This window comes from Hemicordylus capensis, chromosome 15, assembly GCF_027244095.1.
Source record: "Hemicordylus capensis ecotype Gifberg chromosome 15, rHemCap1.1.pri, whole genome shotgun sequence".
In the NCBI taxonomy this organism is placed as follows: domain Eukaryota; kingdom Metazoa; phylum Chordata; class Lepidosauria; order Squamata; family Cordylidae; genus Hemicordylus; species Hemicordylus capensis.
In genome coordinates this window covers 14,045,618-14,587,496 of record NC_069671.1, presented here as the reverse complement: position 1 = coordinate 14,587,496, position 541,879 = coordinate 14,045,618, and the positions used below count along the sequence as shown (strand labels likewise).

Sequence of the window (541,879 nt, the reverse complement as noted above, 5' to 3'; positions counted from 1 at the left end):
AAAGCTGGAGGAGGCACCATAAGGAGGGGGTGATCAGGCTGAAACCTGGGCATCTCCCCTCAAACATGGGAGAATTTGCAGGTCTGCACAAGAGAACCAGGTATCTTAAACCAAAAGGGGGAAGAGGGAAATGTGGTGGGTGGGTGGGTGGGAGGAAGCTGGGATTACACACAGTACTGGCTTGTTCACACAACCCGGAATAGGGTTGGAGGAGCCTCCAGCCAAGGGAGCAGAGCTGTGCACATTTCTGATCTGTGGTCGTGTAAACTCAAAAAGCAAAGTAGGAGAACATAACATAAGAAGAGCTCAAGGCCTCTCTACTCCAGCGTCCTGTTTCCCACAGTGGCCCACCAGATGCCTCTGAGAAGCCCACAGGCAGGAGTTGAAAGGGGCCTGCCCTCCCTCCTGCTGTGACTCCCCTGCAACTGGTACTCAGAGGCATCTAGCCACCAGACTAGTAGTCATTGATAGACCTTGTCTGAGCCCCTTTTGAAGCCATCCAGGCTAGTGACTGACCATCACCACATCCAACATGGAAGTGGGAAGGCTTTTGGCCACTTTCAGTAAAATGCTGGGGACAGAATAGGGTCCATCTGACCCTCCTCCACGCTCACGCTCCCCGCCTCCTCTGCCCTCTATTTCTGTGTGCCACATGGCCGGAGATCGAGAGGGACCGCCCGCTCTCCTAACCTAACCTGCCTGCCTGACCCTGTTTCGGGCCATGTCAACCAGCCTATGGGAATGTCGTGGTGAGACCAGGACGGGAGAGATCCCGGCCAGAGCCCCCTGAGCTGACCCCATCTCGTTGCTCCTCCTCGGCTTCCCCTTCCTCACCGTCTTGTTGCGAGGTTGTGACAGCTGTTTCGCTGAGCTCCTCGGAGAAAGGCCTGGATAAAGAGGTTAGAAATCGACACGTCCCCTAGAAGGGCCCGGCTGCGTAGACTCCAGTTTTGAGTATCGCCTTAATCTCTTGCTTACTCGGCACCTAATGGTTCGTTCTGGCTTCGCCGGGGCCATTAAGAGCCTGTCTCGGAAGCCTCCGTCTCCAAGAAATCCATCTCTGGATTGGTTGGCAGGCGGCTTCGGCTGGGGCTGCCTGTTGTTTATTGCCGCTCTGAGCTCTCCCCTCCGTTCTGCAGCCAAACCAATCTCCCTTCGATAATTGATGTGCCCACCGGTTTCCAATTTTGGGATACGCCATTCCCTCGCCCTTGCCCTCCATCTCAGGCCTGCATTTCCCTCCATCCTGTGCTCCTGCCACTTTCGAAGCGCTTCGCTTCGGCGACTAATTGACAGCCTGGAAGCTGAATCAGGAAATCTCCTGGGTATCACCCCAGTTCGTGCCGCCGCCACTTAGTTCTGCTGAAGGACTGCACACAAGCAAACGAAATAGGAGGACATTGCCTCATCAAGTTAGATTTGAGAACAGTCGGTTGGCCAGTGAGTTAAAATGAGGCAGAGCGTCTAGAATTTTAAGCTGCAGCTCTTTTGTCTGTGAAAGGATGCTAGAAAGAAAAGGCATGGTTGCCTCGTGCCAAGCCTCAGGAGCAAAGTGGTGCCCGAGGAGCAAGTAGAAGGCACTCTGCACATGCTCAAGGTTGCTTTCTTATGTAGTATTATTACTCCCATGTTCACTGTAATGCCTGGAGCAAAGCCCGAGCTCAGATTTCAGCCTTGCCCAGGGTCACCCAGCAGGCAGCGCAGAACAATACACTTCTTCATCCAGTGCTTAATTAACTTGTGGAATTCACTGCCACAAGGTGTGGTGGTGAGGGTGGCTTGAAAGGGAACATAGACAGATTAATACAGCAGAAGAGGTCTAGCAACAGCCATTAAGCCATGCTATCTCTCTAGCCAGGCAGGCATGGAGAGAAGGTGGTGGGGGGAAAGAAAGCGGTGCGGGTGGTGAGCAGCCAGGGATTGAACCCTGCACACAAGAATCCTGCCTAAACCAGAAGAAAGCAACGACAACATGAGTGTGTGCGGGGTGGGGTGGGGAGCCATGTTAATCTATTGCAGCCAAGCGAACCAAGAGTCTCCCGGGGCGTTTTAAAACACACAGAACACACTACAGAAAACTTGGCAGGGCTGCATCTGCATCCAACACGCTCGTCTTCCGGGCGCCACAACACACCTCTTCGGACCCGCTTCCCCGAAGACGCCGGCCGGGCTGCAGGTCCCGCGGGCGGCCAGCAGGGGTCGCGCGTGCGCCGCTCTCCCCCTGTCCCGGCCCAGCTGCGCTCGCAGCGGTCGGCAGTGCGGGAATGCGCTCCGGGGAGAAGGAAGCCGCCGCCGGAGCAGCCGCCTCGGGAGCCCGCCAGCGCCTCTCCCTCCAGCCGCCGGGCTGCAGGAGCTGTCAAGAAGGCAGCGGCGCCCTCTCCTCTACCCCCCCTCCCCGCGTCTTCTCCTCCTCCTCCCCAGCAGCAGCTGCAATTGACGCTGCTCCCCCCCCCGCGCTCCCTCGCCCTTGCAGAAGCTGCGGTTCTTGCCGGGGTTTGCATGGAGCTGCTGGCCCGGGCGAGCGCTGGCCGCCGCGCCTGCCCTCCCAGGGGGACGTGCTAGCCCCAGCCCAGGCGCCTCGGAGGACGGCGGCGGCGGCGGCAGGAGCCGGCTTGGGAAGGCGGCACGCGGCGGGTCTAGGCCGCCCGCGAGGAGGAGGCTGCCCCCGCGCGGAGGTGAGTCTGCTGCAGCTGCTGCCGCTGCCCGGGGCGCGCTGCTGGGGCGGGAGGGAGGGCGGGAGGGAGGGCGGCCGGGCCGGGGGTGACCCGCCGACGACGACCTTGGACGTGGGAGGCGCTCTCGGGAGAAGGGGGGGGGGCGCGCCGGGCGCGCTGTCGAACCCGAGGCAGCAGCAGGAGCGCGTTCTCACGTGCCGCTGAAATGCGTGCCAAGCAGCCCGCGAGGCGCCCGTGGCGGCGCGCCTTCCAAGCTTGCCGGCCGGGACCAGCAGCCTGCAGCCGCGGCGGGTTCCCCTCCAAGCACGTGCTGGGCTTCCGCTCTGTTTTGCCTCTTGCTGAAGGGCGGCGGCAGCAGCAGCAGCAGCCCGCCCCAGGGATCGCGAGGCGGGGCGGGGCAGCAGAGGCTTCCTCCAGCCTGCCTGCCTGCTGCCATCCGGATCTGGGTCCCTCCCCGCCCGGCTCCAGTTTGCAGCTGGGCTGGGTGGGAAACGAGTCCTCCTGGGCTGCTCTGCCTTCTTCCCTTGGGCCAGGTCATGGGAAGAGCCCTCTGGGCTAAGGGGCACCCGCCGAGTAGGCAGGGGAATCCCACGAGCGTGGCGTGAATACAGTTGCTCTCTGCCGCCGGCGCCGCCGTCTTCTCTCAGCACCTGGTATCCAGAGGTATACTGCCTCTGGATATGGAGGTTCTATCTCCAGACTCATCTTGGTCAATAGACACTGCCAGACCTCTTCCTTCTTAGAAACTGTCTAGTCCCTTTTGAAAGCCGTCTGGGCTAGTGACCCTTGCAGCATCCTAGGGCAGGGCACCAGGAAAGCCCTCCACTCCAAGACATAGGAACATAGGCAGCTGCCCTATACTGAGTCAGGTCCTTGGTCCATCTAGCTTAGTATTGTCTCTACACAGACTGGCAGCGGCTTCTCCAGGGCTGCAGGCGGAAATCTCTCTCGGCCCTGTCTTGAAGATGCTGCCAGGGAGGGAACTTGGAACCTCAGATGCTCTTCCCAGAGCGGCCCCATCCGCCCCTAAGGGGAATCTCTTACAGTGCTCTCATGTAGTCTCCCATTCAAATGCAAACCAGGGTGGACCCTGCTTAGTAAAGGGGACAATTCATGCTTGCTACCACAAAACCACCTAATGGTGCAGTGGGGAAATGACTTGACTAGCAGTTTACAATCAAAATACACCCCTTTATCCAGTTGTAATAAGGATAAGTGGGGCAGGATGGTAGATCTATGGGAGTTTTGTGCTTTGGCGCTTTGGACACTTTGCCAGTTCTGCTCAGCATAAGTGACTTCAGTGTGTTGCTTACAGACCCTTGCGAGGCGAAGCAAGACTTTCCATCCCAGCATGCTCTGTGGCCTTACAAGGGATCCCCACTCGATTTTGCCCTGTGCCCCACAAAAGCCAGAGACAGCCTGAGTGAGAACTGCACCCCAACAGTCTTTGTGGGGGCTGCATATGCTCTCGTGTTGATTCCTCTGCAGCACTGCAACCGATCTTGGGGTGATCCAAGAATTAGGAGCATAGGAAGCTGCCCTCTACTGAGTCAGACCCTTGGTCCATCTAGCTCAGCATTGTCTTCACAGACTGGCAGCGGCTCCTCCAAGGTTGCAGGCAGGAATCTCTCTCGGCCCTATTTTAAAATAGATTTTTAAAATTAAAATTATTAAAATTAATTCTAATTAAAAGCCTGCGGAAACAAGAGAGTCTTGAGGTTCTTCATGAAAACAAATGGAGAAGGAGATGCTCTTATTTCACCAGGGGGCATATTCCAAAGCCCCGGGGCAGCCACAGAGAAAACCTACTGAAATAAGGGCATCTCCTTCTGCCCTCCCCTTCTCTGTGGCATTGCAAGGGATTCTGGGAGATCCAGTAACTGCGCTCCAGAAATCTCTGTGATGGGGCAAGGCATTATGGGATGCCCATCTGGGCACTGCTTTGGTGCTCCTAAGAATCCCTCTGCCCGGAGAAGTTGCCGGGTTCCCTATGAGATGGGTCCGCTCGCTTGCCTTGGAAATTGAACTTCCTGATAAGTGCAGAGCATGTGGTTAACCATCTGCAAAGCAGCCTTTAGCTGGAAAAGATGTTGGTCGCTTTCCTTTCCACCGCCCCGGGCAGGAAAGTCTGAGGGTGCTGCAGAGAGGGTGCAGAATCAAACCCCAAGGTCAGAGAGTCTGTTTCATGCGAAACAGACTTCGAGCTGGATTTAAAAGATCTCGGTGGCCTGGAACCTGAACTGGAAAAAGTGCCCGTGGTTCTCCTTGCTGCATTTTACTCTGCCATGGGACTCAGTGGGTCCCATCCCTTACAGGATTGTTGGAAGGATGGAATTGTGGGGTCCTGAATGCTGTCCTGTGTTCCTTGGGAGACAAATAAACATGCAATCAGTAACTAAATCCTTGCAACATACCAATGAGAAAGGGACATAGGAATCTGCCTTACACTAAGACCGGTCATTGTCTGCACTGACCGGCAGCAGCCAGTTGGTGTTGCTCAGTATTGTCTGCCACTGACTGGCAGCAGCTTTCCGAGGATACAGGTAGGAGTCTTTCCTAGCATGACCTGGAGAGTCAGGGATTGAACCTGGGACCTCCTGCGTGCAAAGCAGATGCTCTTCCACTGAGCTATGGCCTCCTCCCCAAGGGTGGCACAAGGTCATCTACTGAGCTGGATGGGATTTGAACTCGGGTCTCCCTAGTTTGACACTCGCCCCTGCACAGCATGGCTCTCTTTATTTCTCTCTCTCTCTCTCTGGTCTGTGGAACTGTGTCTTATTACAGCCTGGTGCTGTGCCTCAGAGTCCCGCAAGGAGCTTGTTTCGGGGGCGTTGTTGCACTTGGTGAGGGTATTAATTAATTAATTAATTAATTAATTAATATGCCACCTAATATAGAAAGTTGGCCAGCTGGCAGGATGGCATCTCCCTGGCACCTCCAAGAGAGGGCTGAGAGAGATTCCTGCCTGCAGCCTTGGAGAAGCCGCTGCCAGTCTGGGTAGACAATACTGAGCGAGATGGACCAAGGGTCTGACTCAGTATATGGCAGCTGCCTATGTTCCTATGATAAACATTTGGGAACTCGAATCTTCCAGGCTCAGCTTAGGCTGGCGCCTCGAATGCGTCATTTCCTCAATTTTCTCAGTAGCTGCCACCTACTGAGTCTGACTCTTGGTCCATCTGGCTTAGTGTTGTCTACACTGACTGGTAGCAGCAGGGTCCCGCCCCCCCATAGCTTCACCTGGATGTGCTGAGCACCTAATTGGAGATCTTCTCCCAACAAATCAGATGCTTGGCGGGGGGTGGGGTGGCGTGGGTGGGTGGGATTTAAGTTGGGGATCTGATACAGGGGCAAAAGGTTAACCTCCCTTTGTCCACACTGTGACCGTGATCCCAAAGCATAGCTGCTTTTTCGGAGGCACAGAGATGGTTCGTTGCAGTAGGCCTGTCCTGCAGCTGCCTTTACTATCTGAACTGATTTCTCTCTGCCTCCCTCTCTCGATTGTGCTCAACCCACACGGCTTTTTTCTCAACCTGCTCCCTTGTCTCTGGGACTCAGGAGCACCTGAAACTCTTTGAAAATTGATTTAGGGTTGATTGTCTTCACTGCAATTGTTACCTAACTTGAGCACTCGTGTGAATTGGAAAGGTGAAGTCAAAACAGAAAGGTCTGTGTGTGTCAACCGGCCTGACTCCCAAGATTTAATCTGAGCCTTTCCTCTCTGTAGCTGAGCATGAACCTAGGAAGCTCTTCTGTACTGAGTCAGACCCTTGGTCCGTCTCGCTCAGTATTGTTTACCCAGACTGGCAGCGGCTTCTCCAAGGTTTTTTCTGGCAGGAGTCCCTCTCAGCCCTATCTGGGATGTGAGGGACTGAACGTGGAAGCTTGTGCATTCAAAGCTGATTAATAGTGCGTCTTGTGATATATGAAGGTAGCTTTTACTGAGTCAGACTATTGGCCTCATTGCCTGCACTCATTGGCAGCAGCTCTCCAGGGTTTCAGGCAGGAGTCTTTACCCAGCCCTACCTGGAGACGCCAACTACTTTCTGCATGCAAAACAGGGGCTCCATCATTGCCCCCTGTGACCTATCCCCACGCTCCCCCTTAGCCCCAGATCTTGTTTTGAATGCTACTGCTTGGTCTTAGGCCATGTGAAAGGAGAACAAAGAAGCAAGTGTTCCTCTGGGCATGTACAGAGCGCATTTCCTTAACCTGTCAATCCCTGCAACCTGCTACCGTGTCTTAGGAGCACCTGAAACTCTCCTATCTTAGGCGTAGGTAGATTTCACAACATTTAAAGAAGAACCCCCCCCCCAAATAAAAAATTCCCACCTCCCTTCTCAGAGCCTGGCCGTTGAGTGCGATCTCAGGCCATTGCGGGTCAGAAAAGGGACATGTTTCTGGCAGTCTTCGGGATGGTAAAACAAAAGGGTGGGGCGAGCTTGTCAGTTTCAATTAATCATATTTAAGATTTCATAACTAACTTTTTAATTAAATGCCTGGCTGATGCCGGCGCTCCTGAACATGTGTGCGTGAGGCTGTCTCAGGGAAAACAAATGCTTAATTCTCACGCTGCTCCCTTAATGGCCCTCGGTTGCTTCTGTGGCCGCATCGATTCACAGCTGTTAATTTCCCCCCTTCCAAAATGGCAACGCTCTCTTTTCCTCTTCTGCCCGAGTTTGAGAATTAAGAACTGTGTGGTCGGCAACTCCCTTGCTAAAAGGAAGAACACCGTGTTGTCGAGCAGAGCCTGCGCGTTTATTGCCCTGGGATGAGGCAGATCCGAGCAGCAGCGACTTAAAGATCCAGGACGCTGCTGAAATGAGGCTCCATCGAAATCAGTTCAGAAGACGGGCTCACAAGCAATTCATCTTCTTTCTGCTCCGAGCTATTTGCGGAGTGTTGCAATATAGGAGCGTTAAATTTGTGGATGTGGGTGATTTAATATGGTCTCGTCTCCATTCTGGAGACCCGGATTTCCTCTGGTAGGGTTTAGATCACTTGGTTATGGCTGAGTTCTTGGAACTGCCCATGGTTGAGATCCTGTTAGCAGTTGACTGGTTGGATTATAACTGATTAAAACCTTTATTGAGTCAGTGTTACAAAAAGGGATTCCTGATTAACTGGGGGACACTTTTTCCCTGGGGGCGGGGGCCCGATTAGTTAATTAATGTATGTACTCATAAAAGGTCTCAGAAGAAGCATTCCCTCTTGCACAGGAGGGAATGCCTCTTTTGAAATGGTGCCTATATTAACAGCATCATGTCTCTCCCCCCCCCATCAACATAGTTGTTTTACTCATAATGCAAATATGTGCCCATTTCAATGGATCAATGTACAACTAATTTTGATTGATCAACTGAGATTTAATCTGATTTTTAAAAGAGTAAAAATCACCTGGTCGTGGAAGAGCTCCCCCTCTGTATCTCTGTTTGAGTCACCTTGCTGCCTCTCAGGTTAGCTGAAGCTGCCATGTCTATGTGTCGGAAGTTACTGAATGAATGAGGAGAGCTGGTCTGGTGGTAGCAAGCAGGACTTGTCGCCCTAGCTAAGCAGGGTCCGCCCTGGTTGCATTTGAATGGGAGACCACATGTGAGCACTGTAAGATATTCCCCTCAGGGGATGGAGCCGCTCTGGGAAGAGCATCTAGGTTCCCAGTTCCCTCCCTGGCAGCATCTCCAAGATAGGGCTGAGAGAGACTCCTGCCTGCAACCTGGGAGAAGCTGCTGCCAGCCTGGGAAGACAGTGCTGAGCTGGAAGGACCAAGGGCCTGACTCGGTATAAGGCAGCTTCCTATGCTGCTGACTGTTGCAACCTGTGTCGGCCCCTTTCCCCTTGCACCTCCGGGGGATGGCTGGCTTAGTCTTAGGTGCACCACAGTGCCACCCATATCATGGCCAGAGAGGGTACTGCAGCTCAACAGCCCGGCTAGACTCGGGGACCCAATAGAGGTACCGTTGCTTCTGGCTTGGCTTGCTCCATAGCTGTTGCTTCTGGCTTGGCTTCTCAGCCATGCCGATTGCGCTAAGAACCTTCAGTGGTCTTCATCGTAAGGCCCCGGGGGGCAAGTGGCCGCCCCCGTCAGCCCTAGGCACGGCTCCCTGACTGACTGTTTCTTAGGCCTGTGTGACGCTTAGGCCAGGGCTGAATTCTCTGCACAGTGACTGTTCTCACCGGGCAGTGCTACACTTTGCCTTGAGGGTGTGTGTGTGTGGGGGGGGGGCTCCTTTAAGGGAACCAGAGCCCCTGCATCATCCTGGAAGGCACAGAGTGCCGGGTATTTATTTATTTTTCCATTTTATTTAGCTTATATCTATCTTATTTATTTATCCATCTTGTTTGTTTGTTATTACGCTGTGTCAACCGTCCTGAGCCATTTTTGGAAGGGCGGTCTAAAAATCGAATGAGTAAATCAATAAATACGAAACAAATATTGTATAGCCCTTCCCAACGTTGCTTTCATCTAGGGCTCAGTCTTTCTTAAAGGCCCCCCCCGCCAGCACTGAGAAAAGCCCAGTACTGTAGAGAGGTCAGCCCAGGGGGAAATGGCTCCCGCCCTGAACGGGGGGAGAGCTGGTCTTGTGATCGTGAGCATGAATGGCTCTCTTTGCTCAGCAGAGGCTGCCTTGGTTTGCATTTGGAGGGGAGACTGTATCTGAGAGCTGCTGCCAGTCTGGGTAGACAAGACTGAGCTAGGTGGACCAAGGGGGTCTCTCTCTGATCTGGCAGAAGGCAGCTTCCTCTGTTGGTGCTTTTTTGGCCAGAGAGTCCCCACTTCAAAAAGAGTGGAGATTTTATTTTTTAAAAATTTATTGTTAAATTTATACCCCGCCTTTCATTAAGAAAATCTCAAGAGTTCACTGCCCTGCTTCATGACTTCGATCCCAGCTGAGTTCTGGCAGCAAGCGTGAATTGCCCCCTTTGCTAAGCAGGGTCCACCCTGGTTTGCATTTGGATGGGAGACTACGTGTGTGAGCACTGGAAGATATTCCACTTAGGAGATAGGGCCATAGCTCAGTGGAAGAGCATCTCCCTGCTTGCATGCAGAAGGCTCCAAGTGCCCTCCCTGGCAGCATTTCCAAGATAGGGCTGAGAGATACTCTTGCCTTTAACCTTGGAGAAGCCGCTGCCAGTCTGGGTAGACAATACTGAGCTAGATGGACCAAGGGTCTGACTCAGTAGATGGCAGCTTCCTATGTCCTGATGATTTCCCTCTCCAAGATGGAGGCCTTTGTGCATAGATGGACACCTTGAACTATTCTCTCCTTAAAAAAAAAAAGTCATGCAATTTCCAATTTATTTTGGGTTCATCTTCTCACAGCGTGTTTTGATGTGTTCACCGAGGCTGTGCATATAACAGCCCAAACGTTTGCTGTGAGGTTTTTGCCATCTGGTATGTGGGAGTTCTTAGTTGTTTCCTAATTTCAGGGAATGGAATTTGCCCTTTTGGGGGGGGGGGGTGCGATTTAGTAGTCAACTGTTCAGAAGTTCTCAGACTTGGAGATATCGCAGGCAGCAACGCCTAGCTTATGAAGGGCCAATCCGGCAATCTTGCTGCTGGCGGAGCCATTCAAGGGACTGGGCACTCAGGATTCTAACCAAATTGAGGGGGGAAAGACATTTGGAGCCCTTTTAAGGAAAAAAGATGGGGGGCACACAAAAGAGTTCTAGAATTATGCAAAGTGTGGAGAAAGTTTATAGAGAGACGTCTTTCTTCCTCTCTTATAGCACGAGAACTTGAAATATCCTATGGGAATTGATTGGCAAGGGCGTTTGGGATGGACAAAAGAGACGCCTGCCTTCTTTTACACAGCACGGAACTAAACCGTGGAACTCACTGCCACAAGATGTGGCGATGCAGATGGTTTAAAAAGGGGATTAGATGGATTCACGGGAGAGGAGAGGGTTATTAGTCACGAGAGCCAAGCTCAGTCGAATCGTGAGAGATTTTGTGTGTGTGTTTGTTTACACCCTTGGCATAAGCAAGCTTAATATAACACACAGAAAACCTGGCACTTGTTCCTGCAAATTTGCTGCGTGCTTGGGTTCTGCTTTGTACAATTTGACAGCTTTTAAGTCACTGTCACCTGCTCCATGCCGTTATCCAAGAGACAAAGCAAACATATTGGGTTTCTTCTGCTCCCACATTGATTCTTTTCTTGCTGTTCCCCCTGGGAAAGTGTGTCCTGAAGTCCCCACAGCAGCTCTTAGGACAGGGTTTGAGACCTTGCAGAAGGCTGTGTGTGCCGTTTCGGTGCGACCGGTTGCATGGGGCATCTGGGCCGATGACCCGTTTTCCGAGCTGTGTTGTTTTGGGTACCTGCTCCTCTGGCTCCAGCAGGGTTTGTTTTGGAGCTCCAGCTAATTATTGCGTACCAGAAGCTATAATGGGAACGGAAGAATTCTTAAGAAGTCACCACTCTGTTTGAACGATCTTCCTCTTTATAGAGAAGCAGGGGGACAACTTCTTTTATTTTTACTTCCCTTGTTGAGGAACCTATCAAATGTTTATCTCGGGAGAATTCCCATGCCTTTGTGGGGTTGGCTTTTGCGGACATCGCCTTCTCATAAATGCCCACCTGTTCACATTTGCTGATAGTGGCGCTACGCAATTTATGGGAAGGACCCTGCATTTTGGCATCCCAGCATCTGGGGTTCAGAGATAAACCACCTCTGAAAACCGACTGACTAGCCACCTTGGCCGGGGAGACCCGAGTTCAAATCCCCATTCAGCCATGAGACTTGACTTCTCTCTCAGCCTAACCTACTTCACAGGGTTGTTGTGAGGAAAAACTTAAGTATGTAGTACACGGCTCTGAGCTCCTTGGAGGAAGAGCGGGATATAAATGTAATAATAATAATAATAATAATAATAATAATATTGAGTACATCCCACCTGCGTGGCTTGGGGACTGGAGAGAAACAGCTTGGCAGTTGGAACGTTGCCTGCAAGGGAGACAGAAGTCTGAGTTTCACTCTGCAGTGGTTGGTTGTCCATGGTATACTGCCTCTGCACCTGGAGGCTCGATTTAGCTACCACAGCTAATGGCCATGGATAGACTCTTCCTCCATGACACTGTCCAATCCCGGACAAGTTTTCTTTGGATTTTAGTGGCTGACTGGCAAGAAGCAGCCTTTTTGGAAGGGGGTTGCTAATACATGTGGGGACCTGACCCCCAGTGGTAAAGGTTCTCACTCTGTCTGGATGCTTGCTAGCTCCTTTCTGCTCACTGTTCATATATAGATACTGTAAGTCCCCGTGATTACCTCCTTGCAGCCGAGCTGACCTTGGGCAAGGCTGCCCTTTGGAACTTCCCTCCACTTGAGGAGGTGGGGAGTGGCGTATCTGTTTCAGATTAGGACATGTTTCTCAGCCCTTAGGCTACCCCAGACCACGGTTCCCTCTATCAGGGATTCCCAGATGTTCTTCGCTGCAGCTCCCAGCATTCCCAGCTGCCGTGGCCTTTGGCTGGGGATTGTGGGAGTTGTAGTCAGCCACATCTGGGAATCCCTGTTTGAGGGAACCCTGCTCCCGACTGCTCGGGGTGCCGTCCTGAGATCCAGTCATGCAGCTGGGAGCTCTGGGGCCCCTTGGAGATGGCCTCCATCTTTTGTAGCGTGGCCCCATGTCCTGTTTGGACAGCTGTGCCTAGAAAGGAGGGTGACCTCGCCGGGAGAGTTCAGGTCAACCGAGAGAGAAGCGGCCGAGGGACACATCCTGCCGCCAGCTCCAGAGGTGTCCTGGGAAAAGGCCGGGTTATCTTTTTCCTCTGGACTCCGCTGTGCGCACCGTGGGAAGGCCACCCTGTGAGAACTGCCTCCACCAAACCTCACGCTCCATCTTCTGCAGAAGAGACCTGTGGCCGTCTTCCTTGCCATGGGAGCCCAGGAGCATCTACACCGGGGCTTTTTGGGGGGACGTGATCAGTTGCAGGGGGAATGGAAGGGGGAAGAAGAACAGCTTGCCTACTTCGTAAATCTTCGTTTGGGTGGTGGCTCCGCCCTCCTTGCTCACTGTAGGTCACTTGCACGCCCGTAGCGCCTTCGTTTTTCGCCGCCCGCCGAAGGAATAACATCCCTAGGTCTGTTGGAGAGCTTCTAGTCTGTGAGCAAAGCACCTGTTGCTTTTGGGATTGGCCAAGCCCTGATTGAATCCCTTTTTGCGACTGGCCATCATTGCCTCTCGGAGCAAATACCCTACATTCATTTTTGTGTGGAGTTCAGAAGCTCTTTCCTTCTTCTGTTCTTGGAACATAGGAAACTGCCATATACTGAGTCAGACTATTGGTCCGTCTAGCTCAGTATTGTCTTCCCAGACTGGCAGCAGCTTCTCCAAAGTTGCAGGCAGGAGTCTCTCTCAGCCCTGTCTTGGAGATGCTGCCAGGGAAGGAACTTGGAACCTTCTGCTCTTCCCAGAGCGGCTCCGTCCCCTGAGGGGAAGATCTTACAAGGGCTCATGCATCTAGTCTCCCATACTTATGCAACCAGGGTGGACCCTGCTTAGATCTTACAGCAGAGAGTGCTCACGTGACTACCTATCCAAGTACAAACCAAGCCAAGCCTTGCTTAGCAAGAGGGACAATTCATAAGAACTTAGGAAGCTGCCCTATACTGAGTCAGGCCACTGGTCCATCTAGCTCAGTATTGTCTTCACAGACTGGCAGCGGCTTCTCCAAGGTTGCAGGCAGGGGTCTCTCTCAGGCCTATCTTGGAGATGCTGCCAAGGAGGGAACTCGGGGGAATTTCCAAACTGTTGGCCAAGAAACACTAAGGGGTTGTGCGGGAGAAACAAAATTAATTCAAGAATTAAAGTCTCCTAGGGGTGTCCAGTAGTCCATTTCTCTGTGAGTAGCTGGGAGGGGGCTTGCCTTCTCCCAACCCAGCAGCCCCTCGGAGTAAGGGAGATAATGAAGAAAATAGGGAGGGGAGGAGCCCAGGAGGGCCCTCAGGAGCCCGGGGCCCCGGTTTCTTTGAACCCATCTGCTCCATTATAGCCACACCCCTCTGTCTCTGCATCAGGACCAGTCAGATCATACAATTGTCCTTTACTTGGTTACGGAACTCCATCCCGGAAGAGGTCTGTGCTGTTTCATCCTCCCTGGTTTTCCCGAGAAGGATGAAGGTGGATCTATTTGCCCAGGGAATTCGGCTTTTAAATTAGGCGCCTCTGTTAGATGGCGTGTGCTTAGTTGCGGCTGTTGTGTGTCATTACTTTTTGATGGAATTGTATGTTTTTAATACATTTAAATTGCGACGCTTTTAGACTGTTGTACATCACCTTGGGAGCTGAGGACAAGGGGCGATCTAGGAATGTAACTAGAAATGCGTAAAATAAAAGCAGCCGTGAGGCCCAATTGCTCTCCCGTCGGGGAGCATAGCCAGAATGGTGACTCTGCACAAAAACAGAAGACGTGTGGGCGTCTTGAGGGGCCTGCCTGGAAATTTAAAAAGCACAAAACAAAATGTAATAAAGCTACACTGCTTGGTTAAATGATGGCAGGGGGGAGAGAGAAAAGAGGGGGGAAATGAGATGTCTAGATTGAGTTGTCAGTCTAAGAGGAAGACAGAAGATATTTGGATTTCAATTTCATCTGCCATAAACATGAAGCTGTGTCGGTTTATACAAAGTGGTGGTGGGGAGATGAAATGAAGAAGTCACATTAAGATAAGTGAGCCTCCCACACAGGGGAACTGGTTTTGTGGTGTCAGCTCCGTCTAAAAATGATGATGCTAAAAAAAAGATGCCTAGAATGACTTAAAAACAGCTGGAGAAGGGGAGAAAGATAAGGCAGAGAAGATGCTTTCTCTTCTAATCATGAGTGACAGCATGTAATCCTGTGCACATTTGTTGGTTGAGATGTGTTTCCAAAGTGGGATTCAACAGGGTTCGACTAATCCCAGGCGCTAGGGATCCATGGCGCCTAGAAACTTAACCATGGCGCCTAGATTGAGTTATTGAATAAAATATTTATTTATTTCACGTATTTATTTGAAATATTTATTTAACGTGTTGCAGGCAGCCTTGTTTCTGTTCTGTGTTGCTTGTAAAGGGGAGAAAGAAAAGCCCATTTACCCTTCCTTTCCCTGTAATGTCTGCCCCTAAGTCCGATAATTGTATTACATGGTCATTGTCTGGTTCCTAAACTTTTGGGCTGTCTCCTAGATACAAAGAAAATTCATCAACACCTGGGTTACGCAGTGTCAATAAAGCAGCAAGAAATCCATTCAAACTTCCATCAACATCTCTGATATGGAAGATGCCATATTTACCCAAATAGAAGACAACTCAGTCATCTGTTTCTCAGCAGACAAAAATAAAGCATCCCTTTGGGTCTTTCTTAATTTCTATATGTTGAAGCTCAACAGATTTAGCCAATATTATTGCTACTCCTCTTGCCCTGGAGGACCCAGGAGCTATAATTGCTGACCCATTAAAGGATGGGTAAAAACATCTTTAAAAAAAATATATTAATACCCCCACCATGCGCTTTTTGTAAAACTAATCACAGGATTTTCTCTTAAGAATTGCATTAAGCACTCTCTTCCATCTCATTGAATCTCCCGTTTCCTTGATCTCATAGGAGAGTAACCATCTTTGCTTCCAGATGTGCGGAATGTCAGCCTTGTTGCTTTGTTTCTGCGATCACAACCCTCTGATTTCTAACATCAAAGAACTTGGGAAACTCAGGCTTGGATTCAGATAAATAAAGTAGATCCAGTTCTTGGAGAGAAAGGAACCAGGCAAGTGGGGGCTTCAGCCAGGTAGGATGGCTGCTAATGGCTTCACCTGGGTGGAAGCCCCCCCCACTAGTGTTCCCTTTAACAGGAATTCCCAGATGTTGTGACTACAACTCCCAGAATCCTGAGCCAAAGGCCACTGCAGCTGGGGATGCTGAGAGTTGTAGTCAACAAGATCTGGGAATCCCTGTTAGAGGGAATACTGCCCACCATTCTCAGTCCTGAGAACTTTTTTCTGGGTCTGCATAGAGAGGGATTGCCTTGTAAGAGCCCATATTTCTGCCTGGACTTCTAAGTGAATTGCCTCTTGCATCAGTCATATGAATAACAAATGCGCATTTAAGTTTATTTAACGGATGCCACAGTGGCTGAACTGGCCAGTCCTGCTTCCCCTCTTCAGCGCAGAAGTTCTGTTTAATATATTTGTGTCTTGCACTTTCTTGGGTTAGCACAAAAAGAAAAGGAAAAGAACGAGAGGTTTAAAAGCTTCTTTGGCAGAAGCACCTGCTGTGCTGCCTTGGCTTGAGGTCTGTTTAATATCCTGATGGGGTATTTGTGTAATGGCGGAGTTTCTCTTTGGAGGATGGGGAAGATGCACCTCTGCGTAGGGACAGCAAAATAGATTTTCTCTCTCCCCTTCATGTTGTTTCCCTCTAGCTTGGCAGCTTGTCCCAGATTTTAAATACTGTTCCTCCTCGTTCTTTGCGCCGTTTCAAACGTGTACACAGCTCTCTGGATTTCTGATCACGGGGTTGCTTCACACAGTGACTTCCAGGCTTTTAAAGCCCTTTAGCTCTCGTCTCCTCCTTCACATATCGGTTGGTTTGCCCCGAAGTCCCTGCGAGCTCTCGGGGAGCACTTCACACGCGATTCGGGTTTTTCATTGCGTGTTAGAGTGTAGACCGATCTCTATCCGGGGCTTTAAAAATCCAGTTTTTGTATTGGTTTTTGGGGACAACTTTGAGTTTGCAGTAAAGCCTGCTGTCTGGGGAACCTCCAGCTGAATGCATGAATGGCTCCATTTAAGAGAGAGAGAGACTGAGACCCTCCTACGGTGAGGTGGCATTTCTCTCAGTGGTGTGCTCGACCTATGATGGTGGGGCAGCTCGTAGGAACACAGGACGCTGCTGTCTACTGAGTCAGGCCATGTGTCAATCTAGCTCAGTATGGTCAGCACTGGCTGGCAGCAGGCTTTCCCAGCCCTACCTGGAGATGCTGCCAGGGGTTGAACCTGGGATCTTCTGCATGCGGACAGATGTTCTACCCCGGAGCTGTGGCCCCACCCCCTAAGGCAGGGGTTCCAGGCCTGTGAGTACTCCAGATGTTTTGTTGATTATTTATTTATCATAGAGCATTGTTGCTGGACTACAACTCTCATCACCCCCCGCTACAGCTTACTGTGGCTGGGGATGATGGGAGTTGTAGTCCACCGACACCTGGAGCACTGCAGGTTGGGAACCCCTGTCCTACGGCCGGTATCTGAGATCAGGCGGTGCTGACGGGTTGGACGCAGACCAGAGTGAGTTCTGCTTAGCAACGGGAACAATTCATGCTCGCTGCCCAAGACCGGCTCCTTTGTGTCCGACCATAAAGGGCTGAGCTGGTGCAAGCAAGCTGCCCACGGTACAATCCTGTGCCTGTTTACTTGGAAGGCCAGGTGGACTGTGTTCCCTATATGGAGTCAGAACATGGGGCTGGAGCTCAGCGGGGAAGGGCCTCCGCTGGGCATGAAGAAGACCCGAGGTCCCGTCTGCGGCATCTCCACGAAGAGGCTTGCCGGAAAAGCTGGAGCTGCTGCTGGTCAGTGCAGACCCCACTGAGCTGGATGACTAGACAGCAGCTCCCATTGGCCGATCTAGCTCTGGCATGGCCTGCTCTGGCTGGCAGCCGCTCTTCAGGGTTTGGGGTCGAGAAGGAGGCTGAACCCGGGACCTTCTGGATGCAAAGCCAGTGATGCCCTGTTGGAGTATGCCCGGTTCCTGCCTTCATTGGGGCTTCCTTCCTAGTTGGTTAGTTGCAAAGAGTGGAACTCCACCCCCAGCTCTTTTGATCCTCACAACCACCCTGTGAGGCGGGTTCGGCGGACAGTGTACGACTGGCCTGAACTCATCCAGGGAGCTTCATGGCTGAGCCGGGCTTTGAAACCCCGTCTGCCACTCGAACCGCTACCGTCTGCTGGCTGTCAAAAGACTTGCACGTTTCCTTTGGGTTCCACACGTGTTAGGTCAGCTCAATTATTCGCCGGCCGTCTTCTAGCAGAGGGGTTCCCGACAGCGGATGCTCAAGAGGTATTTGAGGGGCTCCCAGGGGGTACCCGTTGGAGCTCTCCCAATGCTGCCGCCACACCACTTGTTTTCCATCGGAGGATCGCTGGCTGATGGGGCTGAAGCCGCATTGATGTATCCCCTGCAGGAGGGGAGGGAGAAGAGAGAAGGGCGAAGACCTCCTTTCTCTGCTCTTGATTGGCTAACTAGGTGCTGGAGCTCAGCATGCCCCTCCCTTCAGCCTGACTGACAGGCTCCAAAAAGTTAGCACTCTCACCGAAACTAATAGGACAAATTGTCCGATTAATCTATAAAATTTGTCCTATTAATCTCTGTGAGATTACTCATGAGTAACTTCGTCTGGATGTAAGCCAGGCTCTAGAGTAGCCGATCTCCTAACTGTAGGGGTGTGTTTGTGTGTGAGAGCGGGGGTGAGATCTCTCTCTCTCTCTCTCTCTCTCTCTCTCTCTCTCTCTCTCTCTCTCTCTCTCTCTGGGGTCCCTGAGATGAAGATTTGTGACAGATTTGTGGCCCCCTCTCCCCAAAGGGCTCACCATCTAAAAAAGAAACATAAAATAGACACCAGCAACAGCCACTGGAGGGATGCTGTGCTGGGGACGGAGAGGGCCAATTGCTCTCCCCCTGCTAAATATAAGAGAATGACCACTTTAAAAAGGTGCCTCTTTGCTCGGTTAGCAGGGGAGAGTGTCTGCTGGAGGTTTTCCACACATGGCTCTATGCCTCGGGGTATCTGAAGAGTGCTTTGCAGCATATAGGAGGCATTTTAATTCGTGGGATTAGATGGACCATTCACATAGCCATCAGCACCTCCATCGACACCTTTGGAGAATGCAGAAGCCCCAGAGGTTTTTTCAAAAGCTGCTGGAAATAGAGGATTTTTTTTTTTACCCCGGACATAATTCGGGCTAAGCCAGAATTCTCAGCCTCCCTTCGGAGAAGAGCAAAGCCCTGTCTGTCCTGGTCCCTGATAGCCCGCCGGGAGGTCGGGTTAAATCCAGAGAATATGTGGACTGGTACACTCCGATCAGGAGTGAATTTGGGGGAAAGCCCTGTCTGTATAACTTCCAGGGGAGACAAGTTTTGCCCAACTTGTCAAAAAAGGTTGGGAACTCCTCCCTGTCCTAGAACGTTCTTCGTCCTTGCTTCTGCAACTCGGAGTGTTCAGAGACATGAGCGGTTCCTTCTCCTTCTCCTTCCACATATATTATTTTTAGACAACGTGGCTGCGTTCTGTGCGGTTCTGCAGCCACGGCATCGTTGCAGGAGCAGCTCTTAAAAATAGCAGCGTCGCCACGGTCCCTGTTGCGAGCAAGGTGGGCTGTCTTTGGAGAGAGAGAGAGAGAGAGCCTCCTTCCCTGTCCCCGAATGCCACCTTCCTTTCCCTGCTGGGTGCCTCCTTCACTGCTCTGCTTTTTCAGGCTCTGTTTTTGGCAGGGTTGCTGGGTGCTTCAGCTTCGTCAGCCACATTTCTGGCAAAACCCCGTTGCGGTCACGGCGCTGCGTCCTTTGTGCGAGTGCGTCTTTGCTCTTAAAGATAACGAGTTTGCTCCATTTCTTCTTGGGCTGTTTGAATTTTGTGCCATGTGTGTGTTTTGTTTCCTGAACTCCACCGAACACCGATTTCAGAGCTCTCTGGCCATTTAACAGTTTGTAAATAGGCCGCTCGGAAATCCACCCGCCTTCAAGGTTATTGATGTGGCAAGGAGGGCGTGGGGCGTCCTCTCCTTGGCTGCAAAAAAGGAAAGCTGAGATTAGGGCCAGTTGCTCTCCCCCTGCTAGATATAAGAGAACCACCATTTTAGTAGGCATTGATAGACCTGTCCTCCATGAATTTGTCTCGGCTCCTTTTTAAGGCCCAACTTCGGAGAACCCCGAATGTCTGTAGAATGCACCGACTCGGGCAGAAAACAAGAAGACTTTATGTCGGCGCTCTTCGCCATTTTTCAAGTGGGGGCCACTTGGGCCACACAAGATCCATCTGTTCGTGAGCCATTTCTCACTGTGCTGACTTCCACACAGGACTGCGTTTCCCTCCGTGCTGGGAAGGCCTTTGAAGAGAGAGGGATCCCTTTCTTAAGAGTTCTCGGAGGAGAGCCCTGGGAAAGGACTACACTTCCCAGCACTCTGTGCACGCCTTCCAAGACGGTGCAGGGGCTCAGGTGGGGTCCGTTTCCCTTCAAGGAGTCCTCTCCAGTGAGTTAGGCGTCGGAGGACAGATCAAAGCAGAGCCCGATGTCCATGCCTTTTTGCAAGAGGACCAGAATGGTGGGCTCGTTTTTTAAAAAAACAACCACCACCCACAAATGTGGAAAGCGTGAACAGAGCCGACGTTGCTCGTGCCGCGGAGGAGATTAATTAGAGCTGCCTCTGTGCTGCCTTCGAAAGGCCCCGTCTGCTCCGCGGACGTGTGGAGCGCCGTTTATTTGTTGCTGTCTCATGGAAGCCTCTCGGTCGCCAGCACCCAAGTGTTTGGCTGAGAACACCGAGAAGGGGAGCCGCTCCACTTGGGCCCGGCTGCTGTGTGTTGGGGCTTCCACAATTCTGTACCCTGTAGGACCCTCAGAGCCTGAAACCAAACCCGTCTGCTCTAACTGGTCTGGTGGTAGCCAGCATGACTTGTCCCCTTAGCTCAGCAGGGTCCGCCCTGGTTGCATATGAAAGGGAGACTTGAAGTGTGAGCACTGGAAGATCTTCCCCTTAGCGGATAGAGCCACTCTGGGAAGAGCATCTAGGCTCCAAGTTCCCTCCCTGGCAGCATCTCTAAGATAGGGCTGAGAGAGATTCCTGCCCGCAGCCTCGGAGAAGCTGCTGCCAGTCTGTGTGGACAATACTGTGATGGACCAGTGGTCTGACTCGGTAGATGGCTGCTGCCTATGTTCCTACGCATGGCATTCAGCACGAAATTCCTGCCAGGACTTTTCTTCTTTTGGTGTAAAATGAAACTAAACATAGCAAAAAGTTCTGGGTGGTAGTGGGGAGGAAATGAAAGTCTTTTTTTTTCCTTTTTAGTTTTTCTAGAGGGCCAGGAGGCAGAACATGTTGGGAAACAGGTGGAGTTTATTGCAAATGAGATAAAATTGGCACATTAATGCAGAAATAATCAGAGGTGCAAATAAAGGGTCTTAAACAGGAGTGCGGGGAGGGGTGTGGGTGGGGGAGAGATGAGACTTGGGGCTTTCACGACACTGCTTAATTATGCAATTTCTTGGCTGCTTTTTAACTGTCGAGCCCAGAATATAATTATCCCTACTATGGAATATCTGGGGGTGGGGTGGGGATATTGTAAGCAGAGGATTGTTCTCGACATCTTGCCTGGAAAACTAAGTCAAAAGCTGCAGTTATCCGCCCCCTGAGGCTATTGCTTTGCCTTGCCCCATGAATGGCCTCCTTGGCCACCTGGGAGCCTTCATGTGTGTCGCCTGGCGTCCGATGATGGAAGAAAGGTGGCATTGAAGCAGAATAATCGTTGCCAACATTGGTCATTTGTGACCCCAAAAAGAGAGAACCAGTGGCTTTCGTTCGGTAAAATACCTTATGGACTAGTAACCACGTGATGGTAGGCTTGCCTTGGGAACCTACCTTGTGGAATGATTTGCAGGGTTACTTTGCTGGTGATATGTAGTATATATAGGCAACGACTGGTAGATAAGAAAAGGTGTAGCCTTTTGCCAGCGGAGCGTGTAGGATAACACCTTTTTTGCCATGAGCCTATTGGGATTGTCTGGGGAGGTCCGTCTGCAGTTGCCAGCAGCTCATCTGGTGGTTCCGTAGGGAGGGGCCTTCTCTGTTGCTGCCCCGAGGCTTTGGAATGCGTTCCCTGCGCAGCGGGGAATGAATTGCCCAGTGAGCAAGAGGTTGCCGGATCGAATCCCTGCTGGTATGTTTCCCAGACTATATTGGGCAGCAGTGATCTAGGAAGATGCTGAAAGGCATCCTCTCATCCTGCGCAGGAGATGGCAAGGGTGAGCCTCTCCTGTATTCTACCAAAGACAACCACAGGGCTCTGTGGGCGCCCGGAGTCGACACTTTTACCATCTCAAACTTTTTAACGGGCAGTTAAGACACATTTGTTCATCCAGGCTTTTAATTAGACTCTTACAATTTACATAAGAACAGCCCTGCTGGATCAGGCCCAACGAGGCCCATCTAGTCCGGCCTCCTGTTTCGCACAGTGGCCCACCAGATGCCGCTGGGAGCCTACAGGCATGCCCTCTCTCCTGCTGTTGCTCCCCTGCAACTGGTACTCAGAGGCATCGTGCCTTTGAGGCTGGAGGTGGCCTATAGTCCTCCGGCTAGTAGCCGTTGATAGACCTCTCCTCCAGGAAGTTGTCCAAGCCCCTTTTAAAGCATTGATTTTAAATGGTTTTAATGTTTGGATTTTGTTTGGATTTTGTGTTTTATTGTAAACTTCCCAGAGACGTGAGTTTTGGGCGGTATATAAATATGTTAAACAAACAAACAGCATCCCTTTCCCTGCCCGCCTCTGTCTTTGCGGTTCTGGCCACGTGGAGACCAGTACACTTTCAATTTTACATTGTGATTTTTTTAAGGAAGCCCGCTTGAGATTCATCTCCCCCTTATTGTCTAAGTTTTTAGAGCACTCTGATGGTTTTTATTTGAAGTTTTTATTACTTAACCCAAATGACAAAATTATTAATATAGTGGCCAGGTTTTATTTTATAATCTGCAAAACTCGATCTGATCTTTAGCAGTGCATTTCGTAAGTAGTTTATATATTTCTCTCTTCTTTTTAAATTTCATTTACATGATGCATTGCTTGTGTTTTTTTGTATATTGGTCTATGACCGTAATAAAGTTCTGTTCTGTTATAAATAAATTAATGTCCAGGCCTGAGGCTGGCCCCTCCAGTTGAATTAATGGCTGATCCGGCCACTTATGTGTCCTGCCATGTTAAAGCCGCTGCACGTGTTCGAAACGGCCTCTGAGCTGAGTTGGGGAGGCTGGTGCTGGGGAGAGACAGATGATCTCGAGCAGAGAAGGAGCCCATGAGGGTGGTCAGTGCCGTCCGCTATTCCCTCCCTCCAGTTCAGTTGCCATGAGTCGGAGATGGCAGTGATGACTCATGCCTTGGAGCGCTGCTGCGCTGAAACCCCCAAGGGGTTCTCTTTACCGCCTGCTGTCACGTCTCGAATTTCCAGCATGCCAGGGGGAAGTCTACAGAGTCTCTTGGATGCTGTGCAATTTGGAAGCCGTTGCGGCCGCCTCTCCGCCCGGTCTGCACAGGAGTGATTAGTGTGGTGCATGAGGATGCTTCCCTGGTTTCCCACTGCTCCTGATTTCCCACTGGCAGGCCCCTCGTTAAGCCCGTGATGTTCTTTGGTTTCCCTCTAGGATGTTGACCTGCCGTGGCTGCTGGTGCTGGCATTCTCCATCGGCCGTGCTGCCTTGAGTCCGTCCAATGCGCAGAAGTATCCAGTGGTTTATCTTGTACCCCCAGGTAAGTTCTGGGGCTTTCTGTGGGCCTGTCTCAAGAGAGACCCTGCTGGGTGGATGCATGGATTCCCTCGCACCTAATCGATTTTAAAGAAAACTAGCAGGGATGTAATTGGGGCTATATATGAAATCTGTGCGCTTTGTTGTTGTTGGTTTTTTCAATTCTTCAACCAAGTAGGCAGCATTCTGCCCCCAGAAAAGATGGCTTCTGTGAATGTGAACCATGCGCCGTGAGCAGAGTCGCCAGAATATAGTTAGAATTTGCTGATCACAGCAAGGGACGAGGAGCTGAAATGAGCCTTGACACTTTGTCCGCTGAGTCACTGACCATTGGAAATGTTCTTGCTTCTGAGATCTTAGCAGGCATTTTTGAGCAGATCGTTGCAGTCACGAGGGCTAGAAACTTGTCTTTGTTTGAAATGAAAGCTGTGATTCCGAGGAAGTGGAATTCTATGTCAGACCCACATTATGAGCTTTTACAAATACTTGTTTTTGTTAAAATGTTTTATTTTACTTTTTAAAAATCCTTCCCCTTTCCCCAAGAAGTCCAGGACAGCATCTCTCTCTCTCTCTCTCTCTCTCTCTCTCTCTCTCTCTCTCTCTCTCTCTCTTTCTTACAGTCTTGTGAGGCAGGTTAGGCTGAGAGATGGCAAGTACCCCAGGGTTCTCCATATGGCTGAGTCGGGATTTTAACCCATGTCTCTGCAGTTCTAGTCCAGCAGTGTAACCACTGCAGAAGTGTCTTGCACCCACAAAAGCGTAGGCAGCCTGTCTGAATTGCCCAACTTTTGTCAATGCACATGTGATTGCTTAGTTTGCATCTCTTGTTTTACTTCTGCTGGTTGTGGTGAGGGACAACGAACTCTGTGAAACACAGAAGCGTCCCTCCTTTTGATAACTGGAAATCCTGTTCCGCCATGCACGCGTCCTCTCCAGGTGGTGATTGAACCAGGAACTGGAGGAGAGCAAGAAGGTTCCAGAAGGCTGGCCTTGGTGGGGTTTCTCCTTTGACCGTCAGTCCTAAGATGTTGCAATTCATACATCTCCGGAGTGGCCTCAGAGTCACTTCTTTGTGTTCTGGCCCCTCACTGTTCTTGCAGCTTCAGTGAGGTGTAGTGGTTAAGTGTCGGCCTAGGACCGAGGAGACCTGAGTTCAAATCCCCATTCAGCCGTGCAACTCACTGGGTGACTCTGGGCCAGTCACTCCTCTCTCGGCGTAACCTGCCTTGCGGGGTTGTGAGGATAAAACATAACCGCATGCACTGCTCTGGGTTCTTCAGAGCCAGAGTGGGATATAAATGTAAGGGTAGATAAATAAACGTCTGAAGAAAGGAACTGTTGGGGGCAGACACATTGATTATGTCTGACACACACTGGTTACCCATTCGCTTCCGAATTCAATTCAAAGTCCGTGCGGGGCTTGGCGCCTGTTTACCTACAGAACCGCCTCTTCCATCCAGTTACATCCTGTCCTGTTAGATCATTTCAGACGGCCCTTTTGTCGGTCCCTGATTTTCGAGAGGTTCGCAGTTCTAGGACCCACGAAAGGGCCTTTTTGGTTGCTGCCCCACTTCTTTGGAATCCTCTTCCCCTTCAGATTTGTCGAGCCCCCTCTTGACTGGTCCTTAAATCCTTACTGAAGACCTTTCTTTTAATTTAATTTAATTTAATTTAATTTAATTTAATTTAATTTAATTTAATTTTAACATTTATATCCCGCTCTTCCTCCAAGGAGCCCAGAGCGGTGTACTACATACTTCAGTTTCTCCTCACAACAACCCTGTGAAGCAGGTTAGGCTGAGAGAGAAGTGACTGGCCCAGAGTCACCCAGCTAGTATCATGGCTGGATGGGAATTTGAACTCAGGTCTCCCTGGTCCTAGTCCAGCACTCTAACCACTACACCACGCTGGCTCTTCTTCGCCGGGCATTTGCCCTGTAGTTTGCTCTGTTTCCTTTCCATTATCTATTCTAGTTTGCAACTTTTAATGTAATTCTTGGTCGTAATTTTCGATGTTACCTTCTTTACGTGCCATTGCACACTGCCTGGAGTCTTTGGAGTGGGCAGTGTGTGAAGTGCTTCTAATAAATAAACAAACAAACAAACAGTAAACTATAGCATCAGTGTTGCCCCTCCACTGTTTGGCAAACGGTGTGGTCCCCTTCTCTGCAGATGTTGCCAGAAGGCCACAGATGCAGCCCGCAAGGAAGCTGTTCTTCCGCTCGCCCCACTGACACATGAAGGGGGGCCTAGATATTGCTTACAAGGCATGGCCTCTGGGGGCTGTTTCCCCCTCTATCCCCGTTCTGGTGGAAGCGCTGGTCTCTGCACAGCGTTCAGGCACGTGGGGACGGCTGGGAGGAAAGTGTGGGTGATGCTCGCGGGCACCCGACCACGGTGCCAACTGTTTGGCGTGCTTCCTGTTCCCCGAAGAGCGTTTCCACTTTGCTGTGCTCATTTGCGAGTCGTCATCTGGCCTTTCGTCAGAGGTTGTCTGTTTGTCTTCTGAAATCGACGTCAGTCAGGCGTGATGCTCGGAGTGTGGGCTGGTGGTGCGCCACGAACTCCCATAACGTCTTGCTCTCTTGAAGTAACCGGCGCCTCTAAGAAGCTCTCGCTCTCACAAAGAAGGCACCCTCGTTGCGATTGAATCGTATGTGCTGCGAAACTGTGGGCTCTCGAAAGAAAACGCCTCTCCGCACAATGCAGAATTAATAATGTATGGAACTCTCTGCCACAAGATAGGGCTGTGCACGGAATCGGGCAGGGGTGGTTTGAAGGTGGGTGGGTGTCAGCCTTTAAGGGCAGGGGAGGGTGCACGTATCCTCCCTCTGCTGTGCTTCCCCCCATGAGTGCTTGGTTTTTGTAAAGTCCTTAGGGGCGGCAGCGTACTTCCCTGCTGCCCCGTCCCCTCTTCGGCCGGAAGTACCTGTCACACGTCGGGCAGGCTCGTGCATGCTAGGACACTCCCAGTGTCCAACCTGTCCGGAGGCCCGTAAAAGGGCCTCCAAACAGGTTCATGCACATCCCTACCACAAGATACAGTGCAAGTAACCAGCTTTAAAAGGCGAATTCCTGGAGGAGTGGTCTGTCTCAAGCTAGGAGCCGTGATAGCGGAGATAGAGCCTCCAGGTTCAGTGGCAGTAGACCTGCGAGTATCAGTTGCTGGGTGGAGCCACAGCAAGGGAGAGCCGTTGCATTTACGCTCTGCTTGTGAGCTTCCCTTGGGAAGCAAGGTCTGATCCACACGCAGGGCTGCTCTGACTCTCTGGAAGGTGGCAAAATGCTTCCTAATAGGATCTTTTTTGACAGACAGAGCCCTTTATTCTTGGGCTACATTTGGTTTAAGATTTGGCATGTCCTCCCACAAGTAAGCCACCTAACGGTGCAGTGGGGAAATGACTTGACTAGCTAACCAGAGGTTGTCGGTTCAAATCCCCACTGGTATGTTTCCCAGACTATGGGAAACACCTCTATCGGGAAGCAGCGGTCTAGGAAGATGCTGAAAGGCATCATCTCATACTGCGCGGGAGGAGGCAATGGCAAACTCCTCCTGTATTCTACCAAGGACAACCGCAGGGCTCTGTGGGCGCCAGGAGTCAATGCTGACACGGCACCACACTTTACATTTACCCCTAGACCAGCTCTCCTCTCCTGGAGGCTTTATACACAGGGCTTCAACTGCAAATATATTTCAGAATAGAGTGTGTGTGTTCACACACTGGCCAAACGCACTGTGTTATGCTTGTGCTTTAATTTTTATTTTTTAAAATCAGATTTGTTTTTATATTTTTAGTGCAATGTTTTAATGTGACTTTTTTATAATCTTGTCTTTAAATCTATCTATCTATCTATCTATCTATCTATCTATCTATCTATCTATCTATTTATGTAAGGTACAAGAGCACACATAACATACATACAAAAAGCAGCAATAATACAATTCTCAGAAGAAGAAAAAGGAAAACAAAAGAATGTTATTGTGAGCTGCCTTGGGATTGTCTTAATGAAAGGCTGGGTATAAATTTAACAATAAATAAAAAGTAAATAAATAAAGACCTGCCCCTTCGAGAGGCTTGAACCCACTCCACATACATATCAGGCTTTGTGATGCGAATTCTAGCTTATCTCGATGTTTTAGAGCTTTTTAAAATGCTGGTTTTAAGCTACTTTTTTGCTGGTTTTATGCAAATAGGGAGAGGCACTGATGTAGAATCATTAGCATGATAAAAGGGATGCTCTCTTTAGAAATGCAAATAGAGCTCTTAAGGAAGCTCTCACTCTTCTCCCCTGCCCCTCATGAGTAGAAGGAAAACAGGGGACATACCTTTTAAACTTTTTTCAAAACAAAATCGGAGAGCAGAAGGGAGGGGCTGCTTCCCTCAATGCCGCGGGCGGAGTTCGAAGTGGCTTTGCTCGACATTTACCCCGAAGCATGAAGCCATGTGCGAGTTCTCCGGAGTTCTCCGGAGTTCTCCAGAGCCTGGAGCCTGAGCCTTGCTGACCGATGACCAATAAGATTTGCAGATTTTTTTAAAACCATGCAAAAATATGCAAAACCATTTTGCCTGGGGCGAAAGTGCTGGGTTTGCCACCCTGAGCAGCGGCCTCTCCTTTTTCAGATCACCTAAAACTCTCTGGAAAGGCACTCCTCTGTTTCCTCCAGCCTTGGAAATAAGCGACTGAATTCTGAAGCTTCTCGAGGAGCGCTTCCCATTTGTCGATGTGGAAATGGCCTCGTTTGCTGTGACCTCGGAAAGCCCCCGCGAAGGGTTATATAACTTGCCTGACGTGAGGGTCTTTGCGGTCACAGTCTTCAGCCAGGCCAGCATGTTCGCTTCCCCGGCCCCGAATCCGGTGGGAGGACATGGACAGCTCCTTCCTTTGCACTTTGGCCATCTTGTAAATAAAGCCTCGGCCCGATCGCACGTCCACCCGCTCTTGTGTTGTGGCGTCTCCAAGAAGGGGGGAAATGTAAACAAAAGCGTTTCTTGGTGGTTGTGGGGGAAATAATGTGTCTCAGTATTCTGGAAGAGGAGAGCTGGTCTGGTGGGAGCAAGCATGACTTGTCCCCATAGCTAAGCAGGGTCTGCCCTGGTTGCATCTGAATGGGAGATTTGATGTGTGAGCACTGGAAGAGATTCCCCCTCAGGGGATGGAGCCACTCTGGGAAGAGCAGAAGGTTCCAAGTTCCCTCCCTGGCTTCTCCAAGATCGGGCTGGGATTGATTCGTGTCTGCAACCTTGGAGAAGCCGCTGCCAGTCTGTGAAGACAATACTGAGCTAGATAGACCAATGGTCTGACTCAGTATATGGCAGTTTCCTATGTTCCTAAAGTTGCAGCAGGTTTGTCCTATCTTGATCTAAAAAAAACCCAAAATGCAACAGAACCACAACGTTGCGATGGTTGCAAAAAGCATATTTTGAACCCCGAATTGTTGGAGGCTGTCTCTCTGGCGGGAGACTTAATGGAGTGTGTTTCAGGTGGGTGCTCTGAATCAGTAATGGTTGGACTTGTGTGAAGCATTCTCCAACAGCCTGATCTCCGTTCCTGACTTAGGTGGTGCCTGGGGGGTGCGGGATGGGGTGCCCCCCTCCCCACTACCCAGGCAAGCAATTCACACCCCATTGGTGGAGAGTTACTTGAAGGAAAGGAAAAAAAAATCCACAGCCTTAGAGGGCTTTATCACCATCAATCCATATATATATACACACAGACACAGACCTGTGTGTGTATGGAGCATTTGTTTGGGATAGGAGCCTTGGTGTGAAATACACTGTTGTTTCTTTTTCGGAAATCTAATCTGTGGAATAAAGCTCACCGCTCACCCACTCCCAGAACGTGCTCCCAACTCTCCCCCCCCCACGCTTTATTGTTTCCTGATTGGTGGAAAGGAGAGACAAGAGCTTGTGCAAAGTTCCTAAAACCTGTGTCCATAGTTGTGTTTTGGTCTTGGAAAGCTTATTGCGAAGTCGGAAAGGTTTTCGTTTCGGATGTCAGCGGAGGGTGAAAATCGAACTTAGTAGGATCGCATCCAGGCGAAAGTTACTCAGTAGCACTGCTCGGAGGCTTTATTTCTATTTCTGATGGCCTACTTGGTTTCAGTAGGACTTCTCAGGAGTAATCTAGTCTGGATGTCAGTCACTGTCTTGGCTGCTGCCATGATTCAGTTGGGGACCTGCGCTTGAAAGGGCGGTATGTACAATGAATGGATGATCTGGATCCGTGTTCATTGCGTCTTGGGCTCAGCCCCCTCCCAGTTTTAAAGTTTAGGACCTCTGCTTTGGAATATCGATGATTATACTGAACGTTACTTGAACATGCACAGAGTGCCGTGATCAAAGCTGAGTGAGCACGACCAGACCTTAAGGGGTGGTTGAAGACAGACTATGCATGCATGCATGTATGTAGTGTGTACACACACACTACATACATGCATGCATGCATAGTCTGTCTGTCTTCAACCAGGAATTCTGCAGGAACTTACTACTAGTAAGGACTTGTGTTCCAGAAGGGAGGTCCCCATTCTGTCATTCCAGTCATGTTCAAAATAAATGACATGTAATTGTATCCCCCCCCACCGCCCCACAACCTTGCGACTGCATTCTTGATCGCTAATTCCTGTTGCCACAACTACAGCACTACAGAGAATGGAAAACCTGACGAGCGTTTCGGCCAACTTTGTTTTCGTAGCTCTTAAGCCAACTGGAAGCTTTCAACAAATAAATCCCCTTTTTTAAAAAAGAAGAAGAAGAAGAAGAAAGAGAAACCTAATATGCGCTTTATTGTAGCACGCAGAAGCTTTCAGAAAAATAAATTTCCTGAACGAGCCATTTGGATGGTCTCTGAGGACTTGAAGATCCACGTCATTAATTTAATTCCACAGCTTTCATTAAAATGGTCTACAGTTCTTACAAGAGTATACAGTACAGATGCACTCAGAGGGGGAAACCAAGATGATCGGCCAAGTGTGCGGGGAAGGGAATGTTGAAGAGACTCTTTAATGGGGTCTGAAAGACTTCTGGAAAGGAAAACAACTGCCAAGTTCGCATCAGCAGCAAACGACAATTTTAGAGAAAGAAATACATCAGCCTCCCCCCCCCGGCCATCCATGCCTGTAATCTATTTTATTTTTGAAGCTGAAGCGCAGCAGGAGGCATTAATTTTCAAGGGAGCTATAAAAACAGGCAACGTCACAGAATACAATCTGTCCTGGCATTGATCAGTGGGAATCAAGACTTCCATTGGCCACTAATCAAGAGGGGCATTTTTCAAGAGTGTACGCAAGGATCCACAAAAGCCCCTCCGAGGGTATGATTTAGGAAGGAGAGCTGGTCTGGTGGGAGCAAGCATGACTGGTCCCCTTGGCTAAGCAGGGTCCACCCTGGTTGCATTTGTATGGGAGACCACATGTGAGCGCCGTAAGAGATTCCCCTTCGGGGATGAGGCAGGCTGCTCGGGGAAGAGCATCTTCCTGCCTGTATGCAGAAGGTCCCCAGTTCCCTCCCTGGCCTCTGACTCAGGATATGGCAGCTTCCTATGTTTCTAAGGGGAGGGAGGGAGTGGGTGGGTGGCAGGCAGTTAACGGGAGCGACAGTGGGACGCTGCTCTGTGTGAGTCGCGGGGGGTGGGTGGGTGGGCTCTTGCACAAATGTGTGTGCTGCTGCCATGGGAAATCCATGCCAGGGCAGGGTGGTAACCTGGGTTCAGAGGAGGAACATAAGAACATAGGAAGCTGCCATATACTGAGTCCGACCATTGGTCTATCTAGCTCAGTATTGTCTTCACAGACTGGCAGCGGCTTCTCCCAGGTTGCAGGCAGGAGTCTCTCTCAGCCCTCTCTTGGAGATGCTGCCAGGGAGGGAACTGGGAACCTAGATGCTCTTCCCAGAGTGGCTCCATCCCCTAAGAAGGGTCTTGCAGTGCTCACACATCAAGTCTCCCATTCAAATGCAACCAGGGCAGACCCTGCTTAGCTATGGGGGCAAGTCATGCTTGCTACCACCAGAGCACAAGGAGCACTGCTGAGGGAAGCCGCTGCTCTGGATCTCTCCCAAGAGGGCAGACTGTGAGCCTTAGAACAGGCCTATCTAGCCCAGCACCCTGTCCCACATGGTAGCCCACCAGAGATGCCTCCTTGGGAAGCCACACCACCGGGAGACGAAACATGCCCTTTCTCTTGCTGCTGCTGGTGGTATTCAGAGGCATCCTGCCTCCTGGACGCGGAGGCAACCTATAGCCCATCAGGGTTAGTAGCCACTGGTAGACACGCCCTCTGTGAATTGGACTACGTCCTGTGTGAAGCTCTCCGAGATGGATGTCTTGCTACAAAGATTGAGACGGGAGGAGGCAACGCAAGAACTTGAAGCTCCTCAAAGTTCATTTGTCTGGCTGCAAACCGAGGTGTGGCGTGCATGTCTGAATGGACCCGTAATGTGCATAACGTGGGGGTCAGGGTAGCACCTGGTCACGGATTGCTTCTGAGCCTCCAGGAACGCATACTTGAGTGAGTGACACCAACCATACTCTGCCCTTCAGATTGTGGCCAAACCAAAGAGGTGGCCAGGCCATGACCGACCAGAGAAGGAAGATACCCAAAATCTTACTCTGATTCCTGCCCATCTTCATCCAATAGTACAGGGGCTCCCAACCAGTGGTGCTCCCAAATGTTGCTAAACTACAACTCCCATCATCCTCAGCTACCGTTTTTTATTGTGGCTGGGGATGATGGGAGTTGTAGTCCGGCAACATCCGGGCTATTGCTGGTTGCAAACCCCTGCAATGGAACAATGAAGTGCATTTTGCTAAGCGGAGGGCGAAGAAGCAGCAAGAGGATTCTGGCCCTCTCCACTGGAGCACATTCTGGCCTCGGCCGTATCCTGCCCACTGTCTCCCATCTCCAGTCCTCTTGTGGCTGGTTGTTTTCTCTTCAGCACTGGCAAGATGATTACAAAATGTGCTCAAGGGTATTTCGGCATCCAAAAAAAAGCAAGGCATGTGGATTTATTCTTTTCCCCATTTTTTAAAAAAAGTGTGTTTGATATGAGTGTGTGTGTGTACGTCTGCAATTAGTCAAAATGCCTTGCCCTGCATTATTTATTGTCTGAGTTCCAGAAGCAGGCCTCAGCGTGTCTGTCCACAGGCAGACTGGAGAGATCAGTCCGCCTCTTCCGATAATTTTTTTTAAATGACTAAAACAATGTAATTTGCCTCCCACTGAAGTCAATGGCAAAAGGGCCATTAGTTGTAATGGGGCTAAATGGGAAAGGGGCGGGCAGACCTTGTTCTATCCCTAGAAGTTTAGGGAATGAGAAAAATGAGAACACAGTATTGATGTAAGTAGGGATTCATACATATAGGCTTAGCTCACTAGCCAGCCATTATTATTTTATTATTATTATTATTATTATTTTACATTTTATATCCCGCTCTTCCTCCAAGGAGCCCAGAGCGGTGTACTACATACTTGAGTTTCTCTTTCACAACAACCCTGTGAAGTAGGCTAGGCTGAGAGAGAAGCGACTGGCCCAGAGTCACCCAGCTAGTTTCATGGCTGAATGGGGATTTGAACTCGGGTCTCCCCGGTCCTAGTCCAGCACTCTAACCACTACACCACGCTGGCTCTCAGACTAAAGCATGGAGGACAGGTTTTTAATGGCTACTAGTCTGGTAGCTATGGGCCACCTCCAGCCTCAGTGGCACAATGCCTCTCAATACCAGGGGAGCAACAGCAGGAGAGAGGGCACGCCCTCACCTCTTGCCTGTGGGCTTCTCCGAGGCATCTGGTGAGTCACTGTGGGAAACAGGATGCTAGACTAGATGGGCCTTCTTGGGCCTGATCCAGCAGGGCTGTTCTTATGACCCTTTTCTGACCCGCAGGCAGAGGGCTTCGGCGGGAAGTGAGTCTTCTGTCCTTTGCACTGGGAGACAGCTTTGGTAAGAAACAGGGGGAGCCCTCTCCGACTGCTCAGAAAGGATTCCTGCTATTCCGAAACCTCCCCAAATGGTGGTAGAAATGAGAGCTCTAGGAGGAGATCTACATGGTGCTGGGTGTCCTGCTTGCCAGAGGCCTGGGAGCACTTGCCGCTGGCAAGCCGGCATGTGGATTTGTAGATGCCTGGATGTAAGAGAGTTCCAGTGCTGGACTGTGAAGGTCAACTTTTGGAGGAGGTCAGGTCTGCATCAGATGGTCCATACGGCACCCTTGGCTGTGTACCCTCAAGAAGAGCACACAGTACGAGTTGCCCTGACGCGTCTGTGTTATGTGGTGTGTTTCCCTACTGGCAGTGGCTATTAAGAACATAAGAGCAGCCCTGCTGGATCAGGCCCAAGGAGGCCCATCTAGTCCAGCATCCTGTTTCACACAGGGCCCACCAGATGCCCCCGAGAAGCCCACAGGCAAGAGATGAAGGCATGCCCTCTCTCTTGCTGTTGCTCCCCTGCAACTGGTACTCAGAGGCATCCTGCCTCTGAGGCTGGAGGGGGCCTATAGCCCTCCAACGAGTAGCCGATGATCGACCTCTCCTCCATGAAGTGATCCAAACCCCTCTTAAAGCCATCCAGGTTGTTGGCTGTCACCACATCTTGTGGCAGAGAATTCCACAAGTGGATGATGCGTTGTGTGAAAAAGTACTTCCGTTTGTTGGTCCTAGATTTCCTGGCAATCCATTTCATGTGATGACCCCTGGTTCTAGTGTTATGGGAGAGGGAGAAGAATTTCTCTCTCTCCACTTTCTCCACGCCATGCATGATTTTATAGACCTCTGTCATGTTTCCCTGCAGTCGTCTTTTTTTCTAAACTAACAAGCCCCAGGTGTTGTAGCCTCGCCTCATAAGGAAGGTGCTCTATAAGAACATAATATGCCATTGATGCATGTCAGGTATGGAAACTATTATGTGGAGACCTTGGGCCATCCAATAAGGGCAACTCAGGGTGACGGTGATGCAGAGCTGGTCTTGCAGTAGCAAGCATAAATGGCTTCCTTTGCTAAGAAGGGGCCAGCTTGGTTTGCATTTGGATGGGGAACTTCATGTGAGCACAGTCTGCTGTAAGGTGTTCATTCTCCTTGGGAATGGGATCCGTAGCTCAATGGTAGAGCATTTGCTTGCATGCAGAAGGTCCCGGGTCAGATCCTTGACATCTCCAGGTAGGGCTGGGAGAGACCCGTGTCTGAAACTTGGGAGAGCCACTGCCAGTCAGTGTTGACAGTACTGAGCTTGATGGACCGATGATGGTCTGACTTGGTGTGGCAGCTTCCCATGTGATAAGAAATTTGCCCTGGGGAGATCAGTCCCTGCGGCCAGTATAATCCTACACTGAGGCCTAGGGTCGTTCACTCTAGATGAAGCTATTCTTGTGATGATCCCACCCCAGTATTATTTTCCATTTTTCTCTTAATATTAATTCTGGAGGGCTGGCAACCCTATAAAGGCTTGGTTTACATGTGGCCGCAGAGCCAAGTGGTAGAGTCCTGAGGTGTTAGGATGAACTATACCACTTCGGCTTGGAGGTGAGAGGGACTATTTTTTGAATCCACTTTTGCGTTGAAAAGCCATGCCCTCTCACTGAACAGTGTGATCTTTTATCTGAACAGCACCATCGCAGGGCTGGTTCTTGTATGCTTTTATCTCAAGATTTTTGAAAGAAATCAATAAGCATCTATATTCTGCCTCTCCTGCCACTTCAGGTGGTCATAAAAAACAATACAAACACAACACTGAAATCTTAAACAAATAAAATAAAATAAAATTACAAATCCAAAGCACAGTAGCTAAGAAATCCACAAATAAATTCAGTATTGGCAAGGGACTGAGAGACGTGCCCGAGGCAGCAATTTATTTCTCAAATTGGCTGTGAAAAATAAATCAGCCTAACTTTTTACATTTTTGAACCATGTGAAATACAACATGTACAGTATATGCCTCTGTGTGTTTACTGTAAAATTCATGTGAATGGGGTCCCTATTCAGGCCTGTCTCGGCGTACTTTAAAGCAGCTTGGGCAACATCATTATTATTTATTTACACAGTCAGACTGGTGTTATTGACTGGTTTGTTTCATCCAGACATCGAGTCCTTCCCAAGGACCTGGGATGGCTGAATTTTATTATCAATGTTGTTGTTGTTATTATAGATATCATCGCAGAATATAGGCTGTTCCCAGTAAAGTTGCTTTTTGTAATTGGCGGATGGTGATTTCTGTGGCCCCGATGGTGTTGAGGTGCTCTTCAAGTTGTTTTGGAATTGCACCCAGGGAGCCAATTACCACTGGGATTATTTTGGTCTTCTTCTGCCACAGCCTTTCAATTTCCATTTGTAGATCTTTGTATTTTGTTGTTTTTTTCTATTTCTTTTTCTTCTGTTCTACTATCATCTGGTATTGCTATGTCGATTATTTTAACTTGTTTTTCTTTCTTCTCGACTACAGTTATGTCTAGTGTTGATGATGATGATGATGATGATGATGATGATGATGAATATATTTCTATACCGCCCTTCCAAAAATGGCTCAGGGTGGTTTACACAGAGAAATAATAAATAAAAGGTTAATCCATCTCAAGATTAATCCTGACCTGACCTTTTTTATTTCAAGGTTGAGCATATGTGGGGCATTGATTTGGAAATAGCCATCCCATAAGCGTTGAGTGAGCTGTTTTGCCTGCCCGCATCTGCTTTTCTTTCAGCGGCACCACGTCCAATCTTTCTCCCTCGAGTGAGGCTGCTTTCCCAGTGGTTGCCTTGGGAGGACTCCAAAGAGGACGTTGGCGTTGCGAGGGCAAGGAAGCAATAGAAGTCTGTTAATGGGGACAGCTAGCAGGGAGAGAGAAGCAATATTGCTTTTTAATGTCAGTCTGGGCGGGGAAGGAGGAGTGTTGGAGTGGGCAGGGAAGAATGCTGTTTGGGCTCGGCTGTGAACTTGGGTCTACTTAGGGTCATCGTCGCTGACTGTAGCTATTTCTGGAGATTTGTTTTCACAATATTAAAACATCCCGGATTGCTTTTAAGAGGCACCTGGAAATTGATGCCAGCTCCTTGGAACTGCAGACCAGCACCCCACCATCCTTGGACAACAGCCTACGAGGGGCCCATTAAACCTCTTTGCTTGGGCGTGTGCAAGGATAGGGAAGGAGAGCTGGCCTTGTGGTAGCAAGCGTGGATGGTCCCCTTTGCTAAGCAGGATCTGCCTTGGTTTGCATTTAGATGGGGGCCTCCATGTGAGCGCTGTCTGCTGTAAGATTCCACCCCCCCCGCCCCCGGGAAGGAGTGGGCAGACTTGGCCCTCCGGCTGGTGTTGACCTACAGCTCCCCTCTTCTCCAGCCACAATCATTTGTGGCTGGGTATGCTGGGACCGTAGCTCCGTGGAAGAATACTTGCCTGCAGAAGGTTCCCCGTTCAGTCCCTGGCAGCATCTCCAGGTAGGGCTGGGAGAGAGACTCCTGCCTGCAACCTTGGAGAAGCCGCTGCCAGTCCATGCAGACAATACTGAGCTAGATGGCCCAAGGGTCTGACTCAGTATATGGCAGCTCCCTATGCTCCTAACTGGCATCTGTGACTTGGCACTAGTGGGGGTTCCTGCAGGAAAAGACGACTTGGAAGGGCCCAAGAGATACCGAATCACATTTTCCTTGAAAAGCCAATGTTGATATGACAGTGATGAAGAATATTTACAGGCTGCTTTTCGACAAAAGTTCCCAAAGCGGTTTACGCTGATATAAATAAATGAAATGGCTCCCTGTCCCCAAAGGCCTCACAGTCTGAAAAAGAAACACAAGACAGCCACCAGCAGCTGGAGAGATGCTGTGCTGGGGATGGATAGGGCCAGTTGCTCTCCCCCTGCAAAATACAAGAGAATCACCACTTTTAGAAAGGTGCCTCTTTGCCCAGTTAGCAGGGGATGACTCACCCTGTTGTCTCAACTAAATAATTCGGGAAGGAGACGAGGATGAGGAAGAACCAAAAAAACCAAACCACGTTGGTTATACTATGTTCTAGCCTCGGAACCGTGCGCCAGGACTAGAAACGTGCTGCTTGTTTCCAAAGGAGAGCTGCTGAGATCCATGGGATCTGTGTGTCCTCAACCCAGTCTTGAATCTCCTGCTTGCGAGGGCTCGTATTGCGGTCGAATTGCACGGCACACCAAGTCTGGCCTTTATCCACTCGCTTGCCCTTCCGGCCGCAACTGCTTACAGCATGGAAAAGGCCTGTTCCTTTCAAGCCTCTGTTTTCTGAGTTAAAGGTCGCCATCCGTTTCTGGACTGCAGCCTAGCAGAGGTCTGCCCTCCTTTGTTTGCAGGCTGCGGAGGCTGGATCCGGTCCAGGGCAATTGCATTCCCCACCTCACCTGCACTCTTCACGCTGGTGGAAAATGGATTCCCGCCCCCCGCCTCCCCAAGTAAAGCAATTAAATATCTCTGCTTGTAACCTGCTTGAGTGACAGGAAACGTGGTGATTTCCATCACTTGAACGCAGTCCCGCCCTCTCCCGCGTGTCCGACTTTGCACTGCAGGTTCCTCGGGGCAGGGTTCTATCTTTCATCGCTTCTTCTGCAAAGTGCCATGCGTCACAATGGGATTCGGCATAATATGCAAGTAAAATTAAGTACTCCTGGTTAAAGCGCAAGGTTGAAAACAATCTGCTGAAATTGCATCACATGCTTGAGTTTTCCCTTTTTATATTCCGGTTTACTGCGACTTTGCTTTCCCCCCATTTTTATCCTATCTTCCTCTCTTGTCTTCCCTCCTTCCAAGATTATTATTACACCAGGAAATTCTTTAATTAAAAGATGCATTGATATTCTGCACCAATTTTATTTTATTAATAATGCATGTCCTACTGAGAGTTTATAATAGCACCCCATCTTATATACATTCCTCCCTATTAAATGTGGCTTTTTTGCAGGAGTGTATTAATATTACTGATAAAGAGAAACAATATGCTCTCCGTTGCATGGGTCTGGGAGATAGCCTCAGGCATGCCTGCTACTCTACACCCTCCTTCCTCTTCCCTGTAGTGTGGATTTTCCACTTTGCTTCCCTTTTTTTGCCTTCACGATTGATTGATTGATTAAGTGCCATCAAGTCGGTGTCAACTCTTAGCAACCACATAGATAGATTCCCTCCAGGAGGATCTGTCCTCCACTTGGCCTTTCAGGTCTCTCAGTGGTGCATTCGTGGCTGTCGTCATCGAGTCCATCCACCTTGCTGCTGGTTGTCCTCTTCTTCTTTCCTTCAAACTTTCCCAGCATCATGGACTTCTCAAGGGAGCTGGATCTTCACATAATGTGTCCAAAGTAGGAGAGTTTGAACCTGGCCATTTGTGCCTCAAGTGAAAATTCTGGATTGATTCGTTCTATGATTCATTTGTTTGTTTTCCTGGCTGTCCATGGTCTCCTCAAAAGTCTTCTCCAGCACCAAAGTTCAAAAGCGTCAATGCTTTTTCTATCTTGCTTCTTCAACGTCCAGCTTTCGCATCCATAGAGTGTCACAGGAAAAACCATTGTCCAAAAGATCCTAATCTTTGTAGGTGTAGACATGTCGGTACCCTTTCCAAGGCCTTCACTGCAACCCTACCAAGTGCTAATCTGCAGCGTTCACTATTACTAAGCAGTACACCTGTACTGATATTAACTTTGATTAATGCCAGGGAGAACTAGAGTTGTGCATGAATTTTGCTCGAATTAATTCAAATTTGAATCTGGTTTGCATCGATCTGCATTTGAATTTGAATGAACTCCAATCTATTCAATTGTTTCAAACTTTAATCTCTTCGAATTCTCTTCGAATTCGATTCAAATAATTCAAGCAAAATTCATGCACATCCCAATCGGCAACCCTCCCTTCGTAAAAAGAATTATGCTGGATAGACCAAAGACCCACCCATTCCAGCTTCCTGCTTCCCAGAGCTACCAACCAGATAAGAACATAAGAACAGCCCTGCTGGATCAGGCCCAAGGAGACCCATCTAGTCCAGCATCCTGTTTCACACAGTGGCCCACCAGATGACACTGGAAGCCTACAGGCAAGAGCTGGAGGTGGCCTAGAGCCCTCTGAATAGTAGCCGTTGATAGACCTCTCTTCCATGAAGTTATCCAAACCCCTCTTAAAGCCATCCAGGTTGTTGGATGTCAACACATCTTGTGACAGAGAATGTCATAGGTTGATTATGCATTGTGTGAAAAAGTACCTCCGTTTGCTGGTCCTAAATTTCTGGCAATCAATTTCATGGGATGAGCCCTAGTTCTAGTGTTATGTGAGAGGGAGAAGAATTTCTCTCTATCCACTTTGAGCCGTGTGTGGTCCCGTGAATGGAAAGAAGTTTCAGAAGAGCCAACTCAACCTAGAAATGTTGTTGAAGTGAAGACTGCCTTTGCCCATGTGAGAGAGAATTTTGGGAATCAGAGCTGTCACTTCTGGAGGATGCAGAATCCCAAATTAGCAGTACTGCTGCCACGTTGGATAGCGACAGAGGAGGCACACCATCTGTGTGCAGAGAGAGAGAGAGAGAGAGAGAGAGATGGTCTTGTGGTAGCAAGCATGACTTGTCCCCTTAGCTAAGCAGAGTCTGTCCTGGTTGCATATGAAAGGGAGACTAGAAGTGTGAGCACTGGAAGAGATTCCCCTCAGCAGGGGATGGAGCCGCTCTGGGAAGAGCAGAAGGTTTCAAAGTTCCCACCCTGGCAGCATCTCCAAGATAGGGCTGAGAGAGATTCCTGCCTGCAACCTTGGAGAAGCCGCTGCCAGTCTGTGAAGACAATATTGAGCTAGATAGACCAAGGGTCTGACTCAGTATATGACACACACACACACACTCACATACATACACATGTTTCTAACCTCCCCTTTTGTAATTAGCGGTGTGTTTGGGTTGAAGACATGCTCAATCTTGCAGGCCGCTGAAGCTATTTTAGAGCCCTACAGCTTGGGAGCCCTAATCTTAGCTGCCGATGGCTGAAGATGGATGCCAACGTTCACCCACATGGGTTTGCACCTTCTGAAGGAATTGGCCCCTCTGAAACCTTTCTCTCTCATACACATCCGTGCGCCGCTTGTCACGCAGCTCAGCATGGCATGGGAGTTTGCAGGCTGCACAGCATCGGGCAGGCCTGAAACGACGTTTCACGCTCCTAGGCGCTCACATTGAATATTAATGTGCAATGCTGCCATTTTGGAAAGGTTTGCTGCCCATATAAGAACAACTCCTGCGTGAAGAAGATGACTGTTCCCTGTTGTGGCACTTTTCCAGAATGCCAAGATAAATGTGTTCTGGAACAGTTCATGAATTGAATCATTTGGTTCTTGCTTCCCTTCTCTAGGGCAGGCTTGTAAAAAAGAAGGGGGGAAAGCCACTTTTATCTGGTTACTTGAGGTTTAAAAATCCCCTTGAGCAAAAGGGAGTTTTACCTGCTTCAGTTCTTTCTTTCTTTGCCACAGTTCATTAGCATAGCTATGTGTGCCCATGTGGACTAGTAACTTTTATGAAGTTAATTGCAAAGCTGCCTTAGGGCCGAAGTAAGACCTGGAGACGTCAAGAGATGGGAAGTTTGAAGTGGGTTGTGTGGGTTCAAATGCCAGCGAAATTGTAGACTCCTCAGGAAAGTGTCTTCTCTGCAGTGGTACCCTATGGCTGCTCGCTGGTAGCCAGTCTGATGAGTTCAGCTGCCAAGACTTGTTTTATTCATGTAGGTTTTAAATTTTACTGCTGTTGAGGTTTTATTGTTCTCAGTGCTTTTACTGCTGCATTGGATCTTGTCTTATAGTTCTGCTTTTGGTAGTGTTTTTTAAAGGGGCTTGATACTGATATTGGCTGACACTGAGACTAAATTACTACCGAGTGATCCTACTGAAATTAAGTAGTGCTTTAGAGTAACTCCTCAGTAGTTCTGTTTCTTTGTCTGGATGTCAGGCCTTATTTTTGCTTTAACCAAGTGGTTCCCAACTTCCAGAAGTTGCTGAACTACAATTCCCATCTCCTCCAGACAGAATAAATTGTTGCTGGGGATGATGGGAGTTGTAGTTCAGCAACATCTGCAGGACCCCATGTTGGGAACCGGTGTGTTAAGCTATTTGTAAGTCTCTTGAACATATTTTATTAAAAAGGGGATGCTAATCTTTTAAATAAATAATTATGGCCAAGCTCAGATGTCACACCAAACCCTGGTTGAGAAGCTTAGCCATGGTTTCAAATGCTATCCCAGTCACTCTGCAAACCAGAATTGGAAACTGTAGTTTGAGGTGGATTCACAAATTGTGGGTTGTGCAACGTGTGGCTTGCTGTGCTGCGTGGACCAGCAAACCATGGTTGCATCCAGCTTTCCCAACCATGGTTGAATGCTTCCCTGCTACTCTTGTGCACGCATCTTAGTAGAAAGCTTCCTGGTTTTATCAAATCACAGTTTGTCATCTCATCCAAACTGTGGTTTGAGCAACATGTTGAAATAGTGGTTTGCCAACCAGGATCAGATGGTGCTTTGCAAAACTGCTGGGGGTGAGGGGCATGCTCAAACCATAGTTTACGCTTTTGCTGTTATGGCAGAAAAGGTAATGAAATCGGGAAGTGTGCTATTAAGGGAAGTGTGTGAGCACAGGGCTCGTTCTCAGTTCTCCAAACTGCGATTCGGAGGGTTGTCTGAATGCAGCCTCTCTCTCAGCCCTTCTTCCTTGGGTTCACAGGAAACCAGTGTGTGAGCACTTACGAGTTGCCAGATGCTAAAGAGGGCTGGACGTTTGCCTTTTTAATTATTGTGTTGGAAAGTGAATTTTGGCCAGTGCAACCTTCTGCTTTTCTGATGGGCTGTGAGATGATAAACTGCCGTGGCCAAAATGTCGGCTTCTACCCAACTCTTAAAGGTACAGCGCTCTCGTCCTCTGCTCCTGCTGGCCATTCTGGTGGCTGGCCTCGTGCCGTTGCCATGAGACTGGAAAAGATAAAGCTTGAAATGGACTTTGCACTACAATCCTCTGGAATGGGAAACTGGGAAGATATAAAAGGGCTTTAAAAAAAACCACACACCAGGGTATCAAATCCAGGAAACCAGCAGCTGTCTGTTTTGTGTTTCTGTGTGAAGACAGCACGTTTATCTTGTTTAAGGGCCGAGCATGCAATCAGTTCTTAAAATTAACCGATAGGCTGTTGACTTGTCACCCAGTGAATGAAATCTTATTGCTTTGTAATTGGTTTGATGGGGCTTGGTCCTGTTGCCAGTGTTCTAATTGCAGGGAGAATACAGCCCGGGTGTTTGATCTCGCTTGTCTGTTTCACGTGTGTGCCTGTCTCTGTTGTCCATTAGTGTGCCTGCACCAACCGCCTCTCTCAAACTGTTTATGGTGAAAGCATTTTTGTTGGGGCACAAGAAGCAAAACGTTTATATTATTTTCAGGGATGTCTATTCCAACTTTCCATTGGACATATCAAGTGGGCAAACGCAAATGTCAAAACAAAGAAGAAGAAAGTCATAAATGTAAAAATTATGAAAAGCAAGAATGTTCTCTCAAAACAACTCCCAACGATGATAATAATAATTATGTAAAATATGTATATCCCGCCCCTCCAGTACTGTTCAAGGCAGCTTACAACAGTCAAACAATAAAAGCAATATGCAACGTAAAACAAAACAAAACACAATGTAGGATAACGACAATTAAAACAAAACACAATTAAAAATTAAGTATGTCCGGCTGTAGTAAAGCACAATTAAGAAGCCTTTCTGAACAAGTAAGTTTTAAGATATTTTTTAAAAACTCTAAGGGAGGGAGCATGGCAAAGCTCTTCTAGGAGGGCGTCTGAGAGCCGAGGGGCCACAACCGAAAAGGCCTTGTCTCTGCCAGCCGAATCTCAGTGATTGAGATCCACCCATCACTTTAAAAGCAGCAACAGTCAAGGATTGTTCTGAGGCAACACCCCAAAATGCCGGCTGGAAAAGCTGTGCTTCTCAACTGTCTGCTGGAAGGTGAGCACAAAGAGGCCAGGCCAGGTCCTTTGGAGCAGCTTTCCAAAGTTTCAGGGCCCCAGCAGAAAAGGTCCTGCCACTCGGGCCCCGCTGCTGTGCTTCAGATGCTGGGGGTGGGGGTGGGACCCAGAGCAGGACCCTGGAGGTAGACCCCAATGTCCAGACAAGTCAATGTCTGACTTTCTGTCTGATACACACACACACCCCAAGCCTGGCATAGCTAGAACACAAGGAGAGGAGAGCTGGTCTTAGGAGAGGAGAGCTGGTCTTGTGGTAGCAAGCATGGCTGGTCCCCTTAGCTAAGCAGTGTCTGCCCTGGCTGCATATGAATGGGAGACTAGAAGTGCAAGCACTATAAGATATTCCCCTCAGGGGATGGAGCCGCTCTGGGAAGAGCAGAAGGTTTCAAGTTCCCTCCCTGGCTTCTCCAAGATAGGGCTGAGAGAGATTCCTGCCTGCAACCTTGGAGAAGCCGCTGCCAGTCTGTGAAGACATTACTGAGCTAGATAGACCAATGGTCTGACTCAGTATATGGCAGTTTTTCCTATGTTCCTATGACCCCAGTCAGACTCTTCTCTTGCTGCTACGGTTGGTCTGGATTTTGCAACCACTCCTCCTTCGACCACGCTGATTTAATACTGCCTCTATCCCATCTGTGGCCGTGGCGAAACCCAGGTCGGGATATAAGGGAGAAAAGTGCTTCTGCACCTGTAAAGAGAAGGCATTCCCCTCCCATTCTAGCTGAACGGGCGAATTTGTAAGGATGGAGCTTGGTCTCAAGAAGGCTCTAGCTATTTCCCACCCGCTGGAAGTGAAGATTTGCCACCTTGGGAGTCCTCTGTGTCCATCCTCTCGGGAACTCTGCCTTCCTCTCTCTCCCCCCCCACCCCCGCCGGTCTTGTGCTTGAGAAGGGGAAGTTTGTCCAAACCAGCAAGCGGAATTTGCTCATTTATCTGACCCAAGTTGTGGAAGAGGTTCACTTCTGGCTGCAGGTGCTTGTGCCAAGGGGGCTCTATGCTTCTGCGCTGGAGCTCCTGAGGGGGTTTAGTGCTCTCTGTGTAGTCGTCACGCCCCCCCCATTTTATTCTAGATCTGCAGGTGTCACGGAGCCCCTCAGTGTGTTCCCTCTAATTTTTTTCATCTGGGCATGGAATGAGTTTTGTTCTGGGCGACAGTCTCAAGGCAGTGTGTGTGTGTGTGTGTGTGTGTGTGTGTGTGTGTGTGTGTGTGTGTGTGTGCGCGCGCACATGCATTCAGAGTGGGACCTTCCTGATGCATCCTGATCTATAATGAACCGAGCGGGCATTTAAAAACTTGTGTGCGCATGCCTTAGAGCAGGGCTGCTCAAATTTGGCCCTCTGCCTGCCGGCCTGTCACTTCCTCCCGGCGCTAGCTGGCTTGCCCGCCACCAACTGGACAAAGAGGCACCTTTTACCATGGTGATTCTCTTTTATTTAGTAGGGGGAGAGTAACAGGCCCTATTCACCCCCAGGACAGTACCTCCAGTGACTGTTGCTGGTGTCTATCTTATGTTTCTTTTTAGATTGTGAGCCCTTCGGGGACAGGGATCCCTCTTATTTATCTATCTATTTTTATTATTACATGTATATCCCGCTCTTCCTCCAAGGAGCCCAGATCGGTGTAGTACACACTTGAGTTTCTCTTTCACAACAACCCTGTGAAGTAGGCTAGGCCGAGAGAGAAGTGACTGGCCCAGAGTCACCCTGCTAGTATTATGGCTGAATGAGGATTTGAACTCGGGTCTCCCCGGTCCTAGTCCGGCACTCTAACCACTACACCATGCTGGCTCCACTGTGTAAGCCACTTTGGAAACTTTTGTGGAAAAGCGAGATATAGATATTTTTGTTGTTGTATGTTCCTCACTGCTTGCTCTGGGTTTGACTCCCTCCTGGTGGGATTTGTAGCTCCAGTAGTATGCAGACCTGAAGCCTGCGTCCCCAGTGCAGCTAGGTTGTTTGAGTTGATGGTGGGTATATTTGCCCATCTCTCGCCCCATATCGCCCCTGCCAGGTGCTGTCTTTCTAGCCTGTCTAGCAAGAGGGCCGGTCCTGCTGTCTCCAAGTACCTCTTGCGTTTTGTACAGCTCCCCACTTCTCCATGGCAACGTAACTCACTGTTCCCTATGGAGGAGAGAGAATCCGTTTTTCTCTTCCGGGCATTAAAAAAAAGAAAAAGGTATCCCGCCCCTTCTCTTCCAACGGGTCCGTTCTCTCCAAGGGCCATGGATGTGCTGTTGGGCTCTGACAATTCCCAAGGTGTCTTCTGAAAGGACCAAAGGTTTCCGCGGTTCGGAAAGGCTTGTTATTGAAGGATGCCCAAGCGAGGGGATGCTTGCAGAGCCCGTGAGAAAGCAGATCAACACCTGCTCTTAGTGGATTCTTTTCAAAGGTAATTTGCAAAAGGAGAGCGACCATATGGTGGCTTTTGTCAGCTGGTAAGGCTAAGAGTGAGGCATGCTGCTGGCTTGTGTTTTCTTTGCGAGTCATTTCAGTTCCTGTAATTTGCACACATCTAGTCAGGAACCAAACAATACAAGGGCAGCGTGCTTGCCTTTCCAAAGAATTTGTAAACGGGCTCGCATTGTTCCATCCTGTCCTGCAGGTGAATAATTGGTAACGGAGTTAATTTGATGTATTTCAGTTCCCATTTAGTGTGTGGCAACAAAGATGTCTAGTGTTTGAGCTAGTGTTTGAAGGCTGTAAATAGACTCCAGCTTAAGGTGAAGGCAGGTGAATTTTAAGAGCGTTGGAGTAGCTGGTAGCAGCATTGCTGCTCTTAAAACATACACATGCTTTTTTTTTTTTTGCCTTGTCTCAGGGTGGGGGGTGTCTCTTTAAATCTCTGCATAATTGTCACTTCATAAAAAGTTACACAGGTTTTCAGTATGCCTTGGTTTGAATTGGGCTGTGGCAGGTATATATTGGCTAGTATCTGAGATGCCACCAGTTCCTGTTTTCCGACTTTTTAATATGTCATCCTTCACCTTAGCCCCTGAATGTATGTGTTCCTAGATGCAAATTCCCCACTTATAAATAAATGCAGACTATCTGCCTGATTCGCAAGAAGTCTGAGGAATGACAGCTACTTAAATATTGAAAGCATCCTGCAGATGTAGCATTTGACTTGCTGGTATTTATGTCTGTACCAAACCATGCAAAATGAAGTACGCACCATGGGTTAAGAATATGCTTGCTGTGATTGCTCTTGGAATGCTGTGTTTGTCTTCACTCTCAAGAAAAAAACAATCTTACCTTAATTTCATTTAAAAGTTAGCAATTGTGGGGCTTTCTTGTTTTGTTTTGCCGTAATTGTAAAGCAATGTCAGTGTCTCAGAGCTTTGGAAACTTATTTACAAGGCTGACATAGTTTTTGTGGCGTCCCAGAATTGTAGGGAGCAGGTCTGTTGCTCATAACTCTGAATGCCTTTTGTGAAATCCTGAATTTTTTTGCTTCTGATTCTTAAGCCTGACTATTCATGACTTATTCACATAGGAAGGTTCTCCTGCCCCATTGAAAGAACATATTCTGTAGAACGCCCACGTTCTGAAACTGACTTAGCAAAGTTCCTTCACGTTCTCCAAGGTTTTTGCAAGTCTGAATCCATTAGTAGAACCTCTTTTCCCAGATACTGCAAAGGAACAAATGCATGTTGGAATAAAAAGGGAGGTATATGCCACACATTCTAGGTAGTCTGCAACTCTCTCTACACATCCACAGTCCTTTTCATGGGCGAAATGTTGGAGGGTCTGGCTCCAAACAAGAGAGTCAGGTCAAGTTAGCAGTTCCAGAGAAGAGGGCCAGCAAGCATGGAAGCCGCCTTTGCTTTAACTGGGGAATTTTGGAGGATATGATTTTGTAGATGGAGATTGGAGCTAAGTGGCTTGCCCTGCGGCTACCCCGGTGAATCTTCCTGGCTAAAGCAGGTTTTTAATCCAGGCTTCTTGGCTTTAACTCTCGCTCCTTCATGCTGAGAGAGACCCACAGCACACACAGGGTGGTGGTGGTGGTGGTGGGACGGGGTGGGGGAGGAGAAACCCACAGGTAGGTACCAGTTTACTACAGAGGCTGCTTTAGAAGAGATGCTGGTGGTTCTGCAGCCTTCCCAGGTGGCTAGGAAGGCAGCAAAGGATCCTTTGTCATGGAAAACTATCGACTGGGTACATCCTTAAATGACTTGTTGCTTGGCAAAAGTAAATATAGCCAGGAGAGCAGATGGAGAGCTTTCTAGCTGCAGCTTGTCAGTCGAGGTTTGTTAACAGACATTTGTAGCATGTTTTTCCATTGCTTAAAAATGTATTTTAAAATAATGATAAAGAAATGTTTACGACTCCAGCTCAGGGTCCTCCCCTGTCTCCCCACCGCTTTCCAGTTTGATTGCCCTTCCAAGGCTCCCCTCCCCCCCGCACCCTGTTTTGCCTTTGGGGCTGGTGCAATGTTTTGCATGTTCAGAGGACTTGTCTTGGGTTTGCTTTTTCCTTCTCGGAGCAAAACGGGAGCGGTGAGCCTCGTGAATCTGTCAACAAGCACCTGGCACCAGTCCTGCTTGGAAAGACAGAGACGCACACTTGACAATTACTTTGCCTGAATATAAAACAAAACCAAAAAAATTAAGTGTGTGTGTGTGAAGGCGTCTTGTTTGTAGTGTGGCAATTATATGGTCCGTTATGTCTGGGTCTGTAATGATTCCCATTGTTCATCCCAAGGAGGGGTCTCAAACTGCTTGTGCGTGTATTTTTATCTTCAGCGCAAAATGCCTGAAAGTATGAATTAACAACACAACTGAATGAAGCCCGTATCTTAAGTGCTGCATTGCTACATAGAAGGTGTTATTAAATTAGAGTTTGGTTAACACACATTTCATTTTTGTTTGTTTGTTGAAGTCATTGTTTAATGCATTTCTTTGGTCCATTTAGATTTCTCCTACATCGGTTGGGCTGTCAGTTTCTCCTCCACACGTTTGAGTTGAGTCTGACTACAGTGATCTTTTGGTGAAATACTAAAATTTAAAAGGTAAAAAGAAAGGAATGGCTGGAACACTTTAGTAAAACCCACCCCTTGATTGTTGGAGAAGATGTATAATTTTGCGTAGCATGGGCTACATTGGTCTGTGTTGCTTTAAAATACCCCCTGGGGGCTGGTATATGCATAGGAGGGTTAAAGAATAGTTTTCTTTGGCAAAACTTGAATTTTCCTGATGTTTTAAAGGAGGTTGTGGGGGAGTATTTCTTTTTTTTTTTAAAGGATTTCAGGAATGAGGGGAAAACATTTCTCTGCTCTTGGTGGTTTTGTTTAAACAGCAGGTTTAATAAATGGAGGGGGTTTTGTTTTTGCTTTTGTAGAAGCATTTTAACAATGACTGGAAAGTCTGGCCAGCTGGGTTTTCAAAAGGTCAGGTCTAAAGCTAGTGCTCTAGTCTGCATTTGCAATTCTTTTCTACCACTTCCCCAGCAGGACAAATGCATGTATTATGATGCATTTCCTTCCTGTCTAGATCCTCTGTGTGTGTGTGTGTGTGTGAGAGAGAGAGAGAGAGAGAGAGAGAGAGAAAACGAACACATTGTGGCCGTGGCTTTTAAAAACATAGGAAGAGGCCAAGAAAAAGAAGCAGCGATGAAGTCGTGTCCTTGGCACACATACCTGGCACTAAGGCCCATGAAACCCCCGTGAGACTCACTTCTGAGTAAGCTTGTCTAGGATTACCTTGCCTCTGCATTCTTTTAGCTGATTTTTTAAAATAAAAAATAACTTTTTTTCAGCAATTCAGCACATGCAAGAAGTGCATCTTCTCAAACCAACCAACTGGCAGAACATCTGCTAAGCCATGGGTTAAAAATGTCTCCCGCTGGTGTTTCTAGCTCAGCTAACTGGTGGAGTTATAGATACCTGAATAACAAATTACAGCCAGGCCATATGGTGGCCCCGCCCCGCCCCGCCCCACTGGGCTTTGGGAAGGTCACTACTATTTTTTCTTCTTCAGCAAATTGCCTTCTGTTTTTATGACTGGGAGTTTGTGGAACATACACAGTGCTGCAAGCCAGGGCGACTGTTAATGGTTTTTATTAGGAACATAGAAACATAGGAAACTGCCATATACTGAGTCAGACCACTGGTCTATCTAGCTCAGTATTGTCTTCACAGACTGGCAGCAGCTTCTCCAAGGTTGCAGGCAGGAATCTCACTCAGCCCTAAAATCTTGTCCTATCTTGGAGATGCTGCCAGGGAGGGAACTTGGGACCTAGATGCTCTTCCCAGAGCGGCTCCATCCCCTAAGGGGAATCTCTTCCAGTGCTCACACATCAAGTCTCCCATTCATATGCAACCAGGGTGGATCCTGCTTAGCTAAGGAGACAAGTCATGCTTGCTACCACAAGACCAGCTCTCCTCTCCTATATTCTCCTTTTCCGCACACTTTCGGGGCATCTGCAGTTCTCCTGCTGACGGAAGATGACCGATCTTAGAACGGTCCTGTGCGGGCTCAGATGCAGCAAAGTTCAAAGTGTTGGCTTAGCTTTGGTTTTGAACGGAAAGGCTGTCACTGCAGAAGCCAGCAAGAGGTTTTTGGAAGTGAGGAGGACAGGTTATGTTAGAGCTGTCCTCTTAGGTTTTCCGGAGATGTCCTCTTAGTTAGGGCCAGTGGGGTTGAGGATGGTGATTTGTGCCAAACGATCATCCAAAATGCACTGGGTTGGATCCAGAGAACTAAGAGAGAACAAGTGCCAGCCCTGTGGCACAAGTGCTTGGGTGAGAATTTACATAATGGCTGGTTTGCAGCAGTTTTCACCGGATTAGTTCCACTTTTCTTGTGCAACATTCTGGCTCAAGGTGTCAAGCAGAACTTTGGTGAGCACAAGACACTATTTGTTTATTTATTTTTACATTTCTATCCCGCTCTTCCTCCCAGGAGCCCAGAGCGGTGTACTACATCCTTGAGTTTCTCTTTCACAACAAATCCTTTGAAGTGGGTTAGGCTGAGCGAGAAGTGACTGGCCCAGAGTCACCCAGCTCAAATGACTGAGGACTGAAGGTCTGTGAGGTGGGGCTTGGGGTCTCCACTTGAGAGTTCTCAAGGCCTTTATCAAACTAGAGCTCCCAGGAAGTGCTCCCTCTAACAAGGATTCCCAGATGTTGTTGACTACAACTCCCAGAATCCCCAGCTACAACAGCTTTTGCTTGGGGATTCTGGGAGTTGCAGTCAACAACATCTGGGAATCCCTGTTAGAGGGAACACTGCTCCCAGGGTTCTGTGGGAGAAAGCCAGGATGCTTAAACTGGCAGAAAATCAATGTTTTCTGGAGAGCTGATCTTGTGGTAAGGTAAAGGGTGCTGTCAAGTCGATTTCAACTCCCGGTGCCCACAGAGATCTGTGGTTTTCTTTGGTAGAATACAGGAGGGGATTATCATTGCCTCCTCCTGCACAGTATGAGATGATGGCTTTCAACATCTTCCTATATTGCTGCTGCCCAGTATAGGTACCAGCAGGGCTTCAAACCAGCAACCTTCTGCTTGTTAGTCAAGCATTTCCCCGCTGCACCATAGCAAACATGAAGTATCCCCTTTGCTAAGCAGGATCTTCCCTGATTTGCACTTGAATGGGATACCACATATGAGCACTGTAAGATATTCACCTCTGGAGATGGAGCCACTCTGGGAAGAGCGCCTGCATGCCTGCAGAAGGTCCGCAGTTCCCTCCTTGGCATCTCCAGAAAGGGCTGAGAGAGATTCCTGCCGGCAACACTGAAGAATAATTGCATTCTCCGGTACGTGGGATGTGGAAGAGAGAGTAATCTTTCTTCCCAAACAGTGCCCCTGGCTACATTTATTATCGGACCAACTACGGGTTTTAATAGTATGTAAGCTTCCAATAAAGCTCGATGCTTGTTAGTTCCTTGATGAAGAGTTCTGTTAAACCCAGAAACCTACGTCCTCTCTAGAAACTACCAGTTGGCCCCAATTTTAAAAAAAAAAAAGACTTTTGCTGATCCAATGTTCTCGTAATGGCATCTTTTTATGTGGAGGAGAGTGTGACGCCGTTGAAGGGCGTTGGATGGTTTTTATTGCCTCCAGGTCTGGCCTGGCAGAAGTTCATCGCCGCCTCATTGCTACGACTGCAACCAGGCCTTCGCAATACAAGGGGTAGTAAAAATATCTCTGGCAGTTAGGCGTGTAGCCTTTGCTTATGACACATGCTGGTTATTTTCGGCACAGTGGGGCTATTTTTATTTCGGATGCTTCTCCGTTTTAGTTACTATGGAAACGATGTTATGGGTATGGGTGGTGAGCAGTGACCCTGGCAGATGTTGACTAAAGTGGAACCCCCCCTTTTTCACTCCCCCCCACCCCCATTGGGCATATTCTTTGGCTAGTGAGATGCATGAAGCATCAGCCTCTTGGGTGCCCAGAGGCGGGGTGATGGGGACGGACGGACGAGGACAACAAGGGGCTGAGTCATCCCTGCCTGCCTGTGAGGAGACTTTGGGTTTTTATAGCATCCATCACCATAGTGACAAGGTGCTTCAGTTATGCAAATTAAAAACCATGCAAGTTACCTGCGCCTCCACGAGACCGATGGTTGCCTGTATTAATTATTTGCGGGATAATAATAGCAAAGCGAAATGTTAAATGCAGCCCTGCGGCTTATAGCTCTGGGGACCGAAAAGGCGTTGAGAGGGAGGTGCTTGAAACCGGTGCGTTATTTTATCTGAGATGGCTGATGATAATAATAATGATAACGAATAAAAACAAAAGTAGTAGTAATAATAAATAATGCAATGGCGGCAATAATAGTAGAGAGACAAGTAATAATAAGAACGATAAAAGACTTAGGAATGTATTTATTTGTTGTAAAACGTGGATATCCTGCCACTTTTGCCAAGGCGGCTTACAAAACAAAAACAAAAACAAAAAGAGAGGTGTAATGAACCAGTGCAATAAAATGCAAATAAGCAAGGCAGAACCCAAGGGTCCAGAATCCAGCATTGCAGACACTCTGAAGGCGTCTCTCTCGCTGTTGTGAGTAATGGGGGCAAGGTTGAAACTTTCTGATTGGAGAATACCAAGTGGGGGTGACCCATGGGGCCACATGCTGTCCCCCCACCCCCCGTGAATGGCTCAGAGCCCCAGATCTCAGCAGCTACCTCCTTCCTCCATGATGCTTTCCAGGAAGGAGCTGCAGCAGTGGAGGCAGAGAGCAGGGGAGGGCGCTCCTAAGCTCACCTAGCTTTCTGCTGCTCCCACCTTCCTAGGTGCTGTATTACTATGTTAGAGGCAGCGGTTGCTATTACTTACTTACTTACTGGTTTTTTTAAAAAAAAAACACAGACGTAATTATCATTGGGGTGTGTGTGTGGTTGAGCAGTAATGTAGTCGCAAATTCAGAAGTGCAGGCACTCCATACCCATAAGCACCTCCTGCCAACAGCAAAACCTCCATGGCCACACCCCCCACTTAGATGGATGCAATAATTTGGGAGGTTCTGTTAAAAGAAGTCAAGGCTGTGCAAAATGCCCGCTTTCCCTGGGAGTAAGCCTTGTTGAACTTGACGGGATGTCCTTCTGAGCAGACCTGCCTAGGATCGCACGGTAATTGAACTACTATTATTTCTGTGGGCCTACTCTGAACATCCAGGCCAGTTAAGTGACTGCTATTGTATATTATTTATTGGATTGAACAAATTACAGGCATAACTTTAAATACAGCAGCTCAGGAGCTGACTGATCAGAGCTTTGGAAAACTGTCCCTGCTGAGACCTTGGGATGGTGGCGATTCTCTTGCATTTAGCAGGGGGAGAGCAACTGGTCCTATCCACCCCCAGTACGGCATCCTTTCAGTGGCTGCTGCTGGTATTTCTCTTTTTAGGTTATGTGCCCTTTGGGGGACAGGGAGCCATTTTATTGATTTATTTATATCTATGTAAAGCACCTTGGAAACTTTTGTTGAAAAATATAAATATTTGTCGTCTCGGTTTTCGTATCTCCGTATTGGTATTCAGAGCTTCCTCGGAGAGGAGCATCATCAGTGATGCATCTCCTCAGGTAGTGGCACAAAAGAGCCTCAATGAGTGGGTCGGGAAGGTGCCTGCCTGCTGTCTCCATGCAAGGCAGGATTTGACATTTCCCCCTGCCCTTCCCTCTCGAGGGCAGGGGCAAAAGTCAACTCCTGCCTTTGACGGGCTCTTAAGTGGCACAGCGGGGAAATGCTTGACTGACAAGCAGAAGGTTGCTGGTTCGAATCCCCGCTGGTACTCTATCGGGCCGCAGCGAAATAGGAAGATATATCACCCTTCCTCCCCTCTTGCTTGTCTCGGCACCCTCCCTCTGACCCCCATATGCCAGTTTGTTTGAACTTGAAGCTGCTGTGCAAACCAGGCTTGTCTGCAAATGAGAATCTCAAGCCAGCATCGGATGCTTCTCTGTGCCTGTTCACATTGTGGCTTAGTCCTACCTCCGACTGTGACTTGCCATGGTCAGGATGCTGGGGGCCAGTGCCGGTGAGCTTCCAGAACCCTCCAGCTCGCTGCTTTTGAAAACAGAGTGCTGGACTAGGCACAGGGGCTGCAGAAATCTGCTAGTCTGTGATGAATGAAGAATGGTGCCTGACGAGTGGGGAAAGTCCCAATGAGCAATGTACCAGCATAGCTTGACAGGTAAAACATTTTGTCTGGCTGATAAACGGAGCCAACATTTTCCCACCCCTGTGCTGTCTTAGGCGACCTTGCTCTGTTCTGTTTCCCTGTTGCATGGCGGAGCGTGTCCTCTGTCGGAACGCTGCACCACCCCAGAACTTGCCCTTCTCAGCTGCTGGGTGAGGACATCTCACGTGGGTTATCCTCCCCAGCATGCTCCAGAGAGGCAGGACATATTTGAATTAGTCGGAGAGCCTTTAAGAGGCCTGGGAGGAGAGGCCCTCCCAGTTTAGTTTGCCCTGCAGAGCTCCAGAGCAGACGGCTCTGCTTCGCTTCTGCTCCACTCCTACTCTCCTTCCTTTTCTTCATCCACCTTCTAGCCATTTCGCTGCCATCCCTTGCCTTTCCACACCTCTTAAAAACACACGCACATCCCCTCTCTTCCTCCTCCCCTGCCGATAAGAGATCGGGCACACTCCACGTGCTTATGCTGAAAGGGAAGAAAGCAGAAGACTCTGGTAGTCATCAATACCTGGAAATCCCCATTACAAGGAACACTGGTCCTGACTCCTTGTTGGCCCATGGAGTCACCTCATGTGAGCACCGTAAGATATTCCCCCCAGGAGATGGAGCCGCTCTGGGAAGAGCAGAAGGTTCCAAGTTCCCTCCCTGGCAGCATCTCCAAGATAGGACAAGATTTTATTTTATTTTAAATAGGACAAGATTTTTTTTATTGAACCAACAAACTACCAAAGCATACAGTACGTTGCCAAAGCACAATTATATACAAAGTGGTTGTTTGTACATGATATATCTACAAAGATTTACACACAATGATTTGGAAACCCACAAGGTTATGAAGTATATGCAGGTAGTACTGTAACTCGGGGGTGGGGGATTTCAAGGCACTTCAGGTTCCCTCCCTGGCAGCATCTCCAAGATAGGGCTGATAGAGATTCCTCCCTGCAACCTTGGAGAAGCCGCTGCTAGTCTGTGAAGACAATACTGAGCTAGATAGACCAAGGGTCTGACTCAGTATATGGCAGCTTCCTCTGTTAAGAACATGAGAACAGCCCTGGTGGATCAGGCCCAAGGCCCATCTAGTCCAGCATCCTGTTTCGCACAGTGGCCCCACCAGATGCTGCTGGAAGCCACAGGCAGGAGTTGAGGGCGTGCCCTCTCTCCTGCCATTACTCCCCTGCAACTGCTACTCAGAGGCATCCTGCCTTTGAGACTGGAGGTGGCCTATAGCCCTCCGACTAGTAGCCATTGATGGACCTCTCCTCCATGAAGTTATCCAAACCCCTCTTAAAGCCATCCAGGTTGTTGGCTGTCACCACGTCCTGTGGCAGAGAGTTCTGCAAGTGGATCACGCGTTGTGTGAAAAAGTATTTCCGTTTGTTGGTCCTAGACCTTCCGTTAATACAGACGCCTCTTTGCATTAATAGGCCAGAGTGGGGCAGATAAAGCTGCCATAGGAACATAGGAACCTGCCATATACTGAAAGCATGCAGGTGCTCTTCCCAGAGTGGCCACATCCTCGGAGGGGAACGTCTTTCAGTGCTAGCCTCCCATCCAAATTCAAACCAGGGCAGACCCTGCTTAGCAAAGAGGACAATTCATGCTCGCTACCACAAGACCAGCTTCTGGATAATGATTGCTTTCTGGGTTGAGCAGAAGACTGGAGGTGACTGAACAAAGAACCACACATTCGTTTGAGAGGAGAGCTGGTCTTGTGGTAGCAAGCATTACTTGTCCCCTTAGCTAAGCAGGGTCTGCCCTGGTTGCATATGAATGGGAGACTTCATGTGTGAGCACTGGAAGAGATTCCTCTTAGGGGATGGAGCCGCTCTGAGAAGAGCAGAAGGTTCCAAGTTCCCTCCCTGGCAGCATCTCCAAGATAGGGCTGAGAGAGATTCCTGACTGCAACCTTGGAGAAGCCGCTGCCAGTCTGTGAAGACAATAATGAGGTAGAGAGACCAATGATCTGACTCAGTATATGGCAGCTTCCTATGTTCCTATGTTCCCTTCTGCTTTTTGTTGTGCAGGAGCTAGGCCTGTCATAATTCATTGAAACCAGGAGGCTGCAGAAGGTATGCAGCCAAATTGCATTGCAAAGGAGAGGTGAGATATCCAGCATCTGCTGCTGGATATAATTTTTCTCCTATCAGGACAAGATTTTAAAAACCCAAATGTCGCTCCCTATTTTTCTCTCTCTTTCAGAAAATTTGGAGCAGCTATAAAGCTATCCCTTATAAAACAGCCACAGCCTGGTGCTGCTAATTAAAAGGGGAAGAAATCCCATCAGCAGTCGGCTGCAGAAACCGAAGCCGGTGCTGCATATATCCACTAGTAGCACCCGTTAAAAATGTGTCACGTTTCTAGAATCTGCTGCTAAGAATCTTTTCCATACATTACTCCAGAGATTCTTCAGTCTTGATGATGTGCAGTTAAGTGGCAAAGTCAAATGAATGCCAGAGTGGCGATCTGTTGGCTCATGTTTCTATCCTCCCATGGCCTTTTTAGATTTTTTAAAAAATGCTTTTTGCACCCAAGAAGGGCAACTTTGGATTTCTGGAACTCAACCGCTTGCAACCCAAACACTCTGGAGGAAGACATCCTGTCATGCTCAAGCAGAAGGCAAGGCAGGGCGCCAGCGGGAGTGAGTGGAAGGCTCTCTGCCTGGGAATGTACCAGTTGCCAATTCTGGATGTGACTTGTTGTCTGTCTCACCCAGTCGGCAAGGCGGGCTAGCATCCGCTGAGTTTCCAAGAGGGTCCCGTCCACCTCCCAAACTATGACAGGTGAGGTCGGGGCTGGCGTGCTGGAGACAGGCAGGAGAGAAGGCGGTGAAGGAGCTCCTCCCCCGGTCCCGCCTTCCTCCCAAATGGGGCAGATCGGGCCAATTTCAGGCCTCTGCGCATGCGCGCGCATGCACAGAGGCCTGAAATCGGCCCGATCTGCCTCATTTGGGAGGAAGGCGGGACCGGGGGAGGAGCTCATTCGATGCCTTCTCTCCCACCTATCTTCAGTGCGCCTGCCCCGACCTCATCTGTCGTAGTTTGGGAGGTGGGCGGAGCTCTTGTCACTGCACAGCGACAGCTTTAGAAGTTGTTGGTTTTTTAAAGACAAAGTAAATAAAGTCAAAAAGTGGGAGAAATTGAGTCCCGAACGGGTCGAGCATTTTCCCACAGGAAACAGGGACATCCCGCTCCAATGAGGGACAGTTGGCAACCCAACTGTGGTCTTGTGGTACCTAGCAAGCATGATTTGTCCCCTTAAGCTAAGCAGGGTCCACCTTGGTTGCATATGAAAGGGAGACTAGAAGTGTGAACACTGTCAGATATTCCTCTCAGGGGATGGAGCCGCTCTGGGAAGAACAGAAGGTTTAAGTTCCCTCCCTGGCGGCATCTCTGAGATCGGGCTGAGAGAGATTCCTGCCTGCAACCTTGGAGAAGCTGCTGCCAGTCTGTGAAGACAATACTGAGCTAGATGGACCAAGGGCCTGACTCAGTATATGGCAGCTTCCTATGTTCCTATGTAACCCCACCTGGGTGGTTTACAATCAAGCACCACAGATTTTTTTTTTTTAAATGAAAAATTTTAAAACAATGGCGAATTCTGAAGGCTAATTAAAAGCCTGGCTGAATAAATACATCTTAGCCCTTTTAGAAGCTGTCAGAGATGGGGAAGCTCTTATGTTTGTCAGGGAATGTATTCCAAAGCCTCAGGGAGAAGGCCCTGGTCTGAGTAGCCACCAGACCAGCTGGTGGCAACTGCAGACAGACTCTCCATCGCTCTGGAGTGTCAATTGTCTGATAACGTGAATTCTTTTTTTCTTGTTTAAAAAAGAACCTCCAAAAAGAGCTTCAGTTCAGTCAGAGTTGGCAGTCCGTCCAGAAACATCTCCCAAGATGGCGGCCGGGGTTCCAGTTTCCTGTTGCACTTGCCCTGGGTGGAGGAGTGGCCCCTCTAGGCAGGCTGCTCTCTGTGCCCCTGCTCAGTGCCATCTTGGTTGTGCTCCTGCTGTCAGAGGAAAAAGGCGACAGGGAGGTGGTGCTGGTGGCAGAGTCTTTTCGCCTCGGGCAGTGAACGGGCCCAGGCTGGTAGTGCTGCTGATCTGAAATGGAGAGATGGATGCCTTGAGGGGAAAGGGAGGGGGGACTCTGACAAAATCCTCCCGAGGCCAATGAAACCAGGAGCCTGCCTGCTAATGCTTTCCCGGCATCTCTGCAAATGCTGACTGGCTGCGGGGTTTCTCTCTGGAGAGCTCTCATGGCCGCCGTCTTGTCTTTCTCTTACCGTCACTGCTGTCGGTACAAGAAAGCTGTTGGAGTTTGACAGCTGTGCCTTCTGGATGACTGGCCAAGGAGATGTATATACATCGATGGCGTGCTGCCTTGATTTCCCTATCCCCTTTTAAGGTTACGCCAAGGTCCGTGACAGGATCCTGCACTTCGGCTGTTGTCCATTTACCCTGGGCCGTGTTGCCTGTAACTGCGATTCCCAGGTGATGTTGACCACAACTCCCATCGTTCCCTGCCAAGGGCCACTGCAGCTGGAGATTATGGGAGTTGTGTCGCTAACAGCATCTGGGGATTCCTGAGCCCCATCTGTATGGGCAAGACTTGGGGAGAACGTGACGGTCTTGGGTTCTGTGCAAGGCTTGAGGGGAACCTCTCTGGAACAGAGGCCAGCCAGGGTCACTGCTTTGTTGTCTTCCCAGCTGTATCTTCTGCTCTTCAGCCTGATCCCTCCCAGGGTGGCTCCCGTGCTGTCCAAATAGAGCAATAAAGCCGCTAGGACAAACAGTTCTATCAAAAGATGTAAAACTGCAGGGAAGTAAAAACCGAATTGGAGAACATTAAAGACTAGTCTGAGCAACATTTAAGAGGTTTGCGTAAATGAAAGTCTTTGCTCATGCCCCAAAGACATAAGGCAGATGCCAGATGTGCCTCCTTGCGGGGAGAGCATTCTGCACCATAGCCCAAAAGGCCAGATTCCCCATTACATAGGAATATAGGAAGCTCATCCTGAGTCAGACCCTTGGTCCATCTAGCTCAGTCTTGTCTACTCAGACTGGCAGCAGTTCTTCAAGACTCCAGGCAGGAGTCTTTCCCAGCCCTACCTGGAGATGCAGCCGGGACGTGAACCCGGGACCTTCTGCATGCAGAGCAGGTGCTCTACCACTGATCTACGGCCCCATCCCCTAAGGGGAATAGTTTGCCGCAAGCCGTGCTCGCACGTAGTCACCTCCCCAAATGCAAACCAGGGTGGACCCTGCTTAGCGAAGGAGACAGTTCACCCTCGCTACCACGAGTGTGGTTTCCCACCCAGTCACCACCACCTCTAACTCAGTAGGAGGCATGCACAAAATTGCCTCAAAAGAAGGAGGTATGGAAGCTCATGGTCCTCCCAGTACTGGGTCCCAAGCACTGTTCGCTGTAACCGAATCCCCAAGGTGGTTGACTACAGCTCTCATAATCCCCAGCTGCAGTGGTCAGAGGCCATTATGGGAATTGTCATCAACTCAACTGGGAATCCCTCCTACAGGGAGCTCGTCTCCCAAGGACTTGACAAGTAAATGCTGGTGCAGGACGGGGGCCTTGAACACAGAGAGCTGATTCCAGGTAGCTAGTCCAGTTCAGGTGCATCAGGACCCCGGAGATTTCCCTGGGACCACAGGGGTCAATCCTGCAATGCCCAAGCTTCAGTTGAGCTCTTCGGTCCTCAAGCAGGGCCTGTTGTTATCTGGTTGCCATGTGTTCTGTCAGAGCCCAGAAGGTCCTGGGTGGTCAGGAGACCAGAGGCAGTGGACCTGGTTCAAGTGGGACGGGTAGTCCATCAATTTGGTATTGACTCATAGCTCAGCTCCTGTGCAGGATCTGGCCAGATGTACTTCTCTTCCGGCTGGTCTTTTCCTGAAGGAGGCGGGCTGATAAGGGGAGAGGTGATGGGCCTGGTCATTCCAAACACTTTCCAAAACGTGCTGTTCCTTCTTCCTGCAGCAAGAGTTGGAGGGCGGGAAAGGGGGCTGCATCTCTCTCTGCTCTGAGCTTGTATTGACATTGAGTTAATATTGTCTCTCCCCCTCCCCAGGTGGTGTTAGGGATTCTCCTTTCCGCATGCATCAGGGCTGCCTTTTACTTTCTTGATCAGCTGTGTTGAGTGTGTCCTTAAAAAGAAAATGGTAGGGGGGAAAAGTCTTTACTGCATGCTATATTTATTTTGAGAACTCTGGGATGACATGTGTTTTGCCAGCCCAGAAGATTGGCAGGGTCTATCCAAAGGAAAACCTGCAGTATTCCTTTGGCATTCAGTGCAGCGTTGTTAATTTGTTTTAATCCCAGGAGGAGCCTTAATCAAACTAGATGTCTCCCCCCCACTTCTTCCCACGGGTGGGAGAGATTTTTTTCAAGAAGCGTTACCCAGCCCAAAATAAAACACACACGCACACCACTGCCAATTTGTCCCTAAAGTAGAGCTTGAGGATTTGACGTCTTCAGGACCCATGCTGACATGCTTAGCTTACTAATGCTAAGTGACTGGCCTAGATTTTCCAAGCTCATTATGCTCGATATCATGCTCTGGGTTACCAGGGGCAAACTTTGCACACCTCCTTTTGAGGGAGGCTGTTTAGATCTGGGTGAAGAATCTCTTCGCGGATGCCAGGTCTCAATGAGACCACACAAACGCAATGCTAACTAGACGTGCGGCTAACACACGATGCTGTTGCAGTCTAAGCTGTGTGTCTCTCTCCCTCCGTAACATTGAGTAACACAAAAGGTATGATGTGTGAGTCCGTCGCCTAATTAAGTCTCCTTCTCCCCTCCTTCGGATTATTCTCCAGTATTTTCTGTTGGATCTTTATTTGTATTTTGTTTGTACTTTGGCTAAGATCTCTTTTTCATATAAATTATACAGTTGAGTTGTGAGTGGTCAATTAAATTTGCATGCAGCTAAAGCAGTAGTTTTATTTTGGGACGTGTCTTTGTTTTTGGATGGGGCCTAGATATGTGGTTTTGGCTGCCATCGGAGAAGAGACATGCTTTCTCCGGGAGAGTGAAGATGGTAGAATGCTCCTGCCAAGGCAAAGGTTCTCAACCATGGGCCCCCACTTCCATTACTGGATGAGAACGTCATCATCCCTAGCGACAAAGGCCACATGGCTGAGGGTGGTGAGAACCCATCATCCAGCAGAATTTACCCCTGCCCAGAGCAGTGTACTACATACTTAAGTTTCTCCTCCCAACAACCCTGTGAAGTAGGTTAGGCTGAGAGAGAAGTGACTGGCCCAGAGTCACCCAGCTAGTATCGTGGCTGAATGGAGATTTGAACTCGGGTCTCCCCAGTCCTAGTCCAGCACTCTAACCACGACACCACGCTGGCTCTCCTTTTGAAGCCTGTTAATTCTCATCTCCTCCAGAATGGAGGGAGTGTGTTCATATATCAGCTAGATTTACCCTGAAATCTCTGTGAGTTATCGGGGAGCAGTTCACACACAAATCGGGTTTTTCACTGTGCATTAGAGTGTAGCCCGATTTATATCCGAGGTTTAAAAAAACCCACTATTTGCGGCGTTTTTTTGGAACAGCTTCAAGTTTGCAGTAAAGCCTCTCCATAAACTCATGCTAAAACCTGCTGTGCATAAAAGTCCATGGGATTTTTATTCTATTTTTAAGTGTGTTTTGTGGTCCTTTTGCAACCGTGAGTCCCCTAACCCCCTGTCTGCCACTGATTTCAATGGCTCGCCAACCGCCTAATCCGCCAATGGTGAGGTTTTCCCGGAGTGGAACCCTTGCGCTTGGCGAGGGATGGCTGGATTACAAAAGCCCCACGGTGCCTCTGCTGCCCTCTCCTCTGAAGCAAGAGAAGGCTGCACACGGGGTTGTTTTTCTGGAGGGTCCTTCTGTTCACAGAAGAGGGGAGCATTCAGTTGCACAGGAGCCCCCTTTTCTGGGGCAATAGCCATCAACTCCTCCTTCACCGCTTTAATGGCATCACGTCCCCTAAGCAGAGGGACCGCGCTTTTTTAAACCTCCCGTCCGTGTTTGGCTTTGGTTGTGATTTATTGGTGAAGTGGGTGTAGGAAATTGCTTTGGCCGTGCAGAATAACGCTGGCGATCAGAAGTGCTACTTGACATAATTCTTTTTAACAGCAACTGCTGTGTCCGGGAGCCAAAGGAGGGGACCAAGGAGGGACGCCAGAATTCTGTTTCAGCTTCTGCCACTGCTTGCAGATCACAGGAATGTAGGAACAGAGGAAGTTGCCATATACTGAGTCAGACCCTTGGTCTATCTAGCTCAGTATTGTCTACACAGACTGGCAGCGGCTTCTCCAAGGTTGCAGGCAGGAGTCTCTCTCAGCCCTATCTTGGAGATGCTGCCAGGGAGGGAAGTTGGAACCTTCTGCTCCAACCAGGGCAGACCCTGCTTAGCTAAGGTGACGAGACATGCTTGCTACCACAAGAAAAGTATCATCCCTTCTCGTTTCCCTAAGAACATAAGAAAATCCCTCCTGGATGAGGATGGGGCCGTAGCTCGGGATGGGATCAGGATGGGGCCGTCGCACCTACTTTGCATGTAGAAGGTCCCAGGTTCAATTCCTGGCAGCATCTCCAGGCAGGCCTGGGAAAGACTCCTGCCTGAAGCCTTGGAGAACTGCTGCCAGTCAGTGTTAGACAGTACTAGGCTAGACAGGCCCAAGGGTCCGACTCAGTATAAAATAGCTTCCTATGTTCCTATCAGTCTGAAGCCTATCAAGCCCGGCATCCTGCTTCCGATAGTAGCCAGCCAGATGTCTCTGGGAAGCCCAGAAGCTCATCATGAAGGTATAGTCCTTTCTTGCTGTTCCGCCTCACCAGCAATAACTCATTCAGCTACTATGGCCATATAAATGGAGCCTCCATGTTCAGAGGCTGTATATAACTGAATTCCAGTTGTGTGTGTTGTTGGAGGAAGCGCAGGTTTGATGGCTTTCAAGCCCTGTGGTGGTCTTTCCAGCAGACACTGGTTGGCCGCTGTGGGACACAGGATGCGGGACTAGATGGACCTTGGTGGGGAGCTGGCCATGTGGTAGCAAGCATGAATGGCCCCCTTTGCTAAGCAGGCTCTGCCCTGGTTTGTGTTTGGATGGGAGACTGCCTGTGTTAGCACTGTAAGATATCCCCCTTAGGGGATGATGGAGCCTCTCTGGGCAGAGCACCTGCCTGCTTGCATGCAGAAGGTTCCAGGTTCCCTCCCTGGCAGCCTCTCCAAGACAGGGCTGAGAGAGACTCCTGTCTGCGACTGTAGAGAAGCCGCTGCCAGTCAGTACAGACAATACTGAGATGGACCAAGGGTCTGACTCAGTATGTGGCAGCTTCCTGTGTCCCTATATTCCTGTTCAAATGGGGCTTCTGGTTGAATTTTGGGGTGTCCCTTAAACCCTACCCAGCTTATGGCTGCAATCTCACTCACGCTGTTTGCCTTGAGTGGGGAAGGACTCCAGCTGCAGTCAATGGAAGTTCCCCCCTCCGGGCAGAGGGCCGTCCCAGAGAGCCGGACTGGGACTGTGGTGGGAGATTAGGGTTAAAAAAAGCCCCTACTTCTCCACAGTCCCAGTTGCCTCCCTCCAGGCGTTATTGACAAGAGGGGGGAAACCTCCCCAGCAGGGACACCTGGGCCCCCTTCCACTTCAGAAACGAGGTCCCGTAATTTGGAACTCCAAAATCCCACGGGAAATCTGGAGCAGGAGAACGGCAGAAGCGTCCCGATCCTCCCCCCCGGCGGCCTCACTCCCACCTGTTCCCGCGTAGATCTCCTCGCTGATCTTTGTTTCCTTGAGTTCCCTCATTTGCCTCTAGATTCCCAGGCTGCCTTTCCGTTTGCCTGGCTTTGGGTAATGTATCATTATTTGCATCCTCCGTTTCTATGTTTGGATTCTTTTTCCCTCCGGAGAACTGCAAGCCGTCTCTGTGCTTCCGTCTTGGTTGCATTTCTGGCCTGTTTTTGTTTATGCAAAGAGCGAAATGTGCATGTTCGGGACGGCTCAGCCTCCCACTTCCTCACTCTGCAAAGCTGAAGACTATTTTAAATTGGGACGAGAGAGTGAGGGGGACGGACAGAGACGCGCGCAGATTCGCATTCAGGGCCAAAGTGCTTTGTCTGTGCGGAGAAGGGTTTTGCCAAAGGAACCAGAGGCCATGCCTGCATTTTAAACCTGAGCACAGCTTTCGGGATGAATAATTCTAGTCAGGGAGTGTGACTCAGATGAATCTGTTGAGCTAGCCAGCCCCGTCGTGCTGCGTTCAAGGGGTCTCCTCTGCACCTGCTTCTCCCAGTGGCAATGCTGATTCCAGGATTTGGGGGGCCCCAGCTGTTGCCTTTCCTTCTTGGTCGGTCTTTTAAAAAAATCTCCGTCTCTTTGCAGTCTGGGAAGAGCACACCAGGCACCGACATAGCCCCTTGCTGCATGTGCAGAGGGTGGCGTGACTCACCCATTAGTTGAGAGAAGGCTAATTTTGAATTAATGAATAACATTTAGCATTCATAAAAAAATCATTTCAAGCAGCGTTCTGAGAACTTCCTGTACCTTACCTCAGGTTGGAGAAAGATGGTAATTTTTTTTTAAAAAGAGAGATTGAACGTGGTTTGGGAAGGACTAAACTTCCCATGGGATAGATGCACTTTTGCTTTGGCCCAGTGTTGCTACTGGTGGAATAGGTTTCTAAAACACTCACTAAACCTGCAACACCTGTTTATGAGATGTTGCAACGGGCTGAGTATAGGAACATAGGAAGCTGCCTTATACCGAGTCAGACCCTTGGTCCATCTAGCTCAGTATTGTCCACACAGACTGGCAGCGGCTTCTCCAAGGTTGCAGGCAGGGATCTCTCTCAGTACTATCTTGGAGATGCTGCCAGGGAGGGAATCTGGGACCTTCTGCATGCAGGTGCTCTTCACAGAGTGGCCCCCTCCCCTAAGAGGGATGTCTTACAATGCTTACATATGTGGTCTCCCATTCAAATGCAAACCAGGGCAGGCCCTACTTAGCAAAGGGGGCAATTCATGCTTGGTACCACAAGGCAGCTCTGCTCCATAAATAAAGAAACATAGGAAGCTGCCTTATACTGAGTCAGACCATTGGTCCATCTAGCTCAGTAGTGTCTACACAGACTGGCAGCGGCTTCTCCAAGGTTGCAGGCAGGAATCTCTCTCAGCCCTATCTTGGAGATGCTGCCAGGGAGGGAACTTGGAACCTTCTGCATGCAAGCAGGCAGGTGCTCTGCCCAGAGCGGCCCTTAAGCGGAATATCTTACAGAGGAATATTTCTAAAGGGAATATCTTACAGAGCTCACACATGTAGTCTCCCATTCAAATGCAGACCAGGGCAGATCCTGCTTAGCAAAGGGGGCAATTCATGCTTGCCACCACAAGACCAGAATACATGCTGTGTGCAGCGATCTTTGTTTCAACCCCAGCCTGGACACACAGCTCAAACTGGGCATCTTTTAGATAGGAAAATAAGAAGCTGCCATATACTGAGTCAGACCCTTGGTCTATCTAACCCAGTATTGTCTTCACAGACTGGCAGCGGCTTTCCAAGGTTTCAGGCAGAAATCTCTACCAGCCCTATCTGGAGATGCCAGGAATTGAACCTGGGCCCTTCTGTATGCAAAGCGGCTGCTCTTCCACCGCGCTGCATCCCTATCTACGCCCTTCCGCCAATAATGGACGAATGCGCTTCTGAATGCAACGCTCTCGTACGTAGCCCAGTGCCAAGCTTTCTGCCTGTTTTCCATGCCGTGCCGTTTCCTGTTTTATTGATAGTCTGTCTGGGAAATCTGGCAGGAAAATGCTTCTCAACGAAACAGTGCTGTAGGAGATCAGTGGCCAGCAATGGTTAGGTAGGGGAAGAACCGGCGGATCGAAGCCGTGGGCGCAGTCATTAGCCCAGCTCTGTCGGAGCCCTGCCAGGTACAGAGATTGTTGAACGCATTATAATGGAAAGTCGCTCGCAGGCAGGCTTTTGTGATTGAACCCCTCCTGGTGTGTCCTCCTTAATGGGGAAGAAATGAGCGGGGACCTCTTTGACCTCCGGTGATGGATTTGGGTACCACCTCTGTGCATCTCATCTCTTAATGAAGGACTTGGGGTTCAGAGATTAGCAGCGAACCCGTAGCATTGCTTACCTGCTTATTATTTTTTAAGCCCTCTAACAAGTTTTGGTGTATCTATCCCATCATAAGTGGAGAGAGGTAATTGCAAGTGAAGGCTGATCTGAAACTGTGTCCGGATCAGTGCTGCTTGCAGCTGGTTTTATAGCGTTTTTGTCCCTTGCAGTCTCCTCACTCTGTGTGTGTGTCTGTGCATGTCCCTGCTCATTTGTTCTTCCTTCCCCCACGATTGCAGGCTTTATCTTAGTTTATTTCCCCCGCAAATAATTGATTGCCTGACGGTACTCTCGCACATTCTCCTTCCCACAAATTGGATGCAAGATAACCAGAAAGTGGGTGCACAGATACTCAGAGGAACCTTGAGATGGGATCGTGAAATAAACCTGGTTGGGCTTCTGCTTAAAAAGCAGAATTGCGGCAGAACATCAGGGTGGCGACAGACAGGGCCGCAGCAAACATACATCAAAAAGAGGCTGGGGAATCCTGTGATGACCATGCTGCTTGCTTGCTTGCTTGACAGCAAACAAGAAAATAGGACTCTGCCTTCTACCTAATCTAGCCCTCCCTGGAGATGTTGCCAGGGATTGAACCTGGGACCTTTTGTGTGCAAGCAGATGCTCTTGCACTGACGCCATCCCTGTCGGGGCAAACCCAACTCTGAAGCCAACCTGTCCAGTCTGAGCAGGCAAGGCTTAATGAGGCTTTTCAGGGCGACGGTGCCTTTAATGAGAAGCATCCCCTTTGCAGGTTTTGCTCCTTTTATTGTTGCCAGTGTATCACAGCTGTGGGATCAGCAATGCCCCTCCATTAGTCAGCTCCTGTTGGAAAGCGGGGATTTCAGTATTGGGTTCTGCTCATTTTTTTTTAAATGTTCATCTTTTCCCATAGTGCAGCAACACTGTCAGCATTCTGTGACTCTCATCAGGTTTCATTTGCTCCTGGGCTCGTGTTGCTTCCTCAGCCATCGGTGCTGCTGATGGGGAATCAGAGGTTCAATATTAGGGCACCTGATCCTCATAATTCTGGCACAGAGGAAGAGACATTTCTGTGAAGACCTGAAGGATTCCAGACGTGTGGGCTTGCTTCCCCCACATGCGTGGGTGTCTCCCCATATTTTGTCCCTCACCGTGCCGCCTTGGTAGTGCTTGGGCTTCGTTTCATCTTCCGCCTGTCTGAAAATATCCTGGAAGCCCATAAATTATTTAGGAGTTATTAGAGGCTGGGTTTCATGTCACCGTCAGTGCAGGCAGTGATTTGCGGTGGTAATAAGATTGGGCCGTGCTTTTAGAGCAGAAGAAGAGATTCAGGCGCTCTGGAGTTGAGGGAGAGTGGAATCGGCGGGGTTTGCAATTCTGCATGTGAACCGATTCCGGAATCTGGTCTCAGTTGCCAGGAGAGGCTTGCTTTTTTTTTTTTTTAGCTAATTGTTGTTGAATGTGCCTAGTCCCGAACATTGTTTTTTAGGAAAAGTAGGGGAGTGTGGTGTAGCAAATGTAAATGGTGTTGCTAATCGGTGAATGTCAGGCATGAAGACTCAGAGATTAAACATTTAGACCACTGCAGTGAAATTGGGCCCTTGCGTTGACTCGCAAATTAAATTATGTGAGCATTCATTACCCTCCGTGATTTAATATGTGGAGTTTTTTCTTCCCCATGTTCACTTTTCTTTGCAGAGAAGTCAGCCTTTGAAAGATGCTGGACAATGCAAAACATGCGGGGAGAAAAAGCTGTCCTTTACAAGGACATTGTTGAATCTTCTAGTCCACATGAAACATTTCAGACAGTACTGATGTTAGAGGGATCACCAGCTAGTAAATAGCCATTCACTGCTGGCAAGCAAGGATAGCTTCTGGGCAACCAAATAAGCATTAAAGTAGATCTACTGATCAGATCTTACCTTAGTGCAGGGACAGGCAACTTTGGTATTGAATTATTATGTCTTGTTTACACAGTCAGGCAGGTGTTATTGACTGGTTTGTTTCATCCAGACATCGAGTCCTTCCCAAGGACCTGGGATGTCAGAATGTTGTTATCAATATTGTTCTTGTTGTTATTGTAGATATCGTCAAAGAATATAGGCTGTTCCCAGTAAAGCTGCTTTGGCTGATGGTGATTTCTGTGGCCCCTATGGTGTTGAGGTGCTCTTCAAGATCTTTTGGGATTGCACCTAGGGCGCCAATTACTACTGGGATTATTTTGGTCTTCTTCTGACACAGCCTTTCAATTTCAGTTTGTAGATCTTTGTATTTTGTTGTTTTTTCTATTTCTTTTTCTTCTAGTCTGCTATCCCCTGGTATTGCCAGAATTATTATTATTATTTCTTGTTTACACAGTCAGACAGGTGTTATCGACTGGTGTCTATGGCTTGTATGGTGTTCCCGCCATTGAGTTTGGACTTGAGGATTTTTCTAACTCTCCTGATGTATTCACTTCCAATTTTTCTTTTAACTTCAGTGTGTGCGATCTTATCAGCCTGGAGAATGACCATTGGTCTATCTAGCCCAGTATTGTCTTCACAGACTGGTAGCGGCTTCTCCAAGGTTTCTGGCAGGAATCTCTCTCAGTCCTACCTTGGAGAAGCCAGGGAGGGAACTTGGACCCTTCTGCTCTTCCCAGAGCGGCTCCATCCCCTGAGGGGAATATCTTGCAGTGCTCACACATCAAGTCTCCCTTTCATATGCAACCAGGGCAGACCCTGCTTAGCTAGGGGGACAAGTCATGCTTGCTACCACAAGACCAGCTCTCCTCCACGAGCTGATCTTGTGGCAGCAAGCATGAATGATCCCCCTTAACATAAGAAATACCTGCTGGATCAGGCCCAAGGAAGCCCATCTAGTCCAGCATCCTGAGTCACAAAAGTGGCTCACCAGATGCCTCTGGGAAGCCCACAGGCAAGAGCTGAGGGCATGCCCTTTCTCCTATTTTTACTCTCCTGCAAATATTAGAAGCATCTTGCCTCTGAGGCTGGAGGTGACCTATAGCCCTCAGACTAGTAGCCACCGATAGACCTGTCCTCCATGAATTTATCGAAACCGCTCTTAAAGTCATCCAGGCTGCTGGCAGTCACCACATTCTGTGGCAGAGAATTCCACAAGTTGGTTATGCGTTGTGTGAAAAAGGACTTCTTTTCATGGAGAGAGTAGAGAGTTCTCACGGACCCTTTGCTAAGCAGGGTCCACCCCCTGGTTTGCATTTGAATGGGAGACGACATGTGAGCACCATAAGAGATTCCCCTTAGGGGTTGGGGCTGCTCTGGGAAGAACACCTGCATACTTGCATGCAGAAGATGCCAGGCTCATTCTCTGGCGTCATCTCCAAGATAGGGCTGAGAGAGACTCCTGCCTGCAACCTTGGAGACGCTGCTGCCAGTCTGTGTGGACAATACTGAGCTAGATGGAGCAATGGTCTGACTCAGTAGTAAGCAGCTTCCTGTGTTCCTTGCTTCTCAAAGAGGTTCAGTTACCAGGTGTGCCAAAGATGTTGATGGGAGAGAAACAGTGATCTGGGTTAATGGAGGAAAGCACAGCAACTGCAGAAAATCGGATTGTTCCTCTTTTGTTTCAAGAACAATTACTCTCCTTTAAAAATTCCCAGAAGGGCAAACTTGTTAACGCCAAGGCCTGGGATATAAATGGATATTTCTGAGAATTCATATCTTTCCATTGTGCTACAGGTGGCTCTTGACAAATTTAATCTTCCAAAGATCAGTTCCTTCCTAACTTTCATTTTGGCTATGATTTGATTGTCGGGTTCGCCACCTCATCGTTACCCAAAGGTCATAAAGCCGTCCTCCCTGAGGTTTTTGCAGTGTCTGTTTCCAGCAGATCCCTCCCCTGAAGTTTTGTTTTGGACTGTCTCATTTCAGCTCTCTTTACCTTTCTTTTTCTGTGGGTGTCCGTGTGTATTTTTAACCAGGTATTTTTAGCTTCCTGTTCCAGAGGGGTATGGGTTAGAGCAGGAGAGAGAGAACAAGATGGAGGTAGGGAAGAGGATGAGACAGGAGGAATAAAAGGAAGGAGAGAGAGAGAGAAAACATGAGAGTTGGATGTCTTTGAATCCCAGTTGCAAGGGAGTCACAGCAGGAGAGAGGGCATGGCTACACCTCTTGCCTGTGGGCTTCCCAGAGGCATCTGGTGGGCCACTGTGTGAGACAGGATGCTGGACCAGTTGGGCCTTGGGCCTGATTCAGCGGAGCTGCTGTGCTGTTACATTCTTATGGTTCCATTCGTTACCCAAAGTAGAGACTTCTCAACAAAGCTTCTCTGGGGCATGTGAAATGTTGCCATCCTCAAGTGTGTGTTAAAACGCACGCACACAACATGCGTTGGAAAGCCTTTCGTTAAAACCAAATTGCTAGCGGAATATCTGCAGTTCAAAAGATAAATGGTAAATGTATGACGCATACAGGAGAGTGTAAGTGAGCTCAATTATGGCTCCCACTCCCACTTCAAAAAATTATTATTTACTGACATTTATATACACAATTTAAAATAGCAGCTTACAATTTAAAGAGACGTGATAAAAATGGAAAATTAAGGAATGGGGAGATTAGCAAACCTAGGTGCCAACTGTTTCATACTGTTACATAATGGCATAAAGTACTGACCACGGTCACGGCATGAGGCCGAGAAGAGGAAGCAAATGAAATGACTGTGGGTCCTGGCTGAGAGGGTGGAGCAGGCCTTGTTCTCTCACCACTCAGAGATCCCAAGAAGTAGAGAATTGACTCTGCCTCGCCCGTTCTCCTCCAGTGCCCTGTTCCAAGTGGGAACATTGCATCTGCCGAGAGCTTTCTTCACCCTGAGGATTTCCAAGTGGCGATTTACTCTTCCTCCTCTTCTGTTAGGGTTGGGGGGAGTTCAGACGAGGTGGAAATCTACAGTGACACCAATACTGTGCTGTCCATACAGCCAGCGGCGTTATTCAGCTTTTTTCTCCGACAATTGGCCTTTGATGCGTGGTATAAATGTCCTTTGGAAGTTGCACTTTGGAGAAGTGTTGAAAATGGTGGCATTTTTGTGGAGCTGAATGGAGAGACCCACCCTATAAAGTGCGAGATGGACGTGGCTACCTGTCTGGGAGTGACTTTGTGGGAGGGGGGTGTCGACTGCACTTGCAACCCTTCTCAGTTCCACTCCTGACCGCACTTACTTCCTACATCCTGAAGTCTACTTCCGTTCCAGAGCTCCAGCTAACACTAATATAATTCTTTACAATTATTTTCCCCGGGGCTCTAGCGCTCTTGCAGCAGTGCACAGAAACAACATGGAGGTCCAGTGGCCACAAAATCCATAGCTGCTTTTGCTCTAAAGTGGGGGCATGTGGAGAAGGGGAGATTATATGCCCATTTGCAGCGTGGTGGCAATTTGTATGGATCCCCTACACTCACTCACTCACTCACCCATTCACTGTTCAGGTTGTTGCGGTTGTTGCTGCCCAAGGACACCAGCACAAACCAGAAATGTCCAGCTCTGGTTCCTTTCTTTCATAAGGAAGTAAGAATCGTTCCTGGGGTCTGGGCGAGGAGGAGGAGGAGGGGGAAAAGCCCCTTCCCTTTTTATGTAGTTGGCATGTTTACGTTGAATTACTGCTCTTGGGCAAGTACACCAGAGCACCATTAAACTGGAACATCAGTACACTGGTACAACAGTGTATCACCGTGAAGTTGCTTTTATGCAAGATCACCAGGAAAAAAAATGTTTAAAAAAGAAAATTGCTTGCAGTGGGTGGGGGAAATTGTGGTAACACATACACTCGCATTCTTTCTCCTCCCCCCCCCCCGCTCCTTCTCTTTGCCACCTGGACATAGGTAAATGAGCCAATTGGAAGCAGGAGGTGGGACACCCAGGCCTCCTCTACGACCCTGTTGGCCAGACATGGGCGGGATGGATAAAGGGAAGCTGCTGACTTATTTTTATGGTCCTGGTTCAGGAGTGTAGCTAGGGGAGTAAGGCCCCGTGTTCACCCCTCCCTCCGGCGGCCCCTTGGGGATAATGAAGAAAATTAAGAGGGGTGGAACAGGCGGGGGGGTAGGTTCTTTGAACCCATCTGCTCAATTATAGCTACACCCCTGCCCCCAATGTGGCAGCCAGGTTGGTCTCCGGGTCATCTTGAAGAAACCATATTACTCCTATATTACAGGAGTTGCACTGGCTGACGATAAGTTTCCGGGCAAAATACAAAGTGCTGGTTATAACCTATAAAGCCCTAAACAGCTTAGGCCCACGGTACTTAAGAGAGCGTCTTCTTCTAAATGATCCCCATCGTCCACTACGTACATCAGGGGAGGCTCGCCTGTGGCTACCTTCATGTCATTTGGTGGCCACCCAGGGACGGGCCTTCTCTGTTGTTGCCCCGAGACTTTGGAACACGCTTCCCGTGGGAATCAGTGTCTCCCCATCTCTAGCGGCTTTTTAAAAGTGTCTAAAGACTTATCTTTTTACCCAGGCCTTTTAGCTTTTTAACTTTTTAAGCTTTTTAACTTTTGATTGTTTATTATTTGTTTTAAACTGTTTTTAGTATTTGTTTGTTGTGAACCACCCTGAGACCTTGGGTTAGGGCGGTATAAAAATGTGCTAAATAAATAAATAAACAAACTCCAATTTGTTTCCAATCTCCAATTTCCCCCAGTCTGGGAAACCGCCCTGTTTCTTGCTGGGCGAGCTGTATCTGGGCTTCCCCTGCTGTCCGTGCAGCCTTACAGGAAAACACGTGGACAGACCTTGCTTTTCGAGTCACGTTTTAAACGTCCAGAGTTACTTTGAATAGAGATTAGGTTTGATTTCTCCCCCTTCCCTCCCTGACCTGATTCGTGACTGCGCTTCGCTTCGACAAAGTAGCCTCAGATCGCCTGTCCCTTTTTTTTTTTTTTTTGCCTTGGTTTCAGTTCATTTCTCAGGCACGAAGCCTACGTTAGTTTTCCAGTGGCCATTTGGCATACAGTCTTCGCTGCCATGGAAGTTTTAAAAACAGCCAGTCTGAGCTGGGAACATCGTGAGGAGAATGTGCGCACGGCTGCCACATTTAATGTGGCAGAAAGGACGCGCATTCAGAATTCCTTTTGCAATCACGTTGGCGGGAAACCATAAGAGGTCGGGGTTTTTTGATCTGCATTAAAAACTGTTTTTCTGTGAATGTGTTCCTTCTTGGTTGCTGATGGCAAATCGGAATTTGACTGCCCTGTGACCTGGAACGAGATTTAACGGCTACAGGGGAACTTTTATTGCAACTGGCTGGCTGCCTCCCATCCTTCTGCTGTAATAAACGTTGGCTTCCCAAGGAGCTCTTAAATTCAAAAGGTGACGTCAAACCTCATCTAATAACAGAAGGGAGATTAAGACCCATCAATGCAGCGGTTGCTGTTAGCTGCTCTCTTCAAGCCGTGGTTCTTGTGTTTGCTGAGGCACTTCCCTCTACAATTTTCTGAGCTCTTCACACACATGTTCGGATCTTTGTGGGTTAATAGCGCTCCCTGTGATGTTTTGGTACTGTACATGGGGGTCATTAACTGGCAGCTTCGATGAAGAAGAGGCTTGTTGTGGTGTTCCAGGATGGGGAGGTTAGGTTGTGCGTTCATCTGGGTCTTTTGAGCAGATCTTGATACCAGTTATGGTGGGAAGCACATGAATGCACTCCAGGCCACCTCCAGAGGTGTCGGGCCAGCAAAGGGTCCCATTTTCCCCAAGAGCATTGTCTTCTCTCTTCACACAGGGCACCCATGGAGATCTCCTTCCTTCCTTCCTTCCTTCCTTCCTTCCTTCCTTCCTTTCTTTCCTACATTTGTATTCTGCTCGTCCTCCAAGGAGCCCAGAGGTGGTGTACATGGTTATGTTTATCCTCACAACAACCCTGTGAGGTAGATTAGGCTGAGTGACTGGCCCAGTCAGCCAGTGGGTTTCATGGCTGGATGGGGATTTGAACTCGGGTCTCCCTGATTTTAGTCCAACTCACTAATCACTGCCCCACTATGAGGCCGAGTAAGAGAATTCTCAGTTTTCTGTGTGTATACTGGCTTCCTAAATTCTGAGGGACCTCCACAGACTATCTGTTCTGTCTGGGCAGTCCTCTACCTCAATACCCAGCCCCATTATGGGCTGCCAGGGTTTTTGGGTTTTTAAAAACATTTTATATCCCGCTCTTCCTCCAAGGGGCCCAAAGCAATGTACTACATACTTAAGTTTCTCCTCACAACAACCCTGTGAAGTAGGTTAGGCTGAGAGAGAAGGGATTGGCCCAGAGTCACCCAGCTAGTTTCATGGCTGAATGGGGATTTGAACTCGGGTCTTCCCGGTCCGAATCCAGCACTGGCATGGGTGCCGACTACCTCCCATTGGTAGGTGAGTAGCTGTATGAGAACTTTCTCCTCCTCTGGTCGATATCATTATTCTTTTTATATGAATCCCTAATTATCCAAAATATCTAGATGTCCCCAGGACGTTGAATAAAGGAGGCTATTTCTTTCTTTGTTTAGGAAATTTTCCTAATGTAATATTTTTGCTCTGAACTGAAAAACTCATTTAGCAGTCATAAGATTTCCTCTTGGGATCACTTTCCCCCTTAACGATTCCATTATCCCTTCTAGTAGTGCTGCCAGCATTTACAGTCTTGTTGACTGTGAAAAGCTTGGTTCTCCTTCCTCCGCCAGAATCTTCTTAACAAATTTGAAAAGGGTGATTTCAGTTCCTTGCTTCCATTATGTACTTGACTCCCTCATCCTGTGAATGCTGGTATGGCTTGATTTTAATCATATGCAGTCATTAGGGCAATCAAAGCCTTTTGCATACATAAATCTCAACAACCACCTGGGAAGGTAGGCCAGCATCCTCGTGACTTTTGCATCCTGCCCTTCCACACAAAAGTGTGCTCAGGTCAGTTCACAATAAAAAAACACAAAAAGAATACAGGATGCCCTTGTTATCTGCCGTTTTGGTCATCGCGGTTTTGCGTTTCTACAGGCAGGCAATATATACCCAGTTTCACGTACCCGTTCTTTTCAGGGAAGTGGTTATCAAAGGGCGCAGTTTTATGGCCATGCTCTTGCTATAGGTGCTTGTATGGTTGAGAGAGGAGTATGGTGGAGCATTTTGGTCTGTGGTTTGGAGAAGGTTGATGGAGCATTTTGGTCTGTGGTTTTTTGGTTGCTATTTTTAATTTTCTAAAAGCTTATTTTAGGGAGCCTCTGGGACCCATTCCTCGGAAGCTTTTTTGAGCCTTTGGGAGCCGCTGCTGCTGCTTTGGCCAACCTAGCAAGCATGAATTGTCCCCTTTGCTAAGCAGGGTCCACCTTGGTTTGGATTTGAATGGGAGACTACATGTGAGCACTGTAAGATATTCCCCTTAGGGGATGGGGCTGCTCTGGGAAGAGGATCTTCCTGATTGCATGCAGAAGGTTCCTCCCTGCCATCTCCAAAATCGGGCTAAGAGAGATTCCTGCCTGCAACCTTGGAGAAGCTGCTGCCAGTCTGTGTGGACAATACTGAGCTAGATGGACTAATGGTCTGACTCGGTATAAGGCAGCTTCCTGTGTTCCCACCCACCAAGCAGGCCAAGGACTTGTGTATCTGCAACAGCGAAGTGAAAAAAATCCTCTGTGTTTCTGTCATTTAATTTAAGTTTTGCTGCTTTTTTGGCCAACCTACCAACCAACCAGGCCAGGGGCTTGTGCTGTTAAATGCTGAACTGTAACAGTGGAGTGAGGAAACTTCACAATTACCTATAGATGCAATGCCAACTTATGCATGAACATTCCTGACTTTACAGACTGGGGGAGCATTTCTGAAGTGCCTCCTGTACAGCAGATTAGAACAGAGCTGTTTAAAAAAAACACTCAGTAGTTGTTTGAAAGGGTTTTGAAAGGTCTGGGAGAACAAAAAGGGTTTTGCCTGGCTCTGGAATGACATCCAGGTAGGTTCCGGGAGAACATTCTAACAACATAGCTGAGTAGAAAAGCATCTGCTTTGCATGCAGGAAGTCTTGGGTTCAATCCCTGGTAGCATCTTCAGGATCTTTCCCAGATGGGTTCTTTTTCTGTAGCAGGAAGCACCTGAAGTTACACCATTTTTTTAAAAAGTGCCACCCTTTTAGAATGCATGTAATGCACATAGTTGCAAATCATTGGTGGGGCGGGGGGGGGGGGGAGCTGAATAATGCTATTGGCTGCTGCACTGAAGCCGCTGTAAATGGTCCCCTCGTATGAACTCCCTCTGCATTAAATCACCATTTGGAAAAGCTCCAGGCAGGGCTGCTGAAAGCTCCTGCCTGAAACCTTGGAGAAGCCACTGCTAATCGAACTGGACTATACTGAGCTAGATGGACCAATGGTCTGACTCGGCTTCCTGTGTTACTAATGAAGTCCCAGTGCCGAACAGGCCTTCTTCCCAGTGGCCAGCCTGCTGTCTCACCTTAGAAGGCAGAGCAACCAGCTCTCTGATGACCTTCTTAGTGTCTAGACAGGCAGATGTGGAGGGAGTCATGCCATCAGGTATCCAGACCCTAACCATGGAGGTTCACACCAGCTCTTCAAATTGTGCTCAGAAATAGAACCACTGGAGTTACTTTGTAAGCACTGGCAAGATGTTGAATGGGATGTTCCATCCCATTTAGCTTCCTAGTAACTGTACTTTGAACTCACTGAGTTTTCCAAACTACTTTCACACCTGTTTGTGTGTGTGTTTCAGCTTCCCATTCCTGTTAAAACACTGCACCGGCTGCTTCACAGTGATTCAGCTGCAGACGTGATTCTGTTGCTGTCAAATTTGATTTGGCCCTAAGAGTCCCTTATGCTCTGAATGTTTTTGGTCTGTGATTGCATCTATTCTGAAGGAAGACACTCATCCTCTAGGGAATGAGCACCTTAAAGCTTTCTGGTCAGTAAGAGTAAAACTAATTGAGATTAATGGAATTTCATCTTGGTTGCTGCTGAGTGCTCCAGTGCCTTGGTCTGTTTGAAGCAGGTTTATTTTATCTCTCTTCTTCTTGTTGTCTTTTAGCAATTGCTTTGCTTTTGCTTTCTTCACTGTGGTTCCTACTGAAAGGTTTTTTTCAGTGTAAAATTTTCACTTCCGTGGAAAGAAAAACTGGTGCAATAAAAGATATCCAGCCATTTATTTATTTATTGTTTCTCTATGTATACCACTTTGGAAACTTTTGTTGAAAAGCGGTATATAAATATTTGTCGTCGTTCATCTGTAACAGTAAACCTTGCTTTAGCCTTCCACAGGCTCACACACTCCCCCTTTTTCTTCCCCACCCCCTTGCACATTCCAGTTCCTTCCCTGTTTTCCAGGTTTGGTCAAACTATAGTTAGGAACATAGGAAGCAGCCATATACTGAGTCAGACCATTGGTCTGTCTAGCTCAGTATTGTCTTCACAGACTGGTAGCGGCTTCTCCAAATTTGTGGGCAGGAGTCTCTCTCAGCCCAGTCTTGGAGAAGCCAGAAAGGGAACTTGGAGCCTAGATGCTCTTCCCAGAACAGCTCCATCCCCTAAGGGGAATATCTTAGAGTGCTCACACTTCTAGTCTCCCATTCATACGCAACCAGGGCGGACCCTGCTTTAGCTAAGGGGACAAGTCATGCTTGCTACCACAAGACCAGCTCTCCTCTGTTTGTCGTCACATCTGAATTGGAAAATCATGGTTTGAAGTAGGCTTCTAATTCTGGTTTGGAGGTCAAGTGTTGATTTGGATGTTACAAACAACTATAGTTTGTCTAAACTCAGGTATCATGGAAGGAATTGGAGCCCATGGAGACGGGGGGATCAGCCAAACCTGCACAATGTCTTCAGTTGGGTGTAGTTTTTCAGAGTAAGTGGTGTGGTGGTGGAGAAATAGGTGTGTATGCACTCTCTTTTGTTCATTTGCTACAATGTTGTCTGAAATCAAACAGATTTTTCAAGTTCTAAAAAAACTACAGAATCCTGCAAAACCCGATTTCCTGATCATAGGACAAGCATGGGCAATGATTCCATTCTCATGCTGCCTTACGCTTTTAAAATAACCTCTTGCCATCTCCAGTCTTGGCGTATCCTTTTGAGACAACAGGTGCGGTGATGGAGTCAGACCATAGGTGAGGAAACTGGACCTCATCCTCAGGGCTATTCTCTCAGCTCGGCCTTTTGGTTTTACAGTTTCAAGACTCTACAAGTGCTTTCCATATGAATTTGCTTTTTATCCTCTAATTATAGGGTTTCCTTCCAAACTTCCTACAAGCTTCCTCTTGCAGCCCTGCGAGGCCCTCCGTCTGAATGCCAAGGAAGGATGCCCGTTAGCTACATTTTTGAGCCTCAAGAGGCGTCTAATTCCCACTTGCTGGCGCTGGATGTTTGGAATTGAATCCCCCCCCCAAAAAAAATTCAAATTATGTGGAGCTTGAGTTCTCCCCTTCTCTTTTTTAAAAGAGAGAAGATAGAGGCATAACAGTATGGCTCTGGAAGTCCTCTCTCTCTCCTATTCCGCTCTGCACCATCCTCTATAGAGCAGGATTGCTCTTTGTTCTTTCTTTATGGAAAGGGCTGATTTTCCTTGTTCTGATTTCACAAGGACCATTTATCTAGACCCCAAATGGTGAGGGGACCAATGCCTATTTTTCAATCTGTAGTCCAATTTTGCGCGTTGACCGTGTCTGCCTCTGAGATTACTTTTGCACTGCATTATAAATATATTTCCCACCCCCCCATCTCAGTTCTTTGCTTCTGGTGGCTTGTGTTGCGTTTAAGTTGGCGGCTGTATATATTTTTGTTTTATATGCCCTTTGAAAACACAAATGTGTACACGCTCCAAGGAAGCATCAGCAATGCCTTCGGAGCAGGATCACACTATTGTAATAAAATAAAATCTATTTCTTGAGGGGGTAGATTATTTTTTTCGAGGGCTGTTCTAGGGCCGGGGAGACCCGAGTTCAAATCCCCATTCAGCCATGAAACTAGCTGGATGACTCTCTGGGCCAGTCACTCCTCTCTCAGCCTAACCTACTTCACAGGGTTGTTGTGAGGAGAAACTGAAGTATGTAGTACACCGCTCTGGGCTCCTTGGAGGAAGAGCGGGATATAAAATGTTAATAATAATAATTAATGGGCTCTTAAGAGTCTGGGTTTCCTGGAAGTGCAGCTTGGTGCCCATGATGTGTGGGGAATTTGACTCGGGCCCGCCATGGTTATAAATACTGTTGGCATGTTTGATAATATTAATTAAGAGGGACTTAATGAGATTATCCAGACCCATTCTGGAATGTTCTCCTGATGGATTAGTCTGTCAGAGAAATTTTGTGGGTCAGTTTGTGAGGGCGAGCCTTGATAAAACCGCTTCCCTTATGGCTCTGCCACATTAGGGCAATTTCCTCAGGGGGTTTCTCTGCTGACAGGTATCATAGCCATTTTAAAAGCGGTAAAAAGGCATCCAACAAGGACATGTGAGAGGAAGAGTTGTTTATCATGCAGCGCCAGACAGCTAATTTATTTAGGGTTTCTGAGGGAGGCGAGAGAGAGAGGCCTGCTTTATGACCGCTTTGAGGAGCGAGACCTAGAGCCGGGGCGCGTGTTCTGGTTGCCATGGGGAGGCCACAGAAAGTGGCCTCCACCGTGGCAAGCGGACTCTGCCCAGGGCTGGAACCAAAATGTCTCCCAAGTGGAATTTGCAAGAATTTCACGCTTCCTCCTGAGGCGAAACTTGGGAGAATTTTCTCAGGAGGTTTTTCCACAGTGGTAGTAATGTTGGCAAGCACTCCCTACTCCCTCACCACACCATTTTGACTCTTCATGGAGACTTTTGCTGCAGTGTCGTTTAGGGAGCTTCAGGGGGTGTGTGTGTGCGTGCGTGTGTGTGAGATTTTGGGAAGGTAAATGGCATGGAGTAAAGAAACACCCCTACCTTTGTGTTATAGTCTGGATCTGGACTGGTGCCCTGAAGTTTTATTTATTTATTTAGTTATTTATTTAGTCATTCATTCATTCATTCAATTTCTATACCGCCCTTCCAGAAATTGCTCAGGGCAGTTTACACAGCAAAATAACAAACAAATAAATAAATAAATAAGATGGCTCCCTGTCCCCAAAGGTCTCACAATCTAAAAAGAAACATGAAAGAGACACCAGCAACAGTCACTGGAGGTCCTGTGCTGGGGGTGGATCACAGGGCCAGTTACTCTCCCCCTGCTAAATAAAGAGAATCTTAATTTTAAACTTAACTTTAGAAGTTGTTCAGTACCCAGTTCATGCACTCTGAACTACAGTCATTTTGAACTAGATATGTGTTTTAGTGCAGAATAATATCAAACTCTTTTGCTTGCAGTGTAAATCTCTAAAATGAATACAGTAACTATTGACCTTGGGGGAAAGCATTTATTCTTGTTAAAAACTGTTTGTTTATTTTTTATTTTGTTTAAGATTTTTTTAAAAAAAATTCTTTAAGATTGCTACAAATAAAATACAGCAGGATTTGGGGAAGAAAAACACACACCCAGGAACACAAAGCATCCATCATACAATTGAAAGCCAAGAGCCTGATTCTCACGCCGTTTATTTTGAACCGATTACTACAGGGCCTCTCAAATCTGGCTCCCCAGAGGTGGCTGAACTGCAACTCCCAACACGCCCTGTTCCTTGGCGGCTGGGCATGATGGGATTTGGAGTCCAACAACATCTGGGGTCCCAAATTTGAGACCCCCCAGATGACAGGTTTTAGTGGTTCTCAACCTGGGTCCCTCCAGATGTTGCTGAACTACAACTCCCATCATCCCCAACTGCAATTTATTGTGGCTGGACTGAGTTAGGGGCTTGGTCCCCATTCAGGTTTGAGGCAATCACAAGTTCTTAGGTTTGGTCTTTGAGAAAGAGCCTTCTCTCCCCTGCACTGTTCTTGCTTCCAGTTAGTTTCCTGGTGCTGTAAAGTGGCAGCTGTTTGCCTGGGTAATTTCCTCCTCCAGCTTGCTCAGAAATCAAGGCATGAAGGATCCAGCTCTGTGAGTTTCCACGAGCTGTCAAGCAATGCTGATTTCCCCTGGGAGCAGGGAGCGCTTAGCACTTGGCAAGGATGCTGAAACAAACTTGGGGGTGGGAAAACAGCAGAGACGGGACGCGCTGGTCCCAAGATGGTTTGCTTCATTACTGACTTGTGGCTTTGAAGGGGACTGTGGCCTTCTGGGCCTAATGGGATTAACCTTGAAGCTAGTGTGTGACCATTTGACATAAAGGACACCTTTTCGCTCTCTCTGTCTTCATGGCGCCTTCTCTGACGTGGCTGAAAACAGAAGGAAAGTTGTGTGCTCAGTCTCCGATCAGAGATGGAGCAGGACGAGGGATGATGTGAAACAAATAGGGCTGCATGATTTAATGGTTTTCATCGTAGGTTAATTAACAAGCTTTAGTTGATTAATCAGTAGAGGCAATTTTGAATGGATGATGGTCAAATTTTAATGGGAAAGAATGTACTATAGGAAGAGTCCTGCTGGATCAGACCGAAGGTCCATCTAGCCCAGCATCATAGATGTTTCCAAGAAGCCTACAAGCAGGGCATGAAGGTGATAGCCCTGTCCAATTGGTGCCTCTACCAACAGCTGTTGGGTAGCACTCTGCCTCTGACCGTGGAGGTTTCATATAAACATTGTAGCTAATATTCCATTGAAAGGAATATTCCTCCATGAATTTTCTGATCCCACCTTAAAGCCATCCCAGCCAGTGGATCATCACCACATCTTAGTTATTCATTATGTAAATAATCTTGTGGCCATGAGTTGTATAAGTTCAGTGCAGGCTGAATCAACTGCTAATTATTTTCATTGGAAGACCTCATAATCTTGGATTATGGGTCAAGGAGAGAAAACTTTTCTCCATTAACTTTCCTGCTCTATGCATAATTTTACAAACCTGTGTCATGTTTCCCCTTAGTCATATATATATTTTCTAAAAACTGAAAAGTCCTTTTTAGCGTTTTCTCGCAGGAAAGGTGCTCCAGCCCTCTGATCATTTTGGCTGCCTTTTCCTCTGCGTTTTCCCGTGGAGAGTGTTAATGGCAGAAGTGTTCATGTTGGGAGACTATCTCAGCTTTGGTGTCTGGCAAATGCAGTGTGCAAAGTGGTGGGATTCAGGCTCTGGCCCCTTGACCTGCTAAGGAAAGAAAAAACCTGTTCTTTTGGGCTACAGTTCCAAAGTGGGATTAAAGAAAGAGTCACAACCTCCTGCACCAAATTAAATGATTTTTATTTATTTTATTTCAGGGGGCATCAATGCATGAGCTTACAGTTACCTAAGCTGCCTCCAGTAAACACTCCTGGCTTGCCTTTCTGACCAGACCAAAGGGCTGCTTCGATTTCAAGATGCTTATAAAGGAGTATCGGATTCCTCTTCCGATGAGCGTGGATGAGTATAGGATTGCCCAGCTGTACATGATCCAGGTTGGTACATACGCAGTTGTTGACATGCTGTCTCTGTAAGGTACAAGATAAGTAAAGGGACACATATTTTCTTTGAGCCAGTAGTCATTCAGTGTGCCAACTTTCTGAGTTGGACTGAACTCTCTAATACCTCTTGGTGAAGATGATTAACTGCTTGTATAAGTTTGTATATATAAATGAACCCTGCATAAGTTTAACAGACCATTTCTCAGAGGGTTATATACTTTGCATGACCACTCCCTACTGCAGTAAAGAAAGGAAAGATTGTGCCGTCCAGTCGGTGTTGACTCCTGGCGACCAAAGAGCCATGTGATTTTCTTGGTAGAATAAAGGAGGGGTTGACCATTGCCTCCTCCCTCATAGTATGAGATGATGCCTTTCAGCACTTTCCGATATTGCTGCTGCCCGATATAGGTGTTTCCCATAGTCTGGGAAACATACCAGCAGGGATTCCAGTGGGGATTTGAACTGACAGCCTCTTGCTCCCTAGGCAAGTTGCTTCTCCACTGCATCATTAGGTGGTTCCCCTATAAAATGAGCAATAGAGCAAAACAGGCACAGTTCTTTCAATGGCACCTCTGCTACAAGGGCATAGCTGAGCGGTATAAAGTATTTTCTTAAATTTTCCATCTAGTTATCTCACCTTTTAAAGTAATTTTAAAAAACGTAAACCGCCCTGAACCATTTTTGGAAGGGTGGTATAGAAATCGAATGAATGAATAATCCCGTCCATACTGATATGCTTTATTTGCAACACATTTTGTCTAATTATGATGATTTTATTTCTCTAAATGTGGCTAAATTTTGCCTTTATAGCTTGCAAAATACTCAAAGAAATGCTTGCCTTGATGTAAGCTCTTATTGTCTGCCGCAAACTGTATGATGATTGTTTATCTGTTCGATGATCGTAATAAGGGATCTATCTATCTATCTATCTATCTATCTATCTATCTATCTATCTATCTACTTTGTGTGACTTCGCCCAGACCTGATTTGTTCTTGAAAAATGTGCTATGATTATTTCTTCTTAATTTTCTCTTCCAAATTTAAATTAGATGTTTAAATTGAATTAATGTTTACAGTGGTAGAGAAGGGAACCCATTGTTTCTCTGTTCTAAATCACCTCAGGCATATCCACCATAACTTCTCTTCTCTAAATTTCCATCTCTCAAAGATGCTTTAATTCCATTTTTTTAAAAACTCCAACACTGGGGCTCATTGACATGCATTCATCTACAATGAGTGTAGCTACTGGTGGTCAGAGTTCTTGAGGAGGTGGGTTAACCTGATGGTGCCCAGGGGGCTCCTTGCGTAACCTGATGGTGCCCAGGGGGCTGCTTGCCAGGGTGAATTGCCCAGGGTGAGGGAAAGCAGCTGAGCTGGGAGCTCTTGATCAGACAGATGGCCGTGCATTGCCCCTCTAATGTCTCTTGACACCACTAACTAATGTGCAGTGCAGAAGGCCTCACTGGGGTCTGACACGAAGCTGTGAATCCAACTTGTTGTAGGTAACACCAAATGGTCTCTCGGTCCAGCAATTGGTGATCTCTGAAGCACCTGTCTGTCTGGTAGCCACTGGGAAAGGACTGCTGGATTTGATGGACTTTGATATGGTCCAGCAAGGCAATTGTTAGGTTAACCAAATTCCTTCAGGTCTCTTGCTGCAAAAAGTCTGAACCGTTTGGTCTGAACCGTACTGGGAGCCATGAGAGACCATGCTGTTCTGCTGCCGGTTTAAAATAGTGTGCCGTAAATACGCCCTGTGTGGGAGTGAAGCACCGGTCCTCTGCTCTGTTCCCTGTTCTAGTGGTGTGCCAGAGTGCCATGAATTGCCCTGAGCTTCTCTCTTTCACCTCTGCATTGTTTCTCCTCCTGGAATTCCCCGCTGAGGTTTAAAGTACCGAAATGCTGAGGTTGGATTAATTGTTGTTTCTGAGCTAGTTAGTCACTGCCTCCCTCCCACCCCCCCACACCCTTCAGCTCCCTTTTTTGCAGTGCTTTCATCACCTTGGCTGCCTGCCATCTGGGTGGTTAGGTATTCTGCAAGGAGCCCATAACAGCTTCCATCAATTATAATTAATTTTACATTACAGCACTGGACTTAATGTACCCAAGACTTGCTTGCAGATCTGAACCTGAGTTGGTTTTCTTTATTTGATTTTCGACTCCATCAGTACCAGCATTTTCCATCAGGAGTCTTTCTAATTGCAAGGGCAAGAACTTGGTTCACTACCCTCTTGGCCATCATTTGTGATAAGAGTAGTGTGTGTGTGTGTGTGTGTGTGTGTGTGTGTGTGTGTGTGTGTGTGTGAGAGAGAGAGAGAGAGAGAGAGAGAGAGAGAGAGAGAGAGAGTTATTTTAAATAAGGTGATCCTCATAAGCCAAGGGAGAAAGCTAGACAAGTCACTGCTGCCATCTGAGCAACAAGCATCCAGCCAGATGCCTCCCCTTTACTTTGCTACTTTTAGAGTTCATTTTTAGCCTGACATGCAAAAAACACTCCTTCAAAACATCTAGGGTTTGATCTTCCAAGAGGCAGCGAAACCATCGTGCCAGGCCCCTCTTTCTAGTCCTTTTGCGCCACTTCAAGACAAGTGGTGGATGGCTGATGCATGGAGTGTTCCTCTTTTGTAACCGCTTAAGTGGAGGGGAGGGAGAACAAGCAGGCAGCCTCCTTCAAGTCTTCAGCAGAGTCTGTTCTTCAAAGAGCAAAAGAAATCTGAGCCGACTGCCCCTGACACCACCAAACCTGATCAAACCATTGGCCAAGTCAGCCTTGCCCCAAACGCATGGATGATGCTAAGAGGAGCAGCTGTACATCTGAATTCCTTCCTCCTGCAGGGGTAATAAACCTGCAGTTCTTTACCCCCGTTGCACACTATTGGATGCCTGTTATTTGCTGCTCAACAACAACAAAAGTTATCAAAGCAATGGTGGGGAGCGGGGAAACAGGGAACATCATTTAATTAATTAACTAATTAATTAACATATTTCTATACCACCCCTGGGCGGCACAATTAAAATCATATAAACTTTAAAATCATCAACACTAAAATCATTGAAAACTCGACATTAAAAGTATTAAAACTATAAATCTGATTAAAAGCCTGCATCTTCAGTGCCTTTTTAAGAGTTGCCAGAGATGGGGAGGCTCTTATCTCAGCAGGGAGCACATTCCAAAACCCAGGGGCAGCAATGGAGAAGGCCTGTCCCCGAGAAGCCACCAGACAAGTCGGTGGCAACCATAGATGTACCTCTCCAAAAGGGCTCAACAGGCAATGAGGCTCATGGCGAAGAAGGCATTCTCTTAAAAAACAACCAGGTAGCGGATTTAACCCAGCCTTTGTCTCAGAGCAAGCTCATGTGAGGGGAAGAAAAATGCTGAATCACCCTCTCTTGCTTTCACCCACAAAGGCTGTTCCTTTAAAACTTGCCTATTTCTTAAGTAGCTTAATCGCTGCCACCACACCCTAATTCAGGGATGTCAAACTGTGGACCTCCAGCTGTCTTTGGACTACAACTCCCATAATCCCCAGCCACAGTGGCCAATAGCCAGGGATGATGGGAGTTGTAGGCCAACATCTGCAGAAGGGCCACAGTTTGACATCCCTGCCCTAATTAAGACAGAGATTGAAATCCTCCTGTGGATTACGGTTAAATTCCAAGGAGACACTCCTCTTCTTATTACTACATGATCCACACGGCACATTAAGGTCATCTGAGGAGGTCCGTCTCCACTCCAGTTGCCACCGGTTCGTCTGTTGGCAACTCAGAGGCTGGCCTTCTCTGAAGATGCTCCTGTGCTGTGGAATGCACTCCTGGCAGAAATCGCCCATGAGGTAGGAGCGCAACCACGGCAAGGCAGGGATTGCCTCCCAATCCCCTCAGACATTCCAGAAGGAAACTGTGGTCATTAATATAGAAGGCTGCCAAGAGATCCAAAAGGACTAATGGAGTCACACTCCCTCTGTCAATTCCCTGTTGGAGATCATGCATCAGGCCAACCAAGGCAGTCTCCACCCCATAGCCCATCATGATGTCAAGATACACATGGGAGTTATAAGAGCTGGATTCCTGTGAAGTAGGAACTCTCTGTGTGTGAGTGTGCACATGCGCACATCAGGCTCTTTGCAAAGTGCAGGATGGCAGGTCCTTGCCCCAAGGGGCAGCAGCCATGTGTTTAGGGTAATGGCAGTATCTCGCTCCTCGCCCAGCTTTTTTCATCTTGATAAACCTATTGAGATATTGTACAAGATGAATCCTGAGTCACCTGACTCCTCTGTATTGTAGCCAGCATCCTCCTCCGATAAATAGGGCGACAGAGGAACTAGGTGCAGAACTGCTGATACTGGGCACAGTGTTTTGGAACCCATTTTCCCTTGGAAGGCGGAATTTACTACCTTCCATATATAGTGCCATACAGGCCCCGCTTTTCCACCACCACCCTCATGTTGAGATACTGCTGCAGGGCTGGTGTGTGGCCCATAACCCCCCCTGGCTTATTTGTGGGATATAGGGACCTGCTGAAGCTTCAGCTGCTGCAGCTGCCTCACCTGTATGCAAGATGCAGCAGTGCTGTTTTGAGTGGGGAAGCCGCCAGCAACATGGCAGAGCTGCAGAAAGCAACGTAAAGCCATCATTTGGAGACACACGGCTAATTCAAACGGAAAGCCCACCTGAACAACGCGATCCTCACAAGCCAAGAGAAGGGCCTTTTGGATATGCATTTGGGTTACCTCTCCGAACATTGTGTGTGTGTTTTCTTTCTGAATACTGATCAAGATAGCAGTTGATTTTTTTGGTAGGCTTGGCCATCTGGAGAAAGAGGAGTTACATTATTCTTAACACAAACGCAGCTTAGCAGGACTTGAGAAGGTAGGCTTAACCCTCTCCTCCACTTCTCTCCACTATTGCCTCCCCTCTTAAACTGCCTAATTTTGGATTTACCAGACATGTCCTCATAACTATGAGATTCAGGAATTTGTGTGTTTTCCTTAACTCAAAGCAAAGATTCACAAATGTATCAGATATCCTGTTTTGCACAAAAGCTGAATAACCCCAATTATAACTTCTGCTGCTTTACAAAAGAAAAGGGAAAGGAATGTACATACTTTTCAAGGGAGTAAAGTAAGGTAAAGTGTGCCATCAAGTCGATTTCGACTCCTGGTGCCCACAGATCCCTGTGGTTCTCTTTGGTAGAATACAGGAGGGGTTCACCATTGCCATCTCCCACACAATATAAGATTATGATGCCTTTCAGAATCTTCCTGTGATGCTGCTGCCCGATATAGGTGTTTCCCATAGTCTGGCAAACATACCAGCGGGATTCAAACCGGCAACCTTCTGCTTGTTAGTCAAGCATTTCCCCTCTGCGCCACTTAAGGTGACCTTAAGGGAGTAGTGAACACCAAAAACACGAATAGTCAAAAGAAAAACCTCAATGAGCAGAACAAGAAGCAAAACAGTGGCAGACGACAAATGTACACAGTACCTAGTTTGAGACCCTCTGATGGCTTACTCTTGCATCCCCAACCCTTTTTGGAAGCCAGGGCTTAATCCTGGAATAAGAGAAATTACAATAATACAGTAGTAAGCATTTGTTTAGTGCTTTTTGAGTGTGCAAGTGCTTCAGAAGTATTATTGTGATGCCGTCCTTACAACAATGCTTTGTGGTAGGTAAGTATTTCTATATTGCAGCTAGGTTGCTGAGAGGGAGTAGCTTGCCTAGTGAGTTTGACAAAGGTGAAATTCGAACCTTCATAAGCAGCTGCTTTTCATATCGAGTCAGACCACTGGTCCATCTAGCTTAGCATTGTCTACACGGACTGGCAGTAGCTCTCCAAGGTTTCAGGCAGGAGTCTTTCCCAGTCCTACCTGTAAATGCCAGGGAATGAACCTGGGACCTTCTGCATGCAGGCTGATGCTCTACCATTCCCTACGGGGTAATATCTTGAATTGTTTTAAGGTTTTCATTTTTGTCTTAATTTGTTTTATGCTGTTAATTGCCCAGAGATAGAAGTTTGGGGTGGCCTACAAATCTGATAGACAGATAGACAGATAGATAGATAGATACTTTACAGCAGGCAGTGTTCACATGTAGTCATCCATCCAAATGCAAACCAGGGTGGACCCTGCTTAGCAAAGGGGGCAATTCATGCTCACTATCACAGGACCAGCTCTCTTCCTCTGATTGTGCTCCCCTGGGCACTCCCAATTTGCAAATCAGTCTCTGCCAATACATTATACCAATGTTCATTCTAGTACAGTAAATTTTAATAATATGAGAACATACCTCCACTCCCCCTTATCTATCAATCTCTCCTACTGCCCGATCTTTCTTTCCACAAGCAGAAAAGACTCCACATTTTCACAGCAATTCAAAGGCTTTTTTGCAAAACAAATTGCTTTGGGTGTTAGGCATTTGTGTAACTTATATTGTGCGTAGGACTTGGGCCCTTTTGGACACAGGATATGACTTAGTTGTTGCTTAGTACACACAGCACTGCCTGTAGAATAGCATTGCACTGTGAAATCCTTGGGATAACCCCTTGTATTTTTCTTCAGCTGTGTTTGGGCTGCCAGAGTGTTGGTGGTGGTGGTGGTGATGATGATGATGATGATGATGGTTTCCAAGTTGCCCGAAAAACCTTCTCAAGGTCACTTCCAAAGCTGGGCATCAGCCCCGTCTCCTTGAATGGCCACTCTTTATTGAATCATGTGGAGAGATATGGCAGGGTCTGGGCAAAAGAGTTTCCTCTCCTAACAGCTGGCAAAAAACCCCAATACTAATCCCATTCTCGTTAGGTTCTTCAGATGAATTTCTCCGTGTTATATGGCCATCTGTTATAAGCAGCCTGAAAAAGAGCATTCCCTTAGGTGGTGTTATTAACAAGCTACCTCTCTTTCCCTCTCTTACTTTACACATGTCCGTGCCTCACTGACTGTCCTCAGATTCTTTCGCTGAATACGCTGCACCTTAGCTTCTATTGGCCACGTTTGCCCCCAAGCCATCTGCCTCTCTTCCAATGCTAGGGGAATTAGCCATATGGCCAGAGACTAACAGAACAATCATACCTTCAGTAGTTGTGTACGTCATGCCACAGCTGCTCTACTAACAAGCCTTTTGTTATTACCAGAGTTGGGAGGAACCCAGAGATGCTCTAGTCTAACTTGGCCTCCACAAGGAAGGCCCATCAACTCATCAGCTCCCACATATCTCCCGATGCAGCCATTTCAAGCCCTACACATGGATGTGAAATTTGTGTCTCATATTTGATTGTAGAGAAAAGGAAGTCATTCTTTACACCATGCATAATTCATGTATGGAATCCACTGCCCTGAGACCAGATGGCCACTAGCTTATATGGATTTAAAAGTGGAATAAGCTAATTCATTGAGAAAATATCAATCCAGGGTTATTACAACAGTTCTGTGGGAACATCCATGTAAAGAGGTAGAATACCACTGAATAGCAGTTGCTGTGAAGGTGGGGAGACTCTAGGTAGACCTTCCAGTGATCATCATAAGAGCCAAGAAGATTTGTGCAGAAGAAGGCAATCATCCCACCAAGCTGGTTAGGGCTTTAGAGCTACAATGTTGAATTTTTCTCAGAATTGAACTGGAAACCAGTGCAACTGTCTTAAAATGGCATTATCTGTCCTGTGACCTATGCTTGACTTGTGCCATGCAAACCCCTTTCTTAGGTTCAGCCCTGATTTGTTCCAGGTAACCTCTTCCTCATACTGATTCCATCGTTAGATGTACAAAAGAGGATCCTGATACGCTCTAACCCAATTTGTGCGTTGTATGTTAAAAGGCTCATGTGGCATGCTCAGATCTTGATTGCCGGTGGTGACATCATTTGATTTTGCTATTAGTGCTAACGATTTATGTGCTACGCAGAAGCCTGGCCGAAGCTCGGCTCAACCAAATCCATCGGATTGCTGATGCAATCACATTGCCATGGCAACAGATGCTGGAGCTTAAAACTGCCTGTATCTATAACATGATGCTGGCTGGATAAATAAAACAAAATCTGACTTGGGATGCCGATAAACCTTAAAAGACGATGAATGGGATGGCTGCGGAGAGCGAGCAGGAGAATCCCCTTTAGCGACCCTGGTCATTTCTTTTGAGGAATAGCCTGCATGTGAAACTCCACAGAGAATGGTCTGTGGTGTGTTGGTGAATTGATGGGTGGCAAAGGGCTGGCACCAAAGATTCTCCTCAGATTTCTGTTGGGCAAGGCCAGATTCCAAGCCTGCCCTGATATATTTTAGATTCAATTGCAAAACAGCAGTGTGTTTTTCATAGCCCTTGTTGCAGTTCAATTTTGCATCTTGTGCTCTCTATGGTAACAGTGTCAGCTCAGGTCAAAGAGTCACGTTATTTATTTGGATCTTGCTTTTAGCATATCTGTTGCATGTGAACGTTGAAATGTTTAAGGCTGGGGTGAAATGCCTCCCCCATTTTGCTACTCCATGGGTGGGGCGGGCAAAGGGCAATCGCCAGGAGCACTACCACCACCACCACCACCACCACGAAACTGAGGTGGACAGAAACAATGGTATGCTATGGGGCTGATCTCAGCCCCCTTTTTAGCTTCCACAACCTCTCAAAGTTCCACGTAGAAAGTTCTCAATGGCCGCTTGGTTTTTAGATTCAGTAAGTTGAACAAAAATACAGGTGCTCCTGAGGAATGATTGTATGTGGGAGAATGCATTTCTGGCCTAAACCGCATTCCTGCTGCTATGATTCAGGGGGCGCTTCAAGCAGATACCTAAAGATACCTGGACTTGTAAGTCTCTTTATGCTGTCTATGTCAGAAAGCTGCTGGCGCTGCAAACAGATTGCTCCTAATGAATTAGATGTCAGATTGAATGATCCAAAAGAACTGGTGAGCGCACTACCCAGGTATGACTCACGCCACAGCAAAGTGACAGCCCAGAATAAAGCAGGTCCTCCTGTGTGTGTGCAAATGACTGCAGTGCCCATGGGGCTATTGTTATCCAGAGATCTTGGGCAGTAATGATCCACTGAAGAATCAACCATGCCTTCATTGCAGGTAATTCTGTCAAGAACTGTCAGCCAGATTTTGCTTTCAGGATTTTGTTTCATTACGGCTCCTAGCGAAGGCAGCTGCAAACCTAACTACCTGTCATTGTCCCATTTATTCATGCTCCTTAGATGTTCTTCACAGGAGAAGCACACAGACTGGAGCTTTTGAGGTTGAAGGACTGCATCTCCCTTTTGCTTGCAGCAGCATTTCAGACAATTATAAGATATTAAACAACCATCCATCCAGGACCCAAGAGGAGAGCCCATTCCAAAGCTGTACAAAGGAGAGGAGAAAAGCAAATTTATTTCAAGCGACGGTACTTTACTTCTAGTTGATTTGACATTATGCTTCGCTAGACAAGAGGTCAATCCATGCATTATACAATACTGTTACACAGACTTGATCAGGTGTGAGTCAACAAGTGGGCTGTAACACAGCTGTTTGTGTCATTGCCAAACCTTGGCCTTCCTGTGGTCAGGCTTCAACACCTAGCTTCCTGTACAAGTCTGAGCTCTGGGCTTCAAGAGCGAGATCTAAGCAGCAGCTACAGCCTGCCTGAACATTGTCAGGTGAACTCTCGAAGGCCGGTCCTCGCCCACCAGGCGCTATAAATCCTGTACTTCAGAGCTAGCTCCTCAGTCCAAACTCCTGCATCTCTGGTGTGAGGGTGCTCCCTAAGCTCCTACACTTCCCCCCTGGTTGCTCCCTTGGATCTTGACTCTTCCCTGGCCTTCCTGGTGTTCTGTTACTGTTCCAGACCTTGATGTCTGCCTGGTTTGGACCACACACCTGGCTTGTTCGGGCTGACAGCTTGCTCTCCTGGATCCCTCAAGCCAGCAGCCTGGAGCCTGATCCCTGCTAATGCCCGATCAAGGCAGAAGAACTTCTGAGAAGGGCCAAAGAATTGGAGCAGTGGTTTTCAAGCTGTGTTCCACAACATGGTAAATCCTGGACTTCCTTGGGAGCATGTCTAGAGTTTCTCAATAAAGATGTCAATCATGGCAGAGAAGCTTCCTCAGAAGATGGCTTTGTCATCATTGCAGACTGTCCCTGTGCAGCTGGGGTATTGGATGTGTTCTAGAGTGCACTCAGTTCCTGTGGAGCAATGATCTCCAGGCCTGAATGGTCGCCCCAGAAGGTTTTCCAGAATCTGCAACCCACAGCAGCCTGATGGCAGACTCAGCAGACAAATCAACACAAGAATGGTTTCCTACAGCTTGAAAAGAAGAGGATGGAGGCTTGAAATAGCGGGCAATGAGACTCCTCGGAGCCCAGTGAGGAGAGAGGAATCTTGGCGCTACTAAATGGCGGTTTTCCTATTGTTGCTTCCCCCCTCTCCAAAGACAGAGCTGTGTTCTATAATGCCACACTCATTTACTGATTATAGATAGTAATTTTGATATCCTGTCAACTTGTTCACTTATGCTGCAATTACTCAATGACAACACAATATGATTGCATATAAATATACAAGAGGGAAGCAACTTGGGCTAGACAGCAGTGAAAGATAAAGGAAAAGCAGGGGGCACAGTGTTCAGCAGCCGTGCAAGGAGGCAGACAAGCAGATGGGTGCCGGGGCTTAACCACAGGCAGCAGTCATGGTGGAACAAGGAGCCAGAAGACAAGCCGAATCCAAAACCTTGCCCAGGCCGAGGGCGTAGCCTGGCCTGGACCCTTTCATAGGCCTGTCTGTCCAGGGATGAACAGCTAACCCAGGTGGGCAGGTCCAGTCCGGAACCTGGGAACGCTTAGCACCCCCAAAGGACGATCCAGATTGCAGTCTTGGTGGCGCACTGCATGGAGCAACCATGAACCAAGCTGAAGGTTGCCAGTTCTAGCCGTGGCATAGGCGTAGCGCCTATTGGACAAACAAGGACAAATGTCCCTGGGCCCAGAGGGTCAGGGAGCCCCCAAGCAGACTGGAACACCCCTGCCCTTGTCCCACCGCTGCTTCTTATCTTTGGCCCCGTGCGGCGGTGGCGGGTGCTGTGGCTGGGCCTCTCCTCTCCGGCAGGCCTCCCTCTCTCTCTCTCGCCAGCTGGCTGAACTGCATGCGTGCGCAGTTCTGACTATGGAAGTCGCATGCCCGTGATGTGTTTGTTGCCCTGCTCCTTATCAGATGCAGGGTGTGTAGCTTGGGGTGCACATGCACTTTGCGCGCATGATAGAAGGGGTCCTCTCTAAAGATTTTGTCCCTGGGCCCCCGGGGGTCTCGCTATGCCCCTGAGCCCTGGTGTCTTCTGACATCAGCCTGGATTTATGAAACTTATTACTATGGGCTGAATACTATGTTTATCTCCCTCCTAGGAGATGTGGTTTGCAAAGGGCTGTGTCCCCTGTTGGTTTATAAAGATAAGGTCTATAGAGCCTTGTTCCATCAATGTTTTAGATCAGGCCTGCTCAACTTCGGTAGTCTCCCAGCTGTTTTTGGACTACAGCTCCCATAATCCCCAGCCACAGTGGCCAATAGCCAGGAATTATGGGAGTTATAAGCCAAGAAGTGTAAGCCAAGTGTCTGTATCTGTTTGTTACATCTGTATTCCACTCTTCTCCCAATGAGCTCAGGGCTACCCCTTTTATCCTCACAACAACCCTGTGAGGTGAGCTATATTGCGGGAATGGATGACTAACCAAAGGTCACCCAGTGAGCTGAGAGAGGATTTTGAACCCACACGATCTGCTCCCACATGACCCTGCCCAACCCTCAACAGAGAGACCCTGCTTCCTGTCTTGACCTTGTGTACCTGCCAACGTGCTATCACCCTAGACAGAGCCTTCCCTGTGGTGATGCCAAGGTGGTGGAATATCCTCCCCAGAGAGATCCACCTGGCCACTTGCTTGGCCTCTTTATTTCCCTCATTTCAGCAAGATTTTCATTTATAGTGTAATTATATGCAGCTGCTCTTGTTTTCTGCTGCTCTTACGTTTGAGTTTAGCCAAGAGGCTGAGAAATGAACTTCTGCTGTATTTGTGGGTCATGGTTTCTTTTTATCGCAGGCAATAGCCTTTGTACTGTATGGTAGTGGTGGTGATTTTGTTTCGTTTAAAATTAAACTGCTTTGTGTGTGTTGACAGAAAAGCAGGGTAAGAAGAAAGAACAGGCCTTCCCAGCCTTAGTCCAACACTCTGGCCACTGCACTGTACAAAGAGGTCATAAAAAGATCTGTCTTGGTGCGCTCACGCTCTCTCTCCCCTAGTTCGAGGGTTTTCTCCAACTCCTTTGCAGTTAACCTCCAGAGATCAAGAAATCGATGGGTTACGTCTCTCTGAGTGTAATGAGGACAGAGGTTACACTCAAATTCTGGAATGAGTTTAATAAGCTGGAGAGATGGGCAGATGGTAACGAAATGAAATTTGGCAGGGATTAACGCAGAGTATTACAGAGGAGAAGAATCGAATGCAGGAGTTTAAAATGTGAGGGAGCAGCACTTCCAAGAAAAAAAATTAGAGGTCATGAGAGTGGGTAGCAAAGATTGCAGGAGTTAGTCATGTGCCTAGCAAGCACTGCTGCGGACACACAAAGCCAAAACCATCTGAAGTTGTGTCAACAGAAGCAGTGTTTCCAAGATGTTTATTACACGGTTGTGCCGCCCTTGAGTTGGCATGAATTCTGACGACCTCCTCCAAAAGGAGGAGGTCCAGACCAAATGCTAATCAGACCAAATGCTTCCTAGGCTGGTTGTGTTATTTTTGAACCTTGTGAAAATGTTGCTTTTGTTGACTGTGGCCGGTTACCGCACATCAAGATGGACATTGATGGGGGCAGGGCTGCCAAAAAAGTTAGGAGGGCAACTTATCTGGCCTTCTAAAGACAACATTCAAGCAACATCCGATTATTTAAACATTATTTTGTAAAAAAAATGTCGGGGGGGGTGCAAACCTGTCCCTGGGTTACAGGACTTGGAGGATGGCCAGTAGCTCTGTTCTTAGTCAGGACTGGGTGTATTCCCAGCTAACCCATCTATAGTCCAGTGGAGCAAGTAAATGTCCAAGTCTGGCTGCAACTCATTATCTTCATCCAAATAGGCCAAGTGCCACGTCCAGGGAGCTGCTGTCAGAAACCAGTGGCTGCTTGCTGGCCCTCCGATTGACAAAGATCGGCCCCTACCTCAGCTACCAAGGGAGGGCAGCTGGAAAAATAGGAGGTCTACAGACCCCACCCAGCTAAGCCTAAGTGCATGCAACTGTCTTTTCTCATATTCCTTCCTTGTGCTTCTGGCCTGCTAGGAAGCTGCCTTATTCCAAGTCAGACCACTGCACTGGTCCATCTAGCTCAGGATTATGCACACTGACTGACAATGGCGCTGCAGGCTGTAGTCTTTCTCAGTCCTACCCAAAGAGGCTGGGGATTGAACCTGGGACCTTCTGCAGGCCAAGCCGGTGCTCTTTCATTGAGAGCTACTGCCTCTCCCTTTCTTCGCTGCTGAACGCTCTTCCGCTGGAATCAATGGGACTGAAAAGTCCTCAGCTTCAGGTTGGATCCTGGCCTGTGCTGCTTCCACTTCAGTTTCCAAAAGAGTTGCATTCTCTGTCATTGCGATAACAAGCCCCCCTCAGTGATATTAAAACGTCAGCTCACTAAACCGGAGAATATAGTATTATAGAGCAGGAGACGTGCCTCTTGTTATTTGTTCGTAGAGAACAGCTTGTGCTGTGGCTTTGCTATTTACGAGCAACAGGTTTTAGCAAGTGTAATGCTGTCAGGCTACAGATTGTATCCTGGTACGAGCCCCATACTTCTCATCTGCAACAAAATACATCCCTGCGATCAATGGAAAGAAAAGCATGCCAAGCCGGTTGTAAATGTTGCCTAACTTTGATAGCTTTGAAAGGTCGCTCCGTAAGCTGTAATCAACAGCAAAGAACAATACTCACCATCATCAGAGTTAAGAATCTAGGCTAATGCCTGGCTCAGCTATTCTCTCCCAGCCTTGCACAATACTAGTCCTTACTGCAAAGTAGCTTTGCTGCAAACGAATATATATAGACTGAGATCTTACACAGCACTGCAAAATCTATCCCATTGCGGCCTGATTTGACAGGTCAATGGTTTCCACATATCTTCAGCTTCTGTTCCACCATAAGTGGAATCAGTGCCATCCCAATGCATTATAGGTTCCACAACTCTGTTGTTAGGGCAATGTTTTGAAGGACTGCGTGTACGTCACTATTCAGTGCTCCTATTTCGTAGCCTTCAGCCAGCTTTTTTTGGTCCCCTCCCCCTATTAATTCATTAATTCATTTGATTTCTGTACCGCCCTTCCAAAAATGGCTCAGGGTGGTTTACATTAAAACAAAACAATTAAAATTAATTAACAGTTAAAAACAGAGACTATAAAACACCACAAAACAATTAACAGTTAAAAAATTCAAAACAGTTTGAAAACCTTGGAAAACCAGGTTACAAGTTAAAAACATTTACAGCAATTTAAAAACCCTGGAAGGCCAGGCCAAACAGCAAAGAGCCACTTCTTAAAAGTGCCAGTTCTCTTTATTGAGCAGGGGGGAGAGCAACTGGCCCTGTCCATCCCCAGCACAGCATCCCTCCAGTGGCTGTTGCTGGTGTCTATCATGTTTCTTTTTTTATATTGTGAGCCCTTTGGGGACAGGAAACCATATTTATTTATTTTTAACACATCTATGTAAACCGCTTTGGGAACTAAAAAAAAAAAAAAGCGGTATATAAATACTGATTGTGTTGTATTGTATTGTGGCCTGTGCCACGGGCCAGAGGGCTGAGAGCCGCTGTGATATGTGTGTGTGGGCGGATTGTTTGTTCTTAATTATTGTTTGTTTTTACTATTTTATTTATTATGAATAATGATGCTATTATTGCAGTCTGCTGCAAGTTGCCTCGGATCATTCATTTGAAAGACGAGGTATATATCCTATAAATAAATGAATAATTTCTCCCTCCCCTCCCAAATGTGTCTTGTCCTTTTAATTCTAAATTGTAAACCTACCTGTGGGCAGAGCCTATGTGGCTTTTGATTTTAAGCACTTTGTAAATATTCATAATAATTTTGTGTCCTCCTATGTCCTGAAAAAGCTCAGGGTGGTGTACAGAGTTTTCCTGTTCTGTCTTCACAGCAGCCGGGCGCTGTGGGGTAGTTTGAAGCTGTGAAATAGTGACTTACCTAGGTCACCCAGTGAGTTTTATGGTAGAGGAGATAGTCTGAACCCAGGCTGACTGAAGTCCAACACGCTGGTTCACAGCATGCATTATTTTGATCACTCCCCCCTACACAAATTTATGTGCATACTCATTCATTGCTCAACCAGCACACCACTACTAAAGATCCAATGTCAAATTAGCAAGAACATCCTCTTTTCAGATACAGCCTTTCCACCCAGAATGACACAAATACAGCTATTTTAGTGACTGTCCTTAATCAGCATAATGAAACCACAGGAAGACAAGTTGGGTTTCCTGTACTGGAGAATCTGGGAGTGTTCACTACAGAACCCCTTGGCAGCTTTTATGTGTGATAAAATCCCAAGATAAAAAGCAGTATCCTGTAGAAATGAGGAGGTACCCTGTTTGTACATGGATCATGGTGTGTGGCAATTGCATGTGTGTGTGTATTTTGTTTCACTGGGAAGCTGGTGTTGGCAGCCATAGAAAATCTTAGTTGTTCTCTTGCCATTTCCTGAAAGGAGCTGTTCTAGTTTTCCCTAATTGACATCTACCTTGAATTGGAGGAGTGACCAAAGACCTGTGGCTCAGTTTCCTTTTATTCAGAGTGGGAGCCTTTCTAAACAAGAGCATTTGTTACAGTAAGATTGGTGAGTTTTCACATCTAATTTTATCCAAAGTGACCGTAGGCTGTGTAAACACTTGAGTTTTTCCTACTGTTTCTTGTGCATTTTCCTGTGGAGACACCTCAGTTTCCACATTACAAAATGCTGTTGTAATGCTTCCTCTATCCACCGCAGTACCCACTCTCTTTCCTTTCTGGCCACCATGGCTGTCTGCTGTTGCCACCCACAGCCAGGGTTCTGTAAGCACTTTGGGCAGCTCAGGCAAACAGTAATATTCTAGCTTTCCCACATATTGAAGGGCCATTTGTGGTATGTGGGGTGGCATGAATGTCGTTTATACAGGCAGCAACATTCCCCGACGAACTCAGCATTGAAGCTGGTATAATTTACCATCTAGAAAAGCTCTGGCTGCTTTTTAGGGCTTGTTGCAGAGTTGATGACGAATAGGGAGCTGTTAAGCTGCTTGGATGACATTCATCTGAATTGTTCTTTCCATAACCGCTATCACGAGGTCATGTGCCGTGTCTTGTCCCGTGATTACAAGGCTCTGCCGGGAGATTTATTTTAATAAAAGCCTTTTAAGTAACAGCCTTTCTTGCTAATCATAGTGCATCTGCTTCACTGGGTTCCCTGTTAGGAGTAATTTAATGCTATTACTTTAGCCAGGATGGATCTGTGTCGCCATCTGCCCTGGAAATGTAGTGATGGGCTGTCCGGATTGCTAGGAGTCCTTGCTAGGGGGGGAGTTCCAAGGGGATGACTGGATTTTCTGTTGTAATACAGTATAAGAGGGTTTGCCCTGACTATGACTCAGATATAACTCTGCCTCTAAAGAGATGTAGAGCATCTCTGCTGGGAGATATGATGGTGGGGTAGGAGATCTACTACTTGCTAGGAAATGGCATGATTTGATGGCATGGTCAAAGATAGGCTAGGGGTCAGGTAGGTTTTAATATGGGTATTTAATTTATTTATTTATTTATTTATTTACTTACTTACTTACTTATTTGATTTCTTTACCACCCTTCCAAAAATGGCTCAGGGCGGTTTACACAGAGAAATAATAAATAAATAAGAAATAAGTTGGATTCCTATCCCCAAAGGCTGCAAGCACCTTCTCTGAGAGATGAGAAGCTCAAACTGGGGAGCCAAGCTCAGGGGAAATCTTATATAGCGTCCCTGGGGTCCCTATTGGTTCCGCAGGTCACCGGATTCTTCCTGCAGTTTATCTTCTGGCCACTTCGGGTGGGGGCGCTGTGTAGCAGCAAGGCTCCGGTCATCCGGTCCCTCTCTGGACACACGGTCATGAAGCGAGTCAGGCACCAGAGCTCTGCTGCCAGTATTTCTGGTTTGAGATTCCTGGAGACTCGACAGGGAGTGTATTCCAGAGTCTCAGAGCAGCAGTAGAGAAGGCCAGTCTCAGACGAGTTAGTGGCAGCTGCAGATGGACCTCTCCGGATGATCTCAATGTGTGCTGGGGCGCATAGCGAAGAAGACGTTCTCTTAAATACCCAGAGCATATTTCAGGCATATAGAGTGCCTTTCAGTAATCTAACCTAGAGGGACTAGGGCATGAGTGGCTGAGGCCAGATCTGAGTTACCTAGGAAAGGGCACAGCTCACATTCTAGCCCAAGCTGGTCAAAGGCCCTTCCAGCCACCACTGCTATGGAAGCATAAAATACCCTGTGTAACGGAAGGAAAGTAAAACCGCTCATTTTCCTCCCGCTCCCTGGCTGCTTTTCTTGCCATCTTGTCCTCAGACAGAGATTAAGATCTTCTGTCTCTTATTAATAATTCTTTTTGTTGAACAGGGATTACTTTTCATCTTGTTTGCCTGCTAAAAATAAAAGGTCATTATTGAAGTATCTTTGACAATTCATAATTGACAATTCAGTCAATTCATAACTCTAATCTCAGCTTGTCTTTAACTCCCCAAGTGCCCACCTCTCAAAAGCACTTATAATATGCAGACTGGTTGGGAGGGGATGAAATTTAAGAAAAGACTTGGAGCATTGTTTGTGTGTGTTTAATGGAAATTCCTGTCCTTGGCCTTCGCGATACTGCTTCTACTAGAAACATAAAAGTGTCCTTAGTCTTTCAGTGTTGGGCATTCAGTGTTGTTTTTCATTAAAATAATGTAGCTGAATTTTCCCCAAATGCTGCAGAACATTTCCCCCTGTAAACCAAGATGTAGCATCTAATGGAGATGGCCTATCTATGCTACAAACATAATATAGCACATACGGTGCTAATATATTCTATGCAGTTTCCAGACAGCCCTCGGGGAGTTTCCAGCACCCAGGGCCGGCAACTCTGTTGAGGCCCTGCTGACTATCTAGAACTTGGAGACACCCTGGGCTATTGACATGGTCTCTCCTAAATGCCCTCTCTGGCTTGGTGGAGCCTGTTCTGCTCCTTGGTTTCCTGAGGAGCTTAGGGCAATGAAACAACTCGGACAATGGCTGGAACGATGCTAGAGGAAGAGCCGTGATGAATCCAACCAAACACAGGCTAGAACCCATTTTTGGGACTACTCCATGGAGGTGGGGACAGCAAAGAAATGTTTTTACGCTGCCTCCATTGCATCTGCTCAGGCTAGCGGAGCTTTTTCATGTAGCAAAGTTATTGCTTCACACATCCTCTTGTGTAATGGGGGAGGAACCATCTATAGCCCGCTGTGATCAGTTTGCGTGCCACTTTGCAGATAAAGTTGCTCAGATCCATGCCGATTTGGACTCAAGGATTTTGGCAGTTCCGGCAGATGTGCCTCGGGTACCATCTGGTTCTATTGTGTTGGATTCTTTTTGGTTGGTGCAGCCTGAGGATGTGGACAGGATCCTGGTCAGTGTGCAGGCAACATTGTGTGTTCTAGATCCTTGCCCTTCATGGCTAATAAAAATCTGTCAGGCAGGGTACGGGCGGATGATTGGAGGCTATAATCAATGCTTCATTAAGGGAGGACAGGATGCCATTGTGCCTCAAGGAGGCGGTGGTGAGACCACTGTTTAAAAAGCCCTACCTTGATCCCTCCAACCTGAACAATTACAGTACTGTTTCTAACCTCTCCTTTTGGGGCAAGGTGATAGAGTGTGTGGTGGCATCTCAGCTGCAGAGAGTCTTGGATGATACAGATTATCTACATCCCTTTCAGTCTGGCTTCTGTCCTGGATATGGGACTGAGACTGCCTTGGGACTGAGACACCCTAGTGGATGACCTACTCCGGGAGCTTGACTGGGGGGGGGTGCGTCCTTGTTGGTTCCGGTGGACCTCTCAGCGGCGTTCAATACCATCCACCATGGCATCCTTCTGGACCACCTCTCGAGTATGGGGACTGGAGGCATTGCTTTGGAGTGGCTTTGGTCCTCTTGGGGGAAAGGTCCAGAAGATGGTGCTGGGGGACTGCTGTTTGGCTCCTTGGCCATTGGTTTGTGGGGTCCTGCAGGGTTCGGTTTTGTCCCCCATGCTGTTCAACAACTACATGAAACCACTGGGAGAGGTTATCCGGGGACTTGGACTCAGTTGTCAGCAATATGCAGATGACACTCAGCTCTATCTCTCCTTATCATGTGGTCCTAGGAAGGCAGTGGATGACCTGAATCAGGGGTTGGAGGCCATGATGGGCTGGATATGAGCTAGTAAACTGAGATTAAATCCAGACAAGATGGAGGTGCTGTTGGTAAATAGAAGAGCCAATTGGGATGAAGGGATTCAACCAGTTCTGGATGGGGTTGCACTCTTCTTAAAAGAGCAAGTGCGTGGCTTGGAAATTCTGCTGGGTCAGGCTCTGCTTTTGGATGCTCAGCTGGAGGCGGTGGCCAGAGGTGCTTTTGCACAACCTCAGCTAGTGTACCAGATGTATCCTTTCCTCAAGAAGGCAGATCTAGCCACAGTTACCCACACCTTAGTTACATCACGGCTGGCTTACTGCAACACACTCTACATGGGGCTGCCCTTAAGGAATATTCAGAAACTGCAGCTAGTGCAAAATGTGGCAGTTAGGATTTTATCCGGAGCTGCCTGCTGGGATCATATTATGCACATTTCTGAAAGAATTGCACTGGCTACCAGTTTGTTTCCAGGTCCAATTCAAGGTTATGGTTTTGACCATAATGGTTTGGGCCTTGGATATCTGAAGGACCACCTGCTCCCAAGGGTTTCTGCCCACTTGATAAGATCATTGAAGGGGGCTCTGCTCTGCGTGCTGACGGTAAGAGGGGCTCAGCATCCAAGCACGCAGGACGGGGCCTTCTCAGTCATTGCCCCCAGGCTTTGGAATGCTATCCCAGCTGTCATCCGCTCCTCAGCCTCCACCACAGTTTTTAGAAAACAAGTAAAAACATGGCTCTTCACCCAGGTTTTGATATGAGAATAAAGTTTTTGCTGCTGCTGCTGCTGCTGCTGCTGCTGCTGCTGCTGCTGCTGCTGCTGTGTGTTTTGTGTGTTACTGTTTCACATAGGTTTTTAAACTTTTAGAGATCTATTATTTTTATATTTAATATTGGTGATTTTAATTCGTATTTGTGCATTGTTTTAATTATATTGTAAACCACTCTGGGATTATTTTAATGAAAAGCGGTATATAAGTGGAAAAATGAATAAATTACAATAAAATAAATAAATATTGATCTTTTGTCAGATTAACTGCATGGCTTTCCTGTACCACCCAAAAAGAAGAATCCTGGGCATTGTAGCTTGTTATAGGTGCTGAGAATTCTTTACTTGAGATCCCTCACAGCACTACTATTCCTAGGGTTCCCTGGGGGAAAGGGAATGCCTTTCTAAGTCTGCAATGCAGTCATGCCCAGAGAGACTTTGTGCATTCTGGTTATTACATTTTAGTGTTGTTGGGGGAGAGAACAGAGGGAGGAGACAGATAGGAGAGACCTTCTTGAAGGATGATGAAATATAAACATGCGAACTCTGTTCACATATTTTGTTCAACATACATCAAACAAGTGTACACTGTACACAGATATAGTTATTCACATGTTGTGTTGTACACAGCATGGCAGTACACTTCGTATGTTTACCATGTATTTGAGTGGTTCACTTTTTAAATAAACACAGCTGCAGTCATTCACAGAAATGAATGACTGTACATGTGTGAGTGTATGGACGTCCACACGTTTCCACAACATGAAGGACGATAGGGAGAGGGCATGCCCTCAGCTCTTGCCTGTGGGCCTCCCAGGGGCATCTGGTGGGCCACTGTGTGAAACAGGATGCTGGACTAGATGGCCTTTGGGCCTGATCCAGCAGGGCTGTTATTTTGTTCTTATGTTCTTAGGGATATTAGACCTTATTGCAGTTGGGGATGCAGATGGCTGTGTGTCTACGGATGTGTTTACCAAGGACTTCACCCCAGAATTATGACCGGCCACCAGCTCTGAGGGACCTCTGTTCACTCTGGTGTCATCCACTGACAATCCTTTACTCTAGAGGCAGGATGGAACCAGCTTGTAATCCCCTTTTGGTTATCGTTTCAGAAAAAGAGCCGAGAAGAGACGTGTGGTGAAGGCAGCGGTGTAGAGATCTTGGAGAACCGTCCATACAGAGATGGTCCTGGTGGCAACGGGCAGTATACCCACAAAGTATACCATATTGGTATGCATATTCCCAGTTGGTTTCGGTCTATACTGCCCAAGGCAGCATTAAGAGTTGAAGAGGAGTCGTGGAACGCATATCCTTATACAAGGACAAGGTGCCACCTCTTGATACGTTTGTCATTTCCTACATGTTAGCTTTAATGGACAGAGTGCTTTGTCGAGTTGACCTACTACTAGTAAAACTAATATTTATATACTGCCTTTCAACAAAGTTTCCAAAGCAGTTTACATAGAAAAATAAAGAATGAGTAAATAAGATGGTTCCTAAAGGGCTCACAGTCTAAAAAATAAATATAAGGTAAACACCAATAACAGCCACTGAAGGGATGCTGTGCTGGGGTTGGACAGGGCCAGTTGCTCCCCCCCCGATAAATATAAGAGACTCACCACTTTGAAAGGTGCCTCTTTGTTCAGTTAGCAGGGGTCAGATTCAGGACCTTGAGTTGTCTTCCCAACAGTCCTGCGAGGTTTGTCCCTATTCAGCCTAGCGTAGTATGTCTCCAGTGGCTGTTGTTGATATCTCACTTGTGCTCCTTTTTAGACTGTGAGCCCTTGTAGGAGGTAGGGAGTCACTTTCTCATTCCTCTTACTCATTTTCTTGTGCCTTTTCGCTATGTAAACCGTTTTATGAACACGTTGCTGAAAAGCTGTACATAAATATTCTTAATCCTAATAAGATATAAGGCTCTCTCCTCTAGAGAAGAAAAGTGCATGTCTTTGAGTCAGCATCTGCAGGGCAGTGAGCTTGCGTGAGTTTTGCCAAGTTTGCAAAAAATGGATGTTTATCTTATGAAAACCAAGGTGTGAATGAATTCCGCATTACACTGTATGTCCTTGAACTTTTAAAAAAAATTGCTTTCCCTTTGGAAAGCATCTGCATTTGGTAACACACTGGGTATAAGGATTTTTATTCATTCATAACAATAACAAAAACACCAACCAGAACTTTAGGTGTGAGAAGCCTTTAGTCTAAGCTTTCCCATCGTGCTTTCTTTTTCAGGTACACATGCCCATTTGTGGAGAAATTCTCTATTGATATTGAAACCTATTATATAGCTGACTCAGGAGAGCAAGTCAACGTGTTCAACCTTTCCCCTGCAGAGAAAAGGCAGACAGTTCTTGGTGAATATTATCCCCCTCCCTTGCCTTTCATCCTGCCTTACAATTGCTATTTTATAAGTGTATATTTTTAAAATGTGTGTGTAGTATTGCTACTGATACAGTGAGAATCTTTCCATATTGTATGAAGGAGAAATATGGGTGAGCACATGTTTTGCATGCAGAAGATCATTGGTTCAGTCCCCAGCATCTCCAGTAAAGCTCATAAGCACAGCCCTGTTGGATCAGGCCCAAGGCCTATCTAGTCCAGCATCCTGTTTCCTACAGCGGCCCACCCGATGCCTCTGAGAAGCCCACAGGCAAGAGGTGAAAGCATGCCCTCTCTTCTGCTGCTACTCCCCTGCAACTGGTAGGGAAGAGCAGAAGGTTCCAGGTTCCCTCCCTGGCAGCATCTCCAGATAGGGCTGAGAGAGATTCCTGCCTGTAACCTTGGAGAAGCCACTGCCAGTCTGTGAAGACAATACTGAGCTAGATAGTCCAGTGGTCTGACTCAGTATATGGCAGTTTTCTATGTTCCTATGGTATCCAGAGGGATCTTGCCTCGGGGGCTGGAGGTGGCCTATAGCCCTCAGACTAGGAGCCGTTGATAGACTTGTCCTCTGTGAATTTCTCTAAGCCCCTTTTAAAGCTACCCAAACTAGTTGCCACCACTACATCCTGTGTCAGAGAATTCCATAGACTAATTATGCTCTCTGTGCTTCCTTTTGTCAATCCTAAATTTCCTGGCCTTCAGTTTCATGGGGTGACCCCTGGTTCTAGCATACTGAGAGAAGAAGAAAAAAATTTTTGTCCACTCTCACTGCTTCAGGCATAATTTTATACACCTCGATCATGTCTCCCCTTAGTCGCCTCTTTTCAAAACTAAAGAGCTCAAGATGCTGTAATCTTGCCTCATAAGGAAGGTACTCCAGGCCCTTGATCATCTTTGTTGCCCTCTTCTGCAACTTTTCCAGTTCTGCAATGTCCTCCTTAAGATATGGTGACCAGAAGTCACTCTGGTACTCCAAATGTGGCCGCAGCATAGATTTGTATAAGAGCATTATAATATTAGCATTTTTGTTTTCAATCCCCTTCCTAATGATCCCTAGCATGGAATTAGCCTTTTTCTCAGCTGCTGCTCACTGAGTCAACAACTTCATCGAGCTGTCTGTCATGACCCCAAGATCTCTCTCCTGGTCAGTCACCAACAGCTCAGACCCCATCAGTATGTATATGAAGTTGCTTGTCTTGCCCCAGTATAGGAACATAGGGACCTGCCATATACTGAGTCAGATCACTGGTCTATCTAGCTCAGTATTGTCTTCACAGACTGGCAGCGGCCTCTCCAAGACTGCAGGCAGGAATCTCTCTCAGCCCGATCTTGGAGATGCTGCCAGGGAGGGAACTTGAAATCTTCTGCTCTTCCCAGAGCGGCTCCATCCCCGGAAGGGAATATCTTCCAGTGCTCACACTTCTAGTCTCCCATTCATGTGCAACCAGGTCAGGTCCCCTGCTTAGCTCAGGGGACGAGTCATGCTCGCTCCCTGCGTCACTTTACACTTGCTTACACTCAACTGCATTTGCGGTTCAATAAATCTTTATTAATTGAGTAATTAGTCAATAATTAGTTTATTAATTGTCAGTAAGAAGGTCAGGTAGGGGCCATCATGCAGATGTTTGGGGGGGGGCAATTGCAGCCCTGAGGGACAGCCAGGGCGGAAGGGTTGAAGTCGTTTTGAGGGCTGAAATAGAAAACGGCAAGGATCAAGAAGCCATGTCCTGTGCCAAAGGTGGCTTCTGTGCCCCCCACAAAGCTGTGGCGTAGACTCAGAGCTGGCCTTTATTGCACTGGGAACCGAGAGAGCAGGAGCTATGGGGCCTGCAGCTCCCATTGCAGAGGCAAGTGGAACCAACTTAGAGGGTGGCAGTGGCGTGTGTGTGTGTGTGTACGTCTCTCTACTCGGAATGCATAGACCAGTTAATTCCATAAGAAAATGAGCTGAGATGCTTCCAACCTGAGATTTAAATGCCCCCTGACACCAGTTTCTGCATACAGGTTTATTTTAAGAGAACCATTAATTAGTTCCGCTACATCTGCACGGCCACTACCACTCCTCTTTCATTGTTAAGTGCTCGTTAAATAACTCTCAAGACCTAAAAGCAGAAAATTCCAGCTGCACAAGGACGGCGGTGGAGTATGTTGAGGACAAAACACCCTGGCGGCCCTGTTTTATCCGGAGCGGTTTGGCTCCGGAGGCAGAAAATTCAAATGCCTGTCCTGCAGCCCACTAAACCAAATTGGCGCGGGGGGGTGCCTGTTTGCTTAATGGTGGAGCCCCTGCTTTGTATGCAGAAGGTCCCAAGTTCGAACCCGAGCATCTCCAGGTAGGGCTAAGAGAGACCCCTGCTGAAACTTGGAGAGCTGCTGCCAGTCAGTGTAGACATTAAGCGCCTAGCGATGGACCCAGTTTTTCAGTGATGAGAAAACTTCAGTTGTCTTGCAGAAGCCATCTATAAACCTATAGGAGCCGCTCTGCGCCCTTGCTCATTTCAACTTGGAAGTTGGACTTGGAAGGGGGCCGGTGTGGTGCCCTGTGGCTCAGATCTGTCTCCCAGAACCCCACATCTGAGGCAGTGGCCTTGCCGGATCCCATAGTACAGCCACCTTTGGAGATGTTGCTGAACACCCAGCAGGCGCTTGCTCCTGTTTGTACCATTCAAGCGACTACACCCCAAAATGGATCATTTCTGGAGGACTTTTATCAAAGACTGTTGTCCATCAGGGCTATTTGAAACTTGCCTGTTGGCTATGAAAAGTCAGATGCTAGAGAGCAAATGTGGGAGACGGTCGTTGATTTCAAAGCTCTGCTTGTGGACCTCAAAACAACAACAAATGGCCACTAGATGAGTCTTTGATCTGCTCCCACAAGACTCTTATGCTCATGTGAACATCAGTAAGCGGCAGCCATGGTAGAAAATCTGAGTGGGAGAGACAGAGGAAGCTGCCTTATGCTGAGTCAGACCATTGATTCATCTAGCTCAGCATTGTCAACACTGACTGGCAGTGACACTCCAACATTTCAGGCAGGAGTCCTTCCCAGCCCTACCTGGAGATGCTTCCAGGGATCAAACCTGAGACCCTCTGCACGCCAAGCAGATGCTCTACTACTGAGCTACAGCCCCATTCGCTAAGGGGATTACCTTAACAGCAGACAGGGCTCACATGATACCACCAACTTTATTTTTTGCCCCATAACAAGTTGTTCTCTGGACTGCTCACAAGAAAACAACAATAGAATAAAACAGGATTTCTTAACCTTGGGCCCGCAGATGTTGAAGGACTACAACTCCTATCATCCGCAGCCATGCCCATTGTGGCTGGGGATGATGGGAGTTGTAGTCCATCAACATCTGGGGGCCCAAGGTTAAGAAACCTTGGAATAAAACATACCACCTAAAACATAACACACAAAGCAAAAAAACAAACAGTAACATGAACAAGAAATACAAACACGTTTTGTATTACAAAATACATAAACACAGAGTCCCTCATCCATATACAAACCAGGGCAACCCAGCTTAGCCAAGGGGGCAATTCGTGCTTGCTAGTACAAGACCAGCTCTCCTCCTCAATATTGTCTGTACCATAGAGATTCTGTGGCAAGGTTAGAAAATGATCGATAGCTACTGTTTTATGGCCCCTTTTGTTCTCTATGAGTCAGACCGCTAGAATACAGCATTGTTCAGAAGAGATGCTGCAGTCCAATCTGACGGCGAGCATTTATTTCGTGCCTGCTTCACCCATAAATACCTACTCAGAATGAAGCTTCTATTTGTGGCTTCCCAAGAGAAAGTAACTTCCAACCTCTGGCTGACTTTTATAAACAATTTAAAGACGAGCCGTTTCAGTCTAAACAGTCAGAGGCGAAATGGCTATCGTGTTTGGTAGTTATCCAAACAAAACCAAACTTTTGAGAAAGTGTTGTTTGGGGTTTCTCTTTATGTTGTTTGAATGTTTCTTTTGACTTTTCTTGCTGCTCTTAGATCCTATTGATATTGTTAAAGATCCCATCCCCCCACACGAGTACAAGTCCGAAGAGGATCCCAAGATGTACAGATCAGTGAAGACAACCCGAGGCCCTCTTTCAGAAGACTGGATCAAAGAGCACAAGAGCAGCCCTGGGAGATACCCCATCATGTGTGCATACAAGCTGTGCAAAGTGGAATTCAGATACTGGGGGATGCAATCTAAAATCGAGCGCTTCATTCATGATGTCGGTGAGCATTGGACTCCTTTCTCCCTCTTGAACTCCTTGTGGGGGTGCTTGTCCCTGGCTTGGCCACTAGGAGGCAGTAATGGGGTGGGGCCTCCCCTGTGGATTGCTCTTCCCTGGGAAGTTCGCTTGGTGCCGACTTGGATGTCCTTTTGGCACAAGGCAAAGACCTTTCCTTTTAAAAAAAAAATTGTCCCTGGTTCTTTTGTGGTGCTTTGATCTGCTCTAGCTTTGCATTGTTCTGCTGATTTTTAAATTCTATTTGATTGTCTGGACTTGTCGCTACAGAAAACACTTCAGAAAGCTGAAGTTCAGTATCAGAGCCCTGATGGCCAACAATAAACTGAAACGTAGCAATAATCTGGGTATGCAGCCTGATGATCATGTTGTGGCTCACTGGCCTGGTGTCATTTTGCAGGCTTGCGGAAGGTGATGGTGAGGGCCCACCGGCAGGCTTGGTGCTGGCAGGACGAATGGTACGGGCTGACCATCGAGGACATCCGGCAGCTGGAGAAGGAGGCCCAGCTGATGCTGGCGCAGAAGATGGCCCAGTTCAGCTGCAACGAGAACGAAGTGGAGCCGCACCTTCCCAACGACCCTCTGAGTGAAAACGACGTGGAAACAAAGGCCATATCCCCGTCCACCGAGACGGTGGACTCTGCTAGCAATATCAGCGAAACCTTGTCGGGGCGAGTGCTGACCAAGCAGTGGTCGACGTCTTCCAAGTCCTCTTCGAAACGAGGAAGTGAGTCGGGTCCAGATAATGGCTTGGGAAAGAAGCACAGCTGTGAATCTGAAGGGGCCATGCCGTGCAGATGTCAGTGCTGTTGTGCTTGCCCAGGCACCTCGGGGAGCAATGGCTTCTTCCCCATTTTGGAGTGGAGCCTGCCATTGGCTGGTTTCCTCCGAGAGGATGCATTGCCGCCTCGGAGTTCTCTGCCGATTCCAGCTCTTTCTCTGCAAGCATGGAGCCCCTTAGTAAACAGTATTGTGCTAGTAATAGTAATTACTGGAAATGTTGTTGCTGGGAGAGGATGTATTTGTGCTACCTGCTTATAGTGGCTTTACACTAGTTTAACGGTTATGGTTTTCCTCCAAAGAATTCTGTGAATGATTTTTGGTAAATGTGAGGATTCTGTTGGAGATCCCTAGTCCCACCCACCTCCTCTCTGAACTACAGTTCCAGAATTCCCTGGAGAGAAGCAATTAACTCCTAGAGTATACTGCATTTTAGGAGTATACCACAGAGAAGGAATTGACTTCTTTCTCTGTGGAGTAGGTATAGCCCACAGTGAGAGCCCATGACAGAGACAGGATTTGAACCCAGGTTTCCTAGTCCAGCACTTACTTCACTGGGCCATACCAGAAGCTGAACTATAGGTAACATGGGAGCGTCTGACATAAGCAATATCCAGAAAGCAGTAGTAAGAGGGTTAGATTGGGATTGGGCTGTGGAGCGAGTAAACTCTTTCCCTCCTGTTCCGATTCCTCAGGGCAAATCGCTGATATTAGCCACAGAGAGGAAAACATACAGGCTCAAGGGGTATGCTTGTCTTGTTTCCCTTCTGTGGTGGTCTAATTGCGGATCCACAATGGGGGGCCAAGTTTAATTGGGGAGCTGGCGTAGGAGGAATGCGTTAAGAGAGGGTTGCCTGCACATGCTAAAGCTGTACTCCAAATCAACCATCCCATGGCTGCCTTTTTTGCTGGTGGAGATGTTGAGAGATTCAGGCGTGGAACTTCCATGTGACATGTATACATGTATACTCCCCACGGCACATGCATTGATGGGGGTGGGGGCGACATAGGCTGCCTGCCCTGCTTATATTTGTCCCAATTGAAAAGGAACCTTCCGGCATTCCTGACTGTGCCCTATAGACTGAATTGGTGAGTGGAAGAAGTTTCCATGCAGACTTGCCAACGTAGCAGCCCTTGGAGATGGCAGCAGATGTTCCTCAGCGAGTCTCCCTCTTCTTACTTAGTATTGCAGAGGCCAATTCTTTTGTGAGGAGACATTATAGCCCTGATAGACAGGAGTATTAATTCTTAATAGGTTTACAGCTTGGAGGTGTTGGCTCCTTTCTCAATCTCCAGGCTCACCAGCTCAGGTGTCTTGCTCTGGGGTGTTCTGTTCCAGCCATTCTTTGGTTGCAGAAAGGCAATCGCTTTTTTAAGAGAGATGAAGGCCGTGTGTGCCCATGACCCTGGGAGTGAGGTGTGCCGTATGAGGCATAAGGCCCATAAGCTAGTTTGGAGACAAGTGTAGAAACGAGAGTGGCGGGCCAGAGACATAGATCAACAAAAAACTCGGATGACAGTGCCGGGTAAAACTGGGTAATTAGCAGGACCCTTGAACTATTTAATCTCTAAAACACACAGGACTCTAAATCGGGTGGATATTTCTCTTTTTTTACAAAGGAATATATCTTTCCTAAAAAAGGAAGATAAAAGGGTATCTTTCTCTTGTTGCATTAGCAGGCTTTTTGGCCCCTTGGTTTCTCTCAGAGGATGGTTGGCCATGACAGTGGCTCTCTAACCATGGCTCGGGCCAGCCCCCAGGAGGATTCTGTTGCTGAATCCCTGGAAGGGGAGGGACATGCAGTTGGAGGGTGGGATAGGATCCGGAGCCAGGCGAGCTCTCCTCTCGACACGGCTGAGACCTTATTGGATTCAGAGGCCCCTAAAAGAGGCCCCTCCCTGATCCACACTGGGATCAATGCTCCCTTACTGCCCCAGCGTCTCCTCCCTGACTCTGGAAGGAGCCTTGCTGCTTTGCTTTCCCTGTGTTCCCCTATGCCTAGTGGCCAAGGAATGTCCCGCTTTGCTCCTGTCCCAAGGCCAACACTGGATCAGTGCTCCTGATCTACAGATTTTTGCATGCGAGTGCAAGGAAGGACCTCTCCAAGCTCACCTGTGGTGAGGAACAGCTTGCGAGGCCTGGATGAATAAGTTGAAGGGCGGGATGTGTGTGTGTGTGGGCTATGCTCCAGAAGTCTGAGGAGCATCCGCTTCAGAGAGGAGCATCAGCTGGTCACTGCCCACGGTTCTGGGGCCATGGAAACTTGCACAGAACTACAGGACCTGCTGCGTGTCGCTTGGGGTTGTCCTGCCAACTCACTTGTGGGCACATTGAAGCAGTGAGCCGTGTGTGTGTGTGTGTGTGTGTGTGTGTGTGTGTGTGTGTATAAAGCCCTGGCATGACTTCCATTCTGCTCCTGACTCGGGCCGACTGAACAGCTGGCGTCTCCAGCTTGCCCGTCAGCATCTTGTTGTGAGCTGGGTGCTCCCAGAGAAGGGAGAGAGTCCGGGAAGTACGTCACACTGGTCTCTTAATCTTCTTCTGAGCCCAGCTTACTGAGGCGCTGCCACACACCCTCGCATGCATGACTGCCGAGGGAGCTACTCGGATTTCCTGCTGATCCAGACGAGGAAGCAGCCCCTCTTTCTCCTTCGGCCTAAGCGAGACCCCTGGTGTAAGCAGGGACCCTTTCTGCCCCCCCCCCGCCTGTGTTCTCCATTCTATTTTTAGCAGCTATTATGCGAGGGCCTTTGACGTCAGGCCAGTGTGACTTAGCTGTGTGCTATCAATCACTCTTGCTCCCTTATACCCAAAGGGAGGGGGTGGGATAGGCAGGGGCTACCGGGCGAAGGCTGGAGCCATAATTAGCTCTGCAACTGATCTGTGGGGGTGTACAATGGCCTTTTCTCATGACAATTAGTAAAATTAGACGCCAGAGCAGTTGCCTGGCATGCTTGGACTCCTTGCAGCGGCACGGTAATAATAAACAGGCTTTCATGCCACCATGCCGTTGACCGTGAGCCACTGGATGCCTTCTAGGTGGCTCCACGCAAATTTAGCAAGCTTAGGGGCCATTTCACTGTCTTTTATTAGATTAGCCTTGGCTGCAGTTTATTTACTGAGGATTCTCTAGTCTGTTATCCAGCACAGCCTTCTTCAAGGCTGGGATTAAAGGAAGAGGGAAGCGCACACAGGGCCGGTTCCAGAGAGAAGTTAGATGAGGCATTTGGTGTGGCGCCAAGGCTAACAGAGGGCCTCAGTAGTGCTACCATTCTCAGGGCTAAGCTCCACATTTCTTGCTTCCAATTGTTGGGTGCTTTGCGGGTTTTTAATGGAAAGGTTACCTCAGAGGCTGGAGTGAGGGAAGGCTTAGGGACTACTTAACCCAGGGGTGGTGGTTATTATTTATTCAGTTTCTATACCGCCCTTCCAAAAATGGCTCAGGGCCGTTTACACAGAAAAATAACAAATAAATAAGATGGATGGCTCCCTGTCCCCAAAGGGCTCACAATCTAAAAAGAAACATCAGATAGACACCAACAACCGTCACTGGAGGTCCTGTGCTGGGGGTAGAGAGGGCCGGTTACTCTCCCCCTGCTCAATAAAGAGAATCGCCATGTTAAAAGGTGCCTCTTTGCCAAGTTAGCAGGGGTAAAGTTAGCAGGTTCTCAAACCTGGGTCTGCAGATGTTGTTGAACTACAACTCCCATCATCCTCAGCCATAAAGGCCAATGTGGCTGAGGATGATGGGTGTTGTAGTTCAGCAACATCTGGGGGCCCAAGTTTGAGAACCCCTGGCTTGAAGCCTATTCTTGCCTACCAGTGGTCCACTCAGAAAGAATTGCTTGCCCTTCCTAAACTGCTTTCCCAACTTCTCCCAGAAAAGTTGCAGGATTTTCTCTCCCATGAGAGAAAAGGAGCTGGGGGAGGGTGAGTCTGAGCAAGATGAGGAAAGGGTTAAGCGGTCCCTCCTCTCCTCACTGTTCTTCCCCTTCTGAACACAGCCTCCAAGGCTGCTCTTCAATTAAATCCCAAGCTGGCAAACGATTGTAAGACATGTACGATTGAGCATAATGTTCCTTTTGGCCCTCACTCGACACCAGGGCTGCTCAACTTAAGCCCTCCAGCTGTTTTTGGACTACAACTCCCATAATCCCCAGCCACAGCAGTCAGTAGCCAGGGATTATGGGAATTGCAGGCCAACATCTGCAGGAGGGCCAAAGTTGAGCATCCCTGTAAATCTACACAGAGCACCTGAGAAGGTCTGAGGCAGTGTAAGAGAATGGGGCATGGGCCATAGCTCAGTGGCAGAGCATCTGCTTTGCATGCAGAAGGCCCCAGGTTCAGTTCCTGGCCGCATCTTCAGGTTGGTCCAGGAAAGACTCCTGCCTGAAGCTTTAGAGAGCCACTGCCAATGTAGACAAAACTGAGCTAGACCAAGGATCTGACTTGGTATGAGGCAGCTTCCTGTGTAACTCCTGGGCTTTGTGCCCTGCCTCTTCTGGGTCCACTGAGGATGCCTGGCCTGAGCTTATGGGGGCCCCAGACTGAGAGCCTCATGGAAGCCAACTGCCTAGCAACCCACACAGAAGCCACTTTCCCTTTCTCCCTGCTGCGCACCCATTTCTCTGTTCCCTCTCGTCACATGAAGAAGCCACCTGTCCCTTTGCCATTAAAGCATAGATTTGTGCTGACGTAGAGACAGGAGTTTTCTCCACCTGGTAGCTTCTTGTTGCAGACAAACAGCTTGGCATGAAGAAGTGGCCAGGAGAGGGCTTTCTGCCGGTCTTAATGGCTGGAACTGAAAGCACGCATCTTAGCATGAACCTTGAAGGGTCCACTGTTGCCCTCTCCCAGAAGCATATTCCCCCCTCTTTTCTCCCCTCACCCACCCCCAAATGTCAGGCCCAAGCAAGAGTTCTGGGGCTCAGAACCTTGCGGATAACATTGTGAACTCTGGGTTCTTGTTATAAAAGGCATCATTTTACCACCTCTTTGTTTCCAGTGGGGGAACATTTTCAATCAGGAATGCTTCCTTTTCTAATTGCCAACCTGTAAAGCCAACATGATTTTACACATCCTCTGGATGCTTATAAATAGCTGCCCTTTGGAAACGGCGGGAGAGGATTGCCGAGTGCTGTGCAGTGGCATCTCGGTGGCAGGTTATAAGACCCGTAAACCATGCAGGACGCGGGGAGGAAACTTTGACATCCCGCCGGCATCATCGGGCCTGCTGTGCCCAAACACTTGGGGACGGATTCCCCCCAGGACCGCCCAACTCCTTCCCCGTCGCGAAGGGCATGCCAGAACCTCCCTGCCTTCCATGCGCAGCTGATTGCATAAATCTGTTCTGTTTCTCCTAGCAAGCCCCTCACGCCATAGCATATCCGAGTGGAGAATGCAGAGCATTGCAAGGGATTCAGACGAGAGCTCGGATGACGAATTCTTCGATGCACACGGTAGGTGGAGCAAGAATAAGAGCAGCTGCTAAATCGGGGTGGGTGTGAGCATGTGTGCGTTGGGGGTGGGGCTGGGTGTTTCTGTGAGATTGCGAATGGGAAACGGTCTTTGCTCACTTAAACTATGTCACCTTTGTGCTGGGAGATGAAATGATGATGGGAAATTGGGGCATCCTCCATCCCCAACTGGCCCTTCTGCTTAACCTGGGCGCCTTTTGAAGCTCATCCAGATGTGTGTGTGTGTGTGTGTGTGTGTGAATTTTCGTTGTGTGTCCGTTTTCTAGCAGAAACAGCCCAAGGTGTTTCAGTGCCTGAGTGAGAAAATCCAAACTGGATGCCCACTCCCTGCTGCCCCATGGTGTTAAAAATACAGCAAACAAAATCACAGACAGTTTGCTTCCCTTTAGAGGCACCCCAATATTCGTTTCCTGCTGTGGGTGGCTGCACCCTGCCCAACTGTTTGTATGTATCATGAGCATGCAGCCTGTGAGATGGCATGCTTTCTGGGTTTGACTGTGTCTCGGTGAGGGTAGAGGGCGTCGGGGAGCCTCTGTACCTCAAATCCAAAAAAGCTGGGTAATCAGTAACCTGACTGCATCAGCAGCACTTAATGGTCTTCTTGCTGCCTCTTTGTTTAGATAGGTAGCAAAGCAGATTGTTATTTAGAGGTGATTTGGTCAATCTCTTGGACCTAGACACGTCTAGATTTAGATTCTCCTCTTGACTGTGAAATTTGTCAGCCTTGGATCACTTTTCACTTCGCCATCGTCGTCAGTCGTCGTCATCTTCCTCCTCCTCTCCTCCTCCTCCTTCAGTGCCTAAATGTTTCTTGCTGCACAGCAATAATTAAAATTATAGAACCCTGCTGGTAGGCTGAAATTGCAGCCTAAGCTTACTTCACAGGGTTGTTCTGAGGATAAAAAAGGGTAATCCCACATATGCCTCCCTAAATTTAGTGGAGGAAATAATTTGCATTTATTGTAAGATATAAATATAATAAGTTGAAATACAAAATTAATGAAGTTTCTGGATCGAAGAATGGGGCTGTCAGGTCCCCTACCCCACCCCTGATAACTCAGTGGGGGATTTGAACCAAGGGTTCTTCACTTACGGAATGAGCTCAGCTTCACAGTTTTCATGACATTCCAACGTTCGACCAAGTTGAACACTGAATCATCCTCCCTCCCCATATTCTGCTTCCAACAACAACAAGTTAAGTGCCACACGAACACTTATCCATTTGTTTGTTCATCCTGTGCTTTATTTTTTAAAAATGAAAACTTTTTTTTAAAAAGCCACTGTTGCAGAAGTACTCAGGTGCCATCCTCCTCCAAATCTCGCTGCAAATTTGCAGAACTGTTGACTTATTTCCAAGCTTTGCCCTGTGTTCCAAAAAGTCAGTTTGTGCCAAATGTAGTGCTTTCAAGCCAGCCTCTTCACTCTTCAAATATAACATCTGTCTTTGACCAAGAACTCTCTGTTCAAAGTCCAGTGTTCCCCACACTGAGTGGAGTAGAATTCTTGAAAGTCGGAGACCCATTGAATCCCTGTTTTCCAAAACTGCTTGATCCGGATCCAGCAAGAAGATCTCCTGATCTAGTTCAGTTGAAATGACCTCTTGAAAACATTCTCAATGAAACCACATCATGTTACACATCATATCATGCTTGTTTATCCAGATATCTGATTATCTTAGTATTTTGGACGACTCCTCCTCCCCCAGGCCATTTGGATAAATGCAGTTGTAATTTAGATATGCTGAGAGGAGCATACTATGTTCTAATTGTTCTGGAATACATCCAGAATGCTCAGATAATCATAGGTTTAGTTCACTGAGAGTCTGCTTAACATAGTGTTACTGTGACACAGTGAAGATCTCATTTTTCTTTCCTGGAGCAGTTTTTAATGTAAAAGCGGCATTATAGTTTTAACAGCCTGATCCCATGAATCTTTCTGCATACAGTTTTAATAGCCTGGTCCTTTCCAGGATCCTCCTGAATACTAGATGAATCAGTAAGACCTACCTTGAAAGTTAGTCCTTCTGAATCCATCCAGGATTTGGACTCGGAAAAGGAGGAGTTGGTCCGATCCATGTCAGCTATATTAGGTGCAGAGGTGCAAGGTTCAGGATGCAACCCTGAGCATGAATTGCATTGCCGGCAGCCCCTGAATCCCAAAGCTCAACCTTGGGTCCCCAGCACTTTTTGGGACTACAACTCACATAATCCCCGGATACAGAGGCCAATAGCCAGGGATTATGGAAGTTGTAGGCCAACATCTGCAGGAGGGTTGAAGTTGCACAGGCCTGCTTTTGAACCTGGGCCATCAGAGACAGTTCATCCTTAGCCAGAATCCCCCAAGGGAGTCCGTACCAGGACCCTTTTTGCTACCAGTGTCTGTTTGCTCACGCAGGGAGCGCATTAAGCAAAAAGTACTGGAAGGGTGAGGGAGTTCTTTACTCCTGACCCAGGACTGACCCTTTCAAGATCTTTGCACTGCAGCAAGGTGGTAGTAGAGAGGAGCCAGGAGAGATAAAGGAGCTCACTGGAGTTGGGTCTCTTTTGAAAGCAAGTTGCTCACTTGGAGCTATCCAAGGTTCTGCAACTCCAACCTGCCTTGTTGGTGATGATCACACAACACCCTCCCTGAAGACATCTTGCTCCTTGTGAGTTCTTGTTACTCTTAACAGAACAGATGTGTCATTTTGTGCCCGAGGCAGAGGGGATAGGGCACAGAGAGGGAGAGATTAATTAGGGACCGAGGAAGCTGCCTTATGCCCAGTCAGACCATTGATCCACCTAGCTCAGTACTATCTTCACTAACTGGCAGCAACTCTCCAAGGTGACAGGCAGAAGTTTCTTCCGGCCCTGCCCGGAGATGTCAGGGATTGAACCTGAAACCTTCTGTATGCCAAGCAGATGCTTTGTCGTTTTGAGTGACGGCCGAATTCCCTAAGGGACATGTGCTCGCCTGTAGTCCTCACCCAAAAGCAAACCAAGGTGGAGCCTGCTTAGCAAAGGGGACAATTCATGCTTGCTACCACAAGACCCCCAGGTTATTTTCCCACTAAAGATCTTGAGGGTCCCCCAATAGGAATTTGCCCCTGAAATGAAATAGTGACTTGGTGGCTAATAACTGCTTCGGGAGTGCAATTTTCACAAGGAAATGCCTGGATTGCCAAAGGTGCAGGGGGTTGGGTGCTGGATCCTGACGCTGGGAGCCCTGGTCTGAAAGGTGTGTATGGCTACACGCACATACGGTGCCTCACAGTAGCAAATAATAAAGGGAAACTTTATGCAAACTGTTCCTGTTGGAGGTAAGTTGATTGCTTTGACACATTACAAAGAAATCTAGATTTATTTATTTTTACAAAGAAATCTAGATTGGTTGTTTTTTTTTAAAACCACCTTGTGAACCTTCCCACATGCTCTCCTTTGCTGGCAAAATTCTGACAAATGAAATTATTAATATCAAATACCTATGCCATGAAAAAACGCAAATAATGGTTGCAGGAACCTGTTCACTGATCACGGCAAGCGGCAAGGAGGCCTGTAATTAAGCCTCCCCAGCAAATGGATTCAATATTTAGATTAAGATGCAGGAGCGAGCCTGGAGTGTAAATTCATCCTCTCTTTGCTCCTTTCAGATTTGACAATACACACTTTCTCCCATATGCTTCACTTGGCTGATGCATCAGGCACTGGGCTGAAAGCTTTATTGGATTAGTCGGTGTGATACATTCATTAATTGTAGGTTTCAAATATACTTTGCTAATCAGAGCTGCTCCCCTTTGAGAAAAGATGGTTAGTACCAATGGCGCTGATGTGAGTAAGCTACATTGTCTTATATTCCATCATTTATCTGTGGTATTTATCCTGGGAAAACCTGTTACCTTCCCTACATAGACTTCAGGCGTTGCTTGCATTTTGAGATATTGTCATCTGTATTTTTAACTAGTGAATTAATTTAATAGAAAGAGAGTCGGTTGTCCAAGCATGGCGGGGATTGTAGACCAACAGCATCTGGGGACCCAACTTTGAGAATCCTTGGTTTAGGGGTCCAAAGTGGGCTGGAGGAGCGTGAACTCCTTCCCCTCTGAAGTATGAGTTCCCCCGGCGTTTCCCCAGCCCCACACTTATATGGCAAGAGGATTTTGCTACATCATCATTACAGCCTTTAATAGAGGAATCTTAAATTCAGCATTAGGATGCTTGTGCCAACTTGCTGTGGGCGATATTTGATCTGACAAGTCTCTGTGTACTTTTCCTTTCAAAGCCACTTTGATTTTCCTGTCCTAAGAACGGCTGTGGGTTTTCTGAGCGCCAGCTCTCCATGTTGGCCTTGCTAGTTGTTAGAAATGGACAGTGATTTAACAAAGAGCTTCTTTTGACACCGTGTTCTGTCTGTGCTTATGAATGATCATTGATGTCCCCTCTCTTTTCAAAGAGGACCTGTCTGAGAATGAAGAGGTGTTCCCAAAAGAAATCACCAAATGGAGCTCAAACGATCTCATGGATAAGATTGAAACCCCTGAATCTGAAGAAGTACCAGGTGCTTTATGGGTGTGATGAGATCTCTCTGAGAGTGTGGTACAGTAGCAATCCAGAATGGCTGTTCCCCTAGGCGAATAAGGCCCCAGACTGCACATTAAGTTAGAGCTCCCTCATGGTACTCCTGGTGTCACTCCCTTCTTGTGAAAGCAGCTGCATGGCCCCTGATTTGGATCAGGGCTGAAGGGAGAGCAGAGTAGAGCCCTTTCCCTCACACCGATTCCCCAAGTGCTCCTTAAGCAATTCTCTATGGGGGCAAAACTTTATGGGGACAACTTTTGCCCATAAGTTTTCCTCTCCATGGCTAATGGTAGCTAGGCAATCTGGTCTGGGGACATGGTTGAGAGAAAAGAGTTGGCCTTCCTCCCCCCACGTTGTGGTCTCAATCCAAATTGGGAACCCTGCATTTGCTTTACAAGAAGAAAATTTCATTAGGAGTGCCAGGAACGGAGCTTCAGTGTTGCATGTTGTTTGACCCACAGAGCACTAGTCCTCAATGTTTGTTGGGCATATACGGGAGGGCTTCGATATCCGCAGATTCATGTATCCGTGGTTGTGTAGAAGACACCTGACCTCAGCACACATAGAAAGGAAAGGAAAAAAAACCACCCTGACCTTACGTATTCATGGGTTAAGGGTGGCTGGAAATGACCATGGAGGGTGCCACCATTTTGTGTTTTGGAGCCTCAAAATGGCTCCGTTAAAATAAAATTTAAAAAACAGCAATTTCTGGCCAATTTGGGAGTACAGCGCAGCTCAGGGGGAGCAGCAAAGCAGGGTAGGGCGCTTCCCCCCCCCACATCCCCACCCCAAATTTGGCTGATTTTTGGCAATTTTCCTGACGACTGGGAACCTAACCCTGGCAATCCCGTAGCCCCCAATGACTCGATACTTGCGGTTTCCGTATCCACGGTTTCAGCCGGGAACAGAACCTCCGCAAATATCGTAGTCCTCTTGTATCTACACTACAGGATGATGTCAGTTTTATAGCAGCTTGGCCTTCCCCAAAGAATCCTGGGAGCTGTGATTTGGGGGAGGGTACAGCTAATTCTCTGTTGAGATCTCCAGCTCCCATCCCTTCACAAAACAACAATTCCTGGAGTTCTTTTAGGAGATGGAACAACCGTTGAACTAGATGAAGAGTGTAGCATAGATGTGCTCCCTTACTGAACCTCCCAGTGCCAATGTTATAATCTGTATTTGCTGGTGGTGTCGTGGTTAGGCTCTTGGACTTCAGCTGGGCGCTTTCCAGATTAGACCCTGCCTCGGGGTCACGACATATCTCCAAAGTGTGCTTCTGCACTTCCTGTGTTGTGAGACTGTAGTCCCTACGCTGACGGCAGGGTGCTGTTCACATTTCCGATGCCTTGGTTCGGACTTAATCGCTGCGATTTGTTGCTATAATGTTGTATGTCCGGTGTAAAAAGGTTGCTGTATTTTCTGGTTGTTAGTTTTTGTGAGACCGCTCCCCCTGCCGGGCGCTTTGCTATTTGCATTTTGAATGCGATTTGCCCAAACCGAAGCATTTTGCTGCTGTTGAGCAGGTCATCTGGAAAGCGCCCCAGAGAGATCCAGCTGCAGAGACTTGCTTCAGCCATATGAAGTTGACTTGGGGTCACCCTCTCACATCCTAATCAACCTCACAGGGCGGTTGTGAGGATAAAACGGGAGCAGGGACATGTATGGCACCCTGAGCTCCTTGGAGGAAGTGTGTGATAAACATGTAATGGATGAATGACTAACTTTTGGAATTAGCATGTCCTGCACATTCTTCATATATCTGGCCATTTTATTTATTTTTATTATTAAATTTGTGTACCGCCTTTTATTAAAACAATCCCAAGGTGGTTCTTTTGAGGGCCTACCCTTCATTGGCTTTCCAAACTGGAAGTGATGTACAAATGTCGCACAGTTCCAAAGCCACCTTCTTCCCCATGTTCTGATATGGCTAAATAGGAATCCTTACAACTCAATTTTTACCAGGAAAAGAGGGAGAATCCGTGAAACTAGCTGAACAGAGCATCTGTGCGCTAGGACTTTGTTGTTCTCCTTGCCCCCGGCACACACAACCCCTGCTTTATTGCTCAGTGTCAGCCCCCTCCCGCTCTCTCACTCGCCCCCTCCTCGCTCACTCGCTAGCCCCTCCCCACTGCGTGCTCACTCGCTAGCCCCTCCCCACTGCTCGCTCACTCATTCACCCCCTTGCTCACTCAACCACTAACCTCTTCCCTGCCACTCACTTTCCCCCTTGCTCATTTACCAGTTTGCTCACTCACCTACTCATCCCCTCCCCACTGCTCGCTCACTCGGCCGGCCCCCTCCCCGCTCACTCGGCCGCCCCCTCCCCACCCCCTCCCCGCTGCTCAGTTGCCCGCTCACCCCCTGCCCACTCCTCTTCCCTATCTGCATATGGAATCCCCACTGCCCAGTCACCACAGTGCTTCTGCTCTGTTACCTCCAATTGGTGAAGCACTGTGTGGGCGGGGCTTGCCACATGCGTCCTTAGTGTATTATATATAGAGGTGTTTTCTGCCAATGAAGGAGAGAAAAACAACTTGTAGATAGATTGATAAACTTTATTACAGTCTTCGACCAGTCCAAAAATATGAAGGAACATGATAGCCATCAAAATAATGATAGTATAGTTGTTATGAATATATGATGACAGTGAATTATTCTGTTACATTAGAAATTAGATTTTGCCATATATTCATTGGTATTAGACAAAATTTAGCCACATTATGAGTAGCGTTGGCTTTATAATCTGACAAAAGAAATGAGAAATATATTTCATCTTTTCCCAACTCTCATAAACATCTTCTTTCCTTCCAGATGATCCGTGTCTTGAATCGGCAGCAGAGTATAATGTTGGATCCAGTGTGGAAAGACTCGGCATCATTGAGGTACCGCATATAAGTAAAATTCTATGCTCTGATTTCTTCTCTCTCACCTCTTTCCACTGTTGTTTGGTTCCATAAGACAGGAGTGACACTGCCTTGTTGTAGGCTTTGTTGATTTCTCTGTCGTGTGAAAAGGCTCCGAGAGTCCTCTGCAGGATCCATTTTCGCTAAAGCAGAAATGGCCAAATAGCATTGCGATGACAAATGCAATGAATATTTTATACTGCTTTTCAACAGAGCAGTTTACATCGATATAAACAAATAAGCAAATGCTCCTGTCCTTGTTTCAATTCTGGGGGCCCAACAGACTATTATTAGCACATGAGTGTTGTAAAAGGTTTTGCTTGTAAGGTAAAGGAACAATGGCTTACTTAATATGAGTGTTGTTGGGCTGCCTTTCTGTGTGCATTTGGAAAGGCAAAGGACCCATGCCAGCCTTTTAGGCAACGTTTGTTCCTCCACCCTGTTCTCCTCATTGATGACCTCATAACTTCAGAGGGCATGTGTTTCATTTATATCTGTGAAGACCATCCTTCTAGGCTCTGTCAACTTGGTTACAAAGCTTTACCTGAGGCCAGGGTGGGGAGGCAGATGGTTTCTGCTTTCATGGAAGGACGGTGGAAATGGAAGGAGATCCCATTCTTATTTGAGGCCCTGCCAATTCCAGTAAGCTTGACACTCAGTAGGTTGCTTCCTTTTCTGCCACACTTCACGCTCCTGTCTCTTAAACAGTTCTTTCATATTTGTGAGGCATGGGCTTTCATGAATCATGATAGATTTTTTACATTGTTCCTCAACACCAAAAAGGTTCTCCTCCATGTGTGTGGGCCTAATAACCTTATTATTATTATTATTATTATTATTATTATTATTATTATTATTATTATTATTATTAAAGCCAACCCTTTATTGGGGTTTTTCATAAGGTCCTTACAATGTCAGAGCCTTTCTAAATAAGAGGGTTTCTTGCGGTAGGATTGGTGGGTTTGTGCACTGACTTTTTTCCAAAGTGATTATGGGCTGTGCAAACACTCAAGTTTTTCCTACAGTTCCCTTCTGTTTCTTGTGTATCTCAGTCTTCCACATTACTAACCCCTGGTTTAATACTCCCTCCATCCACCACATTACCACCCCGCTTTCCTCTCTACCCACCATGTCTACCTGCTATTGCCGCCACAGGCACGCCGTGGTTAGCTCAGCCAAACAGTATTATTGTTAAGTAAGAATAAAGGATTTTCTTGCGTTGATTCAGCTAGTTTTTTTCTTATCCCCTTTGAGAAGGGGCACAGCAAGATGGCTGGCCATTTCTCTCCTCCTCCCACACTGAGAACACAGAGTTGCTTTCCCCCCACACCACTGCCTTTCCTCCGCCACGTTCTTTCCCCCCCACCATGCTTCTCCCCGCTCTTCTCCTCCCACTGCATCTCCCTGGCCAGCTGGGAAGAAATGTGTGGAGGTACCCTTGCTCAGTCTCTCCAAGGCGAAGAACTTGCTTCTTGCCCGTGGGATGTCTCTTTTTCGCCGAGCATCTGTCCAGCACGAAGCCAGTGCTTCATGTGCTGGAGAGGGCAAGGGAGCTGCCATCCATTCCTTCCCAGTGACCGGGAAGATGCAGGCACCAGAGTGTGAGTAAATGAGCCAAACAGGCTGAGAGGTGGGAAAAACTCTCCTCCTCCTCCCCAAACCCATTCTTCACTGCCCATAGAAGGTAATGGCCCTCCTATGCCTCCCGGGGAAACTCGATTGACCGTGTTTATATGCTGCAATCCAACATACACAAAAACTCTTCCCACATTCAACACAGCAAAAGGGGTTTTTTTTGGTTCTACCTTTTCCATGGATTTGAGGGCTATTTGTGGTAGAAAAGTGTAGAGTGACATAAAGGTCACTTATACAGGCAGCCACATTCCCCATGGAAATTAACACTGACGCTGGTACAGTTTTCTATCTAGGAAAACTCTCAGTGCCTATGAGCCTTCCAGAGCATAGTCTAAGGCCACATGATACACACCAGCCAGTGGTCAGAGCCTGGATGGGAGATCCATGTTTGCCCCCTTTTGGGGATGGGGCTGTAGCTCAGTGCTAAGAGCACCTGCTTTGCATGCGGAAGGTCCCAGGTTCAATCCCTGAAGCCTTGAAAAATCTGCTGCCGGTCAGTGTAGACAATACTGGACCAGTGGTCTGATCGGTATAAGGCAGCTCCCTAGGTGCCTAGCAATAGCACCACGTTGCACCAGAAAGTCAACTTGTGACGCTTAATTATTATGAGAATAAACATGTAGAATCACAGTGTACAATTAAGGTACAGCTGTGTCAAACAGAACATCAAGGCAATCCGAAAAGAGAGTTCTGGGGAACTGCACCATGGGTTTTGTCCTGTTCTACCATACCCCTGTTGTTCATATCCTAGCTTCTTGCCAGCTGTGAATGCATCCATTTATAGTCTCCGGGCGTCTTCTGTTGATGCTACTGGGTTCTTCCAGTGCTGAAGTAGCGGCTGCATCGCCAGTAAAGCTGCCCTGTGTATCCATAATGCTTCACTCGTTGAACATTTCCAGATCGTTGGTACCCATCCGGGGACTATTGTTCTAAAGTGGAATGGTGTTCAGAACCCAATTTAGCCTGATAACTGAAGTCGTGCCTACTGTTCCTTTTCTTCCAGGATGAGGTGGTCCCGCTGCTTGTGCAGCCGAGCAAAATCCATGTCTTGCTTTTGGTTCTGCACGGGGGCAACATCCTGGATACTGGAAGTGGTGACCAGAGCTCTAAGCAAGGGGACGTCAACACCATCGCCACCGCCTTTGACACTGTCATTCGGGTCCACTACCCAGTGGCTCTTGGACGGATTGCCATCAAGTTGGTCCCTTGCCCAGCCATTTGCTCTGAAGCATTCTCGCTCGTTTCTAAGTGAGTTATTGCTTGGTTTTCTCTTTCTTTTCTGTGGGGCTGGAGAGGCACCATTTAGAGAGTGCAAGGACGAGGAAGTTGTGTTTCAAAGCAGACTTGCATCTCTGGCTAAAGGCCAAACTCAGTATGGCGTGGGATTCCCATGACTGCCCATTCAAATCCCACCCCCCAAGACATCCTCAAATGTTCCACTCAGGATCCAAGTGATCTCTATGGACTTTCAGTAGTTCTCAGTCCTACATGAGAACCTATACAAGGCCCAATGTCACGTTACCTTAAGCACAGGAGAGCAGTTCACACAAGCATAAACTGGGTGGGAGATGAGTCCCACCCAGTTTCAGGGCCTGGGTGCACTACCATTCTGCGGCCGTGCGTTAAATAAAAACAAGCCAGGAGACGGGGAGACATGCTCCAGCTGTGTGGGATTATTTTCCCGCCTTCTTCGTTCAGAAGTTAGGGACGAAATCTGGGTAGGTTGTGCTGTCCTACCCAGCTGGGCCATGACAGTCACAAAGCGGAAGCATGCCCAGCTCCTGAAACTGGGTGAGAGTCCTTTCCTACACAGTTTGTGGTCATGTGAACTGTCTTCTTGTTTGCTTGCTCTTCCTTATTCTTTTTCTTTTTATAATGGCAGCTCCTGGAGTGCAGTTGATCAGGATTGTGGCACAGGGGAGGGGTTTTTAACCCTTTCCCTCCTATGCCACACCCTTGAGGAAAACCTCCTCTGTCCCAGCTGTCGTTTGCTCCAGGAGAGAAGCTGCTATTGGTGTAAATGGCAACTTTTCTTCTGGGGCAAATATCAGTTTTGGGGAGAGGGGGATTTTCCCCAGTGTGAGGGGAAGGGGTTAACCCCCTCATGCTGCAAATTCTGATGCCTCCCTCCACAATGTCACTGCCACATATTTAAACCCGAATGAGTTTAAATCACCATCAGATGTGTTTAAGATCACAGCCCATGTGGGCCCATTTTATCTTGCATGCATCAAGAGGGCAATTTATTAACTATCCGATAAGCCATCCTATCTTGATCTCATACGTGGCTGTAATGAATCTAATGGCACTGCAGTTGGAGAGCCACAATTGATTTCTTCAAATGAATCAGATAAGGACTTGAACATGGATTCGCAGAGTTCTGTGGCAAGTGAGTTGCCTGCAGAAAGAATCTGTGTTTCCAAGTATAAGAGGGGAAAACATCATCCTTGAGCGTGAGATGATCTCCCTTAGCTGATGAATAAGTAGCTGGATTGACTGACTTGATTTAAAAAAAAATAGAAAACTCTTTGTTTCTTTTTCTGATATACACAAGGATTCCATGGAATAAAAAGAAATAAAAATACAGAGGCCACAAAAATTGCATCTTTTAAGGGCAAATCATGCCATTGCCTGTGTGTGTGGTTTTCCCCCCAAGTGGAAATAGCAGCTCTGAGTGATCAGGATTGGGATCACAGCAAGCAGAGTGGAGTGTTGAGTGGGCAGTGAATAGGTTGACAACATGAAAGCTAATCTCAAAATCTTTGGGCAGAATTTTGATTTGTTTTCAGTAAAGGCCGGGAAAGGGAACCACTGTTCCAATTACAAAATTATGCCAGTTCTTCCAAGGATTGGCTTTTGATTGATATCTTCTACTATGCTCTTGGTTGTCATTGTCCAAGAGAGGGTTTGCACTCTTGAGCTGCCCAGGGTTTAGCTTTAGGTCACCTAGTGAAATGGCCTCTGATTGGCGCCATGCCCCATTTCTAGTTTCCATTCAATGCTTAGATAATACATGTCTTGTAAACAGCTCCTTAAAAGTGTTGTAGCATTGAAATCTCAAGGGATGTCCTCCTGGCACATATCAGTCAAGATGAACTGTCCCCTGAGCCGATGAACTGAGCAAAGAGGCACCTTTTAAAAACAGTGATACCTTTTATTGAGCAGGGGGGAGAGCAACTGGCCCTAATCATCCCCAGCACAGCATTTTTGGTGTCTGTCTTTTTTTTTAATTTAGTTTGTGAGCCCTTTGGAGACAAGGGGGCAATTTTATTTGCTTATTTGTTTTTATTTCTCTACGTAAACTGCTTTGGGAACTGGTGTTGAAAAGCTGTATCGCTGTATCTGTCGTGTCCTTTCGTATGATATCCCCATGAAGGGCAAATAAATGCAAACCTTCTTAAGGTTTGTTCACACGACTGCCGGCAGGGTAGGAGGAGTGCCCAGTCTGGGTCGGAGAGCTGGGCATGCTTCCGATTGGTGGCCATGTGCCTGCAAACATTAAGGGACGAAGAGGGGAGTGTGGTTGTGTGCAAGGCAGCAGCTGGGTAGTCCGGCTTTCCCTCTTACTTGGGCAACACGCTGGGAACAGAACCTGGGTAGGGCGTGCTTGGCCTACCCGGCCACTGCCCGGCACACGATCATTCTCCCTGCCTCCTACCTTAATGTTTCCAAGCACCCGTCCGCCAATTGGAAGGTCACCTGGCTCTCCTGCCAGTGGCCGTGTGAATGAGCCTTGAATGTGCCATTTACAAACCTGATGCAGTGGCTGCTGGTCATCCAGTTTTGAGGTTGGGCAGATAGATCCCTGGCTCAGGATGCTCCTCAGTGGTAAGGGGGGGGAACGTGTGCTGTTTGTCTCCATCTAATGCGCATGTGTGTTTATTGGCAATCAGCCAAATAAGACGCCAGAAGACTCTTGCGATCTCCCCTCCGAAGAGAGCCGAACTGCCGGCAGCGCTGCCCCTGGAATGTCTCCACTCCGCTTGGGGACGTGGGGCGCAAGCCAGGATCCTGGGGGAAAGGCACACACAGCCTGTGCCTGATGCGCAAAGGGAGGTGCAAGGCGGCAGAGAGCTGGCTTCCTTGCGTTCCTGTCCCGCCCTTTCCCCAGGGAGCAGTCCAGAGCAGCATGCAGGGTGGGCTGCAGAGATGTATTGGGGTGTTCTTCAGAAAATGGAAATGTACCAGTTGACGATTAATTTCTGTGTATGGCAGGGTGGTCATTAAGCAGGCATCTCTTTTGAAGAGGGAGTATGTGTGTGAGAGAGAGTTGGGGGAAGGAAGAAATGGATTTAGGGAAGCCTTCCTTGCTTTAAAAAAAGGGTGCTCTGGGCAAAATGCAGTCTCATTGCCCTCCTCATCAGATTCCATGTATTTGGAGTCAGTGCAGCCAGGCAGACGCACAAGCATTGCAGTCCAAACCTGGTTGGTCAGTTGTGCGTGAGTCCCATCAGCGCTGAGTGGCTGCTGCCCTGTGGATTGTCGCCCAGGGAGAGCAAATCCTTAACTTCCTCTCCTCTCTTTAGCCTCAGCCCTTACAGTTACGACGAAGGCTGCCTTTCCAACAGCCAGGATCACATTCCACTCGCAGCACTTCCTCTGCTGGCCACCTCATCCCCACAGTACCAGGAAGCTGTAGCCACGGTGATCCTGCGAGCCAATCAGGTCTACAGCGAGTTCATCAAGTCCCAGGAAGGCACGTCATTCAGTGGCCAGGTTAGCAGCCTGCCTTCGTTGGCAGTGATAAAACCAAAGAGTGCCTAAAAAGCTTTCCTCTCTTGTGGAAGTTTCTAAGAAAAGTCGAATTAGTGCAAGATGATAGCAGTTTATGGTGCTGGGCGTGTTAAATCAACACTAGGGCTACTTAATCCAGTGGTTCCCAACCTGGGGGCCTCCAGATTTTGCTGAACTACAATTCCCATCAGCCCCAGCTACCATCTGTTGTGGCTGAGGATAATGGGAGTTGTAGTTCAGCAACATCTGGAGGTCCCCAGGTTGGGAACCACTGGATTAATCTATTCTCTCTTTTAACCATCTTGCATGTGAATAGTTCTTTTTTTTTTTTAAGTGCTGCTTTGTTGCCTTCCCCCAAGGAGTGTCAGGCAGTTTTACATAGCATCTCTCCACTTTTATCTTCACAACAATAGCCCTGTGAGGGTGGGTTAGGCCTCAAGAGTCTGTCTGCTTCTGCTGAGCCTCTGCTATCACTCTACCAGTGAGAAAATGAAACACGAGCACCTTTCCTTCGCAGGCCTCGCCTTCCACTCTTTCATCGCAAATGCAAGAACTCAGTTCCAGCAAATGTTGCATGTTACATGTGGCTGGCTGACTAAAGCATGTTTTGCAGTTAACTGAAGAGTTCTGCCTTGAAGAGCTTGGAGTTTCCAATAAAATAGTACACATGACACATGGCAGAACTAGCTTGGCTATCACGTCCTTGAATTCCATGCTTTCCCCAGAGTTTGTAACTGCTTGTGTTTCTCAAAAGAGATGATGAGTGAGTTTGGTTTTCCGTTGTCCAGGTGTGTTTGGTTGGAGACTGCGTAGGAGGGATCCTGGCCTTTGACGCTCTGTGCTACAGCAATCAGGCCACATCAGAGAGTCAGAACAGTAGTCGACGAGGGAGTGTCGTAAGTGTGCAGGTAAACACACACCCGTTCTGGAATGGTAGGGAAGGCTCCTACTCACCGCAGAATGTAGCACTCCGCATTGTATAGAGCCCACTTCAAAAGTGATTCATATATGTTATCTCAACAATCCTACCAGAACAAGCTAACTCATCTTCTAGTTCCAAAAGAGCCCATTAAGGTCTTTCCTACTTCCCACTGGCCGAGACGATTCTGGCAAGGGGGCAACGGGAGCAGCATGTGGTGTGGCTGCGAGTGAGCGGGGGCGGGCGGGGGCATAGCACTGGGCGGGGAGAGGGGGCTTCACCACGGAAGGCAGAGGGGCTGCCCCTGTTCATGCATTGAACACAGGCTCTCTCTGCCCTCGCTGTGCCACTGGCAAAACTCATGGGCTGAGTGGCCCTTCTTCAGGTGATTGCCATCTGGCCGACAGCCACCAATTATTGTTATTTTGCCTAGAACACCCACAAAACAATGCAGTGTGATAACATAGCATCAGCACTTCTGGAATTTTTAAAAAAATGGCAGTCAACAACACTGGCTGGAAGGAGGTGCCATCCCCCCCCCCCAAAACTAGGGATGTGCACGGACCGCGGAGGCGCAGTCAGACGCCGGGGTGTGTGTGTGTGATGACGTGCGTGAGCATGAGTGGCGGGCGCATGCGCGGAAATTACTTCCGCTTTTAGCTGTCAACAAGGGGGCGGGGCGGCAGGAACGAAAATTTCACTCAAAAATGGAGCGCCGGGTGGGGGGAGAAGCAGTGAGAGGGGTAAGTACAACACTCCCCCCCGCCCTTAAAGCGACACACACCGCCCAGCGTTGGACCACCGGACCAGGCCACTTGCGAACCAGTTCGCAGGCCTCTATCATGGCCTGCAGAGCGGTTTGTGCACATCCCTACTCGAAACTGCTGACAGAGCAACATTGGGTCATAATGTAGCATCGTTCTGTGGAGACTTTGGATAAAATCATCGGTGGCTATTGTGGGAAGCACTGCACAGTTTTGCTCCCAGCCCTGAGAATCGCTGGGGAAACTCAATTTCCCCAGCCTTTTGCTCCCATGTAGAAATGTAGAAATTCTTATCTGAGCTATTTCATCTCAGTCTGAGTCCTCACATCCATGTATCCCTGTGAAGATAGTACTCTCTGTGTTTCACCATCGTTGCATCAGACAACTCACACCCTGATGCTTGCATCTGGCCCCCAGATTTTAACGGCCGCATAACTAGCCCACCAGGCGAGAAGCCAGGGGTCAAACGCTGACATCTGGCAAGTCCAGGGACCGCTCAGGGGGGTTGTGGTCGAGCTGCGGGTCTGTGCTGGTTTTCCGATGGGAGTGTCAACGCAGTTGCCCTCTGCCAGACGTCTGACGCCCAGGCCTTGTGCCCTTCAACTTCCAGGACACTGATCTCTTGTCTCCTGGAATCATTGTGAACAACAGCTACTGCTCCGGGGGCAGCTCCAGCCTGGAAGCCAGCCGACACCTCAGCCGGAGCAACATCGACATCCCTCGCAGCAATGGAGAGGAGTCCAAGAAGCTGCCGCTGCGCAAGACAAGCGACTCGTCGACCTATGAGCTGGACACCATCAAGCAGCACCAAGCATTCCTCTCGAGGTAGGCTTGCCAAGGGAGGAGAAGGTGGGGAAGGGGACCGTGCCTTAGGGCACGGGTAGGTACCCTTGGCTCTCCAGCTGCTGTTGAACTACAACTCCAAGCACCCCCAGCCACAACTTGTTGAACTACAACTCCCAGCAACCCCAGCCACAATTTGTTGAACTACAACTCCCAGCAACCCCAGCCACAACTTGTTGAACTACAACTCCCAGCAACCCCAGACAAAACTTGTGGTGGAGGGATGCTGGGAGTTGTAGTTCAACAACAGCTGGAGAGCCAAGAGTGTCTACCGCTGCCTGAGGGTGTTGAAAACTCCTTGCTGCTGCTGCTGCTCTTAGGTTTTAAATTTTGTTTTGTTTTGTTTTGTTTTGAACTAACGTTTTTATCTTTGTTTTTATCTGGTTGTGAACCGCCCAGAGATATAAGTTTTGGGCGGTATAAAAATATGTTAAAGTAAAATAAAAATAAATATCAGTTTTGGAGGGTGCCCCTCCCACAAAGCCACTGCTTCAGTCAGATTTCCTGAGCCTGTTTGAAAATGCCCCCACAGCTGCTGGGAATTTGTATTCCAAACTTGTGCCCATAAAGCACTCCTTTCCAGCCAGGCAGTCGTAGATTTTATTTATCCCACACATATTCTGCAGGGAATACTCTCTTGATAATATTAAAAAGATTTAGTGGATTCTGCCGCCACTTTTTGTATTCATCCCAGCACTAAATAATATTGCAGGCTTGTTGTTTTCGCCCAGCTCCCCTGACCTAGGAGGGATGCAAAAATTAAATCTCTGCCTCTGAGAACTCTCCTAGTTATTAACTACCCTTGCCTCTCTGTAAATCTCACCGACAGGCTACTGGTAATTGGAATTTCCCTTGTGGCTTGCTCTTCTCCCCTCCAGCATGCCACGGCCCTCTGTAGCAGAGCATGCCCTTGGCATTCTTGGCCTCCCCCCACCATCAGGCATGTACCCCACCACCACCACCTGACCTCCTGCTGCTCCTGCTCCCACATTTTTCAAAAGGCAGAAGGGAAGGAAGTGGAAAGAAGCACCGGGGAGGGTAGAGTAGAGACCAGTAGTAGTGTGCACAGAACTGGCACCTGCCAGTTCGAAGGTGTGGGTGGGGGATCTCTTTAAGGATTTTAAGCGTACCTCCTTGCTGCCCCGGTGCCTCCTTAGACCGGAAGTTGTCACTGTGCATGCGCATGTGGCGACGTGTGCACGAGTGAGTGCAACATGCGTGTCGTGATATGCGCATGCACAGCGGCAACTTAAGGTCACTTCCAGTCCGAAGAGGCACTGGGGTGGCCAGGAGATACGCTTCTGCCCTGCTGGACTGTTTTAAAAGGCAGCACCGGTGGGGGAAATGTGGCAGGAGGGGCAAGAGCACCCTCCCCCATCCTTAAAGAGATCCCCACCACCACCTTCAAACCAGCCGAGCTGCCAGACTTTCGAATTGGTTCCGTGCGCATCCCTAGAGGTCAGTGTTTCCTCTAAGGTTTTCTCTAATTGTGCACGCACACACAATTTTTTAAAATGTCCGCTCAGTTAACTTTAGTTCCCGAAGGCCCCACTCTGAATGCATGTGCACACACACTGCCATGAAACTGCCACCCAGAACAGAATTCATTCAGCACATAGATGAAAAAATTAGAGGAAACACTGGCGGAGGCCCGGGAGGAGGAGCAGTGTGGCAGAAGTGGCAGGGCTGGCAGAGGAGGGCATGGGGTTTGTGTGGGGCATGTCACACCAGGCAGGTCATGGAAGCTGTGAAGGTTTCAGAGGGGGGAAGTAGCAGTTGTGGTAGAATAGAAAGAGATCTATGACATCTGGTGGGCCACTGTGTGACACAGGATGCTGGACTAGATGGGCCTTGGGCCCAATTCAGCAGGGCTTCTCTTAAGTTCTTATGTTCTTATTTGAGGCCTGGCTAGTTGGAAATCCTAGGATTAGTGGGGATTTTAAAGTCATTGGCTAGCAGCCTGGCTAAACTTCCTAGAGGAAGTCCTGCTGAAATGTATTAGTCCTCTAGAATAACTCCGGAGTGGTTCTATTGCGAAACTAGCTGCTGTTATCAGCCAGTTGGACTAAACTCACAATGTTCAAGGGGTGGTGCTGAAGCAGTAGTTTTTCAAATGCCGTATCTTCTGCAAACACTTCCCGCTGCACATTCCTTGAGCATCCGCCCTGGGATTCTTGCATGGTGCAGAGGATTCTGGGCCAGGTTGTAGGGTGCGCCTTCAGTTCAAGCCGGGCCCATTTGCCTTCTCCATTGCAGAGATGCCCCAATCATAGACAGCAGTGGTTTTCGGTACTCCTGGCCAGGAGCAGAAGGACCCATCAACCTGGCTACGTCTTGGAGTCTGACCCCTGTACTCCAGCCTGCCTCCCAGAATGCCTGCCTGCTCTCTGGCTCAGTAGAAGCCCCCTCAAGGCATGGGAACTGGGGTGGGGGGTGCTGCTGCGTAAGCCTGAAGTTGCACAATCTCTGTCCTTGGGCCCGACTTGAGGCACTCCTGCAAAACTTTTGTTTGCACTCGACTTGCCCTCCAAACCAGAATGGGAAATCCACTTCAAGCCACAGTTTCTGATTCTGATTGTAGAGTGCAAGAACAAACCACAGTGTTCCTGTTTGGATGGAACTGCAAACTATGCTTAGCTGTGAACAAGGAAATCGGGGATGGGGTATCAGAGTGCTTGAGGGAAGGAAGAAAGGAGGAAGCCCAAGGCTCGCCCATGTGACACCAAAGAATGGTTTGGCATTCCTTGTGTATGGATTGCGTGAGCATAATCGATCAGAGAGTTGTGCAAATCCTTGATTGAAAGTCTTTGCCGTGCGATGCATGGTATAAATGTGTGGATTCATGGATGTCCGTTTTCCCCTGCTTGATGAGAGAGGCTGTGAGCGAAAAAGCAAAACTCCCTTCTGCCGATGGTGATCTTTCTGTTTCTCTTTCCTCTCTTATTTTGTTTTCTCTTTCTTTTCTTAACCCCTTAACACTTGTCCCAACAACTTCTTTGAGGAAGAAATAGGTAAGACTCATTCACAGCTTTCCATACTGTAGAGAAATCTAAAGCGTTTGGGAGACCATATTCTGAGAGAATCTTAAATGATATAGAATAGGTAAAGAAGAGATACTTTGTTGGATCAAGCCGATTGCTTAAAAGCTCTGCAGACTTTCAAAACTGCCTATGATTCTTTCCCAGCCCTGAGTGGGAGGGAATATCAAATTACTGGGGTTGGGGGGTCAAAACTTCTTTTCTCCAAAATATCTATGCTTTAAAATAAAATTGGATACTGTTCAAAGGATTATAAAACTTGGAAGAACTAGCAGGGTTATAAAGAATATTTAGTTTTTGCCTATAGTATGGGACCGAAACAACCCCAGTTCCCCTGTGTTGAAATCAGCAGACAGAGACAATGCTGCTTAATGATGGAGACAAACAGGCTTGCGTTGGCAAGTCTCCCAGCAGTCCATCCCTGCTTCCTTTTCCAGGGGCTGCGGGAAGGGAGGAGCCGCCCCACGCAAGGAGCCTCACTTGGCTTCTGGTGGGCCTACACTGCAAGGTACAGCAGGGCAGAAATGTGATGCCCAACGGCCCAGCATATCCCACAAGAGCATCATTTGCATGTGGCACGAAGAGGGCATGGGAGATTACAACTGTTACCTTCACTCCTATCAAGCTGAAGAACCCTTCTGAGCCTTCTGTGTGCTATTTGCACCAGACATGAAGGTCGCTTGTGCCTTTATCCTCCCAATTTTGAAATGGGAAGATGGGCAGCCTGCCTCCCTCCCTGGAGGGTTGTGGAAATGAGCAAAAGAAACGTTGCTTTCTGTGCTGGACCTCAAGGCTCTTAAAACCAAGGAAATTGTTTTAAGTGCCATTTGAGCATTTAGGCAAGGTGGTAGCAATGCGAGAGGGAGGTGCCTGTTTTGTTTATGTTGCCTGCTGGTACTTTTCCTGACAAAGACTTTTCCTGTGTGTGAAGACTCAAGGACTGCATGCACTATAAACCACACAGCATGGACGGCATTGGTGGTCATCTGTCTAGCCCTTTTGCTTGCTTTCTTACTTGCTTACAACTGGTTTTCTTCTCTTTCCAGTTTACATTCTAGCGTTCTGAGAAACTACCCTGGATCGAGGAGATCCAGTAGCTCCACCGTGCTGGATGGAGGAAACCTTGGGAAGTTTGAATTTGAGATCACAGATTTCTTCCTCTTTGGATCACCTCTGGGGCTGGTCCTCGCATTGCGAAAAACCGTTGTTCCCACTCTTGACGGTAGGTTCTGGTGTGGCACGGAGGGGTGTTTGGGAACACTTTATGCTCCTAAAGGGTTTTGAGGCTTTGTGAACAAAACCTGGAAAGCCTGGAAAAAATAGTTGTGCAACTTTGGAGTAGATACTGGCTGTGACCTGTACTGATTGGCTAGTGCCTGTGACATCAACAAAACACCTCTCCTTAGTTCCTGAACAGTTTTACAATTCTTTAAAATGTTTGTTTGCTTTTAATATGGGGACAGATAAATGGAGAAGTATACACGTGGCCTTTTAAAAAAATACTCAAGCAGGTGGCTCATGTAATGGATTGGGAGGAATAAGACTGATGGCCGATGCAGTGTTTGATTTGGTGGCATGTAGAAAGAGCCAGCGTGGTGTAGTGGTTAGAGTGCTGGACTAGGACTGGGGAGACCCGAGTTCAAATCCCCATTCAGACATGAGACCTGCTGGGTGACTCTGGGCCAGTCACTTCTCTCTCAGCCTAACCTACTTCACAGGGTTGTTGTGAGGAGAAACTTAAGTATGTAGTACACCGCTCTGGGCTCCTTGGAGGAAGAGTGGGATATAAATGTAAATATATAAATAAATAAAAATGTACACTTGCCATGCAAACTGCTAAGGTGGGCTCACATGGCAAGTATAGATTCTGCTATAACTTCCCTTTTATTCATTCTTCACCTTCAAGCACCTGTTAGGTTTAATTTAATAAAATGTAGGTTACACAGTCACATTATAATGATTTAGGACTGTATAATAAACCATTGGACAATGAGGGATGAACCTTGTGTGGCCAGGACTGTTCGGTTAAATACCAGCTTACATAAACATTACTTCTCGGAACATTTCTGTTCAGAAGAGCTGAAACACGCCGGTGGTCTTTGTGCCTTGCTCAGGTATACAGCCCACGATGCAGACAGAATGAGATCGTTGGTGACGCTGGGGTGCAAGGAACTCCTCTCTCAATACCTCTGCTCTCTTTCTTTTCCTCCCTCCTTCCGGTCCAGTTTTCCAGTTGAGACCAGCCTGCCAGCAAGTCTATAACCTGTTCCATCCTGCAGACCCTTCTGCCTCACGCTTGGAGCCTCTTTTGGAGAAGAAGTTTCACATTCTGCCACCCTTCAGCATCCCGCGCTACCAGCGATTCCCTCTCGGGGACGGTAATTCCGCCCTCCTGGGTAAGTCGCAATCCACTGCTAGAGGCCTCATTCCTGCTGAGGTGCTCAGCCTCTCTCCAGGCTGCACCACTTTGGCATTCAGGTGGGGCAGTCAGGATTGAACACTCCTCCATACACAATCCCCCAAACCCCTCTCACATAGTAAACTCGTATGTCAGGGAGATGGTTGGACTAAATGTTTTAACGTAGTTATTTTGGGGGGGGAACTGTAATGAGGCAGCTCTCAGGACTTTATACAGTTTAAAATAACAGAAACATAAAAGAATGTAACACAAAGCAGTAGCCAGCGTGGTGTAGTGGTTAGATTGCTGGACTAGGACCGGGGAGACCCGAGTTCAGATCCCCATTCAGCCATGAGACTTGCTGGGTGACTCTGGGCCAGTCGCTTCTCTCTCAGCCTAACCTACTTCACAGGGTTGTTGGGAGGAGAAACTGAAGTATGTAGTACACCGCTCTGGGCTGATGTGGGAGGTGAAGACAGAGCTACCTTCCCTTTTTGGTGGGGAGGGAGGTGGTTCAGCTCCCCCTTCTCATACGCCATTCTCCACTTTAAACCTCCTGCACACACACACCCAGTTCATGCCTACAACACACACCCTGATTGATCACGTCCTGTTAGACACTTTGCTTCCTGTTCTGTGTATGAATCCCTTGGCGGAGGGTCTTGAGGCCTTGTTAGTATCAGCTGTGAGTCCGTTTACAATTTCTGTGGCCACCTGTCTGTTGTTTTTCGCCCCATTTGTTTTCTTCCTGCTTCTGCTTCCAGTTGAAACAGTCCAGAGCAACCCTCTCCTCCTCGTAGAAAGCAGCCCTCTAGTTGCTCTCCAGAACCAGGACAGCTTCGTGGAAACCAGTATCCCTGTTCCCATCCTGAATTGGCAAGATGCTTCCAGCAAAAATTTCGGATTTGCTGAGTGTGTGTACTCTGCCCTTCTCCCCCCACCTCCCGCTCTGTAACTGTCTAATGTCATGGACCCAGGGTTGTGGGTGACGATGCTGGACTGTGCTTGTGGTTGCACCTTGGCTCCTGAAAGCTTTTTGAAGACCGCTTCACTGGCTCCCTTTCTGATCTGGGACAAGCCATCGAGGCAAAAACCTTCCTTTCCCTCCCGCCTACCCATGTCATGTGCACTTGATTCTGCAGGAATATAAATCCAAGTTCTGTGTCAGGTGGTGCCAGCTAAGCTGAGAATGTTAACTCTCCAGACTTCACAGTATTAGCGGCTCAGAGAGCAGAGAGAAATCTCTTTCTCTGGCACTGCAGGCTTGAAAATGATTCAGCTAAATGCCGAGTCACTGGGTTTTGGGTTGGGGTGGTTTTTTTTAATCCCCATTCCCTTGATAGCACCACGCAACCTCACTTGATTCTCATTTTACGTAGCCACTGGTTGGTGGCCGGCCACTCATTTTTTCCCCTCCCAGATAGGAAATGGCTCGTCATGTGCCAGGGATTTTGCACCCAGCCATACATCTTCGCAACTGGACTCAGCAGCAATAGGCAAAATGGGGGCCTCTGTCAGTGTGGAACGCTTTGGGTGGCCGTTTGGCTGAACATGGCTGGATCTGGGCAAGAGAAGGAAATTGCTGTTTTCTCTCTCTCCAAGCTTTTCTCTACAACTAGGAGGACTAGGACCCTTACAGGGTCATGGACATGTTTATAGTTGGCAAGGGTAACAGACCCATGGTGGCTGTGGTTTGTAAACGTTCCCCTCAAAATATTACTAGATTCTCAAAGTGCTTGGAAAGAAGTGTCTGCATTCCATGAAGCCCAGTCCAAGCCTCCAGAGGTCTGTCTGTGCACTTCCCAGGGTCAAGGCAGATGTTGCTTTTGCAGAACTCTGCACAAGTGCCCCTGGATCTTCACTGCTCCTTTTGGAGACCTTATCCAAATATACTTAATATTCTGTTTAGACACCTCTTCTAAGATTCATGGTTCACACAGAAAAGCTTTCAGGATCCAGGTTCTTCTAATTTCTGCTTGCTAAATCAGGTTGCCTTTCTTTCTTTCTTTCTTTCTCTTTCTTTTTTCTTTCTTTCTTTCTTTCTTTCTTTCTTTCTTTCTTTCTTTCTTTCTTTCTTTCTGGCGGCTGCTGTTCTGCATGGCTGTGTTTGTTGACCAGTTTTGTGTAGGAAAGACACAACAAGGCCTGCCTTCTGACAGTAACCAGAAGGTACCCTTTTCCTCCAACTCCTGCTCCTTTGCTGTGCTGCCAGCCCGGCCACCAAATCCCCATTGATCGAGACATTGCTCTTGCCCCAGACCACCTCCAGCTTTTATCACAACTTCGCTCTGAAATTCCTCTCTTGCCGAAGAAGTTCACAGTGTGAACAAGGCCTCGCTCGGCAGCATGCCGTGGTGGAGGCAGCTGTGCTGCAGCTCAGCAACACGCTGTGGCTGTGGAAACCTGGCAGATCAAAGCAAGAGGCAGATAAGAACACGGAATGCCAGGGGAGAAGAGGCTAAGGGCACGGTTGGGACCAGAATCCAGCTAAGTCAGGAACTGTAGCAGTTCACAGGACATTGAACCGGGCCTCCTTTCCCCACTTCCAATCAATAAATTCTCCCTTTGCAACTAGAGTGACATAGGAAGTTGCTTTCTACTGAATCAGACCGTTGGTCCATCTAGCTCAGTACTGCTGAATCAGACTGGCAGCAGCTTCTCCAAGGCTATAGGCAGAGGTTTCTCTCAGCCCTGTCTTGGAGTTGCTGCCAGGGAGGGAATTTGGAACCTTCTGCATGCAAGCAGGCAGGTGCTCTTCCCAGAGTGGCTCCATCCCCTGAGGGGAATATCTTACAGTGCTCACACACATATAGTCTCACACTCACTCACTTACTCTCTCTCTCTCTCTCACACTCTCTCTCTCTCTCACTCGCTCTCTCTCTCACTCGCTGTCTCTATCTCTATCTCACTCACTCGCTGTCTCTCTCTCTCTCTCTCTCACTCACTCAGTCTCTCATACATACACTCTCTCACACTCACTCTCTCTCTCTCACACTCACTCTCTCTCTCTCACACACTCTCTCTCTCTCTCACACTCACTCTCTCACACACACACTCTCTCACACACACTCACTCTCTCTCTCTCACACACACACACACACACACACACACACACACACACACCACACCCCAGTTACTATAGTCACTGGGTGTGGGGCTTGCTAGAAGCAAGAATAAAAAAATAAAATTCCAAGCAGCACCCAATTAAAAGTACTGGTGCTGCTGGTACAATTTTTTAAAAGCGGGATGGTTGCGGGGGTGGGGGAATAAAGCAGTTGGCAGGCACAGCAATTAGAACGTTAAATCACCTCCGATTTTCAGCGGATCGATTTTCTAGCTAATCAATCAGCACACCCCTAGTCTCTCTCTTTTATTGTTCTCTGCCTTGTGTACCACACCTCTCGAATTTCAGTTTGCAGACTGGTTATTCCTAGGGGGAGAGGCATGCCTTGCTGGGCAGCAGCAAGCACACCGAATGAGTCTCCTGCACCCATTTCCCCTGGCTAGACACTGCGCCGATGTTTTTTAGAACTTTCTACACCTAGAGACTCTTCCACACCAGCTTATCTACAACCACTGATTTTAGCTTGCACAACTATGTTCTGTTGCATTCAGAGGATTCTGCGATCTGTCCTTGGTTCCCCTTGCAGTCCACTTGGGGGACTGGCCATGTGCTGTGGGCCTTCGCTCTGTCAGTGAAGAATGTAGCCCAGAATATACCCCGAACTCTTCTGCAGCTGCTCTCTGCGAGGAAAGGTCCACTGAGACAAACAAGCTCTCTTTCTGTTACGCTCACCTGCGATTCTCACTGAAGAGACCCTGAAAAGGTCCTGAGAGAAAGCAGAGTTTCCCAAAATAAGAGCCTGATTAGAGAGGAGCCACTCTTCTGTGTCCTAGTATTATGTTCATCTATGCAGCACTCAGAGAAGGGGTCTTCTGACCTTTCTGTCTTTGTCTGACTTACATATTTATTTTAGTTATTATTTGGGAAATGGCTACGTGGTTGCCGATTCTCCCCCCCACCACTCTGTGTGTGTATGTGCGCGTGTGCTTGCGCTGGTGTTTAATTGATTTTTCCAATCTCGGTATTCTCGATTTATTTTTCTGAGCTCAGTTTGAAGTGCTTATTTCTTCCGGTCGGCTTTGAGAGGTTTGGTATGTCGTCTAGCTAGTGGTCTTCAGCATGTGTCTACGCACATTGGTTTGATTTTTCTGTTTTCATTATTTTTTTGTTCTGCTTTTGCATCCTGCTTGTCTTGCAGTGCTCTGTGTCTGGTGTAATATTCTCAATTTCCCTGTTTCGTCTTTGTAGCAGATGTTGTTCAGTCTCATGGTGGCATCTTCATGGAAAACACGTCCCCTTCTGCTCCCATTTCAGCCCCCCAGTTCAGGGGCTTCCGGAGAGCCAGCGAGACAAGCATTGCCAGCCAGGTCTCGGGAATGGCAGACAGTTACACTGCTTCCAACGTAGCCAACAGTAAGTGTTTCTCCCCCTCCAGAACCAGCCCTTCCCATTAATTCTCCAAGCAGATCAGCCGTACCGCTTCTTTGGGGTTGTTCTCTCCGACAAGATTCAGAGGGACGGCGTCTCTGGATGGTTATCCTGAAATTACAATCCCTGCATAAGAGAACAAAGAATTTCAGCAGAAAAATGCGGCTGGGACTCCATTCTGCCTAGAAGCCTTTGAAATGTGTTTTCACCTTGCCCTTGGGTGACTGCTAAGAAATTGGATCTGTTCCATACTGATGCGCACATTGATACGTTGGAGCTGCCAACTTATTAGAGAAATCTAGTTGATTAAGCGTGCACGTTCTAATCGGGTAATTGATCATTTATACAGATTAATCAGTTGCATTCACATGTGAATAAAGGGATCAGTTTTAAGAAAGCAAGCATCCCTTGCTTTTGGATAATGTAGAATGTATCTCAGCAGGTATAAGCCAAGAAGAGGCATTCCCTTCCCTCTCTCGCATAAGGGAGAATGCCTCTTCCAATATGGCGCCTGCAACCCACAGCTTTTTCAGTACTTCCATTCAAAAGAATTTTTTTCAGTGCTCCTCATTGCTCAAGATAGTCTATGCTGGTCCTCTAGCAGTCTGCAACCAGAGCACATGTGCTCGTTCCTTGGATGCAAAGGATGCCAGAGTAGAAAACCTACTTGCAGCATGCAGTTACAATGTGTAGTAAACATCTCACTGCTGACATCTTGCATTGGACCAACTGGTATTCCTAGGAGGGTGGGGACAAAAAAAAAAAAAGCTAACATATCATCTCTGCGAAGAGCAACATTGCCTACTGATGAAAATGTGAGGCCTGTTGTAGCGCAGTAGTGAAGAGTGTGAGTTGCTCAGTCCCTGGTTCAACTCTTACCTTAGCCAGAAATTCGCGAAGGGATTCGGCAAGCCGCTACCTTTCAGCCTCCACTACCGATCTATAGTACGGAAATAATGATACTGGCTTCCCTTTCCAGGTTGTTGTAAGGAAGACCGAGCTAATGTGTGTGATGCACTTTGCACATTTTGAAGTGGAGGGAAAGGAAGGAAGGGGAGATTTCAGGCTTATGGAATCTACTTGGGTTTCCCCCAGAACCCCTGGGGTGCACAAACTGGAGCTAGGTGCAAAATAGCAGCTTGGACCAGACTTAGAATGAAGGTGCCTTTGAACATTATTATGCTACTGATGAATTCCTGATGCTCAGCCCAAGAACTAGTTTCCAGTGCCAGAACTGATCTTATAGTTGTTCCCCACAACATCCGTTCCTCTTCTTAGTAGCATAGGAACCTAGGAAGCTGCCATATACCAAGTCAGACCATTGGTCCATCGAACTAAGCATTGTCTACACAGACTGGCTATGAAGGTTGCAGGCAGGAGTCTCTCTCAGCCCTATCTTGGAGATGCCAGGGAGGGCACTTGGGACCTTCTGCATGCAAGTGCTCTTCCCAGTGTGGCTTCATCCCCTAAGGGGAATATCTTACAGTGCTCACACATGTAGTCTCCCATTCATTTGCAACCAGGACAGACCCTGCTTAGCAAAGGGGACAATTCATGCTTGCTACCACAAGACCAGCTCTCCTCCCACATTGGCCCTCTTATTAGAAGGTGTGGGGGAGAAAAGTCCTTTTGTCCTTGCTGTTGGGCATCAGAAACCCTTGGAAATCTACTGCAGATCGCCTGGAGATCTACCCATAACCTACCTTGGGTCAACCCCTGCTCTAATGAGTTATGTTGAAAGAGAGCGGGTCAGGACGATTGAAATCAATGGGACTTGAGTGAGCAGTGTTGTCATGTACTTGTCATGACCTCAGCTCAGGATAGAGCATTAGATTATATGACCTTTGAAGTTAATTAGCACGTTAATAAGTTGCTTGTACTGTCAGCAGTCCCTCCCTTCCACATTACAGGCATGGGACCTTGCAATCTTATCAGAAGTGCTATAAAATACATAGTAGGATTATACGATAAAGTTATCTCCACCAGACATCCCGTCTTGAATACAAGCTGCATGGAAACAGAGGTGTGTGGTGCATGCCAGCCTGGAAAACTCCCAGGTGCCTTAAGGTCTGGTGGTGGCTCCTAAAATCTTTGGCCAAGTTCTGGTTTTGATCAATCTACTTAAAAAGTGGATTTCAGGAGCGGGTGCAGATGTCAATGATAGAGGACATGCCTTGTATGGGCAGTCCAAGAGCAGCTCAGTTTACTTCTGAGTGGTGAGTTGTTCAGAATCAGATTGAGTCAGCTGCCTTATAGGACCAGGTGGAATCCTATTGGTCCTTGAGTCACCTGACCTCTGCTGAGCTGGTAACCGCAATACCACTCTTTGGCCATCCACAGTGGTGGTGGTGCTGCTGTACAGCAGGTCCCTCTTGGCAAGCTGGATGGCAGGTGCCATCTTCCATTCTTCTTGAGTCTTCCATTCAAGACCCTTGGCATATTACAGAAGGAAGCAGTTTCCTCCCTGCCTGTGCTCCCTTTCAGTGATCACTGGTTTTTCTTCATTTACATTTTAATGTAAACCGCCCTGAGCCATTTTGGAAGGGCGGCATAGAAATTGAATAAATAAACAATAAAATTTACTCTTTGCTCTGCAAAAGAGTTCCAGGCATAGCACAATAAGTCCCATGTACAAAAGAACTAGTTGAGTCTCAAACAACTATTGTATTTCCTTCATAGGCCCCTTAACATTATTGGAGGAGAAAAATGAACTTTTGTTTTGCATGACTGTGTATGTATTAACAATGGTGTGTTTATTTTTGTGTGTGTGTCTTAAATGTTCTTTTTAGAAAACAAAAGCCCTCTCGCCCATTGCAGGGGGTTTAGCCTCCTAGCCCAGCTTGCTCTCCCGCACAAATCCCCCACCCAGTCCTCACCCAAAAGACATAGGGCACCTAAACCTGAAAAATCCCTGAATCCCTTTGGAGAAAGGTTTGGGAGCTCTTCCCATCAGGAAGTGGATTTCATTCTGCAGATCCCAGACCTGGACATCGCGAAAGGTATTCTGGAGAGAGACGGGTGGACAAGAAGCAGCACCTCACTAACCTCCTCTGTCTCCAGAACCAATCGGTCTGCTTTCACTGGGGCACTTCGCAGTTTTGGCATACCATTTAACACCTCCTGTTCTCACTCTGCTTTGAAAGTTAACCCCCTCATGCCACTAACAACCCATGCAGTTGTAGAGCCACCCTTAGCAATCCGTTTCCATGGCGCTTGCAACACTGCCGTCCTATCTCCTAAAGAGCGGGGGCTTAATCTTGATTGGCCCTGTTCAGATGATCCCAAAATTAGCTGTGGGCAGGTGAGTCTGAACAAAGGAAATGTGGAACGTCTGCATATACGGGATGACTTGGCAGGAGCAATAATAGTCAGTGTGTTCTGCTCTGTATTTGAGAACTCTGTGAATAAATGGCCCTCTCCAGCCAAAGGAAAGGAAAGCCGCAACTCTGCCAGTGTTTCGGTTTTCGTGCTGGCCAGGTATGACCGAGAACCCATCAAAATGTGGTCCTGCCAAGGATGCTATCCGCTTTGTTCATGATAATCTTGAGCCAGCATGAGCCTTTGTTATGAAAACTGTACAGAGAAAAGACAAGCCTGGAAAATCAAAGGCCGGTTTGTGACCTGAATGGGAATTCTCTGAACATGCCAATGTCCTCCCCTGAACATGCCTCTTCCTCCCCTTTGAGTCTGCGTTTAAGGGTCAAACTGCACATTATGTTAAGCGCCAATGTAAACTTTCTTTCCTTGGAAAATAGCAGCTGTGGGAAGCGGGGAGCACATGATTGATATTGGGACCGAGATGGGGGGATAGGGTTAAAACCCCATTCCTTGCCCTTTTCTGCCACCATGGTTCCAGTCTGCAGGGGACAGTCCAGCTGCCATTTAGTCAAAAGAAACAAACGTGTCTGTCTTGAGCATTTGCTTAACATAACGTGGTTTGGCCCTAAATCACAAAGCAAGAGGCAAACGGAGGGTGTGGAGGAAGGAACACACACACACACCCCGCGTGCTACAGCAAGGCACTTTCTTCTTGCTTTTGAGGCTTGCATTTCTTCTTCCTTTTGAGGCTTGCATTTTTGAGGCTTGCATCTCTGTCAGTGATTTGGCAAGTAGTTTGTGTGTTTTGAAAACGAGACTCCCAGGAACGGTAAGCATGTGAGGCAGAAGCCTCAGAGCTGGTTTTCTCCATAGCTAGAACATTCCACGGGATTCCCAACCTTGGGTCCTCAAATGTGGTTGGACTACAACTCTCGTCATCTGGCCATTGTGGCTGATAAATTGTAGTCCAACATAATCTGGAGACCTGAGATTGGGAACCTGTGAATGACAGTCAAGAGGGTTGAACTGACAAGCTGGGATCACAGGATACGCAAGACGCTGGAGCAGGATTTGGTCCGCCGGGGTGATCGGTTTTTGTGTCTTTGGTGTCCAGCTGAATAGATGGGCTTGCTCCTGCCTCCGTTTGTCCTGGAGGCTGAAATGTGGACCCATCACTGGAAGTGCATTAAATGGAGAGTCTTTTTCTTTCAGGCTTTTTTTTGCAATCTCTGAGACTTACCCACAATGCCCCCTATTTCATTTCATTGTGAGAGTACTTGGGGCACATGTGCACTAGAAATCTCTATCCATTTAACTGCCATGGCTTCTCTGAAATAATCCTGGGAACTGCAGTTTGTCGAAGGGGCTGATAATTCTGTGTTGGACATCTCCAGTCTCCTTCAAAGAGAGAGGAGAAGGCACACTTGCACCCTTCAGGCATTGTGAAACTTTTCCAGCCATGGAGCTCTCATTTCAGAAGGCGAAAAGGAGGCCACTGCTTTTGAATAGGTCCCACAAGCCTTTAATAGGCCAGAGAATGAATTTACATGTGCATAGTTCCCTCCTGCAGGCCAAGTCTTGGTTTGGTGTGTTTCTCCGCAGTGTGTTTGATTTTGATCATCTTGAGGATTTTTCAGAAACCTGTGGGTGGGCCTACCTGCACAGTGATTACTGAGCCCTCTGACAGAGTACCATTAAAAAGCATCCTCCAGTCTCCGACTCCTGATGGGTGGAAAAAGAAAGGGCAACCCGCTGTAGGTTTTGTGCCTGCCAATTAGATGGTTCCCATCTCGTCCAAATCTCTTCTCATCATTTTAAAAAAGGCACAGGAGATTCATTGCTTTTGGGAATCCAAAAGAAACTTGCTAGGCAGGCAGGAAGAAAAGGGGGTCACTTAATATTCTCATCCTGGGTACCAAATCACCCAGCTGTCAATCTGATGTGCCTTTGTGCATTCTTGATTTACAGAGTACTAATATCTGTCCTGCAACTGTGTTGCTGGCTTGGTTTAAAAAAGGACCGGCCGTGCTGTCTGCTTCATGTTTTTCTTGGTTGACTGATAGTTTTGCACACCATTAAACCTGGTTGCAAAACACCGAAGGAATATCTACACTATAGACTGGTTTATGAGTTTTCCTCTCACAGAAACGTAAAGACCTGTCGTTCTGTGAGGACTCACAGCCTCTTAATAAAGGATTTGGGGCAAACAACAGTTCCCAAGGCTCTTTTGGGGAGGCCATGGCAGTTAGGGTGGAATGAAACTTCTATAGATTGTAATTTTTTTGTGCCCAGAAAAAGTGAGTTTTGGGACACTTAGTTGGATCTGGAGTCTGAAATGAAGAGTCTCATTTCATGTTATTGTACTTTCCTTTCCTAAAAAAAAACACATACCAAAATGTTGTGGCTTTCTCGTCCGTTTCTCCTCAGTCGCTGCGAAATGGTGGGGGACCAAAAGGATCGATTATGCGCTCTACTGCCCGGATGCATTGACTGCCTTCCCCACGGTAGCCTTACCGCACCTTTTCCACGCAAGCTACTGGGAATCCACAGATGTGGTCTCTTTCCTGCTCAGGCAGGTCAGTCCCCATGTGGCTTGCAGGCCTCCAGCAGGTGGCTTGAAGCAAACCTAGCCTTACGCTGGCATTCAGTTGCAGAGGGAATTCCTGGTTTTAAGGGGAAATGAGACGCAACTCTCCCTTTGCTGCTTGTGAGCTTTGAGGGTTTGCAAACGAAACTTTTTCCGGAGCAAAGCCACAAGGAGCATGAATGGCCATCGTTTTAAACAAATGTAGCTTATGATGTCTTTTGCAAAAAGTTGAAATGGGGAAAACGGGGCGGGGTGAGGAAAACGATGAGGTCATTGACGGATTAATGGTGTGTGTGGGGAGTGCTTCCAGTGATAGGATGCAACAGCCGGCTTCCAGCATCCTTGATTGATTGATTGTTGAATTTCTATACCGCCTTTCATTAAAAACAACCCCAAGGCGGTTTACAAAAGTTAAAAACATACAATAAAAATGACAATTAAAATATTAAGCTAAAAATATAAAACAAATCTAATTTTAAAACTATAAAATACAAGCATAAAAACACATAGACACAAGAAACACATAGAAGCAGCATAGAAACAGTCATGTATTGTAAAAGCCTGGGTAAAAAGCCAAGATTTAAGAAGCTTTCTAAAAACTGTGATGGAGTCTGAATCCTTGGAATCCTTGTCTTTATAGATTCTGCAAAAAAACATTAAAAGTCGAGCATGCAGTTTAAACATCTGTAAAAGCACCTAGTTTGCATAATTTATGCCAATCGCAGAATGTTTTCCTTGATGTGGAAGGATCTGGCAAGTTTTGAGTGGGTTTTCCTTAACTCTCACCATCCTCAATGCGACAGAGACAGATCATGTGAACAAGAAAGACGGCCAGCCTGTGGAATACATCCAAAATGCAGTGCGAGCGGGGAGCTGGAGCTGGTTTCAGTTAAATTGGGGAACCTGCTGGGATCTTAGACTTCCCAGGTTGTGTCTTGTGCTGCAGAGCTAAGTCAGAACTCCATGGGCCTCCATGGAGAGGGAATAATGATACCTTCTGGAGGAAACGCTGCATGCTGTGAAGCCGGCACAGCCAGAACAGGTAGAGGAAGGGTTGGAATTGATAGAAACGGCTGACAGAATGAAGAGCTGTGCTGTGGCAAGAAATGCCTATTCTTGGAGCCCACAAATCCAAACAGGCTTTGCAGAATGGATGGAGATTCACTTGCTGTAGAAATCGCCAACCAGGCTGTTCTTCCCACAGGTTATGAGGCACGAGAACTCGAGTATTCTGGAGCTAGATGGGAAGGAGGTCTCCGTCTTTACACCTTCCAAGCCCAGGGAGAAGTGGCTACGTAAGAGGACCCACGTTAAGCTAAGGGTAATGACAGCATCTGTTTTATTAAATATCTGGCTTTCCATCTAACCAAACAAAAACATTCATACATACATACATAGCGAAAATATCACAAAATTGACATTGTAGTTATGAGATATCCATCAGGTTTGGAACCAGTAAACAGAAGCCAGAATCCACAACCCTGCTGAGGAGACAGAACATTCAATGTCTGCTTTTCCTGTCTGCTTCTCACATAGCAGTGGGGAAAAGGAGGGCTTGGTTCACCAGCGTGCTTATTGGAACACTTGGATTCTAGTGCTCTTTTTCAAATATGTGGGGGATTCTTGTTGGGGGTGGTACTCCAAGACAGCCAAGAAGAAGAGAGCACTGTACTTGAAAAGAGCCTGGTCTGTGAGTCAAACTAGAGTTGACCTTGAAGTTCCATGATTGGAACGTCCAATGACCTTTTTGGAAATCAACTCTGGGGTGTGTGTATGTAAGTGATTTGAATTGGGACTATGACACAGGAGGTCTAACTCTTCCCCCACACCATGTAGTGGCCCCAATCCAAACCCTGACCCCACCCCACCCCCGCAAAGCTGCTGTTAACTTTAGAGGGGGGAACCTTATGAAATGTTCCCTCTTGGGCTAATAGCAACTGGGCAGGCTGTCATCCCCATGTTCCACACGTTGGGTTGTATCCCACCCTTCTTTCCTGGCTGCTTTTTGGAAAAGACATTGGGAGTTCCAGTCACGGAATTCCTGTTTGACTTCAGTGTGTCAGTGAATCTTACTGAGCCGAGATGCAGCTCGCTACAGTTTCCTTGAGGCTAGTAGGCAATTGTCCTGACTTCCAGAAAAGTCAAATTTATTTTTCTTCTTCTGCAGAATGTCACAGCCAATCACCGGATAAACGATGCCATTGTCAATGAGGACGGTCCCCAGATGTTAGCTGGGAGGTTTATGTATGGCCCATTAGACATGGTCACACTCACAGGAGAAAAGGTGCATTTTGCTATGGGATCTCATCTGAATCCATTCATGTTTTCCCCAGCCCTGGCTTCTTCGGATGGTGGGGTGGAACCTAGAGGGGTGAGTAGATGTGGGAGTCAGAGTTTCCCTTCCATGAGGGAGAAGATCAACATCTCCTTTGATGCCCAAGAGGTGACAGTGAAGTGTCCTGAAGAGCTGAAACTTAAGTTCCCAAACCAGTTGGGACTGGAAGGTGTGGACTACCTCTCTGTAGAGGGTGGTTTTGAGGTCCACTCCCTCAAGTTCAAATAACTGCATGCAAAAGATATGCTCTGCCCCTGAGCTACAGTTCCTTCCCAAGGGGCCTCGGGGCATATGATAGAGCCGCCTTGCTGAAGCTAAGCAGGTCTTGGTGTGGTCAGAGCCTGGATGGGAGACCCATGTTTGCCACCTTGTGGGGTGAGGCCATAGCTCACTGGTAGAGAATCTATCAGGTTCAGTTCCCGGCATCTCCAGGTGGGACTGGGAAAGACTTCTGCCTGAACCCCTGGAGAGCTGCTCCCATTCAGTGCAGACAGTACTGAGTTTGATGGACTCATGATCTGAATCAGCTCCCTATGTTTCTAAGAGCTCAGGCTGACACAGGATATGTGTGTCTTAAAACTTTGACATCTGAACCCCTTCTGCTAGACTGTTATTGACTACGTATGTCAGTGATCCAATCTTCTTGTGACTTCTTTCTCTGAACCTTCTCTGTGCCACAGGTGGACATTCACATCATGACACAGCCTCCGTCTGGAGAGTGGGTTTACTTTGACACGGAGGTCAGCAACAGCAGTGGCAGGATCTCCTACTCGATCCCCGAGAACAGGCGGCTGGGAATCGGCGTGTATCCCGTCAAAATGGTGGTCAGGTGAGCATCATAGCCGTGTGTTCTGACCTGCACAGCTGCCCTGTAAAATAATTTGAGCTGCAGCTAGAATGGCAGAATGCCAGGGGGTGAGTGGAACTGTCCTTCCCTCCCCCCGGTGGCGGCAGCTAGAGTGAGTGCTGGGCCTGTCCATTCGGCCCAGAGACTCTTACTACCTGCAAGGCGTGCCTGTGCAGTGAACCTGCTTCCTAATGAAATTAGAGTTTCCCCTCCTCTGAATGTTTTTAAAAAGAACCTGAGAACATACCTGGTTTAGCCAGGCTTTCAGTTTTTCGTTTTAAAGCTTCGGGAGTTTTTATTTGTCTTTTTAAATTGTTTTAATTGTGTCAATGTTTTAATGGTTTTTTGCTTGTGAACTGCCCAGGGACCTTTTGGTATGGGGCGGTATAGAAATGTAATAAATAAATAAAATACAAGCTATAATAGCCTCAGCATTTTTGTGTCACAAGAATGAATGAATTCTATAAGCTTGATCTATTGCTTTAGCATTTTTTCCACTTATCAGTTTTTGGCAAATCTAATGCCTCCTTTATGCCCTTTCCTTTAGGGGGGACCACACGTATGCTGACAGCTACATCACTGTTCTGCCCAAGGGGACTGAATTTGTGGTCTTCAGCATTGACGGTTCCTTTGCAGCCAGCGTTTCCATCATGGGCAGTGACCCCAAAGTGAGAGCTGGAGCAGTCGATGTAGTAAGGTACGAAGGTGGTGGACGTGTTTGCATCTGCACTTGTGCCCTAAGCCAGGGGTTCTCAACATGTGGTCCTCCAGAAGTTGCTAGACTACAACTCCCATCATCCCCAGCCACAATATACTGAAGCTGGGGGAGATGGGAGCTATAGTTTAGCAATAGTCTGGAGTACCACACATTGGGAAACCCTGCCATAAGCGGACAGTATAACATAATAAGCCGAATTATAACCATCTCTGCTTTCACTTTCTTAAAGCAAGTTCTGGTTCCCCAGGTTTCAAAGAACCTGAAGCCATGTTGTGAAAAATGTTGAAAACAGAAACAGAGGGGTGTATGTGTGTGTGGCACGGTGGGGACAGGGGGCATCCTTGGTTTGGGAGGTGTCATTTATTCACAACACAGCCCTAGTTCTTCATCCCTAATCTGCGTTTCTCGGCTCCTATTGACATGCATCTCCCCACTCATTTTTCTGTGGGTCCCAACACATCTGTCCAGGTCCTTTCCTTTCCAGGCTATGCTATTTACAAGGAGGGTGTGCGGCAGCAAGTCCCAGGGGCCAAAGAGCCACCATGCTCTGTGCTTTCCTCCTTTCATGTTTGCCTTTTCTCCTTGTCAGGCACTGGCAAGACCTCGGCTACCTCATCATCTACGTCACCGGCCGGCCCGACATGCAGAAGCAACGAGTGGTGGCCTGGTTAGCCCAGCACAACTTCCCCCACGGGATTGTCTCTTTCTGCGATGGGCTGGTACACGACCCACTCCGGCACAAGGCCAACTTCCTGAAGTCCCTCCTCACAGACGTAAGCATCCTCTCACCTGAGGGTGGTACTGATTGGGTTGTTGACACAGAGCCACCCCTGGGGCGTGGCGCTTAACAAAGAATAAGGGGGCAGGTTCCTGCCCCAAGGGGCTCACAGTACGATGAATCTTTATATAGACCACTTTTCAACAGAAGTTCCCAAAGCGGTTTCCCTAGACAGAAACAATCAAATAAATAAATAAAATGGCTCTCTGTCCCCAAAGGGCTCACAATCTAAAAATAGAGGGGAGACAAGAGAGGATGGGGAAGGAGTGGTGGCAAACAGGGAAACAATATGCCATGGTTTCCATTTCACATCCTTGGGGCTTAGTTACAGAGGGACCAGGGGGTCGCTTGAAAGGCTACATGGAATTGTCCCAAATTGTACATGCTTTTGAAAAACAGCAATCTACAAATAAAGATAGGTGCCACTTTCTAGCTACCACGTGAGCCCAGCTTTGCAACTCGCCAAGTCAGAAGCTGATTAAGCTCTCAATCTTATTCTTCCTTTTGTGCTTCAAGCAGGTTGTCTGCCTTAAAATTTTTTTTTAAAAAAACAAACTTGAAAGTGAGAGAGCCAGCGTGATGTAGTGGTGAGAGCGCTGGACCAGGACCGGGGAGACCTGAGTTCAAATCCCCATTCAGCCACAAGACTATGGCTGGGTGACTCTGGGCCAGCCACTTCTCTCTCAGCCTAACCTACTTCACAGGGTTGTTGTCAGGAGAAACCTAAGTATGTAGTACACCACTCTGGGCTCCTTGGAGGAAGAGCAGGATATAAAATTTATCATCATCATCATCATCACTGAGTGTCCATTTTGGTTCCGATTGGCCTTGCTGATTGGCCTTTCCCCTCCTCTCTGTAGCTCCACATGAAGATCCACGCGGCCTACGGCTCCACCAAGGACATCTCGGTCTACACCTCCATCAGCCTGCCCCCTTCTCAGATCTACATTGTGGGGCGGCCCACCAAGAAGTTACAGAATCAGTGTCAGGTAATGCTGCAGGCCTTGGCGTGCTGCTGTTTTGTAAGGTGAAAGGTGGGAGCCCGGGGCAACTCTTGGCCACAGGCGCAAGCCTGCCAAGCCCTGTTGCTGTGCAGCCTCTTTCTCAGGAGGGCTTGGACAATCCACAGAACCCACCCCACTGAGCCGCCTAGATGAGCTCTCTGGAGAGGATGGTGCATTTGGGTGGCTGATGCTGACTGAAGCTATTCCTGGAGTCCTGTTATTTTTCATAATATCGAGCCCTTCAGATCTCCAGGGCTGCTTCCTGATGCCTGGAGGGCAGGCAGTCCTAGGCGTGTGCCGCTCCACCAGACAGCTAGAAGAGAGTGGAGGAACAACTCAGCGGTGGCACTCTTGGGGTGGGTGCCAGGTGCAGGCGGTTCAAAGCCAGCAGCCTCCGCTCTTTCTCTAGCCCTCAGCAGAGCATATCGGTCCCTTGTGAGGCAGAGAGCCAAGCAAAGAGACATCAGGTAGGCTTTATATTAGTAAAAACTGGAGATTGATTTCAGGTGGTGTGACGTTAAGAGTCAGGAGAAAGCAAACTGGGTGGTGTACAATAGTATTAATAATAAAAAAAGTTATTTGTTGGCTGCCATAACAAATTGTTCTCTGTGCAGCTCATGACAACATTAAAAAGCATCTAGTAAAAGTATGTAAAATCCGACAAACAAATCGCAACATACAATACAAAAAATACAATATAAAGCTTTTTTTTTAAATCAGTTTTAAAAATCAGTTTTTAAAAGCTTGAGTGAACAGAAAGGTCTTCGCCTGGCGTCTAAAAGAACAAAGTAATGGCACCAGGCGAACCTCACTGGGGAGGCTATTCCATAAATGGGGTGCCACCACCGAAAAGGCCCTCACTCTGTTTGGCAGGGGCACTTGGAGCAGGGCCTCCGAAGAACATAGGAAGCTGCCATATATTGAGACAGACCATTGGTCCATCTATCGTCTTCACAGACTGGCAGCGGCTTCTCCAAGGTTGCAGGCAGGAATCTCCCTCAGCCCTACCTTGGAGATGCTGCCAGGGAGGGATCTTGGAATCTAGATGCTCTTCCCAGAACGGCTCCTTCCCCTGAGGGGAAGATCTTGCAGTGCTCACTTCTAGTCTCCCATTCATATGCAACCAGGGCAAACCCTGCTTAGCTAAGGGGACAAGTCATGCTGGCTACCCCAAGACCAGCTCTTAGTACGAGTATTCATGGCTGGAGGGCAGGAAACGTACAGAAGTCCCAACTTTGGGTGGTGGAGGGCCAGCTATTGCTTGTCTTCACCCATATGTGATCTCTAATATGTGAAATGGCAGCTGTGGACATGTATCCAGCATTGGGGTCCAAGTGAAGTTTGGGGTTTTTTTGCTTCTCAGCAATAAGCAGCCCCTTCTTCTTCTGCAGTTCATCACGGAAGGCTACGCTTCCCACCTGGCGCAGCTGGAATACACCCACCGCTCCCGGCCTGCCAAGAACACGACCCGGATGGCCCTCCGGAAAGGCAGCTTTGGCCTCCCCGGCCAGGCGGAGTTCCTCCGCAAGCGGAACCACTTGCTGCGCACCATCTCGTCCCAGCCCCCAGCTGCCGGCGGGAGTGCCAGCCACAGGCCCGAGCGGACGCAGAGCCAGTCGGAGAGCGAGCGGGAGCGGGAGCGCGGCCAGAGGAGCATGAGTCTTGCCACGGGATGCTGGGGCCGGAGCGCAGCCTCCAGACTCGAACCTGGGACCCTGGGGCAGAAGTAACGCTGGCCGAGACCCAAGCACGGGCAGCCGCAAGCGCTTGCGGCGGAAGCAGAACAAGTGAAGGAGCCGAGGCCTACCGGGTGGGACAAAAAGGCAAAAATGGTGCTACTCGTTGCCAGTGAGGCGGCAATAACTTTGGGAGAGGACGACAGAGAGTTGTGGGTTTTCCCCACACACAACATGCAGGCCTTACAGCAGGGGTGCTCAGTTTGCGGAGCGGTGCCCTGAGGGAAAAAGGAGTTGCCTTTTCAAGGTGAGAGGTGCTGGAAGAGGGACGTCCAAACAGCCTCTGGGTGCAGCCCCCACTCCTTCCTGCCTCCCTCCTCTTATCCAGGTTCCGCGGTTGTAAATATGTGCCTCCTCTGCTTCTTCGCCACCAGTCAGAAGGATGCCGCTGGGGAGGGGGCACCTCGGTTCCGTGGGGGGGGGGCAGAACTGGACGAATCGGAGGGGAGCGTGGGCACAGGTGTGTTCTGTGGCCTGGACAGAGGGACGCTGCTAGATCACCACCACTTGACAACCAAGAAACACGGCTCAGATTCCAGAATCCAGCTGGTGATGGGAAGTACACGATACAGGACAAAGAAGCGCAGGTCTGCTCTGTATTCAGGCATGGAGCAGAGTCCCTTTGGCCAATCGCTAGCAATGGCTAGTTCAAGGCTGGCGGCGTGGAGTTGGTGTTGGGTGGTGGTAGGGGTTTTTTAAAGAGAAAAAGTCCAAACAAACATTAGAGGGGAAAAGATGGTTTTGGATGCTGATGGGTTGCACTTGTACCGAAAAAGAATGCAGGCAACAGGAGCCACCTTGAATTTCTGCCCCTCCGTGGACGTTGGTTGCAAGAGAGGCTACTCAGTTTTCCAGTCCTTGCGAAATCTACAGGAGGCTTTAAGAAATTAACCACAGGCTAGTTTCAAGCATCTGGAGATCAACACCTAAAAGACTGCTACATTTTCTCAGCCTAAAAAATAGCGAAGTCCAAATTCTTCCCCCTGCTCTGCCCATTTTTTCCTGCCTCTCCTCCCCCACATCGGAATCATTCCTTCTTCCTAACTTTGGTAACAGCTTTTGATGGAGGATGTAAACTTGCTTGCTTTCTAACTGTACTTAGAAAGGCAACTGTACAATGAGGCAACTGTAAAACCTCGTTGTTTTTATTTGTTTTGCACTGATAACTTTTAGAAAGGAGCCCTGTTACTATTTTATGAAGCTATAACCTCCATATTTATAGTGCATGAGAGTTAAATGTTGCTAAGCCAGAGTTCGTTCTCTCTCTCTCTCTCTCTCTCTCTCTCTCTCACACACACACACACACACACACACAAACACACACACACACTAACACTGGAGTAGGGAGCACTTCCCCCACCTTTTCCTACCAACAGTTAAAGAGCGCAAACAAAGAGATACTAGGCAATGCTTCTAGGTTGTGCAACCCAGTTAGGACATGCAAATCTAGAAAAAAGGATGGAGACCATCTTCAATGTCCCTCACTTCTCCCTGTGCAGGTGTTTCAGATTTGGTGGGTTTGGTTTGTGGCTGCCCTCTACCAGCTCAGTTTTGAAGTGCACGGTTGCTTTATAACACTCTCTAGTAGACATTATAGAACAGGAGCAACTGCAGAAGGGAAAGTGCTTGCAAGGAAGGGTCTGCAATGCTCTGGGACATCCCCACCACCCTTCACGCTCTGTCAGGATCCAGAATTTCCTGCTGCTCCTAAGGGAGCTTCCTTCCTGAACACCATTAGCCCAGGATCAAGGAAGACCTGTTCTCAATCCCAATATTGGGGTTGCCCTTTCTTGCCGATAGCTTCTGGCAATTTTAATATTTGCACAAGTGTCCTCCTTGGTTCGGCATTCCCTTTCTTCTCCCACCTTTCACCATTTGTACCACTTTCTACAAAGCTCTTTTATGTAAAACAGTAAGTTTTTCTAGACTAACAGCTTTTTCCTTAAGTTCCCCCCCCCAAAAAAAACCCAAGACTTGCAGCACTGTGAATGTGGCCCCTTTCAAACCACAGCGGGGGCTTTGACAACTCATCCAGACATTAAAAGCAAGCAAACAAAACAAAAAAGTGGGGGGACGTTGAGAATTTGCTGCTTGGATTTCAACATCAGATTCAAGAGGTGTGCTCCGTCCAGCAGGGCACCATTCTCTCATTTATCCTCCGTTAAAACTGCTGCTCTTTTGAAATGGAGCTTGTCCAACACGTCTCCGTGGCCAAGCACAGAGCCAGTTTAGGCCCATATCCAAGTTTAGGTAGGTAGCCATACTGCAAGTTTCTAAGCCACTCATCTGTGCTAAAAGCGAGCAAGGAGGTTCTGGCTGATTTTTACGACTGAAGAAAACAAAACTCTTGGCTTCCCTTTCTGCTCACTCAGGCTAGTTCTTTGCAAATGTACATCCAGAACTCTGGAGGTGGAGGAGAACCGACGTGGATGGCATCCTAGCTCTTTGCCAGCTCATCATCGCTCATCTGGTCATGCAAGCTCCAATCCACTCTGTTCAAGTTAACCAGACCATCCTCGCGCGAGAGAGAAAAGGTGGCCAGAGTGTGAGGATGCACAGTCTAGGGCTGACCTTCCCCCACTTTTCAGTCTCCCTGCCAAACAGAGTCCACGAGCCAAGACGCAGCAGAGACACTTTTCAAACTTCCAACAAGAAGTTTGATGTCCTCATCGTGTGTGTGTGTAGATAATGTAAAGCAAAGGACAATGTACATGTTGAGTGGGGGGCGGGGGGAGGAAGTGGGTAGATATATATGAAGTGAAAGTTATTTATGTTATGTAAAGAAATGATGTCTGGAGGGGAAGAAACCTTCAGAATTTATTGAGATTTCAAAGTCTAGCTTCCCCACCCCGCCCCTTTTGGTTTAAGGCATTAGGCACAAAATGACGATTTTACAGGCCACGTTTAATGTAAACTGTCAAAGGATGCAAAGTGCCATCTTGGAACGGCTTCTCCTCCACCCACATTTGAAACCGTCCACAAGAGCGACAATACGCCCCGTGTGCATTCAGCTCCTTGGCCGAGCTTCTTGCCTCTTCCAGCCATCCTCCCTCTCTGTTGTTTACATGAGCGCTTGTGTTCCGGGGAAGAGAAAAACCCCTTCGTTCAGCACCCTTTGCTTTGCTGTGGCAATACTAGATGACAGGAGCATGTGTCCAGAGAAGACAGAGGTGGCTCGGGTTGGCTTCGTGTCTTTAAAGCCACCTGCCAAGGGGCTGTCGTTCCAGCCCTCAGCCTTTACATGCTACCACCTGCCCCCCTCTGCGTTGTCCAGTCTTTGGGGTGATCAACTTGCCCCTTCTGTCACATTCAACAACCATAGCAATAGCTCAGTTTGAATGGAGGGTTGTTTCCTTTCTGTGAAGGAAAGGAGAGTGGTGTGGTGTGGCAAACTCAGCCTCCTTTTTTGCAGAGGGGCCGGACTGACGCACATTTGGAATCTGGGGCTTGTTCCCTCCCCCCGTTTGTCATGATAGAAGATGTTCTTGTCAGGTGAAATTTCCCCAGCTTTCCCTTGATTGAGAAGGACAGCTCAGCACTAGTTTACAACTGGAGGCTGTTAAGTATTAGGGCTGTTCTCACAATCAGAACTTGGGTAGAAAAAGAGTCCTACCCAACTCCAGGAGCTGTGTGCACTCCTGGACTCGGATTCTGCGCGAGTGGAAAACAAGGCCAGAGGCGGTGATCTTGTGTGCCAAGTCTCAGCGGCTTAGAAGGAGCACGCCCTCCCTGGATTCCACCCCCAGCTTTGGAACCAGGTAGGAGAAAAACCCTCCCACCCAACTGGGGCTGAGCAAATGATCAAGATCCTCCCCGGCAGACTCATTCTGCACTCACAGACAGTCAGGAATTGTGGGTACACACAGCTCCAGGACTGAGGCGTCCCCATCCGCCTAGTTATCTTCGTGAGAACTGCCCTATTAAGGGCACATCTCTGGCGTCTTCACACATTCACAGCTCAGTAAGGGAAGTGTCCCTGGCAAGGTTGGGTCTGGTCTCTCCCAGGAACGATATCTCCTGTGGGAAGCCCAGGATTGTACAAACCTATCAGCTGTGCACATGGAGGGTGGATCTGTGAAGACAATTTCTGTACGTGATGTAATTTGAAACCACCTAGACGTGTCTTCACTGTCCTCTCAGACCTACAGATCTTTTGCGAAGCCTGCACATTTGGCCTGCCTGGGCTTACGTAACTCCTACCTTTGTGATAGTCTTTCAAAGACGTTTTTGCAACTAATCTGAACTCTGGAGTGGTTTCCTTTTTTTTTCCAAGCAGGGGGCAAGGGATGCTCTGGGAAAGGATTGATTAGGAACTTTCCCCTGGCTGACATTCTGAAGCATTTGCTACAAGCACCCTTATCTGTTGCGGAAGGCAGGGTTAGGTATACTTTGCGATTGCACAGCACTCTCAGAATCTCAGTCTGCAGTTAAAATAGAGGGAAACGTCTAGCTCTCAGGTGACACTTTGGAGACACACACCCCCACCCCACCCCCGAGGAAAGTGAGCAAAATCATCAGTGGACAAAGGGGAGAAATGAAGTGTTTCCCCCCCCCCCTACTGTCCATGATATTTCACATAATATATGCGGCTGTGTCAGTTGCAACACATATTCAGATTGCACCATTTTGAGTCACTCTGACCCAGAATTGGGATTTTAGGGAGTATATATGTGCATGTTTAGCACAGAGAAGGCTTGCAGATCTTGTGTGCTAACACACCCGCTTGTGTTTGGGTGAAAGCTCTGCAGGGAGGCGTGGGGCTGAACTGTTTCAGCTTAGTTAAGGATTTCTAAAGACACCAGCTTGTTTTGTGTCCCTTCCCGTGTATGCACACAGTGACTTCCTGAGCGTCTGTCTCTTAGCCAAGAGGTTACAGTTAGTATCCTCATGGCTGGAGTGACACGGAGAGAGACTTCAGCTACCAAAAGTTAAAGGCTCTCCAAAGCTAAGGTGAGAGTGTGGCTCAGTTCAGAATCTAGTTGGGTGTCTCCTGAAAAATTGCCATCCATCACTGCAGCATTCTCAAAATGCCCCAAATGTTGCCAAACCTGTTTGTACTCAGAAGAAGAATTTAAGTTGAGGCATGATTTCTATACCACATTTGTAGCACTGTGTCTTCCCACATTACTGAACTGATATTTTGGTAGAAAAAGGAGCCCACTTGGGTTTATAAATTCTTTCCAAAACCAAGATAGTTTTCTGATACTTTAAGGTGGGCCAGATTGTTAGCATATTTTGATGAAAGCTTCTTGGTGGTGGTTGTTTTAAAAATTTTGAAGAATGTTTACTGTGTCCTCTATTTAATTCAAGAAAAGCCAGCCACCAAATGCGTTGCCAGTGAAATTGCTGTTCCTCCTGACAGTTTGATCCTGCACTTACTTAACCAGAGTCGTCCTCCTTGTTCAGGTATATTCGCCGCTGCTGCAGTTATCCTGTTAGTTCCATAAGCCTTACAGTTTCCTCGCCTCTCGTCTTTGAGCCCCCAGGCCGTCTTTCTCCCTGACTGTTAATTTTGTATTCAGCAATGTCTGTTCAGTTGAATTGGGGGCGGGGGGGGGAGTATGAGTGGGTGGGTGGGAGGAGATAGATTTATTCAAGGCAATTCAACCTGGAAGGCACAGCTGAGAAGCCTAGAATCTAGCTCGGCCCGTTGATCCATCTTTCCATTACTGCGTTTTGTGTGTGCATGAACCGTTGGTCTCCTTGTTCTTGTCTGTGACAACCATCCTGACCGTACAACTCCCTTCTCCTTGCTGTGACTGCCGCCTCGTCCTGCAGCCTGGGTGTGCTTTGTATACAGTTATCACTTGTACGTTGACATCCATTAAAAGAAATGGGAAGGCTCTTTGCGGTGTCATTGTAATCTTCTTGGCAGGGCTCTTAGGAGGCGGCGTTGGTGGCGTTAGCGAGTGGAAGGGATTTATTTTCAGAAGCGAAGTAATTTCCCAGCTGGATCAGGCCAAAGGTCCATCTCACCCTGCATTTGGTTTCCCACAGAAATGAAGTAAGAGTGGGGTTGAAGGATCCTTCCTGGTTCAACAGGATGCCCTTCTTTGCAAGCGTTCACAGTGCAATGTTCAGCTTGCCACAGGATGTCAGCAGTGTGCCTTTTTTCAGGCACTGGCCTCCAGCTGGCCAGACGATGGACCTGTTCTAGGTAACTCCCCTTCCCTACTTAAAAGACGAGCCCTTGAAATAGGTGACAAGTGGTGTGTGTTTAGGGGCAAATCACGTATCAGCTGTTGAGTTGACTGGAAGCAGTTTATTTTGGATTGTACCAAGTGGGACTTGCCTGAATAGAAGAGTTGCGGTTCTGAAAACAAATCCTATACTTTCAAGGGCAAGATACAGCCAACATTGGTGCATTTTCCAGTTCTGTTGGCTTGAAGAGGAGAGAGTAAAGCACGTGCTCAAAACTCTTGTTCAAATCTGTGCCACTCAAATGTGTGCAAATGTGAATATTAATATTCTGCAACACTTCCCCACCCTGAATCTCCCTGGGGATGATTCTAGCATGAACTACTGTTCAGCGACAGCTGAATAAAATCAAACAGGCGACAATCGAAACTAGTCTCTCAATAGTGTTTAACTGTTGGAAAAGCACACAAGCATGCCTGACATTTGCTTAATTCCCCAGACGGTAATGGCTTGTGAGCAACCCCTTCCGTCCAAGTGCCTCCTGATGAGGACAACTCGGTATTTCCTTTGGCATAGAGACAAGCAGCCAGGTGAGTGAGCTCTGCCCAAACGGAGGCTGGGAACAGGGGGAGGTGGGTGTTGGCCAAGGTTGACGGAAAACCCTCCCCTGCAACAAATCGTCCATGCCCACTGCATAAAGCCAAGGGCATGATCAGCATACAAGTGCATGGGGGGGGGACCCAAAGAGAGAGCCCTTACGTCTCTCAAGAGGTTGGACTTCCTCTGAACACTGTGGGTGCCTGCTCCTTGCAGTGCCTAATCAAGCTAGGTCAAGTGTCAAGATGCATCCTGAAATGCCGGAGGCTCAGCTCCCAACTGGAAGCTCGCTTGGCCTGAAGAACAAGGCCAGGCTCCCTGTGGGTGCTACACAGCCGGGTGAAGAACTGCCTCCAGCCGTGGTGACCAGGGCAGAGGGCTGAAGAGCAGAAAAGCTAAAAGGCTGTGGAAGCGTGACTAGACATGCCACACAGGGGGCAGGTTCCAAGCCTGCTTCTGCATGATCTGTCCAAGGCAGAGCACAGCAAGGTTTGGACCTGAGTGAGGTTTCGTTCCTGCCGTCTGCTTCGAGGCTAGAACTCTTACTACCACCATCACGTGAGTGTGAAACACTCCAGGCTCTCTCTCTCTCTCTTTTGGTGCGGGGGTTAAGGGGGAGGTGGTGCTTACAGCTGCCGCCGCTACGGGATACTTCTACAGAGGCACACACATCTCCCCGCCACATGACGATTCCTGAGCCCACCCACCAGGATGGAGCCATCCACAGCTCTGCAGGGGCTGCTCTGGAGAGGCACCCGTTTAGGCCGAGATGCACTGCATTAGGCAGGCACCATTCCTCAAGCCGGATTCCGCCCAGAGCTACTCAAAGCCAGGAACATCAAAAGGAGCAGCTTTCAGTGGAGCTGCCGGTTCAGTGCCTACAGCCACCAACATTTCTGCACAGCCCTGAGGAACCTGGTCTGTCATTGCACAAGCTATGCCCACCTGGCCCAAGCATGCAGACCAGTTTTCCCCCTTCCGTGCTCGTTTTTCTGTTAAGAGCAGGACTGAAAGCTGTGGGTAGTGGTCAGAGAGATTCGCGGGGGACCTCTAAGCAGGGCAACGGGAGCCCCCTTAAAAACCACGAGGACTTAGCAACACCGGGTAACACATGCATGCAGCAGGTCGGAAGCGGCTGCAGGTGAAGAGGATCCTGCCCTAGCAGTCTTCTCGGTAGATGCCCTCTGAAAAGGTCTCTCACTGGCATGCATATTTCACAGGAACAGGGGAAGCACAGGCCTCTTGGGCAAAGCCTCGGTGTTCGGGTACGAAAACCACATCTTTGGCATGTCAAAGGCTCCGGCCTTGTTACTGCAGCATCCCCGTCCTCATCTGGAAGGCAAGGCCATCTCCCCGGGTGGCTTGCTGTGAAGGGAGACACAAAACAGGTCACTCATCCACAGAGGGATGAGGAAACAACACGGTGTGGGTGGGCAGCTTGGCTTGACAGAAAACAACTCCTCCAGGTTCAGGCCTGTCCCCCTCAGCTAGTAGACTCTAGAGCCAGCCTGCTCTAATTAGGTCCCCCCCACCCACAGCTGTTTTTTGGACTACAAGTCCCACAATCCCCACCCACCATGGCCAATAGCCAAGGATGATGGGAATTGTAGGCCAACATTTGCAGGAAGGCCAAAGTTGAGCAGCTCTAGAGCACAAGTACGCAACCTTGGCTCTCCAGCCCTTGCTGGACTACAATTCCCATCATCCCAACAACAGCTGGACAGTCAAGGTTCAGGGCAATGTTTCCTCTGACAAGGGTCCCCACAACTCCCATAATCCCCAAGCAAAAGCCATTGGAGCTGGGGATTCTGGGAGTTGTAGTCAACAACATCTGGGAATCCCTGTTAGAGGGAACACTGGTTCAGGGGCGTAGCAAGGTTGTAGTGGGTCCTGGGACAAAAAGTGAAGATGGGCCCCAGCCCATATCTTTGCTGCAGAAGAATGAGCAGAACCCAGCTGGAGGGGACCCCTCCCACAGGGGACATCCCACCCACCCCCACTTTATAGTTGCATGCCTGCCACGGTTGCTACCCCTGCGCGAGAGAGCTCAGCGTTCTTTGATCAATCAAGCTTCCAGCCTTCAAGGAGGAAGCAGCATTAATGGAGAATGAAGGTAGGATAGGCTGAAGGTCTGTAAACCCAGCTGGGACTAGATGCAACTTTGGCTAGTGGTACAATTTCTTACGCTTTTAAGGAAACTGAAGCAAGCAGCCTGTTTCTCCTCTCAAAGTCAGTGGAGCTGCTGTAGCGTTATCAAAGCTCTGCTGATTTCTTGACCAGATGTCGCTTGTGGAGTCCCGCCTCGCGCTCTAAATACTCGAATCCACAGTCTCTACCTCACTTGCCAGCCTCCTTTGGTTCCTGCAAGCTCCCGAAACAGAGCCACGTACCTTGTTAATGTCCTTATGTCGCTCCTTAGTGACAATCTCCTCTAGGACCTCACCATCGCCCTTAATAAGTCTGCAAGAGGAAGACAGGACATGTGCCCAGCTGACTTATATTGTCAACCAACTATCAGAGCAGCAGATAGTTAAGAACATATGAAATGTAAAGGCTGAAGCAGACTTGGGATGTGCACGGAACCGGCTGGCCCGGTTTGGTTCAAGTCCCAACCGAACTCGAACCTGACCGGGCCTGTTTGGTTCGGCACCCCCTCAAACCCTGCTCCCCCGGTTCAGTCTGGTCGGGGTGTGTGTGTGTTTTGCTAAAAAAAATTAATTTTAAAAAAAATTCTAACCTTATCCCCTTCAGGAGTTATTTGGAGCAGCGGGGACGGGGGGGTTCCACAGAGGTTCCCCTCTTCCCCGCCGGCCTCCATTATCACTGCCAGCAGCCCGTTTGGCTGGTTTTTTGGCCCGTTTGGCCAATTTTCGAACTTCGGCGTGGCGGCCATTTTAGATGCCGCACCTTTTTTCTTTTTTTTAAAATCGCAATCCCCCCACCAAACCAAGCCGGCTCAACGCCGAACCTGTTCACACATCCCTAGAGCAAACCAGTCTAATAGCTGGGACCAGCAAGATGCCTTGAGCAGCTCATAAGCCAGGTATGAGGAAAATGGCCAGCTTGGTTTCCCCAGATATTCCACAAGAACCAACCTAGTCCAGCACCCTGTTTCCCACAGGCATGCCTGCTCCCCTGCAACTGGTATTGAGAGGCAACTTGCCTCTGTGGCTGACGGTGGCCTATAGCCACCAGACTAGTAGCCACGGATAGACCTGTTCTCCATGAATTTCTCTAAGCCCTCCAATCTGAGATACCAGGTCTCCTATAAGGAAGCCCCATTTTGGCCAATATCCACTAGGGGACAGCTCTTCCGTGAAACTGTCTAGTTGTCCTTTCTAAAAAGAATGAGCTGGTTCCAAATCCACCTCTGCCAAGTACTCCCTGGCTGCCTTGGGTGAGTCACTTACCTCCTAGCCTCACTTGAAATGGGAATAAGAGAGCTACTGCACAGAGGAGTTAAACACCATTCAGCACAAAGAGCTGTGTGCACTGAATGTACCTATACACGCCTGATTTAGCAACAGCACTACTTGTGACCAAATGAAATGGCCGGTGAAGGAATTTGGGGATGTCAAATGCCATGTGTGTGCTGGAGTATGCACTGGGGTTAGTAAAGGTATTCTAGCGAGCCACCACCCCCACCCCCTCCAGCGATCTCACCTCGTCCGTCCAGTTTCCGGGTCGACGACCCTCCTGATCACACTCTGTCGTGCATCCCATTCTTCTTTCGTCATGGGCTTCATGGCCTGGATGCGGGATTTCTGCTCATCCGTCAGGGCTGAAAGGCAGACTTCAGTCAGAGAACTGTCCCACCCACAAGTCCGGATCGCCAGTCTGGGAGCCCCCTAAATCAGACCCTGTGGAGGGGGAGCACATGTGTCCTACAGAAGCTGTCTAATCGAGAACGTTCAAGCCTCATGGGGCTCGAGTGAAGGAAGTGGGGAGGAAGAGAGAGAGGTCTTGGCTCCAGTGACATCAGAAGTGTTTGGACACCATGCTGGCTGAAGCCCGTTCTTGCTAGCACAGGTCAGGCTCATTCGCGCAGTGAGGAATACGGCGGGAGAAGCCTCCGACGCGAGTTAGTGAGCTGTGCCTGTTTTCCGTTCCTGTCAGAGTCAAAATCAGGGCTGCTCAACTTCGGCCCTCCAGCAGATATTGGCCTACATCTCCCACAATCCCTGGTCACTGTGGCTGGGAATTATGGGAAATGTAGTCCCCAAACAGCTGGAGGGTCAAAGTCGGGGGGGGGGGGCATCGGCAGCGATTGGGGGCTAAGCAGCAGCGGCGTCAGCAGGCTCTCTCCAAAACCCAGCAGCTGCACCCAAGACTTTAACCAGGCAGGAGGAAAAGCCCCTCCCACCCAGCTGCTGCTTTGCACAGGGATGACTGCTGGCGGCGCCCACCTCGTTTGTGACTCGCCCTCGAGCAGAAAATGGGTGTGTGCCCAGCTAGGGCAGGTGGCTCCTCCGCTCCTAGTCATGATGGTGAGAGCAAGTCTGTCAGATGGGATCTCCCAGCCGGGCAGTGGCTGAAGCTGAGACAAAGGAACAGCTGGGGCAGGAGGAGCTTCGCCTCCGGACCGTGGTTCATGGGTACGCTGGAATCGTACCCATGTGCCAACCACACTTGTCAGGAAGAGCTTGGGCAAAACTTTCCTATAAAACACTCTCCTCCCCTCTCCCAGTCTTCCCGATAAGCAGAGCAGCTGTGAAGGGTGCTCACAGTTAATTGGCAGTGGGGTGAGGTGGGGAACTCCTCTCCCCGCAACCCCACGCCCTGGAGCCAATAACATTGACCCATCAGTAACTCAGACACCCACCCAGCCTTCCTCCTGCCAGAAACACACCCCTTACCTGGCCCAGGGTCCACCAGGGCCTCTTTCTGCCACTGGTCCAGGGAAGGGCCGGGCATTTCCTCCCCCTTGGCCTTCCCCTCTTTCTCTCTCTCCTTCACTTTCTTCTTTGCTTTCTTCTTGGCCGCCTTCTTCCTCTTCTTCTTCCGCTTCTTCTCTTTCTCTTTGGTCAGCTTCTTCTTGCTTTGCTTCCTCCTTTTGAGTTTGGATTCGCCTTCGCTGGAATCTTCTGAAGAGGAAGATCCAGAAGGCGAGGAGGTGCTCGAAGAGGAAGACGACGACGACGTGGTGGTGGTGCTGGCTTTTCTCTTCTTCTTGTCCTTTTTCTTCTTTTTTGCTGGAACCCAAGCAAGTCAGACATCACATGGACTGCCTATCATGCTGCTTCTCCAATAGATTGTCCATTGAAAAGTTACCGCCCCCATTCCCGAACAGACAAGAAGTTTTGACTCCTCTTTCCTTTCTTCCCCATATTCAGTTCATCCCTGAATCCTGTTGCTTCTCCCTTAGCAATGCTCCAGTGAAGAGATGACAACTATGCCCCTTCACGTTCCCCAAAGTGAAGACTGGTTGGCACCCTGGATCTCTCTCACCTTGACAGCCTCCTCCTCTTCCTCCTCCTCCCTGGCCTCCTGTTGCTCCCATATCCCAGCCCCCTCCCCTCTGTCTGGAACTCAGCCACCAAATCGGCTTGTGCTCTAGCCTTGGCTAGCACTCTGCCTGCTCCCAGACCCAGCACAAACACTTGGTTTGTACCTTCAACGCTATCCATGGATTTCCCGTGTTGAAAATGGAGAGGAATGCTGGCCGGGAATGGCCCCCCTTCACTGAGCGATTTCTGCCTTGGTCTGCATTTGGATGGTAGGTTCTTTAGCTTTTTTTCATTTTCAGTTTTAATTTGAACCTAATGATTGTGGTTTTTAATCTGACAACTTTTTTTTGGTTTAATTTACTTAATTTAGTTAATTTTATTGTATCTTGTGTCTATCTTATTGTTGTGAGCCACCCCAAGCAGTAGTGCACTGGAGGGGCGGGGTATACATATTTTAAATAAAGAACAAATAACAAATTTTGGAAGGTACCATCTTTTGTGGAGGCTGAGCACAGCCGGAGCCTTTGAGACTCAGCTTCCTGTTTCCTGCTGGGAGACGGGCTCTTCCTGCTCCGGGAGTCTCCGCTGCTCTTCCTCCTTCTCCTCTCCTCCTCCTTCTCTATGTCTCGCCTACTCCGAGAGTCACTCCTGCTCCGACTTCGGGATCTTTTCCGCGCTTGGCTGTGAGCCATGGTCCTTTCAGGCCTGTTCCAGACAAGGAGAGCCTACTTTCAGGAGTTTGCAGCAAAAGTAGCACCCATGGAAATGCATATCTGCAATAAACCAATCCGTCATCTTTTGCCAGGGCCAAACAACACACACGCACACGCACACACGCACACACACACACACACACACACACACAGCTGCTCTGCCTTTTCAAATGCTGGCTGCGTTTTTGTTTTGGACTCTCTCAAGCAGGCTAGATGATGTGCTTCAATGAAGCGAATGACACAGCATTCACTCTCAGCTGCTGACAAGTCTTTCAAACTGAAGCAGGATCTCTGACATGTTCCACCAAGAAAAAGGTGGAGGGTAACAATCAGCACATGTAACTATCGCCACAGAAACCTTATGAGGCCAATAGCAGTGGTGGTTGCCAGTGTTTTTAGATTAGCCTTGCTCTTGTGCTCTTGTGCCTTTTGACAGCAGAAAGTGATGGCAGCCATTAGGCAGATTATGCTTTTCCCCATACTTTCTCTCCATGCCAAGAAAAGCTTCACTTGGTTCCTTTCAGTGTGTCAATCTGCTGTTAAACACACAAGTTGAGGGTCAATGAAAAGAAGTTGGCAATCTTCAGTCTTGTTAAAACAAAAGAACATAAGAATAGCCCCGCTGGATCAGGCCCAAGGCCTATCTAGTCCACCATCCTGTTTCCCTCAGTGGCCCACCAGATGCCTCTGAGAAGCCCACAGGCAAGCAGTGAGGGCATGTCCTCTCTTTGGCTGTTGTTCCTCTGCATCTGGTATTCGGAGGCATCTTGTCTCTGAGGCTGGAGGTGGCCTATAGCCATCGGACTAGGAGCCATTAATAGACCTGTCCTCAATGAATTTGTCCAAGTCCCTTTTAAAGCCATCCAAGCTGGTGGCCATCACCACATCCCATGGCATAGAATTCCAAAGATTAATTATGGGCTGTGTGAAAAAAGTACTTCCTTCGGTTGGCCCTAAATTTCCCAGCCTTCAGTTTCATGGGATGATCCCTGGCTCTAGTGTTGAGTGTGTGAGAGAGAGAAGAAATTTCTCTCTGTCCACCTTCTATGCTCCATGCATAATTTTATATACCGCAATCATGTCTCCCTGTAGTCGCCTGTTTTCCAAACCCCAGATGCTGTAGCCTTGCCTCATAAGGAAGGTGCTCAAGGCCCCTGATCATCTTGGTTGCCCTCTTCTACACCTTTTCCACTTCTACAATATCTTAAGAAATGGTGACCAGAAGTGTACATGGTACTCCAAATGTGGCCACAGCACAGATTTGTATAAGAGCATTATAATATTAGCATTTCTATTTTCAGTCCCCTTCCTTATCCCTAGCATGGAATTTGTCTTTTTAACAGCTGCCACGCACTGAGTCGACACGTTCAACGAGCTGTCCACCACGACCAAGATCTCTCGCCTGGTCAGTTCCCGACAGCTCAGACCCCATCAGCGAAAATGTGAAGTTGAGGTTTTCTGCCCCAATATGCATCACTTGCTTACACTGAACCACGTTTGCCATTTTGTCACCCATTCATCCAGTTTGGAGAACAACCAAGCACTTCAGCTCACCCATCTTGATTCGGTGGCTTCTGTAATTGGCATATAAACACCTATATGCTGAGTTACTTACCTAGCATTGGCGTGTGCTAGCTCCTTTACTGTCATTGACCTTTTTGACCAACTGCCATGTGTTTCCATCTGCTTTACTCCTGGTTCTACTCTGTTCCCTTCTGGTTTATCTGAAAGGTTTGCACCCTTGCACGCTGGAGGGTTTTGCTTGCCGAACCAGATACCCCTCAGTTTCTGTTGACAATCCAGCACCCTGGAGTTCTCTGTTTGGGTAGGCAAGGGTGGTTCTCCCTGGATAACCACCTCTGGAAGTCGCTTGTGTGAACAAATCCTTAAGCACAGGCACTGTGTTGAACATCCATGTTAGTGCTTCATGAACAGGATACTGGTGCCCATGTAGTACACTTTATTGCATTTATTTGGCCTCCAAGTAGCTCAGGGTAGTGTATATGGTTCTCTTCCCCATCTCTATCTGCGCAACAACCCTGTGAGGTAGGTTAGGATGGGAGTGTGTGACTGGTCCAAGGTCAGCCAGTGAGCTTCATGACCACGAGGGTGTTTGAATCCAGGTCTCCCTAGTCCTAGATGAACACTTGAACCACTAAACCACATTGGCTCTTGTATGTTGGACTTAGACTGGAAGAGACCCAAATTCAAATTTCTGCTCAGCTTAAAGGGTTACGTGGGTGAGTTTGAGCCAGCTGCTCTCAGTGTGATCTACCTCACAGGATCATTGTGAAGATAAAATGGAGGGAACTCCCATTTCCTGAACTTCTTGGAAGGGGTACAGGTAGGGTTGCCAACATTGTGTAGTGGTTAGAGTGCTGGACTAGGACCGGGGAGACCCGAGTTCAAATCCTCATTCAGCCACGATACTAGTTGGGTGACTCTGGGCCAGTCACTTCCCTCTCAGCCTAACCTACTTCACAGGGTTGTTGTGAAAGAGAAACTCAAGTATATAGTGGGCTCCTTGGAGGAAGAGCGGGATATAAATGTTAAATAATAATTATTATTATTTATTATGACACTTTTTATGACACTGCCCGAATAACAGACATGAGACTGAGAGTAATTGGGAGCCTAAGTGCTGTATGATTTTTTATCACTTTCAACTTAAACTATGGTATACGTTACTACTTATATTGCTTCTCCTCTGCTTATTGATATAACCAAGGTTAGCCAATAGGTGTATTATGTTTCTTTCTTTCTTTTTTCTTTTTTTTGAAAGAGAAACATTGTTAGCTAGTAAAAATAGGTTTCACCCATGAGCACTAACTATCTAGTAGCCACCACTTGCATGATTTTCATGATCCGGATACTTGGATAATGCTAAGTTAGCCAGTCATTGATGACTCTCAGTTAATGTTTTTGTTCAATGTCCCCGATATGGGACTGTTGGAAAGCCTAAGCCTGCTGCCCACCAGAGTACTCTGGTAGAGAAGGATAAGAGAAAGGAGTTGGAACTCATTAATTATTGCATTATTAGTGAAAATAACTGGTTTGATATGAGCCATAGGTTCTTCCCATTAGCTGAAAATAAGGGGGAAATGGCATCCCCTAAGGGACAGGCAGTTTGGGGCTGAAATAAGGGACGTCCCTCCTATTAAGGGACTGTTAGTAACCCTAGGTACTATGAGACGTGTATAGCTGTAAGAAATATGTTCTTTTCCTTTTAAAAAAAAATCTTCTTTTATTGCCCCAAAGTGGCGCTAGCCCTTTAAGAGAAGTACCCCGCAACTTCCCGTTCTTTAAAGCTTTTTCATCCAATCGTAGCGCTCCATCTCCCTCTAAGCCCCGCCTCCTCCTCGTCTACCAGATAAGGTCACCGCCCTGACGGGAATGGCGCGTGCGCAATGAAAACATGCCCCATTGGTACCTTTGCAGACTCAATTTTGCCCCGTCCTCTCTCAGACCGACACCGTGACCAAGTCAGGTAAGGAACTCGCCGCTGAAGTGAAGGAAGCAAGATACGGTGTGGGGGGAGACACGCCGTTGACGGGGCCTAGTTCCAACTCTTCACCTTACCTCCGCAGGCTCGGAAACCGGGCGGGCCCCCCAGCAACCGTCTCGTTAGCTTTCTCGCTGACTTCCGGTTTGCTTGCGTACGTTGCTTAGACACTTCCGCTGGGGAAATTGTGGCTGTGTACTTTAGTTCCGCCTCCATGATACTTTCAATATGGCTTGGCAGAAGAGACCAGAGAAGGGCTGCAGAGCGGGTTACCTCCTCAGGAAAGCAGCCTTGTTTATGTACACTGCTTTTCTATTTGGAAATTGTCCAAAGTAGATTACAATAGCGTCCATAATTAAAATATGACTACTACTAAAATTAAAAGCAATCTTTTTTTAATCCACCTTTGGGTAGAAGTCTATTACTTGGCACTTGTTTATTACATCCCACCCTTATTCTGAGGAACTGAAGGCACCACATATAATCCCCCTCCCATTTTATCTTGGCAATAACTCTGAGATAGGCTGGGCGGAGAGAGCTTCTTGACTAAGTATTTATTATTTCTTTATTTGATTTTATTTAGTAGTGACTTGAACTCGGTTCTTTCCCGTCATAGTTCCTTCCTGTCAGCTGGCTCTCAGTCAATTAAGCTTGTGGACCAACAGTAACTATTTGGGCCCTATATCTCTGTGCAGGCTAACTTCCCACTCCTAAAACATTCTTTTTTTAAAAAAAAGCTACTCTGCACACACCACCACCTGCTTTCATTAAAAAAGACTTTAAATATTCAGTGTGTGTCTGATCATGCCAAATGTTCCCTGCTGAAGTGAAAAATAAATAAATCCATGTATTGTTATGAAAAATAGCAACTCTGCCAACGGTGGTAGGGATTTGCATACAAATATAATAACCATTCTACTTAGAAAAAGCAATTTTGACAAGTAATGCAAACAGATAATTGACCCACAGTGCTAATGGCACATCAACATGCAGATGCACACAATCCCCATTCTTCCTCCTGCCTAAGGAAATTAATGATGTTTGGATCTTGCCTCCTTTAATCAGGGGCTTGATATGCAAATTAGTAAGGCAGTCATTAAAAGCTGAATTTTAGTGCCTCCACCCACCCCAGAGACTTGCACCAAGCCAAACTGCACTAAGCTAGCAGACTAGTTTTCTGAAAGGTCAAGTGAACAGCTGGAAAGAATTTAAAACCAAAGGATGGTTTTTAATTTTGGAGAGCTCAAATGTATGAGGCTGTCAGCCTGATCCTCTGGGGATGGAATGAAGAGAAAACCATGGATCCTTAGCCTGGGGATCAGGAATGCCCCTGCTAAATGAGCAAAGAGGCACCTTTTTAAAGTAGTGATTCTCTTTATTTAGCAGGGGGAGAGCAACTGGCCCTATCCATCTCCAGCACAGTATCCCTCCAGTGGTTGTTGCTGGCATCTATTTTATGTTTCTTTTTAGATTGTGAGCCCTTTGGGGACAGGGACCCATCTTTATTTATTCATCTATGTAAACTGCTTTGGACATTTTTGTTGAAAAGTGGTTTTAAAAATATTGATTGTAAGTAGAAGCAAACCCAGCCTTATTGTGATCATAGCATTGCTTTGGATTCCAGCTATCCATACAGCTATGTACATTGGACTGCAATCCTAAGCACTTACTAGGAAGTCCCATTGAATCAGCAGGACTGACTTCTGAGTGATGCATAGGATTGCTCTGTCAGCCGTTTTCTCTTCAAAGGTGAGACGGAGGCAATTAGTGACTGGCCCTGCTATCCTTGCCAAGTTGAAGATGAGATCAGGGACTATGTGTATAGGTGTGTATATGTCAGTGCCAGAAGCCTTTGAGCCAAGATGAGCGAGCTGGAGTGCTTGGTTGCTAGTGAGAACACAGGTAGAGTGAGCATAACAGAAACTTGGTGGAAAGGTGAGAACCAGTGGGACTTTATTATTCCTGGATATAAACTTTATTCCTGGATATAAACTCTATAGAAAGGACAGGGAGGGACAGAGTCTGGGCGGAGCAGCATGGTATGATAAAGAAAAGATAGAATCTAACAAACTAGAAAACCCAGGAGGACTAGAGTCTTCCACAGAGAAACTGTGTGTGATAATACAAGGCCTAAAATGAAATATATTTCATTTGTAAATGTAGGGATGTGCTTTTGCCTTCCTGATCAAAATGCTGAGGTTGACCTGGAGCTGGAGAAGGAAATCGGCAAAGTGTCAACGAGAGACAGAGCTGTAATAATCGGTGACTTCAATCATCATCACATAGACTGGGTAAATTCACACACAGGTAATACCAAAGAGGGCAGCCTTCTAGATACGCTAAATCTCAGCACTGCTGCCAACCCTCTCTCTCACCACCAATGGACTTCTCCTTGCCCTCTGAGCTGCAAGTAAATTGCATCCAACCAGTTGCTCATTCCTGTTTGTCTGGGCCTTGGCTGAAATGCGGAAGTCAGCCGTTGGGATACATAAGGGGAGCACCATTATCAGGACACGTCTTGCTGTCCGTGCAGTAGGGGAGATGGCAAAGGGGATCTCTCTATAGCAGGGCTGCTCAGCCTAGCCTACTTCACAGGGTTGTTGTGAAAGAGAAACTTAAGTAGGTAGTACACCGCTCTGGGCTTCTTGGAGGAAGAGAGGGATAACAATATAGTAGCAGTAGCAGTAGCAGTAGTAGTAATAAATGGTAATAAACAAAGCCCTGACTAAGCTATAGCCAGACCCACAGCTCTTTCCCAGGTGTACCACAGGCTCCTAGGTCTCTGTCACTCATGTGGTGTGGCCCCTGGTTAACAGAGCTGTGTTGAGTGTTGTGGTCTCAAACAAGAAAATCTTGTCTGCTAGTCAAAGCCCAGTAATAAGGCTGGTTGGTGTGGAATCTCCCTCAACATAGGAACATAGGAAACTGCTATATACTGAGTCAGACCATAGGTCTATCTAGCTCAGTATTGTCTTCACAGACTGGCAGCAGCATCTCCAAGGTTGCAGGAAGGAATTTCTCTCAGCTCTATCTTGGAGAAGCTGCCAGGGAGGGAACTTGGAACCTTCTGTTCTTCCCAGAGCGGCCCCATTATCCCCTGAGGGGGATATCTTGCAGTGCTCACACTTCTCGTCTCCCATTCATAAGCAACCAGGGCAGACCCTGCTTAGCTACGGGGACAAGTCATGCTTGATACCACAAGACCAGCTCTCCTTTTCTTGCCTGGGCTATAATGTGTTCAGTGTTTGAATGTGTGTATTGTTTTTTTTTAAAGTTCAATCCTGGCTTGCTCCAAAGAAAACATGTTTACAGTGACTGCCAAGATCATTTTTGCATCCCACTGGCAATGTCTTTATTGAAGTCAGTTGCTCCGCATCCTCTTCCTACGTTAAGGAGCAGACGTCCACCGTTTCGGGCTGTCTCTCTCGGGGGCTCCTGGTGAACCCATCCCCAAATCCCTCTGCTGGCACCAGCTCGGGCACCCTGTTGCACATGGGGCAGAGCTGATTCCGGACAGCGGACGATCGCATCCAGACGATCAGGTTCCAGCGCTCCCCAGAGGCAATGGGAAGGGCCCCGTGGATCTGCCCTCCCCGGTGAAACAATCCATGAAGGGGCACGTGCTCCACTTCAATGTACTTCGGCACAGGATTGGGATCCTTAAAAAAAAGAAAAGAAATGTGGATTACCAGGTGCGAGAAGCCAGCACTGCCAGCCATGACAGTCCAGCAAAATGAGATCTTCCGATAAGAACCAAAGACAGACAAATGGAAGGCTTTCTTCACATGTCTAACAGTTGCCACCACAACAACTGTGTGTGTTAGTGTTCCCTCTAGCAAGGATTCCCAGATGTCCCAGAATCCCCAGCTGCAATGGCTTTAGCTGGGGGGTTATGGGAGTTGTAGTTAACAACACCTGGAAATCCCTGATAGAGGGAACACGAGGGTGGTGCGGTATCAACAGCCATCCTCCATCCATTTGTCAAATGTGGTGAATTGCATCTGTTAACCTGTTGTGCAATGTACAAGGGTAACAAACCGAAAGCAAATGGCTGTGAGCCCACCTGTGGCCAATAAGCCCGGGTTTGTATTTTAAAGAAGAGGCACCTGTCTGAAATCGGAAAAATAGAGGTTGCCCTCGGTGAATTCTTTCCCCAGGGAGACGTTGAGGGTTACTTCCGCGTTGTCGTAGTGGGAACTCAAGTCCAGGTCTTCGTGCAAAGCGTACTTCACGGCGAAGGCCTTGTGGCTGTCCAAGCAGTCTCCCCCGCAGTCTGGGTAAAGCAGAGCTGTGATGGGCTGCAGGTATTTCTCACGCAGAGGGGTGATGAGAGCTTCATCCAGGCCAAGTTCATTGAGGAGAACCTGCAGTGCATGTATGGGTCGGAGAGGAAGAGGAAGGGTTCAAACAAACAAACCGACGCAAACCTAGTGCAACCAATTCATTGTTTGCAGCAGTCTGGTTTTTAAGAATGTGACCAGTCTTCCATTTCCTAACATGTCACGTGCTCTCAGTGTGGACAGTCAAGACTCAATACAACTTGCGGCAAAGATTAATTCAGACAGGCATCATAATGACCCTGCTTAGCTTTTTTACAGCGCTCTAGAATATCCAAAGCAGTGCACATACATTGGTTGGTCCCAGGTGAGCCAAGAGATGTTTTTGAGTGGCCTGCAGTGACCAACTGTGAGCCTCACCCCGTAATTATTCATGGAGTTGGGCCTCCCTTTGGGCATCTCTGACTGCTCAAAGTTCTCCAGCTCCTCAATGAAAGCTTGGCAGAATTCCTCAGTAAATACCGGGAGTCGATAGATTCTCTTCTCAGCTGTGAGGAGAAAGGAAAAATCAGACATGGAAGGAAAATCCAGGGCAAGTGCCTGGTGAGTTTTTTTTAAACCACTGTTGTTTTGTATACAGCTAACTCCCTGCAAGTATCCACAATTCCAAATGACAATATGTTCAACTGTGTATATGTATATTTATGTATGTGCACCTTAAGTGGCGCAGTGGGGAAATGCTTGACTAACAAGCAGAAGGTTGCTGGTTAGAATCCCCACTAGTACTATGTCGGGGAACAGCGATATAGGAAGATGCTGAAAAGCATCCTCTCATACTGTGCGGGAGGAGGCAATGGTAAACCCCTCCTGAATTCTACCAAAGAAAACCACAGGGCTCTGTGGGCGCCAGGAGTCGAAATCAACTTGATGTGAAATCGACCTGATGGCACACATTACATACACACACACACACACACACACACTGCTGATAAGTGAAACCTTTCTTCTCACCTGATATAGATTCCACATGTCTCAGGAGGCCTTGGAGATCAGCACCTTTGGATGCGCAGTATTTGACCGCTTCTAAAAAAACTGGTGCTAGAAATGAATCCTAGTGTTGAGAGGCAGAGTGAGAACAGAATTTAACATGTCACGTTCTCAAAATAACTACCACTGTTCAACAGGCTCGTAATGTGCTTCAGTTCCAACATCACTCTTGAAGAGAGGGTCAACTAGAAGACATGTAATGGGTGTGATCTCTTAATTGTGGTGACTTAGGGCATGCTTCAGGGTTGTGTGCTCCCACTCCAGGGTTAATCCCACCCCTACCTTATCCACAGTGTTAACCAGCTTCCCTCTCCTCCAGGTTTTGCTGATCACCTTCAAGTCTATCAACCCAGAGGAGTACAGACTTCCTAGTTTTGAACTGCTTGTTTTAGGAGAATTTTACCAGGGAGGGGGCCTTTTTCATCCATCCCCAGGGTACCTCTAGCCACCAACTTGTGTGGAAACTTGCTGAATCCAGTTTGTTACCTGTAAAGCATACAGCTGAGGATGCTTTGATCTGTAGCTCTGGGAAATGGTGTTCTTTCTTTCTCTAGACTGGCGACCTAATTCCTTCCTCCTCCGCACCTCCTTTTCAACCTAGAAGAATTCAATCTGACGCTTATTAAGAGTTCAGTTGTTAGATGGCTATATGAGAGAATTGCTGCCCTGATGCTCTCAGTGTTTACTTGGACCGGATCTGCCCACCCCATCCTTAAGGAGAAAGACACCACAGCTGTGCAAGCATTAGAAAGAATATATGTTTAAGCCTATGCATTTTAATCAGGCATAAGTCCTGAGGAGTTACTATCAAGTAAATGTCTGTAGGATTGCAGTCTTACAGTCTGATCTTATGCTGATTACTCCGAAATGTGAACTGTATTTGCCAGGTGCCAGGGAGCAGAAGAAACTGTCCCATCCCCCACCCCAACATATGCCTGGTCATACTATATTTTTGTGATAATTTTAATTTTAAGCTCTCTCACAGCAACCCAGGCAGTCATATAACACCATACCTCTTGGACAACAGCTTCAAATTCTTCCTCATTTTGACAGCCTCGTTCTCTTAAGGCCTGTAATAGGAAGAAGCACTTTTGGCTTTTATGTAGCATACAGAGATATGCTTTGATTTATTAACTTCAATCTCAATCCTTCTCTGCTCAAATATTATTTTATTAAAGTTGTAGACCACCCCAAACTTCTGTCTCCAGGCATTTTACAACAACATAAAACAAGACAAAAATGAAAACCTTAAAACAATTTCAAACCACAGTCAAGTTAAAAAGTTTGGGTGAAAAAATAAGTCTTTAAGAACATTTTAAAAGTTGTCAGAGATGAGGAGGCTCTTATTTCAGCAGGGAGCGCATTCCAGAGTCTCGGGGCAACAGCAGACAAGGCTGGTGGCAATGGCAGGTGAACCTCTCCAGATGATGAAACTCAAAGTGTGAGTATTGTAAGATATTCCCCTTAAGAGGATGGAGCCACTCTGGGAAGAGCATCTAGGCTCCAAATTCCTTCCCTGGCATCTCCAAGATAGAGCTGAGAGAGATTCCTGCCTGCAACCTTGGAGAAGCCTCTGCTAGTCTGTGTGCTGTAGACAATACTGCACGAGATGGACCAATGGTCTGACTCTGTATGTGGCAGCTTCCTATGTTCCTTTGGGTGATAGGGTTAATGGGGAAGACCTTCTCTTAAGTACATTCTTGAGGCAAATATGTCTCCGACAGTTCATAGAAACAACCTTGGGGATCCTTATAAAGTAAAGTGTGCTGTTCAGTCAGTGTCGACTCTGGGCAACCACAGAGCCCTGTGTTTTTTCTTTGCTAGAATACAGGAGGGGTTTACCATTGCCATCTCCCACACAGTATGAGATGATGCCTTCGTTCCAGCATATTCCTATATTGCTGCTGTCCAATATAGGTGTTTCCCATAGTCTGGGAAACATACCGGCTGGGATTCGAACCGGCAATATCTGGTGATCCTTGTAGCTCACAAGAATACCTTGTTTGTGTGTAGGTCCCAAGTGGCAGCTGTTAAAAACCACACTAGTTCTTTCTGAAAGAACAGGGACAATAGCCTTAAGTGTACTTGGAGAAATCATCCTTCAGACTGAGAATTCTATGCATGCTGCTCCACAGTGGGCCCCATTGTTCAGTGGGGATTACTCCCATATAAGCGTGTCTAGGAATTACAGCCTTGCCTGCCAGCTCTGACTGAAGCTATCCTTGAAGGTTTTTCCCTCCAATATTGCCCGTGCTATCAAGTCATGAGACGGATGCCTATTCTTGGAAGGTCCCCAGGCCAATCCTGGGGTCGAGTCCACCCTACTTGCAGGGCAATCTCATGCATGCTTATTTGGAAGTAACTCCCACCTGTGGTCAGGGAGTTGCTCCCAGGAAAGAGCATACAGGATTGCAGCTGCACAGCCCAAATCCTATGCATGTTTACTTGGAAGTAAGTGTACTGAGAGTGATGCACTCAGGCAAGTATGTCAGGGATCCCTTGGAGCCCAATCTTACGAATGCTTTCTTGGAAGTAAGCCCTGTGCTGTTAAAAGGACCCTAGTGAGATAGGTAATAATAGCCATTTTCCCCGTTCCGTGGCATGTCAGTGAGTGAAATCCTGGTGAAGGCGGGCATTGCGTGTGGTTGTGTCTCCAGTCCCCACCCTCCTTGGGATCCCCACTTTGTTCTCCCTTTACCGGTCCATAATCCCTCCGCAGCTGCTCTCGGTCACCCCAGTAGCGAACGTGGAGACCGTAGCGGGGAACGAAGAGATTGTCGGTGAAGAAGCAAGCGCAGGCCAGGAAGCCTCCCCGAACCGGCCCCATACAACCAGGCTCCATTATTCCACCGGGTCCCTAAAGGGGACGGAACACAGGTCCCAGGGCAACGGGTCCGTCGGCAAAATGGCCTCGTTAGGAAACGAGTGCTCTCGCTAAGGGAGCGTCAACAAATTACTCAGCCTCCAATCATTCATTCATTCGATGTCTATTCCGCCTTATAAAGTATTTGTACATAAGGTTTTTTTTTAAAAGACAATGACTTAGGAAGCCCTGCTTACTTGGCAAAGAGGCACTTTCCAACGTGGTGATTCTCTTTATTAAGCAGGAGGAGAGCAACTGGCCCTATAATTATTATTAATTAATTATTTTAGTTTTTTAAATTAGTGTTTTACTTTTAATCTTGTTGTAAACCGCCCGGAGACGTAAGTTTTGGGCGGTGTAAAAAATATGATAAATATGATATGATAATTAAAAAGGGGGGGGGATTACACTTGTTGGGATGACTGGTCAGAGCCACCATCAAAACCGCAAATATGAAGACAGCTATTTGTAGACGCTCCCTGAAGCAAAAGCCAAACACACTGAGTGAGGCTGGTGGGGGTGTGTCTCCCTGAAAAGCATCCGGGTTGCCTGCCCAGCTGCAGCAGCCAGCCAGCCGTCTGGCCGGTGGTGCTGAGCTCTGTCCCTTGGCTGACCCTTCAGGGTGGAAGGGGCTGGCCTCGCTTGGGCTCTCGGCGGCTCCCGCAGCCTCTCCCTGCTGATCATGGACTCGTCGGCATTGCAAGTCGTGGAAGAGGAGGTGGTGGAGTCCTGCAGCCCCACCAGCAAGTTTGAGGACATCTACCGGCTGCTGTCCGAGGGCTGCTTCCCCGCCAGCTTCTGCTCCATCAAAAGGAAAAACCTGAAGCGCTACGCCCAGAAGTTCGTCGTGGAAGGTGAGCAAGCTGGGCTGTGGCACAGGCAGCTCTGCGGGGTTGTTGTTCTCTTGCACAGCGATCATGCATGGAAGCCAAGTAGTAAAAGGAGGACAGGTCTGTCAGTGGCTACCAGTCTGAGGGCTAGCGGCCACCTCCAGCCTCGGAGGCAGGCTGCCTCCCAATCTCAGGGGGGGAGCAACAGCAAGCAGGAGTGTAACTATAATAGGGCAAGGGGAGGCAGTTGACTGGGGGCCCACTGTCACATGACTGACTCCCCCAGCCTCACACCCGCCCGGGCTACCTTCAGTTCTATGCATCCTCCGCAACTGATGTGAGTGTTAGGACCTGGAGCTGCCAGAACAGCAGGTCTTTTTCTAGTACCATTCAATGATGTGCATCATCCACAATTTACAAAACTTTTTAAAAAATAATTTAGGATGATGTTCTATTGTGGTACATGGGAGATATGTATGTATAAGTATATGTGTGTATGTGTGTGTGTATATATATGTGTGTGTGTATGTGTGTGTATATGTGTGTATGTGTGTGTGTATATATATGTGTGTGTGTATGTGTGTGTATATATATATATGTGTGTGTGTGTATGTGTGTGTGTGTGTGTATATATATATATATGTGTGTGTGTGTGTGTGTGTATATATACACACACACAGTTACTATGCTTTTTGTTACCACTATTAAGCCTCATTTAGGATTTATTTACTTCATGAGCTGAGCTTCAGTGGGGTGGGGTGGGGGTGGCATTTTAAAATCTTGTCTCTGGGCCCACTCCAACCTTGCTATGCCCCTGACAGCAGGAGAGGGGGCAGGCCCTCAGCTCTTGCCTGTGGGCTCCCCAGAGGCATCTGGTGGGCTACTGTGTGAAACAGGGTGCTGGACTAGAGAGGAGGGCTTCGGGGCCTGTTCTTATGTTCTTAGGGACAGAGTGGGGTCTCAAGAGTTGCTGCACAGGAGCCAAACACGGAGCACAGCTGAGAGTGCGGAAGTCGAAGCAGGGAGGCCCGGATTCAAATCCCCACTCGGCCATAAACACCTGAGTGGTCTTGGGCCACTGACTCTCTCTCGTGCCACCTAACTTTCCTCACACCACACGATTGTTGTAAGGATAAAATTGGGTGGGGGAGAACGTTTGTGCAGCTCTAAGCTCCCTGGGTGAAAGACAAGATGCAAACAAAATGAAAAACTAAATATAGCGGAATGGGGGGAAAGATGAGTATGTCTACACTTTAGATTGATACCAGTTCTGTCATGACTTTCCTTCCCACACAAAAAATCCTGGGAACTGTATTCTGTGGATGCTAATCTGTTTCATATATATATATATATATATATATATATATATATATATATATATATAGTGTGTGTGTGTGTGTGTGTATGCACGCACGCACACATACACCTCCCTCTCCCCTTCCTCAAAATTACAATTCCCAGAGTGCCCTAAAGAGAATTTATGACTGGTAGCCCCATATGTCTTTGGTGTAGATATACCTTCAGAAAGAAAGGGAAGAGAAAGAGGCACATTGATGTTGGGGGGGGGGGAATTAACTGGATCCCATATTATGAGTTGGGGTTAAAACACAGACCCCAGGTTTGAAAACATTGGAGCTGATTTCATTACACCACCCTGCCTCTCTGTTTGACCACTGGTTTTCTCTGTTGTCCTGCAGGGAATTGTCTCTATTATGTGGGGCCAAAGAAAGAGGAAAAACGTGAGGTTGTGGTCAATCCTGAGAGGAGGCGACAGGTCTTCCTAGAAAGCCACTTCACACAGCTTGGGAACCACCTTGGGCAGAAGAAGACAGTGCACCGGATCCAGAGTAGATACTACTGGCTGGGCATTGTCAAGGATGTTGTGGATTGGGTAAGTTCTGGGAGAGCCTCATGGAGTCCTACTGCACAATGGGCCATGCAATTTGTCCTAGCAAGAGCTAGACCAAGTTTTGCTGGTGGGCCTTTTCTGTAGCATCAGCGGCGTGGTTGGTGTGGTATGGCAGTCCAGTTGGCTTCATAGGGAACATAGGGAGCTGCCTTCTGCTGAGTCAGACCATTGGTCTATCTAGTTAAGCATTGTCTACACAGACTGGCAGCAGCTTCTCCAAGATTGCAGGCAGGAGTCTCTTGGAGATGCCAGGGAGGGTAGGAACTTGGAACCTTCTGAATGCAAGCATACAGATGCTTTTCCCAGAGCGGCTCCCTCCCTTGAGGGGGATATCTTGCAGTGCTCACACATGTAGTCTCCCATCCAAATGCAAACCAGGGCAGGCCCTGCTTAGCAAAGGGAACAATTCATGCTTGCTCCCCCCTTGACATAACCTCCTTAAACCCTCTGTTATTTCTCTCTTTCTCCCCTTCCCCAAGATCAAGATGTGTGAAACCTGCCAAAACGCCGAGCATAACAAGAATCTGTCAAAAAAGATACGGCCTGTCAAAGTGGAGTCACCTTGGGATGTTCTAGGACTGGATATCTATGGTACGTATTGGTGATAGGGGTATGTTTACTGGATACTTAAATGGTTGCCTTTCCCACCGAAACCAACCTGGATTTAACGCTCCTCTGCAGAGGCCTACTCCAAGTCCGGAAGCCCTTCCCCAAACAAGTGTGCCATCCTTCTTTTAGGTGCCAGGTGATAATATTCTTGTTGGCCCAGGCTCTCTAAGGTCCTGTGCAGGCATTTCTAATTGTTTCTCTGCTCTGGTTTTAATATGTTTACACTGATTTACTTTTTGTGGTAGCCAGCATGACTTGTCCCCTTAGCTAAGCAGGGTCCTCCCTGGTTGCATTTGAGACTCCATGAGAGCACTACGAGATCTTCACCTTAGGGGATGGAGCTGCTCTGGGAAGAGCAGAAGGTTCCAAGTTCCCTCCCTGGCTTCTCCAAGATAGGGCCGAGAGAGATTCCTGCCTGCAACCTTGGAGAAGCTGCTGCCAGTCTGTGAATACAATACCGAGCTAGCTAGATCAATGGTCTGACTCAGTATATGGCAGCTTCCTATGTTCCTCTGTTCCACCCTTAAATGTTTCTAACCTGAAAGGTGGAGTCTAAACAGAATGCAGAGAGTCTCACACCTGTACTACTGCATGTTGGGGAAATGTCCACCATTAAAGGAGCATATTGATTATTTGTTGCATATATGCCTTGCTTTTGTTTCGTGGCATGCATGGATTTCTCAGGTGGTCTCCCATCCAGGCACTGACTGAGCCCTTCAGCAAGGTGATTGGCTCCCTGAGAGTTGGCTGCAGTTCCCAACTAAGGCTGCACCAGCTCACTAGAGATGTGCATGAACCGGTTCGAAAGTCCGGCGTTTGGAGGCGCGGGGCGGGGTCGTTGTGCATTGGCCATTTATGTTATGATGCCGAACAGGGTTGCAAGGAGGTACGCTGTAGCCCTGCACCAATGCTTTGGGGAGAGCGCCGGTGGGGGGGAAGCAGCAGGGCAGGTAAGGGCACCCTCCCTGCCCCTAAAAGGACCACCTCCCGGGAGTGCACGGACTAGTTTGGGCACGTCCCTGCAGCTCACCCTTCATTCTCTTGAGCCTCTGCTAACAAAAGCTGCTCCAGTTTCCAGTCTGGCTCCTTGGCCACCTGCCCGTTGGAGCGTGGCAAGTTCTTGCCACACCCAAACCACCCCAGGGTGCAACAGCCGCTTGGGCCTTGACCCTTCCCCACCTGGATCCGATTCTCATGCAAGGTCCTCTAGGTTTTTGCCTGGGCCACTAAGCTAGGCCTTGCCTCTCTCCAGAGTAGCCACATTGCCGTTGTCTTGCCACTTTGTGGATCCCGTCATGGCCACTGACTGTCCATTTTGGATTTGATGTTCCTAGGACCTTTCCCAGAGTCCAGCCGAGGCAACACCCACATCCTCGCCATAACGGATCACTATACCAAGTGGGTTGAGGCCATCCCTCTGCAGAAGAGAGATCCTTTCTCTGTGGCCAAGGGCCTGGCTTCCATGTTCTACAGGTGTGTCCACCAATCCCAGCTTTGATTTTACGAAGACCATAAATGAGTGAAATGCAGGTGGCACAGTATGAATCGTAATGAACTGTTTGCCTTTTCTCAATCAGGTTTGGGCCCTCCAAGAATATCTTCTGCAGTTTGAGCTGGGAATTCTGCGAAGAGGTAAGCCAGACAACAGCAGGCTAGTTTTCTGTGTAGAGCAGGGATTCTCAAACTTGGGTCCTCAGGTGTTATTGGACTTCAACTCCCATAATCCCCAGCCTCAGTGGCCTTTGGTTGGGGATTATGGGAGTTGAAGTCCAATAACACCTGAGGACCCAAGTTTGAGAATCACTGGTGTAGAGCGTCTGGATTCCTCACTGCAGAATCTCTGTTCTTTCTGTGGCCAGAACCACCCCAGTTGGGGGTCAGAGCTGCTCTTACCCCCAGACCTTAGGGCCCTGGTCCAGGGCCTCCAAGGTCTGGGAGGCCTCCTACAGCCACCCCGCGCATGCCCTGCTGTGCCGCACCTCTGTTTATTTTTCTCAGGATTTCAGCCACCATGTCTGCCACCTCTAATTTCTCACTTTATGTCCGTCGCACGGCCAAGGGCTGAGCCGAGCAGGCCTCCTCCCCCCAACCCCGGCAGTGGCGGCCGGAGCGACTGCTGGGCCTGTCCGTTCGGCCCAGTGGTTCTAACTGTGAGGCGCTCCAGCATGCCTGCACAGTTGAGATGGCTCATCACAAGCCCGTGACGTCTGCAGCAGGGTGGCTGCCAGAGGCCCCGCAAAGTAGGTTTCAGGGGGGCCTCGCAGCGGGGGGTGGGGGCTCGCAGTGGGGGACAGTCTGGGCACCAAAATTACCTAGGTGCGACCCTGTTTGGGATTCCAATAAACTAAGCAGGCAAAGTCACTTCACATAGATTTCCTCTCATTTGCACATCTCAGGATGCGCAGGGTTAACTTTAGAACAGCAGTATTTATACTCAACCTAACTGATTGACCAACTAAACCGTTTGGTCAACAAAACCAAAAAGGAAAGCATAAGCTAAAAAAATAAACTAGACACACACACACACACACCCTGGCTGAACCGACATTGCATCTTGCTGCCTGAAGCCTGTCGTCACTTTGCAGGCGATCCGACTCTTATCCGAGCGGTGGAACATCTCCCAAATTCTGACACCGTCCGACTCCACCAGCTGCACCAACCTGGACAACCGCACCAACGAGCTCTTGAAATCCTCCCTCTGCAACGTTGTGAACGACAAGCCAAGCGAGTGGGAGGACTCTCTCGATCCGGTTCTGTTTGATTTCCGCACATCAGTCAATCCTGTTACCAAATACACGCCTTTTTTCCTTCTCTACAACAGATATGTTTGCCTGTCCTCAGAGGTAATGTTCTCTGGAAATTCAATTCCAGAAGAGTATCTTAGAGAGAATAACCGGGGGGGGGGGGGAGAGGGGAGCAAACAGGAAAGTCCCTAACTATAACAACCCTTGCTTCATCAAATGCATGAAATAGACACAGATGGAGTAGAGCAGGTCTGCACGACTTTTGCCCTCCGGCTGTTTTTAGCTCTCCTCCCTTCATGTGGGTTAGTCACTCTGCAATTGGCATTGGCAGCTGGCAGATTCTGGGCTCAGTCCATGGGAAGATGTCCGCTTGGCCACCAACTCCCTAGGCTAGCATCCTGTTTCCCAATGGTGCAACTCGGTGGAAGGCAGCTGTGTCGGGAGGAGCTACCGCTCGGTGATGGAGCATGCACTTTGCATGCAGAACGTCCCAGATTCACACACACACACCCGGCATCTTGGATTAAAGGATTTGGGGTCTCAGGGCTGGGAGAAACCTCTGCCTGAGAACCCCATAGAGCTGCTCCCAGTAGACATGACTGGGCAGGATGGACCAGTGGTCCAAACAGTGGGGCTTGTGTGTGTCCATGTAGGGCTGTTGGCACAGTGTCCAGTCTAGTTGCCAACCTACGCTCAATTGTTCTTCTTGCTCTCACTGTTCCTCCTAGGCGGAGTACATCAAGGATTCCACAGAGCAGGATCCCACCCTCTTGAAAGCCAGCAGCCTCCCCTTGTTCACCGCTGCGGTTCAGGAGCAGCAGGATGCGGTGAAAGAAATTGTAAGGGATCAGGCTGTCAAATGTTGTCTTTGGGGCTCTTTTTCGTTTTCTGAGGCTACCACTAGGCTTATCTGCCCGCCTGACGGGACTCAACAGGGCATCATGGGGTTCTCAGGTGGTCCATCCAGGCACTGACCGGGCCGAGACCTGTTTAGCTTCAGCATGTTGGCTGCATCCTGGGCTCTTTGGGCCACAGCCCTGAGAATGTGCTCTGATGTGTCACTCCTAATGTACAGACCAGGGGTGCTCAGCGTTGGGCCTCCTGCAGATGTTGGCCTACACCTCCCAGGGCGGTATAGAAAATAAATAAATATAAATAAAATAATCCCTGGAGATTGACCACTGTGTCCTGGGATTAGGGGAGTTGTAGTCCAAAAACTTCTGGGAGGCCCAAGTTGAGCAGGCCTAGGATAGAGTAATGAATTTGGACACGTGGTTATAGCCAAGTGGTTCAAATCCTCACTTGGCTATAAAGCTCATGGGAGAGCCTTCAGGAGCCAACATGTCCCAGCCATACCTCCCTCACAGGGTCCTGAGACAAAACAGGCTAACTCCCCACATAGGAGAAGGATAACTCCATGTTGTTGAAGCTAGTTCAGGAACTCCTGAACTGCCTTCATTTGACTTGTCCCTTTGTTTTTGGTTGCTCCTGGCTGTGAGATGAATTATGTCATCTGCTGGTGCCTATTTTGCATTTATTATTTGTTGTTTTAATTAGTTGTAGTTTGGTTTTCTTTTTTTTTATGAGGGAGGCCACTTGCGCGGAGGTCTTCTGTCCAAAAAATGGCCTAGACATTTAACAAATAAACTGACCGATGACCTGCTGTCTTCTCCACAGGTTATTGCCAACATGGCTGCTGCATATAAACAAGAACAGAAAATCGTCAAGCGGAAAACCAGGGGGCTCTCCTCTCTGACTTTCAAAGTGGAGGACAGCGTCTTTAGCAGTGACGATGGCCCAGCACTGAAAAAGCTAAAGAAGAACCAGTTTGTGTCTTTTCAGATTGAGACCGTCTTGTCCCCAGAGCAGAGTGTTTCTAGTATTAAGAAAACAGGCTGACTCCTTCACTGTGGATCTGACGTAATGACACTGCGAAATGGCGTGAGGTACATGCCTTAGTCAAGAGGACTTTCATACTTATGCTCAGTGGACTTTCATTCATATGCCAAAGGCTCTGTATAATCTAAGGGTTACAGTTGGTGTGTGCGGGGGATATATTTATTTGAATTTGAGCCTCCTTTTCACCACATCTGGGTATACTGGAGTGTTTGATTTTGATCTAGGAAACCCCACATCTGCTAGAAATATACTGAGTGGCAGTGGGTACGTCCCAGTTTCTCACCCTCAGTATTCCCAGCTGTAAAAATGAGTATACTTGTGACTATCTCCAGAACCAAGCTTATTACCAAATTCCTGATTATCTCTATGCAAATTTAGTATGGGACATAGAAATTAGCATCTTTATAAACTTCAATTTCCTTCTGTTCATGTTTTTAAAAGCAGGTCTCTAGCACTTCAGTTGTGAAGAAAAGCTCAAAAATGTATGGAGAGTAGCTGGTGAAATCAGAAAATGAATGGAGCTGGATCAGCAGGATTATTGGGGGGGCAGGGTTCCCCCTCTCCATTACTAAAAGAAGTAGAATATGTGCACTTCATTTGCTTAACACACACTGTTGCAGAATTCAGCTTTCTTGGCACAGAATGTTAAGCCTGCCTGGTCCACAGATTGTGCTGAAAAAGAAGGGAAGACGACTCGCTTATAAAGGGCTCTAAAAATGACCATGATGGCATCTTTCAGAACAGGCAAAAGAGAGAATGTTGCATACCAAATTCTAACGTTGATATGTTTTGCGCACAGTAATATGTCAAGGTAAAGAAGCAGCCTGTTGCATTTGCCAGTGGCAGACAGAACTGTAGTGGAGACACCAATGTAGCATTTTGTATATTGCATATTCTGTGACTTTTTCCCTACAGAAGGGTTTTAAGCAGTGGAGCAGAACAAGAGGGGAAGATTGGGAGAAAAACTGCAAAGCTTAAGATTCAGCTAGATGTAACAGTTTTACACCAAGTCATCTAGTAACTCCAGTGTCATACAGAATGAGCATGTGGTGGTGGTGGTGGTGGTGGTGGTGGTGGACTTTAAAAGCAAAATAACAACTTAGACCAACTTAGAAGTGGCTGTGGAAAGACAGGGGGTAGTGTCATGGTCTCTTGCCCACAACCTCCTTTAGTTCTTAAAATTAGGTCGCCCCACCTCATGCTTTATACCTGACTGGGGCAGCCCCAAACAAACTGCCATCATGTGCAGTTTGAGTGCTGCTTGAGTGGAAGTTCAGACATAATTTATTTATTTGTTCGGTTTCTATACCACCCTTCCAAAAATGGCTCGGGGCGGTTTACACAGAGTAATAATAAATAAATAAGATGGTTTGGCACGCTGGGAGCAAATGATGCTTGCAGGGGCATAGCAACGTTGGAGTGGGCCCCGAGACAAGATTTTAAAATGCGCCCCCCGTCGCTGAAACTCAGCTCATGAAGTAAAGAAATCTTAAATGAGGCTGAATCGTGGTAACAAAAAGCAGAGTAAAATCTATCTATCTATCTGTCCTATGTGCCACAATAGAACATCATCCTAAATTGTTTTTTTAAAAGGTTTTGTAAATTGTGGCTGATGCAAGTCATGTAATGGTCCTAGAGAAAGACATGCTGTTCTGGTAGCTCCAGGTCTTAACATTCACATCAGCTTCGGAGGATGAATACAAGTGAAGGAAGCCCGGGCAGGTGTGTGGCTGGGGGAGTCAGTCATGTGACTTGCCTCTGGGGGGCCCCAGACAACTGTCTGCCCTTGCCCTATTATAGTTACGCCCCTGGATGCTTGTGTCTGCACGTTTCCTCCCCTTTTGCACTCCCCTGCAGTTGCTTGCTTCTGCTTTGGCATAAACCATAGTTTGCCATTATGTCTCGGCTTGCAAACTGCAGGTTGTGCTATAGACCCACAGCCCTGATCCTCAAAGGCCACTAATATGAAAAACACCCCCCCCCCCAATCTAATCCACCTTCTGGTGGCTGTTGAGCAGGATAGGGGCCAAGGACAATCTTCCACAGCAGAATTTATCTCTGAATACACCTTTTGAATTCAGGTACCTTTTGGTCTAGACTACTTTTGACGCTGCCTTCTGTCCATGGCTTGCCAGTCTTGAGAGTCATCCAAGAACATCCATTTGGCTATGGCCATCCATGTGGCCATGGAGAGCAAGGCGCTCCTGTAGAGAGAAATTCAGTAGCAACTATTCCATACTTCTGGATCTTCCTTTCCTTTAGAGCTTTAACATCATCTTGGCAAAAATTTGTGGCTGGGCTGAGCAGGGGGTTCGTCTCTGTGGCCATAATGTAGAAAACGGTTGTTGACACGAGCTAAATAGAACCTCCATGTATTGAGGCAGTCTACCTCTGAGTACAGATGCACTAATATTTCCTTAGGCCTGTGGTGTGGACTCCTCAGAGCCTTTAGCTGGGCTAGATCCAGCAGGTCTCTTATGGTTGTGTCTTAAAAAAAAAAAAAAAAAAGCAACTCCCACTGTGGCATTAAATAAAGCCTTCCTCCCTAGCATATCTGCATAGGATTGCGGGCTTGCATCCCTAAACCCAATCTCCCCCCCGCTTGGAAGATGGATGTTTTGTCTCGTCTATATCAAACGGGATTTTTCGCAAGCAAGTGTGGGAGGAAATCCAGGTTGAATTACAGCCTTCGAGAACTCGGCTCTGACACTGGAGGGGGTTTAAAAAAAAAAAAAAGCAAGCAACACTCTCAACTCCAAAAAATCTGGAAAGAATCGCCCCCCCCCCCCACTAGTGCTTCCAAAAGGGGCCACACGGCCAAGATGCTCCCAGCTGCAGAGGCGTGGGGGCGGGGCCTGGTGACGCACCCTGGGGAGGCCCCGCCCACTTCCGACCTTGTCCTGGGAAAGATCTGAGAGCAGTACCGGCTGGCCGGCTCGCAAGGATGACCTCCTGTCCCGCTACTCCTGCCTGCAGGTAAGCCCACCTGCCGGGACCCCCTCCGCCCTGGCGGTGCATGCAGGGGCTGCCCACGCATTTCCCCAGGTTCCCCTGCCTGGTGGGGGGGGTCCCTCCTCCCCGCGCCCCCCGCCCGCGTCCTAATCTTTGTTCCGGTGCCAAAAAGCTGCTTGAGCCCTGCCCTGCGATCAGCCTCCTTATCTTCCTTCTCCAGTCTCCAAGGCAATCGAGCCCCTTCATCCTTGCTTCGATGCTTGGTGCAGATCATGCAAGCTCGCGTTTCCCTTGCCTTGCAAGCAGATATTCGAGCTTCCCTCCCCGCCTCCGGCTCTATCCAAGGTCCAAACTCTCAGGGAAGTCGCTGTAGGGCTTGAATTAAGTGTCCGGGTGGTTGTGATAAATCTGGGATAACTCCGTGCAATCCTACCTTGCTGTCTCTTTCCTCTATCTATATGAGGTGTGGGGGTGTGAGTCTATTTCAGTGTTGGAGCCTGTGACATGTGCTTCTGTGCAGAGGCAGAGTGACTTTCCTTCAAGTAACCACAGCTGGCCCCAATAATCTAGGAATCAGAAGGGAGGTTTTTCAGGGCATCTAGAGCACTTCTGAGGTGTGGGACTCCTAGTACCTCTCGTTTTATTAAAATGACTAAGTCACATTGAGAAATCAAATGAAATCAAATGAAATCAGCCTTGTCTTGACTATTTCCAAACAAGCCTCCTCCCACACCCCATGTCCTGGCTGTTCTTGTGTCTTCGCAACCCCCCCTACCTTGTGAATGCATTGCAAAGTGTATTTTCCTTGGTATATCCCAGGAGCCCATTTGCTGCGTTGTGGGTGGGTTTATTGGTTGCTGCCTACTACTGTGCTTTGGTTACGTGACCCCCAATTCACTCCCTCCCCCTTAAACTGAGTAATGCCGTAATAAAAGTTCGTTACTGGATAGAAACATACTGGACAAGAGCCTGAGAGCTGCTTCTGTCCAGTGGTGGTTTTTAAAATGGGGTCATGCATGTTGATAGTACTTTCCAGAGCATGAGAGCACCTGTCTCTGCCCCAAGGGGCTTGCAATCTAGAACAGAGCCACAAGGGAGACACCAGAAAAAGGAGAGTGAAATGGAGGCAGAGTAAACACAGGAAGAAGATGCAAACTGGTTCCATTACATGCACTCAGACTTAGTTACAGATACATTGGATTTTATTGGGACTCTGAATTGGTATATATTTTTAAAAACTCTACTGTAGATTTTCTCTTAAGCTGAATGACTTGGCAGATTCTTCTGGATTCCTGGCTGTGTAGACTAATGTTTACTGTGCTTGTAACAGGCCTAATTGGTGTGACTGGAAGGTGGGCCAAAGCATTTTGGATGGAGACTATGTCAGTCTTTTCAGACATTATCTGATGTGCCAACTCTTTTTCAGACGAGGCTTCTAGTGCTGTTAACTGACTGAATGTTTTTTGGTGGCGTTGAGGATGCAGTGATTAGAGAAGCTTCACCTGCTGAATTGCTGGCTGTGTTGTAGGTGTCAAAGGCACAGTTGCACCACTAACAGCTGTATCTTTACCCAGTTAGGGGTTAACTTTCTTACAGTTTGCACAATGGTGTTGGGCTAGTCTGTATGTAGAAATCTCATTTTTCAACTTGGCTATTTTTTCACACTATATGTACATGGCCTGGGGATGAACAAGGTAGGACATAGGTAATACATACTTTGTAACACAGACACTGTGAGACCGTGTGTGTGTGTGTGTGTGTGTGTGTGATAAAAACTCATTAAGTTCCCCTAAAACAAATTCCTCTTTCGCAACCCTGCAATGCTCGTATTTGCCTAGAAAGGTTAAAATGGAATGAGAATGGTTCTTGAGTCTACAAACCTGAGCGAAAAATCGAATTCCATCACCTTAGATCTGCTGTCTAAGGGGTACCTGATCCCTTGTGTTGAGGGGGACTAAAAGCAATGGATGTGATGTTGGATGCTGTCTCTGACTGTAGCTAAAAGAACAAGGAATCACAGGGGAGCAGAAACCTACCTCTGCCGGTGTGGTCTGAATGTCAGACTAAGACCAGGGAGACCCAAGTTCAATTTAATATCCAGTCAAGAAGCACTGCAGTTTAGTCACTATCTCTTAGCCTAACCTACTTCACAGGCTTGTTGTGAGGAGAAAAGGTAGGAACGTGCCCACATTTGCAACCCTGAGCTCTTTGAAGAAAGGGTGATTCTCGGTCCACCCAGCTGAGTATTGTCTATATTGAGTGGCAGCAGTCCTTCAGTCTCCAAGGGATACTGACATCTCCGGGAGATGTTGTTTGAACCTGGGATGCATGCAAAGCAGATGTTCTGTGGCTGGGCAATGGCCCTTTGTGGTTTGGGGGGAAATCAAAACACATCATAAGCACAGCTGCTGCCCAATTAAAGGAATCTGAGACAATGAACCATGTGGTTTTTAATTGAATGAGCCATTGATTCAGTTTACACATGGGGAAAATACAGTAGCTATGAAGCAAGATTTTGGGATAGAAGATGCATGTGCAGGAGCAGGCAGAATCTTAGAAGAGGCATCTGTGTGTGAGAGAGAAAAGGGGAATGCCTCTTCTGAAAAGGTGCATTTCATCTGCAGTTTTTAGAAGTACTTGCATTAAATGTTTTTATTTTGTTATCTGCTGACTAATTGGTTAGGGACTCTTTTTTTAAATCTGTTAAAAAAATTAACCCATTTCAGTGTTGCAGCTCTATAAAAAAGAATATCAGGTTCCTCAAAAAGGAGACTGCCAAGTTTATCTGAAAGATGCCACCGTTATCAACGTTCCTCTGTAATGTGGCTATTTAGGAGAGCTTTGAGAATTGTCTAGCTTACCCTCTGTTCATTTCAGTGGCAACAGAATGGCCAGCACCCCGTGGAGACTGAGTCTCTGCCCCTAGAACAGGCCTGCATAACTCTGACCCTCCTGCAGATGCTGGACTACAACTTCCATCATCCCTGACAGCTGCTGTGGCTGGGGATTATGGGAGTTGTAGTCCAAAAACAGCTGGAGGGCCAAAGTTGTGCAGCCTTGCCCTAGAACATGCCCCAGAATCCTTTACGACATTCAGGGGTTTCATGACCCACACAAAGGGCTCCGTCAACAGGTGGGAATCATCGGTGGGAAAGATTTCCTGAAAACAGAAGGTCTGCAAAATGCCCCAGTTGTTTCTTTGCATCAATATTGCAAGAAGATTCAACTGCTTGACATGTTGCAATGTCTTTAATTTATTAAATAATAAAGATATGTATTTATTATAAACTGCCAAGAGAGATGTGAAATATATGCTAAATAGTGTTGCTGTTTTTTAAACCAGCAGGGGCTGCTCCTGCATACCAAGATAAGTCATTTTTCAATAGCAGATCTGTGTTGAAATTCCAATGTGATTTGGTGGCTTTACCCTCCTGTCTCTGCCTTCAGAAACAAAAGTGCATAAAAACCCGGGTTTAGGATGTTAAAGGTGTATGAGGTCAAACTTAAGGTGTGATTGGCCTGGCAAAAACCAGATCCAGAGTATGGCCTGCACACACAGGGTTCGGTTTTGTCCCCCATGCTGTTTAACATCTACCTGAAACTTCTGGGAGAGGTCGTTCGGGGACTTGGACTGAGTTGTCAGCAATATGTGGATGACACTCAGCTCTATCTCTCCTTGTCACCTGATCCTAGGGAGACGGTGGATGTCCTGAATCAGGGGCTGGAGGTCGTGATGGGTTGGATGTGGGCAAATAAACTGAGATTGAATCTGGACAAGATGGCGGTCCTGTTGGTCAGTAGAAGAGCCAGTTGGGATGAGGAGATTCTACCTGTTCTGGATGGGGTTGCATTTCCCGTGAAGGAGCAAGTAGGCAGCTTGGGGGTATTGCTAGACCCGGCTCTGCTTTTGGAAGCTCAGGTGGAGGCAGTGGCCAGAGGTGCCTTTACCTGTCCCTACCTACCGCCCAGTAGAAAGTCTGGGAAACATACTGGCATTCGAACCAGCAACCTCTGGCTTGCTAGTCAAGTCATTTCCCTGCTGCGCCATTAGGGGTCTATCAACTTGAATAGTTACTCCAAAATAATTACAAGTTATCCACATCACTGTGTATGTCGAACTGGCCCCTCCCTGGTTTAAGGACTTGTGTGCCCGTATCCTCCCGCAGACGGCTACTGGTTTAAAAACAAATACTAAAAAAATACCACCTCTCCTCCGGAATGGCCAGTCTTGTATCGGCCTTCCGTCTCCATGGCGACAGCCCGGAGGCCTTGAAGGGCAAAGATCCGTTGCCGGGCTTCTCCTCCTCGTGTGTAAGCGTCTTTAGGGTTTCTCGCAACTAGACAAGATCTCTGGGGCCGAGTTGTACACGCCCTGCACTTAATTAAACACACTTTTTGGGTAGTTGGGAGTGTGCCTCCCCCCTCTCGAAAATAAATAAATCCTGGCCCACCAGCCGAGACCCCCCGACAGAGAGGCGAAAAAGCATCCAGCAACTTAGACTTGCCTATTAATGTTTTTATAAAAGCATTTAAAAACAAACAAACAAACAAGGATCTGTGCAACCTATTCGCCACATCACCTTGCGTCTCTGGCGTCCTGACCAGCTGTGGGATATTCAAGGAGGGTGACAGTTGAGACGTTGACCGGCCTGCTGCTGTTTCAAGAGTTGTGGGCCCTGCCATGCCGCGGGTGTTTTTTTTGAATGTTTATTTGTCAAGAGGGTGAGAATACAAATATGGTGAAGGGTGCTTCAAGAATGGTGCTGGTCAAGAAGTAGGCCCAGGTGAGAGACTGCAATGGGTTTGTCCACTGCATCCATTTTGAATGACAACTCCCATAATCCCCAGCCACAGCGGCCAATTGCCGGGGATGATTTCATTTTATTTCATTTTATTTAATTTTATTACATTTATAAACCGCCCCATCCAGAGGCTCTGGGCAGTGATAACTTCCACTGAGAGGCATGGTTGCTTTGGGGGTGTCAAAGCCTGCTTCAGAGGTACAGAAGACATGCTCTACAAATTAACTGTTTAAAAAGGACTCTTTCGTGGATGAGAAGATAGCCAGCAGTGGGAAAGAGTACCAGAAGAAGAAAAGATGTGCATAGTTTTGAGGAGGAAAGTAACCACCTCTTTGCCCGGTTTGCAGAGGTGAACTCAGTCCCCATCTCTGCCACAGATACTTTTTATGGCCTTGGGCAAGTCACTGTTTTATCAGACTCCACTTCCTCTCTCCGCGGCTGGGCTGGGCCTGCCGCTGCCTCTGGCCCCTACAATTATGGGAGTTGTAGGCCAACATCTGCAGGAAGGCCGAAGTTGCAGCCCTGCCCTAAGCCAAGTTCTGCCTCTCCAGTTAGGCTTCCTCTGGAAGTCGTCTTCGCCATGAGCCCCACCGCCTGTTAAGATCATCCGGGGAGGGCTGAGAGAGATTCCTGCCTGCAACCTTGGAGAAGCTGCTGCCAGTCTGGGTAGACAATACTGAGCTAGTTGGACCAATGGTCTGACTCAGTAGAAGGCAGCTTCTTTTGCTATGTAAATCACTCTGGGGACATCTTTTTGTTGAAAAGCAGTATATAAGTATCTAAATAATCATACTTCTCACATTCTTTCTTTCAGGAAAGACTGGGTGGACATGCAAGGTTTAAACCTTGGCTAGGACGCTCCCCTGTTCCTCCTCCTCCCTCCTCTCTTGCTGTCCCTCCACCTTCTACCTCAGTCCAGAAGAAGCTGAAGATGCGAGCCTGGAAAGCCGTGGCCAGCACTCTGGCTTTCACAGGTGTGGACGTGACGGTGACCAGTTTGCTGTACGAACACAGCCACAGCGGCAGCAGCATCCTTCAGGACCTCAAGCACTTTAATATCTTCAACTCCATGTTGGACGTTTGGGGGGCTTGTCTGTACAGGAGTTGCTTGCTTCTGGGCGCGGCGATCGGGGTAGCCAAAAATACCAACTACGGCCCCAAGCGGTTGAAAGCCTCCCGGACTCTGATCACACTCGTCTGTCTTGCTGTGGGGATTTATGCCCTGGTCAAGCTGCTCCTCTACTCGGAGGTGAGGAAGACCATCAAGGACCCCTGGTTCTGGAGCTTGTTTGCCTGGACATATGTCTCGCTCGTAGCCACGTTCGCTTTATGGCAGCTGCTGGCTTCTGTGAAACCCGCCCGGGAGACTCTGGGAGTCAATTCCGAATCCAGGACTGAAGCTGAGGAGATTGGTGACCCGAGTTCCCTCGGCACTCAGGAAAAGAAAGAGGAGGCTTCGGCAGCTACCATCTGCAAGCTCTTGTCTTACACCAAGCCAGACGTCCACTTCCTTATCGTGGCCTTTTTCTTCCTCTTACTTGCTGCTTTAGGTGAGAGCCTCTAAAATAGCCCTTCTGAGTTGATATCCACTGCTAATAATTGTCAAGCACTGGAATAATCAACATATTATTTCAAGGACATTGTAGAACTGGAAAAGGTGCAGAAGAGGGCAACCAAGATGATCGAGGCCTAGAGCACCTTAGATAGAGGTCTATAAGATCATGCATGGAGTGGAGAAAGTGGATAGAGAGAAATTCTTCTCCCTCTCCCATAACACTAGAACCAGGGGTCATCCCATGATATTGATTGCCAGTAAATTTAGGACCGGCAAACAGAAGTATTTTTTCACACAACGCATAATCCACTTGTGGAATTCTCTGCCACAAGCTGTGGTGACAGCCAACAACCTGGAAAGCTTTAAGAGGGGTTTGGATAACTTCATGGAGGAGAGGTCTATCATCAGCTACTAGTTGGAGGGCTAAAGGCCACCTCCAGCCTGCAAGGCAGGATGCCTCTGAGTACCAGTTGCAGGGGAGCAACAGCAGGAGAGTGGGCATGCCCCTTTCAACTCCTGCCTGTGGCTTCCAGCAGCATCTGGTGGGCCACTGTGCGGAACAGGATGCTGGACTAGATGGGCCTCCTTGGGCCTGATCCAGCAGGGCTGTTCTTATATTCTTATATCTCAGCCCCCAGACTCTCCCTCTTAGGGAACAGAGTGGCCAGAACTTGGGAAGAGGGTGGGGGATAGAATTAGTGTGAGGCTGCAATACAGGGTTCCTAACAGTATCCTTTGGAGGGTCTTAAATCTACCCTGTTGTGTGTCCCTTGAAACAGGAGAGACGTTCCTTCCCTACTACACAGGCCGGGCCATCGATGGAATCGTCATCCAAAAGAGCATGGACCGGTTTTCCAGTGCAGTGGTGATAATGGCCATTTTAGCCATAGGAAGGTAACCTTGTTGGATTACCAGTGAATTGTACTACCCTTCAACCCAAAGTTGGGCTTGTTGTGACCTAAATGTTATATGCCTTTCTATGTCGGTTTATTCAGGAGGACGTACTTGGCTGTACAACTTTGGCCTTCCAGCTGTTGTTGCACTACAGCTACCATCATCCCTAGCCCCAGGGGCCAGCAGGTGCCTGGTTAACTGAGCAAAGAGGCACCTTTTTTAAAAAGTGGTGATTATCTTTATTGAGCAAGGGGGAGAGCAACTGACCCTATCCAGCCCCAGCACAGCATTCCTCTAGTGGCTGTTGCTGGTGGTTGTCTTTCTTTTTAGACGGTGAGCCCTTTGGGGACAGTGAGCCATCTTGTATTTATTTATTCTTATTTCTCTGTGTAAACCACTTTGGCGTCTTTTATTGAAAAGCGGTATATAAATATCTGTAGTAGTCGTCGGGGATGATCGGAGTGTAGGTCAACAACAGCTGGAAGGCCAACGTGCAGCTTTGGTCTATGGTCTTGGATACAGGAAACTATTACCTACTTTCCCCTCCTCTCACAAGGAGGATCATGTTCATTGGGGCATTCGCAGAGTGCTTTGCTTCCTAGAGAGGAAGTAGTCCTCTGCTCTCTGGTGTAGAAAGGCACCCTGGGAAACTCTTTTAAGGAAGCCCTTTTATGGTGATAGATACGTGAACAATTTGGGCATAGAGATTGTGTACTCTTAGAGTCTGTAGTCCTGGTCCCTCTTCATTGCAGCTTCTCTCTCGGTCTCTGGGTACCGATTCACACGTGCATATTTGTCACTCAGTGACTTTTCCCCATCACTCTTGACTTGCCTGCATTGCAGAGTGTTGCAGCTGAAGCTAATAGGAGGTGATACAAAAGCTCTGTTTGATCAGTCATGGTGTTGGTTGGTGGTTCAATGGTGTTGGTTGGTGGTTCTCTTGTCCTTCCTTGAAGGCACGCAACATCATACGTGGTCCTTCCCTTTTATCACAATAGCCCTGTGAGGTAGGTTAGGCTGGTCCAAGCTCGTCCAAGAGCGTAATGGTTAAATGAGGATTTGATCTCCTCCATCCTGGTTCACCACTGCACCACATGGCTTGTTTTACAAATGCAAGTTTTCATTTGATATTGCATTCATTAAGTGACAAAAGCTTATATGTAGGGAGGGAGAGAATGAATTATCCTAGGTTGAAAATGATTCAAAAGCTTCTGGGCAAACATTTACCAATGTGCCCTAGGTGGGGCATTTGACCCATGGGTTGACTTAGACTTGGCCCTCTAGTGTATGATATACAGATGCGTACATACATCTGTTGCATCTGTGTGGTGTGCAAAATCCAAGCCAGAGAAGCAAAGTGTGGGATATCTGTCTCTTACAACTTGAAAATACTTTTTATTTTTTTCCCTTAGGAGTGAAATGTGTTTGTAAATCTTTCACCATTTCCTGATTAAAATATGCAAGGGGTGTGAGGGGCGAGATCCTGCTGGCCACCCTGGCTTGCTAGCAAGTGCAGGGAAATCTGCAACTCTCTCAGGATATTATTTATTTACATGTGTATCCTGCTCTTCCTTAAGAAGCTCAGAGCAGTCTACATCATCATGTGTATCCCCACAACAACCCTGTGAGGTACGTTAGGCTGATAGATACATGGCTGGCCCAGAGTCGCCCAATGAGTTTCATGGCTGAATGTGGATTTGAACTCGGGTCTTCCCAGTCCTAGTCCAGCACTCTAACCACTGCACCATATTGGCTTTCTAGTAGTAGTCAAAATGCTTGAAGCCCTCAGATACTATGTCCTCAGACTACCAGCTTTACAGTACCTGTCCCAGGCTCTGTCTTGTCTTCCTTTTACATGTTAGGGTTAGGGTTGAGGGGTGTTGTGTGTCAGTGTCTGTCTGCCCTATAACATCTCTTATCTGCAATCAGCTCATTTGCCGCAGGTATCCGGGGTGGCGTCTTTACGCTGATTTTCGCCAGGTTGAACATCCGGCTTCGCAACAGCCTTTTCCGCTCGCTGGTCTCGCAGGAAATGAGTTTTTTTGACGAAAATCTCACCGGTGGGTTTCTCTCTTCATCTCGTGAGACCTTTTCATTTATGTGGCCATCCGAATTGAGGGCTCTGGAACTGTATAATGGGACAACATTGATCTGGGGATCTGAAGAAGATCAGGCCCCAATCTATGTCTGGGGCATTTTCTCCAGTTCATCAGGCGTTGGTTATGTGTTAATGATCTGGGAGCTGGCTTTGTAATTATTTACGGTTTCATTTTTTTTAGTGTCTTTCTGTGTGTTTAAAATATTTAAAGACCGAGAGCTAGTGGAGTGCAACTGCTGAGCTGCGAATCATGTTCCCCGGTTCGAATCTTGCCTCTGTTCAAACTTGTAAGGTGACCTCACACACAAGCTCTCCTCCTTGGCTTCTGCTCCCCTGAGGCAACATGGGGATAAGTGGCAACCTCCTCAACCCGAAGTGCAGCTCTCTGACTAATTGTTTGGATTCCCGCCCCTCCACCCCCACCCCACTTATATCCTCCTCTTCCTCCGAGAGCTCAGAGTACATGCTTATTTCCATCCTCACAACCACCCTGTGAGGTAGGCGAGGCTGAGAGAGACATGACTGGCCCAGAGTCACCCAAGGAGTTTCATGGCTGAATGGCGATTCAGATTTGGGTCTTCCTGGTCCTAGTCCAACACTCTAACCACAAAGCCTGTTTGAAGCTGTGGCCAAAGCCCTCTGCACCTCCCCTCTGGCACCATGCGGAAATGACTGTTCTCGCAATGCATTGATGCACTTTGCCCAGTGCCGGGGCTCCTTTAATGGAAACAGAGCCCTCTGGAGCCCCCGTGCCATCTTGGCAGTGCTTCCCTTCCCAGCACTTTCCCCATACAGCTCTTAAGAGAGGTTCCGTCTCTCTTAAAGGGCCCTCCAGCACCGAGAGATGTGCAGTACTGGAGGTCAGCACAACGGGAAATGCCCCTCGCATCAAAGGCATTTTGCCATGGTGGTGGCTCCTGCCTAACAAAAGTGAAGATCTCTGACTTAGAGGGTGATTGGATGGAGCGCATTGAGATAATAAAGTGAACTTGAAAGCACGCTACGAGAGATGCAACCTTTTCAAAATGATTTGCCATTGGACAGGGCTGCACAACTTCAGCCTTGCTGCAGATGGTGGACTACAGCCCCCATCATCCCTTATTGGCTTTGTAGCAGAGGATGATGGGAGTTACAGTCCAAAAGGACATGCAGGCTGCTGTTCAAGAAGCACAAGTCCAAAGCCTCCCCTGGGGATATGGAACGAGTTGTACAGTTCTTGGATCCTGGCCGAAGGCTCTAAGCAAAGGGTGAATTAAGCCGTTCCATGGTCTGGCCCATGCGTTGAGGTTCCTGGCAACCATCTGCCTTCTGACCAGAAGGCACCGCAAAATCCTTGGCCAGCAGCCGGAGCAACAGAGCAGATTTGCTGGATTTCTCCAGTCTGCTCCAGGAAACAAATGGTGAACAGGGGCTCTGGAAAGGGTGTGGAAGTCCTGTGTGTTGTACCATATCCACAGCCCACTATCCAAGGACCAGAAGCAAGAGACGCTTGGTCTTCCGTGCTCCTGCAGGTGCATCATGGACATGCCAACATGATTTGCCCTTTTGACATCCCAGTGAAGTGGGCTAGATGGAGAAATTTAGTTAGTTAGTTAGTTAGTTAGATCTATATGTCGCCCTACTCCCATAGGACTCAGGGCAGCTTACAAGCAATAACATACACAACAACACAGTTCTATAAAATACATCTTACATAACGTCATAACCAAAACCCCATACAGTACTCATTCCACATAACATAATAACCATGGATTACCAGATCACTCTGCAACCAGCTATAAATTGTGCCATACAGAAAATTAGGCACACATAACTGTAAGGATTAATATTGGCACTTGCTCCAGGATAAGCAAGAGAGTTCTGCATAATGTAATGCAAAGTTAATTATTTATTTTATTTATTTATTTGATTTGTATACCGCCCCTCCAAAATGCCTCAGGGTGGTGAAATTAATGGGATTTGCTTGCTACAAGACGTAGCGATGGCCACTGGCTAAGCCTGAAAAGTGGCAGCAAGAGAGGGGTGTGTGTGTGTGTGTGTGTGTGTGTGTGTGTGTGTTCTCTCTAATGCCATGTGTTCTCAGTTTGTTCATCTTTTGCATTATTGCTGTGTTTGATTTTTTTGCATTATTGGAGTTTTCAGTGGATTTTATTGTGCTGTGGTTTAATTTAGGGGAGCACAGCGCACCCGTTATTATGTGTGAGCTCCATCAGTTGCCAAATTAGTTTCTGGGCTCTCCCCCTACTAAATAGAGTTTCCACTTTAAAAGGCACCTTTTGGCCCAAGAAGTCTTGTTGATGACGCCTCATCCGCCACACGTCCCTTCTGTCCTCTTCCTTCTCTCGCAGGCGACATTATTTCCCGGCTGACCTCCGACACCACGATCGTGAGTGACCTGGTCTCGCAGAACATCAACATCTTCCTGCGTAACGTGGTCAAGGCCACGGGAGTGATTGTCTTCATGTTCAGCCTGTCTTGGCAGCTCTCCCTGGTGACTTTCATGGGCTTCCCCATCATCATGCTCGTGTCGGACCTTTACGGGAAATACTACAAGGTCAGTTTGTCCCCGGCTCCCGGACGCCAGCCCAGAGCTTTGGTGTGGAGTTTGTGTTTGTGTGAGGGTTCCCATGTGGAGAGCTAATAAAGGAGGCTCCTGGCTCCAGTGGGGGGGATGTAGTTCTTGGAGCAGAGAAAATATTAGAGATCGGCTCCTCAAATGGGATGCCAGCAGGAGACACCACTGTGGCACAGTTACTGATGTTCTCATTCTGGTAGCACCATTATAAGAAACGTAGAAGTCTCTCTCAGTATCTGGTTAATATTACCAGTGTTCCACTGAGGAAGGCTTTTACATCTTCTTGTTTTCAGACTATGCCTTCAGCATATCTTGAAGGGGGATATTACAGACTCCCAGTGGAACAGTGCCTTTGTCCTCATGGTTCCTGGCAAGTGGAGGACATCATCCACTGCGTCCCCTCTTGCCCTATTTATGATGAGATCAGGGGGGAAACATTGAAGATAGATAAACTTAAGGGGTCGAATGTAGAACGTTTGACTTCTCTGCTTGCAGATGCGATTCTGCATGTCGGCTGCCAAGTGGCTGCTTTTGCTATGCTTTCTTTTTAAACTCGGGAAGAAATTCTATATGTTCTCAAATGTAGCATTGGTTTTAGCTCCGCTTAACTGATGTCACTTCTTGGTATGTTGCATTTCTCCTGTTTATATTTATGTTTATGCTATGTTATGACCTGTGGTCACAACAATAAACTTATTACAGGAAGTGTGTCCCTTTCCACTGCATAATCATGATGCAAGGCTAGCATTGGGGACAGGGCTGTAGGACGGTGTAATCGAGAAGGTCTTAGGTTCAGTCCCCAGCGAAGAGTTCAGTGCAGTCCTCAGCCCTCTGCTTGGAACCCTGCAGAGCTAGAGTACACCGGGGGTTCCCAGCCTTCTTTAACAACTGTGCCCCTTCTGTTGCAAACCTTCAGCTCAGGATCCCATGCATGTATATGCCAATTTAGGTGTTACAGTTACGAGGCAGGCTTTTCCACTCCCTGGCTTACACCCAAACTGAGTTACTCATGAGTACTCCTCCCATTGAAATTATTAATTTCAGCGTGGGAGTACTCGGTGCTAATTTCCTGAAGTTTGTCTAAACCAGGGGTGGAGAACCTTGGCCCTCCAGCCGTTGTTGAACTCCCATCATCCCCAGCCACAATTATTGCACAGGAGGTGATAATAGAAGGTTTTTCCATTGTTCCCAAAAGGACATCTCTCTCCTCCGTGACGTTTCGGTTTCTGCATCCCCTCTCTTGCTTTCTCCCAAACTCGTAATACCAGTTGGGGACATCTGCACACCTGGCTAATCCTTCCTTGTTCATGAGCTGGCTCATGATATATTGCTTACTGCAGCATATGCCTTCGCCTGAGGTCAAATGCCTCGTCGGCCTCCGGCTGCAGCACTTAAGCCTGCAAATGCAAACTTCCTGTTCTGCCGGGTCCCTCATCTTCCTCTGGCTGGATCGTGCTGCAGAGACAGGAGGCCGGCTGGTGCAAGGCTGCAAACACAAGAGACGATCTGGAAGAGTTGAGTCATTCAGTGCCTGGATTCTGGCCAGCAACTATTTCTTGGCGCTCTCAGTGCATGATTAATCCTGCTGAGAGTAGGATTGTGGGGAGCGGGGGAGGCTTCTGCTAAATTGGGGTCTGTGGGATATGCGTGGTGTGCTGATCTTCTAAATACTCTCTCCCTCCAGCATTTTGCATCGTCAAACCCTGACTGCAATAAGCCATCGGCAAATGGCCTGTGCTCTTTTAATGGGACCCAAATTAACTCCATAATAATTATCTGTATCTAGCATTTGTATAGCGCTTCTGAGTGTTCAAAGCATCTCACATGCCTTATCTTGTTGTAATCCTTGGAAGATCAGGGGTGCTGCAGGAGATCCCTGCACTGGGTAGGAAGTTGGGCTCAGAGACCTTCAAGGCCCCTTCTATCTCTAAAGTTCTGTGACTCGAAGTCGGATTGTTCAGTTTCTTGGTTCCTGTACAAACCTCTCTCCTTCTCTTCCCCCTCCGCCTTTGTCCACCATTCAGAAGCTCTCCAAAGACGTTCAGAACGCGTTGGCAAAAGCCAACAATACAGCTGAGGAAACCATCTCAGCTATGAAGACTGTCCGCAGCTTTGCCAATGAGGAAGTTGAAGCGAACGTCTATTGGGACAAGCTGCAGCAGGTCTACAAACTCAACAAAAAAGAAGCCATGGCTTACACGTACTACGTGTGGTCCAGTGGAGTAAGTGGAAACCCTTCCCTTTAGGTTGCCTGTACAGTCAGCTACCTTTGTGCAGACCCGGAGCTGGTGTTGTGATGGCTAAATCTTTGATTGACTGGTTCTGCCTCACTCATGTTTGAAATCCTTGAGAGGCTTCTGGATTCATACAGAAGAGGGATCATTGGTCAGTGAAGGAACACATGTGTTGTGTGCACATGAATTTAATCCCTAGCATTGCTGCTCAGAGGATTATCTTTTTATTTGAAGATAACCGGGGAGCGGAAATTTATTTTAGAAAGAAATGCAAAAGCACTCCGGGGATGGGGGAGGCACAGGTTTGTGACGATGCATGCGCTAACCAATCAGTGCTGTGCACAGCCAGCTTCTGTTGCAACCTGGCAGAAGTGGACTCCCCTAAATGTCATTCTGGACAGGGGGGTGCGTCTCTATACAGTGGGGCAAGTATGTTCACAGCAGCTTTATCACTCAAACAAGAGATCTCTATACACACCCTCCATCTTTGATTTCTAAAACACTGTTCATCCAGCCCTAATGTTTGGTGGCTTTTTAATATGGAACTAGTTTAACTTTTCTCCACAATATTCATTTTATACTTCAAAATGTAGCAGCAGTTTATCATCTTCCTTTCAAATTGCATTCTGTTGTTTGTACAATATTCATATATTTGTTTTCCATTCAAAGGGAACCCTCAGTATCTTGAACCTTGGAAATTCTCAGTCCTGTTGACTGAGTGTGTGGCAGCTTTGGAAAAAGGCCAATTCCATGCTAGGGATCATTAGGAAGGGGACTGCAAATAAAAATGTCAATATTACAATGCCCTTATACAAATCTATGGTGCAGCCACATTTGGAGTACTGTTGTGTGCAGTTCTGGTCATCATACCTTAAGAAGGGCATTGTAGAAGTGGGAAAAGTGCAGAAGAGGGCAACCAAGATGATCAGGGGCCTGGAGTACCTTCTTATGAGGCAAGGCTACAGCATCTGGGGCTTTTTAGTTTTGAAAAGAGGCAACTATAGGGAGACATGATAGAGGGATATAAAATTATGCATGGAGCAGAGAGAGTGGACAGAGAGAAATTTTTCTCCCTTTCTCACAACACTAGAATCAAATGAAGGCCGGGAAATTTAGGGCTGAAAAAAGGAAGCACTTTTTCATACATTGCATAATTAATCTATGGAATTGTCTTCCACGGGATGTGGTGATGGCCACCAGCTTGGATGGCTTAAAGAGAGGTTTAGATAAATTCATGGAGGATGGGTCTATCAATGGCTACTAGTCTAATGGCTATAGGCCACCTCCAGCCTCAGAGGCAAGATGCCTCTGGATACCAGTTGCAGGGGAGCAACGGCAAGAGAGAGGGCATGCCCTCAGCTCTTGCCTGAGGGCGTCTCGGAGGCATCTGGTAGGCCCCTCTGTAAAACAGGGTGCTGGACTAGACAGGCCTTGGGCCTGATCCAGCCAGGCTGTTATCGTGTTCTGATGTTAGTGAGTGTGGATGTCTGTGCTTGGTTTCAGCTCACACTCCTGATCGTTCAAGTCAGCATCCTGTACTACGGTGGCCACCTGGTGATCTCTGACCGGATGACCAGCGGGAACTTGATATCCTTCATTATTTATGAGTTCGTCCTGGGAGACTGCATGGAGGTAAGCATCTCTCATCTGGAAACAACTACATTCCGGCCTGTGCGAAATGGCAGTATCCAGTCTTGATCAAGCTCCACTCTCCTTGGGTTCTTTCCGTCTCCCACAACTAGAGTTTGTTTTTCATCAGAATGAAGAGTGCCCAGGTCTGGGGTCGATCTGACATGGAAAGTCCTAGATTCGAGCTAGTCTGGTCCTCGGACACTTTGTTGAAAGAAAAAGCGATCCTGTGGCACCTTAGAAACTAATAGGCTTGTTCACATGTCTAGCAACAGGGCAGGAGGTGTGCTTGAGCTGGACATGTTTCCGATGGTTGGTCATGCGCTTGCAAACATTAAGGTAGGAGGCAGGGAGGATGACTGTGTGTGAGGCGGCAGCTGGGTTGCACAAGCGTGCTCTACCCGATTCCATCCCCAGCATTTTACTGTGGTAGGAGAAAAAGCCACCCTACCCAGCTGCCGCCTCTCACACACGATCCTTCTCTGCAAGCACAAGATGGAAAACGTGGAGCCTACCTGCCTCACCTTCAATGAGCCTCAATGTGTTTGTATGTATTTATAAACACACACACACACACACACACCGCACCACCTCTGGAGACATGCTCCCCATCACCACCACAAAACAGCATGTGCAATGTGGAAGAACAGCAGAAATAAGCATGCAAAACAGCACGGAGGTCCTTGCTTTATGCTCCAAGAGACTGGGTCCGTTATTAAAAGCTTTGTGGAAGAGCGTTGTCTTCAGAGCTTGCTTCAAAGCTGGGGCATGATAAGTCTCGAAAAAGGAAGTGGGGGAATGATGCAGCACCAACAAGTCAAGACCAAAGGGGGCGGCGGGAAGAGAGATTCCCAAAGGTGCTGATAAATTTTTAATAAAAGTTTTATTCAACATGGCCTGATGCATTTTGAGCGTGAGATCAGAGGCAACTACTTAAAAAAAAGTGCGAAGTATTTAAAAAGTTTAAACTAAAATACTCACACACACTTTTTAATAACACATCACACATTGTTTTTATAGTTGCCTCTGTATGGTATCTGTGCAGTTAGATTTTATACGGTTTACGAATACCTGGACTAGTTTGTTGTTACTATTTTGAGCTGTATGTATATCCTTTTCTGGTCAGCGACTGTAATTAAACAGAATTGAACTAGTTGCTTCTGAAGAAGATCATTTTGCGCGTGAAACACATCAGGCAATATTGAATAAATGATTTATTTAAAACTTAACAGCACCTTTGACACTCCTCGTCCCCCCCCGCCAGCCCTTTTATTTGGTCTTGGCATGGCGAGTCTACCAGGGACAGAGGGGCATCGCCACCAAGAAGACCCTGCCCCTCAATTCCACCAGTCAAATCCAAGACGTTGGCAGTCCAGAGAGCAGGGCCGAAGAGGCTGAACTTAAAACTTGGGCAGGTTTATACTGGCACAAGCAGATCTTGAAGAAGGCACAGGTCTTACAGAAGCGTATGTTCTGGTCAGCGGAATGGTGCGTGAGTGTGTGTTGCCATTTCCTGTGTCTTTTTCTCCCCCCGTTAGTCCATTGGATCAGTCTACAGCGGGCTGATGCAGGGAGTTGGAGCTGCTGAGAAAGTGTTTGAATTCATAGACCGCAAGCCAACCATGGTGCATGATGGGACTCTGGCCCCTAGCCAGCTGGAAGGCAAAGTGGAGTTCCGGAACGTCACTTTTGCTTACCGCACCCGACGGGCAACCCAGGTTTTGCAGGTACACTTCTCTAAATTGCCTTGTCCTGATGTGTCTGAACAGATAAGTGGGGATAGTCCCAGTTTCACATTCCAAGAGCCATGAGCCAAGCTATTTGGGTGCCTTGGAGCCATGGGCTGCTGTCAAGACTGCCCACAAGCTTTGGGTGCTTCTTCCTCTCTGCTGCAGTCCATTGTCTGTCTGGGTTATGTCCCCTGTTGTCTTGACTACCTTTTTCAGCAGTACACTTTATGGCAAAATGCATCATATGAGCTTGCAGCATTTGTACTGTATTTCTCTGAATCCAAGATTAGTTCCCCCCACCACCACAAGTTCTTTGATGTTAGAAATCAGGGGGTTGTCTTAAATTCAGAGTCCTCTTCCTTTTTGGTAAATATAGGTAAAACCTGTATTTAACTTCTATTCTTTAAGGAGCTTGTGTTAAATTCAGAGTCGTCTTTATTCGGGTAAAAATGTTATTCAGTTGATACTGACACACTGCTTTCAGGCAGTAGTAGCTGCTGTATCATTTCAAAGACTCGACAGTGAACTAAACGGAAAGACCAGCCAAATCTTTGTTGTTTTAGATTGTACACGTGTGTGTACACGTGCACGGGCGTAGCCACCGTTGGGTGACCGGGTTCAAATAACCCAGGCCGCCGCCCCTGAGGGGCCGCACCTCGCGGCCCTGACACACACACCCGCGTCTGATGTCAGACACGGAGAGGGGGCTGGCTTAGCTCCCGAGCGGGGCTGTGGGGCCCCTTCGAGAGCTAAATGGCCATTGCTGCGTTTGCAGCGCAGCCAGGAGCGGCTGGCTACATTGCGAATGCAGCGCTGGATCTGATCTAGCTCCCGAACGGGGCAGTGCGGCCCCATTCAGGAGTTAGGTGGCCAGCGTTGCGTTCACAGGGTGGCCAGTAGAGGCTCTCCCAGGGAAGAGCCACTCCTGGCTGTGCTGCAAACACAGCGCTGGCCTGGATCTAACTCCCGAATGGGCCCACACAGCCCCAATTCGAGAGCCAGACCACGTCTCCCGCGTCTGACATGAGACATAGGGCGCGGGCCAAGCAGTGCTGCCCCCACAGCTGGACACGGGCTGCCACTGGTCAGGCTCCGCTGCTGTGCGCATGCGCTCACTCTAGCTTTGCAGGTAACTACAGGTAACTTACAGGTAACTTTGCAGGTAACTACATTTTTTGTTGGTCTTGTTTCAAAGACATGTTTATTCCACAAACTGTTGAGATTAAACTGGTGCTGTGTTTTACAGTTGTGTATTTTCCTTCTGGTTTTTGTTGTGTGCTTATAACTTTATAAACAATTTTTAAATTGTTTTGTTTTGTGTAGATTGCCTTGGAACACTTTGTGTTTAAAAGGTGGCATGGAAGTATTGTAAGTGGAATTAAAAAAAAAAAGATAGATTTTAGACATTCCAATACCCTGGAGGTGTCCTCCTTCTGTGTTTATAGAATGTCTCCTTCACCCTCCACCCTGGGAAAGTGACGGCACTGGTGGGACCTTCTGGCAGCGGGAAGAGCTCTTGCGTCAACATTATGGAGAACTTCTACCCTCTGCTCGATGGGGAAGTCCTGCTGGATGGGCAGCCTATCAATATGTATGAGCACAAGTTCCTGCATTCCGTGGTATGAACTGCCAGTCATCCCCTTGTAGCGCCCACTGGCCGTAGACTGCATGTGTTTTGTGACTCTGTGAAAGCACAGAGCGTGATGTCAGGCATAGATGTCAGCTTCCTGGAAGCCGAATCGTGGCACCATCCCTTTAAAAACTGGTGGCTTACCCAGCCCCTTTAACACAGAGGTGAGCACGTCCATCCCTGCTGCTCCTCCACTCTCCGCCGTTGCCGTAATGGCGGCCCTCCCTGCCAGCAAGCGTGGAGGCCACGTACCGTGTGGATAGCTAGGGGGAGCACCACCAGTACAGCAGTGGAGGTGAGCAGAGGAGGAGCAAGGGCGGACCTGCTCTCCTCCGCATTAAAGGGGCTAGGTAAGCCCTCGACTTTAAAGGGATTGTGCCATGATTTGGCTTCTGAATCACATTTTGGCACATCCCTACTTCCTGAAAGTTTTAAGTTTAAAAAAGAAAAAAGAAATGAAGCAGCTTAAAAAAAATTTTCATTAAAAAAAAAAAAAGAGAGGAAGTTTTCCATTTTAAAAAAGAGAGTCAACTTCTAGTCCTCATGACTACCAAGATGCACTTGGAAGTTTTGCTGCCGAAGTCTCAAAATCTGAACAAAGTATCTAGCAGGCTGGGGAGGGGTTTCCTTGCCAGCATAGCTTCTTGCCTCCCCCACCACAACCCATGGTTAGCAGAACCTGTAGCCTGCATAGTCTTTGCCTCTTCCCGGGACCAGCAAATCCAGAAGACATTTTGCAATGCAAAACTGGTTAATGGAGAAATCTTCACTGCAGATTTGCAGAACTCTTATTTTGATCCAGGAAGCTTGCTCGGGATTGCTTTTTCTTGTCTTAGCTTCAGACATGAAAGGACCATGCAGCATTGGCCAATGAATGTGCCACATTGCATTGGTCAGTGGCGGGAAAATTTAGCATGACAGCTAGAACACAAATGATTAATTGTGGGAGGAGTGGGTGGGCGTCACACACAAATGATGAAGTCATGTTAATTAATGCCTGGAATTGAGACTCCTCTGAACAATGAATGCTTCTTTGAAGGCGGGAAGCCAAGTCATTTGTGACTGTTCATCTTCTTCCTTTTTCAGAGCCTAACCTTTTCTTTTTTCCCCTCTCCCCTCCTCACTCACTCTTTCTGTCTGTAGATCTCTTTGGTGAGCCAAGAGCCGGTGCTCTTTGCCCGATCGATTGCGGCAAACATCTCCTATGGCTTGACCTCAGCCCCTTACGAATCTGTCGTTCAGGCTTCCCAGAAGGCCAATGCGCACACGTTTATCACGGAATTGCAAGATGGCTACCACACAGGTATTGGAAACCTGCTCATGTGTGTTTTTGAGGCATCGGCAACTGAGCCCAAGTTGATTCCCCTTCTCCTTCCTTTGATCCAACAGAAGCTGGAGAAAAGGGAGCCCAGCTTTCTGGTGGTCAGAAGCAGAGAGTGGCTATTGCAAGAGCTTTGATCAGAAACCCTCCAATCCTGATCCTGGATGAAGCCACAAGTGCACTGGATGCAGAGAGTGAGCATGCAGTGAGTAGGAACATTTGGGGAGTGTCCTCCTTCAGGGAAGGGGATGGCCGTACTCTGGGCTGGCCACGGGGCCATCAAGGAAAGCAGTGTGTGTGTGTGTGTTTGCTTCCACTTCCCGATTCCTGCAGTAGGTCTCTGGAAATGAGTGAATGTGGCTGAAGAAATGAACAGACTAATAAGTGTCGCTTTCTTTTTCTCTTTGGATGATTTTCTCTTGACAGATCCAGCAGGCCATTTATGGGGATGTCCAGAACCACACGGTGCTCATCATAGCACACAGGCTGAGCACTGTGGAGAAGGCACACAATATTATTGTTCTTGACAAGGGTCACGTGGTACAGCAAGGGACACACAAGCAGCTCATGGAAGAAGGAGGCCTTTATTACAAGCTGGTGCAAAGACAGATCCTGGGTCACGAAACTGGCACGGGGGACAGCTGTCAACTGGACGGCAGCTTGACCAGCGTCCGGAGAGATTCTCCACAGACTGGAAAGGCCGAAGAGCTCCGGGTGTAACGGCACATGTGGCAGCCTCTCCAACTTGGACTGGGCGATCACACTGTCGAGCAAACTCAGAGGCAAAAGCACTACAGAGTCCAGCTGGCATCCTGCTGGGAGAGGCATCCTCTTAACTAAAGCCTCACCAGTGTCTTCTGTACGACGAGGTCTGTTTACAGCCATAAGCACTAAGCTTTTCATGCACATTCTTCCTAGCAGACAGAGCTCTGCTGATCAGCAAGAGAGGCAGCGGTCTAACCATCCTCGGGGCAGCCCATGAGTTATCCCCCCCCCCAATGATAACGCATGTAAAATGTTCTGCCGTCTGTAACTGATGTGATCTTAGGTGCATGCATTTGTATGAGGAGGAGGACAACCTGTGAAGGATTTTGGAAGGTGGTTGTGTGTGTACTGGTGAGAGAGGGCTGGCTGAACATTGAGGTCTGAGCCAGCAGCAGCTTTTTGGGATCACTGCAGTCCCTGTGAACATCCATGGAAGTTTGGTTGGGCCTAAAGTGCAGCACAGTCATTGACACATACTTCCTACAGGGTGCTTGACCCAATTTTTGACAGACCCGGGGAAAATAGCTATTGGTTCTGGATACTGCCAATGTGGAATGTGGGCAGCTTAATATAGTGTGATATTCACACTGTGGGAGCATGATAACTTCTAAAAGGCAGGAGCCTTTAAGGCTATTTAGTGTGGGCATCCAGAACCATTGTTCCTTTTTGAAAAAACTTAGGCTACGTTCTCCAAAGCAGCCCTGCAGCAGAATCTCCATCTGCTCTGAAGCGATGAAAGGTGACTGGTGACCTGCATCCTCAGCCTGCAGTGGTTACCTTGATGGTAGCGAACCTTCTAGCAGATGCTTCTTCCTACAAAAGTCTGTTTAGCAGTTGATTTTAGAGGTGGGCAGTTGATTGGAAAAAGAGAAGCAGCTTTAAATTGCAAGCTGGAACAATTTTTAAAACTGGATACCTCAGTTGGCTTCTTGCATCTTGTCAATTTGGCCACCCAAATTCGCAGCAAACAAGACAATGCTATTTGCAAGGGCAGTATGTGTTTTGTCAGGGAGGGGAGGGGTGTGTATTTAGATTCCTCAAAGCTGGCATGAGACACACACCCACACCCCATTCAACATGCTTCACTGGATGCAATTCCCGTTCAAAGTAGGAGGTTGGGCAAGAGCACACCTGTTCGCTTGCATGGCTAACTTCTTTCCAGGCAGTTTTCCGATGCATTGTGCCCAGGTGTGCATGTGTGAGCGTGTTTGTGTGCAAAATCCCAACACAGTCTTAAGGTGTGGACCCTGCTAGCAATTCCAAATAATTGGTGAGTTATGGGAGTCATTCTTTGCTTTCTTTTGATAATCAGGTTCAGGCTGCCTGTATGACTGTGTTTAAGTGTGTGCGTGTGCGATTGATATCAGTGTAATCGGGAGGGGGAGCAAGAACTTTGATTCTAGCTCCATTTGCACTATCAAATTTGACCTGGACTACTTACAGTTTGACACACGACTGGGTATCGGGCAGCCATTGGTGTGCTTTAGAAGACAGAACAAGGCTATGAATGGAGACTGAGCCATTTCAGGAAAGGTTTTTTCTTCACTCTCTTAAACTCTCGAATTGCACTCTGTTATGAAATAACCTCAAGCACTTTAGCTCATTTTAATTCCTTTCTGATATTTTGATGCTGCAGTGTTTCCAGCAGCGTTTTCTGGTTTGCAGTATTTAACAGAAGCGTATTGTCCCTCTTGGGTTTAGTGATATTTTACAAAGACTTTGCAAAATAAAAATAAGACTACCTCTGACACTCAGCTTCTAGTACTGAGAGTTTTCAAGGGTTGTTGCTGGGTTTTTCCTGCTTGTGTTTACTGTCGCAGCCACCGACCAGAGGGTGGTGAGGTCAGGTGTCTGGTAAGGCTCCAGGGCTAGCAGTGAGCCCACCACCTTGACTTTGGTGCCCTTCTCACTTTGGCGTGGAGCTGCCAGAGAAGGACACAGAGCCAGTGTGAAAGAGTTCTTGCACACTGTGCCTCTTCCGAGTAAAGAAGTCCTACTAAGTGTCACCTGCTTGAACCCCCAAAATCCTGGAGTCAACACTTAGTGGAAGATGCTGGGAGGGCATCATGATTTTTCCGTGAGTCACTTAATGAAAAGGGGCTTGTTCTTTATGTTCATGTATGTATTTTTTTAATTACTCTGTATTTGCAAAGTAGCTACCTAGGTGGTACCAAATGGTATTGTGATGTTATCCGCACTTACAGAAATGACTGTTTCAGAGCTAAGCTCAGAAGAACGAGAGAGAGAAACATCTGGATGAAACACAGTGATGGTGCTTCCAAACAGTCTCCTCTGGTGTTACACCTGTCTTTAGCTGTGTCAGTGACTGGTTAGCTTGTTAGCTATCTTGCTTTTGCCACAAAACTCAGGAGAGAAGTAGCTATTTTTACTAAAAGGACTGCAAACAGGTACTAGGCTGCCTTAAACAAGCTGCATGGTGAATCTGGCAACTTACCTCAGGAGAGGTTTAAAAAAGTCAGATTAGACTTGCAAATTACACTGGAGAATTCTGAAGGAATGTAAATGATGAAGGTGACTCATCAAACACGAATACACCCAATGAAAATGTCGAAGCTAACCTTCATAGAAAACAAGGTCAAAATGTGAGTGAGCAGGCGGAGATCACCTTTACAAATCCATTCAAATCTCTCCTCAAATCAATTTGTAATTTAGGTAGGTTGGGTGTTGATGCGTCCTCGTTAGCAGAGCCTCTCATTATGGGTGGGGTATGGAAGATTGCCTCATTGCAAGGTGCTTGTGTTCATATATGCAATGTATCTGTGTTAACCCTGCAGACAGGAACTGAGAGCCCTGCCCAACTAGATGTGCTGGTGCTAAGGCCTTAGGGCTGTTCTCACAGCCATGAACTGGGTCGGACAAGTATCCCACCCAGCTGGGGGATCTGTGCCCACACCCAGTTTCCAGTCATCTGAGAGCTAAAAGAGGTCGGAGGGCGGGGATGTGACCCTGGGGGAGATAGGCTCCAAGAGTAGGAACATAGGAAACTGCCACATACTGAGTCAGACCATTGGTCTATCTAGCTCAGTATTGTCTTCACAGACTGGCAGCGCCTTCTCTGAGGTTGCAGGCAGGAGTCTCTTTCAGCCCTGTCTTGGAGAAGCCAGAGAAGGAACTTGAAACCTTCTGCTCTTCCCAGAGCGGCTTCATCCCCTGAGGGGAATATCTTGCAGTGCTCCCACATCAAGTCTCCCATTCATATGCAACCAGGGCAGACCCTGCTTAGCTAAGTGGACAAGTCATGCTTGCTACCACAAGACCAGCTCTCCTCTCCCCCTACCTTGGTCCTATGTGTTGGTCCTACCTTGGCTCTACACTGGGTAGAAGTGTGGGATAGGATGCTGCCCTCCCAACCGGAGACTGATTTGCACAGGATCACTTTCCCCTCCTCTGATCTAGCTTTTAACTCTCGTATGACCGGAAATCGGGAGTACACACTCCCCCCGCACCCAATGGGGCTTCATAACCAGATCAGCCCTGGGTTTGGTTTTGTTTTTTGTGGGGAGCAGAGCAGCTATAAGAAAGCAGTTTGTGCTGCTGGGTGGGCACAAGTGAAAGAAAGGGTTGACTATCTCTTCCATGCAATGCTTTAAAGCATCATTTTCCACAGTCTTTTTTTAGCACTTCAGCATGTCTGTGTCTCACTACATGTACACCGAGGACAAAGGGTGGCTCCAGGCTCCTTGTCTCACCTTAGATTCACTTCTGTGTGGACACAGAGCTTTGTTAATATCCACCTGTAAGTAGTAGAACAGCTGGTACATTTTTAGACAGGATTTCCTGGTTGTGTGGCCAAACAGAAGATTCTTAACTCACAGAAAAAGCATAGGGAGAGGTTGCATTTTAGATGGGGGGGGGGGAGAGATCTTGAGATAATGACATAATTTTTAATTCAGTAAATTTAATTTTCTGGTTCAGGAGATAGTCCTAAGCAAGCATGCCTAGGATTGCAGACTTGGGAGCAGATAAATGCAGTCATCTGCAACTTGCAGCACAATTCTTCACTGAAAACTACCCTAAAACATGGCAATTCTGAAAGCCTAGTCAGTTAGTTGATTAATTACATTTTACGCAGCCTCATCTGTTAGCTCTGGGTGGCTTACAATAAACAAAACAAAGTCAAAACCAGTAAAACAATAAGAAACTGAAACAAAGTAACAGTTTAAAAACCCTGAAAGGCCAAACTAGAAAAGTTTGAAGGGCTCTCTTGAAGGCCAGTAATGTTGTTAAGCCTCAGATTTCTGCAGGGAGCACATTCCACAGCCTGGGAGCACTGCAGAGAAGGCCCGATCCTGAGTCACCACCGGATGAACCGGTGGCAGGTAGAGGTGGACCTCTCCAGATGACCTTTAATGTGCAATGGGGATTATATATGTATGTATGTCTTTGATTTACATACAGCCCTTCCCAAAATGGCTCATGGCAGTTTACACCAAAGTAAAAACAATTAAAATCAAAACTCTAAAAACAGCATAACACTTATTAACAGTTAACAGTTAAATACTCTGGAGAACCAGGCCAAACAATAACAGCAATTAAAAACAATTTACAACAAATTTGATAGGTTTTAAAGGCTCTCCTGAAGGCCAGCAATGAACTCAGATCACGGATTTCTGCCAGGAGCGTGTTCCACAGCCCCGAGGCAGCAACAGAAAAGGCCCGCCTCTGAGTCGCCACCAGACGTACCAGTGGTAACTGGAGACGGACCTCCTCAGATGACCTGAACTTGCGGTGAGGATCATGCAGAAGAAGGCACTCTCTTAAGACAACTCGGACCTAAGCTGTTCAGGGCTTTAAAGGTAATAACCAGCACTTTGTATTTTGCCTGGAAACATATCGGCAGCCACTGTGCAACTGTTTCAAAACAGACATAATAGGATCTCTCCCAGTTGCCCCAGAGACCAATCTGGGCTGCATTTTGAACTGAAGTTTTCGAGCTATGTACAAAGGCAGCTCCATGTAGAGCACATTGCAGTAGTCGAGCCTGGAGGATACCAGCTGATGCACTGCTGTTTTGAGGTCATTCTTCTCAAGGAATGGGCACAGCTGTTAAATTGGCCGAAACTGATAGAAAGCACTCCTGGCTATGGCCTCCCCCTGAGATACCAGGGTGAGGCCTGGGTCCAGGAGTAACCCCCCCCCCCCGCAAAGCTGTGCACCTGCTCCTTCCAGTGGGAGTGTAACCCCATCTAGCACAGGGAGATCTAACTCATCCTTCAGAGCCCGTCTTGCTTTGATTCAGCTTCAATTTGTTCTCCCTCATCCAGCCCATTACTGCCTTGTAGGCAGGCCAGTCTCTGGGCCAGTCACTTCTCTCTCAGCCTAACCTACTTCACAGGGTTGTTGTGAGGAGAAACTCAAGTATGTGGTACACTGTTCTGGGCTCCTTGGAGGAAGAGCGGGATATAAATGATGTGATGACGACGACGACGATGATGTTTCCTTAAGGATGCTCAATGGTATTGCTAGTTGAGGTCAAGGAGGAGCATGATGTACAAAGCCCCTGACCTTGAATGGTGTCTTCTCATCCTGATTTAAGTTGACCTCCTTGCCCAACAATAAAACTGATATGTGGTCAGTGCATATGAAGATGCACCTTGCATTACTCAGTCATGGCACGCATTTTTCTCCACCCTATGAACGTTAACACTTGGCCACTTCTGAGTAATGATGGAGAACACTTTTTGCCTGTAGCAATATCATTCCTGGAAAAGGCAGGCACCTTTTTCCCACTAGGATGTTTCTGTCTGAGGCACAGAGAAGTCTGAAGCCTTAAGAACTGTACCCCATGACAAATGGGGGTGCTATACAATTATCAGAAATGGGTATCAAACTGATAGGGCTATAGCTGTGGTAGAACACTTGTTTTTGCAACCAGAAGGTCCCAGGTTCAATCCCTGTGATCTCCAGATAGGGTCTCTGTTTGAAATCTTGGAGAGCAACTGCTAGGCAGTGCTGACCAATGGTCTGACTCAAAATAAGGCAGCTGCCTATATCTTACGATTGTATTGTCAGAAATATAGTTTTATATGAAAAGTCACTGTTAGGCTTTTCATTAAATTTCCTGTGTGTGTTTTCCTTACAGAAAACTTCTTAAAACCTTACTTTAATTTGGGTTTCCATCCCTTACCCAACTACAACGGGTGAGTTATGCCCATGTTGCTATAGCAACTTTATTTTTACATAACAAGGTCTGCGCAGGAGCAGCAACTGCAAAGATCTCATGTCAATCACTGGTTAGCCCACACAGATGATAAAGAAAAACACACAAGCTGAAAGGGAGTGTTGATTTAGGCAGTTTCTCATAAAGTTTCATCCGTTGCTGCTGCAACGATAATAATCCTCTCCAAGCTGCAGTTTTCCTGTGGATTGCACAGCTTGTCCCTATCTGTAGATTTAGCCTGTTGCAGGAGTTTGCTACAGGAAATTAAAGGTATGTTGCTGAGTAACTCTTCCTGTCCCAGTTGCCATGCAGTTACATAATTAAAATTGGCACGCCCAACTGTTGCTTCTCTCCCCACCACCCCGACATCCTCTCTGTTAAACTGCACTGATGGTGGTATGCAATACAGGGTTAGGGAATGGGGGCAAATGACCCATCATAAAAAGCGACCCCTATTTATCTGTTGTGTCCAGGCAGCTGAAATTGAGTCCAGCATGCTTCATGCTTCCCAGCAGGGGCATAGCTAAGGGAGTGGTGGACCAGGTGGACCCCCCATAAGCAGGGGGTGGTGGACCAGGTTCTTTGACCCTATCTGCTCAAATATAGCTACACCCCTGCTCCCCAGTGCTAGTGCATGCGAAGGAATAATAAATGTTGTTTGTGTATCATATTTGTATATTGCCTGATGTATAAATGTCTAGGTGGTGTACAAAGTTTTAAAACAATCTAAAAGTCACAGATTACAATCTACAAAACACAATAACACCAAGCTGTGATTAAGACAAATGGTTAAAGTTAATTCTAATTAGAAGCCTGTGAGGACAGGTGAGTCTTGAGGGTCTTCCTGAGGACAGGGAAGGAGATGCTCTTATTTCAGCGGGGAGCATATTCCAAAGCCCCGGGGCAGCCACAGAGAAAGCCCGGCTCCAGGTTGCCACCAGACAAGCTGGTGGCAACTGTAACCGGACCTCGACAGAAAATCTGAGGCCGGGACAGCCTCAGGTTGGCCAGCAGCTCCTCGCCGAATTGAGCCGCGTCCAGTTATCTCAGGGTCTTCCTATATGTGTGGTCTGCGCCAAAGTAATCCGGAGGCCATTCGAAAAGGTTTGTATATGTGCTTAAATTTTATTATGGGTGCTTATGTGGTGGTGGACTGCGTGCTACCCTTCCTCTCTTCACATGGCGACGGCTCGCCTCCTGCGCCTCCTCTCCCACCACCTCCCCCTCGCGCGGCCCAGAGGGGGAGAGCGCGCGCGCGCGCACGCCACAGCTTCCCGCCTTTTTCTCCTCCTCCCTGTCCCTTCCGCCGCTCCTCCAGTAGGGGCCGCTGCTGAGGCGCGCCGGGGGGGGCGGGGCCGAGAGCAGCGGCAGCGAGCGACTCCTCCCCTCACCTGCTTGGTGACGAGAGTGGCAGCAGCGGAGGGAGGGAGGCTAGAAGAGCGGCCGCGGCACTTCCGGCGGGGCGCTGAGGGCGGAGGGAGGGGCGGGAACAGCCTCCGCCGGAGCAGCAGCCCGCTCCAGTCGAGCCGGCGGAGCGGAGCTGAGAGGAGGCTGCTGCCGCTGCGGCGGGTGTCGTCGGGCTCCTTCTCTCGCCTTCCCCCCACCACCACCCCCGCCATGGCGGTGGACGCGAGGCGGCTGGAGGGCCTCAGCCTCCACCAGCTGAACGAGCTGCTGGAAGACGAGGAGCAGCTCCAGCGCATGGCCGGAGAGATGGAGGAGGTGAGGACGGGGGGTGTCGCCGGGGGGAGGGTTGCAGCCCGGTTGCCCTGGAAACTGGCACTTAGGGGAGCCTCCCCCCCATTGCTCATTCCTATGTTAGCATTTACTCGCATGTAGCCCTGAGCCGCCTTAGGCTGAGCCGCCCTCCCCTGGGTGCCATAAGCCTGGGCGAGTTTGCACGGGAGCAGAAAACCCATCCCCACGCCGCCGCCCGGGGGGGTCCAGCGGGGCTTGCGCCGCCCGCCCCGCGGAACTCCCTGGGACTGGACTGTCCCGCGGCGGCGACCGAGCAGTTTTCTGCGCGGAATCCAGCCCCGTTGAGTTCGGTGGGGCTTGTTCCCGGGTAAAGGGCTGCAGCCTCGCCAGCCTTTCGCGGCTCCCAAGCGGGTTTTGAGTGGGCCGTTTTCCTAATCCTGGAAGTCAGTTCGGAGACGCTTGTTGTTCTCCTTCCGTGTGGCTGAGATGCCGCAGCTTCGGGATCAGGGTTTGGCTTGAGCGCAGGTCAGGTCCGACTCCTGTAACTCCCAGTTTAAGCTGCAAGCCCTTCTTCTTAGCCTTACCCCACTGCTTTTCTTCTCACAATCTCCCCCTAAAAGGAAAAAGCCCACTGCCCCATTGGACCCAGGCAGCCCTAAGGACTGGGAGGTTCACCTTTCTGGGCTGCTGAAAACTCTGGGTATCCTGGATCCATTGTTGTTGTTGTTGTTTTAAATCTTTCTTAGCTAGACTTGCTTTGAGCTTTTCTGCAACCCCCCATAGATATTAGCCACCTAAAGGTGCAGTGGGGGAATAACTTGATTATTAAGCCAGAGGTTGCTGGTTCGAATCCACACTGGTGAAACATCTATATCGGGCAGCAGCAATATAGGAAGGTGCTGAAAGGCATCATTTCATGCTGCGCGGGAGATGGCAATGGTAAACCCTTCCTGTATTCTACCAAAGAAAACCACAGGCCTCTGTGGGCGCCAGGAGTCAGCATTGACTCCATGGCACACTTTACCTTTACTGAGATATTAAGGACGGTGGTTTTCTAGTAGTTAAGGTGCAAAATGACCCTTTAATCGTTAAGGAAGGTTGTTCACATGTCCTCACACACCCAATTGGAATTGGGTCTTGCAGCTGTCCTGCTAGTGAGAAAGCAGTGGTGGGTGGTGTAGAATGACGGTTGAGATCCCACGCCAGCTTGGAGTGGGTGTGTGTGGATCTGTCTGTTTAGAGCCAGGTGCCATTGTGAGAGGAGGCAAGGGGGTGAAAGAGTGGGGAGAGGCTTCCCACGCAATCATCTGAGCACATGAGAATACATGGGTTATGAGAGTGTGTGTGTCTACCCCCTTTCCCACCCGTCGCCACATTTAGGTTTCACTCAATTTAACAACCCTTCATGGCCAAGGCACGTGATATCATTTTCTTCTTCTTCCTTCTCTGTTTGGGTCTGTGGTACCCTCATTTAAACTTCAGAAATGAGAACTACCCAGGGTGTGTGTGTCTTGTCCTGTAGAACCAGATTGGTTCTGAAACCAAGGTGGCACTTGCTGTGTGTCTTTGGAGCTGAAATGTGTTTGGCCTAAGGGGCACTTTCTCAAAAGGATGGACAGCTGGTGTAACTACCCCATGGGGGGAGCTTGTGTTCATTGTTCCTTTCAGCATCATATGTATTGCTTCTCCTCTCTTCCCCTTCCATTTTCCAAACACCACAAGGTGTATCTACTCACTGTTTTTCGAGTAGATTTCTTAAGCAGTCCATAATAATTTTATGGAGGTTTCTTTGTGCTCTTTGTATTTATAACATAGGAGAATCTCTCTGTTGTTCCCTGAACAGTAACTCCCTTTTCAACTCCCTGGAGATTCATTTTTCATCTCCAAGGAGCTGAAAAGAGAGTTACTGTTCAGGGATCAGCAACTTTAGTTGCCTTCCTTTCTTCATGCTCCTGTGCTGCAAATGCAAATTTCTGTAAAATTATTCAGATTTTACCCAGCTGCAAAAGCAATGAGAAGAAACAGTTTTTGATGCTGTTCCTTGTCTGTCTCCCTTCTCCAGTTTAATAAAATGTCATGCTAATTAGCCACATCTGCGCCTTTCAAACTTGTGACTTCTCACCTTCTCTTCTTCTACCACCTTCTTCCCAGTTTTTTGCACACTTCTGAGGCTTATAAGAGCAGGTGACAACGTTGCTCCCCCCACCCTGCGCCATCCTCCTGAATCATTTGGTTTGTGGGAACTTGTCAGTGTAGCAACTGGTCAAATAAAAGGGCCTCTGAATCCTTAGAAATCTCTGCTGCTTTTCTCTGTGGTCTTTTGTTTGTCTGGAATTCATAAAGGAAGGGAGAATGTCTCCCCCCTGCCCCCCATCACTCCTTGGTAACCAACCAGTACAAAACCCCAAAGCCAGCCCCTCTGCATGGGTAATGCCTGGGCTGCTGGTCTGAAAACTCAGAAGATCATTGTGCTAAGCTATAGAAAATCCTCGCTGCAGCTAAGATTGTATCAAGCGTTCTGATAATACTCCCCTTGTTTTCAAGGCTATAGGGAAACTTTGCAGGGGAATGAAAGGAAGATGTGTTCACAGTTCTCAAGTCATGCAAAAATGAACTAGCAAATTGGTCGAGAGCAAGGCCTACCTTTTTGTGCCTTTTTAAAATAAGCAGGTGTCTGTGTGCCTAGTAGGTGACTGAGCTGGGACAAAACAAATCTAACTCTTAAAGAAGGCTGGGGACGTGTACCAGTGCCTTATGGAGGCTTTGCCCTTGCCGTTGGGTGGCTGCTTATGCCACTTGCTCCAAAGGTGCCGCCTGCTTTTCTTCTCAAAATAAATGTTCCTGTGTCTGCCAGACTCACAGGAAGTAGTGAAAAGTTTGTGTGTGTTCTCATCCTCTTTGCTGTCAACACGCAAAACACTCCTAGAAGCATGTACAGTCTGTGGACGGGCTCTCAAACCTAACGCCAAGAGCTGCTTCCATTTCTCCAAGGCACGAGGAAGTGGACAGGGAGACGGGTGGAGAACCACCTGACTGCCTCTGTCGCTCACAAAGCCAAGAGAAGCCACAGCAATGGCACAACTTTAGCCACTCACCAGATGAATTCTGGTGAGTGCCTCCCAAGAGGGAACTGTTCTCTGGTCGTCAGCCAAAGAAGTGCCATTTCTGTGCCCGCCCTTGGCTTTGTGAGCAGAACCATGTAGCGGTTGGCTTCATCTGCCTCCCTTAATCCCTGACCGTCTCCATACCTTGGACATGTTGGGTAAGGCCCCTGCCCTCCTGACAGCTCCCTGCTGATTTGTTTGAGACCCCCTTTTTAAGTTATCTGGGACCCCCTGGGGGGTCCCAGTTTGACAGGCCCTGATTTAAAGTTTTCTTCAATAAAACTTTATTTTAAATAGCTAGCTCTGTAAAAAGCTACTTGCACCCTGAACCCTATGCATGTCTTCTCATAAGCAAGGCCTACAGAGTTCTGTTGAAGTTTATTTATTCATTCATTCATTCAATTTCAGCTGACTCCCTACTCTCTGGGGCTTGTGGCTCTAATTGCATTATGAGTTCACACACTCGCACACCGGGTCTTTTAAAATCAATCTCATTTAAGGATGGCAAAAATTAAGTGTGATCAAATGGAAAATCAGGATCCATTGCATTAGGTTGCACTGCTGTCTGGTGGTAGGCTGAACATACTTCTTTTTGACAGTCCTGGTACAAATGGTGTTTCACTAGTCCTTGTGACTACTGAGAGAGAGGCTTTCTGTGACTAAAGGTGCTCATTCACCAGAAATGCTAAAGGAATATTACTTCCCTTAACCCATTACTAGTAGCCATCTAATGGCTCAGTGGGGAAATGACTTGATTAGCAAGCCAGAGGTTGCTAGTTCAAATCCCCACTGGTATGTTTCCCAGATTATGGGAAATACCTATATCAGGCTGCTGTGATATAGGAAGGTGCTGAAAGGCATCATCTCATCCTGCGTGGGAGATGGCAATGGTAAACCCCTCCTGTATTCTACCGAGACAACCACAGGGCTCTGTGGTTGCCAGGAGTCGACATTGACTCGATGGCACACTTTACCTTTAACCAGTTACTGCTTTTGCCCTTATAACCATTGATGTTAACTTCTGCAAGAGACAATGTTCAGAACTAGTTTCTCCAAAATACTACTTTATGTTGAGAGAAGTTACAACTCTTTTGATCTGCTGCTCTAAAGTGTGTATGAATCTAACCAAAATACATCGCTTGTGCTGTTGTCTTTTATAACATTAGAAGGATGTAACTGAACATTTTATTCTTTTGTGCATGTGCTGAATGAACCTAATTAGTATTTGTGCCTCTGTTGCTTAGCAAGTGTTTGCAGAGATATTCTTGGGAGCATTTGTGGGCTGTGTGGCTTCTCACCAAGTGATGTGAAATACAATCTGTAGTTTGTACTTAATGTGTGATCTGTTTCTCAGGCTATACTGGTGAAAATGGAATTCAAAACTTTGCAAAGAGGTGTCAAATTATAAGGCGTTTTGTTACCAAATTATTCCTCCCACCCTTCTTTTTTAGGTAAAATCCTACTTTGTTCCTCTCAGACCTTTCTTCAGTTGGCAAGAGAACTCCTTAGAATTGCATCCTGAAATAAATTGGAAGGAAATATTTAAAAATTAAGTAATCCTAGAAAATTGATTTTATTGAAAATCTACTTGATTTTGAAATGCTTTTAATACCACTCCTAAAACAATTGCTGTTAAGGTTTAATATCATTTCACTGAACTGAAGGTAGGTTGATGAAATGTACCTCCTTCTTGTGTTTCAAGCACTGAGAAAATACCAAAATCAATGATTGGTAATGGTACAGAACTGTAGCGTTCACAACACAAAGCAACTAAAATGGTCTGTCATGGTTGTTCCCTGCTAACTGAACAAAGAGGCATCTTTTTAAAGTGGTGATCAGTGGTATTTCTAATTTTTTTCTGTGTGCAGAATGAGTTTTATTCTGGGCGGCAGTATCAAGGCAGTGTGTGCACACACATAATCAGAGTAGGACCTTCCTAATTAAATCTGAGCGGGATCTAAAATTAACTGAACGGACATCCAAAACCATGTGAGCTTTCACACGCCTTAGAGGGTACAGTGGTGGTGATTCTTTGTTTGGCAAGGTGGGGGGGAGAGCAACTAGCCCTGTCCATCCCCAGCACAGCATCCCTGCAGCGGCTGCTGTTGCTGGTGTCTATCTTGTGTTTCTTTTTGAGATTATGAACCCTTTGGGGAGAGGGAACCATTTTATTTATTTATTTTCTAGGTAAACTGCTTTGGGAACTCTTGTTGAAAAGCAGTATATAAATATTTGTTGTGTTGTATGTGAAATCAAGGCACGTCTTGACTCCCTGGGGAAAAAAAATCCAAGGTTGCTGAACTTGATAGGGCTTTCATAGATGGCCTTTTGTGTCCCTGCAACTGCTTTCAAAATGAGAAAAGGCGAAGAAAAAACAAGCTAATAGATGTCCACATTCCTTGGCTTCTTAGCACTGTTCACCAAGCCCGCTATGAATGTGGTCATGTCCTCGTTCGCCAACATGAAATTAGGTTTTAAGGCTACTAATTAAACATGTCTCTAAGTACAGGCTGGTTTTCCTCTCTCTTTTGTGGAGTCAATTAGGAAAAGCTTCTGTCTAGCAAATGTAAGCTTCTGTTCTATCACCCTGGCATAACGATACTGTCTTGTTGCCCCAAGCAGGGCTCGTTCCCACGGGCCCTTGGCAAACTGCCCTCCGTGAGCACTCGTTGCCCTGAGTTGACCCTGAGAGTGTTGCTCTGCCACCCCCACATGAAGGTGGTTTTGAGGGCCCTCGGGGCCCTTGTCAACCGCCCAGAGAGTTGTCCTGCCAACGTGCTCTGCTGGGATGTCCTAGAATCCAGAGGCCAGGTTGGTCTCTGGGTCATCTCGGAGAGACCACATTACTCCTCTGCTGATGGAGCTACACTGGCTGCCAGTAGGTTTCCGAGCAAAATACAAAGTGCTAGTTATAACTTACAAAGCCCTAAACGGCTTAGGCCCTGGGTATTTAAGAGAGCGCCTTCTTCATTATGAGCCCCACCGCCCATTGAGGGCACTCGAGGAGGTCCGTCTCCAGTTGCCGCCAACTCGTTTGGTGGCTACACAGAGACAGGCCTTCTCGGCTGCTGCCCCGAGATTGTGGAATGCGCTCCCTGCTGGGATACGAGCCTCCCCATCTCTGGCAATTTTTAAAAAATACCTAAAAACACATCACTTCAACCAGGCTTTCTCAGCTTTTTAAAACTTGTTTTGAAATTGTTCTGATTATTTAATTGCTGTTTTACGATGTTTTTAATTGTTAATCGTTGTTTTATGCTTTATGTTTTTTTTAAAATTATTAACTGATTTTAATGGTGTTTTAATGTAAACCGCCCTGAGCCTTTTGGAAGGGCGTTATGTATGTATGTATTAATTAATTAGGTCCTTTGGGGTAGGCTAGGAGAATATTGCATTGGCTTAGCTTTGCACCATCACACCTCTGCCTAAGGTGAATGGGAAGGGAAGTGACAATTGGGAGATAGAGCCCTGTGGCATGTTACAGAGGAGCTGCCTTATATTGAGTCAAACCATTGGACTATCTAGCTCTGTTATTGTCTACCCAGACTGGCAGCAGCTCCTCCAAGGTTCCAGGCCAGTAGTCTTTCCCAGCCCTACCTGGAGATACCAGGGCTTGAACCTGGGCTCTTCTGCATGCACTTGCACTGAGCTTACAGCCCCATCCCCAGAGGTATCATACATGGGTCTCCCATCCAGGCACTGACCTCACCAAGACCTGCTTAGCTTCAGCAAGGTGGCTCTACCGTGTGCCTTTAGACCATGCTCTGGGACCCTTAAGAAGCTATCCAATCTATTGTGGCATTTGTTCTTGTAGAATCCGCTTTATCGGTGTTACCCTCAGTTGGCGGTGTGTACTATACTCAGAGGCAGGTGATATGCTCAGTTGTCTCCACATTCTCTCTCTGCATCTGATGAAGTGCGGTCTAGTCATGGTAGAAGGCAGCTTCCTGGGTTTCCAAGTCAGACCTGTCTACCCAGACTGGCAGCAGCTTCTCCAAGGTGGCAGGCAGGAGTCTCTCCCAGCCCTCTCTGGAGATGCCAGGGAGGGAACTTGGAACCTTCTGCATGCAAGCAGGCAGGTGTGACCCCCATGCCCTAAGGGGAATATCTTAACAGTGCTCACACCTGTAGCCTCCCATTCAAATGCAAACTAGGGTGGGCCCTGCTTAGCAAAGGGGACACCAAGACCAGCTCTCCTCCCCACAACAGCTTCTGCTGCAACACATCTCTTGTTTAAGGTGCCTCTCTGGGTTCCTGGAGTGGGGTGGTCATGCACGTGTGCTTGTTAGAAGTGGCAAACACAGACCCAGGACAGAGGAGGGTCTTTAGTCTAAAACGCCGGCTCAGTTATTAGCGAGCGCTTCAAAGTGGGTGTAGGCTGCCTCCTCCGTAGCTAGAACTCCAAAGAAGAACTTGGCTAAACAGGTGGAAATATTCTGTATCAATTAATGTACTTCCTCCTTGTGCAAGATAATCTCTTATCGCAAATGCAGTGTAGCAGGCTTTTACATTGGATGTAAGTGACCTGTTGCATAAGAGCAAATCACTATTGCACTTGGCATAAGTACCCATTCTTCCATCAGGTTTGGATAACAATACCACTTCATTTATGATGTCTGAATCCTGGATTTTTAGCACTGGTCCGTCCCAGTGTGCTGAGCATTGCTTTGAACTTGGCATTCAGTATTTTGCTGAGTGGTTTGTCAGTAATTTGCAGCTGGGTTTTATGATGCACTCTTCATTCCTCGAGGCGAATAATTGAGTCTCGGAACATAATTTGGCAGTCGTTCTTTGGCAAGAACAGTGTTTTAAACTTATTTGGTTTTTCTGCGGCATCGTGAAGCAACTTCCAACCATACTTCTGTTCAGTGCTGTGAGTTTTAAAACACTTATGGAAGATTTTCCATTATCTATCTTTTAAAAAGGTTGGGTCTGATGGAAGTATTGTTTGAAACAGCCTTTTAACTTAAAACATATCATCTGAGGTGTTACCTAGCAGGGGCTTTTCTTGGTAGCTCCATAAGCAGCGGTCATTTCTGTACTGTATAGATGGTTCAAAAGTCTTGGTTGGCGAGGGAAGGAGAGAGGAAAACTAGGGTGCATTGTGTTTACAGACAAAACAAAAGGACTTGGCCATTGAATAACAGCACCGCAGAGAATTGCACATTGTCTTCTGGCAATTTTGCTGAGTCTTCTGACACAGTGGCCATCAACCTTTTAAGAGCACTATGCGTCTTTAACCACAACCTGCAAAGTGGGACCTGGTATGCCAAAAATGTGGCCCCTAGTCGGAGCCTTTGGCAGTGGGAGCAGACAGAATTTTGCTTGATGTGTGGTGGAAGGTGCAGTTCTATTTTATTGGAAGAATTAGATGCAGTAAAGTGTATTCAGTGATCCCTCTAAGGCATGCACATGTTCACGTGCACACAAGGTTTTTGATGTCCACTAAGTTCAGATCCCACTCGGGCTGAATCAGGAAGGCCTCACTCCACATGCATGCGTGCGCACACTGCCTTGATACTACCACCCAGAACAAAACTCATTCTGCACACAGATGAAAAAAATTAGAGAACACAGCATGTATTGTGAACTTTCTTTATTTGAAAAGCAATATATTTTTCTCGTTAATCTCATCCCAAGCTTAGCAGCTCCAGTTTAACCATACATATTCATCTTCCTCCTTTTTTGTCTTGAGATGTGGAAACTATACCTTTAATAGTTACACAGAAGAGGAAATCTGTTAGATGCGGTTTGCCACAAAGAGGGTGAGACAAAGAACATAGGAAGTTGCCTTCTACTGAGTCAGAGCATTGTTCCATCTAGCTCAGTATGGTCTACCCGGACTGGCAGAAGCTTCTCCAAGGTTACAGGTAGGAGTCTCTCTTAGCCCTATCTGGAGATTTCAGGGAGGGAACTTGGAGAGCAGCGTCATTTCCTAAGGGGAATATCTGACAGGGCTCACATGTAGTCTTCCATTCAAATGCAAACCAGGACTGACCCAAAGAGGACAGTTCCGTGCTTGCTACTACAAGACCAGCTTTCCTCCCATAAGCCGCACCTGCTGAAATTCCCTCTTCTGCACAACTGGTAAATAAGGCCCCCCGCTTTAAAACAAATGTACCCCTTCTTTTGCAGATCTTCAGCTCAGGTACCCCACAGAGATCTATATATAATGTAAGGTAAAGTGTGCTGTCAAGTTGATTTCGACTCCTGGCGCCCACAGAGCCCTGTGGTTTTCTTTGATAGAATACAGGAGGGGTTTGCCATTGCCCTCTCCCATTCAGTGTGAGATGATGCCTTTCAGCATCTTCCTATATTGCTGCTGCCCGGTATAGTACCAGCAGGGATTTGAACCGTCAATCTTCTGCTTGTTAGTCAAGCATTTCCCTGCTGCACCACTTAAGGTGTGCACACATTTAAATATTACATTTATTAAACAGGTTACTCCAGTCACTGGCTTACATTCAGGCTGTTACTACTCCTGAGTAAAGGTAAAGTGTGCTGCTGCAAATTATCATTATTAAATAATAATGCTGCTGCTGCAAATTATCAGTCAAAGACCCCTGCAGCCATGTACACCTGCTATCTGGAGAAATAAAACTAGGTTTTTACTTCCCAGCTTCATCCTTAAAGCAGGAAGTATTTCCCACTTCTGTCTCTTGGGAATTGGTGGTTCCGTCATGCAAATAAAAATAGCCACACCGTTGTTGCCCTGCTTTACTGAGTGGAATGACAAAAGGAGGAAATGATTTGAGATCTGGGAGGAGGCTGGGCCAAGTTTGTGTATTAAAGAACAAAGCCAAGAAAGGAGTGTTCCAGCACCATCAAATGTATCTGACAAAGTAAGCTGTAGTTCACCAAAGCTTAGGCCACAGCTTTGAATAGACATGAAATTTGTTGGTGTTTTAGATTTCACAATACTCTCTTTTTGAAGGGGCAACAGGTTTTACTTGGCTACCACTCTGAAAGTTATAATTAAAAAAGAAAGTTAAGTTTTAATTGCTTATTACTTATTTGGTATGCTGGTATACCACCCACCCCGCTGTCTAACAGTCTCTCTGCCTGAGGTGCTTGAGGTGGTCTCACATGTGGCATTGAGGACCCCACAGCTGTTAGTCTTGGGGGACTTTAACATGAGACCGCCTCGTCTGGTACAGCTCAGGACTTCGTGTCCTCCATGGTGACCATGGGCTTGTCTCAGTTGATTTCTGGTCCCACACATGAGGCAGACCATGTGATTGATTTGGTTTTTGGGTCAATGGTGGACAGTGCGAGACAGACCAAGGGTCTGATGTGGTATAGGGCAGCTTCCTATGTTCCTAAAGATGGAGCCAGATGGGGTTCCCTTAGGATTGGTTTCCATAACCTCAGCTCCACAAAAGAAAATGCCTGCCCCTTCTTCTTCCCTGCTGTAATTCTGATGGTTGAGGAGCACAGAGATTGGCTTCCCTACTCGGGCAAGCTTGTGTGTGTGGTGTCTGGAATTTAAATGGTCAATGCCTAGTGCCTCTTGCTAGTCTCCTCTGAAATGTGTTCTGGATCAGACCTGCTCATTCACTTTCATGGTAAAGGCACACATCCAGTTGTGCTCTGCCTGCCTACGAAGTAAGCGAAGAGAGGTCAATGTGTTCTTACAAAGAAGACCCTATATCAGAATGACTCGGCTTCCCCAGCAGAATGATTCATATTTCCTGGGCTTACATCCTGCTTCTTTCTAATTCATTTATTTTTTTGCTTGCTGTTCTTGCAAGCGTAAGAACTAAAAGTGCAACTCTAGTATTGGGGCAGAAGTGGAGGGCATCTGAAATTAAAGCCAAGACTATTGTTAAACAGCTCTACTAGTCAAAAGAACATTTGTGAATCCCCCCCCCATAAATATAAATATATATATATATTTCATATTCTAATGGAAATGTTGACAGGATTCCTTGCAGTAGCATCTGCCAAAGCAAGCTTATAATTATAACGGGATTTGCCAGATTGTGGTGAGCAATTGGGATTAGTCTCATGCAGCGATCGCATTTCAGAAAGTATTTTGTAGCTCTACCCTTCGTGGTTCCCTGTGGGGCTCGCATTGTTTCCCACCACTCCGTTTGGCAAAACCTGGACATGAATCACGGTTATATAGTCAATCTGGTAGCTTTGTGGTAGGAAAACTCTTACTTCACACACATCATTTCTCCCTCAAGGCTTCCGCCGCCCTCCACTTTCCCCACTCCCCTTCTGCAGACATACACTCGCTTTTTGTGTTGCAAAGAAGAGAAGGTTTTCAGGACTCCATATGGCGGCTGCAAGCTCTTAATAGGGTTGATATTTAACCATAATCTACAGTGAAAATAGCCAGGCTCTCCTCCTGCTCTAAAATAATGCTCAGCCTGCTATCCTGGCAAATTTGATTTAAAAACCAAATTGAGCCTTTGAATACCTCTGGTGTTCAGCAGGAAAGCCAAAAAACGTTAGCTGTCTTTATCCATTTGGGATTTCTTTGCTTTATAACCAAATACCTGGAGTTCTGAATCAAGCCAGAGGGCAAACAAGGGAGCATGCATAATGAATAGGGCGGTGGCAATATCCCCATCAGATCTGGCATTTTGTCTCTTCTTACACTCAGCAGTTGGGACATTTGCAAGTAGAAGCCAGAAGGGAGTCAACCACGTTTCTCATATTAGTCATTGGTTTAGCCAGAGCGTTACAAAGACTACCTTACATCAGCGTTAACTGTGTTGGGCTCAGACCAGGGAAACCAGAGTTCACATCCCTGACTCACAACCCTTCCTGGATGTTTTTGGACCAGTCACTCGTGGTCCAACCTGCTTCACAGGGTTGTTGGGAGGTAAAAAGGGGGAGCACTGAGCTCTTTGGAAGAAGAGAGATGACTTACTACAGGCCTTGACAAATTTTCTTTGGTGGACACTTGACAAAATTACCAGACGTAGTGATGGATATTGTGCAGTGTGGAAGGCTCCATGGCCTTTTTAAAAACCCCTTTACAAGAACAGAAGCAGGACTGCCTGGGAGAAATAAATATGATGTATTAAATAACTCTGCCTCTGAATATTCTAGTCTAGGCACCATGCTTACATTTCTAGGCGCCCTGACTCCCTGGCACCTGGGATTTGCTACGCCCTGTACTATTGTATACCATGGGTGTATAATGATTTCAGAGTGGGCTGGTGGCGGTTCAGCAATCCATTCAACCCAGGATCTGAGCCAAAATGACACATGCTGTGTGTGCAGTGGAAGTCCAGAATTTCACTTGGAAAGCTGTGCTCATTGGGTTGTGCATTGCACTCCCCATCTCTCACTTCTAATGACGTAAATAAAATGGTACTTCGAAGACTTGCTTTCTGAAGTGCAACTGCTCTGAAGAGTTGCCAGTCCTCAGATTTGTTTGCTCTGTTTCCAGTGCATTTAAGGAACTCTGTGATGGCTATGGTACTACGGTAGCAGTTTACTTCTTTGGGTTGTTCTGGGCTTGCTTCCTTGACGTAAAGGTGTGCTTGTGTGCATCCATCCCTGCAATTTGAATTGCTCCTTTAATTGGAGCATGTGGCCTGCCCTGTAGTTAGTTCGCCATTTGTCTTGATTTTCGGTGGCTCTTCTTGTCATGCTTAATCTTGCTCTCTCTGAGCCGCGATGTGGATGTTACATAAATATTATCCGTGCTCCAGAATAAACATTAATGAGGCCATGAATGAGAAAAGAGTTCATCATTCTGTCTGGAAAAGATTCAAAGGAGATTTGTTTATGAAACTATTTCAGGGGTTGATTTGCAGTCCTTTTGTTTACAATGGATGTTCTAAACAGTCTAACCATTCTGTCAGCTTTCACGTAGTTGTGATGCAGGTGAGGTTCTTTAATATAGATCAGAAGACCTTGCCCCTCTTAAAAGCAAAAATGAAATGAAATTGAAATCCTGTAACTTGACACCGTATCTTTTTCCTCAATCCAGGGGTTCTGAAACTTGGCTATTGGGGCTGGGGATGATGGGAATTGTAGTCCAGCAACATCTGGGGACCCAAGTTTCAGAACTCCTGGATTAATACAAAGAAACTCCCTACTGAACATGTTAAATATGGTTATGTTTTGAATCGCCTTTCAATAAATATGGATTTGGGCTATACTCCTGATTTTTTTCATGTACCATATGATGCCTTGACAGAGTAAAGTTTCTTCCTACGGTCTCGTAGTACTTCTAACTACAGCTCAAAACAACATTGAACTACAAAATATTGACTTCAGTTTCCTCTAATCCTTGAAGCATGCATATAACCCTCAAAACCCACAAAATTGGTTAGAGATATTAGTCATGGTCAATAACTCTGAGTTTCTTCAACTCTTTTAAGTCCTTATTTACTCAAAGGTGCTCCAGTTTGTGGTTTTTAGAATATGCAAAACTTAAAAGCAAAGAAACGAAAGTGCCAAAGTAATTTGAATCAAACCCTTGAACGGAGGAAATGGGTGAAGAATCCTTCAGAAACCATAACCTGGTGTCTGGTGTGTAGCCTCTACCCTGCTGCTCCTGTGCCCCCTATTTTGTTATGGGCAGCTATGCGTCATTTGTTGAAAGTGGCTTTTACAAGTACCACTTGTAAAGAGTGCTCTGAATGTTATCAAATAATGCCTCCTATCAGGGTTCTCTCTAAATTTTTTCATCTGTGTGCGGAATGCCCAGAGTTTCTGCTGCTTATAGAGTACTTTTTGTACAGTACTTGTTCTTAACTTTATTTTCTGTGCATAGGGCTTTATACCATAAATCTAGCAACTTGACTCTGATAGCAGTAGAGCATTGGACCTTGGACGTTAGAGATGAGTCAGTGAACAAGCAAGTTTCCTTCAGCTGAATTGAAGGTTAGGCTCCAAGAGAGAGAGACTGAAAGCACTTTTAGCATAAAAAGTGCTTTTACAGCGTTGGGAGTTTTACTGTGCCAGGGTTGACAAAAGCCTTGTAATGTTGTCAGTATTTTAATACGTGATAAGCCACTTTGGGATATAAAGAAAAAGCAGGAAATAGATTTATTTTCCTGCAGGCAACACCTAATCTTATGGATCAAGGAAATATATACTCTAGTATGATGGCATTGGAACGATGAGTTGTTGGAGAGGGCAGGATTGACATCAGGCTGCTATTTTTATGGCATCCCCGCCTCCCTTGTAATGTGAAGTTCCAGCTACAGCCACACCCTACAAGTTACGTAATGTGTATGAACTGGTACGAGTTGCTTCATCTGCTTTAGGTACGAAAGACTCGTGAATGAGACAGCCCCAACCTCCATCTTAAGTCTGGCTTCTTTCAGCTCCCATAATAAAATCACAGAATCTAGAAATAAAAAAGATGTGGTGATATTCCCTCCCTCTTGCTAACATAACTCATTAACTTACTGGAGCTTTGCATAGTACTGAATGCATCACCTTTTCTGTGGGGTTCTACCCCCACACCCCCATCTGTATCCGTCTTAATTTAAAATGTGCAACCCCTCATCCCAGGCACGACACTATCTTTGATAAATGATTATTCTGGTAGTGTGCCAGTGTTGGTAGATTGGATGCACAGTAATATTAGCAATAGCAATAGCAATAGCACTTACATTTATATACCGCTCTATAGCTGGAGCTCTCTAAGCGGTTTACAATGATTTAGCATATTGCCCCCAACATTCTGGGTACTCAGAATGTCAGAATATTATCCAATAATAGTACAGTAATATATACTGTACTTTATTTCGGTCACTGACCAATACAGATCCAAATACACAATGACAAATATTGTATTTACCTGAATCCAAGACTTGTTCTCTTCCCCGCCCCACCAAGTTCTTTGACATTGTAAATTATGGGATCGTCTTACATTCTTCCTTTCAAATAAATACAGTAAATAAAGATTGACATTTTTCCTTTCAAGTCAATACAGATATAACTTGTATTTAACCTCTGTTTTTAAGGGGGTTGTCTTAAATTCAGGGTTTTATATTCAGGTAAATACGGATAATAGCATACCATACATACAACAGATAACACTCCAGATGCTTCTTGATATATTAATGCAATCAAATGACAGATTTCTCAGTATTTGTTGTCAAATTCTCATAACAACTAAGCAAAACTTGCTTACACTCTATGTAATATCTAGTCGATAAGCTGACAAAAGAAATAAAATATATACTTGGTCTCCTCTGCCTGGCATGTCCTTTTAAAAGAGGCAAAATTAAAGCATCTTGCAAATAACGATAAAAACTACAATATACTATATTTACCCAAATAGAAGATGCTGAATTTAAGATGAGCGCCTTTAAAAATATGGGTTAAAAGTTTATGCTTTTTACCCCAAAGGGAGAGGACCCTGAATTTACAATGACCCCCCCAACATCAAATAACTTGGAAAACAGCCTAGTCTTGGATTCAGATAAATACAGTAATGTATAACCTACATCTGCTGTGACATTTGCACTGCATGGGCAGTATCGTCCAAAGTAAGGAGTCTTCTGGTATCTCCTTTTTACCACTGCCAAAGCGGGTGCAATGTCACCTTGGAGAAACCTAGTATGCTTCAGTTACTGCTTCTCCATTACATTGAAGCTGTTTTCAGGAGTACTATGGCTTCATTAATTTATAGCATAGGAAGTTGTCCTATATTGGCTATGTAATGCATGTTGCCAGCTGGATAAACAGAGAGACTTATTGCTTGCAGCAGAAATATTTACATATACAGGTGGCCCTCGTTATTTGTGGAGGTTCTGCTCTCACCTATAGACATGAATAAGGAAACCACAAATAATGAATCCGTACCCCTATGGAAATCTGGGAGTTAGGTTCCTGCACGGATACACACACACACTGGGGGGAGGCCTAAATATGAGAAATAAAGCACTCTACTTTGCTCTCTAGCAGTGTTCCCCCAAATCCCCAATTCCTCCAATTTTAGCCAAAAAAAAAAAAAAAAAACCCACCAAACCCACAGGTGGAGTGGGGGAGAGCACAAGATGGCTCAACATTGCCTCCAGATCAGAAATGACTCCGGATGTCATTTCTGGTGGCTCTGAAACCATAGATAAGCAAAAAATTGCCTATTTTTGCACCCACGGATATAGAAGCCAGGTCTCTAGGACCGCACCACAGATACGCGAAACCACTGTTGCTAGAACCATGGATAATGATTATATCTTTGGTCACTGGAAAGTGTGACTTGATTTTGTATAAATTTTTTAAAATCTAGAATAGGCCTGGGAAAGTAATGCCATATAAAATAGATGATGGAGCATATCGAATTAGGAGGCATTAAAAGCCGATCACGTAGCCTAAAGCAGCGGTTCCCAACCTGTGGTTGTCCAGATGTTGCTGAACTACAAGTTGTAGCTGGGGATGATGGGAGTTGTAGTTCAGCAAGATCTGGAAGACCAGAAGTTGGGAATCACTGGCCTGAAATTGCTGCTGTCTTTAGTGATTTGCAAAAAGATAGTGTATTTGTGAGACCCATTTGTGCTGAGGTGGGATACATGTCCCTATAATAGATATGAATATGATCGTATGAAGGAAAAGTTCAGAGGCCTTTTGGCTGACGTTCAGACTAACATCAAGTTGACAGAAGAATGTTTTCCGTCGGGGTGTGTGTGTGTAGATTATTAATTTTCTTTACATTTTATATCCCGCTCTTCCCCAGCTCAGAGTGGTGTACTACATACTTAGGTCTCTCCTCACAACAACCCTGTGAAGTAGGTTAGGCTGAGAGAGACGTGACTGGCCCAGAGTCACTCAGCTAGTTTTGTGGCTGAATGGGGATTTGAACTTGGGTCTCCCCGGTCCTAGTCCAGCACTCTAGCCACTACATCATGCTGGCTCACCTGTGGTTGTCCAGATTTTGCTGAACTACAACTCCCATTATCCCCAGCTACAACTTGTACAGATTTCCCCTAGCCATACCTTTACTCTGCAGCTACTTCTGCCTCCTGAAAATAGGTCCCTGAGGGTTACTCTCAGGGTCAGATTTTTGTGAGGCCCACAGCTGCAGAGGAAAGGGGCGTTGGTGAAGATCTCCCCTTGTGCACCCTCTCCCGTGTGACATTAGTCCTAGAGTTGACCAGGGCACATCCATGCTGACCCCTGAATGCAATAAAGGCTTCTCTTCATCGGGTTTGTGAATCGAGGAAGCGGAGCCTTGTTCTCGCCATCCTATTAGTGGATCTTTGTATCTTGCTGTTGAATAACGGAGTTCAGATCCTACAATGTCCCCTTTGGGTCTAGAAATCTCATGGTAAGGTCTTGTGTGTGTCGCTGCTGGAGGCATGTCACTTTCGCTGTCTCTCTTCTTTCCCTCTTTTTTTACCTCCTGATTATGGTAGATTCATCTACAGGAATGGATGTTTCTGGCCAGCTGGATGAGGGCGTGTTCAGGCCTCCCCCTCTCTCCCCCTCCCCACTAATTAGCATGAGACACTGGAAAACTTTCCAGCACAAGCCTAGCCAGGAGGAGTGGTAACTCTGTTCTTGTGCAGCTCTCTTTCCTTTCAGTGGGGCTTGCTCAGGAGAACTTCCCAGAGGATTGGGGCCTGTAAGTCGAGATCTGTCTTGTCTCTCACTTTGGTGCCCTTAATGGCGTACCAAACCTGCTCTGCCTCTCTTTGTCTCACAGTAGAGTTGCCTCTGGGGCATGTTGCATGTAGAGGCCTCAGTTCCTATTGAAATAGGAACATAGGTTGCTGCCTTATACTGAGTTAAATCATTGGTCCCTCTAGTTCACTGTTGTCTTCAGACTGGCAGCAGCTTCTCCAAATGTGTGGGCAGGAGTCTCTCTCAGCCCAGTCTTGGAGATGCCAGGGAGGGAGCTTGGAGCCTAGATGCTCTTCCCAGAGCGGCCCCATCCCCAAAGGAAAATACCTTACAGTGCTCACATTCCTAGTCTCCCATTCAAATGCAAACCAGGGCAGACCCTGCTTAGAAAGGGAACTGTTCTTGCTTGCTACTCCAAGACCAGCTCTCCTCCCTATTTCTTCTTTCTCTAATTATTTCTATCTCCTCGTGTTTTAATGTTGTGTTGTAAGCTGCCCAGAGAGCAATTTGTTATGGGGCAGCTAACAAATAAACTTTATTGTTTGTTTGTTTGCTTGCTTGTTTGCTGGCTGCCCCATAACATTGTTCTCTGGGCACTCACAAAGTAAAAGCATGCAGTTAAAACACAAAACAAGATTACAATAAAACATAAAAACATTTTTAAAACTTAAAAAAAAGGCCTTGGTGTACAGGAAGGTCTTCAACTGGTGGCTAAAAGAACAAAGTGATGATGCAGTAAATAGCCTCATTTAAGAGGCTATTCTCTAAAAGAGGTGCCACCACCCAAAAGGCCCTCTCCCTAGTAGCCTTGCCTCATTTAGCAAGGTTACTTGGACCAGGGTCTCTGAAAAAGATCTCGTGGGCTAGCTAGGGACATATGGGGCAAGGCACTCTGTCGGGTAGCCTAGTCCCAAGCCGTTCAGGGCTTTAAAAATTAAAACTTAAAGGCCACACTGGGGGTTTTGGCCCCAAATCTCTCAAGCCCAAACCATGGCCACTGGATGACCCTGTGATGCGATTCCCAAGCAGCGGTGGCAGTAACTCCTAGATGGACATTTTGAAAGTGCACCAGCTTCTGCATTGATGGACTCTCTGAATTTATCTTTTGCAGGCCCAAAATGTTCAGCTTACCAAGGACATGACCCTTGCCAGCAACCGTAGCCTGGCTGAAGGCAACCTTTTATACCAGCCAAAGTTGGATGCCCTGAAGGCTGCACTGACGCAGAAGTACCAGGAGCTGCAAGTTATCTTCGAAGCATATCAGATGAAGAAAACCAAGCTAGGTAATGCCTCTCTGGTGACAAAGCCTTCCCTTGATTGTGTCTCCCTCTCAGAAGTATCCGGCAGAATTGGACCTCCAGATGAGCTCTCTGTGGCATGCATTCTGGATTCTTAGCTGTTGTAAATGATTGCAGGATGCTGCCTGAAAATCTCAGTACCAAGGGGGCGGCAGCATTTAATTGGTGGTTAGATTAATGAGTTTCAAAGCAGCATGAGCTACTAAACAGGATCTCTCAGTTAACTGGGGGTGGGGGGCCTTTAAAATACATATTTATAAAAATTCAACTGGCAGACATTGTAGAAGTATTCCCCTTGCTTACTTAGAAGAGAAGACCTCTTTTAATAGTTTCCAGCCTGCAGCACTTCTGTGCACTGCCTTAAAAACAAAGGTTCATTTTTTCTTTAGAACTATTGATGTATGCAGGTTTTAGTGCGATTGACTCAAACTGATACAACCCCTCCTCCTTCCTAAAGTTTAAGTAAAAACTCACCAAGCGTGTGCTATTCTAGTGAGCCAGATGCGGAGAAAATAGGCCTTGTATGCGTTGAAGAAACAGATTCAGTGATGAGAGCAAACCTGACCCGTGAGCGGCTGTCCCTGACCTTAGAGATCACCAGACTTTTCTCAGTAGGTTTATAATGAGAGACTGAGCTGCAGATCACGAATTCCCCCCGTTCAGATCTTGCCTCTGGCATGAGCTCATGTTGCGTCAGCGTGTGGGGCCACAGCTTAGTGGTAGAGCATCCTTTTCGCATGCAGAGAGTCCCAGGTTCAGTCCTTGGCAGTATTGCCAGGTAGGGCTGGGAAAGACTCCTGCCTGAAACCTCAGGGAAGCCGCTGCCGGTCAGAGCAGCCAGTACTGAGCTCGATGGACGAAGGGCCTGACTCCATATCAGGCAGCTTCCTATGTTCCTAAGTCCCGAAGCAAGCCTCTCCTCCTCTGTCCCATCACATATTGCAGGGGAGGTATCCAATGCTGTATTTACCTGAATCCAAGACTAGGTTTTTCCAGGCTTTCTGATATTAGAAATCAGGAGGTTGTCTTAAATTCAGAGTCCTGTTCCTTTTGAGTAAATGCAAGTATCACCTATATTTAATCTCTACTTTTTAAGGGGGTTGTCTTAAATTCAGCATCTTCAGTTTGGATAAATATGGGTACTTGCATGTATTACCGTACTGTAAGGATGACAATACGGTAATCAGTGTTCTTCTCTCTCATTCTTTTCCATCTGTGTGCATAATGAATTTTGTTTTGGGTGGTAGTATCAAGGCAGTGTGTGCACACGTGCATTCAGAATGGGACCTTCCTGATTAAACCTAAGCAGGATCTAAAATTAACTTAGCGGACATTAAAAAAAAAAAAGTGAGTGCGTACACTTTAGAGGGAACCTTGACAGTAATACATGTGAAGCATTTTAAACACACACAAGCACTACAGAAATGCTAAGGAATGCTTAAGAGTCCTGTGTTTCGTAGCCCCACCTCAGCATCTGTGCAGCAATCATCATCATCATCAGAGCTTGGTTCCAGTTTCCAGCTTCTCAAGAGCACCCTGGAACTCCAAAGGGCAGCCTGCCTTCTTGTGCCGCTCCAGCACCACAGTCTGCTTGACTTTGTGGGCATTGCAGTAGTAGAGTGAGCGAGTGTTGTCAGTAGGACTGTAAAATTACTCTTGTGTGGCCGCCTGAAGCATCCTGCATTTAATACCTTGGCTTTGATTGAAGGTGCCTCTTGTTTTTATTCCATCTGCAGACAGACAATCCAGCAATGCTTCCCTGGAAACCTTGCTAGCGCTGCTTCAGACGGAAGGGGCGAAGATTGAAGAAGACACGGAGGTCAGTGGAAAGGTTGATCCAAGTTTGCGCTGCCTGTGTGTCCTCGAGGGACACTCTTTCGGGTGGCCTCCCTGCTATCTTGGACAGCCAGGCACTCCTGCGAAAGCAAGGGTCTCTAGAGAAGTTCAGCCAGCTTTATCCTCCCACAGACACCTGATTGACTTGCTTGTGCCTGTCTGCTGAATATAGGCCACTGCCGTATTTGTTTGGCTTTATTTGCTTTATGGGCATATTCCCTGGGTTTAGTAAAAACAGCAGAACACTTCCACAAAGGCATACGTATGCTTAGTGTTGTTTACACTGGCTGGCAGTAGCAGAAGTCATTCCCAGCTTTACCTGGAGATGCTGCCAGGCTTTGAACCTGGGACCTTCTGCATGCAAAGCAGATGCTTTCCCACTATGCTGTGGTGCCGCAGGATTCCTTGAGCCGTGGCGAGGAAGTACACCAGTCTCTCCTTGTGACGGGGTTTCCCCAGAATCCAGTGGCCATGGCCATGACAGGTGATAACTTCCTGCTTTTTGGGCCCCATCCTCCCCCCTGCCCCATCTGGGTTTTTGCTGGTTCTCAAAGTAAGCTGGGAGAGGGCCAAATGGTTCTCTTTTGGAAATCCTGCAGAGTTGGGGCTGCTGTGGAAAAGGCTCTTCTGCTTGTGAAGGCCAGTGTCCTCTCCTCATAGGGTGGCCTTCAAAGCAAGGTGTCCTCCAGAAGTTCTCAAGTGCTGGAGGCAGGGCAGGGACACCTACCGGCAAGGGTTGCAGGCATCTTGACACCATCTGAAGATTCACATCTGAAAGAGAATGGCAGGGGGGGAGAAGCTTATTTCCTCGCCCTCTTCAATCCTAGGCCTTTTCTAAACCATGAGCCCCCAAACCTTGAAATTGTAGTCTTTGTTTTGGCTATGATTTCCCCAGACCCTTTTGACATCCATTAAAACCAGTAGTGACTTCAGTAGGGAAGGAAATCCCCTGCAGAGAGAGAAAGATGAGGGAGGAATAGAAGTATGTGTGTGGGCAGACCTCACAGCAGAATAAACCACACAGCATAAACAGTCATTTTTAGACTTGCAGGTCACCCTTATCTCGGGTGAGCTACAGTTTAGGAGACACAATCTCTGCTAAAGCCCCTTCCAAAATGTTTCCTCCCCTTTAATTAAGGGTTACTCCCCACCAGCATCCTTCCTCTAGTGCTCCTTCAGGGGAATCACTTATCTTCAAGCCTACACCCGCACAATGGTCGTCCTACCTGTGTGATTCCAGCTTGGAGTGGAAGGAGCTGCATAGAGCGTGCCTGGACTCTTTTCCTCCCGGTCCTTGAGGCGCTAAAGTAATTTCCTAGGCATCCACTTGCCAAGATGAGCCGCCTAAAGAGCCTTCACGGACTCCTTTGGAATGGGTGGCTAACACTCCCCTAACACTCCCCTACTTGACATCGCCTGTAGTCTAATGAATGGCTTGGCTGGCTGTTTGGAAAATGACGTCATGGCACATTCCTGTCTCCAGCAGACAGGGAAGCACCGTCGGAGCCCTGCTGGTGAGAGGCACAGGAGCGATTCTGAGTCATATCACGTGACTCAGATGCCTACTTGGGAAGCGCTGAGGACATGGCCTGTCAGTGTCTCCAACCAGCCCCACATTCCAAGGCCCGCAGTGGTGGAGCAACGTCTTTGGCATGTGTTGGCTCCTGGGTTCAGTCCTGACCCAGTCGAAGGATCTTGGGTGATGGAAGAGTGATCTCGGCCCAAGCCTCTGCCAGTGATAGTAGATAGAGCTGGAATATTCCATAGTTCCCCATGGACAGCGTCCTGCATCAGGGAGGAGGAATTAGGAACATAAGAAGCTGCCATATACTGAGTCAGACCACTGGTCTATCTAGCTCAGTATTGTCTTCACCGACTGGCAGCGCCTTCTCTGAGGTTGCAGGCAGGAGTCTCTCTCAGCCCTATCTTGGAGATGCTGCCAGGGAGGGAACTTGGGACCTCGATGCTCTTCCCAGACCAGTTTCATCCTCTGAAGAGAATCTCTTCCAGTGCTCACACATCAAGTCTCCCATTCATATGCAACCAGGGTGGACCCTGCTTAGCTAGGGGGACAAGTCATGCTTGCTACCACCAGACCAGTTCTCCTCCGACAAAGGAGGATTACATGCAAGGAAAGCTGGTAGTGAGCGTGTATTGCGGTAGTGAGCATGTATGTCCTCTTTGCTAAACAAGGTTCACCCTGGTTTTCATTTGGGTGGGTGGCTACCTATGAGCCCTGTCTGCTGTGAGCGATTCCCCTTACGGCAGGGGTTCCCAGCCTGTGGTTCTCCCAGTGCTGCTGAACTACAACTCCCATCATCCCCAGCTACCATTTATTGTGACAGATTGTGAACCCCTGCCTTAGGGGAGGGGGCCGTAGCTGACTGGCAGAGCATCTGCTTGGCATGCAGAAGGCCCCCGCTTCAGTGCCTGGCAGCATCTCTGAGTAGAGCTGGGAAAGACTCCTGCCTTGGAGAGCTGCTGCCAGTCAGTGTAGACAGAATTTTTATCATCAGTGAGTGGAAAGCGTTTTGCTCTGGGCGGCAGTCTCAAGGCAGTGTGCGCACAGAACACTCTCTCTCACACATGGACAGGATTGATGCACGCAGATTTCTTATTTTTTAACCTTTGAGAAAGAGAGAGTCTGGAGAATAAACCAACCAACCTCTTAGTAGCCATACCTACGGTGGCCTCCTCATCAGGAACGAGCTAGAAAGCTCCTGAGACCCCTTCTCTCTCTGGGTGGGCGGGTGGGCGTGCTTTCTTCCTCCTCCTCCTCCTCCTCGGGCCTGCACGTTGAGTGGTCATGCTGCCAGCCACAGCCACTCTGGGTTTCTTTGATCTGCCGATCCCAAGAGATGTGGGGGAGGGAAAGACTTGAGGGCCTCAGACACAGAAATAAGAGGTGGCTGCAGTGTGATAACCCAGCCATTACCTTTCGCAATCCCTCCCCTTCTCCAAGAGAAACAGGCATAGCCAATAAAAAAAAGTTCCTCGCCCCCACCTCGACAGCTTTTATTTTTTGTTTTTAAGACTTGTGGCAGCAGTAGCTGGGGGGGGGCGTTCCCCCTTTTGTCCCCTAAAGATCACCCCGGCAAGATGGGTCGCAGTGGCAGCGACTGGCTGCGGGGAGGGGGAGAGTGCCCCCTTTTTTCACCTGTGAAAGCCGGCTGCTGTGCAGTGCGGCAGGATGGAGGGCAGCGAGCTTTCCATGCGGAGGGAGGCTGGAAACGGGCTGCATCGAGCAGAGCCCGTGCAGTCACTGGAGAGGAGATGAGGGGGAAGGAGCTCGCTGCCCCCTCGTCCCACCGCCCTGCACGGCGGTGGGCTTGTGTGCCCGGTCGGTGGGGGTGGGGAGGAGGTGGCGGCGGCGGCAGCGGCAGCATCCCTGGCTAGGGAGAGGGGGAAACGGGGTGGGGGTGGTGGGTGCAGCAGGGACTGTGCGCCTATGCGCCAACTGGGAGAGAGCAGTGCCCCCAAGTATCCTCAGTGGGTTCCTCTCATTGTGCAGATGGCGGTCGGGCTCTTGATGTCAGAATAGGCTCTGCGCTTGCTTCCACAGTCTGTCTCTCTTTCTAACGGTTCCTTCAATGTGTGTGCTAGACCATGGCCGAGAAGTTCCTGGACGGGGAAGTTCCGCTGGACACCTTCATTGACGAATATCAAAGCCAAAGGAAACTGGCTCACTTGCGGCGTGTGAAGATCGAGAAACTCCAAGAGATGGTGCTGAAGGGACCCCGACTCCCCCCGGCACCCCCTCAGCCCCGAGCGATGGAGACGCCCTCGGCGCTTCAGACTTCCGAGGCCAGCACCCCTCCTTCGGTGGTGCCCCGCCGCCACCCACCCCTGCCGCCCCCTGTGGCATCAGCATCGGTCCCAGCAGGGCGCTTCCCTACCCCATTTACAGCAGCGATGAATGTGGGGCCAGCCCTCCCTTACCCAAGCGGCCCCTACCCACCTCTCCCCCCACGAACAGGAGTTCCGCCTACGAGTCAAATGCCACCGCCGGGATACCCCGCTCAGTTTGTGCCCCAGTACCCCCCAGCGCTGCCCCAAAGACCACCGCCTCGCCTCCCACCCAACCCTGGCTTTATCCTTCAGTGAAGACGCCATCATGCCCTGACTCGCATATCGGTGCTGTCCTCCTTACTCCTTTTCGCTCCCTGAGACTTGACCGAAGCAGTGGGAAACCTCCAGGGCGTTGCACACGAGTAGAAAAAACCCCAGGCTTGACAACGGGTGAAGCATCGGTGCATTCTACAAATGTGACCATGTTTATTCTCCTCCCCCCCCCCACTGAAAGGGACACAACATCTGCATAAAACTCATGGTGGGACAGCTGGAATCTGTAAACTTGGTGAGGGGTCTCCTTTAGAAGAGGGGATTTGCCAAGCCCTTGAGAGACACATTTCAGCCAACATGGAGCCTGCTGTCCTTCACGGGATCTCGTCTCCTCAACTACTTGATTTGAGCACAGTGAACTGTGAACTACCGATTCCACAAAACCCATCTCCGTTTGGATATTCGAATGGCAGCTGTGGCACAGGTGTTCCGACTACAAAAAGCACCGTGGAAACTCCCTTTTGAACGGCTTGGCAGCCTCGTTGCTTGTGGGACGCGAATGAGTGTGGAGTTCAGTTTCGCTAGTTGACAGTGGTGTTAGCACCTGATTGGGGTGGGGTGGCTCTCCCCAGGTCGCTGCAAGTCCCGTTTGTTTTGCTGGGCCCTTGAATTGCCTTCTTAAAGAACGTGTGTGTGTGTGTGTTGTGGTGGGGTGGGGGGAGATTAGGGGACAATTTTCCTCTTACACATAACCTCCAGAAAGTCTCAGGATTTAAAAAAGTAATAGTGAATTGAAATTGTTTCTTGCTTTGGGTAGTTTGGCCATCCCTTCCACAGCTTGTGCCACTGGAGAGGCCTCCTGCCGCTCCCTCGCCTGCTTCCTGCCCCCCCCCACTCTCACCACCCCCCTTGAATACCACTTGTCTAGGAGGTGCTGGAACGCCACCTCTTGCTCCTAAGTTCCCCTGCCATGAAAGCAAGAGACGCTTCCAAAAGCCTTCGCTTCTCCTGCCTTTGCACTTCTTGGGTAAGGTCTGTCAAGTATGCGTTTGATGCATCTTGCTTTAGCCCATGTGACTTCTGCCCAATTTGGTGGCCAGTCGGCATTCTTCCAGTCTATATTCCTACCATCTCCCGACCCCAAGCCAAAGGCCCCTTGCTACTGGTACCTTCCTATCTGCCACCTCTTAGGCCAGGAGAGGGCCTTTCTCCTCCTCCTGTAACCTTCTGTTCCTTTCTGAAAGTGGAAGAACTGCTTCCTTAAGAGGTCTCATTTGAGACTGCTGTTCCCGGTATGGTCATGGCCTCTTGGGTTTCCCCCCCATAACTTTTTGCAGTCATGATGGCTTCCAAGTTTGAAATTGCAAATGCTGCTTTCGGCTTTCCAGGGGCTGGCTCTCGGTCCTATACAATTTGCGACAGAATTGAAAAGCTGCTAAATGGACTATAAACATCCCCCCCCCATTGTATAGGGGGTTCCTTCAAAGAGTCTGCTAGAGGGTAGACTATTTTGGAGGATTAACCCATTTCACACCATGGCTCACTTGGGATTTTGAGTCGTCCCTGGATTTCCAGAAGCATGGAACTCTGAAATGCCTCGGGGTGGGGGTGGGGGCTTTTGGGGCTGCCCTTGAATTTGGGAGGAGATACGCGGAGCCTGAATATTTCAGGGGTTTGTTCCATGTTCCAAGCCGAGGACACCTTGTTGGATTGCAGGGCCTTGCAGCGTCTCAGAACAGAGCTTTCGGAAACCTGGAAAGAAGCAAATGGGAAAATCAGTGGGAAGAACAGAAGGTGGAATCCATTGACGTACGTGTCATCTTGCAGTATGACTCTATGAGAGGGCGGTGGGTTGTGGGGAGCTCAAATGGTATTTCTGTTTCTTTGTGTTTACTTCCCATCATAGTGCCTTTCAGGGACCGCTCGTTTGATACAAAGGCTATGAAATCATGTAGGCTGAATGCAGATAGAAAGTTGTGCTGTCTTCAGTAGCTGGGAGAATTCCCTTGTGTGTTGTCGAAAGATGCATCGTTAAGGCTGTTGGAGTTGGCATGGCTTGCATACTGGCAGCCGTAATGCAACTCTTGGAAGTTGTGCCTCTTTTGCAAGTGGCAAAAGAAGGAATGTTGCTTCTCAAGTTGAGTAAGAGGCTCAAGTCTGGCATCAAGGCATCAAGGCACTGTATGGTGGAGGCAAGCACTCTTCCAAAAGAACCAGGTAGTCACAAAGGCATCTGGGTGACGGACTTCTTCTATAGAGCTTTAACTCTCACCCTCCAGTGACAGAGATGTGGAATTTGTCTTGCTTGGTCCGAAGTAATGAATATGACTGGCAAACGTGCGTCTAGCGTAATAGATCCTTTTCCCGCTTCTTGTTTGCACTTCTTAGCCCAGCCAGGAAACTGGGTGGCAGGAGTTGTAGCCACTAGGGATCTGCAGGTCACTTTGGGTATTATGCTGATGGGGTGGCAAGAGAGTATCCAGCCACCCAGTGCCGGAGGGGAAAGCGTGGCGGGGGAGGTAAGAGCCCCCTCCCCATGCCTTAAAGGAGCCCCCACCTTCCAGGTACGCACAGAGCCGGTTCCGTGCACACCCCTAGTAGCCATTAATCCTGCCCCAATGGCTGAGCAAGGTCTTTTCGTGCAGCAAGAAAGCTGATCGGGCTGTGGGACTGAGAAGAGGCCAGCCAGACCCGTCGTGCTGGTGACTAGGTGTTGAAAGCATTGGGATGGGAGAGCCAAAGGTCCACCAAATGGGATGGCCAGGAAAGCATCCATCAGGCTCAAGTGCCACATTATTCCATTCAGGCAGCACATCTCTTAAAATATGGCGAGCAAAGCTGCTCCCGGCAGCATGTCCACATCTGGAGCGGGGGAGGCGAGGTGAGGCTGGGTGTTGTCCCTTCAGCCCTGTAGCCTCATGAGGAGGAGGAGGAGGAGGAGGGAGAAACAGGCAGCCACACTTCTAAGGAGGCTGTACGACCTATAGAGAGCAAATGTGGAAGTGTGAATTGGTTGGATCGGTGCATTCATTTTCAGCCTGCCTGAATGTAAACTCCCAGTTAATCTCTTAATGTAACTTTCTTGAACAGTTGCCAATGGAGACTTCCCCACCTGCTCCCCAACAGTCTCCCCACCTTCCCTGCCTCTTTCCCCACCTTCTTCCTACCAGTCTGCAGCGGACACGTTACCCTTTGGCGACAGAAGCAAAGCTTTTGCCAGGTTTGTGCAACCCAGTTCGGCCATGAAGGGATCGGAACCGAGTCTCTGTCTGAGCACTTCTGATCTGGGTCCCTGTCTGTGCATTTCAAGGATGACTGAAAAGAGCGAAATGCAAACCTCTCTGGCCGGGAGGCCCCTTTCTTCAAGCCATAATAGTGTGGATTGGTGAAAAGTTGGAAATGTTTCCCTTTCACAGGTCTGACTTGGTGCCTGCCAGCAAACTGCCAGGCACATTGATCTTGGAACAGGATGTGTTGCTGTCTGAAAATGGAACTCTGAGCCAAGATCAGTAGGGCCTGACTCTTTGGGCCCTGGTGTGGGGACTCGCTCCTCCAATGTAGACGTGGGGCTTATGAAAACCTTCAGAAAATCTGATGCCCAGAGGCTTGCTGATGAACCCAGCCTGGGACCTCTTCAGTACTCTGTGGACGGCACGTGACTTTTCTCTTCCTTACAAAGCAACATATCCTGGTATTTGCTTACCACTGTGTACCCATTATAATTTCCTTCTGGCACGGTGAACTGTGAGTTGGTTTATCCTTTTGACTTTGTGTGCTGCTAATGGTGGAGTGTAAAAGCTTCAGGCATCAAGGCTTGGGGAACTGGCTTTGGGTTCCTTCAGAAGTCAGCGGTGGTTCTTCATAAAGGATGCTTCTTGCCTGACTCACCAAAGACACAGAGGTGATCCCGTGAGTCACTCCAGTGTCCAAAGACATGTGTCAAGTTTGGTTGCATGACTTAAGATGGAGATGGAGCCACCTTCTGGCTCACGGGTCTGTCTCAAAACTGGTTGTGTTGCTTATGATGATGAGTCATTCAAATGACAATTTGGGGTGAGAGGCTGCTTCTTGCATTCTTCTAAGGGTTGATTCGCAACTCCTGGTAGCTTAGTCACAGGGGCGTCTTGGAGCCAGCTGTGTGTGAAATGCAAGACTCTAAAGCAGGGTGGCCAATTGAAGGCTCTCTAGCTGCTGGACTACAAATCCCACCATCCCTTGCCACATTTTACTGCAGCCAGGGAGGATGGGAGTTGTAGTCCAACAGCAGCCAGAGAGCCTTGGGTTGACCATCCCTGATCTAAAGAATGCAAGAATTTGCACCACCATCCCTCCCTTGCTTTAGAATTCATCTTTTTATATCCCTCGGTGGCAGACAGGCCTCTTCTTGATGCTTGCTTATAACTTTATCTGATGCCTGCCAAACCAAGATGGGTACCAATTGTGTCTTCCTGCCGTGTTTTATAATGCTTTCCCTTTGATTAAAAAAAGGATTTGTTCTCCTGGTTCTCCCACACCTGCCCCCTTACACATCCAAAAGTAAAATTTCAGAGCCTGCTGTTGCCCAAATAGGCTGAGGGGCCACCCAGACTTGGCCTTGTGACTTTTGATCAGAGCCTCCTTGAACTGCAACTGCGAGGGCTTGTCTACACTGCCTGGCTTCTCCCTAAGGACCTCTGGGAATTGCAATACAGGGAGAACATTAAAGGGTGTCAGAAGTCCTGGTGTGCTCTCAAGAGTCCCCGGCTTCTGGGTCAGGAGCTACGGCAGGCAGACTTAAAACCACTTGCGTTGCTGACGTTCGGTGTCGCCTTAGTCTGTAACCAGGGACATTTTTGCAAATCTGTTCTTCTCTGTTCTAGGTGCTGAACTAGCATTTGGAATGCACAGGACACAATGCCATAAGCCCAGTTGTGGATTTTACACTGCATATTTCCATACTTAAGTGTCTGGGGACTGATATTGCCCACCTGTTTCTATCAGGAAATAGCCCAAAAATGTATGTGTGTTTTTAAAAAAATAATGCCTTTTTAAAAAAAAAAACACTCCTTTGCAATTGCTGAAACCATTCAGGGATACCTCATGCAGGAAAGAACCACACTACAACCAGCTGCCGTGAGGAGAGTCCCCCCCCCACCCAGCCAGGAGCAATGCATCATGGTAGACGAGTGACTGGCGCGTGCCTTAGGATCACTGTTTGTGACTTGTTGAGAGGAGAGACCCGCATATCTTTCAGCTCAGCGGCCATTTGATTGTCTCTGTTCCAAGGGCTCCTTTTTCCTACTTCAGGGGTTTTTGAACAAAACCCAAGGCAGTATCTGCTATTTGCTTGCTTGTCAGCCGTGAGACGTTAGACCAGTGGCGGGACCTAGTTTGCTGAGGAAGACTCTGCTCTTTGAGTCTGAAGTGGCAACTAGGAAAAAAAGAGTCACAGGGCGGCTGAGCTGGCTGGACTTGTGCCCACTCCTGCCCTGGGCATTGCCAACTGCTGGCACGGCTGAGAAAATGCTGGATCAACTCTTCTTGCCTGTGAGTGGCAGAAAAAAAGGCCCTAGCGTGTGAGTCGCCCTTGTGTATAAAGGCCTACTTCTGCTTCAGTTTTGGAGGGCAGAGGGGGAGGTTTCTGGCGAGCGCCTCCTTGCCAAGGACCACAAGTTTCATATGGAGCAGAGCTGGGGTGGGGTGGCCCTCCAGATGATGTGGAACCTCAGCTCCCACCATTGTGGCTGGGGGCAAGGGGAGTTGGAGGTCATCGTCATCTGGAGGGCCACGTTTGCCCAGCCCCGATGCAGAACAGGGGTTCCCAACCTGCGGTGCCCCAGATGATGATGATGAACTACAACTCCCAACATCCCCAACTGCAGTTTATTGTGCCTGGGGATGGTGGGAGTTGTAGTTCAGCAATGTCTGGAATACCACAGGCTGGGCACCCTTGATGTAGCATGTGTTGGAGCAAAATAGAGGCCATACCAATAACTTAATATAGGTAGAAGAGTTGCAGCAAAAAGGAAACCGCCATGTTTGAGGTTCAGTGAGCCGTCCTCTTGAGTGCCCCATAGGGATGCCCCTAACCAGCAGTAGCAGAAGTGTGAGCTGGCTGCTGCAGTGAATGGGGGGGAGGGAGATCTCTTTCATACACCTGCTTGCAAGTAGTTTTCTGGTCCTGCTTCCTTCTCCGTGGATGTATGTCTGCTGTAAGGAAGCCTTGCCAATGGGGCTAAGCCACAATGTATAGGAGACAGGAGAGGCTGATCACAGGAGTCTTCCTGACCAACCAGAGACTCCTGTCTGAAGAACAGGATTGCGAAGCAGGGCTTCCCCCACCCCACCCCCTTGCGCGGTAGAGCCAGAGAGAGGCTACTAGGAGTGTGGTTCTCTCTCGTGCCAAAGCCTACGTTGGCAGGCATTATGATTTCAGATGCCTGCAAATGGCAAATACTGCCTGAACAGAACTTGCGGTTTGTTTAATCTGACAAAAGCAGTCCTTGAGCTCACAGAGAGAAGTTTGAATGGTGTTAGAATAGAGAGTGAATCTCTTTTAGTGTTCGGTTTGGAATGTTTATAAACTTTTTGCTGATCTTTATATGCAACTTTGCAAGTGTGTGTGTGTTCAGTATACCCGTACTGTGCAGCTAGTGGTGTTAGTAGTCTTTAAACAACACACTTCTCCTGCGGTGAAAGAAGCCATGGTCCCTTAACAGGGTTAATGGGGGTTGGGGGGGTGGGGCGGGAAGAGAACAGCCACTTAAAAAAAAAATTGTCCTAATTCACTGCTCTTAGAGTATCCATGTGTAGAGAAGTCAGGTAATATGGAATTGCACAAGACCGCAGCTTGACATTAGTTCTGAACTATTTCTTGGTTTGTATTTATTATGGGGAACGTGGGAACGGATTTTGCTGGCTGGCATAGCTCCATTCATCCAGATTTAGCAGCAGATGTGCAGGACGGCTTTGTGAAGCCTCGCGTGCGTTCTTCTTGTGGCTTCTGATAATGCAGTCCAAACAACTGTAAGCCAGTGTAACATTTGCTCTCAACAGTGAGGCTGGCTGTGTGCATTAAGTGACAAAGTCGGGGACAAGTATCAGGGCAATATTCTGGACCATTAAGCCTTGCTACTCGTGCCTCAGGGTGCTTGTTACTTGACACTTAATCTTTGAAATGGAGCATGCTGGCTGAAGCCCCAAAGCAAGCTGCTGGGAATGGAGAAACTTTAACTAGGCCTTGAGCAAAATCTCACCCTGCTCCAGAAGGATGACATCAACTAATGTAACAAGACTATAAGTGTGTTCTGTGTGCTGTAGAGCAGATGAGAATGTGGTTAAACCAAGCTTTGGAGCTGAAGGCTGTTCACTTTTTTCTCTAGAGTTGGCTGTTTTTATATAATGTAACCAATTCAGGATTGCAGTGATTACTGAATTAAAAAATCCTAGATTTTGTACAATGTTTGTCACTGATTGTTTTTGGAGGCAGAAGGGTTACAAATGTTTGTGCATTCAGACTTCCCTTTTCAACTCTTGCGTCTTGTCTCCACTTCGGTGAGAAGCAAAACAGTCCTGTGATTCTTCCCTTTCGGGTACCTCCCCCAGACAAAGTCTTGGACAAGCAACAGGTACAGGCAGACCTCGTTATTCACGGGCTTAGGTTCTCTGCCTACAGCCTTGAATTCGGAAGCATTGGTATCAGAGAAGCTGGAGGCTAGGTCCCAGAGTCTCAGAAAATGGCCTGGAAAAGCCCCCAAGGGACACCAGGGGGGACCGGTGCCTTGGCCAGCTTGGACAGGCATGCTTGGTGGCAAAGCAAACCATGGGTAATGCGGTCCACCTGTTTTCCCTTCCTGTAAGGTGCTGCAACCATGGTGCCTTTGAGGTCTTTCAGGCCTCCAGCCCCACAACTTAGTCAAATGCTGTGTTTAAGTTTGGTTTGGCTTGGTTGCAGAGGAGGGCAAGTTCAGAAGCTGCCGCTCTTGAAGGTCACCTGGAAGTTTGCAAAACTACTTGCTTCTGCACTGCAGTGTTTGGGAAGACAAATACACCAAGACCACTTGACACTTTTATTGCTTATGTACAGGAATACCAGAAATCACTTCCTTGCTATCCAAAAATGTAACAAATTAAGACAGACTTATTTTTTCATCCGATAGCTGAAAACAAATGAGAGAGAGAAAAAGTGGCTGCTACTCTTTTGAGATCAGACTCCCTCGTTTAGTTCTGGACCTACCTGCTGGCTTCTGTTCACTTCCAGGAACAGTAATTTTGTTCCAGCTACTAGGCATGCGTGCCCAAGATGTGGTTCAAAGCACATTGAGCACTTTTAGGGACATTAGGAAGGGGGAAAAAGAACATGTGCTTACATGTGACCCCAAAATCCCCATTAGCATGCACGTGGTGTCCATTCCTTTATCTTGAAGTTCCCTTTCTAATTGCCCGAAAAGTGCTCAAACCGTGCTTTGAATCGTGGTTTGGGTACATCTCTACTGGCTACAATCCTAAACTTGAACAGGAAGTAAGGGCTTGTAAGCATGCTTAGGATCAGCTTTCAGGATGCTCTTCTCCCACAAACAGGCATTTCCTGTGCAGAACCCTGGTTGCTCCATTAAGAGGGAGGAGAGACCCACACACTGACACTACCTGCAGCCTTTACCCTGGCTTCTTGCCCCTTTGGAAGTAGTGTCCAACAGGCAGCTGCTACTTCATAGCTGCAACAAGAACCAACAAAGTTTTAAGAAATGCAAGTGGCTGGTTCAGACATGATTTGAAACCATTGTTTGAAGCTGGTTTGTGCCACTCACGGCTTCCTGTTGGGTCTGAATTCGACCCACTACCAAACCACAGTTAGGGATATTGCACCATAGACACGTATGGAGTCCTGAGCAGATGGGAAAGAAACAGACAAGGTAACACTGAAACAGGATCTCAAACATGAGTCCCTGAAAGTTCTTGGGTTACAATTCCCATAATTCCTAGCCACCATGGTCTGAATGCTGTACATCTGGAAGCTCAAAGCGAGGTGTGGATTCTGAACGATGGTTTCTTGTTATGCCTGAATCTAGTCACTGTCGGGAAATGAACAGGATGAAATCAAACACGTTTCAGGTAATTTGTTTAAATGGTCCTATTCAAACACGGAGAGGAACTCGTTCCCTTTCCTGTAAGCTTCAGAAGCACCTCCTCTACTCTCCAATGTTAATGTAACTGCTACAACTAGTTCAATCTTGCCACACTGGGAAGGGGGTGTTGTGCATTTTATTCTAGGTTGGGATTTGAAAAAACTTTTTTCCTTTTTCAGAAGTTGTTAAATCCCAGTTGCAGAGGCGGCTTCACAGCCTGCTTTTACACTGCGTCTAAATCCTGTCCTTTTAATACACTAAGAATCCGAAAGAAATGTTCTTCCTTTGAGAATTTTCATCCCATGAGAGAGACTCTTTTTCAACCTGCAGGATGAACACTGTAAAAAGAAATCCAACTGCCTACTTTAAAAAAAACCCCAAAACTTCACATTTCTTTAGAGAAGTCTCTACTACAGTAATAGATGCACCAACATTTACTTCCCCCCCTCCAACAAAATCCCTATAACTTTATAAATAAGACTTGATGGTCAGCACGGTGAGGTCCCTCCCTCCCGCTCCTCACAGATTCACACTGCTTTAAGAAAGCAGCCTGTGTCCCACTACTAGAGGGCCGAGGAGGAGACCTTTCAGAGTAAAGGCAATGCCAGATACAAGGCAACTTGAGGAGTTTTCCATCGGCATCTGTTTAAAACACAGACATGTCATGGCTTCAGAATGTCCACACCTCGGGGGGGGGGTCCTGGCCCCCACCCTCCGCCCTTCCCTTTGAGAGGCAAAAGTGGTGTCTGAGGACAAAACCCTCCACCAACAGGCAGGCAAACCTGATCCATCAGGTTGCAGGGAGTAAGTGGGGTGATGTTTGACTCCCGCGGGGCCCCCTCCTCTTCCTGCTGGTGGTGGTTTCCTGGGTTTGCGTCCCGGTCAGGGTCAACGCCGCCTTAGAAGTTCACAACCTGTGCTTGGTAGACACCGTCTTCTTGGGCCAGCTAGGGGGAAAAGGAATTTTTGAAAAGGTTGCTACAGACCAACATGCCTACCTCCTCCAAATCAGAAGGCTCTGCCCACAGATTTTGAGAAGCATCCCTTCTTGTGCCATGTCTAAATTAACCTCTCTTCTGGTTGCATCCCAGCCGCCTTCTCCCTCCCTCTCGCTCCCTCCGAGAATACCCACAGGTGGCTGTTGGGTCTCCTCGACAAAGGAGGATTGTAACCTCCTCCCTTGTCCCAGGTCCTGAATCAAGCCTAAAATCAGTGCAAGGGCAGCAGTTCGAAAGTCCCTTCTCTCCCCAGTGAGGTCAAAGTCGGCAATCCAGAATAGGAATTTGTGTCTTTGGCTTTTACTACTCTGAAAGCACACTGTTTGTATAGAAGTGAATTACTTAAGGGGGCTCCTCTCAAAACCCCCCTTTGGGAATACACACTGAAGACTGGGATTGCACTCGCCCCCTTAGCTAAGCAGGGTCTGGCCTGGCTGCATATGAATGGGAGACTAGAAATGTAAGCACTGCGCTCTGGAAAGAGCAGCTTGGTTCCAAGTTCCCTCCCTGGCAGCCTCTCCAAGATAGGGCTGAGAGAGATTCCTGCCTGCAACCTTGGAGAAGCCGCTGCCAGTCTGTGAAGACAATACTGAGCTAGACGGACCAATGGTCTGACTCAGTATATGGCAGCTTCCTATGTCCCTAAACACACTTTTTAAACTGGCACAATTTTAAGGAAACCTACTTAAAGTGCAAGGTGGCAGAAATAGCATTCCCTTGCCAAAGTCACAGGAGGGAATGCCTCTTCTACAACCTAAACCTGGTTAGTAAACAGAGGCATTATCTGAAAAGTGCACATGTTGTGTGTAAATTTAGTCTCTCTGCCAGCCCTTGCTGGGGAAGGGCATACCTCTTGGGCCTGCTTCAGGGGGTGGGTTGGCTTCTGAGCCACGGGGGGCTTCTTCAGGCTGCCCGGTTTGCGGGCCAAGTTTGGTTTGCCGCCATCACTGCTGTCGTCACAGATGCCAGCCAGAGCGTAATGCTGCCTCCGAAGCTCACCGAGACGAAGTCTCTCGTTCTCCAGCGTCTTCTCCAATTCCAGCACCTTCACCTGCCAAGCAGAATATCGGTTGAGCTACTGTACACTGCACTGGTATTAAAGGGGGGGTATTTCTCAGCAGCCACAACTCCTGAGTTCACACATTTGTCTGTAGATGCTCAGAATTACTCGCATGGCCCAAAGAGAGAAGGCCTTTGCTCCAAGAGATGTTGGATGCTCCTGCTGTCCTTTCTGCCTAGAACTGCGCCTCAAAACACTTGCAGCTCATCGCCTCTCTTCCAGATACCTCCTCAAAAACCAACTCCCTCCACCCACCACGTTAAGCATTTAGCACATCCCTCTAGCCCAGGGTTTCGCAACGTGTGGGTCCCCAGATGTAATTGGACTTCAACTCCCATAATTCCCAACCAAAGGCCACTGGGGCTGGGGATTATGGGAGCTGAAGTCCAATAACATCTGGGGACCCACACAGTGAGAAACCCTGCTCTAGCCAAATCCCTGTGCCAATGTACCTAAGCCTAATTCACACACCTCCTTCTTCCCATCTATCCCTCTGTTGGCATCCTCACGTAAAGTTCTGGGCTGTAAGCTCCTTGGGGGCAAGGACTCTTGTGTCCTTTGTGGAGCACACAGATGACCCACTATTTAATTTAAAAAAACCATATTGCTGCAATTGACCTGTCATTTTACTAACATCATTCCACTTTCCTGCTCTCCTAAATCATGACGTCCAGAAGTGCTGATCATCAGCTAGGGCTTCTGGTTGTTAGGGCTGTGTTTAGGCTAATGGCAGAGACTCAACGTGCACGTGCTGCAGTCAGGTAAAGGTAACGTGTGCGGTCGAGTCGGTGTCGACTCCTGGCACCCACAGAGCCCTGTGGTTGTCTTTGGTAGAATACAGGAGGGGTTGACTATCCCTGCATTGCCCCTTTGACCCATCGACCCATTGCCCCTTTGACCCATCAACCCACCGCCCCTTTGACCATCGACCCACCGCCCCTTTGACCATCGACCCACTGCCCCTTTGCCCCACCGACCCATTGACCCTTTGCCCCATTGACCCTTTGCCCCACCGACCCATTGCCCCTTTGACCCATCAACCCACCGCCCCTTTGACCATCGACCCACTGCCCCTTTGCCCCACCGACCCATTGACCCTTTGCCCCACCGACCCATTGCCCCATCGACCCATTGCCCCATCGACCCACTGCCCCATCGACCCACCGCCCCTTTGACCCATTGAACCTGGAGCACACACCAGCCCCCTGCTAAGGGAGCAAAGGCCCCCTGCTAAGGGAGCACCTCTTTAAAAGTGGTGATGATTCTCTTGATTGAAAGTGGGGAGCAACTGGCCCTATCCAGCCCCAGCACAAAATCCCTTGGGGGGGAGGACTGTTCCTGATACCCAACTTATGTATCTTTTTAGAATGTGAGCCCTTTAGGAAAGTTCACTTTCAAACTATTGACTCTTCAAACTTTTGAACCTTTGAACTTTTAAATCTAACTTCTGAACCGTTAAGGATTTGATGCCCAGCACAGTTCGTGTCCAATCCCAACTAATTTGAAACCAGCCGCCTGTTGCGGCCAAGGCACCTTGAGAGGGAACGCCGTTTCCCTTTTGCATTGGTGGGGCGTTGTGGTCCCTCGGCCCCCTATAACCCCCTGCTCTGCACCGCCAGGGGAAGACGGCCGTCCCCTTTATGACCTCGCCAGGTGGGGGGGACAACCTCTGGCTGGGATCATGCCGCGGTGAGGGCTAAGCGGTGGAGGGAGGGAGGAGGGCTGCCTTGGCTCGCCTCGCAGCAACGCGTGGGCAGCATGTGGGACCACGTGAGCTGCGTGGCCCCCAAGGCAGGCTGGTGTGATTGGCGCACGCAGGGGAGTTGGGGGGGGCACAGAAGCGGGCGCTGTGAGAGAGGATGGGGGAACACCTGCTACACTTGAGTGCGCAAGCACAGCGGTGGCAGCTCTCGGACCCAGGCGAACTTCCCAGCGCAGTCCGGTGCACCATTGCCTCGCCCAACCTGGACAGTGCCTCGTCTCCCCAGCGAGGAGGACGAGGCATTCACCGCTACCCCGCCCCACACTATCTCAGAATCCCTTTAACATCAGGTCCCCACCGCTCGTCTTCACATTTTCTTTCACCACTAAAAAACAACAAACCACCACCCCTTCCCAGCACCTGCCACATAACTGTTTTTAAGGCGTTTTGCAGGAGCTGCATGGATTTCATTAGGTCCGCCTCACAAAGTGCACATCTCAGAGCAGGATCCAGATCAAGCCAGGTGATCATGACCAAGCAGCATTGACACAAATGAGAGATGGCTAAATTAATTTCAGTGGGTGGTCCTGACTAATGTGGTCTGGATCTGGCCCTGCAACTACACAACTCCACCTCCATCAAGACAGGGTTAAACTGTAGACTTTGGGCTCTACTGACAACTTGCCCAGCTCTCCTCACCTCCTTTTTGCTTTGCTTGACATCCAGCCTGATGAAGAGTTTGGGGGAGTTCAAAAGCTTGCTTGTGTGTTGTTTTCATTGGCCCCATGTAGCTTTTGAATTTTTCTAATGGCCCAACATCCTTTGTCCATTGAGTAATCACAAGCACCCCCACCCCACACATACTGAAGACATACCAGGCTTTTAGATTCAGGGGTTCTCAAACTTGGGTCCCCAGATGTTGGTGGACTTCAACTCCCATAATCCCCAGCCATAATGGCCAAATGCCATTGTGGTTGGGGGTTATGGGAGTTTAAGTCCACCAACACCTGGGGACTCAAGGTTGAAAACCCCTAATATTCCATGTTTGCAAACGATTCCAAATTTAATGATTTTAATGCTTATATTATTTTAATTGTAAACTGCCCAGAGATGCAAGTTCTGCTGGTCCGGGAAACTGTGCATGAAGAATGTAGCAGTCCTTGAAACTCTGCACAAAGAATTTAGCAGTCCTTGACTCCAAAAAGGTTGAGAAACACTGGTTTAAAGAACCTACCCTCTCCCCAGTAACAGGCCACGCTACTTTAAACCAGAGACCACCTGCGCTCTGAGACCTATCAAGATCTCCTCTATGAATCTGCCCAAGCCTCGGGCCCTGTTCTGAGTTCTCCTGCTGAGGGGAAGGGGCCTTGCTCAACGGGGTGCTAACCTTTGGGAAACCTTGCAACATGTGCTACTCCCCCCCGCCCCCTTTGCTTGCTTTTCAACAGGCAGCGGAGAGACACCCAGTGGGCATTTGGGTGTTGCCTCTTGACGATCTCCGATTATTGTTGCTTGAAGCCATGATGGATGGATTGTTGAGTTAAATGGCTTAACTGTGCTGTAATCTTTAACTTCTTGGATTTCTGCCCTCCTGATTATTTCAAGCAAGAGGTGGGGTGCAAGGGTCAGAAACCACATCAGCCTAAGCCTACTTCTGTTTCCACTGGAACTTTCCCCATGACAACATTTCAGAGACCTACATACCTGTGACTCCATCTCCTCCATCTTGAGTTTGATTAAGGACATCCCAGAGAAGTCCATGGTGTCTGGCAGAAGAGAAAAAGAGACCAGCTTTACTGTAAAAGTCACATGCTTTCTGGGAGTGCAGGGAGAGAAGCATCCTCTTTTAAGAGAAGCTATTCCCCTTGGCCAAAGCTAGCTCCCTTCTCCGTGGGAGGGTGTGGCTGCTTCCACAGCAACGTAGTTTCTGACCTACAAGGATTTAGGGCCCAAAACCTCTGCTAACTGAGCAGAGGCATCTTTTTAAAGTGGTGAGTCTCTTTATTTAGCAGGGGGAGAGCAGCTGACCCTATCCATCCCCAAGACAGCACCCCTCCAGCGGCTGTTGCTGGTGTCTATCTTATGTTTCATTTTCAGATTATGAGCCCTTTGGGTACAGGCTGCCATTTTATTTATTTATATCTATGTAAACTGCTTTGGGAACTAAAAATACCCGTAAACAGCAATAAAAATGCCCGTATTTGTCATAAAGATGACTAGGAACTTGGATCAGCTCCCATCACATAGGAAGAGCAGCGAACATGTGTCACATTTTAAAACAGGAAATTGAGGAGTGTCCTGAGAGGAGAGCTGGTCTTGTCATGACTTGCCTCCTTAGCTAAGCAGGGTCTACCCTGGCTGCATATGAATGGGAAGCTAGAAGTGTGACCTTCGAGAAGCTGCTGCCGGTCCGTGACGACAATACTGAGCTAGATAGGTCAATGGTCTGACTCAGTATATGGCAGCTTCCTATGTCTCACGCAGTTGAGAAAAGGGTTCTGTACTCCTGGGCTTAAGATCCTATGAAGTGATCCAATCCAGAGCCAAACCATAAGCCCCTCTAGCTCAGTTTGTCCACACTGATGGGCCACAGTTCCCTGAGTTTCAGACCGAGAAAGGTCTTTCCCAACCCTACCTGCAGACGCCAGGGGCTGAACTTGGGACCTTCGGCTTGCAAAACAGGCCCTCTGCCACATTTAAAGTCAACGCAGTTTTCCAACATAGGACAGAAGTTTACTTTTTGTAAGCGGAGTGAATTTGTCTGTTGTTCTGGCTCTTAACACAGTTCTGTTTATAAATGTCTAAACAGGACTTTAAAACATGTATAGCAAAACAAACATTTCAAAACGGCAGGCGGTCCTAATTCTGCAGTGGCCTCCGGCTCCGTGCCCACTTCTTCATGCCTCACCTTTATCTTCGACCTGCTCCTGCCCGGACTTCGTGGACGCCACAACGTTGGCAGCCATTTCGTTGACGGTGCGCGAGCATTCCTGGAGCTTGCTCAAATTCTTGCTGTGCTTCTCTGCTTTCACCTGGCATCAGCATCAAGAAGACACGGTTAGCATTTCTCAAGGAGTAATGCTTGTGACCACAAAGGCCAGCTATCCCCACGGATCGGTGCTCTCATCCAGAATTCCACCAGCTGCTTTCCACAGAGAAGCCAGAAACCAAGAGAGCCTCTCAAAAACCGGAGACCCCCCACCCCCAGGCCTGCTGCTTCCGAGGTGCAGCTGCAGACGTGTGGGACACGAAGCTCTGCCCATTCACAGCCACAGGAGGCGGGCCCCTCTTTCACGCCCCGGGGCGTGTACCTTGGAGGCAGCTACGAGCTGAGCTGTGCTGGCGGCAATCTCATGCGAGCAGACAATCAGCTCCTCGTATTTGCCCGTGTGGAGGACAACTTTGTCTGCAGACTCTCTGGAAGGAGGATTGAGAAAAGCAGGTTAGAGAAACAGCCCCTTTCCAGGCAGGCGGATGCAGTCCTGGAGGCACTTTCGCATGTCCCCACACAACCAGCAACAGCCGAGCATCCCAGATACCTACACAAGCTGTGTTGCTCCCCATCCCACGGCCTTGGAAGCAGAGATCAGCCCCTCGGTCCAACGGGAGTTCTTGGCATAAAATTCCCGTGGTGTTGCTGCCCCCTAGTGTTGGACGAGAGACAAGAGACACAGGTTACATTTCAGGATAATGAGTCCATAGGCAGACTTAAGTCATAAGAGATGAAAGTTTGGGCAGTATACAAGTCAAACAAACAAACAAACAAACAAAGGGAAGATGCTGGGCTGCAAATTCTGTCCAGAAACCATGGCCCTATTTTCCAAGACAGGGAAAAAAGGTTGTGGTTAGACAGAGAACACAAAACTTCTGTATGCTGAGTCACACCATTGGTCCAAACTGCTCAGTACTGCCTACTCAGACAGGCAGCAGTCGCTCCCCAAAGTTTTCCCCAGGCCCATTGCCTACCAAAGCGAACTGGGCTTGAACCTAGGATCCAGACACAAAACATGTTCTCTGCGGCTGAGCTCTGGACCCTTCTCCATCTTAGGCAGCACTGTGAACCCCAATCAGACCCTTTGGTCGATATACTGTGTCCTCCAGTTCCCCAGGCCCTTGGGCCAGCTCTGCGACCTGAGCTCCTTTCTCTGGAGAGGCTGGAGACGGAGCTTGGGACCTTCTGCGTGCAAAGCGGGTGCTCTGTCTGACACTGAGCGATGGGGAGTGGAAGCCAAAGTACCTCCGCAGATTCTGAATACAGCCCTTTCCGTAGACTTCAGGGCTTCACAGAGAGACAAAGTCTTGCCTGAAGCTTAGAGGTGGCAAGAAGAACGGGATGCAAGCTCTACCCCTGCCCCCCACCAACAGTTTATTAGGTTTACAGACCACCTGATATACAATATCTCCAGGCAGCTTACATAAAAGAAGATGCACTTATTAATATATTTGATATACAACTGATATATGCAAAAAAAAAAAAAAATCAAAACAAACTGGCCTTACCCGTCCACTTTCTACAATCTCCTTCTGCAAATGCGTTGATGTCATCACAAGAAGCCTGATCGCCTGAGAGGGGGAGAAAAATGACCATTCTGTTGAGAAAGCACAACTCTACTTGAAGGCTTCCCACGCACAATAAAACCCTCCACAACTTGAGGCTCCCGCCTTAGCGGCAATATTAGCCTTGCATTAAAAAGGGTGTCCTGATTATCTCAAGATCTGATTAGCCGGGCAGAGCCTAAATACTTTCCCACCCCACCATCTGGCGGCAGACGGGCGTGTGGCTGTCATTAGTGAGAAAGGCACTCACCTTCATCAGGTCTGTGCAGGAGATCAAGATCCTGTGGCAAACAAGCAGAACACAAAAAGATACGTAAGCTGGGCTGATGGAGCCTTTGCTTTGGGGATGAAATCACCAAGACAAAAAGGCAACCTAGAGATGCCAAAGGGACGCCTACCAAACGGGCCACTGTGGGCTTTGTATCCTGGCAAACTGCTAGGATACGGCATTCAATTTTATTTATTTATTTATTTCATCAGATGTGTACACCGCCCTAAACTTTTGTCTCTGGGCGGCTAACAATAGCATAAAAACAGTCAAAACATATACAAAGAACATAAACACAATTTTAAAATAAACCAGAAATTAAACCCTAAAAATTTAGGAAGCTGAGAAAGCTTGGGCAAAAAGATGGGTTTTCAGGTGTTTTTTGAAAATTGCCAGAGATGGGGAGGCTCGTATCTCAGCAGGGAGCACATTCCACAATCTCGGGGCAGCGACTGAGAAGGCCCTTCTCTGTGTAGCTACCAGACAAGTTGGCGGTAAATGGAGACGGACCTCCTCAGATGACCTCAATGAGCAGTGGGGCTCGTAATGAAGAAGACGATCTCTCTTAAATGCACTTGACTTGGTGACCAGGAATGCAGAGTTTCTGACTTGCGGCTTCTGACTTCAAGGTTGCATCTTTGCCAGGGCTGGCCAGCCTGAAGCTCTCCGGCTGCGGCTAGACTACAACTCCCATCATCTCCTGCCGCCATTTCTTGCATCTGGGGATAATGGGAGTTGTAGTCCAGGCGGACACCCCCGTCAACAGAATGCAAGAATTTGGACCGCCACCCATCCTTTGCTTCAGAATTTATCTTTTTACACTCTTCGGTGGCAGACAGACCTCTCTGGGATGCTTCTAGCTTTCGCTAAATATACCTCCCCGGTTCTCCGATCATGCAAGCCCCACTGAAGCTGCTTCCCTCTCGCCCAGCACACACCAACACAACTCACCTCTCGTTTACTTCCAGTTTCACACCAGAGCTCTCTATCCTGGCCTGGTTCATCATTTCCTGCAGAAGAACGGAAGGTGGCAGCATTCAGACAGGTCTCGCCAAAGACACCCACAGTCCGCTCCTAACACTGAAGGGAATCGGACCATATGGCCCATCTAGCCCAGTGCTCTGTTTCCAATAGTGGCCAGGCAGAAGCTCCTGGGAGGCCTACAGCACAATAGGAAGGCATGAAGTCTCTATTCTTGCTTGCCCTCCCTCAAGCAGCCTGGTATACTGCCTCTGAAAATGGAGGTTCCATTTGCCCGTCATGGCTACCCATCAAAGAGCCATTCATGGCTCTTTATGAACGGCTTTCCTTCCCAAATTTGCCTGATCTCCTTCTAAAGCTCTATAAACCAGTGGCCATCCCCACATCATGTAGCAGTGAGTTCCACATTGTGTGAAGAAGTATTCCCGTTTGCCTTTGGAAGAGTACTTCTTTTATTTATTTTATTTTATTTTATTTTTTAAGCTAAGGAGGTAAGTGAGGTGGGGGAACAGCCATTAACCAGGCTCATTTCACCTCTATTCTCCGAACTGCATCTTCAATGGCTGCAGAGGTGGAAGCCATCTCTTTGTCAACCATGTCGCCCAGCTCTTCTTGCCGGATGTCTAAACTTTTAGGCCTCAGTTCCTGAGGGGGAAAGAAAAAACAGATGCAAGGTCCCAAGGGGAAAACGTGACCACAGGGGGAAACCAACAAAATTCATGGGTGGCAGATTCACCTGGAACTGCTCCATAAGAGCTGGTCTGGTGGCAACAAGCAGGACTTGTCCCCTTAGCTAAGCAGGGTCCGTCCTGGTTGCATATGAAAGGGAGACTAGAAGTGTGAGCCCTGGAAGTTCTTCCTCTTCAGGGCATGGAGCCGCTCTGGGAAGAGCAGAAGGTTCCAAGTTCCCTCCCTGGCAGCATCTCCAAGATGGGGCTGAGAGAGACTCCTGCCTGCAGCCTTGGAGAAGCCGCTGCCAGTCTGGGTAGACAGTACTGAGCTAGATGGAGTAATGGTCTGACTCAGTATATGGCAGTTTCCTATGTTCAAGGAGAGGAGAGCTGGTCTTGTGGGTAGCAAGCATGACTTGTCCCCTTAGCTAAGCAAGGTCCACCCTGGTTGCATATGAAAGGGAGACTTGATGTGTGAGCACTGGAAGGTATTCCCCTTAAGGGATGGAGCCGCTCTGGGAAGAGCATCTAGGTTCCCAGTTCCCTCCCTGGCTGCATCTCCAAGATAGGGCTGAGAGAGATTCCTGCCTGCAACCTTGGAGAAGCCGCTGCCAGTCTGTGAAGACAATACTGAGCTAGATAGACCAATGGTCTGACTCAGTATATGGCAGCTTCCTACGTATTCTTGATGAGGAAGGCTGGTCTGCTCAATCCCTCCTGTCCTTCTGAAAAAAGCCTTTTGGACGTTTGGCTCCTCCCACTCACTCACTGGACTGATCTAGGAAGAAGCTGATTTCCTTTTTAGCATGTTGTATGACTGGTGTCTAGTTGAATATGATGCTGCCAAACAGAGTCTAGCATACCACCGAGCCCGCTATGTTCTGCTCCTACCGGCAGCAGCTCTCCAAGCCTTTCCCTCCCATCACCAGCTACCTGAGATCCTTCTAACAGGAGATGGCCAGGGATTGAACCTGAGATCTTCTGCTTGCAAACGACGCGCTCCACCACTGCACGTCCCCCACTATGTGACGGCGGCCATGTCGCCCTCCATCCACGCCGTAGCTCTCTCTCCCTACCTGTCCCAGCTGAAGCAGCCCCTGGAGCGTCCTCCTCACTTCCGCCGGATCTGCTTGTCGCAGAGACTGTTTGTCTTTCAGCTTGTTTAGAAAGTTGAGGCTCTGCTGCCCACAGTCTCTGCAGGTTTCCGTCAATTCTGGCAAGAGGGGGGGAAAGACAGACGACAAGGCTCAACAGTGCAAGAGGGGAGTGGAATCTAGCCAGGCTCGCTGGGTGGCACCAGAACAGGCTTATTTTTGGTTAATTAACTGAAGAAGATGCTGAAGAAGCCAGTTTAGACCTAGTATTAAATCTACCGGCAGCCAAACCATGCAGAGCTACAAATGGGGTGGAGTGGAATAAACTGCACCACCCATCACAGATTGGTTCAAAAAGGCTTCAGGCATTGCCAGTGTCAATAACACCAACATCAAAAGAGAGCCGGTGTAGTGGTGAGAGTGCTGGACTAGGACCAGGGAGACCCGAGTTCAAATCCCTATTCAGCCATGAAACTAGCTGGGTGACTCTGGGCCAGTCACTTCTCTCTCCGCCTAACCTACTTCACAGGGTTGCTGTGAGGAGAAACCTAAGTATGTAGTACACTGCTCTGGGCTCCTTGGAGGAAGAGCGGGATATAAAAATGTAAATAAATAAGTATTTTGCATGGAGCCACTTCAGGATGCAAAGCCCTCACTGCCTGACACGGAACTCCCAAAGCATACCCCGCAAGAGAGAAACGCGCTTGTTTTCGTGGGTAGGTTGCAGACCTTACCCAGACTATCGGGAAAAGAGGAAAACCTTGGAAAAATTCATTAACTTTCCAGAAAATGTGGGGAAACTCTCCCATTGGAACGATACGTTCCCACTGGAACGGGGAACGATGCCTCATAGAAACCGACTCGAGAGGCACAGAGCGATGCGGCAGCCATTTGAGTGGTCAGCAGGGCGCTCAACTGCCTGGCTGACCACTCGAATGGCTGCCGCACATGCTTGGAGGCCAGCTGGGGGTGGGGGCGCGCTTCCCTTCGGGATGCTGTGTAGGCCTCCCCCCGAAACTGCCGCCAGAGGAATGCTTGCAAACGGCGTCCATTCTACTAGGATCTTAAGGAGGCTTTTTCAGCGGCTGGCGGCAACAGCACCCCAGCCACGTTTCACGTGCTTGGAGAACCACTCACTGTCGGCATGGTCCGTGGGCGCCAGGTGGGATGTGGCACTGCCATTGATGATGGAGTCTGCAGTCAGGTGGGCAAACTGGGCCAAGGCGCTCACCAGCCCCGTGGCATCTGGAAAGAGAGGAGTGGGGATCAGCAGAGGGAGGGATAACCTCCTTCCTGAGACGGAGGGAGACAAACTCCCCAAAGTTGTGCCCTTCAAACAGGATGCCACAGAGGCACGATTGGACACAGATTTTACGGGCGTGAAATCTACGCAGGCAAACGTCCGCGCCACTTTAGGGTCCATGCGGAGCTGCTTTCTTCTCCTCCTGCTTCCCACACTCCGAATCCCCACGTCAAGGCACAGCAGGCGGCCAGAGGGATTCTCAGATGTTGTTGACTACAACTGCCAGCATCCCCAGCCAAAGGCCACTGCAGCCAGGGATGCTGGGAGTTGTAGTCAACAGCATCTGGGAATCCCTGTTGGAGGGAATACTGCCCAGAGCTTGCCTGCTTCCCGATGCGGCCGCTGGGCCATTTGGTTATTCCAGTCACTGGATGACGCTACTCATAAGCATTGATGTTAATGGGATAATTTCACTCATCCCATTAATTTGGCTACTCAAGGACGGGCCTTCTCCACTGCTGCCCCGAGGCATTGGGACGCGCTCCCTGCTGAAATAAGAGCCTCCCCATCTCTGACAGCTTTTTAAAAGTCTTTAAAGACGCCTCCGTTCACCCAGGCTTTTAGATTAAATATGGTTTTAATAGTTTTAACACTATTTTAAAATATTGTTTTAAAATTTTTAAAATTGTTATCATTTTTGTTTTAACTAATGTCTTAAATTTTTCTGTTGTTTTTGAGCTGTTGAAAACCACCAAGAGATGTAAGTTTTGGGTGGTATAAAAATATGTTAAAATAAAAAATAAAAAATAAAATAAAATAAAAATAAAATAATTTCAGTGCGAGTACTCATTAGTCTGGATGTAGGCCAGCGACTGGAATAGCCTGTCTCACAATTGCAATACTTAAACATGTGTGTCGGTGTGTGTGCATACACACACACACACACACACACACACACAGAGAGAGGTTTATACACACACAGTCATTCAATCAATCTCTATGGGGGGATCTGAGCTGAAGGTCTGCGAGAGAAGGGGTACGCTTGGTTAAACTAGGGGACGATCCAGAGCGAGGCCCCCTCTCCCTGCTTGGAACAAGCAGCCCTCAAGGCAGGGACCGGTCATGGCCCCCAGGTAGGCCTTTTACCTGCCATGTTTGCCAGGTAGCGCTCGTGGCCACTCTCCACAGAAGCCACCGACTCCAGAGCTGCCTGTGCCCGGCTGACGAGGTAATCTGCAAAGAGGGAAGGGAAAGTTAGGTCAGCCATGCGAGCGAGCGAGAGAGAGAGAGAGAGAGAGAGAGAGAGAGAGAGAGAGAGAGACTCCAGTCGTCGCTCCCGCAGGAGGCGCTGCAGCTGAAGAGTCTATTCTGCATGGCCACAAGAGGGACAGCAGCGGGCTCTTGGGGGAAACCCAGCCCCGGATGCAGACCCCCCCTGAGGCCTCGCTGGGCCTACCTGGTGAACTGGTGCACCGGATGTGCAAGGGATCGTCCAGCTTGGCAATGGCGTCCTGGAGAATGACCTCCGCCTCTTTCACCGTCCCCTGCAGGAGGCTGAACTGGTCATCCAGGAGCTTCTGCTGCAGGTTCTGCTCCTGGCTTTTCTGGGGGGGGGGAAGCCAACCGTGTCAAGAGGCCTCCCTGGATCGCCCTCCCAGCCTTTGCTCCTGGCCACTCCCCACCTCCCTGCCCCTCCACCAAAAGGAAAGCTCCCCAAGGCACAAAAACCTGGCCTGGCTTCATGGCCACCCCTCGGCTACCTTCTCCGCAAGTTTCCCTTGCAGCTCCTGGACTTCCTTGGCCCTCTTCTCAGCTTCCTGGTTCAACAGCAGCTCCTTCTCCTGGATCAGGCCCCGCGTGGCAATGAGCTCGCACTCCTTCTCGCTGACTGATTTCCTCAGCACGTCCTTCTCAGCGTTCAGGGCTTCCAGTTGGGAGTTGAGGCCAGAGCCAACCTGCAAAAAAAATGAAGCAAGGAGGAAGGCGTCCGACTGCTCAGTCGCTGGGCTCCAACTCTGCTCTGTCCCGTCCATCGTGTCCCTCCCCTGCTACGGCCACTTTTCAATGTCAATTCCATTCCTTTATTACAGCCCTGGGCCACCTATATACGCATCATGCGCCATACGCATGTATGTATGCAGTATGCATCATGTATCATGCGCCATACCCCACAAACCATGCACCGTAACAGCAAATGAGCCATTACGTTAACCAGTTACTTAAGAATAATATTTGATCCCATCCCGAATTAATAATCTAATTAATTGTTGATCAAAATTTGCTAACAGATTCGTGCTTTTCGCTCCTCATTTGGGAGGAATTTAGTCCCATGGACGGTCAGCGCGGATTTTGGGGCCTGGGAACCACCGGTGTTTCCTTGTAACAGGAATTCCCAGATGTTGACTACCACTCCCATCATCCCCAGCTGCAATGGCCTTTGGTTGGGGATGATGGGCGTTGTAGTCGGCAACATCTGGGAATTCCAGTTACAAGGAATACTTCTAGGAACAAATGGCCTTCAGTGGGAGAGTCTGCCCTCAGACACCGCAGGTGAATTGACAGAGGAATGCAAGGGTTCAGAAGTTCTAGTGTCTGGCCATACCCAAAGCGTGAGGATGGGCTTCCCAGGGACGGGAGGAGCAGTCAATTACGTACTCCTCCACAACCCGAGAACATGCACCATTCTGCGGACACAGCAAATAGCAGCATGGAGGCCGACATCTGACCTATGGGGCATAACCCTCACCAGGAAACACACCTGCTCTGGTGCAGCTCCCGTTCAGATCAGTGGGACTTCCCGAATCCCAGACCCCTTTTAATTGCTGGCCACCTGGCCCTGAGCACGTACCTGCTTGGAGTGGCTGAGTGACTGCTGGAGCTGAACCAGCTCTTCTTTCTTGGCTTCCAGCTCTCTCTTCACCTGCTCCATCTGCAGAGTCTGGTCTTCTAACTACACCCAGACCCGAGAGAGAGAGAGAGAGAGAGAGAGAAATACCACACTTCGTTTAGAACTGCAATGTAAACTGCTTTTGCTGACAACTGACATAGAGATTTGCTTAACCTCTTTTCAAAATCAGTCCCCGAGCCTTTTCCAGCTCCCCTGAGCCAGTCAAGAGTGGCCCTGCGTATAGGTTTAGAAGAGGGACCAAATGCGACTTTTGGAAGGAGAGATGATGAGAATGTCTGGGAAGAGACCCTGAGCACGAGAGCTTCTTTCATGCCAAAGCCATACCTTCATATCGGACTCCCGTTTGACTTGCTCCATCTGGAACGCCAACTGCTCCTTGACCAGGGCCACTTGCTCTTGGCTTTGCTGGGTGACCGTCAGCTGCTTGGCAGTGTCTGCGTTCTTGATTTTAAAAAGTGTATCTTATGTTAATTATATTATATCACACACACACACACACACTGGGTGGAAGCCATCAGACAAGCATGGAAAAGCATCAGAAAAGCGAGTGCCCTTTTCTACTGAATCTTTGGCAGAGCAGGAAGGGTTGTGATGATACACCACATTTCAGCAAGAGTTCCCAGAGTGTTTTACAGAGATAGATATAAATGATGATTTAATTTGATTTCTATAGCGCCCTTCCAAAAATGGCTCAGGGCGGTTTACACAGAGAAATAATAAATAAAGAAGAAGGCTCCCTGTTCCCAAAGGGCTCACAATCTAAAAAAGAAACATCAGATAGACACCAGCAACAGTCACTGGAGGTGCTGTGCTGGGGGTGGAGAGGGCCAGTTACTCTCCCCCTGCTAAACAAAGAGAATCACCACATTAAAAGGTGCCTCTTTGCCAAGTGAGCAGGGGCAAAATAAAACAGCTCCTTGTCCCCAAAGGGCTCACAATCTAAAGAAGAAACATACGGCAGATACCAGCAACAGCCATGGGAGGGATGCTGTGCTGGGGCTGGATAGGGCCAGCTGCTCTCCCCTTGCTAAATAAAGGGAATCCCCACTTTAAAAGGGGCCTCTTGGCTCAGTTAGTGGGGACAGGAGGCCTGTTCAGATTCCCGCTTGGGCGTCTAGGGACCTGGGCCAGGAGAAAGCTCAGCCAAGCAAGGGCTAAGCCCGCAGAGCTCATGGACACTCAACCGAACCCACCCATGAAAATGTATGGAAACCGGCAGGCACAACAGCCGGGTTACCTTTCTCAGGAGCTCCGCATGGGTGTTGATCAGCTCACTGTGCTTCTCCTTCAACTTGATGTAGCGGACTTCTGTGGCACTGGCCTTCTCTGGCAAAGAGAAGGATATGATCAGAGTCGCTTTTGTCCTACACTTGGGCTGTGGCTCCCCAGTATCTGCTGAGTCGGAGGCATAAGACTGACAGCCTCTGAGCCATAAGAGCAGACCTGCTGGGCCAGACCTATCTAGGCCCGCGTCCTGTTCCCCACAGTGGGCCACTAGATGCCTCTGGGAGGCCCACAGGCAAGAGCTGAGGGCTGGCCCCCTCTCCTGCTGCTGTTGCTCCTCGGCAACTGGGATCCAGAATCCTTCTGTCTCGGAGCCTGACAGCAGCCTATCACCACCAACAGACCTGTCCTCCATGAGTTTCTCTAAGCCCTACTTAAAGCCATCCATGTTGGTGGCCATCACCCTGTCCTGAAGCAGAGAATTCCACAGAGCAATTATGCGTTGTCGGGGAAAATGCTTCCTTTTGTCAGTCCTAAATTTCCTGGCCATCAGAGTTTTGCGGGAGGGAGAAAATTTTCTCTCTAATAACTAAGAACATAAGAACATCCCTGCTGGATCAGGCCCAAGAAGGCCCATCGAGTCCAGCATCCTGTTTCGCACAGTGGCCCACCAGATGCCGCTGAGAAGCCCACAGGCAGGAACTGAGGGCAACTTTTTCTTGAAAAAGGATCAACCACACGGACAGACACCAGCTGTCCCAATGGCGGCACCTACTTTCGGCTTCCAAGTAGAGCCCGCGGCTCCGGTCTCCCTCCATCTTGGCCTTCTGCAGCCTCTCCAGCTCATCCTGGAGGTGCGCGTTATCCACCAGCGCCTTCTGTTTCTGCTTCCGCTGCTCTTCCACCTCGGCCTCCAGGCTGTTGATCTGGGCCTTCAGCTGAGTGATGTACCTTTGAGCCTGGAAGGGGAGCAGATGACACACACACAGTCATGGGGCGTCTCCCCAAACAGGACCCCAAAGAGGATCCTGCTGCTTCCAGATCCTTCCCCATTCCACTCAACACCACAGCAGGTACCCTTCAGATTAAAAATGTAAGGTATATACCACATTTATTTTTATTTACACACACACACACACACACACTTACTTTTGTTTATATTTATATTTTTATATCTAACACTCTCCTGCAAAATCAATTCAAAGCAGTCCACAATGCTTTTAAATCTAGGAGCAGGATGCAAGACAGTGATGACTAATGTACAATATGGAAACCGCTTGAAGGAGTGAAAGCAAGGAGCAGAACCAGCAAAGGAGCAGAAAGCAAGCAAAGCGGAATTCCACCACCACAATTCGTGACACAAAAGGAGCACTTCGGCAGTCTTTTACTGATTCATTCCGTATATGCAACGCCCTTCTTAAAATGGCTCAGGGAAGTTTACAGGAAAATCAACACACACATCATAAAACTGTTAAATTGTTAAATTGGCTTTATTCTGTTTTTATAGCTTTGATTTTAACGGTTAACTTGTTTTAATCGTTTTTACCTTGTTGTAAGGTAAAAGAGCCACTTTGGAAGGGTGGTATATAAATAGAATACATACATAAATAAATAAATAAAATAAAAACAACATATAAACCAGATTAGAACTCATTAAGATTAAAACTAGATGATAGTAAAAGCCAGGCTAAAAAGATGGGTCTCCCGAAGGCCTCCAAGGATAATATATTCTGCAGCATTTTTAAGGCGTCGCCTACCGCAGTGCTGGAAGGGAAATTCAAGAAAATCCCGTATGCTCAAAGACTTTGCTGCTGTGCATCAGGTGCTACTGAAACTACAGCGCAAGTCTTACTTTATTGTGAGCTGTCTAGGGATACTTGCCGGCTTTACATTTCTCTGCTTTTAACTAATTTCCCGGGTCATTTGGATTTCTTTTATTTATGTTTTGTGTTATCAGACCAGAAAGATGAGACATCTCTAAACGTCGCCAAGTTCTGCTTGATGGCCAGTAAAATCCAGCATGTATTCTGCAAAAGGGGTTAGGATACAGCATAGTTTGTGTGTTACCTAATGGCTCTCCTTTTCTCTGATCTATACTGTTATTTGCTAGTCCGTGACCGTACCAATAAAGATCGATTGATTCTGCAGCATTTGCCGTTTTGCACATTCTTTTGAGAGGAGCAAGCAGGGAGGTATATAGAGGGCCACAAAGCTCTCCCACCCCAACTTATTTAGTTGACTTCTATCCTGCTCTATCCCATGGGCAGCTTACATTGGTTTAGTTTAGATGTTAAAATTAATTTTTTAAAAAAAAAACTAATACTGCACACCAAGGGGTGGCCATTAAATATAAATATGGTACGTACACACACACACACACACACACACACACACACACACACACACACACACTCAGACATTCCTTTGGCTTTTGAGATTTCAGCAGGCATTTGGCCTGCAATTTCAAGCATTATTGTGGCAGCCATGAGGGCTAGAAACTTGCTTTAAAAAAATATCTGAAATTCACAAGAAGCTGAATTCTGTGCCGGGTATCGAATTTTGTACTCCTGCAGAAACCCAGCATGCCCGCACACACCCCTAATCGTACCTCTAGCTTAATCTTATCCAGCTCGGCTCTAAGCAGATCAATTTCTTTCTTCAGGTTCTCAATTTGAAGGTCCCTGCACAGACAGAATGAACAAGAAAGAGGTTCAGTGCTTGACCTCTTGAGCAGATAAGCATCAACTTCCAGAGCTCAGAATCAACATTAAACACTGCTGTGCAGGCAGACGGAGGAGGTGCTTCAAGGCTGAGAGGGAGAGGCTTGCTTAACTCACCAGCCCCATCAGCAATATGGCGAGAATCATGTTGAACCACCTTACAGGGACATTGTGAAGATTGCTGAACTACGGTATATATTGTTTTGAACACTCCAAAAGTGCTATAGTGTGTGCAGCACTTTTGATTGTTCAAAAGAAGCTAGCTTGTACACACACAGCTTGCCTTATTCACATACTGGCTAAAAACCCCTCTCTATACTATGCTCAGACAAGACTTACCTGTCATCTCTTATACCGTTGGGAGGCCCAAACGTCTGCTCAAATATATCAGAAACAACCTGCAAAAGAAAATGAAGTGTGCGAATGAATCAAATGAGAGAGCAGCCTCCGGCTGTTCAGAAGCACCCCTTCCTTCTGTCTTTACATTTTCCCAAGGGAAACCCACTGGGGCTAATTGTTAATTAGCCCCAGGGGATAAAACCCACTGGGGCTAATTGTTAGCTCAAAGTAAACTGGGGGTGGGGATGGAATCCACAGCTTTTGAGGAACTAAATGGGTCTCTTCCCAACCTTGGCCAGCTGGTCCAAAGACCCCGGACACTACTCACCGGTTGCTCCACAGGAGGAGCCGTGCTGATCTCAATCAAATTCTCGGGCTCTTCATCTTCCGGGGCCTCCTCTGGGATCACGACTACGGGCTTCACGTGCTCCTCCAGAGCTGACGCCCGCAGAAAGTTCGGGGGGTTCTACCCGAGGAACAAAAAAGGAGTCCATCACGTTTACATTTGCTTTGGTGAAAATCAAACTTGGCACAGCTAAAAATGCAGCACCACCAATCTTTATCGAGCCTCTGGTTCCAAACGTATTAGGGCAGGACGAGGCTCTTCACCGGTGACATTAGTGTACACTGCACATGCTCAAGGGCACTCTTGCCGCTTCGGCACATGTCCCAGGGTACTGGAGACGGGACCTGGTGCTATGAGGATTTCTGCCTCAAGTTTAAGCTTGGCACGAACACACACACACACACACCCCAAACTAGGGCTAGATGTTCCTATTTCTGAAAGAGCTCTACAGCAGCGAAGCAGGAAACAAAAAAGAGATTACCTCAGGGAGCCGGGGGATCTGGATGAGACGCTTGAAGTACAGCATGTCTGAAGCTCTTTTGAAAAAGCTTTTGAGGCTATAAGGAGGAAAAGGAGATCCAATATGCAAGGTCCATCTAGTCCTGCAACCTGTTTTTCAAACAACAGAGGGGCATTGGATTGCCTGAGGGTCCCCCCCACCCCACTCCCCGCAGTCCAAAGTGGGACAGGCCAGGCAGAGGCTGGCGAGAAGGCGACCATACCTGCGGAACTGCTCGTGGAACCGCTCCCGATGTCCTTCCAGGGTATCAGCCGGCAGGCCTGAGATAGCCAAGACAATTGCAAAGCAGCCGGTCAGAGTGTTAAAAGGGCCCCCCAAAAGGTGCCCAAAGAGCCGGCAGAGGTTCGAAACTGAATTCCAAGAGGAATTTGGCTACCATCCTGAGCAAAGCACAACTCATTCTGCACACCCACCCCCAGCTTTAGAGTGGGAGTGGGGAAAGACACACAGAGACAGAGACAGAGACAGAGACAGGGCTGTCCTTGGGGCATGACAAACAGGGCCATTAGAACTAACTGGAAGGGGTCCCACTGATTTGCCCTGGGCCCCGCACCCTGCCAGGGGTCTCCAAGGACAGCCCTACACACACACACACCCCAGACCCCACAGCACACAACTGTAGAAAATTGAGTGGGGTGGTTCAAAAGCACTTTGCCGATCCAAAGAAAAAAACGAGTTGGAAGTGTCAGTGGGCACATGGAGAGAAACTGACCCGGCTGTGTGTGTAGAGTTTGCACACTTAAAAATGCCGGCGGATGTCAGACAAGGAGGCCCTTTCTCACGAGCAGCCCTATCTGCGTAGGGCAGGGCAAGCCCAGGTCGGGTTGGTTGTGAGAAGCCCCCACGACCACTCCCAACCCCACCACTCACCTCCTGGGTAGCCCTGATTTTAAACTCAGGCGGAAAGTGAGGTCGGAGGAGAAGCACACGCCTCCCACCTCACTTTCTGGGCATCTGAGTCGCGGCGGTGCCGGCAGCCACAGAGCCCAGGGGGAGGAGCGGCCAGGCAGCATGGAGCTTCCCCAATGGATCCCGCTGCTCACGGGGTGCATTGTGGGATACCTGGCAGCTTGCCCTTCCCCACATCCCAGCCGTCGCTTGCCACCCGTGCCTCCCCCGTTGGCTAAGTTGCCGAGGAACCCTGGGGCTTCTCCAGTCAGAGTTCGGAAAACCACTGGACTCCTCCAGGCGCAGTAAATGCGATCGCAGCGATTGCCTGAGCCTGGCAGCATCAGCAAAACCAACATCCCAGCATCTTTGGTTTGGACCAGGCGAACCCTTCCCTTCTCAGGGAGCGACTTACATGAATGGAGCTTGAACATCAGCTTGACGGTGTAGTGATAGAGGTGGCTGCAGTCCTGGATGACCTGAATGAGGGGGGCCAGCCGGCACTGAACTGCTGACATCTGGGAGACAGCCATGGAGGTGTTGAGCTGACGGAAAACTGAGCAGAGAAGGAGCGGGGGGAGGATCAGCCGATGAATAGTAGAATAACCTTGCATCTCACGCTTCTATCCTGCCCTTCCTCCAAGGAGCTCGGGGCACCGTATCAGAGCGAAACTGATACGGGTCGGAAGATGCGTTTTATGTAGCTCTACGTGAAGGAGGGTAAATGGAGTCAGCCCATTTCATCCAGGCTTTTGGCCAATGGGCTGTCCTTTGCTTTTTAAAAACTTTTAGCTGTCTTTGTTCCGGCTTTATTGAATCGTTTTTATCTTGTGGTTAACCGCCCTGGTGTCTTAGAATGAAAGATGACATATAAATATGAATAATTTGAATAAAAATAATAAATCCTTGTGGTGTCTTTTACTGGCAGCTTATCTGGTAATTGAAGGTACACTGCCTCTGAACGTGGAGGCTCATCCATGGCACAGGATTTTGATACGATTCATTGTTTGTCCTGTGTGGCATCTTTTACGGTCAGTTCTCACCATGAGGATTGCCGTGCCAAGCTTCATTTTTTTGTCTGTGGACATAGAGCTGATGTGACCTGCCAAAAAGCTCCAGTTTTGTCATTAAAAAAGCCAGACTGGAATTTGCTAAAATACATCTTGACAGGCCACAATGCTTCTGAGAGAATGTCCTTTGGACAGATGAGACAAAACTTATATACGCAGGTATAAAAATATGCTAAATCAATAAATAAATCTGGTTGACCTGGCAGAGCATCTGCGCCCCTGGTTCTCTCTGTCATCCCCATCCCTTCAGCCATTCTACCCCTCTCCCTTCAGCCCCAGTTCGTTCTCCCCCACCCCTCCCTTCAGCTCCGGCCGCCACTTCCTCTCGGCGGCTGGCCGGTCAGCCCTAGCCAACGCTTCCTCTCACTAGATGGCACTTTCTCTCACCGCCTGGCAGCTGCTGCTTCCTCCATTAGGCAGCACTTTCCCTGGTGGCCAGCCTGGCAGCCACCTCCTCTCGTTGGGTGCCGCTTCCTTTCGCCAGCCAGCAGCCGTTTGCCTTCCTCTCCCCCTCCCCTCGCTCGTGAAATTTCGCGAGAGTTGCCATGCATGGGATTAGCCACGGGTATGTCTTAGCAAATTAGATACCGTGTTTCACCGAAAATAAGACAGTGTCTTATATTAATTTTAGCCCCCCAAAATGCACTAGGGCAATTAGCGGTACATCAGAAATTACTGCTAGGTCTTACTTTCGGGAAAACAGGGTAGATAGAATAGAACAGAACAGAACAGAACAGAACAGAATAGAATAGACGGAGACTTTAAGAGGAGGTCGTCCAACTAGGCAAAGATATGGATGCCCGGTAGCCTCCGGTATGCAACGAGTGGCAGCAGTATCTTGGTAAAAATCCTCGGGGCTGATGAAAACCCGAACGAGAGGGCTCTGTACTGAAAATGTACCCCGCAGTACTTGAAGCATAGTAGGTGTCGGCTGCCAAGATGTATTGGCACATGTTAAGTATGCCTCCTTTAAATCTATGGACGTTAGTAGGTCTAGATGTTGTAAGGCTTCCGCTACAGAACGCAAAGACTCCATGCGAAACCCGCGCTTTGGGACCCAACGATCCGGGAACTTCAAGTCCAGGACCGCCCTGAGGGTCTTGTCCTTCTTGGGCACTGTAAATAGTATGGAATAAATTCCCTCGCCGTGTTGAGAGGAGGGAACCAACTCTACAGCATTTACGTCCAGAAGGGGTTGCATTGCGTCCAGCAGACCTATATGCTTGACAGGCCAAGGCCAAGGTGATCTTGGTGTGGGAAGGGATCTGCTGGGGGGGGAGTGGTCGTCAGGTCTATACTGTAGCCTGTCACAATGGTAGTCAAAAACTCACTGGTCTGTGGTAGTTGTGTGCCATGTCTGGGAGTAAGCTGGCAGATGGCCCCACCCTAGACCCGCTAGAGTTAAGTCATTGTTGTTTCTGAGGTGTGGGTTGGTTTGAAAAACCCTGCCGGTTTTGGTTGGATGCTCTAGCCCCCCGTTGTCTGTTTCATTGGGGGCTCTGAGACCCAAAGACTCCGTCCCTCCCCAAAAGGAGGGTTGGAATGACTGAAAAGGCTGGAGTTGAAAATGGAACGGCCTCCATTTAGTCCTCCAGCAGGACTAAAAGAACTGGGCAGGGTTATCCCACTTGCGCTCTTAAGGCTTGTCAACAATCTTCAATTAGTCCTGCCTGGGAGCACGTGGGAAGGATAACCCACTCAGAGATGTCCTCGGCTCCAGGCAGCAGAGAATAATTAGGATATAAAGCACTGAAAGGAAATTAACAAGAGTGTTGATCAGTGGACTCTTACCTGACTCTGACAGTTTGAGTTCACAATCCATGTAATCAAACATCTCGACCGTGAGCTGAAAGCTGAGGGAGAAAATGTAAAGAGAGACAATATTACTCTTGGGGTAAAGGAAGGCTTGTCGCCTCTCGGGAAGGAGGACTGGTCTGGCGGTAGCGAGCATGAATCGTGCCCTTTGCTTATTAGGATCTGCCTTGCCTTGCTTTGGGATGGGAGACTACATGTGAGCGCTGAAAGACATTCCCCGAAGGGGATGGGGCCAGAGGTCAGTGGAAGAGCATCTCCTTGCATGCAGAAGAGCCCAGGTTCACTCCCCGGCTTCTTGAGGTGGGGCTGGGAGAGACTCCTGCCTGGAACCTCGGAAAGCCGCTGCCCAGGGGTGTAGTGGAGGGAGCACGCGCAGGGATGGAGCACTAGTACTTCTCGGCTTCTCTGGCTGTTGGGGTGGGCATGGCCATGGGGGCAGTCATGGAGAGCACCCTCTGCACTTCCGGATGTGCAACTGCATCACTGCCGCTGCCGGTGAGTGTATATCGAGCTAGATGGACCGATGGTGTGTCTCGGTGCAAGGCAGCCGCCTATGACAGCAACAGCGTCATTCAAGCAGGCAGCCAACAGCTGCCTGTTTTAACTCCCATAATGTTTTAACTCCCATAATGCCCCCCTTGGTGCCGTGCTATGGTGAAAATCCAAAGTGACCACTAGGTGGCGCTGCTGACCTGCTGCCACTTTAAAAAACAAAACAAAACATGGTAGGAGATGATGTCCCCGCCTGGAGGTAATTGTTTGGAACAAACAAAAAATGCTCAGGAATTCCCAGGGAAGAAGGGACGGCATGCCCAGAGGACTGGAACACAAATCACGGGTGAAAGCCTAAGCCAGGGGACCCTCCAGATGTTGCTGAACTACAACTCCTTGGTGGTGGTTGTTGAGATGGTTGTTGTAGTTCAGCAACACCTGGAGGACCCTACGTTGGGAACACACACACACGGTCTAAGCTATAGTTAATGCAAGTCGCCCTTTGGCATTAACAACAACAAATATGTATATCCCGCTTTTCAACAAAGGTTTCCAAAGCAGTTTACGTAGAGGAATAATAAAGAAATAAATAAAGATGGCTCCGTGTCCCTAAAGGGATCACAATCCCGACGAGTCCACTCCTGGCACCGACAGAGCCCCGTGGTTGTCTCTGGTAGAATACAGGAGGGGTTGACCATTGCCATCTCCCATGCAGTATGAGATGATGCCTCCTTCCGCGCAGTGTAGCTAAACTATTATATTATAGTTTGGCATAAAGGCCTCCCTGCTCTACGGCACAGTCGACAGGCACAGGGGAATCCTAGTAGCGTCCCCAATCCCAGAGCCCCAGCCAGACAGAGAAAGGAACATAGGAAGCTGCCACATACTGAGTCAGACCACAGGTCCATCTTGCTCAGTATTGTCTACACAGACTGGCAGCGGCTTCTCCAAGGTTGCAGGCAGGAGTCTCTCTCAGCCCAGTCTTGGAGAAGCCAGAAAGGGAACTTGGAGCCTAGATGCTCTTCCCAGAGCGGCTCCATCCCCTAAAGGGGAATATCTTCCAGTGCTCACACTTCTAGGCTCCCTTTCATATGCAACCAGGGCGGACCCTGCTTAGCTAAGGGGACCAGTCATGCTTGCAAGCAATCAGCCACCCTGCAGTTGTTACTCTTGCCCATTTCTGGGTGCCGATCCAGCCAACACAGATGTGTGTCTTTTTTAAGTTACGAGGGAACCGCACCTCCAATCTGAATCCAGAAATAAGCAAGCTGTGTTTCAGGCGCTGGACGTCTAGGAGAGGCTGAGCCGGCAGGCTCCGCTAATACGGGAGTGAGGCAGCCAAGAAGCAAACTGGGCCCTGGCCAAAGCATGTTTAATGAGGTGCGTTTCACTCTCAGGACACTCCGTTTACACCCCGGGCACAAAGGCAGCCATTATGCTTTGTCCAAGATCTCGAGTAACCAGGAGAGGAGGGGAAACAACGTACATGTTATTCACATCTGTCCCCGCAGCTTTTTCGAGCACCTCGTCAGTCACTTCTAGGCCTGGGGGGAATTCGGGATGCTTGGGGGAGAAAAAACACACACCATTAAAAAAGGGGAAAAGACAACGCCCCCCCACTGGTGGCATTTATTTTCTAGCCAATCCCAACCCCCTCCTAAACAAACCCAGTGAGTGTCACAAAAACGCTGCTTTGCCAAGAATTGTTTGGCACGTTCATACATTCAGTTCATGCATAGACTCAGGAACTCTGCATCTAGGCAGGTTCATGGCTGGGTGCATCAATGGTCTGGGTTCAGCTGAAAGTCAGGGCAGCCTTGAAGCTTAGCTTTGCCGTGGAGTAAAGTCAAGGCAGAATCCGGCTGGGCTAGGGGTGGGGCCAGTGGGAGGGGTGGGGCCAATCAGAATCGGGTAGGCGGAGCCCAGCAGCCCTTGAGCTTTCTGACGTTTGAACCTTAATCCTGGTCAGGCCAGGGCAATACGGGCTTGGTGGCAACCATAGTTTAAAGCCACTTTTCATCTCTTCTGTCCAGCAAGCAAGACTAGCTCCCCCCCACATCTCTGCTGGAGGTGACTTTCATGGAGGCTTCTTGTAGGTTGGATAGGGGGAAGAAATAGACATGTAAATGTAGGAATCGGCTACCGTGCCTATGCTAAACCACAGCTCTTGGTATGAAAACCACAACTGTCTGCATGTAGAACATCCCAGGTTCAATCCCTGGCAGGTAAGGCTGGAGGAGACTCCTGCCTGAAACCTTGGAGAGCTGCTGCCAGTCAGAGTAGACAATACTGAGCTCAGTAGACCGGGGGCCTGACTCAGCAGAAGGCAGCTTCCTATGTTCTTTGGGATGGGGCCGTCGCTCAGTGGAAGAGCATCTGCTTTGCATGCAGAAGGTCCCAGGTTCAATTCCTGGCATCTCCAGGTAGGGCTGGGAGAGACCCCTGCCTGAAACCCTTGGAGAGCTGCTGCCAGTCAGAGTAGAGAATACTGAGCTCGGGTCTGCAGAAGGCAGCTTCCTATATTCCTAGGTAACCGCTACTGGTGTGCAAAAGGAGATCAGCACATCTCGGCAGCGGAGGAGAGGAGGGCAGTTTCGTCCACTTACCTTGAGGTGGAAGGAGATTTTGGTGAGCAAAAGTTTGGTGTAAATATTTACGAGCTGCCCATAACGATCATGCAAGTGGCCCTGTTGAGGGAAAAGAGGCACCACAAGAAAGAAAAAGAAAAAGAAAAGACGGGGATTAGCTGCTGCCAGTCCCAGAGAGACATGGGGAGGCAGCAACTGTCACAACAAGTTGGCAGTAAGAGTACTTTGGGAAATAGACGGGGGCTGTGGATGGCCCTCCTTGCTCAAAGCAACCCTCCCCAACAGGGCTAACTGGTTGCGGAGGGACATAAAACACGGCTCTGCCTTCAAAACAATCTCTCTCTCTCTCTCTCGATAAAAGGTTAAGGACGTACGTGGCAAGCCCCGCCCTCACAAGAGCCGCAACCAATGAACGCCAAGGAGCACCTCCCTCCTCCAGCCCGCTCCAAGAGGAGTAGCGACATGGTAGCAATGGCGGCCTCGGTCGCTCCTCCCCATCCAAGCGAGGAGAACGGTCGAACCGGGGTGGGAGGATGCACTGAAGGCAGGAAGAGCAGTGGCACTGGGGCGGCCTAGGTCGGCTTGAACCACTGGCCTCCATCACTTCGCCCCCACTGAGTCTTCTCGTGAAGAGAACGGCCGGGTCGGGGCAAGAGAGAACCGCAATGGCTGTCCGAGTAGGCCGGACAGAAAGCCCCGGCGCGGCCATCCTCCTCGCAAGGAGCCTCGGCAGGGTGACAGAAAGGGGTGGCTGACGTGAAGGAGGAGGAAGGGGAGGGAGTGGCTGAAAGTGGGCGGCTGAAACTGAGCAACACAGCAGGGGCTGCATTGGGGGAGAAGGAGCAGGACAATAGAGTCCTAGCACGCAGATGCTAGGAAAAGCTAGTAGTTGAAGAAAAGTTTAAGCCAGGGCTTCCTCCAGGTGTGGCTGGACTACCACGCCCATCAACCGCAGCTGCAGCTCATTGGTGGGAGTTGTGGTTCAGCAGCATCTGGAGGACCACAAGTTGGGAAGTCCTGGACGAAACCCGTTCACATCGAAGCTCTTCCTAGAACTCACCCACAGGTCCCCGGTTTCTCGAATGTTGCTCCGATACCTCTGACAGTCTTGGAGAACCTGGAGAAGGTGGCAGGAGAAGCAGCTTAGAAAGGTGGTATTCTGAGTACCAGTTGCAGGGGAGTAACAGCAGGAGAGAGGGCATGCCCTCAACTCCTCCTTGTAGGCTTCCAGCGGCATCTGGTGGGCCACTGTGCGAAACAGGAAGCTGGACTAGATGGGCTTCCTTGGGCCCAATCCAGCAGGGCTGTTCTTATGTAAGGGAGGGCCACATCAGGAACAGATCAACAATGATGCCAGGGGATGCAGGATTGATCCCAGACTTCCAACCAAAGTCTCACTGGGGAGTATACAATATTATTAAAAATTGCTACGGTCTTCTTGTTTTTTTAGATGGCAAGCCCTTTTGGGACAAGGAGCCGTCTTCTCACTCATTTTAGGGACAGGAGTGGGATGCACCCCGTTTATGGAAACGCCTCCCCAGTGAAGCCTATCTAGCGTCACCACGTTGTTCTTTTAGATGCCAGATGAAGACCTTTCTGTTCACTCAAGGGTGTTTTAAAATTAATTTTTTTAAAAGTTTTTTAAAAATGTTTTGACCCGTGTTTTGTATTTTCTATTGTAATTTGTTTGTTTTGTGTGTTTTAATTTGATATAGTTTTATTGTTGTGAACCACCCAGAGGAGAATTTGTTAAGAGGCAGTTAACAAATAAAGCTTATTATTATTTATTTAGCTATGTAAACTGCTTTAAGAACTTTTATTTATTTGTTTGTTTATTTAACTTTTATACCGCCCAAACTTTCATCTCTGGGCACTTAACTTGGTTGGAAAATGGCATAAGCCACTCTGAAAACTTGGGCAGAGAAGGAAAACAGTTTAGCAGCTGGCAGTTGAAGAACTGGCAAGTTAGTTCACAAGTACGTGTGAGCCGTTCCTGCTTCCGCCAGCCTCTTGGCCTTCGTCATTTTCTTAAGAGTTGCCAGGACATAATTCTGCAGTAGGCTGAATAATTTATACATGTTGCAGAATTCAACTTTTCTTGCGGGAACATTGTCTGGCTGATAAGAATGAGCAGTAAGACCATCCTAGGTGCATTATCTCTTTCGTAAAGATGTCTTACCTACTGGCTAAATGGATGGAAACCAGTTCACTTACATTTGGATGTCCGTCGCGGAGAACCTTGTGGAGAACGTGGCAGAACTTCCAGCTAAGGATGGCGCTGCTAGGCAGGGGGAGACCAATTGCGTACGACCAAAAAGTAAACGCTCCTTTCTCGTGATGAGTTCCCAAGATAATTCCTTCACGGAAGTCAAGGCCAAATTTAAATAAAAGGAAAGTCAGAGCCGACGGCCTCGGTTGCTCTTCTATTTCTAGGAACATTTATCTTAATTTCTGTTACCTCGGGGAGAAGACACTATATTATCAGAAAACAGGGATGGTGCCAAACACATCCGGCTCTGCTTAAATTCTCCTTCCATAGATACATTCAATTTTATTTATTTTATTTATTTATTTATAATTTTTTACATTTATATCCCACTTTTCCTCCAAGGAGCCCAGAGCGGTGTACTACATACTTAGGTTTCTCCTCACAACAAGTCGGTTAGGCTGAGAGAAAAAAGTGACTGGTCTAGAGTCACCCAGCTACTATCATGGCTGAATGGGGATTTGAACTCGGGTCTCCCTGGTCCTAGTCCAGCACTCTAACCACTGTGTTCTCTGCCTTCCCCAACACCAACAACTGGTGACAAGGGGCGGGCGGGGCGGGGCAGGGCAGAGCATGTTTTCAGGACGTGAGGCAAATAATAACCGTAAGCTGTTTGAGGTTACAGTTGCCTCCAGCCTCAGAGGCAAGATGCCTCTCAGTACCAGTTGCAAGGGAGCAACGGCAGGAGAGAGGGCAGGCCCTCACCCCCTGCCTGTGGGCTTCTCGGAGGCATCTGGTGGGCCACTGTATTGAACAGGATGCTGGACTAGATGGGCCTTGGGCCTGATCCAGCAGGGCTGCTCTTGTGTATGTTCTTAATAGACAGAGACTAGGGAGGTGCCCAAGGCGGGCTCAGTTGGCCCAGTGGCGAGTGGTAACTTTAAATACAAGAGGACAGCAGGTCCTTACCTCCTCTGCCACTGGCCCATAGTTTCTGGCCCAGGCTCCCTATGGGGCTGCCGCACCTCCCGAAGGAGGCGCCAAACCAATTCAGGCACATCCCTAGCAGGGACGAGGCTTTTCTTCTTTGCTTACATCACTTTATAGGTTTATATCTGTACCTAAAGATGTGTATCTTCTCACCTATTGAAATAAAACCCAGGCCCCACTTTTGACCTCAAGAGGTCAAGCCAGTGCCATAAGGAAAAGGATACGGCGGGCATGTTTTTCTTTCACTGGTGCTTCCAGGGTGTTGATGGCTTTACTAATGCTCATAGCCTGTGAGGGGCAAGCAAGCAAGAAAGCAAATATTAAAAACAGTATTGACGCAGACGTCATGTTCCTGGCGACAATCATTCAGTTGGGAAACCAGGGAAGGAGAATCGACATTTTCAATTACACAGCATTGTCTACATTCGAAACAGAGTTCAGATCTGAACGTTTTTGAAAACGAAATCGCACAAAACTGACAAAGCCTCTAGGTTTGGTGGCACAAGTCTTGTAAACATGTGAAGGAGAGGAGAATTGCCAGGCTTAGCATTTTGAAAAATGTCCCCATCTTCAGGGAATACGTACCCCATCACCTCATCTATCACAGCCAGACATCGACTGTGCCACAGCATCTGGGGCATGTTAGTTGAAAGAGAGGTGACTGCAGAGAAACACGGTAGAGGTATATAAAAGTATGCATGGAGGAGAGAGAGAAAGGGAGGCAGAGATAAATTTCTCCCCCTCTCTCACAACCCTAGAACCAGAGGTCATCCCATGAAACTGAAGGCCGGGAATTTCAGGACCAACAAAAGGAAGTACTTTTTCACACGATGCAGAATCACTCTATGGAATTCCCTGCCATGAGATGTGGTGATGGACACTAGCTTGGATGGGCATGCCCTCAACTCCTGCCTGTGGGCTTCCAGTGGCATCGGGTGGGCCACTGTGTGAAACAGGGTGCTGGACTAGATGGGCCTCCTTGGGCCTGATCCAGCAGGGCTGTTCTTAGACACATGAAGGCCTGGGGGGGGGGGAACCCAGATAAGAATGGGGAAAACCAGTGGGGAGGGGTTCTTTCCCCCTGGAAAAATGCCACCCTCCCCTTTTGCACTTTTCCAGGCCTTCACATCTCTAGTTTGGCTCAGAACCTAATCTGTGGGACTCACTGCCATAAGATGTGGCCACTAGCCTAGATGGCCTTCAAAAGGAGTCATTGAGGATGAGTCTATCAATGGCCTCCAGGTAGGAGAGGGGTTCATTCGAAGTCAGCCTATGAAGGGTCCCCACAAATGTGGAACTATACTCGTGCAAGTGGATTTTAAAACTGAACTGTTTGTCCTGATGCAGGAGGGAAGAAGGGAAAATCACCCCAGCAGGTATGATTCTGGGCTTCAACCCTAGGAACTGCCTGACAGATGGGGCTTTTTGATAATACTCTTAGAAAAAGGACATTCTGTTCACAATAGTTTCATAAAACATTAAGCCTTAAATACAATGCCCAGGAAGAGAAACAGGGCTTTATCATCAATGCTCTCTGGTAGGGACAGGAAAGTCCAAGTCTCAACACTTGTGCGCGTGCACACACACACAGAGTGCAACCAACAGGATTTAAAAGAGGATTTGAAAAACGAAAACATGAACCACAGGCTTTATTAAGTAAACAGAGTTGGAACAAAGGCAAGAGCCCTGGCTGGGATTATACGGTCAGCACTACAGAACAGGAGTTTCCACTCTTGAGTCCCCAGCCTTCAGCTGTTATGCCTGGGGATGATGGGAGCTGTAGTCTAACCACATCTGGCGACCCAAGTTGAGTCCCCCTGTATTAGATGACAAGAGGGTCTGGGAGGAGATATTTGCATCTTCAAGAGCAAAGATGGAAATTTTAGTGAACTCTTGATCTTCCCATTATTAACTGCTGCCAAAGAGTCTTCAAGCTGGAAAACAGACTCAGTAATGCCTAGAATCACAAGCTCTCAAGGGAGGAGAGCTAAGCAGGGTCTGGTTTACATTTGAATGAGAAAAGGATCTGCTCACATGTGTGAGCACTGTAAGATACTCCCCTCGGGGGATGGAGCCACTCTGGGAAGAGTTCCAAGTTCCCTCCCAGGCATCTCAGCCCAATAGAGGGCTGAGAGAGACTCCTTCCTGCAGCCTTGGAGAAGCCGCTGCCAGTCTGTGTAGACGACACTGAGCTAGATGGACCAGTGGTCTGACTCTGTATAAGGCACTGGCAGCGTCCTATGTTCCTATCTCCAGAGCATCCTTTTAAGGAGTTCCTCTTTTGTTCCCAAGACCACCGACTTAATCATAGGAGAAAGGCGATACGGCCACTTCTTCTGGAAATAATCAAACAAGGCTCTTGTCTGATAAAAACAACGCTCTCAGCCTGATCGCACACGGTTCTTGGTGCATCCTCCACAGCAGCAGAATTAATTACCACTTAAGCCATCCTGGCCTGGGAAGGCATTTGCCTACTCTGTCATTCACAGCTTCCAAGGATTATTCCAGCGGGAAACTGGACTCAGCAATAGGAGTGTGCACAGAACCGCCAAACTGTGGTCCGGCACTGGTGGGGGGGGTGGCTTTAAGAGCGGGTGGAGGGTTTACTTACCCCTCCCGCCTCTGTCCCGTTCTGGCACCGTATGTTTAGTAGTAATTGGGGCGGCAGGATACCTCCCTGCCGCCCCTTCCCCGCTGCTGCTCTGCAAAACTCCCAGAAGTACTTTGCGCGTGACATTTTTTCATCTCTGTGGTGTCAATTAGGCTGAGCCACTACGGTTATCCCAATCTTACCCAATGAACTTCACAGCTAAGTGAGGATTTGAATCCAGGCTTCTTTGGCCAGCATTCAACATCTGTCTCTGCACTGTGACTGCTCTCCTCTTTTCAACAAAACAGCGTATTTTCCACCAGAACCAAAAAGGTTGGTAGCCGCTGCAGACATCTTAAAACATTCATGAATTAAGGATCTGAGCAGAGTAACCGATACTAGGATATCCTCTCCAGCATCAGCTTAACCTTGAATCCAGGGTCGATGCTAAGAATACACAGACTCGCTTCTAAAAAAAATAAGGAAATATTCTGAAAAAAATATGTAACTTTGATTCTGTGATCTGCACACGTTTATGGACGCTCAAATTAAATGTGCACACATTTACTCATTGTGCAAGATCTTCTACACTTTGGTTAGCCAAGAAGAGGTTTTAAGGGTTACGGATAGCTAAGGTTCTTCTCCGACTTGGGTCCCCAGAATCTCGGCTGAATGCCCCTCGTCCCAGCCATAATGGCCTTTGGGATGGGATGATGGCAGTTGTAGTCCAAAAGTGGGAGGAGATCTGGTCTTGTGGTAGCAAGCGTGAGTTGTCCCCTTTGCTAAGCAGGGTCCATCCTGCTTTGCATTTGAATGGGAGATTATATGTGTGTAAGATATTCCCCTTAGGGAAGGGGGGGTTGCTCTGGGATGAGTTATTATTATTATTATTATTATTACATTTATATCCCGCTCTTCCTCCAAGGAGCCCAGAGCGGTGTACTACATACTTGAGTTTCTCTTTCACAACAACCCTGTGAAGTAGGTTAGGCTGAGAGAGGAGTGACTGGCCCAGAGTCACCCAGCTAGCATCATGGCTGAATGGGGATTTGAACTTGAGTCTCCCCGGTCCTAGTCCAGCACTCTAACCATGACACCACGCTGGCTTCAAGTTCCAAGTTCTCTTCCTGGCAGCATCTTCAAGATTGGGCTGAGAGGGACTCCTGCTTGCACCCTTGGAGAAGCCGCTGCTAGTTTGTGCAGACAATACGGAGCTGGATAGACTGAGGGTCTGACTCGGTAGAAGGCAGCTTCCTATGTTCCTAACATCTGGGGATCCCAGGTTGAGAACCCCTGATGTAAGACAAAGCTGGGCTGATCCTGATCTTTAGGACAGTGGATCTTGATGTCAGATCTGCAAGGTCCTTGGCTTCCAATAACAATGAGCTTAACAATGAACAGTTAACAATGAGCAGTCTTTCCCAGATATAAAATGGGAACTTCATTTTTAAGAGTGGTGATACGCTGTTCCGTAAAGGGGCAAGTTAAAATCCATCTGTCAATATCAAGCCTTGTGCTAATTGTTTGGCTGGCTATTTAGACGAAAGTTTGGGGCGTTGTACAAATTTGACAAACAAACAGACAAACAAACAAAATATTTAGACTGGGGGCAGAGAAGATCAACCAACTGAGCAATTTACAGCAGATCAGCAAGTGTCAGGCTCACCAACTGAACAATTGCAAGGAAAATTGCATTCAAAATGCTTTGAGTGATTGCTTTTCGTAGCCACTTCTCTGCGGACAGGGGAGGACTCAGCCAAGGGATCCTCGTCCGATTCTCTCTAGGCCTGACCTCGTTTCATACAGAAGTCCATTGTGGCATCAATTCATTTAGATTCCAAGAACTAGCCCTGCAGCTGAACTGCATAAATGAATGAAGATGTCTCTTTGGAGAGCGATCTAAGACGAGCCGTCTCTGAAATCTGCACAGTTTCCACTGATGATAACCGCAACACAGAAATCTATATAGAATGCTTCTTCACTTGGAGATGGCCAGTTGTCCTAGACTTACATACTGTGACTGGAAACTACCATTTTATGCTTGGGTCGTCTCTACAGAATGAGGGAGAGTGGGTTTTTGGCTGGACTTTCATAAGCCTCTGTTAGGGAGCCTGTGGTTAACCAACTTCATGTCTCTTGCGTAGAGCTGGGCCAACGTTTTTAGGGAAGCATCAAACAGGGCATTGTGAGATATCTGGGGCCTAGGCCTACAGCCTCCTTTGGACAATTAAACTCAACCATAACCCCTCAAGAATAATTACACATGTTTGTTTCAAATCTCTATGACAGAACCTACCAGCACTAGGGATGTGCACAAACCTGTTTGGCATTCTATTCCTAGAATGCTGAACAGGTTCGGAACCCTGCGTTCGAACCAGTTCGGACACTGGGGCAGGGACACCTTTAAAGACAAGGGAGGGTGCACTTACCCCCCTCCCCGCCACCGCGTTTCCCCCACCGGCACTCCCTTGAAAACCGGATCGGCGGGGCGGCAGGTAGATCTCCCTGCCGCCCCGTCCCCTCTTCGATCTGGAAGTAGCATGCACGAGAGCGAGCACAACGCAGCCAATGTGCGCACATGTTACTTCTGATCACTTCCAGACTGAAGAGGGGATGGTGCCCTGCCGGTCCGATTTTCAAGGGAGTGCTGGCAGGAAAACACGCACAGGGCGGGGGATAAGTACATCTTCCCCCATCTTAAAAAGGTGTCCCACCGCCTTCGAACCAGCCCCTGCCGGTTCAGTGAATATCCCTAGTAGAAACAGCAGAGAGCTGGATGAGGCCAGGAACAACTTCCCCTGCTCTGGGCAGGCACCCCTGCAGCTGAACTTCCCTTTCTAGAAGTGATGACTAGGAAGGAAGTGGCTGATGAGATTCAGGGCTCTGAGCAATTCAAGGGGGGCCATGAATTGCTCCATGGGGCACCCCCTAATGATGCCACTGGCATCAAGCAAATTGCCAGTTTCAAAACTGAATCAGATTCACACTTTTGCATTTTAAAAAATAAATAAATCTTTCCAGTCACAGACGTTTTGCTAAAGAGGTCTTCAAAAAGAGAGGATTTCATCTGCCATGTGGATACTTAACATGATCAACAAGATCAGCTAAACCCAACCTCCTCCTCCCGCCATCTTCCTAAGGGAAACTTAGCAACTGCTTTTTGGTTTTATCATTTATTATTAGTAGTATTATTATTACATTTATATCCCGCCCTTCCTCCAAGGAGCTCAGAGCGGTGTACTACATACTTAGGTTTCTATTTCACAACAACCCTGTGAAGTAGGCTAGGCTGAGAGAGAAGTGACTGGCCCAGAGTCACCCAGCTAGTATCATGGCTGAATGGGGATTTGAACTCGGGTCTCCTCGGTCCTAGTCCAGCACTCTAACCACTACACCACGCTGGCTCCTTTGTTTTAAAATAGTGGGTCCTTTGTTTTAAAATACTTTAAACCACATTGGAAGATACTTTGAACAACATTTGGTAATGCTGGGTGTCTAAAATATCAAATCAACCAACTAGAACTTCCTCAAAGATTTCCCCCCACCCAAAGGGAAAACTAGGTTGGTTTGACCTATTATAAAGCATTGTTTCACTAACCACGGAGCCCCTTTCTAAAGTATTCTACAAAGTCAAGTCAGAAAACAGCCTTCCCAGTTAATCTCAGCCAGCACAGTTGAAAACGGAATCAATGTTGACACAGCCAACAACAAAAGACTCAGTCAAGGGCGCTCTCCACCTACAGAAAGGTAGGACAAAGTTGAGCTAGCAGATTTAAGCAAACTCACTTTGCTTTTGATCTGCAGCGCCTTCTCGGGGAAACGGTCGCATTCAGACAAAGTCGATGCAGGGATCCGATTCACGGCTCGCATCTCCGAACCACCGAACCAAGCCACTTCCGGCTCGTGGCCGGATCCTGGCTAGGTGGGCTGCTGGCACGATGCAAAGCTCTTCTGGTGTAAAATTCTCAAGGGTGCACTTGGCGAAGACATGACAGAATGAGGAGGCCGCTCGTAAGGCTATCGACTAGGCAGAGGCCAACCCAAACAATTGACATAACCTCTCAAACTCGGTCCGTCTCGATCTCAATCTCTCTCTCTGTGCCTGCTAAGTGTAATAGGACATGGTAAGCTTGCAGCCGACACCAGTGGTGGCAGAAAGAAATCAGCAGAGTTGCTGAACAACAAATAACCATCCCAGTCAAGGCTAGAAGGAACAAGGAAATAACCAACCAGCCGACTCCGTTTCTATCGGCCTGGTGGCGGGTGCCAGGGGTCTAGTGTCTTTTGAAATGTGAGAAGATGACGAAAAGGCATTTGATTACACACCGCTGGTCTGCGATTGCAATAAAGATGACTACCACCCTGCTCAGTCTCCAGGGTGACCCTGGTGTGCTGCGGCAACTGAGCGATGTGGACCAGGAAGTGCCCGCTTGAGTGGTCACCTTTGCCAGGGACACAACTTGGGGGCCCTTTGGCAAGTAACTCTCACATAAAAACAGCCCAGCTGGATCAGGCCCAAGGCCTATCTAATCCAGCATCCTGTTTCACACAGTGGCCCCACCAGATGCCTCTGGGAAGCTAACAAGCGTGGTGAGAGCCAGTGTGGTGACCAAACACGACAACTTATTCACATGGGGAGAGGAGGTCCTTCGAATCACCTGGTCCCAAACTCCTGAGGGCCTTAAAGGCAATGACCAGCTTGAATTGTGCCCAGAAACAAAACTGTGACCGACACAGACGGCACAAAAGGCATCTTCAGACATCACCACAAAGACCCCAACTGCCACCAGCCAAAGTTTCCAAACACTTTCCCAGTGCTTCCTTAGGATCTTTCATCGCCAGGAAAAACACTGGGGGTGGGGGGTGTCCAGGCATTTCACACTTGATGCACTGTGTTTTCCTCCCTGCCGCTTTTAAGATTCTGAATGCCATTTGAATTGTGATCTCTGTTGCTCTGCTGTTTTCAGCCTTGTTGCCAATTTCTCTTGTTGCCATTTACCGTTTGTTTAATTTTTGTGTTTATTTCCTTTCAAAGCCACTGTGGGCCATTATGGTAAGGTAGGAAATATAAATTTAATAAAACAGAAAGGCAGTGCTAACCTACAGGGCTGAGGTATGGATTACTGAGATCACGGACATGCTTTTTCAGATCACACATTACACCACCGATGTGTCACTCACTGATACCAGCAAATTCCTGTATGCAATGAAACTGAACTTCCCACACCTCCCACGGAGTTGAAGTATGACAGCAGTGCACAACCAAATTCATGGAGGACAGATCTACCAGCAGTGACAGCTAAATAGAACTTCCACAGTCAGATGCAGTCTACCTCCGATTAACAGACACTGTATATAAACAAGGGGGCAGCTGTCATCATCATGCCTTGCTCATTTGCTCCTGGAGGCACAGAACTAGTTGGCCCTGGGGAAAGCAATATTAGATTAGATGTGTATTTAATCCCTGTTTGTGTGTTTCTCCTACGAAGCTCACCCTCTACAGCAAAGGTTTTCAAACCTGGCTCCCCAGACATGGCTGGGTTACAACTTCCATCATTCCCAGCCACAAGGGCAAAGAATACTGTGGTTGGGGATGATAAGAGTTGTAGTCCAACTGGGGTCAGGGGACCCGCGTTTGACAGCCTCTGTGCCCATGCATACATAGTTCCATTTCCGTGTTGGAAATCCCAGCAGCCTCACAAAACTACGTTTCCCAGAGTTCCATGCTGATTGGAAATATTTACAGGGTGGATGAGGCCCACCGAGGCATGCAAGAAAGGCTTTGGAAAACAAGCGTCCACACCTGGGGCCTTCCACTTCCATGCAAATATGGACTGGCTTGGTTGCCGCCCGTGGTCTTTTACACGGCAGCTGTTGAAGCACACGCCGAGGTCAGCTGCTCTTCAGCCAGCTCGCATGACAACCTTAGGCGTGCCCAGAGGGTGCTCCCTCCTAGCTGATCTGGCAGCATGCCTGGCATTCCGCCGGCTGCAAACTCACGGAACCGATTTTGCAAGGTGCAGAGAGTATTTTTAGAAGCAGTTGCCAGTGGTTGGGAGTCAGCATAGGGTAGTGGTTGGAACGTCAAAGGGGAAAGACCCGGATTCAAACACATTTTCTCTCTCTCTCTTTCTGGTGCCACCATGTTCTCTAAGCAGCTTCTGGCAAGCAGTAATATGGACCCCTCAAGGAACATAGGAAACTGCCATTTACTGAGTCAGACGCTTGGTCTATCTAGCTCAGTATTGTCATCACAAACTGGCAGCGGCTTCTCCAAGGTTCCAGGCAGGAATCTCTCTCAGCCCTCTCTTGGAGATGCTGCCAGGGAGGGAACTTGAAACCTTCTGCTCTTCCCAGAGCGGCTCCACCCCCTGAGGGGAATCTCTTATAGTGCTCACACTTCTAGTCTCCCATTCATAAGCAACCATGGCAGACCCTGCTTAGCTAAGGGGACAAGTCATGCTGGCTTCCACAAGACCAGCTCTCCTCTCAGCTGTAAGAGTGAACAGCCTGAAGCTTGATTTCACACTAAGGCGAGAGACCGGCCTACCACACCCATTATAAAGAAAGGGGCGATGTTTCTAAGTGTCCTCCCAGACAGATTACAGGATCAAGTGAAAATCCTTCTTCCTACCCTCTACCGTTTGATCATCTAAACCAGTCCTCAGATGCTCTGTGGACAGTCCACTAGCCTAGATCAAAGATCCTTCAATAAGATGCTGACTGCAAGGTTAAGTTTCTTACAGGAGGCCCAGCCTCACGTGTAAAATCAGGCCTGCCGGGTGGCAGATGCATCCTGACACCAGTGCACAGGCATGTAGTTAATTGCACCCAAAATGCCAGGAGGATGTTTCCCTTCAGTTCCTCTTACACCGATCCAGGTCATCAACATTGCTGAATGTGTACAAGTTGCTCTCTTTAATAACTGCAATCAGATGCACTGTGGAATTAGACACCCAGATAGAAACACACAAGGAAAAATCATACGGAAATCTAACATTTCGTAAAGGAAACCGACGGTCAATTTACCAACACACCCTATTTCAGAAACTGGAGCAGGACAAGCTACCGCAGAGCAAATACCTAAAGGGCTGGCTCATTTCACACGTGCCTGCCTGTATGCTCAGCCTGACATCCGAATCTCTGCTTAGCGCTCCCTTCTCAGGAGGAGGGAGGTGGGACACGGCAGGGCCTTCTCGGTTGTGGCATCCCAGCTGCGTGGAATGCCATCCCAAGGGAGGCCCACCTGACCCAATCACCACTCGGCTTTCAACAAGCAGGGGAAAGCTAGCTTTTCTGGAAGGCTTTTGCAGAGGATTAACATCCACCCACTGCTGGACTGCTTGTCCTTTTTAGGATTTAGGAGCTTCTTCCTGATGCTCCTAGATTTTGTAGGATGGCTTTGCCAAGTCTTTTGGAAAATATTTTACGCCGCTTTAAAGTGCCTGCAAGCCGCCTTAGAGGGCTGGCGTATTAACTGCCGTCATTAAAAATAAATAAGTGCAATGTTCAACAGGCGGAAGATCCATTTCCAGCTGAAAGCATGTGGAAGACATCGAGCGCTTGAGGAGATGACTCCTCCAGGCCAAGGAGACAGGATGTTTAATCAGATCCTTGGCCCTGGCGTGTGAATCGGTTCAAGCAGAGACAGCAGCTGTTGTGGTGGGGGGAACCCACCACGGTCATGAGCCTGGCATCTAAGGAGGGGGATTTAAGCCGGCTTTAACCCTGTGCCACGGTCCCTACAAAAATGCGGCCTCCTCATTTACCTCAGCCGGGAAGCTGCCATCATCGATGGAATTCTCTGCCCCGTGATGTGGGGATGGCCACCAGCTTGGATAGCTTTAAAAGGAGCTAAAAGAAATTCACGGTCTCTACTCATCTTCATGGCTATAGACTATCCACAGGCTTAGAGGCAGAATGTTTTTGAATCCCAGTTGAAAGGGAGCAAGAGCCAGTGTGGTGTAGTGGTTAGAGTGCTGGACTAGGACTGGGGAGACCCGAGTTCAAATCCCCATTCAGCCACAAAACTAGCTGGGTGACTCTGGGCCAGTCACTTCTCTCTCAGCCTAGCCTACTTCACAGGGTTGTTGTGAAAGAGAAACTCAAGTATGTAGTACAGCACTGGGCTCCTTGGAGGAAGAGCGGGATAGAAATGTAAAAATAGAAAAAATAATAAAATAAAGAGCAGGAGAGAGGGCATGCCTTCCTCTCTTGCCTAGGGGCTTCCTCATTATTTCCTCGTCAGTATAGTGGTAAGTATCTCCGCCTGTCACACGAGAGAGCGGGGTTCAATTCCCCGACGGGGAGGTTGTACTCTTTGGAGAGGAGAGCTGGTCTGGTGGCAGCAAGCATGGCTTGTCCCCTTAGCTAAGCTGGGTCTGCCCTGGTTGCATATGAAAGGGAGACTAGAAGTGTTAGCACTGTCAGATATTCCCCTCAGGGGATGGAGCCACTCTGGGAAGATCAGAAGGTTCCAAGTTCCCTGCCTGGCAGCATCTCCAAGATAGGGCCGAGAGAGATTCCTGCCTGCAACCTTGAAGAAGCCGCCACTGCCAGTCTGGGTAGACAATACTGAGCTAGACGGACCAATGGTCTGACTCAGTATATGGCAGCTTCTTATGTTCCCAGAAACATCTGGTTGGCAATGCAAGAAGAGAGAGGCCCCTCTGCAGCAGACCCAATCCTGACTGGCCTCTCTGTCCTGTCCCCACCCTGGACAACTGCAACTTTGATTTAAACAAAAAACAAAAAAACAGGGGTTCCTCCCCACCTGCGGCACCCCAGATGTTGCTGAACTACAACTCCCATCATCCCCAGCCACAATAAACCTAGCTGGGGGTGATGGGAGTTGTAGTTCAGCAACAACATCTGGCGTGCCACTGGTTGGGAGGAACCCCTGTTTTAAAAGAACAAATCCAAAGCAGAAGCACCAATGACATGTTCAAGTGGGGTCCCAGGGGATTGAGGTGGCAGAATGGTTTATACCACTCCAGGCTGTGGGTGGGGGAATCCCACTTCTGGACGCTCTTCCGCACGTTAAGCCACAAAGTCGAGCACCTCAAGGGGAAAGGCGGTGCGTCAGCCCACTCCCTGCGGTGCTAGTTTTCTACTGGCGGGGAAATCTTCATTCCTCCAGAGACTGCTTCCCTTGAACCAGTCGGAAGTTGTGTGGCCCTCCTGACTTTACCACCGTGCTCTCCTGCTTGCGTCGAGCGGGTCCAAGGCGCTTGGAACGGGATCCAAGAGCTGTTTGAAATGAACCGGGAGGAGAGCTCATCACTGGCAGTGGCTTCCCACTTCCTCCAGAGACAGAGGCTCCGGTTCTGCCATTTCTACAACGGAAGAGGAAAGCGCATGCCAAGAGAAGCACCCATCTGAGTCACGAGGTGGAGACGGAGGCCATTCATCCATCAGCACTCTCGGTCTGGAGATGGGGATGGAGGAAAAGTGTGGTTTGCCATTAGGCAGAGGGTTCCACTATTCTCCTTTCTGCTTGCAACTGGAGATGAGCCAGAGGATGTCTCATTTCTGCCTAATGGGCCATTCCACTACTTAGCTAAAGCAACGCACCAGCAGCGCAACTCAGGCACTGTCCACTTCTGAAAAAGCAATTCATAAGTCTCTAAAATAAATAACAAACAGGGGCTGGAAATATATCCTCCCCCCAAATCAAGGGGCTCTTACACCCTAGTACAGGGGTCCCCCAACAAGGGGAGCTAGTACCCCAGGGTAGCCCTAACCCAGGGGTACTTGAAGGGCTTCCATGGGGTACTCCGAGCTCCAAGGGCAGCCACACCATTTATTCCCCATCTGAGGATCGCCGACTTGAAGCTGACATGCCCTCAGCAATGCGTCTGCTGCAGAAGGCGAGAGGGAGAGGGAAAAAGAGGGCAAAGACCCTCTTTGTTTTCCTAGCTGTCCATGGCTTCCTCAAAAGTCTTCTCCAGCACCAAGGTTCAAATGCGTCAATCCTTTTTCTATCTTGCCTCTTCAAAGTCTAGCTTTCGCATCCACTAATGTTACCCCGCAATTTTAGAGGGCTTCCTGGGTTTCATTGCTTGAACTTTCCTCACAGTGTAATCTACACAAAAAGACTTTGCCTGGTCAATGACAGGCCATGCATGTGTGTGTGTGTGTGTGTATATATATATATATATATCTGTGTATATATATCTCTGTGTGTGTGTGTATATGTGTGTGTGTGTGTATATATATATATATATATATATATATATATATATATATATATATATATATATTCATATATACTCTCTCTCTCTCCCTCCCCCCCCCCATGGGGTACATGAGCTGAAGGTTTGCAACAGTAGGACGACACTTTTTTAAAAAAAGTGTACCCCTATTCCTAATAAACATGCAGGGGGCCAAAGAATTAACTCAGTTAATAATCCATCCTTCAAGAACCCTGCCCTGGCATTGCCACTAAAGCTACAGAGCAGACACACATCCTCTCTTGAATATTATCAGAGCTTTTTGTCCAAAGGGTTCTCAGCAACTTGTTTTCCAATCGGAGCTTTTTCTGCCAGGCACGGTTCTCTTGCCCACCAACAGCCGCTCCTGGGATACGGCTTCATTTCCCCTCTTCTCCAAAGTTGACCAGGGAAAGGGAAGTGACTCAGAAACACTGAGTTGTAGTCACGAAGCCAGGGAGTAATTGCATGTTTTGAGACCGACTGGTATTTCTGGTTCAGGGATGGCACATGCATATCCAGGCTTCCTCGTTGCAAGGACTACTTATTTTAGAATGAGCTCATTTCCCCTCTGACACCTGCTCACATCTGGGCGAAAAGGGAACGGATGAAACCACAAATGAACCAGGAGGGTTTGAGGTTTGGTTTCATTTCCATTTCCGTGCAAGCTTCTCAGAGAATACAAGCAAGCAGCCAATCAGCACCGAGGAAAAGCCCCTCTAGAAAGACCTTGCCAAACCTCTTAGTTAGTCTGTACATAAGAAGCTGCTACCTGCTGAAACAGACCCTTGGACCCATCTAGTTCATTATTGTCGGCACTGGCTGGCAGCAACCTTCCGGGGTTTCAGATGGGTCTCCCGCAGCCCTACCTGGAGACGTTGCCAGGAATGGAACCTGGGATCTTGTACGTGAAAAACAGATGCTGTACCACTGAGCTACAAGCCAGCCTACGATGAAGATGCCTTCTTCCGAGGAGGCAGACCATTGGTCCAGCTCAGTTTGGTCCCGCTCTCCATGCAGGCCGAGAGAGGTTTTCCCCAGACATGATCCCTGGGACTTGCCAGGGGTCGAATCTTGGACACGCAGCAAACACAGCTGAGCTGCATCCCCTCCCTGATTGTCCTCCAGGACCTGTATCCCAGCTCAGACCACAGACACCTGTGTGGCAAAGAGGGATGCCAGAAGCACAAATGACCCCCTGCATATGGCTGGGTTTGCAGCTTTGGTTCAGGCCCCCCTTCATATCCCGCCCAGACAGGAGTTGCTCTAGCCCAGCGTTCTTCATGGGGACACAGGAAGCTGCCGTATACCGAGTCAGACCATTCGTCCTTCTAGCTCAGTATTGCCTGCCCAGACTGGCAGCAGCTTCTCCGAGGTTGCAGGCAGGAGTCTCTCTCAGCCCTGTCTTGGAGATGCCGCCAGGGAGGGAACCTGGAGCCTTCTGCAGGCAAGCAGGCAGATGCTCTTCAGCAGAAAAACAGAATTTCCTATGGCACATATTGACTTGTCTGCTTCCATATGGTTCTACTCACTAGTTCAGAACTTCAGCTGAGATCCTGCTTCATGTTACCACCATCGGAAGGGCAGCGGGTGGGTCTTTCCAGCTCCACTCCCAGCCTCAGAGGCACGATGCCTCTGAATCCCAGTTGCAGGGGAGCCACAGCAGGAGAGAGGGCTTGCACATAACTCTTGCCTGTGGGCTTCTCAGAGGCATCTGGTGGGCCACTGTGTGAAACAGGATGCCGGACCAGATGGGCCTCCTTGGGCCTGATCCAGCACGGCTGCTCTTATATTCTTATGTTATGTTCAAGACAGGATCTTTTTTCAGCCATGATGTCCAGGTGGTGCCATGGGGTGGAAGTCACTGACTGGTGACTCTCTGCATCTAAGTCCAATTTAAAGGGCTGGTCATTTTCATGAAAGCAGGAGTCCTTTTTATTTATAACACGTCTACCCTTTCTGTGGCAAACCTTCAGTTCAGGTATCCCACAGGGATTTTCAGAGAGGGAGTGAGAGAGTGCACATACACACACAGATACACACACACACGTAAAATGGGCTTGCAGTTTGCCAGGATTCTTCCTGCACCGCAAAATGGCCATGCACTCTCCCTTCACTCGTTGCTAGCTGATAGGCAGAAGAGTTTGTGTGTTTAGAAAAAAATGTATTTATATGACCAGCACTTAAGCGCTCTCGTGTTTTTCGATTTCTTGAGCCATTTTCAAGAAAATCCAACGCAGACTGAAATGCACTGAACTTATTTGTTGCTTCATAATTCAACGAAAGCCCGGGCTTTCTGTCTTGAAAGGGAAACTGCCAAAGGTTTGTTGGAAGGTATCATTCCCCATGCTTTGCCAATGAGATTTTTTTCTGCATTTTCCGGCAAATTAATACATATTCCCAGAGTTTCTGATAGTCTGGGCAAGGTCTGGAACCTACCTGTGAAAATGTTTCTATCTTTCATGGTTGGTCTGGGTGTGAACGTCAGTGAGTGAATGAGTGAGACCCAAGCAGCTATATATTTATTTGTGTGTGTGTGTGTGTGTCTGTGTGTGTGTGTCTGTGTGTGTCTGTGTGTCTGACACACAAACATTTAGATGTTACAGATATGAGATGGGCTACTCCAGTCACTGGCTCACATCCAGACTAAGTTACTCATGAGTACTCCCATTGAAATTAATGAGATAAATTTGTCTCAATAAATGACAAGAGGAATATTCAGTCAGGTTGAGGGGAGGGGTTTGCTGAGCTTCAGCATGTAGCCAACCAATCAGAAGCAGAGGAAGAGGGTCATCACCCTCTTCGCCTTCCCTCCCCTGACACATCGCTGAGGACACATTGGCTTCAAGGCAACAATCCTCAGATGGGGAACAAATAGCGTGGCTGCAGTGTGGGGAGGCAGGAGGGCTCCGAATGCCCCCGAGGAGCCCCTCAAGTACCCCTGGGGTACAAGCACCCCTGTTAGGAACCCCTGCTTTAAAGCACAGACTCTGCAACAGGTTTTTGGCTAGGAGCTGTCCTTTGTGCTGATAAGAACCACCCCTTTTCTGTCACCAAATACATAGAAGCTAATCCCCCCCATACACACACACACCCCACACACCAAAAGCATTCTTCATCTCTAGGCCTGTGGGTCAACAACTAATTTTTCTAGAAGAAAATCTGTGAAGCAAGTAGACGGGATTGCTGCCAGGGACGTCCACTTCTACAAGGCCGGGGACTTTCGAGGTCTCACATTTTGTGCAGGTTGCATCGGGCAAGCCGACCCATTCTCCCCCACAAGGTAACAGAAGCTTGCCCCACAGGGCCCTGAGATCATTCAGGCATTACCGTGCTTCTGCACAGCTTCTGATCCTTTCACTGGGGGCTGGGCTAGCATTATTTCCTGCTGGGTTCTGCTTCAAGATCATAAACGGCTCATTCTTACATCAACAAAATACATACCTATAATTCTTTACAAGGTTCCAGAAACTGTCCTGGCTTCCTCAAGCAGGGTGACGAATTCCAAATGCCGGGACGTCAGGGGAGCAGGATTTGGGGCGTGTGTGTGGCAGCTGAAATGCCATTTCAGCGTTATTTGCTGCTACTTTAACCTTCAGAGAGCTTCCTCTCTCCAAGTGATTCCATATCTTCTCTCCCTAGGACTTAACTCAGGGCTATAAAACTTTCTGTTCACTTCACTTGCTGCATTTATTTAAGAGATAAGCCCTTTGCAGGCACATGGGGACAGTTTTTCCACACAATTCCCAAATCTCTCTCGATTAAAGCTAAAAAAAGGGGGGTGGGCAAAGGCATCCTGCTTTACTTAGGAGTAGAAAGTATTTCAACAACTGTTCAGCTCTTTAAAGATAAGAGCCCAATTCAGAGAGTACGCTATATGGGTGTACAGATGTCTGTACACTTGTACATGTGTTTGTGTGAATGACTGGACCTGTGTTCATTTTAAAAGTAAACCTGGATACAGGCCCTTCAAATGCATGGTACAGACAGGAAGTGTACTTTTGCACCTGTGTTCAATATAATGTGTGAATATCTGTACCTGTGTAAGCAATACACTCATTGTACGAGGGTTGAACATAACGTGTGAATGGGCCTAAACACATATTAGGAAGTAAGTCTCACTGAACTCAGTGCTTGTTATGCATAGGGTGAAGCTGGAATCCAGCATGGTGTAGTGGTTAGAATGCTGGACTAGGACTGGGGAGACCCGAGTTCAAATCCCCATTCAGCCATGAAACTAGCTGGGTGACTCTGGGCCAGTCACTTCTCTCTCAGCCTAACCTACTTCACAGGGGTGTTGTGAAAGAGAAACTCAAGTGTGCAGTACACCGCTCTGGGCTCCTTGAAGGAAGAGCGGGATAGAAATGTAAAAATCATCATCATCATCATCATCATCCTACGGACACTTACAGAGGAGAAATTGCTACTGAAATGAGAGGGCCTTACCTCCAAGTAAGCAAGTTTAGGATTCTTATCCAAACTTGCTAACTAACTTAGAGTACAAGGAGGATATCATCTATAGGGAATTTCTCACACTTGAGATTTCCCCAGATATTGTGCTTTCCCCCACAACATTTTTAAAACTGCAAGAAAGCCACATACTTGATCACAGCTTTTGGCTGGCTATTTAGGTCAGGGCTGAGTGGATCAGGATCCACTGGTGGATCTCCAAGAGATCTGCAGTAGAACTGTAGGGGAGTCTAACACTCAGTAGCTTAAAACCAGCATATGAAATAGCAAGTTTAAAATTCTCCGACCTAGTTGCCCTGTGCTGCTCACCTGTGAAACAGGAATTTTCATTCCTTGACTTGCACCTGGTCTTTGTGTAGATCTGCTGGCCCATTAGGGAATTATGTGTCTGAACTCCTGATCTGTAGTAACTCAGCTGCAAGCTTGCATATGAAGGTCATCCCAGCATATAGATCATAGGGTGCAGGAAGTAGTTTTTAATATTGTTTTAGTTGCCTTTAACTGTGTTTTAACTGATTTTATTGTTGGGTTTGTTTGTTTTTTTTAACTTGTCTGTAAACCCGCAGGAAATGTTTATATCAGGCAGCATATAGGGCAGACAGCTTTGCCCCTGATCCACCATTTTGCAACTGGCTCCAGTTGGTGGGCCTAAGAGTGCTAGTAAACTAAGGGATCGAGGAGAAAGGATGTAACCAGCTTCCAGCTGTGCTAGCTTTCTACTTGCGAGGAATTCTTACAGACAGGCGCATTCAAAGACGTGACCCCTCCGCCTGCAATCTGAAGCACTACAGTCCATTCTGCAGCCTCAGGATCATACCCAACTGTTGTTGCAAAGTGCTTTAATTGTTGTAAATGTTCGGCCTGGTTCTCCAGGTTTTTTTAACGGTTGGAATGTTTTAATTGTTCATTAGTTTTATGCTGTTTTTATAGTTTTAATTTTAACGGTTAATTGATTTTAATTGTTTTTATTTTGATGTAAACCGCCCTGAGCCATTTTGGGAAGGGCAGTATATAAAACAAACAAACAAACAAACATCACAACCTCATCCTGTTGTATGTGTCAAGCAAGCCAAAGCATTTGCACAGAATCTGCTAAAACGTAAAGTGTGCACGCAATATAGATTTTTCTCATTTGCATGAAAAACAGGGCAATTCTTTTCTTTTTTTTTAACTAGCTAATCAAAGAGAGCTAACTTAATTTAAAAAAAATCTGTGTCACCCACTTCATCAAGTCAAGGCTATACAGTTTCAGAAGCACATCGGTTAACCAGGCCCAGTTACCAACTTCTGCCGAACTTTTTACCTCTCCTGTTTGTGTGCCAAGCTGGATTCACTAGACAAGGTGTTTCCCATCCTTGGGTCTCCTGATGTTGTTGGACTACAACTGCCATCACCCCCAACCACAATGGCCAAAGACTGCGGGTGATGGGAGTTGTAGTCTACAACATCTGGAGACCCAGGTTTGGAAAACCCCTACACCTGATCAACAATGAAGCACAGAGATCTGTTTTTAGGACTATGATATTTATAAGTGTGAGAGAGAGAGAGTGAGGACAAGAAAAACAGAACCTACAGGCCCCCTACAAAACTCCCAGGCTCATTTTTAGCCTGGCAAGATGAAATCTGTTTTAAGGAGGGCCTCTTCCCACTTCCTGACACCCTCCCTATTCCCCTCCAGGCCGAAACGCACAGTCAGCAGGCTGCCAAAATGGGACTGCCAAAACCATTGTGTAAGCAGGTATAAAGGTGAGCTACATTAAAAACAGTCACGTTCGGCAGTGCGTCCCTTCAGCGCTTGCAGAAGTTCAGAAGGCAATAAGTATGAGAGGCTGGGGGAAGCAGAGGTATTTTGAAAAAGATTCAGAATTAACCTCCCTCTAAAATCAGTATTGAAAGCAAGCAAGATTCAGAGTTTTGAAGGTTTTCTAGGAAGGGGAAGTAAAAAAAGGTGCTTCAATTCTATTCTAAGGATGCTGCAGAAAGAGGTGGGGGCAGTGTTGGATTTTCAAAAAGAGAGGGTTCAGGCCTGCATGGTGTCTGTGCCTTCATTTTATTTGTTGACTGAATCAACAACCAACTTTCCAGAAGCAAAAACCATAGGCAGCTCATTATAACAAAATCACAGACATCACAAAGAGCAATAAAACAAAAACAAAATTCTGCTCTGTTCGAGTAGATAATCCAAACTAGATCTCCTGGGGCAGGGAGTTCCCCATGCCAAGTGTATGAGAACAGGCTGTCTTTGGTAATGGAAAAATCCTCTGTACATGCTTGGAGGCACTTCACTCGATTCCATTTTATTTTCCTCTCTGTTTCTTTAAAGGGACATGGCCATATAGGAAGAGAGGTCGATCTACAAGTTCAAGACTAACAGTACTCATAAAAGATTCCAAAAGACACAGCCATGCTAGTTTAATACATCTACCAAAGAAGATTCTTTGAGAGACTTGGAGACTAACAGACTATTAGAGCAGAAATCCTTGTGGAATTCAACCACTGGAGGTGTAGGAGAATTATGATGGAGAGGCCACAAAAGCTGTTGCTATAATGACTCTATTCCTCTTCAAAGGTGCCACAAAATTTTTGTAATTATTTTCTTAAACTTGTACTGCTGGCAGAATAGGCCTAGATGTTTATTTTTGGAGAAAAACAAGACCCACCCATGCCCTAAACATACAGGAGAACATAATCCAGCCCTACCAATGAACAAAGTTTATTCAACACACACATGGACAGATGCATCACACAACCCAAGCATAGAATAAATGGACACGTTTCTACACCTGAGTTTACCCCATTCTAATTCCAGGGAAGAGACCCTCACTCACACACCCCTTCTAGCTTTCATCAGCAAAAGAACCAAGACCAAGAGAGTCCCCAGTCAACCACAAATCTGTGGCCAGCAAGCAGTGTTCCCCCTCCCCACTCTGGGATTTGAGACCCTACTCCAAAACGCACACAAGTGCACACACCCAATGCACGTCTGCCACCTGTTTCAAAGATCACCTCCCCTCAAGGTCCAGAGATTGGATGAGAGGGCAGTCACTGATCAGATTTTATTAAATAAATAAAGATTTGGGGTTTGGGAGCTGAAAGCATCCTGTCCCTACTCCAAAAACACAGAACACTGGTAAACAAATACATATAGGAAATTCCTCTTTTCGTCATATATTCTCCAGAGCATTGCCTGCAACCTTTTAACCCAGACGTGAGCACAAATTATCTGCCCATCCTATCCCCCAGAATACTTCCCTCCTTTTCCTTGTGCCCTCCCGAACAGAACCTGCTCTGCTTCCTCCCCACAGGAGCAGGAGTGTCTCTCATTTCTCCCCCACCCAATCTCTCTTTCCTTCTCCCTTCCTTGGCTCTGATCAAACTCATCCCACCCCCCAGTGATGCACTGATGACCCCACCCCGCAAAACACCCGCTTTTCCTCCCCTGCTCAGACCCCAGGCATGCTCCACTTCCTAGCCAGGTGGAGGGGGTGTCTTGCCAGTTAGCAATTTCACAATCCCTAGGTATCCCCCCCCCCCGAGAGCTCTGCTGTATCTCCCCCACACACCAGTGCATGGTCTGATTAACAGCAATACTGATGAGGATCTGGGGTGGGGGGGGGGGCGTTTGATAAGCCGCTCCCCACCCCCAGCGGAGGCAGAAGGTGCCTGCAGTAGGTCAGACAGAGCCGGGGCCAGCGGGCGGGCGACTGATTTCTGCAAGGGGGGGAGGCGGGGTCGCCCGTGCAGGAATTAGGGCAGCAGAGCAGCATGCATGGGGTCAAACGGAAGGGGGGGGGAGCGAAAGCGCCTGCAATGCATGCCTAGGAGAGGATCGGAGGCGGGGGCATGGGCATGGTGGGCATGCCCCCCCCGCCTCCTCGGCTTGCCATTTCGCCAACCTGTCCCTGCCAGCCCAGAGCCCCTGAGTGGGCGCACCCCCCCCCGCCCGCCCCGGCCGCAACGTTGCCTCCTTGCCTGGTTCTTGTCAAACTGCTCCCTCTCCGCCTCCAAGCTGTGCCCGCTCCGGCGGCTCAGCACCCGCGCAGGCACGTTCTTGATGGTGTTCATCTTGCGATGCTGCTGCTGCTGCTGCTAGACAGGAGCCCCGCACAGGAGGGAAGCCGATGATCCGATGGTGACCCTGGCTGGCTGGCTGGCTGCTCCTCTCTCCCTCTTGCTTCTTCTTCCTCCTCCTCCTCGCTTGCTCCTCTGCCACCAGCAGCGCCAGCGCGGCCTGGGAGACTCTCAGCCACCCATCCCCGGGAAATATTGCAAAAGAGCTCGGGCCAGGCAAGCGCACGAGGGCGCCCCCAGCGGGCGGACCCGGAGACTGCTGGCGGCGGCGGCGGCACCTCCCTTTGCACACGCCTCCCCGGGCCCGGAGCCGGACGCAGCCATTCGCGGGGCAGAGGGGGGCTCCCCGCCCACTTGCCAGCCAGCCAGCCAATCCTGGCTCTCCCTCTGGCCTTCTCCTCCCTCCCTCCCTTGCACGCCCGCCTGCCTGCCGCCTCGCGCCCCTCCAGGCTCTCATTCACATTTCACAGCTCAAAGGTTCGGGACGCTTCCTCGGCCCAAGCAGTCCCTGCACGCAGCAGCAGCAGCAGCAGCGGGGTGGCCAGGCGGGCAAATTAACACGCAGGCAGGCACACCCGGGGAGGGGCACATTTCCCCCTTCACCAACCCTCTCTACACTCCTGCACGGCCTTTTTGCAAGGTGGGGAGGTCTGGGGCAGGAGAGAATCAGCTTTCTTCCCATGGCACTGGAACTCAGGGTCACGCAAATACGTTCAAGACAAAAGCAAAGGTCCCTCCATCACCACACACACACACACACACACAGAGTCACGTGTGTCATTGGTTCACGGAAGTCTCTTGGACACAAATCTTTGCCAACTGCCCAGGACCAGCCTGGAGTCTCCAGGTCGCGGCAGTATCAATCACAGCAGGCTAGCAAGGTCGAAGTTGGTGGTGGTTGTTTTTTTACCCTGGATATAAATTGGGGCGGGCTAAACTCGATGACACACAGTTAAAAAACCTGAATCCTGTCTGAAGTGCTCCCTGATAGCTTACAGGGACTTCAGGGTACATCTGGCCAATACCATGTAAAGGCACCCATAGGCGTATCTAGGGAAAACAGCGTCTAGGGCAAGCACTGAAATTGCGCCCCCCGTCCAAACATCTGACACCCATCTTTCAAATAACTTTACCATAATATCAGCTCAAAAATACAAGTCAAGCTCGTTAATCTTTTAATCTTTCAAAAATTATTTAGCAGTGGATGTAGCCAGACCAAAAAATGCTGGAAAACTACAAATTTCAGCATGCTGGGGCTCATGAAATATCCAAATACTATGTAGAGGTGTACTTGGAAAACTGAACAGAAGTGCCTGTCTAATTCTCTACTATGCATCTACTAGCATCACTATTACATAAGCTTTAGAAATAAATCAAGAATTTGGCTTTTCCCAGATACTCTGAAAATAATTAAAGGATATGCAGAGTAAACTGTATCACTGCTTGGAATATATTCTAATATTTCAGAAAGACAGTTAAAATGAGAGAAAGAGAGGAAGAAACTCCCAGTGGGCCTTAATATTAAGGATTTCACACTGATTCAAAGACAAACTCACCATTACTAGCCATATTATTAAGATATCACATTTAACTCACTTATCACAAGAAGCAAAGTAAGAGCAAATGAATACAATCCTAGCTCATAAGCTTCAGCTCAGTATTCAGAAGCCCTGATTCTCTGTACATAGTGCCAAACTAAGTATGTGTACAGTGACTTATATTATATTAATTTTTTAAAAACATTTTTACCTGTAGCCCCTTTGGGGGGCTTCCTAAAGGCCGTGGGGGGGGGGTCTGCAAAGGTTCTCCCTCCCCATGCTGGCCTCTAGGGCCTCGCAGGTAGCATTTGAGTGTGTGTGGTGGCCATTTTTTAAAATAAATTTTGTTTTTTAAAAATGGCCACTGAAAACAAAATGGCCACCATGCGTGCTCAAATGGCCTCCGCAAGGCCTGGCATGGCCTAGGGCCTCACAGAGGCCATTTGAGCATGCACGGTGGCCATTTTGTTTTCAGCGGCCATTTTAAAAAATTATAATTTTAAAAAATGGCGTCCCCCTTCAAGAGGCACCCGGGGCATGTGCCCTGCCCGCCCTGCCCTAGATACACCCCTGAAGGCACCCCCTCCATTCCAGAGGAGAAGCGAGCTAAAAGCCCTGTGTGAAAAACGCCCAGGTGACTCTTAAAAGCAACCCTGGAGAGTTTAAATGGCTTGATATTGTGAACCCTCCAGAAATATCTTCAGAGTTGGCCACCCTACATAGAACTGAAATAATCACCCCATTCCCCTCACCTTCTTCTGTGGTCTCCCTTGTATCTGTTTCCAGACTGTAAAGCCCCTTGGGGCAAGGACCTATCCTCTCATTACTTGTAAATCATCTTCTATCTTCTATATATATCATTCTCTAAGGTGTACCGTGGCTGATCCTGTGTGTGGCAGCTGTTTATTATTTATTTGTTTAAAATATTTATACCCCACTCCTCCACCCTACTGCTCGGGGTGGCTCACAACAATAAAATAGATACAGTATACAATAAAAGTAATAAAACTAACCAAACTGAGTAAACAAGTTAAAAGTCAGGTTAAAAACCACAATTAGTATGAAGTTCAAATTTAAAAAATATTTTAAAGGCTAAAAACCGAGAGTTATAAAAAACAGTGCCAATGGCTACTAGTATTGATTGCTGTAGGATACCTCTAGGCTCAGAGGCAGGATGCCTCTCAATCCCAGTTGCAAAGGAGCAACAGCAGGAGAGAGGGCATGCCTTCAGCTCCTGCTTGTGGGCTTCCCAGAGGCATCTGGTGGGCCACTTTGGGAAACAGGATGCTGGATTGAAAGGCCTTGGGCCTGATCCAGCAGGGCTGTGCTTATGTTATTCAACTGAAGCTGTAGTTGCAGATCAGAGTTAGCTCTCCTGATTTACTTGTGGCCCTTGTGACTGAATTTCTGCATTGCGGGGAAGTAGCCATTTCCCCATCCCACCTGACGAAGCGTCCTGTGCGGCTTTACACATTTGTGGGTGTATCCACCAACAGGAGGCCAAGGTCTCCTTTGGCACTCAAAGGCAGTAGATCAGAGGGCAAGATGAATGGAATGTATTGTTATTCCCCCCTGGCTGGCTCCCATGTGTGGAATTCAAAAATTGTTTCAGTGACTTTTTAAATACAGCCCAATCCTCTTAGGCTGCTAATTGATCTTGGTAAAGTTTAAAGTGGAGACTGCCAAACGGAAGCTCGCAGGGGGTAGGCAATTAACACAGAAACATGTTTAACTGGACCAAGTCCCGCTGAGGGTCAAGCTTGAAATATATTTGATTTGTTTACCTGTTCTGCCCTTTCCTAAGAATTCAAGGTGAGCAGCCACATAGCCTGGGGCTGGTTCGCACATGTGAGCGGGAGCACTGGATGACTTCATATCAAACACCACAGACTGAACTTTCCTATTGGTTCAGATGCCACCAAGCCCATTCAGGGCAAGTCACCAAGCAACAGGAATGGACAGGCATGTGAGAGGTTCCAAGTTCCTTCTCTCCCTGGCAGCATCTCCAAGATAAGGCTGAAAGAGACTCCTGCCTGCAACCTTGGAGAAGCAGCCGCCAATCTGTGAAGACAATACTGAGCTAGATAGACCAATGGTCTGACTCAGTAGATGGCAGCTTCCTATCTTCCTAATTTAAATCCCATTGAATTCACTGGGACGTAGTCATGATTCACTTAATCTGAATCCTGCCCTATGTATTTAAACTTTTATTATTGTTTCTACCCTGCTTTTTAAATTATTTAGCACTTTTGCATTTTTATTTTATCCCAGATTGAAGCTGTTGCAGCCGGGCTCTGTCTCTTTGTAAAAAATTCATACGGCAGCTTGCATGTATTTTCCATGTTTGTCAATATTTTTCAATCCTGAGCAAGATGGACCTGTGGTCTGACTCAGTATATGGCGGCTTCCTATATGCTGACTTTACCCTCACAACAACCTTGTGAGGTGGGTAAGCAAGAGAGATAGTAACAACAGCTACCCTGTGTGCTTCTGTGTTCTCAACACACTCAACTCGTGGCACCACACGGCCTCATTTAGGGAAACGACCAGAAGTTCACTGTGGCCAGAAGTACACACTACTAGGGTGTGTTCAGCCTGGCAGTTGACTGCTGGACTTGGCCTTACCCACTGCTGTAGTGTTCAGCCTTGATCGGAGGTTGCTGAAGGACGGCTGGAGTGTCCTGGGATGATTCTCCTTCTGTTGTTGTCTAGGATGCGGAAGCAGCAGCATAGATGGACCAGGGGGAAAGTGTGACTATCACCATCCTTCTGATCTGAAATGAGTTAGACAGAGTGACCCTTTTCAAAAGCTCAGAATGCAAGGTGATGTTTTATTCCACCCCACAGGTCCTCTAACAGGCCAAAGCGTAGAGTTAAAAAAATCATCCATTCGTTAGTCAAACAGCATTTTCCATATTCAGAAGTGGGGGGAGCAAAGAAGAAAGGAACAGCAATAGCTGAATCTCACGACATTAGTTGTGCACTCACATTCCACACTGAAACATGTTACGTCTTCTGAAGTTTAATCAGGGGTGAACAATTTTTTTTGGCAAAAAGATATGAGTTTAGAGCCACCTAATAGCGCGGCGGGGAAGTAACTTGCCTCGGGAGCAAGAGGTTGCTGGTTCAAATCCCCGCTGGTATGTTTCCCAGACTATGGGAAACACCTGTATCGGGCAGCAGTGATATAGGAAGATGCTGAAAGGCATCATATTTCATACTGCGCGGGAGGAGGCAATGGTCAACCCCTCCTGTATTCTACCAAAGACAACCACAGGGCTCTGTGGTTGCCAGGAGTCAACACCGACTCAACGGCACAACTGTACCATTATGAGCTTAGAGGCAGATGTTTAGCACAATCCTGGGCATATCTACTCAGAAGCAAGTCCCACTGCATTCAGTGGGGCTTACTTACTAGTAAGTGTGTTTAGGACTGCAGCCTAAGGTTAGATGTCACCTTTTCTGTGAAGTTTCTATATTCTTACCCTCATCTACAGAAACAGCCTAATTACATGTAACTGAAATGAATGCCTAGCCCAATTATCTATCACCATCTCCCTCCCTCTCTCCTTTTGCTTCGAGTGTTACATTTTATACTGTAAGCTCTTTGGGGCAGAGACTTTATGGGCCTAGTTCAGTGGCAGAACACCTGCTTTGTATGCAGAAGGACTCAGGTATCCAAGCCCTGGCAGCATCTCCAGATAGAGCTGGGATTTTTGCCTGAAATTCCGGAGAGCAGCTGCTGCCAGTCAGTGTAGACCATGCTAAACTAGATAGATGAAGGGTCTGGCTCACCAAAAAGCAGCTTCCTGTGCTCATATGCAAGTGCCATGCAATTTATTATTATTATTAATTTGATTTCTTTATTATTATTTATCAATTTGATGGCACCATAAAGACAACATTTCTGTAAGAGTCTGGATATTTTAGCTAAAACTTGATAATTATCTTTGAATTCTTTTTTTTAAAAGTATTAAAAATGAGAGAACTCTGCTCATACAGTCCTCCCCACCATCACCAGACACACTTTCTGCCTTTGTCAAGGTAATTTCTGGCTCTTGCCCTAGATCTTCAACCACCAACTTTGTTTTGCTGCAGAAACGACTGTAACTTGATACGTAATATGGACTGGGAGAGCTGGGAAACTCTATTCTCCCTCCTCCTGGTGTCTCTTGACCCTCTAATTAAAAAAAAACAAGACAGGGAGTTAGGAAAGCCTACACACCCTAGCTGAAGGCAAGCAGAAATTAAATGGGAGCTTTGTTTTCCTTGAACAGCCACAAAATGTGCAGACACAAGGCAGTCCTACTCTTCTTGGCAGCCTTTCCAAGGATGTCTCTGTTCTTAGCTAGTTGAAGCATGCAGGACACAGCTGGGGTGCTTAGGACAAACATTTGAGGTCAGATACACAGAGAGAGAGAGAGAGCACAAAACAAAGGGGCAGCGTAAGCCATAGGTTACATCTACATAGGTTACATCTACATCTATATGCATAGAACTAAGGAAAGGCAAGTGGTGATATGCTGCTGCTTTCAGATTCCGGTATGGCAGGACCAGGGCTCAGGTAGGGAATAAACTGGGGTGCTCAGTACCACCTGGGGGGATGAATGCTCGTTGGGAGTTTCGATGAGGCCTACATCCCGAAAGGTGGGAAACAGCAGATAGCATTGCAGGGCTTTCGGCTTCCAGTGTGTTATCATGCTTTTACTGTCCTGACCACCAGGCCTGAAGCGGCCAAATTTGCAATGGTGTTTTTAAACGCTTTTAGAAAGGCAAACAGTACTATAAAATGTTATTGTTGTTATCGGAGGATTGGAAATGAAAATTGGCAGGAACGTCCTCCAGAGATTACTCCATGGAGAGAATGCAACAGTTTGTTCATTGTTACCCTAGCCTAACCCCTTGCTCTATGCAAGAGTGACTGCAATTTTACCCTAATAGTTTGGGGTCGGGATAAAGAAAGGGTGATAACACAGAGAAAGCTGTAAGTGCAACAGTGCTATTGTATGTATATGTTTACTCAAAATATTTTTCCCCGCCCTTCCAGTACACAATGCTCGGGGCGGCTCACAACATTTATAAAATAGTTACAATGTAAAATCAGACTAATAAAATTAACTAAATTAAGCTAAACAAGTTAAAAATCCAAGCTAAGACCGCAATCAGAACACACGGATTTTAACATTTCAAATTAAAAGTTATTTTAAAAAACTAAAAAAAATAAGAACTGTAAAAACTAAAGAACCTATTGCCTGTTGTCCATCTCTAGGAGAGTAGGTCAAAAATCACTATGAGCATTCGTCCCCTGATATGGTACTGATAGCCAAAATGTGTGGGCCTGACTCATGGACTAATCTCTATGGGGCAACTCTTGTTTGCTGAGCTCTGGACCCCACCCTAAGGGCTGCTTTCAGTTGCTGCTGCTGCTGCCCTTTGTTACATGGCCCACCAATGGCTAGATCAGCAGGAGCAGGTTCCGCCTCTGCAGGCGGGCCTTCCCCAGTGACTTGTCTCCGGTGTCGAGGTCCCTGCTGCCAAAGGATGTGCAGTGCCATGAGGAAACCCAGCTGCCGCCAGCAGGAGTAGCCGGGGTGTGGGATGGGAGGTCGTCCTGAGGCACTGCTGCTGCACCCACCCGACAGTTAGGTCACACTGCCATGGAAGCTGTAAGTAATTTAAGCACTGATTAATTATTAACATCAGCTGTCAGGGAAGCAGCACAGAGAGGTCTAAAAAAGGAAGACGTCACATCTATTAGCTGATGCACATCATGGTGCTCAAAATACTTTCAAAGAGAAAAACAAGGTCTCGCGAAAAACAAGGTTTTTAAATTTGGTACATATCTGAAGGTATTGCTGTTGGCAAGGCCTAATAATAAGAACAGTCTGCATATTGTGGTCTTACCCGGCCCTCCCACCCGCCATGAGAATCAGTAGTCCAAGACTGAAGGAATAGGGGACAATTCAAGGGGCACGCCCCATATGAGATCTTCCCCTTAGGGGATGGAGACGCTCTGGGAAGAGCAGAAGGTTCCAAATTCCCTCCCTGGCAGCATCTCCAAGATAGGGCTGAGAGAGTTTCCTGCCTGCAACCTTGGAGAAGCCGCTGCCAGTCTGTGAAGACAATCCTGAGCGAGACAGACCAAGGGTCTGACTCAGTATATGGCAGCTTCCTATGTTCCTATGTAATGAATTCCAGTTGACATCAATGGTGTTCGTGCAGGGAATTAGCCTGCTGGATTGCATCCGAAAACTATTCTCCACACTGTGAACAATAGCACAAACATTTTCCAGCAATATATGTTCCTTCATCACTCTATTTGTCAGAAACATTTCATTAAGATAGTCTGGAGAAGATCTAGTGGTAAGAGCACGGAGCAGAAACTTACACTTGTGTCAGACTTTTGTACAAAAAGCAGAGAAGATTTATTTCTAACTTTAAAAACAATCACCTTTGGACAAGAGATTGGTATGCATATAAATAACTTTCTGAAAATAGAGTAGCAATTAATCTAAAGATACACCTACGATGAAATAGTTTTTATTCATTTGAGCATAATTCTAGGTTTTAAAAAAACGACTAGAGAATAAATTCCAGCTTTTAGTCACAGATCTTTGGCAGGTTTTCAGGAGGTGCTGGAGAATGATGGGCAACTATCCGTTGGGATGACACACCTCTTCAGTCTTCCAGAGAGGTGCACTCAAAACAAGGCTGTTTTCTTTGCTCTTGCAGACAAAAGGTGGGACGGCTGGGAAGGGAAGGGAAGGTACGTTCTGAGGAACAAACAAACAAAAACTGGCTGAAGCCCCACCTTGTAATTCCATTTCAGGTTTTACTGTTTTATGACAGATCTGTTTCTGGAAAAACACTGCCAGTAAGAACCTCAGGGATGTCTGAAGAATGATTTTTAAAAATATTTACTTCACAGGATGAACGGCAGCATGAACTGTCTCTCCCTCAAAACCATCCTTGTATCACTGCTGGAAAGTTTTTGTTTTTGTTTTTCCACTACTCTGCAAATAGCTGGCAGTTCAGACGGTTTCATGTTGACAGAGAGATTTCTCCCTGGCTAGCAGCATCAGGATTGTCAGGATGGACAAGTCCCGTGGCATGCCGGAGATGCTGAGGGCTCAATAGAACATTTTCCTCATTTCTTTCACCCTTTCCCACAGTCCTGCACAACCTAAGCTTCTGTTGCTGCAGGAGTTTGCAACGACTGGGCTGAAGTGCAAGATGATGTGTGAGCGCACTGGAGCTGGTCTCCACAGGTTCTGTGCATGACATCTAAATGGCATCCATTGCCATTTCAGCAATCTGACAGCCAGCATTCTCTAGCAACGCTGCAGCTGTGTTTTGGGGTCGCATTAGACCAGGCTGTAGTCAAATCCCATTCAAATCAAGCTCTGTATATTATAACTTCACCTTCAAATATGTTTAACTTGCTGTGACAAGGAATTTATGTACGAACTCAAAAGTTCACTTCTTGCACAGACTGATTAGCAAATGCACCTGGAGTTTACAACAGTTTGAAATCCATACGTGCATGGTTAATGTTAAAATCAGAGCGGTACTGTGAGACATGCAAAGTAAACAGACACAACAGGAAAGGCAAGAGGACTCACGCCTGGTCATAAAGAAAAGAGGGAAAGTTTCATCTCGCTTTCCTCCACAGCTGGCAATCTCCCTTTGCAAAGGGGTTTGGGATACTCCATTGCCTGTCAAAGGACATAAATAGATCTCTCATTCTTAGAAAACAACCATGCAGAAATGAATAATATGGTTGCAGGGCACATACTAGGATTGGAAACTAGTTATAAATTTCTTCTGCACTGCATGTGAAATTGGCATAGCGGATTTCCATATCTATATTCAGCAACTACAATTCTCCAAGGGCCACACAGAGAGAGAGAGAGAGAGAGAGAGAGAGAGAGAGAGAGAGAGAGAATTGAAGTGGGTGGGTTGGAGCCAAAGAGGGAGAGACAGGAGGAGGTCCTCTCTGCCTGTCTGGCTGGGACCAGCTGCCACTTGGTTCCTCCCCTCCCAGAACTGCTTCCATCTGCAACCAGGGCACCTGGTTATTGTGTCGCTCCATTCTGCAACAGTCTGGAAGAGTTGGTACCTGCATTTGCTTACTTTCCTCTCTTCTCCCTTCTGCAGAGTGTCTCTTAAATTACAAGCTGCTATCTTAAGCTGTAAGCCACCTTGAGCACTGTGGCAGAGACAGCATCTACATGTCATAAATGAACGAATCAGAGGCAATAATATTCCCTCTTACAAAAAAAAAAAAAAAACCACAGAGGGGGAAAAAAGAAAACAGAGGCTTGGAGTGGCTTCACCAAGACAATACAATTAAGTTAGCCTGTTAATATTTCTCCATTTTCTTGCCTTTCACTTTCATTTTGGTCTTAACCTGAAGCACACGCTCATGCTTGTCGTGCCTGTTTTCAAGCAGACAGGGAGGGTCAAACGCCACTTGGAGCCAAATGTGGCTCAGCATTTTACTCAATACTTTGTATAACACATGCTTTGTTTTGTTTTAGTACTGCTTTTCCTACCCCATACAGATCTCCGAAGGGGCGACATAAGCACAAGACAAAAACTAAAACAGGACGCAGCAAAAGGAGGACACACACCCATAGCAGCACAACAGGGAGCTCGGCAGACCATTCAAGGCAGGCCAAATGCCTGACAAAATAAAAAGGCCTTTGTGAGTCTAGTGGAAGGGAGTTCCACTGATGAGGCACTGCGGGCAACAAGGCTCTGTCCCATGTCACCACCATTTCCAAAGATGGTGAGACGTGGAGCTAGGCCTCTGCTGAAGGTCCTTGTACGTGGGCAAGTTCATATGAGAAGAGGCAGTCCTTAAGGTTCTCAGGAAGGCAATCATTTCATTATGTCCAAGAAACAGAAAGGCGGCATGCTATGCCAAGCCTATGCTCCCCAATGCCCAAAGCCCTTTCAGAAAACAAGAGAAATACCGTCTGAATGCTGCTGCTGCTGTTGGGACTGCAGCGAGGGCTGGTACAGAGAAGGTTGCTGAGCTCCAGGTCTGCTACCATCTGCCGGGACTCTGCCAGCAGCCGCTGCAGCTTACTGGTGGGAGAGCAGGAATCCTAGGAGGAACCAGGAAGGAAGGTGTCAGGGACTAGCTGGAAGGGGGCTCAGGGCCAGAAACGGGAGCCAGGGCTGGCGGCAGGCACCTGAGGCGACTCTGCTCCCATACAAACCCGCCCAGGTACTGACACCTTCATCAGCTACTTGGGTGCCCCTCCAGCAGAAGGGAGGTGGGTAGCAACCAAGGTTAGCATCTCCTAGGTCAGGGGTTCTCAACGTTGGGTCTCCAGATGCTTTTGGACTTCAACTCCCATAATCCCTAACCAAAGGCCACTGGAACTGGGGATTATGGGAGCTGAAGTACAAAAACATCTGGGGACCCAGCGTTGAGAATCCCTGTCCTAAGTGGTGCTCTCCTTCTGTCTATACAGAATGCTTCACCAGACACTTCCTTGATTACACTTTAGGCACCAGGATGAGGCTTTTTCACTTGCCTGAGCATTTCTAGCAATCAATGCATTGAATTTCTTCGATGGCTAACCTTTGAATAGGTTGTTCTTATTGTTTTATCTCTTGCTTTTCTAAATATTATTACTGAGAAAATATTTTCCCCTATCACAGCGATCTGACTATATACTATCTGTTACCCTCTCTCTTCATTTCTGAATGTGTGTGGGTTTGTTTGTTTGTTTTTTAAAATCCAATAGCGTCCGTTAGCTCTTTTGGGGGGGAGTGTTTCAAACTGAAAACATGGCACAAAAATAAAAGCCAAGCACCAGTAACAACCAAACTCTGAAATCTCTCTCCTAGATGGACCTTTGGTCTGATCCAGCTAGGCTCTTCTTACATTCCTAGCCGTGAGTAAGTAAGGGAGACCCTGGCAACTCACTGCTTCCAGACTTCTGCAGGACCAGCATCTGGGACAAATTCGAGGACCCAACTTGGAGGAGATAGCATAGTGCCACAATACCCGGGGCTAATCCACAGGGCTGCTCTTAGAGCTCTGGTGGGGTGCAGGAGCCCTTTCAGTTAATTTTAATGGGGGTTAAAAGAGGACAGGCGCCCTGTTTGCCTTGCCCCAAGGACAGCCCTGCTAGTCCAACAGAACAGATTGCCAAACACTTACGTGGTGGAGGGGGGAATGGCAGCACCCAGTGGCTGCCTCAAGATCTGTCAAACTTGCGAGCTCCAAAGGGAGGTCTCCGTCGACAAACTTCTCATGTATCTTGGGCCTGCTTGTCTTCTGTGTCGATGTCAAGCATGGAGCACCCAACTCCGAAAGGTTCAGGTCTCCATCATGGTCACTGTTAATCAGAAATAAGAAAAGAGGTTTCCTGGAAGAGGTACTTCCCGCACATTTTATGAAAAGGCTTAAAACTGAGGACTTGGCACAGCGTCATACTTTTTTGACACAGGACAGTGAGAGAAAATTAGGACATGCAGTCCGCAAGGTAATTCTTGGCCCATGAAGTCTAATCTTAAGATTCAGTTTTTTAAAGTAAGTTTCTAGCTCTCACTGCTGCATAAAACTGAGAAACATGGACTATAACGCAGGAACTGGGGCCTTTTCCCAGGCCAGATCTGTTGCTGTGTACATCAGCAGTGCACCCAGGTTGCCATGCAACACAACCCTTCCCCTCTGCCAGGACTCTGCTGGGTGATCCAAAAGGTCTGTACTGCAAATCCCATGGGCCTCTTCCTCAAAACATGGACCCCACAGAAAAACTTGCTTCTGCCACTGAAATGGACAGGGCAGTCCTTAGAGGGCTAACACTGTGTGCATACATCGGAAATAATCCCCAAAATGATTGGTTTGGGGCCCATTGCCTGCTCTGTAAGCCAGTGTAATAACACACATCTAATTTGGGGTAAAAAGGCAACAGACGACCAAATCGGACAGTGGTCACGCTGTGGTTGAAGATTATGCATGGAGGAAGAGAAAATTCCATTTTTAAAAAATGCTCAGCAGAAATCGGCTTTACTCACAATAACACTATTAATTACCAGCCCCCTTCAAACTGCTGAATAGGGGAAGGGGGCAGTACTGCCCGACAGTAAGTGTATTGCATTCATTCCAAACAATGAATATAAAATCCCCCACTTGTTACACAAAAGCTGAACCTCTTTGCTAGCTGACGTGGGGCTTTGCTAGCAGTTCCCATCACGGCTATCCCTTCTGTGTGATCAGCCATTATGCGAGCCGGTCCACTTCAAGCTTTGTGAGTGCTCTTCTGATTTTAAGATGCTCAAAACTAAATGGAGCAACAAATTGCTCCAAGGAATCCAGGAGATGCAAGAGCAGATTAAAAACAAAACCATTACCTGGGCCAACCTATATGGTTGTGGGAGTGTGCAAGCTTTCAAGTTACACAGGACTCTCTCTGAGGTATGTGCAGTTTGAAGAGTCCAGTGAAAGTTACTACTTTCTCAGCCAGAACTTGGCTTTTCAATTTGGTTGCTTTGCTTAGCTCAACTTCTATCGGATTTCAACAGTTATTCCATGCTTGAACACATGTGGAAGAAGATGCAGATCAGAATGGAAGAACCAACTGGCTGGCATGAGTCCCCCGACTCAGAAATCCAACCTGGTTTTATTTTCTAAGCCAATCTAAACGGCACAATGAGGACAAGCCACCATTCTGTTCTAAAAGCTGTCAAGCCTGGATTACCGTTCACGGGGGAACGAGCCGCACCGGTACAACAGAAAAGCTGCAACTGCCACCATCAGAGGCTCAGGGAGAGATTATTCCATCAATACCGTATCAGGATGTGATGGCTCATGGCACTTCCACAACAGAGCTGGGATGGCCTGTGCCAATGGACAAAGCCAAATGAGAGATGGTGGGTGAAAGCTTGTGCAGCCACACAGTTAGCTGTCTTTCTTAACAACCTGAACATGGTGCGCGGACAGGTGCGCACACAGCAGACAAAGCATCAGACACAGAGAGTAAGTGAGAGCTAAAAAGGATGAAGTAATCCCCAGCAACAGGCCTCTATCCTAGGCTTAAATCCAAATTGGTACTCAAAAGGGCTCAGCTCTGCAACACATGAAGAGAGTGCTCCTGAGCATGTGCCGAGATCACCTTCACTCACCACTAGGTAGCACAAGTAGCACATAAAGGATGGAGGGAAGATGAGATCTCTTGACCTGGCCAATTGGTTGGCATGGGGCGGGGATCCAGGCAAGCACTCACCAGTGTGTGTAGGTAAATGCCCACTTAACCAATGCATGGAGGGATGGCGCCATAGAGCTCAGGGGTAGAACACTTGATTTGACTCAGTATAAAGCAGTTTCAGGTGTTCAAATAGTGATAAATGATGGTTACAGGTTAAGAAAAGTTGCAGCCCTTTGTATGGGCTACAGAAGAAAGGGAAGACACTTAATTACAGCTGGCGGAGGACGCGAGAGAGACTGTTTACAAATGTCAAGGAAAGGCAGATGGGGCTGCTCCAGGACTGCATTCCATCTCAAGGCACGGGCCCTTGGGAGCAGCTCTGTGCCGGTCTGACTAGCGACTAGCCCCAGGCCCAACGGTTTCCTGCTTTCACGGCTGGCTTTGCGTCCCCACCCCTTAGCAAAGGAAAGGAAAGGTTGTGCCGTTGAGTCGGTGTCGACTCCTGGCAACCACAGAGCCCTGTGGTTATTATTTATTTATTTATTATTACATTTTATATCCCGCTCTTCTTCCAAGGAGCCCAGAGCGGGGTACTACATACTTGAGTTTCTCTTTCACAACAACCCTGTGAAGTAGGCTAGGCTGAGAGAGGAGTGACTGGCCCAGAGTTACCCAGCTAGCATCATGGCTGAATGGGGATTTGAACTCAGGTCTCCCCGGTCCTAGTCCAGCACTCTAGCCACTACACTCACCATTGCCATCTCCCATGCAGTGTGAGAGGATGCCTTTCAGCATCTTCCTATATCGCTGCTGCCCAATATAGGCGTCTCCCATAGTCTGGGAAACACACCAGTGGGGATTCGAACCAACAGCCTCCTGCTCTCTAGGCAGGTTACTTCCCCGCTAGGCCATTAGGTGGCATACCACTTAGAAGGCCACTATATTCAACACTCATCCCTTTGGACTCCAGTCAAACTGTTCAGGCAACACCCAACGATAAAGCCAGTTTGATTTCCAAAAATTCCAGCCATGTTTGCAAGGGGGCCTGGAGGACGATCACTCTAACCCAGGGTCCCTGGCCTGAGGTCCATTGCCCAAGATTGCAAGAAGCTGGTGCTACTAAATGCCAGGTCCATAAATGGAAAATCCACAGCCGTGTGCAGAAGTGCCTTTTACCAACTACAGCTGGTACGCCAGCTGCGACCCTACTTGGAGAAGTCGGACCTGACCTCAGTCACTCATGCATTGGTAAGATCCAGATTGGACTACTGCAATGCGCTCTACGTGGGGCTGCGCTTGAAGACTGCTCGGAAACTTCAGCTGGTCCAGAATGCTGCTGCAAGGATGCTCATGGGTGCGAATCACTTCATGAGTATTATACCCATATACCAAGTCAGACCCTTGGTCCATCTAGATCAGTAATGCCTACTCAGACTTGTAGCGGCATCTCCAAGGTTGCAGGCAGGAGTCTCTCTCAGACCTATCTTGGAGAAACTGCAAGGGAGGGGAATTGGGGCCTTCTGCATGCAAGCCTGCAGGTGCTCTTCCCAGAGCAGCCCCACCCCGTAAGGGGAAGATCTTACAGTGCACACACATGTAGTGTCCCATTCAGATGCAACCAGGGTGGTTGCATCCTACCGGCCAATGGCAGGTCTGTTCCATAGACCTGTTCCTTTCTGCACCTGAAGAGGACTCCGAGGTCTGAGCACACCAAGTCCCACGGTCACTCACCAGGGTAGGTTCCAGCCAAGGCCATGAGATTTCTGGCTCAACCCCCAGTCTAACCAAATAGCAAAGTTCACCGGGATTTAAGGGTGGATTTGTGCCTAGCAGCATCTGCTTTGCAAACAGAAGGTCCTAGGATCTGTCCCCAGCATCTCCAGCTACAAAGTTTCCACCTGGAGAGCAACTGCCAGTCATCTAGAACATACTGGACTAGATGGACCAACACCACAGCTCAGCACAAGGGACCTTCATAGGCTCACCTTGTGTCCAGCTTCGGAGAAGTGTGACCCTGTGGGCATGTATAAGTCCAGATTTAATATTCGGAGGGGTTAACCAGGTAACATTTCTGAGGATGATCCCAAGAGTAAGATTCTAGATTTATGTTTCTTACCTATGGAGTTGTTCCCGAACAGAAACTGCACATCTAACCCACCTCCACTATAGCTGTTCCATCTTCATGTGCCCCCAGAATCATTTGAAAAAGTAACCCCATGAATACCTCGACATGGTCTTTGATGGCCTTGTGTCAACTGGAATCCCTTTGTTGTTTTATCTCTGGGTGAAGCTTAAATACGTTTAATAGAATAAATACACAGCCTACTCTCCTCTGCTTTGCCCTACAGAAGAGCAACTCCAGTCAACCAAACATTAGTCTGTATATTTAACATCATCTAGGTTTCCCCCTGCCCTTTCATTCCTGCCTTGAACACCCTGATGACAAATACACAGATTGAGAATGTGCAACATTTTAAACAACTAGCTGTTCTGATAAAAGATTTTGCTGGTTCTGTGATTTCATTCAAGAAGGTGGGGACAATTACAGCAAAACAGAGCACAAGTTCCCATTTTTGAACACTTAGGAAAATACTGAACCTTTTAGACTTAGGAAAATACTGAACCTTTTAGACTTGCTGACTTTAATTCCACGAGTAGATTTTGGACTGCTGGGGAAAGCTCCGCATGGGACACCTCCTCCTCCTCCTCCTCCTCCTCCTCCTTTTACAGGCTTGAAAATCTGCATCCACTCCTGATCCGTCACTGGTTGGGACAGGATGGTTTTGCTTATGGAGCAGCACGAACAGCAACCAGAGTCCAGCATTTTAACCAGACCAGGAGACTTGCTGAGCCTTGGCCCACCTGGAGTCCCAGCTTGTGAATCCCCCATGGATTTATCGGAGCGCTTCGGCATGTGGCTCTGGCACTTTGGGGGCTCTGCACCCGAGTTCAGATCAAACCAATGCTCGTGTATTGGCAAAGAGGCAACAAGGTTTGGCTCAGAAACCAGCATGAGTTCCCTGCCTTCCATCGTCCACATGCTGTCTGCCAGAGAGGCAGGTCTACTGTCTGTCTCCCCAGCGCTTGAGGAGTCATTCTGCTTCCGCTCTTGCTTGCGTGGGGTTATCTGCTCGTGAAACAGCCCTTCCTGAAACTGATCCAAGTTTCCTGACCGTCTCGCCTCGGTGCCCATCGGCTGCCTACTCTCAGCTCTGCACACTTGGCAAATCTTTTCCGAACTACGGCTGGGGATGTACATAAAGCAGGCATTTCTCTTCTGACTGGTTTCGCTACAGCCCGTGTCTCTGTTGCTGCCACTCCCAAGATCTGACAAAACCACCCCTCTGCTATAAACGGCACAACAAAGAACGCAGGTTACCAAGTCTGCATTTAACCATCCGCACCATCTTCCTGAACTTTTATTCCACCCCTTTCTAGACGAAAATAGTTTGCTCCCATTCTGGATATCTATCAGCTTTCTGACTCCTAGACAGACCCCTAGATAACTAAACTGTTTGGCATCTAATGATTCATGTTCTAAAATTAACCTCCAACTTCGCTAACATAAAGACTAACAAGGGACAAAGAGAAGACTTGTATCAAAAAGAGGCTAAATGTGCTGTGAATCCACTGAGATAACATTTTAATGTATGCAGGTCTGTAGCACAGCAGTGAATCAAAAGCTGCTATGTGCTTAATGTTTTGGACTAGGACCAGGGAGACCTGAGTTCAAATTCCCCTCAGGGGATGGAGCCGCTCTGGGAAGAGCATCTAGGTTCCAAGTTCCCTCCCTGGCAGCATCTCCAAGAGAGGGCTGAGAGAGATTCCTGCCTGCAACCTTGGAGAAGCCACTGCCAGTCTGTGTAGACAATACTGAACTAGATGGACCAATGGTGTGACTCAGTATATGGCAGCTTCCTATGTTCCTAACTAACTAGGTGAATCTAGGCCAGTCACTTATCTCTCAGCATAAACCTATCTCACTTGTGAGGATAAATATAATCATGTGCATTGCTCTGGGTTCCTCAAAGGAAGGGTGAGATATAAATGTGACAAATTAAAACTACAGTTGCTGCTTCCTCTTGGGAAATGAAGCACCCCTCAGCTGCTTGCCGAGAACAGGAGGAGGCTGCAGTGGGGTGTTTTCTTTTCCAGTATAAGTAGCAAGGGGGGCAGGGTCAGCAGCAGTGGTCCCGCCTTGTGATCCCCCCTCCTCTCGTGCACAGGGAACTCGCTCACTGCTGGGAAAGAAAGTGATCCATTACCAGGCTACTAGATATTTGATACCAGGGATCTGAATTATTTCCCCTCCAGCCATATTCAAGGCTGAGTCCCAAAACTCTGATTAGATGGGATTTCTAAATATTTCTCCAGCCCTGGCTATCTGCTAATCGCCCTTTAAATGGTAACCCCACAGGAAAGCCATTCAGCCTGCTGACCTCGTTTCGCGGGCTTCTTTCTTGTGTTTCTGTTTCGTTTCCTGAGAACTCTCCAGATTGAAATGAAGGAACTGCAGATCCCGTTGCTGCTTCACATAGATCTGAGGGCAGATGGCAAGTCAGCTAACAAACTTCAGAAGCACAGGCGATTTCAAAAGGACTCAGCCTACCCAAACCACTGCAGCCATCACCCATGTTGGCATGTTCAACACAGCTGTGCAATGTTGTTCGACTTCTTTAAAGTCATGGGTTTTTTTTTACAAATTTTGAAAGTGAAAAAAGGAGGCAAAGATCAACAATGCTAATCAGTAATTTCTTTCTTATAGGTACATTTCCAACACTGAGCATTAAAGCTGCTTCTGTTAACTTAGCAGTCCATAAAGTGATCTGCAGTACATATCTCATTAGGAATATTCAAGATGTGAATTATGTACAAAATGAACTTTTAAATACAGGGTTCTATGTGTGTTCTTTTCATAGAAGATACAAGAACAAGACCAATAGAAAGGGGAGGGAGAAGAACTCTTTCCATATAACATTTCTGGAGAAGACATAAGAAAACCCCATCTTTATCAGTGTCCCTGCTTATGCACGTGTTTGTGGGATATCCTCCAGCACATTTGAATAAGGAAAGACTTGATATTTCACTGCACATGCTCAGAGGCACTCTTCCTTCTTCTTAGTTCACACATCCCAAGGCTGGACTCAATATTGGAAACAAGTTCAAATTAACTCCAGCATGAGAGTAAAAATAGATGTCACTTTAAGAATGTGATTTGGACTAGTGTGCTTGGTTTTTTATTTAGGAAAGAGCAGCTGGATCAGGCCGCAGTAGATTGAGACTGTGACATGGGGAAGTTTAACCCTCTGACCTATCAAGGTCCCGATCCAGCTGCTATTTACTGAATAAAGAACCAAGTCATAACCCTGTGTTTAAAGTAACATCTAGTTTGACCTTTAGAGTATTGGCCAGTTCTGTCAGTGTTCACTTTTAATTCTGCTCCGTTCCTCTTTACGACACAGAAGGCCTAGACAAATTAAATCTCTCCTTCCCCCCAAAAACCCAGAGATTGGACTCCAACCTGTCGCAAATTGCTCAGTTCTGTGTCGGTCCGCAGTTGTTTCGATTTGGCCGAATGAAGAAGCTGGTCTTTTCTGTTGGCTCTCTCAGCTGTTGGGATGGGGAGAGGGGATGGTCCAGTTATTTTCCACAACAAAAGATACAATGGAAAAAACAACCAAGGGTTTTCGAACTTGGGTCCCCAGATGTTGTTGGACTACAACTCGCATTATTCCCAGCGGGAGGCCTAGACAGTATTCTAGATATATACTAGATATCCCTGAATGCTGGGATAACTTTATCGAACATCTAAGCTGCTTCAATCTACCACTTTTTAAAAAAAGAAATACTGTAATTTTCAGCAGAAACACCATGGCACATTTTTGATGCTTGCTGCACTTCTGCTGATGTGGCGCTTACATGTGGGTTTCCCCCCCTACTCCCGCAGAATCCACATTCATAATAATCTCTGGGCTTACTATAAGAAATTATACATAAGGATGGGAGTCCCTATACTCATATCACTTCCATCACCAGAATGTTGGGGGCAATATGCTAAATCATTGTAAACCGCTTAGAGAGCTTCGGCTATAGAGCGGTATATAAATGTAAGTGCTATTGCTATTGCTATCACGATGTTCCATTTAGCTGCGGCGTTTGCACCAAAAATTACAGTAACAGACAAAATCGCCAACATTGTATCTGCTAAATCAGAGATGGTGATTAGAAGTTTGACAGATTGCAGCCCCCAAAGCATGGGCCCAGACATATCTCTGTGCCTACTTACCACTAAGCATCAATTCATTGTTCAAATAATTGTTTTCTTGTTTGAGGCGTATGATTTCTTCTCTCTGTTCATTGTTCTCTCTTGTTTTTTCGCTGAGGTCACCTTTAAAAATAAAACAGAGCATTGCCAAAATGAAAATGTCTTGCATGGACACTTGATGTCTTAGTTCACATCTTTTTAACAGGATTATCATTAGCATGACGTCATAAATGGTATTTGCAACTAGAACTGTCTCCACAGCAGTACAACATACGAATCAGTGATTCATATCCTTTAAAGCACTGAGAATACATTTTCAGGCTTAGAATTAGTCACTGAACTCATTATTGATCACTAGTAGATTACTGTGGTACCACTCAAGTTCTACAAAATATAATTTAACATCTAGATATGAAGGACCAACTACTTGCTCCCATATGGAGAATCCCATACAAAACAAGCTTCTTTGATTAAAAAAAGCGTTTTTTAAAAAGTGTATGTATGTATGTATGTGTCAGAAGTGACCAGTGCAGACGCCGCTAGCGGGGGTGGGACAGGACGGCCAGAGGCACCTTTAAGCATCAAAGGTGTTTACTTCCGCTCCGGCAGCACCTGCAAGCTACAGCATGCCACCCAGCACTCCCTGTGGCGGGGGATCGGCTCCAACAGTCATCTGGCTGACAGTAGGGATCAGCTCCGTGGAAGCCAGGCGAGGGGGCCAATCCCCCAACTCAGGGAGCGCTGGGTGGCATGCTGTAGCTTGCAGGGGCTGCCGGAGCGGAAGTAAACACCTTCTAATTTATGCTTAAAGGTGCCTCTTGCCACACCACACCACCCCAGTGGCGTCCACACCGGCCACTACTGATAGATAGACAGACAGACAGACAGACAGACAGACACCCCGCCCTGAGCCACCTTTGGAAGGGCGGTATATAAATCTAATAAATAAATTAAAACAATAATTCACAAACACACACCTTAGTATGTTTGTGTGTAAATGTTTTTATATATATATATATATATATATATATATATATATATATATATATATATATATATATATGAGAATGTCCAACCATTAGTAGTTCTGGTTGATTAATCATCTGCTTTTACATGTAAGTGTGTGTGTGTGTGTGTGTGTGTGTGTCTATACACACCCTTATTTATTCATCATATTTTTATACCGCCTGATATGTACATCTCTAGATGTAAAAGCTGATGATTAATCAACCAGATTTACTAATAGGTGGTCATTCCTATTCATTTGGTTGCAGGGAATTTAAATGAGAACAGTGTTCTACCCCAAACCCAGCCCAGAACTATGGACCCTGAATTCCAAACTTTGCTTACCTTTTAATTTGTTTGTTTCCAACACAATCTCCTTCAGCCTGAGTTTGAAGTCCTGTTTCTCTCTGTTGGTGCTCGATTCTTCCATCCTTGCTGCGCGCAGAGCATTTTCCAGCTTCTTAAACTTGCATGTAAATTCAGTAATGTGATTGGTCGCTTCAAGTATATCATTATCCTAGCGGGGCAGAAGGGCAATTTAGTCCATCACTATTTTTTTGTTCTTCATCTGCACACTTCTCCTTTTATTTGATGAATTCTGAAAGCAACAGCAATCCAATGGATTTTTTTTTTTAAGCTGCAACATTTAAAGAGCTTTTAAAAATCTCTTGTCTGCGGGGAGAGAGGTCCTATCTTTCAACACCCAGAAGCAGGCATTAGATCTAGAAGATAAGCTAAATGTGTTGGATTGCAATTTGACTGTCTTTTGCCCCACCTTAAGAACATAAGAAGAGCCCTGCTGGATCAGGCCCAAGAAGGCCCAACTAGTCCGGCATCCTGTTTCACACAGTGGCCCTGGCCCACTAGATACCGCTGGAAGCCTACAGGCAGGATCTGAGGGCATGCCCTCCCTCCTGCTGTTACTCCGCTCAGAGAGGTACGAAGTGGAGAGCAAACCCCAAGCTGCCACCTGGCCAGTGGGCCTCCCTCCCTCAGGGGCCCAGGGACATTTGTATTCCACCCTCCTGAGTAGCCATGCCCGCTGAAATTCCTGATTACACCCGGATTCCAAGTATCTCACACAAATTGCTTAGCCCACCCAGATTTCAGCTTTCATTTTTTAAAAAAAGCTAAGCTCTAGCCCTTGTAGAAGCGGAGTTATGGAGCAAAACATGCAGTCCCTATTCTGCTCAAAAATTATTTTAAAGCCAATTTACATAACATACAAACTGGGCACCCCAGTTTGGAAATCCAGAATATGGCAACCCCACCCCCCACAAGTGTTCAATTGTAGCTATGTCCATTTATAAAGTCTATTTTGCAAACGGGGGGTGGGTGAGGATGGTTTCCAGTGAAAAAGAGCAAATGTTCCATTTCCTACTTTATAAAGAATGAGTAGGATGTGGCTTGGGTCCTGCTGCCATCACATCTAGATGAACCCAGAGAACGGGCATTCTCAAAAAGACACGTATGATTACCTTTAACTTTAACATAGTCAACAGCTCCTGTTCTCTAGCTTGCAGCTGGCCCACTTTATTAGAGAGTTCCATCACCGAGCTGCTGAGGGATTGATTTTTCTCCTTAAAAAGTGAATGGGCAAGAAAAAGATAAAGTAGAGTCTAGTCCCTGTACAGTTTTCCTTGGCTGTCCTGTCGTAGCACATATACAAATTGGCATTGCAGTCAACATCTTTGCTCAGCCCACTGAAGGACAACTTATGAGGATATTACAAAACACGATCCATGCCCATGATTGGAAGCATGAGATAACTGCTTCACCAACATACATGGTGAGCGCAGCAATCCAGCTTGTGACTAGGGTGTTTATAACGCCCTGGAGAGGAGAACTGGTCTTGTGGTAGCAAGTAGTAATTGTCCCCTTTGCTACACAGGGTCCTCCCTGGTTTGCATTTGCATGGGAGACTACATGTGTGAGCACTGTAAGATCTTCCCCTTAGGGGATGGGGGGGCTGCTCTGGGAAGAGCACCTGTCTGTTTGCATGTAGAAGGTCCCAGGTCCCCTCCCTGACAGCATCTCCAAGATAGGGCTGAGAGAGATTCCTGCCTACAACCTTGGAGAAGCTGCTGCCAGTCTGTGTAGACAATACTGAGCTAGATGGACCAAAGCTCTGACTCAGTATAAGGCAGCGTCCTATGTTCCAGACTAGTCAGAATGGTCAATAATTGGGTTCTCCCCCTCTCCTAATTTTAATACACTGTAATTAACATACATTTTCAAATTCACAGAGGAACTGGAGTCGCCTTAGTCAGTTTCATTTGTGAGCAAAGCTAGTCAGGAGTTGAGGGTCAGTTCCTGGTTGAAGCTACTCAGGAGTCACAGTCTAAACCATACAAGGTTTCTGAATCAGGTCATGAATTGAGACCTACCTCCAGGGCCTGACACTGATGAGATGTGTCAGATGCTCTCTGAGACAGCTCCTGAAGTTTCTGCTGAGTATTCTCAAGGGTGATCTTGCGATCTTTCTGCTGGGATTCCAGGAGCTTTAATCTCTGGGTCAGTGCAGTTATCATCTCATTTCTCTTGTGCAGCTCATCTGAGGGGAGAGGTCAGGCATGATGTACAGCAGTACAACACTGATGCAAGCCAAGCTATGTAGTGGTAGCATCATACTACACTGAGGTGGAGGTGGTGGTGTGGATATAAAAAGAGAAAATTCTTAATTCTAGAAAGGAACATGTAACCAGGAGTAATCCTAAAGCAGTTCTCTTTATTGTTTTACCTGCCATGTTTCTTCCTTCTTCACTGCACAATTTGGGAGTTTGTAAGCAGTTATCCAGTACAGATGTTGATAACACGTTAACTCATGGATGTTAAGCACATTGGTTACTCTAATGCAAAAACAGCCAACTTTTTCTGAAAGTATAAAATAATCTGTTTGGCTTGATATTGGTTCTTTCAGGAAGTGAAATGGACACCTCACCATTACAGAATATTTCAAAAGGTTCTACACACTTCCTGTCACCCACAACATTCTACCATTTCCATGGTTCCCCAGTACAGATTAAATCTCCATTCCGTTGCCAGATGCCATTTGAGTGGTTGAGCAAACAGATCCTCCAAACCACTTCCTGATGGTCTGTGTCAGTCCTAATGTTCCAGCGGACAGCTTAGGAACCGATACATATAGGAATAGGCGTAATCTTGTTGTTTCCAAAACTGTGCTATTCTTTTTAACTTATTCAATCGCTTCTGTCTTTCAAACCAAATTTGAAAACGAGCCAGCATGATGAATACTAAATTTGTGAAGTGACAGGGCTCTAAGACAGTCCTGCAAAACAGCCTCTAGTACAAACTCACAAGGTGTCGGTGGCCTTAGGCAAGTCAATCTCTCAGGTGGCAATAGGAAGATACTAATACACTGGTTTAATCCTTGGACCTATGTTCTGTATGGCACTCACTCTCCAATCTGCTGCACCGTTCTGCCAAAGTCAGTATTTTTTGACGATCATCCTCCCAAGCCAACAGCTGCCTCTGGTGAATAACAACCATATCGTTGAGCTCCTTATCACGGTCTTTCAGTTCAACAATTAACAGTTGAAGTTCTTTCCTCTGTTTCTGAATGGTGAGGCTCTCCAGATCAGGGTTTGGGTTCTACAGGGAGAAAAGCAAGCAGGCAATGTTGACACACCACATCAGCAATTAGGACAGCAGGAGAGAACTATCTGGTTCAAACACAAACTGCTTTTCCAAGAGTGCTGCAGCTTTTTTTTCATTAAATGTAAAAATTGGAAACCATGTCCTTAACATCCCAGAAAATGCAGTTTTAGAACCCAAAGGCTTTGGAGATGCCATGCCTAATTGATACGATTTGGATTTGTTTAATGGAGCAAATGGCTGGGATCTGGCACACCCAAAAGATTGTACACATCAGATGGGATTTTGACTTTTCCCTTTGAACAGCAGCACCCAACATACTTTGCTACAAATCCTTTTGGAAAGTTCTTTCAGTTTCAAAAGTGGGTTGCCATGTTGGTCATCAGTGGGTTTTATCTAAGAAATACAAGTTCAAAGCCCCCCTACCTGTACAGAACAAGTTGCAAATGTCTTTGTAAACCTGGACCGACATTCAAAAGGACTATGGCTAAAATGCTGAACACAGAAAGACCCGCTAGAGTTCTTCTAAATTCTAGTTTAATCTAGATTTAATCTTGAGCCCCAAAATGTGTATACACATTGAAGTCCATCAGTCTTCAGTGCAAAGTGAACTGCAACTGACAGTTTAAACATTGTTTTCAGACTTATTTTATTTACCTGGGGTGGAGTGGAGAAAGTCAGTGATGGATTCATAGGGGATCTGGGAACAGGTCTCTCAAGTGCAAATGATTTGAGAAATACTGTGGACACATTCAGTTTCAATGCCCCATAAGAGTGAAGAATTCCATCCTTGTTAGTTGCACCTAAGCTGTACGGATGTTAACTAAGAAATGGGGGGAAATAAATTGGTTAGCAGCAGAGAGACACACACTTCCCCAGCAGGGAGAGGCAGGTAAGATCAAGGGAGGGACTTTTATTCCAAAAAATACTGGGGTGGCACGGGGAGGGGCAGAATAATAAGAAAACAAGGGAGTTCTTTCACATATACCACCAGAGAAGTATGAGTGGAGATGCTTTAAACAGACAGTTTAAGCTGCATACACAAAATCATTTGAGATTCTATTCCAGTCTAATTAAGAAGTTTTTATTCAAGTTTAATTAATCCAGAGTGACTACCATCCACATATACTAGATCATTCCAAGTATTAATCAATCAACCATCTTTATTATGGTCATAAACCAGCCAGCATAAAGTACAGGGGGCGATTACACAATGCAACATGCAAAGTATAATGGATGATACATTGAAAGACATAAAGAGATATTAAAAGGTTTTTAAACACATGATAGCGCATAAAATAGCATTGAAAGGCCGAAAAGGCATAGCAGGCATAAAAAAGGGTAAAAGGGATAGAAGACATAATTGCAGGGGGTGATTACAGGATGCAGAGTATAATACACAATGATACATCAAAGACATAAAGAGACATTAAAAGTTATTAAAACACATGATAAAGTATAAAACAGCATAAAAAGCCTAAACCAAGCATTATTCTTTTAAAAATTATCCCAGATATAGATAAAAGGCTGTGAAATGCCAAACTCCAGTGAAAGCAGGGTAGAAGAGGGAAAACAACCCAACAAACCACCAAAAAATAAACTGATGGGGGAGGTTTGGAAATGCTACCCAACAATTTGGTCAGACTAGAAATCCAAGTTTGATGGAATGGTAATCTGGTTTGCTTGTATGCATCTTATAATGAAGCCCTTCTCCCAAGTGAACAACTACTTTCTGGATATACATGGGCATATTTCTAATTTGCTATTGTTACTATCTTTCTTCTTCCCTTCCCTTTGTACCCCACACTCCTGCCTTTGCTTATTTAGTAAGGCTTTTTTTTTTTTAAGGACTCTGACACACGTCCCAGTAATTTCAAAAGGGCTGTCTTGACCAAATCACTGTGCATGCTGCCCATTCTTAACAATACTAATAACAGGCAGCGTCCTGACTAGTCGTACGGACCACTGAAACCAGCGAGACAAGTTACTGGTTTATTTTATTATGGTAAATAATTATGGTTTATTTTATTATTTTATTTTCAGAGTAATAAGAATGGGAAGAGTGGGCAAATATTGCTCCGTCTAGATGTGCAAGGTTGATAGAGCAGTATCCCAACAGATTCAAGGCTGTTATTAAAGCAAAAGGTGGTTCAACAAAATATTGACATTGGGGGGGGAGTGATCCTTTTTCAATCTCAGTAATTCTTGTTTTTTTATTTCTGACACTTTTTCTGGACTGTAATTGTGATGTTTTTCAGTTGGATGTTATAGGTTGCATTGGATAAGTACAGCTGGTGAAGGGAATTTTCTTTGTGTTTTCATTTCAGGATGTAAGGGAACCAGAATTTAAGGTCTATCAAAGGGGGTGATTCTTTCCAATACCCACTGTATGTCCAAAGAGAGCAAGAATTGTAAACTGCCCAGAAGACACAAGTTTGGGGTGGTATAAAAATATGTCAAATAAATACATAAAGTGAAAGCAAGTATGTATAAGTGAGTAAGTAAGTATAAGTAAGTAAGGGGCGGTATAAAAATATGTCCAAAAAAAGCAAGAAAGCAAGAATTGTAAACTGCCCAGAAGACACAAATTTAGAGTGGTATAAAGATATGTCAAATAAATAAATAAATAAATAAATAAATAAATAAATAAAAGATAAGCATGTATGTATAAGTGAGTAAGTAAGTGTAAGTAAGTCAGGGGCGGTATAAAAATATGTCCCAAAAAAACCAGCAAGAAAGCAAGCATTGTAAACTGCCCAGAAGACCCAAGTTTGGGGTGGTATAAAGATGTCAAACAAACGAACAAACAAACAAATAAAAAGTATAAAGTATGTATAAGTGAGTAAGGAAGTGTCAGGGGCGCTATAAAAATATGTCCAAGCAAGCATAAACTGGCCCCCTGCTTTCGGGGGGGTGGGCTAGTCATGACCGACTCTGGCGGGCCCCCCGCCCGACCTAGGGGGTTACCCGTGACGGCGACGAGCCTCAGGGGGGGCCGCCCTCCCCCCCTCCCGTCCTCCCAGCTCCGTCCTCCTCGGGGTTCATGGAGGAGGCGGAGGGCGGGCTGGGCCGAGGCGGGGGGTGCGGGAGAGTCCAGTCCAGTGCAGCCCAGTCCGACCCGGGAAGCGCTCGCCGCCCTGCGCCGCTTTGGCGCCCTCCTCCCTCAGGGAGGGCAAATGGCGGACGGGGCCGCAGCCGCCGCCGCCGCCCCCCCCCCCTCAGGGGGGCCTGACTTACCCGCCGCCGGCCGCTGCGCCGTTTCCCGCGCGATTCATTCGGCCTCCACGCCCGCCCGCGTCGCCGCCGCCGCCTCCGCTGGGCTGTCGTGCGGGGCGTGCGCGGGGCAACGGGCGCCCCCTCGCCTCGCCCTCAGCGGCGACTACACGCAGTACTCGGCCACCCACCCACGCATTTAGACGAACATCAAAGCGGTTTCACTCCGGTTTATGGCATCCCTGGGGAGGGGGTGGGGGTTTCCCTTTTGGCCCCAGGAAATGCTTTGCCTGCATTGGGGGCTCCCCCCCCACCCGCCGCAGGGGATCACCTTAAGTGGCGCAGCAGTGAAATGCTGGACTAACAGGCATAAGGTTGCTGGTTCGAATCCCTGCTGGTACCTCTTATGGGTAGCAGCCATATAGGAAGGTGCTGAAAGGCATCATCATTTCATACTGCGCGGGAGGAGGCAATGGCAAACCCCTCCTGCGTTCTGCCAAAGACAACCACAGGGCTCTGTTTGCAAGCAAAGCATGTCTAGGGATAAAGTCTGCAGCAGTCAGTCTGGACTGATTAATTAAACGGGAGCAAAATCTGGAGTGATGATTCTGTCTACTCAAGTATGCCTGTGAACCAAAAGAAGTTCCTAGTGTGTTGTGAAGTAAAGGTAAACTTGTGCCGTCAAGTCGGTGTCAGCTCCTGGCACCCACAGAGCCCTGTGGTTGTCTTTGGTAGAGTTGAAATCGACTTGATACACTTTATCTTAGGGGGTGCAGAGGCCCTGGACATGGGCCCGGAAGTCCAGGGGTAAGAGCACCACTGCACACGCACACACATCAGGTCCTGTTATTGCATAGCGGCTACCCAAGTCAAACGTTGACAAATAAATATTTATATTTATATACTGCTTTTCAACAAAGGTTCCCAAAGCCGTGTACATAGAGAAATAGAAATAAATGAAGGAAGATGGCTCCCTGCCCCCCAAAGGGCCCACACTCTAAAAAAGAAGATAGACGCCAGCAACAACAGACACTGGAGGGATGCTGTGCTGGGGCTGGAGAGGGCCAGTTGCTCTTTCCCTGATCAAGAAAGACAATCACCACTTTTAAAAGGTGCCTCTTTGCTCACTGAGCAGGCGTCAAGCCAGAAGTCTCCTCTTGGTCCACAAATGCTCTGGTTTAGTTAACTGAGAGTAGCTCAATTAACTTGCCTAGGGAGCAAGAGGGTGTCGGTTTGAGTTCCCGCTGGTATATTTCCCAGGCTATGGGAAAGACCAATATCAGACAGCAGCAATATAGGAAGGTGCTGGAAGGCACCATCTCATACTGCATGGGAGGAGGCAATGGTAAACCCCTCCTGCATTCTACCAAAGACAACCACGGGGCTCTGTGGATGCCAGGAGTTGATGTCGGGTTTTATTTCAGCTGAATTACTCTAGTGCAGAGTGAACTGAGGTCAGGGTATTAAGGGTAACCACAGTTACTCTGTTGATCTTTGGTTAAATAATTGTAACCTTATGCAAGAGCTTTGATTTCCAGGTTGTTTTTGCTAGGATACTTTGTTGCATTTTCTGTTTTAAAATAGACAACCACTCTTCTTTCAGCTTCCCATAGGCCTGAAGTGGCCATTGTGCCCTTAGTAGCCAATGGGGATGTTGGTGGGCAAACATGTTGACTGGAAGTTAATAACTGAAGGAGAGGCAAAAATTCTATTAAATGTGGGGCAGATGTGTGGCTATTACATCACACTCCATTTAAGATGGAGGTAAGATGCCTCTGAGTACCAGTTGCAGGGGAGTAACAGCAAGAGAGAGGGCATGCCCTCATCTCCTGCCTGTGGCTTCCAGCGGCATCTGGTGGGCCACTGTGCGAAACAGGATGCTGGACTAGATGGGCCTTGGGCCTGATCCAGCAGGGCTGTTCTTTTTGGCTTTAGGAGGACCAACTAAAGTGTCACAAAGTATCTACAAATGTTATATCCCCCCCCCCACAAAAAAATTGTAATATCTGTGGCCATGAGTGCTAGAACCTTTATAGCAACAGAACTAGCTTGAAGGCAAGTTAGATCAGAGGGACAGCCCTTCAGTTTGTTACAGCACAGACAGACACACACACAAAAGAGGATCCCAGCACCTTAAAGATGAACAGATTTATTGTGGCAAAAACTTTCATGTGCAATTCTCTTTCAGTTCCCAGTAGATTGTGCCATGCGTGTAGTACATCAAGATTTTAGGTCGCCTGCCTTCTTTTTGACAAGGGAATCTAGAGGACCAACGAGGGACTTAAAACTAGAAGAGTTAGAAAAATAAGGAAACCTTTTATGTGGTGAGGAACAATAACTTCTTTATTTAAGTCTCTACTTCATGCATAAGCATGATAGACCCCCACCAACGTCCCCCTCCCCAAGTTTAAACTTTGGCAAAAATCACAAACAGAAAATAAGCAGCCAATACAGAACAGTGAAAATGCCAACAGTAAGGGCCCCTTTTAACAGTTTTGCTGTCAGGCAAACACGCGTAGAAGCCTTGCTTTGGCTACGTCAACTAGAACTCTGTGTTCGTTAAAAGGCAGGTGTTGTTTTGCATTGTTTTTAAAAAAAACACAATATCACTTCTTGACCTCTCCTAGATCTTCGATGCTATCGTCATCCACCTGCAACAAAGGAATTCTGCCATCAGTCAGTTGGAATCATTATTATAGTATAAGCCACTGAAACATTAGAATAGTTAGAGCAGTATCCACACGCCTGGTGCTTTGCAGAGTAGAAAAGCAAAGGTCCCTTCTTCAAGGGGCTTAAAATCTATAAATCAACATAGAGGACAGAAATATGAAGCTGTCTTACACAGAGTCAAACCATTAGTCCACTAAGGCCTGTGTTCTCTACACCAACTGCCCTCGGCTCTCAGGCACAGAGGGGTCTTTTGCATCACCTGCTACCCAATCTCTTTAGTAAGAGTTTTAACTTTAGACATTCCGTGTGCAAAGCAGGTACACCACCACGGAGTTAGGACTGGACTCGATCAACCCTTTGCCCGATCCAGCAAGGCTCTTCTTTTATAAAGCAAGAAAGAAGAGATCCCTGTCCTGGGAAGCTTACAATCTACATTTCTACAAATCTGGAGAGACAACAGGGGAAAGGAAAATAATACCTATCCTGGGCAACAGGGGAAAATAAAGGCTTAAATACAGTTAGACAGGCTTAGGTCTAGGACTAAAGGGTTATGGATACTTTTCACCCCACAGCTCTGGCATTTTGGTGTGCTTTCTAGAGAGAGGAGACGATCCTTGCCTGAAGAGAACTTAACCCACAAGCTCAGATCCCCATCAACTGTTCAGAACACCTAGGAACTTGCAGTGCAACTGTACTGTGAATTCTCCCACAGAGGAGAGCTGGTCTTATGGCAGCAAGCATGACTTGTCCCCTTAGCTAAGCAGGCTCCGCCCTGGTTACCTACACATGGGAGACTTGAAGTGTGAGCACTGTAAGAGATTCCCCTCAGGGGATGGAGCCACTCTGGGAAGTACAAAATGTTTCAAGTTCTCTCTCTGGCTTCTTCAATATAGGACTGAGAGGGATTCCTGCCTGCAACCTTGGAGAAGCCGCTGCCAGTCTGTGAAGACAACGCTGAGCTAGATAGACCAATGATCTGATTCAGTGTATGGCAGCTTCCTATGTTCCTAATTCTGAAAACTCTGAGACCTCATGAAGCAACAGAACTAAATCTGTGCCCCCAACTACTATGCAAATGCCTCTCTTATTCAGTTTTTCACACATACCTCATCCTATTGCCTGAAGTGAAAGACACGTCAGGCACAAATCACAGCCTACAGTGACTAGCATTTAAGAGGACACAGAAAGAAATGTGCAAAAACAGAAGCTGGGCAGAACAGAGGAGACAAGTTATTTACCTCAGACCATTTCTCCTGGATGACATCGATGATGTCATCTGTAAAATCCCCCTGAATGATTATTTCGTCCTCTCCTGTTACAGAGGCACCACAGGAGAATTTCTGAGCGAAGAATCTTTGTGCTTCCTTGAGGTCAATTTCTGTTTAGTGAAAAGAAAACAAAGAGGGAGCCCATATTGCAATCTGAGTATTAGCATTATTCATATGACATCAGAGTACATGGCGTTTTGCCAAGCATCATAAGCAAGTGAAATAGGTTCGTGCCCCAAGAAGGGTACAGTGGGGAGGAGGAAAGAGAAGTATGCCGCAGAGTTGCCAAAACCTAAGGGGTATACTCGTGGGTCAAATGGGCTGTAAGCCAGAATTTGGCTTTTTTAAAGCCAAATCTGGCCACCTAGGTGTGCCCAGCAGTAGGACTGTGTGCAAAATTCGATTGTATTATTGTGTATAGGGTGGTATATAAATATAATTAAAATGCACAATTTTAAGCATGTTTATTCAGAAGTCAGTCTCACCAAGTCCAATGGGGCTTACTCCCAAGTAAGTATGCACAAGATTACAGGACCAGTCAGTGCATAGGACAAATGTGGACCCCTGGAAGGGCTCATTTCACTATTTCTCTTATGATTTTTTTGTTTGTTCTGCTTTTCTTGCAAGCAACTCAGGGTGGCGTACAAGATCCCCTCAACAATTTTATTCTCACAACAACCCTATAAGGTAGGTTAGAGAAAGTGACTGACCCAAGGATCCCACAGTCTAGTCTGACACACTGCTCTAGAGTGAGGCTAGGGTAGGCAAGTAGTCCTACCTGAGCAGATATCTAACAAAGATGTCTTGGGCTGAATTCTCATGGAAGTGACCTACCTGTGCCCATGTTGTACCACTTCAGGCTACAGATGGGAGCTCACATGACTGACTGCTGCTCTGTACAAAAAAAATCCCTCCACACAGAAATCCAGCATGTCATGAAGGAGGGTTCTAGTCTACCTCTGACACACTAGTAGTCTACGCAACATACATTTTTTGTCCAGAGGAACGTTCACTCATGCAAGCCCCCGCATGCCACCCTAGGTGGTATGGACAAAGGGTGGCCACCTTTCAAGAGAACTGGGCCTTGGTAGAGACACCGTTGGGAAGACTCCACTCACCAAATGTTGCAAGACCGCACACTCTCGTGACGTATTTCTTCTTTGCTCTTGGGATTTTCGCTATTGTCACTTTTTGAGGTACCGTTTTCTTCTTCTGTTTTATCTGACCTCTCCCACCTGGGGACAGAACAGAACAGAAAACACCATCAATATTCATATCATAAGTAAGTTTTGTTTCAGGGCATAGGAAGAGAAGGGCCAGGTTTCCCATGTTTTTGCCCTCCAACCCACCATGAAATGCTTTAAAGTCTCTTTTTAATTATTATATCCAGCCCGTAAATAATCAGCTGTTAGACCTTGCCTCTCTTTTGCTTTTTCTTCTCTTCCTCTTCACCAGTTGTTCCTTGACCTTCTCCAACTCCAGATTCTTGTTTTGGAGAATTGTCTGAATCAGAAAAACAAACAACATAAATACCTATATTTAAGCTCCACATGGGTGCCCTTTTTCCTCCTGTTGTGCCTCTGGGCACAATAGTGACCCACTGATTTCCCCCTCTCTTCCTCTGTACTGGTCTCCCTGGTCACACCGCCCACGTTAAGAACAAAACACAGAGCTCTCCTTACCTACAGTAAGTTTTGCAAACTCGTTTGGGAAGTTCTTCTCTAACCATTGCCTGCATTTAGCCACATCGGGCATGTATTCGCAGTACTGGGGGGTTGAAAACACAGTGTAGAGTAGTTAGTTGAGGGAGACACCCCCCACCCCAGATATACAGTGTGAACAGCTGCCTTTGAAACAACATCCCCTCAGGAGAGGTCCACCTAGCTCCATTGCTGGCGGCTTTCTGGACTGGCCCATCCCGTCCAGCATCCTGCTTCACACAGTGGCCCACCAGATGCCTCTGGAGAGCCCACAGGCCAGAGCTGAGAGCCTGCCCTCTCTCCTGCTGCTGCTCCCCTGCAACTGGGATTCTCGGGCATCTTGCCTCTTAGGGCTGGAGGTGGCCTATAGCTCTCAGTCTAGTAGCCACTGACAGACCAGTCCTACATGAATGTTATCTGAGGCCTTCTTCAATAGGGATGTGCACAAACCGGCCCGGAGGCCCTTTTACGGGCCTCCAAACCAGTTCGATGGTCTGGTAGTTTGGCTGGTTTCATGGCCAGGGGGTGGGGTATCTAAGGAACAGGATGCTTTTCCCACCCCGTGACATTTCCCCCGCCGGCGTTGTATAGAAAAACAGTCCCACGGGGCGGCAGCATACCTCCTTGTCACCCTGGTGCTCACTGGAGCGGAAATGCTGGTCGGACTGGCAAGGAGGGACTGTTTTTCTACACAGTGCCAGCAGGGGAAATGCCATGGGGGCGGGAGCTCCCTCTCTGCTCCTTAAGGGCGAACCCCACCGCCATCGAACCAGCCATCACTGGTTCTGTGCACATCCCTATTCTTAAAGCCATCCAGTCTGTTGGCTGCCCCCACATCTTGTGGCAGAGAATTCCATAGGCTAATTATGTGTTGTGTGAAAAGGTACTTCCTTTTGTCAGTCCTACATTTCTTGGCAATCAGTTTCATGGGATGACCCTTGGTTCTAGGGTTATGAGAGAGGGAGAAAAATTCTATCAACTTTCAACGTGCCATGCATGATTTGATAGACCTCTATCATGTCTCCCCTCAATCATCTTTTTTCTAAACTAAAAAAACCCAGGTGTTGTAGACTTGCCTCATAAGGAAGCTGCTCTTAGGCGCCTTACAGGAGCATACTGCTGTTTGGATTATGATTTGTTTGATGCTCCTGATATGTTCTGCTTTTTTGGTTTCTAAGTCATCTTCTAAAACCATTTTCATTATCACCAATAGAAAAGCGGAATGCAGAGTCTTTGAAATAAAAGGAAAACAACTCACCTCTGTTGGCAACGAGCAAACTGGGGAAGAGAGAGAGATTTTTTTAAAAAGAATATCACATTTCTCTGTCACACATCTAAAAGCTCTAAAATTTTAGACAAATTGATGTATCCAATATATTGATCCCTATCGGGAATTGTACTAGCCACACAATCAACATTTTACTAATTTTACACTGAAAGTTCAATTGTCAAAACTGTATCACCAACTTTTGATAAAATCACATCTTAAAATCAATAGGGGATGATGAGACAGCCACTTGACCCTTTCTGAAATTGTCTACAACTGCAAACTTCAAAGTCTTCATTTTTTAATATTCTCACTTTCTTTTTCATGCTCAATTACTCTTTATTTTTAAGGGGCGAAATGTACAGAAGATGTATACTTTAGTTAATTATCATTATGTGGTGTGTACATTATATATTGTATATACAGTATATATTTTATAACATGTGTAACAAGCTTTTTCCCAAGACCTTTTTAATGCGCAAATAAAGCAAAACATAAAACAGCTGTTAAAAGTAGCAAATGTTTTGATGTCACTTATCAGCTTCAGTGCTATACAGTAGTGGTTGAAACGTGCTGTTAAATACAAAGAACAACTCAACATATTTCAGCCCTACTGTATAGCACTGAAGCTGATGTGTGACATCAGAACATTTGCTACTTTTAACATCTGTTTTATTTTACTTGCACATTAAAGAAGTCTTTGGGGAAAGCTTGTGTTCATTTGGAGGAAGATGCTTATCACAGTAGATTCTTTCAAGGATCCGATGGAGTAGATCGTAGTTCATGAAAAATTCCACCGCAATCAACCTGCAAGCCTTTAAAGATGTCACAAGAACCCTTTTCGGATTTGAAGTAATTGGCAATGTGCTCTTCCTCACAAACATCCAAGAGAAGCCGTGTGGATAGAAAACAGATGTTTAATTGTCTACTCAGTAACCATTGCTGTTTATATATTGCATATACCCCTGCTAACTGAGCAAAGAGGCACCTTCCAAAGTGGTGATTCTCTTATATTTAGCAGGCGGCGGTGAGCAACTGGCCCTATCCACCCCCAGCACAGCATCCCTCCAGTGTCTGTCACTGGCGTCTACCTAGCATTTCCTTTTAGATTGTGAGCCTTTTGGGTCAGGGAATCGTCTTATTTAATATTTATATTTTTCTATGTAAACCACTCTGCAAACTTTGGTTGAAAAGCGGCATATAAGTCTTAGTAGAAGTAGTAGCAGTATTTAGCAACGGTTCCATGCCCCCGCTAGCACTTGCCTCCGCAGTAGAGAACCCGGAGGGGATAGTCCGCATCAGGCCTTGCACTGCACCTTTGGTCTCCTTTGCAATCGAGAACTGCAGAATCGGCTGCATCCATCGCCATCTCACAGATCTAGGAACCACACAAGCAAAGAACAGGTTCCCAGCGAGCACAGTTTCTCAACCTAGATCTTTTTGGAAAGCATTAAAAGAGTTGAAGAGCCATCTTCCCTCCGCTCAGGGCAGCACACAGCCACTTAGAACGCAGAAACATCAGCAGCATCAAATACAACCAACCAATAAAACCTCGAAACAAACACATAATTTGACAGTCATGTAACAGTAAAGAAAAAAGGGCACGGCCCTATCAAGTATCAGCTGGCAAAGGTGAATCTGACACCCCCTTCTGAAATGTGGGCTCTTCTCCCTTCATGGGGGAATTGCTCCGGTTATCCTCATGGATGCCATTTTGTTCGGCAGTCACCAGCACCTCAAAGACTGAGACTACTTTTTGCAGACAGTCAGCAACATTCTTTTTTTTTCTTGAAAGACATTCACATTGGCCAACGTGAGACATGAAAACCCATAAAAAAGCAGAGATAGGGAAGGGTGGAGATCTGTGGCAGGCAGACAGGAACTTGGGGTCTAAAATCGGTTCACCATGTTGATGTGCAAGAGAAAGTTGTTGTGCCGTCGAGTCAGTGTCGACTCCTGGCGCCCACAGAGCCCTGTGGTTGTCTCTGGTTGAATACAGGAGGGGTTTACCATTGCCTCCTCCTGCACAGTATGAGATGATGCCTTTCAGCACCTTCCTATATTGCTGCTGCTGCCCGGTATAGGAGTTTCCCAGCAAGCATGATTTGTCCCCTTTGCTAAGCAGGATCCACTCTGGCTTGCATTTGAATGGGAGACTACATGTGTGAGCACTGTAAGATAGTCCCCTTAGGGGATGGGGCCGCCCTGGGAAGAGCACCAGCATGCTTGCACCTCCCTGGCATCTCCAAGCTAGGGCTGAGAGGGACTCCTGCCTGCAACCTTGGAGAAGCTGCTGCCAGCCTGGGTAGGAAATATGAGCTAGATGGACCAATAGTCTGACTCAGTACAAGGCAGCATCCTATGTTCCTATGAAACCTGGGCCTGGCATGGTGGAGTGAGTCAGGGGACCAGGAGACAAGGGTCATAGCCACAGGTAGGAAGGGTGAGACATAAGAGGGAAAGGCAGGGAGACGGCACAGCTGTCGAGCTCATGCTTTGCATGCAGAAGTTCCCAAGTTTACTCTCTTGCATCTCCAGTTAAAAGATCAGTCAGCCGGCACTGGGAGAGTTCCCTGCGTCAGACTCTAGTCTAGACAGACCGACACCCTGAATTATATGCGTTTGCAGGAACATCAGGTGGCTGTAGATACCAGGAGTATTAATATTAACTTGCAAATATTAATTTGCTTTGGGGCGGAGGCGGTCTTAGGGTATGTTGTGCATATGTGAGTGCGTGCATGGGTGTTTGCCAACATGCTAAAGAGTTTGAGAAGGGTTAGGGGGTGAAGAAGGAAGGGTGGAGGTGAGTGAGAGGAGAAGGGAAGAGGTGATTCTTTTGAGAAGGGGGTGAGGGAGAGGAGACGGGAGAAGCTTTGGCGTCTGAAAATGTACTCCTACAATTGATAATACCACTTTAAGTGGCACAGCGGGGAAATGCTTGACTAAGAAGCAGAAGGTTGCCAGTTCGAATCCCCGCTGGTATGCTTCCCAGACTATGAGAAACACCTATATCAGGCAGCAGCGATCTAGGAAGATGCTGAAAGGCATCATCTCATACCGTGCAGGGGGAGGCATGGTCAACCCCTCCTGTATTCTACCCAAGACAACCACAGGGCTCTGTGGGCGCCAGGAGTCGAAATCTTTACAATCTACACCTTTACAATTGATAACAATAAATCAATTGATTGAGGGGAGCAGCTGGCAAGCAATCCAGGCAGAGGCCATGCCAGAAATGGGTGGCACCCAGCCAGCTTGAGGCACACACCTAGGATTCTGCTTGGAACACAACCCGGGAAGGACCATAGCGCTCAGCATCTGCGCTGCATGCAGAAGGCCCGGGGTTCAGATGGGAGTGTCTCCCGGCAGACCTCAGCCTCCCTTCCCCCTGCAAGTCAAGGGAGACAGGACGGAGCTGCCCATGGACCAAAGCCCTGGCACCATACAGGGGGCAGCTGCCCACATAACCGGCGTCGCCAAGCTGCTCAGGGCTGGCCAGGAGCCACCCTGGAGGGAGATCTGGATGGCTTGGGAGGGGGAGGAACTGGGAGGGGGGAGGGAGGGAGGGGCCTCTCCAGGACTAGCTTTGGTCAGAGTTGGCAACCTGCAGGTGGCCGAGGGCGAGGAGGAGTCAGGAGCCAGCCAGGGTGGCCCACCACGGCTGCCAACTTCTTCTCTTTGGGGTGGCAGGCGGATGCCCAACCGGGGCAGGGCATAGGGCGGAGGGCTGGGCAGGGGCAGAGGTGGGGCTGCCCACCAGTGCCCAAGGATGGGGTGGGGGAGGTCTCTTACCCAGGGAGCCCTCAGGTTTCGGAGGAGGGGGCGGTGGTTCCTCCTGCTGCTGCCGCCCTCTTAAATGGCACATGCAGCGGCGGTACCAGCGGAGCTCCTAGGCAAGGAGGCAGGACTGAGCGGGGGATCTCGCGAGAACCGCCCGCACTTCTCGCGAGGCTGCTGCTGCTGCTGCTGCTACTCCTCCAGCCTCTGTACAGATTGAAAACCTGAGAGGGGTTTTGGGCAGGAAACCAAAAAGGAGCTTCGTTTGACCAGACTGAGCATGCTCGAATGCTTTTGAGCATGCGCAGATACCCCGGGCAGGGCTCGTTGATGGGCAGGTATTGCTACACCGGCCGTGGGGCGGGGTGGATTCGGGTGGCTCCGCCTCCCTGGTCGGGTTGGGGGGCTGGCTGAGCCGCTCCGGCCACCGTCGGGGTCGGACCCGGATGAGAACCACCCGTGCTACCTTGGTGGTTTGACACATTAGGGAGGTCTGTTGTTAGTCCTTTGTCGCAAAGCCAGTAAAATAAAATATAGGCTATAATCAGAGTCTCTTGTTCAGATTTGCGGAGGGGTAAGGATGTATAGACCCGAGGTGTGGCCCTCCCATCCGAGGCTTTTAGCTGCTTTTGGACTACAACCACCATCAACCCCAGCGGCAATAAATTAAATGGGGGGGGAAGTTCCCAAACTTGGGTCCTCCTCAGACGAGCCTGGACTACAACTCCCATCAACCCCTGGCCATTGCAGCAGGGGTTGGTGGGAGTTGTAGTCCAGCAACGCTCAGGGACCCACGTTGGAGAAGCCACCTGAATTAAAGAAAGCTTCAGCTTGGCCTATAATGCTGGGAGCAAGTCCTAGAGTGAGATTTACTTAACCGGCCTAGGATTGGGCTGCATGACTGCAACTCTAGGCATACTTAATCTATGAGTAAGCCCCATGGAATCCTTGAAGGTCCCCCCACAAACTCTCCCATCCATGGGGGATAAGCATATGCATCGTATCAAATAATAAATAAATTTAACAGTAAAATTACTGCAAGAAGCCCCGAGCTGTTGCGCAAACCCCACAAAGGGAGCTGCGGCGCTTCAAGGGTTAACTCTGCTCACAGGCTCCCGACTCGGTGTTTTGACTTTTGAGCCCCAGGCCTTGCCGTAACTAAGGTAGTGAGGTCAGCAAAAGGAAAACCATAGAAGTAGAAAAGGAAGGGCCGAAGAATCTGCGCGCTACGGGTCGCTCGCTGGGGCAAAATAGTTGCGCTCGCTCTTTTCCAGGTGCTGCTGCTGGGTTGAGACAGGAGGCGAAGATGCCTCGCTTCGCCCAGCTGGTTATGGGGCCTGCGGGGAGCGGGAAGGTGAGTGGCGGGGGTAAGGGGGGTGGGGTTAGGTCTCTTGATGAGGCTTATATCCTTGTTGGGGCCATGTGCGTCTTCAAGCGAGGGGGAGGTGAATGTGAGTGTTGTATAACGAGATGCGTGCTGTGGCTCATACAGTTCTAATCTTCTTCACTCTTTTTATAGTTAATTACTTTTATAGTTAATTACTGGTTGGCATTATTCTTTAATTAATAACTATGGGAAGGATCCGGAGTAAGTCGTGATGAAATCCCTGAAATAAGAACATAAGAACAGCCCATCTAGTCCAGCATCCTGTTCCGCACAGTGGCCCACCAGATGCTGCTGGAAGCCACAGGCAGGAGTTGAGGGCATGCCCTCTCTCCTGCTTTTGCTCCCCTGCAACTGGTACTCAGAGGCACCCCGCTTCCAAGGCTGGAGGTGGCCTATAGCCCTCCTACTAGTAGCAGATGATAGACCTCTCCTCCATGAAGTTATCCAAACCCCTCTTCAAGCCACACAATGCATAAACCTTGGAAAAGCCGCTGCCAGTCTGTGAAGACAATACTGAGCTAGGTGGACCAATGGTCTGACTCGGTATATGGCATCTTCCTAATTTAAATCCCATTAAATTCACTGGGACGTAGTCATAATTCACTTAATCTGAATCCTGCCCTATGTATTTAAACTTTTATTATTGTTTCTACTCTGCTTTTTAAATTGTTATTTAGCACTTTTGCATTTTTATTTTATCCCAGATTGAAGCTGTTGCAGCCAGGCTCTAACTGTTTCTTTGTAAAAAATACATACGGTGGCTTGCATGTATTTTTCATAGAAGTGCGCACATGCATTCAGAGTGGGGGCCTTCCTGATTCAACCTGAGCAGGATCGAAAATTGAACTGAGTGTACATCCAAAAACTTTTGAGCGCACATACGCCTTTGAGGGAATACTGGGTTACTGGCCCCTGACAGGGCCACTTCTGAGGGGTTTCCTCCAGTGTGTTAAAGCTTTGTCTTTTCCAATTCCAGAGCACCTACTGCTCCACCATGGTCCAGCACTGTGAAGCGCTGAATCGCTCGGTCCAAGTTGTCAACCTCGATCCAGCCGCAGAACACTTTGACTATGATGTCATGGCAGGTAGGGCCAAAGCTCAGCCTGAAATCCATGAAGATGTGAAGCAGGGGCAGGTGGGAGGCAGATCAGGATCTCTGCGGTAGATCAGCAAGAATTTTTGACTTCCAGTTGTTTCACACTACAAAAGGCAATGGTCACATGCACACTTAGTTGCTGATCCGTAAGCAAATTGTATATCTCTGAGCCTCAGTGTTCTTCAGCTGTAAAATGGGAATCCATGATTAGGAATATTGATACAACTTGCTGTTCCCTGAAACAGCAACAGCAAGAGAGAGGGCTCACCCTCACCTCTTGCCTGTGGGCTTCTCAGGGGCATCTGGTGAGGAGCGGAGAGCTGGTCTTGTGGTAGCAAGCATGACTTGTCCCCTTAGCTAAGCAGGGTCTGCCCTGGTTGCATATGAATGGGAGACTAGATGTGTGAGCACTGCACTGTAAGATATTCCCTCAGGGGATGGAGCTGCTCTGAGAAGAGCAGACGGTTCCAAGTTCCCTCCCTGGCAGCATCTCCAAGATAGGGCTTAGAGAGATTCCTGCCTGCAACCCTGGAGAAGCTGCTGCCACTCCGTGAAGACAATACTGAGCTAGATAGACCAATGGTCTGACTCGGTATATGGCAGCTTCCTATGTTCCTGTGGTGGGCCACTGTGTGAAACAGAATGCTGGACTAGATTGGCCTTCCTTATGAAACTTCAGGTTGGAGGGAGAAAATTCCTTACCATATTGCTTCTCTCTCATCCTTTGTCTTCCTTGTCTATAAAACATGATTATTAATTGGTTGCCTTTGCCCAGGCCTTTCTGCAGCTGTGCTGGCCAATTTGGAGTTGTGGGTTTCTGGTGGCTTTTTTATTTGTATAGTCCATCCCTGTTGTAAAGCATAACCTCTGAGAATCTGTCCCTTCCTAAAAATGAATTCCTTATTAGTACTCTTGAACCACTTAAAATGGAGCCTCCATCTTCAGATGGGGTATATCTGTGCTGTGGAGTATCAAAAGGGGAGGGCTGTGGGCTTCATGCCCTGTTAGTAAACATCACAGAGGCTTCTGGCTAACCACAGTTGGAAACGAAATGCAGAATCAGACCGTCTGATCCAGCAAAGCTGTCCTTTTGCTCTGAAGGCTGCTGAGAAAAATGCCACCCCTTTGTTTCAGATATCCGAGAGTTGATTGAAGTGGACGATGTCATGGAAGATGACTCTCTAAGATTTGGCCCCAATGGTGGTTTAGTTTTTTGTATGGAATACTTTGCAAGTAACTTCGACTGGCTGGAACAATGTCTCGGCCATGTGGAAGACGATTATATACTTTTCGATTGCCCAGGTAAGCAGATAATGTTGACTTTGAGAGCACCATCAAAGAGATTTGAGGGAGGGGTCAGTGGCAACCACAGATAACAGCTGATTGCAACCACTGGTCAAAATTTGTGGACACACAAACACACCCCACCACCTACAACGGTAGATCATGTTTGACATTAGCTGAAATTAGCACTCCGGTTTTCAGCGTTAGCTATGTTTAGCCGTGTGTGTGTTAAATTTGTGTATACTCCTTAGGACAGATTGAACTCTACACCCATTTGCCAGTGATGAAACAGTTAGTGGAGCAGCTGCAGCAGTGGGAATTCCGGGTCTGTGGTGTCTTTCTCGTTGATTCTCAGTTTATGGTGGAATCCTTTAAGGTATCTTACAATTATCTCCCAAATCAGTAGCAGGTCTAGCCAAATATTTTGCTCTTCTTGGTCTTGACAAAAATAAAGAGGGAAGTCATGTTACATTGCAATAAATCTAACTTGGTGGGAAAACAAATATTTCTGAGTGCAAATTGTGGTTTTCATGGAGGGCTGGTGTACTCTTTGCATCAGAAAGTGAGTTTGGTGTAGTCCTCTCCTGACTTCTTGTTTTATGTCTCCCAGTTTATCTCGGGTGCCATGGCAGCCCTCAGCGCAATGATATCCTTGGAGATTCCCCAGATCAACGTCATGACAAAGATGGACTTGCTGAGCAAAAAAGCGAAAATGGAAATTGAGAAGTAGGTTTGTAGAAGGCCCGGCACTTCATCTCAGATTGGGGCGGCTTGATTCAAGTTTGTCTGGAGGCCCTCCGTCTCTGACTTAGCTGTATCTCATCATGTGTCTGAATAGATTTTCCCCTTTGTGCTCTCTTGGTAGAATAGTGAGCTCATGGAGGTTGGTTTCAACCCCCAGTCCCAAACAGCCATTTCTTTGTTCATTTCATTTATGCAGAGAAACATAGAACATAGACAGCTGCCATATACTGAGTATGATGGACTTATTGGTCCATCTAGCTCAGTATTGTCTTCACAGACTGGCAGCGGCTTCTCCAAGGTTGCAGGCAGGAGCCTCTCTCAGCCCTAACTTGGAGATGTTGCCAGGGAGGGAAGTTGAAACCTTCTGCATGCAAGCATGCGGGTGCTCTTCCCATAGTGGCCCCATCCCCTAAGGGGAATTTCTTCCAGTGCTCACACATGTAGTCTCCCATTCAAATGCCAACCAGGGCAGACCCTGCTTATCAAAGGGGACAATTCATGCTTGTCACCACAAGACCAGCTCTCCTTCTCAATTCATTTTTACTAAGGATTAGCAAAACATGTCCACACGTTTGCCTTTCCTCTAGAGCCAGAATTTGTTTATATTTTGTTTATTTCTTTAAAACTCTTTTTATCCGGCTCTAAGAATGGTTTAGATCAAGGGAAGTAAATGAGAAACAAATCGGGAGTTGGCACAGCTCGCAGCTCACAGTAAATCTTTATCAGACAATTGCGTTCTAAAACTTAGCTAACATCTTCCAGGTACCTGGACCCTGACATGTATTCTGCCCTGGAGGATTCTGCAGGTTTGCTCAAAAGCAAAAAGTTTAAAAAGCTGACGAAGGCAATCTGTGGATTGGTAAGTTGTTTGGGGTTTTTTTGGTTGGTTGGGTTTTAGTGTTGTGCTGCGTCTTGTTCTGTTAAGGATCAGTCATGGAATCCAACATGACATTTACACTTACCAGGACTAGTTAGCTGGAAATGTTTGGTGGCTTGGTTTCCTGTGGTCCTGAAGCTGATGCATGGAGGGTTCCACACACACATCATTGCTCCTAGCTCTCTCCGAATCTGTGAATTGCCTTTTAGATTGATGACTACAGCATGGTCCGGTTCTTGCCTTTGGATCGGTCTGACGAGGAAAGCACCAACATTGTACTGCAGCACATCGATTTTGCCATTCAGTACGGGGAGGATCTTGAATTCAAAGAACCAAAGGTACGGGTTCAGTGGCCCCCCTGGAAAAGATTAGGCCACTTCAGTCAAGATGAAGCCAGAATTGAAAACCTGGCCACCAAAAAGCTCTTGCCCAAAGGGCTACACATACCCATGTGTATGTGTCATTTTGTGGTCTGAGAGACACCAATGATGTTTCCCTGCTTGGTCACCTGGGGGATAATTACTGCACTTACCATGGGTGCCTGGCTGTTCGTAGGCTTGAATTTAAGCCATTCATTGGGATCACAGGCCTTGGTTGTGCTTAACCACAAATCTCATGGGCAGTTCAAATCAACTAAAAGATTAATTCAAGTAATTTTGAGTAGGCACGTTGATATTCCCCTTCGGGGATGGGGCTGCTCTGGGAAGAGCACCTGCATGCTTGCATGCAGAAGGCTCCAAGTTCCCTCTCTGGCACCTCCAGATAGGGTTGAGAGAGACTCCTGCCTGCAACCTTGGAGAATCTGCTGCCAGTCTGGGTAGACGATACTGAGCTAGATGGACCAAGGGTCTGACTTTCTATGGCAGCTTTCTATGTTTCTAATAGAATCCATTAAATATGCTGTCCATCTTTTTTGTCTTCAACCTTGGCCAGCAGAACGATGACAGGGACAGTAAAAGAACCAACCAATCCTTTTCATTTAAGCTTCCACAAATGTCTGAGATGCAAACCCCAACTTTGACTAGATGTAAATAAAGCCAGACGCTTACAATTTGTATTTCTTTCCTAACAGGAAGTGGAGGAAGATAGACCTTCTGCTTTTGACGAATACTTCCAAGACCGAGTGGATGAATGAAAACCATGAAGCTGATTTTGGCAAATTTTCTAGTTCTGGAATGAGACTCTTTCAGGTTCCTGCATCTTGGACTTGCACATGAATAGCGTGATAGACACAGTTGCACTGTGGTTTTTCCTCATAAAGACCTGAATGTATATACTTGTATAGCTCTACATCCTGCAGCTATTTTATTTTAAGAAATTCAACCAAGTAAAAAGAGCTACCATGAGCAATAAACTTCCTTATGCCTGGTAGATTGCAGAACTGCAAGAAGCAGGGGAATTTCTGTTTTCCCTGCGCCCGATACGTGTGTTTGTGATCTTGATTCGTTAGTGCAGCTGGGGCAAATATGTACTGAGCTTTTAAAAATTGTACCTCAGTAATAAGCTATTGCTTATCCAGAAATCTTCAGCTAAAGAGAGCAACCTTTTACAAAGCCATCTGGTCCTTGAAAACATTTTTAGCTTAGTCCACAATTAAAACTAAGGCAGATTCTTGGCTACTAATGTATAGAATAAACTTGCTTCACACAATTCAGCATAGGTGGGGATTGTGGGTTTCTCTGCTTGTATGTAGACGGGGATGTGATCATGATGGTTTCCATCAAGAAATAGTGTAACATAGTGGTTAAGACTCATCTGTGCCTCAGGGAGGGTCACCTTTGCCACAAGATAGATACTCAGTATATGACCTCAGGGGAGCAACTTTTTCATCAGATTCAAGATGGTACTCCTTCTCACCTGTAATAGGGGGGGTCATGAGATGGACCTGCCTTACGGAACTGTTTTAAGCATGACCGAGCATGTTTACATTATTGAAACTGAAGCTTACAATCAGATGTTTGGCAATAGCACAACAATATATTGCAGTGACCTACCACTTTGGGGGGGTAAGTTATGTTGGACTGGGCTTACTCGTGCAGGGAGACATTCTGTGTGGAATCTTTGGTGCTCTGGTCACCAGTGATCCCTCTAAGGCGTGCGCACATAGACAAGTTTGTTGATATCCACTCGGTTAATTTTAGATCCCACTCAAGTTGGAAGGCCCCCACTCTGAATGCACGTGCATGCACACTGCCTTGATACTGCCACCCAGAACAAAACTCATTCTGTGCACAGATGAAAAAAAATTGAGGGAACACTGCTGATCACCATATCTTAAGGAGGACATTGTAGAACTGGAAAGGGTGCAGAAGAGGGCAACCAAGATTATCAGGGGCCTGAAGCACCTTCCTTATGAGGCAAGGCTGCAACACCTGGAGCTTTTCAGTTTAGAAAAAAGATGATTGAGGGGAGACATGAGAGAGGTCTATAAAATCATGCATGCTTGGGAGAAAGTTGGAGATAATTTTTCTCCCTCCCATAACACTAGAACCAGGGGTCATCCCATGAAACTGATTGACAATAAATTTAGGAACTTCTTTTTCATACAACACATAATTAACCTATGGAATTCTCTGCCACAAGATGTGGTGACAGCCAACAGCCTGGATAGCTTTAAGAAGGGCTTAGACAAATTCATGGAGGACAAGTCTATCAATGGCTAGTAGTCGGAGGGCTATTGGCCACTTCCAGCCTCAGAGTGCCAGTTGCAGGGGAGCAAGAGTAGGAGAGAGGGCCTGCCCTCAGCTCCTGTCTATGGGGTTGCCAGAGGCATCTGGTGGACCACTGTGTGAAGCAGGATGCTGGACTAGATGGGCCTACTTGGGCCTGATCCAGCAGGGCTGTTCATATGTTCTTGTTTAATCTTCCTCCTGGCTAAGCTTTCATTTGAGTGAGGACTTCAAAATGACTGAAACAGAGGCGCTGCTATTTTTTAATTAGATTGATATCCCCCTGTATCCCATTGACTGCTGTTTTTCTCAAATGGTCCCAGATTGCCCCCCCCCCAAAAAAAAATCCTCCTCCCCACAAGAAATGACTGAAGTAACTTCAAAGCAGTACCTCCAATCCCTATACTTGAGAGGCGGTCCAGAAGGAGACCATGATCGATGGTATTGAATGCAACAGGAATGCAGTCCCCCCGTCAAGCTCCCAGTGTGGGTCATTCATTAGAGTGACCACAGCAGTTTTAGTCCCATGTCCAGGATGGAAGCAAGATTTAAAGGGGTTTAGATAAGCTATATCGTTCCTAGAGGTGACTCTAGCCGTTTCCTACCTCTCTGTCCATGAGCCTTGTACCAAAGGTGTACAAAGGGCAGTTCCTAGAGCGTGACTCTAGCCGTTTCCTACCTCTCTGTCCATGAGCCTTGTACCAAAGGTGTACAAAGAGCAGTTTCTAGAGCGTGACTCTAGGCGTTTTCTACGTCTATGTCCATGAGCCTTGTACCAAAAATGTACAAAGAAAAGAGCAGTTCCTAGAGCGTGACTCTAGCCGTTTCCTACCTCTCTGTCCATGAGCCTTGTACCAAAGATATACAAAGGGCAGTTCCTAGAGCGTGACTCTAGGCGTTTCCTACCTCTCTGTCCACGAGCGCCTTCGCCTCGCCTGCCTCTCGCTTCCGGCCTGTCCGGGCGCCCGGGGTGGGGAACAGGAAGGGCTTGCCGTTTGCAAGATTCGCTGCCTTGCTAGCTGGAAGAACAGAGGCTCCCCTAAGCGGCTGCATTGCTCCCACCAACGATGCCGGTAAAGAGGGGGGGGGGGGTGGCATGGCATGCATTTGGGCACGGCCAGGGGCCGCTCCACTTGCCTGGCGTTGGGGGAGGCTTTGTGTCGAGAAAAGGCAGGAAGTGGCGGGGGTTGCAGATGCGGGGCGGAGGAGCGAGGGCAGCAGAGGCACCACCGGCTGCTAATCTTGGCTTCCTTTCCGTGATTTTTAAAAGAAAAAGAAGAAGAAACTAGTCAGTAGCACATCTGTATTTGGTGCTTTCTAGCACCCAGCGCAGCCTTCTGGTTCCCAATCGCGTTAAGGAGTGTCAGTCTTGCTGCGAAAGGGGAACTTCCTTATATGGCCCTGGTGGTTTTAAAAACGACAGACCTCCGCGCAGAACTGGCCTCCCTCTCCGCATCGCTGTGGCTGCTCCTTTGCCATTTCATGTTCTCCTCCCTTTTTTGGCCGCCTGGCTGTTTCCGGCAAGGAGGCTTGAGCAAGCTACAGATCTCCTGGCTTGCAGGCCAGGTTTGGCCCAGGGGGGCCAACAGCTGCTGACCCACGTTTTTGCTGCACGCTTGTAGTCCGTGGGGGTGGCCAGTAACGTCTGGGGGGATGAATGCTCACGGGGATCTTTGACGCGTTCTGGGCCACAAGAGGTGGGGAAGAGGTGGCCGCATTTCAGTGCTTTCTGCTTCCCATGCATTCTCACGCTTTTGCTGCCCAGATCTGCCATGCCGTTTTCAAAATGCTTTAAGAGTTTTTAAAACACAAAACCGGCTGTCAACGCTTGTCGATGTTGTCGGAGGAATAGGAACGGAAACTGGCAGGACTCTCCTCCAAAGAGGACTCCAGCCTTGTTATCCTAACCCTATCCTCTAGAGCAGGGATTCTCAGCGTTGGGTCCCCAGATGTTATTGGACTTCAACTCCCATAATCCCCAACCAAAGGCCACTGGGGCTGGGGATTATGGGAGTTGAAGTCCAATAACATCTGGGGACCCACACATTGAGAAACCCGGCTCTAGAGCAATTTTACTCTAATCGTTTGGGGATAGAGGTAAAGAAGGGGTGATAACAGAGAGAACGCTGTAAGTGCATCAAGGCTGTTGCCCATCTTCCATCTCTAAGGGGAGAGACAATACCAGAAGTCACTATGAGCATCCGTCCAGTGTTTGGTCCAGTGTTCCCTTAAAAGCTGTGATGGCCTCTGCTTGGGAATTATGGGAGTTGTAGTCAACAACATCTGAGAATCCCTGTTAGAGGGAACTCTGCATCCGTCCACTGAGATGGTATTGGTGGCGAAGATTTGTGGGCCTGGCTCAAGGGAGTGTCAATCATTCCCCGTCCAGTCAATCACCTGGGAGTGGGGAATGCTTCTTCCATGTGACTTCAGGAGACATGGGAGACTTTGCACCTAATGGCGCAGCGGGAAATGACTTGCCTAGCAAGCATGAGGTTGCCGGGTCGAATCCCTGCTGGTATGTTTCCCAGACTATGGGAAATGCCTATATCAGGCAGCAGCAATATAGGAAGGTGCTGAGAAGCATCATGTCACACTGTGCGGGAGGTGGCAATGGTCAACCCCTCCTGTATTCTACCAAAGACAACCACAGGGCTCTATGGGCGCCAGGAGTCAACACCGACTCGACGGCACAACTTTACCTTTACCTCTGGTGTGTTGATGACCTTTCTCTGCTGTTACAGGCCTATCATTCTACCCTCATGGACCCCGATACCAAATTGATTGGCAACATGGCCTTGTTGCCTATAAGGAGCCAGTTCAAGGGCCCGGCGCCCAGGGAAAGTAAGTTCATGGTGGGCTCGAAAGAGACGCTTTTTGTAGCCTCTCTCTAGTTGGTGGGCCTACAGTGTCTGAAGCATCATGGCTAAGAGTCATAAGCCAGAACGTTGCTGCCTCCTCTTAGCTACAATCTGGGGCTGGTTCAGATGTAACACAGAGCCAGGCTCTAGCATAAAATCCTGCTTTGCATGACATCCCCTGACTTCTGAAGTTTATCTCCCTACCCTTGCTTTCAAGCAACCGGGGAAGTAGAATTCTACTTCTGACACAGAGCAAGCCAGGACCACTCCTTACATCTTGCACTGAGCAATCCTGGCTTGTCCTAGCGGAGTTTCAAAATCAAACCAGGATCTGAAGCTGTGACATGGCGTGTGATCCGGATCAGGGAGGGGAGGGGAAGCTTTGAGAAAGAAGAGGGCAGGTCCTTATCTCCTCTCTGCCACCCCATGCAGCTTCCTGCTGGGGCTGCACTCAGCCCAAGTACTCCCGCAAAGCGCCAGCACGTACATGGAGTCCGTGCATGCATGGGCACCATTTGCATGGTCATGGGTCAGCAGAGAACAGGTAAGGACCTGCCCTCCTCTTTCTTATAGTTCCTACTCCCCTCCCTGCACCGAACTGGTGCTCAAATCGCAGTTCATGCCCACTCTTAGATCCTGGTTCCTGAGGCTAGGGGTCATTGCATGAAGCCAGGATTTAATCCTACCTCTGAACTGACCGGTTGGGTGGTCTAAGAAAGCTGCAATTGTCCTGCCTCACCCCCATCCCCCGCCCCATCTCCAATATGCAGGGAATAATAAAGGTCTTTTTTTTTTTTAAGCATTGTTAATGCAGCGAAGACTTTTGTGTGTGCTTATTCTTAGTTGAGCTGTTTCCAATTTTTAATTTTGATTTTAATATTTTCCATTATGGTGAGGTGTTCTAGGTGGGACAGAAATGTTGGTAATCAATTAAATAAGTTCATTTTCCTTAGTTGATTTCTTTATCATCTCCAGTATATTTTTCCTCTCCTTGGCAGCAAAAGACACAGACATCATAGATGAAGCCATCTACTACTTCAAAGCCAATGTTTTCTTTAAAAATTATGAAATCAAGGTAAGAAGGGGGAAAACTGTTGTAAAACATTTGCTGCTTGTTATAGCTTCTGGCAGGCGAATGACCTGGTCTGCATCTCTGTGGTGCACCAACTGCCTTAATAGTCCTTTTTTGTCTAGATTAAATTTTTCAGCTTTTCCTCGTGAGGGACATGTTCCAATACCTTGATGGGCTGGGGGGAGAGGGAGATTATTCTAAACCTGGGTACCCAATCTGGGGTCCTCCAGATGTTGCTAAACTACAACTCCCACTACAAGTGTGGCTGGGGGTGATGGGAGTTGTAGTTCAGCAACATCTGGAGGATCACGGGCTGGGAACCCCTGTTCTAAGCCTTCTCATGGATAGACAATATCTGCAGTTTTTTGCCTCCTAATATTGACTGACTTTGTTCTGGTTGTGTGTGTTTTGGTGTGTTGTTTTTTTTAGAACGAGGCTGACAGGACCTTGATCTACATAACGCTCTATATTTCAGAATGCTTAAAAAAGCTTCAGAAGGTAACTGTCCATTTTTAGCTGAAATAAACTTTAAAAAGAAAACAGAAGCAAGTAGAGATGTGGTGGTGTTTGGTGCAGGGAGGGGTTTAAGTTCTGTCTTAAGACTAGGCTCTGTCTTAAACAAGTCACTCATGCTTTATGCTGCTTTTGCCTCCAGTGTAATTCCAGAGGCCAAGGAGAAAAAGAAATGTATACGCTAGGAATCACAAGTTTCCCAATCCCAGGAGAACCAGGATTCCCGCTCAACGCTCTCTATGCCAGACCCAGCAATAAACAGGAAGATGGTGAGAGAAGAGTCACAATTGGGGGTATTACTGGACCCGGCTCTACTTTTGGAAGCTCAGGTGGAGGCGGTGGCCAGGGGTGCCTTTGCATGGCTTTGGCTAGTGCGCCAACTGCGTCCCTTTCTTGAGAAGGCAGATCTGGCCACAGTTACCCATGCCTTAGTCATGTTACAGCTGGATTACTGTAACACGCTCTACGTGGGGCTGCCCTTGAAGAGTATCTGGAAACTGCAGCTAGTGCAAAATGCAGCAGCTAGGGTTTTATCTGGAGCTGCCCGGTGGGAGCACATCACACCCATTTTGAAAGAGCTGCACTGGCTACCAGTTTGTTTCCGGGTCCAATTCAAGGTGCTGGTTTTGACCTTCAAAGCCCTTAATGGTTTGGGCCTGGGATACCTGAGGGACCGCCTGCTCCCAAGGGTTGCTGCCCGCTTGATGAGGTCATCTGAGGGGGCTCTGCTCCGGGTGCCGACAATGAGGGAGGCTTGGTTGTTGTGCACACGGGACAGGGCCTTCTCTGTTGCTGCCCCCAGACCCTGGAGTGCTCTCCCGGTGGCTATTCGCTCCTCAGTCTCCATCACAGCTTTTAGAAAGCATGTTAAATTGTGGCTTTTTACCCAGGCTTTTAAATGATTGTCTGCTGCTGCTCTTTGTACACTGTGTTGCTTTTATGCTTGTGTTTTAAATTTTTAATCAAATTTGTTTTATATTTTTAGCTTAATATTTTAATTGTGTCTTTTTTACAATCTTGTTTTTAAATTTTGCTGTAAACCGTCTTGGGATTGTTTTAATGAGAGGCAGTATATAAATTAACAATCAATCAATCAATCAATAGGGCCTAGCAAGCTTTTAATCAGTGGCTTAATCAACTAATAAGCCAATCTTAAGCATGTTTACTCAGAAGTAAGTCCCACTGAGTTCAGCGTGGCTTTCTCTCAGATAGGCTTCATACCTATGCATACTTAAGGCTACAGTCCTGCAAATGCTTTCCTAGATCTCCCAGTGAACTTTAAATGGGTCTGTCTTCTGAGTCAGTAGACATAAGGATCAGGCTGTACAGCTTTAGGTAATTATTCCCTCGGAGCCATTTTAATCAGTTGGGCCTGAGAGTTAAGTGACCACTTGTGTCTTTAGCTATTTTGGTTTTGGGGGTGTGACTGTGATAAGACCCTAAAAAGGGAAGTATTGGAGTCCTTTCCTCATGCAGTGCCCAGTAGCTTCTGTTCCTTAAATTGTTGCCTTTACTGCACACATCTTTTGATGCTTCAAAAAGTCAGTTATGCAGTGTGTAAAGATGTACTTCCTCTTGTCTGTTTCATCGGAGGACCTTGAGTTCCACTGTTACAAAAGCAGGAGAAAGACCTCTCTCACTCCATTCTCTCCACACCTTGCATACTTCTACAAATCTCTTCCATACCCTACTTTAGTCTTCCCCCCCCCCTTCTCTCTTTTAATCCTGCAAATACTTTATAGCTGCAAATACTTTAGCCTTTCCTTATAAGGAAGATGCATCTTCTACCCCCTGATTATTTTGGTAGTATCACTTACCATATAAGCACCATCAAACAGAACGCTTGCTTGTTAACTTAGTCCAAGAGAGAACTGTCCAAGTTCTTCTTCCTTGGGAATGTTTAAAGGGGAAGAAGGGTGCTTCTCTAGCTGAAGGTTGGCTGCTGAACGTACTTCCTTCAAGAAAAAGGACATACGAATACAATGAATACTTATATTCTGCTTTCCAACAAAAGTTCCCCAAGTAGTTTACATATAAATAAATAAATAAATAAATAAATAAATATGACTCCCTGTCCCTAATCTAAAAAAGAAACATAAAATAGACACTGGCAACAGCCACTGGAGGGATGCTGTGCTGGGGATGGTCAGGGTCAGTTACTCTCCCCCTGCTAAATAAAGAGAATTGCCACTTAAAAAGGTGCCTCTTTGCTCAATTAGCAGAGGTTATGAACAGAGAAACTTTATTTTAAAAATGAGAGGAAGATCTTTAAAGGTGACCAAAATATTTGGCTGAATGTGAGCAATGAGCTGTTCTGATGAGCCGGGTGTGTTTCTTTCTCCCTATTTTTAAAGAGGTTATGAGGGCTTACTTGCAGCAGCTGAGACAAGAAACTGGCCTGAGGCTTTGCGAGAAGGTGTTTGATCCACAGAGCGACAAACCTAGCAAGGTAAGAGGCTGTTCTCTCCTATGACTTGGTCCTACTTTAAGCATCGCCAGATTGCTGGCTGGACAGAAGTGCTTGCTGTTTATTTAAGTAACTGCAGAAGAGTGGCTTCTCCACCTCCTACTAGGGATGTAAACGAACCTGTTCAGAGGCTCTTTTACGGGCCTCCAAAGACATTCAAACACTGGCTGCTTCAAACGTTCGGTGGGGGGGTAGGACTTTAAGGGCAGAGGAGGGTGCACTTACCCCTCCTCCCATCTCCCCCCCACCGCTGCCGCCCCTTCTTTTTCTTCGGCTGGAAATGGCCAGAAGTACCGGGTGCGCACGTGCGCATGCAGGGATTGCGATGTGCTCGTAATCCCAGAGTGCACACACGTGCCCGGTACTTCTGGCCGAAGAAGGGGTGGCAGGGTGGTACGCTGCTGCCCCAAGGGATTTTACAAGACTCCAGCGCCAGCAGGGGGAAGGTAAGTGCATCCTCCCCCGCCCGGTTCCATGCACATCCTCCCTGCCGCCTCCTCTCCATTTCTTTTAGGGCCTCATTTTCTTTCCCTTTCCCCCCTCTCTCCTAGTGGTGGACCTGTTTCGTGAAGAGGCAGTTCATGAACAAGAGCCTGTCGGGACCAGGGCAGTGAAGTGGATCCTGCAGCTGTTTTTTTTGTCCATGCACTTTGCTGCCAGATGTACAAAATTTTGCTTCTCTTTTAATATATGTTTTCTACCGATAGAGATTCAGCGCTTCTGTGGGGAAACCATTGACAGGAAGAAAGACGGAACTGAAATCATGTGCAAATCATGTGCAAATCTTGTTGAGCTGGAGCTTAATTATGACAGTAATTAAAAAAAAAAGTGGTTTCTACTCTGCTGGTTTGTCTTTACTCGCCTTCGCCAATTGCAGGTTGTCACTCGGTCATAATCTAGAGCAAGGCTGCTCAACTTCAGCCCTGCTGCAGACATCACCGGGGATTATGGGAGTTGTAGTCCAAAAACAGCTGGGGGGGGGCCTAAGTTGAGTAGGTCTGATCTGGAGTAAACATAGGAAGCTGCCTTGGACCATTGGTCCATCTAGCTCAGTATTGTCTGCCCTGACAGACAGTAGCTCTCCCAAGTTTTCAAATAGGAATCTTTCCCAGCCCTACCTGGAGATGCTGCCAGGGATTGAACCTGGGACATCCTGCATGCAAAGCAGATGTTCTGCCACTAAGCTACGGCCCCATCCCCTAGTGGTTAGTTTGACCATTCTTTAACATGGTGATTTTCAAACTGTGTTCTGAGGAATGCATGGGAGTCCTCAGTGGAAAGATCAGTAATAGATAAGCTTCACTAAAAGACATAAGAGCAATCCTTTTGGATCAGACTAAAGGTCCAGCATCCTGCTTCTCACACTAGCCAGCCAGAAGCCTCTAGGAAGCCCACAAGAAGGGTCTGAGGGCAATTGTTTTCTCCTGTCATTGCTCCCCACAACTGGTATTCAGCAGTATCCTGCCTCTAAACCTAGAGATTCTGTATCTTATTTATCGTATTTCTGTACCGCCTAACATGGAAATCTCTAGGTACTGTACAAGTTAAAACATAATATAAGGGAAATATAAAAGTTAAAATTCATAAAACATAAAAAGATTTAAATGAATAAAAGCACATTAAAATTAAAATTTCAATTAAAAGCCTGGGAAAACAGGTGGGTGCGTTTTCAGGGCCCTCCAAAAAGCAAACAGAAGATGCTCTTATTTCAGCAGGGAGTGCATTCCAAACCCCCGGGGCAGCCACAGAGAAGGCCCAGTCCCAAGTTGCCACCAAACTAGTTGGCAGCAACTCTAACCAGACTTCTCCAGATGATCTTAATAGGCGACAGGGTCCATGACAGAGAAAGCGCTCTTCTCAACAATTGACAGACCTTGACTCCCAAGAACATGTCTAATCTTTCAAAGCCATTTAAGACCATTTGCTTGCTTCTGTCAAACTTACCTTGCAGCGACTGTAAAGTGTGCTGCCGAGTCGGTGTCGACTCCTGGCAACCACAGGGGTTTACCATTGCCTCCTCCTGATACCATACAGTATGAGATGGTGCCTTTCGGCATCTTCCTCGATCGCTGCTGCCCGATAGAGGTATTTCCCATAGTCTGGGAAACATACCAGCAGGGATTCAAACCGGCAACCTCTGGCTTGCTAGTCAAGTCCTTTCCCCAGAGTGCTAGCCTTCTTTATTAGCTACTGTACACTTGACTGAGTATGAAATTTGCTTGTTCTGCGCAACATCCGGATGAAATCGTCATCACTAAGTCCCATTGAAACAGATGAGACAAGTTAGTAGTGACTTGCTAAAGTCCCATTTATTTAAATTGAATGTAGTCATGACTAACTTGATGTTAGTCTGGATGCTGCCTGCTGAGTCAGGACATTGGTATATGCAGGCTGGTATTGTCTGCTGTGGCTGGCAGCAGCTTTCCAGCATCCCTGGAAAAGAGAGGTCTTTCCCACCACTTGCTTCTCTGATGCTGGCCACTGAACCAGAAATATATGCAAAGCTTATGCTTGATTGCTAGGCTGCTGTGGTTTTATCTTCACAATTGTGCACTGCTGCAAATACGTTCCACTGGAGATACGGCTAGGAATTGAAGCGGGAAATCATGTATATGTCAAGCTGTGGGGACGACCACGGACTTAGCCGGCTTTAAAGAGGGAACAGACAAATTCACGGTGAGAGTCAACAGCTACCTCAGAAGCAGATTCTTTGAGCACAGAGCGCATGCGCCACTTGGGCGGCAGACGGGGGCGGGCCCCTGTCGCGCATGCTCAGATCTTTTCCTAGTTTTATGGTCCCGGTTGGAGCAGGGTGGCTACAGTCGTGCCTGAATTTAAAAAATAAAAACCTGGAAAATTTTTTGTATCAGAATGAAAGGAACGTTTTAAAAATGAAAAAAGAGAGACTTGAGGAAGGATCATAACTCCCGCGGCCTAGCAATGCAGCATTCCCTCATTGCACCGGCAGGCGAGCGGTAGGGCAGCCCCGCTTGGGCTATGGGGCTGTCTGCCCGGCTGCGATGGCGTCTTTCTCCGCGAGGACCCCCGCAGCGGCGCCATTTTAGAGTGCTGCTGGGGGCGCTTCTCTGTCTGAACCCGGTCGCCTTCCAAGTCGCCGCCGCCGCCGCCTGACCCTTTTCCCTTCGCGCTCCCTCCTCGGACTCGCTGGTGGCAATGAGCGTAGTGGATCATGTGCGGGAGATGGCGGCCGCCGGTCTTCACTCCAACGTGCGGCTCCTCAGCGGGCTCCTGCTCACTATGAGCGGCAACAACCCGTGAGTGGGAGAAGAGCAGCCCTGGGAGGGACGGCGGGGTTTGCAGTGTGCATGCATGCGTGCATGCATAAAGGTGCATGCATGCGTGCAATGCAAAGTTTGCATTAATTTGCAGTGCAATGCAAAGTTTGCATTGCAGTGCGCTGCATGCATCCATGCACATTTGCTCCTTATTGCATCCCTCCTTTCCTCCACCGTGCAACTCAAGGGGCTGGCCTGGGGTCCCTTCCCTGTTCAGGCACTGATCGGAGCCCCACCTGCTTAGCTTCAGCAAATGGGCAGCAGCACTGCAGGCCCTCCAGCGTCGCACCAGTACTAAATTGGGGCTGGTCCAGGGAGGGCTGTGACAGGCACGGCGGTCCTCTAAGAGGAGAACTGCCTGAGCCTCCGCCAGTGGCAACAGTAAAGACCAGCTGCCCTGCTGGATCAGGCCCGAGAAGGCCTAGCTAATCCAGCATCCTGATTCCCACACAGTGGCCCACCAGATGCCTCTGGGGAGCCCACAGGCAAGAGCTGAGGGCAGGCCCCCTCTCCTGCTTGTGGCTCCTCTGCAACTGGCATTCGCCTGCTCACTGAGCAAAGAGGCATCTTTTCAAAGTGGTGGTTCTCTTATACTTAGCAGGGGGAGAGCAACTGGCCCTATCCAGCCCCAGCACAGCATCCCTCCAGTGGCTGTTGCTGGGGTCTACCTTCTGTTTCTTCTTAGATTCTGAGCCCTTTGGGGACAGGGAGCTGTCTTATTTATGTATTGTTTATTTTTCTATGTAAAATAAACATAGAGGACTTTGTTTGAAGAGCTGTATATAAATATTCATAGTAGTAGTAGTATTCAGAGATCTCCTGCCTCTGAGCCTGGAGGTGGCCTTTAACCATCCAGACTAGTAGCCATTGATAGGCCTGTCCATGAATTTATCTAAATCCCTCTTAAAGCCATCCAGGGCTTTGGTGGTTTGAACCAAATTCCTCTGCATGATCCAGAGTGTGTTACTTATATGATTTTGCTGTAGCCCTACAACAAAGCTTTAAAGTAGTTGTCCCCATTTTTAGATGGGGGAGGCTGGGAGGGAGTATCTTCACACAGATAAAACATAGGCTACCTCCAGCCTCAGAAACAGGATGCCCCTGAATACCAGTTGCAGGGGAGAGGGCATGCCCTCAGTTCCTGCCTATGGGCTTCCCAGAGACATCTGGTGGGCCACTGTGTGAGACAGGATGCTGGACTAGATGGGCCTTCTTGGGCCTGATCCAGCAGGGCTTTTCTTATGTGAAGCACTTTGAATACTTGAAAACAGTTTGAACAGTTGAAAACAGCCCTGTGGTTGTCTTTGGTAGAATACAAGAGGGGTTGACCATTGCCACCTCCTGCGAGTATGAGTTGATGTCTTTCAGCATCTTCCTAGATGGCTGCTGCCCGATATAGATGTTTCCCATAGTCTGGGAAACATACTGGTGGGATTCGAACCGGCAACGTTTTGTTCCTTAGGCAAGTTGCTTACTCGCTGTGCCATTAGGTGGCTTGCTCAGTACATGCAATCAAAATAATCTTGCCTTATTTACTTCTGCTGTCTCTGTTGTTTCTCTTGTTTTTCTAGCTTGTAAGCCCCCCCAGGGCAGGGACCTGTCCATTCATTCTTTGTGAAGTGCTGTATACATGAATGGTGTCATGCAATTAATAAACAACAATAATAAAATATACTATGCAAATAATAATTTGCTGTAAACACAGGCCACTGTTACTGTCTCGTTACAAATGGGGAAAGGTGTGTTGAGACTAACAGCATAACAGCTTGCTTAGGGGTCATCTAGTGTGTCCGTTGTGATGGTTTCCAGGGTCACAGCTATAGGGCAGCAATTTCTCCAGAAGCAGGCTGAGGATGCTTCCTGCCAGCCATGAGATGATATATCATAAGGTCTTGTTTCATGGTCAAGAATTGCAACTGGCAGGCAGTCCTTGAATTAAGACAGATTTCTCTTGGTTATGGCCTCCGTTCAAAGCCATTTAAAACACTTGAAGCAGAGTTGCTCAAGCTGGTTGCTCAGCTAACACTTGACTGCCTTGTGTTGCTTTACAGTGAGTTGTTTTCTCCGTCGCAGAAGTACCAGCTTCTTGTCTATCACGCAGATTCCCTCTTTCACGACAAGGAGTTCAGAAATGCGGTCAGTAAGTATACAATGGCGCTGCAGCAGAAGAAAGCGCTGAGTAAAACTTCAAAAGTGAGGCCTTCGACAGGGAATGCTGCATCAGCTCCTCAAAGTCAGGTAATTGTTGTTTATTTGTCAATCAAATTTATATACTGCCCAAGCTTTCGTCTCTGGGCGGTTAACATAAAACAATTAAAACACATATAAAAAGTTAACAGTTCAACGATTTAAAATCAACTACAAAATTAAAACCGACAAATTTTTAAAAGCTGGGAAAGTTTGGGTGAAAAGATGGGTTTTCAGATGTTTTTTAAAAATTGCCAGAGATGGGGAAGATCGTATCTTAGTAGGGAGTGCATTCCACAATCTCGGGGCAGCAACCGAGAAGGCCCATCCATGTGTAACCACCAAACGAGTTGGCGGTAACTGGTTATGTTGATTGTAGATCAGTGCCTTACAAATAACGCATGGCAAGTAAGTTGTTATCTGAGTTAGTTCGTGCCTGCAAACCTCTTTGCCTTTGTGTGACTTATGGCAACGAAATTGGAACACTTTTTGAGATGTGGTTGTGTTTGTCTTTCACCTTGAGGAGACAAAATGAGGAGCATAGTTCATGTGATTCACGCTTAGAAGGGCCCAGATGCAGTCTCTGGGATCTTCCCTTTGTCTCTTGCATAGCCCAGCTGGGACGGTCTTCTGGCTAAGACAATTCTGGATAATTTTTGGTAGAGAGGATAGTTGGACCATTGATCTGACTTGTTATGAAGCAGCGCCTTATAACTTTTAAAAACCTGTTACAAATAGCACCTCTCTGTTTTCTGCTCTTGTAGGACCTATAAAGCTATTGAAAACTAGTCTCCATTGTATTTTTAGTGTCTGCCTTCTGAAATTGAAGTGAAATACAAGATGGCAGAGTGCTATACGATGCTGAAACAGGACAAAGATGCCATTGCTATACTTGATGGAATCCCTTCAAGGCAGAGAACCCCAAAGGTAAGGTATTCCCTAATGAAGTTGTATCTCTTGGGATCCTTGGGCTGAAATCATGGCAGATAAATCCACATCATCATAATTCTTTGAGTGCCCTTTGACTGCAGAATGCACTGCACAGATTTCTAGCTTTTTGAAGGCAAGTAAAAAAGAGTGTGCTGTTAATCACGGTGGTTGGTGCGCAAGTAGGCCTGGGAGGAGGAGTAGGCCTGGGAGGAGAGCTGGTCTTGTGGTAGCAAGCATGACTTGTCCCCATAGCTAAGCAGGGTCTGCCCTGGTTGCATATGAATGGGAGACTTGATGTGTGAGCACTGCAAGATATTCCCCTCAGGGGATGGAGCCGCTCTGGGAAGAGCAGAAGGTTTCAAGTTCCCTCCCTGGCTTCTCCAAGATAGGGCTGAGAGAGATTCCTGCCTGCAACTTTGGAGAAGCCGCTGCCAGTCTGGGAAGACAATACTGAGCTAGATAGACCAATGGTCTGACTCGGTAGATGGCAGTTTCCTATGTTCCTATGTGATGTTTGCCGTTACCCAAGGGTGGGAAAGTTGTGCATGAACAGTTGGAGTTAGTGAATTGAAGGCTCTTTCTCCGTGTGAAGTGAGGTGGTGACATTAATCACTGCATTTCTGTGGGTTACAGATTAACATGATGTTGGCCAACCTGTACAAGAAGGCAGGTCAAGAACGATCCTCTGTTACGAGTTACAAAGAAGTGCTGAGACAGTGTCCATTGGCCCTTGATGCCATCCTAGGTAGCTGCTTTTCTTAGCAATGATTACTGTTGACATTATTCATCAAAGATTTGACTGAGGCTCATTGGTAAATCTTAAATATTCTTAACACAGGCAGGTGGCAAGGTAATGGATGGGTGGAATCGTCCAGTTGCCTGCTTGTGAATAAATGAGCAGCAAGTTGAGGGGTGTACTCATGGTGCATGCATGCATTGTATCTCGGAACCCTTAAGGGGTTCCAACTGTGTTGCAAGGAGAAATGCTGTTGCAAAGTTCCTTCTTGTTGGAGTATTTTACTGGGAGTTGGTGTGGATAAATTTGATGACCACATCTTCAGGGCTAAATTGCTAGTCCATTAGCAATGATACTTGGTTTTTCTTGTGAATGCAAAGTGTGTTGTGTCAAAACGAGGGTCACAACTGTCACTCCCTGTTTTAGGTTTGCTTTCGCTGTCAGTGAAAGGTGCAGAAGTAGCCTCCATGACGATGAATGTGATTCAGAGTATCCCAAACCTGGACTGGCTTTCAGTGTGGATCAAAGCGTATGCATTTGTACATACAGGCGACAACACTAGAGCGATCAACACAATCTGGTATGAATCCAGGGCAAACTTAAAGCAGTCTGGTGCCTTCTCAAACAGCGTTGAGGATAGAAAGCTCTTTGGGACAAAGCTCTTACAATACTCAGTTTTCCAACACTTTCAGCACTTTCCAAGTAGTGGTTCCCTTTGACTTAGTGGAGGAGAGCGCCTGGCCTGATTCAGCCCATCCCAGGATCCTTTCCAGGCGCTGTAGCTGGCGTCTTCCTTCTGTTTCTTTTTAGACTGCAAGCTCTTAGGAGACAGGGAACAGTTCCTCATTCCTTTTGCTGGTCTTGTGGTAGCAATTATGACCTGTCCCCTTAGCTAAGCAGGGTCTGCCCTGGTTGCATATGAAAGGGAGACTTGATCTGTGAGCACTGCAAGATCTTCCCCTTAAGGGATGGAGCCACTCTGGGAGGAGCATCTAGGTTCCAAGTTCCCTCCCTGGCAGCATCTCCAAGATAGGGCTGTGAGAGATTCCTGCCTGCAACCTTGGAGAAGCCGCTGCCAGTCTGTGAAGACAATACTGAGCTAGATAGACCAATGACCGGACTCCGTATGTGGCAACTTCCTCTGTTCCTATGTGATGTTTTAGTTTCTTAATCCTTATTTGTTTTTTTAACTCAACCTACTGTCTCCAGATAATCTCTTGGGCTAAACTTCTTCACCGCCATCTGCTGTGTGAGGACATTAATGTTTCTCCTCACACTCCTCAACATAGACAGTACTGAGCTAGATGAATCAATGGTCTGACTCGGAATAAGGCAGCTTCCTGTGTTCCTATGATTTAAATTTTCCCAACCTAAAATCATACCATACTGCTTCCATTTTAGCTCTCATCAAGGACTGGCAAACCCATCCATATGCTTTTGACACCCAAGTTGAGCTAGAGAGAACTCATCGTTGATGATGGTCCACGGTCTGGATGCCAACAAACCAAGCCAACGGTTCTCGTACTTAATGTTAGAGGGGTGTATGCAAACCAAGCATTATTTTTGAGAAACTCCCTTGTGAAGGAAAACTTCATAGGTGTATACGTCTCTCGCTGTGACGTACTTTCATACATATTATGTACCCTCACGTCCGCCTTTTCAATCTTCTTGGCATTGAGGAAGCCCTCCATTCTAACTCTGGTCTGGAGGCTGCAGATTTTGTGGCACCGGGTGTGTCTTAACATCTGTGCTTCCTTTCTGACAAAAAGGCAGGATATAAATTCTTATTATAATAATATACTTCAGGAAGTTATTTTTAAATTGCTGATTAGTGTTATTGGAACTTGATTTTCAATTTATTCTTCTCCCAAAAGCTCCCTGGAGAAAAAGTCACTACTGAGGGACAATGTTGATATACTGGGGAGCTTGGCGGATCTGTATTTCAGAGCTGGTGACAATAAGAATGCAATTCTAAAATTTGAACAAGCACAAATGTTGGATCCGTATTTGATAAAAGGCAAGTGATGGAAAAAAACTGGGGGACTTGCTAGAATTGTTTAACTTATCACATTTCCACTAGTTTAAATTTCTGTTTTTGATAGCATTGATGTTGAAAGAGAAACTTATACTAATGAAAATCACATATTCAATCTATCCTTATGCTTTCTAAAATTGAAGAAATGGTGACACTCCTATAGTTTTGTTTTGAACTGACTACTTTCTTTGGCTAAGTTGATGCATTGACTGTAATGATAGTTAAGTGGAGATGCATGCTGTCAAAGCTCAAAAATAAAGACCATTATTTAAGGTTTGTGGCTGAGTTCAGACATAGTGACAAACCATGGCTTGTTATGTGTACAAGCAAATGTAAAGCTACTGGCTCAAGTGCTCTTCCTTTGCACAGGAGGAAATGTGATGCTTCCACTTGCAGGTTATAATAAACTGCAGTTTCCTGTTACAACTGAATATGGGGACACTTTTTCAAATTGCAGCTTGATCCTGGTTTCCCTGTCATCAGCTGTACTGGGAGACTGTTCTAGACCATAAACAGAAGCTTTCAATCTCCTTCCCTTCCGTGCAAAGGAAGGAAGGAGTGGGAACCTAAGGTGTGTTACTACTCCTACTTTTTGCAAGAAACCATGGTTTGTTGTGATGTCAATATAGCTACGATTATTCCCAACAAGTCTTTCTCTCCTTTATTGTAATAAGCAGCCTACATGTGGATGGTCTAGAGATGTGAAGGCCTGGGGGAAACCCCCCCCCCCAGAAAAAAAAGGGGGGGAACTCTGTGTTTACAGTCCCACCCCCCGGTTTTTCCCCATCGTTCCCCCCCCCAGGCCTTCATATTTCTAGGACGGCTTCTGTGAACTTCCAAAGGAATGTGGAAAATATTTAAACTCCCTTCTTGGAAAAGCATAGTCCCGACTAGGGGAGGGGGTGGGCTTTTACTTTTGATTTGGCAAGTCTCTGCATGTGGGGTCTGCCTCTGTATTCAAACACTTTTCCTGCCCTTTCCACTGTTGTTGTTTCCCAAGCACTGCTTATGCTTCCTAAATGGATGCTGTGTACATGCTCTTGACCTCCGGGTTTTAGTGCTTTGTTCTTTCTTCATAGGTCTGTTTACAAACATGTCTGACTCTTGATGCTTTCTTTAGGAATGGACGTGTACGGATACTTGCTAGCCCGCGAGGGTCGCTTGGAGGATGTGGAGAACCTAGGCTGCCGTCTCTTCAATATTTCTGACCAGCATGCAGAGCCCTGGGTGGTCTCTGGGTAAGATGCTGCTGCTTTGGCTCGTCCTCAGAATTGCTTTAGGGCAGGGATGAAAGAATGGAGGATACATGGGCCAGAGAACAAAAAACATATACAGGATAGTATATATACCGTGTATAGGAGTCTGTTTCACACACACAAATTACATGAATGAAACACACAAATTGCTAAAGAAATTGTCTGTGTTCTAGACCCCAAAACAGTGTAGCTGAAGGTCAATAATGTCCATGGTCCTATTACATGTAGACATGTAGTCCTTCCAGATCTTTTATCTTTTATCTTGCTGGTTCTGTATTCAAGTTGTTACTCCAGATATTACTCACAATTCTTCCAGATCTTTTATCTTTACAAGTTCTTATTCTAAAGGTAGCTACGAACTTCGAACATTCGAACTTCAAACCAGCTCCATGTTCCAACCTGTTCGGAGGCCCGTAAAAGGGGGGGGACACCTGTTCGGAGGCCTGTAAAAGGGCCCTTTTACGGGCCTCCAAACAGGTTCGTGCAGATCCCTACTTTAGGGCAGAGTCCATCCAGTTGCAAGGTCTAATTAGAGTGGAGTCGTCCTTGGCTCTCCAAGTAACTTTAAGTTTAGAACCTAGTAGCAGGCAGCAGAATCCTGACTCACTTGAAGTCAATAGACCTGCTGAAGTCGGTAGGGGTCTAACCAAGGCTTTATGTCTGGGAGTCTCCACAACCGAGGGCGTGCGATAGAAATGCCACTTCCAAAGCACCCCTTGCTGTTCCTGAGCTGCTCGGAGCAGTTGGGTCCAAAAATATCCATGGGCTTCTGAGCCACTTCTGCCTAAAATAAAATGCTGCAGCGGAGAGCAAACGCCCACCTGCACATTTATAATCCACCCTTCTCCAGTCATGCTGCTCGAGGCAGGTAATTTACTGTAGCATCTAAAGCACTTGTGGGCTTGAGCAGAAATTGACATCGCTCAGCATGGTGTTCCATAGCTTGGGAGGCACCCCTGAAAAGCAGGTGTCTTTAGCATGTAAATCACGGGTGTTAACAATATATCTTTCCGCTTTCATTAGGGAGGAATCATCTATATATTTAATTCTCCTAGCCGGCATGCGTGCCCAGAATTTGGCGCCGGAACTCTCGCGACATGCTGCGAGAGTTCCGGCATTAATAATGGCTGCCCGGCTGAGTGAGGAAGAAGGAGAGGGGTAAGAAAGGGGGGGCAGGGGGAGAAAAAAGCACAGGTGGGCAGATGGGGGGGAGAGAAAAGCCGCGGGGGGGGAGAAAGCGGTGGCGGCAGGCGGGAGAAAGCAGTGACTGGCAAGTGGGCTTGGTGGGGAGAAAGCGGGGGGACTAGAGGTGCAGATGGTCTGCGCCTGGTTCACCTAGTAAGGAATAATTTCCTTATTAAATGGGGAAGAATACATCCTATTTTTCAGAACGAGTGATGAAACTGGGTAGTTTGTTAGGGTTTAGGTATTGGGGTGAAGGGAAAGATGGGGAGTTCTTGGGGAAGACAGCATGCTGCCAGCCTGTGATGGTCCCCTGTCCAAAACAGGCCCTCCCAATTTGGCAGCATCCCACATCCCACGATGCAACAACCAATCCCTGTCAACCACAGCACAGCATCCCTCCAGGGGCTGTAAAACTGGTGTCTTTAAGTTTCTGTTTGGATTGTGAGCCCTTTGGGGACAGGGAAGCCTCCGTATGTATTTTTCTGTGTAAACCCATTTTGAGAACCTTTGTGGGAAAGCCGTATATTAAAGCCTGCTGCCTTGGCTGGAGCACACCTTGGAATGCTTTAGCCCTCTTTCCTCCTCCTCCTTCCTGCCAGGTGTCACAGTTTCTATAGCAAGCGCTACTCCCGTGCCTTGTATCTGGGAGCCAAAGCCATTCAGCTGAACAGTAACAGCGTGCAGGCTTTGTTGCTGAAAGGCGCGGCGCTTCGGAACATGGGGAGAGTGCAGGAGGCCATCATCCACTTCCGGGAAGCGATACGGCTCGCGCCTTGCAGGCTGGACTGCTACGAAGGTCAGTTGGGATGAGGTTTCCCTCCCTGAAAATTTGCACTCTTGCATCTGGTGTCACGGAGACGACACTTTTGACGAGAAGGGTATATGAGCCTTTGGATGGGGTGGTATAAAAATGCAAGTCAGCTTTGTAATGTCAGCCTTTTAAATCTGTAGGTTTTTAATTTTATACTGTTTTTAAATTGTTAAACTGCTTTAACCTTTTATATTTGTTTTAATTGTTTTTATGTCATGGTTAACCGCCCAGAGACGAAAGTTTGGAAGGTATATAAGTTAAATTAAAAAGAAAGAAAGAAATTAAATTTTTTTTTAATGTACCTGCCAGGAATGTATACTTTGTCTCAACCTAGGCTTCTCCTCCCCCAATGAAATGAACTCTTATGGTATTGGGCTAGTACTAATAGCACAAGATTTGGTATTAGGCCCTCCAGATGTTGATGAACTATAACTCCCATCATCCCCAGTCACAATTTATTGTGGTTAATCCAAGGTGTAGGCCACCTTAAGTGGCGCAGCGGGAAAATGCTTGACTAACAAGCAGAAGGTTGCCAGTTTGAATCCCTGCTGGTACTATATCGGGCAGCAGCGATATAGGGAGATGCTGAAAGGCATCGTCTCATACTGTGCGGGAGGAGGCAATGGTCAACCCCTCTTGTATTCTACCAAAGACAACCACGGGGCTCTGTGGGCGCCAGGAGTCGAAATCGACTTGACGGTTTCAAGGTGTGTTCAGACAAGTAAAAAAAAAGAAATGGGATTCGTTGCTCCAAAAACCAGAAATTAAACATTGACATGAGGTGAAGGCACATACCTTCATTATTATTTTATTTGTTTATGCCATTTTATATCCTGCTCTTCCTCCAAGGGGCCCAAAGTGGTGTGCTACATACTTAGGTTTCTCCTCACAACAACACCTGTGAAGTGGGTTGGGCTGAGAGAGAAGCGACTGGCCCAGAGTCACCCAGCTAGTATCGTGGCTGAATAGGGATTTGAACTCAGGTCTCCCCAGCCCTAGTCTGGCACTCTAACCACTACACCATGCTGGCTCTCATTAGAGATTTCCAGTTTCACAGCTGAAAATTCCCTATAGGATAACAAGTGCATCTTGCCACTGAGATGTCTTCCGAACGCACCAGTTTGAAATTTATTCTGAATGAACGTTACATCCATTTAACCCCCTGAGCTGAATTATTTGGCCCCTGTTTAGGTAAGAGCCAACTTGAAGCAGAACAGATAACTCATTTGTACTGTAAATAGCTCTGAAATGAGGACAATACAATTCAACGGCTATTTATATACTGCTTTTCAACCAAAGTTGCCAAAGCGGTTTACATAGAAAAATAAATAATATATAAGATGGTCCCCTGTCCCCAAAGAGCTCACAATCTAAAAAGAAACATAAGAGAGACACCAGCAACAGCCACTGGAGGGATGCTGAGCTGGGGATGGATAGGGCCAGTTGCTCTCCCCCTGCTCAATAAAGAGAGTCACCACTTTTAAAAGTTGCCTCTTTGCTCAGTTAGCAGGACATCTTTCTGGTTAGCAGGACATCTTTCTGGTTGCTCCTACAAAATGTGACCTCTGACTCTTAGGACTCATCGAATGCTACTTGGCATCCAACGGTCTCCGTGAAGCCACAGTTATGGCCAACAACGTGTACAAAACCCTGGGAGCCAATGCGCAGACACTTACTCTGTTGGCAACTGTCTGTCTGGAAGATCCAGTTGCGCAGGAGAAAGCAAAAACCTTGCTGGACAAAGCATTAACACAGCGCCCTGATTACATTAAAGCCGTGGTCAAGAAGGCAGAGCTTCTCAGTAAGTCCATTTTCTTCTTTTATATGATTGGGGTTTTTTTATATGTATATACTGTCCTTCATCCTAAGACCCCAGGGCAGGTAACAAGATAAAAACAATAAAATTCAATACAATCAACATAAAAACAAAGCCAACACAGCTCAACATTTAAAACTTTCCTTCCTTTTTTGTGTGCTGTATACAGAAGTGAGTGAAATTCTCAGTCAACAAATATAATGCTTCTGGGTGGCTGCTCCAAGCCCTCTTCCAAAATACAATCTTATTCTTATGTATGGCATTCTGTTCTTTCACTTCTGGAGAGAGCCAACCAGTTCAGCTAACTACTTTCTTCTATGGAAAACATAAATATCTTTAGTTCAATGGCAGTCTTTAACTGCTGACTTCAGTATGAGCTTCCAATGTCATCTTGGCAAGGAGTCCCACACAAACCAGCACTGTACTGTAATGTTTAGTCAACCAATATTAGATTTTTGTTTTGTTTTTAAAAAAAGCTGTTCCCAATGAATTGGAAAGCAGGTGTATTTTTAATTTAGTGTAAGTACTTACGCATCAACAGGTGGCAGGGACCTCTGTGGAGAAGGAGAAGAGAGCTGGTCTTGTGGCAACAAACATGACTTGTCCCCTTAGCTAAGCAGGGTCCGCCCTGGTTGCATTTGAATGGGAGACTCCATGCATAAGATATTCCTCTCAAGGGATGGGGCCACTCTGGGAAGAGCAGAAGGTTCCAAATTCCCTCCCTGGCAACATCTCCAAGATGGGGCTGAGAGAGATTCCTGCCTGCAACCTCGGAGAAGCCGCTGCCAGTCTGTGTAGACAAAATTGAGACCAATGGTCTGACTCAGTATATGACAGCTTTCTATGTTCCTAGAAGATGTTCCTCCTTCCTCACACGGAGGGAAATGGTTCTTCTGAAATGGTGCTTGCTGTGACACATGTGCCTCACCTAAAAATGAATGGGTTTTTCTTAACGGCTACACACATTTAATCTATTAAACCTCAGCTAAGATGGCAGCCCCACTATAAATAGCTTTAAGTAGTTCTCTTTGTTGGCAGGCCGAGAACAAAAGTATGAAGATGGAATTGCTTTGCTGAGGAACGCCCTGGCCAACCAGAGTGACTGCATTCTGCATCGGATGTTGGGGGACTTCCTGGTTGCTGTTAACGAGTATCAGGAAGCCATGGACCAGTACAGTATTGCTTTAAGGTAACTTTCTAGGAACTGTAAAGTGACCGAATCAAGGCAGATGTTGTTATCTGGATGGCCGTGAGGCCTAGCTCCTACAGACCTCTTCCTCAGTAGCTTGAATCGAGGGCTCCCTCTTCAGTGGTTTCATCCTCTCTCTCTCCTCCTTTTTCCATTTTAAAATTTTTTAAAATCGATTTTATTGGTTTTCAAAATAGAAAGATACAAAAGTAAGGGAAAAGGAAAGAAGAATAGTATAAAATCAAATGAATAGAATGCATCTCCAAACTAACAATATCCACGAATAAGTACAGTTTTGCAAACTTACTTTGCAAACTTATTATCCACATATAAAGTACAACCTTATCATCAGTTATCTGAACGTACTTTCTAAGTCCAAAGGAAAAGGTATGATAACGGAAAGTGGCAACCCTGTCAATTCTGAGCACCAAATTTAACCTGAATCTCACTGGCTTATATATCGTTCGGGTATCCAGCATATTATCGACCAAAAAGTATTGAATGATTGCTTCAAGGCAAACTGAGAGAGAGAGAAAAGATAAAGGAAAGCAGTAGAGTAAAGTAATCTGTAGTTAAATACAGTTTTTCTCTAATAATTTAAGAATGAAAAAAAGACTATTAGTAGTCCCTTTCTTTTTATTATTTTTTAATTTCAATTAATTGGAGAAAAATGATTATTCTGTTGCTCTTTTTAGTCTATTATGCCATTAGTTGTGTTTTTTTTAATATACTTATTAGCTGTTAACCTGTACATCTCCAGAATTTCCTTGTTTCTGCACCTTTTTGTTTTTACTTTGGATCTTTTTTTAAAAAATGGGATTCCAACTAATTTGATTGGCTCCTAAACAAAGTTTTTGATACATTTTTGGTAGTCTTTCTCTCTCCTTGTTTTTCCAATTGCCTCTGTGTCCAGTGTCTGATGGCACCCTAGGCCTTTCTGTTGTTTTATCACACATGTACAGCAGATGGCTTTGCATTGCTTGTAAAGGATGATCAGATTCTGGGTTTGAGTCTCCAAGTGGAGGGACTACAGGTATTACAGCCCAGGGTAAAACATGGGCAGTGAGAGTAAGTATGCTTGCTTACACTTGCTCTACCTTGCACTGGGTATCTTATCTCTCATGCCATGCTTTGTAAAAATGGTTGGAAAGTTATACCTGTGTGCAGTTGGTGGTTTCATTAAGTGTGTCAGAGTATAAACTTGAATATGCATCAGCTGCTTCTTCCCTAGAATGCAAGAGGTGGCTTAATGTTTCTTGGGAGAAGAGTTGTGGACTGAAAATATTGGCAACCACTGCAACGAAACCAGAACGCACACACACACACACACACACACACACACACACACACACAAAGAGAGAGAGAGAGGAGCGTGAGTTGGTCTGTTTCTCACTTTGGGATCTCTTTCCCTTCTTTTCTGTCCCTCCAGTTTGGATCCCAATGATCAGAAGTCACTGGAAGGAATGCAGAAAATGGAAAAAGAGGAAAGCCCCACAGATGCTACTCAAGAGGAGGACGTGGACGACATGGAAGGGAGTGGGGAGGAAGGGGATCTCGAAGGCAGTGACAGCGAAGCGGCCCAGTGGGCAGACCAGGAGCAGTGGTTCGGCATGCAGTGAGGCAGCTGCCCAGAGCTGACCAGGAACCATCGTGCTGGATGAGTGGTCCGAAAGTCCCGTTTCTCCCTGGAACGAAGAGCACCAAGGACAGCATGTCCTGTTGGAGAAACTGGGCGGAGGCGTGATCCAAAGCAGCTGGGAGCTCTCTCGCTCTCCACCCCCCTCTTTTTTTTTTTTTTTTTAAAGCTTCCAGTTATGTGCTCAGTGCTCTTTATTTAATGTGAAGGCTGAGCGACTTGAGTGGTTTGGTGCCAGGGAGGTGCTGGTATCAAGCAGCAGTTTGCGTTCTTATTTCTAAAATTAGAAGCGTCTAAAGAATATAAAGCATTTCTCACACATTTGTTAATGGTTCAAAACAGTGTCGGGATCCTGTTGCAAGCTAATTACTCCTGATCCCCAGTGGTGGATAAATGTAGGTTGCTTTATATCCTTTTATAAAAGAGGCTTTCTTCCCAAAAGCCACATGGGGTCCTCCAATGCCTGAACTCCTCCAGAAGCCTGGGGGTGGTCTGCCTCCCTCCCTGGGGCCAGTATCTTCCCCTCCGAGCCCTTTCCCGGCCTCACTTGAATCTTTGTGCTGGCACTTAATGCGCGCGCTCAGAAACAGAAGCCGCTTCGGGCCTCTAATGGATAGGTCACTCTGTACCTGATTGTGTCTATATGGCGGTGTATGAAGGAAGTGACTGATTCCGGACCAGCAAGTATCACTCCTTGAAGCCTTCTGCGCGGATAGTGAGAAAGCAAAATGGAGCACCGTTGTTTCTGAGAACAGCCAGTCAAAGACAATTAAGGCAACTCCAACTGGGTGATACTGATTATAACAATGCCTACACTTCACGATCCTTGCCTGTGTTCAATTATCATTAAAACAGCCCGTGCTAACATCCCATGCTTCAGAACTTGATTATGTTGCGTTCTAGAACACTGTTCCCGAAGGCACAATCCAGTGTTGGGTTTTCCTGTGTACCCTATTGAAAGGAAATGGAGCTGCACAAGAACATGGTCGTGATGAAGAATTGCATGCCAGAATTGCCTTCCTTCCTTGACCGATCTATCTTCTTTGGGCCCCCCAGATTTTAAATTGGTTCAATTTAATTTTTATTTCTCATGGCGCATAGTTTGAGGCCTGCTGTTTTGTTTCCTTGCATTGTTCCCATTTCTTTCCTCCTGTAATGGGGATTCTGGAAGGGCTGAACGGCCTTGTCTGCCGTTTCATGTTTCTCTTCTGTTGAAATAGGAGCAGGGAGGGAGGGAGCATTTGTCCTGGCCAGTTGGGGAGGCATATTCTCTGGCCCGGCAACATGCGATCCATCACGGGTCTCATTTAGGAAAATAAACAGTCTGCACCATGGCTGCGTTTCCATCTACTTCAGCTGTGTGAAAGCAGTATGGACATGAGATAGGAGCTGCGCTGAGGCTGTTCTTAGAAGTAGGGGTAAGCAGCAAGGTGGCCAGATCTGCAGATGATCCCAAACTCTTTCGGGTAGTGAAATCCAAAATTGATTGTGAGGAGCTCCAAAAGGATCTCTCCAAACTGGGGGTGTGGGCGACAAAGTGGCAAATGCGGTTCAGTGTTGGCAAGTGTCAAGTGATGTACATTGGGATGAAAAACCCCAACTTCAAGTATCCGCTGATGGGATCTGAGCTGTCGGTGACTGACCAGGAGAGGGATCTTGGGGTTGTGGTGGACAGCTCGTTGAAAGTGTCGATTCAGTGCGTGTCAGCTGTGAAAAAGGCCAATTCCATGCTAGAGATCATTAGGAAGGGGGTTGGAACTAAAACGGCTAACATAATGCCCTGATACAAAACTGGTGCAGCCACACCTGGAGTACTGTACAATTCTGGTCACCATATCCTTAAAAATACATTGTAGAACTGGAAAAGGTGCGGAAGAGGGCAACCAAGATGATCAGGGGCCTAGAGCACCTCACTTATGAGGCAAGGCTACAACACCTGGGGCTATTTAGTTTAGAAAAAAAGACTGCAGGGAGACATGATAGAGGTCTATAAAATCATGCATGGTGTGGAGAAAGTGGAGAGAGAGAAATTCTTCTCCCTCTCACACAACACTAGAACCAGGGGTCATCCCATTAAATTGATTGCCAGGAAATCTAGGACCAACAAAAGGATGTACTTTTTCACACAACACATAATCAACTTGTGGAATTCTCTGCCACAAGCCGTGGTGACAGCCAACAATCTGGATGGCTTGAAGAGGGGTTTGGATAACTTCATAGAGGAGAGGTCTATTAACGGCTACGAGTTGGAGGGCTATAGGCCACCTCCAGCCTCAAAGGCAGGATGCCTCTGAATACCAGTTGCAGGCGAGAGGACATGCCGTCAACTCCTCCTTGTAGGCTTTCAGCAGCATCTGGTGGGCCACTGTGTGAAACAGGATGCTGGACTAGATGGGCTTCCTTGGGCCTGATCCAGCAGGGCTGTTCTTAGTTGACCATTTGTATTCTGGGTTGGCAGGAGAAAGGAGCTCCAGATCCACAACTGAGAAGGATGGAGCAGGTTGAAATGGTCCCCAGCTGGAGGATGCACGGCAATGGAAGAAGTGGAATGCTTGCCCCTCACTCCGACCAAAAGTAGGAGGGCTGGGGATGGTCCTGGTAGGAAGTCTCCCAGCACTGAGAAAAGGGATCTGCCTACATTTACATCTGACCATTTTAAGGAGGAATTGAGTTGCACCTTCCCTTTTTGTTTTACTGGTGGAGTTTGCTGTGAATTGAATCACAGCAATTGGGCCTTGATTGGAGAAAGTGCTTGGATCTTCTGTGTCTTTACTGCCTCCCTCATCAATATTCTAAGCATTTATGCATTTGGGGGGCGGGGGCGTGGATTAGGTGGGCTACAGCCACCTGCTCCTGTTCATGTCTCTGGACCAGCACGCCACCTCCTGTGTTCCTAATAGTGAATTTAATCGCTATTTAATGCTCTTCACGGAACGGGCACTGGAAGTTTCATGGCAGATGCTGACAGATGTTTACAGTATGAAATCCATAATTGAAATACGGGCCAGCCTTCCTTTCTCTTTCATTGCACAGGCAAAGGGGCTTTAATGGGCTTCCAACCACACCCCCTTGTTTAGAAGAAGGTTCCTTTTAAGCTTTAAAACATGACCTTTTGATAAAGCTGTGATTCATGCCCACGCTGGACCGGCCAAGTGCTACACCTTTCCAAACAACAATAATAGTAAATCATGTTAGAACTTAATGGATTAAAATATTGTATTTCTACAGCCAGAAAAGCTGGTGACTCACTGTGTATACCTGAACAAAAGTGAACATCTATATAGAGTATAAGCTAGGGTTTCTTAACTTTTGGCCCCCAGATTTTGTTGGACTACAACTCCTATAATACTCAGCTACAATGGCTTTTGCTTGGGGATTATGGGAGTTGTAGTCCCACAACATCTGAGGGCCCAAGGTTAAGAAACCCTGGCATAAGCAATACAGGTTTTATTTTTCTTCATTTATTTTGATCCGTTGAATCAATTTTAATAGTGTAGTATGTTTTTTCCATGATACTTTTATTCTTGTCCTGCATTGTTTTTTTCTTCTTTTTATATTCTATTTTTAATGTATTTATTGGGTTTTATTTATCTTTATTGGGTTTTTAACACATTTTATATAGTGCTTTTCAATAACAAAGTTTTCAAAGCAGTTTCCATCCAAATACAAACATAAAACTACAGTGGTCATTACAAATGGCAGATGTGCTCAAAGACAGGAATATCTTTATTGAGTTAGAAGGGAAACTATTGCATTTCCGTTTCTTATTTATAACATGGTTATTCTGCATTTTGCCTCGTTTGCTTTTACATACAAGTTGGTGGGGGGTGGAGGGGTTGCATGTAAAAAGATAAAACTGTATCAAAGAAAAGGAACCACAGGTTGAAACTGTCAGAATTTATCAGAGAGCACAAGAGTCGCATCGCATCAAAGCCAGCATGGCAAGAGAACAAACCAGAGGCAAGGAACCTACCATGTTGCTAGCTGCGCTTTCAGAAGCTTGGAATATTTCCCAGCTGAGATCCCTAGCTTAGGAGGAGTTCAGCAGTTGGCAGGAATCTGACACTTTTTCTTCTGGGCAGTTGATCCAAGAGCTTGGCATTGATTGTGGCAATACAAAAGCCCAAAGCAGGCTAGGGAGATGGTTATGCAGCCCATTCAAAAATGTGCTGCCTTCACAGACGCTTCATATGGGCAGCTGATGTTCCTTTTCATCCTAGAAGGCCCTGTTTTAGAAGATGCATGCCGTTGGTATGAGTATGAAAGGCGAAAGCTTCTTCGACAGCGGTGCCAACCAACTGCAGGCTTTTGAAGGGTGGTATGCTATTAAATCTGTATTTAAATCCTGTCATCAACCAGAGAGAAATGGTTGTACCTGAGAGGGTCAGGTGCTTGCCATGGCCGTAAAACCTTCTGGTCAGTCCTCTGAACCACTATCTTAATCAGACTGCCAGACTCCCTGCCTTGGTTTTTCCTGGACCCACATGCAGGTAGTTATTTTCTTTCTACCTAGCAGAGTATGTTGGGTTGGAAGCCTCAGTTACACTCCTGTTGAGGCACCGAACAAGCTGCTGTTTAGCTTGTTGCAGTATTTTCCTGTTCTGAAATAAACTTCGGGAGAGAGGGAGGAAAAACGGAGCTATTTGCAAAGAAGTAACATGGACCAAATGACTCATAGCGTAATCAACTCCCAGAGTTAGTCCCTTTTCACATGGGACAACAGTACCGTAATAGGGAAAACTGCAGCGACGGAGGAGAGAGGGGGTGCTGGATATTTCTATGCCTCTGTAGCTATAGAAATGCAAGTGACTGACCAAGCTCTGCAATAGTTTCATGGTAGGGCATGTTTTGGGAACACTTTATTCCTGCTTGTATTCGTTTGATGTTCCCTGCCAAGGCGCTCAAACTGATAATCCCAACTATGAGAGTCACCTCTGCTTTTAGTCTCTTCCCTCTCAGCTCCGAGCCAATTAATCAGCAAACCCACACAACGCAAAGGAACAATTCACTTGTTCATCCCTTTTTTAATCGCAGTGTTTAGCCATCGTAGGGACCCGAGGCTAGCAGAGGCTGGATCAGACCTACATCTGCCCCAGGGATGGCCAACCTGAGGTTCTCCAGTGCTGACTGGCTGACAATTCCCATTATCCCCTGCTGCAGTGCATTGCAGCAGGGGATGAGGGTAGTTGTAGTCCAACAAGCACTGGAGAGCCTCAGGTTGGCCATGCTTGATCTAACTTGGGGTTGTTCCCAATCTGTGGTACTTCAGATGTTTAACCACAAGCCACAATTTATGACTGGGGGTGATGGGAGTTGTAATTCAGTAACATCTGAAGTTACAACAGGTTGAGAATCTCCACTCATTTGCAACTGATGGTAACTCTGCAAGGTTTCAGGGATTATCTTTCCCAGCTTTTATTTGAGATGTTGAGGAGAGGAGAGGAGAGCTGGTCTTGTGGTAGCAAGCATGACTTGTCCCCATAGCTAAGCAGGGTCTGCCCTGGTTGCATCTGAATGGGAGACTTGATGTGTGAGCACTGCAAGATATTCCCCTCAGGGGAAGAAGCCGCTCTGGGAGTAGCAAAGGTTTCAAGTTCCCTCCCTGGCTTCTCCAAGATAGGGCTGAGAGAGATTCCTGCCTGCAACCTTGGAGAAGCCGCTGCCAGTCTGTGTAGACAATACTGAGCTAGATAGACCAGTGGTCTGACTCAGTATATGGCAGCTTCCTATGTTGAGGTCTGAAATGGAGTTCTCCTTCATACAAAGAACAAGCGTTGCCATTTGAGTTGCACCTGGTCCCTCCCCAAGATCTATTTTGAATACCACAGGCAGAGAGATCACCTGGAAAAACGAGACATGCAACACCCAGAAGCTAGTAGGCTGTTGTGAAAGTCACTCTTGGTCAAGAAAGAAATGTCCAAGGCAACTCCTGGGTGAAGAATTTAAATTAGAATGTACCAGGAAGCTTGATTCTAGCAGCTCAAGCTTGAAGCAAGACAATGGTTTCCTGTCACATGACAGGGTTAACAAATTCCTCCTAGCTATGCTGAGTGACCACCTTTACTGCCATTTCTAAATTTCTGGTTGGTCTTATTAATTAGAGGCTTGTTAAATGCCTAGAGACTTTGGTATTGGGTGGTAGAGAAGTGTCTCAAATACATGAATACAATAACGTTGTGACTGTGCTGGCCTTGTATACACTTTTAAGCTGAAATTGAATTGCCAGCAAGCAGACCTCTTGCCATTTTCCTCATGGCTATTTGACTTTGTTAATTCCCTCCCCGCCCCGCGCCTCACTCACACCCTTACCTCCTGAGGAGAACCCTTCATCCCCCTGAGGAAGTGAGTTCTAGTACATGAAAGCAAGCTATTTCTTAATCTTGAAGGCACCACAAGAAGGATATGGCCCCCCCCTCAGGGGATGGAGCTGCTCTGGGAAGAGCATCTAGGTAAGTACTTACGCATCAACAGGTGGCAGAGACCTCTGTGGAGAAGGAGAAGAGAGCTGGTCTTGTGGCAGCAAACATGACTTGTCCCCTTAGCTAAGCAGGGTCTGTCCTGGTAGCATATGAATGGGAGACTAGGAATGTGTGACCACTGCAAGATCTTCCCCTGAGGGGATGGAGCCGTTCTGGGAAGAGCATCTAGGTCCCAAGTTCCCTCCCTGGCAGCATCTCCAAGATAGGGCTGAGAGAGACTCCTGCCTGCAACCTTGGAGAAGCTGCTGCCAGTCTGTGAAGACGATACTGAGCTAGATAGACCAATGGTCTGAATCAGTATAGGGCAGTTTCCTATGTTCCAGTCAAAGAACCTACCCCCACTTCCAGCTCCACTCCTCCCTATTTTCTTCATTATCTCCCTTACTATCTCCAAGGGGGCCAGCGGGGAGAGGGGTGAACACGGGCCCCCCTCTCTCTAACTACACCCCGGCAGTCTGCTAAGATGAAGTGTTTTGCACACGCTCAGAAACTGCATGTCTGGCAGTAGAAATCCCAGTCAGATCGTGCAAGGTGCAATTGTAGTTGGTTCCATGCCAACACTGGGAATCATATCCGATGAATTATGGTTCAACACGGCACCCAACTGTGAACGAACACACACACACACACACACCTCCCCCACACACACACACTTTATTTCCCAGTCCTCTGACTGGGATTTTCACCACCACTCATGCAGTTTTCAGGAACTCTCAATCTCAGCTGGCCACTGGCACCGGTGCGAGATTGTAAGAACATGGCCATTGTGTTTGACTGGCTTTAGTTTTGAGAAAGGGCTAGTTAATTACAATATATCTTGCCCGAGTTTGAATAGTTCAATTGTATTTTGTCATCTCAGGCACAGGCCGACCCCTGTTGAGAGGGGACTAAATGATAGCAACAAGGCAACAACTGGAAAATAGTTGTGCCTTGTTTTAAAAAAGTGAATGAGTGTTTTCCCCCTGATGGAAAAGAGATAGTAGAGAAAGCATCAGCGGTGCATGAAGGAGAATGAGATAGAAGTGGGAGAATGGGCTACCCACCCTCCCACCCCCATAGGACTGCAGGGGCAGGGGGTGGAATCACCCTGTAATTTTCTCTTCTTAGTAAAAAAACAACAACCTAGAACAGTAAAGAGAAAGCTAGAACCTCTGTCTTTATTTTATAGTTTTTGCTTGCATGGAGCCTTTGTTTTAAACATGGGGACGTTTCCAAACTATACACCCACCCAAGTTGAAGTGGTACTGCTTCAAACTGGTATGAGGTCCTAGACAGGACTGCAATATAGAGTAAAGGAAATTGATATTTTAAGTGACTAAAAAGCTACCCTTTCAGACAACTCCTTCATCCTCTCCCCCACCACGGCCAAAAATTCCAAGCGTCACAATCCAGAATGTTATCACCTTAAACTTATGTAGTATGGGTCCAAGTAAACGTGCTTAGAATCAGATTATACTGAATTCCTACATACCACAGCAAAGCTAAGTAAATCCAAGCACTACACCAACTCTGTATCGTAGAATAAGTTTATTTTACCCAATACCAGAGTGGTAGGTGTGATGTTCGTCATCAGTATTGAATCAGACATGTTATTTACAACTTCTACAAAAAAAAAGTCACACATGCCGATTTATGAACTGAGTCGGTTCATTATTAGGGTTGGTTGTTGTTAGAATGCATCACAACATACGTATTGCACCAAAGTGTGACTACGGCTTTAGATTTAAATAAGTTACATCATTACAGTGCAAAATAGACCTATTTGCACACTCCAAGATATTTAAAAAAGAAAAAAGAAAAGCTGAAGTTATGGAATTGAAGGTTTTAACAGTTTCTTAAACATTCAACAACAGTACCGTTGTCAATGAATCCGTATAAATAGAATTGCATATTGTACAGAGCTGTTTAAGGTATTAAGATACAATAGAGATCATTGGCTACTTACAACTGAAAAGCATGCAGTTACAGTCCAATATTGTACATTTTATAAACGATGACATTTTACACAATGAGACATGGAGGTCAACAAGATAACTCAGCCGTTCACCACTCTTTAATTCTTGCTGAGTTTAGGGAGACTTTTCTTCATGCAGCAAATAACCCAAAAACTTCCTTGCAGAGGTCTGATTTATCAGTTAAAAACTATATTGCACATTAGTAGATCTGTATATAAACTGAAGCTTTAAGAGCACCACACACTTCCTTCACAGAACACAAGCTTTCAGTTCTATCATTTTCCTCCCTCCCTAGGGAAATATCTTTTTGTTTACAAGAGTCATGCAGATGTTTTCGGTAGATGCGTTGCTAAAGACGCATGCACGGAACAAAATGAACCTTACATGTCTGCAAAATTTGTTTAGGACTAAGTGATTACTCCAGCATTGCTGCAAAGGAAGAGAGAGAGAAAAGGAAACATTAGTGAAAAGATGGATAAGAGGACTTATTTCAAAGCAAGACTTTCTTTAGAGGCTCAATAGCGATAGAAGAAAATGTTAACACACAGTATGATAAATAGCCTCCCATTTTCTAATGGGAGAACAAGGGTTAATTGAAAGAGCACGAGAGAGTTAAGAGCTGGAAGACTGTTCAATACGGAATTATTTCCCTGCCACCTCAAATCAAACCAACCAACTTCTGCAGTTGTCAGTGAATTTGATGGTTGGAGTACAACCAACTGCCAAATCTCTTGATTTGGTAGCTGTTGCGTTAGGGAAGGATATACAGACTGCATTCAAGCCTGCATTCCCTTAAAAGGTACTGTAGCCACAAGAGTGTGGTGGTATACCTCACTTCCTTTCCAATGCAAGTTCTTTCCCAAACCCACGTGAGGGAAAATTTGTTGCCGTCAGAACCATGGGAAACTATTGAATCAAGTCAATGCAATTCATGTTCATCACCGGCTGACTGTGTGTGTAAAAGGAGGACCACAGGTTCAACTTCAGAGTGTTCTCACTCTCTCTCACACACACCCCAACCACCCTTCAACTGAAAAAGTTGATACACAACTTGGGAGTCATCCAGTGATGGACCCGCATGTGACATCAGATCTAGGCTGTGGCCACGTTTTGGACAAGCTTATTGAAAAGCTGAGGTGCTCTAGAAGTATATTGGGACCTTTCAGATACCACTCAGTTCTCCAACACAATCACTTTTGCAGCAAGAAACAGTTTTATTAATCAACTTTTGTGCATTTCCCACATAGCACAGAAGTCAGTTCCGTAGAGATTCCAGCTGGCTTCCCTTTCAGAATCTTCCACACATCGCTCTATTAAATGTCCCCCCCTCCCCCAGCAAGATTAGACATTTTGGTTGGATTTTGTTCAGGACTTCAAATATAAAATTCCCTTTATCTAAGATATGTCCTAGTTTGGGAATCATTAGCAAACACACCTTGGAAGTACCACAGAAGTTAACATCCTACTGGTTTGTTTCTTCTCCCAATGCACAAATCTTAAAACGAGCGCAAACACAAAAAACAGGAGGTAGATGCTAGAAGGCCCATAAGCCAATTCCAGCTGCTAAGGTCTCCCCCTGGAAAACCTCTTTGCCAGAACCACCCGCATGTTACTGCACAGTGACATAGGACCACCAAGGTTTTGAGGAGATCCGATCCATGGCCCCGATTTTGCCGTTTGAGCCATTTTTGACTTGACTTTTGTAGAACTGCTTGCTTCCACCCCGGGAGTTTGTGTTAGAAAGTATGCAGATCTCTCTTCAGAGTGTTAATGTTTTGTTTTTAAAAATGCAGTTAGCAGAGATTAGGGAAATGATGGTTAAGAAGTGCAAGAAGTAAACAAGACAGGTGCAAGGACAGACAGTTTGGGTTTTACCTATGCCTCACCCATCCTGAAAGTCGCCCTGCTTTTCTCCTTTCATTGATCATTAGATGGCTTATCAGCCATGTCCTTGGATGACACTAGAAGACTGCTGTACTGCATTTTATCACCACATTAGGGTCCCTCAGGCCTCCCTAGTATTGATCACCCATCTTCACCACTTGGAAGTTACTAGCCATAGAGGAGTATTGACATGTGTCATCCTGCAGATTTAAGACTATATGAGTTGATACTTATGTTGTACAGGCAAATAGGACTGGCACTCTTAGGTCAATCCTTGAAAGCTCTAGAACACTGAATATGCTCACCAGCAAAGGAACATGGGGCTTGCAGAATGAACCTGGACATTACACAAGCAAAGCATGTGCTAAATCCCTGATCTAAAAGCTTTATAATGTATAAGTTTTCTCCGATTCTGGGAAAGATTTCATGGTCCAGATCATTCTCTAACCCAGCTGAAAAATGCAGCGAGAAATGGAAGCTAGATAAAAACACACTGAGATATTAAGAGAATTGCCTTCTGATATGAACACTCCAATGTCTTGGATAGTCCACCACTTCTTATTGAAGAATGTTGTGTATGCCATTTTCCTTTCAGAGATAATACCCTACCCTTGGAGTCAGCACCACACAACACAAATCTCTTGTTGCATGGACAGGCTGCTGAAACTCTCTCCAAGATAGGGACTTCAGCCTGAAGGTCTTTCTGCCTTCATTTAGTTCAGCTTGCTTTTGCCTGCAAAGATGATCTCGTACAGATATTCAGGACTGTTCTTTCCTCCCAGACATGCTGTTTTACATGCATCTCTACAGATTTTCTAAATTTCTACATCTCTACAAGTTTTGCTCCTCAACAGACTCTCTCTGAAACTGCCTCAGAATGCCTGCACGATGCTAATATCTTACCCTTTAGTACCATACCCTATACACTTTAACCCACAACCCAAATAGATGCAGCTGAAACAAAATTAATGTTATTCTCCCATTTATGCTTTGCTTCCATTTCCTCTATGCTGTATGTTTGATTATAAGCTTCTCCGGGCAGAGACCTGTCATCTTGTACTCTGATGAAGTGCCATGTGCCCTGACTAGCAAATCACTGGCCTGCTTCAAATCTTGTCATAGATTTCGTGGGGTGGGGCAGCCCTCTTGAGCTCTGCATCAGGAGAATTCTGAACTTTGGAGACAGCTGGAGAGCAAGGCAAAGCTAAACAGAGAGTAATTTCTGGGGGGGAAGAAGACCCTTTCACCCAACATCCCTTGCAGCCATCCTGTGGGTGGCACAGGCAGTGACACTCCGTGGCAGTCCCAGCTAGAAGCAAAAGGGCTCACAGGCCGGATTTCCCTTTGCTGCACTGCTGCCTACTCCCCAGGTCAGTAGATGAGAAGCAAACTCAAGTCAAGGGGGTGAGGAAGTAGTTCACAAGTTGCAAGGCAACATTTGAACATACACACCCCAAATGCTACCACCTATCCCCTGAGGGTTTTGTTTTATACATTGAGTATTGGAGCCCTGCCATCATAGGAACATAAGAAGGGTCTGCCTTATACCGAGTCAGACCCTGAATCCATCTAGCTCAGTATTGCCTACACTGACCGGCAGCAGCTTCTCCAAGGTTTCTGACAGGAGCCTCTCCCAGCTGTTCCTGGAGATGTTGCCAGGGATTGAACATCTGGATGCACAAGATTCTCCTCCACTGAGCTATGGCCCCATCCACTCAGGGATATCTTACAGAGCTCACATGTCATCTTCCATCCAAATGCAAACCAAGGTGGACCCTGCTTAGTAAAGGGGACATTTCATTGCTTGCTACCACAAGACCAGCTCTCCTCCCACCATCAGAAATTCACCAAGTGTTCAGTTCCAGTCAGAATGCCAGCAGTGCTCCGCAGGGAGATTCTTGCTGAACTTTAATCTACCTGCCCACTAAATGCAGGAGTGATTTAGAAAGCAATTTAAAAACATGTGCAGAACAGCAGATTATCTGCCAATTGCCAGAAATGTTGTCCCCCACCAGCTCTCTGTACTAAGCCGGGCTTGTGTCCTCCTGACTGCTCCTTTGCTGTCTTTTTGGGAGGTGCATAAGTAGTGTCTCCACTCAGGGGGAACAACTGAGGGGCTGATCTGTTCCAAAGAGGTACCAGAGCTGCAACCTTTTGAAGTTAACACCTGCTATCTGGTATGGCACGTGACACCTTCAAAACTGAGCAGCAGTTGATCAGCTACTTGGGATGGGTGTTCGAGTACCTCTGTTATTTGTGAAGGGTGGGAAAAATTTAAGGGGGAGAAACCTACCTATGATTTACAGCTCTGGAAAAAAAAAAAAAAAGCCCTCATTACATCAAAGTCATTCTCAAGGCGCTGACAGCTGCTAATAGAGAGGAAATGTGACTTCAGAACAAAAGCTGCAATTTTCCAAGTCTCTCAGGGCACTGCTCCCACTAGGTTAGCTATAAGGATTAAGCCGATAAATTGGAGGGGCACAAAAGACGCTTGCATTTAAAACCATTTGGGCCTTACGCTGCTGCCTGCGGAGCATGAAGAGTGGTGATAATAATGAAGCACAGCAGAGTATCTGACAAAACGCAGCAAGGAATGGAAGAAAAATTAACATTTATTCTTTGACATGTATACAGCATATGCTATTTTTGTCTTTTTTTTACAGCACATCACCACTGGAATGGTGAAATGGAAGAGATACTCACTTCAGTCGATGAATGTTGGAAGGCATTGGAGAGAAACACCACACAGTTAGGACTGTTAATGAACTTACACATTGTTGGTACGGGACTCAGTTTGGAGGAGGAGAAAAAACACAACATGCAACATCGTCATAGAATGATGGTGGTTAGTGCCACATTAAAATAAAAATAGTTCTATACAATATGTTCATTTGGTCATGTGGTATTTACAGATTTTACAACACACACACACACAAACACTTTGTTACTTCTCCATTTCAGGCTAGAACGTGGCCAGCAGACTAATATACCAAGATGTGGCACTGACAGAGGCTGAACAAAAGACAATGAGAACTCTGGCTATGCAAATGAGAACTGATCGTTGGTTTCCAGGTCCCCATGACAAATGCCCCAATTTTATTATTTAAAATTAAAAGAGAGGAAACCTGACATATTAAATCTGCCAGTTAAAATAGAACTCAGCCTCCAAGAGGTTTTTGTTTTGGGTTTGTTTTTTTTACCGGGGGGTTGGGGGGGGGGGAGAGAAACCAAAGAAGAAAACCTATAGATTTCTCAGTTTTAAAAAAGTTTATTTATTTTTTGTTGCTTGCTTGAAGTTCATCCAGGAAGCCTTCTCCCTCATGCGTTCCTCCCCACCACCCTCCCAGAGTGGGCAATGCTGTTAACAATAAAAATACATAAGATATTTAAATAAATAAATCTTTTAAAAAAACCTTGCATGTGTTGAGGTGGGGGGAGGGGGGAAAACAGGTTACACCTGGAATTGTATTTTCTGCACCAGTAAAAAAAGAAGAAAAAAAAAGAGGCCTCAGATTTCTGTTGGCGCCTAAGGAGATGGCAATGGGGAGGGTGAAAATAAAAAAAGGAGATACTGAGGTAGCAGTATGATCTGCCCAGTGCAGAAAAAACCCCAACTAAATGACAAATTAAGATTAGATGACCATGCAGAAGAGACACACAATTGCATGCTTTTAATTCAAGAAAATAAAAAACGTACAAGGACATTCATTCCCTAAAATCTGCTACCAATTGAAGTTTGCTCAAAAGTGTCCACTGGCAAGTCCCACCCCTTGCAAAACACTCCCCCTCCCATTTTGTTTTTACAAGGATGAGTTAACTATTAAACAGAACACTGTACATGCTTCTCCTCTACAAAAAATATTTGCATAAAATAGTGTTAAATTTCTCTGTACATGTCAATGGACACCCTAGTCGTGTATAAAAGGGGGGGGGAGGGGGAATACTGCTCCCTCACTGGAGTTAGGGAAAAAGGAAAACCCAGAAGTCTAGAATATGAAACCTCAGTCACTGGCAAATATGTTCATGTGAAAATTCAGCAGAATAAGACAATTGCTTTAAACAATTAAAAAAATTGATTAAGTTAAACATCTCTCTGTCAAACTTATCACTTCAGGTCAAGACAAGAACATGTCACTAAAGTTAGTATCTGTGCTATACAGCCAGATAAGCAAAGGCAAGGTAATGAACACAAATGGCCAGGAAATCCCTTCGGTACATGCAGACAGAGAACGTGGTTTGGTGGTGGGTGGCTCAATATCTTTACCAGGCTCTAGGTAGTTACGCGCCACAAATTTAAGTGTCTCATCCAGCATAATGACAGGCAGCGAGATTTTCAACACCATCAGCCACTGGGTTAGATTCAGAGGTGTGATTTGGAAGATCAGCTGGGAACAGAAGATTAAAAAAGGATTATTTTTGAAGCCTCCGGACTAACTAGAAGGCAAATGAGAGCCACGGGGGTACAGTGGGGTGAAACGTCTTCCTCCCAGAGGAGGAATCTCCGAGCATGAGCTCCATGAACTTACTGGCAGTGGCTCCACATAAAGAATGAGGAAATGCAGAGACATGGACAAGCAAATGGATCCCAGCAGCCAGACGTTCTCCCAGGGAGGCATCCGTAGTAAGGATTGGTTCTCTGATAGGCTACGAGAGAGAGAGGGAGAACACACACATACATAAGGAGTCACAGTCCATCTAATACGAAATATATAGATAGATAGATAGATAGATAGATAGATAGATAGATAGATAGATAGATAGATAGATAGATATAGTACTTCTGGGATACTCAACAACCCTGCAAGACAAGTCACCAGTATGCAGTATTTCTGCACACTGCAGGAGTGCATTGGAGGCTGAGAGAAGAGCAGCTTGCTTAAGGCCAGAGTGAGATTTGAACTCATAGCTTCCACTTGTAATCACTACATTTCAGCACCTCTCTTCTAACTGGCCCCAAAGCATCTGCCATGGACTTTTAAGAATTTCTGTGGGCGTCTTCTGGATATTTCGTCCCAGCTGCCACGTGTGCATTCATGCACAGTATCACAAGTCAACACTTGTGACTTGCCACTTGCTGGCACCCAGTCCAAGTAAGCAGAGGCGCATGGGTCAGGTAACCGAGGGAGCAGAAGAAAAGGAGGAAAACTGGGTTGCCCCACACAACAGAAGTTCACAAGTAAGGTGTGATGGAGATTTAGTCAGAGATCAACTACCTCTGTCCACCTCACAGACTTTTCCTCCATAAGTTCATTTTGAACACATCTTTTAATTAAGATCAAGTGACAGAGCTCACGGTTTGCATGCGGGAAGGACCTAGGTTCAGTTCCTGGCATCACCAGGCAAGGCTGGGAAAGACCCTGCCTGAAACCCTGGAGAACTGCCAGTTGGCATGGATCAGTTATCTATGAAGGACCAATGGTTTGAGGCAGCTTCACAGAGGCATATGTTCAGTTCCATAAGCTCCATGTTCAGAGCACTCAAATTCACAATTTTGACAGTCAAGGCCAATTTCTTAGCACAAACAAATCCGAATGGTGGGATTTCTTCCTTTCAAAATTAATCTCTCTGCATGAATGACTCATGATATATGAAAGCAATCAAGGCAGCCTCAAGAAAGGTGGGGGGGAAAGAGAGGCTATTTCAAGTTCTCTATTTCACGGAGCCAGCATAGTGTAGTGGTTAGAGTGCCAGACTAGGATCGGGGAGACCTGAGTTCAAATCCCCATTCAGCCATGAGACTTGCTGGGTGACTCTGGGCCAGTCACTTCTCTCTCAGACTAACCTACTTCACAGGGTTGTTGTGAAAGAGAAACTCAAGTATGCAGTACACCGCTCTGGGCTCCTTGGAGGAAGAGTGGGATATAAATGTAAAAATAAACACACTAACCTGTTGAGAGCATTGCACATCTCTATAGTGACCAAGACAGAAAGTGCCATTGTCATTGGATATGGAGACTCAAAGACCACACAGTCAACCCCTTCGAAGTCTGGATTGTCATCTTTGCACTGCAAGAAGTGGCTCTGGGAGACGCAACACATACACAGTCTAAGTACACTGACAGCACCCCAGCTTCTCTCCCCGCCCCAGAAGTCATCAAAACATTCTGTGCTAGCACAATTAAAAGAAGTACAGCTATAAAGCTGAAGCCACCAGGGCTTTTTCCTAAGCACTTAAATCTTTGTTTAACAATAAAAATCAGATTAGTTTGACATGTACGTGATCTCGTTACAGATAAGGACTGGCTGCCTTTTTATTAGAAGACATTTGAGACTTCTGTATTCCACTTGCATACCAAAGTCAGGCAGCTGCACTGATGAAAACTTTGCTCTGAAAGGGCAACAGTGTTGCTATTTTTGAAAAATACTAAGAATGAAATAATACCAGCTGGTAGAAGGTAATTCTCGGGCCACCATCCGCTGCAATAAACCACCAAGCAGCGGCTCCCACTGTAGCAGCTCCAACGTAGCCTTAGGTGTGGGGGGGGGGAGAGAGAAAAAGCACATTAGTTTTCTGAGGGCTGAATAATGGGGCATCTGTGTTGCCTGCTCACCTCACCTGAACTTCCTCTTTGCTGCACAATAAGTTACTGTGTAACCCTTGCCCATTTCCTGCAGTTACTATCCATGCTTAGAACATGATTGCCCAGTCATCATCACCTTTCCAATATCCCATTTAAAGCTGATCCAGAAGCAAGGCTCCATATGATGAATAGGCTGGAAGCAGGGTGTGTGTGTGTGTGTGTGTGTGTGTGTGTGTGTGTGACCACTTTATACTTTCTCCACTTACAATCTACAATCTCCATCTACAATAACTGGCTTGTGTGTCAACAAACGGACACAAACACTAATTTGTTACACCATGCTTCTTTGTAGGCTGTACAACTAAAGATCAAGGCACTGTTGGTTAAGCTATGCTTTTTCGCTTTAATTCAGAACTATTGTTTCTTTCATGCAAATAGATGTTGATTTAATCTGTGAGTTGTATGTATTTCAGATGATCTATCATCAACTAAGGTTCCTTTAATTGGGTGACATGCCTGGTCAAGAAGCTATCCTAAGTGAACTGGTTTTGTGTGTTGGCTTTCACACACAAGAGGAGCTGGGAGAGAGAACCGGGGAGTGCTGGGAAGGACATAGGAAGGGGTGACAAAAAGGACTAAGGGCCAACGTTGTAGTGATTCTGCTTTATTCAGGGACCCCTGGAGCCAGAGCCACCATGAACACTTACATCCAATTGCCAAGTAACGGAAGAAGAGCCACCCAGAGATCAGGGGCTCTTTGGGATTGCGAGGCGGTTTGTTCATGATGTCCAGATCAGGAGGGTTGAAGCCCAATGCTGTGGCTGGAAGTCCATCAGTCACAAGATTGACCCACAACAGCTGGACAGGAATTAAAGCTTCAGGGAAACCCAGAGCAGCAGTCAGGAAGATACTACCAAAAAAAGAAAAGAAAAGAAAAAGAGGCACAATTGTTTTTAGCCACATGATTAATATATACTTGTACTTGAGACTGTGCTGCAATTAAGAAACCTGCCTTGGGTTTTTCACAGGCCAGTAGCTACAGAGTCTGGTACAGCCATGCCAAAAAATGAGACATTCAATTGCAGGCAAATTAGTCCCAGCTCTTGATGCTGCTGTTTGGTGATTCAAGTGACCCTATGCAAGTTCCCCACAGGAAGAGTGCAAACACTCAGCAGACTTACCAGACAACTTCCCCAACGTTGGAAGAGATGAGGTAGCGAATGAATTGTTTCATGTTATTGTAGATTGCACGGCCCTCTTCCACAGCGGCAACAATGGTTGAGAAATTGTCGTCTGCCAGCACCATTTCTGAAGCGGTCTTTGCCACTGCTGTGCCTGACCCCATAGCAATTCCAATCTCAGCTTTCTTCAGGGCTGGAGCGTCATTTACCCCATCACCAGTCTGAAATATATTTGAGAAATAGATACTAATAGGCCTTTGTGCCAGGGTGCAAATGTACTCAAATCAGAGTTCCTTACTCTCAGGTTGGTGGGAGATTGACCAGCATTTTGGGGTGGGGGGTGGGATGGGAGAAGTAATTTACTACTACTACTTTTACCAAAAGGTTCTCAGAGCAGTTTATATAGTAAAAGAAAACAGAAGATGGTTCTCTATCCCAAGAGGGTTCAGAAACATTAAAAACATGCTCAGAGGCACTCATTTCCCTAATTCAAGGTTAAGGTCCAGAATGTGAGAAGAGAGATTCTAAACTAGCCCCCATTTCTTCCACCTAAGAACTGAGCTTTTTTTTTTTAAAAAAAAGGACTAGTGTATGCATACACACATGGCTAAGAATTGCTTTTCAGGGTTTAGCCTTCAACAATGCAAGAGACTCTTCTCCAAATGGGACACAGGTCTTTCTTTACAGAAGCAGGTCTACATATCTATAGTCCCCCCACATTACATGCTTACCATAGCTGTGATCTCATCAAAAGACTGGAGAAACTCAACAATCTTAGATTTGTGGGAAGGCTCCACACGGGCAAAGCAGCGAGCATTTAGGCAGGCATCCCTCTGGGCAGCCAGGGAAAGTTCATCAAATTCACGGCCTGTGAAGGCCTTGGAAGTGACATCGTCATCTTCCCCAAAGATGCCAATACGACGACAGATGGCCACCGCGGTTCCCTTGTTGTCCCCGGTTATCATAATAACACGGATACCAGCTTGTCGGCATAACTTAATGGACGAAGCCACTTCAATTCGGGGGGGATCCAGCATCCCCACACAACCCACAAAGGTCAAATTGGTCTGAAACAAGAATAGCAGCAGTTCAGATTAAGGGTTTCCCACCACCTGGCCTGCAAACAATGAAAATAAAGCCGCATATTTCTGAGTTGCTGGACAGTTTCTGAAACAGTACAATTCTTAACCTATAGTAAACGGCTTATGTAGTGCTTTTCAGTTTTAATTTGCAATCAAAGTTGCTTATCCTCGTGATCATTGGGGGTGGGGGGGGGTCCAGTCACTTTCATTCCCATTTTAGAGATGAGGAATGGAAGCAGAATGATTGAAGTCAAGGATTAGGTGGGACTTGAGCCCACATCTTTCAAATTCAAGGGCAAAATACTACCCAGCCTGGGCAGCAATAAATGCAGAAGTTGTTGGAAGATTTGTATCTCACCTTTCTGAATTTCAAATGCAAAATGCTCAAAAACAGTTACTTATTTTGACTGTGTAAGCACGCATTATCTCACGTGCATGCTCTCTCTCTCTCTCTCTCTCTCTCTCTCTCTCTCTCACACACACACACACACACACACAATCATCAAGCAGCAACAAAAAATAAAAAGCAAGAGCAACAGATAAAAACCAATAGGGAGGCAATCAATCAGAAAACAATGTTTTCCAGTTTGATGGAAGAGTGAAGAGCTTCCCTGGTGGTAGAACACCGGTAAAGTTAGGAAGGAGAGCAGGTTTTATGGTAATAAGCCTGAATAGTCTCCTTTGCAAAGCTGGGTCTGGCCTGATTTGCATTTGGATGGGTGACTGCATGCAAGCACTATCTGCTGTAAGGTATTCCCCTTAGGGGATGGTGCCGTAGATCAGTAGTAGAGCACCTACTTTGCATGCAGAAGGTCCCAGCTTCAATCCATGGCAGCATCTCCAGGTAGGACTGGGAGAGACTCCTGCCTGAAACCTTGGAGAATTGCTGCAAAACCAGTGTAGACAATACTGAGCTAGAAGGACCAATGGTCTGACTTTGTATGAGGCAGCTTCACCTGTTTCTAAAGACAAGGCTAAACAGACTTCCCTAGGTACTTATTACACTTTCTGGGTGCCTCAACAGGAAAAAATATCCTCACATCCCAAGAAAACAATATATCAGAGGGCAGCGGCATGTGCCAGAGGACCTCACCAATGAGGTTAGTGGGTGGGCAGGTTGAGAGTCTTTTAGGTGATCTGGTCCCAGACAGCTTAGGGTTTTAGAAGTGACCACCAGCACTTTGAATTACATCCAGAAAAATCCCCATGGGGCTAGAAGGCGTCACTTAACAAGGAGCACACAAGCATTGCCAACCAATCGTGGCTGTCTCCCACCACACCTCTGAGGAGCTCAGAGAGACACCCTTTGCAGTTTCCCTCCAGGTTCAGACCCCGTTTCACCATCAAACACATCCAGCCATTCTCAGATCTCCAGAATACAAAAGCAACCAAACCAACCTCATAAGTAACGAAGTTTGCTGAATCCTCCAGTTTCATGTCTTCTCTCCTTGGTGGATTGTCGTGAGTCGCCAGCGCCAGACATCGTAGAGTGTCTCTGCCCGTGCCCCACTCTCGGATGACCGACATGATCTTCTGCTTAATTCCTGGTGTCAGCAGCACTTTTGTGCCTCCAACCCGGATGTGCGTACACCTGTCAATCACACCTTCGGGAGCACCCTGCAGGAGCACAACAGAAAAACAGAAACAGATTAGTTCCGAGAACACGTCGAGTCGTTTGCCTCCTATCACAAAACCATTAAGAGCAAAAAATAGAATACAAGCAGTTCACTCGCTCCAGGAGCTGACATACGAAACAGAGGATTGTTTGGCTTTGCATCTCTGCTGCAAATTCATCTTGGCACAACTTCAGGCACCATGCTGCCTTGCAACTCATTACCAACATCTGCTGCCATAAGCATACTTGCCTTAACGAACATCTTGCTCATGGCTGTCCGGCTGGGCTTGTTTGGAGTGCAGTACACCGACATGGACTTCCTGTCCCTTGAGAATTCAAGGGTGAACTCTTTCCTCATGAGTTGCTTTATCACCTAGTGGGCGGGGGGCAAGAAGAGATCAGAATTATATTGCAACGCACTTGAATGAAGAGGGAAGAATTTCATCTGGTTCTTTGTGTGCAGCATTTTTGGCGTACTAACCGAGTTACAAGCATTTGCCCGTTCAATTCTGGACAGCCCTTTCAACTCTGTGTCAAAGACATTCATCTTCTCGACCAGGCAAGTGAGAGCAGTCTCTGTGGCTTCACCAACCTTCTCATACACGCCTTTTGTCTACATTAAAATCAAAATACATTATTAGCATAATCAAGATCTCAGACTGCTTGCATTTTTGATAAGACATCTACACGCTCAACTTAACTTTGACAAAACTGGATTTTAATACAACCTGTTGGCCCAGAGACGGCATTTTCTTCAAAATATATATTTGTACTAATCTCTGCTTTTTCCAGTAGTAGTAAAATGTTTATTGTTACAGAGCTACATTAATCTCCTGAATTCAGAAAAGGAACAACATCCATATATATTTAAGGAACAGGTACCCACTTACAGGCAGGAGAAAGACAGAGAAACTTCGAAACTAGTGTTATAGCTACAGTCATTTCTTGTGAAGTGGGTAGACCACTCACCGCCATTTTGTTCATTCTGCTATTCACTTGAACTGGAAAGGATGAGACTCACCTCGTTGAAATCCAGAGAAGAATCATTGCAAAGGGCACAGATGGTTGCCAGTTCTATAAGACCATCATACTGACAGCATTTGACCTGTTTGTCATCTTTATGCCTGTCAAAAAATATAGTGGGAAAAGTGGGCTCAGATTTCTACTCCAGATGTTTGTGTCCTATCAGGGTTTTTTTTTGTTTTTTTTTTTTTACTCAGCAGTCAACACCTGCAGCCTTCTCCTCTCACCTCATACTCCAGCTTTCAGAAAGCACTCCTTTGCCTGGCTTGGGTTACACTGGCATGAATATTTTTAAAAAATGTTAGTAATGTGTGTGTTGGGCTACCTTTCTAAAGCACAAGGTGGGGATAGATCCACAATTTTAGTTAACTAGGCCATTCAGCTTTCTCTGATCTGATTAGGAATCTCTTCTTGGCTGCTGAAGTACACAAAGGGATGATGGGCACGAGCCAGATGTGCTTTCTAATATAAATTTCACCTCTGCTTCTGGACAATTTTGCTCAAGGTAAATTCACAAAAGAAGCTTTGATAGGACTCACTGTGGAAGCCATGTGCCAAAAATTGTCATTTGTTACTTACCTTAAACAAATAAATATTTAACAAGTTTAGAATTTTTTCAGTTGGAAGATAAATTCTGCTGAATTCTGCTAAATTCTGGTATTCTCATGGAATACCAGACCTTATTTGCTCTTTCTCAAGGGCTCTATGTAAACAAGGTCATCAAAGATGACCCCCAGCTCCAGTGACTGTTGCTGGTGTCTATCTTATGTTTCTTTTTAGATTGTGAGCCCTTTGGGGACAGGGAGCCATCTTATTTATTATTTCTCTGTGTAAACTGCCCTGAGCCATTTTTGGAAGGGCAGTATAGAAATCAAATGAATGACAACATGATAAAGGTTAGGCTTTTATAAAGTCATCTCATGTTAATCTGTACTATTCTTGGAACCCAAGATTTGAGGAGACCCCCACAGTCTTGTCTGCATTTTCTTATATGGAAAGAAAATGGCTACATAAAGACTGAGGCATAAAAAAAACCCGACAACGTGACAGGCCGAATCAAGAAAGTAATCGCCATTAACTTTAAAACAGAAGCAGATTGGGGGAAATTGAGATCCAAAGGAGTGAAAATATGAGTTTCCACCACTAGGTGCTCTAGGACAAATATTTGAAAGTTTTTTTTAAATACATTGACAGGTGCTGAGAAATTTGGATTACAGCTTCAATCCCATCTAACTAAGGAGTTCACATGTGAACAGACACGCTTGTGCAGACCAGTCATGTTCTTTCTTGACCAAAGAGAGCAGACATTAACAGCGTAATAATGTGGAAAGCTTCCAGTTTTCCCTAGTCATTGACCCTATTCCAAAAGATTAACTTTAAAACTAATAATCTGTGAAATCGAGAGGCAGCATTTCAGTCCCACTTTACAATACCTACTTTCTTTCAGGCTGTTAAGGTCTAAACCTAAGTGGTGCTGTGCACACAGCCAGACCTTTAAATTGACTGGCTGGCAGATAGTTAGAAAGAACAGAGCTCTTACACTTCTCCCAAGGGGGCATATGTTGACCCAGTCACTGTAAATTCATTCAGAGAACAGCTATCCCCTTCCACTCGGTCCACAACAAACATCTGTAAGAACAAGCAGCATAGAGTTACAATCAACCAACTGCAATAATTCAGAATTTGTATGACATCAAAAAATAGAGATGCAGAGAGGGAGGAGGTGGGCCTCCTGTTCCACATTCCTTCCAATTCTTGCCCATACACCTCTTCAGCTACCACACTACACCCTTCGCAAAAACTGTTCTATAGAATTTTGAGTTCAGTTCACATCGGTTCATTCCAATGCAAAAGCATCAGGTTACGAAATAACCAGTCAACCGAGTTTATTTTCTGAATCCATTCTAAGTGAGAACAGCTTTTCAGACTTGCAAGTAATTTCCGCTTGCAGGTGGTTTGGTGGGTCTAGGATTAGGAGAATCTCTCAGGTGGGTGCCCAACTCCTAGAAAGCAACTTACACTTGAGTGACAGGATTCTAAGTCTTCTACATGGGAATATAACCCTGTGATCTGATATTACCATTCTTGGCCATACACTGCTATGTAACATTCATTTAGCATGGGTAGATCACAAGGAGCTGCATGGATAGAGGATCTTGAGAAGTAGGGCCAAGAAAGACCTTTGTGTGAAATCTCGGAGAGCAGTGGCAAGGGGCAAAGGGGGTTGTGAGAAAGAAAGGGAGAGCGAGCAAGCACGCACACACACACACACACACACACACACAGAGAGTAGCTTCAGACAGAGAGAGAGACAGGAGCAAGAAAAGACGACTAGAAGGGTGCTGATGATGGATGAAGTTGTGCAAAGAGAAGAACTCCAATCCCTGAGGCAAAGATGGAACATTCCCCACCCCAGAGCAAACCCTAGTCAAAAGTCCGGCCAGCACTCAAGGGGCTTTGTTTACTCTCCTTCAAGGTTTGCTCTGTACAAGTCTTAAATTTAAATTCATTTCAGTTGGGACTGGCTAGTTTGGCAACAGACCACAATGCAGAAAATCCATCTCCTAGGATTACTTCTGTGAAAAGCTTCCTGGAGATACTACCTCTCCTTGTATACAGCAAGCACAGCTTTAATGCTTTTACGTGCCAAGGCATCCTTCCAACAACTTGCAACTAAAGCTTTTCTGCATTGCCTAATGGACCCAACATTAACACAAAAAACACCCTATCCCCACCCCAGATATACAATCAGTTAAACATTGTATTCTTTGAAAGAGACCAATATCGCACTGCAAAATATTCTTTTCTAAAGGAGAAAGACTGGGATGTTCCTATGCTGAAGGAATCTGCCTATTTTTTGCCTCCTTAGGAGACGGGCAGTTATGCAATACCCCTGCAGGTAACCTTCTCCAGAATACAGATGAGCAACTGCTTTGTGTCCCACAGGCACTCTGAATAAGGCCAGGGAGCAACAAAGAGGTAAACAGCAAATTGGAAAGGGAAAATAGAGGTTTGTTACAAACACACAACCCAAACATGTTTTAAACAAGATGCAAAGCAGGATCAACATATTTATCACTGACTCATCTGAAATTCTACTCTGAAGCCATGAATGTAATTATTTGAAGTCATGCAGTACAATCAGCAAGACTCCAGCCTATTAAGACCATCCATCAATTACTCTTCAAAAATAACAATCCCTTATTTTGAATTAGACATTTTATTTTGTGCTCCTACAAAGTTCCTGCGTAGAATTTTAAGCACAAGTGAGATACGGACTGAAGAGTAGAAAAAATCTCCTTTAATTGCTAAGGAACACGACAATACCAAGATTAATCAGCATTCAAAATAGCTTTCCCGAGGAACACACACAAGGCTGGCTCCTCTACTCCAAAAGAAGTGTCTGACTGCATCCAAGGTGACTTTGGGAATCTAGTCCATGCTCTATTTCAATACATGATGATGTGCCTGACTTTACATCTGGGCTTTCCAAATCTAATACAGTCTCAACCTGCTGGAAACACTGATGTGATCCAAAGTTGCAGAAGTGAGATGAACAGAAAAAGGCAGAGGCTGCCAGGAGAGGGGGAAAGGAGAAACCACTTAGGCCTGCCTGCACTGCCTCTGCTGCTCAACTTTTATCTCTGCAATCATGGACCAGTCTTTAATGTTATTAGAAAGTGCTTGAATGCCGAATGAGATGTGTCTAAGAAGAGTCTGAACATTCTGCAAGAAAGAGGAATAAGTGGAGCTGTTATTATACAGCAATTTCTAGCAGGCTTCAACATATGAAGCGACCTTATGCAGAGTTGGACTATTGGTGACATCTAGCCCAGCACCATTTACTAGGGATGTGCAGAACAGTTCACCGTCAGAACATTCAGACCGTGAACCGGGCTGCTCCGAGTGTTCCGAGCTCGGGACACTCCGAACACCAAGAACAGGCCCGATTTTGGATCTCAGAATCCAAAATGGTGCGCGGCTGCCATTTGTGTGGTGGTGCAAATGAAGGCCAATCTCGCACTTGGAACGTTCCAAGTGTTCCAAGTTCGGAACAGAATGTTAGGCCAAACGAAGGGCCTGTTCCGAGCTCGGAACACTTGGAACATTCCAAGTGCCAGTTTGGACTCCATTTGCACCACCACACAAGTGGCTGCCACATGTGCACAGAGACCAGAAGAGCACCATTTTGAATTCCAAGATGGCGCTCGGAACATTCTGATGGAACAGAGTTGTTCTGTCAGAACCAGCTTGTGCCGACAGAATATTCTACAGATCTTGCATTCCATTCCCTACTGTTTACTCTGACTGGCAGCAATTCTCCAAGGACTCTGGCAGAGGTCCTTCCTAACCCTGCTGTCCAAGAGCCATTAACTGGAGATGCTGGAGACTGAATCCAGGACCTTCTGGATGCAAAGCAAATGCTCTATCCCAAGCTATGGCCCCTCCCACAAGGGTTGTAAATTAGCTGCCTATGGCAATAATTTCCAAGCAATCAAACAGGAAGGCTTTTATAAACCAGAAAGAACTGAATCTTTCCTTTTCATTCCCAAGAGCACTTTTGTCTCACCTTAGCTGTCACAGGACCTAGGTCAGCAGTGAGGGGCAAATATTCTGAGGACACTCTTTATCCCTCTGAGCTGAGCCCTGGGACTGAAAACAGATTTCAGAGCAAGGTACCGGTAAACCTACAAAGTCCTACATTTTGTTCACTGTGTAGTGAACACCATTTAGGTTACAGAAAAAGGCAGCTGACTGAGAGTAGAAGCATAGCTTTTTGGTAAAAACATTTACAAAGTGTTGACTAAATCAGAACTTGGAAGCAGGTTTTGGTGAAGAGGACAGTCAATCCTCCTCACCAAATTCATAAATCTGCTATAACATTCACCAAGCTAACAGAGTAAGTGAATTCAACATACCCTGCAAACTGACATCTGGTTGGTGGTCAGAGTGCCGGTCTTGTCCGAGCAAATGACAGAAGTACAGCCCAGGGTTTCCACGGATGGTAGGCTTCGAACAATAGCATTCTTCTTGGCCATTCGGCGTGTGCCCAGGGCCAAGCAGGTAGTAATGACAGCAGGCAAGCCCTCTGGGATGGCAGCCACAGCAAGCGCAACAGCGATTTTGAAGTAGTAGATGGCACCCCGAATCCAGGAGCCGCCATGGACAGGATCGTTGAAATGGCCAATGTTGATGATCCACACAGCAATGCAGATCAGTGAGATGACCTTGGACAGTTGCTCCCCAAATTCATCCAGCTTCTGCTGAAGCGGGGTCCTCTCTTGCTCAGTAGCAACCATTTCATCACGAATTTTACCGATTTCTGTGTTCACGCCAGTTGCCACAACCACACCCATGGCTTTGCCTGCAGCAATGTTCGTACCCTAAAGCAAAGTTAAAAAGGAATGGAAGGATTGTGGTAAGTTGCTAACACAATATAATAGGTGAACAAGTTCTGTTTTCATATATGATTGATACAGTTTTCTACCATTATAATCTTGCTATAGTTTGTTTATAGTTTTGGCCAATATGTAACAATTCATGTACTGATGAAGTAGACTATAGTCCATGGAAGTTTATATTGCAATAAATTATTCAGCCTTTAGATGCCAAACTCTTCCAATCCAATTTTTATTACAGTCATTGACCAGAATACAAAGCAAAACTACACGTAAAGAAAAAAACAGAAAATATAAAGAGCAGATTAATCAAAGCAAAAATATAAAACAGGTTAATCGGAACATAAATATTACTAAGAATCTGAATGGAATTTACAGATGATGTAGCAGTACCTAGCTACTGTATTGATAACATCTTCATCTGGACTGGATAATAAAAACTTCAAATAAAAATCATCAGAGTGCCCTATAAATTTGGCCAACAAAGGGGAAATTCAACTAAGACGAGCGTCCCTATAAAAATCACAATACAAAACAGAATGCATGATGGCCTCCACTTGACCTGCACCACAAGGGCATAGACAGGCAGAGAAAGGAATACCTCTAAATCTACCTTCCAGGACAGTAGAGGGGAGGACATTCAATCTAAATCTGGAGATTATAACAGAATACAAGTAGTCTGCCGGTTTAGAACTAAGCGGTCGCTCCCTCAGGTAAATATTCTTAGACAAAGAAGCAGCCTCCTCCTGCAGTTCTACATCAATGATATGCTGCTTGACCTCTCTCCTGGCCCATTCATAATCCATCTTTAAAATTACCCCTGGTGAGAACCCATAACAAGCTCATTGTTACATCTTCTATTTTTGTTATTGCCATTTGACAAGTTACTTTGGATTTTTGGCCTTTGATTTCTGAACAGTTTTCACATTTGTTTATTTATTTAAATTTTATTATATACCGCCTCCTCCAAACACTCTAAGCGGTCAACAACAACAGTTAAAAAAATAAAATAAAAATAAATTACAAGGGCAAACTCCTGGCAAAACAGGTAAGAAGGGCCTTAAAAGCAGCTAGGGAGGGGGCTGAACCAATCTAGGGGGGAGAGTGTTCCAAAGAAGAGCGGTGGCCACAGAGAAGGCCCTCCTATGGGCCCAGGCACCATGAACTACATCAGGGCCCGGGACACTAAGGAGGGCCAGCTGAGAAGACCTCACAGGACGGGATACAACCAGCAGAGAGAGGCAATCCCAGAGGTATACAGGTGCTAAGCCCATAAGGGTTACACGTTATTTATACTACTCCTATTCTCATAAGTTTGTCCTTTTGCTTAGATTAGTTACATTAAAATAAGTCACAGGAAGAGACCTCTCTGTGCCCAAGATCCTGGAGAGTCCCTGCCAGTCTGGACAGGCAGTACTGGGCTAAATAAACCAATGGTCTGACTGTTCAAGATGGCTCCAGCGTCCAAGTTCCTGGAATACCACAACTGTACATTTACAATGGCTTCCTGTTTTACTCCTTTTCACCTTCACCCACGAAAGTTTCAGCTTTGCATATGCAGGTCTAGCTGTAGAGGCAACTAAAGTTTGAAAATAATGGAAGTGGTTTTTATTTATTTTTTTAAAGGTTCATTTAGTTCCATAAAATATAACTATTTAGATAGCCAAGCTACTCTTAAGATGAGCTATCCTCAACAAAATGAGTGAAGGCTAGTTTAATGAAATCCACAAAGGGGGAAGTCAAAGTTGCTCTTAATAAGCAGTATATGGAAACAGAACAAGTATTTCAAGATTTACTCACAGAAAAGAGCATGTTCTTTTTGTCTTGGTTCACTGCACGAGGATCAGGCACAGGATCTGTGTGCTTAATTACGGATACAGATTCACCTAGAAGAAGGTTACAGGTTTAGAAGGCCTTAAGTCAATCCCATTATATTGCATCTACACAAGAACAGTTAAAACCATTAAATCGAAATGCAAGCTCTACATAAATCTCTCATTCCAATGCAGCAGCAGATCTCCATGGACAAAAATTGTCCTCTTGCAAAATCATCCTGTTATAGAGCACCCACTTATTGATTACGAATACAACCCTAACCCCAACCCCCAAATTTATTTATTTACTTTCTATACCACCCTTCCAAAAATGGCTCAGGGCGGTTTACACAGAGAAATAACAAACAAATAAGATGGCTCCCTGTCCCCAAAGGGCTCACTATCTAAAAAGAAACACAAGATAGACACCAGCAACAGCCACTGGAGGGATGCTGTGCTGGGGATCCAACTTTCAAACAGGACCTACAACGTGAAGGATCAATCTTTATATTGGATGCAGGCTTCTCAAATGCTTGTTGTATAGTAGGGGTAGAGAAAAGGGCGAGGACACAATACAAACAATATTTGAATTTCCCCTGTTGTGCAAGTCTGATTTTATGAGGCGTGTTTTGATTTGAATACTTCATAGTAAGCCAGGACAGACCTCAAATATTAAATCCCTTTATTATTTAAATGCCAAACTATGCCCTGATGTCCAACTCATGTTATACTGCAAAAACTACCCAAAGACCTTCTGCAAGTCTGAAATTAGTGCCACTCAGACAGACCTATTGATCAGAGAAGAAAGCAATAAATTGACATTTCCCCATGCCTTCTAATACCCTGGTGGCTCATGTACTTTTTTGGTTCTCTGGGCAAGAACAGTTGCAGAATTTAACCTGACCTAAATTCTACAAAGCAAGCACATTACTCTTCGCTTGAAAATGTCAAATAAAAGGCTTAATGCAGCAACTAGGACACAGTACAAAAGAGTCTCCTCTCCAACATTTCTGTTGAAAAATAGCATTTCCTGTGGATAAATGAACAGCAGGCTTTTGACAAGGAATAACTGAGACAAGCCCAATAGAGGACATATAATGCATTACATTTTGAATCTGCTGTCAATAATGCCAAATAACTCAAACGAAAGTCTACTGAGAAAGGAAGTTCTTATTCCAGCTTTTAACTAAACTTGACACTTTGGACACTACATTTTAGTTTAAACAACCTATGAAGAATGCCAGCAAAGATATCTTAATGGTTTTCACTGCACCTATTAAAAATATTTATCCAATACTTTTCAACAAGAAAGTTCTCAAAGGGCTTATGTAGCAAAAGGAATCCTGTCTCCAGAGGGACAATGAGGAGAGCAAGTGTCGCAGATGCCCAGTGGAAGCTGCTCTTGCTCCCCGGGATGGTGTTCGAGAGCTCTGCTCAACAGTGCAGGATGGTGCTGCAATCAGAACTTTGTTCCCAACTGGTTTCCAAAAAGGCAGCCATGAGTGGGCTTTCCCTGGGTGGCAAGATCCCCTCCAGTGACCAGCACAACCACCTGATGCAGCAGGGCCATTGTGGGAAATAAGACAAGTGGGGCGGCTAGTGCAGGGCTTCTGGGTGGGGACTGGGCAGAGCGGCAACTGAGGGCAGAGTAGTCTCAGGAGAGCCAAAAGTCTCACGAGTTGGGGTTTTGGGCTCCCACAAGACTTGTGCTGATTTTAAGGGCCTATTTAATCCTCCAGTCAATAATGAGATGGGGCTGGAGGACGAGATGGACTGAGGCATCTCTTGGGCAAGTGACTGGGCAGCCATGAGGAGCAAGAAGGGAGACAGGAGACTTAGGGACAGACCACCACCCCACTTCCAGAATAAAACTCCATGCCCCTGCTGAGGCCACTGGAGGAGGATCCAAGAGACAGAGGGAGGCCTGGGAATGCTTGGCCATGCCAGCCACAGGAGGAAGGATCCACACTAAGAATAAACAAGCCACCTACCTGTGAGAATTGACTGGTCTACCCTTAGAGTTGTGGATTTTATAGATGTAATTCTTATGTCAGCAGGAACCTTGTCACCGACTGTGGATACAAAGGAACACAAGTCCGGATGGCCATCAGTTGACTTTTTACACATGTATAAACATAGCAAAGTATATTATGGACCATATATTTATTCAAAAGCTCTTACTTCAACAGAGTAGTTGGCAGCAACCCTTTTGGCTGTATCTCTCTCATGACATGGAGTCAATTCACTCAGCTGTTGAAATCAATTTTATTGCCACTTGATTGAACTATCTTTTTCTTTCTCATGTTAAAATATATGGTATTTCATGTGTTCTGGAATGTGTGGGGTTCTATTGTCATACTGGATAGCCAGGTTTACATGATTGAGCTATAATAGAAAGTTCTAGTTTCACTATTGTCTCTATCAAAAAATGACAACAAAACTCAATTTAAAAAATAGCTTTGGATTCCTAGAACAGCAGTACCTCTGCCCAGAAGCTGTATGGCAAACCCCTTTTAAAGCTGGGGGAATTTCAAGCCATTTATGTAACACAAGGGTCTGATGTTCAATGGGAATTTCAGGCCCTTGGGCACAACTAATATAGCCCTTTAGAGTAAGAGAGGCAACTGCAAGAATCAAGTTTCTGTGCACTGGTCTACAGTTCATCTCATTAAGTGGTTCTAAAGTAGCATACATATGAAGTTTGAAGAAAAAATTCCTGCCAGCTACAACCACAGCAGGGAATTAAAAGCATGCCAAAAGCCCAAGAACAGGACACTGGTACTACTTGCATCACCAGCTAATAATTACTGAACCTGTCACAGAGAATGGACTTGTTGCACCATGGTCCCTCTAGCTTTACTGTAGGGACACACAGAGAAATGCCAATTCCTAGAGGAACTGCTTATGCAACTGGCAGCAATAATGCATGCAGGGAGAATGAGGCTGTGAGAAAGCTAGAAGGGCTGCAACCTTTATATCCTAGATCAGGAGAGGAGAAATGCCTTCCCAGATGATCAAGAACACACTATTTATGGCTTCCGGTGCCCTTTGGAGAAGAAAACAGGGCACATTTTTGTGCAATGTTAAAATTATGGTGCTGGCCCAACAGGAGTCTCTGGTGAGAGACAAGCTGCATCATACTTGCACTATCCACTCCTTAGATGAAAGAGGCTAATAAACTAATAAGCTCATTTTCCATTCTGTTCCACTACTGCAAATGAAAACCCATCTAAACTCACTGTGCCCTTGAGCAGCCAAGAGAAAACAGTACAAGACAAACAATGACCAAAGCCAAAAATGGGCAAACTATTTGAGCGCACTTCCCTGTTGTCGTGAGGAGGTTTATATGTAGACAAGTGATAGCAGCTGCTTTTCAGCTATCACAGTTCCACTAAACAGCAAGCTAAGACTGCACACAATGCAGGAGGGAACCCACCCATCTGCAGGGACGCACCGGGACTTCCAACAGCTGAGCATCTCAAATGCATTGCCACACTTGACAATGGCATATGAAAAGATGGGATTCTTTAGTGGGCATTTATAGAGATCGGTCAAATTCCAACACACTTGAAGCTCAACATATAGGAATGCCACAACACATCTGCTCTTTAGAATAGCACTTTTTTTAAAAAGGCATGTTTCCTGAGCTACATGTTCTGAAGGTTTATTATTAATCTCTTCAACAAAAATTGAGCGAGTCAAAAGCTGATGAGCCCAAATAAGAACAAAGTTAAATCTGCTTAACTAGGCCATTGATATTCAGAAGCCTCTTTGTACAAAATGTGCACTTCCCACCCACCCCTCAATAATTGCTGCCAATTGTTTTAGGCAGCAAGGATGGCAACCAAGTGAACATGGCATTGTTCAGAAGTCAGCTAAACCATCCAAATGAACAATGAAATTTGGGCAGCACACATGTAATTGTTGCCAAAGTACAATACACAGATTCGACATGGGAGAAAAGTCACTATGTATGTTACTTCCTTTGTTTTACAGTCTCTCTCTGCAGAGTTTTGTTTTCATTTGCAACATCCTAAGCTACAGGTTTGAACAGCTGATCTTCCCAAGTTCTATATTTTCTCTGATCTTGAAATACACCCTAGGATACTTCTACACTATTTGTTTCGCAGAATGTGAAAGTGGAGAGGGTGAAAAGAAAATGAATCCAGCCAACTACACATGAAAGGTTCTTGTGCTTGAGTTCGTAGATCTGCTTATAGACCCAGCCACATATTCAAAGTTATTTTTGCTTCCCATTATATGAACTGCTAGCCTGACCACTCTCCTCAAGCCATCCCTTGGCACCAGACGGAGCAGACAAGACCCACCAACTGACACTCTGAAAATTATGGAATATCATCCCAAACAACCAACTCTGGGAGAAGCTAAAACAGAACTTTAAGTACCCAACCTTGCAGATACCATTTCCTCTCTAACCTGCCCACTCACTAGCTCAAGCAGCACCCTGGCCACACTCCAGCAAAAATGCCTGCTTAGACTGACTTTAGAACCATGACATCAGAGATGCCCACAGACAATCTGTTGGGGAGCACTGCACTTGTGAATAGGCTTTTTAAAAAGTATTTCCAGTTATAGATTATAAAGCACTGCTATTGATTTTTGCAGCAGAGCGCTCTATAGTGAGCTTCTTAACCCTCTTATAAATGCTGATCCTCTGAACTTCTCCAGTTAAGATAATTATCACTGTATGAATACAGAGTAGTCAACTGATTAGTTGAAAATAATTAGGAGACTTATAATTATAGCAATAGCTGAATGCGTAGGCTTTTAACAAATACAAGGAAGAACAATTTACAAAACAGTAGTAACAGTGCAGTCTACATAGCTAGTGACAGAAAGGCAGCCTCTTAGCTCAAGGGTCCAGAAGGGAAGACCAGGCAATATCAACATTGAGATACATCAGACGATTCTGGCCATCCGTTCAAGAAAAGTATTAGCAACCAGTAATTACTACCATTAGCGTAAAACCATTGTGTAAAAATAAGCTTGCTTAAGAAGCATGCTGCATTAGTAGCAAGTTACCTTGATGTCCAAGCATTTTATTCTGTACCTTTTGTTCATTAAAAACAAAAAACATTATGCCCTTTGAAGTATAACTTCTTAAAAAATAAATAAATAAATAAATAAATATATAGAGAGAGAGGGGGGGGGGGGAGAGAGCGCGCGCACGCAAGTATTCTATGAACCGAGAGCACAAGGACAACTTAAGCTTCTCTGAACATTATAGCTCAGTAACTCACAAGGGTAAATCCACCAGACTCGGAAAGATATCCACTTCTTTATAAGTTTTCTATGAAGTGGGACACCAACAACAGAGAAATATTTATTATTTCTCTGTAAGCCACCCTGAGCCATTTTTGGAAGGGCAGTATAGAAACTGAACTAACAACAACAACAACATGCATTTTGTCCTGTTTTGAACCCTGGACCATATCACGGATTTCAGTGAAATTTATTCATTAATTCAATTTCTATACCGCCCTTCCAAAATGGCTCAGGGCAGTTTTACAACTCTTGAAAAACCCTGCACGAGAAATGCAGCACAGGACATAAACCTTTGCCTTGCACCTACCTTAGCAGGTCTTTTCACACAATCAAAAGCTGACTGGAAACGACATTAACAGCAACACTCAACAAATTTGGCTACACGTGATATATTTCTTTACAACACTTTGCGAAGCAGCTTTTAAAATTTGGAAGGACTGCATGATAGAAGATATATAAATAAAGGGACTACAGACACACAGAAGTAGTGTTTTAGGATTTTATGCTGACATGTATTGTGTAACTACTGTGCCTTCTACTGTTACGGGTGCAAGATTCTATTTTTAAGCCTCTTTGCGTTTTATTTTTACTGAAGAACACGAAAGTATAGGAAAGAAGTATAGCGCTTAGTCAAGCAAACTAAGGGCAGTCCTAAACATTCTTATGTAGAATTAATCCACATTTCCATATAGTAGGGATGCCTCTACCATGTAGCCAGTAATGCATCCATAAGTGGAGTTGGTAGTTTGTAATACTCCACATAGTTAAGAATTCAAGTCATATCCCTTGAAGTGTCTGGAAGAGAATATTCAAAATCAGTGCCAAGTACCTCCTTGGCAAAAAGCAGTAAGCTTTGAACAGTAACACAGGCAACCAAGATGCTTGAGTACAACCTTAACATGCTACAACACAGTCCTTTATCAATCCATCGTTCAACAAGTACTTTACATACTCTGGAAGTCCAAGTGTGTTTTGGATTATTCGGTTACTTCTTGGCAAGAGATGGCTAAAGACAGATGCAAAAAGAAGAAAAGAAAAGAGACTGTCCTGCTTTCTTCTTGACAAAAGGGATGCTTATTTTAGGGCTAGTGACTATACATCAGTGTCTCCTCTCTTGAAAAGTCTACATGAAGCACATCTCAACATAAGGCACTAGTGAGACATGGGAAGTAACTGCCACCTGGCTATTTATGCCAGTCAACAGTGAGGTGAACTGCCTGAACATACAAGTGTCATTGGCACACTGCCTACAACTCCATGCCCAGATATGCACCCCGGCATCAAGTGCTTGGTCGCTTCCCTACATGGTCCTCTTCTTGCCGACACCATGTCAAAGGCCATCCAATACGCTTACATTTGTGACAGAGGCATGCTCACAGTCTCTCTCGCCTTTGAGTCTTGACACTAGCTATGCAACGCAGCATCTGTACCACCCGCCCAGAAACTTTAGCTAGGCCACTGTCACTTACTTGGTGAATGGGTAACATTCTAACCACGTGGACTATTTGAGATGTCCAAGTTCGTGTGGAAGGCTGTTCTAAAAACTCTACACTCTCATCCAAGGGTGGTTGTGGCTATTATGGAAGTTACTGGTATTCAGTAGAAGAGTATAATTTTGTCAGAATAATCTGTTATATAAGCAGTGTAACTTGAATCAGGCAAAGTGAAGCATAATTATTTGCCAACTTTGAGCTAGCATCATCCATCACTGCTAGTTGAAATCACCTACCACTATCTTTAAGTCTGGAATAAAGAAGCAAGCGATATGCAGTTGAGAAGATTCAAAACAAGCTTTTGGCTATACAATTCAATACAGGTTTTCTGCTAGACAAGCCCCTGTTAATGCATATTCTGTCCTCAGGGCACCAGACACACAAAGGCATCTCAAAAAGAAAGTTAGCAGCATGAGATTCATCTCACTTTGACCACAACAGTTGAAAATAAGCTTTTGCAGATTAAATACCACTTGACACATTACATGTAGATGCCTGCTAATTAAGCAATCGTGTAATCAAAAGATCCCATAACATTGAACAGAGTTATTCAAAACACATGAGAAAGATGGAAACTGGAACAGAGTAACAAAGATACCTAAACTTGGGAAAGTGGAGGGGGACACACAAGGGAAGTGTCCGACGCTGTGTTCCAACAGGTAAACAGCATAATCCCCTTCAGGGCACATACAATTTCATTTCTACCTTGGCCAGATGATGAAATAGGTTCTTGCCTACAGAAAGTTCATGCTATAGTACTTGTGCCAGAAGACTGTTTTACATGCAAATAAGTCTACTTGAATATGACCGTTAGAATATTCTAAGGGACCAAAGCTACATTAATGTAAACATACTGGCAAGGCAAAAGACACAAAACCAAAAACAGACTATTGAACACCCACAGCACCACAATGCCACTATATGATACAATGGCAAAGGGGTACCAGCTGGCTGTGAGAAGTCAGCAGCTATTAACAGGACTTTGAACTATGCATCTTGTCCTTGAAGTGAAGGCAAACCAAGCAGCAGGGGACATGCTAGATCCTTCATAAATATATACATCCTCCCTTGATAAAGCCGCATATTGATGGAAGCACATCAATTTTACATACCAAAGCCTTATTGGAAAAGTCAGACAGTTTACTCCCTGCATAGGTCACTATGCATGTTAACATCAAGGAATACCAACATCTTGATTAGCTAGTACAATTCCATTTACAGCTGCAACTCCAGATCTACATACTGTATCCACACGACAAAACATAATTGCTCCTACAAAAGTCACCTTTCTATTAAGGTAACTTCATGTCAGTTCAGCTGTCTGCTGCAACAAGTTTGAGCCTCTGGAAGCAATCTGTTTTCCCTCCTCCAGTTCAGCACTGAGGCTGCTGAGAAAGTGGAGTTGCACGATGATGTATTCTGCTGATGAGCAGAAACCTGGCAGTGATTTGATTACAAGATCTCTCAACAGCACAAGCTTAGCATGATCATGTAATCCAGGGGTACAAGGATTGCACCTGGTGTGAAGTTAATTTCAGAACTCCCACAGGTCTGAATGATTCTGGAGAGCACCCTGTTAAGCACATTGCGTCTTAACAGTAAACAGGTTCACAAGTACTAATTCAATGCCACAGCATGGGTTCAAGAAACATTTCTAACAAGCAGGGAAGATGCTGAGCGCGCGCAAAAGCATGAGCAGCAGGTTTTCAGTTGTGGGAAATCGCTATCCACCCACAGGCAAGGCAAGTTCTAGTCCCAGAGGGGCAAAGGGGATGGAAGCTTCAACTTCGATGGGTGAATTTCCAGAATGCCAAGAGGAAAGTAGCAGACCCTGCTAAAGGCAGGTGAGAAGGGCATGCAGCAATGGAGTCGGTTGCATCAGCCACGAATGCTTGGGCCTTCTGTATTTTTACCAATTGCCTCATTTTGATGGGATCAGATGGAGGTTCATTAAGCAGGTCATCCACCCATAAGAGGGATGCCTTTGCCACCATGGAAGCCGATGCAGCAACGCACGTGGCTAACAAAGAATTATCATGGATCCTTTTAAAAGCCAATTCTGCCTTTTTATCCGCAAGGTCCCTCAAAGTGACTTCCCCATCTATAGGGACCAACAGTCCAAACACTAGTTGTGCTATGGGAGCATCTGCATTAAGAGTTTTCAACACTTCCGTTGCCTCTTGTTGAAAGGAATAAAAAAGGTTAGCCACAGTCATTGGCTTTCTATTTGTGGCAGGCAGTAACCATTCTTGTTTAACTGCTTCAGTAAACATTTCTGGGATGGGTAAAAGCATGTCCCTAGGCTTTGACCTGGGGAAAACCAGGTCCCCTTCGTCAGACAGGGCAGAATCTGAGTTCGCTTTTGCTTGCAACCCTATTGCATTAATAACCCTTGTCATAAGGGGGTTAAAGTCATCTGACACAAAGAAGCACGGAGAGACATTAGCAGGTTCAGTGTCCTCCCCCCACGACCATTCGCCCTCTTCCTTGTGAGGGATGGTATCAGGATCTTGATTGTCCTCACTAGGTCTAACTACTTCCTCCTCAGGGTCAGCCTCACAATCAGTGACCGGATTTGTCCCAAATCTTTGGTTTTTTGGGTATCAACAGTCTAGGGTTACGTCTGGATCCCCAGACTCTTGTTCAGACTCCTCAGAGGAATGCAGGGTCTTAGATTTACTTTTTGAATTTTTTGACCCTTTTTGTTTAAGATGTTTCTTTTTGCTAGTTGCCTTTCTGGGATGAGGCCTGACAGATTCAGAGGAAGAGGAGCTATCAGTAGAATAATAAGTCTTCCTCCTTCTCTTTGATCTTTTTTCTCTTTTGTGAGGCCTGGCCTGATGGGTTGTATCAATGACTGTGTTTTTAAACCAGGCCTGCCACTCAGGTGGAACTGCCTTAGGTAATACCGGGGCGGGGGGGAATCATTGACGGACCTGGCTGGGGATTATTCCCCAGCAGCCCCCTGGTCCTTTTTCAGCTCCCAGGAGTCCCCCGTTATCTCCCTTCTAGTCATCAAGAGCCTTCCTTGAAGAATCTTTGGCCTCTGTGCTGAGCAGCTCCTTTCCCGCCAAAATGGGGCTTCACTCTGTAGCCCACGCCATTTTGTGGGGTATAGGGGCCACCATTTTCGCTGCGCCTGTCCCTGCCAATGCACCCAAAGCTCTTATTTCTGCAGAGGTGAGGGGCAGATTTGGCAGTGGGAGCTTCGATCCGGCCTGGATGACAAACTCTGAGTTGTGCCCTGATCTCTGAGCGCTCCTGTCACTGTTGGCGGCGCAGAGTGGAAGGCGTGCCGGGCCACTGAGCTACAAGTCTCACAGCCCGAAGGTGGGAGACTAGCTGCGGTCCCGGCAGCGTACGGCACGGGCTGCTCCAAGCGGCCGTTACAGATGCTGAAAAAACCGATAAGGGAGGTGGTGGAGCCCCAAAGGGTCGCATCTCCCCTGGAAAGCCTTCTCTCAGTCCCTTCCCCTTTGGTACCAGGATTATCCTGTACCGTCCAGCGTGCTCCATGCACAATAAAATAGCCAGACAGAAAAGGGGAGGGAGAAGAGAAACGATAGAAGGTGGCAGTTGTTTTTTTTAAAAAGTATTTTATAAGTGCAGATAGAGGAGGAATAAAGGTTAAGGTCTGAATAAAGATTTAAAGTTTGGAAAAGGCGATTTGGTAGGAATAAGTAGAATTAGTGAGGATAGATTAAAATGCTGCCTGGAGCTACGAGGACAGAAAGAACTGGGGTGGGGTTATCCCCCTCAGGCTTGAGTAGGCGTTCTCTTTTTAAATAGCAAATCAGAACTGTCCTGCCTAGGAGCTCGGGAGGGGTATAACCCATGGAGATGTCCTTGGCTGCAGCAACAGAGAACTGAGAAAATAGAAAAAAGATGTGGCATTTAGAGATACAGGAAGCATTCTTATTGCAGGGTTGCCTTCTGCACTACCACTGCAAATGCTGAAACCACAATAATTGAAATGTTGTTCCTGTGGGAAGGATGGTATGAACCTCAGTACATGAAAAAGTACTAAAAATTACCAGAAAAAACAAAAATAAGACAGAAGTACAGCACTGTACCTTGGCCATTCCAGCTCCTCCAGTAATGGCCCCCAACACACACAAAAAACCCTCTTAATTCCACACAAACATGTCCCAATCCCATACGAACATGTCTCCACACCGTCTCCAGAAATGCCTCCAAGCCAAAAATACTACTGGAAGTGCAAAATGTATGCAAAGGAACCACAAATGGACAACATTCACCCCTGTGATAATTGAAACCAGGTATATTGCTGAACCGCAAGTAGCTGAAACCACAAATAGAGAACCCATGATAATCGAGGGCCTACTGTATATGAATGTCTGGGAATAATTGTGTTTTAACATATGGACATATCAAAGTTAATCAAAGACCATATTGGTTTGAATACCAATAGAGCTAATAAAATTAATGGAAAATTCACAATTAAAAGAACCAACCAAAACTAATTTGAGGAATCAGATAATGTACAATACACCTAAGATTCTATTGAAATTCCAATGATATAGCACAAGTAAAAATGTGGACATAAGATGTTGGTGGACACATATGGTTTTAAGAAATTGAAGTGTATAGAAGGTAAAACTTTTTCATTTTCATTTTGTGTGTTACTTTACAAGAGAACTGTTTGACATTAATGAGTCGCTAGTATACAACACCTGCAATCCTTTATCCTGGAAAAATAAAATTAAAATAGAAATTTTATATTTCCTGGAGCGGACTTGTCAGCATGCTCAGAAATTTTGGATAGAAGTTAGGAATGCAATTTAGAAAATTACAGGTTTTAATGTGATATTAGACCTAGAAATCTTTTCATTAAGCTACACAAAGCATATTCGTGAAACACGAAAAGAAATGGTATCCTATATGATTTGTCTGGTGAGAATTTTATATGCTAAATACTAGAACACACATCTGGTCCTGGGGTCAGAAGAGTGGGAAACAAAGCTACATGAACATGCAGGGCTGACAAAGTTGACAGTATATATTCAAATGAAAGGAAGGAGACAAATTAATTCCTTTTTAGAGAACTGGTGATTATTCATTACTCATTGGCAAAGAAGAGTTGTGCAAGTATGTGTACATGTGTCTGGGTACGCACACACATGCTTTGATCCATTGTGAACTATTCTAATAGGAATATGCAACCTTGAAGAGAATATATTTATAAATGAAGATTGGCAATATAAACACACATGTTATGAGTCAAAGCATCTCACCAGCTATTTCCACAATGTCACCGGGGATGATGTCTCTTGCTTTTATCCTTTGTACGCTTTTTCTGTCTTGTCGATACACTTTACCCATTTCAGGTTCATATTCTTTAAGAGCTTCAATAGCATTTTCAGCATTTCTCTCCTGGAGAAGAGGGGAAAAAATTAGAAGGCTGAGATGCTCTAAGCTCTTACTACTTCAGCTGGCAAGACTGTCAGCGTCCATTTTCCCATTTATACCATTAAGCAAACAGTAGTCTTATGTTCATTCACTGAAATCACTAGACACATCACTCTGTTGCAACAAGCTGAGGTAGCAGCCTGCACAGCATCACTGTCAAGTACAGGGTAGGAACCACTGCCGTTCACTTGAGTCTGTTTCATACTCTCTAGGATGTATGTTACAGCTTGGACAAGATAAAGAGAGCTTTAAGGCAAAGGTTCCTTCTGAGACAATTCCTCCTTTTCAAAATCAAAGGGAGATGGCTATCTCCCACAAAAGGGAGGGAGTAGCTGGTCTCATTTTAGAGCACCAAGAGACAACTCAGACTCAAAGCAGATTTCTTGCAGTTAGTAATTAAGTGGTCTGTCAATAGGTTAAGACAGTTCAAGGTTATGACTGTGAAATTTAGCTTCCATCCTCTTTTTACCTTCCCCACAACATTTAGTCCATTTGGCTGGATATGTTCGTAGTCCCAACAACTTCTTTTGTATCTAGGCTGGAAGAAAACTGCCCCAAGAGCCTCCTCTTTGCACTCAAAGGTGCATGACATCTCACAAAGTTCCTGTTTCTTCAACACAGTGACAGAACTGTGTTCAAAGCAATCATTTGAACACAAATGACTGTGCATCACAAAGCAATCATGCAAAAGAATCATTTAACACCTCACCACTATTTCAGCTTGGACTCCTTATTTGCCCACACAAGAACCAATTCTGCGATTAAAGCAATGGTTTATGGCTGCAGTTAAGAGCAAAGGGACTTTTGGTTAATAAGATTGTCTTCTCTCAGACAGCTTAATGCTGAAATCTTGCTAAATTATTGTAGGTTGCCAAAAGTGAAATGCTCAAGCTGCACAATAACCACAGCTCTAATATCTATACAAAGAGGTAAAATGTGAAGCACCTGTCCATGGTTCACACTGCCAGTACATGCAGATACAGAAAAGGTGGAAAGACATCTTTAGAGCTTAAGGTGAAATAAGTCATGGTCAATACTGGAAAGAACTACATGCTGACAGAAGCTGTTACCAGTGTTAAGCCTCCAATATATAGCCTCTAATATATAGTACAGGCTGGTAAACACTGTTGGAAGGCTCTCCTTCACAACCTGCTCCTCTAACTTATTTATTTCTTCCGATTTCTATACCACCCTTCCAAAAATGGCTCAGGGAGGTTTACACAGATAAATAATAAATAAGATGGATCCCTGTCCCCAAAGGGCTCACAATCTAAAAAGAAACATAAGATAGACGCCAGCAACAGTCCCTGGAGGTCCTGTGCTGGGGGTGGATAGGGCCAGTTACTCTCCCCCTGCTAAATAAAGAGAATCAGCACATTAAAAGGTGCCTCTTTGCCAAGTTAGCAGGGGTTATGTGGAAGAAAGGATGTATCACTGGGGAAGCTATGGCTCTTTTAAAATTTCTAAGCCATGAAAGAAGCTAAATGGCCACTCATGAATCACCAAATACCCAACTGCATTACTAATTGCTTTTAAGGCAGATCTTTATATTGCTCTATCACAGCAAATAAAGTTAATTCTAGTCAAGTGTTTGAAGGATCACACAAAAAATTAGTGAGGGCAGAAAATAAAATGCATCTTTAGCTGTTCCAGCAACTAACAAATTAGTATGAATTCTCTCCTTGAAAGCTATGACTAGAAATTATGCAGGGCAAAAAAGTTATATTTGTCTCCTTTCACAGTGCCTAGTCAGAATCCAAATACAAGCATACTTGCATTATTAAGCCACCCAGATGGACCAACTTTAAATAGATAAATTCCAAAAGAACATTTTCTGAATGACTATTTTTAACATTCCATCTGTGAGGGCATGAGAGAGAGGGCAGTATAAATTAAGAGACCTGCACTACAGGGACATCCTGTTCAAACTTGCTGCTCCAGATTAACTCCTACACTGCACAGTTTACAGCACTTGTGGTGCATTCAGATCTATCCACTTAGACATTCCAAGCCAAGACAGACTGACTGTCAATAGCCACATGTCATTCATCAATTAAACAGTTTGTAGACACATTCTGGACTAGTTCAGGCATCATAGCCAGACATGGTTTGGCTGATGGGAACGTGCTGCAGGATCACACATGCACACAGATTCTCTCCTTCAGCTTCATGATCTGTGGTAGTCCTAATTTGCCATGATGCCCAAACTGGGCAAACTAGAGTTACCACTACACAAGTTGCCCAATTTCAACATCACATAAAACCATGGCCATCAGTTCACGTTAAGCACCAGTCTCCAGTGTACATGCCCAGTTGCACAACTGATAATCATCAGCCCTTCAAAATTTTGTCTTTGCTGCTTTTTTTCTTTTGGTTTATAGCAGCAACCTGCTGTTCCATATCAAAGCTATAAATTCAAAACCTAGAAAAACCCAATTAAAATGAAACACCTCAGCTGCTTGAACTCAAGTAAAAACACTGACTATCCAAAGTTATTAGTCAGAACCTGGCAGCAGTTCTATACTTAAGTATGACATCAATATTTGTGTTACTATGGTACTCTGGACAGACACTCCCATTTCACTATACCTTCAGAAACAAGAGTTACTGTATTTTGAAATGTAGAGTGAAATGGGAGTGCCTGCTCCTGAGTACCTGGTTCCTTCCATTTAAACCATTTCTCAGGACCAGGTTTCTTTCAAGAACAGGGATGATACTCTCATCTGATTAAAAAGGCATACAAGGTGTCAGAGCATACAGATTGTGAGCCTACTGCAAGGACACTGTGAAAGTAAACTCATTCTAGTATGCAGGGCCAAGTGGCCAATTCAGGCATTGACACAGGTTCAGTTCTAAACCAACCACTTCTACAGGATTCCTTTTTGACGTCTTCTTGAAAGTAATACATGACATGTTAAGTGTATTTTAAAAAGCAACCATAGATTAACTGCTCAAAAAGAAAAAGTGAGCCAATAAAGGTTTTTCAACCCTAATTGTAATTAAACAGGAAACAAGTACTCATGCTCAAATGTCATAGCCTACTGGATTTTGCCTCAGTGTTAACCCTATGTAGGACAGTTGCACTTTTGCTAACATGCACCCCCAGCAGAACCAAAATAGGTTCCAGACTTAAAGAAGCAGATTTTCACATCTGGCATCAACCATAATTCTGACTCTTAGGAATCTGCTAATGGTGAAAACCTTGCTGTACTCCTAGCATGAGGTTTTCATCAAAACAGCACCAAGGAGTTCTGGATGATCTTCAGTACTGCATCACACACATGGTTGAAGCTCACTGCAGAAATCGGCAATGCTATGTACATTTAAGCATAGTCCCCGCCTCCTTTTGGCAACTAGCCTCATCCATACTACATGATGCAATGACTTCACAGAGATATGCAAGGTCAACAAAGGCAAGCCTCAAGACTCCTCCCGCCCCCCACTCTCCCAAGCTAAACCTTACTCATGAGCAGCAAGCTGTGCTCCAGTGTTGGTTATTGCTACTTTGCCATCAGATCAGCTGCTTTAAATCTTAGCAAGGAATATGACCCTGATTACCCTTTAAGAGAAGGCAAAATACTATCGTTGTGGTTCTTTCACCTTCAGTTTCAAGAATTTACAAGGACTGTGGCCATAACCCAAATCACCAATTTAGGTGGGCTCAAGGACTTCGGTATACTCACTGAAATTTTCCTTGACAGAATACAAATTCAGATTCTTAAATGAAAACATATATACACATCAACACTGTATTTTGTCTACAGTTCTCTATAAAATGATCCAACGTTTGACACACTTTCTGAATTCTCAGAGTTAGTTTTTAATAGTGAAATGTTTTAAGGCTTTGGACAGCAGACCTGCCATGAAATCCACCCTTCTCAATAGAAATTTCTCACACAGCATGTGTGGTTGCTGTTCCAGAAACACAACCATGCAGTATCCCTATAGTCAGGCCTGCTCAACTTCAGCCCTCCTGCAGATGTTGGCCTACAACTCCCATAATCCTTAGCTATTGGCCACTATGGCTGGGGATTATGGGTGTCATAGTCCAAAAGTAGCTGGGGAGCCAAAGTTGAGCAGGCCTGCCTTGGATCAATTATCTTCATTATTTTTCAGATGGGGGCCACTATGATAGTCATTTCCCTCCATACTGACCTCTTCACAGTGCTGTGCATGCGTGTGGGGAGAACTGACCTTAACAAAAACTGAGCCTGGTTGAGGGCCATCTTGGGAGGTGCTGGGAAGTGTCATCCTTCCCAGTACTTTTCCTATAGAGCTCTATTAGGAAAACACTGGGAAAGACTACATTTCCCAGAGTTCCATGAGCAGCTTCTAAGATGGCTCTGAGGCCAAAAAAAGTTCCGTTTCCCCTAAAGCAGGGATCCTCAACGTTGGGCCCCCAGATGTTCTTGGACTTCAACTCCCATAATCCCCAGGCCCAGTGGCCTTTGGCTGGGGATTATGGGAGTTGAAGTCCAAGAACATCTGGGGGCCCAACGTTGAGGATCCCTGCCTTAAAGGAACCCCAGCAGTACTGGGAACAGTTGCCTCCACAAAATGCTGGGGAGTTATGCAGAGTATTCTGCATAAGCTTTGCACAGCTAAACAAACCATCAGTAAGGGAGCCACACTTAGGGTCCATGGAAGCCGCCACTGGCTCCTGCTCCTTGCAATGAAGAATACTGCCTTAGATGTACTGAATTGGGTACATAGTCCTTTGGATCCTGGCCAGAATATGCAGCCTCATTTTTAAGAAGCTGAAAGGCACAGATTTGTAGATAGGGCAATCTGAAACATTGGCTTTAGACTATTTCCAAGATTTCACATCACCAGGTCCCTTTAACACTATCATTATACATTATAATTTTAGTTAGTTAAAATGTTTCCGTATACATTGCACTCCGACTGCAACAATGTTTAACATTTTTTGAAGGACGTAGCATTATAAAGAATTTGCTTACCTGCCACACACCCACAATTGCATTGGCTACTAATATGAGTAAGATTACAAAAGGCTCTACAAAGGCTGTGACTGTTTCTTCTCCTTCTTCAAACCAGGCCAACACCTGTAAGAGACCAGAGAGTTGGTTAATTTACACACATGCAATCAGATGGCATTTTTAATAACATGGTACAATGCCACTCAGTTTTAGCTCTGCCTTAATCACTGGTAATTAGACATTCACTATCATGAATGCACCATTCAAAAAGGTCTGCTGAATCATTCAGACCACACCCTAGAGTGTGAAAGCAAATTCAATTTCTCAGAAATAATTCCTCCATCTGCCTCTTTATAAATGGCTTGCTACTTTAGTGTGCACATTTGAGACATCAGCAAACTAGAATTGTAGCATTTCTTCTAAAAATAATTACTAGATTTGGCTTTGTTTGGAATGCTTAAACTGAGCGAATAAATACACACGGTTCTAGCATATAACCGTAGAACATTATCCTTCATCCTGCCCTTCCTCAGGGCAGCATATAAAGCAATGTAAGGGTCTACTCTTCAAAATTAAAAGTGAGAAGATTCAATTCCCACTGATATCTTTTAAACAAGATTTTTGGTTGCTTTAATTCCATTAACACAGCTTAGTTGCTTTAACAAGATCTGATCTGGCAGCTTTATGCTTGGTTAATTTGGTATTTTGAGAACAGAATCCTGATTATCTGTGAGTAGGATCAAGTTCTGCGCTATGATTACTACGAACTACACCTCCAGCACATACTTCTTCCTTAAAGCCAACCTCTTCCTCTACAAAGAATTGAGATTGCCAACTTCTGTAATCATGAGGACCACTGTTTTCCAGACATGCAAGTGTATTTTGTGGCACAAGCTTGCACTTACACACAGACAGGGAACTATACACAATACACAAAGATTTTTTAACATTATAGAATCTTACATCTTACATTCTGAGAATTTGTTTTCCTTTCTCTAGAGAAATTTACTTTTTCTCACACAGAGAGATTAAAATGTATCTGCAAGCAATCAGTCCTCTACAGTTTATATTAAGAAGTGTGCCAACATAAAAATCACCCAGGAAGCTAAATATTAGGAAGCCTAGAAAGAATTTAATGCACCTAGATGCAGTCATGCTTTTAAATGCCTTCCTGAGCACACAGTTCCTTGTGTACAGGCAATCTCCCATAACTCTTAGACTTGATATCAATGACAACCTCAAAAACAAAAGGAAAAGGCTGGCAGATGAAAGCCCTGAGCCCTTCCAACTCCATCCTTTCCTCACAAGCATTTCCTGTGCTGCCAGAGTGGTTCTCCCAGAAACTCAGAATATTCTCAGAAGCAGTCTCCACATAGCATTAGGAGTTATTTTCAAGAGATATGAGCAAACTCCTTGTAGGGATTGCGCATTTCAAATGGGGTGCTTTGAATCATGGCTAAGATTTCCTTCATGAACTCCAGTCAAGCACCCATGAGTAATCTATCGTCACTTGGAGGCCCTCATCAAGTTCTGCCATGATTCATGAGGAAGATAGCTGCTACCATATTTGACATATTGAGCAACAGGAAGTACAAATAACTACTTGAATAATGCTGAAATCATCAATGCTGGAAGCCAGTCAATAAGCAGCAGCTATCCAGATTATACTTCTAAAGTGAAGGAACAAGGAAAAAAATGTTCTACTTTATTACAAGCAACCCCTAAACTGTTGCAGGAAGTTGAGAATGGGGGCAAATGTTAGGGAGAAGGAAGCTTTGGAAGCTATGCATGATATGTAAACAATAGTAAGTCTTGAACAACTAACATTCTACAAACATTAAATACACACACAGTTCTAGCATATAACTGTAGAACCTGAGCTCTCATTATATTCCGCATTTAGAACCTGCGGAATATAATGAACCTATAAATATTGATTCCTAATTACAATAGGAAATCACACTAACAGATCAGACTCTTACTAAGCCAACACAAGCAACTAGAATATAGCACATTTGGGTGTCAAACACAAGATTTTTCTAACATTTCTATTAGCCATCATGTTTACAGGCAAAGTCTTATAGCACAGTGGTCTCAAGAGCAAAAACCTCCAAATTTCATTCCTTTACCCTAGATCCTTTAAATGGCAGTTACTATTACTTATTAACCACTTGATGGAGCTCCAATCATGCAGCTATGATGAAGACTGAAATAGACAGACACTCAAAAAACCTCATATTGAAATGGAAGAGAGACTACTATTAAATTACCTCCAAAATAGCACAGAGCCGGGGAGAGCACACGCTAGTTACACAAGCATTTTTTTTAAAAGGATACATGTTTTAACCAGTGTTATGAATAATAGCAGATCCTTCCTAGACACAAGTGCATTATTATTTTATTTATTTATTTATTTATTGGATTTATATACCACCCTTCCAAAATGGCTCAGGGCGGTTTACAAATTAAAACAAACCACTAAAACAATAAAGAGCTAAAACAAATTAAAAGCAATATGCATATCTATGTATATTTGAATGCTTTTATTTTGGCCTTTAAATTTCAGGTTTCCAGCAAACCAAGTATTTTGATCCAACTTCCTGCACACTAAAGGATGCAGATAGTGGCCCTCTGAATACTGGAAAGAACTAGGTGTCAAGAAACTGAAGCACCAAGCAACCAGAGGAAGGGACTGGAACCTATTCCATGTGAAGGTATCCCATGCTCCTATCTCTGAAGGTTTTTTTAGCACATGTAACCATGAGGAAACTGCTCTGTAAAAGCAAAATTCAAATTCTACATTTCATGATCTCTGCCATGCAAAATTTAAAGTCCCTTGCTAGATTTCATCAAGTACTGTATACAGAGTACACTTTGCAATTAGCATCGATCAGTGCTACTGTAAAAAAACATGCTTTGCCAACAGTGGAATGATATTACTGGAAGGGGTAGAGGCATCCCATGTTTATGTTGAACACTTTCACTAGAACTTTTAAGTGGAATGTACAATTGCAAGGCATTTTTAAAACTGCAGTGCTTCTTTGAGCAAAACATATTCATATACTTTGCAAACATCCATGACAGATACCACCTGCCTCTCCCTTATTCCTTGTATAGTTGCACTTACAGACTGACCACGTTTTTCTAGAAACCCTCACAAAAATTACCATTACTAAACAGTGCTGAAAGTCAGTTCAAAAATCTACAAATCCATCCTCTGCACAAGGGTCTTAGATTATTCATATTCCCCTGTCCCATTAGACATCTGGCAAGTGACTACATAAGAATAGTAGCAAGTTATATTTTATACACCTTCCAAAAGAAGAGGTCAGAAACACCACGGTGCTTTATCAAGTCACTAGCTAGAAGAATACTAGTCATAAGAACTACCAAGATCCTCTTCTGCTATGCATAAGACTGTGCGTATCCCATACCCAAGAACTGAAGCCTGTGCAAATGTTGTCGATTTATACTAAAAAGAAATTATAAACCGAATCTTTTGTGACAAGCAAGAGTGATCAGGGTGGGAGGAAGAGAGACTGAAACAGAAAGATCAGCACAGACACACAAGGAATAGTAGAGATGGGTAGTAATGGCCATGGAGATGAGCAGGGTAATCATCTTATTTGAAAGCCCTGCAAATGTTTTGCAAGTGTTCAAATGTTAACGTTCCCAGCTTCCCTCTAAAACCATGAACATGCTTCCAGATAGTAAGATTTTCACACTTGCCAGTTCTACACCGCACACCATGCAGATTTGTGGCACCAAGAGACACAAGGTCCTTAACACTGCTTCTTTAAGGACCAGTAGTTGAGATGGCAACTGTCTGGATGGAGTGATCACATGATGGAAGGCACTTGCAACAAAAAGGCAGTTTGCATAGTTAGCACATCCAGAAACAGACAAGGATAAGATCTTCTTCCCAAATAGCAAGTTTTCTATAAGCATGGATTTTGTTTGTTTCAACAGAGCAGCATTCAATCAGCATGTAAGCCTCAGCTTGCAGTCTGAAGTGATGTGGTCCAGACCCAAGTTGACCACCTCAACCACGGCTTGTGAGGATTAGGCCCAAGTTTTAAAAAGGGGAGACAAAGTGAACGTGTTAACATATTAATGTCTGGTCTTCCTAAGCTATCAGTTGTGGTGGTGCAGCAGGGAAGCAGGAGCAAGAGGCTGTTAGCTGGAATCCCCGCTGGTGTGCTTCCAAGACTGTGCCTACTAAGTATATATTTGTAGTCACCTATATTGGACAGCAGCAATATAGGAAGATGCTGGAGATGGATGCTGACTTCAGTGACAACAGCAAAGGCATCATCTCATACTGTGTGGGAGAAAGGGAATGGTAAACCAATCCTGTATTCTACCAAGAAAACCACATGGCTCTGTGGTCACCAGGAGTCGACACAGACTCGAAAGCACAATCTTCCTAAGCTGCAACTGGCTGTATGAAAGGGACAAAGCAATCTGGCGAACATTTGACAACAGAATCAAGCATCTAGAAAACATTTGAGGGCAAGGGGGGAAATGCAGGATTTTGAAATATATACTAGGAAGACAAACAATGTCATAATGTACTTAGTGTTTTAGTGTTGGACAACAAGAGGGTTTGTAGTTAGCCACAAATGCACTTGCCAGGTCACTGCTGGTAACCATTATTTTTGTAATCTGGCAAGTATGTGACCACAAAGAAAGAGATAGACAAGGTCATCTTTGACCTTGTGCTAGAATATGAAGGCTTTTAGAAGCAAGAAGCCTCACTGTTCCCGAATGTCTCCAAAGCTCAGCAAGACAAAGTCCTCCCCTCAGCCAAGTCAGGGGAGAGGTAGGAATGATCCTTGGCTGGTTGCCAACACCAGCCAAAATGTGTGCCCCTTGAGCCAGAGCAGTCTGTAGAAGTCTGCTAGTGAAACCTAGTAAGGTTAAGATACAGGATATTCAGTTGTGAACCTTAGCACTCCTGGTTCCCTAATAAAAGTTGCCATATCATTGCCGATAGATATTTTGTTGTGAAATTTTGAAGCAGGCAGATTCATGTGCACAATCTATGAAATTCAACATTCATGTTTTAAACTTTTTGTTTAAACTAACGTTTTACTTTGTTTTTATTTTGTTGCAAACCACCCGAAGACATAAGTTTTGGGCGGTATAAATATATGTTAAACAAACAAACAAAAACAATCCCACCCCCTTTAAAGGACTGCACTACAAAATAGCAAGGATTGACAACATTTCCTTTTGATTCATGCAAACCATCACAACATACACAATGTTCATTTTTGATACTACCATTTTTCAGAGGAGGAAATTAAGCATTTAATATATCCCCTAAGCATCATTTTTACTTAGATCAGAATTCTAGTTTTATAGAAATGGACAAGAATGTCTCACAGATATTCCCTGTATTGCTAAGATCCTGATGCATTGTTGCTACTTTCTGTTTGTTGCCCCCCACTTTAAAGATACACAAAACAGAAGGAAAAGATAAATGTTTTCCCCACAAAAGCATCATGCACATTACATTAACCAGATTCTGCATATAAGAGCAAAGAGCTAGTAGCTGGCTATCACTACTGAAGACAAGAAGAGACTAGTTTTATGATTAAGTCTGCCAACTACAGTTTGGTCATGGAAAGGGAAGAACACTAGAAGTATCACAACACTACACCTATGTGGGTTTGAACACGCCATGGCACAGATTCTTTTTATCTCAATTATCTTTTAACTGACCAGAATGACTCAAGATCTTATAATGTGGCTACATTCTGATTAATAGCCAGTAAAATTCATCAGGAGCTCATTAAGAATCATTTCTAGCTGATCTATGTGTTTAACCACTGTATCATAATCTTGACGGTTTATTTTGCTGGGCTTCTGTTCGCAAACTGTGCTGGTCTGTGACAGTAATAAAATATTGACTGATTGATCATGCCATGAAAGGTCACATTATGGATTATTTTAATGTACCGATGCCACATCAAATGACTAAATCTGAATTAAAACACAAGAAAAAGGCATTGTCTACAAATCTACTGATTGGGGGGGAGGGGTGTGTGAATGAAACATTAGTCATTAGTTAAATGACGAGTAGAAAATATGTCCCATCAAAGTCTAATTAAACTGAATTAATTTCAGTCCAGTGTTGCTAAGGTTAGAATTTTATATGAAATACTATTTTGTATAATTAGTACATGTAATAGGATTGACAACCCCTTTTCCCCATCCTCTCTGCAGTGCCATCTGGACTCTTAACTTCATACTATGACAGTCTAACTCACTACATTCCATTTAAGATTAAACAAATAAAGATTTCCTTTGCAGTAGTCTTGACAACAAGTTATTTCATGCACATTTAGCCCTAGGGAATTGTCAGCCATCACTTCAGGTTATTTCACCTCATTATTCAAAGTGAGCCAACTCTGCACACCAACTGCTACAGATAAAATAAAGAGCAATATTAGTTCTACAGACTACAACTATCCCTTAGACATACCACTATTTTTGTGCATAGGAGCTGTTTGCTCTAACTCTGACTCTTGGAGGAGGAAAATATAAGGGGCCTCTGAAGTCAATTTAATTACCCAGTGAAGCCATCTTACCAAGGTAACACATTCTTATACAAAACCTATGCAAGTCCTTCTAGTTCTAGTTTTTCCTACTGTAGCTTTTTAAAGAAATCCAATAGTATACAATTTTAGACTGGCTAACAGTGCATGGTTAAGTACAAATTATCTCTATTTCACAGCTACCACAGTCAGCCAGTTCCTAGGCAGTTTTTAGACCACTAAAAGATGTATTCATTGTTTTCCTTGCATAGAAACCAAGTCAGCCTGACTAGTCTTTAGATGTACAAACTTTTACCAGACAAAAGTTTAACAGTATTTTCATTTGGTTTATGTGTCTGTCAACCAAAACCATGGCCAGCCATTCTTCAGAATCTTCTTGATCAGAAGGAAGGATTATATATTAAGTAAATAGAATATGCTATTTCTAAATGCCTTTTAAAAGGCAATTGTAACAAATTGGATCATTTCCTTGTGTTGTCAAAAGGGAAAGTTACCATCTGCTTTCTAAAACCAGTTTTCAAGAGAGGCCTTATATAATAGGCTAAATTTCTACTTCAATACCAGAACAGCAGAACTAGTATCCTCTCTATTGGACCCTGTTTAAAAACTCAAGAAAATTCATTTTGATCCATCAATAAGCATAATGTTGTTTGCAGTTAGATAGGGGGGTGGGTGCTAGTTAATTACCAGAATTAGAGTTCAGGCTACAAAATGTGTTTCCTGAACTACCGTGAATCCAGCATAAGAAGCATCAAACACACATGTGCAGATTACCAAGTGCCAATCCACAGAAGCCAGAGAATGCCAACGCTAGAACACTGTGTATGAATGCTTAGCATGAAGAATTATGTATTACTCTATGCATAACAGATACAAGTAAGATGATCTCTCATGTTCCAATAACTTAATCTTATCTATGTTGCATCTGTTATTCTCCAGTACCAGGATAACTGTGAGTACAACACTGACCTCCACATGCCAATTTCATGGTCACAAATAGAAGAATGGGACATTTTTTCAAGAAAATAATTAATGGCTCATCTTCCAAACTAGAAACAAAGCTAATATTTCATGGCCTGATGTTGGTAGAAGGAGCTCCCTGACAAATGGAGGCATAACTCAGTGGTAGGACACATGCTCTATGTGCATAAGGACCCAGATTCAACCCTCAATATCTGCAGATCTCAAATAAGACTATTGATTACTCTGAAAGAAACCCTGGAGAACTGTTGCCAGTCCAGAGCAGAAGATACTGGACAGGATAAATGCACAGGTTAAGGCTGCTTTACATGTCCACAGTGCAGAGAGTACTGTTTTATTTGTTGCAGTTGTTATCCTGTCCCTTCCAAAGAACTCAGCACAATATACATGATCCTTTCACCCAACTCCTTCATCCCACTCTATTCCCACAGCAATCATAGGAGGTGCATAAAGCAGAATGTTGAGTGGCCCAAGGTCAGCCATGTCATGGCTGAGTGGGTATTTGAAGCTAGTTTTCCAAGTTGTAGTCAGACAATCTAACCACCATTACACTTGGCTCTTAAAAATGCACCAAGTGCCTGCCATGAAGCCCAACATATTGTTAGAGAAAAGATTTATAATCTCATTTGTTAGAACCCACACTCCATGACCAGGGACACAATTAAAAAATGTTTTCGCTTCTCTTCAATGTATGCCTGGCAAAATCATATTCTGAAGGACTATGAGAATATAGTCACACCATTCTTTATACAAAATTCACAAGTACCATGCTTATAAAACTTAGTGTTCTTAATTTCAAACCCACCACAACATTGTATTATACTTATGGATCCAAACATATGAATAGGGAGCAGAATATGGTCAGTGAACGAATTTTAGTACCCACACATTTTGTAGCATAGTGGCCAACAAAATACAGATACTGTCCCATATTCCTCAGTCCCCTGAAAAACCCTTGCAAGACAGTTTTTGCCCCAACACTCTCAGTTTCTTGCCCTTTTAAGAACTCTTTGGCTGCTTTGTCACTGAATGCCACAAGATCACTGAAATCATCCAAGGACTCCGTTCTCCAAATGGTACAGGGAGAACAAGGACTTTACAACTCACAGTGAGGGCTATTCCCATGCTGTACTTCAATACTAGGTTTCCCAATTGCCTCAGTACTAGCATAGTGTAAAAGGAAAAAAGGGAGGAAGCAGGTTTCTCCTCCCCACCCAAGTGTGCTGTGCAATTTTTTAAAAAATATTGCACATTTGGACACAAACTGGCAGGTACCATGGTTTCATCATGCCCATTCAGGTTTTGGCTTTGTCCAGTCATTAAGTCTACAGGCTAAAAGCTATCAAATGTAGGCTTTCAAACACGTAAGCAAGTCTAAACCCATTCTGTTCTGCAGAATTGAGAGCAAGAATTATATTTTAAGGCATACTCGAATGTTAACCAAGGCAACTGCTACTGCTCAATAGCAGTTATTCAAAGAATTACTATTAGTTTTGTTCTCCAAAAATAGTCAACAGTGAGCCAGAACTGCTACCTCTAAAATATCTTCAACCTGCATTACACAGGCCTAGATACCTTTTGTTGAATTCAGACATGAAATTAAACCCCATGATTATAGAACACCAACACGAACTGCATGTTATGCAAGATACACTTTTGTGCTATTATAGTGGAATTAACTCTCTCCAGATTTAGTTCAGAAATACACTTTCTTTAATTTCCAGGAAACAAAATATCCTCCAGGCAATACCTATGTGATTGTTCTGAATACTACATATGGTAAGATGTGACAAGTCATCTTCAAATTTGAGCAATTTAATTCATGTTGTAATGTTAACATGTTCGCATAGTCCACAAAGGCCTTAACTAGAACTGTGAATGCTCTCAGAATCTACAATATCTGAACATACCTAGTGCTACCATAAACACAGATAACTGACCGTTCTACACATGCAGTGCAAAACCAGTCATGTTTAGGAAGGAGGAATAATGTCTTGATGCAGTAACACAAATACATTCAACGGCAAATAAAGGTTTTCATAATGTGGCCTCTGGTCATTCATATCAACAACAATTAATATTTTCCCATTATTTCTCAAACAGAAGTTTACTCTGAATGGGCTCATGTCTTCTACCATTTGTTCAAGTGACTTGTGGACCTCACTCACACCTTTGTATAAAATGCAGCATGCTCACTCTTTCAAAACTGAGATTGCCACTCATAGTTCACCTTCATAAGTGGGGGGGAAACCAGAAGTGGGTAAGCCACCTGTCTCCTCAAGCAAAATCAGTGCCAGCCTTTAGCTGGCTGCAGTGATAAACACATACCAGAACAGAAGCCCTTCTTCTTTGAAACAGCATGCCAATGTCATGATATCCGATACCATCACTGGCCCAAGACCAGCAATATACGGCACTGCATAATAGTACAATGATAGCCCTCCTCTCAGCCCCCTTAAAAAAAAAAGTCATACCCCTACTGCCATAATTCATTTGCCCATGGTAAGCAAAATCCACACCATTTGTTTGCATTTACTTTCCACTCTATCATGGCACCAAATATATGGTCAAATTACTTTCAAAATTCTGCCACATATATCAGTAGCAGTTGGGAGAGACCTACTGATGCAAGTTCCACATCTGAGTCAGAGCTTGTGCATACAAACAGGGGACTGCTGAAGCCCCCCCCTTCCCATTACAGTCCCTTGTATCCCCTAAAAGCTGTTCCAGGAAGTCAGGTACCACCCACAGTCAAACCAACCCACAGAACAAGGAGTTGCAATTGAAAATAACTTTCAGCACTTGTGTTTTGGGTGGTATAAAAATGTATTAAATAAATAATAAAATAAAATAAAAGGAGCTCTAGAGTGACCCCACTTAGGGGTTCTATGACTCCCTCTCCCATTGCATTTTACAGCACACAAGGTGTACATTCCACACCTCAATCATTCTCACAGCAATCCTGTTGGTTAGATCGAGAAGTGGCAATTTGCTCAAGGCCACCACAATCTTAGCATTCAAACCTGGATTTTTCCCAACCAAACACTATGCTCCACCCACTGCACCACACTCACCCCTGCTTAAATTTAATCTCCAGATTTATTACTTTCAAAAAGATGATGCTCGTTTCTGCCTTTTCAGCTCATCAGCAACACATGTACCATGACCACTTGTCTCCTGTATTTTTATTTTCACTGCATATCTACCATGCCTCGGCAATCACACACTTGGCATCAAGCAACATTAGCCTACTCAATGCCTTTAACCAAAAAAAAAAAAAAAAGTAAAAGTTAAAATATCCAGAACTGGTTTCGCAGCCTCATCCTACCAATTCTGCATGCAAGGCAAGGAGTTTATTTTACAAGAGACTTCCCAAAGGTCAGTTACCAAATTTGGTCAACAATGGTGCCATCACTGCTGTCATCATTCTTGTCACTGTCAAGAGCAACAACTGTCACCTTGCTATTATCAGCAAGGGAAGGCAACTGGAATATTCCCCAATGCAAATTCTATTTACAGTTTGCATTGCATCCAAAAAAAGACTTCCAGCAGTCTCAGTTAGTTTCATAACAATCAGCTGTGAAAAGAATAGCAGTTCACCACCTTACTGGGGCCAAGGTGAAGGAGGAACAGCATCCAAAGAACCTGCTTCAAGCTTGTACAGAAATCAAACACGATATCTATCCAAAAATGTTTGTACTGTATCTGGTTTAAAAGGCATGCCATCTGGACCCCATAATAAGTTTTTTATTCAGATGTCCCACTGAAATCAGACTTGCACATGAGAAAGCACATTTAGGTTGGGTGGGAAAGTTACCGTTTTAAGATTCTGAGATTAATGGAATTGTAGCAAGTCTAGATGTCCAATCCAGAACCAGAATTTGCAATTTCTTTTTTCTTTCTTTCTTTGCAGCTTGTGCTCATTAATTTAAAATATGTTGAGGAATCTGCACCTCACTATACAGACAGCAGGTCAGTCAAATAAGTCAAAGATATAAGATACTTACAAAAGATATACATGCTGCCAACAACAAAATTCTAACTAATAAGTCTTCAAACTGTTCGATCACAAGCTCAAGTAAAGTTTTGCCTGCAAATATAAAACACAGCTATAAGTTGTCAAATATACACCAGTGCAGAGTCAAAGAAATACCACATGGGCCCTACAAGCTTGCTTACCTTCTTCAGCTGGTAGTTCTTTAAGAGGCAAGAGTTTTTCCAAGCAGCATGTCAAAAACAAAACAAAAAAGAGAACAGATTGTTATAAACCTCAAAAGGTATTCAACTACTGATTTTTCAACTACATGAAATAGCTGGGTAGGGGCACACCTGCATGAGAGTGTTAGTAAAGCTAAAATATTTAACCAAAAGCATATATACAGGCACAAGCAACCGGGGTGGGGTGGGGGATTAAGGTGCTTCATTTCAATGAGACAGAGAGATGGCCTAACACTCCCTTCATTTTACAATCAAGTATGTTTCAGCATCAAGCCAGAGAGATTACAAATTCAGCGAAGTCATCACTGCTACCAACCATAACTTCTCATGCAGCTCCATACAAAGGCTCCCAACGCTCCCTCCCCCAGGCCATAGCCAAACATGGATGTTATTTTCACCAATCTCCATTTTCCATAAGTGTGTGTGTGGGGGGGGATTAAGATACAATTATGTTATAAACCATTCATGGGTAGCTCCTCCATCTTCCTCTCAGCACTACAGTTTCCTATTAGAAAGCCAGTTTTGCAATACACACAGGGCAACGTATCCCCCCACACACACCCAGCCATACGCGAGTCTTTTTTTAAAAACCAAGAGCAACATTTCACAGGAACAAGGGACCAAGCCGGAAGCACAGGAAACAAAGGTCAAAAGGGAAATAGAGAGAGACGCGGCAAAAATGATAATGATCGGGGTGGAGGGGGGGGGAGAAGGAGATTGGGAGAGAGGAACGTGCTCTATGTACACCAGCAGCAGCACCTCTTCCTCCACAAAGGTGAAAGGGAAGTGGGGGCTGACAGCGTGCACACTGGAACAGCCCCAGAGCCGGGGCATGCAGGAAACCCACGAGGTGGATGGCGCGTCAGCCATCTTCTCTCTCCCTCTTTTCTTTTATTCCGGGTCCTCCTGGAGCAGATGCCGGTTTGCCTTTTTCACACAGAGGTTTCGGGCCCAGAGAAAGGAGGATAAAGAAAGTGGGGGGGGGGAGAGAAGGAAATCCCAGCAGCATCACCCCTAACTAGGAGGGTGGGTTTTTTTGGGTGGTTGGTTTTTTTGGGGGGGAATGCAGGCGAGATGCTGCTGGTGCTTTGGACTTACCGTTGGTACCCCATCTCTCCCTGAGCTTCTTGACTTGCTCCAAGCTGAGGCCGGTGCTCTCGTTGACACCGAAATAAGCCAAAACTTCCTCCACGGTCTTGGTGTGAGCGTTCTCCATGGCGGAGGCCAAGCAAGCCGGAGCAGCAGCAGCAAAGGGTGCCTTGTGCGTGTCTGTCTGTCTGTCTGCTTTCTCTCCCCCCGCCCTCCCCCTCTCTCTCTTCCTCTTCCTCCTTTGCAGCAGCAACAGGAACAGCAGCAAAACCCTGGACTGGCCAACCCTCTCTCTCACCCCCCACCCTCCCCCTATGGAGCCCCACACCGCCTCTGATGTGTCACCCGAGAAGACTGGTGGCTCTAGAGCCCTGATCTAAAGAGGTCGGTGGGGTTTAAGAGACAGTGATGATGATGGTGATTAATAATAAATGATAAACTGGAAATAACATGAGGGGGTCTCTTTCCTTCCTGTTTCTCCCCCCCACACCCCTAGAAAGGGGGGCACACCTACCAGCAGCCAAGAGAAACCAACCCCCCTCCTCCCACCCCACACACCCCCTCCCCCCCAAAAAAGCACCCTTTTATCTGCAGCAGGGATGCCTCACCCAGCCCTTCCCCCCCACCTCAGGTCTAATGGAAGGGGGCGGAAATATCAGCAACTCAGCGGGGGCTCTGTCGCCCCGACACAGAGATTATTGTGGGGGGCCCTACAAGATTATTCAAATAGCAGCCCCTTTTCTCTCTCTCCTCAGAGGAGTACCCCCTTCTCCCCCCACTGACAATACTGCGGATTTACCACACGGGCTGCTACTCCTGCACTAGCAATTGCCCCTCTCTTGGCTTCCTTCAGGAAGGGGTATGATGAGGATTGCCCCCAGCGCCACTAGCGCCACCCCCGCTTGCACTCTCCTCTCTTCCGCTGCCCCCTCGGCTCGCCGGTTCCCCCCTTCTTGCCCGGGGTTCTTGCTGGCCCCCCTCTCAGCTGCCCTCCCCAGCGACGGCTGAACCGGCGGCGGCTGCTCTAATAGAATTTATCGGAGCCAACTCGCCGCTGCCCCTCGCGCGGCCGCAGCATGTGGACGACGCTCATTGGCCGGGAGCAGGGAGCGAGGAAGGGAGGAGGGCGCTCCTCCTCCTCCACCCTCCCCGCCTCGTGACGTCACTCCGAACACCCGGATCCTGCCGCTGAGATTTCGCCAGAAGCCGGGAAAGGGAAGGGAGGGGGGAGGAGGAGGGAAAGGGGGAGGGAAGCGGGGGGGGGGGGTTGACTGACACACAGGCCCACATCCCGACGGAGTACACAACAAAAAGGGGGGAATCGCCCGCCCGCGCCTTGACTTTGCGGCATGCTCCTTCTGCGCTCCCTTCCCCCACCCCCGCTTTCCCCGACTTCTTGGCTGGGAGGCAGAAGAACGCAGGCGGGCGTCGTAACCCAAAGAATTTTTTTTTTTTTTAAAGGAATTGAGAAGCCGGGATGGGAGGAGGGGAGGCAGGCCCCCGACGACCCGAGGAGTCTCGAGCGCCAACGGACAGCCGAGTTGGGGACGGGGAGGGGAGGAAGCGCACCCCCCGCCTCCCTCTTTCGCGTATCCTGACGTGACGCGGCTCCGTGGCAATTCCCTTCCCTCCCTTTGTGGTGGTGGAGGAGGGAGAGCCGGTGGTTGGCTGAGCAGATCATACATATTAAGATCACACACAGCATACAGCGTTTCTCTCAGGGCCGTTGTCTCTATTTATTTATTTATATTTATATCTATTTATTTATAAATAAATAAATAAACCTAGAAAATAAATAAATAAATCATCACAGAGTTCCTCAGAGTGGTTCAGTTGTCCCTCACTCTTCAGTCCCATACACACAAGGTCTGTCTCAGGGCCATTGTTCTTTATTCCCCACACACACACACCTCTCTCCACAGGATTTCTGTCAGAGCAATGGTCCCTCATCATGCAGGGAACATAGGCAGCTGCCACATATTGAGTCAGACCCTTGGTCTATCTCGCTCAGTATCGTCTTCACAGACTGGCAGCGGCTTCTCCAAGGTTGCAGGCAGGAGCCTCTCTCAGCCCGGTCTTGGAGATGCTGCCAGGGAGGGAACTGGGAACCTAGATGCTCTTCCTAGAGCGGCGGCTCCATCCCCTGAGGCACTAGCGGAGGGAGGCCAGCGGCGGCCTGTGTCTGCCCCCTATGTCTGACGACAGATGTGGGGGGCATGGTCTAGCTCCCGAGCGGGGCCAGCGCTGCGCTGCTGCTGCTCCTGGCCATGGCGTGCTGCAAATGCAGCGCTGGGCATTTAACTCCCGAATGGGGCCGCGCGGCTAAACCACACACCTTGCATCTGATGTCAGATGCGGAGTTGTGTATCGGGGCCGTGAGGCACGGCGCCTGAGGGACGGCGGCCCAGGTTCTTTGAACCCCGTCACCCAGTGGTGGCTGTTGCCAGAACCTGAGGGGTATACTCGTGTGAAATAGGGGCCGTAACCCAGAATTTGGCTTTTAAAAAGCCAAATCTGGCAACCCATGAGTCCCTTGCCCTGAGGGGAAATATCTTGCTGTGCTCACACATCAAGTCTCCTATTCATATGCAACCAGGGCAGACCCTGCTTAGCTACCACAAGACCAGCTCTCCTCTCCTAACTTTGGAACCTGGACCTAAAGGCCTTTGGAGCCCCCCTTCCGTGAGCTAAGCATCCCTTTTTAACACTCTAGGTTCTCTAGGACACAAACCACACCACCTAGGAACAGACTCCGGAGGATTTGGGGCCTCCCCAGGCGGTATAGAGGCCCTGGACTTTGCCTCTGCCCTCACACACCAATCAAGTTTCTTTCTGAGCAGTTGCCCTTCATATGATGAATATAAGACACATATTTATATACTGCTTTTCAACAGAAGTTCCCAAAGCAGTTTTATACAGATATAATTATTATTATTATTATTATTTTACATTTTATATCCCGCTCTTCCTCCAAGGAGCCCAGAGCGGTGTGCTACATACTTAGGTTTCTCCTCACAACAACCCTGTGAAGTAGGTTAGGCTGAGAGAGAAGTGACTGGCGCCAGAGTCACCCAGCTAGTCTCATGGCTGAATGGGGATTATAAGCAAACAAAATGGCTCCCTGTCCCCAAAGGGCTCACAGGGACACAAACCACACCACCCAGGACAGACTCCAGAGGATTTGGGGCCTCCCTAGAGGCCCTGGACTTCGCCTCTGCCCTCATGGCACACACTGATTTAGTTTCTTTCTGAGCAGTTGCCCTTCATATGATGAATATATGACACATATTTATATACTGCTTTTCAAGAGAAGTTCCCAAAGCAGTTAATACAGATATAAGGAAACAAAATGGCTCCCTGTCCCCAAAGGGCTCACAGTCTTAAAAAGGAACATCAGATAGACACCAGCAACAGCTGCTGGAAGGATGCTGTGCTGGGGGAATCATCTCTTGCACACATACACACAGGATCAACTGCCCCTTATTCTTCACACATCTATACACTTAATTTCAGCCAGGGCAATTGCTCCTTGTTTGTTACACACATCATTTCTGTCAGGGCAGTTGTCTCTTATCCCTCATACATATTCACACAGGGCAGTTTGTTTGTTTATTACATTGTTATTCTGCTTTTCTACCCAAAGGATATACAAAGTGGTGTATGATAACACAGATAGATACAATTTAAACTCCCATTTTAAAATACTGTATATTTACCGAGCAGTCAACAGTGGTAGGGCAAGCATTAAAATTACAATGAAGGGTAAACATGACACTTAGGTAATAGCTACTCAACATCCAGCATTGAGTTTGCTCGGAACACAGCTCTGCTTCTTAGTTGAGCTATGCTGCAAAGTGGTTGCATTTGATCGAGCAAACTCAGTTCTTGGACAGCTACCAATGAAATTGATCTAGGATGCTGGTCTCCAGTTGGTGGATTAGGATTAACAGTGGACCATGCCTCAACCTAAAGTAGGTAGCACTGTGGAGAGGTCAGGTTACAAATTTGGGGAGGGGCTGTAGGACAGTGGTCCAGCCACTGCTTTGAACACAAAAGGTCTCAGGTTCAATCGTGGTATTTCCAGGTAGGCCTGGAAAAGACCCCTCTCTGAAACCCTTGAGAGCTGTTTCCAGTCAGTAAAGCCAACGCTGACCTGGATGGGTCAGTGGTCAGATTAAGTAGAAGTCAGCTTCATATGTTTATATCTTCACACAACATGGGAGGGAGATAATTGCTATAACTGGATGCCTCCCACATCAGGGATGTTGTTGGCAAGTCTTGTTGTTGGCAAGCAATAAAATAAAACATTTATTTATTTATTTATTGTTAATTTCATATTAAATTGTTATAATTTATATACCATTTTTAAAAAAAAACCAAGGAGGTTTACAAACATTTAAAACAAGATAAGACTCAAAAAATTACACAAAAAATATTAAAATGGAATATACAAATACAAATCTAATTAAAAGTTTAAAAAACACACACACACAAATGATAAATTCTTGTGCGCTTAATATAACACAAATCACCCAGAGACGTACGTTTTGAGCGTTATAACAATATGTTAAAGAAATTAAATAAATAAAAATAAATAACACACCAAGGTTGTTCTCATGTCCATTTTTGGTGGACGTGGAGAAGGCAAGATTGAGCTTCTCTTCCCCCGCCCCTCCAACGATTGTGATCCATGTATGGAATTCACAACCTGCCCGCATCTGCACTGCTCTGGGCGACACGGAGTTCTGGAGCCCAGGAAAATGCAGCCCAGCCTCCAGATAGCCCTAATGTACCGCCTGAGATGTGCAGTACATTGAGGGATTTGCCCTCAAGCCGGGCACTCTAGGCACCCAGCTCTGTATCTGTGTCTCACTCTGTACACTCGCACAACCGTGGCCCTGGGTAAAAGTGCACACTTGCACCCTTTTACACAGGTAAAAGGCCAGGTAAAAATCCCGGGCTACCCGGGAGGGCAGAGCCAGGATCGGCCTCAATCCTGGTGCTTCACATGAACTTGGGTAAGGCTGCTCATGTGGACAACCCCACCATGTTCACTTACTGCAAGTATCAACATCCATCAAACACTAGATAGTACTGTATTAACTGAACAGAATATGACTCTGGATTTAAAATGATCCTCTTAAGAACAGAGGTTAAATATTTATTTACCTACCTACCTACCTTCCTACCTATCTAATAAATTTGTATACTGCCCACTACCAAAGTCTCTAGGTGGTTTGTTTTATGCTGTAATGAAACAAACCAATAATTTAACAGTTACCACATATAAAAATCAGATGAAAATATCCATAAAAAAACACACCAACAAACTAAAACGCTTGGCTGAAGAGATGTGTCTTTAGCTGTTTCCTAAAAGCCAACAGGGATGGAGCAGCTCTAATCTCAGCAAGAAGTGCATTCCACAGTCCTGGAGCAACTACAGAGAAGGCTATACCTGTAGAGGTCAAATAGAGGTTATACTTGTATAGAATTTACCAAAAAGGAAGAGGACTCTGAATGTAAGATGATCCCCTGATTTCTACAGTCAAATAACGTGGGGAAAGCCTAGTACTGGATTCAGGTAAATATGGTACCTATCACATCATCTCTTTTTGCCTGTTATTTTGCCTGCTGCTTTTCACCAGCAAAAACACACACACCAAGGCAGCACTAGGACAGGAAAATCCTTTTGTTCTACTGCTTAAGAAAAAGTGCTTTTCAGCACAAAATGCTTCCCGAGGCTTTGGCCTCAATTTGCCCAGTGATAAAAGCATGCCTAAAAAGGAGTGATGGGGCATGCATGTGACCACTTGGGAGTTAATTTCTTCTTGCTTCTTGCTGGAAAGGGGGCTAGATGTTTGGAAGATGAACAAAGGGGCTATCCCTGTGCAGATGCATTCAAAGCTAGGAATGGTCGACAAATAGGCTTTAATTCTGACCCCGGTAAAGCCACTGAGAGTTGTTCCTGTTTACTCCTGTAGAATTGAGATCAGATCTTCAGGCTCTCCTGAAGGGATAATACTTTTGGGAAAGCATGGAGTTTCCTGGACCAATTTATCTCTTTTCACTGGCAAGCAGGTTATTTTGGCCCATCAGCAGAGAGGCATCAAAGCTGATTGTAAACTGTGGAAGCGTGAAGGCTTCAGGTAGATTAATTTCTCTGGCTGGAGCAGGCCACAGAAAAATATAACTGGAAGAGAGACCTATACATATGAATCCACTGCTCCTGAGGAGCGGAGATTACGATGTGAATGCAGAGGAGGACCTTGGAAGGAAAGACAGCACTGCAAGAGGTCAATTTCATTCTAAGTGAAATTCCACTGACTTTAATGCAATCAAATTCCTGTTTATGTGTCTAATGTCTCATTCATTTCTGTGTCTCATTCACACTGCCAGATAGCCTTCCTGTGATCCATAATATTCCAATGGAGTTTAATTTGAGCAAGAGTACATCTTACATAAGGATACTTAGTCCTGGTCAGGTAATATTAAGTAATAAGAAGGAAGCCCCAAGGAAGTAATAAGAAGGAAGAGAGTGCTATTGAACCCGTGGTGTTTCATGGTACCCCTGATAATCACATCTAGACCCCACACATTTCTCCCCTCAAAAGTCACCTATTTCACAGAACCTTTGGTGTAATCCCTTAGTTTTCATTATTTATTTATTTATTTATTTATTTATCGATCGCTCAATTAATCAATCATATTTCTATACCACCTGATATATACATCTCTGGGTGGTGTTTATCTCCAACTGAAATTGAAATTAAATTTGGGATGAAGCTGTGTTTCCTTTTCTGTTCTTGCCTTTCCTCTTTCAGTTATTCAGCACCCTTATCAGTCTTTAATCTCCTCTTTTTATACTCCCTCACAGTCAAAATATAGATTGCACGTTCTCAGGGTCACAGGAGCACTCTGTGTGTGTGGACATGCCTTGTGTTAATATGCTACATACACTGAAGGTGCTATGTAAAAAAAAGAATCTAAAGCTAGTTCACAACATCCTGTCTAGTGTAACAAACCTGTGATGGAGCTGTGCAGATAGGATCAGGCCTAATTCAACAGTGAACATAATACAGCCTTAGGGGGGAGTTATTCCAAATCAGAGGGTAAGACTCAATTAGGCTTGAGGCCCATCACCTTTCATGTTAGAAATGATTCAGAATGAATCAGGCCTCCTGCCTTTCTCCTAATGGGGTAGGTGGAAGTAGAGATACATTAAGCAAAAAAGAAAAAGAAAAAATGAATGGAAAGAATCAATGGGATTTAGTCGGTAGGAGGACATCTGGTTCAGTACCCTCAAATCTGCACAAACCTAGACACATTATGTAAAGCAGCATATTTTTTAATTACGTCAGTAGCTGTTCTCAACATGTGCAACAATGGAGTTCTCTTTGATGCTCAAATGTCAGGCGAGAGACTAATGGCATTGGCTGGAGTTAAGCAAAGCACAGGAGGGTGCCATTCAGAGTCCCCAGCAGTTCAGCCAGTTCACCCAAATGTTGACCTGCCATGCCCTTTCTATTTCCAGCCTGAACTTCTTCTACACCACTGGCGTGGACAATATCTGATCACTCTACCAAACAAAAGCCAAGAGAATGGAAAGATGCCAGCCTCTGACTCTGGGCCTAGAGGAATGGCTGGGAAGCCAGGATGCTGCCTCTGAACTCTGAAAGGTATAGGCAGGATCTCCACATTCCAGTCTAGCAGTTCTATCAACACTGGCTGGCATCCTGACTACATTTACTAGGGGAAGTCCTACTGAAATTGAGTAGTCCTTAGACTGCTCCCTGAATAAGTACTACTGAGAAATTTAGTCAGGGTGTCAGACATGGTCTCAAAAGCTACAATGATTGTAACTGCATCATCACTGTGCATAATACTTTGCAAAGTACAAAAGGTCCCTGCCCTTAGGGGATTACAATCTAAAATTCAACACAGAGGGAACAGATAAAGGGAAGGAAACTCAGGTGGGAACGTATGGAACTAGTCTGAAGTAAGCCATTTGGGACTTGGAGGGCATGATAATTTTATCTTATTTGTTACATGAACCAGCACTTTAAATGTAGCAGAAAAATCCTCTTTTAATCACTTCAAAGCTGCTGTATAAAAATGAGAAGATTGTAAAGCTGCATTTCTCTGATAGAATTATACAGTTTAAATATAGTAACTAGTTGGTGAGTTGTGTTTTCGCCTCCTAGGCTTGCTGTTTGATATCACAGAAATATGTCAAGCTCTCTTTAAGGAGCTTATAACTTAAAACCAATATATAGATAATATTAGATATCTAATATGGAGATGACAGAAACTGTTATGCAAACTCAGTAGGGGAAAATGATTATATGTGGTTCTGAATTTATGTAACAGACGAATGATTGCTTTTACCCTTATTCTCTCTCTTGCTAGGCACTGCAGTTTGGGTGCTTCTGTTAGCAACAGGAGATAGAAACTGGTAATAGTCGAAGGCAAGAGCTGATTTCCCACACTGGGCCAGTCATCCCTTTCTGCGTTCAAGTCTTTCCATCACTGAGGTGGCCACTAAATGAGTTTCCATGAGTCATGGGATGAAGAATCAAAATCTGGGCTGGTATGTTTCTTTGATGGTTTTCTCCACATACATTCCTGTTTCGAATCCCACTTTCAAAGCTGTCCCTCATTGCCTCTGCATGACTGAAATGCCATGTGGATGTGAAATTTGTGGTGAAGTCATTGTAGGATGCTTTCACCTTATCAGTGTTGTGAGCAGAATATTTCTGACAAAGGCATCCCAAAGCAGAGACGGCATGTGCTCCAGCTGTCCCTCCTAACTAGAGACCGTCTCTGTGGTTCCTGGCCCTATCAAAACACTATCCCTCTTTTTGTCTTCTGAGGAAGCTTCATCAAAATTTCATTAGTGTGAGTTCCTAGCATGTTCATTCTTCAGGGTTCAGCTCCCTCCCAGGTCCTCCAGAAACGGAATGTCTGAGTGGATGGAGGGACGGATGGATGCGTCTTTTCTCTGGAACACATTAATGGCAACCCATGCGCATGAGCCCTAAAGCACCATGCAGTGCTCAGCTGGCCTTTTCACACCCTACAGCTGCCTACAGTTCTTGCCTGGCTTGTTCTTGAAGGCTTATATTTCCAGTTAAATGGAAAGATGCTTTATGGCATGGCAGGGTAACAGGTAAAGGGCAAAAGAAAAACACTTTCCTCACAGGTCTAGGGGTCTTGTTTGGATTGTAACCATCCCTAGCCTTTCACTGTTGGCTGTTGCCTCTGCAGACTCTTCCTTCTTCTCCAGAGACAGGCACAATTTATTTTGATCATTCTATTTTTCTTGGTATCACAGTTGCTTCAGCTTACCTCTTTGGAAAATCTTGTCTGTCTTACCATTGACGTCAATAAGACAAGGAGACATATATAGGGAACACTATATCAGGGTTGAGATCTGTTGTGCTGTTTTGGTAGCTCATGCTATCCTCTGCAGTGTGGCCAAGTCTTAAAAGGGAAACCAGCCTGAGTATTATCCTAAAACACTCAAGGCAGGCCCCAAAGCTGTCAAATGTAGGAAACGTCATTTTAGTGGTAAAGGCAGAGGATGCTTCAAGAGATTTTAGTTCTGTCTTTCCTGTGCCACAAACGTCTCAGGTGACTTTAGTCTCTCAACCGCTCTGGGACTCCATTTAATCATCTTGTACAATATGGATTGCAATACTTGAACTCAAAGACATCCTGTAAAGTTTTCCAACCTCTTGGGGGGCAAAATCAAATGATGGTGTTGCATTATACATTTGCACCTTGAGGAAGGATGATGTCCTTTTTAGTATCTCTACACAGGGCATTACGGGATTGTGTTCCTTGGAACTATTTTGCAAAGTGAATCATTTTACTGTGTTCAAGTAGAATTTAAAGACAATTTTTGTGGCTCATTCATGCCATTGGAGTTTGTTTTCTTCTTGTGACAATGGGCTATTTTCAGTCATGCTTTAACAATTGTAATCCTGTGGGTGAAACAGAGGGATATATGGCATTAATTAATCTCTTCCACAAGAATTCTTCTCTGTTTCTGGCATATACAGTCTAGTAATTTTATGATTTTATGAGAGTTTTTTTGCTTTTTTAAGGCTGTTGTACTATGGGTGCCAGGAGTCGAAATTGACTTGACGACACACTTTACGTTTTACTATGTTAGAAAACCGTTCTGTATATAGAATGTTAATACCACCTCCACCACACATAAGAAGAGAGGAAAGCTGGTCTTGTGGTAGCAAGCATGAGTTATCCCCTTAGCTAAACAGGGTCCACCCTGGTTGCATATGAATGAGATACTAGAAGTGTGAGCACTGTAAAATATTCCCCTCCGGGGATGGAGCCACTCTGGGAAGAGCAGAAGGTTCCAAGTTCCCTCCCTGGCAGCATCTCCAAGATAGGACAAGATTTTTTTATTTTTTATTTTTGATAGGGTTGAGAGAGACTCCTGCCTGCAACCTTGGAGAAGCCGCTGCCAGTCTGTGTATACATTACTGAGCTAGATAGACCAGTTGTCTGACTCTGTATGTGGCAGCTTCCTATGTTCCTAAGAATTAGATTATGTAATAGCTTTAGTTCAATTGTCCAGCCTTCAAACATGCTGAAAAACCAAACAACCATAATCCTACATGTTATCAAGTTTCCTTTTCCTCCTAGCAGCATGAAAGGAAGAAATTGGAAAGCAACGCCCAGTCCGTTGTCTTGACTGGGAGTGGGACCAATTGCCATTTCTCTTTTCCTCTTTGAGAACTTAGTGGCCCTTCTACCTCCTGATTATAACCTATTTGTAATGTGATTTATTTGTTACATTGTTATCTTGCCTTCTGTCCATCATGGAATCACGGCAGTTTATATGAGATGAGAAGTTATCACCCATCCAGGCAGTGACCAGATCTAGAACTACTTTGTCTCAGCAAGGCAGCTGTATTGTGTGCCTTCAAACCATATCGTGCAACCTTATGAAATACTGTACCCGAATTTGCTTGTTTTCCTTTTTTCTTCCCTGTACTCTTTTCCTTTTGGATCAGACCAACTAAACGGTAAACCTGCAGGGAAGGCTTGTGTTGTGTTTTAATTTTTGTGCATCACCTAGCATATTTTCAGTACCTGAGAGATATTAGAAGAGCCAGTGTGGTGTAATGGTTAGAATGCTGGACTAGAACTGGGGAGACTCGGGTTCAAATCCCCATTCAGCCATGATACTAGCTGGGTGACTCTGGGCCAGTCACTTCTCTCTCAGCCTAACCTACTTCACAGGGTTGTTGTGAGGAGAAACTCAAGTATGTAGTACACGGCTCTGGGCTCGTTGGAGGAAGAGCGGGATATAAATGTATAAATGCATAAATACATAAATTCGTTGTTCCGCTGACATGACTTTGTTGACTGAATGGAAGAAAACCTCCCCCCCTTCCGCCCCCTGTTGATAGGACTAATTTGTGACAGAATAACTTTTGATTTCTTGTTTATTTGTTTTAGGTCAGTGGTTTCCAACCTTTTCCTTTATGCAAACCACTGCATCATCATCAAAAGCTTTTGTGGACCCACCACTTAGGCAAGCCATTTTAAACATTTGTAATATAGCCTCTGGCTGACTGGAGTCAAATGTATATATTATGGGGTATTAAAATGCATCTATTTCTAAAAATTTATGATGCTCACTTACAAACATATTGCACTCATCACAGTACATTTACCTTCTGTAGGCCTAACAGTGGGGAAAAATATAACATTGACCTAATGAGAAGGCTGATGTTGATTATTATTACACTGTATATTTTTCTTCCCCCCATGGACCACCTGCTGTCCTCTCGTAGACCACCAGTGTTCCATGGACCACAGGTTGGGAACCATGGTTTTAGGTTGTTTTAGATATCTGAAACCAACCTGCAAATGTTGCAAGTGAAAATGTCAAAATTTAAAATCTCTGTTCAATCAAAACACAAAATTGAACTGGGCAGATTAAAAATGGACATCTCCAGGTGTTTAGAAGATAATTCCTCCCACATTGGTATTAATCACAAAACACTATCACAAACTCCCTATCTATATTATTATTTCTCCTGGGTGTGCCTTCGAATGTGTGTCCCGGCCACCCAGTTGATTGGCTGGGTGGCGGAGGCGCCTGATTGGCTGGCGCACCCAGGAGAATTGGCCGGCGGCGGGCCAGGCTGCGGCAATGGCAGCAGGTCCGGCCCGGCCACAGAGGCGAGGCAAGGCGGCGGGCCTGACCGTGGCGGTGGCAATCGGCCCGGCAGCCTGGGCCCGTGCCCGCCCAGAGACTGGAGCTGAAGGTGCAGGTGGGGGAGAGGTAGCCGGCCCAAAAAGGCCGGCCGCAGAGGCTGGCAAGCAGTGGCAGCGGGCCCGGCGAGCCGCGGAGGCGGTACTTGGTGCAGTGGGCCCAGCCGCAAAGGCGGCACTCAGCCCAGAGGCGGCTCTTGGCCAGGCGGCAGGACCGGCCACCGAGGCCAGGTGCCTGTGGGGTGGGAGGGAATCGGGCAGTAGGACTTCCCTGTTTGCCACCCGGGAGGAGGAGCGGCGGCGGCGGGGCCCTTTTTGGCAGCCCGCCAGCCGCCCAGTAAGGAGAGTAAAATGGGGAGGAGGGAAGGGGGAGGAGGGAGTGGGGGAGGGCAAGAGGGAGGGGGAGGGCAAGAGAGTGTGGGACAGGGGGAGGGCAAGAGGGCAGGGGGGAGGGGAAGAGAGCATGGGGGAGGGGGAGGGAGGAAGATGAGAGAGTGGGGCAGGATGAAGGGCAAGAGAGAGTGGGGCAGGGGGAGGGGAAGGGCAGGAGAGAGGAGCAGGGGGAGAGAGGGCAGGAGAGAGTGGGGCAGGAGGGTGAGAGAGAGGGGTAGGTGGGGGAGGAAGGGCAAGAGAGAGTAGGGAGGGAGGGGATGGGCAAGAGAGTGGGGCGGGAGGGAGGGGAAGAGGGGCAAGAGTGTGGGGCAGAAGGGAGGGATTGGGAGGGAGAGTGGGGCAGGAGGGAGGGGGGAACAGCCGGCCCCCAAGAGCGCACAGATGCTTTGTGCAGGTTGGCTAGTGTAAACTTATTACAATTATATCCCACTTTTCCTCCAAGGAGCCCAGAGTGGTGTACATGTTTGTACTCACAACAACCAGCTGAGGTAGATTAGGCTGAGAGATATGCAATTGGCCCAGAGTCACCCAGTGAGTTTCATGGCTGAATGGGGATTTGAACTCAGGTCTCCCCAGTCCTAGTCCAACATTATAACCACTGCACCACACTGGTTCCTGTGAAATGGCTCCCTTCGAAAGATGGAAGCCATTGCTCCAAAAGCCAGGCTTTATAGAGTAATGAACTCATAGTGCTCTTGATTATAGCAGAACGTTGGTCAATAACCATTACAATTATTCAAAGGTAGGATTGCATAGAGGCACATGCTCATATAGTACATAATGTTCCATACTTATAAGCTTATGGTAAACCCCTCCTGTATTCTACCAAATAAAACAACATGGCTCTGTACTCACCAGGAGTCAATACCGACTCGACAGCACAACTTTACCTTACCTTTTACAAGCAATAAGCTTACCTATTTGATAGTCAATGGTTATATGCAGATATAATGGTAAGTCATGGTTTGCCAGAATGAGCACTAGCGGCCCTGAATAACAGCAACAATAATAACAACAACAAAACAACAACCCAATACTGAGAACAACAACAACAGTTAACCACAAGATTATAGCCTAAACAGGCAGTGACTGGCAGAAGTGTTGAGGTCCCTACAACAACTAAAAAATAGCAGAAAGTTCCCAGAGCTCAATATTTTCAGGTTTAGAACCCTGCTTTTCTCTTTGGTTTGTGCATAACTACTACTACTACTACTACTACTACTACTATGGATATTTATCTACTGCTTTTCAACAAAAATTCCCAAAGAGGTTTATATAGAGAAATAAGAATAAATAAACAAAGATGGTTCCCTGTCTCTAAAGGGCTCACAATCTAATAAGAAAGACACCAGCAACAGCCACTGGAGGGATGATGTGCTGTGGTTGGGTAGGGCCAGTTGCTCTCCCCCTGCTCAACAAAGAGAATCACCACTTTAAAAAGGTGCCTCTTTGCTCAGTTAGCAGCAGGGTACATAACTCTCGTCTACGTCAGAGGGGATTATATACTAACTGAAATTGTCCTGACCTCCATACCCCTGTCTATTTTAGACTGTTTGGCTTCTTGACTTATTCAGTTATTCTCAGATACTTGGCTTAATTTTATCTTTTTAAAAAACCCTACACACTAGAGGCATGTGTAAAGTAATTGGCTTTTCCTCTAGATTGGAGCCATTTAGGCTTTTGCTTCAGAAACAAGGTTGCCAACTTGTACAGTATATCTTTTCCTATGCCTATCAACTGTCTGCTAAGTACAAAGAGAGCATATGAGCATGGAGAGAAAATGGTGAAAACAGAGGTCCCCTGCTAACTGAGCAAAGAGGCACCTTTTAAGTGGCGATTCTCTTTATTTAGCAGGGGGAGAGCAACTGGCCCTATCCAGCTCCAGCACAACATCCCTCCAGTGGCTGTTGCTGGTGTCTATCTTATGTTTCTTTTTTAGATTGTGAGCCCTTTGGGGACAGGGAGCCGTTTTATTCATCTGTTTATATCTACGTAAACCTCTTTGGGAACTTCTGTTGAAAAGCAGTATATAAATATTTGTCGTTTTCATATTTGTACTAAATTTCTTTGTCATGCTGCTTCTCCATTAATTGCCAAATCTATTCGGAAAGTTTGACTGCTGCAGTTAAATTAACTTGGCAGTAATTTAACAGAAGTATCCCTGCTATGAATTCCTTGAGTGAGAGCCACAGCAGCAAAATTATTGTCATCATTTGAATCATCATGTGCACTACTGGGGTCTTCCAAATACTTCACAACATATATGACATGTCCTCATGGCAGCTAACACCCCTGGTGTTAACAATGCTTTAAGGATGTTGTATAGTTTTAGTATATTTGTTATGTTTTTAAGAACTATGTCTAATGTTGGTATATTGTAATGTTTTTGATTATTTATATATAAAATATATATTTCCAAAGAGCTGGATGTTGGGAAGGAGGGCTTTGATATTGCAAGAAAGATATGGGAGGGTGCAATAAATTTGTAGCAGATTAAAGCCTTTGTCTCAGAGCTAGCTCACAAGGGGGACAAGAAATGCCGAGTCATCCCTGGTGAGCTGCCTGGCTGGGCTTCTCCTAAAACCTTTTTATATTTCCAGTAGTTTTAAAATGCTGCCACCAAGCACCTTAAAGCTTGTAGAGAATAGGACCAGTGGATTGGGTGCTTTACTCCAGCTGAGTATTGGGCCAATTAAAACAACAACAACAACCTTCCACGTGTATGCTTACATGGGAAGAGAAAAAACTGATAGCTGCTGCGTACTTGAGGATGCTTTTGCACCAGATAAATCTCCCTTTCTGCCCCCTTTTCCTGAGTTAAAAACCAACCCAGAGAGGCTTTGTAAAAAAAAAAAAATCAAAAAAAGTTTTATTCAATTACTACAGACTGCTTCCATCTGAGGCATTTAGTTTTAGATACATTCAAAAATACTTAGTAGTTTACAAAAATAGGTTGTCCTAGGCTTCAGTTGCAGTTTGCATTTAGACACACTTAAAAGTTTACAGAGTCTTTTGCAACGCCTTAGGTGGGTTGAGCGTAAGCTAGTGTATCTTATTTTAATTACATTGCAGGTAAACAATAATAGAACAGTATCAGGAATATGCAAAGCACACATACACACAAATGTAAGTTTCTAATGCAAAATCTGACTAACAAACTGTTCCTTATGCTGAATCCCCTTTTCCTCGAAAACTCACCCAACACCTGATGAGAATCAAGCTTCCTGCAATCCTGTCTCTCTAGGATTCTGCAGTTATTCCATGAGAGAAACCTCCATGCTGGCTTTGACCATGAGGGAGCAAAAACTCCTTGCTCCTTACCAACCCTTTCCACACACACTTCTCCAGCATAGACCACCCTTCTCCAGAATTCCCAGCAACCGCTCACTAGGGCCCACCCACCTGGTGTACTGATTGGCTGTCCTGGAGTTCACCAGCCCGTCAGTTGAAACAAGGGTTCACTCCCTGTTAATTCTTTAGAAGGAGGGGAGGCTTATCACTACAGCAGCCCTGTACACTCTGGTCACTCAGTGAGGAGGATGGTCACCAAGTGGTTGCCAGATTTGGCTTTTTAAAAGCCAAATTCTGGGTTACATCCCCTATTTCACACAAGTATACCCCTCAGGTTCTGGCAACAGGTTCAGTCCCCAGTATCAGAGACAGGGGGAGATTTTGCCCCTCTCACCTCATCAGTTTCCCCTTGTCCAGGTAAGGGCAGTTTTCCAGGTGACCTAATGCTGTCTGAAGACTGGGGGCAGGTCTATTGAAAGTGGAGTCTAGGGCACGGCTTGCGATCTTTAATTTCTGGCTAAAGTTGAGTCTTTTTTTCCATGGGTTTATCTCCACTGACACTTGCAGATAATTTTCATACAGCTTGGAAACAGTCTCTAATTGGAAAGCTTTCATCTGATGGATTTTCTTCCGATTATTTGATTTCCCTGGGATATGAACGGTCCAGATCTACCCTTAGACAGCACATTTTAGATACTGACTGCCAAAATGATTTAAGCTTAGTCCCCAGTTATATTATTCCAAGGAGGCCATCTCAGCAATTAGCACCAGCTGCCTACCTTTCTTCATTAACTGAACCAAAACAGAGGAGGGCATTCACATCATGATGGTGTGTTTCAGTGTTCTTCCATCTGCCCTGCTAGATGTCAGAGAACTCCCTTTGCAGATCACACTTGCCCCTGTGGCTCTGCTTTAGTTGAGACAGTGGCACATACTTTATTGTGTTATTAACTTTATCGTAATGTTCATAACATCTTTACTGTTCCTTTTTCATTGGATTTATCAGGTCGTACTAGTGACTTTTATGTTTCTTATCTTTTGTCTGATCAGAAGTCAGCTATAACCTTTAGTGTAGCAAAATTTGGTGTCGCAGCATGTAGAATTCATCAGGAGCTGCCTCAAAAGACTTATAAGAACAGTGACAAAGTATCCAAAGAGGCAGGCAGTCATTTAATTCTTATTTATATTTTAATTTGCATATATATATTGCTTGTGTGTTATCTTGTTTTGCTGGTCAAAGACCAAATCAAGTTCTATTTTGTTTATTTATTTTATTTATTTTTATTGTTGAACTTATATACCGCCTTTCATTACAAACAATCCCAAGGCGGTTTACAAAAATTAAAAAACATACAATAATATGACAATAAAAATATTAAGCTAAAAATATAAAACAAATCTAAATTAAAATCTATAGAATACAAGCATAAAAACTGTACACGGATAAAAACACATAGAAGCAGCAATAGAAAACAATCATGTAAAAGCCTGGATAAAAAGCCAAGATTCAACAAGCTTTCTAAAAACTGTGATGGAGTCTGGGGAGCGAATGGCCACTGGGAGAGCATTCCAAAGTCTGGGGGCAGCAACAGAGAAGGCCCTGTCCTGCGTGCATGACAGCCGAGCCTCCCTCATTGTTGGCACCTGGAGCAGAGTCCTCTCAGATGACCTCATCAAGCAGGCAGCAACCCTTGGGAGCAGGCGGTCCCTCAAGTACCCTGGGCCCAAACTGTTAAGGGCTTTAAAGGTCACCAGCACCTTGAATTGGACCCGGAAACAAACTGGTAGCCAGTGCAGCTCTTTCAAAATGGGTGTGATGTGCTCCCATCGGGCAGCTCCGGATAAAACCCTAGCTGCCGCGTTTTGCACTAGCTGAAGTTTCCGGATATTATTCAAAGGCAGCCCCACGTAGAGCGTGTTACAGTAATCCAGCTGCGATGTTACTAAGGCATGGGTAACTGTGGCCAGATCTGCCTTCTTGAGAAAGGGACGCAGTTTGCACACTAGCCGAAACCATGCAAAGGCACCCCTGGCCACTGCCTCCACCTGAGCTTCCAAAAGCAGAGCCAGGTCCAGTAGTACCGCGTACTTGCTCCTTCAAGGGGAGTGCAACCCCATCCAGAACCCCTAAAATCTCCTCATCCCAACTGGCTCTCCTACTGACCAACAGTACCTCTGTCTTGTCCGGATTAAATGTCAGTTTATTAGCCCACATCCAACCCATCACAGCCTCCAGCCCCTGATTCAGGACATCCACCACCTCCCTGTTCTATATCCATGCCCAGGGATTGATTGTTCCCCATAGGAATGAATGGCAACCATTCACTTATATGGGCACTTAGGGACAATGTTAGGGAAGGGAGTGTCTAAGCCTGCTCCCCAGTGAACCTGGCCATTTAACAGCAATCCTACTCCTTTCTACATAGCTCTAGAGGTCCCTGGGTTCTGATTCCTGGTCACTCTGTAAAGACCTGCCATTCTCAGACATTCCTGATAATGAATCTTCCCAATGTTGACCTCTGATCTTCTGTTGGCCGTAGGTGTCCTCTAGTGTATCCTTATGCTATTCACCATAAGGTATATATGGAAGTGGGGAGTGCAAGGCAGGAAGGAAGGAGTTGGGCCGTTTGGGATTAAGGGTAGCCTTGTGGGGGTGGGGAGCAGTCTGCATATGGGCCCAAGGGAAAGATAAAGCTGACATTAACTTCAAAGTCAAGAGTAGGGAGGCTGGTGCTCTATCCTACTAAACCAAGTGCCTTCTTCAAACTGCAGGATGTCATGTTCTAAAGGAGCTTCCGTTTCTTTTGATGCATTGCCAATTTCTACTTTTTAGCAGCCTAATCCTTCGTGCATCTTTAGTTGGAAGTAAGTCCCACTATGTCCAACATAACTACACAAGACTCCCACTTCAGTCACATTATTTCCCTCCCTCCCTCCCTCCCTCTCTCTCTCACACACACACACAAATGTATGCTTTAAAACATAAAATAACTGGGCATATTTCCATGCCTGTACAGGAAGTGAAATACTGCACACCACTGGAAATCAACAAAATCAGATGTTCTAGCTTGTTTTGCCACATTCTTATCTTGTGTGATCTCAACCAGCCATTGTTTGGGACTTTCATCTAGGTTAAACCAGGACAATATCTGTCTGAGCAAGGAGAGCACCAAAGGGGTGCTAATTCCTTGCTGGAATCCTGCCTTGTCATCCTTGGAAATAACACAGCTCTTTTCTTTATTCTCTGTAAGGCATTTGCCCCTGGGCATGTTGGCAGGGAATTCCGGCTATTGCTCCCTTGCATAGATAGACTGCAATCTGTTCAGGATCAAGTGGCTGTTATCTTGTACCTACATAACTTGTAAATAAATATAAATCAGTGGTTGGATCCTTGACCCATGACCATCTCAACCTTGTTTCTGCCAGGTTGCTCCCCCTTCTCCACAACAGCATCAGACCTTGTTCTGGTCATGTTTGTCCAAGATCACAGTCAAGGGACAAGACTGAACCACACATGTAAGTAAAGTTGGTGCGGTTGGTTAGAAGTCAGCAACAACCACCCTCTCTAGAGTGGGTGAGCTGGTCTTGTGGTAGCAAGCATGACTGGTCCCCTTTGCTAAGCAGGATCTGCCCTGGTTGCATATGAAAGGGAGACTAAAAGTGTGAGCACTGGAAGAGATTCCCCTCAGGGGATGGAGCCGCTCTGGAAAGAGCATCTAGGTTCCAAGTTCCTTCCCCAGCATCTCCAAGATAGGTCTGAGAGAGATTCCTGCCAGAAACCTTGGAGAAGCTGCTGCCAGTCTGTGAAGACAATACTGAGCTAGATAGACCAATGGTCTGACTCAGAAGGCAGCTTCCTATTTTCCTATGTTTCTAGAGTTCCTCAAACACCATGTGAACAGAAAAGTTTACAGCTTGTGCCCAACTGCCCATGTGTTTGAATCTACAGTATGTTGACTATAAATGTTTGTGTAATTATTTCCAGGATTTCTATCCCACTCATCAGCATAATCAAGATATATCAGCCTATTACCCCCCTCGACCAAGACCACAATGGGACCTCTTCAGTAAAGCCTTAGTAAGTTGGTGTTCTTAACATTTGACATACATTATGCAGCATTTACATTTCCCAAATGTCCCTCGTTCTCTTACCATTTTCTATCTGAAAACTTAGTTTACCCAGGAAGCTGTTTGCCTGATCAGGTCTGGCCAAAAATTGATAGGTTTAGGGTTAGGGATTATATGTGATATATGTGGATTCAGGTTCCTTCTCCAAAGTCTCTGGAAGCGAAATCTCTGAGTAAGGTATGGGTGCATCTTGTTTCTTGTAGTATACATGTATGTCAATACATGCACACAAACACTAAGGCACAACCTGCCATTTCACAACTTACAGCTGCTGAGCTCCATTTTGAATGGTTGATATTGTAGGACAATGATGGTTTTCCAGTGTATCTTGAAATGAGCAAGCAACCTCCTAGATCTTGAATTGCAGAAGCAAATACAGCATACAAACAGACAGCGTAGGTCCCACAGCACTTTGTCATGATGGTGGTGGGTAATAAAGAGAGTTGGTCTTGTGGAGCAAGGATTACTTGTCCCCTTAGCTAAGCAGGGTCCACCCTGGTTGCTTATGAACAGGAGACTAAATGCGTGAGCACTGTAAGATATTCCCCTTAGTTGGGGATGGGGCGGCTCTGCGAAGAGCATCTGCATGCAGAAGGTCCCAAGCGCCCTCCCTGACATCTCCAAGATAGGACTGAGAGAGAATCCTGTCTGCAGCCTTGGAGAAGTTGCTGCCAGTCTGTGTAGTCAACTACTGAGCTAGATGGACCAATAGTTTGATTTGGTATATGGCAGCTTCCTATGTTCCTGAGGTGAGGCCTTGGGCAATTAGGGTTGCCCAAGGTATGGTATGGTATGGGAATTAGGATGTTGCAAGCATGTCCTTTTTGTCCATGAAACATTTCAGGCCTGCTCAACCTAGACTCCCCCAGTTCTTTTTGGACTACAACTCCTATAATCCCCAGCCACAGTGGCCAATAGCTAGGGATTATGGGAGTTGTAGGCCAACATCTGCAGGAGGGTCAAAGTTGAGCAGTCCTGTATTAGAGAGTATGGGTGCATTTCAGCAGGGCTTGTGTGGGAGAACTTCCCAATGGATGGTTCACCACCCTGCCCCAATTAGGTGTCCTACTCAACTAGCCTTAATGGTGTCCTTGCTAGACCCTTACTCCTGGTGAGGCTCCAGCAAACACTTTTATGAGGAGCACTTGCACTTTGCTCATGGCCCACTGCTGATCTGAGAAAGGCTAGAGCCTGACCTTCCGCCCAAGGGTTGGTGGGATGACATACCCCCTCAGCTCTTAAGGATGCAGTAATTCCTTACAAATAGTCCCTCTGTTTCATGGAATTTGCCCCTCTGATGGGACACAGAAAGGTCAAAGACAGGCAGCCCTTGTCTCCAGCCTTGGTAAATAAACAACTTGAGACTTGTATTAATAGCAGCAGATCTGCTTTCTCCTTGTTGGGCTCCTCTTGTTTCATCCGTGGAGAAGACAGAGGAACACAATACGTCCTGCCTCTCTCCCTCCCGAGGGGAAATGAAGCCAATAGGGAGAGCCTATTATGTTTAAAGTTATTACAGAAGAACAGTCTCGGAGAAAGGAGATACCCCCGTTTGTATTCAGTAACTATTGGCTACCGCAGCGAACGATACGGACAGTTCTGCATTGTTGAAAGTCTTACATGGGAAAAGGTTTTGGTGCTACGTCAGGCTAAGAGAAAACACCTCAGTCTAATAATAATTGTTATGGACTTCAGTGGATGGAAGGCGTACTTGTCCTTTGACATTTCCCTCCATGTAGGTTATTTGAGTCCACCATGAAGCAACACGGCTGGTCTACATGCAAACCGCAACACCCTATAGTCATATATGGTGTTTCTTTTGTGTGTAATGTGTCAGAGTGCATGATAATACCATAATCCCAAGAATCTGTGATTCTGATCACAGTTGTTCCTTTCAGGATTGGCTCCTCTTGGTGCTAATGGCCTGAATTTTATTACATTTTTAAAAAATGGGAATAACATGTAATAAGATGCAGGGTGCTGTAGAACCTTTGTTGCAGTTTCCTTACCATTTAACCCTGCAAGATAGATTTCTGGGGCAATTGTGCATATGTATTGGAATAAAGGAATTCTTGCTTTTTTTGATGAGCAGGCTTTGGCCCACCAAAATGTTTTTTCGCCATAAATGTTTTAATCTCAAAGGTGCCACATAACTCTTTGTTGTAAAAAATGGCAACTTGAGACTGGTGAGAGAGAGTTTCACCCCAGGACATTCAGCTGTTGACCTGTCAGGTATCTCTCCCTTAATTAATATTTAATATTTTTAATTAAATCCCAACAACAAAGAATTCAAGAGTGTGAGCCAAATGAGTTAGTTCTAGCAAAAGCACCACTGAGTTTTGTGGCAGCTTAAAGCCCAATAATTTCACCGTGGCAGTGTCTTCTGTGGCTTACAGCCACCTTTGCCAGAGGCATGAAGTGTTATCCTCCGATGGCAGACATTTGGCAGGCTGTCTATGATGGACAGCTCCCTAATCTCAAGCAGCTACTCATCAGCAGCAGCCATCTAACAGAGACTCCAACCCAGGGATCAGGTTCTGTAACAGAGCCTGATGCCAGCTCTGCCCCCAAATCCACTCCAGCAGCCTAACAGCACCAGCCATCCCATCAATAGCTCCTTCATCTGCTCATCCCACAACATGATCTCTGCCATCACCTGCCAACAATGCCCTTCTGCTGCATGCGTAGGACAAACCATGCAGGCTCTATGAAAAAGAACACAACTTTGCCATTTAAACAACTTGAAAGAGGTGGGAGGGGGTTTCACCCCGGCTGCTGACCTGTCAGGTATCATTCCCACCCACCCCCCAGTATATTTTAAATTAAATCTTAAGTTTGTATTTAATATCTTGTTCAGTGCCCTGGGGTCTCAAGATGAGGGACAGAATACACATGTGAATAAGAAATACTTCAGATGGAGGCCCCAGCACGAAACCCTAGATCTCACCAGCAAATTCACTTCTATTTAATTTGGACTTAATCTGAAATGTGAGTTGGTTTCGCACTATAGCACTGCACTGCGAAAGAGACAAACTAATTACGAAAAGACCCAAAGAGTCTTGAGGCATCTTCAGGGCCAGCAGTACGTTCAAAGGGGGCCCTCAGCAAAGTGCCCTCCAGTGGACCCTATTCTCCACCCCTTATCTGGGCAGGAATAGTGGGTACAATGGCAGATGCAGGGCTCGTTTCCGTCTCCCATGCCCATCGTCCCACTTGCCACCAAGATAAGGGGTTGGGGGCTGCCCAGTCTAATCCTCCCAGGGGTCCAAACAGGAGTCCACGGTGGATCCCCCTGAATGCTTGGGACCTGGCAGCTGCCCATGAGTACTGTGTGCTGGCACAGCCCTGGGTTTTCATAGACCACAATCGACTTCATCAGATACATTTGTTAGTCCTAAATATATTTAGAATAAATTTTAGAATACAATCTTTAGATGAAACTTTTCAGAATGGTTCAACTTTAAGGTGCCACAAGGCATTGTTGTTGCTGCTGCCACCACAAGCCAACGCCGCTACGAAGTATGATCACCCGTGATGGCCTCTGGTGAAGGGATCCCTCTGATCCTTCCTAGCATTCCTTTGGAATCTGCACAGCAATCTCGCCGACCTACTGCTACTCCTTGCATTCAGCTATTTACAGGCCTTTTATGCCTCTGATGAGCTCTAGTCCACGGAAGCTTGTGCCACACTCACACTGTTGATCTTGAAGGTGCCAGAAGATCCTGGCTGCGTTTTTGGTTTCTTAGATGGTGATTCATCAAGGCTGTGTGGATGCCTATCCATTGAAAGAACACCTTGTACAAAAGAGCATGCCGTTGACTCCTTGGTTGGTCGTGTTTCCTTATCATATTTCCTTATCGGGAGACTGCAGTGACACTAAATCAGTTTGCCACTCTCTTGCCAGCACTAAGCCCAAAGGCCATCATAATTTGTGTTGTTTTAAATTGCACCGGAGAGCATTCCACATGGTGCAGGGTTTCCCAAGCATGTTGCTCTGCTTTCATTTGCAGCACACGCTTCTAAAATAAAACCTTTGCTTTTGTTTTGTGTTTTAATAGGTAATTTGAGACACACGATTAAAGACAGATGTTACTGGTTGCATTCCCAAGGGGACTTGGGCATAGAACAAAGCATGTTTCTCAAGAAAGCATCAAGACCTTAAAAGGCAAGTGAACAGACTCAAGGCAAAATTATATCCGGGGTGGAGGGATGGGGGTAATTTTCAGATGGATCATCATGTGCCTTTGCAAAGGTGGATACATGGGAGAATTTCCTTTAAAGCTACCATTGCAGATTAGAAGTTGAGACCAGACTCTCTTCCCCAAGCACAGCTCCAAGCTTATTTAGATGGTATTGTAAGTGTTCTTCTGTCCCATTTTACCCTAATCAGATCCCCAACATTGTCAGGCCTTTTGTGCTTTTAATAGGTGCAGGTGCAACAAGTGAGGGTGGGGAAGAAATATTATAAATAACGTGCAGTCTCATCACTGCTTCTCCATGGCCTTCCATGCCCTCTGGCCTGGAAGTCAGTTGCCTACTCCCAGAGATGTGAGGAGGATAGTGCTAGTTTATCCCTGGAGGGATGGAGAGGCATTCTGCACATGCCTAGTGGCACTCTTACTGCTTCACATTATCCTTATCAGTTATAGGCTGGGTTCCCAACTGACCAGACAAAACTGACCGGATCTGCTCCTGGTGCAAGATTTTATCTGCAGAAACCAGCAGGTTGTGCTTTTAACTGAGTTGAACGTGATCACCAGCTCTTTGCTGCAGTCAAATTACTCTCAAAGAGAGATCTTCAGGGGCCAGTTCAAAGTCCATCACCCTGGTTTACTGAACGGAAAACTAGCTCTAGGCCAGATCCTGGCTCAGAGTAATCCCTGCAGGAGTGATTATATCTCTCTTATGTACACACACACACCCCTTACAGGTGAAACTCGGAAAATTAGAATATCGTGCAAAAGTCCATTAATTTCAGTAATGCAAATTAAAAGGTGAAACTGATATATGAGACAGACGCATTACATGCAAAGCGAGATAAGTCAAGCCTTAATTTGTTATAATTGTGATGATCATGGCATACAGCTCATGAAAACCACAATCTCAGAAAATTAGAATATTACATGGAACCAATAAGACAAGGATTGAAGAATAGAACAATATCGGACCTCTGAAAAGTATACAGTGTACTGTGCTTGATTGGCCAGCAAACTCGCCTGACCTGACCCCATAGAGAATCTATGGGGCATTGCCGAGAGAAGGATGAGAGACATGAGACCAAACAATGCAGAATTGCTGAAGGCCGCTAATGAAGCATCCTGGTCTTCCATAATACCTACCTCATCAGTGCCACAGGCTGATAGCATCCATGCCACGCCGCATTGAGGCAGTAATTGCTGCAAAAGGGGCCCAAACCAAGTACTGAATACATATGCATGCTTATACTTTTCAGAGGTCCGATATTGTTCTATTCTTCAATCCTTGTCTTATTGGTTCAATGTAATATTCTAATTTTCTGAGATTGTGGATTTGGGGTTTTCATGAGCTGTACGCCATGATCATCACAATTATAACAAATTAAGGCTTGACTTATCTCACTTTGCATGTAATGCGTCTGTCTCATATATCAGTTTCACCTTTTAATTTGCATTACTGAAATTAATGGACTTTTGCACGATATTCTAATTTTCCAAGTTTCACCTGTATATGCCTGAGAAGTGAATGACTCAGAATTTACTGGAACCCATTAAGGTTTGAGAGACGCAAAGCACTTGGTGCTTTAAGTGCTGAGCGTTAGCTGGTACTTCTAGAAAGCATTAATTGAATTAAAATTGCTGGAAGATGGTGCCCAAAGCCAGGTTTTTCTAAGTTCCAATGTTTCTCCTCCGCTCTTAAAAGACATAGGAACAGAGGAAGCTGCCATATCCTGAGTCAGACCATTGGTCCATCTAGCTCAGTATTGTCTTTACAGACTGGCAGTGACTTCTCCGAAACTGCAGGCAGGAATGTCTCTCAGCCCTGTCTTGGAGATGCCACCAGGGAGGGAACTTGAAAACTTCTGCTCTTCCCAGAGCAGCTCCATCCCCTGAGGGGGAATATCTTACAGTGACCACACTTCTAGTCTCCCTTTCATATGTAACCAGGGAGGACCCTGTTTAGATAAGGGGACAAGTAATGCTTGCTACCACAAGACCAGCTCTCCTCTCCAAGACCAGCTGACCTCTCTCAGGTGGTCATCTCCAGAGCATCTGACATTTATTTGCTGGCGGTTGGGGTGTGTGTGCATCTGTATTGTCTGCCATACAGCTTTTGACGACATATGAACTCTGTGGTGGTGGTGGTGGTGGGGATAATTGTGCAGTGGCTATCCAGATGAATTATGTGTGGATACTGGTAGGGTTGGCCAATTTTTCACCTGGCCACAGGCTCGGACTGGCCCATAGGTCAACAGGGCATATTCCCGGTGCGCCCTACCCACGCGGTGCCCCTGCGCCCCAACTCTCACCCTTAATTACCTATTCTGCTCAAAACCTGGCGCCCTCCCCATATACATTCTGGCGCCCTCTCGGTGCCCCCAGTCCAGCCCTGCCTGGCCACTGTGGTTATGCATTGATCAGCACCTTGATGGGCAGATATAGTCAGGTGCTAATGCCTATCTCCATGGTGTGAAAAGCTTCATGGGATGATTTCTGCACATCAGAGCTGCTGTTAAGAGCCATAACAATTTCTTCTAGCCAGTTGGCAACCTTACCATCACATCCACCAGCCCCGAAACATCCACCAGGAGCATAGGAACCAATCTGCTGGGATCCTGAGCCACATTCTTCCTTTGTGCAAGTTGTCTGTTGTGTGTTCTGATTGACCTTTTGCTTTTGAAAAGGTAACACAGGGCACAGCCATAAGGCAAAGAGGGAACCTAGGAAGCATTTGCAGCTTATTAGCTGCATGTGCTTTGTTCTCCTTCCTGAGTAGCTGCAGTTCCAGCCAAAAAGCATTAAGGCCTTTGGAGGGGATAGAAGCGTACACAGGTTGTTCACCAGGTCATGCAAACACCTGGTTGAAAATCTTATTAATTTCCATGGGGTTTAGCAGTGGGGCTGATATTTCCAGTGGATCCAGCCCCTCTGTTTATACGAATGCAGCCTTCAGCAAGCACTTAGTGTTGTTGTTTTCTTCCTCTATGCTCCAGCAGGTGACAGAACCATTACAGAGCCCGTGCAAAGACTGCAAAGTGTCTTCATTTAGAATTTGCATGAAGTCTGGCTTAGCATTGGATTTTTGATGCTGGTAATTTTAAAAAGCCTAATTAGAATTACTTAAAAAGAAAGGCGGGAGTGGGGAGTAGACAAACAAGCACCATTCAGTTCAAATTACATCAGGACCTTTTGACGACATAAAAGCATGAGCCAGAAAACCTCTGAAAATTTGTATTGAGAAGTAGTTTGTTGACTTAGATCCTTTACCCGAATGAGATTTCTAGGAAAATATACATATCAGGACAAGAAACCCGGATCTTTACATCGTTGCCACGTATTAACATATTAAAAGATGTTGCTGTTTGTGCACAGATTCAAAATGTTTAAAGAATATCCATATTCCCTTTAGGCCAGCCGCGAAGTCCTAAATTGGAAAAGCATCTCAGCGCTCCAAGGTTACTTGTGGCGTTTCCAAAAATATCTTGAAACAAAACGCAAGAGGGGGGCACTTTGTTGGATGTTATCTGGACATAGAGAGTTTCAATCAAATTCTTCCAGACGTGTTAGAATAAAAGCTGGCCACTTGTTTTGACATAGCTGACTCACTAGCAAGTGGGGGAAGAAACAACCCACTTCTTCCAAGGTTGGAACAGGCTGGGCAACAAAGCTAAGAACCATAGCCATTTCCTCCTGGTTGGATTGTAATTCAATTGCATTTGGGGTGTGCTGTAAACATCTCTCTGACAGGCCCGTTTTGTGGTGGAACCGCACCTTAAAGACGAACACGTTGATGGTGGCACACATTTTCAGGGACTACAGATAAAGTTGAGCTGTGGGTGGCGTACCAGGATGATCTCCTGCCTGTGCCCCCTGTGAAATGGGCAAGAACTAGTGTGAAGGCAGTTCCATGTGGAACCATGAGAAGGTGGCAACAGGGTCTGGGAGCCAAACCGGAGAGCAGGAAGGTTGAGTCAGGTTGAGCCCGCCTTACAGGTACGAGCCACAGACAGAACATTCAAGACCTGGGCTGACCCTGGAAGAATTAATATAGAGCTGCAGGCCTGTTGGGACTTGGATGATCCTGGAGTGCACAGTGGGGAGGTAGACAAGTTGTTGACACCTGCCATCGTGGCTGAATGTTCAGGGTGTCTGCCACCAGACTGGCTTCTGGCCGCACAGAAACTTGCAAATGGGAGCTGGATACCTTGTGTAGGCAAAACACTGTGCTCCCAGCATGGGTGAGGGGAAAGGGGCAGCCCCCCCCATTAATGTGGATCAGCAGGTGCTTTGCTTTATATATATATGTATACAATTTCCCCATTCCCCAGAAAAAAATATGCAGAAGCCCATGACTCCCAGATCAGGTCCGTGAGGAGATCTCAAGGTGTGAACACTGCAAAGGGTGCAGAGCTGTTTGGTCCAGCCTGGTCCAAAGCATTCGGCTTACTCAGAAGGGAATTCCATTAAATTAAATGGGACTCGCTTCTAGCAATTTTGCTTAAGAGCCTTTGGGTGCCACATCAGCTGCACAAATGTTTGTGACTGTTGTGGCCAAAGGAAGGCCTTAGAATGGAGTCATTCGACCCATCACCTTAAAATTAAAAGGGCTCTTCTGTAAGAGAACCAAAAAGTAGCCAAGTGTGCATGGATTGAGCATTGAGTTGTCTTTAAACAGCTTTTCAGACTTCAGCCTGCTTCTTGGAGGCACCCTCTGCTCCAACATCTAGCATTCTAATCCCAGATGTGTGGGATAATTGGTGTTACTCTGCACATGTTTGAACTGGCTTGTTCCGATTTCCCATTATCTACGACTGAAAACAAATTCTGAAGCACATTCTGATGAAATTAACAACTGTTAATTTTTCCAGATAAAATATGCCACGATTTGCAACACATATACAATCTCTCTCTCTCTCTGTGGTGCATTTATGCTTATAATTGTATTGTTCAATTATTATTTTAAGAGGGAGCTTCCATTTCGTTCAGTCAGATCCACCCGCAGGGCATAATGGCAAGGAAGGGAAAATAGAGAGGCAGGCTTGAGCTACCGTATGCCAGGAGCATACTAATGGGTTCCGCATGAAAAGAATTCGAATGCAATGTTTTCTGTTTTTAAAAAATGCAGGCAATGGGAAGCAGAACATCTAACAAGCCTTTCTGTGTCTTATTCCAACTCCTTGTCTGGAAGGTGCTCATGTTGCCAGAAGGCATAGACACTTCCTTGGCAAGTTTTCACCTCAAAACGGCTTCTTGTCAGTATCTAGGAGAAAATGATCTTCTTTCCAGGTAGGTCCTTCTATTGCATCACCTTTGCACCCCCTCCTTCCTCCAAGCCGTCCAGGGCAGCATCTAGCAGCTCACCACTCACCTGCTCCTCACAACAACCACATGATGTTGAGAGTTTATCACTGGCCCAGGCCCCTCCCGGTGAGCCTCATGACTGTGTGAGGATTTGAACCCAAGCCTTGGGCTTTTGGAAGGTGTTTTGGACAGTTCACATGAGAAGGTGCCAGAAAAAAATGTGTATCTCTTTACATGTCCAAAGACTCTTCTGAATGGAGGATTGCTCAGTGAGTGTGTACTTTGGCAGGTCAGGGTACCAGGGGTGGGGATTTCCTTAAACTCCAGGCTCAACTTGTCACTACTGCTGGGGTGGTAAATGTTTGTTTTCCAGAATCTCCCTGTAATCTGCATTTCCTGACCTGGTTAATTCTCTGGTTTTTTGGCCAAATTTTTTCATTTGCAACTGCCAAGAGATGTCTAAAGTTGTTTTATTGTTCAGAAAATTCTGCATTCACATAAAACAAGTCTCCCCACCCCCCACAGTTTATAGCAGACTTCCAGCTCCCGAATGACTCAAAGACATATTTCGTAATAAGAATTTAAAAACCCAATCATTTGCACCGAGTGCGACATGTCAAAGTCTCGTGTGTGTGTGTGTGTGTGTGTTTTTGCCTTGTGTAGCACATCAGCTTAGTCATGTGTCGTGTTTTTACAGCAGCCTTCGTGATTTGCACAAAGTGCAAGCCTTGCCTGTTATATCTGGAAGTTGCATAGCCATGGTCTTGCTACATTACCCCAAAGGACCATCTCCTCCAGCATGCCATTTCCAAGGACATGCTGCTGGAGCTCCCCAGCAGGGCATGGAGAGTACAATCCTTCCCTCTTGCTTGATGGGAAAGGTGGGCAAAGGAGGTCAGAGAGGGAGCCTCCCAGGGGCATTCGGGGAAGAGGCTCCAGGCATAAGGGGCAGAAAAGAAAGGGCAGAGCAGGGCAGCTTCTTCAGAGGATGGAGGGTGGTACAGTTGGGCAAATGAAGACCCCAATGTCAGAGATGAAAGGGGTGATCACGGCCATGGAGAGTGGACCACAACAGCGTGTGCCTCTATGTCCACCCCTCACCGCTTGGCTGATAGCAGCCTCAGGATTTTAAATAAATGGAGGAACTGGCCTGGGAGTGATTTCACACCCACTTTGGGCCACAGTTGGAATGAGTTCAGGGAGTGTTATCCCAAGATCAGTGGTCTTGGAAACAAGCCCTTGGTAGAGATAGAGGACATCTTAAACATCCATGCTAACAGAATACTGATTCTGAAGCATTCTTTGGAACATTACCAAGAAAAGGCAGGTGATTTTCCAAACTGAATGTGTGTAATCTAATTTATTAGCCAGCTGGAGTATTAACCCTAATAGGAGAAGTGATAAGCTGAAGGAATCGTCAGAGCCAGCCAGAGTCCCCTCCTCTACCAAGACTCCCCAGAAAGCTCTAACTGGTTGGCGGGGAGGGGCGGGGGAACGTCACCGAACAAGACCCATTAGAGTTGCATCACTGAATGTCCACTTGCATGAAAGCCGAAGACACTCACTTTATCCATTCCTCCATTTCCCCCCTTTCTTTGGATAATTATAATTTTCTGCTTCAGCTGAGAAACTCATTTCAGATGCTCTTGAGGTGCGTAATCCGTTTGCCCTTCTAGAGGGCAGACAGAATGACGCAGCAGTCAAAGTGGACCTGAGGAAGGGGCGGGGGGCAAGTGCACCAATCGCTGGGGCTCCGTTCAGCAGGTGCTGCTAAGCCTCTAGTCCTTTCGCCTCCCTTCTCTTTGCATTCAGACCACAGACTCTGCCACACAGGCGCTGTCACGATAGACACCAACAAAACATCATCTTCTGACCCCAAAGCTCAGAAAGGGGTTCCCAGTTCTCACACAGCTATTCCTAGTTTCTTTTCCCTCTTCTAAATCTCATTAACATGTCGGCTCGACTAGTCGACCCCATTATTCATTTCAGTGAGGCTTTCGTAACGCTAACCTGCTAGTCCCGCGGGGGCATAGCAATGTTCTACAACATCAGTGCCTGGACAACAGTCTGCCGTTTCCAAAGAGCAAAGTATGTCTCTGTTTGGTGTGCACTGAGACAGGATTCCATCACAGTATTTAAACTGGTTATACCTGATGCTGCCCCTTTCTATGTAGAAGTCCCTCCGCTGGCTTATGGAATGATCATACGGACTTACCCTACAGGGTTGTTGTGAGGAGTACAACAATGTTCCTCCCACTAAACACGAGGCTCTGCTGAATGTTTCCCTGCTAACTGTCCAGCAGGTGGCCGTGAGAGGCAGCACTATTCCGTCACGACACTGGTATTCATAGGAGGGACTGTAGTTGCAAATAGAAGTGCCCAGGTCCAGTTGGAGACTCCTCTGGTGGCAGCAGGGCAGGCCTGGACAGAGGTCTGAGCGAGAGGGAGCACCACGGGGCTCACTTCGAAAGGAACTGCTGCCCCATGGAGGCTCGCCTGGGCCTAGCACTATTGGCTTTTCTGATTGCCTACTTAAATATCCCTGCTGGTATGTTTCCCAGACTATGGGAAACACCTCTATCGGGCAGCAGCGATACAGGAAGGTACTGAAAGGCATGATCTCACACAGCATGGGAGATGGCAATGGCAAACCCCTCCTGTATTCTACCAAAGACAACCACAGGGCTCTGGAGTCGACACCGGCTCGAGGGCACAACTTTACTGTACTTAAATCACAGCAAACACTTTGGGAGAGCAGGTAGCTGCTGCTTTTAAATTGTTTTTTTTTAAAGCTCTAATAAAGCTTGCCTCTCTTGCTGTTGGTTGGTTCCAGCCGCTCAGGAATTGGGCATCATTGCAGCTGTTTTGCTATTATTATTTGTGGTCTCATTATGTTCTGACAAAATTTTCAGTTACTTGGCGGCTAGCTTCTTTTGAGTTTCACCCAAATGAAAACGGAAAAGGGCTTTAAATACTCCAATACCAGTAACATAAATATACAAATACTCCTAATAAACCACTGTGTATATTGATGGTGCTGTACAAACAACAGTAATTAAGGTGAGCTTTGCAGGAAATCTCTGTGAGTAGATAGACGGGGCAGGAATGCTGGGATCTTACCAGCACAATGTTCACAGATTTTACATACTGGCATTGTATTTCCTGCAAGTGGTGGAAAAAACCAAGTTACATCAAAATCTTCCCAGAATCTCTCTGCTCTTAGGGTAAAACGTGAGAAGCTTGAAAGATTATTTCTGTCTTTATTCTAATGGCTGCTCTGAGATTTCAGAAGCACCCACTGCTGTGGCGACAGGCTAAACGATTTAGAGGATAATGAATGTGATTTAAAGGCTCTAGGGGCAGGCTTTGAAATGGCAGTCAAACTCCCAAGTCCTTTCAACCGGCCATTGAGGCCTCAAGGAAAAGAAGCAAATTCAGAGCTACTTTGCCCTGATAAGGCTGTCAGGCACACAGGCTGCTTACATCTGGACCCTGCCTCACATCCCAAATGCATCAGGATCAGTACTGCAGACATGAACAGGCCAAGGTAGCCATGACGGCAGTCTCACTGAAATTAATAATTCAGGTAAGTCATAACTAATTTGTCCTATTAATTTCAGTGGGACTTCTGCCGAGTGATTTCATCAGGATGTCAGCCACTGAATCCAAATATTACCCAGGAAAAAAGCTCATACAGAAAGCCGCATGATATGTTAACTGAACATCAGGGAAGGCTAAAATGTCAAAAGCTGGAGCAGTGTTTTAAGAGGTTAGAATACCTTTATTTCAAGGGAAAGACACATGTTTCTAAACGACTTCACTACTGGTCAAGAGCCTCAGAAATTCAAGGAGAACTCTGCCTCTCCTGAGCTTGAGTTCCAGCTTTTAGTCTAAGGAAGTGTGGCAATTTATGAAGGCCGGGGTGGTGGTGGTGGTAATCCCCTCCACCAACTCTTCTGACCTGGAAACAACCAGGTGGACTCATGGATGCAAGTTAGGAGAAGCCATAAGGACCACTGGATGTACTCTTTCCACAAAGGGAAACTGCTCCAAGGGGGAAGAATTCTGCAACATGGCCACAGTGTTACAAAGGTTCCGAGTGAGCAACCTTAGTGGGCCCTCTTCCAATGGCAGACGTCGCCTGCCCCTTTGCCACAGGGCAGTGGCCTGGTAAAGCTGCAGCAAGTTCACGAGGCTCATCTTCTGAACCCTGTGGTGGCTACAGAGGCCATGTAAAGAATAGCCATTAAGTGAAGTTGCAAGGCAGCACACATATTTGGAAGAAACGCATGTTCAAGGTGTTGGGGGAGTGTGAAGAATGGAGGCCTGGCTCTGGAACACCTACCGGCATCCTCCTCCCAGCGCACAGAGGGAAGAAGATGCTGGTTTTGTGCGTGATGGAGTGGAATGGAGGGACCTCTTGCCAGTCAGCTTGGCTCGGCAGCCCAGTGCCGCAGAAGCTGCTCTCCCAGCCCAGTCCACAGTGTGAACTTGGGAGCCCTCTGGACAGGCTACAAATTCAGCACCCTTGAAACGAGAGTTGTCTTCTCTCCTTCATACAAGAGGTGGCTGGAAAGGTCTGCGCCTAGTTCCCAAACCAACTCCATCCTCTTTCAGCAGAGACCTTTCCAGCCACGCCTCACCAGCGAGCCCCTAAGCACTGGCAACGTGAGACTTAACTCTGGTCCAAACAGTTGGACAACCAAACCAATCTCCACCAGAGAAGAGTGGAGGAAATCACTCCCATTCAAAACACCCGGGACACACAGCAGCTGCCGCCGCCAGATTCATAAGACCAGCCGGTCTTTCCCTCCTTCCTGAATGACTTGCTCAATGGACATTTGGTTCTGCTGCTTCAGAAAACAATCCTTCTTGCACTTCATGAGCAGCTCGAAATCTCGCCACATCTTCACTTGCTTCAGATTTGGACCGTGACTCTCCCGGATGGCTTTTTGCTTCTCTCGTAGTTTCTATCACGGAGAAAGAAGAATCAAAACCTTCCCGAGAAAGGTTTCATTGTGAGCTTGCACAGCCAAGTGTGAATCTTTGTCTTTCTGACCTTCACACAAGAGCCCATTGCTGGCATTCAGACAGATGAGGCTGGCTTCGATCCAGTCCAGCCACTGGTCAGAAACTCATGCCTGCTGACTTGGAATCACTCTTCAACTAGTAGTTCACACTCTGTTCTCCCGTTTCCTAACCTTTATCCCTCTTGTTCCTCCTCGCCCCCCACAACTATGCATGATGGGGGGCGGGAGGAGACTTTAAAACCAATAAATAACCAGCGTCAGGCCTTTCGCTCCTCTGCCGACTGGCAGCAGCTCTCGATGGGGCTCTCTCATAAAGGGGCTCCCTCCTTTTAACTGGGGGTGTCAGTGGCTGAACTTGGAGCTTTCTTCAAGCAAAGCATGTAGCAGCAGCATGTAGCTATTACTGAGCTATGAGCAGAAGCTTCGGCAGGCTGCTGTGTGTGCACGGAGCTAGCACTGAGCAATGGCTGCTGGTGCCGAGGTATTCACACACCTCAGAGCCCCTAGATTGGGGCTGCTCAGGTGTAAAAAAAATCACTGTTAAGCACTGTATGCCCCCAATTTTTTTTATTACAGTTCTGCAAAGGAAAGCCACCTCATGGTACAGTGGTGAAATGACTTGACTAGCAAATCAGAGGTTGCCGGTTCAAATCCCCGCTGGTGTGTTTCCCAGACTATGGGAAACGCCTCTATCAGGCAGCAGTGATCTAGGAAGGTGCTGAAAGGCATCATCTCATACTGCAGGGGAGATGGCAGTGGTCAACCCCTCCTGAATCCTACCAAAGACAACCACAGGGCTCTGTAGTTGCCACTGACTTGATGGCACACTTTACCTTTTCTGCAAAGGAGGATTAATAGCCCAATTCTATGCATGTTGCCCTGGTCTGAATCAGTTTGCATTCGAATGGGAGACTACATGTGTGAACTGCAGGATCCACTGACGGGATTGGGTAACTCTGGGAAAAGCACCTGCATGCTTGCATGAAGAAGTTCCAAGTTCCCTCCCTGGCATCTCCAGAAAGGGCTGAGGGAGAGACGTGCCTGCTACCTTGGAGAAGCCACTGCCAGTCTGGGTAGACAATGCTGAGCTATATACACCAATGGTCTGATTCAGTATGTGGCAGCTTCCTATGTTTGTTTGTTTTTAGAAGGAAGAGAGAAGGCGGAGAGCTGGCCTTGTGGCAGCAAGCATGACTTGTCCCCATAGCTAAGCAGGGTCTGCCCTGGTTGCATTTGAATGGAAGGCTACATGTGTGAGCACTGTAGTATATGCTCATTAGGGGATGGGGCTGCTCTGGGAAGAGCACCTGCTTGCTTGCATGCAGAAGGTTCCATGTTCCCTCTCTGGCATCTCCAGGTAGGGCTAAGAAAGGCTCCTGCCTGCAGCCTTGGAGAAGCTGCTGCCAGTCTGGGAAGATAATACAGAGCTAGATGAACTAATGGTCCGACTCGGTAGAAGGCAGCTTCTGATGTTCACTCAGAAGTAAGTCCCATTCTGTTCAGTGGGGCTTACCCCCTAGTAACTGTGCATAGGATTGTAGTCTTAAGCAGTATTAAAAGGCAATATAAAGCAAAGCATTCTCAGGCCTACAAAAAGTGTTACACATGACTCGGGTTTCTAATTAGGTTAAACTGCATCTATTTTGTAAACTAAATTCAGATTGGTCACCTGACTCAAGACTTTGCAGCATACTGTAAACTGTGCTCCTGAAATGGCAAAAATCTAAAAATAAAGCTTTAGGGGCGAAATTGACTCTTACAAGTATACAATTTACAGAAATGGATTTATAAGGAAATTACCGACAGAAGTAAAAAAAACCTGAATTATTTGTGTGTAATCCTGAAGTACACAAAAAACTAAAAATTGACAGAACACGGCAGGAGCTGTTGTCAGCACAGCTACATCAAATGTATCACAGCTCCTTTGTGTAAAGACACCAAAGACAACAGCTGGAAAATACATCGTCTGCAGCCAATTGCTTTATATACCACTTCAAATGTGATCTGGCAAACCACCGTCTGCATGACAGTATCTTAACCCAGGGGTTCCGGGGAAAGGGCTGTCTGTAGAAGATAGTCAACTAGCTTAGGCATTATCTGAAGGAAGCCGACTTTAGAATCATTAGCATAGTTTATTTTGAGAAGGCAATTTTCCAGTGCTAAAACAGTGGCTCTTGGGGGCTATATGTTAGGCCCATCATCAACTACTGACAAATGTAAAATGTAGCAAAGCTAGGAAGAAGAAAGAATTTAACAACAAAACAAAACTACCTTTCCAAGGTTTTCTTGTTCTGTGATCATTCGGGAATATTGTTCCCTAAAGAAGACAATGAAATGTAAAAATACTCGACATTCATATACCACCTTTAGCGTGTTCAAAGGTCTTCACACACATGATCTTATAATTCTTACAACAACCCTGCAAGGTAGGTCCACATTAAGCCCATATTACAGATGGGAGCGGAGTCTTTATTTAAGGTTGCAACTGATTTGAGACAAGGACATATTTCAATATGGCAGGTCTTCCTGTTAAAACATGGGCTTGGGTATTTTTCTTGCCTTGTGCCAAGGGCTTAGGTCAAGTTGTAAGAACCATTTCCACTACTCCACAAGGATAGATTATGCTGAGAAGGAATGAGCTTTCCAAAGCCAGTAGGCAAGCTTCACAACCAAGAGGGTCTGGAGATACATCTCCTGCATTCAACCCCTACAGATGACTCCCTGGTTTCATACATCCCATGAAGCCTCCATACATTTTAAGCAGAAGCCTCAAATGGGGTGTAAATGGCAAGGGCTAGAACACGGACATATGATCTTATTATAAAAGGTGGTCTAGTGGGCAACAGAAGAAGAAGAAAGAACACACACATATTGGCATATACACCATTTATCTTGGTTATAAAAACTTCAAGGAACTCTTCTGCTGTTTGCAGCCTATACTGAACATTTAAAACCACAAATCCTATCAGACAGGTGTTTATGTAGCTTTCTACCACAGAAGGTAGGAGATTATTCTCCCCCATCTATGGGAAGATTACCCCAGTCTTTGGAGTCAGTGCCATATATTGCATGTTCTATGGGGGATGGGATTTGAGCCTGGAACATGTTTTACTCTCACAGTCTGGAACATCCATCTTTCTCATAACCTGCATGCAGCTGCTAGAGTTTGTGCCAATATGACCTCAGATGCTCCCAAGAATACTCATATCTACTGGCATCCCTCCCTGGCCTCTTTATGGTTTCCAAACACTGTTTGACCCCAAGATCACCTTAATTTTTTTGTTTTTTAAAGGCAACAGAAAATAAGACCTCAGAATGTCAGCTTTTTGCCTATTTATAATGATGTCTGGAAAGAATGCAACTTAATTTTGAAAGTTAAAACTATTTTTAGAGAACAAAATTAACTTTTCACATTCCTCACGACTGACTCCATGGAACAGGGACTGGGGATGGAGATCAGAATTAGGGCATTTTTGGTTCATTAGCAAACTGAGGCTCTGCTCTGGAGTTGTCTGAGCTACGTTTACATTCCAGGGCTCACAAGAGAGACATCCAGGCCCTGAAAAGATTTCTAGACAATGCCCTCCTACCCCAGCTTTGCACTGTGCGCTTACTGAATCATGGTCTCTCAAAGCCTCCGATCGGTTTCATTTCCAGGATAATGTGTGCTTTAGCTGCAACTTCTAAGGGGAATGGAGCACTGGTTACTTATCATGAAGGCTTCTTCCTGCTGCTGGTCTCGAGGACCTCTTGTGTGGTTTATCCTTCCCACTTGCTCCAGAGGCAGAACTATGTAAATTAGATCAAAGCCTTTAAGTGCCTGGGAAGGATGGAGAGAAAGAGGCAAATACAGGAAGAAACACGGAAAGCTCAAGGACAGGAGGAAACACATAGCAATATGGAACAGAGAAGTCAGAAGAAATCAATTTGTTCCCCGGGGTAGGCCAGGATGCAGAACGGGCAGGCTGAGAGGTCCTCGAGACCAGCAGCATGAAGAAGCCTTCAAGTTAAGAAATGACACCTGTAACTTGGGTTCTTCTAGTGGTCATCTATGCTCTTACATGATTGGGCTTTGCGCCTGCGCAGAGACCTCGTCGGAGTTTTCCCAAGCTAAATTTTTTTCTCCAGAGTTTGGGCGGTAGCCCCACCCCGCTCTGGTGATACGCAGCTGCATGCGATTCCTTCTTCAGTCTCCGAGTCTGCTATCTGAAAAAGACTAAAGAGGGGAGGATGGGTGGGCGTGTAAGAGCACAGATGACCACTAGAAGAACCCGTTACAGGTAAGCAATCTGTCGTTCTTCGACGTGGATCTCTGTTCTTTACACGAATGGGAGCATAGCAAGCTGCACCCTGTGCCAATCTTACCCGGAGGTGGGAATCAGGTGAAGAGCACATGCAGCACAGCTGTGCCAAAGGCAGCACCTTGCTGGGCACAGATGTCTAGGGCACAGTGTTGTGGGAAGGAGTTAGGTGATGCCCACGTGGTGGCCTGGCAGATAACGTCAAGTGACACGGCTCTGTCGAAGGCTGTAGAGGCTGCTACGGCTCTTGTGGAATGCGCCTTTATTGATGATGGAAAGAGCTTCTTGGCAATTTGGTAGCATAAAGTAATTGTCCAAATGACCCAATGAGAGAGAGTCTGAGGAGAGGCTTGTACAGCCCTACTGGGTCCCAAGTGTGCGAGGAAAAGGGATTGGGAGGTACACCAGTCCGATGAACATAGCATGCTAGTGTTCGGCGTATATCGATGATACGAAGACAGCGTTGAGTATTGTCCGAAGGGTTGGGGAAGGAGGGAAGGAGGAAACCACTTTAGGTTAAAAAAAAGAGATGTCTGTGCAAACGATGACCTTGTCCTTGTGGAACATCAGGTAAGCCGAGTCCACCCTGAGAGCTCTTAAGCTCACTAACACGTCTGGTGGAAGTTATAGTGATGAGAAAGGTGACTTTATAAGTGAGATAGTCCTTTAAAAAACAAACAAACAAACAATAGAGCCTCAGAACCAGGAGCGTGAAAGGGGGAATGGGCTACAATGGCGGCCAAGTGTACCTTAAGGGAAGGCAATTTTAAGCCAGATTCCTTAAGTGCGAGGCGGTAAGAACATAAATGTTGAGTAGAAACAGTCTCAGGAGGAACGTTCTTGGAAGCTAGAAATTTAAGGAAGCAATTCCATTTATGACAATAGGATTTGATAGTTGCAGGTTTGCAGACCATGGAGAGGACACGTTGGAGCTCCTATGGAAAGGAGGTCTGAATCACCATGTAGTGAGATGAAGTTGAAGGATGTCAGGGTGGAGTAGACGGCCCGATCGTTGGGTGAGGAAGTGAGGGATCTCTGGGAGGTGTTTGTAGAGGCTGCTGGAGAGATGAAGGAGGCGAGGGCACCATGGTCCCCTTGGCCACCAGGGAGTGATGAGGATGCACTCTGGCTGGTCTTGCAGAATTTTTAGTAGGATCATGGGAATCAGGGGTATGGGCAGGAAGAGGTACCCGAGAGGTCCGTCCAGCAAATGGCAAAGGCATCGCCAAGGGAATGGCAGCCTATTCGTGCTCTTGAGTATTGTGTTGGGATGCAAAGAGGTCTATTGTTGGTCTGAACCAATGGCAGAAGAGAGTAGAGCATTGGGCGGTCCATCTGCCACTCGTGGGAGACGCCACCAGTCCTGCTGAGGATGTCCGGTGGATATTGGTTTTGCCTTGAATGTGAACAGCTGTTGGAGTGATGGCATGCAGGATGCACCAGAGTCAGAGTTTGATGGAGATGTGGAGGAGAGGATGTGCCGCCTTGTCTGTTCAGGTATGCTTTTGTCATGGTGTGGTCTGTCTGAATTGTTACCGCAGAACGAGCAATGAGGAGGAGAAAGCCTCGCAGGGCCTTGAAGATTGCTAAGAGTTCTAGGAAGTTGATATGATGAGAGGCCTCGGCTCTGGTCAATAGTCTGTGAAGGTGGAGGTGCAGCATATTAGCGTCCCAACAGCTCTCCGAGGTGTCTGTGGTGAGGACAAACTGGGGCCACGGTGGGTGGAATGGGAAGCCTACAATGAGGCTGTTGGGGTTTCTCCACCAGTGAAGAGAGCGGTGTATGTGTAGTGATGTGCATAGGCAACAGGACTGCAAGCCTGTCTATGGGTGGAAGTTTTGGAGGAATCATTGTTACAGGATCCTGGATTGGAGTTGTATGTGAAGGAGGACATGGGTTGTGGAAGCCATGTAACCTAAGAGTTGCTGAATTACTCGAGCTGTGTGGTATGGGCGAGAACTCACTTCTGTTGATAACGAGAGGATGGCCTGTATCCTGCAATCTGGGAGGTACAACTTTGCTTGAGTTGAGCTGAAAAGGAGGCCCAAGAACTCTATGCATCTGGTTGGAGTGAGTTTTCATTTTGAGTAATTTATTTGGAGGCCTAAGTTTAGGAGAGTGATAGTAGACCGCAAGGAGTGTAGTAGGTACCAGTGGGGTGGGGAGGAGGTGCTTGCCATGAGGAGACAATCGTTGAGATATAGGAAAAACAGGTTGCTTACCTATAACAGGTGATCTGGTAGTGATCCGTTGAGTCCATAAGCAAATGGGTTCTGCGCCTGCGCAGGCACCTCTCGGGCCGACTAGGTAGCTCCTCGCGACGCCCAACCACCCATCTGCACGTGCTGCTGCATGCTAGCTATATAGAGCGGCTGGGCGTCTTCCGTTAGTTCACTGTGCAGACCGCCCCTTCCGTGCAATCTGCCACCAGATGTTTCTCATAATGTCCATACTTCTGCAGCGGGGTTGGTTCTGGGCGGGTCTTATGGACTCAACGGATCACTACCAGATCACCTGTTACAGGTAAGCAACCTGTTTATCTGGATCGTGATCCGTTGAGCCCATAAGCAAATGGGTGATTAGTGAGCTAGCCCTTCATGGTGGTGGGTGCAGAAGGATGCCCGCTTAAGGCAATACCCTCTTCAAGACAGCTCGCCCATATTCCGCCTGGCGCGCCATGCGCAAGTCCACTGCATAGTGTTTAATAAAAGGCTGCTGGGACGACCACGTAGCGGCCAAGCAGATGTCGTCCATCCTAATGCCTGAAAGATGAGCAGCAGAAGTTGAGTATGCTCTAGTAGAGTGCGCCCGGATAGTTTTGGGCGGTGCTACCCCCTGTAGCTTATATGTCAGCAGGATAAGTTCTACTAACCAGTGTGCTAAACGTTGTCGAGACACTGCTTGCCCTTTAAACTTGCCCTTATAGGCTACAAATAGTTTACTTGTCTTTCTATACTGTCTAGTCTCTCTCAAATAGTACAATAAGGATCTACGCACATCTAACGCATGTAGCGCCCTTTCCAGTGTTGTTTGTGGGTCCTTAAAAAAGGTTGGCAGGACTATTTCCTGATTTAAATGGAAGTCCGTAACTATCTTTGTTCGGAAACTTGGGTCTAGCCTCATAACAACCTTATGTGGGTAGAATTGGGTATAAGGCTTGTCCACTCTTAAAGCCGTCAATTCACCCACCCTTTTAGCCGTGGTTATAGCTATCAGAAATGCAGTTTTAAGCGTTAACAATCTCAAGCTAGCGCCATGTAGTGGCTCAAAAGGTTCTTCCATCAATGCAGATAGAACCAACGATAGACTCCACTGTTCTAAAGGTTTGCGTAGTGGAGGATACAGATTATTTAGTCCTTTCATGAACCGTTTACATTCAGGATGGGTAAAAGCCGTTTTTCCATCCCAACCAGGAAGCTTCGAGGACAGTGCTGCCAGATGCACCTTCAACGAAACGTTTGCAAGGCCCTTTACCTTCAGACTTGTTAGATAAAGCAAAACCTGGCGCACTGACGCCCGGCGTGCAACAAACTTATTTGCCTTTGCAAACATTACAAATCTTTTCCATTTATATAAGTAACTGCGTCTCGTTGATCTTCGCCTACTGTTTAACAGAATGGACTTCAAAAGGTTATTCTCCACGCTGTCAGCCTTAGTGTTTGTATTTCTGGGTGCAATATCATGCCTCCCGATGTCTGGAGAAGATCTGGCACTGGTGGAAGACGGTAGTGGTTCCCCTTGCATATGCGCAGCAGCAGAGCAAACCAAGCCTGACGTGGCCACCAAGGGGCTATTAGAATGCAGTCTGACCTGTCCCTCAAGATCTGCGCTAACACTCGATTGAGGAGTGGCATTGGTGGAAACAGGTAAAGTAGCCCCCTGCTCCAATCGTACTGAAAAGCGTCTCCTAGAGATCCTGCACCCATCCCCGCACGAGAGCAGTATCTCCTGCACTTTTTGTTCTCCTCCGTGGCAAACACATCCACAGATGGTGTCCCCCAGCGGTCGAAAATTTGTCTGACACATTCCTGTTTGATTTCCCACTCGTGTCTTTGGGTGGCTTGAGTGCTTCGACTCAGAGCATCCGCCAGGTGGTTGTCCACACCTCGAATGTGTATTGCCATCGGATAAATGGCATGCATGATGCACCATTCCCACAATCTTCTCGACAAGGTGCAAAGCATTGGTGAAACCGTCCCTCCTTGTCTGTTCAGATAGGCTACAGCTGTAGTATTGTCCAGGTGGACCTGCACAACCGAACTCCGAAGTCGAGGTTCGAAGGCCTTTAGTGCCAAAAATGCAGCCAATAGTTCCAGGTAGTTGATATGCCTCTGGGCTTGTAGAGGTGTCCACTGTCCCTGAATGCATTCTGGGCCGCAGTGTGCTCCCCACCCCAGTAGGGAAGCATCGGTCGTGACCCATGCTGTTGGAAGCAGAGGACGGAATGGCACACCCCCTAAGAGATTTTCCTCGACTATCCACCATTGTAGGGAAACCAGCACCTTCCTGGAAAGGTGCAGCAGCATGTTCTGGCTGTCTATATTGGGTCGGAAATGGTCCAGGTAGCAACGCTGCAGGGGCCTCATCCGAAGCCTTGTGTATTGAACAGTTGTGTTGCATGAGGCCATCAAGCCTAAAAGTCTCTGGACCTTCCTTGCCCTTTGAACAGGATTGGCCAGGAATTGTTCTACCAGAGACTTTATCTGAATATATCTGTCGCGTGGTAGGAATGCTCGATGTTGCTCCATGTCTAGAACAGCACCTATGAAGCTCAGCTGCTTTCTGGGAGTTAAATTCGTCTTCTTCCAGTTCACGTTGAGACCTAAGTCCTGAAGAAGATTGAGCATCACTTGTATCTGTGTCTCCAGTAGTTTCTTGTCTTTGCCCACCAGGAGCCAATCGTCTAGGTATGGATATATCACCAGGCCCTGAGTTCGAAGGTGCGCAATTATTACTGCCACTACTTTGGTGAAGACTCTCGGAGCGGTTGACAATCCGAAAGGTAGAACCGCATACTGATACATTACTTCCCCCACAGTAAATCGAAGGTACTTTCTGTGGTTTTCCTGGATGCCCACATGGAAATATGCGTCCTTCAAATCTAACGTTGCCGCCCACTCCTCCTGAGCTAGGAAGGGTAGAATCTCCTGCAACGTTGTCATCCTGAACTTCCGGGCCCAGACAAAGTTGTTCAGTCCTCTCAAGTCCATGATTGCTCGGATCCCGCCATCCCTCTTGGGAATTTGAAAGTAGCGGGAGTAGAATCCGGACAACCTCCTCGCCCACTGCACTGGAACAATTGCACCTTTTTTCAACAATACTTGTATCTCCTCCTCGAGTACTGAGGTCGACCTTGTGAAACGTAGACCTGAGAATGGTGGAAGAGTGATGAACTCTATCGCATAACCTGTCTCCACAATCCTCAGTACCCACTGGTCTGATGTTATGTTGTGCCATGCTAAAGCATGGCTTGCCAGTCTGATTGTTGAGCTGACAACTACAGGGCCGATGGCATTGGTCCTGGCAACTGGTATTAAATGCAGTGGGCTGGCACAGCAATCAAAAGGACTGCTTAGCACTCTCTTTGTTGTTCCTAGAGTTTTGATTTTTGTTTTTGGTGACGTTGCTGTTTCCAAAACCCCTAGGCCTCTGGTAGGGCCTATTTTGCCTTCTGAAATCCCTCTTGTCTTGGAATCGGTATGACCGTTGTTTATTATAGCTATATGTACGAGGGCCAGCTGTTGTGGTTGGTACCATAAAGGTCTTGGCCGTAAATCTTGACTTTTTTAACGTTTCCATGGTTGCATCAGTACTTTCATGGAAGAGTCCCTTTCCATCAAAGGCCAGATTTTCTACTCTGTCCTTCATATCCAGCTGAAGTGAAGTCGCACGCAGCCAAGCATGACGCCTCATCGTGACAGCAGTCACCATGGCCCTTGACTCTGTCTCTGCCAAATGTTTAAATGTACTTAGCTGTTGCTTTGTTACAGATGTTGTCTTGTCAAAGACTTCATGGAGCTTTATTTGCAGCTGCTCTGGCGACAATGAAGTGGAATCATGAAGTAAATTGTCCCACATCAGATGGATGTACCGAGCCATACAGGCTGCATAATTTGCAATCCTGATAGCCAGGCTCGATGTGGCGTATATTCTTCTCCCTAACACGTCTATCTTCCTCCCTTCCTTATCGGTTGGTGTTGTATGGCGGCGGCTGCCCTTTGATGTTGATGCGCAATCCACCACGATAGAGTTCGGGTCCGGATGGTGTATCAGGTATCTCTCCTCCCCTTCATGGACCCTATATAAGTTCTCTATACGTTTAGACGTAGGATTTGCTGTTTGGACACTGTCCCAAGCCGTCCTAGCTGCCTTTGCAATGGCAGGGATTATTGGCAGGGAGACCGGGTGAGACGATTTAGATTGGAACATCATGTTGTACACCGGGTCGGTAGACTCTGTTTCAGGGAGTTGCAGGTCCAAACCCAACGCCTCCGCCATCTCTCTAATTAGGGAATGGTACGCCTTGAGTTCCTCTGTTGGGGATCTTGAAAGACGTGGCGGGACCTCAGAAGGAGGCTCCGCCTCACGGCTGCCTTGATCTGAACCTGAGTATTCTGATTCCAAATCCCGTTGTGTAGAAGCAGGAGATGAACCCCTGGATGATGGGCTTGGAGGAGGTGGTGATGGGCTTGGCGGAGGTGGGGTGCTTTTCCTCTTCCGCTTCCCAGCGGGTTTAGCCTGGGTTTGTGTAGCGGCTCCCTCTACGGGTTGCGGCTGCATCGCCTTCCATCTCAGATAGTCTGCGTAATCGTGTGGTAACGAATGTCTAAATCCACAAGTGTGTGCAGGCTGCGTGGCAGGGTGGCGTATACTCCCATCAGCTATGCCCGCCAATGGCTGCACCACCGCCAGTGGTGACTGGAGTAAGCTCTCAGTTGCCACCCTAGGAGAAAGTGATGGGGTTCTGGGTGGTGGGAGCCCCTCATTTTCTTCCTCTCCATCGTCATCTCTATCCAACCCCCCACTCAGGAAACCTTGAAAAGTGGATTCCGCTGGGGTATTTGGGCTAGACTCCATCAGACTCCTAAGGGCAGAAGTCGCACTACGGTCTGAGCGGTGGCCACTCAATTGCTGCGGTGTTGATGGTGATTGCTGTGGGGTATGAGCAGGCGACAGCGAACGGTGTCTTCGAGGTTGAGACTGCTCCATCGACAACAAGGTAGGTTTAGATATCGAGGATTCACTACGCCTTGTTGCTTTCGATGTCGAGGACTTCGATGTCGAGGATTTCGATGTCGAGGACTTCGATGTCGAGGGACCCTCTACCCACTCTTTTCTCGATGTCGAGGGCTTCGATGTCGAGGGGTCCTTCACCCGCTCTTTGCTCGATGTCGAGGGCTTCGGAATCGATGACCTCGATGTCGAAGGAGGGGTTGATGCTGACAGACCCCCCCTGCTCGCTTCCGCTGGGCTAGATGTACGAGGTTCAGCACTCCACTCCTTCTCAGAGCCCTGCGCCGATGAAGGCGATGGGGTCCTCTGTTTGCGCTCCTCTCGGCTAGGATTTTCTCCAGCCACTGGTGCGTCTTGCCGGCGCCTTTTCTCACGGCGTCTCTGGTCACTAGAGGAGACCTCCAGTGGTCTCTTAAAAGTAGGATCAGTGGACACGGTTTTAGACTGCATAGAAGCAGCTCCGTGTCCCTCCGCTCCCGATACTGCTTTCGACGTCGAAGGCGCTTCTGGGCGAGGGGTAGAAGGGCGCAGCGCGTCCTCATATAAAGCTGCCCTCAAACGCAGTGCCCGGTTGGTCCTGGTTTGTTTGGAGAAGGCACAACAGATCTTGCAGGCTGCCGTATTGTGCTCCTCTCCCAGGCATATAAGACAGAGGTCGTGGTGATCAGTGGAGGGTAGTTTAGCCCTACACTTCTCACAGCGTTTAAAGGTCGTCTTCGTTTCCATTTTCCGTTTTCAGTCCGGGTCAAACACAAGATATCCGTCCAATCCTTCGTCAAAGTTATTCCGGGAAGAAGTTGTCACGTCCAAAGTACAGTCCGTAGTCCAAATTACCAGAAAAAACAGTCCTAAATGCCTAAGCACTCGTATTACAATCGTTTCTGCTACCGAGGAGCCCAAGCGAGGTCTGAACGCTGTGGCGGTCAAACAGAAACTAACGGAAGACGCCCAGCCGCTCTATATAGCTAGCATGCAGCAGCACGTGCAGATGGGCGGTTGGGCGTCGCGAGGAGCTACCTAGTCGGCCCGAGAGGTGCCTGCGCAGGCGCAGAACCCATTTGCTTATGGGCTCAACGGATCACGATCCAGATGATCTGGTTTCCCTTTAGTTGCAGAAAGGCAATTATTGGAGCCATACATTTTGTAGACTCTCGGAGCTGAGGCTCGGTTGAAAGGCAGAGCCTTGAACTGATATGTGTTTCCCAGCACTGTGAATCAGAGGTAGGTAACATTGCTGTTGGGGCCAGATAGTCAGGTGGTAATAGGCATCCTTTAGGTCTAAAGAGACGAACCAAGCCCCCTTGTGGAGAAGAGTCAGGATGGTAGGGATAGTGACCATCTTGAATTGTTTGTAAGTAATGTAACACCTGACCTGAGCTCTCGAAGGTCCAGGATAGGTCAAAGGGTACTGTTTGGTTTTGGGACAGTGAAGTAAGCGGAATGGAAACCCGGTGAAGACAGATTGAGGACCAATTCTACTGTGCGTTTGTCGAGTAAGGATTCAATTTCTGAGAGGAGGGCGGGTGTAGTTATCATGATCACTGGGGAATTGAATGGGGGAGGAGATGAGAATTCTATTGCGTATTTGATCCTTATGATAGTGAGGACCCATGAATCTGAAGCGATGTGTTCCCAAGCCAGTAGGAAAGGTGATAAGTGGGTCCCCCACCTGTGATGAGGCATGGAGTCATTGCCTCATTGGGAGGGTGGGAGAAGGTCTGGATCTGGGTGCAGGTTGGCATTGAGAGGGGAAGAAAGTACGCTACCTATATGGTTGGTATTGAAGTGTATGAAAGGAACAGTCACTTTGGTGGGCTTGACTAGAAGGGCATTGTGATTGTGGTTGGTGCCATCTGGTAGGCCAGTAGGATCGAAAGGATGGAGAATGGAAGCTCATAGGAGTGTGCCATATTGCAAAGATGTTGGACTTTTGTAGAGTTTTGTCCGCCAGAGGAGCACAACCAGGCGAGTCTGCGGAGGGCTAGCGAGGTTGCCATAACTTTGGAGGCACATTCCATGGAGTGTCTTACTGCATGGAGTTCTTATTTTGCTAACTGAGGCCAGAGGCATCTCACTGAGAAAATCCGAGGGAGGGGGTGGGGGGGATAAGTCTATGAGGCGAGCGAGGGGATCAAGAGGCAGAGGTCTCACTGGCTGATGGATGCCTGTAGTACTCGTCAAGGCTGTGGATGTGGCGGGAAGGAGAGTCAAGCGAGGCTGACCCTCTAGCTTTTCTCCGTCCCAGAGCATTGGGTGCAGTTGGTCTGGCTTTGTTGGTGCCTGTGGTGCAGCCCTGGCCACAGCTGCCTGAGGTGTTTCCCACCAATGCCAGCATGGCCTCAGAGGTGGCGGTGGCAGCACCTACCAAGGTGGAGGAGCTGGATGGGGCAAGTGAGAAGGAAGCTGAAGTTGCCAGGGCTCAAAGCCCAAAGGCGGGAGACCCGATGGGCCTTCCTATCGCTTGATGCGGGCCTGCTTGCTGCCGTCATGCCCGTAGTGTAGGGAGGCGATGGAGAGCCTGGCTTTCTCATCGGGGTGGGTGGGAATTGCTGAGGCGTTCCTAGTCCATGAGGCAGGGGCAAGGAGCAGGCAGACAAAGAGGACAGAGGGGGATAAAACAGACAGAGAGGGTGGCGAGAGAAAACAAGGAGAAGAGGAAAGGAGAACAGGTAGTCTCAGAGAGGGAGTATATGAGATGCCTCTGGAGCTGGCGCAGGACGAAAAGAACTGGGTGGGGGCATCCTTCTCAGGCTCTTAAAGGTTTTGATCTCATTTGCATAGTTCCGCCTCTGGTACACATGGGAAGGATAACCAACATGAGAGGTCCTTGCCCAGCAGCAGAGAAGTTTGATCCAGCACTCTCAGGGCTCACTCACCATAGATGGAGGCCATGGCAAAGGCATTCAGCATACAAAGAAAACCCCAACAACATGGAGCAACGAACCACAGGGCTGGTAAACTACACTGCTGAAGGTTCTCAACATCCCCTCACTATCTTCTGCTGCAACTGTCCTCTTGTTTCAGCTTCAGATCTAGGATTTGGGCTGCTTCACTGCACTCCATTCAACTTCTTTCCTCCCTCTACAGAGATAACAAGCCCACTGCAAATATTTAGAGAGAGGTCATCTGCTCACTTGTCCCTGGCTGCCCCTCAGTATAGCCACCATAAATGGTGACTCGTGAGATAAGCAAGCAGCACAAACTGTGTTTTGTTCTCTGAATTTCTCTTTGCTGTCCTGACTCCACATGGAGAGAGTCTGAAACGAAGCCCTCAGAACAAAGAGTTCTGAGCAAAGAGGCACCTTTTAAAAGTGGCAATTATCTGAGTAGAGGGAGAGCAACTGGCCCTCTCCAACCCCAGCAAAGCATTCCTCAAGTGGCTGTTGCTGGTGACTATCTTATGTTTGTTTTTAAGACTGTGAGCTCTTTGGGGACAGGGAGTCATCTTTATTTATTCTTATTTCTTTATGTAAATCGCTTTAGGAACTTTTGTTGAAAAGCAGTATATAAATGTCTGTCACCATGTAGTATGTCACTGCTGAGGACCAAGAGATTTCTGTCTACTAAGCAAGAAGCTTCTCTCTACCTCTACAGTATGGAGGCAATTGATTACAGACAATTCCAAAGAAACTTACTGTGGCCATCGTGTGCGCGCACATGCAATGGGTGCATGTGTGCCCAGTATTTCCAGCCAAGGATGGCAACGGGGCGGCAGGGAGGTACGCTACCGCCCCAAGGGACTTTGCTACAACGGAGCGCTGGCAGGAGGGGTAAGTGCACCCTCCCTCGCCCTTAAGGGAACATCCCTGCTGCCTCCGAAAGCCGAAACAGCCCCGGTGGCCTCTATAAAAGCCCCCGAAAGATTTTGGGCTCAAGCCTAGTGGCCAGTTGTTCCTCTAGTTCAAATGCTAGCAACCCAGCCTCCATTTCCGCAAATTGCACTCCAGAGCCTCCCAAGGGCACTTACCGAATTGCCTTTCTTCTTTCCTGTGGATCTGAAGAGACGTAGGTCTTCATCTCATCCTTGGCACGCTGGAGGAGTACTTCCGGCATCTAGGAAAAAACCCTGGCTTTAGGCACCAGCCATCCACCCTTTCTCCTTGAAATGGCTCCACAGGAGCTACTTGCAGACTCACCTTTTTCATGCAGTTGATGTTATGATAGTGGCTTTCCTCCTGCACACATTCCTCGTGGAGAACCTTCACCTCCTGTCGGAAGAGGATTACATTATTTCTGTCATGAAAACTCTGTAGCACAAGGACCATCTTCAGCGCAAGGATTCTTACTGGAGCCAGTAGTCCAGTGTTTACACAGGTGACTGAATATTGTCCCTGTTGCTTGGCTGAGAAGAGCAGCCCAATTGGATTCTGCTCCCCACAGTGGCCATCCAGACGTCTTTAGGGAGTCCAGGAGGAAGGCAAAAGCTCTCTCATGCTGCTTCATCCTGCTTCTGACCTTGGAGAGCAAGAGCCAGTGATATGGATTCTCCCCCAGGAATGTGTCTAAGCCCATTTCAAAGTCATAGAAGCTAGTGGCTAGCAGGGCATCTTGTGGAAGTGGGTTGCATAAATTATTTATTTACTTATTACATTTATATTCCAGTCTTCCTCTGAGGAGCCCAGAGCAATGTACATGATTACGTTTATCCTCACCACAACCCTGTGAGATAGCTTAGGCCGAGAGCCAAGTGACTCATTCAGAGTCACCCAGTGAGTTTTATGGCTGAATGGGGATTTGAACTCAGGTTTCCCTGGTCCTAGACCAACACTAACTAGCTCTCAATACTACACCAAGTGATAAAAGTACTTTATTTTGTCTGTCCTGCATCTACTGCCAATCAATTTAACTGGATGATTCAGAGATCCTTCAAGTGGGGGATCTCTAAGGCGATGTCCTTCGTTCCACTTTCTCTGCACCTGCCCAACTGTATAAATTTCTATCACATTCTCTTACTAGAACCTTTCTTCTAAAAGAAAAAGAAATCAGGAATTCAAAAGGGCTGCTGGTATACTTCATTTGTATTCAAGGGTGAATGCAGGCAGCCATTTTAGCACGTTTGCCCGTGGCAGGATGACAGGTATTCAGCTTACCATTTGGATTCACGTCCTGGTTTAGTAACTGGTCTTACATAAGAACATAAGAACAGCTCTGCTGGATCAGGCCCAAGGCCTATCTAGAGTCCAGCATCCTGTTTTGCACAGTGGCCCACCAGATGCTGCTGGGAGCCACAGGCAGGAGTTGAGGGCATGCCCTCCCTCCTGCTGTTACTCCCCTCAACTGGTACTCAGAGGCATCCGGCCTTTGAGGATGGAGGTGGCCCACAACCCTCCGACTAGTAGCTGATGATAGACCTCTCCTCCATGAAGTTATCCAAACCCCTCTTCAAGCCATCCAGGTTGTTGGCTGTCACCACATCTTGTGGCAGAGAATTCCACAAGTGGATTATGCGTTGTGTGAAAAAGTACTTCCGTTTGTTGGTCCTAGATTTCCTGGCAATCCATTTCATGCGATGACCCCTGGTTCTAGTGTTATGGGAGAGGGAGAAGAATTTCTCTCTCTCCACTTTCTCCACACCATGCATGATTTTATAGACCTCTATCATGTCTCCTGCAGTCGTCTTTTTTTCTAACCTAAACAGCCCCAGGTGTTGTAGCCTTGCCTCCTAAGAAAGGTACTCTAGGCCCCTGATCATCTGGGTTGCCCTCTTCTGCAACTTTTCCAGTTCTACAATGTCCTTTTTTAGATGTGGTGACCAGAATTGTACGCAGTACTCCAAGTGTGGCTGCACCATAGTGTCTTCTGAACCCCCCCGCTCTGTGTTGGTAAAAGTACTGTGATAAGAGAACAGGAGGGTCTGGGATGCAATGCCATCCTGCCAGCCTACCTGCTCCAGGGCAGAACGGTTGCTCTCCAAGCCTGCAGCGCAGCTGTCGTACTGGGTTTTTTTCTCTTGGCATTCTTGAGTCAATTCCTGGCAGGAAAGAGGCAGGAGGACACGCAGAGTCCATCACTGTTTGGCACCTGAGCTGAACATGCTCTTGTCAATCTTGTCGGCTAGCCTCAGTTACCGGCACACAATGGTGCTGATACAAACCAGAGAGACATCTGAGCCCTGCCGCTTATAGGGGAAACTACCAGCTTCTCATGCTGAAGGATCAGAAGCAAAAACTACAGCATAGCATGGAAGCTCATTTATTTTTTTAAAAATAGAAGTGGTGTGTGTGTGTGTGTGTGTGTACACCCCCCACCCCACTACTGAGTATCTCTAATGCCACTGCAGATTAAGTTTCTAACTTGCTCATACCATGGCACGGATTTTGACTTAGCTGTATTAAAATTAAGCTTGCAAGAGAGTTTAAAGGATCATGTTCCTGCACAAACAGTTTGTACAGACATTTCCTCACACCCCAAGGGACAATGGTAAGTAGTAGCTCCAGTAACAGGGAGGCTACAGTTTAGACTGCACTAGGACATATTCCAGGGTATACCACTGATTCCCCTCTCCCACCCTTAAGCAGCAGAGTGGTGCTGCTGTATGCTGCCCTGCGGGACTGTTTTTTAGCAGAGTGCTGGTGGGGGAAGCACGGTGGGCGGGGGGATAAGAGCACCCTCGTGATTGTGCGCATATGCAGTCGGGTAATTAGCACCCGACCTCGGTATACATGGAAAAAATGGGGGAAGGGTGTGTATCCATGGGTTGGGGGTGACCGGAATGGCTGGCATTTTGTGCTCGGGAGACATTTTATCGCTCCTTTACTTAGAAAAACGGGGGGGGGGCACTGAGATTTTTGGTACCATGGGCGCCTCTGGAGCACAGGAGGACACTTTCGGGGGTTGTTGGGGCAGAAAACACAGAGGAAAACTGCGATTTTCGGCGCCATGGACACCCCTGGAGCATAGCAGGATTCTTTGGGGGGTGATTTGGGGAGGAAAACGGGGGGGGGGCGGTAAACTAACCACCCAATTTCCATAGCCATAATGCCACGTGATTTGGTGGTTTCTGGCCAATTTTCAGCATCATAAGCACCTCTGGAGCACAGTGGGGCTCTTTTGGGGGCGATTTAGTGGGGAAAACGGGGGGAGGATTAGCAGCTGATTTTGGGCAGTGCAGTAACCTAATGCCCCAATTCTCATAGTCCTAATGCCCCATTATTCACAAATATTCACTATCCACACACACCCCACCACAAATAACGGGGTTCTCCTGGATTAAGAAACACACACACACACACCAGCATCTGCTCAAGTATTATTTTTTGCAAGAAGATCTACACTTGTAAAACAATTCAAAATAGCTGAAGACACAATATAGTTGTCCACCTCGCATCTAGCTATGGATACTACCCGGGGTTATTCAGTGTGCAGTGCATCTGTGGGCCCCTGGGAAGGCTCCAATCCTCACAATACTGCACAGGCAGAACTATACGATTCAATTTAGGGACTGCCTGAGGAATCTTGCCTCATGGCAATCAGCCCCATTGTGTCGAAACACAACAAAACCATTTCCAGAAGTCTCCACTCACCTGGCACTTCCGACGCAACTGTCTTAAATCTTTGATAATGGGAGCCAGGCTTGACTTCTTATCAGCCACCATAGCATTCAGCTTTTTCACCTATTTGACGGGAGGAAGACGCACTGCGTGAATGAGCTATTAATAGCACAGCAAGAAAGCTGGGAACGGGAAGAAAAGAAGCTTAAAAAGGCAAGTGGAGGAGAAAGAAGGGGAAGTGGAAAAACCAAGCAGGATGTGGCAGAACAAAGATGGGATCCATCTATCCAGGAGGGGCTGGAGGCCCCTGTGGCCATCCTGGTCTGCCAGACTGGCCTTGAAAGCCGACAGGAATCACTGCATGCAAGCAGCCCCGACAGCCCTTCTCGTCTTAAATATTGCGGAAAATCACCATTTCGGACATGTTATCCAGAGTCCGGCCCTTCATTTCATCCACTTCGCTCTTTACTGCCGACACTCTCTCCAACTCCTCCTGTGTATAGCTGTATCCAGTGATTCCCTTCTTGTCCTCAATCGCTTGCTGAGAGCACAGGAAAAACAACTGTCAGGATAGGTGCTGCCAGCAAAGGAGCAAATCCATTCTCAGTTGCAACTAAAACATTGCCAGAAAGTGATCTGTGAAGTTAAAGGTTACCAGGGGTTTGGTTTTTGATCAATTGAGCTCAATGGGAGTCCTTGAGAACAGGTCAGCTGCTTCAAGGCCAGCAGGGCCCCACCAGCAAACCAGTGACAAATTCCCATCTGCTCAGAACAACTTTTACATCTTTGAAAGAAGGTGCTGCATTTTCAGTCATCCATTGTCTTAACTAGCCCAGGATGAAATCATCCTGAAGCAAGGCTATTGCTTATTTACTTAGCCATGTCTTTGACTGAGAAAAGAAGGGCAAGAAGAATGTTTAGAATAATCTTACAGGCTTATCCGCAACCTGTTTTAGGAGAAATAACGTGTTCTCTAAAGATATGGAACAGGGAGGGGGAACAAACGCGTTTTCTGTTACACTGGTTTCTATATTTTGCCACTTCTTTTCTCATATCTTTGATTAAAAAAAGTGTTAAGAGCATTAAGAAAAGAAGGACCATCTTGAAACATGAATCGCTTTCTAACCAAGCAAGTGATAAAGGAAAGACACAATGCCATGAAAGAGGACTGCAAGAAAACAACATGAGGGCATTTCAGATGGTTGCAATCACTGTGCCTTCATTGCCCTCAATGTGTGGAAAGGTCTATTATTGGATACTAGTTTAGATGGCTATAAGCTACCTCCAGGTTCAGAGGCCGGATGCTTCTAAATAACCAGTTGCAGGAGAGCAACAGCAGGAGAGAAGGCACACCTTCATCTCCTGCTTGTGGGTTTCCCAGGAGGAATCAGGTGGGCCACTGTGGGAAACAGGATGCTGGACTAGACAGACCTTGGGTCTGATCCAGCAGGGCTCTTCTTATGTGGGGGAACCTGTTTTAATTAGAAGCAAAGAGCTGACTAGTTGTCAGTTGTTGAAGAGCATATGCCACAACTTAAATACCATGGTAGGTATCCTTTTAAGTTTAAAATGCAAGAAATAGCATAACTTGTATCTGCACAGTGGCATCAAAGCTAATGCTTTTTAAAAATTGCACGGAAGCCAAAGACTTCAATGGAGACCAATCTTTGAAATGCCATCGTTTGTATAAATGCTTCCCCCTCTCATCGTGAAATTCCATCAATGCACTGTGTCCCAGAGAAGAAGACTTCGCACAACTCTGGTCTGGGCCTATTTTACTTGGCTGAGAGTGTCTGAAGTCAGAAGCTCCACTCCAGCCAGGTGAATTTCAGGGCACAGGCAGGGCGAGAGAGTGTCCCATTACCAATTGCTGCTGGATCTCCTTGTGGCGTTGCATGAGGAGATCTTCTGTTCTCTTCAGGATGCCATATTCGGCTGTAATTTCTGCAATTTCCAGGTGCTTCTTTTTGTAGAGGGTACTTTTGCTCCGAAGTTTAACAACATAACGCTTAAACTGAAACAAGAGATAACAGGGACATCTGAAGTGCAAACAGTGGGATTTAGCACACCCTGTCAATACAAAAAACATGTGTGCACACACACACACACGCGCGCGCACACACACACACACACACACACCCTCAAAACACCCACCATCATCTCTTCTTGGGCCCACATCTGTACCAAGTATTTAAATATATGTCACCAATACAAGGATAACCTTTAAAAAATGAAACTCCATTTTAGAAGAGAGCAAAACTGTCTGTGGTACACATAATGCTTCTAAATTTAAAACATAGTGTCCTCTTTAAAGAACAAATGCTTAAAGGCTGATATGACTGCAGCCTGACAACCCCCCAGAGTAACTGTATGTTCTATAAAAAGTGTCCCCGGCAAATAGCCCATTCTGAAATCAACCCAGCCCATCTGCCATCCTGTGCAGAGGCTGAGGTTTTGCCTACCTTGCTATGCTCCTGCATCTATTCTGAAAGCCAGAAGCAGGAAACACATTCAGGGGAAGAACAAACCCAAGTGTTACTCAGTGATTTCTAAGCAGAACAAACCCAGGAGTTACTCAGTGTACTCTAAGCAGGCTAAGTGAACTCTTAGCTAGAGTTCAGGAGAAGGTTACAGAAGTCACGCATCTTAACAAAGCGGCTGTCAGGAAATTATCCTTCCATGTCTGGACAGTAACGAAAGGGTACGAATCACCAAGTGCTGCCGCCGTACACGCTGTGCTCATTTCAACGGGGCTTGCATAAGAATCTAGCAAGCGGACTGAAACAGAACATTCCCTTTCCAGCAATGACACGTGACATAGGAACATAGGAAACTGCCATATACTGAGTCAGACCCTTGGTCTATCTATCTCAGTATTGTCTTCACAGACTGGCAGCGGCTTCTCCAAGGTTGCAGGCAGGAATCTCTGAGCCCTAAAAAAAATCTTGTCCTATTAAAAAAATAATAATAATCTTGTCCTATCTTGGAGATGCTGCCAGGGAGGGAACTTGGAACCTTCTGCTCTGGCTTCATCCCCTGAGGGGAATATCTTGCAGTGCTCACACATCAAGTCTCCCATTCATATGCACCCAGGTCAGGTGCTTACTGCCTAGGAATGTAGTCCTCAAATGCAGCCAGCAAAACAACTTACTTGCCCACACCCACCTAAGTGTTGGTTTGTGGCCCATACGTGGCCTAAAATGGAAAAAAGTACACAAAAGATTTGCATGTTGTTCCTGCGCCTGGTTGCCTGGAAAAGGCTCTGACTTGCCATAGGGGATCGGGCCACTTGCTTGCCAGTCTGCTCTACTAGATCAGCCTAATATGAAAGTCGGGCAGGTGCTTAAAAATAATACAATCTGGTCTCATTTACAAAATTCAGCAATCCGATAACTTTCATTTTCATTTAAGGGTTTTTTTTTTTAAAGCAGGTAAGTTCTCACCTTTAGCATTGCAATGACAGGCTGGCAGGGTGCAGCTGCAACTGACAAGACATCCAAAGACATGCAGGAATGCAGTTGGGTTTCTAGTGGGGAGGGGGCTCATTGCTCTAAGTAATTCATTACCCCTCCCGATGCTCAGCAGAAGCGAGAGAAGTGCAACTGACACAGGTGGCAGAATCCAGCCTGTTCTGGCACAGAAATTAAAATCTTTGAGGTGCCAAGCCAAGCCGATCTTGTTTCCTTGAGCTGTTAATGGCATTCGAAGACCTATTCGCCTCCCTGCCCTGCAAGTCTCAAATGGGTGATAGTTGTAGCTCTGGCTCACTTTACTATTATCCTTTAATTGTTGCATTGTTTTAATTATTTTGTAAGCTGCCCTGAAGTGTGTGTGAAAAGGCAGGACGTAAATCTATAAATAACTTTAAAAGCCAAACAAAAATGCATAATCCAAAGACTTTTTGCCCACAAGCCAGCTCTCTCTTTTCCCAAGCAACTGGATGCAAGGTTTATTTATAACACACAAATGATTTGGACAAGAATGAATTGCTGGCACGGCATGAGTTTTGCAAAGAAAAGAAGTTAGCCCAAGTCGCCTTTAGACCCACGTACTTTAACTGATGTCAGAAATGCTCTCAGATACAGAACAAGCAGAGCACAAAAGCAGAGCAGGGCTTAACTTTCCCATTTCATTGTGCATCTGCACAGATGAAAAGCCTCATTAAGAGGAAATGCCCAAAATAACTGGCTGACGGGAAAAGAAAGATAGAAGGGATGGAGAGAAGTCAGAGGTCAGCGACAGCTCTGCAGCCAGGAAAAGTGTGGACTACGTTATCCTGCGGTCTCTGCAATCTGTTTGCCGGGACGTGGATGGCCACTGGCCAGCCGCAAGTCTCGCTGAACAAGCATAATAAAGTGGCCAAGAGAGTGAGCTGGAGTTGGGACAAGCAGGGAAAACGTTCCTTCAATGGGCCCCGCCCATTTGCAGAGACGGGGAAATGGGAACTAGCCAAACCAATGGGTGGAAGGTTGTCGCAAGGTTCAAAGCGCTGAGTGAAGGAACCCTGCTCACTTTCATAGGTGCTGCCAGAACATTTGGCACTTGTGGGAGGCCCAGGGTCTAATTCTGCACACAGCACCTAACAGCTGGAACTATTATCCAAAATGAGTATATAGTCCATGCTGTCTTATTAGGAGGAGGAAGTGGGGATGATAAAAGTCAGCAAAGCCATACCAAAGAAAAAAAGACATGAACATCAAGACAATGTGGATAGAGGTAATAAAGGGCCTTGGAAGACCATGTACCATGCACATGCATGCGCGTCCGGTATTTCCGGCCACTTCCAGCCGAGGACAGCAATGGGGCAGCAGGGAGGTATGCTGCCACCCCGAGGGGCTTTGATACAACGGAGTGCTGGCCAGGGGCGTAACTATAATAGGGCAAGGGGAGACAATTGTCTTGGGGCCCACTGCCCTGCCCCCCCCCAAGGCAAGTCACATGCAAGCAATTTGCCTCCATTTAAATTTTGCTTTTAAATGTTTCGTTGTACACTGCCTTGGGTACAATTGCAGAAAGGCAGTATATGTATTTTAGATTTTTTTTTTTTAAACACAACAAACTGGCCTGGATTTTTGGTTGCCCAATCAATATTGCCATGAAACTGGCTCTGCCTGAGTGCTTGTTGCTGCACCCGTGTTCAACCAGTAGGCTTGTAAAATCGACAGATTCCTATGCACACATTGTTTGTTTATGATGTGCTCTTCTCCAAAGGAAACTAACCCTGTCATTGCTGCCCTGAACTCTCCACTGCTTGGGGAAGGAGGAGAAGAAAACAAAATAATCAGTGCTTGGGTTGGTTCAAATCTGGAAAGAGAAAGGGACTCATCTTTTGACTTAATTAAATAACAAATCACATGTAGGTTCCTAAGAATCATCTTAATCAGATACAGGGAGACTATCTTTAATTGTCTCAGCAGGGTGCTATAGGCAAATGTTTGCTGTAGCTATATAATGAGAATTGGGGAGCAGATGGCTGATTCTCCTGCCAGTCCAATTAATGCAATAAAGACCTCACCAGCAGTTAAAAACATTTAGTCTAAGCAAATCCCCGTTCATGACAAGCTCTCAGCAATCATTTGCAAGGTATCTTGGAACTGAGTTTGGACAGCCATTCTGGGATATGATTTATTACAGTCCTTCCCACTCCCAATTACATGCCAATCAGGCCCACTAATTTCTATGAGGCTCAGGAGCACATAAGTAGCTGTGTGTGGCCGATGCCAACTTCTTACGGAGAGGCCGGCTTCTTGACCTGTTGAAGGAGAAAAACACCTTACAGCCTGCTCATCGCATAGGCCCATCAGGCAAGGTGTGTGTGTGTGTGTGTGTGTGTGTGTGTGTGTTAACTGATTAGAAAGCTGTTTCTGGGATACTCCTGGCTAGCTCACCCACTTGGCAAGGCATGTAGCAGAACTGACACATGTCTTATTTTAAAAGAACAGCACTTACTACGACCTCACATTGCCATTACAGAGAAGTGGATGTCCCATATTTGGAACAATTCTGCTCCAAAGCATTAAAAAAAAAAATCAGAGATGAGAATGCCCTTCGAACAAGAAAATTTCAGCTGGCAACCCTAAGTGTGCCTTAAATATGGAGTTCCTCCTTTAAAATAAGGGACATTAAATATTTGCAGTTGATACCAGTGCGCGCATGAGAGAGAGAGAGGGAGATGCACTCTGGGCTTACAGACTCTCAAGAGGACAACCTGCAAAGCCTGCTTCAGCGTTAAGGTTTTCCGTACTTTCCAGAACTGTTGTGGGCTTATTTGAGGAGTATCAAGCTAAAAATAATAGGAATATAAGAAGCTGCTTTCTACTGAGTCAGACCACTGGTCCATCCAGTACGGATGTGCATGAAATTTGCGCAAACTGATTCAAATCGAATTTGAAACCACTGAATAGAGTGGAGATTCATTTGAATAGAGTTGAATTCGCCCAAATTCGAATCAAATTTGGTCAAATTCACCTGAATTCGATTAGACTTTGGGCAAATTCAAATAAATTTGAATGAATCTCCACTCTATTCAATGGTTTTAAATTCAATTTGAGTTTATTTGTGCGAATTTCGTGCACATCCCTACCATCTAGCTCAGTATTGTCTACACAGACAATGTGGAGATGTCAGGAATGGAACTTGGAAACTTTTGCATGCAAGCATGAGGTGGCCCCATCTCCTAAGAGAAATATCTTACAGTGCTTACATGTAGCATACCATTCAAATTCAAGCCAGGGTGGACCCTGCTTAACAAAGGGGGCAATTCATGCTTGCTACCACAGGATCAATGGTTTAGAATTCAATTTGAATCGATTCATGTGAATTTCGTGCTCATCTCTACCATCTAGTTCAGTATTGTCTACACAGACTGGCAGAGGTTTCTCCAAGGTTGCAGGCAGGAGTCTCTCTCAGCCCTATCTTGGAGATGCTGCCAGGGAGGAAGTGTGGAACCTTCTGCATGCAGGTGGAGGGGAACAGCTTACAGTGCTAACCCATGTAGTCTCCCATTCAAATGCAACCAGGGCAGACAGCAAAGAGGACAATTCATGCTCACTACCACAAGACCAGCTCTCCTAATACTGTCTTGGATTTTCTTAAAAGAAAGGCAGGATAGAAATCTTGTAAACAAATAAATGGAATAGACTCCTGATGGAATGCACAGAGCAGGTTACATTCAATAAGCATGCTCTGGAGCCAGTGGGGGGAGACAACCTATCCTGGATGACCTTCTGTGCCAATGGAGAACACTTAGGTGATGGTACTCTGCTAGGAGTGCAGCTGTGAAGCTGGAGCCTACAAACACACTCAGACTGGCACAGAACGTAGGGGTGGTGGCAGCGGTATCCTCTGCAAACAATTATTAGTCACTCAGACCATGTGTTTATATATTTCATGGCAATATATTCAGCCATGAAAAAAGCAAGGATTTCGCTTCTCACGGGAAGCGTGCAGATCAATAAGATGAATGCTTTCTTCGTGCCAGTGGGTGCTCCGAGAGCATTCATGTGTGCTGAGCTGTATTTCACATCTAAGCTGCACCGTAAGTTTGGCTTCAGCGACAGTTAATGTCCTTCCTTCCTGCAAGAATTCTAATCACTTGCCTTCACATTGTCTGTGAAAGCCTGCTGCGAAGGACGGACTGTCCCTACCAGTTATTTTTTTCAAAAGAAAGGATTAAAACCTCTATTTTATTACCTGCAAAGTTGAAGAGAAAGAGGAAGTGGCAGAGAAGGAGGTCTGCATGCAAAAGTACCAGTCTTGACACATCTGGGAGCACTATCTAGAACCACCATGCCATTTTGCAGGCTAAGCGTCTGGGGAGCCTTGCTCCCTGCCAGGAGAAACACCCTCAGCTTGTTGTTTCTTCTTCTCCTCCTCTCCAGTGTGCGGAAACCTGTGGTTTGACAAAATGGCAACAAAAGGCCCTTCCAAGGGTCTTCCCTTGACAGGAGAGGCAAGGGTTGAGCAAGCCAGTGAAAGGTCCCGTGGCTCCAAGTCTTCTATCCATACGAAACGTGGCAAGTGGAGACCACAGCTGTGTTCTCTCTATTTTTTTTCATCTGTGTGCAGAATGAATTTTGTTCTGGGCAGCAGTAATAAGGCAATGTGTGCGCACATATATGGGACCATCCTGATTCTATCTGAGTGGGATCTAAAATTAACTGAGCAGACATTAAAAAAACATGTGTGCACACGCACGTGTGTACGCCTTAGAGGGAACGCTGGACCACAGGCACATTCAGGACTGATGCGGCACACTGTATGGAGTCCCCTCCCACCGAGTCGGACCACTGGTCCATCTAGCCTTGTCCTGTCTACTCCGACTAGCAGAGCTCTTTCCTAACCCTTGCTCCTTGAGCCTTTTTGCGAGAGATGCTGAACTTGGGACCTTCCGCATACAAAGCAGGGGCTCAGGCCATGAGCGATGACCCTCTCCTCACTTCACAAAAAGGCCAAATTCCAGTCCAGTGTTCCCTCTAAGGCGTACGCACGTGCATGTGCACACAAGTTTTTTAATGTCTGCTCAGTTAATTTTAGATCCCACTCAGAGAGAATAAAGATGGTCCCTCCTCTAGCCCTTCTTCTGCTCCATCCCAGCCTGGATCTTCCACTGGGCTGTCCATTCTCTTTCTGCACGAGTGAACTTCTGGACTCCCAAATTCTGCTGTTTTCCCCAACCACCTTCATGTCCAGCTGCAGCACACTACATCCCATTTAGAGTCTGACCCCGAAGGGCATGCTGCCTGTTGAATCCAACACTCCTACAACACCTCAATGCTTGGTACTGAGCTTGCCACCTACATCACCACTTGCAACAGCTAAATACTGAACTTACACCCTCCTCCCCACATTTCTAGGAGATAAATACCACTTTAATTTTATTCTTTCCCAGCATGCTGGGGTGGGGATGGGGTGGGGATCGAAGGCCCCCTCTCCCCCCGAATCGATGTTCAACTTTGAAGAGTACAATGTGCTGTGAAAAAGGGCTAAAAATATCTCCGGTTTACCTAGGATCACTTGTAATTGAACCACCTACCCTTCTAAGCGCTGGAATGCAATTCTCTAATTTTCAGGATCTGACAGCTGCAGCAAGAAGCTTGCCAGCTCTGTCTAGGCTGGGCTTTGGTTTGCCTCTGTATGCGAGCAGCACTCAGGTACGAATTCCCTTGTGGCATTCCCAGTCTCTGCAGCAGGCAATTCTAGCCCTTTTTGCAGCGTGTTCTAAAACACACAGGCTATCCCCTGCTGTGAGTTTGTCGATTCCAGGCAGCTGTGCAAACTCCTGGCTTGGCCTGGAAGGTTGTGTTCCTCTGCATCATTAGGGGAGCAAGCAACATGCTGGCTGGTAAAAACATAAGCCAATGCTGACCTTTCCACGGACGAAGTGCTAAGACCTCAGCTGAGGATACAATTGCTGGTATGCGAGAGTGCCGGCGGAGAAGGCATTAATTCACTGGCGTGCCAACATGCGAGGGAGCCAGGCCATAAAGGGATACGACTCGGGGGGGAGGAGGAGGCACAGAACCAACACGCAGGTCCAGTAACAAATCATTAAGATCGCCAGCATCACATCCAAAGCATTAAAGAAACACATTGATTCGTTTACAGAAATTAGAGAGTGGGATGCTCCCCCTGACACATCTTAGATAGGACACACAAGTAAAGAGCGGTTGCAACCTTTGAGCAAACGAAGAGCCCAAGTGAAAAAGAAAGAAAACAGAAAAATCAAGAAGTGAAGCCAAGAAGGTGCAAAATGGCTGAATCAAAATAAATCAATAAATCCCAGCATGTTCCTAACCTATCTAGGGTATTTACTCAAAAGAAGAGTGAACATTAAAGAAATAAAGGGCTTGAAAAGGGGGATTAGGGAAATGCAGGGCCTATCAATGGCTGCCAGTGGCGACCGCTAAATATAGCCTTAATGTTCAGAGGCAATTTACTTCTGAATACTACTTGTTTAGGGGCGAACGACAGGGCCGCCTTCCGGCTTTGCTTTGGGCTTCCCAGAGGCATCTGGCTGGCCACCGTGAGAACCAGGATGCTGAACTAGATGGGCTTGAGTCTGGTCTGATCCAGCAGGGCTTCTCTGGGGTTTCTTTAGAGGCGCTCATGTCCAAGCTCGAGCCCTTCTCTCAACGCAATGCCACCTGCACCTCTGCTTCTCACCCCGTCCCTCGCGCCAGCCTGTGACACAGCCATGAACTCCACCTCTGCACTTGCCAGCTTCCTGTTCTGCCACTGTCCTTAGTTGGAGCAGTTTGGCCACTCAACAGATTGCTCCCATCGGCTGTGCTGACAACGCGGAACATTTCTGTGTACTTTACAAGACAAGACCGCGAATGCACCACCGATAAGAGAACGTGTCTGTGGCTCGCTCGCTTGCCGTCTTGCAACACTTTGCTGCTGGGTAATGTGTCACGGCTTTCTCCCCAGCAGGAATGTGGCGATGACTGCCCGCCTTCAAATTTTACTAAGACAAAGGCTTCAGAAGGACTCTGAGGCTATCCAAGAGGAGAGGCAAAGGTACTGAAAACACCACCACAACAGCACACATGCTTGTGAGTTCAAAGAGCATGAGGGGCCTAAACTTCTGTGGAAGCTCAGCGTCAGAAGGCCGTTTTCCTTGCAAGACACTAATCTCAAGAGTACGTCATCTAGTTGTCTTATGTTGCAAAGACGGACTGCTAAAGCCATATTTGGTACGGGGAACGGTGCCTTTCACATCCGACAGGGACAACAACACAGCTGGGATGGCCAAAACCCTCCTGCTGCTGCTTCCTCCTCAAATTCCCCATATTGCACACCCGGCATCTCTCTCCCTTCTGACATTTCCCCTAATCACCCCACAGCTTTTCTTCCCCCACTCCTGACTTACAATCCACAGCAGCCCCATTGATGGCTGCTGCCACCAGTGTTCCCTCCAACAAGGATCCCTAGATGTTGTTGACTTCAACTCCCATAATCCCCAGTCAAAGGCCACGGAAGCTGGGGATGCTGGGAGTTGTAGTCAACACCACCTGCAAATCTCTGTTAGAAGGAACAGTGGCTGCCACCTCCCATCTGCTCCAAGCTCCCTTAGGCCCAAGGTGCGGCTGTGAGGGGAGGGAACGGAAGTTTCTGCCGACTACCTCGGAGCTGGTCTCCAAAGAACAGTTTAGTCAACCACAAGGGCAAAAGGTAGCACGTGCAGCCGGTGGCACTTGGAAGTAAGAAATCTGTGCCTAGGCCAAGATTAAGAAATCAAGGAACAAGGTCTGGCTGTCCCATACAGGGCTTTGGCCGGGATCGTCTGAGACATCAGCCTTCAATGCAAGGCAACACACCACTTCAGAGGCCAAGGGGAGTTCCTAAACAGTCTGGCCACTCACACTGCCTGTCTGTACAATTCTCAGGCTGCACACAAATCCAAGTGTCACCGGATCAGAGTATTGCTGTGTACCAAGTTCAGACTCATTCACAGCCTTTACATTTGCTTTCCTCCCACTGGCCTTGAGCTTACCTCATCGCCTTTCAAGACTTCCGTGCCATTCAACTCACGGGCTTGGTTCGACTTTTGCAACATTTGCCTTTCTAAGTTGGACATCTCCTCCTTGGCAGCCTGAAGTTCTTCTGCCTTGGCTGCCTTCTTCCGGGAAATTATGGAGGCCTGCGGGGTGATTCAGATCAATCATCAGATTCAGATCAATCATCATCATTATGGGAGTTTAAACCTTGTGAAGGGTAACATGGCAGGAAGAGCCAACGTGATTGGGTGCAGGAGACTGGCACAGTTTGAGATTTTCAGACACCAACCCCATTATTACCACAAGGAAATCTATTTATATTTGTACCAGTGTTCTCTGTAACAGGGATTCCCAGATGATGTTGACTACAGCTCCTTACATCCTCAGCTGCAATGGTCTTTTGCTGGGGATCATGGGAGTTGTAGTCAACAACGTCTGAGAATCCCTGTTACAGGGAACATTGATTTGCATCTAATTTTTTAGCAAGGATTGGTTCCCAAAGCTGCTTAGAATTAAAATGCTCGTAAAAGTATAATATAATTAGAAAGGTATAATATAATTAAGGATATATTGGTGGGGCGCAGTACTCTTCTGGCCCCCGACTACTCAGTCCTGGTTTCAGGTTCTTCCCTTGAGAGGGAGCAGGCAGAAGGTGCTACAGGTGGACACAGGGGCTGGCTGATGGTCACGATACTAACCCACAGAAGCAGCCTTTCCATCAGTCCAGAGTCTTCTGACCCCTAATAAAATATATCGTTCAAGTTCTCCAATGGAAAACATGGCAAACTGCACACTAGAAATGGCAGGAGCACAAAGATATTAATTCCTCATATTTTCCTCATAAAGGAATTATTTTCTGCATTATTTTCCTCATAAAGGAATTATTTTCCTCATATTAATTCTTCATAAAGATATTAATTCCTCATATATACTAGCACTCCTGAGTTTCAGCAATTCTCACAAACCTTTCATGGCCTGGTTACCCGAGACAACGTATGTATTTAAAATATTGTTCTCCTGCCTTCCCACAATGGCTCAGGGCAAACTTACAGCACTTAATTGGAAATGCTACCAGGGATCTTATACCCACAAAGCAGGTGCTGAGCTGTGACCTCCACCCATCACACTTCAGCGGGTCTGTATGCTGCTATTGTGCAGGCAGCAGAAAGACAACATGCAATTTAACAGCAACAGACAATATCATGAAAGATGGTTGTTCATAAGTAGTTCTGTGTCATTTGGGTCTCCTCAGGATAAAGAAGTGTTTTTCAAAAAGGGAAATTTAAAAGCCATGGGGAATTACTTGTATTATCGCTAATATGGCAAACCAAACATTGCCTAATATCAAAAAGAAGAATTAGCACTGCTCAGCTGTACTATATCGAGAACCAAACTGCAATTGAAACATACAGATTAATATTTTGTTACATTTTTTAAAAAGCACATTATTTTTACATATTTTAAAACAGATCAAGCAACAGGATAGTCGTTTTTGGAATAGCCTCCTCTTGCTGGTTTAAAAAACCCTTTGTATTCTATCTACCTAAGATGACTCAGACCGGACATTTTCCAAAGCCTTTGCTTCTTCAATCGGGGCCCACGGTGACAAATTGTGTTAAAACACACATGGTGATCTTGTAAAGCCGGCTATAGCGTCCTGCAGAGCTGAGCGGAGGAGACTGCCATATGTTTTTGACTAAGAGGAGCGCTCTGAATTCCTGGAATGGCTCATTCATGGGACGTCAGCACTTTATATCAGGAGCCAGCTGGTCTCCTGTACCAGCACATAATGTAGCATTCTTAACCTTGTAACATATCGCTCACTAAACCAACAGGCTTCAGTTCACATTTGCAGCCGAAAGCCAGAAACAATGTATTTTGACCCCTGATTTTGGAGCCTCAATGCGAGTGAGCGAGCACACACACAGACACACGCGCACACACAACTGAATCACATGACTGGCAATAGCCTGTTAAAATTTGAATTTTGCTGGTCTCTTAATATGTCTCTACAGAGTCTCACACGCTATCAGTCATCACTTGTAAGTCTATACCAAATCAGTTTCCTCACATGCTGCCGTGCAAAGACTGTGTTCTTACCTGTTGTCGGTACATTGAAAATTTACTATCAATTGGTTCGTATTTCATCATCCTCTTCTCAATCAACTGATTGATTTCTGAATTGGTCTCATTGATCTGGAATAAAGAATTAAAACATGAGCTAGATCTATAATTTGAGAAGAGAGAGCAAAATGTAGTCATTTTAGTTCATTATGACGAAGCACTTGGGAGACAGAAGTAAGTAGCAGACAGAGGTAATAGATTCAAATTGAAGCGGCGCTACAGGAAGTTTGAGTGACTTTTCCTAAACTACATATGGTGTTTGGGGAAAAGCCAATAGCAACCACCCCTTATTTAGGCATCTCTTCAGGCTTCCTGCTCAGTGAGAAAAAAACCTGCGTTCAGGAGCAAACTCTGTCCAAGCCAAAGCGCAAGGAGGCCAGTGGACTGTTCTGCACAAACGCTCATTTTTGTGAATCTTTCATTCAGTCCGCATAACTAAGCATGTGCTGCCTATGTGTTCCAACATTGAGACAGGACTAAGTGCTCTGGGTGAGGAGTCTGGCAACGCAGATGCAAGAGAAAACAAAGTTTATTATCCTTGCTCCTGAAGCCCCTGGGACCTCTCACCAGCACCCTCATCCCCAAACAATACCTTGGATTAACTGTATTCTTTGTAAACTGTCTTGAGACACTTGTTTTGACGGTATAGAAACGTAACGCTAGATCAGCATTTTAAATCTTCATGCACTCTAACTCCTAGCCAATCACTGGAGAACCCCTATGCTACAGTGGTTAGACTAAGACTGAGGAGACCCAGTTCCAAATTGCTATTAAGCTCACTGAGAGACAACGAGCCAGTCACTAAGTATCCAACTTCACAGGGCTGTTGTGGGGATAAAATGGGAACGAACCCTCTACGCTGCCCTAAGCGCCTCAGAGGATGAACAGAATAAATATCTGCTGTGCTATTGACTTCTGCTTTTGAGAAGCACACACTAATCCCATTCACCCAATTTCTGGAATGTGCCATGAGCCCTTGAGAAAGGGCAGGATATAAAACCATTTGATCAGAGATGCTCACCAAGCCAACTCTTGTGTGGATGCCCATTTTACTCCAACTGGTGCTTCTTCCTAGCTATAAGTGGCATCAGGCCAGCAATGCTGCTTCTGCTTCATGGTTATATATCGGAGGAACCTTTCCTAACTCATAGCTTGTCATACAGCAGTGTTCCAGAACCTGACATCTCCCTGTATCTTTTCAAATGGGTTTAGTCGCTCCTCACTGCCTAGAAGGGTCTTGGTTCAAATGGGCTATGGAGTTCCATTATGTTTACAAACTCTCTCCAACATTCCACCAAAAATAATGTCTTTTGGGAGAATTCTGCCCTTCGTAAGACCTTGAGTTAATACATAATGGCTCAGGACTCTCCATTCTTTCAGTGCTTCATGAATAAAGACATTGTGTCAAAAGGACATTTGCAGCGCCAGCCTATGAATACAAAATGGGCACCCCAGGATAATCTCCAGGAAGCCCAACGTTATCCTGGGATAACCCCCAGGATCTATTTCAGGGCATTCAAATGATGCACAGGCAGCTCTGTTATTTTAAAAAAACACGGGGGGGGGGGGAGTCCTTGAAGTACCACACACAATAGTATAAATTAAATAAAGGCATGACAGGGGATCAGTTACCCAGAGTCATGTGAATGTTCTCTCGACATGAAGACCACAATGATATAAACGTGGAATATTAAAAGACTTGGCACATGGGGGGATACCCTAGGTCAGAAAGCCTAGGGTATCCCCTCCAGGGGCAAAAGAAAAGGGGCACCACTTTTATCCATTACAACTTTGAGCCAGATATCCTAGGTAACAATTATAATAATCTCAGTGTAAATTCAGTGGGGGAGGGGGGCGGTCAGCTGTTTTATTTCAGCTTCAACTAATAAAGGCCCAAGAGTAATACAGCTGGCCCTCATTACCCACTGTTTCGCGTATCCGTGGACAAGTCTTATAGAGCCAGTTTCTTTATCCGCGGGGCAAAAATAGGGTTGTTTTTGCCTATTCACGGTTACTGAGTGACTGGAAATAATTTCCAGTGTCACTCCCGGCCACTATTTTACAACACGAAGCAGTTCTACGGCTCTTTCTGTTAAAACAAACAAACTACTTTTGGTGAATATTTGCCAAAAATTCAGCCAATTGGGGGGTTTTCAGGGGCATTTCTGGAGCCCCAGAGAGCAAGGTACTGTTCATTTCTCCTCTGATTTCTCCTCCCTTCCCACATTTTTGGCACTGTGTGTAGGAACCTAACCCCAAGATTCCAATAGGGATACGTTTCCTTTATTCGCAGTTCCCGTACTCGTGGTTATAGGCAAGAATGGAACCCCTGCGAATAGTGAGGGCCACCTGTATGCTTTATTTGAGCTGAGCCACTCTCGTTCGTAGGTGGGGCGGGAGGGAGACAATGTCTCCCCATCGGCTCCACTTGTGAGAGCTGGCTCACGATTTGGGTGGAGGAGTTCCATATGAATGCACCAAGCGGGCCACTCCACTGGAAAGAGTGCAAAAGCCCACGGACGTAGGGACTCTGTGGGCGTCTTGATGCTCACACAAGGTCTGGACTGGTGTGGATGACTACAAGCTGGCAGGCTTTTAAAAACTCAGTTCCAAAAAACTGAATCACAGGGCTATTTTAAGATGTCAAGGTCTAATGCCTGGTTTTAAAATCTCCAAGGAACACAGAGCAAAAGGACACGGTGCTGATGACCTGCTCCAGCCTATATAGCCCATTGTGACTAAGTCCCATTAAAAGCAGTGGGACCCTGGTGAGCTCTGCAGCCGACGCATTGTGTTGATCTCACTGGCAATTAGCCACAACTAATATAAGCAGGCTTGGCACATCCAGCTATGTTTCATACCTAATCCCAACATTATAGATGGCAGATCATCAACCAGGAATACTCTAAAAGAGCTCCCAGTTAAAAAGAGACAGCATGCTTCCTATATATATTTTAGAAAGAGACAGAACACCACATTTATTACTAAATAGATAAATAAATCTGAGAACACTTGTAATGGTGCCCTTGGAGGGGAAGGAAGCAGCACATGGCCAGGCAACGGAATCTCATGCAGCAGCTCACCTGAGAGACAGCTGCTGCACCTGGCACCTCCTCATTTGCCCTTTGACAGTGAAAAGACCTGCAGGCCTAGTAGACAGGAATAAGGACCGTGCAGCCAGGCAATCAGGGATGTGATAGAGGGCGAAAGGAGACCTAAGCTGAGGATGTGCTTCTCCAGAGCAATGCCATATGTTAGGGGAGACAGAAGCAGCCATAAGGCAACTATATCTTATATAAGCTGCCTTGGATGGAAAGGCAGGATAGAAATAGAAAATCAACCAAATAAATAAATAAAATATTGTGCTCTGTGAAAATATTGGTGTAGCGCACATAAATGGGGAAGAAACCCCCCTGTGCCTTGGCAAGGAAGGATAAAATGACTTACTGCCTCACAGGGACCAATTTTCACTGTGTAGACAGCCCAGGACAGCTCTTACCTACTTTCCCACACAGCTGATAAATGTCAAAGCAGATCTGAAACTTATTCAGCATCATCAGTGTGAAATTTTTATATTCGGTCCTACCCATCTTTAGCTTTTCCCTAGGTAATTAAGAAATGGCATTGCAATCACAGATCTTAGCGAGCAACTCTTAACAGATCTAGGGTTTAAACATTTCAAGTGCTCCAATAAGAAGGCAAATCAATTTACCAGCTTTGACTGCCAAATCAACCATCATATTGCCATCTAAAACAAATCAAGAAAGAGGGAAGTCTAAAACATGTATGCTATTCCTCTCAGACCAATACCAACCACATTCAGCATGCAAATGAATGTTACTCATTACTGTAGAAACTTCCAGCGCCTAATTCTCCACTTCACTCCAAAGGGACTTTTCTTCACATCCTTATGTATTGGAATAATGATTTTTTTAAAAAATGCAAAATCCAAAGTGTAATATCATTTCCTAATTAGCTTTTGAGTAATGTCTGTGTGGGGGTTTTAATGAGCAGCCTGAAGTTTCTTGAAAAAGACGCATAAATAAAATTTCATTTCCTTAGGATCTGAGGCACAGATCAGAAGCTAAAACATTTAAGGGCATAGTGATGAAGATAAAATCAGTAACAGATAAAAATTCTGACTGCCAGAAATCAGAAGGTATATTGGTATAAGGTCATATACTTTTAAGCCATGGTTCAACACCACCTAGCCCACCCCCAAAACAGAACCAATTTGCTGTAGACTGAGAACAGTTCTGTAATGGCCTATTTTTATGAGTGCCAATAAAGCATGCTTTCTCTGCACACCCCAACCGCTGCAAACAAAACACAATCACCTCCAACCGTAATTCAGAGTACCACCAACCAAGGCAATCTTCTCCCGCAAGTCAGAGTGAGAACAGCTGTCCTCCACAGACAGCCCCACACAATGCAAACTTAACACCACTAGAAGCAATTAAGGAAACAAAGTGCATAAGGAAAGACAATTTTTTAAAAAAGCCATCAGTGATGACCTAGCTACAGATAATCGGTTGGCACTCTTTCTCTGCTGCTAGCAACATGCTTTCTGTAGCCAAAGAACATTTGTAGGATTGAATTTCTTTCTGTCAACATACTTTGGTTTCAAGTTCGTTGAGATCGGATTGGCCAATCGCCGGCTCGGCAACCACTTTCTGCAAGAGATGTAGCAATTGCTTCTTCGTTTCCAGTTCCCTGGGAAATTTTTCAGAGACCAAGTATGAATTGAACTTCGTCTCCTCTTCTAGTCTCTTCATTAAGCCTAGAAATGCAAAACAAACCACTACATGTCTAAACAAAGTAATGAGGAGGGCAATTTGGTTTTATACTATAATAGCTGTAATTGAACCTAAACTATTTAGCAGCCAATTACATTAATTTCTGTCCCAACTAGCAAGGAGAGTCTCCTGCCTTGCAATTTAAACAGCATATGGATAAAAATACCATCTAGTAGCATATGGTGTGGCAAACGGTACAAGTCTTCTCCTTCAGACAGGCTTTTACAAAACTCTCAAGTAAGGAAAATGTAAGATATATTTGACCTGCCCAAGAGACAAGTGCCATAAATAATGTCTGAATAATGTCTCTGGACATGATTAGATAAGTCATATTTTAAAACAGCCAGATGTTTAAGAAGAAATACTGAAGGACCTGTGCTCAAAATCTTTCCCACCAGAAACCAGAGAAGTTAAAACATGGAAATGAACAGCTTAAGTGCACAGAACGGAAAAATGATGGCTAGCCTACTTTAGATGTTTCATGGCCACAGTAAAATGTTCCAAGGGATTCATCACATGGGAAAGAAGCTTTTTTTTTTTTAGTAGCTTATTTGAACTTTTTTCAGAGAACTTTAGCAAATTCTCAAGCCAGAAATCGAAGAATAAAGTGCCTGTGAGGGCTTTCCATCACATACTTCAGAATCTGTTGTTGGGTTTAAAAACAAACAACAACAACACAGTAATAGTAATAATAAAGCTTTTATTTATGGAATCTAAATGCACAGAAAGCTGCACACTGTGCTTGGCTCAGGGCCCTAAGCTTATTTGCATTATATTATGCCAATGGCATAGTTACATGCGAAATGCTATTAATAGCCATTCATCATGTTTTCCGTTCAGATATTTTTATTGTTGCAAGAAAGGTTCAGGAAGAGTGAATTAGTGGCTTGCTCAGACATTCAGGAATTAGGCGCCCTTCATTGCTAGACTGTACTAAAGACTTGTTCCAGCTAGAGATCTCAGTACTTATCTCCATACATGAGCTGATCAATGCAGAAAGCCACACAAAATTGCTTGTAGCATGACTCAAGTCAAACCAGCACTTTTGAGATCTGGAGCCCAGAGCCCGCCAGAGTTTATGTGCATGTGTGTACACACACGCACACACCTGCTCCAAAATAAGAGAGCAGTAAAGGCACAGGTTCAATCTGGAAAATGAGAAATCAAAAGTTCCATTTATCTGAATGGAAAATCTCTTCATTTATTAAAATATGTATTTGCTGCCCTACAGCTAGCAAATGCTCAGAGTAGTTTACAAGACCATAAAACAAATTCAAATTTGTAAACTGCGAGAGCTGCCTCTCTCTGGCAAGATCTGATAGTGTCCAGTCAGTGTCTGATTTCAGGAACAAGGCAGGGCTAATGGTATGGGTCCTTCTCCAGCCAGTTGTTGCCCTCTTTCCTAGCCAGGAGCCAACTAACTGGGAAAGAGACACACAACTAGCCTGACCATGTAGCTCCTCGATTCACATTCTATCACTACTGCCTACATGGTAGCATGTTGGATGGGCATTTCATTCCACAATAACTGCATCCTGCCCTTCAAGGAGCCTACTTTGTGAGGTCAGGCAGCTGGCTACCTGAGAGAGGGGCTTTCTGTGGTGGCACCTCCATTACAGAACTCTCTCCCTCAACTTGCTTGCCTGGCACCATCTTCATTTTCTTTTAGATATCAGATGAATCTTGTCATGTTCTTGCACAGTTTTAGAGGTACAAGAGATCATTTCCTGATTTTTAGCTGCCATTTTCACCTGCTGCCGGCATTCTGTGATTTTATTATATATTTGATATTGTGTGCTGTTGTTTCTCCTGCTGTTGTAAGCTGCCTTGAAGAAACTTGCAGCAAAAGGCAGAATATAAATTCTATAAAGAAGAATATGAAGCAGGAAACAAGCGCAGTTTTTACATTTGGCTTGATTTCAGCTGGCGAAGAGGATCAAAAGGTTACCATAATATTATTCCCAACAACAATGAAGTCATGGGTAGTCAATATCAGTGTTCAGGTCACAAAAAACAACAACACCCAGAACTTTAGAAATGTGTATATTCACAGTTAGTCGAACTTTTAAAATGAAAATGTAAATTCAGGATAAATTATATCTTTCTCTGGCTTTTAAAACAGTCCTTCTGTGATTTTTGGCAGTAAAGAAGAAGCAGCGGGCGGGGGAACGTTTTAGAACTCCTACTTACTTTCTGGCTTTGAATCCACGGCTGCATGACGCATATCCTTGAGCTGGAGCTGGACTCTCTGCAGCCTCTGCTCTGCATGAAAAAGCTTAGAAAACAAGCACAGATCTATTAATAAGTTTATCTTTTGAAAATATATACACTTATAATAATTTTAAAAATGCAAGCCTGGGAGGAAACATCTATGCCTGCCCTACTGAAAGGATTAAGAGTGCACACAATGTATCCCCTTTCCCTCAGCTATTAAGGGAAGTAATAAGAATGCACTTGAACAGCAGATCTGGCAAGATAACACGGCAACTTGCTATAGTGGCGAGTCAATCCAGTGGCAAACTCTGTATTGGCCAAGCAAGCAGCTAGAAATTTCTCTTGGAGAGGTCAACACATGACCACACTGCCCTCAGATGAGCACACTGAGGTTTAAGCCGCACTGCATCCAAGGGTTCCCTTTTCAAGATCTTCATTTCAGGTCAAATCCCCCAACCCCTGCTTTTGAAGAGCAGCTGGCCCTAGCAGACCAAATACCCATCTAGTCCAGTATTCTGCCTCTAACTGTAGGCCATCAGCTGTCCCCAGGAATTCACATGCAAGGCATGGAGTCAGTGTCCTTCTGCTTTTGATTCCAACGTCTACTTACAGAAGCACACCTGGGTTTACATCCCCAATACCCCAGAATCTATTCTTATGAGTTTATGAAGCAGTTTACAGTTAACTATTTAAAGAAATTTCCCTTAATTTCCCTTTATCTGCTTTTGCACAGATACCTGATTTTTCTGCTCTTGCTTCTGCTGGGCAAGAGATTCTTCTCTCTCTTTTTCTACTCGAAGCTGTCTTGCCGTTTCAAGCATCCGCTGATGATTCTGCACTGTCTCCACCTACAGCAAAAAGATAAGCAGTGCAAGCTAATCGACACATTAGCCAAAAAATCAATGAGGGCGATTGTGTGTCTCACAGATTCACACCACGCTTCCTTGCTGTATGCAACACTTCTTAGAGCTGACACTGAAGTGTTAGGCTGAAGGTCTTTAAACATTTTGGACAGGCGCCCGAGAAGATTCCCTTTCCTCCTGTTAGCCATCTGATTCCTTCCCCTGACATGAGCATGTTAGTCTTAATCCTTGTTTGCATTCCACAGTCAGACTTGCCAGCCAAGAGTGATGATACCCAAATGACACCGCCCTTGGTCCTTATACTTACCCGTTTCTTAAGACGTTCCACTCTCTTGATCAGCTGCTCCTTCTCCTCTTCCATGGCAGTGATATCCTAGAAAGTACCAACAGAAAATTAATGAAATGTAGTAATGGGCCAAAGGCAGTTATTTTTCTATAAGTTTGGAATTACTAAGAGAAGAAGCTGGCTCATTATGTCAGGATAGTCATATGACTTAATCGATTATGTTAAGATTCTCCCCTCATCTTGTCTACTATAGCCCTTTTGACATCAGGAGGCAATGCAGAGAGAGGGAGTGAAGCCAGGCCCTTATTAGACTTGATGCCTGGTGGTGGTGAAGTTCCACCCAACCATAAATTAAGTCTGCTATCAGGTGTTATTTCTGAGGAAAGGGGGGTTATTTACAATCAAGCCTGCAGGCAGCAGTAGATCACTCTCAAAGGGGCAACACCAAAGGGAGAGGATTGAATGTTTGGAATCATCACTTTGGAGATGGAGCAAGAGCCTTCTGTTGGTTGGGTCTCTCCAGTCTCATGTCAAAGTTTTTAGCTGGTGTTATGTATTAATCCTCTAGTAAGAGTTATTGCAGTTAGATGAAGCTACAAGGTGAGAGCTAGTTAAGCCTCTTGAAGGAAACTTCCATAGGAGGGTTAAGAAACCCCTTTAAGGTAAGCCCTGTTTTGGGAAAAAGAAAAAAAAGAAAAAAGAAAGAAAAAGGGGGGGGGGAAGGAAAAAGAGAAAGAAAACAAAAACCAAATTCTATTTTTAAAAAAGGATTCTATACTGTACACTTTAAAGAATTTCTATATTTTCTCTCTTTTTACCTTTCGTATTTCTGCAGTTGAGAAACCAGATGTCTTGAGCTGTTCGCATTCTTTATGGAGGTTTTTGAAGGCTTCCATCAGCTCTTCATACTGCAGGAACAAAAAAGAAAAAAGAAATTTTTAAGATCAGCACTGTGATCTAGTGAATTCTCATCACTGTATTACTTATGTTCTCAGTAGCACTTGGGGTCCTCCCTGTGAGCTCAGGTGAGTGGACAGGTGAGCTGACAGGCAACAACCTCTCAAATTATTCTCAACTGCAAACTGCAGCAGGGCCTAGAAGCAAAGTCCAAGCCATGTTGACTCCATCATGAAGGAGTACTAGCGCAGAACAAAGGAAACACATAAAATAAATATTTGCAATGACAGATAGCCAAAATAGTTGATCTCCGGCCATAAAATAAATATATTGCACATATAAATAACAGGTATCATTAGCAAAATCTCTTGAACTTCAGCAGTGTCTAAACAACCTCACATGGTCATATTGTTTTAAGCATGGTATTTTATTACAGTTTCTATTTTGGACAAGCCAGTAGATTATTTGAATGCATTTTACATAATGGAAACTGCAGAGTTCTATCTTTATACAAATTAGGAGTGGCACACACTGAATAAACACACAATCTGCATTCCTTTCTCAAACTACAGCTTTTGTTTAGTTATTTAATGATAAAATTTGTATATTGGCAATGGGGGAGGGGGGAATACTTACTTTAACTCCCATGCAAGGCCAGGAAATATTTGCTGCATTACCATCAGGCACATGCGTACACTTGAAACACCACCAAGGCTATGCAATAGGTCTGCTGCCATTTTACATAAGCTCCATCTTTTTATTTTATTTTTATTATTTTATTTTTACATTTTATATCCTGCTCTTCCTCCAAGGAGCCCAGAGCGGTGTACTACATACTTGAGTTTCTTTTTCACAACAGCCCTGTGAAGTAGGTTAGGCTGAGAGAGAAGTGACTGGCCCAGAGTCACCCAGCTAGTTTCATGGCTGAATGGGGATTTGAACTCAGGTCTCCCCAGTCCTAGTCCAGCACAACACCACACTGGCTTTCTTAAGGGGCTTTCAGCAAGCTCAGGGAAAATAGTATGTGTGTGCGCACATACAAGAAGAAAATATGCTTCCAGACAGCACCAAATGTTATTATCACTAGAGGGGCGAGGCTTTTCACTTATGCAGGCCAGATAGAAAGCAGCTCTTTGCTCGTCTATAGGTAGTCAACCTGGCCTATCTATGATTTGAACATTTTTTTGAATTCTGTTAAAAATGGCATCAGCTCATATACTTTTTGCATGACTCTTCTGGTCCAGTGTAGGCTCACAGCCCATCGAGGAGATCTGCCAGCAAACTCACTGTTTTCAGTTATTACGGAGTACTATATGTGTAAGAGATATATTGAAAATGCTACCTGTCTGTTGGTATCAGCAACTGTATCCTCCTGAAGGAACTCAACGGGCACGTCTACTTTGATTAGGAAGCGTGCAAGATAGGCTCTTTTCTTGAGCTCGGTTGTCCGCTGAAGGAGCCAATGCAAGACCGGATGAATTACAGGCTTGCTTCCAGTAACTAAGCCTTGGCGAAACGTACTTCTATATAACAACAGTAACAAAAGCACATCATCAGGATCCACTAATGCATCTCAGAAGAAAGAGGTCTGAAGCAAAAGAGAAGCAGCAGTGTTGGCTTTTGTCTTCAGTGTCTATCAGAAAATCTAGAATTAACTACACTACATATTTATATGGCTCTTTTTTCTAGCTGCTCAAAGTGCCTATCCCCACTGTAGTATTTGGCAAGACTGAAAACTGGCAGGGATTCTATTTATTTATGCTAATGTCTGGGTAGTTCTTATCCCCCGTTTTGGTCCCGAAGAACCCTTGAAGTGACTTACAAACAATTCTGAGCCCCACAGGGTAGGGCTCCTGATACTCCATTAATCTTAAAACCAGAGCACCCTCTAGTGTCCAATGCAAGGTACACAGGGAGCTGTGATGCACAGTGCTCTCCAAAACATACATTCAGTCTTCGATGTGGAGATGGATCAAATGAGTGGCTGATCAGAATGAAAAAGAATTCAGTACAAATAAGTTGGTATGACACATGGAGTTAACATCAGGCTGCTCCTGCAGATGATAATGTTAACAGGCTTCCGCAGATATATAAGGCGCAAAGAGCTTTTAACGTGGTGATTCTCTTTATTTAGCGGGGGAGAGTAACTGGCCCTATCCACTCCCAGCGCAGGACCAGTGACTGCTGCTGGTGTCTGTTTTAGGTTTCTTTTTAGATTGTGAGCCCTTTGGGGACAGGGAGCCATCTTATTTATTTATTTCTCTGTGTAAACTGCCCTGAGCCATTTTTGGAAGGGCGCTATAAAAACCAATCAAATAAATAAATAAATATAAAAGAGCTTCAATCCTAGCTGTATTTTAATATATATTTTAATTTTTTTTACATTTTATATCCTGCTCTTCCTCCAAGGAGCCCAGAGCGGTGTACTACATACTTAGGTTTCTCCTCACAACAACCACCCTGTGAAGTAGGTTAGGCTGAGAGAGAAGTGACTGGCCCAGAGTCACCCAGCTAGTTTCGTGGCTGAATGGGGATTTGAACTCGGGTCTCCCCAGTCCTAGTCGAGCACTCTAACCACTACACCACATTGGCTCTTTTACTATTAAATAATTTTACTATTATAAAAGAAAGAAAATACTTACAAGTCATTGGTACCTCCTGGAGGTTTATATTTAAGAATACCAAGAAGGCTTAACATCCGCTTCGCTGTCTGCTCTGGCAGCTCTTCCCTAATGTCAACAATATGCTGAAAAGTTTAAAAATAATTACAGTATAATTAATAAGAAAACTTACTTACACAAGCACAGCAAGGCTAGAAAAATAAAACTTTATCTGCCCACTGGTATGCTGGGGAACCTCTATAAACGCGAAGTCACATATATAACTAGGCAGGCTTAAGTCAAGCCCATATTGAGGTCATTCACACAATCAAAAACTGTGTTCTACCCGGGATTGGGAGCTGTGTGTGCTTCCAGTTTTTGGTTGTGTGGAAGCAAGGTAGGAGGAAACCTGGGTAACTTTTCCTCTTACCTTGCTTCCACACAGCTCCCAAACGCGGGTAGAACACAGTTTTTGATTGTGTGAATGACCTCAATATCTTCCCTTGCTGTCAAGTCTCACAACCTGGTCCAATGTCATGTATAACTCTGCACAGCATCAGGCTGTCCATCAACTATACAAAAGCCAGCTTTCTCTAATATGAATATCTTAAAGCCCATTCTTACCTTTGGGTCGATCTCACCGAAAACGTCATTGAGCAGCTGCAATAGCTGCATTGATTCCAGCGAATCAAAAGTTATTAAATTGAAGTTTTTCTTGAAGGGCTCCTTATTGAGTTTCTCAACAATGAATTTAAGTTGGTCACTCATAATGGCACCCTGGAAACTAACCTGCAGGAGAAGAAAGTGAAGAAAGCTTTATGAAATGAGCATCCCAGAATCTGTACATCTTTAAAACCCATGCGCAATGACCCACATTGAGAGGAAAGCAGTTCCCCAAGATGGAGACCATCTTAGCTCCCAGTGTATTTTGCCTTTGCTGTGAGTCTGAGAGCTGAAATGCTTTGTAGCAACCTCTTTAGAAGCAAAAATAGACAGGCTGTGAGATCCACATTTTTGGTTCTAGAAACAAGAGCCAGGTGAAACACGGTGTGCCTCAGTGGGAGAAAGTCCATTGTCTCCTTTCACCCATGAGCCATACACTGAGATGACCGGCATGTACAAATACAAACCTACATTTGAGTTACTACAGATCAGCGATGCTTTCACTAAAATTGCCCAGCAAAGCTGCCCAAAGGCCCTGCTAAAGATAACTAATTCATACTCATATTAGAACCTAGGAACAGCCCTGCTGGATCAGGCCCAAGGCCCATCCAGTGCATCCAGTTTCACACAGTGGCCCATCTCAGGGAAAGCGCACAGACAAGAGCTGAGGGCATGCTCTCTCTCCAGGAAGTTTTCCATACCAGGCTTTTAGTTCACATCTCCTCCAGAAGGGAGGTGTGTGTTCACACATGGGCCAAATTTACCCTGAAGTCCCTGCGAGCTATCGGGGAGCACTTCACACACAATTTAGGTTTTTCATTGTGCATTAAGAGTGTAGCCCAATTTATATCCAAGTTTTAAAATTCCACTTTTTTGTGTCGGTTTTTTGGAGCAATTTCGAACTCACAGTAAAGCCGGTCAAGCCCGCTATCAGCTCTTGCTGTTCCTCTGGTATTTTACAGGCAAGGAACTGAGAGGTAAATGATGAACACAAGGCAGAGGATTATTTTGTTTTTTGTTGCTTGGGATTCCACTTTCTACGGCAAAAATAAATAAACAAACAAAAAAAACCACCAAGGCATCTATTTCTTGCCCTCACTCCAGTTTACTATCCCAGCTTGACTGCAATTACAGCAAGAATGTATCTCCCCACTATAAGCAGCCCAGAAAATGGAAAGTTGTTTCTGCCCGCAGCACAACCCCATGGCACACATTCCTCTTGGGTTCCCATCATCATCATCGCCTTTCCCTTTGGCCTTTCTGGTCTTTCCCCTCTATCGAAGCGTAGTGTGTTGTCAGCTCCTCAGAGGAAGAAGATAATCTTGCTTTATTATTACTTAGAATGGCATATTATTACGAACTATACATAACTATATTATTATAGCATTAATAGTGTATTATTATTAATTACTATGTTAACTATTAGCTGCTATATTATTACATTAATGACATTATTATGAACTATTTTATTATTATAGGATGAACTATTTTATTATTATAGGATGAACTATTTTATTATAATCATAAAAACGTTTTAACAGCAACGTACTGCGGTTCGTTCAATAACACTGCAGACTAATAAACAAAATTTAACATGTGAAGAAGCCCCAGTCCCACCTTGTAATGGAAGACACCAATTACCTCCCCCCGCAAAAAAACCCTTCCTGAAATGATGCCCCAACTGCCCCCCCCCCGCCCAAGCGAGACCCGGATGCTCCCCTAAACCGCTCCATCGGGGGCAGGTTGCCATGGTAACCCCAGCCTTTGTTTTCCTTCAGGCCGTACCTCACCCAGGGACCATGCCCTATAGTACCCATCTCCTCCTCCCACTGCCGTCCACCCCATTCATTACCTCAGCTATCACATGAAACGGCCCCCTAAATCGCCCCCCCCACTCGGTCAAAGAAGCTCTCGCCTCTCGGTTGCCAAGGGCCTTGCTAGCGGTTGCTAGGGCGCGGACGGGAGCGCGGCACTTCCTCTCACGTGACCCACCAGGCGGTGGAAAAGAAGGCAGGCCTGCGAAGAACAAGGTGATGATAGAAGCAAGAAAAACCCAGAGTGACCCAACCCGTGGCCGTTAGAGGGACTCTTCGGGTAAACTTAGATCACCATCTTTTTCACCATTCGGTCGGAAGTGATGGTTGGTTGCCCATAAGACCATGAAGATATTTTTTATTTCTTGCGTAGCTATGCTTTTGCACACACAGAAAAGGGGAGCTTTCTATTTATTTATTTATTTATTTATTTATTTATTTATTTATTATCAGATTTGTTCATCTCTGGGTGGTTAACCATAACATAAAACAAGTTAAAACATATACAAAGCTTAAAACAATTTAAACACTTTCAAAGGCAAAAACAGATTAAACCATTTACAATGTTTTCTAGTAAGATCTCTAGCCGAAATCTTGCTTCAACTGGAAAATGTGGCTTTAAAGGAAGTAAGATAAAGTTGCTGGCAGCAACAGAGAAGTGTGGCTCTCAATTTGTATCTAAAGTTCAGGCTGAGTGTCACTCTAGTTATCTGAGACCTGGGCCATTTTTAGAGGGGGTCAATTACCCCCACCCCACCCCCACAGCCCCACACATACAGTGGGCCCCCATCCAAAGTATGGTTCACTCTTTGGAATGATCAGATCAGTCCTTTTCATTCAAGATGGTAAAATTATATTCAGTTGAAATATAAGGCCAAGGGTGAGTAATTTGGGTTTCCCCACACACTCCATTTACTGGGCCATTGACTCCAGTGATGTCTTGTCTTTAATCTGCACATTTCATCAATGTATGGCCCATTTGAACTTAACTTTGGTGCTGGAGAAGACTTTTGAGGAAACCATGGACAGCCAGGAAAACAAATAAATGGATCATAGAACAAATCCATCCAGAATTCTCACTGACCAGGCTCAAACTATCCTACTTCGGACACATTATGTGAAGACCCAGCTCCCTTGAGAAGTCCATAATGCTGGGGAAAGTTGAAGGAAAGAGAAGAAGAGGACGACCAGCAGTAAGGTGGATGGACTCGATGAAGACGGCAATGAATGCACCACTGCGAGACCTGAAAGGCCAAGTCAAAGACAGATAATCCTGGAGCGAATCTATTGATGTGGTCCCTAAGAGTGGACACCGACTTGATGGCCCGTAATCAATCATCATCAGTCAATGGCCCATTAAGTCATAACCTCCTCCTAGCTTAGCTAATAGCCGGAGAGTCACGAAGTTGGCATGCCCCCACCCCGAGGAGAAGAAAGATGGGCCCCTGGGCCTTGCCTTTCCCTCCTTCCACCCGCCTGGGAAGAGCCAGGCTGAGCCAGGGTCTCCACACGAGCACCTGCCACAGACAGCTCCAAAGCCCTGACCCAACAGCTGATCAGGGCCCCCTAGGACGACATTGCTCCTGCAAAGACTTGGAGCTGGGAGCTATCCGCCCACCCTGCGATCTTTCTCCTGTGTGAGTTCCCACCATTTATTTATATTTTTTTCCTCCAACCAATCACATCCCAGGAGGAGGTGCAAGACGCCTCCCTTCAATATTACTGGCTGGATGTCTGCAAAAGTGACCAGTCAAAGCAACAGAACTTAACCCCAACCTGCAGTCTCCATTGTTAAGCTTCCAAACATCTGCATATCCAAACATCTGCATATTTAAGCTGTGTTGCTATGGTGACCAAACTTTCAAGCATAGGAAGACACACATTTTGCTTGTCTCGGGGATTTCTCCCTCCCTCCCCCTCCCCTTCTGGACTCCACAGAATTGCATCAATTCTGCAATTCTGCTTGCAATTGCAAATCACGCAAAGAACACACCAGACTGAGCTGTCCAACTCTCCTTTGCTGACACCTGGGTGGATTTGTGGAAATCCACCCAGCAGACATTTAAAAACAAAAAAACACGAAAGTGCGAGTAAGCTGAATTATCAGCAATGGCCCCTCCACACACATCAAAGGAAAACGTCAGGTTTTCTTCAAAAGCTGCTGGAAATACAGGATTTTAAAAAGCTGTACTTCAGGCTAAGCCAGAATGCCCAGCCTCGATTTGGGGGGAAACAGAGTCATGTCTGTACTGGTCCAGGATAGCCCGCAGAGATGTCAGGATACATACAACTAATATGTGGACTGGCATAATCCAATCCGGAGTGGATTTGAATTAAAAGCCATGTGTGTTAAGCCTCCTGGTGATTCAAACGTTGTGCATTGATGCCCCCAGTGGGTTTGATGCTCACACGACATAGATGGTTGCCCCCAAACAACAGAAGAATCTTGTGGCGCCTTAAACTCTAACACATTTGTTTCAGCATAAACTTCCATGGACTGAAGATCTATCAAGAGATGTAAACTGGAGTATTGTAGACATATCCTCAAAGAAATAAATTATCAAATACCACAATTAATGCTAAAAGGAAAGCTAGTAGGAAAAAGATCTTGTGGAAGGGATGGATGAATGACCTGAAAGACTGGCTAGAAATGGACATAGAAGATAGCCACGATTCTAGGGACCACGATCGATGGTTTTTGCTGGCCACCAACCCCCCAATCGGAGTAGGCACATGAAGAGAAAGAGAATAGAATTTTGTATTAATGAACTTGCAAAAGGGAAGTAAAAGAGCGGTTTGGCATTTGTAGGTTTTCAACTTCAAACGTTATTTATTTGAATTGCAGTAAATTTGAATCTAAGAACAACAACAACAACAAGAAGAATTTATTTACCTTTTCAACAAAAGCTTCCAAAGTGGTTTACACAGAAAAACAATAAATAAATCAGATGGGTCCCTATTCCCAAAGGGCTCACAATCTAAAAAGAAATGCAACATAGACACCAGCAACAGTCACTGGAGGTCCTGTGCTGGGGTTGGAAAGGGCCAGTTACTCTCCTCCTGCTAAATAAAAAGAATCACCACGTTAAAAAGGTGCCTCCTTGCCCACTTACCGGGGTAGAAAGAGAAAGATCTTCTGCTTTTCTTGGGCATGAAGTTGTTTTTGAATTACTGATCTGATTACTGAGTGTTAAAGATCTGCTGAGAATAATAGTTAAAATCTGATTATTATATTCAGAATTTATTCTAAGAAATACAAAATAAAATTTAAATTTTAACTGAGCATATCCTGGTGTAAAAGGTAGTGCATGCAACTAATTTCTGTGGCAGGACTGCGTACACAAAATTTGGTATCTGTAGGTCATCAGGAAGTATAGCTTTATTTTACAGAAATGAACAAACACATTCTTCAAAATTATTATTATTACATTTATATCCCGCTCTTCCTCCAAGGAGCCCAGAGCAGTGTACTACATACTTAAGTTTTTCTTTCACAACAACCCTGTGAAGTAGGCTAGGCTGAGAGAGAAGTGACTGGCTCAGAGTCACCCAGCTAGTTTCATGGCTGAATGGGGATTTGAACTCGGGTCTCCTCGGTCCTAGTCCAGCACTCTAACCACTACACCATGCTGGCTCTCAACCTGTTATAAAATATAAGATAGATTTGGATTCATATCCTGCATCCCCACAAATCTTTAAAGGCAATTCAAAATATAGAATATATTTACATCTTATGATTTGAAACACATTCAGAAACTACCCCAACGGTTTTTCCCCTCTGAAATTTGTATGATACACTGTGACCAGTTGGGCCTTCGGCATGTTCTCAATTTATAGTGTTAGGAATGATGAGAACAGATTGACTTTTATTTGAGTATCACTCTGGTTACATTTCCCCCATCCCCCTGTAACCTCTGGTTATGTTTCCCCTCTGGTTACATTTCTCCATTTCCCCAAACCAGGTTCCTGGTTTGCATTTGAAATGGGGACTACATATGTGTAAAATATTCCCCTCAGGGGATGGGACTGCTCTGGTAAGAGCATCTAGGTTCCAAGTTCCCTCCCTGGCAGCCTCTCCAAGATAGGGCTGAGAGAGACTCCTGCCTGCAACATTGGAGAAGCCGCTGCCAGTCTGGGTAGACAGTACTGAGCTAGATGGACCAATGGTCTGACTCAGCATTTAGTAGCTTCGTATGTTCCAACGCAACATGCTTTCCTTACAAGAAAAATGATATAAATAATTTTAAATGAGCAGTCGCGCTGCGTTCTTGTGATCAGTTTCTCTGTGTTTGCTCCTTTTCTACATCCTTGTCTTACTGCTCCTTTAAGTGGTGTGGTTTTGCTGCTTCTCTCTGTGTGTGTGTGTGTGTGTGTGCATGGCAAGAGCCCAAGCAGCTGCAGTTCTGGGAGCGGGTGTGTTTTGAAAGAAAGAGATCGTGTCTCCACCATGGCTGGGTGCTGCAGTCTGAGGAATGTGTGCGAATATGAAACTTCCAAAGTGGTCCGCATCCAGAGTGTTTACTATGGGAGTATCAAGTGGGCCATTCATGCTGTGGTCTTCATGTACGTCTGGTAAGTTGGAAAGGCACGTTGAGGTCATCGAGCTCTTGTGGAGCAAACAGATCTGGGGGGAAACCTTAGGAGGCGATTCCTGTGGAAATCAGTGGGGCGGAGGTTGGCAGCTTGGGGTCAGCATGGCTGGAAGCAGCAGAGTGCATCCTAGAGTGCCGCTGAGCAGGTCTTGTGCGATGGGAAAAGACAGAGTGCAGTGGGAGATCGTTTTTGGTACAGTGGGGAAGATGGGGGCGGAATAAGGGGCAGAGCTGTAGAGACCGATGAGAAAGAAAAGGTCTCAGACCTCAACTACAGTGTGGGAAGGAAGTTCATTCTTTGCACAGCAACTTCTTTTTCCTTCTTTCTCTTATGTTCCTGTCCCTCAGGAAGGGTGGAGGAGGTGGGGGCCCCTCTGGAGCTGGGGGGGCCAGGTTCTTTGAACCCGTCAGTGGATTGTAGCTACAATTACATTATAGCCACAATTATAATTATTACAATTATAGCCACAAACCTGCTCTTTCCCTCCTCCCTTCTGAGCAAAGGTAAAAGGTAAAGTGTGCCGTCAAGTCGATTCCGATTCCTGGCGCCCACAGAGGCCTGTGGTTGTCTTTGGAAGAATACAGGAGGGGTTGACCATTGCCCCCTCCCTCACAGTATGAGATGATGCCTTTCAGTATCTTCCTATATCGCTGCTACCCGATATAGTACCAGCGGGGATTTGAACCGGCAACCTTCTGCTTGTTAGTCCAGCATTTCCCCGCTGCACCCTTTTAAAAGTGGTGATTCTCGTTATTGAGGAGGGGGAGAGTAACTGGCCTTCTCCATCCCCGGCACAGCATCCCTCCAGGGGCTGTTGCTGTTGCCTCTCTTTTGTTTCTTCTTTTAGATTGTGAGCCCTTTGGGGACAGGGACCCATTTCCTTCCTTCCTTCCTTTCTTCCTTCCTTCCTTTCTTTTTCCTTCTTTCTTTCTTTCAATGTAAACTGCTTTGGGAACTTTGGTTGACAAGCAGTGTATAAATATTTGTCATATCCCCCCCTCCCTCTCTGGCTCTTTCGGTCAACCTCTCTATCCATTCCCCCCCCTCCCCTTCCCTTCCCACTGTTCTTTTTGTCTTTTTCAATTAGAAAAAGTTTGGGAGGTGTTCAGAGGGTGGGGGTGGCAGCAGGGGCTCACAGCACTGGCTGCTTCTGCCATTGGGGGCATCTGGGAAAGCATTTCCTAATTAAGGATTGCCTTCAGTCACAGCCCTTAAAGAGTCCATGCACACAATCGCTTCTTGATCTAGAGATCTCTGCTGCCTGGAAGTTAAGTAGAAATGCTAGTGGCAACTCTACAACTCTGGGCTTCTGGGCTTAACTCCTAAGACACCGCTCTGTGGTATTACACAGGGTGTGATATGCCCTTATACAAATCTTGTGCTGCCAAACAGTTTGGAATATGGGCTGATATCCAGATGAGTGACTCCTCCTGGGTATTTAAAAGTAGCCCTTTAGGGAAATTCCTGAGCATCTTTGGAACACAGGAAGCTGCCATTTATACTCAGGGGCATAACAAGGTTGGAGTGGGCCCAGAGACAGAATTTTAAAATGCCCCCCCCCCCGTCACTTCCTTCCTCTAAAAATTAAAAAATATATATTCAAGGAAGCTCGGGCGGGCATTGGGTGGGGGAGACATGTCTCTGGAAGCCCCCCAAGAGTTCTCCCCTTGCCCTATTATAGTTATGCCCCTGCATATACTAAGTCAGACCCTTGGTCCATCTAGCTCAGTATTGTCTACACAGACTGGCAGTGGCTTTTCCAAGGTTGCAGGCAGGAGTCTCTCTCAGCCCTATTTTGGAGATGCCACGGAAGGAACTTCTGCTCTTCCCAGAGCGGCCGGCTCCATCCCCTAAGGGGAATATCTGGCAGTGCTCACAGATCAAGTCTCCCATTCATATGCAACCAGGGCGGACCCTGCTTAGCTAAGGGGACTAGTCCTGCTTGCTACCACAAGACCAGCTCTCCTTGAGTAAGTGAGTGTGTCACGGTCCATATGCTTTGGCATTTGATGAACCCGGGAACTGCCCGTTTCCAGACAAACCCTGCATTGTGAAACTGGCACGCCTTTCCGCCCACACATGGCAACTGCCATGATGTAACCGACTCGCTAGCCATTCTTTATAGCAGGGGTCTGCAGACTTGGGCCTCTTGATGTGGTTGAACTACAACGCCCATCATCCACGGCCATCTGCAGACAACGGGAGTTGTAGCTCGACCACCTCTGATGACTCAAGTTTGCGAACCCCTGCTTTGAAAGGTGACATTCAACGTACATAGGGGGAAATGTGTGTTTCCGTATGTTATTGTGCAATGCTAACACAGAGAATGCTAACATGTACAATGCTAATACAGATAAGCCCATTTACAAAGCTCAGAAATCTCCAGCTTCTCCTCTTTTGGAGATTGAGCTGCTGTTAAAGGAACATGAATGTTCTCCTTTTTTTTTTTTTTTAAGCTGGCTGGCAACCAGTGTCAATCCATGGGAAAGTTGCTCCGTCTAAGCCTCAGTTCCCCATCTGTAAAATGGGAACGGGGCCGGGGGGGAGGAAGGAGCCACACTGAGCTTTGAGCCCTTTCCATCTTGTCTTTCCAGCATTGTCCTTATTTCCGATAAACGCTATCAGAAGAAGGACTCCATCATCAGCTCCGTGCATACGAAAGTGAAAGGGGTGGCTCAGACAGAACTGAGAATCTGGGACACAGCAGAATACACGGTCCCCATGCAGGTAAGCCTCCTCCTGGTGTCGAAGCAGAGGTTTTTCTGGTTTCCACTGATATCAGAGTGGCGGTTTTTCCAGAGGTGCTGGGGCTTTCCAGTGGTTCTCTCCAGAGAGATCAGTACCTGGAGCAGACACAACTGAGTGGCAAGACGCAGTGATGGTGGGGATGAGGCTAGCCCACAAGCCTTCATACCAGCTTTGGCCATTGCAGCTGGGGATTATGGGAGTTGTAGTCAACAACATCTGGGAATTCCTGCTGCAGGGAACATTGATTCATAGATATCCCCCTCCAAATGGTGCTCTAGGGAAATTATCTGCTGACTAGGCATGGCTGTAGCCATAACAACAAGAGCAGAAACAACAACAATAAAACTTTATTTGTTAGCTGCCCCATAACAAATGCTCTGGGCAGCTCACAACAGACATACAATAAAAATACAGAGCACATTAAATCATAACAGACAAAAAAGGTGAGAATAAAATACAAAATACCATACAAAGCAGGATAAAAACTCATTTTAAAATTAGTTTTAATAAATCAGATAAAATCTGAACAGCCGAATTTAAAAACTCAAATTTAAAAGACCTGGGTGAACAAAAAGGTCTTTACCTGGCATCTAAAAGAACAAAGTGAGGAAGCCAGGCGAACCTCACTGGGGAGGCTATTCCATAAACAGGGAGCAACCACTGAAAAGGTCCTCTCCCTGGTAGCCACCTGCCTCACCTTGTTTGGCAGGGGCACCTGGAGGAGGGCCTCCGAAGAAGATCTTAAAGTATGGGTAGGGACATATGGGGCAGTAACCAATCCTCTCTCAAGTAACCCGGTCCTAGGACAAGAGTCCCGAGGAGATCTGGTGGCCCTCTTGGGGGATATTCCGGGCCCCTTCCCTAAATATGCTGTAAGCCAGGGCTTCTCGAACATGAGTCCCCAGCAATGTTCCCTCTAACAGAGATTCCCAGATGTTGTTGACTACAACTCCCAGCATCCCCAGCTGCAATGGCCTTTGAATGAGGATTCTGGTCAACAACATCCGGGAATCCCTGTCAGAGGGAACAGTGGTCCACAGATGTTTTGAGACTATACCTCCCAATACCCACAGTCGCAAATTCCAGAGACAATTGTGCTGTGGATTATGGGAGTTGTAGTTCAACAGCATCTGAGAACTTATGTTGGAGAACCCGTGCAGTGCCTCTTTGAGGGCCCCATGTGGGTGGGAAAGTAGCCTGTATTTCTAAATATAAAGGAATAATACAAATACTATGAATAAATAATGTTCCATTTCCATTAAACAAAAAAAGCATAAGCTTCTAAAACCTTTTAAAGGTGTAAAGTGGGGATATAAAGACACCTGATGGGCAGTGGTGGGCCTTTATTTCAAATATGATCCATTTAGATGTCTTAATTATTAATACAATTATTAAATAACTACAGATGTCTTCGGCTACTGTTTTAGATGTTCTGCATGGATTCCACTGCACCTGAATTGGGTGTGTCTGTAAGACCCTTCCACCAAAATGAAGTCAGGGGTTTAAATTATCAGTAAGAATCTTATTTTCCCAGTGTATTGACAAGAGTTAACCCCTTTTCTCCCTTTCTCTTTTATTTCCTTAAAAAAAATGTTTTCAGGGAATCAATTCCTTCTTTGTGGTCACAAATATCATCATGACAGAAAACCAGGTCCAGGGACTTTGCCCCGAGGTAACTGCATTTTGTCAATGATCAGAAAAATATCATCTTCTGCAACCAACTGCAGAAGAATTTTTTTTTAATTAGTGTCTCGCTGGGATGGAGATCACACACATTGATTGGTAGATGCTAATCTGCATTTCCAACCTGCTTGAACCCACAGGGTAAAAGTAAACTTGCAAAAAGTAAACTTGCAACTTTCTTTGCATCCTTTCTTCTGGTTGAATCTGCTTTCACTCCAGACAGAAACTTCCAGTCCTCTCTGCCCTTTACAATTGCTTCCCCCCCTTTCTCACGAACACATCTACATCTGCCCCTGCCACTTAGCTGGAGGGATGCCATCTCCTCCTAACTCTAATGGGTAGCTCATTCCAAAACACAGAGAGATCCCCCAGCTATCAGGAGACCATCTCCTAACTGTTGGTTCTCATTGGTGAAAGGTCAACCAGACATCTTGGAGTGTGAGCCAGGAGTCTGCCTAACAAATAGTCAATCAGCGGCCATCTCAGTACAATGGCCCAGGAGACAGAAGCCTGAAGTGAGATGTCTGATATCGCTAGATGCTTATGCATATGTGGTATATTGACTTTTGCTTTCTTTTGCTCAGTTCCCCCTTGCCAAAGCAATTTGCTCTACAGACAAGAGCTGTATGAAAGGTCGTATGGACCCCCAGGGTAACGGTACGTGGGTTTAAGATTTTAAACAATTCCAGCAGTTTCTCAATTCCATTCCAAGTCAGAGAAACTGATATAATTGTTGCACTAGGTGCTCATAAACAGATCATGAAAGCCTATGTTATTGCCCCGAGCATGTGATATTCTAAGGTATACTACTTCTGAACATGGCAGTTCATTTACCTATAATGGTTAATAATTGGGCTGCTTCCAGTATGCGACTACTGTTAATTATACACATGCAGATAATACTTGTGAAGCACTCTGAACACCTGAAAGTGCTATATGGCTGTACAAATGTGTAAAATGGTTATTAGTCAAAGATGCAAAACTCTGAATATTACATTTTAGGCATTTATTTATTTATTTATTTATTTATTTAACCTATTTTTATACCGTCCAAAACTTCCATCTCTGGGCGGTTTACAACAAAATAAAAAGAGAAAGTAAAGCATTCATTAAATCAAAAACAAAAAGTTTAAAACATAACAACAATTTAAAAATTTTAAAACAATATTTTTAAAACAGCATTAAAACCATTAAAACCATATTAAGTAAAAGCCTGGGTGAACCGATGCGTCTTTAAAGACTTTTTTAAAACTGTCAGAGATGGGGAGGCTCTTATTTCACTAGGGAGCGCATACCAAAGCCTCCGGGCAGCAAGGGAGAAGCCCCCATCCCTGAGTGGCCATCAGACGAGCTGGTGGCAAACGCAGACAGACCTCTCCAGATGATCTCAATGGGTGGTGGGATTCATAACGAAGAAGACGTTCTCTTAAAAACCCAGGGCCCAAGCTGTGTAGGGCTTTATAGGTTATAACCAACACCTTGTATTTTGCCTAGAAACGTATCAGCAGCTAGTGTAGCTCCTTCAATATAGGAGTAATATGGTCTCTCTGAGATGACCCAGAGTTCAACCTGGCTGCCACATTCTGGACCAACTGTTGTTTCCGGACTTCATACAAGGGCAGCCCCACATAGAGTGCATTGCAGTAATCCTGTCTGGAGGTTCCCAGCAGAGGTACCACTGTTTTGAGGTCGTTCATCTCAAGAAATGGGCGCAGCTGGCGTATCAGCCGAAGCTGATAGAAGGCACTTCTGGCCACTGCCTCAACCTGGGACACCACGGAGAGGCTCGGATCCAGAAGCACCCCTAGACTGCGTAGCTGTTCCTTCTGGGGAAGTGTGACCCCATCCAGAACAGGCAGATCAAAATCGTCTCTTGATTCAGGAGAGGAGGGCTGGTCTGGTGGTAGCAAGCATGACTTGTCCCCTTAGCTAAGCAGGGTCTGCCCTGGTTGCATATGAAAGGGAGACGTGATGTGTGAGCACTGTAAGATATTCCCCTCAGGGGATGGAACTGCTCTGAGAAGAGCATCTAGGTTCCAAGTTCCCTCCCTGGCTTCTCCAAGATAGGGCTGAGAGAGACTCCTGCCTGCAGCCTTGGAGAAGCCGCTGCCAGTCTGTGAAGACAATACTGAGCTAGGTGGACCAATGGTCTGACTCAGTATATGGCAGCTTCCTATGTTCCTGTGTTCCTATGTTCCTATGAGTTTTGACCACACATAATAAGTGCCTCCGTCTTATCTGGACTCAGTCTCAGTTTGTTATCCCTCATCCAGCCCATTACTGCCTCCAGGCAGGCATTTAGGGAGGTTATGCCTTCTCCCGATGAGGTTTAAATTAGATTAAACCTAATTAATTAGGTTTAATCTTCACGATGAGGATTAATCCTCCCAATGAGGATTAAATTAGAGATTACTAATTTTAGTAAAAGTATTGGATGCCTTCCTGCCAGCCATTCATGACACACCTTGGATTTAGTTCAGATTTTAGCAGGGCTACACAACTTCAGCTCTTCAGCCTTTGCTGGACTACAACTCCCACCATCCCCAGCCACAGTGGCCAATGGTCGGAGATGATGGGAGCTGTAGTCCAACAACAGTTGTGCAGCCCTGGCTTACAGTGATGTGAAATTTCCCTTCTTTCTTGTGGGAAGAAAAAAAACATTCCTCCATATTAAATTTGCTTTTCCTTCTTCTTTGCAGGAATTCAGACAGGCAGATGTGTGAAGTACAATGCAACCATCAAAACCTGCGAAGTCACCGCTTGGTGCCCTGTGGAGTCGGTGAAAAGTGCCCCAACGTGAGGCCTTTTTCCCCATTACCTTTTCATAGCGTTTCTGTGCTATACTATAGTTCATCTGCAGAAGCAGTTTATTCTGGAAATGCCTTACATTTCTCATTTGCTTTCTCCAGATAATCCAGATGTCGTCAGCAGATAATTGCATCCCTTTGTTTTCTGTCCCCCCACAACACACACATGTTGTGTGTGGCATTTAATAAGAAGGAGATTGCTTGAAATCTTTCATCCTTGCCACTGTCTCTCTTTTTAGGCCAGCTATTCTGAGGAGTGCCGAAAACTTCACTGTGCTCATCAAAAACAACATTCACTTCCCAAAATTTAACTATACAACGTAAGTACACAATCGTCTGAAACAGAATTTTGTTAAAAAGGGAACATGCTAGCAATATTGTTACTAAAGGGATGGAATATTGCTTCTTCAAGTGGCAAGAGGTTCCAGGGGTGCAGTCTTTTTAGTGAAAGCTATTTTTCTCTCCCTCCTTCAAGCTCTGTTGCGTGTGACATTCCAAAGGCTAGAGAGAGAGTCCCAGCAGCCACTCAGTAAGCTCTTGTTCACTATCATCAAGTGATGGGTTATAAAAACCATAGTGACAGACCCATTCATCAGAATCAAGGCAGTCAAACTTGTAATCATCTGCTTGCAGAAATGCCTGTTAATTGAACTGTTATAATCAAGGCATTTTTCTAATTGTGTTTAATTATCTTTTAAACCCAGGAGAAGTAAGTATGGTCCAAGGATAAGGAGACGACTGTTTCTGCTTGTAAAACAGCTGGCTTTCAGAGAAGAAATCGGTTTAGAAAATGGATTTTATGTTTCATGTCAAATATCTCTTTTCCCATTTCTTGCAGACGAAACATTTCGCCGGAATCTAATATCTCCTGTGTATACAGCAAAAGTGCTGCTCCAGGATGCCCCATTTTCCGGCTGGGGGATATTCTCAAAGCAGCTGGGGAGAACTTTTCCGAGCTGGCCGTCCAGGTCTGTGGCATCTCTCTCCTCTCTTAGTGAGAGAGGAGAGCTGGTCTTGTGGTAGCATGCATGACGTATCCCCTTAGCTAAGCAGGGTCTGCCCTGGTTGTATATGAATGGGAGTCTAGAAGTGTGAGCACTCTAAGATATTCCCCTTAGAGGATGGAGGCATTCTGGGAAGAGCAGAAGGTTCCAAGTTCCCTCCCTGGCAGCATCTCCAAGATAGGGCTGGGAGAGACTCCTGCCTGCAACCCTGAAGAAGCCGCTGCCAGTCTGTGAAGACAACCCAGGCTCAGAGGCAGAATAGCTCACAATACCAGTCTGTGAAGACAACACTGAGCGAGATAGACCAATGGTCTGACTCAGTATATGGCAGCTTCCTATGTTCCTATGTACCAGTGGTTGGGCAGCAATAGCAGGAGAGGGGGTATGCCCTCATCTCTTGCCTGTGGGCTTCTCAGAGGTATTTGGTGGGCCACTGTGGGGAACAGGATGCTGGTCTAGATAGGCCTTGGGCCTGATCCTGCAGGGCTGTTCTTAGGACAATAGTACTTATTTGTGATGTAATTACTCATGTCCCAACACAGTGGCAGGGCACCAAACGCCACCAGCCCCTGCCTCACAGGAACATAGGAAGCTGCCTTCTACCGAGTCAGACCTTTGGTCCATCTAGCTCAGTATTGTCTACCCAGGCTGGCAGCAGGGACTGGGATACCCTTAAGGAAAGCCCCATTCAAAAGCTGGCCTGGATCCAGGAATGGATTGACCCCAAACACAACAACACCAACCTCATTTTTACAGCGCGCCTCTCCCTCTCTCTCTTTCCAGGGTGGAATCATGGGCATCGAGATTAATTGGGATTGCAACCTGGACAAGTGGCTCCACCGCTGCCGTCCCAAGTATGGTTTCCGGCGGCTTGATGACAAAAAGACCAATGAGGCATTGTACCCCGGCTACAATTTTAGGTAAAGAACCGCTGCTGAGCACCCTGCCCCAGTCAGCTTCTGCTCACACCCGCAGTAGGTGGGGACAGTTACTGATAAGGAAGAGGCGACTAGAAATACATACGTATATGATGGATATTTATATACCACTTTTCAACAAAAGTTCCCAAAGCGGTTTACGTAGATATAAATGAATAAATAAAATGGCTCCCTGTCCCCCCACCCAAAGACTCACAATCTAAAAAAGAAATATAAGATAGACTCCAGCAACAGCCACTGGAGGGATGCTGTGCTGGGGATGGAGAGGGCCAGTTGCTCTCCGCCTTCTAAATACAAATAAATAAATAAAAGTCTATAAATATCCATCGCATATGTATAAACACATGTCTATGCTTTTATGAGTGCGGCTTTGCAAAAACGCAGAAGATTTTGGAAAGGCTGCTCAGGAAACCGTGGCACACAAAGCAGCCTGCCCTGAATTTTGTGATGGTGGAAACCACTGGAAGAAGTCTGGTTTTGTTTTGTTTTGTTTTGTTTTGTTTTGTTTTGACCAGCTTGTAATGTGATGTCCTTGTGCTATGACAAAGATACATTTTGTTTTTGTAACCATGCACAAAATCCCTCCCTCCTGTTCTTCTGTCCTTGTAAGTACAGCCAAGAAGTCCTTGTTGGGCCACTCTGCGAAACAGAATGCTGGACTAAATGGGCCTTGGGCCTGATCCAGCAGGGCTGTTCTTATGTTCTTGGACATGGTGCTTAATAAGTTCACAGAACCCTCTGCTGAAAGAAGTGCTGATGGGCACTAGTTTAGTTGGTTTAAAAAAAAAAAGAATTAGGGAAACGAATGAAGGTTGTCGTCCATCAGTGGCTAGTAGCCATGCAAGCCAGATGAACCTCCATGTTCAGAGGCAGTAGGCTTATTATTTGGGAGCTGTGCAGGCTCCCGATTTTCAGTTGTGTGCGAGTCAAAAGCAAAGGAGGAGGCGGGGAGAATGATGATCTGCTCAGCCTCCGCTGCGTAGGATGCATGTGTCATACTCAAATTCCATCCGCAGCTACTGAAGGAGGAGAACATGTCCCACCCAGTAGCTGAGCAGACAAGTTCTGCTCCCCACCTCCTGCCTTGGTTTTTAATCACACACACCTGAAAATCGAGAGTGTGCAGCGCTCCCGAAGGTGGGTAGGATGCTACCCACTTAATGGTCGGGTGGACATATATTAAAGTGTGTTGTTGAGTTGGGATCGACTCCTGGCACCCACAGAGCCCTGAGGTTGTCTTTGGTAGAATACAGGAGGGGTTGACCATTGCCATCTCCCCCGCAGTATGAGATTATGCCTTTCAGCACCTTCCTATATCGCTGCTGCCTGATAGAGGTGTTTCTGGGAAACATACCAGCAGGGATTCGAACGGGCAACCTCTGGCTTGGGAGTCAAGCCATTTCCCTGCTGCGCCATTAGCTGTTCTAATATATTCTGCACCCCAGATCCTGGGGCCCAATTTCAGCCGTGCTGGGCTTTAGTTTTCATGCTGTTTCACAAAGCCACAGAGTTGAGCTTTGCTTGGTGCAGGGCTCCCTTAACGACATTTATTATTTTATTTTATTTTATTTTAAAACCGCGATGGAGTTTACTCACGGTAGGATTGCTCTTGGGCAATTCTGGAAAAACACAACGATACACAAAGGGCATTTCCGGATGTTGGTTATCCACAGCAGTCACGATGCTTCAGCGTGTGGGATACCCCCCCTCTGGTCCATGGCCTGTGGCAATCCCGTGGCTGATCACAGCTAGTCTAACTATATTTGCAGGGGCAATAGCAACCATCCCACTTCCTCTTTCGCTTCTTGATTTGGCGGAGAAGTCCATCTGTGACTATTAGTCATCATGCTGTCTGTGCGGGACATAGGGACACAGGGAGCTGCCATATATTGAGTCAGACCACTGGTCCATCTAGCTCAGGATTGTCTTCACAGACTGGCAGCGGCTTCTCCAAGGCTGCAGGCAGGAATCTCTCTCAGCCTTCTCTTGGAGATGCTGCCAGGGAGGGAACTGGGAACCTAGATGCTCTTCCCAGAGCAGCGGCTCCATCCCCTGAGGGGAATATCTTGCAGTGCTCACACATCAAGTCTCCCGTTCATATGCAACCAAGGAGGACCCTGCTTAGCTAAGGGGACAAGACATGCTTGCTGCCACAAGACCAGCTCTCTTCCCCTGACTCTGCCATCTCCAAACTAGCTGCCTGCATCCTCCCCGCTTCAGCTGTCTTGCCAATACTGAGACTAATAGATAAGACAATACTGAGCTAGATAGACCAATGGCCTGACTCAGTGTATGGCAGCTTCCGATATTCCTAGGAGAGGGTGATAGGGATTGCCCCAATTACAATCCCAAACTTTATTTAAAGTTCGGATGGCCACAGATGAGACCGTCTGCAGAGATGGGAGTGACTTGGCCCAAGAGATGCTTGGTGAAGAGTGGTCATCGGACTCCTCGCCCTGACGGCTGGTGGAGGAAGAGGGTGAGAATTGACCCGCGCCCCCAGCAGTTCTGAGGCCACTTCAAGAGACTTGGAACAGGAGCAGAGGGAGGCAGGCCGCAGGCATCACCAGTACTGCCCTGTATGGACCAGTGGTCAGAGGCTCTATAAGGTGGCTTCTTCCTGTGTCCAAGCGGAGAATGCCACTCTCTGGGGAATCCAAAAGAAGCAGCAGATTTGGAAGACGGAAAGCTTGAGGCATCAACGGAAACCTAGCCACCTTTGCCAGTAAAACATGCTTCAACTGGAGAACAAAGTGCATGCAATCTTTGTGGTGAGGGAGAAAGCAGCTTGTCTCCTGCAGGCTGGCACACAAATGACTCACCCGAGGGTGCAGCACAGTGCATGGAATACTCCAGAAGACGGGGAATAGGATTGAAAAGGACTTGCAGGCAGTGTAGGGCATCGGATTTGGGGTTCTGGGGTCTGACTTTCCACTCGGATCCCCAAGAGTTTCCCATTTAGGATCACAGCCTGACAGTACAACCAGGGATATAGCTCAGAGGCAGAGCGTCTCTTTGGCATGCAGAAGGCTCTAGGTTCAATCCACCAGGTAGAGCTGAGAAAGACTTCTGCCTGTCACCGTAGACCAGTGGCTTCTGCCTGGGGGCCTCCAGATGTTGAACTACAACTCCTATCATCCCCGGCCACAATAAATTGTGGATCAAGAATATGTTGATGGACCAGTGGTCTGGCTCGGTACGAGGCAGCTTCCTATGTTCTCAAGACTGCGAGAATTTATTTATATTTATTTCATTTCTATGCCATCCATCCTAAAGTGGCTCAGGGCCGTTTATAGTACAAATTCAAACCACGTAAAACATACAATGGGAGCAATTAAAAGAGTAACATCAAACTAATTGTAAAATTAAAACCACTTAAATATTATTTAATTTAATTTAATTTAATTTCTACACCACCCTTCCAAAAATGGCTCAGGGTGGTTTACACAAAGAAATAATAAATAAATAAGATGTATCCCTGTCTCCAGAGAGCTCACAATCTAAAAAGAAACATAGAATAGACACCAGCAACAGTCACTGGAGGTCCTATGCTGGGGGTGGATAGGGCCAATTACTCTCCCCCTGCTCAGTAAAGAGAATCACCACGTTAAAAGGTGCCCAGTTAGCAGGGTTTATGCCAAGTTAGCAGGGGTTAAAAGCCAGGCTGAAAAGGTAGGCCTTTATAGCTTCCATTCCACAACCTAGGGGCAGCTACTGAGAAGGCCCTGATTCCATCGCCACCGGATGAACTGGTGGCACCCGAAGATGGACCTTGAATATGGAAATAAGGTGACCTTCCAGCATGTTGGGAAGAGAGCTGGTCTTGTGGCAGCAAGCATGAATTGCCCCTTTGCTATGCAGGGTCCACCCTGGTTTGCATTTGAATGGGAGACTACATGTGAGCACTCTAAGATACTCCCCTTAAGGAATGGGACCACTCTGGGAAGAGCACCTGCATGCTTGCATGTGGACAGTTCCCTCCCTGGCATCTTCAAGATAGGGCTGAGAGAGCGTCCTGCCTGCAACCTTGGAGAAGCCGCTGCCAGTTTGTGAAGACAATACTGAGCCAGGTAGACCAATGGTCTGACTCAGTAGAAGGCAGCTTCCTATCTTCCTAAGGTGGAGTTTAGGCAGGTCCTTGCCTCTCTAAGCTGGTTATTCGATTCCCTTGTCAACACATATGATTTGTTTGGTCATTCCAGATTTGCAAAGTATTACAAGCAAGCCAATGGAAAGGAGGAGAGGACCCTGATCAAAGCTTATGGCATCCGCTTCGACATCTTGGTTTTTGGCACGGTAAAAAAATCTTTCGCCTGTTTTATCTCTGAGTACCAGTTGCAGGGGAGTCACAGCAGGAGAGAGGCATGCCCTCAACTCCTGCTGTAGACTTCCAGTGACATCTGGTGGGCCACTGTGCGAAACAGGATGCTGGACTAGATGGGCCTCTTGGGCCTGATCCAGCAGGGCTGTTCTGATGTACAGAGATCTCAGGAAAAGCAGACAATATGCTTGTAGACAATATTCTAACCCAGTTGTTCCATAAGAAGCAAACCATTTTCCACCTTCCAGTCTTGTATGATAATGAATGCAAAGGCACTGGGATTATTGGCAAGCATTTGGGTCCTTTCACTTTATCCTCAAATTAAATCTTATTAACCTTGTCCTTGCTTAATGTCTCATGTTATCTTGAATGTAAACCTCTTGGCTGACATCCAGACTAAGTTACTCGAGAGTTACTCCAAAGGATTATGTAATTTCAATAGGACTACTCAGGAGTAATGCAGTCTGGCTGAGTGTCAGCCCTTCTTTCTTATTTTGCATCAATTTTCGAGGTTCCCTTCCCCGCCCACGTAGAGGTCTCCTCATATTTCTGAAAACAGGTCAGAATCCTCCAGGAAGAGAGGCACTAGGTGGCCTCTCCATCTCCAGAGAGACAGGAGGGAAGGAACACTCACTTTTTCTAAACACAAACACAGTTCTGTTAGAAATAAAATTGATGGCTCTCTTTTTTTCTTTCCCCAAAGGGAGGGCAGTTTAACTTCTTTGAGCTCCTGGTGTACATCGGTTCAGCACTTTCCTATTTTGGGCTGGTAAGAGACTCTATCCCATGACCTTAGGGGAGGGCCAGATGGCTCCTTAAAGAAACTGAATCATCGCTTTCTCTTTTTCTTGCTTTTTCACAGGCTCAGTTAGTTGTGGATTTCCTCATTACTTCATACACATTCCCCTGCTTGAAATCCAATCCAGTGAAGGAATATTACTATAAAAAGAAGTGTGAGTCAGTGCCAGGCCCAAGATGGGTAAGAGAAGCAATTAACCATCACCTCCTAGAATTGTCAAATTTTATCGTTGGGAAGGGCCTCTGTGTCCCCACTCATAGATGGAGGCAGGGAGTTCACCTCACTGCAGGAAAGACGGTCTTTTTTTCTTTCTGTCTCATTAAATACATACGATTCAAACACTGGAGAGGTGAACCTCAAAGCCTGGAGCTAGAGAGAGAAAATAACACTGTTAATGAAATGCTAGAAGATTACTGCAGTAGGGTGGAAAGAAACCTTTCTGGGGTTCACCAGAAGCTTTCTCAGACAGCCGGCTTTATTGTGGGATTAAGAGGGCTAAAGTACTGCGAGTTATGGATATTTCGACTCTGCCTAAAAAAATGACGCCAAAAGTGGAGAGGAGAGCTGGTCTTGTGTGGTAGCCAGCATGACTTGTCCCCATAGCTAAGCAGGGTCTGCCCTGGTTGCATATGAATGGGAGACTTGATGTGTGAGCACTGGAAGAGATTCCCCTCAGGGGATGTATGTAGTACACCGCTCTGGGCTCCTTGGAGGAAGAGCAGGATATAAAATGTATAAATAAATAAATAAATAAATTTGGGCAAAGCTCTAATGAGCAATGAAGCTGCTGCCAGTCTGTGTGGACAATCCTGAGCTAGACGGACCAATGGTCTGACTCGGTAGAAGGCAGCTTCCTATGTTCCTGTTTTCAGGTCATCTTCATGTTCATGTTGTATTTTCTACATATGAAATACCAACTCTGTTCAGTGAAATAGTCTTCCTCAGTGTGCACATTTCTTTTGTTTCTTTTGCCTGTCAGACACTGTTGTACGTGGCGTACGTTGATGAGCCTCACATCTTCATGATCGACAAATTGCTGAGGACAAGCCTACAGAATATTAAAGGCGAAATCATTCACGTGAGTTACATAACGGGAGGTAAACAGGGAATTTTTTCAGAGGCTACAAGAAAGTGTGATAGAACCTCGTGGGGCATCAAAAACAAATGGCACCCCAGAGGCAACAATGTTTTTTTTAATTAAACTGCCTTCTAGGCTGGTATCTGTTCCCCATCTCCAAAATAACCTTGCAGGGAAAGGGACAGAAAAGGGCAACCACGATTACCTAGAGTGGGGATCTCCACTGTTTTTTAAGCAGAGGCTACTTTGGCCAAAAAACAAGATGCCTTCAGTGTGAGAGCTGGCCTCCGTGCCGTGATGCACTTCTGCTAGCTCTGGAAGGGCCCCTTTAAGAGAAATAGGGCCCAGGGCCACACAGGGGGTATCTGCAGGTGTGGCAGCCCTTGATCTCAGGCTGGAGGCCTCTCCACTTGCAGAGGCGCCCCCGTGTGGCACTCACGTGCATGTGCACCCCCATTCACCTGGAGCTTTCCCAGACAGCAGGCTTTACCGTGGGGTTTTTTTGCAAGGCTTTGCTGCGAGGTTGAAGTCGCCCCAAAAAGCCGATGCAAAAAATGGATTATTTTACCCCGGATATAAATTGGGCTGCACTCTAACGTGCAATGGAAAACCCAAATTCTGTGTGAAGGGCTCCCCAAGAGCTCACAGGGACTTTGGGGTAAATTTGGCCGAAATGCGAACGTGCACCTCCATTCCGGAGGAGATGCAAACGAAAAGCCAGGTGTGGAAAATGTCCTGGCTTCCCCCATCCTCCTCCTTCCATCAGCCGGGAGCCCAGTTTGATGTGTGAGCACTGTCAGATATTCCCCTCAGTGGATGAAGCCGCTCTGGGAAGAGCAGAAGGTTCCAAGTCCCCTCCCTGGCAGCATCTCCAAGATAGGGCTGAGAGAGACTCCTGCCTGCAACCTTGGAGAAGCCGCTGCCAGTCTGTGTAGACAATCCTGAGCTAGATGGACCAATGGTCTGACTCAGTATATGGCAGCTTCCTATGTTCAAGGGGAGGAGAGCTGGTCTGGTGGTAGCAAGCATGTCTTGTCCCCTTAGCTGAGCAGGGTCCTCCTTGGCTGCACATGAATGGGAGACTAGAAGTGTGAGCACTGTAAGAGATTCCCCTCCGGGGATGGAGCCACTCTGGGAAGAGCAGAAGGTTCCCAGTTCCCTCCCTGCCAGCATCTCCAAGATAGGGCTGAGAGAGTTTAGAAAAATTTGTGGTGGAGAAGAGGTCTATCAATAGCTGTTCATAATGATGGTTCTATGGAACTTCCAGATTCAGAAGCAGTATACCTCTGGATTCCAAGTGTTATGTGGTGGGCGGGGGGTGGGTGGAACAGTGGGAGAGTGCAATTTCCTTCAAGCCTTGTTTTTGGGCTTCCCGGAGGGATCTTTTTGGCCACTGTAGGAAGCAGCATGCTGGACTAGAAGCTGGACTAAATTATAGAATTCATCATCATTGTTTTAAATTGTTTTGTTTTGTTTTAACTTTGTTTTTAATCTGTGTAGTTTTATTGTAAACTGCCCAGAGACATAATTTTTGGGCGGTATACAAATATGTCAAATAAGAAAGAAAGAAAGAAAGAAAGAAAGAAAGAAAGAACAACGGCGATGAATAAATAGATGGACCTTTGGTTTGATCTGGGTGAGCTCTTGTGTCTCCCGTAAAAGCGACTCCCTGTTGTAGAAAGGCAGACTTGGATGTCTGTTGGGATAGGGAAGAACTGTAGCTCAGTGGAAGAGCATCTGCTTTCCGTGCAAAAGGCTGCAGGTTCCATCCCTGGCAGCATCTTCTGGGAAAGACCCATTTGGAATCCTAGAGCTGCTGCCAGGCAGTGTAGACCAGGGATTCTCAACGTTGGGTCCCCAGATGTTATTGGACTTCAATTCCCATAATCCCCAGCCAAAGGCCACTGGGGACTGGAGATTATGGGAGTTGAAGTCCAATAACATCTGGGGACCCAACACTGAGAATCTCTGGTGTAGACCATAACGAGCTAGATGGACCAAGGGTCTGACGTGGTCTAAGGCCACTTCCTAGGTAGCCTCTGTGTAGCATCCCATCAGACCCACAATTGCCCAAGGGCTGGGGAGCTCCTTTCTCCGTGATCGTAGCCCGTTTTATCAACCTAACCTGCTCCCATTCAGCAGGGAAGCCCATCATGCTCTCGCGCAGGGCTGCATAACCAGCCCTCCAGCTGTTGTCGTGGACTACAACTCCCATCACCCCCAGCCATAGCGACCAAATAGTCAGGGAGGATGGGAGCCGTAGTCCAATGACAGCCAGAAGGGCCGCAGTGGGGCAGCCCTGCTCTAGAGTAACTGCCTTGCAGAGAGAGCAGTCCCCCCCCTCCTCCCCACACTGTAAATCAGGCATTCAGGAAGAGCCCTAAAGACCTACCTGTTCAGCCTGGCCTTCCAGGGTTTTAAAACTTGTTTTAAAGGGTTTTTAATGTATTGGGTTTCTATAAGGTTTCGAATTGTTTTATTTTTTAGCTGTCTTATTGTCTTTTAAAATTTTTCATTCCTGATCATTGATTGGTTTGAACTGTTTCATGATATTTGTGAACTGCCCTGAGCTATTTTGCAAGGGCGGTCTAAAAACTGAATAAATAAAGAATATATAACGATTCGTGCTCTTCTCCCTCGGCTGCAGAGACGCACAGGCGATTCCCGGCACGCCACCGCCAAACTCCAGCGGCAGCGTCCAGATGAAACTGCGTCTCTGGGAAGCCCCCAAGAGCTGCATCCCCTCCGAAAAGAAGGGGATTCTTCAGCTTCTCCCCCCAAGCGTCCGTCTTGGTGCAACTGCGGGAAATGCCACCCGACAGAGGCCTTCTGGGAGCAGCTCTGCTGCCGGAGGAAGGACGGAGCGTGCATCACCGCTTCGGCTCTCTTCGACCAGCTTGTCCTCTGCAGGCCAACCCTGGAGTTTGTCCTCCTCTACCAAGACCCCTTGTTGGATCTGAGGTCCGGATCGCCCAACAAGCTGCTTCGGCACTGCTCTTACAGGCAGTACCTTCGCTGGCGCTTCGGGGACGAGGCCCTGGAAGGGAGGGCCATGCTCCCGAGCTGCTGCAGGTGGCGGATCAGAGACGCCTTCCCCAGCGAGACGGGCGAGTACAGTGGGTTTATCAGGAAGAAATAGCGGCTCAGGGGACTCCCCGCCACTGCTGCAGCCCAGGATTCGTGGAGGAAACCGTCGAACCGGAGTGGCCCAGCCGCCCTCCCAGAAAGCCTGCCCTTCCAAGGGGCTGCTCCCTCCCTCCAGATGACTGCCAGAGCGTATTCTTTAAGGACACAAGGACAGCCCTGCTGGGTCAGGCCCAAGGAAGCCCATCTGGTCCGGCATCCTGTTTCGCACCGTGGCCCACCAGATGCCGCTGGAAGCCCACAGGCAGGAGTTTGGGGCAAGGTTGACTCGGCTTGGGGCTCTGTGGTGGAACAGCTTTTTTCTGCCTCTAGGGAGCTCAGCCTGCTAGCAACTCCTCTGCAAAAGGCACATACTGCGGATAGGCTGTTCAATAGTCAGGAAAGTCATGCAGAATTGCTTCCACTAAGACCATAGCCTTGCTTGATAGATCCACACAGGCTGTCCGACATCTGGTTCTTTCAGACCTCCTCCCTCTTCTTTTTCTGCCATAGCAGAGAGCTGCTCTTGTGGTAGTGAGCACGAGTTGTCCCCTCTGTGAAACAGGGTCCACCTTGGATTGCATTTGGATGGGAGACTACATGTGAGCACTGTAAGATATCCCTCTTTGGAAATGGAGGCGTAGCTTAGTGGAACAGCAGCTGCTTGGAAGCAGGAAAAAGGGGGGGGGAAGCAAAGTACTAATATATAAAGTCTCTCCTCAACATTGCTGTATAACAATTTATAATGTGGTTCCCATTATGGTTTCTGCTCAACATTGTACATTATATGTCCACAACTTTTGATATTGCTATGAATATATTTTTGATCTTCTTTATACATTAGTGAAAGTAAAGTGTGCCGTCAAGTCGATTTCAACTCCTGGTGCCCACAGAGCCCTGTGGCCTTTGGTGGAATACAGGAAGGGTGTACCATTCCCTCCTCCCATGCAGTATGAGATGAGGCCTTTCAGCATCTTCCTATCTCGCTGCTGCCCGATATAGTACCAGTGGGGATTCAAACTGGCAACCTTCTTTAGTTGAGCATTTCCCCGCTGCGCCACTTAAGGTGACTATACATTAGTACTCTGCTTTTCCCTCTACTGTATTGTGAGTACTATGCCCTTCTTTGTATCTACCTGAATGCAGAAGGTCCCAGGTTCCTGTCAGCATCTCTAGGGCTGGAAAAGACTCCTGCTTGAAACCTTGGAGAAGCCGCTGCCAGTTGATGTGGACCAGATGTTGCTGGACGACAACTCCCATCATCCCCAGCTGCAGTGGCCACAGGCCAGTGTGGCTGGGGATGATGGGAGCTGTAGTCTGACAGCATCTGGAGCCTCAAGTGTGAGAACCCCCAGTATAAACAATACTGCACTAGATTATCCAGTGGTCAGATTTGGAAGAAGGCAGCTTCCTATGTTCCAAAATCAAAGGAGAAACCCAGAATTTTCGCTAGTCCATATAGCAGTGTTTAAAAAGTTAAACACAGAGGTTGGGCAAGCGCCTGTCTCTTTCTTTTTTTCCTTTCTCCATTCAGTACGAGAAAGGAGTGTCTCGATCATCTTGATCCAGATCGTCTTGCCTGGCTGATTTCACTGGGGAGCTGGTTAGTACTCTCTGTCCCTTCTGCGAAGCTGTTTAGATTGTTCTCTTCCAGGAACTCTGATGTGACAAACTGGTTTCTCCAGGATAGGCGGTGGAGGGAGAGAACTTCTAAGCAGCAGCTGTTGGGCTAAGCATTGCTTCCTTTCTGGTGTTGATAGTGTGCCGTCAAATCGATTTTGACTCCTGGCGCCCACAGAGCCCTGTGGTTTTCTTTGGTAGAATGCAGGAGAGGTTTACCATTGCCTCCTCCTGCGCAGTATGAGAGGATGCTTTTGAGCATCTTCCTATATCGCTGCTGCCTGATAGAGGTGTTTCCCATAGTCTGGGAAACATAGTCTGGGAAACATACCAGCAGGGATTCGAACCGGCAACCCTCTGCGTGTCAATCAAGCATTTCCCCGCTGCGCCACCTATAGGAGAGAGAGTGGGAAAGAGAGAGCGGGAGAGAATCCCCTTATATATTTGGGCTTATAATTAAAAAGTTGTTTGTGGCATTTATTCCACTGTATTCCCAGTGACTTTCATATAATTCATATATAATCGGACAACGTTTTTGTTGAAGCGTTTCATGTGGGGTGTGTGGGGAGGGAAAATTTACCAGACGTGGCTTCCTCCATAAACCACAAACATGGTTTAGTTTTTAACCACATTGTTATTTGTTGCACAGCTAACACAACCTTGCCAGTGTATCCAGTAAAGGTACTGATTAATTAAGTCACTTCTTGGCAGCATCTCCAAGCAGGCCTGGGAAAGACTC

The 541,879-nt window shown here is 46.8% G+C and overlaps 14 protein-coding genes across 62 annotated transcripts; 7 read left to right on the top strand and 7 right to left on the bottom strand.

Moving 5' to 3' along the window:
• The first annotated feature begins 2,274 nt into the window (after positions 1 to 2,274).
• Positions 2,275 to 160,806, top strand: PITPNM2 (phosphatidylinositol transfer protein membrane associated 2). Of its 18 annotated transcripts, none has more exons than XR_008312524.1 (27): positions 2,275 to 2,675; positions 23,051 to 23,156; positions 82,107 to 82,283; positions 103,592 to 103,806; positions 104,712 to 104,833; positions 108,854 to 109,087; positions 109,502 to 109,828; positions 115,246 to 115,341; positions 119,788 to 119,892; positions 122,724 to 122,794; positions 125,454 to 125,698; positions 128,977 to 129,166; positions 129,973 to 130,092; positions 131,478 to 131,692; positions 135,795 to 135,970; positions 136,974 to 137,144; positions 137,911 to 138,060; positions 141,459 to 141,623; positions 147,384 to 147,532; positions 148,748 to 148,864; positions 149,711 to 149,827; positions 150,559 to 150,707; positions 151,273 to 151,422; positions 152,033 to 152,216; positions 153,082 to 153,210; positions 153,471 to 153,692; positions 154,617 to 154,750. XR_008312524.1 is itself a non-coding variant. In XM_053280129.1 (27 exons), the coding sequence occupies exons 3-27, from the start codon at positions 82,206 to 82,208 to the stop codon at positions 154,953 to 154,955; spliced, it is 4,224 nt and encodes a 1,407-aa protein (XP_053136104.1). In that variant the 5' UTR covers positions 2,275 to 2,675; positions 23,051 to 23,156; positions 82,107 to 82,205; the 3' UTR covers positions 154,956 to 160,806. The 18 variants fall into 18 exon arrangements, 17 of the variants coding, with proteins under 17 accessions (XP_053136104.1, XP_053136088.1, XP_053136099.1 ...); XM_053280129.1 differs by lacking the exon at positions 153,471 to 153,692 and adding an exon at positions 144,428 to 144,637 and having other exon boundaries at positions 154,617 to 160,806; XM_053280113.1 differs by lacking the exon at positions 153,471 to 153,692 and adding an exon at positions 48,032 to 48,128 and having other exon boundaries at positions 154,617 to 160,806.
• Positions 159,511 to 171,513, bottom strand: ARL6IP4 (ADP ribosylation factor like GTPase 6 interacting protein 4). 2 transcript variants are annotated; one of them, XM_053280143.1, is made up of 6 exons: positions 171,287 to 171,513; positions 167,634 to 167,916; positions 166,553 to 166,888; positions 165,360 to 165,477; positions 164,087 to 164,156; positions 159,511 to 163,061 (listed from the first exon to the last, which is right to left on the bottom strand). In XM_053280143.1, exons 2-6 carry the CDS (start codon positions 167,833 to 167,835, stop codon positions 163,005 to 163,007), a joined length of 783 nt encoding a protein of 260 aa, XP_053136118.1. In that variant the 5' UTR covers positions 167,836 to 167,916; positions 171,287 to 171,513; the 3' UTR covers positions 159,511 to 163,004. The 2 variants fall into 2 exon arrangements, with proteins under 2 accessions (XP_053136118.1, XP_053136117.1); XM_053280142.1 differs by having other exon boundaries at positions 167,634 to 167,848; positions 171,287 to 171,512.
• Positions 171,514 to 173,282: 1,769 nt separating this feature from the next.
• OGFOD2 (2-oxoglutarate and iron dependent oxygenase domain containing 2) lies at positions 173,283 to 179,586 on the bottom strand. 3 transcript variants are annotated; one of them, XM_053280138.1, is made up of 7 exons: positions 179,381 to 179,586; positions 177,696 to 177,752; positions 177,169 to 177,279; positions 176,647 to 176,746; positions 176,056 to 176,183; positions 175,465 to 175,722; positions 173,283 to 175,017 (listed from the first exon to the last, which is right to left on the bottom strand). In XM_053280138.1, exons 1-7 carry the CDS (start codon positions 179,522 to 179,524, stop codon positions 174,742 to 174,744), a joined length of 1,074 nt encoding a protein of 357 aa, XP_053136113.1. In that variant the 5' UTR covers positions 179,525 to 179,586; the 3' UTR covers positions 173,283 to 174,741. The 3 variants fall into 3 exon arrangements, with proteins under 3 accessions (XP_053136113.1, XP_053136114.1, XP_053136115.1); XM_053280139.1 differs by lacking the exon at positions 177,696 to 177,752; XM_053280140.1 differs by lacking the exons at positions 176,647 to 176,746; positions 177,169 to 177,279; positions 177,696 to 177,752 and having other exon boundaries at positions 179,381 to 179,504.
• Positions 179,587 to 187,454: 7,868 nt separating this feature from the next.
• On the top strand, positions 187,455 to 213,475 carry ABCB9 (ATP binding cassette subfamily B member 9). Of its 7 annotated transcripts, none has more exons than XM_053280137.1 (12): positions 187,455 to 187,583; positions 196,105 to 196,840; positions 197,625 to 197,739; positions 199,669 to 199,799; positions 202,186 to 202,391; positions 204,437 to 204,634; positions 206,150 to 206,278; positions 207,814 to 208,002; positions 209,451 to 209,624; positions 210,779 to 210,938; positions 211,025 to 211,161; positions 211,383 to 213,475. In XM_053280137.1, the coding sequence occupies exons 2-12, from the start codon at positions 196,222 to 196,224 to the stop codon at positions 211,674 to 211,676; spliced, it is 2,352 nt and encodes a 783-aa protein (XP_053136112.1). In that variant the 5' UTR covers positions 187,455 to 187,583; positions 196,105 to 196,221; the 3' UTR covers positions 211,677 to 213,475. The 7 variants fall into 7 exon arrangements, with proteins under 7 accessions (XP_053136112.1, XP_053136110.1, XP_053136108.1 ...); XM_053280135.1 differs by lacking the exon at positions 187,455 to 187,583 and adding an exon at positions 188,221 to 188,347; XM_053280133.1 differs by lacking the exon at positions 187,455 to 187,583 and adding an exon at positions 189,056 to 190,512.
• A 5,869-nt stretch (positions 213,476 to 219,344) lies between these two features.
• VPS37B (VPS37B subunit of ESCRT-I) lies at positions 219,345 to 251,883 on the top strand. Its single transcript, XM_053279900.1, has 4 exons — positions 219,345 to 219,624; positions 238,360 to 238,531; positions 240,283 to 240,365; positions 243,986 to 251,883. The coding sequence occupies exons 1-4, from the start codon at positions 219,520 to 219,522 to the stop codon at positions 244,484 to 244,486; spliced, it is 861 nt and encodes a 286-aa protein (XP_053135875.1). The 5' UTR covers positions 219,345 to 219,519; the 3' UTR covers positions 244,487 to 251,883.
• Positions 251,884 to 252,478: 595 nt separating this feature from the next.
• HIP1R (huntingtin interacting protein 1 related) lies at positions 252,479 to 311,507 on the bottom strand. Of its 3 annotated transcripts, XM_053280295.1 has the most exons (33): positions 311,334 to 311,507; positions 309,734 to 309,882; positions 284,453 to 284,516; positions 283,247 to 283,389; positions 282,093 to 282,149; positions 281,051 to 281,131; positions 279,931 to 280,007; positions 277,929 to 277,990; positions 275,483 to 275,623; positions 274,382 to 274,439; positions 274,141 to 274,216; positions 273,642 to 273,779; positions 273,314 to 273,372; positions 272,863 to 272,935; positions 271,030 to 271,213; positions 270,268 to 270,356; positions 269,355 to 269,471; positions 268,971 to 269,072; positions 267,883 to 268,077; positions 267,579 to 267,726; positions 267,269 to 267,355; positions 266,017 to 266,124; positions 264,862 to 264,998; positions 263,649 to 263,759; positions 263,085 to 263,143; positions 262,116 to 262,146; positions 261,809 to 261,871; positions 260,852 to 260,952; positions 260,620 to 260,725; positions 260,217 to 260,340; positions 259,013 to 259,074; positions 255,397 to 255,597; positions 252,479 to 254,495 (listed from the first exon to the last, which is right to left on the bottom strand). In XM_053280295.1, exons 3-33 carry the CDS (start codon positions 284,511 to 284,513, stop codon positions 254,448 to 254,450), a joined length of 3,099 nt encoding a protein of 1,032 aa, XP_053136270.1. In that variant the 5' UTR covers positions 284,514 to 284,516; positions 309,734 to 309,882; positions 311,334 to 311,507; the 3' UTR covers positions 252,479 to 254,447. The 3 variants fall into 3 exon arrangements, with proteins under 3 accessions (XP_053136270.1, XP_053136272.1, XP_053136269.1); XM_053280297.1 differs by lacking the exon at positions 311,334 to 311,507 and having other exon boundaries at positions 309,734 to 309,886; XM_053280294.1 differs by lacking the exons at positions 309,734 to 309,882; positions 311,334 to 311,507 and adding an exon at positions 305,472 to 305,835.
• A 2,125-nt stretch (positions 311,508 to 313,632) lies between these two features.
• CCDC62 (coiled-coil domain containing 62) lies at positions 313,633 to 333,657 on the bottom strand. Of its 6 annotated transcripts, none has more exons than XM_053280416.1 (14): positions 333,401 to 333,657; positions 330,821 to 330,986; positions 329,968 to 330,160; positions 328,936 to 329,102; positions 328,027 to 328,128; positions 326,894 to 327,065; positions 325,565 to 325,666; positions 324,800 to 324,888; positions 323,718 to 323,818; positions 321,903 to 322,625; positions 317,289 to 317,466; positions 316,087 to 316,221; positions 314,731 to 314,823; positions 313,633 to 313,856 (listed from the first exon to the last, which is right to left on the bottom strand). In XM_053280416.1, exons 2-13 carry the CDS (start codon positions 330,854 to 330,856, stop codon positions 314,737 to 314,739), a joined length of 2,085 nt encoding a protein of 694 aa, XP_053136391.1. In that variant the 5' UTR covers positions 330,857 to 330,986; positions 333,401 to 333,657; the 3' UTR covers positions 313,633 to 313,856; positions 314,731 to 314,736. The 6 variants fall into 6 exon arrangements, with proteins under 6 accessions (XP_053136391.1, XP_053136392.1, XP_053136389.1 ...); XM_053280417.1 differs by having other exon boundaries at positions 313,633 to 313,881; positions 321,903 to 322,523; XM_053280414.1 differs by having other exon boundaries at positions 313,633 to 313,881; positions 333,401 to 333,656.
• Positions 333,658 to 335,499: 1,842 nt separating this feature from the next.
• On the bottom strand, positions 335,500 to 358,513 carry DENR (density regulated re-initiation and release factor). Of its 3 annotated transcripts, none has more exons than XM_053279487.1 (8): positions 358,376 to 358,513; positions 341,545 to 341,659; positions 340,273 to 340,292; positions 338,997 to 339,081; positions 338,734 to 338,817; positions 338,433 to 338,549; positions 337,285 to 337,424; positions 335,500 to 336,027 (listed from the first exon to the last, which is right to left on the bottom strand). In XM_053279487.1, exons 1-8 carry the CDS (start codon positions 358,376 to 358,378, stop codon positions 335,983 to 335,985), a joined length of 609 nt encoding a protein of 202 aa, XP_053135462.1. In that variant the 5' UTR covers positions 358,379 to 358,513; the 3' UTR covers positions 335,500 to 335,982. The 3 variants fall into 3 exon arrangements, with proteins under 3 accessions (XP_053135462.1, XP_053135465.1, XP_053135463.1); XM_053279490.1 differs by lacking the exon at positions 358,376 to 358,513 and adding an exon at positions 344,071 to 344,236 and having other exon boundaries at positions 341,545 to 341,717; XM_053279488.1 differs by lacking the exon at positions 358,376 to 358,513 and adding an exon at positions 344,071 to 344,231.
• GPN3 (GPN-loop GTPase 3) lies at positions 345,239 to 350,814 on the top strand. Its single transcript, XM_053279486.1, has 8 exons — positions 345,239 to 345,409; positions 346,419 to 346,527; positions 347,673 to 347,840; positions 348,074 to 348,198; positions 348,433 to 348,548; positions 349,329 to 349,425; positions 349,653 to 349,781; positions 350,516 to 350,814. The coding sequence occupies exons 1-8, from the start codon at positions 345,362 to 345,364 to the stop codon at positions 350,576 to 350,578; spliced, it is 855 nt and encodes a 284-aa protein (XP_053135461.1). The 5' UTR covers positions 345,239 to 345,361; the 3' UTR covers positions 350,579 to 350,814.
• Positions 353,028 to 359,863, top strand: ARPC3 (actin related protein 2/3 complex subunit 3). Its single transcript, XM_053279491.1, has 7 exons — positions 353,028 to 353,185; positions 354,857 to 354,956; positions 355,972 to 356,048; positions 356,475 to 356,543; positions 356,701 to 356,827; positions 358,913 to 359,007; positions 359,577 to 359,863. The coding sequence occupies exons 1-7, from the start codon at positions 353,180 to 353,182 to the stop codon at positions 359,637 to 359,639; spliced, it is 537 nt and encodes a 178-aa protein (XP_053135466.1). The 5' UTR covers positions 353,028 to 353,179; the 3' UTR covers positions 359,640 to 359,863.
• A 1,975-nt stretch (positions 359,864 to 361,838) lies between these two features.
• On the top strand, positions 361,839 to 376,969 carry ANAPC7 (anaphase promoting complex subunit 7). Its single transcript, XM_053279485.1, has 11 exons — positions 361,839 to 362,300; positions 364,373 to 364,559; positions 365,316 to 365,435; positions 366,072 to 366,183; positions 366,601 to 366,754; positions 368,049 to 368,191; positions 369,330 to 369,447; positions 371,250 to 371,446; positions 373,038 to 373,262; positions 374,316 to 374,466; positions 375,896 to 376,969. Exons 1-11 carry the CDS (start codon positions 362,200 to 362,202, stop codon positions 376,083 to 376,085), a joined length of 1,698 nt encoding a protein of 565 aa, XP_053135460.1. The 5' UTR covers positions 361,839 to 362,199; the 3' UTR covers positions 376,086 to 376,969.
• Positions 376,970 to 384,089: 7,120 nt separating this feature from the next.
• On the bottom strand, positions 384,090 to 435,347 carry ATP2A2 (ATPase sarcoplasmic/endoplasmic reticulum Ca2+ transporting 2). 3 transcript variants are annotated; one of them, XR_008312475.1, is made up of 21 exons: positions 435,065 to 435,329; positions 433,928 to 433,945; positions 433,756 to 433,838; positions 422,226 to 422,330; positions 417,090 to 417,228; positions 407,047 to 407,127; positions 405,042 to 405,127; positions 402,762 to 403,226; positions 399,383 to 399,471; positions 397,841 to 397,943; positions 397,301 to 397,432; positions 397,070 to 397,192; positions 396,603 to 396,821; positions 394,854 to 395,189; positions 394,123 to 394,343; positions 393,649 to 393,851; positions 392,803 to 392,888; positions 392,308 to 392,441; positions 390,947 to 391,064; positions 389,124 to 390,805; positions 384,090 to 384,965 (listed from the first exon to the last, which is right to left on the bottom strand). XR_008312475.1 is itself a non-coding variant. In XM_053279643.1 (21 exons), the coding sequence occupies exons 1-21, from the start codon at positions 435,180 to 435,182 to the stop codon at positions 384,952 to 384,954; spliced, it is 2,994 nt and encodes a 997-aa protein (XP_053135618.1). In that variant the 5' UTR covers positions 435,183 to 435,326; the 3' UTR covers positions 384,090 to 384,951. The 3 variants fall into 3 exon arrangements, 1 of the variants encoding a protein (XP_053135618.1); XM_053279643.1 differs by having other exon boundaries at positions 390,685 to 390,805; positions 435,065 to 435,326; XR_008312476.1 differs by lacking the exon at positions 433,756 to 433,838 and having other exon boundaries at positions 435,065 to 435,347.
• Positions 435,348 to 436,343: 996 nt separating this feature from the next.
• P2RX7 (purinergic receptor P2X 7) lies at positions 436,344 to 540,363 on the top strand. Of its 6 annotated transcripts, XM_053279651.1 has the most exons (20): positions 436,344 to 440,636; positions 442,587 to 442,731; positions 443,462 to 443,642; positions 454,415 to 454,504; positions 454,974 to 455,066; positions 459,175 to 459,281; positions 462,309 to 462,403; positions 464,438 to 464,598; positions 523,614 to 523,746; positions 525,368 to 525,439; positions 526,035 to 526,107; positions 528,150 to 528,246; positions 528,497 to 528,577; positions 529,096 to 529,225; positions 530,045 to 530,181; positions 534,402 to 534,495; positions 535,224 to 535,289; positions 535,383 to 535,499; positions 536,299 to 536,397; positions 539,045 to 540,363. In XM_053279651.1, exons 7-20 carry the CDS (start codon positions 462,398 to 462,400, stop codon positions 539,534 to 539,536), a joined length of 1,758 nt encoding a protein of 585 aa, XP_053135626.1. In that variant the 5' UTR covers positions 436,344 to 440,636; positions 442,587 to 442,731; positions 443,462 to 443,642; positions 454,415 to 454,504; positions 454,974 to 455,066; positions 459,175 to 459,281; positions 462,309 to 462,397; the 3' UTR covers positions 539,537 to 540,363. The 6 variants fall into 6 exon arrangements, with proteins under 6 accessions (XP_053135626.1, XP_053135631.1, XP_053135628.1 ...); XM_053279656.1 differs by lacking the exon at positions 462,309 to 462,403; XM_053279653.1 differs by lacking the exon at positions 436,344 to 440,636 and having other exon boundaries at positions 442,113 to 442,731.
• IFT81 (intraflagellar transport 81) lies at positions 465,068 to 516,618 on the bottom strand. Of its 7 annotated transcripts, none has more exons than XM_053279644.1 (19): positions 516,465 to 516,618; positions 514,574 to 514,738; positions 513,992 to 514,095; positions 512,692 to 512,872; positions 511,271 to 511,360; positions 510,474 to 510,539; positions 510,041 to 510,151; positions 509,280 to 509,364; positions 506,910 to 507,073; positions 502,270 to 502,365; positions 500,166 to 500,312; positions 490,533 to 490,682; positions 489,081 to 489,209; positions 488,702 to 488,791; positions 487,063 to 487,149; positions 485,315 to 485,386; positions 485,146 to 485,231; positions 471,915 to 471,960; positions 465,068 to 469,583 (listed from the first exon to the last, which is right to left on the bottom strand). In XM_053279644.1, exons 2-19 carry the CDS (start codon positions 514,715 to 514,717, stop codon positions 469,401 to 469,403), a joined length of 2,031 nt encoding a protein of 676 aa, XP_053135619.1. In that variant the 5' UTR covers positions 514,718 to 514,738; positions 516,465 to 516,618; the 3' UTR covers positions 465,068 to 469,400. The 7 variants fall into 7 exon arrangements, with proteins under 7 accessions (XP_053135619.1, XP_053135622.1, XP_053135623.1 ...); XM_053279647.1 differs by having other exon boundaries at positions 516,528 to 516,548; XM_053279648.1 differs by lacking the exon at positions 516,465 to 516,618 and adding an exon at positions 516,398 to 516,436.
• Positions 540,364 to 541,879: the final 1,516 nt, after the last annotated feature.

What these genes read in the sequence shown, in the direction of transcription:
- DENR (XM_053279487.1), bottom strand. An exon ending in CCGGGTTCTCTACTGCGGAG is followed by an intron (nt 340,293 to 341,544) that starts GCAAGTGCTAGC and finishes TCTCTTCCCCAG; the next exon opens with TTTGCTCGTTGCCAACAGAG. An exon ending in TTTGCTCGTTGCCAACAGAG is followed by an intron (nt 339,082 to 340,272) that starts GTGAGTTGTTTT and finishes TCAACCCCCCAG; the next exon opens with TACTGCGAATACATGCCCGA.
- OGFOD2 (XM_053280138.1), bottom strand. Translation starts at nt 179,524, where the DNA reads ATGGAGCCTGGTTGTATGGGGCCGGTTCGGGGAGGCTTCCTGGCCTGC. An exon ending in TTGAAGCTGTTGTCCAAGAG is followed by an intron (nt 177,280 to 177,695) that starts GTATGGTGTTAT and finishes GAATTCTTCTAG; the next exon opens with GTTGAAAAGGAGGTGCGGAG. An exon ending in ACATGTGGAATCTATATCAG is followed by an intron (nt 176,184 to 176,646) that starts GTGAGAAGAAAG and finishes TTCTCCTCACAG; the next exon opens with CTGAGAAGAGAATCTATCGA.
- VPS37B (XM_053279900.1), top strand. Translation starts at nt 219,520, where the DNA reads ATGGCGGTGGACGCGAGGCGGCTGGAGGGCCTCAGCCTCCACCAGCTG. An exon ending in TGGCCGGAGAGATGGAGGAG is followed by an intron (nt 219,625 to 238,359) that starts GTGAGGACGGGG and finishes TATCTTTTGCAG; the next exon opens with GCCCAAAATGTTCAGCTTAC. An exon ending in GATGAAGAAAACCAAGCTAG is followed by an intron (nt 238,532 to 240,282) that starts GTAATGCCTCTC and finishes TTCCATCTGCAG; the next exon opens with ACAGACAATCCAGCAATGCT.
- P2RX7 (XM_053279651.1), top strand. An exon ending in TCCAGGGACTTTGCCCCGAG is followed by an intron (nt 525,440 to 526,034) that starts GTAACTGCATTT and finishes TCTTTTGCTCAG; the next exon opens with TTCCCCCTTGCCAAAGCAAT. An exon ending in CAGTGCCAGGCCCAAGATGG is followed by an intron (nt 535,500 to 536,298) that starts GTAAGAGAAGCA and finishes TTTGCCTGTCAG; the next exon opens with ACACTGTTGTACGTGGCGTA.
- IFT81 (XM_053279644.1), bottom strand. Translation starts at nt 514,717, where the DNA reads ATGAGTGACCAACTTAAATTCATTGTTGAGAAACTCAATAAGGAGCCC. An exon ending in TTTCAATGTACCGACAACAG is followed by an intron (nt 500,313 to 502,269) that starts GTAAGAACACAG and finishes ATCACCCCGCAG; the next exon opens with GCCTCCATAATTTCCCGGAA. An exon ending in ACCGTTCTGCCCTGGAGCAG is followed by an intron (nt 485,387 to 487,062) that starts GTAGGCTGGCAG and finishes CTCTTCCGACAG; the next exon opens with GAGGTGAAGGTTCTCCACGA.
- ARPC3 (XM_053279491.1), top strand. An exon ending in GGGCCCGGCGCCCAGGGAAA is followed by an intron (nt 354,957 to 355,971) that starts GTAAGTTCATGG and finishes TCTCCTTGGCAG; the next exon opens with CAAAAGACACAGACATCATA. An exon ending in CAGCAATAAACAGGAAGATG is followed by an intron (nt 356,828 to 358,912) that starts GTGAGAGAAGAG and finishes CTATTTTTAAAG; the next exon opens with AGGTTATGAGGGCTTACTTG.
- ANAPC7 (XM_053279485.1), top strand. Translation starts at nt 362,200, where the DNA reads ATGAGCGTAGTGGATCATGTGCGGGAGATGGCGGCCGCCGGTCTTCAC. An exon ending in GGATCCGTATTTGATAAAAG is followed by an intron (nt 368,192 to 369,329) that starts GCAAGTGATGGA and finishes TGCTTTCTTTAG; the next exon opens with GAATGGACGTGTACGGATAC. An exon ending in CAGTACAGTATTGCTTTAAG is followed by an intron (nt 374,467 to 375,895) that starts GTAACTTTCTAG and finishes CTGTCCCTCCAG; the next exon opens with TTTGGATCCCAATGATCAGA.
- ABCB9 (XM_053280130.1), top strand. Translation starts at nt 194,707, where the DNA reads ATGGCCAGTCTTGTATCGGCCTTCCGTCTCCATGGCGACAGCCCGGAG. An exon ending in TTTTGACGAAAATCTCACCG is followed by an intron (nt 199,800 to 202,185) that starts GTGGGTTTCTCT and finishes CTTCTCTCGCAG; the next exon opens with GCGACATTATTTCCCGGCTG. An exon ending in GGGCAACCCAGGTTTTGCAG is followed by an intron (nt 208,003 to 209,450) that starts GTACACTTCTCT and finishes CTGTGTTTATAG; the next exon opens with AATGTCTCCTTCACCCTCCA.
- CCDC62 (XM_053280416.1), bottom strand. Translation starts at nt 330,856, where the DNA reads ATGAATCCATCACTGACTTTCTCCACTCCACCCCAG. An exon ending in AAAGTCAGCAAGTCTAAAAG is followed by an intron (nt 317,467 to 321,902) that starts GTTCAGTATTTT and finishes TCTGATTAACAG; the next exon opens with TGACCATGATGGAGACCTGA. An exon ending in GCAGCAGCAGCATTCAGACG is followed by an intron (nt 314,824 to 316,086) that starts GTATTTCTCTTG and finishes GTCCTTTGACAG; the next exon opens with GCAATGGAGTATCCCAAACC.
- GPN3 (XM_053279486.1), top strand. Translation starts at nt 345,362, where the DNA reads ATGCCTCGCTTCGCCCAGCTGGTTATGGGGCCTGCGGGGAGCGGGAAG. An exon ending in TATACTTTTCGATTGCCCAG is followed by an intron (nt 347,841 to 348,073) that starts GTAAGCAGATAA and finishes TATACTCCTTAG; the next exon opens with GACAGATTGAACTCTACACC. An exon ending in GCGAAAATGGAAATTGAGAA is followed by an intron (nt 348,549 to 349,328) that starts GTAGGTTTGTAG and finishes AACATCTTCCAG; the next exon opens with GTACCTGGACCCTGACATGT.
- ATP2A2 (XM_053279643.1), bottom strand. Translation starts at nt 435,182, where the DNA reads ATGGAGAACGCTCACACCAAGACCGTGGAGGAAGTTTTGGCTTATTTC. An exon ending in TGAGCAAGATGTTCGTTAAG is followed by an intron (nt 396,822 to 397,069) that starts GCAAGTATGCTT and finishes GTGCTCCTGCAG; the next exon opens with GGTGCTCCCGAAGGTGTGAT. An exon ending in AACGTTGGGGAAGTTGTCTG is followed by an intron (nt 393,852 to 394,122) that starts GTAAGTCTGCTG and finishes TTTTTTTGGTAG; the next exon opens with TATCTTCCTGACTGCTGCTC.
- ARL6IP4 (XM_053280143.1), bottom strand. Translation starts at nt 167,835, where the DNA reads ATGGCTCACAGCCAAGCGCGGAAAAGATCCCGAAGTCGGAGCAGGAGT. An exon ending in CCGGAAACTGGACGGACGAG is followed by an intron (nt 164,157 to 165,359) that starts GTGAGATCGCTG and finishes TTCCTCTTGCAG; the next exon opens with ACTTATTAAGGGCGATGGTG. An exon ending in GACATAAGGACATTAACAAG is followed by an intron (nt 163,062 to 164,086) that starts GTACGTGGCTCT and finishes CTCCCTTCACAG; the next exon opens with CAAGCCACCCGGGGAGATGG.
- PITPNM2 (XM_053280129.1), top strand. Translation starts at nt 82,206, where the DNA reads ATGCTTATAAAGGAGTATCGGATTCCTCTTCCGATGAGCGTGGATGAG. An exon ending in CCCAGCTGTACATGATCCAG is followed by an intron (nt 82,284 to 103,591) that starts GTTGGTACATAC and finishes TTATCGTTTCAG; the next exon opens with AAAAAGAGCCGAGAAGAGAC. An exon ending in TGCTTCCAACGTAGCCAACA is followed by an intron (nt 141,624 to 144,427) that starts GTAAGTGTTTCT and finishes TGTTCTTTTTAG; the next exon opens with AAAACAAAAGCCCTCTCGCC.
- HIP1R (XM_053280294.1), bottom strand. Translation starts at nt 305,564, where the DNA reads ATGAACACCATCAAGAACGTGCCTGCGCGGGTGCTGAGCCGCCGGAGC. An exon ending in AACGGTATAAGAGATGACAG is followed by an intron (nt 272,936 to 273,313) that starts GTAAGTCTTGTC and finishes CTGTCTGTGCAG; the next exon opens with GGACCTTCAAATTGAGAACC. An exon ending in AGATTGTAGAAAGTGGACGG is followed by an intron (nt 260,953 to 261,808) that starts GTAAGGCCAGTT and finishes GTCCAACACTAG; the next exon opens with GGGGCAGCAACACCACGGGA.